This window comes from Mastigoproctus giganteus, unplaced genomic scaffold (genome assembly GCF_048544385.1).
Source record: "Mastigoproctus giganteus isolate SK-2022 unplaced genomic scaffold, ASM4854438v1 scaffold_15, whole genome shotgun sequence".
Taxonomy (NCBI): domain Eukaryota; kingdom Metazoa; phylum Arthropoda; class Arachnida; order Uropygi; family Thelyphonidae; genus Mastigoproctus; species Mastigoproctus giganteus.
This window is the reverse complement of record NW_028328292.1, coordinates 2922066-3447161: the sequence shown is the minus strand read 5'-3', so window position 1 is coordinate 3447161 and position 525096 is coordinate 2922066. Positions and strand designations below refer to the sequence as shown.

Below are 525096 nucleotides of genomic sequence, written 5' to 3'. Positions count from 1 at the left end.
GTTCGAGAATTTGTCTTGATCCTCCCTGCACCGCCACCACCAAGTCATCTGCATATGCAACTTTGATGAACTCATCGCTATCCTTCGTGAGCCACTGGTCTAGCACTGCATTCCAAAAGAGAGGTCCCAAGACTGAACCTTGAGGGCATCCTCTTGAAACGGTAGTCGTGTATGATAAATGCTTTGCACATACTCTAATTTGTCGATCCTTAAAGTAAGATCTGAGGACTCTGAACAGATAGTCATCACACTTTGCCAGTTGCAGTGACCTGAGAGCACTCTCCCACCAAAGGGAATCGAAAGCGCCCTCAAAGTCAATAAAAACAGCAAGAACATATTTGCTGTTTGCCTCCTGAATGTAAGTCAGCAGGGTTGAGATTGCGTCCTCAGTGGAACGTCCTTTTTTGAATCCAAACTGGCAATCAGAGGAGAGATTATGTTCTGTAAATAATTTAAAAATCCTTGGGGCAATCATCCTTTCAAATAATTTGCCAAGATTTGCCAATAAAGAGATTGGCCTGTATGCTCTGGGGTTTGTTTTTGGCTTTCCCGGTTTATGCAAGATTTTTAAGAGCGCAAGCTTCCATTCGAGAGGGAAAAGCCCTTCTAGCAGGCATTTATTAAATAAGTTTAATAAAATCTCAGGGAAGAATTCATAAAATTTTCCAATTACTTGATTCTCAATGAGGTCAATGCCAGGACATTTTTTATGGTTCAATTTAGCTACTGCAGCACCTAGCTCAAGCATATTAAAAATGGCAGTTTCGGTTGTCCCCTTATATTCACGATTAATGCGTCTAATTTCCGCTTGATCAGGGCTGTCCATAAATGGCAAATCTTCCGGAAATAGGCTACTCACTATCCCTTCGACTGTAGATTCCCAGTCCGAAGTTTCTTGATTCTCTCTAATTATCGTGTTGTAAATTTCACCACACAAAAGTTTATTTCTTGAAAGCTTATAGATTATACCCCAAGGGTCAGCATTTCCTGTTTCCTTCACCAGACGTTGCCAACAATTTTGCCTGCTATCAGCAATTGCTTTATGGTACCTCTTCCTCAAGTCTCTGTAATCATTTTTCAAAGCCTGAGTGTCTGCGTCCGATAGATGCCTATTCCTTTGGTATGCTTTTCGTGCTTGTTGAGTTTGTTGTCTCAATTCAGCTAGTGTCGAAGACCACCATGGGACAGAAGTTCTTCCTGTCTGTTTTCTTTTCGTCGAGTAGGCCATCGCTTGATATAAATGATATTGAACCAGAAAAACATATTCTTTTGCTGTTAAGGTGTTAATGATTACTTTGTTATCTCCATTAAAAATTGTATTCAGATATTCACGAAACTTGGTCCAGTTCACCCTGTCCATCCGAAAATGCCTTAAATCCCTTATTGTTATATTCACTTGCCTATCCTCCGGTAAAATCGAGAAGGTGATTGCTCGATGGTCACTATTAATTAGATACGGATTGACGTCCCAATTTTGTACCCTATCCACCAGATTAATGGAGGTTAAAGTAGCATCTATATTAGATTCACCATTTGTCGTCGAGAATGTATATGGTTTATTTGGCAAGTTCTTTACACAGAGATTATGATCCAAGATCAGATCAACCAACTGCTCGCCTCGAGCATCAGAAAAGCCGCTGTTCCAAAGTGTAGACTTAGCGTTGAAATCTGCTGTAATTAGTAAGTTTTTAGCTGAAAATCTGCTACATACCCTGTCAAGTCTGTGTAAGGCTGGCTGAATATCTTCTGAGGGAGGAAAATACTGGGAAACCAGATAAAACGACTGGTCCCTGGAGGAAACCAGGATACAAACTGTGGTAGCAGAACATTCACTTGAGATAGTTGTTATTACTAGTTCACTGTTAAAGATAATTATGGCGGCCTTGGGTCGATCGTCACTTGAGGCAATAATCCTTGCCGAAATTGGATATCCTATAACTTTATACGCTGAACCCCCTACCTGAGAAGAGTAATACGGTTCTTGCAAGCATACAATATCAAACCCCAGATCATCAGCAGCTTTCCTAATCTCGTCCGCCGCTGCACGAGATCTTTGCCCATTAATCTGAAGAATTTTTATTTCGCCGTATTGCAGGTTAACACTTGTTGAATCAATTACCGTTGTATTATTCATGTCTGGTTCTTCGGTCTGTCAATTCAACAGCTTTAAGATACTCAGGGCATTTATTATCCCTGACCGAGTGATTACAATCCCTACCTCTACGTTTACAATTAACACACTGTGGTGGTTCCTCCTTGTGAATACAGTCAGAAAAAACATGGCCTCCACCCCCGCAGTGGCCACAAGATACAGCTTTATGGGAACAGAACTGCGCACTGTGACCATATCCTAGACATCTGAAGCATTTGCTTACAAGTGTAAACTTACGAAATCTATGTGACGTGAAACCTAGATAAATTTTGTCACTCTGAATCACGTGTCCCATAAGGCGTGGGCTGAAACCAATAACCCAATTGGTCACTCTGGTTCCGGTGCCAGAGTTAAATCTGAATGTAATCTCATTCTTAACTTCCTCCTGGCTAAAACCAAAGTCTTTTAAATTTTTATTAATTAAATCCTCCAAAATATCCTCCTTAGAATATTCCTTCGGGACACCGTAGATCAAAATTGTAGGATCGGACAATCTGGGTTTTTCTATTGATAATCCTGCTTTTTTTAATGCAGAAGCACTTGAGATCTTCTTGGCATCATCAGGATTTGTTGTCTCTAACAACACACCTTTATTTCTCAAAAGACGTACACCCTTGATTTTCATGTCCTTGTGATCTTTTTTAATCACTTCAGTAACTGCCTTCCTGATATCCTGGCTAGACGCCAGGGAAGATTCTGCTGAGGGCCTAAGTATTAGTATGTTTTCGGAATCAGAGATCCCACTTCCGGAATCCATCCTATCTTCACCAGCAATTGGTCTGCCCGAAGAAGCTGCCACCTTCACTGAAGACGGTAGCAGAGGAATCTCTGTTATTTCAGGAGTCTGTCTATTTCGCTTTGTCCCACCACGAACAACTTCCGTAAAAGTCTTATGAGGATGTAGATCACGTTGGATCTGTATCATCTTGTCCAAAAGACCTGCTCTGATTTCCAATTCAGATGCTTTGGTCTTAAGTCGTTCATTGTCAATTAAGATTGCGGTGGTAACTGCCTCTAGATCCGCCCATAGACTATGAATGCGGTTAGAGGCAGACTTAGTTATCTTGCTAGAATCCTTTGATAGAAACTCTCCCAGAGCTTTCCTGATTTTGGCAACCGTTGCATATACAATTGAAGCATTCAAAGACCCACCCATGTCCAATTCCTCTGTTAGAGAAAGATCTTCAGAAGATTCTGTTGGAATCGAGTTACTATCGACAATGACCATCGGCGGCTCAGAAGCCAACGAAACAGAGGGACTCTCCACCACAATGTTTTTATCTCCTCAAGCTTGAGTAATTCTAGGAGTTTTGGGAGTTTTCTTCCCCCTGCATCCCTTTTTTTTCTTAGATGAATCCGTAGACTCTGATCCAGAAGAATTCTCAATGTCAATATCTTGTGTCAGTATCCTAACTTGGTCATGGTCCAAGTCAGTATCCATGTCAGATAAGTGTAGGTAATAAAAAAAAAAAAACACACACACACACACACACACACACGACTATTGTCTATCCTCTTGTTCTAAACTTGTCTTCTCAATCCTAATAGGATACTCATTAGTACCCTAAAGACAGAGTTATATCTATGTCTATGTTCAATATGTATTTCACTTATCCAGCTGGATGGAAAGTGGAAGGGAAGTTATGAAATCTTCGAAAAGCAGTGTCTAGATCTCAGTCCCTAATAGCCTGAGGGCGCCAGAAAAATTCTTGAAATTAAGTATTTTTATAAGATCCTCACCTACCAATAACGGGGTCCCAAGGACCAATAGATGAGGAGAAATATCAACTTTAAGATTGAGAAATGATAGCCCAAGCAAGCCCACAATGTTATCCAGCAGAAGGCTTAAGTAAACTAATGAACAAACGATATTAAGTCAAAATACTGCGATGGCGCTAGTAAATGTTTTCCGTCTCCATGACTAATTTCAAAAAATGGAATATTTCAAGTCGCCATTATCATCCATACAAAGTCTATGGGATAATGGTATCTCTATGGGAGATTTCAGTGATATATGTATAAGCACTATGCAATGCAATGTACGACTATGAAATCAATTACTCAGTTTGTAATATAATCTCATGCAAATAATTCCACAACCCCACGGTCCCAACAACCAAAAAATCACCTATGAACTCACCACAACTTTAACTTCTAGGAAAACATATTTACACATAAGGGGGTTGTCAATGAACGCATTAAATATCTCAAAAAGCAGGAGCACATTCAGAACACATGAGCCACACTGGACGATACAGCGCCCTCTCTCAATCACAAAGTACTGACAGAATCTGGTGGTTTTCCAATCCGGTCATGTACTCAAATCAGGAGCAAGTGGATATGCACTTTATATACGGTTTGGCAGATGGCAATGCTCTGGGGGCTCGTCGTTTGTACGGTTCCCAGAATGAAGATGTCCAGACAGGGAAACATTTGAAGGTATCCATCGCTGCCTTTGTGAACATGGGACCTTTACACCTTGTGCTGCCGACAGAGGATGACCAAGATCTATGACTCCTGAAGTAGAGGAGGAGATTTTGGATCTTGTGCATGCTACTCCTGGAATCAGCACACGCAGAATAGCAATGCAACTGGCTGTTCAACGTTCAACTATTTGGAGAGTGTTGCGAGAACACCAACTGTATCCTTACCATCTGCAACAGGTACAGGCCTTGTCACCAGCAGATTACCCTGCACGAGTAATGTTCTGCCAATGGTTCTTGCAGCAGTGTGGTACAACTCCTCACTTTCCTGCCTTAGTGATATTCACAGAACAGATGAAGCACAGTTCACACGAGACGGAATCCAAAACTTTCAAAATCAGCATGTATGGGCTGAGGAAAACCCACATGCAATTCTTCCATCACATTACCAACAGCGATTCAGCCTCAACATCTGGGTGGGTGTTTTTGTTGATAAGATATTTGGGCCCCATGTATTTCCAAACAAACTCACAAGGCAGGCATACAGAAACTTTCTGAAAAACAACATGCCTGATTTCTTGGACAACACACCACTGATCATTTGTCAACAAGCACACTTCATGCACGATGGCACTCCCACACATTTCAGCCACCTAGCCCGCAATTACCTGAATCGAAGATTTCCTGGTCAGTGGATAGGTAGAGGTGGACCAACTGCCTGGCCTCCACGCTTAACTGATTTAAACCCACTAGATTTCTTCTTGTGGGGCCATTTAAAGTCATTGGTGTATTCAACTCCAGTAGCTGATGTGGAAACTCTCTGCAATTGAATTGTGGCAGGTTGTGAGACAATACAAAACATGCCGGGAATTTGGCATCGTCTTCACGAGTCCATGAGACATCGATGTGAGACCTGTATTCAGGCAGAGGGTGGACATTTTGAATAATTACTATAAGGTGATGTGAACAGTTAAGTGTCATAAACAGACCTTCAAAACTTGGAAACCAAGCAATTCCGGAACTATGTTGATATAAAATATTTTTATTGTCTACATATGAGGAACTCATTCCTGAAGTTATGCCATGTATTTTTGATCCAACTGATGGGAGACACCCTGTATAGCATCAGCCTAAAAAAACACACCTACATACTTCACCCATCCATTAGGTTATGGAGTCTCAGCATATGATTCAGCAAGCTAAAATATGCTCTGCTAGTTAGGTCCAGTATGTAATAGTGGGATCCATATCACCACAGGTATATTTCAGACTCTCTAGTTCACAACCTATACAAAGAAGCATATGAACCACCACTAAACACGTAAACAGTTAACACTGCCATATGCTTATAAAATCTGATTTGTGTCCAGTTACCCTAATTGGTCCAGCAATATTTACACTGAAATGGGAAAACCTATACAACATTCCTCCAAGTGCAAATTGGTATCCAAATAAAAGAACTTACAACAAATCTAAAGACAAGAAGATTGTGAGGATTGTAATGAGAGCCTCTTCATGCAAATAGAATAGGCAAGCAAGTGTGAATGGCTTATTGTGGATGATTTCAATTTACCCCTAATTGAATTGAGCAAGTTGGAGTGAAACACACTATGGGAAACAAAATTTTTAAAATCAACTAGATTATTGTTATTTGTATTATCATATTAGGGAAAGTACTAGGGACAAGAATATTCTTAGCCAGATGACATTATTGGGCTGATAGTACAGGAACTATTAGCAGGGGAGTCATCACAGAGTTCTAAGTTGGATGATTAGGAGAGAGTTAGCAGTTGTTAAAGGAATGGGTTTTAATTTCATTAAAGGAGATTACTACAGCTTAAGGTGCTATGTAGCCTCTGTCAACTGGGGAGATAACACACAAAGCACAGATAGATTAGAATGGTATACTTTTAAAGCTGTAGTCACAGAAGCCTTGAAAGCATATATACCATTCAGAAAATACAGCACAAGGAGAATTTCTAGATGGATGACTAATAAACTAGCCAGTTTAATAATGTTGAAAAAGATGTCATGGAAAAGTTAGAGAGTGATAAAACGTATTGAAGACTATAACAGTTACAAATTGATCTATAATAGTACAACAAGAAAAGTTAGGCTGGCAAAGGCAGGTTATGAGAAACTGCTGGCTAAGAGTTTAAACCTGTTCCCTGGCTAATTACTAGGGAAGAAATTTAGACTGGATTGCAGAAAGTTATCTTGTAGCCAGTGAGCTGTTAATTATAATTAACAAGTAATAAATAGCAATAATTATTAATGGAATAAGTTACCTTTGTGAGTGGTTGAATCTTGGGGAAGTTTAAACCACAAGTACATTTGAGACTCTAGTTCTTTCTCCCAGATTTGCTTCCTCACATTGGTGTCTAGCTGGATAGACACCAATATGATTTTTTGGCTTGTGCAGCAGAAGCCTAGGGCTTCCTTGCACCATATGGCTCATACTAATGCTTAGCACTACTTTGTTCGCAATAAAACTGAATGCTACCTCAAAGAATATCCCAAATACTGTTGAATTATATTTGTATGCTGCTGACTTCACACTTTCGTGTCATTCACAGAACATCCATACCAGTGAGATGCAGCTTAAAATTTCTATAAATAAGTTAGCAACATGGACCTTGCTGAATGGATACCATCTATCAGAGAATAAGACTGTTGAAATTCATTTCTGTAAAAACCACAAACTATATCCTAGATCTGAACTCAGATTAAAAAAATCATTTGATCTCACTTTCCAGTAATACTCCACTTCACCTTAGAAGAAAAATCATCATTAGCCATTTTCAATCCACTCCAGGATGAAGGGCTCTCCAGCAACTTTCCAATTCCTTCTGTTTTGTGCATTGGCCATTTGTTTGCTGCCCACGAACTCTTGAATTTCATCTGTCCATCTCCGTTGTTGTCTTCCAGGTTTTCTTTTAGCTCCTTTTGGGTACCATTTTGTTATTTCCTTAGTCCATCTGTCATGTTTTCAAGCTATGTGTCCTGTCCAAGCCCATTTCAGTTCTTTAGTTTTAATAAGAATGTTCTTTACTTGAGTTTGCTTTTCTGCCTAATCCATGTGTTTCTCTTATCTAACAGTCTGCTTCCTAAAATAATTCATTTCATTCTTTGCTGTGTTGTTTTCAGCTTCTCTTCCATTCTTTTGGTGAGTGCCCAGGTTTTGCTGCCATACTAAAATGCTACTTCTCAAATATAAAACCAATATCCATAGTTTTCCAATGGCATTAGACTGCAAGAATTGACATGCAGCTAGATTATCAATTTTTATAGTGCACTTCAGGAGACTGACACACCTGATCCATCCTGGTTGATAAACATTGCTGTCTGTGGTACTTATTTGTTTTAAACAGTGGAAAAGCAAACTAGAAAACCTAGCATTCAACAACTTGATGAGGGACATTCAACAAAAATAGTCATTATTGTCTAATATATAATGATGGCTCGAAAACTGATGCAATGGGTGAAATCCGTGTACACAATGTTTAATATTCAGAACATAATATACACAGATTCCATGAGTGCCACTTCTTGGCATTAGAAAATAAACTATTATCATTGCATCCAATAATAAATCAAATTTAGTCCACTCTGAATAATTCAAATGATGATAATCATTTGATGATGTTTTGCTGGGTCCCTGAGCATGCTGGTATTCCAGTTATTATTAGCTACATGGTGCAGGGTAGCCTGAGACCTATGCTGCACTAGCCAAAAAAAAAAAAAAAAAAAAAAAAATCACCAAGATACCCTGAGAGAGAGACAGACAGAAAGTCAAAAGTAGAAGGGAATGACTAAGAAAGAGAAGAATGATGATATTCAGCTCAGGATCTTAGGTGTGCCAAGCCCATACTCACCAGATGTGAGCCCCTGGGGTTGCTTTTGCTGCTGCTTTTCACTGGATAGACCTTGATTACTTTTAGGTTCAAAAATTTCTCTTACGCTCCCTTTAGCATTAGTAGAGGCATATGATGCAAGAAAGCAAGCTTATGCAGCATCAGCAAAAAAAAAAAAAAAAAAAAAATATACCTCTCCCATTTCATCCCTCCATTCATTCCAAATACCTGTCCAGCTCAGCCTTAAATTTATTTAGGCTATCAACTTCCACAACAAAGGATGGAAGTCTGTTCCATCAAACAACTATCTGCTGGCTAAAGGCAAACTTCCGCACTTCTATCCTACAACTGTCTTTCCTCAATTTGAATTTATGCCCACTCAGGTGATTATTCTGAGCAAGAAGAAGAATCCCATCAGCATTGAGCATGCTCAAACCATTCAAGGCTTTATACATCTTGCAGTTGCCTAGTCGCCACACTGTAATCTGCAAAACTTAAGCCTTTCTTCGTAAGAGCAACCCTTCGTTCCATTCACTAATCTTGTTGCCCTTCTCTGTACTCGATCCAACAACTCTACATCCTTCTTAAAATGAGGCCTCCAGACCTGTATACAGTACTGAAGGTGTGGCCTGACCATTGCCTTATACAAGGGAAAAATTACCTCCTTATCCCTGCTAGAAAAATTCCTGTATATCATTCACAAGACACCATGAGCTATTCTTGCAGACCATCTGTACTACTCAGAAAACTTCATATCTGACTGCACAATTACCCCCAGGTTCTTTTCACTCTCTACCACTGTCAGTGTAGTACCACACATTTGATACATTACTCTGGGGTTACTGCTTCCCATATGCAGCACTTTACATTTGTCAATGTTAAACTTCATTTGCCACCTCTCAGCCCATCTGCTCACCTTTTCTAGATCCTGTTGCAGCAGCATACTGTCAGTAGTGTCCTTAACAACCCTGCCAACCTTTGTATTGTCTGAAAACTTGGACATTAAGCTTGATATACCATCATCAATATTATTTATGAATACAGATAACAACAATGAACCCAACACTGAACCTGAGGGACTACACTAATAACATATAACATAAGTCCACGAAGAGCAGTGTCCATTTGTTACCACTCTCTTTCTTCTCCCACTCAACCATCCCTTTATCTATAGCAGAAATTTGCCCCTAATGCCACACTGCTCCAATTTGTGCAGCAGTCTTCCATGTGCAACAATATCAAAAGCCTTTCTAAGATCCTTGATCCTTGATCCAGGTCCTTGAGGTTGTCACAGACATTCTCTCAGATATGCCAGACAAGCTGTACTTGCTACCTGGGAGTCTAAAATGCTGATGGAATTGAGATTCGGGCGACACTCAAGTCAAGTGGACCCAATTTCGGCGAAGTCCAGACGGTCTGTGACAGCCAAATCCTCTGCTTGCACCTTCATGATGGTGGCACTGTTAGCAATCCTGGGTATAACCTCCATGCACAAGTACATGGTGGGTGACCACCCAGGTGTCGAGGTGTGGTGCCCACACCACATGGAGGAACGCCGCCCCCTCTATGTTACCAGGCAGTACTAGGTGGTAGATGACTCTCATGAACCGGTGAAATACCACCACTTTGCTTATTGGAGGCTTGAAGTGGTGGAACCCATGTTTAGTCTCTAGAGCTAAGTTCAGGTCAACCCTTCCCTATCTCTTCCATCATGCAGTATGATTGATGACTTTTGAGGTTATGATGAACGTCCTGGCGAGATCCAATATTCCTTACATTTCGAGGGTACATCTCTAAAACGGTGTTCGCAGGCCGGCTGCTAGTTAATACACCGGACTGAACCTATTGGTAACTCTCTAGGAAGCTTCCGGATCAGCTAGTGTATAATCTTGCTACCTCTACTCTGCCAGATAGTGATTGGAGGGAGTCCGAGTAGTGTGTATGTGGGGAGCATTGTCGAGGCCACGTTATGTCAAGAATCTGGGTATATTCTTACCACATGTACGCCATATCCAAAAATTTCATTACTTCATACAGCATGTCCCACCAGCTTTTTCTTACTATTGAATACACCATGAATTGTCAAACTAATAGAGCTAGCTTATCTGCGAAAAGATCTAAGCCTTCCAGGGACTTCCCAATTCATTTCACAAATATACGTGGTCTCAATTCTAATCTCAACAATATCCATTTCCACTTGCAGTCTGCCAAACCCCATGTACTTTTTCTGACAGAATCTCAGTTATCGGTTGATTCATCTACTGCTCATCTCAGATGCCCAAATTATTCACTGTATGATTCCTTTCGCCTCAAAAGTGGTACTTGTGCATATGTCCATTCTGATATTCCCTGTCAGAGACTTGGCAATTTGGAATCTCCTCTCTTTGATCTTCTCTGGCTTAAAATCTCTCTACCTCATTGTGTCAAATTCATCTGTTGTCTCTACCATTCTCCCAACTCCACTAATCACTTGGAGCTCTTTGACTTCCTCTCTTTGCAACTGGCGCCTCCGTAGCCAGGTGGGAAGGAGCAGCAGTGCGTAACACACGCTTCTTGATTAGACCGGGGTTCGAGCCCGTCACCACCAAATACGGAGGACGCGGAAAGGTCAGAGAATGACCACCGCATATCCCGGAGCAATATGGCCTTAGTTGCTAATGCTCCTAAAAAAAAACCAAAATAAAAAATAAAATCTCTTTGCAACTTGACTTTCTCCAGTCCAACTTTCCTAACAGTGAAGTAATTTTCCTTGGTGATTTTAATGTTCACAACTCCAGCTGGCTTCCGTTTTCTAGTCACACCGACCCAGCAGGTCGAGATGCTGAGGCTTTTGCAATTACTAATGACCTAGCACAGATTGTTCATTTACCTACAAGAATACTGGACAATCCTAATCATACAGCCAATACGCTTGATCTTTTTCTCACAAACAACCCTTCTAAGTACACGTTCGAAGTGAGAGGTCCTTTAGGCACTTCAGATCACAACTTGGTGATTGTCTCTTCTCCAATGGAACCTTTATCTCATGGCTATTCCCAACCACGTGTTGTTTGGCATTACAAGAATGCAAAATGGGATGACCTGCGAGACTTCTTTTCTTCTTTTCCTTGGTTGGATTACTGTTTCAAAACTTCTGATGTCAATGTTTGCTCAGATCGTGTCAGTGAAATTATTCTTGCAGGAATGGAATCCCTTATCCCACACTTCACTTTAAAATCTCGTCCTTTATCTAAACCTTGGTTTTCCAATAAATGTGCTAAGGCTGTCCAAGAGAAGAATGTTGCATATCGTAATTGGCTTGTTTCTAATTCTTCAGTTTCATTTTCTGCCTACAACAAAGCTCGCAACAGTTGTAAAGCAGTTATTAATCAGTCCAAACTAGAGTTTGAACAGGCAAAGAGTAGAAAATTTGCTTCTTGCCCTAATGGCAGCCGAGCATTCTGGTCTCTTGCCAAAGCTGTTGGTTGCAACTTTTGCCCATCTTTGCTCCCACCTCTGTCCAAACCAGATGGTTCTGTTGCCACTTCAGCCAAGGATAAAGGTGACCTGCTAGTATCCCATTTTATTTCCAGCTCATGTATTAATGATCTTGGTAAAACACCTCCCACCATTCCCAACACGCTCCATTCAATGCCTCCTGTGGTCTTCCGTCAAAAGGATATCAGAAGGATTTTGATGAATCTTGATGCTAAGAAAGCTCCAGGTCCTGATGGTATTTCTCCATTTGTTCTCAAAACCTGTGCTCCTGAACTTACTCCTATTCTTTGCCGCCTTTTTTCACTTTCTTATTCCAAAGGTGTTTTTCCTTCTGCTTGGAAATTTGCTGATATCCAGCCAGTTCCTAAAAAGGGTGACAAATCCCTCCCATCCAGTTATCATCCCATTGCAATTACTTCTACTCTTTCTAAAGTAATGGAGAAATCAATTAACCGCCAACTCTTAAACTACCTAGAAACCTTCTGTCTGATCAACGATCACCAGTATGGATTCCGTCAGTATCGATCCACTGGAGATATTCTGGCTTATGTTACCCATTTATGGACTAATTCAATGGAAAGGTTCGGTGAAACACAAGTAGTTGCTCTTGACATCTCAAAGGCTGCTTTTGATTGTGTTTGGCATAAAGGTCTTCTAAACAAGCTTCCAGCTTATGGTTTGCCAACTGTTTTTAGTAATTGGTTATCCAGTTTTCTCTCTGATCGCTCACTGAGGGTGATGGTAGATGGCTGTCTGTCTTCTAACTTCTCCATTAATGCCGGTGTCCCCCAAGGTTCAGTTCATTCCCTCACTCTTTTCCTCTTGTATATCAATGACCTTCTTCCATTGACTGGAAATCCTATCCATAGTTTTGCCGATGATAGCACATTGCATTCAACTTTCCATTTTGAGAAACCTTGTCCTGCTTAATCAGCTTCAACTTCTCGAAAATCTGCTACCAATTCCTTAAATGCTGATCTTCAGGTAATTCTCCAGTGGGGCAAAGACAACTTAGTTGATTTCAACCCTTCTAAAACTCAGTCTTTTCTTATATCTCACAAAAAGGATTCTTCTGCTCCTATGCTTATCTTTAGTGACACTCCGATTTCTAGGCAAAATGATATATCTCTTTTGGGGATTACCCTGACTTCTAATCTCTGTTGGCACAAGCACATTACAAATATTGCTTCCTCTGCATCTAAAAAACTTGGTTTTCTCTTTCGCTCTCGGCGTTACGTTTCTTCCAAACAGCTGCTCACTCTGTATAAATCGCAAATCCGCCCTGCCATGGAATATTGTTCCCACATCTGGGGTGGTGCCCCCAAAACCTCTCTCTCAGGCTTCTTGATTCCATTCTGAAGAGGGCAGTTAGGTTAATTAATGATTTATCTCTAACAGAGTCTCTTCACTTGCTTTCTCATAGATGCACTGTTTCTGCTGCATGCCTCTTCTACAGATACTTCCATGGGCATTGTTCTTCTGAATTGGCTTCTATAATTCCTGCTCTCTCTTTCAAAACAGTCCGCCACTAGCCAACATCCATTTACTGTCCAACTTCAAACCCACAGAACCAACTTTTCATCTTCCTCATTTATTCATTCAACTGCCGTTTTCTGGAACAACCTTCCTTCATACGTATTTCTTGAAAATTACAATCTACAGAAGTTGAAGTCCAATATCAACAAATATCTTCTTTCGTCTTCTTAACCTCAAACCCAAGCACGGTACTAAGTACTATAGGTTGTAATACCTTTCGTATTTGGGGTTCACATAAAAAAAAAAAAAAAGATTCAAATATATGATATCAAAGTTATTCCCTGCATCCAGTTCCTTTGTGACCACATCATAGTATCTGATCAAATTGGTCAGGCAAGACTTTCCCTTAACAAAACCATGCTGTGTCCGAGCTATAACTGAAGTCTTGTCTAGATGATCCTGCAATGCTTCTTTTACCAGTGCCTCCATTAATTTTCCTGGAACAGAAATTAAACTAACAGGTCTATAATTACTTGTCGTCCTTTGATCCTCCTTTGTGAATTGGGGTCACATTTGCACATCTCCAGTCCATGGGTACCTCCCCTGAGTCCAAAGAAGCTCTCATAATTATGGCTTAGGGTTTGCTTACTTCCTTTGCTGCCTTCCTTAATATAACTAGATAGATCCCATCCACCTGGGTGCTTTTTTTATGTTTAACTTTAACAATTTCTCCTCCATTTTCCTCTCAGTTATTACAAAATCATTTAGCTCACTGCCAGAGTTTAATTCACCTCTGGCATTCCCCTCCCTGAATAACTCCTCATGTGTGACTGTAGATGCAAAATACTCATTTAGTTTGTTAGCCACCTGAGCAGGATCATCAACAGTTGAACCATCAATATCCAGTGGACCAATCTGATTCATCCCTTTCCTTCTAGAGTTTACATAGGTAAAGAACTCTGTGCTGTTTTTCTTTGCATCCTTTGCCAAAGATTTCTCATAATCTGCCTTTGCTTGCCTAATCTCCTTTCTGACTTGGTTACAGACCAGCTTATATCTATCATAGGCTTCCGTGTATCCCATGCATTTTTCTTCTCTGCCATATGTCTCATTAGTTCATCTGATATCCATTTAGGCCTAAACCTTGAACAATATTTCTTAGTTGGTATGTAAAGCCTAGTAGCTTCCAAGATAAGTTCTTTGAATGCTTCCCATTTTGAATTTTTGCTGTTGGTAACATCATCAGTTGTTCCCACTGTATAGAATTTAAATACTGTCTCAGACCATCGTAGTCGCCTTTACAAAAGCAAAAACCCTTCCCTTTACCCAGTGGAGAGCTGTGAATATTTTAACAATTGGTGTGCAGTTTTGCCGACTTTTTGATGTGAAACATCCTTTTGGAGAGGGGGGTACCTACCGAGTAAATCTGATCGAGTTTTATAATCACTAAGATTTTTATGACCTCTTTTCTGATTCTTTCAGTATAATTCCCTCAACTTCTTGTTTATTATTATCATTTAATTGTGATAATTTTGCTTCCAGTCCCTTTGAGGTATGCGTCAAGTTTAAAAACTTCATATGTGGATGCAAAATATTTGAAGGGCACAGTGGAAGAATAATTTAACTTCCATTTTGGTAGATTTTAAATACATAAATTTTCACAAAATACATAAAAGTTTCACAAAATTTAAAGGCTGGAAGCCTTTAAATTTTGTGAAATTTAAGAGCTACCCCTAACTTGACCAAACCCTCTTATATTTTAACAAAACTTGCCCATTTAATCAAACCCCATTTGGTTTAATGCACAAAAGCAAAGAATTAAAAACTAACTAGAAACCTACTCCCCCAATGAAGGTATACCTTTGTGCAGTGGATTGTCATTTCCCTAAAGTCTAATTTTGAATGCTAAAATAACAAAGCCAGAAGCTCTAATGAGGAGGCTTTCAAATCTCCATCTTTATGCTGACTGTGGCTAAAACAGTTGAAGAGAGTAATTTAAATGAAAGGATGATGGAAAATTGCCTATAATGCATATTATTATTTGATTCCATGACAGAAAGAATGCATTTTAATTTCCATATTTTTGAAAAATCACTCGGTAATTGAACATTTAATAGAGTTGTTCGGAATACTTTTATTGTACTAGGAAATAACTAACAATTAAAAACATTGTAAATTGAAATCTGAACGCATGATTATTACAATTTAAGTAGTAACAGTAAACTTCATTTCAGTAAACTTGTAATTACAGCTTTATTTATTAATTTGTGGATTCAATTTAAGATTTATATATTAATTTGTGGATTGTGTTTTATACTATGGCAGTGTGACAGGAGCTCCACTTATAATTAGCTATTCCTCATGCTATTTTTAAAGCTTGTGTGCCTTGAGTTTAAATGTTTAGGAGCACAAGGGCTACATAGTGTGCCTATTCAGATATTATAAGATAGTCTAGAAAGGTTTTTATTTGACATCAGAGAAGATGATATAGTTGTATTTTTTTTTTAAGATGTGTAAAAAGTTCATCCAGGTTTGCATTATTTCCTATAACATGGCAAAGTGATAAGGGCCCTTGCAGTTGTGGTAGAGAACAGATATTAGCATTTCTAATACACAAAACTGTGCACATTCCAGAAGAATATTGTTGACTAAGTTTGGATGAACAGTGCATACATAGAGGCAGATCTTCTCTCACAAGCAGAAACATATGAATTATGAGTGTGCCCTATTCTTATTCTTGCCAGCACTACCTCTTGCCTGTTTTTCCAAAAGCTTGATTTCCATATTTGTGGTTCATGTTTTATTTGTAAGACTTTGTTGTTTACTTGCAAATCCGAAATCTCTGACCACTGGGCAGTATAACTTCATTGGATATATATCAGAAAGTGCATATGACACTTGAAAATATGCAGGTGCTGCAGCAACTAGTTATTTAGCTGCTTGATCAGTGTACTCGTCACTGTTGAAAAAAAGCCGTGAATTAGGGTTGAATTTGAAAGTGTCTACAATTCTGCCCAGACATGATACAAGGAAGTATATGATGAGAGCCTTGTCGATCAATTCGGCCCTGGAAAGATTGTGAAAGGCTCAAGGGGTAGAATTTTTTTCAGCCTGGTCTATACTTGTTAACAGGAGAGACTGCTTCTACAGGGATGGGATACACTTAAATAGAAAGGGTGCAAGAATATTTGCTGATGCTATCGAGGCAATGTTAGGTGGGTCGGAAAACTGCTAGATTGGGGGGATACAAGGACTAATAGATTAACAGTAGCCACTGGCAGAGGTGAAAGTGATTCTTGCACTGCTTCTATTGGAATGAGCAGCAGCCTGGAAAACGAGATGCAGGATATTTCAGAGACTGCTGGGAGTCATTGCGGTACAAGTAAACACATGGGTTGTGTTAGGGTAGCTAAGAATAGGAACAGGTGCATGTATACTTGCGTATACACCAATGCGAGGAGTTTGGTAAATAAATTTGATGAATTTGAGGTATTGCTTAAAACATCAAAGGCAGATATTGTTGGGATATCAGAGACGTGGTGTCACATAGATATAAGGAATGCAGAACTGGAATTTGGGGAGTACAATGTGCATGGAAAGGATAGGAAGGGAGGAGGGGTTATGCTATTAGTTAAGAAACACATAAAATCCAAGGAAGTGAAGCCAGTCGACATCGCTGGACAGTGCAGTGTCGAGTCAGTTTGGTGTGACATAAGTATTGGGAGATCAAAATTGAGAGTAAGAGTGCGCTATAGGCCTAATGACTCTGATGATTATAATAAGAAACTGTACAGGGAAATAGAGTGGACAAGTAAATCAAAGAGTCTTATAATGGGAGAATTTAATTTCCCAGATATTGACTGGAATTTGTGGGTTGGTCACTCACACACTAGTAAGTCTTTTGTGGATTTATTGGATGATTGTTTTCTTTCAGCATGTTCGGGAGGCAACTAGAGGGAGTAATAGTCTTGATCTGATTATTAGTAGTGATTCTTCATGCATTAAGAATCTGCAGATAAAGGAACCACTAGGTGCCAGTGATCACAGTGTATTGAAGTGGGATTTACTCAGAGGTAACTACCATCAGGGGTAAAGCCAGTGGTGAGCTATAGTGGGCTCGCGAGAGCCCATTGTTATTTTTTTTGAAAATTTGCAAGCCCATTGTTGAGACAATCATTTATTTTACAAATGAAATCCTAAATGCGCAATTATTGAGTATCCAGAGCCGAAACTACGGTGGGCCGAACGGGGCCCCATTCCCAGCATTTTAATGGCGTAATCGATCGGTTATGTATTTTAAAATTGCTTCATTTTTGATTTAATTACTGTTGAACCTCTGTTTAACCAACTTTTTTATACCGAATTTTTTTAAAATTCCCCTTGGTAATTACATTTAAAATACAGTAGTTTCCATAGAACGAAAATTATTTCCATGTAACGAACAGATTAGGAGAGATAACTTTGTATGCATTGTTCTCACCTCTGGCCTTTAGGTATGTAACAGAAAGAGCGAATTAAGGGTGAAAGGGATTACCGTTCCACAACGTTAGTGGTGGCCGTAAAACTTATGCAGCCACATTCCGAGAAGTTGCGCTAGTCAATATGCTTTCCGTAGCCAGTCAGAGGATTAAGAAGATTCCCGCCTCTGGTTAACCTGTGTTGTGGTTCCCCTTTACTCTGACAAACGGGTGTATGTTTTTCGGAGAAGTGAGTGATCCATGCCTTCCAGTAAATTTCTCCAGTCTATGTTTACATGGCCACAGCAGCTGAATATCTGAGTGATTCCGATATTTTCAGTATTCAAAGAACTAGTGACAGTAGCAACGTATGTGGGGGGGGGATTGAGGAAACTAAGATATTATATAAACTTTACGAAGATGAAATGTTGACAGATTTTGAAACTTTGTCGAGCCTTTCAATGCGTAGAAAATGTTCTAAAATATAATGGCATACAGGCAATAATTAAAAAAAAAAAAAACTATTACCAATCTCCAAAAAACCAACACGAATTAAGGATGATTGCTAAAGAACTTGATGTGGAAACTACAAAGATCGGTCGTGTGTTCGGGCTACGAAGAGCAGCTTGTAGCTTGTGAATGGTAATTGTGAGTTAAGGGAATTATCTTGCATTGTGCAAACATTTTGAATCAGAGGCCCAGTGGTCAGGCGCGTGAGTGCATAAATATACGTGCCTCGAGTTACCTGGGTTCAAGCACCATGATTGCCGAATACGGTGCTGTTTCTTGTATTCTCTCTACCTTGTGTACTCCTCTGACCGTTTGGTCGCCCTGGAGTATAAGCAGAAAATTTATTTTTATTTGGGATTGTTAAAGCAACTTTTAAATCTGGAATTTCTTAACCATTTAGCACTAATGATCGACATCCTGCAGGAGCTCTCTTACATTTCAGAAGCTTTACAGATTCACTATGGCAAAAGCAGATAAATTAATTATTCGAACTATCAATACTATTGCTAATTTGAAAAATTCTGAAGGAAAATATGAAGCTAAAATTGAGAGCATGTTGAAGTGGAAAGAATTTGAAGGAATCAAAATCAAAAGTAAGAACACTAAAATTACCTCGTGACAGTTATTAAATGCATTGTTTTATCCATGATAAGTTATTAATGCAACAGGGTGATTTTAAATTAAATAAAGAAAATAATCATACCATTAAAAGAAATTGTGGAAGAACTTTTGTCTCGGTGGCAAGACTGTGAAAACCGAATAAGAAATTTGTTTTCTGATAAAATATGAAATAAAAATTAATGATTTTAGAGATTTTGTTGAAGACAGTTTATCTAATAAATCGAGTGAAATTCCCTTTACAATTAAGAAAGCCAGAAATATCTTTAAAACCATTGCGATTAGCAGTGCTTAAACTGAGCGAGCTTTCAGCGTAACGAATAATATTGTGTGAATGAATGAATAATGTTGAAAATTAAACACGTTGCAGATTATGATGACCAAACATGTAAATGGAAAACCATTGCTTCAATTTGATCCGGATCATTATGTCAATATTAATAAAGAAGTAAATTTCTCATGGCAATTTTTAAAAGAAAATTTTCTTGAATATTTGTGCAATATTTTTTTCATGTAATCTGTGAATTTTGTGTACCTTTTCAAAAAGTTTGTTTTTTATGTAATATTTGTTTTTATATTCTAGAATGTTTTGTGATAATTCGTTATTTGTAATATGGGAAATATTTTTGTTATTTTTTATTCGCAATATTAAAATTTTATCACGAAAAAAACGTATCCATTATATTTCCCTAGTTGTAAAAAAAAAAAAAAGAATAAAAAAAAGTTGCGCACCTGCCGAGCACGGTAGATGGTTTTATGTTTTTGGAGGGGGGGGGGGTACCTACTGAGTAAATCTGATTGGTCACGGAAGTGACATCACTTCCGTTAAAATGCTGGGAATGGGGCCCCGTTTGTCCCACCGTAGTTTCGCCTCTGGATACTCAATAATTGCGCATTTAGGATTTCATTTGTAAAATAAATGATTGTCTCAACTATGGGCTCGCAAATTTTCAAAAAAAATAACAATGGGCTCTCGCGAGCCCACTATAGCTCACCACTGCCTTTACCCCTGATGGTAGTTACCTCTGAGTAAATCCCACTTCAATACACTGTGATCACTGCCACCTAGTGGTTCCTTTATCTGCAGATTCTTAATGCATGAAGAATCACTACTAATAATCAGATCAAGACTATTACTCCCTCTAGTTCCCTCCCGAACATGCTGAAAGAGAACAATCATCCAATAAATCCACAAAAGCCTTGCTAGTGTGTGAGTGACGAACCCACAAATTCCAGTCAATATCTGGGAAATTAAAATCCCCCCATTATAAGACTCTTTGATTTACTGGTCCACTCTATTTCCCTGTACAGTTTCTTATTATACTCATCAGAGTCATTAGGCCTATAGCACACTCTTACTCTCAATTTTGATCTCCCAATGCTTATGTCACACAAAACTGACTCGACACTGCACTGTCCAGTGATGTCAACTGTCTTCACTTCCTTGGATTTTGTGTTTCTTAACTAATAGCATAACCCCTCCTCCCTTCCTATCCTTTCCGTACACATTGTACTCCCCAAATTCCAGTTCTGCATTCCTTATATCTGTGTGACACCACGTCTCTGATATCCCAACAATATCTGCCTTTGATGTTTTAAGCAATACCTCAAATTCATCAAATTTATTTACCAAACTCCTAGCATTGGTGTATACGTGCACCTGTTCCTATTCTTAGCTACCCTAACACAACCCATGTGTTTACTTGTACCGCAATGACTCCCAGCAGTCTCTGAAATATCCTGCATCTCGTTTTCCAGGCTGCTGCTCATTCCAATAGAAGCAGTGCAAGAATCACTTTCACCTCTGCCAGTGGCTACTGTTAATCTATTAGTCCTTGTATCCCCCCAATCTAGCAGTTTTCTGACCCACCTAACACTGCCTCGATAGCATCAGCAAATATTCTTGCACCCTTTCTATTTAAGTGTATCCCATCCCTGTAGAAGCAGTCTCTCCTGTTAACAAGTACAGACCAGGCTGAAAAAAATTCTACCCCTTGAGCCTTTCACAATCTTTCCAGGGCCGAATTGATCGACAAGGCTCTCATCATATACTTCCTTGTATCATGTCTGGGCAGAATTGCAGATACTTTCAAACTCAACCCTAATTCACGGCTTTTTTTTTCTGATATATATCCAATGAAGTTGTACTGCCCAGTGGTCAGAGATTTCGGATTTGCAAGTAAACAACAAACTCTTACAAATAAAACATGAACCACAAATATGGAGATCAGGCTTTTGGAAAAACAGGCAAGAATAAGAATAGGGCACACTCATAATTCATATGTTTCTGCTTGTGAGAGAAGATCTGCCTCTATGTATGCACTGTTCATCCAAACTTAGTCAACAATATTCTTCTGGAATGTGCACAGTTTTGTGTATTAGAAATGCTAATATCTGTTCTCTACCACAACTGCAAGGGCCCTTATCACTTTGCCATGTTATAGGAAATAATGCAAACCTGGATGAACTTTTTACACATCTTAAAAAAAAAATACAACTATATCATCTTCTCTGATGTCAAATAAAAACCTTTCTAGACTATCTTATAATATCTGAATAGGCACACTATGTAGCCCTTGTGCTCCTAAACATTTAAACCACCCAAGGCACACAAGCTTCAAAAATAGCATGAGGAATAGCTAATTATAAGAGGAGCTCCTGTCACACTGCCATAGTATAAAATACAATCCACAAATTAATATATAAATCTTAAATTGAATCCACAAATTAATAAATAAAGCTGTTTACAAATAAATAATTGTAAACAAATTAATAAATAAGAATAGGGCACACTCATAATTCGTGGAATTATGAGTGTATTCATGTTATAGGAAATAACAGAATTCATGTTATAGGAAATAATGCAAACCTGGATGAACTTTTTACACATCTTAAAAAAAAAATACAACTATATCATCTTCTCTGATGTCAAATAAAAACCTTTCTAGACTATCTTATAATATTTAAATAGGCACAGTTTGGCCTATGTAGCCCTTGTGCTCCTAAACATTTAAACCACTCAAGGCACACAAGCTTCAAAAATAGCATGAGGAATATCTAATTATAAGAGGAGCTCCTGTCACACTGCCATAGTATAAAACACAATCCACAAATTAATATATAAATCTTAAATTGAATGGAATGGAATCAAATAATAATATGCATTATATTCAATTTTCCATCATCCTTTCATTTAAATTACTCTCTTCAACTGTTTTAGCCACAGTCAGCATAAAGATGGAGATTTGAAAGCCTCCTCATTAGAGCTTCTGGCTTTGTTATTTTAGCATTCAAAATTAGACTTTAGGGAAATGACAATCCACTGCACAAAGGTATACCTTCATTGGGGGAGTAGGTTTCTAGTTAGTTTTTAATTCTTTGCTTTTGTGCATTAAACCAAATGGGGTTTGATTAAATGGGCAAGTTTTGTTAAAATATAAGAGGGTTTGGTCAAGTTAGGGGTAGCTCTTAAATTTCACAAAATTTAAAGGCTTCCAGCCTTTAAATTTTGTGAAACTTTTATGTATTTTGTGAAAATTTATGTATTTAAAATCTACCAAAATGGAAGTTAAATTATTCTTCCACTGTGCCCTTCAAATATTTTGCATCCACATATGAAGTTTTTAAACTTGAGGCATACCTCAAAGGGACTGGAAGCAAAATTATCACAATTAAATGATAATAATAAACAAGAAGTTGAGGGAATTATACTGAAAGAATCAGAAAAGAGGTCATAAAAATCTTAGCGATTATAAAACTAGCTGTTATAATGAGAGCATCTTGGTTCAACTTAAGTCCCTATAGATCTGAGATGTGCAAATGTGATCCCTATTCATAAAGGTGACTCAGAGGGTTAGATAATTACAGAGCCTTTAAGTTTGAATTCTGTGACAGGGAAAATTATGGATGTAACACATTAAAGGAGTGCATAATAAGAAGTGAACCAAGTTCTTTGGACTTCCATTTCTTCAGCACATTGCCAGTTGTTGATTTGGAAATTATTAGTATTAGGAGTAGCCATATAGTGCAGTGAAGCAACAGGCTTTTGCTGAACCATTCAAAAAGAAATAAAATAAAAAGAAAATAAACTACCCATATGTTTCCCTGCTTGTGTAGAGTACCTATCCAGGCACATGTAGGCTCATATAGAGTACCTATCCAGCTCATTCATAAATTTCCCCAAGCTGCCAACCTCAACTGCCTATGGAGGTAACTTATTCCAGTAATTAACAGCTAGCTGGCTGAAAGAAAACGTCCTACAATTCAGTTTACAGGGTTCGAGCCCATGACCACCAAATACGGAGGATGTGGAAAGGTCAGGGAATGACCACCGCATATCCCGGAGCAATATGGCCTTAGTTGCTAATGCTCCTAAAAACCAAACAACAACAGTACAGTTTAAACCTCTTCTATAATTCATTCTAAACCTCTTACAGATCAAACATTTAAATTGCTCGTCTTTGGATCCTTTCAAGAAGCCTAGCGTCCTTTTTTTAGGTGCATTCTCCATACTTTGACATATAATCCAAGTTTGTGGAGAATTCCAAGTGTAGTCTTGCAATTACACGTGTAATCCCAAGTGTAGTCTTGCAATTACACATGTAATCCCAAGTGTAGTCTTGCAATTGCTTATATAATTGTATAAGTAATTACTAAATTTTGGCCTGAGTAGCCCTTGTGCCCCGTAAATATCTAGATTTTTAACTGAAACTACCTCAGACACACAAGCTTATTACTTCAAAATCATTGATAGGACACATGGCTCTCCTTTGATGCCTGTCTTCACTATTCAGAACACTTGTTATTATTTATTATTTGGTTTTTAGGAGCATTAGCAACTAAGGCCATATTGCTCCGGGGATATGCAGTGGTCATTCCCTGACCTTTCCGCATCCTCCGTATTTGGTGGCTCACGGGCTCGAACCCCGGTCTAATCAAGAAGCATGTGCTATGCACTGCTGCTGCTGCCCACCTGGCTACGGAGGCGCCAGAACACTTGTCTACCCATATTGTGATCTCCAAATCCCTTTCTTCCTCTACTGTTTTTAATTCGATCCCACCAAGTGTATGTTATTTTGGGATTGCTATTCCCCAAGTGTTAAACCTTACATTTTTCTGTATCCTTCAGCATTCAATTCCTATATAAATGTCCTTGTATTGCACTGATTATTTCCTCCATGATTTTCCCTACCACTGAAACTAGACTGACCAGTCTGTAGTTCCCTCTCTTTTACTCTTATAACTGCCTTTATGTATTGACAGTAAATTGGCATTTCTCCAATCCAAAGGAATCCACCAATGTCCTCATACTTAACCTTAACAGTTCATTGCACTATCTGGCTGCCTTCCTCAGAATTACTGGGTAGATTCTATCAACTCCAGCAGCCTTACTTCCTTTGGGCTCAAAGGTAATAAACAATCTTCTGCAATTTTGATATTGCCAATTTCAATGCTGCTCAGCCTCTCCTCACTATGAAGGGTCTTTTGTCTGTAAATATTGATGCAAAGTACCTGCTCAATTCATTGTCAGCATCTATGACTAACACTTTCTCACACCAAATTACTGAGCAATAGTAAGCATCTAACATTCCTCCCTGACACACTGAGATTCATCATGTTGGCATACACGTTCAAAATGTATTCCAGGCTAACTGCTAATCACCTTTTTAGGCCAGAACTGTGTGAATACAAAATATTTGTATATTTTGTATTCACACAATTTCTTGAGTTGGAGGGTTATATCATAACTTTTGATAGGAGATTGCTTGTCTCAGTAAGCTAATTCAAAGCTGTGCATGAATTTTATGATTGCTTTTAATCACTATTAATGTATCCCCCACCACCGCCACCAAACTGTTTTCTGTAAAACCTGTAACAGCTTTTGCCATAATTGTTGCTAATTTTCTAATTAAAAATCAGTGGAAATTACAATATACAATTGAGAGGTGGCAAAAATATATAAAATGTGAAAATTAGGTGGTTGTTTAAGATATCTTTTTTGTCCTATAGTATATGTAAACTTAAAATATGAAAAAAGGATTTTACAATAATTATTTTACCTTAAAATGGATTTGCAAAATCTTTGTAACCTTTTTTTTTTTTTTTTTTTGTACAGTGTGTGTAAACTAAACTTAAAATATGAAAAAAGTATTGTACAATAATTACTTTACCTTATAGTGAAATTTAAAAATCTTCATAATGTAACATGAAAATAGGTTTGTTCAGAGAAAAAAAATGAGGGTGACAGATTTAAATTACAGCAAATGTATGGTATACTTAAAAAAAACATCCACGATAATTTACTTTGGGACAGCCTGTTTACCTTCTGCAGATATTCTCATATTCCTATGGGGGAGGGGGTTAAAACAAAGATTTGTATTCACCCGGAAATAGTTGTCATTGAATAATGATGATAATTTTTTGATACCCTGAAATTGCTGTACCAACCACAGAAATTTTGGTTTCAATCTGACAATTCCTTTTTTTTTTTTTTTTTTTTTCTTTGCAGCACTGAATGAAGTGAGTGCCACAATGGATAAAATTTAATGCAGATCAGTGGTTTTGCTCCTCTTTTTGCAAGAGAAAACACCCAAAACAATCCACGAAAAAATGGTACGGAGAAAATTATCCAGGTTATAGTGTTGTTGCACATTGGCATAAACAATTCAAATGTGGAAGAATCTGGATGCATGATGAAGAAATTTCAGGACACCCAACTGCTGTGATAGAGGCGAATGTTACAAAAATTAAGGTATTAATCCTGGATTTATACCTTAATTAGCATCAGAGATTAGCTGCAGAGCATCAAAATAGCATAGGGTCTGTGGAGAACATCATCCATGAACAGTTGCATATGAGTAAAGCATCTGCTAGATGGGTTCCCAGACCTTCTGACCTCTTACCAGAAGAAGGAAAGGGCACAATGTACACATGAAATGTTGATGTGCCAGTAAAAGTGGTGGTGGTGGGGGGGGTTAGTTGTACAGGTAGTCACCATAGATGAAACTTGGATTCACTATGATCCCAAAACTGAACAAATGTTAAAACAATGGAATCATGCAGAATCACCCCCAGAAAGGCAAAGGTGCAACTAAAACAAGGTGATGCTGTTAGTTTTTGGGATCAAAAAACCCAAAGTTTGAAGGTATTTTACTTTCAAACGAGCTGTATTGTGATGGCAAAGTATTCCAACTTCCTCATAATGCTGCTATAAAAGAAAAAAAAAGATGGGGAAAGCTGTCAAAAGGTGTGCACCTACTCCATGATAATGCCCCTGTGTATTACTTGCATGATGCAGTGAAATGTGCCCACTAATGTGTGTTTGAAATATTGTCTCATCCTGCTTATTCTCGACCTTGCACTCTACTCTTCTTCCTCTCCTAAGTCCTTTCTTTGTGGAAAACACTTTGCTGCTGATGATGAGGTGATTTTTCCAGCTCAGCCATTATTGGTGTGACCAGCAATTTAATTATAATCCATGACCCAATATTGAAATATTGGATTGTGCCTATGATTCCCACCAACTCTTGTGATGGGAGGCTCTCCATATAGCTGTGGTGGGTCCCACCTTTAATCGTAATGTTGGGATACATATAAATCCTATTGTGGAGGCTGTTGTTTTACATCATGACAAGAAATGGCAAGTTAACAACAGGGCCAGCATGCACTGCACCATTTCTGCAGTCTGTTGGTTAATGTCCCTTCTCCTTCCATTTGGTTGTTGTTAATGCATGTGCAAGGCTATGCCTCTGTATAATATAAGGATCTGTCGTATATCTTGTTTAAGTTGACAAAGAAGGCACATCACCCTGAAAACTCCTTCATATATGTTTTATCACTTTTAGTTTTGTGCATATTTTATTGCTTTTATTCCTTTATACAAATAGTTTATTTTTCCATATATTTGTTGATTGTACATCTAAATACAATTCAGTTTAATTGTATATAGTATTTTAATTTATTTATCTCTTTCAATAAGCTCAGTTTAACTGGTTCAGTTAAACTGAGTTCAGTTTTAAGCAATGTTTATTTTAATATGATTATCCCCTGGCATCAAGGCCTCTTCTCTAATGAGGTGATTTCTGCTACCAAGTCATGGTTTGAAAGCTTACAAACCAGGATTCTTACAAAACTAGCCTGCAGAAGTGTATTGAGAAGTAGCAAAAATGTGTCTTTTTGTCTGGTGACTATGTTGAAAAATTGTAATACATGATGTTTGTTTCAACCTTCTGTCAAAACTACTTCTGGGCAAATACAAAGCTTATTTGAACCTCCCCTCATACATGCAGAAAAAAAAAATAAATGGTGAGAAATTTGGATGCGAATGGAATTCTTAATGTAAGTATTTTACTTATCATTACTTTACTGAAAAGCAAACTACTTGTGAAAGTTTTGAATTCATTTAATTTAGGTGCGACCACTGATGCTAAAACAGAGACAAAAATTTGCCAAAGGAAAGCCTACAGGTGACATGCAGAATGACTTAGAGCTTTTTCTTATAAATGAATGGAAACTTAGGAATCCAGTAAGTCTATCAAAAAATAGGTAAAAAATACTAATAACCATGTAAAAATAAACTATATAATTATGTGGCAGTAGAAGTAATAATGGATTTTGTGAAACTAGCTTGTATTATAAAGGAATAATGTCAGCAGCTACATCATATTTCATAAATGCTTTGAGAAAAAACAATTAGTTTAAAAAAGCCAATTACTGACATTTAACCAGCTATAAGATTCTGAAATAGTATTATTTAGGCTTTGGTAGTGGCTGTATTTTCAAAATTAGTAATGGTTTCAGGCAGGGCTGTATTTTGTCACCATCTTTTTAATGTTTATGCCGAAGATATCATGCGTGAAGCTTTGGAAGATTTAGACTGGCATCAAAATTGGAGGACTGAAGATAAAAAAAACTTTCGTCATGCAGATGATACTGTGCTAATTTGTAATTCCAAGGATCATTTTAAAGAAACTCTGAGGAGAGTATGTGAAGCAAGTAAGAAAAAAGGATTGTTTATGAATATGTGTAAAACTAAAATTATGGTGATTATCTCGGTGCCAGTAAAGTGAAGGTTAGTGGGCAAGATATTGAAGAAGTTTGATGAATTTGATTACTTAGGGTTAAGAATAACAATGTAAATAGAAGACAGGTGATTGCTAAAACGTTGGTCACTGATCTGAAAAAATTGTGGAGAGATGAAGATCCTTCCCTTAAAGACAAAACTGAGAATCATTTATTCATTAATTTTCCAGTTGACACTTATGGATGTGAAGGATGGAATCTGAAAAGAGTTGACAGGAAGAAAATCGAGGCATTTGAAATGTGATATTACAGGAGAATACTGCATATTTCTTACCTGGATCGAAGAACAAATGAGTGGGTATTGAATAGAATTGGCAGACCTAAAATTCTTCTTCATAGCATCAACAGAAGAAAACTGAAGTTTTTTGGACACATAGTAAGGAGGGAAAACTTTCTGTTGAAGAATATAATGGAAGGAAAAATCAAGGGAAGAGGTACAGAGGAAGACCTGCAACTAGGTGGAAGGATGGGATCAGATACTTCTGGGCATGACATTTTGTGATGCTGCTCGTAGAGCTCATGATCAGTGCAGTTGGAGGAATTTGTTGGTGGCCACAACAGCTCCCAGGGAGCTATGAGACTGGAAGAAGTGGCTGTGCTTTTGTTTTTTAGCTAATCATGTGGAGGTCTGTGGTCATTTCAGGATGTACTGCAATAAGCAAGATTCCCCTGCTCTCAATCACACTAGGTTGTATTTCGCATGTGCACGCACACACACACACACACAGTCGGATCGCTCTTTAACGAACTTCCATATAGCGAATTTTTCTATTTAGTGAATTTTTTTGATTTCCCCTTAGTCATTACATTGAAAATAATTTCTGTATAATGAAGAAAATTTCCATATAATGAACTAATTTTGAGAAACCTGGGTACACTTCGTGCCTATGGCTATAGAGCTGATGCTGTAGAAAGCACGAATTAATAGCTAAAAGGATTAAGATTTAATCCCTTTAGCTCTAATTTAAAAAGCTTTTAATTTAATTTTAAGATTTTAAGAGCTAAAGGAATTAAAGCACGAATTAAGAGCTAAAATATTCCACAATTTACTGTTGCCCGTAAAACCTATACAACTGAGAAGTCGTGTTTTTACGAGTTGCCCGTAAAACCTATATGACCGAAACCTCTACTGTACCAAGAAGTCACGCTGGTCAACTGCTATCTATGTAGCCACAGACATTGGCAAAGATTAAGGCATATTTGTGTAGATCAGGGTGTTTAAAAAAAGGCTTTAAAATTTGGTGTCACTTGCCGGTAGTGTCAACCATTCTGAAAAACCGTGTTTGATTCTCAAGCTGCTTGAGGAAATGGGAGCCAGTCAGAAGTGTGTGAAATTATGCCTGTATGATTATTATATGTAGATGAAGCCATTTTTAAATGGGTGAAGTTGATTTGAGATCAAAACATGCTGACATCAGGGCCATTAATAAAAGAAAAGGCTATGGACTATGCATCATAGCAATGTACAGTTGTGCCCCCGTGATAATAAGTACACTAATCTCCCAGTGACAACTTATAATGCCAGTTCTTGTCACTTATTTATGACTTGCAAAATATCTGTTTATACCTATTCTAGTTATTACTTGAATTTTATGATTTCTGGTTGATTTTTTTTTTAATTTGGAGTCTTGAAGTGTCCCGGTTAATCCAATCCCAGTAAATTGAGAGTCTGCTGTACTTTATTATTACCTTATTTAATGTGGGTAATGTCTTACTGTGTGTTTAATTTATCAATTAAACTTTATTATATATATGTATGTACAAGAAAATCACGTTATATATGGGGTCAGTGGGTGTTTGCTTATATTCACAGTTTCAGCTATCCATGGTAGGTCTTGGAATGTATCTCCCACAGATATACAAATCAAAATGACTATTTAATGAAACATAGTAATGTAGTCACCAAAATGACTATATTACCATGTTTCAGTTAAAGGTATCGAAGGCCAGAACATACAACATCCCAGCACTTTTTGGGCAGGTAAAACTGCATAAAACCAGATTTCCTATTCGCCCCCCATCATTTCTTACAGGAACTCATCATTTTCATCCTTAGTCAAACATGTATATAATATTATAAAACCCTTTAGACAGGTGATGCAGTTTGGGATAAAAAACTATGACACATTATTTAATAACCTTAAGGCCTTTTGACTCGCCAATAATGATAACACTGGTTTACAGTGTATCTGGGGTTTGAGTAAAAGTATGTGGCAGTTATTTATGCATGTTTACTGATTACTAAACTGAAGTCCGTTTGTTTCTATCACGTAAAGATTTTTTGCAATTCATTAACAATACCTAGGTATTATACACAAATGTGTACATAACTATAGTTTCTGCAATGGTTTACAAGTTTTATACCCCTATATTTGTAATCAGTATCAAATATTTGCCTCAAATACAATAGATTGTGCATGTTTAACCCGTAACTACACATACTGCAAGGTAGCCGACCTTGACCCAGGAAGGTAGACGGCCCCCCACCTCGCTCTTCCGGCCCATCTGTGATTCCCAGAATTTTATTTTCCTAGTGGAGTCTGGGAGACTCCTGTGTGTAGTTATGGGTTAAACTTGTCTGAGCATGCACTCACTTGTTTGTAAGTCCACTCAACCACAGAGCCTATATAAGTGGCACATCCCTTATGCGGTCACAGTACTCCTGTAAAAACCGTCGTGAGCTCTCATTGTGTGTTAGTTTTCTTTTAGTATGGCAACCAGAAAGTGTATAAACAGTCCCGACATATTTTGTTACATATGTAGTTTTGTTCCTGTAAAGCAGAGACGAAATATTACCGAAAATACTTTGGTATAAAAAAATACTTTGACATAAAACTAAGTGATCAGGATAAATCATGGGCACCGCATAAAGTATGCCATACATGTGTCGAACATTTTCGAAAATGGAGTCAAGGAAAAAAGGTGTGCTTGCCATTTGCTATTCCTTGGTGTGGCATGAGCCAGTAAGCCATGCTGAATGTTACTTTTGTGTATGTGACGTTAAAGGTTACAATTCAAAAAATAAAAAGGACATCAAATATCCAGATCTACCGTCAGCCATAAGACCGGTTCTGCATGGACCTGATCTGCCTGTAAAACTTCCACCAGAAACTTTGGAGTCCACATCTTCCACCAAAGCAGAAGCTAAAGAGGTTAGTGAAGAGGAATGTTATCAACCAGAAAATATTTTAATGCCACAGCAATTCACGTAAGTCGAACTGAATGATTTAGTAAGGGACTTAGGTCTTCCAAAGTATGCTGCTGAAATTTTGGGATACAGACTTCAAGCGAAGAATTTACTTGCTCCTGGTACATCATTTTCCTGGTACAGAAATCGTGAAAGGGAGTTTATAAGTATTTTTCACAAGAAGGTCCTCTCGTATATTGCATTGATATCGCTGGTTTAATAAGTGCCTTAGGAGCTCCATCATATGTTCCTAGTGAATGGAGACTATTTATACTCTTCTAAGACTGGTTTAAAAAGTGTTCTCTTATATAATGGAGATAAGTACACATCTGTGTGAATTTCTCATTCAGTCTGCTTAAAAGAAACTTATGACAATCTAAAGTTGCTTCTGGAGAAAATTAAATATCAAGATCACGAATGGCAACTATGTGGAGACTTAAAAGTGTTATGTATGCTGTTTGGAACAACAGGGTAGGTACACTAAAATGCCATGCTTTATTTGTGAATGGGACAGCAAAGCTAAAGCACTGCATTGGACAAAGAAGCAATGGCCTTGGAGGCACAATCTTACACCAGGGTCAAAAAATATTGTGTGCACACAAAAGTTTGGTGAAGCCAGATAAAATACTTTTACCTCCACTGCATATCAAGTTAGTCATAATGAAGCAATTTGTTAAATAAGGACACTGAATAAGGATGGCAACTGCTTTAAGTACTTTTGCAGTAAATTTCCCGGTTTATCTGACGCAAAACTTAAGGTGGATATCTTCATTGGTCCCCAAATTAGAAAATTAGTTTTAGATGGTCATTTTGAAACTACTATGACTGACATTGAAAGGGAAGCCTGGATTGCTTTTAAAAGTCTAATGGAAAACTTTCTAGGAAATCATAACTCACAGGATTATGAGAAAATTGTTCAAAATATGCTCGAAAAGCTTTGCAAATTTAGGTTGCAGTATGAGCATCAAAATTCACTATTTGCATGCCCATCTTGATTTTTCCTCCGAAAATCTTGCACAGATGAGCGAAGAACAAAGGAACAGATTCCATCAGGACATAAAGGAAATGGAGCAGAGGTACCAGGGAAGGTGGAATGCAAGCATGATGGCTGACTACTGCTGGTATTTAAAAAGAGAGAAACCTGGCACTGCACATAAAAGAAAAACGATTAAACATTCTTTTCAAACAAAGAGACGAAGTTCTGATTAATGAAAGTTTCAGGATTTTGATTAATGCTTGTTAGTATTTACGTATTTTTTGTAAATAAACAAGGAGTTGTCTTTTATTCAGTCCATAGGACTGAATAAAAGGTAACTCCTTGTTTATTTACAAAATGATATATGAAAATGTAAACTTATCAATTTGTCCTTACTAAATACAAGAAAGTTATATACTTTTGTAAAAACCAATACTTTTTTATTTTTAAAATTGTAATGTTTCTGGATGCGATAGAAAAAAATCTAAGTCATATTTGAAATCACAGCAACATATTTCGGCAGTAGGACCTATTGAAATTCAAACCCCAGTGAAGAAACTGAAATTTGTAAACTAGTGTAATTTATTTTCATTAGATATTACTTCGTTATATATGAATTAAATGTTGAATACATATTACATATTCTTTGGGATATCTTCAACAGAAGTGTTTCCATTTACAATGGGTTTGCTCAGCCTACAAGTTATTTTTTGGTAGGAATTTTTTCCCGCCACAAAGTGCAGTTCAAGGGGTCTTGGTCAGTTAAACCTCAGACTGTCATGCACTCCCGTACTCCATACAATAAAAGACTTTGTAAAATTGTTTGAAATAAAAGTTTCTTTGTTTTGTTTGGAATATTTCTGCTCCATAGAACAGAATTTAGCATGCCAATAGCCTTTCTGCCATCTGCAATTCTCTTATTGATCTCTGCTTGGGATGATCTGTCACTTTGTAAGATTGAACCCAAATATTTGAATTTATCGACTTGTTTCATTTGAAAATCTTCAATGTTTAGAATGTGTCCTTATCGTAAAGACAATTTCAGTCTTGCTGAAATTGATTTTTAGACAATTTACGACATGCATAGTCTGCATCTTTTAAGTCTTGTGCTATCACCACCTGATTGCCTACAAAAGAAAATTGTAAATATAGATGTTCTTATTGATCAGCAATCCCATTTTATTGCATTTTTTTGACCTCAGGCAGATGTCGATATAAATTTTGAAAAGTGTTGGTGACATGCAACAACCTTGTAATAAGCCTTTTGAAATGTGGAATTCAGGTAACAAAGGCGATCCCATCTTAATTCTGCATCTATTATTCCTGTAAATTGTCTTAATAATGTTAATCAATTGTCTACCAATATTTGTCTCTTTCAGTGCTTCCAATAAGAGTTTTCTTGGAACACTAGCATATGCCTTTTCAAGGTCAATGAAAATCATAAAGATTTCTTTTCCTTTCAATTGAGATTTTTAAGGATCTGTCGTACTGTTGAGATATGGTGTATACCCGACATCCCAGCTGAAGCACTACTTTGTTCTTCTGACACCTCAATTCGACCTTCTAAATGGTTCCTGATCCATTTTCCAAGAATTTTTAACAGAGGGTTCAGGATCCATATTCCCTCTGTAATTTGAGCAGCTTTTCTTATAAATTGATGTAATATATCCTATTATCATTTCTTTCGGTATTTTGTCTCCTCTCATTATACCATAACAGTTTTTGTATCAAAACAGCCACTCTTCTTCCTCCATTTTTCAGAAGTTTCATATAAACTCCTCCAGGTCCAGGTGATTTGCCATTCCTTCCCTCCTTTAGTAAGAGTTCCACTTCCCTAACAGAAACTTTTAAGCCCGAGTCTTCCACATTGAAATCCTCCACTGTCTTGAACTCTTCCTGATCTTCCTTTAAAAGTCCTTCATAGTACTTCATCCAATCTTTCAAAGGTATTAACTGCAAACCGGCATTGTGTTTATTCTGCTTTCTCAAGTCTTTAAGGACCTTCCACGATTCTGCTGATGCTTGAAGCCCAATTTGCTATTAATAGTCGCGCACTTCCTTTCCCATTCTTCATTTTTTGTTTCTACTACCAACCAATTGGCTATTTTCTTCTTTTCAACATAAACATTCCTATGTGCATCATTCCTTTCACCCAACCATTTCTGATATGCAAGTTTCTTTTCCTCTATAGCAGCTCTTACTTTTACTGTAATCCAGGTCTTTTTTTGTCCTTGGCTCTTTTCACCAAGGATTTCATGAGTTATATTTTTTTACAATATTTTTAAAATATTCATCAATTTCTTCAGTATTACCTTCTATCTTTGTATTAATTGCAGCATCCAATCTTTGGGTGAAGTTGTTTCTTATGCTGTCATCCTGAAATAGTTCAATGTTAAATCGATCCATTTGTAGCATTTCTCCTTCCCTGCATAGTTGGTTGTCCACTATTATTTTCATAATTCAGTTCCACCTCAGTGTTGTTTTAACAAGAAAATGGTCAGATCTGCATTCAGCTCCTCTATAAACTCTGACATCTTTCAATACGTATGTCCCTGAATGTTTTGAAATAATGTAGTCTATAACTAATCTAATTGGTCTTGTCTCCTGCAATCAAGTATATTTATGGAAAAATGTGGTGTTTATTCTAAAGTCAAATTGTTCACAAAGATTGAATAGTCTATCTCCGTTATCGTTCGTCAAATGTAAAGTACTACATATGGGAAGCAGTAACCCCAGAGAATGTATCAACTCTGTGGTACTACACTGACAGTGGTGGAGAATGAAAAGGACCTGGGGGTAATTGTGCAGGCAGATATGAAGTTTTCTGAGCAGTGCAGACGGTCTGCAATAGTAGCTCATGGTGTCTTATCAATGATTTACAGGAATTTTTCTAGCAGGGATAAGGAGGTGATTATCCCCTTGTATAAGGCAATGGTCAGGCCACACCTTGAGTACTGTATACAGGTCTGGAGGCCTCATTTTAAGAAGGATGTAGAGCTGTTGGAATGAGTACAGAGAAAGGCAACAAGATTAGTGAATGGAACAAAGAGTTGCTCTTACGAAGAAAGGCTTAAGTTTTGCAAATTACAGTCTGGAGACTAGGCACCTGTGAGATGATCTGATTGAGGTGTATAAAGCCTTGAATGGTTTGAGCATGCTCAATGCTGATGGGATTCTCCCTCTTGCTCAGAATAATCGCCTGACAGGGCATAATTGAGGAAAGAGGATTCAAATTGAGGAAAGACGGTTGTAGGATAGATGTGTGGAAGTTTTCTTTTAGCCAGCGGGTGGTTGATTGCTGGAACAAACATTCTGTTGCTGTAGAAGTTGATAGCTTAAGTAGATTCAAGGCAGAACTTGACAAACATTTGGAACGAGTGGATAGGTGAAATAAGGGTTTTTTTTTTTGGCTGATGCTATATAAGCTTGCTTTCTTGCATCATGTACCTTTGCTAATGCTAAATAACTTTGCTATTTTGCTCAGTTCATACTCTTCCATTGAAATCCCCCATTAAAAATATCTTTTTGTTCTTAGGGATTTTTTCTATTAGTTCTCTCAGATCCTCCCAAAATTCATCCTTCAAGTTGTCAGCGGTGTCATTAGTCGGGGCATATATTCTTAAAATACATATTTCTCTCCCATACATTATCAAATCCAATGAGACCATTCTTTCATTAATAAATTGGCAATTTTTGATATTATGTCTCAATTTCTTTTTAACAGCAATAGAAGCTCTTGCTCTTATCGACTCCACTCCAAAATGGTAATATTCTCCTATTATTTCCTCTCCACATCCCTTTTCCTTAACACGTCTAAATTGAATTTTGCAGGTGTTCATCCGGAAGAAAGTTTCTTTTTGTTGATCATTATCCTTTTCTGTTTGCCGAGTCGTTTTTGAAAGTGCAGTACGAACAGACAGAATGCTTTGGAATATGTTAAATAATAATTCTGTACCGATTAATGATACGAAGCTTCCTATTAAAAAATTTTTCACTTGATTAAACTCTTAGTTGAAGCCAACAATACTACCTTTTGAGACAAGGTATACAAACAAATTTTTGGTTTGCCAATGGAATTGAGCCTAAGTGGCTTAATATCAGAGGTCTACCTCTCAACGATTGAGTGTATACATTTGACACCTTTTCTACTCCATATTACATATTATGTGAGGTATTTAGACGATGTTCTGGTCATTACTGATAGTGGCACTATTCAAGACATTTTATATTCATTTTATATAATAATCCTAGACTCAATTTTAAATTGGAAAGGGAAAATACTGAAAGTCATTAAATTTTCTAAATTTCACGCTTACTTGGGAAGTAAATAAGTCCAATTTAACATCTACCATAAACCGGCAAACACCGGTATGTTGCTGCATTATAACAGCTAACACCTGTTCACATATGGGTGATAGCTGTTATAATAAGAAGTTTATTATTTTTAATCAGTTTCTCAATGCCTATAAATATTCAATGACAGAATATGCTTTAGACTCAGAAATACAGATATTATCCAGTAGATTCTTATACAGGGGTTACTCCTTTGCTACAATAAACCAAATTAGGGTATAAGCTAAGGATAGGATACAAAAAACTACACCAACCAACAATAGTAACATCAAAAAATACTTTATTTCTATCCCATACATTGAACAATGGCACAAACAGCTTAACAGATTCTTTAAAAATACCAAATTTAAAATTGTGGCCAGACCAATACAGAAATTACACGCTATACTGAACGTTTGCTCAGTTTGTACTTGTACGCATGCTGTTTTGCAACACAAATCAGTGACCCGGTATACATTTCTTGCAGTGATTGCAACTCGTCTAATCATGGCTCGATGCAGTGTACACTGGATGTGAGATTAAAACAGCATGCGTACTCAGTTCATGCTTCTCATGCCTTTAATGAAAACCATATACTTTTATTCAATGAGGCCAAAATACTTAGTGTCCAACCTAATTTTACTAGATTATTAATTGTAGAAACCATCGAAATTAAATTACATGAGAATTCTGTTAATGTTCATATCTAATCTCCAATTCATAATCTTTTACATGCATGCATGAAGACTAATAATTCTCTATTTAACATTCCGACTCACACATACTCGGTAATTTCCATTCCTGTGATTAAGACATATTGTCGAAAAGCCCTGTCAGTGTCAGGAAGGGAAGTCTTTTTCAAATTTTGCATTTAACTTGTTTTAATTTGTTAATTGTTTTTTAATTAATTTTATTACTGTATTAATTGGCGTTAATATTTTTGTTTATTTGCTGGAGAGTGTCATTAGGAAGTGTTCTACATATCATATTGAAGTAAATTTCTCTTATTCTTTTACAAGTTATGATAAAGTTTGCCATCCACTGACTATTGATGTTTGCAGATTTCTGTGTATTTGTATTGTATTACATACTGTACTAGAGGTGTCCAAACATGGGTAAGAACTTTGTTACTGCTTGCCATTTCTTGGTAATAAAATGGCAAGAAAACCGGAAAACCCTGAAACTAGCTTGTTTAATATTTCATGCTTGCTGGATAAATAACTCAATATCACGAGAGGAATAAAAAAAAGAAGGAAAAAAAATATATATAATTATATTACAATTAATTAAGCTAACTAGAAGAGTTTACAGCTTTGCTGTAACTGTTTTGCAGCCACCACCACCAACATAGATATCAATGGGTTGTGTATTTTTTATGGAAGAATAAGGGCTTTATCTCATAATTTCCACATTTGCATCCACATATATTCCATTTTTATTCCTAAGCCGCACTCGTGCTTGCAAATTTTATGTCTACACTGATTGGTTATGAAAAAGATCTTGATTTTGAGGTAAATGTTTGTCTCTACTACTTCTGACTTAAATTGCCACATTCTCTGTTTTGTGAAACTTGGTTCAGGCTACTTTCATCTTCATGGTTGACTTCGCTGATCACCACCATTTACAGAGATTACCTCACATGGATGTCCGGGAGTAGATATTTAAAATGCTCCTCAATAAATTCGGTTCACACTTCTAAACATGCACTTACAGTTGAATTGACCGTCTGTTGGCTGGCACATCCTGATAGAAAGTTGCACATTATCAAAAGGAAAGATAATCTGCCTTTAGCTCCTAGAAAATATGGTTGGTCTGTATTTTATGATGGTGCTGTCAATGTAGTAGTAGTGGCATGTGATGCAAGAAAGCATGTGTATGAACTTATGTAGCATCAGCCAAAAAAAAAAAAAAATTCACACCATTCCCTCCAAATGCCTGTCCAGTTCCTCCTTAAATTTATTCAACCTATCAACTTCCACAATGACAGATGGAAGTTTGTTCCAGTAATTAACCACCCGCTGGATAAAGGCAAATTTCCGCACATCTATTCTACATCTGTCTTTTCTTAATTTGAATTTATGCCCCCTTAGGTTCGTAATCTGAACAAGTGGAAGGATCCTATCAGAATTCAGCGTGCTCAACTCATTCAAGGCCTTATACACCTCAATCAGATCACCGCGCAGGTGCCTAGTCTCCAGCCACTGCAATTTGCAGAACTTAAGCCTCTCTTGGTAAGAGGATCCCTTCATTCCCCTCACCAATCTTGTTGCCCTTCTCTGTACACGCTCAAGTAAATATACATCCTTCCTAAAATGAGGCCTCCAGACCTGTACGCAGTACTCAAGGCGTGGCCTGACCATTGCCTTATACAGAGGGATAATCACCTCCTTTTCCCTTCTAGCAAAATTCCTATATATCATTGACAAAACCCCATGACCTTCCCTGGCAGCCTGTCTGCATTGCTCAGAAAACTTCATATGTGACTGAACAATTACTCACAGGTCTTTTTCATTTTCTACCACCTTAAGTGTAGTACCACAGAGTTGGTACGTTTCTCTGGGGTTACTTCTACCCATATGCAGTACTTTTCATTTGTCAAGGTTAAACTTCAGTTGCCACTTCTTAGCCCATCTGCCCAAATTATTAGATCCTGTTGCAGTAGCACACTGCCATTACTGTCATTAACAACTCTGCCAATCTTTGTATCATCTGCAAACTTCAACATTAAGCCTGATATACCTTCATCAATATCATTGATAAATATACAAAACAACAGTGGACCCAACACCGAACCCTGTGGGACTTCACTAATAACATTAGTCCACGAAGAGCAGCAGCCATTGATTACCACCCTCTGTCTTCTCCCATTAACCATCCTTTTATCCATTGTAGCAACTTACCCTTAATACCATTTCACTCCAATTTGTGCAATAGTCTTTCATGCGCAACAGTGTCAAAAGCTTTCCTGAAATCCAAATATATGATATCAAAATTATTTTTTGCATCCAGTTCCTTTGTAACCACATCATAATATCCTATCAAATATGTCAGACAAGACTTTCCTTTAACAAACCCATGCTGTGTCTGAATTATTGCTGCAGTCTTGTCTAGATGATCCTGCAATGCATCTTTAACCAGTGACTCCATTATTTTACCAGGAACAGAAGTTAAACTAACTGGTCTGTAATTACTCGTGTCACCCTTCGATCCCCCTTTGTGAATTGGGGATACATTTACACATCTCCACTTTGTGGGTACCTCCCCTGAGTCCAAGGATGCTCTCATAATTATGCCTAAGGGTTTGCTTTGTTGCTTTGCCACCTCCTTTAATATAACTGGATAGATCCCATCCACCCCAGGTGCTTTTCTTATGTTTAACTTCAACAATTTCTCCTCCACATTGCTCTCAGTTATTACAAAATCATTAAGTATCCTGCTACAATTTGATAACCTTCTGCCATTTTCAAACCTTAATAATTCCTCATGTGTGAATGTAGATGCAAAATACTCATTCAGTTTGTTTGCTATCTGAGCAGGATCATCAACAGTCAAACCATCGATGTCAAGTGGACCAATCAGATTCATCCCCTTCCTTTTAGAGTTTATGTAAGTAAAGAAATCCTTGCTGTTTTTCTTAGCATCTTTTGCCAAGGATTTCTTGTAATCTGCCTTCGCCTGCCTAACCTCCTTTGTGACCTGATTACAGACTAGCTTATATCTGCCATAGGCTTCTGAGTCGCTTGATAATTTATATGCATCCCATGCATTTTTCTTCTCTTTTACGAGTCTCATTAGTTCATTTGATAACCATTTAAGCCTAAACCTTGAACAATATTTCTTAATAGGTATGAAACTTTTAGTAGCATCCACGATTAATTCCTTGAATGCTTCCCACTTAGAATTTACTGTTGGTAACATCGTCAGTTGATCCCACTGTACAGAATTTAAAAACTGTACTCACCTTTACGGAAGCAAAAACCCTTTCCTTTACCCCTGATGGTAATTAAATCTTTAAGTAAATCCCACATCAGTACACTGTGATTACTGCCACCTAGTGGTTCCTTTATCTGCAAATTCTTAATACACGAATGATCACTGCTGATAACCAGATCAAGAGTATTACTCTCTTTGGTTGCCTCTCGAACATGCTGCTGCAGAAAACAATCATCCAATAAATCCACAATTCTGACTAGTGTGTGAGTAACCAATTCGCAAGTTCCAGTCAATATCTGGGAAGTTAATATCCCCCATTATAAGACATTCTGATTTACTGGCCCACTCTATTTCTCTGTATAATTGTTCATTGTACTCATTCGAGTCATTAGGCCTATAACACACTCCTACTCTTATTTTTGCTTTCGCAGTGCTTATGTCACACGAAACTGACTCAACAGTGCACTGTTCATCTATATCAACTGGGTGCACTTCTTTTGATTTTATGTTTTTCTTAATTAATAGCATAACACCTTCTCACTTTCTATTCTTTCTGTACACATTGTACTCCCCAAATTCCAGTTCTGCATTCCTTATATCTGTGTGACACCACGTCTCTGCTATCCCAACAATATCCGCCTTTGATGTCTTGACCAACACTTCAAATTCATCAAATTTATTTACTATACTTCTAGCATTGGTATACATGCAAGCATACATGCTCCTATTCGTAGTTACCCTAACACATCCCATATGCCCACCTATTTCAGGATGACTGCCATCCTGAAACAAGGGCAGGGTCTCAGTTTTCTTAGCACTGAATTAAAGACTATTTTACTGTTGTCTTGACTGCTGTATTCAAAAGCATTTTCATAAATATTAAACAGTGTACTGAGTGTATTGCATGAAAAGAAAATTAAGATAACATCTGTACCAGAAAGAATGCTTTTAAGTTGGCAGGCTGACTATGATATGGAATGACCACTTTGATATTTTCTATTGAAAAAAATGTTGATTAAAAACAGCAGGACTCCAACTCCTTGGTGACTGACTTGCAGTATTAGCATTAGCAGTGGCAAATGATGCAAGAAAGCAAGATTATGCAGCATCAGCCTAAAAAAAAAAAAAAAAAAAACCCAACACCTCCCATTTCACCTATTCATTCCTTCCATTAGTTTGTCTAGTTCTTTCTTGAATTTATTTAAACTGTCATACTTCTACAACAACAGATGGAAGTTTGTTCTAGCAATCAACCATCTGCTGGCAAAAGGCAAACTTCCGCACATCAGTTCTGCAACTGTCCTTTCTCATTTTGAATTTGTGCCTCCTGATGTGTGTGTTGTTTGAGAAGAATCTCATCAGCATTGAGCTTGCTCAATACACTTGCCTTAAACATCTCAATCATATCACCTTGCAGATGCCTAGTCTCCAGAAGCAGCAATTTCCAGAACTGAAGCCTTTCTTGATAAGAATACACCCTTTTTTCCACTTACTAATCTCATTGCCCTTCTCTGTACCTGTTCCAGCAGCTCCGTACCCTTCCTAAAATGAGGCCTCCAGACCTGTACACAGTACTCAAGATGTGGCCTGACCATTATCTTATACAATAGGATAATCACCTCCTTATCTCTTCTAGCAAAATTTCTGTATATCATTGACAAAACCCCATGAGCTTGCCTGGCAGCCTGTCTGCATCACTCAGAGAACTTTCATTTTCCACTACCCTGAGTATAGTACCACACAGTTGGTACTGCATATGGAGTTACTGCTACCCATATGCAGTACTTTGCATTTATCAACGTTAAACTTCAATTGCCATTTCTCAGCCCATCTGCCTAACTTTTCTAGATCCTGTTGCAGTAGCATACCACCCTGCCAACCTTTGTATCGTCTGCAAACTTGGACATTAAGCCTGATGCTTTCATCAGTATCATTGATAAATATAGAAAACAACCATGGGCCCAACACTAAACCCTGGAGACCCCATTATTGATTAGCACTTTGTCTTTTTCCGCACCTCTGTAGCCAGGTGGGAAGGAGCAGTAGTGCGTATCACATGCTTCTTGATTAGACCGGGGTTCGAGCCCGTCGCCACCAAATACGAAAGATGCAGAAAGGTCAGGGAATGACCACCGCATATCCCGGAGCAATATGGCCTTAGTTGCTAATGCTCCTAAAAACCAAAACAACAACAATTGTCTTTTTACACTCAACCATCCTTCTATCCATAGGGATGGTTGAGTGGGGGAACTTACCCTTAATGCCATACTGCTCCAGTTTGTACAGTGGTCTTCCATGTGCAACAGTATCAAATTGCTGAAATTCCAGTATATGATATAAAAATTATTTTTTGCATCCAGTTCCTTTGTGACCACATTGTAGTATCCAATCAAATTGATCAGACAAGACTTCCCCTTAACAGACCATGCTGTGTCCAAACTATTACTGCAGTCTTGTCTAGATGATCCTGCAATGCTTTAACCAGTGACTTCATTACTTTCTCTGGTAAAGAAGTTAAACTAAGAGGTCTGTAATTACTCATGTCTCCCTTTGATCTCCCTTTGTGAATTGAGGATACATTCACACATTTACAATTCATGGGTACCTTCCCTGAATCCAAGGATGCTCTCATAATTATGGCTAAAGATTTGCCTATTTCCTTTGCCACCTCCCCTAATATAATCTAATCAATCAAATATCAAATCAAATACTAATCAAATTGGTCAGGAAAAATCTCTCCTTAACAAATCTGTGCTATGATTTCCATATAACTGTGGCTCTATGAAGATGATCCGGCATTACTTGTTTAACCATTGATTTCATTACTTTCCTCTCTGGCACAGAAGTTCTTAAAAATTTGTATTTCCTCACTTTGCCCTTTGATCCCCTTTCTGTATAAGAAATATTTGAAAATCTCCGATCTGTAGGGACATTCTGTGAATCCAAGAATGTGTTCATAACTATGACTAATGGTTTGCTTACCTCCTTTGCTGCTTTTAATATAATTGGATAAATTCCATCATACTGAGGCACCTTATTTATTTTTAACTTCAAAAATTTCCCTTCCACTTTCTTGTCAATTATCAAAAAATCATCTAGCTTGCAGTTGGAATTAGATAAACTTCTGGTATCCCTTTCCCTGAAAACTTCTTTAAGTGTGAATGTGGATGCAAAATATTTATTCAGTTTGTCAGAAACCAATATGTAGCTTTCTGAATGGAATAACCTGCAGTTATTCTAATCACAAAGCCGCAGGTTGTTCCATTCATATGCAGACCACCCATCTGGTTCATTCCTTTTCTTTTAGTGATATTATAAGCAAAGGAATCTTTGCCACTTTTGTTTGGCGTTTTAAGCCAAAGGCTTCTCATGATGTGCCTTAGCCTGCCTATTTCCTTTAGTAACTTTATTGCATACATAATATGATTATGAATTATGTATCTGATAATTCATAATCATCCCATACAATTTTCTTTTCTGCCTATCACTAGTATCAGTTCATCTAACAACCGTTTAGGTGTGTGTTGAACAATCTCTTGATACAAAATGCTTAGTATGATTGCTTTGTGATTACTTCCGTTTAGCATTTGATAATAGTATAGTAGTTACAACTTTAAATAAAGACATTTGTGGTTCCTTTACCTGAAGAGTAGTTTTTGTTTAATTAAGGCTTCCTGAATTATGCTAATAAATTCAGGTATGAAGTTTTCTGACAGTGCAGACAGTCCGCAAGAGTACCTCATGGTGTGTTGTCAATGGTATACAGGAATTTTTCTAGCAGGGTTAAGGAGGTGATTATCCCCTTGTATAAGGCAGTGGTCAAGGCCACATCTTGGGTACTGCATACAGGTCTGGAGGCCTCATTTTAGGAAGGATGTAGAGCTGCTAAAACAAGTACAGAGCAGGGCAACAAGGTTGGTGAAGGGAACAAAGGGTTGCTCTTACCAAGAAAGGCTTAAGTTCTTCAAATTGCAGCATCTGGAGACTAGGCACCTGCATGGTGACCTGATTGAGGTGTATAAGGCCTTCAATTTTTTGAGCAAGCTCAATGCTGATGAAATTGTTCCTCTTGCCTAGATTAATCGCCTGAGTGGACATAAATTCAAATTGAGGAAAGACAGTTGTAGAATAGAAGTGCAGAAATTTGCCTATACCCAGCGGGTGGTTGGTTGCTGCAACAAACTTCCATCTGTCATTGTGGAAGTTGATGGCTTAAATAAATTCAAGGAAGAACTGGACAAACGTTTGGAGTAAATGGTGAAATGGTAAGATTTTTTTTTGGCTAATGCTGTATAAGCTTGCTTTCTTGCATCATATGCCTCTATTAAAGCTAAATAAAGTACTGCCTCCATAAGTTCTATTTAGTAATTTACATTTCTTAAATAATTACATAATAAAAGAAATTTTATTTTGTGACTTTGTAAGCAAACCATATCACTGTTATTCAGGTCTCGTAATTTATCAGAAAACCGGCTTTGAGATTTGCCCCATTATCTAGTTTTCTGTAGGATTTTCTGGATAATTGTTATTTTTTGAGACTACTGTTATGATTATTGGTGAATTCTGTGTGTAATTCAAGCAAATTAGGATGAAATAGTATAGTAGTAGCTTAGTAAATGGTGCAAGAAAGCTTATACAGCATCAGCAAAAAAAAAAAAAAATTTAGTATTAAGTTGGTTCTGGGAATCTGGATTTCATTTACTGTTATGCCTACGAGTATTTGGTATGTCAAGTAAGAGCAAGATAAATTTAATGTAGAGGGTATGGTGCCAAATATTCACAAAGGCAGTGAGTTAAGATTATGCTGTACAGTGAAAAAAAAAAAAATGTTGCAGAGATACTTCAAATGAAATTTGAAGACACCAGAAAATTCTTCCTGATACTGTCCAGCCAGTCTGGGATGAGAAAATCAAGTATGTAGTATATCCTTATGAATATACTTTCCTCAACCCATACAGGCATTGAACAATAGTAATGAAGAATGACAATTGTAATTTTATGAATGGTTGATGGAGTAGCTCATATGTTAGACATTTTTGAAAAAAATCTGTGGTCAGATGGCACAAACATTAAACAAACTGCCTGTGTGTAGACACATAATTTATTCATCACATATCACATAGTGACAAAGAATTTGATGCACACATTTGCCATATTTTTCTTAGTGTTCTTTTCATTGGCTCCATTGTGCTTGTCAAACATTTCTTCAATCAGATGGTAACAGGCAGGAGTCCTCGTGGTGGATGCATTTTGATTTTTGAAACTTTCTTTCTGACTCTCTAGAAAGGAAGTAAGAACTGTTGAAATAATTACCTATATTATTTCAACAATTCTGACTGTTTTTCTAAAAAAATTAGAGTACATATAGCATTTTTGTAAGCAATACCCTTCAAAGTACAGTAGGGCCTTGACTTACGATGACATCGACATCCGATATTCTCAGGAACCAATATACCATCAATACGATCTTTTATTTTAAGGACCGATGATATTTGCAGGTACTGATGGCTTTCCCATACAGCTGGAAATTTTCAGATGTGCTGAAACGTCCGAACAATCATACGAGTGATGTCCGTCTTTCAGACGGAACATCACTCGTATGATTGTTCTCAACCAATTAGCTTCTTTGTTATTGTACATTATCATTCAACATGTGGCGTGCAGAACATCACTCGTATGATTGTTTCAGATCTGTGATGATCTGAAACTTAAAACTCCATCAACCAGTGGCAGTGCTGTGCACTTTGAAGACTTTAAAGCCAGCAGAGGCTGGTTTGAGTGCTTCAAAAGTGTTGAAAGGCATGGGGAGGCATCCAGTGCTGATAATAAAGCAGTTGAGACCTTTAAAATCGAATTCCAAGAGTTAGTTGATCAGGAGGGTTATTTTCCCCAGCAGATTTTTAACATTTATGAAATCGGCCTCTTCTGGAAGTGAATGCGCAGGAACACATACATCACTAAGGATGAGGCTAGTTTACCTGGCATAAGCCTATGGAAGATAGGCTCACTCTTCAGTTGGGTATCAGTACCTGTTGAGATTTTAAGCTGAAGCCTTTTCTTGTGTATCACTAATACTCCCCATCGCATTTAAACAACAAAAGGTTGACAAATACATGCTGGGAGTGTTTTGGCACAGTAACAAGAAGGCCATATCCTGTAACACAATTACAGGACATGTCTTCAATGAATGGGAGCTTGAAGTTTTCTGTCCTTCAGTGAAGAATTATCTTGAGAAAAATAAGCTTCCTGTGAAGGCACTTCTCCTGCTCGACAATGCACCAGGCCATGATCTCAACCTTGTTCAATCTCTTCAGATACAATTTGACTTTGTTCAAGTCAAAGTTTTGCCACCCAACACCACTCCTCTTCTTCAACCAAACCAGCAAGTGATTGCAAACTTCAAGAAAATCTACACCATGAAAATGTTCACAAGTTGCTTTGCAGCAGCCTCTGGTGAAAATGCTCTCACCCTCAAAGATTTTTGAAGGTTGAAGTTCAACATCCTGGACTGTGTGAGACTGATTGTAAGTTCTTGGAATGATGTTTCCACCAGGTGCTTAAATTCAGCCTGGAAAAAGATCTGGAGTTTAATTATTCATAACGTTGACGGATTTGAAGATGATGGTGATATTGACAAATGATATTGTCACTCTTGGTAAATCTTGGCAAAGAGGATATGGAGGACCTTACTGACACTCATGGGTGTGAGCTAACAACAGAGGAGCTACAAGAGTTAGAGAAAATTATGGAGAGCAACACGGGACATAGGAAGCTACAAAAAAAAGTCATCAAAATCAGTCCATTTGGATAGTTTCTTTGCCAGTAGCAACAAAAGACTGAAAAACTGACCTCTAAGCCACCATTGATTTCATCAGCTCTGCACTTCCAAGTCTGTTTTTTTTTTTTTTTTTTTTTTTTTTTAAGATGTTTTATGACTATTTATTAAGTAATCTTTATAAAAAAAACTCATTTTTAAAGTAAAAATGAAGTATAACATGCAAGAAATACCTATTTTATGTGTTGTTGGGGAACAAATTACAGGAAATCAATGTATTATTTGTTTCAACTTACAATATTTTCAACATACAATGGATTTTGTGGAACAAATTACCATCAGATGTTGGGGCTCCACTGTAGTTTATGATGGCATGCAGACATCTCAATATTCTTGCTACTTCTGGAATTATGACTGTAAGTCTTCAAGTGTGAGCATTTTGAGTTCCACTGGCTGGTTGGAATGTCATCAGACTTCATATTTACAGCTGATTTTAATTTTTGGCAAGAGAAAAAATCACATTGATCAAAGTCAAGTGAATATGGAGGTATACTGCATATAGAGGAGTACTAAAGTTTTTTTTTTTTTTTTTTTTCACCTGAAAATTCTTGGGGAATAGTGAAAAACTAAGCATTTCAACCTGCATAGAGTTGAAGTACTTAGTGTTTCTGTCTTTAATTTCTTAAAAGACTACAGATTATTCTCAGACATTTTGTTATACTTCCTATACAACTTCTTTAGTTCTAAATTATTCTTTTATTACACCATAAAATTAAAGATCGATTGCACTCTACAAAGGTTGAAGAAAGCTGACATGACTTTGTTATCAGCTTGGATATTGTGCTTTTTTTTAAATTACAGCTAGGTTGCAATTAGTCTGACTAATGAATCCCATGAAGTAGTCGCATTATTCGAATTTGCACTATTTGAAGTTATAATTACGTGCAAAATACGGTAATTGGTTCCAGCTCGACGGAAATAGGTAATGAAAAATTTTAAACGTAAGTTTTTATATGTTTATTAATGAAATATTGCAATAAAGGATAAAAAGAATATACATGTACTTATAATTTAAATTTATTATTAACCAAGTCATATAGTACTGTAATTATAGAAAGCAAAATAAAAACAAAAAAAATTCTAAATATCATTCCTAAAGGTAAGCTTACACTGATGAAAACATCTTTATTGTCTTTCAAAATATTTTAGCAGCGTAGACTGAACTGTTTTCTCCTTCTTTAAATCTTTGTACATATGCTGGTAGATGCAGAGTGCTTTATCCACATCTCGGCAAATTTGCATGCTTCGATCGAGGTTAGAGTCAGCATCCATAATTTTTTGCTTCACAACTTCTACAGCTCGAAAGATATTTTCAAATTCCTTGAGAGTGAATTCCTTCACTCGCACATTATCTTGTTCTTCGGCATCATTGTCAACTTCTTCAAATGCTCTTTGTTGATCTAAAAGTAGGAGATCATCATCAGTCAATTCTTCTGAGTGTGAATTGAGCAGTTCCCAAACATCGTCATTTTTTAGTTCATCAAATCCAAGTTCTCTTCCAATATTTGTTATTTCTTCTATAACAGTTTCTTCGAATCCACTACTATTTGCACAATTTGGCAAAATGCGCTTCCACACTCACACATGTTGTGTGCAGTTATTTGTTGCCAAGCATGCTGAATATTTTATATTGCATTTTTAATGTTATAATTTTTCCAGAACTCTGTTAAGGAAATTGCATCATCTGTAGTTTTAGCAATTGCCTGTTCAAATGATTTTCTTATGTAGTAGGCCTTAGATGTTGTGTTTGACAGCAAAAAAATTATTTTTACATTTCCACATAATGAACCGAGTGTAGTTGAATGACCTGGAGCATTATCCAAAATTAGTAGAACTTTAAATGAGATGTTGCTGCTTTCCTTGCAATATTTTTCAACAGCTAGGCAAAAATAGCTTGAAAACCAGTCAGTGAACACAGCTTGGGTCACCCATGCTTTCTTATTTGATTGCCAAATAACTGGAAGTGATCTATAGTTGTAGCCTTTTAGAGCGCGAGGATTTGGAGACCGATAAACAAGCATCGGTTTCAATTTAAAATTGCCTTGAGCATTTCCTCCCAATAAAAGTGTTAGGTGATCTTTAGACACTTTAAATCCAGGTTGAGTTTTTCTTTCTTAGAAATGTAAGTTCTGGAAGGCACATTTTCAGAATAAACCGGTTTCATCCACGTTAAATATTTGTTGATCAGTGTATTCACCAACTTTGATTATTGTTTTAAAACATCAGGATATTTAGATGCTGCATCCTCATCTGCACTGGCCACCTCACCAGTAATTTTAATGTTATGCAGCTGAACTCTATTTTTAAATTGATCAAACCAACCAGCACTAGCACTAAACGTTTCTTCTACTTCATTATTTTTTCTTTCACTCTCTTAAACAAATTTAAAGCTTTTGTCTGAATGGGTGCTCTGCTAAGGGGAATGCGTTTTTGATTGCAATCCTCAATCCATACAGTAAAAATACGCTCCATTTCTATCATAGTAATACTTCTATTCCTTGTAGATTTTTGCAAACCACAAAAAGCTGATGCAACTTTACATTTTTCTTTTATTTCCCCTGCGTATTTTATAATATTCCGTACCATAGATTCAGGTATTCCGACATCTCGTCCTATTTTAGAGTTGCTATGACCATGTTCATGTCGTTCAATCACATCAATTTTTTGCTCTAATCTAATAACAAGCTGCTTCTTATTTGCACTCGTAGTGTTTTTATCTAAAGGAATCTTTCTTTTGTCCATTTTGTTATGGGCACTTCTTAAAACAAATCACAAAAACTAAGGGCCCCAAGTGCCAAGCGATTCTGTGATCAAGTGAATTTTTGCTCTGAATTAGCGCTCTTTCTTGAAGTAGAAATCGTTTCCTTATTTAAAGCATTTATTAACACACAATTAAATAATCCATAGTAAAGAAAGCAACTTTACTAGATTAAGAAGGAAAGCAACCTTCTCTTTCCCTTTTATTTTCTGTTATATCTTAATTACTAACCTAGTGCTTGGTCACAGGGCGGCACTGCTCCTGCCTCCACGTGGCGGGGCCGGTAACCTGGAAGGGAAAAGCTCTCCCTTTCAGGGCGAAATGGAGCGAACTGACTCCAATGCCCAGGAATCCACTGGGTCAACGGACCGGAAGAGAACTGATCCAAGATATGAGAAATCTAGTTCTCTCGGAGACACCTCCAAGACAATCAGAAAAGGCGATGGAAATGAATCTGTCTCCACAAAGAGATTAAAAACTGACTCTCAAGTTTTAATTTCTCCAACATATATTATTGTACACTCAAATACTGAGAAAGCGGTAGGACAATTGTCACCCTTTCTCATACAAAAGACTCTTGAGAGTTATGTCGGCCCACCAAAACAAGTTAAAAGACTAAAATCAGGCGACATTTTGGTAGAAACGGCCAATACTACACACTCAGAAAAATTATTACAAATGACAACCTTTGCAGGAATACCAGTAACAGTATCCCCGCACAATACATTAAATACTTCAAAAGGTGTCATTACGGAATGGGACCTTCTAAATGTGCCCGAAGAGGAAATTCAAATGGAACTTCAGGAACAAGGAGTCATCAGTGTTAAAAGAATTACAATTAAAAAAGAAGGGATAATCACCCCCACCAGGAATCTGATACTCACTTTCAACACGCCTAAATCACCCAGATCAGTAAAAGCTGGATACCTACACTGCAATATAAGACCATACATCCCGAATCCTCTCCGTTGTTTCAACTGTCAGAAGTTTGGTCACTCACAGACAGTATGTAGAGGAAAATTAACATGTGCAAACTGTGGTTCGCAAGAACATGCCACTTCTACTTGCACAGCTGGATCCCATAAATGTGTAAATTGTAAAGGAGATCATACTGCATATTCAAGGGAGTGTGAAATTTGGAAGAAGGAAAAAATGATACAAAAATACAAAGCAGAAAATGGAGTTTCATATCAGGAAGCTAAAAAGGCAATTACAATAAATATAACAAACAAACCTTCTTATGCACAGATTACTACAATCAAAAAGGCTCCGGAAATTAAACTACCCAATTCAAAATGTTGTGGCACACAAACGGATGTTACAATCCCCCCAGGAGAATCCATCTCAGAATGGGTTCGTGAGTTTTACAAACCATCTCCTTCACAAAAACAAGAAAAGATTATCAATACTCCTTTATCTTTCCCACCAGATAATTCAGAAAATGCAAGAAGAAAAGCAAACAAAGAAAAGATGGGTAGTACAGGAAAAAAGACTGCAGAACAAATGGACACGGATGCAAGAAACCAAGTAGAGGAACCAATTCTCGAAATCTTTACTGAAGAAGAAATGGATACGGGTAGACCCTATTTTTCAAAAAAAGACAAAACCAAGGTAGACAAAAATAAATCAGCCCCAAGGAAGCAATCCGAGGGAACATCCAACCCCAAATGACAGATACGATCATCCAATGGAACTGTCGAGGTTTTCGCTCAAACACAAATGATGTTATAGACCTCATCACCCAGTACCACCCACTAAGTATCTGCCTACAAGAAACCTATTTAAAACCACAGGACAATAGTATAATTAAAAATTATATCACATATAGAAAGGATCGCATAACGAATGGAACAGCGAGAGGAGGAGTTGCAATACTAGTTAACAGACATGTCCCCTCCCAAACAATCCCATTGAACACACCATTAGAAGCAGTTGCAGCCCGTCTAGCAATAGGCTTCAATATTACCATAGCCTCAGTATATCTACCCCCTAATCAAGAATTCCGATTTAAGGATTTCGAAGAGCTGATCACTCAACTACCACCTCCATTCTGCATCTTAGGTGACCTAAATGGACATCACCCACTATGGGGCGATCACAAAATAGACCAGAAGGGTAAGCAAATAGAAAAATTAATTGTCGAGAACAACCTAATGATTTTAAATGACGGCACACACACATATTTCCACCTTCCATCAAAAAGCAGTTCTGCAATAGACTTATCAATCTGTTCCCCAACACTGTTCCCTATGACTAAATGGAGCGTGCACGAGACTCCATTGAGCAGTGACCACTACCCCATTATTTTGAAAATCATGGAAAAAACGCCATGCCAAGCCAGTAGGCACCCCAGATGGAAAATATATGATGCAGATTGGGAAACATTCAGGATACTAGCCAAGCTAGACCGCAACATTATTAAAAGAGAATCAGTACAAACATCAGTAGCCTATGTTACTGATAGTATGCTTCAAGCTGCGGAAAAGACAATACCTAAAACATCTTCTAACATCAGAATATATCCAAAACCATGGTGGAACAAAGAGTGCCAGGAAGCTAAAAAAGAAAGAAATAGAGCCTGGAACCTTTTTCGCAAAAATCCAACAACAGAAAATCTGATACAATTCAAGAGAACCAGAGCCAAGGTCAGGAAAGTGCAAAAAATAAGCAAAAAAGCTGCTTGGATGAAATTTGCATCCACTATAACTATTTCCACACCAACTACACTTATCTGGAAAAAGATCAGAAGGATGACCAACAATTCTCAATTAAACCACTCTCCATTGCTAAATTGGAAGGGACAGTTGGTTACAAACACCTTAGATATAGTCAACGTGCTTGCTGAAAATTTTTCAAATACATCTGCTAATTGTACATACCCCACAGCTTTTAAAACGTACAAGAAAGAGGCCGAAAAAATAAAATTAAACTTTTCAACCAATCAGTGTGAACAATACAACTTGCCACTCACGGCAGCAGAACTAAAACAAACTCTGCTACAGGTGAAACACAGCGCAGTCGGTCCTGATGAAATCCATTATGCAATGGTACAACAATTAGATGAACAGTCCCAATTAGCCCTGTTAGATCTATACAACAAAATATACCTTGAAAATTCCTTCCCAAACAAATGGCACCACTCAATAATACTAGCTTTCCCAAAACAGGGAAAAGATCTCTCAGACCCACAGAACTACCGTCCCATAGCTTTGACCAGCTGCTTAGGCAAGATCTTAGAGAAAATGGTCAACAATAGACTAACATGGTACCTAGAAAATAATAATCTTCTCAATCCAGAACAATTTGGCTTTAGAAAAAATCGCTGTACCTTGGATGTACTTATACAACTGGAAAATCAAGTAAGAAATGCTTTTCTCAGGAAACAACACCAAGTCATGGTTAATTTTGATATCCAAAAGGCATATGATACCACGTGGCGATACGGTATACTTAAAAGATTACATCAACTTGGCCTTAGAGGACATCTACCCCTCTACATATACAATTTCCTTAAGAATCGGACCTTCCAAGTTCGAATGAACAATACACTTTCCAATGTATTTTATCAAGAAGAAGGGGTCCCTCAAGGATCTGTACTTAGTGCCACACTTTTTGCAGTCCACTTCAGCACAATAATAGAACAAATCCCAAACAATATCTTTACAACAGTTTATGCTGATGATTTCAGCATTTCTTATCAAGCGCAGCATATGAGAACAATAGAACGGCAATTGCAAGTAGCCATTAACAGAGTCATAAAATGGACAGAAAGAAATGGATATAGAATATCGGTACAAAAGACTGCATGCATACATTTCTGCAGAAAAAGGAATCTCCATCCTGACCCAGAACTCAGGCTGAAAGAACAGATCATCCCAGTTGAAAATAGTGTCCGTTTCTTAGGATTAGTTTTTGACAAAAAACTGACTTTCCTAGAGCATATCAGTCACATACGAGTCCACTGTTTGAAGAAAATGAACATCTTGAAGGTCCTATCCGCTATATCCTGGGGAGCAGACAGGACAATCCTACTACGCTTATATCGCCTTCTCATTCGGTCTAAGCTAGACTATGGTGCCCCAGTCTATGACTCGGCAAGACCTAGTGCTCTGAGATGGCTCGACCCGGTACATCACTGCGCACTACGTTTAGCCCTTGGAGCTTTCCGCACCTCACCTGTGCAGAGTCTGTACGCCGAAGCTCAAGAACCTCCTCTGCAAATCAGAAGACAAAACCAATTACTCTCTTATGCAGCTAAAATAAAATCCTTACCAGACCACCCTCTACAGAAAACTCTTTTTGCTTCTGAATGGGAACAACATTATCAGCAACAACAAAGAATCAATAAACCTGCGAATGTGAGATTAAAAACCCTTCTTCTCAGTAGAGAGCTTAACCTAGATAACATAAATCCGCTACCGAAGCAGTCTACTCCACCATGGACAATCAGACAACCTTTATGTGACTCCTCCTTCCACATTTCGAGCAAACAAATCCTTTCTCATATAAATCATCAACTGCTGCATGCTGCTTATAAGGCACAATTTTCAGATCATAGCTTTCTATATACAGATGGATCCAAAACTGATTCTCATGTGGGAGCGGCAGTTTACTTTTCTGACATCACATTGGCCCAAAAACTTCCAAAAGACTGTAGCATTTATACCGCAGAACTGCAAGCCATTATGTTAGCACTAGACGAAATCGACCATTCCAGTTTTCAAAACAGCATAATTTTTACTGACTCCCGTAGTTCCATGATGGCAATACAAAATATCAGTTCTAACAAACATCCTCTACAACAGCAGATTCAATACAAAATATCAAGACTCCTTGAACAACAACGTAACATTAGATTTTGCTGGATCCCAAGCCATGTCGGAATACATGGAAACGAACAAGCAGACAGAGCTGCCAAAGAAGCTAACAACAATACTTCTGCATCAGAATATATCCCTTTCTCAGACTATAAACAAGTTATTGATCACAGTGGGATACATCACTGGCAGCAGCAATGGCAAGTACTTACCACTAACAAATTGCATCAGATTAAAAGATTACTCCAACCATGGAAATCCAGCATTCAGAAAAATAGACGCGATGAAGTGATACTTGCTAGGTTAAGGATAGGACACACGTATTTCAGTCACTCTTATCTTTTGCGAGGAGAGGATCCCCCTCTATGCCCTATCTGTCACATACAACAAACAGTAGAACATGTACTGATTACTTGTCCAGCTTTTGCAGATGAACGCCGAAACTCCTTCAAAGAGCTAAACAAACATCACTCCCTCACTCTCAAAACCATACTGGAAGATAGGAAAAATATAGCAGATGTTTTTCAGTTCCTTAAGAAAATAAATTACTACAATCAAATATAAGACTAAATATTATTTCTAAAGCAAGCTATAGTCATTCTCTGTTACTCTTGGAAATCATTAGCAGCAATATACGAATTAAAACAAAACCATTATATAAAATAAAATTTTACAGGCGCATTTTAGCCGCAGTAGCTCTTGCGCCAAGAATTCTTAAAACAAACAAACAAACAAACACAAAAACTAACATATATTACAACTTTCCATTATTCAGAAAATGACTATTTTTGATCATTTTATAATTAGAAAGTTATTTTTTTTAATCATTCATAGACATCTTAATTGTAGAATTTTAATAATTCTATTCATTTATTAGGTTATATTGCCACACAATGAAAATGATAAAAAGGATTTAAAAGATAAAGCAAACAAGTTATTTGACACATTCAGTGTCTTCAAAGTAGCACGGAAGAGACAAAGACAGCACATAAAATCACTCATTGTGCAAGTGGAAGCTGACATGACTTTGTTATCAGGTTAGATATTGTGCTTTTTTTTTTTTTAATTAATTGCTTTTAAAACTTTATTGTACTAAAGCATTAATTACATTCTACCTCTTGAAGAATACATATACACTATTAGAATACAGAATATTTTACTTTTATTGATTTCATGATGGACTGATTTAGAAAGCTTTCTTTTATACTTCCATAATTCTCTAGAGGACAAAGAAAACCAGAATCCACAAAGCAAAGCTTCTATTGCAAGAGTTATTTATATTTTAGTTCAAAAACTTTCTGAAACAGTGAAATATCAAGAAGGCAGTATTGAGGTTGGAATTACTAACTCTACCTCTTCATGTATGCATGATCAACCTAACTCTTGAAGATGAATAAGAAATGCTTTCAATGAAAAAAAATTAGTTTGCCATCGATAAAAAAAGATTACAGTCCCTACAAAAAACAAACTGTAATTCAAAAAGAGCTCAAAATTATCAAACAAGAGATAAGATTGTTTGAATAGGAAGAAATTAGAGGAAAATATTTGGAATTGGCATATCAATACTTCTTCACCATTCCTCCAACAAGTATCAATTCGGAATGAGCTTTCTCTGCCAAGGGTAATATTTGCATAAAAATTTGCTCATGGCTCAGTGACAAGAATATCAATGAATTTTGTTTTCTAAGATCTCATTTTTCAAACAAAGGAATGAGAAATAACTTTTGTAATTTTTTTCTGTTTAAAATAATTAAAAATTTTAAAATAATTATTTTTTAATAATTATATATGATTATATCAATAACTGTTAATTTCTATCAGAATGGAAATTTATACATGTTATATCATAAAACTTCATATAATTATATATTTTTACCGAAAATAAATATTACAAGAAAAAATACCAAAATATTGGTTTTCTCATTTTGCCCTGGTATTTCATACATCATATCCTTCTCACCTTTTCTTACTACTGAATACATCATGAATAGTCAAACCAAGGGAAAAAAGATTATCTGTGAAAAGATTTAACTTATCTTTAAATATCCTCACCAGTCAGAGGAATGCCATCCCTGTGTTACCAGGCAATACTAGATGGTAGACGGCTCTATCAAGTGGTGAAACCAATGTTTAGTCTCCAGAGCAAAGCTTCAGCAGCCCACCCCATTTCTTCCATCATGCAATATGATTAATCCTTTTTTGTTAGATAATAGTGAGATCCAATCTTCCTTACTTTTCGAGCATACAGTTCTAAAACAGTGCTAGATAGTCCAGTGGACTAGCTAGCAGCTGATCTGCTAACACTGGAATCTTTTCTGGCTTAAAATATCTCTACCCCATTCTGTCAGATTTATCTGTTGCCTCTACTATTCTCCAAACTCCACTAATCACGTCAAACCCTTTGACTTCTTTTCTTTGATTCTTGACTTTTACCAGTCCAACTTGTGTAAAAATAATTTTCTTTGATGATTTTAATATTCACAACTCAAGCTGGCCGTTGTTTTCTAGTTGCATGGACAAAATTGGTCAAGATGCTGAGCCTTTTGTAATTACTAATAATCTCACACAGATTGTTTGTTTATCTGCCAGAATACCAGAGTCCCAACAAGGTTGTAAGCAAACCCTCAAACATTATTTTGAGAGCATCTGTGGATTCAGGGGAGCTCCCAATGAACTGGACATGTGAAAATCTAACCTCAATTCACAAATGGGAATCAAAAGGTGACATGAATAGTTACAGATGGTAGGTTAATGTCTGTTCAAGGAAAAATAATAGTCACTGGTTAAAGAAGTAATGCAAAACCATCTAGACAGAAATGCAGTCGCAGCATCGATTTGTTAAGGTGTGGTCTTGTCTGACCAATCTGATTGGATACTCTCATGCAGTAACAAAGGAACTTGAATGCAAAAAAATAATTTTGATATCATATACCTGGATTTCAGGAGCAGCGTGGTGTTAAGGACAACTTGCTGCTCTTGATAAAGGGATGGTTGAGTAGGAGAAGACAAGAGTGTGGTTATTTAATGGACACTGCTCTTCATGGAGTCCACCAAGGTTCAGTGCTGGGGCCCATTATTGTTTTCTATATTTATTAATGATATGATAAATATATATTAGGTTTAATGTCTAAGTTTGCAGTTAGTTACTATGTGGTACTACACTCAGTGCACTGGAAAATATAAAAGAGCTGAGGGAGTAATTGTGCAGTCAGATATGAAGTTCTTTGACAGTGCAGACAGGCTGCCAGGATAATTTGTGGAGTTTTGTCATTGATATACAGGAACTTTGCTAGCAAGGAAAAGGAAGTGATTATCCCTTTGTATATGGCAGTGGTTAGGCCACATCTTATGTACTGCATGTAGGATTGGAGACCTCACTTTAAAAAGGATATAGATATGCTGGAATGGGTGCAGAGAAGAGCAACAATATTGGTGAAGGGAATGAAAAGGTGGTCTTACTAAGACAAGCTTCAGTTCTGCAGATTTCAGTGTCTTGAGACTAGACACCTGCGATATAATCTGATTGTAGTTTTGAGGCCTTGAATAGATTGAGAAAGCTCAATGCTGATGGAATGCTTCCTCTTGCTCAGACTACACATATGAGGGGGCATAAATTCAAATTGTGGAAGGATGGTCACAGGATAGATGTAAAGAAGCGTGCCTTCAGCAAGGAGGTGGGTGGCTTGAATAAATTCAAGGAATAACTAGACAAACTATTGGAGGAGATGGATATGTAAAATGGGAAGGGTGGTTTCTTGTTTTTTTTGGCTGATGTTTATAAGCTTGCTTCCTTGCATCATATGCAACTAATAATAATAAAAGATACAAATCTAAAATGCAACAAAGAAAAGCAAAAAAAAGAAAAAAAATCGAATCAGCTGCAACTCAAACATTAACAAGGCTCATATGGCGAAAATTTCAATTCTTTTATGGGAAATACTTGCAGTATCAAACTGGAAAGAGTGGTACTGGTCTTTCCTAACAGAAAAAGCAAACACTTTGGTCAAATAATTCTCCAGTACACCAGCAGTTGCTGCATACAACCCAGTCTTTCAACAAATTAAATGAGGTGTTGAATGTCATGGAATCAGGAATGTTTCATCATGGAACAGGTAAATGCATGGGCTGTGTTAGGGTAACTAAGAGTAAGAAAAGGTGCATGTATACTTGCATGTACACCATTGCCAGGAGCATAGTTAATAAATTTGATGAGTCTGAAGTGCTGGTCAAGTCAAGGCAAAATGCACACATGGGGAATTTAAGAGGCATGGTGTCATTCAGATATAAGGGATGCAGAATATGAAATGGGAGTGCAATGCATAGAAGAAGGATAGGAGGGGGGAGGGATTATGCTTTTAGTTAAGAAGCACATAGAATCAGAGGCAGTGCATCCAGTTAATATGGGTGGCCAGTGCAATGTTGAGTCAGTTTGGTGTGAAATAAGCACCGGGAAAACAAAAATAGTAGGCATTTTATAGGTCTAATGACTGATGAGTACAACCAGCTGTACAGACAAACAGAATGGGCCAGTAAAACAAAATGTCTTATAATGAGGGATTTTAAATTTCCAGATATTGACTAAAACTTGTGGGTTGGTCACTGACACACTAGCAAGATTTTGTGGATTTATTAGATGACTGCTTTCTACAGCAGCATGCAACAAGAGAAACTAATATTCTTGATCTGATTATCAGCAGAGATTATTCATGCATTAACAATCTGCAGAAAAAAGAACCAATAGGTAGCAGTGATCACAATGCATTGATTTAGGATTTACTTAAAGATGTATCTACCAACAAGGGTAAAGGGAACAGTTTTTTCTTTTGTAAAGATGAATACAGTGGTCTCAGACAGTTTTTAAATTCTATGCAGTGAGACCGTTACCATCAGCAAATTCAAAATGGAAGCATTCAAGGAAATAATCATAGAAGCTACTAGGCTTTTCATACCAAATTAAAAATACCATTCAATGCTCAGACCTAAATGTATGTCAGATGAACCAGTTAGACTTGTTGCAGAGAAGAAAAATGCATGGAATGCATATAAATTTATCAGGTGATCCAGAAGCTTATGGTAGATATAAACTAGTCTGTAATCAAGTCACTTAGGATGTTAAGCAAGCTAAGGTAGATTACAAGAAATCTTTGGCAAAGGATGCAAAGAGTTCTTTACTTATGTAAACACTAGAAGAAGTGGGGGGATGAATCACATAAATCCACTTGATATCGATGGTTTAACTGTTGATGATCCTGGTGAGGTTGCTGGCAAGCTGAATAAGCATTTTGCATCTACATGAGGAATTCTTTATGGGAGCAGATGCCAGAGGTTTTTCAAACAATACCAAAGAGATAAATTATTTTATAATAACTGAGAGGAAAGTGGAAAAGAAATTGCTGAAATTAAACGTAAGAAAGGCACCTGAGATGGATGAGATCTGACCAGTTATATTTCGGGAGGTAAGCAAACCCTTGGCCATATTTATGAGAGAATCCTTGGGTTCAGGGGAAGTCCCCATGGACTGGAGATGTGTGAATGTATCCCCAATTCACAAAGAGTTACCAAAAGTTACAAGTAATTACGGACCTGTTAGCTTAACTTCTGTTCCAGGGAAAATAAAGGTCATTGGTTACAGAAGTAATGCAGGACCATCTAGACAGAAGTGAAATTATACTTCAGTCACAGCATGGGTTTGTCAATGGGTGACCTTGTCTGACCAATTTGACTGGACAATGAGATGCAGTAACAAAGGAACCGAATGCAAAAAATAATTTTGATCTCATATTTGGATTTCAGAAAGGCATTTGATACAGTTGCACATAATAGACTTGTGCAAATTGGAGCAGTGTGGCATTAGGGTCAAGTTACTGCTCTGAATAAAGGGATGGATGAGTGGGAGAAGACAGTTGTTATCAATGGACACTGCTCTTCGTGGATTAATATTATCAGTATAGTCCCCCAGGTTTCAGTGCTGGGCCCAGTCTTTTTTTTCATATTTATTAATAATATTGATAAAGTATATCAGGCTTAATTTCTATGTTTGCAGATGATATGATGGATGGTTAATGACAGTAATGATGGTATGCTACTGCAACAAGAGCTAGAAAAAGTAGGCATTTGAACTGAGAAATGGTAATTGAGGTTTGAGGTTTAACATAACAAAAGAAAAGTGCTGCACATGGGTAGCAGTAATCCGATGAATGCACCAACTGTGTGGCACTATACCCAGAAACTGTGTGGCACTATGAAAACAACCAGATATGAAGTTTTCTGAACAGTACAGAAGAAGAGGACAGCATATGGGGTTTTGTTAATGAGATTCATGAATAAGGAGGTGATTATTCCATTATACAAGGCAATGGTCAGGCCTCATCTTGAGTCCTGGATACAAGTCTGGGGACCTCATTTTAGGATGTAGAGCTGCTGGAATGAGTACAGAGAAGGGCAATGAGATTGATGAAAAGAATAAAGGGCTGCTCTTACCCAGAAAGGCTTCAGTTCTGCAAATTGCAGTGTCTGGAGACTAGGCACCTGCAAGATGATTGAGGTGTTTAAGGCTTTGAATTTATTGAATAAGGTCAGTTATGATGGGATTCTTCCTCTTGCTTAGACTATGCACATAATCTATTTGCATAAATTCAAATTTAAGAAAATGGTTGCAGAATTTTGCCTTTAGTCATCAGGTTGTTTGCTGGAACAGACTTTCATCTGATGTTTTAGAAGTGTATAGCTTGAATAAATTCAAGGAAAGAACTAGACAAAAAGGTGAAATGGTATTGTTTTTTTTTTTTTTTTTGCTGTTGTATAAGCTTGTTTTCATGCATCATTTGTGACTACTAATACTAATCAATAGAACTTCTAGCATTCCTAGTTAAATATCCAGGTTCTGCTAGGCCAGATGAAATCTACTACATATTAAAACTGCTTAAAAAAATAAAAAAAAAAGACAGAAGATACTCTTTTTAACATTCTACAATCAGATCTTTTTTGAAAAATACTTTGCTCCATTCCTGGGTACTCAATTGTAGTAGCCTTTTCAAAGTCAGGAATAGGAAAGAGTGATTATCTTTCTCATAAATTTGCTGTTTTATTTTTTCTGTTTCTAAATTTCATCCACAAGCTCACTTGTGGTTAAGTTAAACTCTAATTTTCAGATTAAATCACTGAATCTTTTGTACTTTGTGTTGACTTATAAAATAATTGTAGTGTTTGCATTGCAGATTATTAAATTCTTTTTATCACATGCATTTAATTTTACTGTAGATCCTCCTCCTCTTGCTGCAATGACAGAACATTGTAGTTCTGATTTTCCTTGTTCTGGTGCGACTAGTATAAAGGCAAAATTGGCTCATGAAAGATGTCTCTCGGTGTATTCACATCAGGAGGCATCACAAAAAACTGTTACAGAACTAGAGGACGTTGATGATATGTTTGATACAGTTGAGCCCCTTTCTGAAGTGAATTTTCAAAACATGTGGACCTGAAGCACAGAGTTCTCTTTGAGTACCACTCTTTGGAGTAAGTTTGATTATGGAATTTTTTAAAAATGAAACCTTTGCACATAAACACCTTTAAATAGTAATTTGTTCTTATTTTTACTTGATTGCCCAATTTTAAGAGTAAAATTATTGAAAAAAATCGGAACAGAATTTATTTTATTCTTAAAAAACTGTAAAAAGAACTATTTAATTTAATAATATTCTCTATATGTGTTTATTTATCACTTGATTCAAGAAAGAAAGAAAGGAAGGAAGCACAACTTTTATTTGATAAACACAATCTCTTCCTTCCATCCCTCTCCCAATTATCAAAGCTGTTTTTGTGCTGCCATTCATTAAAACTGTTAATTATTGGTTGGAAACACAGATAAGAGATGGCAGCACATACTAAATGTTTTAAAACAATTTGCACATTAGTGAACTTGAAAATGTAGTGTGTATTGGCAAAAGGGAAGGATTTCACTTTCATAAAGACAACTACAGAGTTTTATTTAAGGATCAGCTCTTTAGAGCTGGTTAGACAATTTTACATTCCCTTTAGTGGGATAAACTGATGATGTTACCAACTGAAATTCTAAATGGGAAGCATTTAGGGAAGTAATCATAGAAGCTGTTAAGCTTTTTTCTACCAACTAAGAGATATTGTTCAAGGTTTAGACTCAAATGGATATCAGATAAACTTATAAGAGTAGTAGCAGAAAATAAAAATGCATGTGATGATTATAGATTAACAAGGGACATAGAAAGAAAGGCAAACTAAGACAGATTATGAAAATTCTTTTTCTCAAAGAATTATTTGCTTTTGTTAGCACTAGAAGGAAAGGAAAACCACATTTGTCCACTAGATAGGAATGGCATAACTATTGATGATCCTGTTCAGGTTGCTGGCAGGATGGAATACCAGGAGCACACCAAGTTATAGCTGAGGAGAAAGTGGAATAGAAATTGTTGAAGCTAAAACTAAATAAGGTGCCCAGAGCTGATGGAATCTATCCAATTATATTAAAAGAAGCAGCAAAAGAGGTAATCAAATCTCCTTGGGGAGTTTCTATGGATTTGAGGTGTGCAAATGTCTCCCCAGTTCACAAAGGTGATCAAAGGGTGAACTGAGTAATTAAAGACCTGTAAACTTCTTTACAGCATGGATTTAAGGGGTGATCTTTTCTAACCAATTTGATTGGATACTATGACACAGTAATAAAGGAAACTGGATGCAAAAAATAACTTTGACATCATATACACAGGTTTCAGTAAACCTTTTGATATGTTCTACATGAAAGGCTGCTGTACAAATTGGAGCAGTATGGCATTTAGAGACAAGCTACTGCTGTGGATAAAAAGATTTTGAGTGATTATCAATGCACTCTTTTCTTGGACTAATATTATTAGTGGAGTTCCACAGGATTTGGCACTGGGCCCATTGTTGTTTTCAATATTAATTAATGATATCAATGTAGCCATATCGAGCTTAATGTCTAAGTTTGGCAGAGTGGTTAATGACAGTAATCGAGGTAGGGTTCTGTATCAAATCTGTTACCCACAATGCAGCTTGGGTTTCAGCTGATTTTGCAGTTTGCAGGTTGGATGCAATTTTTTGTTTTTTATGAATAATTTATTGCCACACAATGCCAACAAAAAGGTTCAACAGAAAGAAAAACGACAAATATAGACAGTTTATTTGATGTGGAAGATGAGGTAATGAAAATATTGATCCTCAACCTGACAAAATCCAAAATTGTATCACAAGAAATTTCAAAAACCAATTTCTGACAATGAATAATTTTTTCCACAACACTTCAACAGTCAAAAGACTGTTGAAGTGTTGTGGAAAAAAAAAAAAAAAAAAAGATATTTTTTTCCAAATCTCATAGCTGTGGCTTGTTTCACTTTCCATCCCTGCCTGTAGTGTAGCCAATGAGAGAGATTTTTCTCTTGCTGGATTTATAATACAAATACATTATGAACTCAGCTGAACCACTGATGATTGTGCTCTTTCTGCACAGTAAAAATGTGTAAAATTAATTGTTATGAATATATTTTAATTATTTTTTATTTAATTGTTTTTGTAATTTTTTTGCATTGTTATTGATGTTTAAAAAATTTAATACATTTTCTTGAATATGTCAATTTCATTTGGTTTCAGGTCTAATGAGTGGATGCTACTGCAACAAATCTAGAAAAATTATGCAGATGGGCTCAGAAGAGCCAATTGAAGTTTAACATTGACAAATATAGATCACTGTATATGGGAAGTAGTAATCCCAGAATAACATGTCAACTGTGTGTTAACACACTTATGGTAGTAAAGAACAAAAATGACTTGGGGGGGGGGAGAAGGTAATTATGTTGCCAGACATGAAGTTCTCTGATCAGGGCGCCATGGAATTTTGTAAATGATATACAGGAATTTTCTAGCAGGGATAAGGAGGTAATTATTCTGCTCTATAAGCAGAATCTTGGGTGTTGCATATAGGTCTGGTATCCTCATTTTATGAAGGATGTGTGGTGTAATACTGAAAATTTAAATAACAAATATAAATGGCTGCACCAAACCCTCAGTTAAGCTATGACCAACTTAACTACAGGGTTCCACTATTAAGCACCTTATTACTTACAAGTTCCAGTTTCCCAATCTTTTTCTTAAATAGCTTTCAGTGAAGATTGTGTGTGAACCAGTATATTCTCCTTCAATTAAAGACAGCATAGTTTTAAAATAAAATAATATATTTTGCTTTGCTTTTTTCTGTACTTAACATTTTCTTCTATGAGTCTATTAATAGATATGTCTTATACAACATGAACAACTGTTTGAACCTCTTACCATTACAGTTAAAGAGAGAAGAATTCTAGCAAATATATTTTTCTATTGTTTTTGAACCAACTGACTTGGCTTTGCAATTGCTTAAAAAAGAAAAAAAAATTGATGCCTTTGAGTGTTTCAAGTATTTCTTAAAGGCTGTATACAAACATTGCAAAGAAAATGTAATTTGTTTAATTGTCTCCAACATTGTTCCTTCAACGAACATCGATTATTCTATGGTAGTTACAGTTATCATTCAAGTTAGTTATTTTACCCTTCTTCATTAATAAATAAACATGTTTTCTTGACAAAAATACCTTAAATTCACAGAACTGAACTGCATTAATTTTGCAAGAGATTCGTCGATTCAGCAATAACATACCACTAACATATAGGTTAGTGCAAAAGCATCATTTTAACGTAGCCATCTACCAAAGTAGTTTAATTAATTAATTAAATTGGCATCATTTTGGTTAAATCTCATATTGTGAATGCCTTCACAGCGAGTTGCCATGGTATTTTACTACCTCGAATAAGTAACACTTATTTGTTACTACCTCGAATAAGTAACACTTATTCGAGGTAGTACAATACCATGGCAACTCAAATAAGTAACACTTCACCAGTGGTGAAGTGGTGAAGTGTTACTTATTCGAGCAGATACCACCACCCAGATGGCACCATCTCAAAGCTTGTTGGCTTCTCTTCAGTGGGTGGGTGGGCAGGTACCCTGGTGTTGCAATAGTGACAACCCAGTTGTGAAGTATAACTTGACAATTGTGGATTTATTGGATGATTGTTTTCTACATCAGCATGTTTGGGAGGCAACTAGAGGGAGTAATACTCTTGATCTGATTATCAATAGTGATTCTTCATGCATTAAGAATCTGCAGATAAAGGAACCACTAGGTGGCAGTGATCACAGTGTGCTGAAGTGGGATTTACTCAAAGAGGTAACTACCAACAGGGGTAAAGGGAAGGGTTTTTGCTTTTGTAAAGGCGAATATGGTGGTCTAAGACAGTATTGAAATTCTATACGGTGGGACCAACTGATGATGATAGAAACAGCAAATTCAAAATGGGAAGCATTCAAAGAATTTATCTGGAAAGCTACTAGGCTTTACATACCAAATAAGAAATATTGTTCAAGGTTTAGGCCTAAATGGATGTCAGATGAACTAATGAGACATATGGCAGAGAAGAAAAATGCATGGGATACATATAAATCAATGGGTGACATGGAAGCCTCTGATAGATATAAGCTGGTCTGTAACCAAGTCAAAAAGCAGATTAGGCAGGCAAAGGATGCAAAGAAAAACAACAAAGAGTTCTTTACCTATGTAAACTCTAGAAGGAAAGGGATGAATCAGATGATCCACTGGATATTGATGATTCAACTGTTGGTGATCCTGCTCAGGTTGCTAACAAACTAAATGAGTATTTTGCATCTACATTCACACATGAGGAGTTATTCAGGGAGGGGAATGCCAGAGGCAAATTAAACTCTGGCAGTGAGCTAGATGATTTTGTAATAACTGAGAGCAAAGTGGAGGAGAAATTGTTGAAGATAAACATAAAAAAGGCACCTGGGGTGGATGGGATCTATCCAGTTATATTAAAGGAGACAGCAAAGGAAGCAAGTAAACCCTTAGCCATAATTATGAGAGTTTCTTTGGACTCAGGGGAGGTACCCATGGACTGGAGATGTGTAAATGTGACCCCAATTCACAAAGGAGGATCAAAGGGCAACACAAGTAATTATAGACCTGTTAGTTTAACTTCTGTACAGGAAAATTAATGGAGGCACTGGTTAAAGAAGCACTGCAGGATTATCTAGACAAGACTTCAGTTATAGCTCGGACACAGCATGGTTTTGTTAAGGGAAAGTCTTGCCTGACCAGTTTGATCAGATACTATGATGTGGTCACAAAGGAACTGGATGCAGGGAATAACTTTGATATCATATATTTGAACCTTAGAAAGGCTTTTGATATTGTTGCACATGGAAGACTGCTGCACAAATTGGAGCAGTGTGGCATTAGGGGCAAAATGCTGCTATGGATAAAGGGATGGTTGAGTGGAGAAGACAGAGAGTGGTAACAAATGGACACTGCTCTTCGTGGACTTATGTTATTAGTGGATTCCCTCAGGTTCAGTATTGGGTCCATTGTTGTTATCTGTATTCATAAATAATATTGATGATGGTATATCAAGCTTAATGTCCAAGTTTGCAGACAATACGAAGGTTGGCAGGGTTGTTAAGGACACTAATGACAGTATGCCGCTGCAACAGGATCTAGAAAAGGTGAGCAGATGGGCTGAGAGGTGGCAAATGAAGTTTAACATTGACAAATGTAAAGTGCTGCATATGGGAAGCAGTAACCCCAGAGTAATGTATCAAATGTGTGGTACTACACCGACAGTGGTAGAGAGTGAAAAGAACCTGGGGGTAATTGTGCAGTCAGATATGAAGTTTTCTGAGTAGTACAGATGGTCTGCAAGAATAGCTCATGGTGTCTTGTGAATGATATTCAGGAATTTTTCTAGCAGGGATAAGGAGGTAATTTTTCCCTTGTATAAGGCAATGGTCAGGCCACACATTCAGTACTGTATAAGGTCTGGAGGCCTCATTTTAAGAAGGATGTAGAGTTGTTGGAACGAGTACAGAGAAGGGCAACAAGATTAGTGAATGGAAGAAAGGTTTTGCAGATTACAGTGTGGTGACTAGGCAACTGCGAGGTGATCTGATTGAGGTGTATAAAGCCTTAAATGGTTTGAGCATGCTCAATGCTGATGGGATTCTTCTTCTTGCTCAGAATCATCACCTGAGTGGGCATAAATTCAAATTGAGGAAAGACAGTTGTAGGGTAGAAATGCGGAAGTTTGCCTTTAGCCAGCGGGTAGTTGTTTGGTGGAACAGACTTCCATCCTTTGTTGTGGAAGTTGATAGCCTAAATAAATTTAAGGCTGAGCTGGACAGGTATTTGGAATGAATGGAGGGGTGAAATGGGAGAGGTTTTTTTTTTTTTTTGCTGATGCTGCATAAGCTTGCTTTCTTGCATCATATGCCTCTACTAATGCTAAGTTCAAGGCAGGACTAAAACATTTGGAGTGAATGGGTGGATGAAATGGGAGTTTTTTTTTTTTTTTTTTTGCATCATATGCCTGTACTAATGCTAAAGGAAGCATAAGAGAAATTTTTGAACCTAAAAGTAATCAAGGTCTATGTGGAAAGAGTGAAAAGCAGCAGCAAAAGCAACCCCAGGGGCTTAATGTCCAAGTTTGCAGACAATACGAAGGTTGGCAGGGTTGTTAAGGACACTAATGACAGTATGCTGCTGCAGCAGGATCTAGAAAAGGTGAGCAGATGGGCTGAGAGGTGGCAAATGAAGTTTAACATTGACAAATGTAAAGTACTACATATGGGAAGCAGTAACCCCAGAGTAATGGGGTTACTCTGCGGCGCATCCTCAATAGATCCTTCAGCTTGCAGGGTAGCCCTTCCGACGTTGAAGATTTCTTTGGTACTCCCATTGTTTGATAGGAGATCCTCTTGGAGCAAAGGCATATCAGAACTCTACAATGGACCAGGAGAAGGTTCGGTAGTTGCAGCAATCCTTAATTTCATTGTTAGATAGGTATCCAATGGCATGGCACAGCTGAAGCACTAGTCAAACTACGTACTAGATACACTATTTATGAATGCCATCGGTATTTACTTGAGCTAGTGTCTCTGATTTCTGATCAAACATTGCAAAGGCCTCCGTTGAGAAAAAATAGCATTAGCATTCATAGAGCCATGTGATGCAAGAAAAAAAAAAAAAAAAAACTTCCTATTTCACCCATCCATCCACTCGTTCTGTTTGTCTAGTTCTGCCTTGAATTTATTTAAGTTGTCAACTTCTACACCGACAAAGGGAAGTTTGTTCCAGCAATTAACCATCTGCTGGCTAAAGGCAAATTTCTGCACATCTATTCTACAACTGTCTTTATGTCCCCTCAGGTGTGGACTCTGAGCAAGAGGAACAATTCCATCAGCATTGAGCTTGCTCAATCCATTCAAGGCCTTTATACACCTCAATCAGATCACCTGGCAAGTGCCTAGTTCCAGACACTGCAATTTGCAGAACTTAAGCCTTTCTTCGTAAGGGCAACACTTTGCTCCATTCAATCTCGTTGCCATTCTCTGTACTCGTTCCAGCAGCTCCACATCCTTCCTAAAATGAAGCTTCCAGATCTGTATACAGTACTCAAGGTGTGGCCTGACCACTGCCTTATACAAGGGGATAATCACTGCTAGAAAAATTTCTGTATATTATTGACAAGACACCATGAACTACTCTTGCAGACTGTCTGCACTGCTCAGAAAATGTCATATCTTACTTCACAATTACCCCAAATCTCTTTCATTCTCTACCAACCTGAGTGTAGTACCACACAGTTGATATATTACTCTGGGGTTACTGCTACCCATATGCAGTACTTCGCATTTTTCAATGTTAAACTTCAGTTGCCATCTCTCAGCCCATCTGCTCAACTTTTCTACATCCTGTTACAGTAGCATGCTGTCATTAGTACCATTAACAACATTGCCAATCTTCATATTGTCTGCAAACTTGGACTTTAAGATTGATATACCTTCATCAATATCATTAATAAATACAGAAAACAACACTGACCCTGGGGGACTCCACTAATAACATTAGTCTATTAATAGCAGTGTTCATTGATTACCACTCTGTCTTCTCCCACTCAACCATCCATTTATCATAGCAGCAATTTGTCTTTAATGCCTTTTGCTCCAATTTGTACAGTAGTCTTCCATGTGCAACAGTATCAAAAGCTTTCCTAAAATCCAAGTATATGATATCAAAATTATTTTTTCATTGATTTCCTTTGTTGACTACATCATAGTATCCAATCAAATTGGTCAGACAAGACTTCCCCTTAACAAACCCATGCTGTGTCTGAACTATAACTGCAATCTCGTCTAGATAATCCTGCAATGCTTCTTTAACCAGTGACTCCATTATTTTCCCCGGAACAGAAGTTAAACTAACAGTTCTGTAATTACTTCTCTCACCCTTTGATCATCCTTTGTCAATTGGGGTCACATTTGCACATCTCCGGTCTATGAGGACCTCCCCCGACTCCAAGGAAGCTCTCATAATTATGCATAAGGGTTTGTTTACTTCCTTTGCTGACTCCTTTAATATAACTGGATTGATCCCATCCACCAGGTGCCTTTCTTATGTTTAACTTCAACAATTTCTCCTCCATCTTGCTCTCAGTTATTACAAAATCATTTAGCTCCCTGCCAGATTTTACTAAACTTCTGGCATTTCCCTCCCTGAATATCTGAATATCCTCATGTGTGAAAGTAGATGCAAAATACTCATTCAGTTTTTCAATTAACTGAGCAGGATCATCAACAGTCGAACCGCTGATATCAAGGGGACAAATCTGATTCATCCCCTTCCTTCTAGAGAATTTACATACGTAAAGAACTCTGTATCCTTTACCAGAGATTTCTCATAATCTGCCTTTGCCTGCCTAACCTCCTTTCTGACTTGATTACAGACCAGCTTATATCTACCATGACCTTCTGTGTCACCTGATAATTTATATGCATCCCATGCATTTTTATTCTCTGCTACGAGTTAGTTCATTTGACATCCATTTAGGCCTAATCTTTGAACAATATTTCTTAGTTGGTATGAAAAGCCTAGTAGCTTCCAAGATTAATTCTTTGCCTGCTTCCCATTTAGAATTTTCTGTTTGTAACATCATCAGTTGTTTCCACTATATAGAATTTAAAAACTGCCTCAGACCACTGTAGTCAACTTTACAAAAGCAAAAACCCTTCCCTTTACCCCTTATGGTAGTTACATGTTTGAGTAAATCCCACATTCCACTTTATCTGCAGATTCTTAATCACTAGTGATAATCAGATCAAGATTATTACTCCCTCTGGTTGCCTCTCGAACATGCTGCTATAGAAAACAATCATCCAATAAATCCACAAAAGCCTTGTGTGAGCGACCAACCCCCAGAAGTTCCAGTCAATAATATCTGGGAAGTTAAAATCCCCCATTATAACACAATCTGATTTACTGTACAATTGTTTGTTGTATTCATTAGAGTCATTAGGCCTATAACACACTCCTACTCTCATTTTTGCCTTCCCAATGCTTATGTCACACCAAACTGACTCAACATTACACTGTCCATCTATGTCAATTGGATGCATTTCCTTAAATTTTATTTTTTTCTTAATGAACAGCATAACCCCTCCACCCTTCCTTCTGTACTCTGCAAATTCCAATTCTGCACTGCTTATATCTGTGTGATACCACCTCTCTGATATACCAACAATATCTGCCTTTGATGTTTTGACTAGCATCTCAAATTCATCAAATTTATTTACTAAACTCCTAGCATTGGTGTACATGCAAGTATACATGCACTTGTTCTTATTCTTAGCTACCCTGACACAACCCATGTATTTACATGTTGCACGATGACTCCTAGCAGATCCTGAAATCCCCAGCACCTTGTTTTCCATGCTGTTGCTCATTCCAATAGAAGCAGTACAAGAATCACTTTCATCTCTGCTATTGGCTACTGTTAATTAGGCCATGTATCCCTCCAAGCTAGCAGTTTTCTGACCCACCTAACACTGCCTCAATAGCAAATATTCTTGCACCCTTTCTATTTAAGTGTATCCCATCCCTGTAGAAGCAGTCTGTCCTGTTAACAAGCACAGACCACTGAGAAAAATTCCACCCCATGAGTCTTGCACAATCTCTCCAGGGCTGAATTGATTGACAAGGCTCTCATCATATACTCCCTCTTATCATGTCTGGACAGAATTTCAGGCACCTTCAAATTAAACCCTAACTCATGGCTTTTTTTCAACATTGACCTGTACTTGTTCAGTAATTCAGCTATTCTACTCTTAATGTTATTAGTGCGATTAAAATGATATCTTAATGGCACTACTAATATCTGCTCTACAATGTCATCAACTTTTGTCCCTGGCAGACATACCATGGTCCTGTTCCATATATCCTTTTTGCACAATATATTCTTTGTTTCCCTGACAGTAGAGTCACTTACAACTAGTTCCTCTGGGACCAGCGCATTCTGCTTTTTGTATTGCCGCTGTCTTACCTGATGTTCAAGTGCAAGCTCTGGCATTGATGTGGGCAGCTGAGAGTTTGATGGGCTCCTCAATTTAAATACTTCGAGGGCATCTACCCTGTTCTTCACGCTCTCATAAAGGCTCATAACAATGCTGAGTTGGCACCCATCTTCCTCACACTCCTTACATCACACACACACACACACACACACACACACACACACACACACACACACACACACACACACACACACACACACACACACACACACACACACATTCCCCTTGGCAATATCATGTTCCGTTCCTGATAGCTCCACAAATATAAAACAACCGGTAGGCTGTGATTCAAAGGACAACCCCCCCCCCCAGTTCTTCCCCTACCTTGGGCCTTTTGCTTTGCTGCTATGGTTTGAGGGATGATTTCAATTCAGTTTCGATACAATTAAAAATATTATGCTAAACTTATATCTCAATGCAGTAATAACTCTATATATATATATATATAACTCTATATATATATATATATATATATTTCAGTATCGAGTTTTATCTCCTACCGAGTTACTTTATATGAATTTCGTATATCTTCATAAGTTTAAGTTATTAGCATTAGTAGAGGCATTTGATGCAAGAAAGCAAGCTTATGCAGCATCAGCCAAAAAAAAATAAAATAAAATAAATAAATAAAAAATAACCACTTCCACTTCACCCCTCTGTTCGTTCAAAATACCTGTCCAGCTGAGCCTTAAACTTATTTAGGCTATCAACTTCCACGACAAGGGATGGAAGTCTGTTCCACCAACCAACCACCCGCTGGCTAAAGGCAAATTTCCTCACGTCTATCCTACATCTGTCTTTCCTCAATCTGAATTTATGCCCTCTCAGGTGATTATTCTGAGCAAGAGGAAGAATCCCATCAGCATTGAGCATGCTCAAACCATTCAAGGCTTTATACACCTCTATCAGATCACCTCGCTGGTGCCTAGTCTCCAGACACTGTAATTTGCAAAACTTAAGCCTTTCTTTGTAAGAGCACCCCTTTGTTCCATTCACTAATCTTGTTGCCCTTCTCTGTACTCGTTCCAGCATCTCTACATCCTTCTTGAAATGAGGCCTGCAGACCTGTATACAGTACTCTAGGTGTGGCCTGACCATTGCCTTATACAAGGGAATAATCACCTCCTTATCCCTGCTAGAAAAATTCCTATATATCATCGACAATACACCATGAGCTACTCTTGCAGCCCGTCTGCACTGCTCAGAGAACTTCATATCTGCCTGCACAACCACCCCCAGGTCCCTTTCATTCTCTACCACTGTCAGTGTAGTACCACAGAGTTGATACGTTGCTCTGGGGTTGCCGTTTCCCATATGTGGTACTTTACATTTGTCAATGTTAAACTTCATTTGCCACCTCTCAGCCCATCTGCTCAACCTTTCCAGATCCTGTTGCAGTAACATAGTGTCAGTAGTGTCCTTGAAAACCCTGCCAACCTTCGTATCGTCTGCAAACTTGGACATTAAGCTTGATATACCATCATCAATATCATTTATAAATACAGAAAACAAAAATGGACCCAATACTGAACCCTGAGGGACTCCACTAATAACATTAGTCCACGATGAGCAGTGTCCATTGATTACCACTCTCTGTCTTCTTATAACGTTACATTTGTAAAATCTATACATTAAAAAAGTTTTCCTTCTGGTGATATTTATTCGAGCCTATGGGAGAAGGGGGCGGGGCAATTACATCAACTTATTCGAGCCAGTGGGAAGAGGGCGGGCCAATTACGTCACTACAAATGTGCAGGTAAATAATTACATAGGTCATTTCCTGATTAATGTCAATCAGTGCATTATAATGTTAGTATATTGTTATTATTATACAAATAATAACAAAACTATATAAATATTTACAAAAAACTAAAATATTTACAAAATACTAAACTATTTACAATCATACTTCTACTATATCGGATACAATCATACCTCTACTATAACAAAACTAAAATATGGGTCCCTCATCAGCTGACATTAATATACAAAAAATGTTACAATGGAACATCAAATGATGCCGGGCCCGGTCATGTATTAGACAATGAAACACATGCACGAGGTTGGTGAATGGAATGTTAAATGGAAGGAACACAAACGAGTTATTGGGCAGAATCAGACACTTGCTGTTGACAATGTAGAGCACATACATGGGATGCATGACAACATTCGTCACATTGCAAGACAACTTCTTCCATAACATTCACCAACCTCATGCACGTGCTTCACCGTCTAATACAATGGTTTTCAACTGGGGTGCTGCAACAACATTCCAGGGGTGCCACATAATTTGGATTTAGGTTACTTAAACTTATTATTATTTTTTAATTTATATGTTTATTTCATTATAAAAAGGTGTACAGTATCTTTTTAATTTTGTGGTGATCTATAATTGATGTTTACTTAGTACCTGTATATAAAGAATAAAATTTATATACTTTATATATATAATTTGTATTATGAAATGTAATTGTTATAATTATATTATTGTAATAAATATCATGTAACATATATATACGGATATACAGAGAGAGAGAGAATCGGATCTAACAGGCAGCAAATTGAGTAGGAGTGCTGTTATTAAAAACAGGTTGAAAACCCTACTGGTCTAATACATGACCATGCCCGGCATAATTTGATATGCCATTGTAACGTTTTTTTTTATATTAATGTCAGCTGAGGAAGGGACCCATCATCCTGATTAGTTTGTATATTTGTAAATAGTTTAGTATTTTGTAAATATTTTAAATATTTGTATAGTTTAATGTATAATTAGGTACTTTTGGAATGTGATACTTTTATCATGAGATTTGATTAAATTAATTTTTATCCTTTAGCCCCATGGCACCTAAAAGAAAATGTGTTTTCAACAAAAAGTTGCAGGAAGAGTTTCCTTTCATTAAAAAAGCTAGTACAGAAAGTGATGTCAGGTATGAGAAATGTTCAGCTAATTTTAGTATAGGAAATGGTGGAAAAGCAGCAATTACACAGCATTTAGACAACAAAACACAAAGAAGCTGATGCAAAGAAACACAAAGAGGCTTCATCAAGTAAACTGATAACCTCATTCTTCAGAAATGAAACTTTTGATGACAAAGTGAAATACTTTGCCCTTAAAGAAGAAACTTGGTGTTATCACTCAGTGCAACATAACCATTCATTTCGTTCAAATGACTGCACTTCAAAATTAATAAGAAAGTGTTTTGATGAAAAGTATTCTAGTGGTAAGACAAAAATGGAAGTTATTGTTAAAAATGTTCTCAGTCCCTACTCTGTTACTTTAGTCAAAGGTGATTTATCTAAAGTAAATTATGTTATCATTTATTTAGGCTGTTCTAATCATGGTAATATAAAGTTGCGCTTGATTCTTGTAAGGTAATTTTTACCAAACCAAGGTGTTAAAGTTAAGGTTTTGTGTGTAAAGCAACTACCAGGTGAAAATTCTGACATAATAATAGCTTGCATCAAAGAATCACTGGAAATATATGAAACTACTGAAAAATTAATTGCTTTATGTGTGGACAATACCAGTTGTAATTTTGGTAGTGCCCAAAGAAAAGGCAAAAATGTTTTCCTTAAAATTCAAAAAACCTTTGGCAATAAGTTGATTGGTGTCAATTGTGCCGGCCACATATGCAACAACTGCATTAATAGTAGAATGCCTCTCAGTTGATATTGAAGTTATATTAGTGAAAATTTATTCATACTTTTACATCTCCACAACTAGAATTGTGGAGAACTGTGAGATAATAAGAACGATGTGCCACAGTTCCCCAAGTGCCGTCAGACAAACAACACTAGCTCTCAAAAACTTTTTTAACGATCTGTTAGCTGAATCATGGTTATCTTTTGTTCACAGTCAAGCTTCAACTTTTCCACTTTTTTATTATTGGTTCCAGACTTTTAGGAAACCCTGTAAGGTACTGAGGGCCTTGTTAACCTTTGAAGTGTTGTCCTTATCTAATTTTGCTATCACTGCAAGTCTGTATTGAGCATTTTTATTATCCAAGATTAGTCAAAAGGACTGTGAAGAAGGTAATGCCAACCGAGAGGTGTTATTAGGTAAACAACCTTTTGGAACCTGTTTAAATCAGTTTGCTTGCATGCTTGCACTGGGAGAGTTTGTCGATATGTGCCCATTTATAACAAATAGCTGCCTTTCTTTTCTGCTTTCAGATGTTGTGTTTAAAACCAGATCATTTATCATTAAGGTTCACATTGGCATCAAAAGTAACATCTAAAACAGAAAGTGTAACAAATGAATTCTTGTTCTGGTTGTTATTTGAGATGGATGAGTTGCTCGTCATAAAAGAGCTAAGAAGGTGTTGCTATAGGCCCTGCATAATTTGCATCTGTATCACCATATTCTCATTCCACAAACTTTGAGTTTTCTGTTGCTCTGTAACCTTCTTCAGTTGATCTGCTGCAAAACAATTGATAGTACATCAGTTGATGTACTATCAACAGTCAAATCACTGCATTCATATATATTATTAGCCATATAGTGGAAGGAAGGAACAGACTTCACTCCATTGGCAAAAAAAAAGTAGACAAGAAAATAGACAAATTATGTACTTCCCTTCTCATGTAGGTAATTATCCAGTTAACCATTGAATTTCTTCAAATTGTCAGCCTCAGATTGTTCCAATAATCATCAACTTGCTGGCTAAAAGAAAACTTTCTACAATCTAGCCTAAACCTCTTTCTCTGTGATTTAAATTTATGGTTCCTAGTTCTAGAATCTTTTAACAGTGAAAATTTACCCTTCATTCATTTTACTAACCTCTCTCAGAGACACCTTAAAAGGGACTTCGATCAGGTCCCTTCTAAGATACCTGGTTGCAAAGCTGTGTAGCCCACATAATCAGTCTTTCCTTGTACAGTTTCCAGCCTTACCATGTGAATCCAAGTAATGTTGCTTCGTACTGATCTTTAATGATCCTCCCAGTTTCTGACACCAAGCCCTATATCCCTTCATCAATGTCATTTAGGAAACTCAGAAAAAAAATAGTAGTCCAAGAAAAAATAGTAGTCCTTGGGGACCCTACTTCTGACATTATACCAATCTGAAGAATATCCATTAATCACAACCTCCTGCTCTGCAGCCATACTATGATCCATCTTAGAATCTTGCCAGTAATCCCAACTTGTTCCAGCTTATACAGTAGTCTTTCATGATGGACTGAGTCAAATGCCTTGCTAAAATCCAAATAAACTGACAAAATTGTTCCCAACATCCTCATGATTAACTGTGTCAAAATAATTCACCAGGTTAGGTTAAACATGATTTCCCTCAACAAAACCATGTTGTGTGTCCTTCAGAATGCCATTTCTATCTAAATATTCCTGAATTACACTCACAATCACTGCCTCCAAAATTTTTCCTACCACTTAAATCAGACTAACTGGTCTGTAGTTATGTCTGTAGTTACCTACTTAACTCTCATAATTGCCTTTATGTATTGGCGATATGTTGACACTTCTCAAATCCAAAGGAATCTTTCCCAAGTCTAATAATCCATCACAATTAGCTTCAATGGTTCCATGCATTTGCTCTGGCTGTCTCCTTCAAAATTACTGAATCAGCAAGTCAGGCTCCTGTATAAACTCCAGGAGCCCGACTTACCTTTACATGCAAACATTTTTCTAATATTTCAGTATCGCTAATTTACTGATTGAATTTACTAATTTACTTAAAGATTGATTCAAAGTATTTACTCAGGTCATCAGCTGGATTATTTAAGACTTTCCCACATCAATTACATAAAGGTCCAATCTGATTTGCTTTCTTCTTTGTATTCATTAAATGAAAAACTTCTTGTCTACATCTTTTATCTAATGCTTTCTCATACTCAGCTTTGGTCACTCTAACCTTTTCTGTGGTAGTTTTTTGGGATCAACTTGTAGCTGTTTTAGGCTTTGTTACTGTCCATTGCTCTGTAACTTTCCCGTTCCATCTTCTACTCTTAGTCTGGTCAGCTTCACATTTGTGCATCTTGACATTCTCCCCATGCTATATTTTCTGAATCATATATATGCATTCATGGCTTCTGTGATTGCTTTAAAAGTATTCTATAATTCAGTATATTTGCCTAATTCATCCATGCCACATAGCTTCTTAAACTGTTGCAGTCCCCTTTTCTGAAATTAAAACCCATGCCTTTAACCAATAACTGTGTGATCAATACCAACCAATGGTTCCTCTTCTCTAAGTCCTGTGATGTCATCTGATTCATGATGAGGTCTAGAATATTCATACCCTCAAGTATTTTCTCCAACATGCTGGTAAAAATAATAATCATGTAGTTTATTTAAAAATTTTTTCCCCCATGATAAGTTTCTTTCAACTCATTACAATTAAGGACAAATTAAAATCGCCAAAATAAGACATTCACACTTTCTCGCTCATTTCATCTGCTGCATGTAGAGACATTTGTTACTCTTCACAATCTTTTGGATGAAGTAACCTTTTTTAAAGTTACCAGTCTCTTTATCTTTCTTGAATTTTAACCTTTTCATGGCGCACTATAACCTTGCTGTTTTTGCACCATAAAAAATCATCATCACAGTCTTCTAGTCTTTACATTACTGCAACCCTGATTATATAACTGTGCTTCCAACAAACTGGCAACGGACAATTTCTGAGTTAGCAAAAGCTCCTTTCATTCTGAGGCCACTTTTGATAAGAAGCATAACCAACCACCCTTTTTATCCTCCCTAAATACACTGCATGTACTATAGTGGAACTCATCATCTCCAATTCTTGGGTGTCACTATGTTTTCATTAGCTCTGTTATGTTATCATTAGTTGTCCTAACCAGTAGTTTAAATTCACCCATTTTATTGACAACACTCCTGACATTACCATAGACACAGTTAAGACAAAGTATTTTTCTATAGTTTACCACTCTGACACACTCCTTGAAGTTATTTAGGCTTTATCTTCCCACTCCTTTGAAACGTTGCCAGCATTGGCTGTTGTGGCAACAAACAAGAATTCTTGAGATGTGCATAAGCATTACTTTGGCTTATATTATGGGCTAAATGAGTGTCTATATTACGCTTCTCCTACCTAACTAGCAGCTTCCCTGACTTGCACCACCTTTATTCAAATTCACACCATCTCTGCAAGATAGATTCCTTTTACCTACAAGTGTGTGGCCAAGCTGATAAAATCCCCCCCCTCCCAGAAGCTTTGCAGAGTCCCTCAAGTCTTGATTTCAACATATAATCCCTCCTATCATGTCTGGGTAGAATTGCAGATACACATTCTGACTTAACTTGCAGAACATTTTCAACACAGTCCTATATTTATCCAACAAACTGCAGGTCATGTTCCTTTAATATCATATGAATAATAATGCTCTCTTTACCCCCCCACCCCACCTTAAAATCTGACAGTCTGCTGGTAACATCAATTGTTGCTCCTGGCAAACATACACACACTGTTTTGGTCCACCTATCTTGATTACAAAAAGTGATCTCCTTCAACCAGAGCAGTATGCACTTGACCTACTCCTTGAATTGGGGGTGCATCACTTAGAGGTTACTAGATAAGTTGAATTCCTGATGAGCTGTTTTATTTTTCTCTAGGACAAGCACCCATTTCTTCAGTTAATCTGAGATTGGTGCACTCCTTACATCAGGAATAGAATAGTCAGTTAAGCTTGGCTACAGAGCCAACCTCTGAATGCAGGATATAATCCACAAGTGCAAATCCTGAAATACGACACCTGGTATACAAGAGGTTACCATCCAGGTGTGAATCAATATAAGCAGAGTTGAGTGTGGCACTCACACCATACAGAGAAATGCAGATAATGCTAGGTGGTATATGACTTTCATCAACTGGTGCAATACCACCAGTTTTCTTATCGGAGGCTTGAAGTTCCTGCAATCCCCCCCCCCTATCTTTTCCATCATACAATATGCGTGGTCTTTTGAGGTTATGATAGGCATCATGGTGAGATACAAGCTTCCTTACATTTCAAGAGTACAACTCTAAAACAGTGTTTGCAGGCTGGCTGCTAGATAGTCCATGAGACCCAACTGTTAGTAAGGAGGCATCTGGATCAGCTACTATATAATCTCACTGCCTCTACTCTACCAGATAGTGATTGGAGGGTGTGTGTATGCAGCGGCATTATTATCCAGGAGCTGGGTATATTCTTGCCTCATATATGCAATATCCAAAAATTTAATTATTTCACACAGCACGAATAATCAACCAATAGAGCTTATCTCCGAAAAGATCTAAACCTCTCAAAAACTACCTTGTTCATTTCGCAAATATACGTGGTCTCAGTTCCAATCTCAATGATGTCCATTTCTACTTACAGCCAGCCAAGCCCCACACTTTTTCTGATGGAATCCCAGTTGTCCTAATTATTCACTGTATGATTCCTTTCGCTTTAAAGGTGGTACTTGTGCATATGTCCACTCTGATATTCCCTGTCAGACTTGATAATTTGGAATCTCCTCTTTTCGATCTTCTTTGGCTTAAAATCTCTCTACCACATTCTGTCAGATTATCTGTTGTCTCTATCGTTCTCCCAAATCTGCTGGTCACTTGAAACTCTGACTTCTTCCAGTCCAACTTTTCTAAACAGTGAAATAGGCACCCTTGGTGCTTTCAATGTTCACAACTTTAGCTGGCCGTGACGTTGAGGCTTTTGCAATTACTAATGATCTCACATTGCACAGATTGTTCATTTACCTACCAGACAATCCTAACCACACAGAAACATTTTTATCTTTTCCTCAAAAACACATGGTTGAGGTGATTGGACCTATAATTACCTCAAATCACAACTTCTTGGTCTCTTCTCCAACGGAGCTCTTCTCTCAGAGTCATTGTCAACCTCGTACTGTCTGGCATTACAAGAATTCAAAATGGGATGATCTACCAGATTTCTTTTCTTCTTTTCCTTGGTTGGATTATTGTTTCAAATCTTCTGATGTCAACATTTGCTCAGATTGTGTCAGTAAAATTATTCTTGTTGGGATGAAACCTTTATTCCACACTCCACCTTAAAACTGCATCCTTTATCTAAACCTTGATTTTCCAATAAGTGTGTTAAGGCTGTGCAAGATAAGAATATTGCAATTAGCTTCCATCCAAATCTCTAGGTTCATTTTCTGCCTACACCAAAGCTTGCAATAATTGTAATGCTATTAATCAATCCAAACTAGATTTTGAAGAGGCTAATACTTCTTGTCCATCTCTACTCCCACCTCAGCTAACGATAAAGCCAACCTGCTAGCATCCTACTTTTCTTCTAACCCTTGTATTTATGATCTTGGTAAACCACCACCTACCATTTCCAGTACACTCCATTCCATGCCTCCTGTGATCTTACATCAAAAAGATTTCAGAAAGATTTTGATGCTAAGAAAGCTGATGGTATTTCTCCATTTGTTCTCAAAACCTGTAATACTGAGCTTACTCCTGTTGTGTTGCCTTTCTGCACTTTCTTATTCCACTGATGTTTTTGGAAATTTGCTATTCAGGCAGTTCCTAAAAAGGGTGACAAATCCCTACCATCCAGTTATTGTCCCATTGCACTTATTTCTACTCTTTCTGAAGTAATGGAGAAATCCATTAACTGCCAACTCATAAAACTATCTAGAAACCTTCCATCTGATCAATGATCGCCAGTATGAATTTGGTCAGTGTCGATCCACTGGTGAAATACTGGCTTATGTTATTCATCTATGGACAAATTCAACAAAAAAAGTTTGGTGAAACTCAGGCAGTTGCATTGACTTTTCAAAGGCTTTTTATTGTTTTTGGAATAAAGATGTAAATAAGCTTGCATCTTATGGTTTGCCATAAGATGTAATTGTGTATCCAGTTTTCTCTCTGACTGCTCACTGTGGGCGATAGTAGATGACTTTGTCTTCTAACTTCTCCACTAATGCTGGTATTCCCTGAGGTTCAGTTCTTTCTTTCTTTCATGCTTTTCTCTTGTAAATTATGACTTAACATCCTATCTATAGTTTTGGCTGATGATAGAACAGTGTATTCCACCTTCCAGTTTGAAAAATCTTTCTCTGCACAAACAGCTTCAACTTCTCAAATATCCACTATCAGTTCCTTAAATGCTGATCTCCAGTTAATTTAGCATTTAGCATTAGCATTAGTAGAGGCATATGATGCAAGAAAGCAAGCTTATTCAGCATCAGCCAAAAAAAAAGAAAAAAAAAAAAAAAAAAAAAAAAAACAACCACTACTCCCATTTCACCCCTCAATTCGTTCGAAATACCTGTCCAGCTGAGACTTAAATTTGTTTAGGCTATCAACTTCAACAACAAGCGATGGAAGTCTATTCCACAAACCAACTGCCCGCTGGCTAAAGGCGAATTTCTGCACATCTATCCGACATCCGTCCTTCCTCAATTTGAATTTATGCCCTCTCAGGTGATTATTCTGAGCAAGAGGAAGAATTCCATCGGCATTGAGCATGCTCAAGCCATTCAAAGCCTTGTACACCTCTATCAGATCACCTCGGCGATGCCTAGTCTCCAGGCTCTGTAATTTGCAAAACTTAAGCCTTTCTTCGTAAGAGCAACCCTTTGTTCCATTCACTAATCTTGTTGCCCTTCTCTGTACTCGTTCCAGCAGCTCTACATCCTTCTTGAAATGAGGCCTCCAGACCTGTATACAGTACTCAAGGTGTGGCCTGACCAATGCCTTATACAAGGGAATAATCACATCCCTGTCCCTGCTAGAAAAATTCCTGTATATCATTGACAAGACACCATGAGCTACTCTTGCAGCTCGTCTGCACTGCTCAGAGAACTTCATATCTGCCTGCACAATTACCCCCAGGTCCTTTTCATTCTCTACCACTGTCAGCGTAGTACCACAGAGTTGATACGTTGATCTGGGGTTACTGTTTCCCATATGTAGTACTTTACATTTGTCAATGTTAAACTTCATTTGCCACCTCTCAGCCCATCTGCTCAACCTTTCCAGATCCTGTTGCAGCAGCATAGTATCAGTAGTGTCCTTAACAACCCTGCCAACCTTTGTATCGTCTGCAAACTTGGACATTAAGCCTGATACACCATCATCAATATCATTTATAAATACAGAAAACAACAATGGACCCAACACTGAACCCTGAGGAACTCCACTAATAACATTGGTCCACGTTGAGCAGTGTCCATTGATTACCACTCTCTGTCTTCTGCCACTCAACCATCCCTTTATCCATAGCAGCAATTTGCCTCGAATGCCACACTTCTCCAATTTGTGCAGCAGTCTTCCATGCGCAACAGTATCAAAAGCCTTTCTAAGATCCAAATATATAATATCAAAGTTATTCCCTGCATCCAGTTCTTTTGTGACTACATCATAGTATCCAATCAAATTGGTCAGACAAGACCTGCCCTTAACAAACCCATGCTGTGTCTGAGCTATAACTGAATTCTTGTCCAGATGATCCTGCAGTGCTTCTTTAACCAGTGCCTCCATTAATTTTCCTGGAACCGAAGTTAAACTAACAGGTCTATAATTACTTGTGTCAGCCTTTGATCCTCCTTTGTGAATTGGGGTTACATTTGCACATCTCCAGTCCATGGGTACCTCCCCTGAGTCCAAAGAAGCTCTCATAATTATGGCTAGGGGTTTGCTTACTTCCTTTGCTGCCTCCTTTAATATAACTGGATAGATCCCATCCACCCCGGGTGCCTTTTTTATGTTTATCCTCAACAATTTCTCCTCCACTTTCCTCTCAGTTATTAGAAAATCATCTAGCTCACTGCCAATGTTTACTTCACCTACGACATTCCCCTTCCTGAATAACTCCTCATGTGTGAATGTAGATGCAAAATACTCGTTTAGATTGTTAGCCACCTGAGCTGGATCCTCAACTGTTGAACCATCAACATCCAGTGGACCAATCTGATTCATCCCTTTCCTTCTTGAGTTTAAATAGGTAAAGAACTCTTTTCTGTTTTTCTTTGCATCCTTTGCCAAGGATTTCTCATAATCTGCCTTTGCCTGCCTAATCTCCTTTGTGACTTGGTTACAGACCAACTTATATCTATCATAGGCTTCCACGTCACCCATTAATTTGTATGTATCCCATGCATTTTTCTTCTCTGTCATATGTCTCATTAGTTCATCTGACAACCATTTAGGCCTGAACCTTGAACAATATTTCTTGGTTGGTATGTAAAGCCTGGTAGCTTCCAAGATTAGTTCCTTGAATGCTTCCCATTTTGAATTTGCTGTTGGTAACATCATCAGTTGGTCCCACTGTATAGAATTTAAATACTGTCTCAGACCAGCATAGTCTCCTTTACGAAAGCAAAAACCCTTCCCTTTACCTCTGATGGTAGTTACCTCCTTGAGTAAATCCCACTTCAGCACACTGTGATCACTGCCACCCAGTGGTTCATTTATCTGCAGATTCCTAATGCATGAAGAATCACTACTGATAATCAGATCAAGAGTATTACTCCCTCTAGTTGCCTCCCGAACATGCTGGTGTAGAAAACAATCATCCAATAAATCCACAAAAGCCTTGCTAGTGTGTGAGTGACCAACCCACAAATTCCAGTCAATATCTGGGAAATTAAAATCCCCCATTATAAGACTCTCTGATTTACTGGCCCACTCTATTTCCCTGTACAGTATCTTATTATACTCATCAGAGTCATTAGGCCTATAGCACACTCCTACTCTCAATTTTGATTTACCTATGCTTATGTCACACCAAACTGACTCAACACTGCACTGTCCAGCGATGTCAACTGGCTTCACTTCCTTGGATTTTATGTGTTTTTTAACTAATAGCATAACCCCTCCTCCCTTCCTATCCTGTCTATCCTTTCTGTAGACGTTGTACTCCCCAAATTCCAGTTCTGCATTCCTTATATCTGTGTGACACCACGTCTCTGATATCCCAACAATATCTGCCTTTGATGTTTTGAGTAATACCTCAAATTCATCAAATTTATTTACTAAACTCCTAGCATTAGTGTACACGCAAGTATACATGCACCTGTTTCTATTCTTAGCTACCCTAACACAACCCATGTGTTTACTTGTACCGCAATGACTTCCAGCAGTCTCTGAAATATCCTGCATCTTGTTTTTCAGGCTTCTGCTCATTCCAATAGAAGCAGTGCAAGAATCTCTTTCACCTCTGCCCGTGGCTACTGTTAATCCATTAGTCTTTGTCTCCCCCCAAGCTAGCAGTTTTCCGACCCACCTAACACTGCCTCGATAGCATCAGCAAATATTCTTGCACCCTTTCTATTTAAGTGTATCCCATCCCTGTAGAAGCAATCTCTCCTGTTAACAAGTACAGTCCAGGCTGAAAAAAATTCTACCCCTTCAGCCTTGCACAATCTTTCCAGGGCCGAATTGATCGACAAGGCTCTCATCATATACTCCCTCCTATCGTGAAATTTGACAGTAGGGCAAAGATAGCTTAGTTAATTTCGATCCCTCTAAAATTCAGACCTGTCTTATATCTTGCAAAAAAGGATTCTTGTGCTTATCTTCGACAACACTCAGGTTTTTAGACATGATCACATGTCTCTGTTAAAGATTACTCTGACTTCTAATCTCTCTTAGCATAAGTGCATCACAAATATTGCTTCCTCTGCATCTGGAAAACTGTTTTCTCTCTTTTGTTCCCTCATTTGCTCCTTCAACTTTTTTGAAATAACCTCCCTTCCATGTACAGAAATTCAAGTGTAATGTTAACAAGCATCTTCTCAACCTTGCACTGTACTAAGTACTATAGGTTCCAATACCTTTCATGTTTGGGGTTTTCATAAAAAAAATAAATATTTGTGTACTATTTTTATTTATCAAAAATGTTCTTTATTTACACTATTTGCATAAATACAAATATGTTGTGATCCAAAATAAAATGTATCTTCAAATTCTGATTAAATTTGGAAAGCATCTGTTCATTATAAAATAGACTGTTTTATATATAATCCAACCTCTATTAAATTTTGTTGTAGTTATTATAACACACTGGCAACAGAGATAACTGTTAAGTTATTTCTGTTAATGTTTTGATATGTTTACTGAAAAATATGAAATTGTTCAGAACAAATTGCCAATCTCACTTGAGAAATCTCTGAGTGGGTTGCTATATTTATATTTCATATACATTTAACAGCAGAATGTGCAGTAGCAAAAAGAAAGTAGATGGGACAGATCCCTAATAGTAAAATTAGTTTATCAAAATATGATACAAACTGTTAGTGAGGTAATCTCCAATTACCGCATCCAGATGATAATTAACCTGCAAATAAGTGTTCTCCAAAAAGTTGTGTAAGTGTTTGAATTGTTAACTGAGCCCCAATCCTTTAATTTGTGTAGTGCAGCTATTTATGGATATTTCTCATTAATTTTTTTTCTTCCTGATTAGTTAACACTACATGGACTTGAAATATAAGATATGTTCATATTCTTAGAAGTTATTTGGGGAAAACTTTAAATGCAGAATTTGCCAAACTAAATGGTTGTGCAGCCAACTTTTACACTTGAACTTTTTGAAATTGTTCTGCAGCTGAATTAGAGATTTTCCATTGAAAATATTTTTTCTGATTAGTAATAATATAATGCTTCTTAATAGTAGCAATAATATAACCACTATAAAAAGAAAATTGACTCAATAATATAGTATTACTAACCTGAAAAATAATCATACAAGGACAATCTCAAAAGTAATGATGCACTGAGCATGTTCATATTATATTGCACAACTCAATAACCTCACTATTGACATCAGCTGTTGCTCACTTCTTCTGAAGCCAAATGTAGTTTTGTTCTGATTCATTCCAATGAAACTGCCGAATAACCCAAAATCATGATGCTATGGAAATTTATGCATTTGCAAGATGTGTGCGTGAAGAAATGACTCATAGCACTGTGTTTTGGTGGCATTGCAAATGGTCTATGATCCACTGTAAACATCATACTGAAACAAGACTGTTGAGTAACATGAAGTGACTACAACACAGTTTGGGATCTCAAAAAGTTGAAAGTTCACTGCATTGAATTTTAACCAAAATTCTTCAAAAGTGAAAAATGTCATTGAGATGGATTCCCCACCATCTTTCAGATGATGTAAAAGCAAATTGAAAATCATTATGAATGGTGCCTCCACTAAGCAGTGGAGGCACCATTCATAACCTTGTCTAAAAAAATGCTGTCAACAGTAATCAAGAGAGAGAATAATTATTTGGCATAATGATCTTACAGGACAATGCAAAACTTTATATTGCCAGGTGAGTATGAAGTTCTCTCTCATCGACCGGGCTATGATATCTGCCCAAAATTAAACTGAAAAGAATCTCTCTCTCCACACGTTTTCATTTGATTCCTGATGTATTCCAGGTGGCCATAAGGGGCTTAACAGAAACTACTCATTGGCAGGCATGCTAAAGCATTCTAAGATTTCACTTATTTAAAAGGAGGGAGAGTATCTAGAAAATTATTTAAAAAAAAAAAAAAAAAATGGTTTATGATTAAAAAATTGTGCACATTACTTTTGATATTACCCTCATTTACAGCTATTGTATGAATATTTCTCATTGAATTAGAGAAATATTCACAAAATATTTCTTGATTGAGGTTTGAGGTATAAAAATTACTACCCATTACACAATGGTATTCAGATTTAACAATGCACTATGTCAAGTAGAAAGAATTAATAAACTGAATGAGAAATATCAATGCAGTAATAACCATTTAAAAATAGAGTGAAACATTCCATGGGGCCATCTGTATTTCAGAATTCGATGCGACAACTGCCGAATTAAGATTAGACTTAATTTAAAAATGTACAATGGAACAGTTACTACAAGGTCTGTCCCAATAATAATTTCTTTCTTCTGCTCATTATCATTCACTAAAAGTTTTATATAATATCACAGATTTTAAGACTAGATTAATGCTTCACTGCTATCTTATATGTTATCTTTTACAGTTGTTAGGCTGCTATTCATTATATTGTTAACATAAAGTTCCATAGTTCCTCATAACTAGTTTCTTCTACCTTACATAGCTCATTCTGGAGGAGATGTATTTGTACTTCTGCATTTTCCAGAGATACAGCCTGAAAAATAAATGAAGTATTTTATTACTAAAATAAAGTAGTACCGATATCATATTCAACTATAGCTACTCCCCAACTTATGTAAAGGTTGCATTCCACGAAACTCTATGTAAGTCGGAATTTCCCTAAAGGCTTATGCAGTACTCCTCGCAGCTATGCGCACTGAATTTGATTGAAGTAAAAAAGAAATGTTCAATGAACATGTAAACAGAATTATTTTTATCTCATGCACAGGAAAAAGTTTGCAATTACAAAAATTTTACTTTAACATTGTGGAAACCAGTGTGATGCTTCAACCTATTAAACCACCCGTTTGCTTGCCACAAACGTGGCTTGGGGTTCGCCATACTTATCCTTAATATCTTCATAAATACTTCTTGCTTTTGTTTGAATGGCCATTAGACTCAGGGGCACTTGTTTTTGAATCTGTTTTTCCATCTTTGATATACACTTGAACGCTGTTTTGTGATCATTGTTGATCTTAAATGCATTGATCCTTTAACATGTTCTTTTATATGAGCACTGTCCTTTAAAATAGTATTCACAGTTGAAGCAGCGAGACCTAATTACGTGCAATAGATAAACTTTGGCGTGTTTCTTAATCATTTTCATCTTCATTTCTAAATCAATCTTGTTTCGTTTCCTAGCACTGCCACCACCAGCACTTTCTTTTGGTCGCTTTCCCCTCATCATTGTAATAAGTATAATAGTAATGAAGAGAAGATTCTGAAAATTAACTTATGTTTTTTTATATGATTGAAGATTTCGGTGAAGGGAAATACACATTCCACTATAATAACGTAAAATACCACACCATTCCAGTTATCAGTATTATCGCAAATGCAATAAGATTGAGTTTACTACCCATTTATACTCTGGGACAGCCACACAGTCAGAGGAGTTCACAAGGTAGAGAGAATACAAGAAACAGCACTATATTCAGTAGTCACTGGCTTGAACCCCGGTCACTCAAGGCATGTGTACTTATGCACCCGTGCACCTGAACACTCGGCTACAGAATAGATTTCACTAACAGAAAGCCCAATAAACCGTAAAGTGCAAATTGTTTTAGGGTCACAATCTCCAGAAATGTGCTTTATAAAAATATCACAAAGGCATTCAAAACTGATTCTTATAACGGGACATATGATAATGATGAAAGTGTAGTGCATTTTCGGGCTGGACTGCGTAGCGCCCTCCCCCCCCTTCTCGGCCAACAGTAGTGTTTGTAAACGTGTTTTGTTTTTGCATCCTTTAGTTAAAAGTGATTGTGTTGTGCTTATCTGACATAAAGTTATATAAAACTAATACAATTTCCATTGTAAAAATGAAATTGTATTAGGTTTATACAATTTCATTGGCAGCTGATCTTTTATAGAGAGTTATATAGCGAAAATTTCAACTTCTGAGGTCTCGGAACGAATTACCGAAAAAAAAAAAAAAAAAAAAAAACCCGCATTATTGGGTTCACATTATGCTATTTTCACAATACCTCCATTTATTCTTACGGGATGCAAAATATGCCGCCCCCCCCCCCCCGTTTGCACCAACCGGCAAAAACTTACGCAAGTCGGGGAGTGCCTGTATTTTGAATCAGTTTAAAAATTGGATCAATGTTACCATGTAGAAATCAATATTATAGTACAATTAATAAATAATATAAATTTTCTTTGTTCAGAACGTATGAGCATGATCCCCGCAAAAAGGCAGAAACATAAAAGACAGGAGTCATATATGCACAGTTATAACAGCACATTTGAAATTATTGTATGCAAAATGAAACAGATATCATTGGAATATGCACTGCCAATATATCAGCCCTTTAAGAAGGCAGTATAAATTTCAGTAACATTATGCAAGGGTCAGTGATGAACTAGAAGAGTGAATAAATTTTTTTGTTGACATTCTTTCTCATAGGATCCACATTAAGACAACTAAGGACATTATCTTGGCAGCTGATCTTGAATCAACTGAAGTATGCTGAGGAATAATTTTGTAGCAGTCAAATTTCCTGTGGCAAATAGGGAAGTCCAACCAATCCATCCTCCCTTTCAGCTCCTGTCTTCATTAGCCACATTCTATACACTTTTCAGTAACTAAATAATCTATGGCATTCTTCCTAAATTTGTTTGTTCATGTAAGCTCCCTTAATACAGTTAAGAATAAATTAATTACATTTTTGGTTGCTTTAATACCAAGAAACATTTATTCAGTTCTATAAATCTGTGTCAGAATGCCCTCTAACAGTTACAAGCCCATAGCAATTGAAAACCTACTAGGACAAGACACAGGCTATATATAAATAATCAAAGTTTTTAAAACCAGTGATACTGATGAACAACTCTCCAACCAAAAAAAAAAGTTACGTAATATTTATGTTTAAATATTAATATTTAAAATATTAATATTTCGTAATATTTATGTTTAAATATTACGTAAGCGCATAAATGGTTAATTTTAACATTTCAGCACAAATATGATAAAAAAAGGTTCTTGATGCTGCAGTGGTATTGCATAATAAATCTACATAGCTACCAATTGTCTGGGTTTATTTGATCTCTTCTCACCATCATAATATTCTCCATCTTTTTTTTTTTTTTGCAGAAAATTAGTAATTCTTCTGTAACTTTCTTATTTTGTTAACAAGTAGGCTTCTTGATTCCATTCAGAAGAGGGCAGTTAGGTTAATTAATGATTCATCTCTAACAAAATCTCTCCACTCGCTGTCTCATAGATGTACTGTTTCTGCTGCAGTCTGAACACATGCTGCCACCAGCCAACATCCACTTACTGTCCAACTTCAAATCTTCCTCATTTATTCGTTCAACTGCTGTTTTCTGGAACAACCTTCTTTCATACGTGTTTCCCAAAAATTACAGTCTACAGAAGTTCAAGTCTAGTGTCAACAAATATCTTCTTTCGTCTTCTCAACCTCCAACCCATGCACGGTACTAAGTACTGTAGGTTCTAATACCTCCCGTGTTTAGGGTTTACATAAAAAAAAAAAAAAAGTAGGTTTTAATAAACACCTACTTTCCATAAAAAAAATAGTAAATTTTATTACATTGGTTTTTCATTTCCAATACAATGTGTATGATATGACATAGGGATAATGCCATCTCTCAGTTTAGAAAGCAATAAAGTTTATAAAAATTAATATCATTAAAGATTTATTTTCAAACAAAATACAATGTATGAGATTACGAGACAGCAACTCTCTTAACTTGCATTGGCAAGTGTTTATCTAGAATTATGAGCCAAAACCCTGCCCTCTCCTGCCAATTACAATTATAAAAGACCACGCAGCAATATCTAAGTGTTTTATATATATGGTAACAAAAAAATCTACCAATATTTTGCTGTCAAGGTGATTTGTATGCTGATACAATCCAAGGAAGTATTCCAACCACAAAGAAGAAGTTTCCCCCCTGTAATAGGTTTGGTTTCCTAATTCCCAGTTGCAACTCGATATATTGTAATGTGTTATTTTCCTGCGTAAGAAGTTTCCCGCATAAAAAGTATGTGATAAAGAATACACAGTGTATTATTATAATGCCATTTTCCCACTTAATACATTTTTTAAATATATAAATTCTTTATCTTTATATTAAAAAAAATAAAACGATATAAATATTTTGGTAATCAAACAAGTTAGTGCATAGCATTGTTTTTGTTATATCTCATTGTGAATGCCTTTCACAATGAGTTGCCCTGATACTGCACTACCTTCGACGGTAGATACCACCACCCAGAAGCAGTAGTGGTGGTATATGCTGAGAATCCACTTCACAACTCGTTGTGAAGGCATTACGAGATATAACATAAACGATGCCATTTTACCTACTCCGGTGATTTACTATGAACTAAAATGATACTACGCACTAACTTGTTCAATTAGTGAATTTTCTGTAGTCAGAGGCTTTCAGGGCCTTTTTAGTATAAACATTTTGACATACAGCAGAGCATCAGTTATCTGGAATAATTGATGTTCTCTTCTTGTTAGCCAAATTTTCAAGATAATTTTTTCCAGTAAGATTAAATAAATTGAATCTTATTTAATTTAATAAATAAGGTAAGGTTAAATAAATTTAATCTTACCTTACAATTAAATTAAATAAAAAAAATTATAAACTATTCTCGGAAAGCAGAAACATCTATTCATGCATTTTTATACAAAACAGGAAAATTAGAAAGATTTTTAAATGCTCTCGGATTTTTCGACTTACCGATAATGAGCACAGACAATCTGTGCATCCCAGTGGCATTAAGGTATGTTGAAACTCCAGAGAAGCTCATTATCCTCAGTTTAAAAATTTGTCCCATAGGCAGAGTAAAATATTTATAAATTCTGAAATAGTACTCAAAAATTATCTTTAACTTATGTAGGTCTTTTCATTTTTATTTGTGTAGTTAATATTCCATAACCTTAAGGTTATTTTCCCTTCTAAGAAGTTTTAAACCTCCACTCCCTTGAAAAACTTGTTTATCCAGGTTGGGCAGTATTTAATATATTCATAGCAGAAGCTGTATGACTTTTGAATAAATCATCTGGTAAATTGCAGATGTAGTTTAGTGGCCAATTGCCTTTCTAAGACCAAAGCATGTTTCCAAATGGAATTCATAAATAGAAAATTGCCAACATAATTTTCAGAACAATTAAGTCATCCAATAACACTATTTAGTGAACAGGTTTTTTTTTAACCAAATTGAAATTTTCAAATTGATTTTGCAAAGAAAAGAAAAAAAAAAATTCCATTTCCTCTCAATATCACTAAAGGTAAAGAAATAGTTTTCAGTATCAATTCTGACAAGTGCACAACGAAGCTTGGACTATAACAAATTATTCCAAAGAATTTCACTATTTCTATATAGCACTGCTGAGTGCGAGAGAATATTCAGTCAGGTGAAAAAAAAAAAAAAAAAAAAAAAAAAAAGTTCCAGATCTTCTCTTTCTGGTTAAGACTGAAATGGTCTTGACAGCCAAATCTAAACAGTAGTGCCATTATTATAAACAAAGTGGGATGGGGGGGAAGGTCTGCAATATCTTTACTGCAGACTATCTTAATGTTTTACCTACTGGTAAACAATTCTATGGCTGTATTTTAATATAAAATATGTGCCTACATCAGTGAAATTTAATTTCTAGAAATTTAACAGCTACAAATATATAATATAACTTAATTAGATAGTATGGAATCTTTTTTTTTTTTTTTTTTTGATTTGGTAGTTATTGGCGCATCGGCTTCTGTGGCCATATTGCACCTCCCAAGGTTTTTGCAGTACTTTGATCCAAGCCCGAGGCGGGAATCGAACCCGCGACCTTTGGGTTGCCGGGCAGGTACTTTACCCACTCGGCTAGCCCGGTCGGCAGTATGGAATCAGAGCTGTAATGCTCAATATAGTACGTAGAACACTTCCGTATAATACTCTCCAGAAATTAAAACGAAAAAAATCGAAAAACTTACATTAGAGTAAAAAATAATTAAAAACCAATTTAACATGATTAAAAATATTCAAAACGATTTTCCTTCCTGGAGTTGACAACGCTTTTCGACCATATGTCGTGATCACAGGAATGAAAATTACCGAATAGGGTTGGACGTGAAACTTAAATATTGATTATTTGTCTTTGCGCATGCGTGTAAAGGTCCACGCATCGGAGATCAAATATCGCCGATGAACATTAACAGAATTCTCGTGTAATTTAATTTCTACGGTTTCTGCAATTAATAGTCGCATATAATTATGTTGGACTAAGTATTTTGGCCTCATTTAATAAAAAAGTATGTTTTTCGTTAATGGCATGAAAGGCTAATTCTGACGCTGCTGAATGAGAAGCATGAATTGAGGCTTCGTGTTGATGTTACACAAATATTCAGAGAAACACGCATCGAACCTTGATAAGACGAGTCGCAATCACCGCAAGAAATGTTGTAAACCATGTCATTAGTTTGTGTTGCGAAAGCGGAAAGAACCGAGCGATTGTTCAGTAGAGTGTGTAATTTCCGTATTGGCCTGGCCACAATTTTAAAATCGGTATCTTTAAAGAATCTATTAAGCTGTTTGTGCTGCTGGTCAACATATGGGACAGAAATAGTATTTTTTGATATTACTATTGTTGGTTGGTGTAGTATTTTATACACTAATTCGGTTTATTCTGGTAAGGGGATAACCCCTGTTTAAGAATATTTAAAGGCATTTAGAAATTGATTAAGGATAATCAATCTTTTGTAGGTGAACAGGTGATAGCTATTATAATGTAGAAGCATACTGGTGTTTGTAGGTTTTAGATAGATGCTAAATTGGATTTTATTCGAGTCCCAAGTAAGCATGAAATTTAGAAAGTTTAATGACTTTGTATCCATATCCTCCCTTTCCAATGTAAATTTGAGTCTAGAATGTCTTGGATAGTACTACTATCAGTAATAACTAGAACATTGTCTAAATACCTACCATAGTATGTGATACGGTGTTGAATGTATATTTGACACCTCAATCATTGAGAGATAGATCTCTGACATTAAGCCGCTCAGGCTCAAACCCATTGGTAATCCAAAAATTTGTTTGTACACCTTGTATCGAAAGGTGATATAGTTGGCCTCAACTAACAGTTTAATTAAGTGAAAAATTTCCTTAATAGGTAGCTTCATATAATTAATCGGTATCGCGTTATTATTTAACATATCCCAAATAATATCTAATGTGTATTCGATGTTTACATTTGTATATAACGAGGTAACATCTAGTGAGAATAAATTGACATTGTCGCCAAGTCTACAGTCTTTAAGATTATTAAATAATGTATCGTAGTTCTTAATCCCAAATTGTATTACCTGTCTAAAGGGTTTTATAATGCTATATACATGTGTGGCTAAGGATGAAAATGCTGAGTTCCTGTAGGAAACAATAGGTCGAATAGGAAATCCAGTCTTGTGTAATTTTACCTGACCGAAAGGTGCAGGAATATTGTATGTTCTGGCCTTCAATTCCTTTAACTGAGCCATAGTAATGTAGTCGTTTTTCCGATATGTGGTTAACATTTTTTTGTATTGATTGGTAAATAGTGCTGGGTCTACTTCAAGATAAGTGGAGGTATCTGAAACAATTGAATCTAACTTATTAATACAATCAGGTTTATCTAGTATTACCACTGTATCTCCTTTATCTGCTCTCTGTATAATAATGTCTTTATTTTCCCAAAGTTCTCATAAAGCTGAACTGTCATGTGTATTCAATTTAGGAAGTTGCGTTTCTTTTATGTTATTCACTACTTGGTTAAACTTGTTGAATAAATAAATCTTTTTGTGGAACATTACGAAGTTCAATATCAATTACGCATTGTTTTTTAGGTAGTTTTTGAGGTGGTAAATTATAATTTAATCCTTTGGATAAAAGTGAAATCTGGTCCTGCGATAGCGTACACGAGGAAAGATTTGTAACCTGTTGATATGTCAGTTCATTGAATACTGGGTGAGGGGGTGTTCATGAACTAGCTGATGTATTCTGTGGTAGTACATTGTGGGGGGAGGGGTTTCACCCAACTCGTATGTACTTTGTCGCAAGACCACGACAATGTGTTAGAATTCGCATGAGCATGTCTTGACCTTTCCGATAATGTTTGCAATTTATTAACGTGTCTGTTTTTTATTTCTGAGGCCTGTGCTTCCCATCACAAATCTATGGAGGTCTTCAATACAGACCAATCGTTTTGATGTAGATAATTTTTTAATTTATCGCGAAGCTTCCTAACCTGGGAAAGGTATTTTTGTTTATTCAAATATTGAGATTTTAAGGCAAGCTTAACGATATTATGCGATGTGGCCAGTGTTAGTTGTTTTATGTCCGAAATTTTTTGATTTAAATTAACCCTGGCAAACTATGGAACAATGTTGTTTTGAAGGCAATATTTTAGAAAAGAAATATGGTAACTTTTGGCCGAGTATCTTAGTGTTGACTTAATGTAATTTTGCACCAAGCCGTTCAATGTAATTTTAATGTAATTTTGCACAAATGCATAATTGATATTGAATTTGGACTTCGACGAATTTGGAAAAACAAATTTTTGGATTACCAATGGGTTTGAGCTCTCTCTATCTCTCAACAATTGAGCATATACATTTGACACCTTTTCGACCCCATATCACATACTATGGGAGGTATTTAGATGATGTTCTAGTTATTATTGATAGTAGTACTACCAAAGACGTTCTACATTTGTTTAATAATATTCATTCCAGACTCAAATTTACATTGGAAAGGGAGGATATGGATACGTCATTAAACTTTCTAAATTTCACGCTTACTTGGGACTCGAATAAAATCCAATTTAGCATCTATCGAAAACCTACAAACACTTGTATGCTTCTACGTTATAATAGCTATCACCCGTTCACCTACAAAAGACCGATTATTCTTAATCAATTTCTAAATGCCTATAAATATTCAACAACGGAATCTGCTTTGGGCTCAGAAATACAAATATTAACTAGCAGATTCTTAAATAGGGGTTATCCCCTTACCACAATAAATCGAATTAAGGTACTGGCTAAGGATAGGATACAAAATACTGCACCAACCAATAATAGTAATATCAAAAAATACTTTATTTCTGTCCCATATGTTGAACAGTGGCACAAACAGCTTAATAGATTCTTTAAAGATACCGAATTTAAAATTGTGGCCAGGCCAAATACGGAAATTACACACTATACTGAACAATCGCTCTGTTCTTTCCGCGTTTGCAACACAAATTAATGATCTGGTATACAACTTTTTTTGCGGTGATTGCAAATAGTCTTACCAAGGTTCAATGCGTTTTCTCTGAATATTTGTGTAACATCAACACGAAGCCTCAGTTCGTGCTTCTCATTCAGCAGCGGCAGAATTAGCCTTTCATGCCATTAACAAAAAACATACTTTTTTATTTAACGAGGCCAAAATACTTAAATGTCCAACATAATTATACGCGACTATTAATTGCAGAAACCGTAGAAATTAAATTACATGAGAATTCTGTTAATGCTTGTCGGCCATATTTGATCTCCGATGCGTGGACCTTTACGCGCATCCGCGAAGACAAATAATCACTATTTAAGTTTCATGTTCAACCCTATTTGGTAATTTTCATTCCTGTGATCACGACATACGGTCGAAAAGCGTTGTCAACTCCAGGAAGGAAAATCGTTTTGAATATTTTCGTTAGATTTTTTTACTCTAATATAAGTTTTTCGTTTTAATTTCTGGAGAGTATCATACGGAAGTGTTCTACGTACTATATTGAGGTAAACTCCTCTTATTATTTTACAAATATAAGCTTAATATACATGATCAATAAATTTATAGTACTTACAATACAGGGAGGGTAAACCATTGCAGAAGAATTAAGAGAAAAGAATGCTATCCTGTAAAAAATAAAGTAGTTATTAAAAACTTTTTCTGTAATTAAAATAATAATGGCAATGAATGATTACTTTATTTTCAACATTTTGACACTTTTGCATATTCATAAACTTAAAATGAATTAGTATACGGCTTGCATAACACTGAATAAGAATTCAAAATAGATTTCATATTATATTACAGTAAATCTTGATTTTATGAACAAGAAAGAGGCAACTAACACTATAATGTATTTTGAGTGTGCTCATGAGTCATAGCAGCCAACAGTGAGCATCTCTGTCTATAATACACTCACTATTACATCATTAAATGCTCATTTGTTATTATCTCACTCACAGTATATCATTATAGTCCCTAAGAAAACTAGTGAAAATAGAAGACATGTGCTTCTGAATTTTGTGCAGAGAGAAGTTAGACTCTGATGAGTCTGTTTCCATTCTGTGAGGAATGTGGCAAGGGAAAAAAAAACAAAACAAAAAAACTTTCAGATATTGTAAAAAGCAAGGCTAAGCTTAAGGACCTTTTTAAAGAGTCTGACTAAAGACTTGCAAGTACCTGAACTTCGGCTCCTTAGCTCCAAGTCTATTCAGTTTTCCAAGCACCACTTTACACTCACAGCAAATTATCTCAAACTTACTATGTAACCATAATCAACTTTTTTAGGCATATTAGAATATATGTGGAAAGCGCCTCTTTTCTTTACCATGTCTGTCCATCTATCCACACATAATAACTCAACTTCTAGTGGACGTATTTTCATAAAATTTTATATCTGGCTCTTTTAGAAAGAGGTGTTCAGATTTTATGCTTTGTGTTGATTGGAGGAATCAATGGACAATATGGTTGATGCACAGAAACTAAATGTAATGTAATGCATTGCATACATTAACTAACTTGTTATTTTTTAACTTTATTTTGATGTTTCTAATAAAAACATATACAGAATTTTTGCAGCAGCAAAATTCTAGTCAAGAAGTGTGGCAAACAATTTTATGCACATTTGGCAATAATGGACACCCCTTTCCCCTGCTAGGGTCCATAAAATTATTTCCTAAGCTTTTTGGCTATAATTCTGCTGCTGCAAAAATTTCCAAACATCAGCAGTTTTCACGTGTTGAGAGAATGATGTAACATGGTTGTTTGTTCATGAATTAAGTAACTAACTGTGAATAATATTAAACAAACCTTGTGATTTGGTGTTAAGTATTACTGTATAAAAAGTACATAAAGTAAGTTAAACTATCCCACTATAGAACTGCTTAATAACTGGAAATGTTTCTGAATTCAATAAGGAATCCAGAGAGATATTGCCAGTTATTAAGATATGCTATAAATTAGTTAATAAATTCACGATGCAACAGTTTTTGTTTTTAAACCTGCTGATTTGCAGTTTAATCAATCATAAGGTGGGTGAAGCAATGGCCTTGATGCCCCAGTGCCAGATAATTTCTAAAATCTGATTACAGTTTTTGCGCCCTTAAAATATGATAGCTACTCTACATCGACTCTGGTCCTATTTCACTTATCCTTTTTTTTACGCAATATATTTCCCTGATAACCTACCTCATGTGGGACCAGAAATCTGTGTTGTCTGTAGCATTCAGCTGGGCAGCTGAGTGTTTGATGGGTCCCCTCTCTTTTATTCCTTTGAGTGCATTGACCCCCAATTTTCAAGCCCTCCCATAAGAATGCTGAATTTGTGCTTAACATCCCTATTCTCTTTATAATGAATGCACACACAAAGTTATCCTATTTGGTTGAACCATGTCTGGCTAAAGGTGGGTTTTCAAAGAGACAACAAGCAGAGCACATTATATAACCTGATATTGTAAGTAACTGCCATCAGCTCTGTCTAGAGCCAAAGCATTTCCACTGACGACTGTTGGTAACATCGTCAGTTTATCCTACTGTACAGAATTTAAAAACTTTCTGAGACCACTGTACTCACCTTTACGGAAGCAAAAACCCTTTCCTTTACCCCTGATGGTAAAGGAAGCAAAATTACGGAAGCAAAGAATTGACGGAAGCAATTACGGAAGGATTTAAGGAAGCAAAAACCCTTTCCTTTACCCCCTGATGATAAAATTCTAAGTGGGAAGCATTCAAGGAATTGCTACTAAAAGTTTCATACCTATTAAGAAATATTGTTCAAGGTTTAGGCTTAAATGGTTATCAAATGAACTAATGAGACTTGTAACAGAGAAGAAAAATGCATGGGATGCATACAAAATTATCAAGCGACTCAGAAGCCTATAGCAGATATAAGCTAGTCTGTAATCAGGTCACAAAAGAGGTTAGGCAGGCGAAGGCAGATTACGAGAAATCCTTGGCAAAAGATGCTAAGAAAAACAGCAAGGATTTCTTTACTTACATAAACTCTAACAGGAAGGGGATGAATCTGATTGGTCCATTGATATCGATGGATCGACTGTTGATGATCCTGCCCAGATAGTAAACAAACTGAATGAGTATTTTGCATCTACATTCACACATGAGGAGTTATTAAGGTTTGGAAATGGCAGAAGGTTATCAAATTGTAGCAGGATACTTAATGATTTTGTAATAACTGAGAGCAAAGTGGAGGAGAAATTGTTGAAGTTAAACATAAGAAAAGCACCTGGGGTGGTGGATGGGATCTATCCAGTTATATTAAAGGAGGTGACAAAGCAACTAAGCAAACCCTTAGCCATAATTATGAGAGCATCCTTGGACTCAGGGGAGGTTTCCACGGACTGGAGATATGCAAATGTATCCCCGATTCACAAAGGGGGGGGATCGAAGGGTGACATGAGTAATTACAGACCAGTTAGTTTAACTTCTGTTCCGGGTAAAATAATGGAGTCACTGGTTAAAGATGCATTGCAGGATCATCTAGACAAGACTGCAGCAATAATTCAGACACAGCATGGGTTTGTTAAGGGAAAGTCTTGTCTGACAAATTTGATAGGATATTATGATGTAGTTACAAAGGAACTGGATGCAAAAAATAATTTTGATATCATATATTTGGATTTCAGGAAAGCTTTTGACACTATTGTACAAACTGGAGCAGAATGGTATTAAGGGTAAGTTGCTACAATGGATAAAAGGATGGTTAATGAGAGAAGACAGAGGGTGGTAATCAATGGCTGCTGCTCTTCGTGGACTAATGTTATTAGTGGAGTCCTACAGGGTTCTGTGTTGGGTCCACTGTTGTTTTGTATATTTATCAATGATATTGATGAAGGTATATCAGGCTTAATGTCGAAGTTTGCAGATGACACAAAGATTGGCAGGGTTGTTAATGACAGTAATGGCAGTGTGCTACTGCAACAGGATCTAGATAATTTGGGCAGATGAGCTAAGAAGTGACAACTTTTTTTTTTTTTTTTTTGGTAGTTGTTGGCGCATCGGCTTCTGTGGCCATAGTGCACCTCCCAAAGTTTTTGCAGTACTTTGATCCAAGCCCGAGGCGGGATTCGAACCCGCGACCTTTGGGTTGCCAGGCAGGCACTTTACCCACCTGGCTAGCCCGGTCGGTGAAGTGGCAACTGAAGTTTAACTTTGACAAATGCAAAGTACTGCATATGGGTAGAAGTAACCCCAGAGAAACGTACCAACTGTGTGGTACTACACTTAAGGTGGTAGAAAATGAAAAAGACCTGGGAGTAATTGTGCAGGCAGATATGAAGTTTTCTAAGCAATGCAGACAGGCTGCCAGGGCAGGTCATGGGGTTTTGTCAATGATATATAGGAATTTTGCTAGTAGGGAAAAGGAGGTGATTATCCCTCTGTATAAGGCAATGGTCAGGCCACACCTTGAGTACTGCGTACAGGTCTGGAGGCCTCATTTTAGGAAAGATGTAGATTTACTTGAGCGTGTACAGAGAAGGGCAATGAAGGGATCCTCTTACCAAGAGAGGCTTAAGTTCTGCAAATTGCAGTGGCTGGAGACTAGGCACCTGTGCGGTGATCTGATTGAGGTGTATAAGGCCTTGAATGGGTTGAGCATGCTGAATTCTGATGGGATCCTTCCACTTGTTCAGATTATGAACCTGAGGGGACATAAATTCAAATTAAGAAAAGACAGATGTAGAATAGATGTGCGGAAATTTGCCATTAGCCAGCGGGTGGTTAATTGCTGGAACAAACTTCCATCTGTCGTTGTGGAAGTCGATAGGTTGAATAAATTTAAGGAAGAACTGGACAGGCATTTGGAGGGAATGGTGTGATTTTTTTTTTTTTTTTTTGGCTGATGCTGCATGAGCTCATACACATGCTTTCTTGCATCACATGCCACTACTGCTTTGAGCCTTTTCCTTCACTGTTCTAATATGAGGCACAATTCTAATCTAAATTTAAGAGATGCTGGTATAATATAAAATATATCCAGATTATTTGCTACATTATGTACTATGTAATACAGCTATGTTATGAATCTTATTTGTACAGTCAGTCCTCGTATAACACGTGTTTACACTAAATGAATTCGATCATACACGATTTATAAATAGGGGAACGATATCTTATATAACACGAACCGAATTCGCTTATGCACAATTCGCCTTTGTGTTTACAAGAAATGGCAGTCGAACGCAGAATCACCCCAACCGAACGCAACACGATAGCAATGAAGAGAAGATTCTGAAAATGTATTTATGTTTCTTATATCAGTGAAGGGGAAACACATTTCACCATAATAACGTAAAAACCAACAGAATTCCAGCTATCGGTATAATCGCAAATGCAATTAGATCGCGTTTACTACCAGTTTATAACAGATTCCACTAGCAGAAACGCAACTGGAAATTGTTTTTACTGTTTTATGGTAGTAACCCCTAGAAATGTGCTTTAGTAAAATGTGAGGTGTTAATTGTGTATCTCTGCCTTTACGTTGTTGTTTATTCAGTTGCTACACGCGCGCAGCTTTGTTTATGTGTATCAGGCATGCCTCCTCGTTTTGTAATTGTGCTTTATTTCCTAAAAATGAGTAAAATACTTAAAAGGTGTGAAAATGAAGCATCCTGGTGAAGACACAGCAGATTCAGAGAGAAAAAGAAAAACAATATCAATAAACAGAGGCGGACTGGTCAAAAATTCTTACCCGAGAAAATTTGTAGTGGCCTCATACTACTGTTTATGGCCAAAATCACACCGGCCTCTGGCCCACCAGGGTTTCCCAGGTAAGGCTTATGGCCAGTCCGCCTCAGTCGATAGAGAAAAAATATGAAATTGTGAAACGCTTTGAGCAAAATGAAAGACTATGTGAAATGAAAGAGCACGTGCTACAGACCTAAATGAGGAACGCCGAGAATTACAAAGAATGCAGAGAAAATAAAAACAACTTTCATAGCAGGAACAACTCAAAGTGTAATTAAAATCCATTAAATTAAGACACAAAGAATTGGAAGAGATGGAACGGCTGTCATCTGTGTGGATAGAAAATCAAACAAAAAACAAGTTTGCTTATGATAGAAGCAAAAGCATTAGCAATATTTTATTACGTAATAAAATACTTATGTATTTTATTACGATTATTTATTGTGTTTGGTAATGTTTTGGTTACAAATGTGTGTTCAATCTTGGGTGGTCGGCACCTAACCCTATTTTTTCCATAGGGCCTGTTGTTTATATTGCACGATTTTGCATTGCACGAAGGTTTCTAGGAACACTAGAAACACAACTATTGTGCTATACGAGGACTGACTGTATTGTTATATATTTATAGTTTATGGATTTAATAAAACACTTCTAATTTAAGTATACTACTTCAGAATTATATAGTAAAGTGCTAGAGAAGAATACTAAAGCAGTTACAGTTTTTAATAAGTGCATCGGTTAATTTATAATTATTGCCTGAAGCCTCACAACTTGAACCAGAGGCAGTCCAGATCTAATCATCTGCATAACCAATTATTGGAATGTTATTCTTAATGAGGAGGGAGAGAATATTTATTTTATAGAGAGGGATCTGATGTGGCACTTTCATGTTCCATAGTCTTGTCAATCCTACCTTAATGCTAACATGGATTTAATATTTGTCAAAGAAAAAGTTCAACCACCCTTGTAGTTTTATAACTTGATTTTTAGATATAAATATTTTCTAGAAAAATGATTAAAAAGCAGATTCTTTAAGTTTATGCCAATTTAATAAAAGTTTTACTTAAATCTTAATACAAAGATATTAAAGAATAAAAAATAAAATACTTTGGTTATTTTTTCAGGACACATTTAGAAGTATAGTATGATATGAGAACTGGAGATTAGTTTCATGTATGGCACATGGTTAAAATTACTAACCTGTTGGAAGGAAAATGGCAACTGTGTATGGGAAAAGATGTGTTTCTAAACAGATTCCACACATGCACTACAGAGGATGCATCCAGCACAAAGAAAACACTTGGCAGCTCAGCAGACCACTGAACACGTAGAACAGGAGAACCATTAGTACTAGTAGACCATACCATAAGTGGATATTCTATAGAAAGCAGAATAACAAAATAAGCAGAAAGAAATTATGGGATATATTAAATTAAATTTGGTATATGCTTAAGTAACTAATTCCAAAAATCTTTAATAGAAGAATATAACTTCCTGCTGTGCTGTGCAATTCATAACTTTAATATCTTTTTTACAGAATATCATCTTTGCTGCAATACTTGCTTTTGTGTGTGTGTGTGTGCAGCATTACATAAATACCTCATGCATGAAGCAAATATAATAAATAGACATAATAGCAAGTAGCTACCTAACTAGTAGGAAATTCCAAAAACTAAGTTAGGCTTGGGTTGGGGGGGGGGGAGAGGACCAGATCAAATGTCCATTCCTCATTTCTTGTTGTTGAGCTTTTACACACATCAGCAACTTAGACCATGCCATGCCATGCTATTGTGCATATTCTTGGCTCAGTTTCTTGTGGTGATGGCTGAAAAGCCCAGAATAATTCGCCTCAGGGGAAGAACCCTACTCCCTCCACCTGAGACTGACTAATTACAGCCAATGAATACATGTAGGATGCAGCCAGTAGCAGACTGGCATATGAAAACAGCTCTGGATATCCCAACTAAACTAGCCTCAATATTTATGTAATAAGTGGTCTTGGATATACAGGTCTGGAGGCCTCATTTTGGAACGAGCTGTTGGAACGAGTATAGAGAAGGGCAACAAGATTAGTGAATGGAACAAAGGGTTGCTCTTATGAAGAAAGGCTTAAATTTTGCAAATTACAGTGTCTGGAGACGAGGTGATCTGATTGAGGTGTATAAAGCTTTGAATGGTTTGAGCATGCTGAGTGCTGATGGAATTCTTCCTCTTTCTCAGAATAATCATTTTAGAGGGCATAAATTCAAATTGAGGAAAGACAGATGTAGGATAGATGTGCGGAAGTTTGCCTTTAGCCAGTGGGTGGTTGGTTGGTGGAACAAACTTCCATCCTTTGTTGTGGAAGTTGATAGCCTAAATAAATTTAAGGCTGAGCTGGACAGGTACTTGGAACGAACGGAGGGGTGAAATGGGAGCGTGTTTTTTGTTTGTTTGTTTTTTTTATTGGCTGATGCTGCATAAGCTTGCTTTCTTGCATCATATGCCTCTACTAATGCTAAGTGCCTAATTTCTGGGATTTGGAAACCAGTCCACCAGGAAATATCACCAGTAATGGTGATATGGGAGCCCAATCTGCTAAACAGTAATTATAAATTGATTTGTTATGGAAGTAAGATACGTGACCCAAAAGTATAGACAGCTTTTAGAACTAGTTTGGAATAAATTTAGAAGTAGGTACTATTTGAGGAATGTGAATAAAACTGGAAAGTTGGGTGATGATTTGTCTGTACATAGATCCCCAGCTGAAAGCTCAAAAACAGATGAAATACTCTGCTTCCTTATGCAAATACATGGCTTTGGATTTTAAATCCACTAAGAGAGAAAACTACCCTACTTTTAGAACTTTTTTTTCCAATGTGACAGAAGAAAAACTGCATATTTTTGCCAACAAACTTCACTGGAGGCTGACTAATTTGGTCATAATGAGAAGAAAGCCCAAAAATGTCTCTGCCCTCTCCAATCCATATTGACTCAATCCCAAGTCAAAAAGGTCATCGGAAAAGCCAACAGAAAAAGTGTTAATAGCTTAGGAAGAGCAGTAGAAACTAATAAAAAAATAAATAAATAAAAAAAAAAAACAGTATAGCTGGCCAAGGCATGATATCCTCCAATTTTTCACTATAATAATGAAAAATTTCTACTATAAGGTAAACCTAACAATAGCAGTAAAAGGCAGAATTTAAAATTAAGAATGCAAACCATGCATGCACTCTTGATTATAAATACAGTATTTCAGCATAAAGGTAAAACACCACAAACTCCAAGCTTATGGGAAGGAACAAAACAAGAAAAACATAATCGACTATATCATTATAGAAAAGATCCTAAACCATTAGTTGAACAATAAGGCACCTCTGTAGCCAGGTGGGAAGGAGCAGCAGTGCGTAGCACATGCTTCTTGATTAGACCGGGGTTCGAGCCCGTCACCACCAAATACGGAGGATGTGGAAAGGTCAGGGAATGACCACTGCATATCCCGGAGCAATATGGCCTTAGTTGCTAATGCTCCTAAAAACCAAATAACAACAACAGTTGAACAATAGTGGTAAAAGACTTCAAAATTCTGCACAAGCCATGCCGTCTTAATTATAAATGCAGTATTTCAACATAAAGATAGCCACAAGTTTACGTGGAGGGAGCATAATAACAGAAACAAGAAAAAAATAACTGACTATCATTATAGAAAAGATCTTAAACCACTAGTTAAAGATACAAGAGTATAAAGAGAATCTGAGATTGTGAGGGAGCTTTTAAATAAAATTCATCTTGAGCAAGCCTCTTCTTAACAAATTAGCAATACACCCTGGAAGTAACCATCATCTAGTACTGAGAAAATTAAAAATGATAATTAGTGTCAAAGACATGAGTAAAATTGTTAAAATGATCAAAAATTTAAAAGCTCTAGATTTGTTCACAATCATTAAATACAGAAACCTTACTCAAAAGTTAAATTGCAACATTTTAAGAGCATGTTAGTGGAAGTTGCAAAAAGAGGTATATGAGAAAAAGTTCCATAAACACGTGAAATTCAAAATGCAATTGAAGGTGGATCATCCAAGAAGTAAAAAAAAAAAAAAAAAAAAATTTCAGGTGAATAACACTAATAAATCCTTATTGGAATATAAGGGAAATACAAAATTCTTAAGATATATGTGAAAGAGGCTAAAGAAAAATCCCAGAAGATTTTGGGAAAAATAGGAAAAACAATCATTAGAATGGCAGGAAAATGGTTTGGTATTTAGTTAAAAATCTTGGAATTCTTTAATTTAATCAAAAATGATAAGGACAAATTCAAAACAGAAGATAAAGATATTATAGGGATATATTTCAAGTACACAGTAGCCGAGATAAAATAAAATATGCTTTACTTCAATCACAGTGAGGTTTTCAGGGGCATTGCTGAAATCAAAATTTATACACCTCATCTGTATTTAATTTTGATCTTTCATTTGATCTTGGTTTTCAGGAAGTATAGAAACCCTTTATTAAAATATGTTTTATATAAAAATATCTTGAACCAAACTTCCTTTCCACATAGGTCCTTAACTTTGATATTTGCAGATTTACAGTTTGTGGACATCTTGGGAATAACCCACAGAGAAGGGAGAGTTTCTATTGTAATATATCCTCACTGAACTATGCCACATAGCTAACAGTATAAAAAGCCAAACAGCTTCATACACTGCAGTGGTAATTTGCATCTGGTCTTGCAAGTCAAAGTGATAAAGTAGCAGTTATGAGAATATATCACAGACTTTCCAAAGGCCAGGGGGTGTGGGAGCTCATGCATCAGGTGCTTCCATATCAGAAACAGCACACCTTGTCAGTTGCTCCTGGCCCACTGTGATTAAGGTGTACAAAGAATTATGTTGAACGGGTCAAACCATCTCCCGCCAACAAAATTGTAAACGACTATGCAAGGTGGATGTTTGTGGTGAGCAAAGGATGCAGCATGTTGTATAAGTTCCATGGAAAGTCACTGTGCGACATTGACATTTCAATACAATTTGGGGAATGCGAGTACAATATCCCAAATGACAATGCACTGCACACTCAGACTGTGTTCGACAGCAGATGAGCCAAGAGATACCCTCTCCTCCCTGCTGATCACTGATGGCAAATGCTGTGGTGTCAACAACACATTTAGTTGGACACAGGAAACGAATGTGCTAGTCGGATGAATCCAAATATCCAGTGCAACACACCAATGGATGCCTTTGTGTGTGGTGCAAGCAACACAAGTCCATGGGGCATGTTTTGATGGCAAGAACTAGGATCCCTTGTGTGTATGGACCAATGTTTCACTGGTGAGGTCTACGAGCATCTCTTAGGAGACTACGTGCACTCGGCCATATTGCATTTCTTTTCGGACAGAAATAGGATCTTCCAAGACAATAATATGCCATGTCATCAGGCCTGCACATGCATGCATGGTGTGACGAACACAATGAACATCACCTGTAGGATGTTTTGAAATGGGAAGTGAGGCATATGGACAAGCAACTGTATGTCCATATGCCCCACTTCTATTATATCATCACATGTTCTATTCTGACACTGTGGAAAGCCTTGCAGGCAGCATTGCTGTTCACCCTACAGATACCTTCAGACATCTAGTGGATTTCAATGCCTAGGGAAATAGTGGCTGTTATTAATGTGAATGGTGGGTGGCCAAACGTGGTATTAGGTAGGTGGTCATAATTCAGTGATCACTGAGTGTATATAAGGAGAACCATATTTTTTTCACATTACCCACTTCGTATATAAATATGCACCCATTATCATATCTCACATCAGGAAACAGAATACCTAGCTCAGTATAACGCAAAAGACGTGCTGCATTTCATTATATTTTCCTGAAATGAATCTCATTAAAAATGTGAGTGAATCTATCGTTGATTTTTTTTTATTTATTATTATTATTTTTTTATTATTAAATTTGATTGAAAATATTATTTAAGAAAAAAATAAACTTACATGAAGTGAACTTTGTATGATTTTTACATATTTTTATTTTAACTTTTACCTTAATTAATCAGGCCACTTATGTCCTCCTTTTTAGTATTGGCAATGGCCATATGGTACAAGGAAGCCTAGTTCTTATATGCTGCACTAGCCACAAAAAAAAAAAAAAAAGTAAAATAATAATAATAATAAAATAAAATATATAAATAATAAAAGGAAAGGAGATGACAATCTATGCATTTCCCTCCTCCCACACTATCCTTTGACCTTTGAATTTCCCCAAACTGTCAGCCTCAACCACCCATGTAGGCAACTTATTCCAGTAATTTATAGCTCACTGGCTAAAATAAAACTTCTTGCAATCCAGTCTAAACATCTGCCCCCCCCCCCCATAACTTGAATTTGGCCTTAGTTCTATGATCATTTATAACCGTCAAAATTTTATCCTCAATCAAGTCTCCTCTAAGGTGCCTTTGGACACCCTTTTGCCGATCTCATCAGGTTAGTTACCTGTGTTTTGACCCTTTCAAGATGCTCAATGTCTTCTTTTAGGTGCAGTCTCCATGCTTGGATACAGAATTCCAAGTGTGGTCTAACAATAACCTTATATAATGGGATTAGGATGTCCTTATCTCTACTAGAAAATGTTTGATAAATCATCGATAGGACACCATGGGCCTTCCTTGCAACCTGCCTACAATGCTTGGAGAACATGTCTGACCGTATTGTAACTCCCAAGTCCCTTTCTTCCACTACTGACTTTTAATTCAACTCCACTATAACCCCCAAAATAACTTATAAGTGTATAAGTTATTTTGGGGTTGCTGTTCCCCAGGTGTAAGGCCTTGCACTTTGCTGGATTAAAGCACAGCTGCCACTTTTCTGACCACCACTGAAATCTAGGTCGCTCTGAAAAGCTCTGCTTGGTGGTGATCATTAACTACTCTACCAATCTTTACATCATCTACAAATTTAGATATCATGCCCTCTATCCCTTCATCGATGTTATTTAACAAAATCAAAAACAACGGTGGTCCCAATACTGATCCTTCGGGAACCCCACTCCTTACATTAACCTTATCTGAAGAATAACCATTTATTCTTCTGCCGCTGCCCCGAAGCCAACCTGCTATCCATCTAAGGAATTTCCCTGTGATTCCAACCTGTTCCAGCTTATAAAGTAACCGCTCATTTGGGACTGAGTCAAATGCTTTGCTGAAATCTAAATAAACAATGTAGAAATTATTCAGTAAATTAACTCATGAGTGACCCTGTTTTTCCTACATTTTTCCTTTTGATGTCCTTTAAAATCCATGATGTGACTGCCTTGTAGCTCCATTCCTGTTGAGATGACTTTGAATTTCTTCTTTAATATTGCCAATAGTTAAAATGGTGCAAGAACATCTTCAGAGGAACAGAGCTATAAGGCAATCGAATTTTGGGTTTCTTGAAGCGAGATCATGTTCAACCAATCTGGTTGGTTACTATGAGGTCATCACAAAGGATAATTCTAACATCATATATTTAGATTTCAATAAAGCTTTTGATACCATTATTCATGAACATTATCGGCTGTATAAATTGGAGCAGTGTGGCATTAGGGCAAGTTACTACTGTGAATAAAGGGATGGCTAAGTAATAGGAAACAGAATAGTTGTGTGTTTAACTGGAAATAGAGGAAGGATTACGCAACTGAAATATGTTATTTTACAAAGTAAGTGGATTTTATATTTTTCTATTCAGTTAATGATATTTTAATAAAAACAGGTTGATAACTTACATGCATAAATGGAAAATGAAGTTGAAAGTAATTTTAAAGTTCCAAGATATATTTTAACATTGTCAGAATGAAAAAAAAATTTTTCCCCCCCCCTAAAACTTAAGCACTTGCCTGATTGTATCAAATACAGCCTAATGCTTCCATCACTACAGCCAACCTTGAGGGAGAGAAAAAAACATTCTATAATAATAAATTTTGGATATCCTTATAATACTTCAATAATATATATAAGCATTATTAGTTAACTTATTAGTTAACTATATATCTAGTGATGAGAACAGAGAATATTAAGGATAATCTCAGAGAATGGGAACATTCTCTGAGATTATCTCTTGCTGACATTTTTTGGATCTAATTTAACTTTCTGGAAAGTTGTAGAATATTTTGTATGAAATGAAACACTGGAATGTTCTAGAACTTTTTAAAATACAATAGGACTGTGTCTTTCGGAACAGGATGCATTGTTGTGGAACAATCTAAATTATATAAATACGTTAGAAAGTATTTTAACTTATATGTGAGATCTGCTGTTAATTATGCCTCTAATGTTTGATCATTTAGTAGCACCTCTTCTATTAGAGGACTGAATACTGGATCCTCAAAGCCCTTATTCATCAGATTGGTGTTCACGATGTTTTTTCAAGAATAGTTATAGTGCAGAATCTAGACAATCAATCTCAGGACCATCTGGGAGATTTCAGCTTTGAAGAAGACAACTAATATGCCTTCTGGTAGAAATGATAGGTTCCTTCAACCCGAGTTTCTCAACCTTTTCGTTGTTGTGGCACACTTAAAGACGCTAAAATTTTTGTGGCACCCTTTGAAAGATGCTAAAATTTTGCGGCACACTACAATCACCATTATACTCATATATAATATATATACATATACACTGGTGTTCAAAGAAAGTGCATCACCCCTTAAAATTGTAATTGTTGTCCGAATAACTTAAGTACTTACAGATTGCATCAGATAAGATTGACATGCGCATAGGTGATGACGTAATATTGCATCAGCTGTTACTTTCAGCTATATAAGCATGCTCTGCAAGAGTTGCAGTCATTTCTTGCTTGTGTCAGGATGGCAAGTTACGTGCAGTTGACGCCATAAAAAAAGAGTGCTATTGTTGCTTTATGTGAGGAAGGATGTTCCCATCATATTGCTTATAGAGTGTCTTGTAATCAGTCGACAGTGAGTAGATTTCTTTCAAACTCAAGAATACTGGTTCTGCTAATAGGACAAAAGGAACCGGAAACTTGGTCCAAAACAGGACGAAGTTTTCAAGCGTTTATGTCTTAAAAACCTTAAAGCTTCTTTGTCTGGGCTGAAAAGAGAATAGCAAGAACATACAGGAGTGGTAGCAAGTGCAGTAACAGTGAGAAGATGCCTCTTTAAAAATGGACTTATAGCCCATCATCCTAAGAAGAAGCCCCTCCTCACACAAAAAATGAAAAAGGCCTGATTAATTTGGTGTAAGGAGCATGTCAAATGGATCCCCCGAGCAGTGGAAGTCAGTCATTTTCTCGGATGAGAAAAAATTCAATCTGCATGGGAGACAAACAATTCACTGTAGACGTGGTGAAGAATACCATCCAGACTGTATGGTGTGTACAGTGAAATTCCCTACTAGACAAATGATATGAGGGTGCATTTCATATTGCAGAGTAAGTCACCTGCAGTTTATAAAAGGTTCCGTAAATGCCAATCGATACCTGGCCATATTGGAAGGCAAATTGCTGTCAACCATTAGAGACCATTTCAACCTGCCAAGTAAATGCATCTTTCAGGATGACTCCGCTCCTGAAAAGTGTAAGTAGGCACTTCTGTAGTTACTTTAGCTTCATTTCTGTATTAGAGGTTCGACAGTAATGTGTTTACATTTGTTAGAGGTGAAAAAATGGTTGGAAGAATGGTCCATTACAACTCTTAGCTGGCCAGGAAACAGCCCGGACCTGAATCCTATAGAGAACTATTAGCATCGTGTGGAATCTGCATTTGCCAGAAAGAAACCAAAGGCCCTTTGTGAACTTCAGGAAGCCATAATTCGTGTTTGGAACCACGAACTACCAGTTGATTATCTTCAGAAATTGATCTTGTCAATGACTTGACTGTGTGCTGCTGTCATCAGGGCCAGAGGCAGTTCAACTAAATATTAGTTTGCACCTGGTGAACTTTTCATTTTGTTTTCCATTTAAAATGATAAACTGAAGCAAATTGAGGGCTTCTGTTAACATTTCAGCCAAAACTGTTGTATAAATGTTGCAAATGCTCATTTTGGAATATTTTGAGAGCACCTGTCAAATATTACTTAGCTTTGCTTTAACTATTAATAAATATCTTTTGTTTATATTTCTATTTGTGATGCTAGTCATTAATGTAACATATCATCACGAAAAAGGGTTAGAAATGCGAAATTCTTAGATGATGCACTTTCTTTGAACACCAGTGTATATATGGTTGTTCTGTCTTGCTGCTGGCATTATTATTTTTTTAATCATCATTCTAATTTATTTTTATATATTTATAATATATATATTATAAATATCTATAAATATTATAAATAAAAATAAACTAAAATTATATATATGTATATTCAAGCGGCAAGTTATTTCTGTTGCGTACATTTAATAATACATTTATTATTTGTTTTAAATGCTTTAACGTTCTTTTTTGAACATACATGAATTGCATGAAATGTAAAAGAAAATAGGTAAAAAATTAACATAATTATCTAAAAACAAACAAATACAATTATAACATTTTAATCAGTGAGACAGTTGGGTTTGATGGGAAGCACAGTTTTTTAATACAAGGATTTATTGTGAATATACATACTCTCAGCTCCTTTTCTACTGACTTTAGTCTCTCTCTCTCTCTCTTTTTATTTTGTTTAAAGTGGAAAACCCTGTTTTGCACAAGTAGGAAGTGGAAAATGACAATAAAATAATATAAAATAATAAATTCTATTAGAGGACTGCATACTGGTTCCTCAAAGCCCTTATTCATCAGATTGGTGTTCACGATGTTTCTTCAAGAATAGTTATACTGCAGAATATAGACAATCAATCTCAGGACCATCTGGGAGATTTCAGCTTTGAAGACGACAACTAATATGCCTTCTGGTAGAAAAGATAGGTTCTTCAACCCAGAGTTTCTCAACCTTTTCATTGTTGTGGCACACTTAAAGATGCTAAAATTTTTGTACATACATGAATTGCATGAAATTTAAAAGAAAATATGTAAAAAATTAACATAATTATCTAAAAACAAACAAATACAATTATAACATTTTCAAAATAATTGTCTTTTAAAAGTCTTCAAAATATTTTTTCCACATACTCAAAACTTTTCTTTAAAGGCAAACAACCTGTCAGTAGAAGTGAGTAAATTTTCCTATGGGCCTTGCATAGTGATATTTAATTTATTAAGCTGCGTGAATAAATCTGCTAGAAAAGCTAATTTATAGCACCAAATTTCATCACTTAAATAATTGCAAAATTCTGATTGCTCCAGTGAAAAAAATATGAGCATTTTTTCACACAACTCGTACATACGTATAAGTATATTTCCTTTCGATAGCCACCGAACCTCAGTATGCATCATTAAAAAGAAATGATCAGAGTCCAGTTCCTTGCATAATTTTCCACAAATATGTATTTTTTGTGGTCTTCTTTTGATATAATTGACCATTTTAACCACTTGATCAAATACAAGTTTTAAATTGGGTATGACTGTCTTTGCTACTGGAACTTCTCTGTGTCTAAAACAGTGTGTTGTAATAATATTCGAATTGTGTCGTTTGATTAAATTTAGCATTAGCATTAGTAGAGGCATTTGATGCAAGAAAGCAAGCTTATGCAGCATCAGCCAAAAAAAAAAAAAAAAAACCCACTTCCACTTCATCCCTCTGTTCGTTCAAAATACCTGTCCAGCTGAGCCTTAAACTTATTTAGGCTATCAACCTCCACCACATGGGATGGAAGTCTGTTCCACCAACCAACCACCCGCTGGCTAAAGGCAAATTTCCGCACGTCTATCCTACATCTGTCGTTCCTCAATTTGAATTTATGCCCTCTCAGGTGATTTTTCTGAGCTAGAGGAAGAATCCCATCAGCATTGAGCATGCTTAAACCATTCAAGGCTTTATACACCTCTATCAGATCACCTCGCTGGTGCCTAGTCTCCAGACACTGTAATTTGCAAAACTTAAGCCTTTCTTCGTAAGAGCACCCCTTTGTTCCATTCACTAATCTTATTGCCCTTCTCTGTACTCATTCCAGCAACTCTACATCCTTCTTGAAATGAGGCCTCCAGACCTGATTACAGTACTCTAGGTGTGGCCTGACCATTGCCTTATACAATGGAATAATCACCTCCTTATCCCTGCTGGAAAAATTCCTGTATATCATTGACAATACTCCATGAGCTACTCTTGCAGCCCATCTGCACTGCTCAGAGAACTTCATATCTGCCTGCACAACCACCCCCAAGTCCCTTGCATTCTCTACCACTGTCAGTGTAGTACCACAGAGTTGATACGTTGTTCTGGGGTTGCTGTTTCCCATGTGTAGTACTTTACATTTGTCAATGTTAAACTTCATTTGCCACCTCTCAGCCCATCCGCTCAACCTTTCCAGATCCTGTTGCAGCAGCATAGTGTCAGTAGTGTCCTTGACAACCCTGCCAACCTTTGTATCGTCTGCAAACTTGGACATTAAGCTTGATATACCATCATCAATATCATTTATAAATACAGAAAACAATAATGGACCCAACACTGAGCCCTGAGGGACTCCACTAATAACATTAGTCCACAATGAGCAGTGTCCATTGATTACCACTCTCTGTCTTCTCCCTCTCAACCACCCCTTTATCCATAGCAGCAATTTGCCTCCAATGTCACACTGCTCCAATTTGTGTAGCAGTCTTCCATGTGCAACAGTATCAAAAGCCTTTCTAAGATCCAAGTATATAATATCAAAGTTATTCCCTGCATCCAGTCCTTTTGTGACTGCATCATAGTATCCAATCAAGTTGGTCAGGCAAGACTTCCCCTTAACAAAACCATGCTGTGTCTGAGCTATAACTGAAGTCTTGTCTAAATGATCCTGCAGTGCTTCTTTAACCAGTGCCTCCATTAATTTTCCTGGAACAGAAGTTAAGCTCACAGGTCTATAATTACTTGTGTCAGCCTTTGATCCTCCTTTGTGAATTGGGGTCACATTTGCACATTTCCAGTCTATGGGTACCTCCCCTGAGTCCAAGGAAGCTCTCATAATTATGGCTAAGGGTTTGCTTACTTCCTTTGCTGCCTCCTTTAATATAACTGGATAGATCCCATCCACCCCGGGTGCCTTTCTTGTGTTTATCTTCAACAGTTTCTTCTCCACTTTACTCCCAGTTATTTCAAGATTCTGTAGCTTACTGCTAGAGTTGAATACACCTCTGGCATTCCCCTTGCTGAATAACTCCTCATGTGTGAATGTCGATGCAAAATATTCATTAAGTTTGTTAGCTACCTGAGCAGGATCATCAACAGTTGACCCATCAATATCAAGTGGACCAATCTGATTCATCCCCTTCCTTCTAGAGTTTACATAAGTAAAGAACTCTTTGCTGTTTTTCTTTGCATCCCTTGCCAAGGATTTTTTGTAATCTGCCTTCGCCTGCCTAACCTCCTTTGTAACTTGGTTGCATATCAACTTGTATCTATCATAGGCTTTTGTGTCATGTGTTAATTTGTAAGTATCCCATGCATTTTTCTTCTCTGCCATATGCCTCATTAGTTCATCTGACATCCATTTTGGCCTAAACCTTGAACAATATTTCTTAGTTGGTATGTAAAGCCTAGTAGCTTCCAAGATAAGTTCTTTGAATGCTTCCCATTTTGAATTTGCTGTTGGTAACATCATCAGTTGGTCCCACTGTATAGAATTTAAATACTGTCTCAGTCCATCGTAGTCGCCTTTACGGAAGCAATAACCCTTCCCTTTACCCCTAATGGTAGTTACCTCTTTGAGTAAATCCCACTTCAGCACACTGTGATCACTGCCACCTAGTGGTTCATTTATCTGCAGATTCTTAATGCATGAAGAATCACTGCTGATAATCAAATCAAGAGTATTACTCCCTCTAGTTGCCTCCCGAACATGCTGATGTAGAAAACAATCATCCAATAAATCCACAAAAGCCCTGCTAGTGTGTGAGTAACCAGCCCCCAAATTCCAGTCAATATCTGGGAAATTAAAATCTCCCATTATAAGACTCTCTGATTTACTGGCCCACAAATCCTTTTATTGGTCTGTCATCGCAGGAGTACTGTTGGTACAAATGTTGACACACGACTTCCATAATATACCATAGTTTTGCAAATAATTATTCATTACTTCGAAAATATCTTGGCCGGTTATTCTTTTGGTTCTTTACAACAACAAAAAAAAAAAAAAAAAAAAGATTAATAATTGTGTCGTTTTCGATAAACCTGACAAATGCTATTAATTGGGCTTTCCCGCTAATATCTGTGGAATTATCTACTACTTCAATGCAAACAGTCACCCAAATTTATTAATATTTGGAACAAATTGTCCTTCAATATCATCAGACATTTTTTTTAATATGCCTGCTAATTGTGCTGTTCGAAAGTGGTACTGCCATTATTTTTTTTCCAGCTTCCTCTCCCAAATTACTTTTCACAATTACCCGACATGCTGGTAAAACCAGACTTTCTGCAATCAGGTGAGATTCTTTTTTTTTTTTTTTTTTGCCACTAGTTTGGCTTCTTGATCTTTATCAGATATTTTAGCCATATTATAAATTTCTGTAACTTGTTTTCTAGTAGAGGCCTGCAGTCTTTTAAAATATTCCATAGTTTTGGATGATAAATTCTCGTGTTTCTTAGTAAAATGATGCTACAATTTACTTGGCACCACTGATTCATTCGACAATTTTAAACCACATACCACACACAAAGGTAGAAGACAATCTTGGGTACCAGTATACGAAAATCCTATTGCCAAATAATCATCATCATATTTATGACAACATATTTTCTTCTTTTTTGATGTTCATCATTTTTTCCAAGCTCGTTATCAATTTGCTTCCTCTAATTTACTTTCGCTAAAAATTTATCCATCGCTAATAATCTCTAAAAAAATTAAAAGTTACTTCTAGAATGTACTAATACAGTTAATTAAAAATACCTGTTCTATACAAATTAACTGAATATGACATTTTAGAGATATAAAAACACAAAAAGTATTTTTCAAACACAAAGGAAATTTCTTACTATGTTGCTTACAAGTTGTACTTATACAACTGCAGGTTGCCTGGGAGAGTTTCTCAAATGATTAAGGATGGCTGAATAAAGGATTAAAGGTGAACAGATCTAGTACTAGGAATCAAAATGTGATGCACATTGACTGCATGAAGGGGTTGGGATCGGTGCAGGTGCAGCGTAAATAAACGAATTTTTTTATTTTAATTAATTTTTATTATAAAACTTGGATTTATTAATTTTTTTTATTTGTATTTTCCGTGGCACACCTGAAGCATACTCGCGGCACACAGTTTGAGAAACTGCTTCAACCTGTTAGCATGGAGAATTCCATAAAACTGGTTACATGCTAGTAGTAGTAGTGGCATGTGATGCAAGAAAGCACGTGTATGCAGCATCAGCCAAAAAAAAAAAAAAAAATCACACCATTCCCTCCAAATGCCTGTCCAGTTCCTCCTTAAATTTATTCACCCTATCAACTTCCACAATGAGAGATGGAAGTTTGTTCCAGCAATTAACCACCCGCTGGCTAAAGGCAAATTTCCGCACATCTATTCTACATCTGTCCTTTCTTAATTTGAATTTATGCCCCCTTAGGTTCGTAATCTGAACAAGTGGAAGGATCCCATCAGAATTCAGCGTGCTCAACCCATTCAAGGCCTTATACACCTCAATCAGATCACCGCGTAGGTGCCTAGTCTCCAGCCACTGCAATTTGCAGAACTTAAGCCTCTCTTGGTAAGAGGATCCCTTCATTCCCCTCACCAATCTTGTTGCCCTTCTTTGTACATGCTCAACTAAATCTACATCCTTCCTAAAATGAGGCCTCCAGACCTGTACGCAGTACTCAAGGCGTGGCCTGACCATTTCCTTATACAGAGGGACAATCACCTCCTTTTCCCTGCTAGCAAAATTCCTATATATCATTGACAAAACCCCATGACCTGCCCTGGCAGCCTGTCTGCATTGCTTAGAAAACTTCATATCTGACTGCACAATTACTCCCAGGTCTTTTTCATTTTCTACCACCTTAAGTGTAATACCACACAGTTGGTACGTTTCTCTGGGGTTACTTCTACCCATATGCAGTACTTTGCATTTGTCAAGGTTAAACTTCAGTTGCCACTTCTTAGCCCATCTGCCCAAATTATCTAGATCCTGTTGCAGTAGCACATTGCCATTGCTGTCATTAGCAACCTTGCCAACCTTTGTATCATCTGCAAACTTCGACATTAAGCCTGATATACCTTCATCAATATCATTGATAAATATACAAAACAACAGTGGACCCAACACCGAACCCTGTGGGACTCCACTAATAACATTAGTCCCCAACGAGCAGCAGCCATTGATTACCACCCTCTGTCTTCTCCCACTTAATCATCCTTTTATCCATTGTAGCAACTTACCCTTAATACCATTCTGCTCCAATTTGTACAATAGTGTCAAATGCTTTCCTGAAATCCAAATATATGATATCAAAATTATTTTTTGCATCCAGTGCCTTTGTAACCACATCATAATATCCTATCAAATTTGTCAGACAAGACTTTCCCTTAACAAACCCATGCTGTGTCTGAATTATTGCTGCAGTCTTGTCTAGATGATCCTGCAATGCATCTTTAACCAGTGACTCCATTATTTTACCCAGAACAGAAGTTAAACTAACTGGTCTGTAATTACTCGTGTCACCCTTCGATCCCCCCCTTTGTGAATCGGGGATACATTTGCACATCTCCAGTCCGTGGAAACCTCCCCTGAGTCCAAGGATGCTCTCATAATTATGCCTAAGGGTTTGCTTAGTTGCTTTGCCGCCTCCTTTAATATAACTGGATAGATCCCATCCACCACCCCAGATGCTTTTCTTATGTTTAACTTCAACAATTTCTCCTCCACTTTGCTCTCAGTTATTACAAAATCATTAAGTATCCTGCTACAATTTGATAACCTTCTGCCATTTCCAAACCTTAATAACTCCTCATGTGTGAATGTAGATGCAAAATACTCATTCAGTTTGTTTGCTATCTGAGCAGGATCATCAACAGTCGAACCATCGATGTCAAGTGGACCAATCAGATTCATCCCCTTCCTTTTAGAGTTTATATAAGTAAAGAAATCCTTGCTGTTTTTCTTAGCATCTTTTGTCAAGGATTTCTCGTAATCTGCCTTTGCCTGCCTAACCTCCTTTGTGACCTGATTAGAGACTAGCTTATATCTGCCATAGGCTTCTGAGTCGCTTGATAATTTATATGCATCCCATGCATTTTTCTTCTCTGTTACGAGTCTCATTAGTTCATTAGATAACCATTTAGGCCTAAACCTTGAACAATATTTCTTAATAGGTATGAAACTTTTAGTAGCATCCACGATTAATTCCTTTAATGCTTCCCACTTAGAATTTTTCCCAATTAGTCCTGTACTTTGGGTTCTGTTTCATTGACTGAAGAAGTGTAGCCACTACTTCATTAATATTATATTTGAACTAATTAAGACTTTTGCAATTGATTTTGAATTATGGCACCTGAATCCTAAGTAGGAGAGTAGTATCATTTCAATGCTAATTAATAATGTAGAGGAATAATATCTAGATGTCTAGATATTATTCCTCTAGATGTCTTGTATGCCCCCCAGTTTTGTAAAGGGGTTCTGCAATGTAATATCTTGAAAGTAGTATATTATTTGTTGTTATATATTTTACTTTGATAATAAAAGATTTTAATAATAATAATATGTGAATTTATAAATTCATTATGTCAGTAATACTTAATTCTCACATGACTTAACACTAACGAACGACTATTTCTATTACAGGTTACCCCTCTGAAATCTATTTGCTGCAACTTTGATCAGTCCTTCAACATAAAAATATTACAAAATTTAGGAGCAGTGTATGAAATTATTTTTATATAATACAGGCAACTATAAGTGCAATATTGTGAAGAAAAATGTATTAAAAATGCTACAAGAATGAAAACCCACTTAAAAAAATAAAGTTCCAGAAATCCTACTTTTGCAAATAACAAATGAATTCTGTATCAACTTTATTTTCATTCAAGTTCAAAAGTACTTCTGAGGACTGTGCAAGATATTCTCTCTGATGATGATTCTGCATGTTTTGATAGAACAGAAAATCAAACTATGGTGAAAACAAGACACCGATGGCAAAGCCATCATTGGGCTCCAACAAAAAATATGTAAGATTAGCAGATTAACCATTTTTTTAACTCCACAAATAAATCTGAAAGCAAGGTAAACTTTTATCAAGAACTATTTTTCTTTATAAATACCTCTGTCTGTGGTTTAAAATGATAATCGGATTATATTCTTACAAAAAATTTAGACCATCCTCTAGATGTCATATAGATTTTTATTTTCAAGGAAACTGCTGGATGATGAGTGTTGACGGACTTGCAAGGATGAAACTTGGTCTTGTACTGGGTTGCAATGTAATACGTGTAGTAATCAGTTATAAATTTCATCAGGATGGCGCCCATATTTTATGGATCCTTTCCCATGAAGATTGGCAGACACACAGCAGAATATACATGGAATATATTGAGAATGTTAATATGAAAAGATGGATGAAGACATGACTGAAATAGGTGTTTCAAAATTTTGTGCTGCAGCAATGGTAAAAGCAACATCAGTATCAGCATCTAGCCATGTGCACATACTCTGAATTTATTAACTGGTGAAGAAGTACTTGTTTTGCTTTGAAATGAGTGAAATCAGACCAGAGTACTGCAAAAGAGAGAAGTTTCAATACCTACAGTATCATTAATTTTGCAAAACAATAAATTACCCATTACAAGAGCTGGAAAAACTGATATAGATAGCACACATTCTTAGAACTTATAAAGCAGAAGAAAAAAAAATGCCAAGGCCCAACATATATACATAGAATATATTCGGAATATTAATATGCAAGGATGGATGAAGCCATGAATGAAATAGGTGTTTCAAAATTTTTTGCTGTTGTGCAAATTAACCATTACAAGACCTGGAAAACTGACGTAGATAGCCCACATTCATAAACTTATAAAGCAGAAGTAAAAATGCCAAGGCTCTGGCAGTTCTAGAGATCCTGATGAGCCAGTGGTTGAGAACAGAGGAACTGGAGTGTCATTAGACTCTGAAACTATTAGATTCAGATTAGGAATGTTAAAATACAAAATACTTCATAGAATTATTCTCAGACATGTAATGCCCTTCCCCAACTGTATTACAAAAAAATACTTAATTTCAAAGTTTTATTTTGTATTTTAAAAAAAAATAATACTTTTTTTTTTTATTTACTTTTTTTACATCTTTCTTAGATGTACTTCTCATCTTTCCCCTTCCCAATCAATCCTTTAGAGCAAGAAACATTCATAGGTCTTCATCCGACTTTCATGTGTCAAAGATATTATAATTTGAAAACAAATTAAGATGAGAACAAGTGGAGGCAGGCTTCAGGTATATATATTCTTTTGAATACAACTCTTAAAAGTTGTAGATGGGCAAACCTCTAAGAATGGAATAAAGCAGTCAAAGTAACTGCCATAGCTAAATGTGGAAATTAATGATTTAACCCTGTGTGTGCGTGCAATTTTCCATGCAGTCTCTGTGGAATGTAAATATATATTTATACACATTTTGAAGCAGTTTCAGCAAAATATATCTATATGTATCTCGTAGATTGCCTTAAAACACCACAGAGATATGGTATAATCTATAAAATATGGAACAAATATGCAACCATGAAACTATGGTTGGCTGTAGAAAATTAGCTGATTTAATCCTTTTGCGAGTGCAAACATATAGAAGGCTATATTTTCATTTTTCATCAATATTTTGGTAGATAATTGATTTTTAGCTATTTTTCAGTGTTTGTGAAGCAATAGTTTATGTGTAAGTTGAAACCTGTACATGTACTATGAATAGCTTTTTTGAATGCTATTAAAAAGAATGAAAATTTTTAGAAGGATTTTATTAAACTAAGCTAAACATATCTTGATTATTACTATATAAACATGATAAATGTAGTATTAACATAATAATAATAATGCTGCCATTAATGAACTTTATTGATGCTATGTTGGGCACACGCAAAAGATACTAATTAGAAATATTGTTGGATTTAAAAAAAAAAAAAAAAGAAGTTTTTTAGATGCAGAGGAAGCATTATTTGTAATGTGCTTGTACCAAGAGAGATTAGAAATCAGGGTAATCCCCAAAAGAGATATATCATTTTGCCTAGAAATCGGAGTGTTACCAAAGATACGCATAGGAGCAGAAGAATCCTTTTTGCGAGATATAAGACAAGACTGAGTTTTAGAAGGATTGAAATCAACTAAGTTGTCTTTGCCCCACTGGAGAATTACTTGGAGATTGGCATTTCAGGAATTGGTAGCAGATATTCGAGAAGTTAGAGCTGATTGAGCAGGGCAAGGTTTTTCAAATGGAAAGTGGAATGCAATGTGTTATCATCGGCTAAACTATGGATAGGATTTCCAGTCAATGGAAGAATGTCATTAATATACAAGAGGAAAACAGTGGGGGAAGAACTGAACCTTGGGGGAAACCAGCATTAGTGGAGAAGTTAGAAGACAGAGAGCCATCTACCATCACCCTCAGTGAGCAATCAGAGAGAAAACTGGATAGCCAATTATAAAAAACAGTTGGCAAAACATAAGACGGAAGCTTGTTTAGAAGACCTTTATGCCAAACACGATGGAAAGCCTTTGAGATGTCTAGAGCAACTACTTGTGTTTCGCCAAACCTTTCCATTGAATTAGTCCATAAATGGATACCATAAGCCAGAACTTCACCAGTGGATTGACACTGACGGAATCCATAGTGTCGATCATTGATCAGACGGAAGGTTTCTAGGTAGTTTAAGAGTTGGCAGTTAATTGATTTCTCCATTACTTTAGAAAGAGTAGAAGTAATTGCAATGGGACGAAGGAGTTAGTTCAGGAGCATAGGTTTTGAGAACAAGTGGAGAAATACCATCAGGACCTGGAGCTTTCTTAGCATCAAGATTCGTCAAAATCCTTCTGACGGAAGACCACAAGAGGCATTGAATGGAGCGTGTTGGGAATGGAGGGAGGTGTTTTACCAAAATCATTAATACATGAGTTGGAAGAAAAATGGGATGCTAGCAGGTCAGCTTTATCCTTGGCTGAAGTGACAACAGAACCGTCTGGTTTTGACAGAGGTGGGAGCAGAGATGGGCAAAAGTTGTGGCCAATAGCTTTGGCAAGAGACCAGAATGCTTGGCTACCATTAGGGCAAGAAGCAAGTTTTCTACCGTTAGCCTGTTCAAAATCTAGTTTGGACTGATTAATGACTGCTTTACAATTGTTGCAAGCTTTGGTGTAGGCAGAAAATGAAACTGAAGAACTGGAAACAAGCCAATTACGATATGCAACATTCTTCTCTTGAACAGCCTTAGCACATTTATTGGAAAACCAAGGTTTAGATAAAGGACGAGATTTTAAAGTGGAGTGTGGAATAAAGGATTCCATTCCTACAAGAATAATTTCACTGACATGATCAGAGCAAATGTTGACATCAGAAGTTTTGAAACAGTAGTCCGACCAAGGAAAAGAAGAAAAGAAATATCGCAAGTCATCCCATTTTGTATTCTTGTAATGCCAAACAATATGAAGTTGGGAATAGCAATGAGATAAAGGCTCCATTGGAGAAGAGACGATCACCAAAGTGTGATCTGAGGTACCTAAAGGACCACTCACTTCGACCGTGTACTTAGATGGGTTGTTTGTGAGAAAAAGATCAAGCATGTTGGCTGTATGGTTAGGATTGTCCAGTATTCTTGTAGGTAAATGTACAATCTGTGCAAGGTCATTAGAACTTGCAAAAGTTTCAGCATCTCGACCAGCTGGGTCGGTGTGACTAGAAAACAGAAGCTAGCTGGAGTTGTGAACATTAAAATCACGAAGGAAAATTACCTCACTGTTAGGAAAGTTGGACTGGAGAAAGTCAAGTTGCAAAGAGAGGAAGTCAAAGAGCTCCAAGTGATTGGTGGAGTTGGGAGAACGGTAGAGACAGCATATGAATTTGACATGAGGTAGAGAGATTTTAAGCCAGAGAAGATCGAAGAGAGGAGATTCCAAATTACCAATTCTCTGACAGGGAATATCGGAATGGACAGATGCACAAGTACCAGCTTTGAGGCGAAATCCTCATATGGCTAATAATAATAATATACCTTTTCTAGTAAAATAATTGTATTAGAATATTAGTATTCAGTTTGCCAAATTAGATTACTTGATTTTCTTTATTACATCATTCAAGCACATCAAAAATTATTTTACTTACCAGAAAAAGAGGCAGGTTGTGAGGAGAGCAGTCAATTGATCTTACTTCTGTGGAGAGATCTGAAATGACAACATAATCAGCAAAATATCTCTGCATTTTTTAAACACATGGTAGCCCAAGAGTATGAATCAATAAATATTATGCTTACCTAAAACTGACTTATAAATTTTTGGATATGCTTTTGCACCAAGTCTTGTAGAGTGTAACACAATTCCCTGCAAAGAGTACAACACAACACATTTAATAAATTAAATGCTACAGTAACTGTTCTCAACCAAGGGTATATTAGAAACAATAACATGAAAAAAAAAGCAACAACTAATTTTTTTTGTGATTCTTTTGTTTAAATTTGATTTTATTTTTGAAATAATTTCACTCTAATACTGGACAAGGTCAAAATAAGACAAATTAATATTTAAAAGCATTTACGTAGCAAAATTTTCCAAATTCCGCAAAGAAAACCACTCTATAGAGTCCAGTCCTAGCTGAAAATTTCTGCTCATGGGGCCCAGACATGCAAAACAAACTCATTCTGGAAATGGTTAAACAATGATATTTGTGGTATCATTGTTTAATGATAGAAAGTAAATCCTTTATGTGCTACAAGCAGCTAATTTGGCCCTTGTATCCATTTGTTTGCAGGCACTTGGTGCTTCAACTCACTGGAGTCATCAGCAGAAACAAGCTAAAGTTAACATCACTATTTAGAGTGCGTACCTCAGCACTTGCTGCCAGGGTTAGTCATTACTAATGTGAATTTTGAATCTCTGCTCAGTACTAAGGCAGTGAGCACAGAATCAAGGAACTACACAGACAAAGGTGTATTGATGACTGAAAATGTTTGGGACCCACTACGCTACATTAATTTTTGTACATTAGAAAAAATGAAAAGAGGTTTCTTCACCTTCTGAACCTTTTCAGTAAAATACAATTCATCTGCCTTAATCACATTTCTCTCACACTGAATGACACAATACTCCTTCTAGCTTAATTGACTAAAGAAAGAAATAATAGAAATAAATTTAGGGGTAGAGGTTCCTGATGTTAACCTCTCTGTGCAGCCTAGCACAGTCTGGGATTAGTTCAATACAGACTAGGAGAAGGTGCACTCAGAGAATAAAACCCTGGTCCTCCAAGGTTGGGGGGTTGAGCAAAGGACCAACACATCTTTCTTGTAAAAAACATATTACTACGTATCCCCAAAAGAAGGGCGTGGAATTACAAGGCAACTGCTAAGCAGTGGAGATGCCTTCAAAAGAAAATGAAAGCAATTTCATCTAATATATAAAAACACAATAAAATAAAAAAACAGATATTTTAGATACAAGATTTTGTAGCTGTATGTTCCTTTGTCAACTCACTAAGGGTAATGTTGTGTAAAAGTAAAGGATGAAGACCATGTGACTTCAAGTAGTTATGATATAGTATAATATTGTCAAAATGATACAAAAAATGAAGCATATACACATCGACAAAAAAAAAAAAAAATTTTCTCACATCCATAGGTGCCAATTTTCCAAATCTATGATATGATGGAGAATCAGTCTTTTTTCACTTGATCTTACCCTTCTCCATCTCACGTTCATAATACAGTTATTGACAAAGGTTTCTCAGTCTTTTTTGCAAAAACATAAATTTTCTGGTTGAGTGGGAGAAGACAGAGGGTGGTAATCAATGGGTGCTGCTCTTTGTGGATTAATGTTATTAGTGGAGTCCCACAGGGTTCGGTGTTGGGTCCACTATTGTTTTGTATATTTATCAATGATATTGATGAAGGTATATCAGGCTTAGTGTTGAAGTCTGCAGATGATACAAAGGTTGGCAGGGATGTTAATGACAGTAATGGCAGTGTGCTACTGCAACAGGATCTAAAAAATTTGGGCAGATGGGCTGAGAAGTGGCAACTGAAGTTTAACCTTGACAAATGCGAAGTACTGCATATGGGTAGAAGTAACCCCAGAGAAATGTACCAACTGTGTGGTACTACACTTCAGGTGGTAGAAAATGAAAAATATCTGGGAGTAATTGTGCAGTCAGATATGAAGTTTTATGAGCAATGCAGACAGGCTGCCAGGGCAAGTCATGGGGGTTTTGTCAATGATATATAGGAATTTTGCTAGCAGGGAAGAAAAGGTGATTGTCTTTCTGTATAAGGCAATGGTCAGGCCACACCTTGAGTACGGCGTACAGGTCTGGAAGCCTCATTTTAGGAAGGATGTAGATTTGCTTGAGCATGTACAGAGAAGGGCAATAAGATTGGTGAAGGAATGAAGGGATCCTCTTACCAAGAGAGGCTTAAGTTCTGCAAATTGCAATGGCTGGAGACCAGGCACCTGTGCAGTGATCTGATTGAGGTGTATAAGGCCTTGAATGGGTTGAACACGCTGAATTCTGAAGGGATTCTTCCACTTGTTCACATTACGAACCTAAGGGGACATAAATTCAAATTAAGGAAAGACAGATGTAGAATATATGTGGGGAAATTTGCCTTTAGCCAGCGGGTGGTTAATTGCTGGAACAAACTTCCATCTGTCGTGGAAGTTGATATATAAGGTTAAATAAATTTAAGGAGGAACTGGACAGGCATTTGGAGGGAATGGTGTGATTTTTTTTTTTTTTTTTTTTTGGCTGATGTTACATAAGCTCATACACTTGCTTTCTTGCATCACATGCCACTACTACTAGGTCTCTTTTTTTCACAGAAAAAAAGATAATAATAAATTGGAATATTTTTTAAAAAATTGAGAATTTCCACTAAAGTATTGGCCATCAACTGTGCAGTAGTCCACACTGCAATATAGAAACATGTGATAATAGTGTAGTTCTTTGTTATATGCAATCATTTCACAGTAATTGTGTTGCAAAGCAATTAACAAAATCTTTCAATAAGGTGCCAAAGAAATACAACATAAAATTTCTGCTTCTAAAATTTTGTTGTATTTCTTTGGTGCATTTTACAGTACATAGATATTTTTTCAATGTACTGAAAAATCTGAAAAAGGTAACATGTTTGCCTTGTGTACTGTATGTAAAATTCAACACAAAAGCAAAGATGTATTTTTACAAATCAAGCAGCAGGAAATTGCAATGTAATCAGACATGCAAACAAATAAACATAAGGACATGTGCAGTGCATAGAAAGAAACTTGAAAATAAATGTATAACTCATAGTAATGATGCCTGAATGTTGATATTTACATCTTTTGTCAAAGAACATAATCTTCCTCTGAGTTGTGTTAATCATATACGCACATTGTGTGTATATGATTATATACGACAGAGAGTGGTAATCAACGGACACTGCTCATCGTGCACTAATGTTATTAGTGGAGTCCCTCAGGGTTCAGTATTAGGTCCTTTATTGTTTTCTGTATTTATAAATGATATTGATGATGGTATATCGGGCTTAATGTCCAAGTTTGCAGACAATACGAAGGTTGGCAGGGTTGTTAAGGACACTACTGACACTATGCTGCTGCAACAGGATCTGGAAAGGTTGAGCAGATGGGCTGAGAGGTGGCAAATGAAGTTTAACATTGACAAATGTAAAGTACTACACATGGGACACAGCAACCCCAGAGCAACGTATCAACTCTGTGGTACTACACTGACAGTGGTAGAAAATGAAAGGGACCTGGGGGTGGTTGTGCAGGCAGATATGAAGTTCTCTGAGCAGTGCAGACGGGCTGCAAGAGTAGCTCATGTTGTATTATCAATGATATATAGGAATTTTTCTAGCAGGGATAAGGAGGTGATTATTCCCTTGTATAAGGCAATGGTCGGGCCACACCTAGAGTACTGTATACAGGCCTGGAGGCCTCATTTCAAGAAAGATGTAGAGCTGCTGGAACGAGTACAGAGAAGGGCAACAAGATTAGTGAATGGAACAAAGGGGTGCTCTTACGAAGAAAGGCTTAAGTTTTGCAAATTACAGTGTCTGGAGACTAGGCACCGGCGAGGGGATCTGATAGAGGTGTATAAAGCCTTGAATGGTTTGAGCATGCTCAATGCTGATGGGCTTCTTCCTCTTGCTCAGAATAATCACCTGAGAGGGCATAAATTCAAATTGAGGAAAGACAGATGTAGGATAGACGTGCGGAAATTTGCCTTTAGCCAGCGGGTGGGTAGTTGGTTGGTGGAACAGACTTCCATCCCTTGTCGTGGAAGTTGATAGCCTAAATAAGTTGAAGGCTCAGCTGGACAGGTATTTCGAACGAACAGAGGGGTGAAGTGGAAGTGGTTATATTTTATTGATTTATTTTATTTTATTTATTTATTTTATTTTATTTTATTTTTTGGCTGATGCTGCATAAGCTTGCTTTCTTGCATCAAATGCCTCTACTAATGCTAATGCTAATTGTTCAGAAATGTTTCCAGATAGCAAAATAGCAAAAAAAATGATTGTGGAAGAACATAAACAACAAACATTGTTAATGAAATTGCACAGATATGGAAAGAAGAGGTAGTGATTGTTCTGAAAAATGAGCCATTTTTTTAACTGCTACAGATAGCAGTAGTCAGATCGGTTCCAGACTATAAGCCACTGTGGTAACGTTTTGTAATAAAAAAATATCAAATCAAAAGCAGCTTGCTCTCAGTACCAGCAATGAAAGGAGATTCCACAAAGAACATTTGGCATCTTCTTCTGACTAACCTAAAAGCATGTAGGATTCTTCAAAAAAAAAAAAAAAAAAACTGTCTGGCACTTAGTATTGAAAATGCACTCATGGCCTAAAAACTGAAATAGCAGGAGTATTCAAAAAAGAGATTGAGCACTTGGTGGTAATACTCATTTTCATCTTATTAATTTATATGGTGAAAAGGGATCTGCTGCCTTCCTGTAAAAGTGGAAGAATACTTAGTGGAAATATACTACTATTTAGAAAAATGCTAAAAAGGAAGGCAGATTTAGACATTTCAAATGACACATGCCACTTATGTAAAAAAGATTTTTAATCATGTTGGCACTTTGTGGTTAAATATGTAACTAGACTGGTAGGACAGTGGCAACCTTTGACAAGTCTGTCAAAGGTTGCCACTGATCTACATTCTAACCAGTTCACCTCTTCTAACTTCTTTAAATAAGAAGTTAGAAACATAGCAATACATTTTTATATATACAGGGTGTCTCAAAAATATTGGTACAAATGTTTAGGTGAGGTAGGTAACATCTAAAGGAATGTGAATCGCATAAGAACTCATAACCGGAAATGTCACCATAAGTCGGTACACGGCGCTGTTCATCAGTTCGCGAGAGGGAAAATTTCTGGTTTACTCATTCAAGCAGTAGTCGCCGCACGAAGAGCATGCATTGATAAACGAACTGTGAGCTGGCAGACATGCACCTAGTGTATGGATTAGCAGAGGGCAATGGACGAGCCACTCAACGAATTTATGGAGAACGCTTCCCAGACACATGTTCCGGACCACCATTTGCGCATGTGCATCAAAATTGTGCAATTATGGGTCATTTAGAGGTAACTGGAGTATTGTGGGCAGACCACAATCGACGCCAACTCCCACCATGAAAGAAAGTGTGTTGAATGCCATCCAGAATAATCCTACTACCAGCACACGTGCCGTTGCCTCCGCCTCAGGAGTGTCTCGTTGCAGTGTACAGCGTGTCTGGCATGACGATTCCTTACACCCCTTTCATCTCCAAAGGGTTCAGTTACTGCTCCCCCAAGATCATCCTGCACGTGTGGCTTTTGCGCAGTGGTTTCTCCAAGAAAGTGTTCAAGACTTGAATTTTCCAGCCTTGAATTTTGTTCACGGATGAGGCTTATTTCACTCAGGAAGGCTTATTCAATCAGCACAATGCTCATGTGTGGGCTCACAGCAACCCACACAGTGTGCGCCCCCATGTGGCACAACTTCGCTTCATAATAAATGTGTGGGCAGGAATGGTCAGTGACTGCTCAGTCGGCCCATACCTGTTACCATCTCGCATGAACTCCGCTAAATATCAGATCTTTCTTGAACAAGTTCTACCAGGGTTACTTGACGATGTTCCAGCAAATGTGAGATGCAACATTTGGTTTCAACATGATGGGGTGCCTGCCCATTATGGAAGGTGTGTTCATGATCATTTGAACAGGCGTTTTGGGCATCGATGGATTGGCCATGGTGGACCCGTTGCCTGGCCACCACACTCACCTGATTTATCGAGCCTTGATTTCTTTCTGTGGGGGGCCCTCAAATCTATCGTGTATGAATCGCCTATGGAGATGGAAATGGATCTCGTGGCGAGACTCGTCTGCGCTGCTGCTACTGTCAAAGAAACTCCAGGTGTGTTCGACCGTGTCTGCCAATCCATGCTGTGTCGGTGTCATGCATGCATCGCATCTCATGGTGGCACCTTCAAGCATCCGCTGTAACATCATGAAATGCATCCATCTCGTACTCCATTGTTAATATTATGTCAAATAAATGTTTGCCACTAATTACCGTCTTGTGTCATTTCTGCTTTTTGTGCCTCTGCTACTACTTTCCCGTGACGTTTCCGGTTATGGGTTCCTATGCAATTCACATTCCTTTAGATGTTACCTAACTCCCCTAAACGTTTGTACCAATATTTTTGAGACACCCTGTATACAGTTAAATTTATATAAACAAACTTTTTCATTATAACATTACTCAATACAATCCATAGTCTTCAACCACATCCAAACTTCAGCCAGCAGCAATTTCATCCTGCTTGTAAAAATAATGGGGCTGCTTCTTTCACCTTGTGTATAGTGGAAAGAAACATCTGCATTCCACAAAGCTAATTAATGAGCATAACAATAGTGTGCAATCTGCATTTAAAACTAAAATGGTTGGTGCTTTGATATTTATCCCTAATAAAGATTTGAAACTGGAAGAAGCTTTACCAGATAAATTGCACCACTCTCTTCTGGAATGGTTATGGGAAACAATTGTTCTTTCTTTGCAAAAATTCCACATTTCCTCATGAAACATGGAATTTGTACAACTGAGTGTTGAATGTCAAGGATTAGAACCAAAAATGAAAAGCCACCCACAGTGGTCTATAAAATGAAATTGGAATGGGACTTCCAAAGATACAGAAATTATTGGCGAGGTATGTAAAATTCAACATGTGAGGATGTTTGTTATGAGAAATTAACTGTTGTGCAAAACCCACCATTAAAATTTAAAAAATAGCAATACATATGCAATAATTTTATACACATGTAAAAAATCAACCATAAAATGTCTTTGTGTGTTCAGAAAAAATACATATATTTTTGGAGTCACTGACCAAACAGGAGGAGGGGGGCTTAAATTTAACAAAATATGTTAAAGAGATAAATAAGAAATAAATAGATTTCAGATCCCCCCCCCCCACCCATTTTGTCAGAGACTGAAAGAATATACGTATTTTATTCATGACCTCACAAAGGGCTTTTTATGGTTCATTCTAATAGTTTTTAAGCCCTCGCATTTTTCCATCAGTTATTTATATATGTTGTGTTTTGTTATTATTTGAACTTGAACACTTCCTCTCTTGAATTTAAAATTAACTTGTAAATTTGTCATCATCTTTGATATTGTGGGGTTTCCTTCATCATTTTTACCATATTTCATTTAATTTAGTCACTTCCATAGCAGGCCTTTCTCTTGTGTTGATCCTTTTCTATCTAAATTTACACCTCAATTGTAATAACTTTAAGCCAGTAAAGGTGATATCTCATCTCAATGGCCCCCTTTGATTTTTTTATTTATTTTTTATTTTTTTCGGTATTCCTCTATACTTATGGCAGACTTTCATTATTTGTGTGTGTGTGTGTGTGTGTGTGTGTGTGTGTGTGTGTGTGTGTGTGTGTGTGTGTGTGTGTGTGTGTGTGTGTGTGTTTCAGTTCTATTACCTTTGCATAATTAAGTGCAACACAATAGTTATTTTAGTGTATTCTGATCTCATATTTTATGATCACTTTGGCACATGATCTGCCTGAAATACAAAAAACTTGGGCTATTTCACATAGTTTTTGCCTTGTTGCTTGATGCTCAATTTTACCTGTTATATTTTTCATCACATTTCAAAATTTTTGTTTTGTTTCTTTCAAAATTACAATACAGTTTCAGTTAATATATATTTTAGTTGTCACAGACAATCTTTTAAATCTGAGGTTTGAAACAAATATGAGAAGTCTGGATAAGAATACAAAAAAAAGTAGAAAAGAATTCTTTGCTTATAATAACAATAGAAGGAAAGGTATGAATCACATTGGCCCACCAGACATGAATAGCATAACCATTGATGATTCTGTTCAGGTTGCCAACAAGCTAACAAATATTTTACATCTACAGTTACTCATGAACTTTTTAGGGGTGGGAATACCAGAAGCAAACCAAGTTACAACTGGGAGTTAAATGATTGTAGGATAACTGAAAAGAAATTGTTGAACTTAAAAGGAACTTTAAATGGAGTTAAAGCTTTTGACATTCCACATGACAGATAGCATACAAATCAGAGTAATGTGGCATTAGAGGCAAATTATTGCTAAATATAAAGGGATGGTTGAGCGGGAGAAGACAGAGAGTTGTTATCAATGGGTGATATTCTTGGACTACTGTTACTAGTGGAGTTCCCCAGCATGGAATACACTTAAATAGAAAGGGTGCAAGAATATTTGCTGATGCTATCGAGGCAGAGTTAGGTGAGTCAGAAAACTGCTAGCTTGGGGGGGATACAAGGACTAATTGATTAACAGTAGCCACTGGCAGAGATGAAAGTGATTCTTGCACCGCTTCTATTGATATGCAAATCAGAGTACAGATTTGCATATCAATAGAACTGCAATTGAGAAGCAGTCTGGAAAGCAAGGCAATGGGAATTTACAGGACTGCTGGGAGTCATAGTGGAACAAGTAAATACATGGGCTGTGTTATGGTAACTAAGAGTAGAAACAGGTGCATGTATACTTGCATGTACACCAATGCTAGAAGTATAGTTAATACATTTGATGAGTTTGAAGTGCTAGTCAAGACATCAAAGGCAGATATTGTTGGGATATCAGAGACATGGTGTCACACGGACATATAAGCACTGCAGAATTGGAATTTTGGGGGGAGTACAATGTGTACAGGGCTTAGAGGGGAACAGGTATCCTGTGTGTTATCAGAAACTCAGCCTAAAACACTGATGGATCCAATCTCTCTCTATTACAGAAGATTTAGGAGAAGTCCGGTTGGCCTGCCTCCCTAAAATCCACTCATGCACACCTTCTCGATGGTAAACCCTGTTACGTCACTTAGGTGGCAACGAACATGTAGAGTGGTTCTCTTCAAGACGCCTGGTCAACGTGAAGAGGAAAAGACCAAACCCTCCAGCATATGACAGCACGACAAAACAAATGGCCCTCAGTCCCCAGTGGCTTTCACTCCCCCTCTTACAGCAGCGAGAGGATCAGAGTGGATGCAGAGGGTGCTAAGAATCACTGGGTACGACAGGCTGCCACGCACAGAAACTGAACTTGGCCTGTTATAACGTAAGATCACTCATCGGTGAAGACAGGATATTAGAGCTGGAAAAGGAATTAGAAAATGTGAATTGGAATATCATCGGTTTGGCTGAAACAAGAAGAAGAAATGAATCACTTATAAGTTTATCAAGTGGAAATCTGCTGTACACCAATGGAAACAGTGAAAGGAGTGAAGGTGGAGTTGGATTTCTGGTCCATGAAGATTTTAAAAACATTTTGGAAGTCAAAAGTACATCACCAAGGGTGTCAAGACTAATACTAAAGATTTCTAAGAGGTACAAGCTAAAGATTATAATGATTTATGCACCAACATCGAGCCATGATGATGAAGAGGTTGAAGAAATGTACACCGAAATTGAGAGTCTTCTAGATGAGCAGAAAATACACTACACTAATATTATGGGAGACTTCAATGCTAAGGTTGGAAAAAGACAAAACAGCGCAGAAAGGGGAACTATAGGAAATTTTGGAATTGGTGAAAGAAATGAAAGAGGTGAAAGACTTGTGGAATTTGCAGAATCTCAAGGATTGTCAGTAATGAACACTTTTTTCAAGAAAAGGGTGAACAGAAAGTGGACATGGAAAAATCCAAATGGATTAATAACTAATGAAATCGACTTCATCCTCACTAACAGAAGATATATTGTGAACGATGTTACCGTCCTGAATAAGGTAAATGTTGGAAGTGATCACAAAATGGCAAGATGTACACTTGATATAGATGTAGGAAAGAAAAAAAACTGACTCGAGTAAATAATACAAAGGTCTTTGAGATAACAGAAGAGGAGAAAAAGCAGTATGTACTGGAACTTAAGAACAAGTTTGAGCTTCTGCAGACTGCTCAGGACCCAGATATCGACGAGGAATATTACAACTTTCTGAAAGTGATAAAGCCCAAGAAACCTATAGGGAAAAAGAAATCCAAAGAAGAAAAAATTAGTCAAGAAACACTTGTTATGATGAACTGTAGGCAAAAAATGAAGAGCAAGATAAACACTGACAAGGAAAAAAATTGAGTATACTGAGTTATGCAAAGCCATTAGAAAGAGACTCAGAGAGGACATAAGAAGATTTAACACAAGAAAAGTAGAATAAGCATTAAGGGAAAACAAAGGATTTAAATCAGCAGCCACGAGCACGGAAAGACAAATGATACTGAAACTGAAGAATAGCGATGGTGTACTTATAAACAGCAGAGAAGGCATAATTCAAATAGCAGAAGACTACTATAGAGAATTATACAAGGAGCGAGGGAATAATGCCAGCAGTGGGGAAGATGGATTGCAAATTAGCAACACATATGACATACCCGATATTCTTCCTGATGAGGTAGAACATGCATTGAATAAAATGAAGCATCAAAAAGCCTCGGGGGAAGATGAAGTTACTGTAGAGTTGTTAAAATTGGGAGGAAGAGACATAATACAAAAACTGGCAAGGCTCTTCACAAAGTGCATTAGAAAAGGTGTGACGCCTAAGCAGTGGAATAATGCAATCATAGTTTTGCTGCATAAGAAAGGAGATAAATCAGAAATTGGAAATTATAGACCAATTAGCTTGCTATCCCACATCTACAAGTTGTTCACAACAGTCATTACTAACAGATTAGAAAGAATACTTTGTGAGAATCAACCGAAAAAGCAAGCTGGCTTTAGGACAGGATTCTCAACTATGGATCACCTTCACGTAATATCACAGCTAATGGAGAAAGCAAATGAATATAAAACACCATTATGCCTGGCATTTGTGGATTATGAAAAGGCATTTGACTCCATACAGCATAAGGCAATGTTTCGGGCACTGGATAGACAAGGTATAGATACCCCACATATTATGATTTTGAAGAAAATATATGAGAGTGCTACCTCCTTAATTAGACTAGACAAAGACAGTAGGAAATTTAAAATTGAGAAAGGAGTTCGACAAGGAGACACAATATCTCCGAAGCTGTTTACTGCTGCCCTTGAGGAAGCTTTCAGAAGATTAGACTGGTCGCAGAAAGGAGTCAATGTGAACAGAGAGTACCTAAACCATTTACAGATTACATTGTGGTCCTAAGCCACGATCCCAAAGAATAAGAGGAAAATCTTAATTAGTTATGCACAGTTAGTAAAGATTTTGGACTAAAGATGAATATGGCTAAAACAAAAGTAATGATGAACAAGTATGCCACAGAAAGGGAAATAATGATTGAAGGAGCAGTAATTGAAAAGGTGGAGTCATATACTTATCTGGAACACGTTATTAGCTGTAATAATGATAAATGGCTGGAAGTCAAGAGAAGAATAAATTTTGGATGGATAGCATTCAGGAAATATAGTCACATACTGAAGAGCAATATCCCAGTTTGTCTGAAACGTAAAATAATGAACCAGTGTATACTCCCCACCATGACTTATGGAAGTGAAACTTGGGCACTTACCAAAAGAATGGAAGAGAAGCTGAGAACTACACAGCGAAGAATGGAACAAATTATATTGGGAATCAGACTGTTAGATAAGGAGAGAAACACATGGATTAGGCAGCAAACTCAAGTAAAGGACTTTCTTATCAAAACTAAAGAACTAAAATGGTCTTGGGCAGGACACATAGCTCGAAGACATGATGACAGGTGGACTAAGAAAACAACAGAATGGTACCCAAGAGGAGCTAGAAGAAAACTTGGAAGACAAAGGTAGAGATGGATAGATGAAATTCATGAGTTTGTGAGTAGTAAATGGATGGCCACTGCTCAAAACAGAAGGAACTGGAAAGTTGCTGGAGAGGCCTTTATCCTACAGTGGATTGAAAATGGCTGATGATGATGAATGATGTGTACAGTAAGGATAGACAGGACAGGAAGGGAGGAGGGGTTATGCCTTTAGTTAAGCCTATAGTTAAGAAACACATGAAATCTAAGGAAGTGCATCCAATTGATGTTGGTGGAAAATGCAATGTTGAGTCTGTCTGGTGTGACATAACTGAGAGTAAAGTGGAGGAGAAATTGTTGAAGATAAACATAAGAAACGCACCTGGGGTGGATGGAATCTATCCAGTTATATTAAAGGAGGCAGCAACGGAAGTAAGCAAACCTTTAGCCATAATTATAGAGCTTCCTTGGACTCAGTGGAGGTATCCATGGACTGGAGATGTGCAAATGTGACCTCAATCCACAAGAGCAGGATCAAAGGGAGACACAGATATTTACAAACCTGTTAGTTTAACTTCTGTTTCAGGGAAATTAATGGAGGCACTGGTTAAAGAAGCACTGCAGGATCATCTAGACAAGACTTGAGTTTTAGCTCAGACACAGCATGGACTTGTTAAGGGGAAGTCTTGTCTGACCAATTTCATTGTATACTATGATGTAGTCACAAAGGAACTAGATGCAAAGAATAATTTTGATGATCTTAGAAAGGCTTTTGATACTGTTGCACATGGAAGACTGCTGCTCAAATTGGAGCAGTGTGGCACTGGAGGCAAATTGCTGCTAAGGATAAAGGAATGGTTTAGTCGGAGAAGACAGGAGCGGTAATCAATGAACACTGCTCTTCGTGGACTAATGTTATTTGTGGAGTCCTCAAGGGTTCAGCGTTGGGTCCATTGTTGTTTTCTGTATTTATAAATGATATTGATGATGGTATATCGAGCTTAATGTCCAAGTTTGCAGACGATACGAAGGTTGGCAGGGTTGTTAATGACAGTACACTGCTGCAGCAGGATCTGGAAAGGGTTAGCAGATGGGCTGAGAGGTGGCAACTGAAATTTAACATTAACAAATGGGAAGCAGTAACCCAGAGTAACGTATCAACTGTGTGGTGCTACACTGTCTGACACTGGACAAGGACCTGCGGGTAATTTTGCAGGCAGATATGAAGTTTTCTGAGCAGTGCAGACGGTCTTCAAGAGTAGCTCATGGTGTCTTGTCAGTGATATAAATCTGATTATTCCCTTGTATAAGGCAATGGTCAGGCCACATCTTGAAGAATGTATACATGTGTGGAGGTCTCATTTTAAGAAGGATGTAGAGCTGTTAGAAAGAGTATAGAGAAGGGCAACAAGATTAGTGAATGGAACAAAGGGTTGCTCTTACGAAGAAAGGCTTAAATTTTGCAAATTACAGTGTCTATTACAGTGTTACAGAAACTAGGCATCTGTGAGGTGATTGAGATGTATAAAGCCTTGAATGGTTTGAGCATGCTCAGTGCTGATGGGATTCTTCCTCTTGCTCAGAATACTCGCCTGAGAGGGCATAAATTCAAATTGAGGAAAAACAGTGGTAGGATAGACCTGCGGAAGTTTGCCTTTATCCAGCGGGTGGTTGATTGCTGGAACAAACTTCCATCTGTTGTAGAAGTTTATAGCTTAAACAGATTCTGAAAAGGGTGTGTGTGCTTTTTTTTTTTTTTTTTTTGGCTGATGCTATATAAGCTTGCTTTCTTGCATCATGTGCCTTTTCTAATGCTAATGCATTCAATGCTGGGCTCGTCATTGTTTTCAATATTTATTAATGATACTGATAAAGACAGATCAAGCTTATTGTCCAAGTTTGTAGATAATACAAAGTTGTATTATTAAAAATTGTATTAATGACAAAAATCAGTACTACCAGAAGATCCAGAAAAATTAGGCAGGTGTGCTGTGAAGTGGCAATTGATATTTAACATAAATAAATGCAAGTTGCTGCATATGGGCAGCAGTAATCCCAGAATAACATACCAATTATGTGGTACCACACTCAAGGTGAGAATGAAAGAATTAGAGGTACAGTGTGACATGAACTTTTTTGAGCTATGCAGATAGGCTGCTAGGACAGCTCCTGGAGCTAAGTCAATACAAAGTGTGGCAATTGGAAAATGAGACTGATGTTATGAGTGCTGGTTCTGCCATCTACCAGAAGTAAGCATGAAATGAAAGAGTGATTGTTCCTCGAGCACTGCAGTCAAGGTCAGCAGAAATTGTCATCATTTCAGAAAGTAGTGTGAGCTGAACAGCACATTTCTCCTGTGTCTATGATGTGGAGGAACAACGGACAACAAAGAGCAAACATCAAGTTTTGCATTTGACTGGGCAAAAGTGCCGCAGAAATATTTCAAATGATGAAGCAAGTGTATAGAGAGGATTGTCTGTCTCGTGCACGTGTGTTCAAGTGGCATAAATGTTTCACCCATGGAAGAGAATCATTGGAAGACAACAAACATCTTGGATGGCAAAAAAGTTCTAACATCATTATTGATTGAAAATGTGCAGAAAATCATTACCAATGACCGTTATGCAAAGATCCGAATGATTTCAGAAGCTGTGTATTAATAAAGAAACTATTTGACAAATAATAACCCAGGATGTGAAGCAAACAATGGTCGTTGTGACATTTTGTTGACCCTCATTAACAGAGGGTCAACAACAGGTGTCAATTGAACACTGCAGAGAACTCACCGAGGCTTCTGAAAGCACACCCAATTTCCTGAATTCGAACGAGATGTGGTGTTTTCAATATGACCTTGAAACGAAGTGCAGAGTGGAAGTCAACAAACTCTCCCAAAGCCAAAAAAGTTTGTCAAGAATGGTCAAAAATCAAAACCATGCTAATTGCATTCTACAATAGCAAGGGAATTCTGTACAGAGTTCATGCTCAATGGCCAGTTACTGTTGCCTGTTATCTGGACATTTTGAAATGTTTGTTGCAGAGGAACCACAGTGTGCAGCCTCAATATGGAAAAGATGACATTTGGTTCCTCCTGCACAACAATGCACCAAGACAAAGGCTTGCATTGTTTGGGAGTTTTTGGCTAGCAAAAAAGTCTGTGCACTGTCGAACCCACCACATTTACCATACTTAGCCCTATGTGACTTCTTTTTGTTTCTGAAGCTCAAGGCACCACTGAGAGGCTGTTATTTTATTATTATTATTGTTATTATTATCAGCTATATGGTGCAAGGAAGCCCAAGGCTTATGCTGCACCAGCCAAAAAAAATTCCCAAGTTACCCCGAGTGAGTGAGTGAGTGAGTGAGTGAGAGAGAGAGAGAGAGAGAGTCAGAAATAAAGGAGTCAAGAGTATGGTGAATGGTGATATCCAGCTCAGGACCCTGGGTGTGTCAAGTCCCTGGGGTTTCGATGATGTCAACACCATTCAAAGAAGTGTGATGAGAATGTTGAACAGTATACCAGTCGTGGCCTCTCATCAATCGTTCCAGTCACTTCGTGATCGTTGCATGCAGTATGTGGAAGTTACTTTGAATAAATCAAAGTTAGTTTACTTATACATAGGATCATTATTTTTTTCTAGCATCAGGTTTGTTTTCCTATTGCTGCATTGTGTATACAGGATTTTGCTAGCAAGGAAAAGGAAGTGATTATCCATTGTGTAAACCAATAGCTTGGCCACTTCTTAAGTGCTACATACACATCTGTAAGTCTCGTTTTAGGAAGGATGTGTTTTTATCAGGTGTAGAGAAGGGCAAGATTATTGAAGGGAACAACAGGGTACTCTTACCAAGAAAGGCTTCAGTTCTGTAAACTGCAGCATCTGGAAATCAGGCACCCACCTGCAAGATCTGATTGAGGTGTTTAAGGCTTTAGTGGATTCACTAAATGCTGATTGCATCTTTACTCTTTCTTGTTCAATGCATATAAGGAAGACAAACTTAAATTGAAAAAGGATGGCCGCAAGATACATGTGTGAAAATTTGCTTTCAGCCAAAGCGTAACTGAATATTGGAGCAAACTATCATCTGGTATCATATCAGTGGTAGTTTGAATAAATTTAAGGAAGAATTAGACAAATTATTAGAGGATATAGACAGATGAGCTGGCATTTTACTAAATTGGTCCTTGAGGTTGTCACAGACATTCTCTCAGATATGCCAGACAAGCTGTACTTGCTACCTGGGAGTCTAAAATGCTGATGGAATTGAGATTCGGGCGACACTCAAGTCAAGTGGACCCAATTTCGGCGAAGTCCGGACGGTCTGTGACAGCCAAATCCTCTGCTTGCACCTTCACGATGGTGGGACTGTTAGTAATCCTGGGTATAACCTCCATATACAAGTACATGGTGGGTGACCACCTAGGTGTGAACCAACGTAAGCAGGGATCGAGGTGTGGCGCCCACACCACATGGAGGAACGCCGCCCCTCTATGTTACCAGGCAATACTAGGTGGTAGATGACTCTCATCAACCAGTGAAATACCACCACTATGATTATTGGAAGGCTTGAAGTGGTGAAACCCATGTTTAGTTTCTAGAGCTAAGTTCCGGTCAACCCTTCCCTATCTCTTCCATCATGCAGTATGATTGATGACTTTTGAGGTTATGATGAACGTTGTGGTGAGATCCAATATTCCTTACATTTCGAGGGTACTGCTCTAAAACGGTGTTCGCAGGCCAGCCGCTAGTTAGTACACCGGACCGAACCTATTGGTAACTCTCTAGGAGGCTTCCGGATCAGCTAGTGTATAATCTTGCTACCTCTACTCTGCCAGATAGTGACTGGAGGGAGTCCAAGTAGTGTGTAAGTGGGGAGCATTGTCGAGGCCACGTTATGTCAAGGATCTGAGTATATTCTTACCACATGTACGCCATATCCAAAAATTTCATTACTTCATACAGCATGTCCCACCCACTTTTTCTTACTATTGAATACACCATGAATTGTCAAAATAATAGAGCAAGCTTATCTGCGAAAAGATCTAAACCTCCCAAGCACTTCCTAATTCATTTCTCAAATATACGTGGTCTCAATTCTAATCTCAACGATGTCCATTTCCACTTGCAGTCTACCAAACCCCGTGTACTTTTTCTGACAGAATCTCAGTTATCGGTTGATTCAACTACTGCTCATCTCAGATGCCCAAATTATTCACTGTATGATTCCTTTCGCCTAAAAGGTGGTACTTGTGCATATGTCCGTTCTGATATTCCCTGTCAGAGACTTGGCAATTTGGAATCTCCTCTCTTTGATCTTCTCTGGCTTAAAATCTCTCTACCTCATTGTGTCAAATTCATCTGTTGTCTCTACCATTCTCCCAACTCCACCAATCACTTGGAGCTCTTTGACTTCCTCTCGTTGGAACTTGACTTTCTGCAGTCCAACTTTCCTAACAGTGAGGTAATTTTCCTTGGTGATTTTAATGTTCACAACTCCAGCTGGCTTCCGTTTTCTAGTCACACCGACCCAGCAGGTCGAGATGCTGAGGCTTTTGCAATTACTAATGACCTAGCACAGATTGTTCATTTACCTACAAGAATACTGGATAATCCTAATCATACAGCCAATATGCTTGATCTTTTTCTCACAAACAACCCTTCTCAGTACACGGTCGAAGTGAGAGGTCCTTTAGGCACTTCAGATCACAACTTGGTTATTGTCTCTTCTCCAATGGAACCTTTATCTCACGGCTATTCCCAACCTCGTGTTGTTTGGCATTACAAGAATGCAAAATGGGATAACCTGCGAGACTTCTTTTCCTTGGTCAGATTACTGTTTCAAAACGTCTGATGCAATGTTTGCTCAGATCGTGTCAGTGAAATTATTCTTGCAGGAATGGAATCCTTTATCCGACACTCCACTTTAAAATCTCGCCCTTTATCTAAACCTCGGTTTTCCAATAAATGTGCTAAGGCTGTCCAAGAGAAGAATGTTGCATATCGTAATTGGCTTGTTTCTAATTCTTCAGTTTCATTTTCTGCCTACACCAAAGCTTGCAACAATTGTAAAGCAGTTATTAATCAGTCCAAACTAGAGTTTGAACAGGCTAAGAGTAGAAAACTTGCTTCTTGCCCTAATGTTAGCCGAGCATTCTGGTCTCTTGCCAAAGCCATTGGCCGCAACTTTTGCCCATCTCTGCTCCCACCTCTGTCCAAACTAGATGGTTCTGTTGTCACTTCAGCCAAGGATAAAGCTGACCTGCTAGCATCCCATTTTTCTTCCAGCTCATGTATTAATGATCTTGGTAAAACACCTCCCACCATTCCCAACAGGCTCCATTCAATGCCTCATGTGGTCTTCCGTCAAAAGGATATCAGAAGGATTTTGATGAATCTTGATGCTAAGAAAGCACCAGGTCCTGATGGTATTTCTCTGCTTGTTCTCAAAACCTGTGCTCCTGGACTTACTCCTATTCTTTGCCGCCTTTTTTCACTTTCTTATTCCAAAGGTGTTTTTCCTTCTGCTTGGAAATTTGCTCATATCCAGCCAGTTCCTAAAAAGGGTGACAAATCTTTCCCATCCAATTATCGTCCCATTGCAATTACTTCAACTCTTTCTAAAGTAATGGAGAAATCAATTAACTGCCAACTCTTAAACTATCTAGAAACCTTTCGTCTGATCAACGATCACCAGTATGGATTCCGTCAGTGTCGATCCACTGGTGATATTCTGGCTTATGTTACCCATTTATGGACTAATTCAATGGAAAGGTTCGGTGAAACGCAAGTAGTTGCTCTTGACATCTCAAAGGCTTTTGATCGTGTTTGGCATAAAGATCTTCTAAACAAGCTTCCATCTTATGGTTTGCCAACTGTTTTTAGTAATTGGTTATCCAGTTTTCTCTCTGATTGCTCACTGAGGGTGATGGTAGATGGCTCTCTGTCTTCTAACTTCTCCACTAATGCCGGTGTCCCCCAAGGTTCAGTTCTTTCCCCCACTCTTTTCCTCTTGTATATCAATGACGATCTTCCATTGACTGGAAATTCTATCCATAGTTTTGCCGATGATAGCACATTGCATTCAACTTTCCATTTTGAGAAACCTTGTCCTGCCCAATCAGCTTCAACTTCTCAAAAATCTGCTACCAATTCCTTAAATGCCGATCTTCAGGTAATTCTCCAGTGGGGCAAAGACAACTTAGTTGATTTCAACCCTTCTAAAACTCAGTCTTGTCTTATATCTCGCAAAAAGGATTCTTCTGCTCCTATGCTTATCTTTAGTGACACTCCGATTTCTAGGCAAAAGGATTTATCTCTTTTGGGGATTACCCTGACTTCTAATCTCTCTTGGTACAAGCACATTACAAATATGGCTTCCTCTGCATCTAAAAAACTTGGTTTTCTCTTTCGCTCTCGGCGTTACTTTTCTTCCAAACAGCTGCTCACTCTGTATAAATCACAAATCCGCCCTGCCATGGAATATTGTTCCCACATCTGGGGTGGTGCCCCCAAAACCTCTCTCAGGCTTCTTGATTCCATTCAGAAGAGGGCAGTTAGGTTAATTAATGATTCATCTCTAACAGAGTCTCTCCACTCGCTGTCTCATAGACGCACTGTTTCTGCTGCATGCCTCTTCTACAGATACTTCCATGGGCACTGTTCTTCTGAATTGGCTTCTATAATTCCTGCTCTCTCTTTCAAAACAGTCCGAACACGTGCTGCCACCAGCCAACATCCATTTACTGTCCAACTTCAAACATACAGAAAACAACTTTTCATCTTCCTCATTTATTCATTCAACTGCCGTTTTCTGGAACAACCTTCCTTCATACGTATTTCCTGAAAATTACAATCTACAGAAGTTCAAGTCCAATGTCAACAAATATCTTCTTTCGTCTTCTCAACCTCCAACCCAAGCACGGTACTAAGTACTATAGGTTCTAATACCTCTCGTGTTTGGGGTTCACATAAAAAAAAAAAAATTATTAGATGCTCTATACTCCTGCTACAGGCACTACCTGTGAGTATTGATATTTATATTTGCATATTTTAAGTTCATTTTCACAGCCTAGCTTGCTTTACTAGTCAGAAATGGATTTTCTCACTGATTGCCATAGTATATTTTTTGACAGCATTTCTCAAACTGTGTTCTGTGAGATGTGAACAAGTGTTCCGCGAAAAATTGAAATTAATTATTGAAAAAATAAAATAAATACATTTTGCATATTTGTAGCGTACACCACTTTTGTATCATTATAATATTTAACATAATTTTTTTTCTGTTATTAATATACTGCTATAGACTAATAATCAAATAGACTGCGGAACACTTTATTTTGTGGGCTTTGCATAGAGAAGTATGCTTGAAAAAAGGAACTTTAAAACGAGAAGCAAAGTACTTATAGTAGTGCAACTGTGTTCAATGAAAACGAACACAATATTGCCACACTTCAAAGTGAGAATGAACAATTGCAGCCTTTTGTTCCCCAAAAATCCGAAGTAAAAAAACAGGAACCAACTAATAAAAGACCAAAACGAAAGTATAATGATAGTTATTTGAATTTCGGTTTTACATGTGTTGGAAATAAAGATGCTCCTGATGCAATAAATACAAATGGTACTGTGGTACCATTTGTATTTATTTGTATTCTTCAATTTAAATTTATGCCCCCTCAAGTGAATTATCTGATGAATAGTAAGGATGCTGTCAACATTTAGCCTACTTAATCCATGCAAAGCCTTAAACACTTTCACCAGATCTCCAATCAGGTAATTAGTTTTCATATACTACAATTTGCAGACTGAAGTCTTAATGATAAGATTACCCTTTTGTGTCCTCAACTAATCTTAATTCTCTTCTCTGAATCTGTTACAACAGACTCACATCCTTCCTGAAATGAGATTCTATACTTGTATGCAGTACTCAAGATGCAAGATGCTTAACAATGGAATAATTACTTCCTTATCCCTGCTGGCAAAATTCCTGTATATCATTTACAAAGCCCCACAAGCTCTCCTGGCAGGCCCATCTCTATGTGCTCAGAGAACTATGAGAGCATCTTTGGATTCATAAGAGGTGCCAATGGATTGGAGATTTACAAATATATCCCAAGTTCACAAAGGGGAGGTCACAGGGAGGCATGAGTAATTACAGACCTGTTAGCTTAACTTCTGTTCCAGGGAAAATAATGATGTGTCTCGTTAAAGAAGTAATGCAGGATCATCTAGACAGAATGCACTTATACTGTAGTCATAGCATGGATTTGTTAAGGGGCATTGTCTGACCATTCTGATTGGATATTATAATGCAGTAACAAATAAACTGGATGCAAAAAAAAAATAATTGTGACAGCATATACTTGGATTTCAGGAAAGCTTTTGATACCGTTGCACATATAAGACTGCTGTACAAATTGGAGCAGTGTGGCATTAAGGGCAAGTAATTGCTCTGGATAAATGGATGGTGAGTGAGAGAAGACAGAGAGTGGTTATTAATGGACACTGATCTTCATGGAAAAATGTTATTAGTGGAGTCTGCCAGGTTCAGTGATGGGGCCATCATTGTTTTATACATTTATTAATGATATTGATGAAGGTATATCCGGCTTAATACTAGTAGTAGTAGTAATGACAAATGATACAAGAAAGCAAGCTTATATAGAATCAGCCAAAAAGAGGGGGGGGGAACCTTACACAGTTCGTCCATTCGTACCCTCCAAGAATTTTTCTAGTTCTTTTTTGAATTCATTCAACCCATACACTTCCACAACAGATGGAAACCTGTTCCAACAATCAACCACCAGCTGGCTGAAGGAAAACTTCCACACATCTATTCTGCAACAATCCTTCAATTTGAATTTATACCCCCTAATGTATGTAGTCTCAGCAAGTGGAAGAATGCCATTAACATTCAGCTTACTCAATCCATTCAAGGCTTTAAGCACCTCAATCAGATCTCCCTGCAAGTGCCTAGTCTCCAGGCACTGCAATTTTCTGAATTGAAGCCTTTCTAGGAAAGAGTACTCTTTTGTTTCCTTCACCAGTCTGGTTGCACTTCTCTGCACCCACTCCAGCAGATCTACATCCTTCTCAAACTCAGGCCTAATGTGTATACAGTGCTCAAGATGCAGCTTAACCATGGCCTTATACAAAGGGATAATGACCTCCTTATCCCTGCTAGCAAAAGTGCCTGTATACCATTGACAAAACCCCATGAGCTGTCCTGGCAGCATATCTGCACTGCTCAGATAATTTCATGTCTGACTGCACAATTACCCCCAGGTCTTTTTCATTCTCCATTACCATGAGTGTAGTACCACACAGTTGATAAATTACTCTGGGCTTACTGCTACCCATATGCAGTACCTTGCATTTGTCATTGTTAAACTTCTACTACCATTTCTCAGGCCACCGTCCTAATTTTTCTAGATCTTGTTGCAGTAGCTCACCCTAATGACTGTTGTTAACCACCCTGCTAACCTTTGTATCATCTGTAAACGTAGTCGTTAAGCCTGATATACCTTCATCAGTATCATTAACAAATACTGAAAACAACAATGTGCCCAACGTTGAACCCTGAAGAATTTTTGCTGTTATGGGAATTTCATCAAGCATACATGTAAAATTTACTTATTTTTGCTGATTGCAATAAAGATATTATATAATAACATTAGTCCATGAAGAGCAGTGCCCACTGATAACCACTCACTGTTTTCTTTCACTTAATCATCCCTTTATCCACAGCAGTAACTTGCACTTAATGCCACTTTTCTCCAGTTTGTACAGCAGTCTTATATGCTTTGTATAGCAGTCTTACATGCAACAGTATCAAAAGCCTTCCTGAAATCCAATTATGTGATGAATGCAAAATTATTTTTTGCATCCAGTTCCTTGGTTGATGCATCATAGTAAACTACCAGATTGGTTAGACAAGACCACCTCATAACAAATCCATACTATGATTACAGTATAATTGCATGACTGTCCAGATGGTCCTGCATTACTTCTTTAACCAGTGATTTCATTATTTTCCCTTGAAAATATGTTAAGCTAACAGGTCTGTAATTACTCACATCACCTTTTGATCCCCCTCTATGAATTGGGGATACATTTGCACATTTCTGTCCATGGGGACCTCCGCTGAATCCAAGGATGCTCACATAATTATGGCTAAGGGTTTACTTACCTTCTTTGTTGTCTCTCTTGATATAAGTGGAGAGATTCCATCCACCCCAGGTGCTTTTTTTATGTCTATCTTGAACAATTTCTCTTCCACTTTCCTTTCAGTTATAACAAACTCATTTAGCTCCTCCTTAGAGTTTGATAAACTTCTGGCATCCCCTTCTCTAAAGAATTCCTCATGTCTTAATGTATATGCAAAATACCTATTCAATTTGTACACAACCTGAGCAGGGTCATCAACAATTAACCCATATTCAACAAGTGACCCAATGTGATTTAACCCCATCCTTCAACTATTATAAGTATAGAAATCTTTGCTGTTTTTCCTTGCATTCTTTGCCAGAGAATTCTCATAATCTGCCTTAGCTTGCCTAACCTCCTTTGGACTTAATTACAGAGTAATTTATATCTACCATAGGCTTCTTTATCACCTGATAATTTATATGCATCCCATGCACTTTTCTTCTGTGCCACGTGTCTCAATAGTTCATCTGACATCCATTTAGGTCTAAGCCTTGAACAGTATTTTTTCGTTGGTATGAAAAGTCTAGTAACTTCTTTGATTACTTGCCTGAATGGTTCCCAATTAGAATTTGTTGTTGGTAATACCATCATCAGTTGGTCCCACTGCACAGAATTTAAAAACTGTCTGAGGTCACTGTAGTCACCCTTATGAAAGCAAAAGCCTTTGACAGTAGTTATGTCTTTAATTAAATTTCACATAAGTGCACTGTGATTGCTGCCACCTAGTGGGTCTTTTTCCTGCAGATTCCTAACACCTGAAGAATCACTGCTGATAACCAGATCAATTGTAGCTTCTTCTTGTTGATTCTCTAATATGCTGAAAACAGTCAACTTGCTAGTGTGTGCGTGCGCGTGTGACCACCCACAAATTGCAGTCAACATCTGGAAAGTTAAAATCCTCCGTTATAAGACATTCTGATTTGCTGGCTTCTATTTCTCTGTATAATTGTTGGGTATACTCATTACAATCATTAAGCCTATAACACACTCCTACTCTCAATTTTGTTTTCCCAGGGCTTATATCACACCAAACTGACTCAACATTGTACTCGTCATCTATGACAACTGGATGCACTGCTTTAGATTTAATATGCTTCTTAACTAAGGGCATAACCCCTCCACCTCTCCTAGCCTGCCTGTCCTTCCTAGCATTTATCAATGTTAAACTTCAACAAATGGCAGTTGAAGTTTAACATTGATAAATGCAAAGTACTGCATATGGGTAACAGTAATCCCAGATTAATGCGCTAACTGTGTGGTACTACATTCAGGGTAGTAGAAAATAAAAAATATTATATAGCTGGGGATAATTGTGCATTCAGTTATTAAGTTCTCTGAGCAATGCAGACATTTAACCCCAGGGGCTCACATCTGATGAGTATGGGCTTGGCACACCCAGGGTCCTGAGCTGGATATCATCATTCTTCTCTTTCTTGGTGATTCCCTTTTGACTCTCACTCTCTCTCTCTCTCTCTCTCTCTCTCTCTCTCTCTCTCTCTCTCTCTCTCTCTCTCTCTCTCTCTCTCTCTCTCTCAGGGTAACTGGAATTTTATTTTGGCTGGTGCAGCATAAGCCTCAGGCTTCCTTGCACCATATAGCTAATAATAATGGATAGCTCATGGAGTTTTGTCTATGATATACAAGAACTTTGCTAGCAGAGACAAGAAAGTGATTATCTTGTTGTATAAGGAAATGGTTAGGCCACATCTTGAGTACTGAATATAGGTCTGGATGCCTCACTTTAGGAAAGATATGGATCTGCTGGAATGCATGCAGAGAAGGGCAATGAGATTGGTGAAGGAATTGAAAGGGTAGTCTTATCAAGACAGGCTTCAATTCTGCAAATTTCAGCATCTTAAGACTAGGCACTTGATTGAGGTTTTTAAGGATTTGAATGGATTGAGGTTTTTAAGGCTTTGAATGGATTGAGAAAGTTCAATGCTTATGTCATTCTTCCCCTTTCTCACACTTACATGAGGGGGCATAAATTCAAATTGAGGAAGAATGCTTGCAGGATAGATGTGAGGAGGTTTGCCTTCAGCCAGTGGGCGGTTGACTGTTGGAACAAATTTCCACATGGTGCTGTGAAGGTAGGCAGTTTGAATAAATTCAAGGAAAACCCAGACAAATTATGGGGTGGACAAGTGATGTGGAGTTTTTCTTTTTCTTTCTTGGTTGATGCTTTATAAGTTCACTTCCTTGCATCATATGCCACTAATAATAATAATTTTTATTTTATAATAATAACTTCATGTCTGACTGCATTACCCCAAGTCTTTTTTGTTCTCTACCATCTTGAGTGTGATAGCACACACACAGTTGGTATGTTATTTTGGGATTACTGATACCCATATGTTGTACCTTGCATTTGTTGATACTAAACTTCAATTGCCACTTTTCAGTCCACCTGCCTATTTTTCTAGATCTTACTGTAGTAGCATAACTTGATTACTGTCATTAATTGCCCTGCCAACTTTCTTGTGATTTGTAAACTTAGACATTAAACTTGATATGCCTTCATCAATATCATTAATAAATATTGAAAACAATTGGCCCAGCACTAAATCCTAGGTTGGGAGGAACTTCATTAATAACAATAGTCCAAGAAGAGCAGTGCCTATTGACAATCACTCTGTCTTCTCCCAATCAACTATCCCTTTATCCCTAGCAGTAACTTGTCCCTGATGCTGCCACACCACTCCAAGTTGCACAGCAGCCTCTCACATGGAGCTGTATCAAAAGGTTTCTAAAATCTAAGCATATGATATCAAAATTTTTTGTGAATCCAGTTCCTTTGTTACAATATCACAGTATCCAATCAGATTGGTAAGACAAGATCACACCAGAACAAATTCATGATATGGTTGACATATAACTGCATTCCTGTCTAGATGGTCTTGCATTGTTTCTTCAACGAGTGAATCTATTATTTGCCTATATTCATAATTAAAAACAATCAAGGCAACATTATTATTAATAATAATAATAATAATAATAATACAATACAATACAATTTTATTTATCAAGAGGATTCGTTTACAATAAATGAACTTGTTAAGAAAAGTAAATTTCTTGACAACAAGTTGTAGTTCTTCCTTTACAAGTTTTGTACAAATTTGTTATCTTACAGAAAAGACTATGAAGTTACTACACATAGTATATTCCACACTGTAAACAGAGGTAGTTTATCTGCATATCAATTCTAATCTACTGTGTCATTGAGTATCAAGAATTTTCTTATTAGGAATTTTAATTTGGAGATGGGATAACTTCTCCTGAGCCTGAAATCAACACTAGCCAGCAAGTTGTTTATTACATTCATTGTGTGCCTATCTCCAAATATGTTTAGTATCCTAGGGTGAGGCAAAGTAATTGCTTTTGGGTTCCTTAAATTATGTGAGACATTTCTTTGCAGATTCGACTCTTCAAAAATAGTGTTAAGATTTTTTAAGAATAGATTTAACTTTAGTTTTTGAACTGGATACAATATTTTATGTTTCAACAAAAATTGCCTTCTCTTATTCAGGTCATTCCAAGAGATTGCCTTCTCTTATTCAGGTCATTCCTTAATGAATAGGATTCTAAAAGTTTCAGAATCCTATTCATTAAGTTGTCTATTGCCCTTATTTCTGTTTTATTTGCTAGTGCCCATATATTTACTAAATAATTGAGTTGGGAGTCCACTAATGCATAATATAAGGTTACTTTTGTTCTAAGATTTAACTTATTCTTAATGTAGTAGAAAAAGTACACATAAAATCTCATTTTTTTGTACAAGTTTGTTATATGCATTATCCAACTTAGACTGTAGTCGATCCATAACCCAAGGTAACAATGATTTGAGACTTCTTCCACAGTTAGACATTTGCAATTCTGGAAATTCTGTTCATGTAGGCAATCATGTTTGTGCAATTTTATAGAGGGTTGAATGTCCAAGGTTTGATGAGGAGGCCTTATTACCAAAAATTTAGTTTTTTCAAAGCTGAGTGCTAATTTATTATCGTGCAGCCAAGATTGTAAATGTATTGCATCCTGTTGTAAATCATTCGCCATTTTTGTTAGGTCCTTTCCTATTGTATATAAGATTATATCATCTGCATAAATTTTTATAAGAGAAATAATAATAATAATAATAATAATAATAAAAAACAGCTTCAATATTGAGTTAATCTCTTAAAAGAAAGCACCAGCCAAGGCACTGCAAAGACAGGTTTACATGTCCAGACCAATGGTACTCACACCACCAAAGTTTCAAGACAAAAAGCAAATTTTAGACATGGACAACTGAGAAACCAGTATAAACTATCGAAGTCAGCCAAAAGAACATATCATCAAAAGGGAGAATAAAAAACAAAAACACAGAAAAAGTCAAAACAGTAACACAACCAAATCCAATCAAATAAATTTTGGATTAAAAACCTGCTTTCTTAAAGTCAATGGTTAACAATAGAAACCACCTCATTTGAGTAAAAAAACAGCTAAATGAAAAAAATACAGGTAAATGGCCATAATTAAAAATGTCAGCAGAACAAACAAAGTCAGAAATAAAGTAATTAGAATAAATTCTGTCCAAAAAAAACTAATCCTTGAGCAGGGGGAGGGGAAGGAAGAGAAGGAACTTCAAGTAAATTAAAGGTAGCTCATTTCTGAATAAAACAATATTTGACATAAACATCATATTCTCAGCAAAATTAAAATTACCCAATTACAGCAACATCAGAAAGACTGGAGATGCTAACAAACTAACCAAGTAATGACTGTACCAATTTAACAGTGATAGGAGTAAGGTAAACTAAAAAGATTATAAAACTTTTAAGAGAGAAAGAAAAAGAAGAGAAAAAAAAAGCAACTTTACTGCCAAGGCTTTACTGTTTACAACAATTAGGAAAGACTTAATATCAGAAATCAATTTTGAAAAAGAATGACAAACAAACAAAGCTTATTTTTAAATTAAAATCATGTAATTAAAATTACAGCCAAATCTGGAGAGATCACAGTCAGCAATAAAAGTTTTGAGCACATCCAAAAATCTCATAATACAATGAAACAAGTAAATCTATGTCTAAAGTTTATTTTTTAAACTTCTGACATTCTGGAAAAAGATGAGAAACAAGCACACTATAAGTGAGAAATGAGACAAATTTTTTTTTTTTTTTTTTTTTTTTTGATTTGGTAGTTGTTGGCGCATCGGCGTCTGTGGCCATATTGCACCTCCCAAGGTTTTTGTAGTACTTTGATCCAAGCCCGAGGCGGGAATCGAACCCGCGACCTTTGGGTTGCTGGGCAGGTACTTTACCCACTCGGCTAGCCCGGTCGGCAATGAGACAAATAACATTCATCAAATTAGCATTGGTAGAGAGAGGCATACAATGCAAGAAAGCAAGCTTATACAGCATCAACCTGAAAAAAAAAAAAAAAAAAACTTCCCACTTCACCCATCCATTAATTCCAAAAGTTTGTGAAGTTCTTCCTTGAATTTATTTAAGCTATCAACTTATATAAATTCACTGAATTTATTTAAGCTGTCAAATCCACAACAAAAGATGGAAGTTTGTTTCAGCAATCAACCACCAACTGGCTAAAGGCAATATCTGCCCAGCTACTCTACAACTATCTTTGCTCAATTTGAATTTATACCCAGTCAGGTGTATAATCTGAGCAAAAGGAAGAATCCCATCAGCATTGAGCATGCTCAAACCATTCAAGTGACTAGCACTCAAATCTTGCAGATGCCTAGTCTCTTCAATTTGCAGAACTTAAGCCTTTCTTGGTAAGAGCAACCCTTTGTTACCCTCATTAATCTCATTGCCCTTCTCTGTACTCATTCCAGCAGCTCTCCATTCTTCATAAACGAGGCCCCTCATTTTAGTCATTCATCCTTGAGTATGCAGTACTCAAGGATGGCCTCCCATTCCCTTATATAAACAAGGGGATAATCACCTCCTTATCCCCTTGTTTATATAAGGAGGTGATTATCCCTGTAATTCCTGTATATCATTACAAGACCCCATGAGCTGCTCTAGCAGCCTGTCTACACTGCTCAGAAAAAATTCTTATCTGACTGCATAAATACCCCAAGGTCTTTTTCATTCTACACCATGCTGAGTGCAATGCCGCAGGACTGGTACATTACTCTGCAGTTAATGCTACCCATATGCAGTACTTTGCATTTGTCGATGTTAAACTTTAGTTGCCACCTCTCAGCCCATCTACCTAACTTTCCTAGATTCTGTTGCAGTAGCATACTGTCATTAACAACACTGTCAACCTTCATATCATCTGAAAACTAGGACATTAAGCCTGATATATACCTTCATCAGTATCACTGATAAATATAGAAAACAACAATGGAACCAACACTGAACTCTGGCTGACTCCACTAATAACATTAGTCCACGAAGAGTAGTGTCCATTGATTACTACTCTGTCTTCTCCGACTCAACCTTTATTCGTAGCAGCAACTTGCCCTTAATGCCATAGTGCTCTAATTTGTACAGCAGTCATCCATGTGCAACAGCATCAAAAGCTTTCCTGAAATCCAACTATACAATATCAAAATTATTTTTTGCATCCAGCTCCTTTGTGATCACATCATAGTATCCAAACAAATTGGTCACACAAGACTTCCCCTTAACAAACCCATGTTGTGCCTGAACTATTACTGCAGTCCTGTCTAGGTGATCCTGTAATACCTCTTTAACTAGTGACTCCATTATTTTCCCAGGAACAGAAGTTATACTAACAGGTCTATAATTATTTGTGTGACCCTTTGAACCACCTTTGTGAATTGGGGATACATTTGCACATCTCCAGTCCATGGGGACCTTCCCTGAATCCAAGTATGATCCATAATTATGGATAAGGGTTTGCTTACTTTCTTTGTTGCCTCCTTTAATATAACTGGAAAGATCCCATCCACCTCAGGTGCTTTTCTTATGTTTAACTTCAACAATTTCTCTTTCACTTTACTCCCAGTTATTACAAAATCATTTAGCTCCCTGGTAGAGTTTTAAAAACTTCTGGCCTCTACTTCCCCACAGAATACCTCATCTGTGAATGCAGATGCAAAATACTCATTCAGTTTGTCAGCTACCTGATTTCTTTACATAACTAAAGAAATCTTTGCATACTTTGCCAAAGATTTCTCATACAGTAATCTGCCTTTGCTTGCCTAACCTCCTTTGTGACTTGATAACAGACTAGCACAGGATTCTGTGTTGCCTGATAATTTATATGCATTTCATGCATTTATGAAATGCATTTCATGCATTATGTCTATCATAGGATTCTGTTGCCTGATAATTTATATGCATTTCATGCATTTTTCTGCTCTGACATGTGTTTCATTAGTCAAATTCTAAATGCTTCCCATTTAGAATTTGCTGTTGGTAACATTATCAGTTATTCCCACTGTATAGAATTTAAAAGCTGTCTGAGACCACTGTAGTCACCTTTACAAAAGCAAAAACCCTTCCCATTACCCCTGATGGTAGTTGCATCTTTAAATGCAAATCCCACATCAGCACACTGTGGTCACTGCCAACAAGTGGTTCCTTTATCTGCTTATTCTTAATGCATGAATATGCATTAAGTAACTTCTATTACGTAAACCTCATTTGTAACAAATAATATATATTTGTGTAAATACACATACGTAATAAATTCCACAATATCAACAAAAGTGGATTTATTGTGCAATTTGTGGGGTAGATTCCATCTGCCCCAGGTGCCTTTTATTGTGGAGGAGAAATTGTTTAACTTCAACAATTTCTCCTCCACTTTGCTCTGTTATTACAAAATCACTTAGTTCCCTGTTAGAGTTTGATTAACATCTGGCATTCCCCTCCTTGAATAATTCCTCATGTGTGAGTAACTTGAATAACTCCTTATCTTATTAGTTATTGAAATAACCATATCTATGATGCATTCTCGGTTGTCATGTCAGTCCTGATCTATCACATAGGGGCATCCACAGTTCTGCTGCTGCTAACAAGCCATGCCAAAAATGCAAATATTTTGAGAATTTTCACAGGACTGATGCCTCTTTAAAGTAGTCACTGTGGTTCTGAATTCTTTTACTTTTAGATTTTTCTTCTTTAGTGGGTGTTTGCATTCACACAATGGGTTAAATGGAGTGGGAATTTCCTAAATTAATCTAAATTGAACTTGAGATAAAAAAAATTTCAAAATTGTTTTAGTAACAGAAATGTTAATTACACTTATGCGATGCACCATAAATTTCATAAAAATGAGTTTGAGAAAGTATCATTATAATGATAAGTTAATCTAATGTTATAAATGTATGTATAGATTAATCAAAACACTCACAGCATCTGTTGTAACCAAAACATGGCTTGGATTGGATGGCATAACTTGGAAGTCAAATGTCCGTAGTCCACTAGCCACAATATCTTTTCTACCAATAATTAATGAAAATTTCCATTATTATCATATTTTCAGGTAAAATAAATTTTCAGCAACTAATGAATAAATTTTTAAACTCCATGCAGGCACATACCAATTTTCTAATAAGGCTAGAAATGTGATGCATTGATAGAGCTTTATTGTCAATGTTTTCTAGTGCTGCCAGTTTTGAAAGTAGTAATGGGGGAACTTGAACACAGGCAGGATATGCTAAATGTGCTATAACACAAAAAATTACCCAATTTTTCAAAATGAATACATGATTAAATGACATGAACTGATTAGAAATCATTTCCATTGTAAGAAAATTTCAGTCCACACATTGTTTTTAAGCTTTGCTATTTTGATGCAAGTGGACCAAACAGCTTAATATTTTAAACGGAAAATGTGATGTACCTTAATTTTAAAATAATAATGCAATATTATATATACATATTATATATATATATATATAATATGTTATATACATAACAGTATATAACATATACTGTTATATAACATATAACAGTATATGTTATATGTTATATAACATATACTGTTATATAACAGTATTATATAACATATACTGTTTTGTATATGTTAACAGTATATGTTATATAATTTAACTATAATTTATATAATATAATATGGTTTTATATAATATATTTATATAATATATTTTATATAACTATATTTATATTATATAATATAGTTTATATAATATGTTATAACAGTATATGTTACATAATTTAACATAAAAAAATTACAAATTTGCAATTTATTTTAACAACCTCAAAATTACATATGAAACAGGCTTACAGGATCAACTTTCAATTCATTATGGTAAGTAAAAAATGGCAACAACAACCTGCTCATTTACATAATCAATACTTTTTGTTTGATACATATAGTTCTTTTCCTTATAATAGCATTAGCATTAGTTTGATTTTGATTTGGTTTAAGAATTCTTGGCGCAAGAGCTACTGCGGCTAAAATGCGCCTGTAAAATTTTATATTTTATATAATGGTTTTGTTTTAATTCGTATATTGCTGCTAATGATTTCCAAGAGTAACAGAGAATGACTATAGCTTGCTTTAGAAATAATATTTAGTTTTATATTTGATTGTAGTAATTTATTTTCTTGAGGAACTGAAAAACATCTGCTATATTTTTTCTATCTTCCAGTATGGTTTTGAGAGTGAGGGAGTGACGTTTGTTTAGCTCTTTGAAGGAGTTTTGGCGCTCATCTGCAAAAGCTGGACAAGTAATCAGTACATGTTCTACTGTTTGTTGTATGTGACAGATAGGGCATAGAGGGGGATCCTCTCCTCGCAAAAGATAAGAGTGACTGAAATACGTGTGTCCTATCCTTAACCTAGCAAGTATCACTTCATCGCGTCTATTTTTCTGAATGCTGGATTTCCATGGTTGGAGTAATCTTTTAATCTGATGCAATTTGTTAGTGGTAAGTACTTGCCATTGCTGCTGCCAGTGATGTATCCCGCTGTGATCAATAACGTGTTTATAGTCTGAGAAAGGGATATATTCTGATGCAGAAATATTGTTGTTAGCTTCTTTGGCAGCTCTGTCTGCTTGTTCGTTTCCATGTATTCCGACATGGCTTGGGATCCAGCAAAATCTAATGTTATGATGTTGTTCAAGGAGTCTTGATATTTTGTATTGAATCTACTGTTGTAGAGGATGTTTGTTAGAGCTGATATTTTGTATTGCCATCATGGAACTACGGGAGTCAGTAAAAATTATGCTGTTTTGAAAACTTGAATGGTCGATTTCGTCTAGTGCTAACATAATGGCTTGCAGTTCTGCGGTATAAATGCTACAGTCTTTTGGAAGTTTTTGGGCCAATGTGATGTCAGAAAAGTAAACTGCCGCTCCCACATGAGAATCAGTTTTGGATCCATCTGTATATAGAAAGCAATGATCTGAAAATTGTGCCTTATAAGCAGCATGCAGCTGTTGATGGTTTATATGAGAAAGGATTTGTTTGCTCGAAATGTGGAAGGAGGAGTCACATAAAGGTTGTCTGATTATCCATGGTGGAGTAGACTGCTTCGTCAGCGGATTTATGCTATCTAGGTTAAGCTCTCTACTGAGAAGAAGGTTTTTTAATCTCACATTCGCAGGTTTATTGATTCTTTGTTGTTGCTGATAATGTTGTTCCCATTCAGAAGCAAAAAGAGTTTTCTGTAGAGGGTGCTCTGGTAAGGATTTTATTTTAGCTGCATAAGAGAGTAATTGATTTTGTCTTCTGATTTGCAGAGGAGGTTCTTGAGCTTCGGCGTACAGGCTCTGCACGGGTGAGGTGCGGAAAGCTCCAAGGGCTCAACGTAGTGCGCAGTGATGTACCGGGTCGAGCCATCTCAGGGCACTAGGTCTTGCCGAGTCATAGACTGGGGCACCATAGTCTAGCTTAGACCGAATGAGAAGGCGATATAAACATAGTAGGATTGTCCTGTCTGCTCCCCAGGATATAGCGGATAGGACCTTCAAGATGTTCATTTTCTTCAAACAGTGGACTCTTATGTGACTGATATGCTCTAGGAAAGTCAGTTTTTTGTCAAAAACTAATCCTAAGAAACGGACACTATTTTTAACTGGGATGATCTGTTCTTTCAGCCAGAGTTCTGGGTCAGGATGGAGATTCCTTTTTCAGCAGAAATGTATACATGCAGTCTTTTGTACCGATATTCTATATCCATTTCTTTCCGTCCATTTTATGACTCTGTTAATGGCTACTTGCAATTGCCGTTCTATTGTCCTCATATGCTGCGCTTGATAAGAAATGCTGAAATCATCAGCATAAACTGTTGTAAAGATATTGTTGGGGATTTGTTCTATTATTGTGCTGAAGTGGACTGCAAAAAGTGTGGCACTAAGTACAGATCCTTGAGGGACCCCTTCTTCTTGATAAAATATATTGGAAAGTGTATTGTTCATTCGAACTTGGAAGGTCCGATTCTTAAGGAAATTGTATATGTAGAGGGGTAGATGTCCTCTAAGGCCAAGTTGATGTAACCTTTTAAGCATACCATATCGCCACGTGGTATCATATGTCTTTTGGATATCAAAATTAACCATGACTTGGTGTTGTTTCCTGAGAAAAGCATTTCTTACTTGATTTTCCAGTTGTATAAGTACATCCAAGGTACAGCGATATTTTCTAAAGCCAAATTGTTCTGGGTTGAGAAGATTATTATTTTCTAGATACCATGTTAGTCTATTGTTGACCATTTTCTCTAAGATCTTGCCTAAGCAGCTAGTCAAAGCTATGGGACGGTAGTTCTGTGGGTCTGAGAGATCTTTTCCCTGTTTTGGGAAAGCTAGTATTATTGAGTGGTGCCATTTGTTTGGGAAAGAATTTTCAAGGTATATTTTGTTGTATAGATCTAACAGGGCTAATTGGGACTGTTCATCTAATTGTTGTACCATTGCATAATGGATTTCATCAGGACCGACTGCGCTGTGTTTCACCTGTAGCAGAGTTTGTTTTAGTTCTGCTGCCGTGAGTGGCAAGTTGTATTGTTCACACTGATTGGTAGAAAAGTTTAATTTTATTTTTTCGGCCTCTTTCTTGTACGTTTTAAAAGCTGTGGGGTATGCACAATTAGCAGATGTATTCGAAAAATTTTCAGCAAGCACGCTGACTATATCTAAGGTGTTTGTAACCAACTGTCCCTTCCAATTTAGCAATGGAGAGTGGATTAATTGAGAATTGTTGGTCATCCTTCTGATTTTTTTCCAGATAAGTGTAGCTGGTGTGGAAATAGTTATAGTGGATGCAAATTTCATCTAAGCAGCTTTTTTGCTTATTTTTTGCGCTTTCCTGACCTTGGCTCTGGCTCTCTTGAATTGTATCAGATTTTCTGTTGTTGGATTTTTGCGAAAAAGGTTCCAGGCTCTATTTCTCTCTTTTTTAGCTTCCTGGCACTCTTTTTCCACCATGGTTTTGGATATATTCTGATGTTAGAAGATGTTTTAGGTATTGTCTTTTCCGCAGCTTGAAGCATACTATCAGTAACATAGGCTACTGATGTTTGTACTGATTCTCTTTTAATAATGTTGCGGTCTAGCTTGGCTAGTATCCTGAATGTTTCCCAATCTGCATCATATATTTTCCATCTGGGGTGCCTATTGGCCTGGCATGGCGTTTTTTCCATGATTTTCAAAATAATGGGGTAGTGGTCACTGCTCAATGGAGTCTCGTGCACGCTTCATTTAGTCATAGGGAACAGTGTTGGGGAACAGATTGATAAGTCTATTGCAGAACTGCTTTTTGATGGAAGGTGGAAATATGTGTGTGTGCCGTCATTTAAAATCATTAGGTTGTTCTCGACAATTAATTTTTCTATTTGCTTACCCTTCTGGTCTATTTTGTGATCGCCCCATAGTGGGTGATGTCCATTTAGGTCACCTAAGATGCAGAATGGAGGTAGTAGTTGAGTGATCAGCTCTTCGAAATCCTTAAATCGGAATTCTTGATTAGGGGGTAGATATACTGAGGCTATGGTAATATTGAAGCCTATTGCTAGATGGGCTGCAACTGCTTCTAATGGTGTGTTCAATGGTATTGTTTGGGAAGGGACATGTCTGTTAACTAGTATTGCAACTCCTGCTCTCGCTGTTCCATTCGTTATGCGATCCTTTCTATATGTGATATAATTTTTGATTATACTATTGTCCTGTGGTTTTAAATAGGTTTCTTGTAGGCAGATACTTAGTGGGTGGTACTGGGTGATGAGATCTATAACATCATTAGTGTTTGAGCGAAAACCTCGACCTTTCCTTCTTAATCTGATAATCGTATCTGTCATTTGGGGTTAGATGTTCCCTCGGATTGCTTCCTTGGGGCTGATTTATTTTTGTCTACCTTGGTTTTGTCTTTTTTTGAAAAATGGGGTCTACCTGTATCCATTTCTTCTTCAGTAAAGATTTCGAGAACTGGTTCCTCTCCTTGGTTTCTTGCATCCGTGTCCATTTGTTCTGCAATCTTTTTTCCTGTACTACCTATCTTTTCTTTGTTTGCTTTTCTTCTTACATTTTCTGAATTATCTGGTGGGAAAGATAAAGGAGTATTGATAATCTTTTCTTGTTTTTGTGATGGAGATGGTTTGTAAAACTCACGAACCCATTCTGAGATGGATTCTCCTGGGGGGATTGTAACATCCGTTTGTGTGCCACAACATTTTGAATTGGATAGTTTAATTTCCGGAGCCTTTTTGATTGTGGTAATCTGCGCATAAGAAGGTTTGTTTGCTATATTTATTGTAATTACCTTTTTAGCTTCCTGATATGAAACTCCATTTTCTGCTTTGTATTTTTGTATCATTTTTTCCTTCTTCCAAATTTCACACTCCCTTGAATATGCAGTATGATCTCCTTTACAATTTACACATTTATGGTTTCCAGCTGTGCAAGTAGAAGTGGCATGTTCTTGCGAACCACAGTTTCCACATGTTAATTTTCCTCTACATACTGTCTGTGAGTGACCAAACTTCTGACAGTTGAAACAACGGAGAGGATTCGGGATGTACGGTCTTATATTGCAGTGTAGATATCCAGCTTTTACTGATCTGGGTGATTTAGGCGTGTTGAAAGTGAGTATCAGATTCCTGGTGGGGGTGATTATCCCTTCTTTTTTAATTGTAATTCTTTTAACACTGATGACTCCTTGTTTCTGAAGTTCAATTGAATTTCCTCTTCGGGCACATTTAGAAGGTCCCATTCCGTAATGACACCTTTTGAATTATTTAATGTATTGTGCGGGGATACTATTACTGGTATTCCTGCAAAGGTTGTCATTTGTAATAATTTTTCTGAGTGTTTAGCATTGGCCGTTTCTACCAAAATGTCGCCTGATTTTAGTCTTTTAACTTGTTTTGGTGTGCCGACATAACTCTCAAGAGTCTTTTGTATGAGAAAGGGTGACAATTGTCCTACCGCTTTCTCAGTATTTGAGTGTACAATAATATATGTTGGAGAAATTAAAACTTGAGAGTCAGTTTTTAATCTCTTTGTGGAGACAGAGTCATTTCTATCGCCTTTTCTGATTGCCTTAGAGGTGTCTCCGAAAGAACTAGATTTCTCATATCTTGGATCAGTTCTCTTCGGGTCCGTTGACCCAGTGGATTCCTGGGTATTGGAGTCAGTTCGCTCCATTTCGCCCTGAAAGGGAGAGCTTTTCCCTTCCAGGTTACCGGCCCCGCTATGTGGAGGCAGGAGCAGTGCCACCCTGTGACCAAGCACTAGGTTAGTAATTAAGTTATAACAGAAAATAAAAGGGAAAGAGAAGGTTGCTTTCCTTCTTAATCTAGTAAAGTTGCTTTCTTTACTATGGATTATTTAATTGGGTGTTAATAAATGCTTTAAATAAGGAAACGATTTCTACATCAAGAAAGAGCGCTAATTCAGAGCAAAAATTCACTTGATCACAGAATCGCTTGGCACTTGGGGCCATTAGCATTAGTAGAGGCATATGAAGCAAGAAAGCAAGCTTATGGAGCATCAGCCAAAAAAAAAAGAAAAAACCTGCTCCAATTTCACCTCTCCGTTCATTCCAAATACCTGTCCAGCTCAGCCTTAAATTTATTTAGGCTATCAACTTCCACAACAAAATATGGAAGTCTGTTCCACCAATCAACTGCCCACCGGCTAAAGGCAAACTTCTGCACATCTATCCTACAACTGCTTTTCCTCAATTTGAATTTATGCCCTCTCAGATGATTATTCTAAGCAAGAGGAAGAATCCCAACAGCATTGAGCATACTCAAACCATTCAAGGCTTTATAAATCTCAATCAGATCACCTCGCAGGTGCCTAGTCTCCAGACACTGTAATCTGCATTAAGCCTTTCTTCATAAGAGCAACTCTTCATTCCATTCACTAATCTTGTTGCCCTTCTCTGTACTCATTTGAACAGCTCTACATTCTTCTTAAAATGAGGCCTCCAGACCTGTATACAGTATTCAAGGTGTGGCCTGACCATTGCCTTATACAAGGGGATAATCACCTACCTTTTTCCCGGCTAGAAAAATTCCTGTATATCATTGACAAGACACCATGAGCTACTCTTGCAGACCATCTGCACTGCTCAGAAAATTTCATATCTGACTGAACAATTACCACCAGGTCCTTTTCATTCAATGGCCTCCGTAGCCAAGTGGGCAGGAGTGGGAGTGCAGTAGCACACGCTCTTTGGGTAGACCGGGGTTCAAGCCCCTGTCTGCTGAATACGGTCGATCTACCAACCCGCACTGGACCAGTGTGGCAGATTATGGTCCATTTTTCCCTCAGCATGAATTGTTGAGGAGGCTTCCATCCTGCAGTGGGTTGATAATGGCTGCACTTTACTTTTTTTTTTTTTTTTTACCTTTTCATTCTCTATCACTGTCAGTGTAGTACCACAGAGTTGATACGTTACTCTGGGGTTACTGCTTCCCATATTTAGTACTTTACATTTGTCAATGTTAAATTTCATTTCCTATCTCTCAGCCCATCTGCTCAACTTTTCTAGATCCTTTTGCAGCAGCATACTGTCATTAATGTCCTTAACAACCCTACCAACCTTATCATCTGCAAACTTGGACACTAAGCCTGATATACCATGATCAATATCATTTATAAATACAGAAAATAACAATGGACCCAACACCAAACCCTGAGGGACTCCACTAATAACATTAGTCCACGAAGAGGTGTCTATTGATTACCACTCTCTGTCTTCTCCCACTCAACTATCCCTTTACCCATAGCAACAATTTACCTCCAATGCCACACTGCTCCAATTTGTGCAGCAGTCTTCCATGTGCAACAGTATCATAAGTCTTTCTAAGATCCAAATATATGATATCAAAGTTATTCCCTGCATCCAGTCCCCTTGTGACCACATCATAGTATCCAATCCAATCAAGTCATCCCCTTAACAAAACCATGCTGTGTCCGAGCTATAACTAAGTCTTGTCTAGATGATCGTGCAATGCCTCCATTAATTTTCCTGGAACAGAAGTTAAACTAACAGGTCTATAATTACTTGTGTCAGCCTCTGATCCTCTTTTGTGAATTGGGGTCACATTTGCACATCTCCAGTCTATGGTTACCTCCCCTGAGTCCAAAGAAGCTCTCATAATTATGGCTAAGGGTTTGCTTACTTCCTTTGCTGCCTCCTCTAATATATTAATATAACTGGATAGATCCCATTCACCCCGGGCACTTTTTTATGTTTATCCTCAACAATTTCTCCTCCACTTTCCTCTCAGTTATTACAAAATCATCTACCTCACTGCCAGAGTTTACTTCACCTCTGGCATTCCCCTTCCTGTATAACTCCTCATGCGTGAATGTAGATGCAAAATACTCGTTTAGTTTGTTAGCCACCTGAGCAGGATCCTCAACTGTTGAACTATCAATATCCAGTGGACTAATCTGATTCATCCCTTTCCTCCTAGAGTTTACATGGGTAAAGAACTCTTTTCTGTTTTTCTTTGCATCCTTTGCCAAGGATTTCTCATAATCTGCCTTTGCCTGCCTAATCTCCTTTGTGACTTGGTTACAGACCAGCTTATATCTATCATAGGCTTCCATGTCACCCATTAATTTATATGTATCCCATGCATTTTTGTTCTCTGCCATATGTCTCATTAGGTCATCTCATTAGTTCATCCTTCCCTTTACCCCTGATGGTAGTTACCTCTTTGAGTAAATCCCACTACAGCACACTGTGATCACTGCCATCTAATACAGATTCTTGATGCATGAAGAATCACTACTGATAATCAGATTAAGAGTATTACTCCCTTTAGTTGTCTCCAGAACATGCTGATGTAGAAAACAATCATCCAATAAATCCACAAAAGCCTTGCTAGTGTGTGAGTGACCAACCCACAAATTCCAGTCAATATCTGGGAAATTAAAATCCCCCATTATAAGACTCTCTGATTTACTGGCCCACTCTATTTCCCTGTACAGTTTCTTATTATACTCATCAGAGTCATTAGGCCTATAGCACACTCCTACTCTCAAATTTGATCTCCCAATGCTTATATCACACCAAACTGACTCGACACTGCACTGTCCAGCGATGTCGACTGGCTTCACTTCCTTGGATATTATGTGTTTCTTAACTAATAGCATAACCCCTCCTCCCTTCCTATTCTGTCTGTCCTTTCTGTACACATTGTACTCCGCAAATTCCAGTTCTACATTCCTTATATCTGTGTGACACCATGTCTCTGATATCCCAACAATATCTGCCTTTGATGTTTTGAGCAATACCTCAAATTCATCAAATTTATTTACCAAACTCCTAGCATTGGTGTATACGCAAGTATACATACACCTGTTCCTATTCTTAGCTACCCTAACACAACCCATGTGTTTACTTGTACCACAATGACTCCCAGCAGTCTCTGAAATATCCTGCATCTTGTTTTCCAGGATGCTGCTCATTCCAATAGAAGCAGTGTAAGAATCACTTTCATCTCTGGCAGTGGCTACTGTTAATCTATTAGTCCTTGTATCCCCCCAAGCTAGCAGTTTTCCAACCCACCTAACACTGCCTTGATAGTACCAGCAAATATTCTTGCACCCTTTCTATTTAAGTGTATCCCATCCCTGTAGAAGCAGTCTCTCCTGATAAGAAGTACAGACCAGGCTGAAAAAAATTCTACCCATTGAGCCTTGCGCAATCTTTCCAGGGCCGAATTGATCGACAAAGCTCTTATCATATACTCCCTCCTATCGTGTCTGGGCAGAATTGCAGACACTTTCAAATTCAACCCTAATTCACGGCTTTTTTTTCAACAGTGACCTGTACTTGTTAAGTAATTCTGCCAGTCTCCTACTCTTAATATAGTTAATACAGTTTTCCGACCCACCTAACATTGCCTGAATAGTATCATCAATTCGGCTCTGGAAAGATTGAGTCTTGCACAATCTTTCCAGAGCCGAATTGATCGAGAAGGCTCTCATCATATATTCCCTCCTATCGTGTCTGGGCAGAGTTACAAACACTTTCAATTCAACCTTAATTCATGCCTTTTTTTCAACAGTTACTTGTACTTGTTAAGTAATTCCACCGGTCTCCTACTCTTAATATCATTAGAGCCAACGTATACAACAATATCACCTTTTGTGCCCTTAAAAGATGATATCTGCTCTATAATGTCATAAACCTTTGCCCCTGGCAGACATACCCTGGTCCTGTTCCACCTATCCTTTTTACATATCATGTGAATTGCATAATTAATGGAAATCATCACATGAAGTGAAACCATACTTCTCAAAAATAATTTTCTACAGAAAATAATGTTATCGAGACTAGGCTACATTTTAGATCAAACTTGAACTTATTTTTTCTCATGGAAAGGAATGGGATACACTTAAATAGAAATGGTACAAGGATATTTGCTGTTGCTATTAAGGCAGTGTTAGGTGGATAGGAAATTTGCTAGCCTGGGCGATAACAGACAGGTGAAATTGATTCTTGCACTGCTTCTATTACAATACACAGCAGCCTGGAAAGCAAGGCCAAGAATTTCAAGACTGGCTGGGGATCCTCACAGAATAGGCAACATGGGATGTTAGGATTACTAAGAGTAAAAGCATATATACTAATGCTAAGTATAGTAAATAAATTAGATAAGTTTCAAGTACTGATCAAATAATCAAATGCTGCCATTGTGAGAATATTAGAGTCATGGTGTCACTCAGGTGTAAAGGATTCAGAATCTGATTATGGGGTACAATATGTACAGAAAGGAGATATAGGACAATAGGGGGAGAAGTTATGCTTTTAGTTAAGAAGCACTCTAAGTCTAAGGCAGTGCATTCAGTGGACATGGCTGGCTAGTGCAATGTTGAGTAAGTTGTGTGACATAATCACTGGGTAAACAAAAATGAGGTTAGGAGTGTGCTGGAGGACTAATGACTGATATGAGCAGTCATACGTGAGAAGTATAACGAACAACTGTACGGACATATAGAGTGGGCCAGTGCAACAAAATAAGACTTATAATGGGGATTTTAACCATCCAGATATTGACTGCAGCTTCTGAGTTTGTCACTCACACAATATCAAGACTTTTGTGGATTTATTGCATGATTGCTTTTTTCACCAACTTGTCAGAGAGGCAACAAGAGAAAGCAGTATTCGTGAAAAGATTATCAGCAGTGAGTCTTCATGCATTAAGAATCTGCAAGTAAAAAACTCACTAGGTGGCAGTGATCACAGTGTATTGATGTGGGATTTACTTAAAGATATAACTACGGTGAAGGGAAGGGAATTTGTTTTCATAAAGTAACTACAGTGGTCTCAGATAGTTCTTAAATCCTATGGATCAGGAACAAATGATGAAGTTACCAACTGCAAACTCTAAATGAGAAACGTTTAGGGATGTTATCATAGAAGTTACCAGGCTTTTTATTGACTAGTAACTGTTTCAACTAAGAGACATTGTTCAGGGGACAGACTTAAATGGATGTCAGACAAACTGATGGGACTTATGGCAGTGAAGAAAAATGCATGAGATGCACATAAATTATCAGTTGATACAGATGCCTATCGTAAATATAAACTAGTCTGCAATCAAGTCACAAAGGTCATTTGGGCCTGCCTCCTTGTGGCGTGGACAGGTACTGGGAAGCAGCCGTCCTGGTGATCGCTGCTTCCTGGTAGCAAAGCAGCCAGAAACAGCTAAACAACACACACACACACACACACACACACACACATATATATACACTATGCAAACATCACACTACACTCATTTCTGGCCATTATACAGAGTCTTGTATATCATCACAGAGAACCATGGCAGAGATGAACTAACGTTTAGGGACCACCTTGCGTAAGACACAACGCATGTCCACACATGACCAATCTAATTGGATACTATGACACAGTAGCAAAGGAACTTAATGCAAAATATTTTGGTATCATATACTTAGATTTTGGAAAAAAATTTGATACTGTTGTACACAAAAGACTGCTATATAAATTGGAGCAGTGTGGCATTAAAGGCAAGTTGCTGTTGGGATGGCTGAGTGGCAGAAGACAGAGAGTGGTTATCAATAAGCACTGCTCTTCTTGGACTAATGTTATTAGGGGAAGTTCCCCAGGATGCAGTGCTGGGCTCATTGTTGTTTTCTATATTTATTAATGATACTGATTAAGGCATATTAGGTTAATGTGTAAGTTCACAGATGACACAAAGGTTGGCAAGGCAGTTAATTATAATAATAAAGGCAACAAGATCTAGATAAATAAGGTAGATTAGATGAAATATGGCAACTAAATTTTAATATTGACAAATGCACTTCATGCGGGAGAGCAGTAATCCAGGATTAATGTAAGAGCTGTGTAGTACCACACTTAGAGCAGTGAAGAATGAAAAATACCTGAGGGTAATTGTGCAATCAGATATAAAGTTCTCTGAGCAGTGTAGACAGGGTGCCAGGAGAGCTCATGGGGGTTTTGTGAATGATATGCAGAAATTTTGCCAGCAGGGATAAGGAGGTAATTATCCCATTGTATAAGGCAATAGTTATTCCACATCTTGAGTGGCAGTTCTGGAAGCCTCATTTTAGAAAGGGCGTGAATCTGTTGGGACAGGTGTAGAGGACAGTGACAAAATTGCTGAGGGAGTTATGATCCGGAAAGGCTTCAGTTTTTCAAATTGCAGCATCTGGATACTAGATCACACCTGCAAGGAGATCTGATTTAGGTGTTGATTTGGTTAGGGACGTGAATGGAGTGCATAAGCTTTTGGGGATTTATGTTAGCGTTAGCATTAGTAGAGGCATTTGATGCAAGAAAGCAAGCTTATGCAGCATCAGCCAAAAAAAAAAAAAAAAAAAACCCACTTCCACTTCACCCCTCTGTTCGTTCAAAATACCTGTCCAGCTGAGCCTTAAACTTATTTAGGCTATCAACCTCCACCACAAGGGATGGGAGTCTGTTCCACCAACCAACCACCCGCTGGCTAAAGGCAAATTTCCGCACGTCTATCCTACATCTGTCTTTCCTCAATTTGAATTTATGCCCTCTCAGGTGATTTTTCTGAGCTAGAGGAAGAATCCCATCAGCATTGAGCATGCTTAAACCATTCAAGGCTTTATACACCTCTATCAGATCACCTCGCTGGTGCCTAGTCTCCAGACACTGTAATTTGCAAAACTTAAGCCTTTCTTCGTAAGGGCACCCCTTTGTTCCATTCACTAATCTTGTTGCCCTTCTCTGTACTCGTTCCAGCAGCTCTACATCCTTCTTGAAATGAGGCCTCCAGACCTGTAGGTGTGGCCAGTACTCTAGGTGTGGCCTGACCATTGCCTTATACAATGGAATAATCACCTCCTTATCCCTGCTGGAAAAATTCCTGTATATCATTGACAATACTCCATGAGCTACTCTTGCAGCCTGTCTGCACTGCTCAGAGAACTTCATATCTGCCTGCACAACCACCCCCAAGTCCCTTTCATTCTCTACCACTGTCAGTGTAGTACCACAGAGTTGATACGTTGCTCTGGGGTTGCTGTTTCCCATGTGTAGTACTTTACATTTGTCAATGTTAAACTTCATTTGCCACCTCTCAGCCCATCTGCTCAACCTTTCCAGATCCTGTTCCAGCAGCATAGTGTCAGTAGTGTCCTTGACAACCCTGCCAATCTTTGTATCATCTGCAAACTTGGACATTAAGCTTGATATACCATCATCAATATCATTTATAAATACAGAAAACAATAATGGACCCAACACTGAGCCGTGAGGGACTCCACTAATAACATTAGTCCACGATGAGCAGTGTCCATTGATTACCACTCTGTCTTCTCCCCCTCAACCACCCCTTTATCCACAGCAGCAATTTGCCTCCAATGTCACACTGGTCCAATTTGTGTAGCAGTCTTCCATGTGCAACAGTATCAAAAGCCTTTCTAAGATCCAAGTATATAATATCAAAGTTATTCCCTGCATCCAGTTCTTTTGTGACTGCATCATAGTATCCAATCAAGTTGGTCGGGCAAGACTTCCCCTTAACAAAACCATGCTGTGTCTGAGCTATAACTGAAGTCTTGTCTAAATGATCCTGCAGTGCTTCTTTAACCAGTGCCTCCATTAATTTTCCTGGAACAGAAGTTAAGCTCACAGGTCTATAATTACTTGTGTCAGCCTTTGATCCTCCTTTGTGAATTGGGGTCACATTTGCACATTTCCAGTCTATGGGTACCTTCCCTGAGTCCAAGGAAGCTCTCATAACTATGGCTAAGGGTTTTCTTACTTCCTTTGCTGCCTCCTTTAATATAACTGGATAGATCCCATCCACCCCGGGTGCCTTTCTTGCGTTTATCTTCAACAGTTTCTCCTCCACTTTACTCCCAGTTATTTCAATATTCTGTAGCTTACTGCTAGAGTTGAATACACCTCTGGCATTCCCCTTGCTGAATAACTCCTCATGTGTGAATGTCGATGCAAAATATTCATTTAGTTTGTTAGCTACCTGAGCAGGATTATCAACAGTTGACCCATCAATATCAAGTGGACCAATCTGATTCATCCCCTTCCTTCTAGAGTTTACATAAGTAAAGAACTCTTTGCTGTTTTTCTTTGCATCCCTTGCCAAAGATTTCTCGTAATCTGCCTTCGCCTGCCTAACCTCCTTTGTAACTTGGTTGCATATCAACTTGTATCTATCATAGGCTTCTGTGTCATGTGTTAATTTGTAAGTATCCCATGCATTTTTCTTCTCTGCCATATGCCTCATTAGTCCATCTGACATCCATTTTGGCCTAAACCTTGAACAATATTTCTTAGTTGGTATGTAAAGCCTAGTAGCTTCCAAGATAAGTTCTTTGAATGCTTCCCATTTTGAATTTGCTGTTGGTAACATCATCAGTTGGTCCCACTGTATAGAATTTAAATACTGTCTCAGTCCATCGTAGTCGCCTTTACGGAAGCAATAATCCTTCCCTTTACCCCTAATGGTAGTTACCTCTTTGAGTAAATCCCACTTCAGCACACTGTGATCACTGCCACCTAGTGGTTCATTTATCTGCAGATTCTTAATGCATGAAGAATCACTGCTGATAATCAAATCAAGAGTATTCCTCCCTGTGGATGATTGTTTTTTGCACCAGCATGTATGAGACGCAACCAGAGGGAGTAACACTCTTGATCTGATTATCAGCAGTGATTATTCATGCATTAAGAATTTACAGATAAAGGTCAGGATGGATTTACAGATAAAGGTCAGGATGGATGTATGTGTGGAAATTTGCTTTCATCCAAAGGGTGTCTGATCATGGGAACAAACTTCATCTGGTGTTGCAGAGGTGGCTAGTTTGAATAAATTCAAGGAAGGACTAAATGAACTATTAGAGGAGAGTACAAATGAAATGTTTTTTTTTTTTTTTTTTTTGGCTGATGATGTACTACTAATAATCAGTGCCTTTTTATTTTATTTTTTTGTTAAAAAATAGGTGCCGGTACTTATTCTTTGCTATAAGGAAAAATTGAAGATTAAAAGAATATGAAAAGTAAACTTAAACATTATTTCCTGATATTGTTTTTTGGTAGTAATATTTTTGGAATAACAATGAATTAAGTTTATTTACACACAGTTTATTAGGCATAAATTCATTATACAAGTATATATTATATAATTGTATATGATATATATACCAATTTGGCCAAGCCATTCATATATACCAAGTATATATCAAATCAGCCCTGGAGAGATTGTGCAAGGCTCATGGAGAAGAATTTTTTTCAGTGTGGTCTGTGCTTATTAACAGGAGAGACTGCTTAGTTACTCTAAGCAGTCTCTCCTGTTAATAAGGAGGGAAAGCTTTTGATACTGTTCCACATGGAAGACTGCTGTACAAATTGGAGAGGTATGGCATCAAGGATAAGCTGCTACAATGGATAAAGGGATGGTTGAGTGGGAGACAACAGAGTGACAATCAATGGACACTGCTCTTTGTGGACAAATGTTATTAGTGGAGTTCCCAAGGGATCGGTGTTGGGCCCATTGTTGTTTTGCATATTTATTAATGATATTGATGAAGGTATATAAGGTTTAATGTCCAAGTTTGCAGATGATACAAAGGATGGCAGGGTTGTTAACGACAGAAATGACAGTATGCTATTCCAACTGGATCTAGATAAGTTGGAAAAATGGGCTGAGAAGTGGCAACTGGAGTTTAACATTGACAAATGCAAAGTACTGCATATGGGTAGCAATAACCAAAGAGAAACGTACCAATTGGGTGCACTCGGGGAAGTGGAAACTGAAAAAGACCTGGGGGTAATTGTGCAGCCAAATATGAAATTCGCTGAGCAGTGCAGACAGGCTGCCAGGGCAGGTCATGGAGTCTTGTCAATGATATATAGGAATTTTGCTACCAGGGACAGGGAGGTGATAATCCCGCTATACAAGGCAATGGTCAGGCCACACCTAGAGTACTGTGTACAAGTCTGGAGGCCTCATTTTAGGAAGGATGTAGAGTTGCTAGAACGAGAAAAGCAAAGAAAGGCAACAAGATTGGTGAGGGGAACAAAGGGGTGCTCTTACCAAGAATGGCTTAAGTTCTGCAAATTGCAGCACCTGGAGAGTAGGCACCTGCAAGGTGATCTGATTGAGATGTATAAGGCCTTGAATGGGTTGAGCAAGCTGAATGCTGATTGGATTCTTCTTCTTGCTCAAACTAAGAACCTGAGGGGTCACAGTTTCAAATTGTGGAAAGATAGTTGTAGAATAGATGTGCAGAAATTTCCCTTTAGCCAGCGAGTAGTTGATTGGTGGAACAGGCTTCCATATTTTATCTTTTGTTGTGGAAGCTAATAGCCTAAATAAATTTAAGGCTGAGCTGGACAGGCATTTGGAATGAATGGAGGGATGAAATGGGAGCTTTTTTTTGGCTGATGCTGCATAAGCTTGCTTTCTTGCATCGTATGCCTATGCTAATGCTAATGACAGGAGTAGAGGCATTAGCATTAGTAGAGGCATATGATGCATCTACTAATGCTAATAGCAGGAGTATAGTAATAAATTTGATGAATTTGAAGTGCTGGTTAAGACATCCAAGGTGGATACTGTTAGGATATCAGGCACATGGTGTCAGTCAGATAGTTTCCATAATGTGATGCAGAATTGGAATTTGGGGAGTACAATATGTACAAATAAGACAGACAAGATAGGAAGGGAGGAGGGATTATACTGTTAGTTAAGAAACACAAAAAATCTAAGGAAGTGCATCCAGTTGACAAAGATGGACAGTGCAATGATGAGTCAGTTTGGTGTGATATAATCACTGGGAAAGAAAAATGAGGGTAGGAATTTGTTGTATGCCTAATGACTCTGATGAGTATAATGAACAATTATACAGAGAAATAGAGTGGGCCAGCAAATCAGTCTTATAATGGGGGATTTTTACTTCCCAGATATTAACTGGAACTTGTGGATTGGTCACTCACACACACTAGCAAGATGTGGTCACAAAAGAGCTGGATGCAAAAAATAATTTTGTTATCATCTACTTGGATTTCAGGAAAGCTTTTCATACTGTTGTACATGGAAGACTACTGTACAAATTGGAGCAGTATGGCATTAAGGGCAAGTTGCTACAATGGATAAAAGGATGGTTGAATGGGAGAAGACAGAGAGCGGTAATCAATGAGCACAGCTCTTTGTGGACCAATGTTATTACTGGTGTCCCCCAGGGTTCAATATTGGACCCATCGTTGTTTTGTATATTTATCTAAGATGTTGACGAAGGTATATCAGTCAATGTACAAGTGTGCAGATGATACAAAGGTTGGCAGGGTTGTTAATGACAGTAAAGACAGTATGCTGCTGCAACAGGATCTAGAGAAGTTGGGCAGATGGGCCTGAGAGGTGGCAACCGAAGTTTAACATTGACAACTGTAAAGTACTGCACATGGGTAGCAGTAATCCCAGAGTAACATACCAACTGGGTGGTGTTAAACTCAGGGTAGTGGAGAATGAAAGAGACCTGGGGGTAATTGGCTGTCAGACGTGAAGTTTTCTGAAGTGCAGACAGACTGCTAGAGTAGGGCATGGGGTTTTTTCAATGATATACAGGAATTTTGTGAGCAGGGATAAGTAGGTGATTATTCCCTTGTATAAGGCAATGGCCAGGTCACACCTTGTGTACTGCATACAAGTCTGGAAACCTCATTTTAGGAAGGATGTAGAGTTGCTAGAACGAGTACAGAGAATGGTATCAAGACTGGTGAGGGGAACAAAGGGGTGCTTTTACGAAGAAAGGCTTAAATTTTGTTTGATGCTTTTGTTGGTGTGGCCACTCAGTGATAAAGCTCCTGCTTTAATCAAGAAAAATATTGGTACCAGTTAAAGTATGCCTACTGTTTACTATCAATGGGACCCTCAAGAGGAGAGAAGCAAGAAGATATAACCAGGAGCCGCTGAATGTAACCAGGTAACTATTTATTAGCATTTTGAATAATCAGCACCAAAATAACAATGTTAATGTATATGATATACTTCTAGACAGAACATATAAGGGCACCTAATTTGGTGGCTCTATTATTCCTGTAGTTTGTGGCTAGACAGAATGGCATGCAGCCCTGTTAATCCCATTGACCTAAATCCCTAGGAACACTTCTCCCTCTCACTCATTAAAGGGTAACACACCTCAAGACCTGAGCAGGTGTTCATATAGCTGCGACAACCCGAATATAGTCGACGTATCTTCTTCCAACCCTTTACGCTAAATAAGAACAAAACTGATACATATCTGTTTGAAGCCTCTCTACCCCCCCCCCCCACTACTAAGCTTACCTCTGCATGGAGCACTCCATTTAAAACCATCTACCGTTAATGCTTATTTGGAATGTTTCCGCCTAGGGAACACGCTCACAAGAGTGAAACAGCAATTAACTGAACCAACTTCCCTCACATGCATAATTTACTGTAACTTACTAATATCTTATGTCAGTCTCTGTGAAAATGAAGAATTCACAGCCCTGCAGCCAGTGCCCCAGAGCGATTAAAAACAATATCAATGATGAGTGGATTGTGATCCACTTATCAATGTCTAGTAAGCATTTGATGGATTCCTATCAAATTGCCAGTTCCAATACAATGGAGCCTCTGCTCACTATGATAATATCAGCGAATATCTATCATAGTATCAGTGAATTTTTATGCAATGTGTTAAGGAAAGGATCACCATATTTGCATTACTTTTACTCCCAAAACAAACATTCCTGTTATGGGTATTTCAATAATTTGCTTATTCATCTGAGGAGAAAATATTATCATGATGTGAAAACCTTGGGTAACTTTACACATGCTGCACTTCTGTTTCACACCTTCATTATGTAAGGTTGGCTCATCACAGGCCTGAGGGATTTCAATTGAGGATCTTGTTCCATGTATGTCAGAATTTTGGTTTTAGCAATATCAGGTTTGGATTATTATTATTGCATCTATTATTGCATTAGTAATTTTTGGAGGATCTGAACACTAATGCCATCGATGCTGCACATTGTTCCTGCTGTGTCAATGGTTGTCTTTTTTTTTAATCCAGAATTGAGCCAGTCTTAAACAGTATGTTCCCATTGCAATACTGCCATTTTACATAATAGGGTGCATCTTTGTTAAATCTCTGTTGCACTTCTCTTCTGATTTTTCCAATCTATGGATGTTCAAAAGCCATTATTCTATTTTACAGGAGCTTATGCTAGCTATCTCAAACAAAGAAGAATCTATGACAATCTACACTTCTCATTAACAATATCTAAACATACCATTTTAAAGAAAAAAAAAGTGAGCTAACAAGTCTTTCAAACCACTGAACAGAAAAAGGATGTTACATGCTATTTTTTTTATTTACTCTATAACTGAAGTGCCAAATATGGCAGTTAGTTTCATTCTCAGAAGTAAGCATTTATTTCTGCAAGTTTCCTACATGTAATTAGTGTCAGGAATATTAGATATATTTCATTGTTTCTAGTTGAGATGAAGTAGATGAAGGAAATTGCAAATCCATGGTAATAAGCCTTATAAAAAGTACTCTTATTTATAAAAATTTGCTCTAAATGTAGAAGAGGAATACAGTAGTTTAGTTGTTTACAAGTTTTATGTAATTGCTCTCATTAGCTTAACAAAATTTTCATTGTGCTGTCTTCTTAAAATACATTAATCAAATTTGTTAATAAAAACATTCATTTGAAACCTCTACCCGAAGGATCATGACCCACATTTTTCAAACCTCTGCAGTAGCTGGTTCTGCTTCCCCTCTGAGAGACTACTGTGCATGTTTAGTTATGCCATAACCTGTCATTTTATCCTTTTTATAGGACATTATTACGCCAGTTGCCATTAGCATCAGTTGCCCAATTTGGATATGCTAAAGCTGAAAATGGATAAATTTTCTGTAATTCGGATGTAGAAGTCAATGAAACTAATCATGTGATACATAAATAGGTGTAGAAGATATTAAAACATTTAAAAAAATGTAACAAGCTTCCCTGCTATCTTGGCAACTAAATGTTCACTTCTCCACTGGATAAATACTAAAGCTGGCTTTGAATGGCCCTACGCAAGAACTAAAATTATTTCTAACCTTGTTTATCTACAAGTGAAGGTGAGGTTAGCCTAACTTTTGCTTTACCTTTTCCATGCTCGTTAAGCAAAAATGTGTTTCCAGAACATGTGGTCCTGATGTGGTGATTTTATCAAATACACATTGCTGTGAATAGTGAGTTTCTGATGGCAGAATTCTTTCTGGAAATTTGAAGTTTTGTAAAATGTAACACTTTGAATGTAAATTTTTAAATATTGATTTGTTTTTATTTAGACTTAATTTCACTCTAATATTGGACAATCAAATCAAAATCAAAGGGGTTAAAGAGTGCGGAAGAGGTAAAGCAAACATTAGGCCAACCACGCCTTCACTGGTAGATAGGCAATATTAGGTATGATTTGAATTCTTGAGTAAGACCATTCAAAGCCAGCTTTAATACTGATCCAATATAAAACTGAACATTCAACTGTCAAGTATGAATCAACAGTATCAGCTCAGACTGATGAGGCATAAGTTGACAACAGAGTGAAGAAAAGTGTACGTAAATGCTAGCAATAATTTGGGATTACAAAGATGCAAAAACAAGAAGTTTCTTTGAATGTTAGGCAACAGATCCCAAATATGTACATGTGCACATTCACAAAGAGAAAAAAAAATCACAGATTACCCCAAGGTTTTTATGATGAAAACAGGAACAGTATCATTAATGAGAGAGAGAGAGAGAGAAAAAGGTAATTCCTTTTATATATTAGCATCAGCCATGCCAAAAAAAAAAAAAAAAAAAAGCTCCCATTTCACCCCTCCATTCGTTCCAAATGCCTGTCCAGCTCAGCCTTAAATTTATTTAGGCTATTAGCTTCCACAACAAAAGATGGAAGCCTGTTCCACCAATCACCTACCTGCTGGCTAAAGGCAAATTTCTGCACATCTATTCTACAACTATCTTTCCGCAATTTGAAACTGTGCCCCCTCAGGTTCTTAGTCTGAGCAAGACGAAGAATCCCATCAGCATTCAGTTTGCTCATACCATTCAAGGCCTTATACACCTCAATCAGATCACCTCACAGGTGCCTACTCTCCAGGCACTGCAATCTTACCAAGAATAAGCCTTTCTTGGTAAGAGCACCCCTTTGTTCCCCTCACCAATCTTGTTGCCGTTCTTTGTACTCGTTCTAGCAACCCTACATCCTTCCTAAAATGAGGCTTTCAGACCTGTACACAGTACTCTAGGTGTGGCCTAACCATTGCCTTGTATAATGGGATTATCATCTCCCTGTCCCTGCTAGCAAAATTCCTATATATTATTGGCAAGACTCCATGACCTGCCCTGGCAGCCCATTTACACTGCTCAGCGAACTTCATATTTGGCTGCACAATTACCCCCAGGTCTTTTTCACTTTCCACTTCCCTGAGTGTAGTACCACACAGTTGGTACATTTCTCTATGGTTATCGCTACCCAAGCAAAAATTACCCACACCTGGTGCAGTCCCTTGGTGGACTCGGGAAATCCAGAACCTCAGAAGAGAAGTCATAAAGGCAAGAAAACAATTCCAAAGGGCAAGACGTATATGGCTGGAAGTGGAAGTAACAGCACTCAGACAAAGATACGCAGCAGTGAGAAACAGATACACTAAGTTAATACGAAAAAGTAAGCAGAAGGCCTGGGAGCAATTAGTCAGCACAACTGGAAATGCTGACCCCTGGGGGGGGTGGTGTACAAAGTCACTATGAATAAGCTCCCCATGAGTGAGGTCATGACCTCCACCTGCACTCCGCAGGGAACATTGGCCACCACCTGGGAACAGTCTATCATCAACATCCTCAATGTGATTTTCCAAAAAGCAGCACACCCGAAACTACCAGAACAACTGCAGATCTGCGATGGAAATGAAGCATATCACATAGACCAAATGGAACCACCTTTTGCCCTAGAAGAACTACAACAGGCAGCGCAACAAATAAGGAATAAAAAATGCCTAGGCCCAGATCTTCTGGAGCCGGAAATTATTAAAAAAGTAGTAGACATCTCTCCGCAGACTTTACTAAACCTCTTCAACATATGCCTGAAGACTGGAGTCTTTCCAACTGACTGGAAAATGGCCAACGTCAAATTAATTCTAAAAAATCCTATGAAGCCACCCGAACAACCTGAATCATACCGGCCAATTGCCCTGCTCCCAGTTGCTAGTAAACTCCTTGAAAAGATGCTTCACAAGCGACTCCTGGACCACTATGAAGCTGCAAATCTCGTGATGCCCACACAATTTGGGTTCAAACCTGGAAACTCAACAGTGGATGCTCTTGACAGCCTCCTAAGTTCGGCTGCTGCCTGTGATAGGAAGTACTTCTTGGTTATTTCGGTCGATTTTGGTGGGGCATTCGACACCATCTGGTGGTCGAGCGTCCTGGCCAGACTGTGGAAGGCCAAAACACCCATCAACCTTTACAAAATAATGAAGTCATATTTATCCCAGAGAAAAATACAAATAGTGACTCTGTACAAGAAACTGACCAGGCCTGTTTACAGGGACTGCCCCCAGGGCTCAGTACTGGGACCGCTCCTCTGGAGTATGGTATTGGATGAGTTTCTGGCCTTTGACCTAGGGGAAGTCCACTCATAGGCATTCGCAGATGCCCTGATACTGACTGTTGCCTCAAACAACCGACTTCAATTGGAAACCCAGGCAAATCGAGCAATTCAAATTCTACAAGACTGGATGAAGATCCATTTTCTTAAGATCTCACCAGGAAAAACCTACTCAATGCTACTGAAAGGAACATTAAAATCTCTGTAAAAGTAAAGTGCAGCCATTATCAACCCACTGCAGGATGGAAGCTTCCTCAACAATTCATGCTGAGGGAAGTAGAAAATACAACTATCAAACTACTCAGTGAGATGAAATACCTAGGAATCATACTGGACAGGAACCAATCTTTCAACCCACACTTGAAACATATCTGAGAGAAAATCAGGAGATATTCTGCCCTCATTGCAAGAATAGCTAAAAGGGATTAGGGACTCAAGAGGCACACCTTGGGACTGTATTACAAAACGACATTTATACCAGCCATAACTTACACGTCCCCTGTCTGGTTCCAGAAAGCAACTACTGCAGTTAACAGACGGACACTAGATTCCATCCAGCGGACAATACTCCTCTCTATTACATGGGCCTGCTGCACTGTGAGTACACATGCTCTGCAGGTTCTGGCGGGAGCACTCCCCCTTCACCTTGAGGTGGTGCGCTGTGCCATGGTGCAGCATCTTGCAAAAGGGCTTCCCTGCACCTTCCTGGGCCACTCCATTGACACTACAGGAAACCTGAAAAGAGAGAAAACAAAACTCGCCACCCACCTGCAGCAGGTCTGGCAGGATAGGTGGTCAGAATCCACAAAAGGGGAAATAATGAGGAAATTTCTGCCTAATGATGGAAGATTATACCCAAAAGCACCATCATGGTTTCACCCTGGACTGTACACTATGTATCTTTTAACAGGTCATGGGGCCCTAAACAGTTAGTAAACGATCCCCGCTGTGTCTGTGGGGAAGTGGAGACATGGTCTCACACAATGTACAACTGTGAAAACTATGAGGATCTCCGCTGCCTCCTGACGACAAAACTGACTTACTTCCCTCGCGACAGGGAATCAAACCTGTTGGACTCGCAAGAGGAGTATAAGGAGTTGACAAAATTCGCCCAGGGACTGTTCACCCGAAGGAGGACACTTATTGCTATCTATAGGGATCAAGAACAGGCACCATAACAAAACTAACCATCCTTGGACCCAACGAAACCGACTCTCACCCAGATACAAGACTTTCCTTTGGGACTGAACTAGCATAATAAAGGACTCGCAGGACCTGACCCAAGGTAGCAAAGGAACCCGCTCAAGATTAATACCACAGATGGACTCCAAACACCGGACTACATGGATGGGATTTATCCCACGAATGACCTTATAATTGGTCTGATCCCTGCTGGGATCAGACTGGGACAACCGGACAGATTGCACCTCTGCTGCCAAATGCTATTGGGTGATCTGAATAGGGTGCTCTAACCCTATTCACTTTTAATTACCAAACCCCTGGCAGGTGGGAGGAGACTTTTATTTTATTTTATTTTATTTTTCCTCCCTTCCCTGCCATGTTTTTTCCCCCCTTAGCCACACTCCCTTGCATGGCCCTTTGCCTCCACTCCCCGGGCAGGAGGAGGAGGTGACTTCTGGGCTCCTCCTCCCCTAGCCGCCCCTCTCTTCCCTCTGGTGGGGCATGAGCCTGCTCCACTGATTTGGGGTCATCTTCTCTATGGACCCCTTATTTCTGGCTTTTTCCCCCCCAGCCTTCAGTCTCCCCACCCCTCTCTCTCTCTCTCTCTCTCTCTCTCTCTCTCTCTTACTTATAATTACTAATGTCTGAACCATTGTTAAATTGCTTGAGCCCTACACCCAAAAACTTAACATTTATTTGCATAAATAGTACTTCTTTTGGCTGACCCATATCTATAACGTTTTTTTATTTGTTATTTTTATTTATTTATTACTATTATTATTTTATTTATTTTTTTTTATTTTTATTTATTACTATTATTATTTTATTTATTTATTACTATTATTATTTTATTTATTTGTTTTTTTTTTATTTTTATTTAATTGTTATTATTATTTTTTTAATTATTTTTTTTAAGGTCCTAGCCACTGAAATCTCAAGAAATTAGGTGGCAGGACCTGCCAGAGTAAATAACTATAATAGTGGTGTACCTGGTCTGCCTCCACGAGGCAGAGTGTGGACAACATTGGGTCCCATTAAGGGCCCAGTGGCTAAATGACCAGAGGAACAACGGTGCACAATACTACACATGTACAAAATCCACACACTTTTAAACCTCTGGCATTGACAGTGTTCTGTTTCACACCCACAATGTATAGCATGCAGAGATGGGGGGAAACCCCTGGTGCCGTTTGACACTAAACACACTCTGCACTCTACCCAAATGCAGTACTTTGCATTTGTCAATGTTAAACTTCAGTTGCCACTTCTCAGCCCATTTTCCCAACTTATCTAGATCCAGTTGGAGTAGCATACTGTTTTTACTGTTGTTAACAACCCTGCCAACCTTTGTATCATCTGCAAACTTGGACATTAAACCTGATATACCTTCATCAATATCATTGATATTGATGAAGGTATGTGTTTGATTTCAAAGGATTAACATAAAATGAAACTAGTCAAATAGTTTGAAAAATCAGAAAGTTGAGTGTAAGGGCAGCTAACTCTGTGCTACTTGACGTTAAAGAAATTGAGACAAACCAAACTCTGAAGGAAAGTTTATCGAACTACAGAAAAAAGGGGGGGGGGAGAGAGAGAGAGAGAGAGAGAGAGAGAGAGAATGTACCCATGGCAAACTGTCTACCAACCTATTTATTTTTCCTTTTCTGATTGGCAGATTCTACAAACTTAGGCCAACACTCCTCCCTTTCTGCAACAGAGGAGAGAAATGGTTGCATTTCTCACAGGTGAAATGAAGACTAGAAGCCTGCCACTGATCTGATAGTATTACCCAAGGAGAATATACAGGGCAAACAGACTGAATAAGTCAAAGGCAGAAATAGTGTGTATATATATATATATGCACAGTGTTTATAAATGGTGGGAACACTTTCAGTGATTTATTGCACAAAGATATCAAGGAGAAGGGAGGTAGGAACAAGTAAAGTAATAGTACCTCAATTTCCCTCGAATTACTCTAATGTAAATTACTCTCGAGGGAAATTGTGGTACTATTACTTTACTTGTTCTTACCTCCTTTCTCCTTATGTCAGCATAAGTTTTCATTTACGCATATATAAATTTAAATAAACACCACAACTCAAGTGAAAATTATGGTTGGCACTCATTTTCTGTATTATTTTCGGTATTATTTGTTTCAAACTATCTGTCGGGATAGCTGTTATCTTGCCTGTTAAATTTAAATTTAAACAGACAACCTTGCTAAGTACTAATGGGATATGAATGGTCCTCGAAAAAGTACCATTCAATGTATCCAATTATCAACAATTAGCCACACAATCATTACTTTATTTTATATTTTTATTTTACTCCTAATTATGTTTATTTCTAAGGTATAACAAAGCAAAAACAGCATAGGCTATCTTAGTATTTATAGTTCTTTTGGCCCAATGGCCCACCTAGTACTTTCATGCTAAAGTTTTAAACTTGGATATTGATATTTAACACATTGAATACTTATATGGTACCAATTACACTCTTACAGTAGTAATTAGATTACAGACTGATGTAATGTTTAATCTATAATTGATGGCATTAATCTGATCTGATTTTTTTTTTTTTTTTTGTTAGTTGTTGGCACATCAGCTTCTGTGACCATAATGCACCTCCCAAAGTTTTTGCATTTTATTATGATCCAAGCCTGAGGTGGGATTCGAACCCGCAATCTTTGGGTTGCCAGGCAGGCACTTTACCCACCTGGCTAGCCAGGTTGGCTGATCTGATATACCTTTTACATTCATTCCATTATTTTATAATGATATAACTTTTACATTCATTCTATTATTTCATAATAAATTAAATATATATATACATGCACACAGACCAAGTAAATTTGACTTCTTTTAGTTAAATGTTTCCTGGATAAGAAAGTGTTTTGCGTAGTTTAGTATGAACACCTCCCAGGAAGATGTTTGATTAAAATGGGCTGCGTGGCTTTCTGCATAATTTCTCAAATCATATTTAAAACATTAAAAATTATTGCAGATGTAAAAATGATCCAATTTTACATCTGCAATTTTTAGAACTTTATACACAAATAATTTATGCACATACACATATTTATACATTTTATACAGATATTCAAACAAAGTTGCATATGCTTTGTGCTAATTTTTTTTTAATCAATAGTTTTTTTTTTTTTTTTTTTCATTTTATTTTGCAATGAATGATTATGTGGGCTGATTTCTGTATGCAAAATTTAACCCTATATGGCCACATTTCGCTATCTGGTATTAATATGGGCCATAAAGAGTAAAGACAGTAGAGAAATACATACCACATTCCTTCCCTACTCAGAATTTAGCAGGCCATAAACATCAATTTTAATTTTTTTTTTCATGAAATTTTAAGAATCCTCTAACAAAAAAGTTCTACATTAATTTCTAGACCAAACAGCACAACCATATTAATTGCAAAATTATGACAACAATGCTTCACTCAAGTTTTAAATTTTGTTATACACTTATTTAATTAACATTAAACTATTACTTCAAAAATCCGATGTACGGCATATTTGTCTGACAAACTTATCATTAAAAAAACAATACAATTGCACTTACGGGACAATGATATTTGGCAAAAAGACTGTTGAACTCCGAATCAACATTAGTTTTCCCCATGGTGCTAAACCTAAGTCTCCTTCATAGCCACTAAGATCACTGTTTGCTGCTTCTACCACAACCCAAATATGCAACACTCCATCATCCTCAAGGCTAAGCACATGAAAAGATTCTCTAATATCTAAAGTAACAAAAATTACAGAAAACATTTTAATGGAATTTCACAATTTGCTAAAGGTTAGAACTATTTAGTTTCTCATGGCAGGGATAAATATAAAAATAACATAGGAAAATAAAATCCATATTTTTTTATTGAAATAATACATATTTCATTCACAATTTCAATGGGATCAAAATATGCCAATGAAGAAATGCAATGTGTAAGTTAATTCAGCATATGACAATTCAGTATACAGGTGACCCCCGCTTAATGCTGATAATTCGTTCCCAAAAAACAGAGCGCTAAGTGAGCTCCGTATTCCCATAATGTAACCTATGTATTTGTGAGTCGCGGTCTAGGATATTTTCTAATCAATAATAAACAGTAGTGAAAAGACGCACCAATGTTGGTCAAAATATGTAATATTAAAAATTTGTACATATAAAATATTTTCCATTAATATATGTATATAATTATGTGGTAAGTAACTACATTACGTATCAAAATTAAACTTAAAAGGCCAATTAAAATCATGAATTTATTAATCCGATGGCCCTGGGCTGTTGAGTTTCCGTATATCTGGTCGATTTTGGGTTGTAATTTTGCCTTCTTCCTAGTAAACTAAAAGGGGTTTTACTTTAAAATCCCATGCAGCATTACCACCCAACAATAAAGTCAACCGACCTTCGCCGCTTCAAAGCCTGGCATGCTTTTTTTATTCTTTCGATATGAAACTGCTTTTAGGCATTTGTTTCCAAAAAAGTCCTGTTTCATTGATGTTAAAAACTTGCGAGGAAGTATAACACCCCTCTTCAATAATTTTTAGAAGTTTTTTTTTGAAAGTTTCGGCTCCTTGATCTGCACTTGTGGCTTCTCCCTGGATTTTAAATCTATCGAACTAGTCCCTACTAGCTTTAAATGGTTCCACATTTTTTTTTTATGGTGAGCTTTCTTCAGATCATCATATAGGCTAATCGCTTTTTCTTTAATAATATTTAACTTAATGGAATTGTGCATTGGATATTATCTTCAATAAAATTATTTAGAAGTCTCTCTATATCAATTATAATAGCCGGCCTAGCTAGCCATTACCAATTTAGTTGCTTGCAGTGGAACAGCTGTCTTTCCCGCTCTAAAATTAATTCTTTATTTTTTATAATTGTTCTTACAGTTGAACTTTCCAGTCCTAAATTATTGAACACATCCACTTGTCATTGAACAGAATCGATTCGCTTCAAAACGTATAATTTACTTTTCAAATTCAGTCTTTTTCTTACCTTAATAAGCTTTGTACTGCATCCAGATGTTGCTTTTTAATTCTTATCTGCCATTATTAATCTCCGAAAATGTAACTGCATTGCATTAATTATGATACAATGTTCAAGTAAACTGTCCGTTATCTAACATTGTACCGAGTGATGACTAGACTTCGGATAAATGCATATAACACAAATATTACAAGCAATATACTTGATCATTTTTTAAAATGTTGATCTTGGAACTATGTAACAAGTCACCATACTGCAATTAAATTAGCGTGGGAAACTTTGCTATTCATTTTCAAGCTATCGACTACATCAGATGAAACATTTTCATTAATTAAACATGCCAAAATTCAATCTGTACGCTGGTAAAAAAGCGTTATAGTGAGTTGTGACAGTGTTGATATGGGTTATAATATAAGAACAGTGTTATAGCGAATGAGCGTACAGCAACCGCATTTTAACGAGGGCCTGCTGTATATGAAAATTCATGTATATGACATTTTAGTACATATGAAAAATTCATGAATACGACAATTCAGTATATATGAAAATTCATCTATATGACAATTTCGGTCTTTGAAAATTCAGCATGTGTGACAATTTGGTGAAAGACAAGTTGAAGTGTGCAATTCAGTGAATACTAAATTCAGTGTACTCTATTCCAGAATTAACATGTAATAACACTGATGTGCTATACTAAAAATACAATTTTAGCATTTCGTGAAATAAACTTATTTATCTTACTTATTTATTATACTTATCAACTAAGAAATACCGCTCCAGTCTTAGACCTAAATGGATGTCAGCTGAACTGATGAGACTTATGGCAAAGAAACAAAATGCATGGGATGCATATATATTATCAGGTGATACAGAAGCCTATAGATATAAACTAGTCTATAATCAAGTCACAAAGCAGGTTAAGCAAGCTAAGGTAGATTAAGAGAAGTCTCTGGAAAAGAATGCCAAAAAAAGGGCAAAGACTTCTTTATTTATTTCTTTATTTCTAAAGAAACAATGATTTCTTTATTAACAGTAGAAGGAAAGTGTTATATCACATTAGTCCACTTGATGCAGAGGCAGACTGGGTCAAAAATTATTACCAGGGAAAACTTGTAGCGGCCTCATACTAGTGTTTATAGCCAAAACAAAACCGGCCTCCATTAGCTTCTGGCCCACAGTCATTTCCCCGTAAGTCTTATGGCTGGTCCACCTCTGACTTGACGATGCTAACAAACTGAATAAGTATTTCGCATCAAAATTCATGCATGAGCAGTTTTTTAGAGAGGGAAATTCCAGAAGTTCATCAGACTCTATACTGCTCTAATTTGCACAGCAGTCTTTTTTGTTTGTTTGGTTTTAGGAGCATTAGCAACTAAGGCCATATTGCTCCGGGGATATGTGGTAGTCATTCTCAGACCTTTCCGCATTTAGTGGTCACGGGCTTGAACCCCGGTTTAATCAAGAAGCGTGTGCTACGTACTGCTGCTCCTGCCCACCTGGCTATGGAGGCACCATCTTTTTTGTATAACAGTATCAAACACTTAACTGAAATCTAAGTATATGATACTTGGTTTCCCTGGTAATAATTTTTGACCCAGTCTGCCTCTGCATCAAGTGGACTAATGTGATACAACACCTTCCTTCTACTGTTAATATAAATAAAGAAGTCTTTGCTCTTTTCTTGGCATTCTTTGCTAGAGACTTCTCTTAATCTGCCTTAGCTTGCCTAACCTGCTTTGTGACTTGATTATAGAACATGATTTTCTGAAAACTGAAAGGAAAGTGAAAGGGAAATCATTGATGCTTAATATAAAAAAGGTGGATGGGATCTATTGAATTATATTAAGAGAGGTAGTGAAGGAGGTATGCAAACCATTAGCCATAATTATGACAGCATCTTTGGATTCAGGAGAGGCCCCTATGGATTGGAGATATGCAAGGGTGGCCCCAATTCATCACAAAGGGGAATCAAAAGGTGACATGAGGAATTACAGACCTGTTAGTTTAACTTCTGTTACAGGGAAAATAATGGAGTCTCCAGTTTAAAAAATAATGCAGGACCATCTACACAGGAATGCAATTACAGTGCAGTCAAAACATAGATTTTTTTAAGGGACAATCTTGTCTGACCAATCTGATTGGATTCTATGATGCAGTAACAAAGGAAGCGGATGCAAAAAATAATTTTGATATCATGTACTTAGATTTCAGTTAAGCGTTTGATACTGTTGCACAAAAAAGACTGCTGTGCAAATTGGAGCGGTCTAGCATTATGGGTAAGTTACTGCTCTGGATAAAGAGGCGGTTGAGTGGGAGAAGAAAGAGAGTGGTTATTATGGACACTGATCTTCATGGACTAATGTTATTAGTGGTGTCTGTCAAGGTTAAGTGCTGAGCTCATTGTTGCTTTCAATATTTATTAATGAAATTGATGAACGTATACCAGTTGACAAACTCTATTTCCCTGTATAGCTGTTTGGTATACTCATCACAATCATTAGACCTATATCACACTCCTCTCAATTCCCAATTTTGTTTAACAGGGCTTATATCACACTAAACTCACTCAACATTGCACTCATCACCCATGTAAACTGGATGCACTACCTTAGATTTAATAAGCTTCATAACTAAGAGCATAACCCCCTCCACCTCTCCTGTCATGTCTGTCCTTCCTGTATATATTGTACTTTCCATTTTCAAATTCAGTATCACCTATGTCTAAGTTTGGATATAATAAAAATTTTTATAGGGTAGTTAATGACAGTAATTAGGGTAAGCTGCTGCAAATCTAAAAAAATTAGCATTATGTTAGTAGAGGCATATGATGCAAGAAAGCAAGCTTATACAGCATCAGCCAAAAAAAAAAAAAAAAAAAACACCCTTTCCATGTCACCCATCCATTCACTCCAAAAGTTTATATCCACTTCTTCCTTGAATTTATTTAAGCTATCAACTTCCATAACAACAGATGGAAGTTTGTTCCAGCAATCAACTACCCACTGGCTAAAGGCAAATTTCTGCATATCTATTCGACAACTGTTTTTCTCAATTTCAGTTTACACCCCCTCAGGTTTGTAATCTGAGCAAGAGGAAGAATCCCAACAGTATTGAGCCTGCTCAATCCATTCAAGACCATATACACCTCAATCAAATCACCTCACAGGTGCCTACTCTCCAGGTGCTGCAAATTTACAGGACTTAAGCCTTCCTTCGTATGAGCACCCTTTGGTTCTCTCACCAGTCTTGTTGCCCTTCTCGGTACTCGTTCTAGCAACTCTACATCCTTCATAGATGAGGACTCCAGACCTGTACGCAGTATTCAAGGTGTGGCCTGACCACTGCCTTATACAAAGGAATAATCACCTCCTTATCCCTGCTAGGAAAATTCCTGTACATCATTGACAAGATCCCATGACCTGCTCTGGTAGCCTGCCTGCACTGCTCAGAAAACTTCATATCTGACTGCACAATTACCAATAGGTCTCTTTCATTCTCCACTACCCTGAGTGTAACACCACACAGTTGGTACATTTCTCTTTTACTGCTACCCACATGCAGTACTTTGCATTTGTCAATGTTAGATATCAATTCCCACATTTCAACCCAACTGCCCAACTTTTCTAGATCCTGCTGCAGTTGCATACTGTCATTAACAACCCTGCCAACCTTTGTATCATCTGCAAACTTCGACATTAAGCCTGATATACCTTCATGAATATCATTGATAACTACAAAAAACAACAATGAACCCAACACTGAACCCTGGGGACTCCACTAATAACATTAGTCCACAAAGAGCAGTGTCCATTGATTACCACTCTGTCTTCTCCCATTCAACCCATCCTTTTATCCATTGTAGCACATGTCCTTAATGCGATCTACTCCAATTTGTACAGCAGTCTTCCATGTGCAACAGTATCAAAAGCTTTCCTGAAATCCAAGTATATGATATCAAAATTATTTTTTTGCATCCAGTTCCTTTGCGACCACATCATAGTATCCAATCAAATTGGTCAGACAAGACTTCCCCTTAACAAACCCATGCTGTGTCTGAATTATTACTGCAGTCTTGTCTAAATGATTCTGCAATGCTTCTTTAACCAGTAATTCCATTATTTTCCCCCAAACAGAAGTGAAACTAACAGGTCTGTAATTACTCATGTCACCCTTTGATCCCCTTTGTGAATTGGAGATACATTTGCACATCTCCAGTTCGTGGGGGTCCTTCCCTGAGTCCAATGATGCTCTCATAATTATGGCTAAAGGTTTGGCTTACTTCCTTTGCTGCCTTCTTTAATATAACTGGATATATTCTTGGATATATAACTTCTTGCATCAGATGCCCCTACTAATAATAAAAATAACAAAAAAATCGCCACGAAACCCGAGGCACATGTAACCATTATGTACCAGGTCCATAATGAGTTGCTGCTGCTCTACTCTGAGACTGACAATGTCACAGTGGCAGCTGTTAAAAATGTCTTTACTGCAGGAACTCATTATGAAACTGATACAGTACAATAAAATATTATGAAATTGATACAGTAAAAGAAATAAAAAAATAATTTCAGTACAATGAAATAATTCGTATAAAATATATTATAATAACACTAAAATTATTAGTCTATGGTAACTGAAATAAGATATATAATTTTGACACTCAAATGATTTTAATTCCCAAGTGAATACTCCATCGATTGTCATTCCATTATGTGTAGTATTTACGAAAGTATTTGACTTAATATCTAAATTGAAGACATCTTTCATAAATTTACAAAACTTCTTTCCAGCCTCAGAATTTAATTCTAGATTGAAATCACTAGCGAGAACTATAGGTATATGATCCAGTGGCTCTTCCGATAATGTTGTACCTTCAATGGAATACAGCATCAAATTCTTGTTTATGAATTTTTGAATTATATTTGAATTATATCTATTGACATCCCTGGAGTGATGTATATGGCAACGATGAAAATAGATTCACTATTGAATTTGCATAAAGATCCACAAATGTCTCCAATTTCATCTGATACCACTGTCGCATTGCTGCTATTATGTTGTGCAAAGATATGTGGTGTACTGATGACAGTTGAACCTTCACGTTGATATATCGCAACACCACCACCACCACCACCACTACTAACTTTTATCGGACCTTTTAAATTGTGTCACACATTAGAATGGTTTAAGTAATATATGTTCATCATTATCCAACCACGTTTCACTTAATATCAATATTTTGGATTGCTGTAAGACTGTGTCGATTTCGATATCTCACACATGGGCCCGTAAACTTTGTACATTCATTGACAATATAGATATACCACTTTGTATGAAATCTTGCAGTTCATCCTGCAGAGACAGTAGCTTATTATTTTTCAAGCGATCTAGTTCAGCACGAAGTTCTATATTGCTAGTAGCTTTGCCGTGGTGAAATCGTCATGGGGGTTTATAATATATAAACCTTGCAATGATGTCACTCGAGATAACACCACATATACAAGTTGCTGTTGATGATCTTTCTCATAATTATATACAACTTTGTCGAAGGTCCCTCCTTGAGATTTATGTACAGCAGATACTAAAAGAAATTGTGTATGTCTACATCTTAATTTCCTATTGTTCTTGAATGGAATCGTAGTTGATTGTTTTATAATTTGTACGGATTAACTATGTAAATGTTTATCTTTTGCATATTGTTTATAACGAGATTGAAGATTATATCCTATTTTTGACTCAGGAAATTTCATCCATACTCGTTTAACTGTTTCCTTGTCCTCAAATTTGAAATATACTAAAGTACCAATTGCACCGTTTACCAATCCATCGATCACGATGGTTATATCTGTAGTAATCATGTACGGTTTTTCTTTCAGTAATGGTAATATGTATGGAAGTCCTGCAGTTTCAGTCACTGACATTTTATGAATTTTATTTCGCATACTTGTTCTTCTGAATGATATCCCTGGTATAAATCTTGTGCAACCACTTCATGGGTTTCATCTGCAAATAAAGCATTTGTATTATAGGCATTTACATCACTATTTTTTAAAAATAGTCAAATCCTTTGCGGACATAAATTAGTAGCATCTTCTTTGGTAACAGATATCGACTCTATAATTTTAAGTTCATCTGGTAATAATGCTTCTCTGTTGCTTATTTTTGTAAGAATTTTAGAAAATGTACTATCAAACTGTTGAACAACTTGTACTAATTCATGAAATTGTAGTGAATGCCATTCTGGAGCAATCAATTGAGTTCATCAGGCATTTATATATAGGTGTAGCATGCACTGGAGGCAACTGCCATATATTCATACATCCAAATGGTATTTCATGAACACCAGTTATCTGCTTTAAACACATATCTATAATCGATAATAGTTCTGGCACTAATCATACTAACTTTATGGATTATAATAGTACGTACATGTTGAAATGCAGTTCTATATTGTTGAAGAATTTCATTCTAAGATGAAGATTATTTGATAGACATATATGGAAAGCAGAATGCATTATTGTACAATTGATTGCCACAGCGGCGTTGCCTGTGGAGGCACAAGAAACATATGCATTGTGAACATGTGATACTTTACAAAAGCGATTATACGTTTCCATCGATAATTTAAGAGTACGTCTTTCCACAGCCAGCAGGTCCAGTGAGAAATACTTGTATCAGTTCATGTATCTGATTATCAATTTGACGATAGATAGCTTCAAGTAATAATGCATGTTGTTCTTTATTAGTACTACTCATCAAACAACAGTATTCTTCAGATGGTAAGACATTCTCTCGCTTCCTAACAACAGATGATAATTTATCCATCATTGCCATTCTCATCTCCTCATCAATAGTTTTCTTTTCGGTAAAGAAATTATCATCAATTTCTTTTGATTTAAGAAATTCTTTGTTTTTTTCCCACCGCCAGTCCATTTTCATCAAGTTCAATACAAAGTTGCCTACAAATTACTAGCATCTTTTCGACATCAATATCAGATTCGAACTCTTTTTGGCTAAGGTAAAGAAAGCCAACAATGAGAACGATGAGAAACATCAGATAACTTACAAGGAAAATTAGTTTCCCGACACTGAACTCTAGCACTCAGTAAACAGACGGTAGGTGTTATCGGTCTGGAGCCGAAATCGAGAAGGATATATTGATTGACAGGTAGGAGATCGATAATGATGACCAAGAGGCACCAACACCACCAGAAGTCGCCCATTGAGAGACTGACCATAGCCTGTAAAGGAGGAGAGGATTGACTGACCTCTTTGAACATGAGACGGTGATTAAGAACCTGCAGGATTACTTCCAGGAAAACACAGCACCAAACTGTGGCTCCCTTACTGTTAAGTAAGGGGGAGCCACACTCACACAGACAGAAGAAACAAAGACAGAAAGATTGGCAAAGAAAACACTCCATAAGATGGCTTCCAATGCTTGGCTCAAGAATGGAAGGCTCTTCCCTGACATGAAAGATTCATGCTCACCATCCAAGATCACAACAGCAGGAACTACAAGAAATACATCACCAAGGACACTGAGTATCCGAGTATGGCCGCCGTCTAGTGTGGACGCACGTTCTCCGCGCTCCTGGATCTTGTTCACTAATATGTGGTAACAGTGTCTACTAGTTTTTGAAAAGTTTACTCCTTAGTATAACTACTACAGTGGATCTCAGGGTGAGAAACTTTTGATTATTTAACGGGAACTTTGCAGATTATTTGCGTTTTTTATCTATATCCTTTGTTGCCAGACCGTACTGGTCACCATGCGGCTGACAGCAGGGCTATAGAGAGGCACCAATTATACTGTGGTTGCTACGCAAATACCCTGCACTAGACTTGGGAGGAATGTGTAGCACTCCCCTCCGGCGCAGGGATTAGTGAATTATCTACCCCCTTCAGCTGTGACCTTGATTGGGGACGGCAATTCCACCTGTGAAACCTTGAACTGTGATAACGTCCAATATCTTCAAACTATGTTAGGGAACAATTTTCGGTGAAATCATGATTTCAGTGACCCCCCCCCAATAGACTTACCATGGACAGCTTTTACTTTCGTTCCTGCTTGTATAGTGGAAAAACAGACTTTACCATAAGCTTCTGCGGCTGCGAAAACGCTAGAAGAAAGTAGCACAGGTTCTCCAAGGCTATCTTACGGCTGTGCGTCCCCCCCCTCACGTGACAGTGGGGGATAGCCCAATTCGACATCCGTGCACTATCTGGCTTCAAATTTAGCCACAAACCTGTGGTTGGCACCAAACTTCGTCATTCCTCAACCTCTATCAAACTGTGCAGCAATAATCTGTTATCCGAATATTCCCGATAAACCGATATTTCCAACTAATCTGAGAATATGGATACACCCAGTACAAATCCCACTGAATTGATTTGTTCATCGAGCGCTCAACAAACCACTGATAATACAAAAAGTGACCAACCTGACATTGAAATCACGGATAATTTTGAGGATGTCCAGCTGACACCGGTATCCAAAAAGAAACATAGAAAACGGGTAGTTCCCCAATCGGACAGGGAAACCCGCTCGCAAAGTGAGCCTCAAGAGCCCCAGGGATCCCAGGGCCCCATACAAGACAACCGCGAAAAGACGACAAAACAACAAGAGTCGACTAACATCGACCCAACTCTTCCAGAGGGCACCGTTAATGAGCAGGTATTGGCCCTGCGAGTTGAACTAGAAAATAAACTAAAAGAGTCTTCCAGCCGCATTACCTCAACCCTTCGGGGAGAGATTGTTGGTATCTGGGCAAAGCTTGAAACCATCCTGCGCAACGTTCACCTTGCTTCTGAGAGGAATGAGGCCAAACTCGAGGCATACCTCGAATGTAGGGGCACACAAATGCTACAGCGCGCCCCAACTTTTGCTGATGCGCTGAGGAACACAAAGCCAAATACGAGAACGGACCCGCCACCAAAAAGAAAGACATTACTACCAACACCACACCTGGTAGTTCTCAAGCCGGCCACAGCCAATGCACCAAAAACAAGCGAGGAGATTAAGAAGACTGTAATCGCTTCCCTTACTGATGACCTGAGAAACACTAAAATAAAATCCATTCGAAAGACCCGAAATACTGGCATCATCATAGAAACTGACTCGAAGGACGACGCTGATATGATATTAACAAATGCTAAGATACCTACTCTGGGCCTTCTAGCTGAGCCCCCAAGGAAAAAGGCACCCTCAATAGTAATTTATGACATCGACAAGGGCCTGGACCCCAACAACATACGAGATGAATTGTACAGGCGCAACCTCCAACATGCACTCCCAAAAGAGAACCCAGCTAACCTAATAAAGCCAAAGTACCAAACAAAGTCTAGAAGTGGCACTTCCTTCAACTGGGTTGTAGAACTGGCACCAACAGCCTGGCACATACTGACCCACCACAATCGAGTGTACATAAATTGGGACTCTCACCGCTACAAGGAGCATGTAGCTGTCCCAAAATGCTTCAGATGCTGTCGTTTCGGTCACACGACCCACACGTGCACCGAGACAGAACAGACCTGTGGTCACTGTGCCGATAAAGGCCACAGCTATGAAACCTGCCCGAACAAGGCCAATGAACCAATCTGTGCTAACTGTAAAAGCCAGAAACTACCTCATGCCCACTCACTTCGGGATAATAAATGCCCTGTCTACATCAAGGCCAAGAGCACGCTCCAACAACGAATAAATTATGGGGACACTGCATAAACAGTATAACAGCAACAAGATAAAATTCCTGCAAATAAACGCGCAGCGGGCAAAGGCCGTTGTGGCACAACTCCGACAGAAGACAGATGAGGAAAACATCGATATTCTCTTAATACAAGAACCCTACACTCATTCAAACAAAATAAGGGGATACCCTTTGTCCTACAAAATTGTCCAGGCTCCTGGTGTGACACCCTGGGCGGCGATCGCTGTGAGGAATCCTCACTTGACTGTGATGCAGATATCTCATCTCTGTTCTCCATGGGCCGCCTGTGCCCACATCATCTCCTCTCTGGGCGACTTCTATGCCGTTTCTCTGTACTGCAGGCCGGGAGAGGACATTCTACCTGCAGTCCAGTACCTACAACATGTCTTAACAGAACTGGCGGGTGCAAAGATTGTCATTTGTGCTGACGTAAATTGCCGCTCTGCCCTCTGGCACAGTGAGACCCCAGGGCGTAGAAGTGCTGCAAATGGACAGCGGTTGGAGGAGTTCCTGGCCAATAGTGGTCTGGAAGTCATAAATAGGCCCAACAGCCTGCCGACGTTTTCCAGCTCACTTTGGGAATCTACGATTGACGTGACTCTCTCCACTAGGTCCTTTGCTAGATTTCTGTCGGATTGGACCGTACAGGAGGGCTGGTCCACCTCAGACCATCGGGCCATAACTTTCAACATGTACGGATCGATTACTCAGTCCACAATTATCAGACAGAAGCAACACAGATACGCTTTGAACAAAGCTGACTGGAACCTGTTTAAAGAAACACTCATCAATGGGATATTGCACTTACAAACCGAGAATGTGCAAGTTCAGCATCCAGACTCCCATTAGCGCAAGGTCACGGACATAATTACGAACGCTGCAAACACAGCAATAAAACGGAAAAATCCCATCCCTGGAGCAGTCCCCTGGTGGTCAGGAGAGCTTCAGGCCCTCAGACGTGAAGTAAACCAAAAGAGGCGTGCATTCCAACGAGCCAGGCGATCCTGGCCCCCTGCAGAAATTGAATACCTCCGGCAGGAGTACAGAGAAACTCGAAACGCCTACAACGCGATGATCAGGCAGCGTAAAAGACTGTCCTGGGAGCACCTGGTATCAACAGTTGGTAACTCTGACCCCTGGGGTGTCGTGTTCAAGGTAACAACAAACAAACTGCCAAGGGGAGAAGTTATTCGCTCCACAATCACCCCACAAGGCCACATGACCTCCACCTGGCAGCATTCAATTTCAAACATACTTGATTACTCTTTCAAACAGCCACCAGATGACAACTCACCAGAACAACAGCAGCTTTGCCTCGAAAATAACAACTATAACTCAACACTCGTGGAAGAGCCTTTCAACGTCGAGAATCTCTCTATGGCCATTGGGAGACTGAGAAATAACAAGTCACCAGGCCTGGACATGCTCGAGCCCGAAATAATTAAAAAAGTTGCTGAATTCGCTCCAGAAACCCTGCTAAACCTCTTCAACCATTGCCTGCTAAAGGGATGGTTCCCAACTGATTGGAAAACTGCGTCCATTTGGTTCATACTCAAAAATCCAACTAAACCGTATGATCGCCCTGACTCGTACAGGCCTATTGCTCTCCTTCCTGTGCTGAGTAAAGTTTTTGAGCAGCTCCTTAGACGGAGACTGGAAAACCATTACAATACTGCACAGCTACCAGCACGAAATCAATTTGGATTCAAACCGGGCATGTCTACGGTCGATGCGCTGGAGGCCATTACAAATGCTGCCAGGAACTGCACCCAGAAGTACCTCCTTGTCATCTCGATCGACTTTGCTGGGGCGTTCGACACCTTATGGTGGCCTAGCATCCTCGGACGGCTGAGACGCGCTGAGCTCCCAGGAAATCTCTACAACTGCATTGCCAACTATCTCAGTGACAGGAGCATTGTGGTTCAGGCTCCCTTCTCCAGCGTGGAACGTCATGTCCACCGAGGTTGCCCTCAGGGCTCTGTCCTGGGCCCCCTTTTCTGGAACTCTGTACTCGACGAGCTTCTCAGTACTGACTTAGGCGATGTCCAGACCTTCGCATATGCTGATGATCTCTCCCTGATCCTGGCAGGGGACTCCAGGGCTCAGCTTGAAGTATCTGCCAACAGAGCTCTTACCACCCTTCAAGCGTGGGTCCGGAAAAACCATCTGACCATCTCATCCACAAAAACTCAATCCATTCTCCTGAAGGGCTATCTTGATCCGCAGAGGCCGCCTCAAATCAAGATACATGGCACAACCATCAAGCTTGTTACTCAGCTGAAACTCCTTGGCATTATCATCGACAGCAAACTAACATTTCTCCCACATCTCAACTATCTACAAAAGAAAATTAGAAATTACATTGCACTGGTTGCCAGGGTTACCCGCCGAGATTGGGGGCTCAAAAAATGCACTCTAGCCTTACTGTATAAAGCCATATTCATACCAGCTATCACCTACGGTTCTGGCATATGGTTCACCAAAGCCTCCACTGTGGTAGGACGAAGAAAGCTGAACATCATTCAACGGCCAATTCTCCTTACGATAACCAGAGCATGTTGCACCTCCAGCACGCACGCCCTACAAGTCCTCGCCGGTGTACTGCCCCTAGACCTTGAGGTGGCCCATGTGGGGATGATGTATCAACTCAGCAGAGGAAAGTCTACCACCTTTATTGATTTTACCACGGATCCTGCTAACACCTATTCCAGCGAAAAAAGCAGACTCCTAACCTACTTACAACAGACCTGGCAAGCCAGATGGTCTGAATCCACCAAAGGGGCCATCACCCGCAAATTTATACCAGACATATGCAAAGTATATCCCAAATCACCATCCTGGTTCTCCCCAGGCCTTCTAACCACGTACCTCCTAACAGGGCATGGTGCCTTTCGCAGCAAACTGAACCTTCTTGGACTTTCCGACAGCCCCCTTTGCACCTGTGGTGCCCAGGAAACCTGGGACCACTTGATGCATGACTGCCTACTATATGATGACCTCAGATCTTCTCTCATCACACAAATTCATTTCATCCCGAGAGATCAGGAGCAACATCTCCTGGAAGACCACCATACCTATACAGCCTTTTCAAACTTTGCTCAGGGCCTCTTCACGAGGCGGAAAACCCTACCACAACCACAGAATCAGACCCAACCAGACAATGAAACGGCCTAAACAGCCATGTGTTAAGACCACTACTTGCTTCAGCACACTGCAATCCCCGTGAAGACTTTCAACCTGCACAATAATTGTGCCTTTACAATGTAGTCTCAACATCACCTTCATCTACCATGACTGCCGCTCCGGCTTCGCCTCCCACCAAGTTGACTCACCACTGAAATGACTCTACTATCTGGACGGGACTTCTTTGTCCCAGGATTGACACTACTCGGATTTGATCCTCTCTGATTGACTCTACCAAATACATCTTCATGCAGCTCACTACTGAAATGACTTCACCACCCGGCCGGGACCTGTCTGTCCCAGGACTGCACTACTCGAATCTTACCTTCTCGGACTGGACTCTGCCAACTATGACTTCACGCAGCATTGCTGCCAATGCCACGTGGCAATCCTGAACCCGTGCTCCCTTGCGCGGCCCTGTTTCTCCCCTGTCCTGGCGGGGAGGAGGTGAAGGTCCCCTTGTCTCCTCCCCGCCACCCCCCCTTTCCTTCTGGTGTGGCATGGGCCTGCCTCACTGATTTTGGGGTCATCTACTCTATCGACCCTATACTTCTGTCTCTCACCCCCCCAGCCTTTAGTCTCCCCTCCCCCTCTAGCTTTCCAACTAGCGTTCATCCCATGTCAAAATTATCCTAGCCCTACACCCAAAATTCTTAATTCCACACTGTATAACTTAAAACTCCTTGGCCTGACCCAACCTCTAGCGCACCCCCCATTTTTTTTTTTTTTTTTTTTTTTTGGTCCTAGCCACTGAAATCCCAGGAAATTAGGTGGCAGGACCTGCCAGAGTACTTATTTAAAAATACTGGTGTACCTGGCTTGCCTCCACGGGGCTAAGTGTGGGCAACGTTGGGCCTCAGTAGGGGTCCAGCGGCTAAATAGCCAGATGAACAACGGTACACGACACTACATCCAACAATATCCATACACTTTTAAATCTCTGGCCTTTACAGTGTTCTGTAACACGCGACAATGTAGACTACACGGAGATGGGGGTAACCCCTGGTGCCGTTAGACCCTAAACACACTTTACACACTTTACACACCAAGGACACTGGAACAACAAATGACCATATGGATGATGCCATCTGGCCCAAGAAACAATCCGGCACATCACCAAAGGATGCACGGTGATCACCCACACTAGCAGACACAACCAGGTAGCTAGGAGAATACATCAGAAGCTAACGCACAAATACCAGCCGATCTAAGAAAGTTTATCGTATTAGAAGTATGAGCCTCAGGCCATACTAGAGATCTCTACTCACAGGCTATAATGGGACCATGCCATCATAAGAGACTACATGATCCCGCACAACAGAACAGACATAACCTCATTGACAAGGAGGAAATGGTTACCTACCTGATTGAAACAGCAGTGCCCAATACTAGCAACCTCCGGAAAACATACAAGAAAAGTATCAGGAAATACTCAGACCTCAGACAGAAAATCAAAAATATGTGGCACATAGAACAAGAGCTTCCTTAAGAATCTAGCAAAAATAGGCCACTCAGAGAACACTTACATGGAACTCCAGAAATTCAAAACCCTGAACACCTGTAGGATAGTAAGAGAGTTCCTTGACCAACAGTAACAATAATAATAATAGTAACTGGTCACAACCAACCATCCCATGCACTTGGTACCAGTACTTGTCAGGGGGCAGAAAACATTCTTTAAAGTAGAAAAAGTTTTTAATAATAATAATAATATTATTATAATTATTAAGGGAACTGTGCAATTTTTGGATGTGAATGGGAAAAAGCAATTTGATAACAGACAATTATAACTATTACATTGAATAGAATTTACAAATATAAAATTAGCATTATGAAAATAATTCTTGACAGTTTTAACAAATTTTATAAAAACTAGAGTAAACATTCAGAAAAAAAAATCCTTATATGTATCCTATACTAGCAAGAGTTAGGAGGTACATTTCCCCAAAAATAATTTCTTTTAATTGTTTGTGTTGTGGTTCTTCCAAGTTTTCCTGCACATATGGTTCCTAACAGATTAGCATTAGTAGAAGCATATGATGCAAGAAAGCAAGCTTATTCAGCATCAACCAAAAAAAAAAAACAAAAAAACACACCCCTCCCATTTCATCCCTCTGTTCGTTCCAAATACCTGTCCAACTCAGTCTTAAATTTATTTAGGCTATCAACTTCCACAACAAAGGATGGAAGTCTATTCCACCAACCAACTAACCGCTGGCTAAAGGCAAACTTCCACACATCTATCCTACATCTGTCTTTCCTCAATTTGAATTTATGCCCTCTCAGGTGATTATTCTGAGCAAGAGGAAAAATCCCATCAGCATTGAGCATGCTCAAACCATTCAACGCTTTATACACCTCAATCAGATCACCTCGCAGGTGCCTAGTCTCCAGACACTGTAATTTACAAAACTTAAGCCTTTCTTTGTAAGATCCTTCCTTTGTTCCATTCACTAATCTCGTTGCCCTTCTTCGTACTCATTCCAACATCTCTACATCCTTCTTAAAATGAGGCCTCCAGACCTGTATACAGTGCTCAAGGTGTAGCCTGACCATTGCCTTATACAAGGGGATAATTACCTGAATTACAATTTTCTGAATCAACAAGTTCAGTGAGAGAAAGCAATACTCTTTATCTGATTAATTACCAGCAGTGACTCTTCATACATTAACAATGTCCAGATGCAGGAACTACAATGTAGCAGTGATCATTATGTACTAATGTGGAATTTTCTTAAAGATAAAACTGCTGTAAATAGTAAAGAGAAGGTATTTTTGCTTTCATAAAGGTGACTGCAATGGACTCGCAGAGTATTTAAATTCTTTTCAGTGGGACTAATTGATGATGTTACCAACTGGAAATTCTAAATGGGATGCATTTGGGTAAGTAACCATATGAGCCAATACACTTTCATATCAACTAAGAGATACTGTTCAAGGTTGGACCTAAATAAATATTAGATTTAACTGATGAGACTAGTAGCAGAGGGGAAAAAATGCAAGGGATAATTATTAATTATTAGGGAACACAGAAATTTACAGCAAGTATCAATTAGTCTGCTTTGTTTGTTTTGTTTTGTTTGGTTTTTAGGAGCATTAGCAACTAAGGCCATATTGCTCCAGGAAATGCGGTGGTCATTCCCTGACCTTTCCGCATCTTCCGTATTTGGTGGTGACGGGCTCGAACCCCCGTCTAATCAAGAAGCGTGTGCTACGCACTGCTGCTCCTTCCCACCTGGCTACAGAGGCGCTCAATTAGTCTGCAATCAAGTTAATAGGGGATTAGGCAAGGGAAGGCAGATTATGAGAAGCTATTATCATGTTAAAGAATACAAAAAACGTAGAAAAATTCTGTGCTTATGTTAATAACAGAGGAAAAGGAATAAACCACATTGGCCCACTGGATATGAATGGCATATATATATTTTATTATTATTATTAGCTGTATGGTGCAAGGAAGCCTGAGGTTTTATGCTGCACCAGCCAAAAACAAAAATTTCTGAATTACCCTGAGAGAGAGAGAGAGAGAGAGAGAGAGAGAGAGAGAGAGAGAGAGAGAGAGAACAAGAGTCAGAAGTAGAAGGGAATCACCAAGAAAGAAAAGAATGATGATATCCAGCTCAATACCTCCTTGTACTGATGATCCTGTTCAGATTGCTGACAAACTGAATAAGTATTTTGCATCTATATTCATGGATGAAAAAGTTTTTAAAGATAACAATACCATAAATATAACAAGTCAGAACTGGGATTTAAATGAGTTTTTTCTCTTCCATTTAAAAGAAAATGGAAGAGAAATTGTTGAAGCTAAAAGTAAAAGTAAAAGTAAATAAGGGAACAGGGCTGATTAGGATCTATCCTATTATATGAAAAGAAGCAGCATATGAGGTAAGTAAATCTTTAGCCATAATTTTGAGAGTTCCATGAATTCAAAATAGATCCCTATAGACTGGAGATGTGCAAATGTCTAGCCTATTCACAAAGGGAATCAAAGGGTGAAGTGAATAATTAGAGACTTGTAAGCTTCACTTTTGTTCCAGAGAAAATAACAGAGTAAGTGGTTCAAGAAATAATGTAGGACCATCTTGAAAGGTCTTGTAGTTCTTTTGCAATCACAAGAAGGATTTGTTAAAGGGAGATCTTGTCTGACCAATTTTACTGGCTATTATGACACAATAAGAAAGAAGTGGATTCAAAAATAAATAAATAATAATAATAATTTTGATATTATAAACTTAGATATCAGAAGAGATTTTGATACTGATTCATTCACGTGAAAGACTGCTGTACTTTTTTTTTTTTTTAAATGAAAACCTCAAACACAAAAGGCATTAGAACCTATATTACTTAATAGTGTGTGCGCGGGTTGAAGGTCGAGAAGATGAAAGAAAATACTTGGTAACATGAGACTTGAATTTTTGTAGACTGTAATTTTCAGAAAATATGTGAAGGGAGGTCGTTCCAGAAAATGAAGCTGAAAGGATGAATGAGGAAGAAGAAAGGTTGGTTCTATGAGTTTGATATTGGAAAGTAAGTGGATGTTGACTGATTTCAGCACGTGTTCAGACCGGTTTGGGGGAGAGAGAGAGGGTAGGGGGAATTACAGAAGCCAATTCAGAAGAACAGTACCCTGTGGAAGTATCCATAGAAAAGGCATGCAACAGAAACATAATGGCTATGAGACGGGGGTTTTTTTTTTTTTTTTTGATTTGGTAGTTGTTGGCACATCGGCTTCTGTGGCCATATTGCACCTCCCAAGGTTTTTGCAGTACTTTGATCCAAGCCCGAGGCGGGAATCGAACCGGCGACCTTTGGGTTGCCGGGCAGGTACTTTACCCACTCGGCTAGCCCGGTCGGCATGAGACGGGGAGAGGAGAGACTTTGTAAGAGATGGGTCATTAATTAACATAACTGCCCTCTTTTGAATGGAGTCTAGACACCTGAAAGAGGCTATGGGGCACTTGCTCAGATTTGGGAACAATATCCCATGGTAGGGCAGATTTGAGGTTTGTACAAAGTGAGTAGCTGCTTAGAAGGAAAGTAATGGAAAAAGTAAAAGAGAAAACCCCAGGTTTTTAGAAGCAGAGGATTGTGGAGAAGAAAAAGAGTAGTTAGCAGTGGGTACTGTTCTTCTTTGACTAAAGTTATTAGTGGAGTCCTTCAGGGTTCATATTGGTCCCCTTATTGTTTTCAATATTTATTAACAATACTGATGAAGGCATATAAGAAAATGTCTACGGTTGCAGATAATACAAAGGTTGACAGGAATCAAGTATGCTACCTCAACAAGATCTATAAAAATTAGGCATATGCACTGAGAAGTGGCAAATGAGGTTTAACAACTGCAAGTGAAAGATACTCTGCACATGGTCAGTAGCAATTTTAAAAAAAAAAAGGTAAAGGTAAAGTGCAGCCATTAATCAACCCACTGCAGGATGGAAGCCTCCTCAATTCATGCTGAGGGAAATGGACCATAATCTGCCACGCTGGTCCAGTGCGGGTTGGCAGATCGACCGTATTCAGCAGTCAGGGGCTTGAACCCCGGTCTACTCAAGGAGCGTGTGCTACTTACTCCCGCTCCTGACCACTCGGCTAATAAGATACTAATTAAGTGATACCACACTCAAGCTGGTGGATAATGAAAAAGACCTGAGGAGGATTGTTTGTTATTTGGTTTTTAGCAGCATTAGCAACTAAGGCCATATTGCTTCGGGGATATGCGGTGGTCATTCCCTGACCTTTCCGCATCCTCCGTATTTGGTGGTCATGGGCTCGAACCCAACCCCGGTCTAATCAAGAAACGTGTGCTATGCACTGCTGCTCCTGCCCACCTGGCTACAGAGGAGCCTGACCTGAGGAGGTGGGGAGGGGAATATTTGTGCAGTCACACATGAAGTTTGCTGCACAGTGAAAACAGGTTGCTAAGAAAGCTCATGGGGTTCTATCGATAATATACAGCAATTTTACCAGAAAGAAGAAGGAAGTCATTATCCTGTTGTATAAGGCAATGGTTAGGCTACATTTGAAGTAATTCATATATGTCTATAAGTCTTGTTTTAGGAATGATGTCAGTCTGTTGAAACATATGCAGAGGAAAGCAAAAAGATTAGCTAGGAGCACAAAATTATACCCTTACCAAGAAATACTTCAGTTCTATAAATTGCAGCATCTGGAAACTAAGCATTTATGAGGACCAAATTGAAATATTTAAGTCTTTGAATGAATTGATAAACTAATGCTGATTGCATCCATACTCAACTCAAACAACATATATAAGGGACATATATTTAAACTGAGAAAGAACAGAGGGTGGATTTTAGCCAGACAGCAATACTGATTGTTGGAATAACCTTTCAACTGGTGTTGTGCAAGTGGGTAATTTCAATTAATTTAAGGAAGGATTGCACAGAACATTAGAAGCAATGGACAGGTGATGTACAAAGTTTTATTTTATTTTTTTTTGCATCTTCGGGCTTTCACTGCATAATATAAATGAACTGGATCATGCATTTTCTATAAAGTTCATATACCAGTTTCCCCAAAAGAAAGAAGATAAGCTCTTATCAATACACTCAAATTAACAAGAATGAACATAAATAATTAGCATTAGCTTTAGTAAACACACTTGATGCAGGAAAGCAAACTTATACAGCACCAGCTCCAAAAAGGAAAAAAAAAAAAAAAAAACCCTTCCCATTTCACCCATCCATTCACTCCAAAAGTTTATCCACTTCTTCCTTGAATTTATTTAAGCTATCAACTTCCACAACGACAGATGGAAGTTTGTTCCAGCAATCAACTACCCGCTGGCTAAAGGTAAATTTCTGCACATATATTCGACAACAGTCTTTCGTCAATTTGTATTTAATGTCCTCTCAGGTTCATAATCTGAGTAAGAAGAAGAATCCTATAGGAATTGAGCCAGCTCAAACCATTCATGACCTTATACACCTCGATCAGGTCACCTCACAGATGCCTAGTCTCAATCAGATCACCTTGCAGGTGCCTACTCTCCAGGTGCTGAAAATTTGCAGGACTTAAGCCTTTCTTTGTAAGAACATTTCTTTGTTCCCCTCATCTGCCCCTCATCAATCTTCTGACCCTTCTCTGTACTTGTTCGAGCAACTCAAGGTGTGGCCTGACCATTATCTCTTATATAAATTACTACTATTGTGGCCTGACCATTATCACTTATACTGATTATCCATGCTAGCAAAATTCCTTTATATCATTGACAAGATTCCATGACTTGTTCTGGCAGCCCATCTGCACTGCTCAGAAAACTTAATATCTGACTGCCAATTAACCTAGATCTTTTTCATTCTCCACTACCCTGAGTATCACACAGTTAGTACATTTCTCTGGGGTTACTGCTACCCATATGCAGTACTTTGCATTTTTCAATGTTAAACTTCAGTTGCCACCTCTCAGTCCATCTGCTCAACTGTTCTAGATCCTGTTGCACTAGTGTAATGTCAATAACAACCCTGCCATCCTTTGTATCATCTGCAAACTTCGACATTAAGCCTGATATACCTTTATCAACATCATTGAAAAATATACAAAACAAAAATAGGCCCAACGCCGTCTCTGGGGAATTCCACTAATAACATTAGTCCACAAAGAGCAGTGTCCATTGATTGGCACTCTCTTTCTTCTCCCATTTAACCATCCTTTTATCTATCATAGCAACTTGCCCTTAATACGATAATGCTCCAATTTGTATAGTAGTCTTCCATGTGCAACAATATCAAAAGCTTTCCTGAAATCCAAGTATATGATATCAAAATTCTTTTCAGCATCCAGTTCCTTTGTGACCACATCATAGTATCCAATCAAATTTGTCAGACAAGACTTCCCCTTAACAAACCCATGCTGTGTCTGAATTATAACTGCAGCCTTGTCTACATGATCCTACATTCACTTTCTTAACCAGTGACTCCATTATTTTTCCAGAAACAGAACTTAAACTAACAGGTCTGTAATTACTTGTGTCACCCTTTGATCCCCATTGTGAACTGGGGAAACATTTGCACATCTCCTCCATCTGATGGGAAACTCCCCTGAGTCCAAAGATGCTCTCATAATTATGGCTAAGGGTTTGCTTACTTCTTTTGCCACCTCCTTCAATATAACGATAGATCCCATCCACACCAGATGATTTTCTTATGTAGAACTTCAACAATTTCTTCTCCACTTTGCTCTCAGTTATTACAAAATCATTTAGCTGCCTGTTACAGTTTGATAAGCTTCTGTCCTCCACTTCCCTACAGAATTCCTCATGTGTGAATGTAAATGCAAAAACACTCATCAGTTTTTCAGCTATGTGAGCAGGATCATTAACAATCAAACCATTGATATCTAGTAGACCAATCTTATTCATCCACTTCCTTCTAGAGTTTATATACATAAAGAAGTCTTTGCCATTTTTCTTTGCATCCTTTGCCAAAGATTTTTCTTAATCTACCTTCGCTTGGCTAACCTCCTTTGTGATTTGATTATAGACTAGCTTGTATCTACCATAGGCTTCTGTGTCACCTGATAATTTATATGCATCCCATGCATTTTTCTTCTCTGCCATTAGTTTATCTGATTAGTTTATCTCATTAGTTTATCTGACATCCATTTAGGCCTAAATCTTGAACAGTATTTCTTAATTAGTATGAAAAGCCTAGTAACTTCCAAGATTAATTCCTTGAATGCTTCTCATTTAGAATTTGTTGTTGGTAACACCATCAGTTGGTCTCACTGAATATAGAATTTAAAAACTGACTGAAAACCACTGTAGTAACCTGTACGAAAGCAAAAACCCTTCCCTTTACCTCTGATGGTAGTTACATCTTTAAGTAAACCCCACATCAGTAAACTGTGATCACTGCCACCTAGTGGTTCCTTTATCTGCAAATTCTTAATACATAATAATGACTGCTGATAATGAGATCAAGAGTATCACTCCTTCTGGTTGTCTCTTAAACATGCTGCCATAGAAAACAACCACCCAATAAATCCACAATAGCCATGCTATTGTGAAAGTGACCAACCCACAAGTTAAAGTCAATATCTGGCAAGTTAAAATCCCCCATTACAAAACATTCTGATTTACTGGCCTGCTCCATTTCTCTGTATGTTCATTATACTCATCAGAGTCATTAGGCCTATAATACACTCCTATCCTCTTTTACTTTCCCAGTGCTTATGTCACACCAAACTGACTCATCATTGCACTGTCCACCAATGTCAACTGGATGCACTGCCTTAGATTTTATGTGTTTCTTAACTAACAGCATAATACCACCTCCCTTCCTATCCTGTCTGTACACATTTTACTCCCCAAATTCCAATTCTGCATTCTTTATATCTGTGTGACACCACATCTCTGATATACCAACAATATCCACCTTAGATGTCTTGACCAGCAGTTCAAATTCAGCAAATTTATTTACTATACTCTTTGCATTGGTGTACATGCAAGTATACATGCATCTGTTCTTACTCTTAGTTACTTTAACAAAGCCCATGTATTTACTTGTTTCATGATGAATCCCAGCAGTTCTTGAAATCCCCATCAAATTGCTTTCCAGGATGTTGCCCACTTCAACAGATATAGTGCAAGAATCACTTTTACCTCTGCCAGTGGCTACTGTTAATCTATTAATCTGTGAATTCCCCCCAAGCTAGCAGTTTTTCGACCCACCTAACACTGCCTTGATAGCATCAGCAAATATTCTTGCACTCTAAGTATACCCTTTAGAAGCAGTCTCTTATGTTAACAAACACAGACCATGCTGGAAAAATTCTACCCCATGAGCCTTGCACAATCTGTCCAGTGCCAAACTGACTGACAAGGCTCTCATCATATACTCCCTCCTTACATGTCTGGGCGGAATTGCAGACACTTTCAGTTTTAATTCTAACTCCTGACTTTTTTCAACATTGACCTGTACTTGTTAAGTCTGCAGATCTCTTTCCCTTAATGCCATTTGCATTAACGTGTACAACAACATAACCTTTTGTGCCCAGTATAGAGATAACTCAAAAAATTTATGAAAAAAATTTACCGAATTTCACTGGCCTGATTTTAATGAAATTAAAAAATATGTTCACTGGTAGCCAAGTTGCTACATGTAGATGTACAGATGAAACTGAAGGCAATAGATGCTTTATGCATATGCAAAACAGCCTAAAAAAACAAGTTAGATAAGTACCATTGTGTTGCAAATTAGAATCAGACCTAAAACAACAGAGACCAACAAAACATGCAATGAAAATTTAGTGTCTATCTGAATTTTCTATCTAGAGTAATGCACAAAAAAATTAACACGGTTCATTGAAATATATGCTGAAAATTTAGTGGCAATCTGATTTTTCCCCCTCTCAATAACACTTGAACTTCCTACTCTAACAGAGGCTTCTCTGTGGGATGGGAACTGGGGGATTTAACATCACTGAAAATTTTATATTAGTCTGTTATTTTTTTGTAAGGTAATGGTCAAACATCTGAAACACACTTCTATTTATATACAAAGATAATTCCAAATTTTATGGAATAAAACTTGTTGAATTTATATTTCTTAGACTAAATCACACATTTTCTAATGTCCAATTTTCCTGACATTTAACTTGCTGAAAACCAAGTGATGTGCACAGAGAGATCTCTAGCTATTCTAGCGTAAACTAGAAGTCAATACATGGTGTGGTGGATAGTTGTTGCCATCCACAGCTGCATGCTACTTGTGATTTTTATTTCAGTTGGCACAGCTACCTGTAAATCCTAGGGTATTGTCACCCAGACAACTGTTTGTTTCTGGATATGCATTTTGTGTTTACTGGTTTCTGGATGCAGATTTTGTGCTTATTGCTTATTCTGTATATAATGGAGGGGGGGGGGTGCTGTTCAATAAAGAATGATCATAATTTTTTTTTCATAACATACCTTTATTAATCATCCATATTTTGATGGTCCTTTTCGAAGTAGCCCCCAATCTGATGAAATGCAATTATTCCATTTCTGCCATTCTTTGACATGCATTTGAGAATTGCCTGATGTCTTTACAACTTATTCTGATGACTGGAAATATTTTCCTTGCAAATCCTTCTTTAACTTTGGAAATAAAAAAAAAAAAATTGCAGGGTGTAAGGTCAGGGCTATAGATGAAAAACACATCTGACATTAATGTTGGCCTAAATACTCAATGACAGTATAAGCAATGTGAGGTCCAACATTGTCATGACCCTTTAAAAATTTCTACTGCATGCAGTAGATTTTCAATCATTGCATCTGGTGAGTATGGGCTTGGCACACCCAGGGTCCTGAGCTGAATATCATCATTCTTCTCTTTCTTGGTGATTCCTTTTGACTCTCTCTCTCTCTCTCTGGGTAACTAGGGGAATTTTTTTTTTTGGCTGCTGCAGCATAAGCCCCAGGCTTCCTTGCACCATATAGCTAATAATAATAATAAATGATATCATTTGCAACAAATGTGATTCCACAAAGTGTGCAATACAGTTCTGTAATAATTGTATGACATGGAAAAACATGCTGGTAAACCATTCCATGAATGTCAAAAAAAGAGATAACCATAACTTTTGCTTTTTTCGGTATTGGCAATGATGTAGACTTCCAGACAGAGCACTGTTGCTTATTCTCTGGGTAGAAATGATGACAAAATGTCTCATCCACCATTATCACCTTGTGAAGAAACTCATCATCTTCAGTAACCATCCGTGACAACTCCTGACTCCATGTGAATTTTCTGTTGCTCAGGTGTGAGAAGTCTTGAAACCCAGCATGCACAAACATGTATCAAATGCAAATGGTCATGGAGAATACTATATGTTCTTTCTAATGATATTCTCAACACCTGTGACAGATATCTTACTGTTATATGATAATCCCTCATGATTACAGAAGCAGTGTTTATGGTTTCTGTGTTGAAAGCAGTGGTTGGCACTCCAGGACTGCCAATTACTGTGATTGAATCATGTTCATCTTTAAACAGTCTAAACCACTAGTGAGCAGTGCTACATGGAGGCACAGATTCACCATAAGCATCTTTTAACATTTCATATGCTTCAACTCTAGACAGAAACAAAATCTGAGAGCAGCATATGGTTCCTTGCATGTCATATCCATTGTTATGTAGAAAAAATTGAACAGGCATCATCTTCATCAGCCATTTTCAATCCCTGCAGGATGAAGGCCTCTCCAGTAACTTTCCAGTTCCTTCTATTTTGTGCAATGGCCATCCATTTACTACCAAAAAAATCTCACGAATTTCATCTGTCCATCTCCGTTGTTGTCCACCAGGTTTTCTTCTAGCTCCTCTTGGGTACCATTCTATTATTTCTTAGTCCATCTGTCATCATGTCTTCGAGCTATGTGTCCTGCACAAGACCATTTTAGTTCTTTAGTTTTGATAAGAATGTCCTTTACTTGAGTTTGCTGCCTAATCCATGTGTTTCTCTTCTTATCTAACAGTCTGATTCCCAATATAATTTGTTCCATTCTTCACTGTGTAGTTTTCAGCTTCTCTTCCATTCTTTTGGTGAGTGCCCAAGTTTCACTTCCATAAATCATGGTGGGTAGTATACATTGGTTCATTATTTTACGTTTCACACAAATTGGGACATTGCTCCTCAGTATGTGACCATATTTACAGAATGCTATCGATCCAAAATTTATTCTTTTCTTTACTTCCAGCCATTTATAATTATTACAGCTAATGACTTGTCCCAGATAAGTATATGACTCTACCTTTTCAATTACTGCTCCTTCAAATATTATATCCCTTTCTATGGCATACTTGTTCATCAGTACTTTTGTTTTAGCCATATTCATCTTTAGTCCAAAATCCTTAATAATCTGCATAACTGATTAAGATTTTCCTCTAATTCTTTGGGATCATGGCTTATGACCACAATGTCATCTGCAAATCGTAAATGGTTTAGGTACTCTCCATTCACATTGACTCCTTTCTGTGACCAGTCTAATCTTCTGAAAGCTTCCTCAAGGGAAGCACTAAATAACTTCGGAGATATTGTGTCTCCTTGTCGAACTCCTTTCTCAATTTTAAATTTACTACTGTCTTTGTCTAGTCTAATAATGGAGGTAGAACTCTCATATATTTTCTTCAAAATCATAATATATGGTTTTTTTTTTATTCTATGCCTTGTATTTTTATTCTATGCCTTGTCTTACCAGTGCCTGAAACATTGCCTTATGCTGTATGGAGTTAAATGCCAGGCATACTGGTGTTTTATATTCTTTTGCTTTCTCCAAAAGCTGTGATATTACATGAAGGTGATCCATAGTTCAGAATCCCATCCTAAAGCCAGCTTGCTCTTTCGGTTGATTCTCATCAAGTATTCTTTCTTATCTGTTACTAATGACCCTTGTGAACAACTTGTAAATGTGGGATAACAAGCTAATTGGTCTATAATTTCCAATTTCTAATTTATCTCCTTTCTTATGCAGCAAAACTATGATTGCATTATTCCACTCCTTAGGCATCACACCTTTTCTAATGCATTTTGTGAAGAGTCTTGCCAGTTTTTGTGTCATGTCTCTTTCTCCCAATTTTAACAACTCTACAGTAACTTCATCTTCCCCTGAGGCTTTCTGATTCTTCATTTTCTTCAACGCATGTTCTACCTCATCAGGAAGAATATCAGGTATGTTGTTTGTGTTACTAATTTGCAATCCATCTTCCCCACTGCTGGCATAATTCCCTCGCTCCTTGTATAATTCTCTATAGTAGTCTTCTGCTATTTGAATTATGCCTTCTCTGCTATTTATAAGTACACCATTGCTATTCTTCAGTTTCAGTATCATTTGTCTTTCTGTATTACTGGTCATGGCTGCTGATTTAAATCCTCTATTTTCCCTTAATGCTTGTTCTACTTTTCTTGTGTTAAATTTTCTTATGTCCTCTCTAAGTCTCTTTCTAATGGCTTTGCATAACTCGGTATACTCAATTTTCTCCATGTCAGTGTTTTCTTGCTCATCATTTGTCATCTTCGGTTTGTCGTGACAAGTGTTTCTTGACTAATTTTTTCTTCTTTGGATTTCTTTTTACCTATAGGTTTCTTGGGCTTTATCACTTTCAGAAAGTTGTAATATTCCTCATTGATATCTTGGTCCTGAGCAGTCTTTAGAAGCTCAAACTTGTTCTTAAGTTCCAGTACATACTGCTTTTTCTCCTCTTTGTATTATTTTTTGTATCCTTTTTGTCTCCTCTTTTTACTGGTGCTATGCTGCTGCAACAGGATCTGGAAAGGTTGAGCAGATGGGCTGAGAGGTTGCAAATGAAGTTTAACATTGACAAATGTAAAGTACTACATATGGGAAACAGTAACCCCAGAGCAATGTATCAACTCTGTGGTACTACACTGACAGTGGTAGAGAATGAAAAGGACCTGGGGGTAATTGTGCAGGCAGATACGAAGTTTTCTGAGCAGTGCAGACGGGCTGCAAGAGTAGTTCATGATGTCTTGTCAATGATATACATGAATTTTTCTAGCAGGGATAAGGAGGTGATTATTCCTTTGTATAAGGCAATGGTCAGGCTATACCTTGAGCACTGTATACAGGTCTGGAGGCCTCATTTCAAGAAGCATGTAGAGCTGCTGGAACGAGTACAGGGAAGGGCAACAAGATTAGTGAATGGAACAAAGGGTTGCTCTTATGAAGAAAGGCTTAAGTTTTTGCAAATTACAGTGTCTGGAGACTAAGCACCGACAAGGTGATCTGATAGAGGTGTATAAAACTTTGAATGGTTTGAGCATGCTCAATGCCGATGGGATTCTTCCTCTTGCTCAGAATTATCACCTGAGAGGGCATAAATTCAAATTGAGGAAAGACAGATGTAGGATAGATGTGCGAAAATTTGCCTTTTACCAGCGGGTAGTTGGTTGGTGGAATAGACTTCCATCCCTTGTTGTGGAGTTGATAGCCTAAATAAATTTAGGGCTCAGCTGAACAGGTATTTTGAACGAATGGAGGGGTGAAATGGGAGTGGATTTTTTTTTTTTTTTTTTTTTTTTGCTGATGCTGCATAAGCTTCTTTTCTTGCATCATATGCCTCTACTAATGCTAATGCACATGAGAGAGCATAAAATTTATACTGAGGAAGTATGGTTGCCAGATAGATGTGTGGAAATTTGCCTTCAGCCAGCAGGTAGTTGATTGTTGGAACAAATTTCCATCTGGTATTGTGGAAGCAGGCAGTTTGAATAAATTTAGTGAAGAATTAGGTAAATTATTAGAGAAAATGGACAGGTGATGAAGGTGTTATTTGGGGGGAGGGGGATTGTTACTGTACAGGCTTGCTTTCTTGCATCATTTGCCACTACTAACATTACACACTAATAGTGAACCTAGCATTTACCCACTCTTTGGGATGGGGTCACTCCCTGTCATTACTGAGGTCAGAATTGGCTAGTCACAACAATTGTCCATTTTGTTATTGCCAATAACAAAATGGACTTTGTGTGTGTGTGTGTGTGTGTTAATATTTGGGATTATTTTTTTTCCAAAAATAATAATTATAAAATATTTCAAAATATTACTTACCAGAATTTTTCAATGAAGTAGGAAGTTTACTGAGTTGGCTGATAAAAAAAAATAAATATATATACATGTATTTTTTATGTTATAAATTATATAAATTATACATTTATAAATTGTCTATACAGTAAACTCCCATTATAACACTCCTGCTTATAGTAAGAGTGCCATAATGGGAGTAGCCCTCTTTTTCTTCTGGTCCTATGATCAATCATATGTAGTGTGAATTTTTTAGCATTTACAGTACTCATATTTAAAATGCTTTCTTGTTTATTTAGGTTTTTTTATGGTTCCAAGAAGAATAAATCCATGTATGACCCTACTTTCCTCTTGAGTTTTGAGAAATGAATGATAACAACTGAAGGCTAGCAATCATTTATGGTGCAGGTAGGTTTGCTTCATAGAATTTTTTTTTCAAGTGAAGGTGATATTTGTTTATTTCATATTTAACTCAAAGCTTTGAAGGTAGAAAGGCTACTCATTACAATTCTGTCTCTTCATGTATATATATATATTTTTTTTTAAATTCAATATTGTTCATCCACTTTCCTCACTGATACAATAGTCAGTATTGCACACACGTGTGCTGTGTTTGTTAAAAATTATATCAACAAATTTTATTAATAGCATCATCATTATTATTATTATTATTATTATTATTATGCATGGTCATCACATTCCACACAATGTTGCAACTCTGGAAATTTTGGTCCATCACTGATTCAGATTCTAACCAAGAATCTAAGAGTCAGAGATGTATTGTTATAAAATGTGGCATGTTTCCAATAGTGTCACTTTTTATAACCAAAAAGTTGTTATGCTGTCTATTCCAATTTTATCCAGTGTGTCCTTAAACCTCTTAGAATGGCACCAGCGCTCAAATCACTACTGGAATAAAGGTTCTTTCTTCTCCTAGAGACACTGGATTTTAATTTGTAGATCCCAATATTTCTGTAATAAATTTTTTTATTTCTTTTTCTTAATTTCTTTTGTCTCCTTGGATTACCTCATCAATCAGTGGCTTTTTATTCACAACTACAGTGATGTCTGTTGTATTATGCCCCAGCTGCTTACCAATGTTGGATTTAAAATCACACAACTTTTAACATTTTTGTTCTCAGCAATTGTTTTCAGGTTTTTTAATTTTTTATAATGAAATAATTGTGGAAACAAATTTTTTCATTATGTTCCCACAAGTTTTGTTATACTTTCTACATAAGTTCAAAGGCAGAATTACAGCAACTTTGTCATGGTGTGTTTTTTGTAGTTGGCTTGTGCGATCTTACTGCACAAGATATTTTTCTTTTCATAATCTGATTTACTTTCATTTGTAATCTTTGAAAATCCTCGGTTTCATGACATCTGTTTGGTGGCTGTTCCTGTGCTGCAAATACAAGCCCTTCTGTTTCCTTTGTCACTGTTTCATTTTGCAGCCATTTCCAAGTTGTTTCTCTTGTCAGTTTTACTTTTGTGTTCTTTGTATATTGAGCAATACTGTTGTTTATTTTTCCATGCATCAATATATGTTGCTTCATCTACTTTAATTATATCTTTTTTGCAAATGTCAGCCAATGTTTTCTCTATCTTACTCTTGATGTAATACTCAGCCACCACTGACTGGTCGGTCAAATGTAACTTTGAGGGTGAGGGCACAACTGACTTTCATGATTTTTCTAATTTTAATTTTACAGTTTAACACATCCGGTTCACTTGCATCCAGTCAATTATTCCTGCGCTTTATCAAATCACTCGAATTGCTTATGAGTTTATGGCTTGAATTGTGTTTCTGCCATTTAAAATTTTGATTTTAATATTTTTCAAATGCTTTTTATGTATTTAGCATTAGTCTTATGCTGAATATCTTCAGCTTGTAATAAATATTCATAATTTTCTTCATAGGCAAGGCTTTTAATTATATTACTTTTAATATAGAAGAAAAATGCATGGGATACACAAATTGTCAGGCGACACAGAAGCCTATGGTAAATACAAGCTAGTCTGTAATCAAGTCATAAAGGAAGTTAGGCAAGGGAAGGCAGATTATGAAAAATCTTTGGCAAAGGATGCAAAGAAAACCAGCAAAGACTTCTTTACTTATATAAACTCTAAAAGGAAGGGACTGAATCAGATTGGCCCACTTGTTATCAATGGTTTCAGTGTAGATGATCATTCTCAGATAGCTGCCGAACTAAATGAGTATTTTGCATCTACATTCACACATGGAGTTATTCAAGGAGGAGAGGACCAGATGTTTGTAAAACTCTAACAGGAAGTTAAATTATTTTGTAATAACTGAGAGCAAAGTGGAGGAGAAATTGTTGAAGTTAAACATAAGAAAGGCACCTGGGGTAGATGGGATCTATCCAGCTATATTAAAGCAGGTGGCAAAGGAAGTAAGCAAATCCTTAGCCATAATTATGAGAGCATCTTTGGATTCAGGGGGAAGTCCCCACGGACTGGAGATGTGCAAATGTATCTCCAATTCACAATGGGGGGGATCAAAAGGTGACACGAGTAATTACAGACCAGTTAGTTTGACTTCTGTTCCAGGGAAAACAATGGAGTCACTGGTTAAAGAAGCATTGCAGGATCATCTAGACAAGGCAGGAGTGATAATTCAGACACAGCATGGGTTTGTCAAGAGGAAGTCTTGTCTGACAAATTTGATTGGTTATTATGATGTGGTCACAAAGGAACTGGATGCAAAAAATAATTTTGATATCATATACTTGGATTTCAGGAAAGCTTTTGATAACTGTTGCACATGGAAGACTACTATACAAATTGGAACAGTATGGCATTAAGGGCTATTTGCTACAATGGATAAAAGGATGGTTGAGTGGGAGAAGACAGAGTGGTAATCAATGGATACTACTCTTCATGGACTAATGTTTTTAGTGGTGTCCCTCAGGGTTCGGTGTTGGGCCCATTGTTGTTTTATATATTTATCAATGATATTGATGCAGGTATAGCAGGCTTAATGTCCAAGTTTGCAGGTGATACAAAGGTTGGCAGGGTTGTTAATAACAGTATGCTGATGCAACAGGATCTGGAAAAGTTGGGTAGATGGGCTGAGAAGTGGCAACTGAAGTTTAACATTGACAAATGCAAAGTACCGCATATGACTAGCAGTAACCTCAAAGAAATGTACCAGCTAGGTGGTGTTACACTCATGGTAGTGGAGAATGAAAGAGACCTGGGGGTAACTGTGCAGTCAGATATGAAGTTTTCTGAGTAGTGCAGACAGGCTGCCAGAGTAGGTCATGGGGTATTGTCAATGATATACGGGAATTTTGCGAGCAGGGATAAGGAGGTGATTATCACCTTGTATAAGGCAATGGTCAGGCCACACCTTGAGTACTGTGTACAGGTCTGGAAGCCTCATTTTAGAATGGATGTAGAGTTGTTAGAATGAGAAGGGCAAGAAAACTGATGAAGCAACAAAGGGGTGCTCTTATGTAGAAAGGTTAAGTTCTGCAAATTGCAGCTTCTTGAAACTAGGCACCTGCGAGGCAATCTGATTGAGGTGTATAAGGCCTTGAATGGATTGAGCAGGCTCAATACTGATGGGATTCTTCCTCTTGCTCAGGTTACAAACCTGAGGAGGCATAGATTCAAACTGAAGAAAGACAGTTCTAGAATAGATGTGTGGAAGTTTGCTTTTAGCCAAGGAGGTAGTTGATTGCTGGAACAAACCTCCATCTGTTGTTATGGAAGTTGATAGCGTAAATAAATTCAAGGCAGAACTAGACAAACATTTGGAATGAATGGATCAGTGAAATGTGAAGGGTTTTTTTTTTTTTTTTTTGTGGCTGATGCTGTATAAGCTTGCTTTCTTGCATCATGTGCCTCGATTAATGCTAATCTTCAAGATGTATTTCATCTGATTCAGCAATTTCTCCTCTAATGATTAATAATACTACACGGTTTTTCTACTTTAAAGTCCATAGTTATGTCCTAGCTAAATATTCTAATTGTATTTAGCAATGATTAAATTTATGCTTTAGATTTTCCATATAATTTAAGATCATCCATGCATAGCAGATAAGGCGCCTCCGTAGCCAGGTGGGCAGGAGCAGCAGTGCATAGCACATGCTTCTTGATTAGACCGGGGTTCGAGCCCGTGACCACCAAATACGGAGGATGCGGAAAGGTCAGGGAATGACCACCGCTTATCCTCGGAGCAATATGGCCTTAGTTGCTAATGCTCCTAAAAACCAAATAATAACAATAACAATAGCATAGCAGATGGGAAATTCTTCCAACTAGCTTTGATATTTCAAAACTGCAATTTGTGTTATTTAGAATTATCGATAATGGTATAATAGCAATGATTAAAAGCAGAGGTGAAAAAGAGCTATCATGAAACATTTCATGCCTGATGTTAACACTTCCCTTCTTATTCACTGATTGTCCTCAGGGTGCTTTTGGATTTTTTAGTACTGCTAATAAGAATTTTCTGACTTTGAAGTTTATTATAAGAACTTCTAAAGATTATTCATTCTCTGTATGTGGCGAGAAATCAACCTCTTTTTTATAATCAATCATGGTGCATGTAAATTTGTTTTCCTCCCTTTTCAATTTTTCAGTATCATTTTATCCATCAATAATTGATCATTTGTTCCATAAGAGTTTCAATAATTGCCTTTCTGCTCACCAGTCAAGAAAATTTTAGCAATTAAGTGCTAATGATTTGCATCCATAATTATTCTAGTTAACAATTTAAACATTGTTAGCAAGCAAGTAATTGGTCAGTAATTGCCTGGAACTGCCCCTTTGTCTTTATCTTTCAAAATTCACACTGTTCTTCCAGTTGTCATCTAGTCATCAACAGTAGCTGTTTATGCATGGTACTGACCAATGAACTACCAACTAATCTAACCAACTTACACCAACCAACTTACCAATTAATCTGAGCAACTTACACCAACCAACTTATCAACTAATCTAACCAACTTACACCCAAGGCTAGCATTGCTATGCTAGACTTGGATGTAAATTGAGTAAACGTTTTATCCAAAATCCATGTACTTCATTTCTTTCTGGAACTGCCCATATTTAATTCTCTTTACTTGTTTTGCAACATTTTCTGCTGAGATTACTAAATCTTCCATGTCTTTGGGTTTCACAATTCATTTTGAACATTTTTAATTCAGGCTGCAAGTGTGTGTTGTGCTTTTTTTGGATTGTCCCATAATTCTTGTCAAAATGAGATGGTTTCTTCTTTATCCATAAATGTACTGATGTTGCTGTCATCTCCTTAAAAATTTTGTAGAGCTGTTGTTGATTACATTAAAACTTAGTGTCTTGGCTGATCTGGTTTATATGCAAATTGTGTCTTGATAATTTTTTTGCAACTGCTGTTATCCACTGCTTCAACATTTCCAATGCTTCTGAAATTGTTGTTATCTTCAGCTGGTATCTTTGTTGTAAAGTTTTCTTGATTTTTTCATTTTTCAATTTCTGTCTTTCAAACTTTTTTTAAGCAACACTTGCATCATTAGAAATCTTGTTGTTTTCTTTGTTTTGTGAACATCATATCCAAATTCTTTTGTAATAACTGCAGCTGTGCTATATAATAACTGGTTTGTTTGTTGAGCACTATCTGTTGGTATTGCTAAAATAGCAGAATTAATGTACTTTAAGATTTCCTTTGGGTTATATTTTGGAGCATGCTTCAGGTTTGGTTGATGTCTTCAATCTTCTGTATTAGCCATTGTTGCAAAGATTTTTTTCTTAAATCTTCTTGCTTCCCATCAAAACAGGCCTTTCTTTGATCATATTTTGAATATAAGCTTGATATTCACCTATTGGCCTTTCCCACTGTTCAATTGCAGCTTGTTCTGTTTCTTCAGTTTCTCCATTTTTCTCTTGAACTTCAGGTTCATTTATTTTTCTTTGTATCTCTTCAAGTTCAATATCTGAAAAAATGTTCACATAATAAATTTTCTTTGGTCACAGAGTTGCTGCTCTGTTACTTTGGAATCTGGGAACTTTTCTTTCCAGATAACAAACATTCATTTGTGATCCCTTGAACTGATAAATTTGCTCAATAATAACATTGCATTATTGCTATGTATTCTGATGTTGTCCATTTCTTTCTCTGTGGTTGGTCTTTCATTACCCTAATGCCCAGAGACTCTAGCATCTGAAGTGGCCCTTGTTGACTCAGACAATGACCAGTCTGGTATGGATTTCAATTGTTTTTTTTCACCATGTTGGATGGGTTATTATTATTATTATCTCTTTCTTCTCCTTATGGGTTTTTCCATCCCACAATGGGCACTAGTACCAGGTGTGTGGGTAGTTGTTACATCTAGTCATTATTATTGGTTGAAGAATGCTCTATCTTACAGGTGTTCAGGATCGTGGCTTTCTGGAGTTCCCTGTAGGTGTTCTCTGGGAGGCCTATTGCTGCTAAGACCTGGATTGTTATTATTATTATACTATTAGTACATTTATCATGTTTATACAGCAATACTCAAGATATATTTAGTTTAATTAGTAAGCATCTTTGAAAGTGCTAAAATAGGAGTTTACTGTATATAACACATTATATAAAAATAAAATTAATGCTTTTAATTTATGGTTTACAAAAAAATACAAAGCAATGAATTCTTTATGTTGTGGTAACTTTGTGATATTTCAGTTTGATTTTTAAGTGAGTCATTTTAAAAGGTAATTTTTCAGTACTCTACTTTGTGAATTTTTTTACTCAAATTTTTATTTAACAGTAAACATGATTTAAACAAGAAAAAACAAGTATAATTTGTCTCAGAATACCATGACTGAATGAGAATTGTCACTGACAATTCACTCGTGGGCAATCTTGCCTTTCTGCTGTAATTGCTGTCACATTTATGCAGAAATTTCTCTAGCTGATGAAGAATGAGAACAGCAAACTAGGTGTAGTCTTAGATGAGACTGAATCTATAAGGAAATGTGCTGGTGTCCTAGAGCAAAATCAAACTGAGGGCTTGAGAGAGAGAATCAGGTATCTAATTCCACACCAAGCAATGCTTTCCAAAGTCTGATCCCAGGACTAGTTTCATAGGAGATAGTCTAACTGGACCTACAGTGTTGATTGTCAAGTGGCTCCACATACAAAAAGAACAGACAGGACAGGTGGTGGTATGTTCGTTCAAAAGCACAAAAAATCAAAGGCAGTACATCCAGTGGACATGGGCAGTCAGAGAAACACTGAGTCAGTTTGGTGTGACATAAGCACTGGGAAAACAAAATTAAGAGCAAGAGTGTATTATAGGCCTAATTATTGTGATAAATATAATGAACAACTATACAGACATATAGAATGGCCAATTAATCAGTGTCACATAATGGGGTAATTTAACTTATAATGAATAGACCCTGTGGGTTGGTTACTTGCATATTAGCAAGACTTTTGTGGATTTATTTGATGTTTCCTTTCTACACTAGCATGTCAGAAAGCCAACAAAAGAAAACAATACTCTTGATCTGATTAAAAAAAGAATACATTTTTAATGACAAACATATCAAAGTAAGCGAATTTGATTGTATTTTTTTAACTGATTTCAAATATTAAATCAGGTTTTGTCTATCACCCACAGTTTTAACATGATTTTAGTTTCATACAAACATTAAAATAGGTGACACTAGAACGTAGCTCCTATTGTATTTCGCCTATGGAACATCCCTCCATAGCATTCAACAGTAATTAGCTAGCATGCTTGAGTTCCGCTTGCCACGGCACCTCTTTTCCATTGTCAAAATAGTTTGATGGAAATGCTCCCCATGCTTATCAGTGATAGTTCCTAAGTTTTCTTTTTCTTTTTATATCAAAATCCCAAACATGAGAAGTATTAGAACCTATAATACTTAGTACAGTGCTTGGGTTGGAGTTAGACAAGAAAAAGAAGATATTTGTTGACATTAGACTTGAACTTCTGTAGACTGTAATTTTCAGGAAATACATATGAAGGAAGGTTGTTCCATAAAGCAGTTGAATGAATAAACGAGGAAGATGAAAAGTTGTTTCTGTGAGTTTGCAGTTGGACAGTAAATGGATGTTGGCTGGTGGCAGCACGTGTTCAGACCATTTTTAAAGAGAGAGCAGGAATTATAGAAGCCAATTCAGAAGAACAGTGCCCATGGAAATATCTGTAGAAAAGGTATGCAGCAGAAACAGTACATCAATGAGACAGCGAGTGGAGAGACTCTGTTAGAGATGAGTCATTAATTAACCTACTGCCCTCTTCTGATTGGAATCTAGAAGCCTGAGAGAAGTATTGGGGGCACTCCCCAGATGGAATAACATTCCATGGAAGGGCAGATTTGCAATTTGTACAGAGTGAACAGTTTGGAAGAAAAATAACACAGAGAACAAAAGAGAAAACCTTTTTTTTTTTCAGAGATAGCAATATTTGTAATGTGCTTGTGCCAAGAGAGATTAGAAGTTAGGTTAATCCCTAAAATATATATCATTTTGCCTAGAAATCGGAGTGTCACCAAAGATAAGCATAGCAGCAGAAGAATCCTTTTTGTGAGATATAAGACAAGACTGAGTTTTAGAAGGATTGAAATCAATTAAGTTGTCTTTGCCACACTGGAGAATTACGTGGAGATCGGCATTTAAGGAATTGGTAGCGGATATTAGAGAATTTGAAGCTAATTGAGTATGGCAAGGTTTCTCAAACTGGAAAATGGAATGCAATGTGCTATCATCGGCAAAACTATGGATAGGATTTCCAGTAAATGGAAGAAGGTCATTACTATACAAGAGGAAAAGAGTGGGGGAAAGAACTGAACCTTGGGGGACACCAGCATTAGTGGAGAAGTTAGAAGACAGAGAGTCATCTACCATCACCACCAGTGAGCAATCAGAGAGAAAATTGGATAACCAATTAAAAAACACAGTTGGCAAACCATAAGATGGAAGCTTGTTTAGAAGACCTTTATGCCAAACACAATCGAAAGCCTTTGAGATGTTAAGGGCAACTGCTTGTGTTTCACTGAACTTTTTCATTGAATTTGTGCATAAATGGGTAACATAAGCCAGAATATCAGAAGTGGATCGACACTGACGGAATCCATACTGACTGGCAATCATTGATCAGACAGAAGGTTTCTAGGTAGTTTAAGAGTTGGCAGGTAATTGATTTCTCCATTACTTTAGAAAGGGTAGAAGTAATTGCAGTGGGACAATAATTAGATGGGAGGGATTTGTAACCCTTTTTAGGAATTGGCTGGATATGAGCAAATTTCCAAGCAGAAGCAAAAACATCTTTGGAATAAGAAAGTGAAAAAAGGTGGCAAAGAACAGGAGTAAGTTCAGGAGCAGCACAGATTTTGAGAACAAGTGGAGAAATATCTTTCTGACATCCTTTTGATGGAAGACCACAGGAGCCATTGAACGGAGCATGTTGGGAATGGTGGGAGGTGTTTTACCAAGATCTTTACTACATGAGTTAGAAGAAAAATGGGATGCTAGCAGGTCAGCTTTATCCTTGGTTGAAGTGACAACAGAATCATCTGGTTCTGAGAGAGGTGGGAGTAGAGATGGTGAAAAGTTGTGACCAATAGCTTTGGCAAGAGACCAGAATGCTTGGCTACCATTAGGGCAATAAGCAAGTTTTCTACTCTTAGCCTGTTCAAAATCTAGTTTGGACTGATTAATAACTGCTTTACAATTGTTGCAGGCTTTGGTGTAGGCAGAAAATGAAACTGAAGAATTGGAAACAAGCCAATTATGATACGCAACATTCTTCTCTTGAACAGCCTTAGCACATTTATTGGAAAACCAAGGTTTAGATAAAGGCGAGATTTTAAAGTGGAGTGTGGAATAAGGATTCCATTCCTATAAGAATAATTTCACTGACTCGATCTGCGCAAACATTGACATCAGAAGTTGTGAAACAGTAATCTGACCAAGGAAAAGAAGAAAAGAAATCTCGCAGGTCATCCCATTTTGCATTCTTGTAATGCCAAACAACATGAGGTTGGGAATAGCCATGAGATAAAGGCTCCACTGGAGAAGAGACAATCACTAAGTTCTGATCTGAGGTGCCTAAAGGACCACTCACTTTGACCGTGTACTTAGAAGGGTTGTTTGTGAGAAAAAGATAAAAGCGTGTTGGTTGTATGGTTAGGATTGTCCGCTATTCTGGTAGGTAAATGAACAATCTGTGCAAGGTCATTAGTAATTGCAAAAGCCTCAGCATTTGACCAGCTGGGTCGGTGTGACTAGAAAACAGACACCAGCTGGAGTTGTGAACATTAAAATTACCTCACTGTTAGGAAAGTTGGACTGGAGAAAGTCAAGTTGCAAAGAGAAGTCAAAGAGCTCCAAGTGATTAGCGGATTTGGGAGAAAGGTAGAGACAACAGATGAATTGGACACAATGAGGTAGAGAGATTTTAAACCAGAGAAGATCGAAAAGAGGAAATTCCAAATTACCAAGTCTCTGACAGGGAATATCGGAACGGACATATGCACAAGTACCATCTTTGAGGCAAAAGGAATTATACAGCAAATAATTTAGGAAACTGAGATGAGCAGTAGTTGAATCAACCGATAACTGAGATTCTGTCAGAAAAAGTACATGAGGTTTGGCAGACAGCAAGTGGAAATGGACATCGTTGAGACCTCAAATATTTGTGAAATGAACTAAGAAGTGTTTGGGAGGTTTAGAACTTTTTTGCAGATAAGCTTACTCAAATAGTTTGACAAATCATGGTGTATTCAATAGTAAGAAAAAGTGGGGGGGGGGCCTAATGAAATTTTTGGATATGCCGTAAACATGGTAAGAATATACCCAGATCCTTGACATAACGTGGTCTCGACAATGTCCCCCTGCATACACACTACTCAGACTCCCTCCAGTCACTATCTGGCAGAGTAGAGGTAGCAAGATTATACACTAGCTGATCCAGAAGCCTCCTAAAGAGTTACCAATAGGTTCAGTCCAGTGTACTAACTAGCAGCTGGTCTGTGAACACCATTTTAGAGCTGTACCCTCGAAATATAAGAAATATTGGATCTCGCCATGATGTTTATCATAATCTCGAAAGTCATCAGTGCATGATGGAGGAAGTGGGGAAAGATTGACCGAAAATAAAAGCACGTTTATATGCTTTTGGGCCCATACATGAAAAATACATACATTACATATAAAATACATATATACACAAAATACATATGTGTGCACTCTTGTGAAAAGATTAATCTAGTCACCTGAGTCCTATCTCCCTATAATTTTGTAAGCAAATTGTTGGCCAGCTACCCAAGCACTTTTAAATATTACACAAATAATATCACTGATATACATTAAAAGACATTCTCTGCTTTTTTAACCCTGTGGTGGTCATGTGGAACATGACAGGTCCCTCTTCAAAATAACTACTGCACATTGATTGTTGGTTCAACGCTAATGGCTGAAACTTTCAGTACCTTCCTAAAAATAGACAAAATTTTATTTGACTAGTTTAGGGGGAATAATTATTGTTTACTTGGAATCATACATACTAGTATAAGTCAGAACCAGGGTGACTACTTATTATTTCTGCCCTCTGCTTCAACTTGCTAATGTAATATAAAAATAATAGCAACAAATATGGATTACAAACATGTGGCTATTCTCAAAACATTATATGTGGCTATTTTCAAAACATAAACAAAAATACAGTCCTACAACAACAAAACCGATTTTCCACCATGAACTCTGACTGCAGAGCCTTGTAAGCATTAGCATTAGTAGAGGCATATAATGCAAGAAAGCAAGCTTATGCAGCATCAGCCACAAAAAAAAAAAAAAAAAAACCACTCCCATTTCACCCCTCCGTTCGTTCAAAATACCTTTACAGCTGAGCCTTAAATTTATTTAGGCTATCAACTTCCACAACAAGAGATGGAAGTCTGTCCCACCAACCAACTACCCGCTGGCTAAAGGCAAATTTCCGCACATCTATCCTCATCTGTCTTTAATTAATTTGAATTTATGCCCTCTCAGGTGATTATTCTGAGCAAGAGGAAGAATCCCATCAGCATTGAACATGCTCAAACTGTTCAAGGCTTTATACACCTCTATCAGATCACCTCGCTGGTGCCTAGTCTCCAGACACTGTAATTTGCAAAATTTAAGCCTTTCTTCGTAAGAGCAACCCTTTGTTCCATTCACTAATCTTGTTGCCCTTCTCTGCCCTTCTTTCCAGCAGCTCTACATCCTTCTTGAAATGAGGCCTCCAGACCTGTATACAGTACTCAAGGTGTGGCCTAACCATTGCCTTATACAAGGGAATAATCACCTCCTTATCCCTGCTAGAAAAATTCCTGTATATCATTGACAAAACACCATGAGCTACTCTTGCAGCCCATCTGCACTGCTCAGAAAACTTCATATCTGCCTGCACAATTATCCCCAGGTCCTTTTCATTCTCTACCACTGTCAGTGTAGTATCACAGTGTTGATACGTTGCTCTGGGGTTACTGTTTCCCATATGTAATACTTTACATTTGTCATTGTTAAACTTCATTTGCCACCTCTCAGCCCATCTGCTCAACCTTTCCAGATCCTGTTGGAGCAGCATACTGTCAGTAGTGTCCTTAATAACCCTGCCAACATTTGTATATGTGTGCAAACTTGGACATTAAGCTTGATATATATATCATCATAAATATCATTTATAAATACAGAAAACAACAATGAACCCTGAGGGACTCCACTAATAACATTAGTCCACGAAGAGCAGTGTCCATTGATTACCACTCTCTGTCTTCTCCCACTCAACCATTCCTTTATCCATAGCAGCAATTTGCCTCCAATGCCAAACTGCTCCAATTTGTGCAGCAGTCTTCCATGTGCAACAGTATCAAAAGCCTTTCTAAGATCCAAATATATAATATCAAAGTTATTCCCTGCATCCAGTTCTTTTGTGACTGCATCATAGTATCCAATCAAATTGGTCAGGCAAGACTTTCCCTTAACAAAACCATGCTGTGTCCGAGCTATAACTGAAGTCTTGTCTAGATGATCCTGCAGTGCTTCTTTAACCAGTGCCTCCATTAATTTTCCTGGAACAGAAGTTAAACTCACAGGTTGAAAAAAATTCTACCCCTTGGGCCTTGCACAATATTTCCAAGGCTGAATTGATCGACAAGGCTCCCATCATATACTCCCTCCTATCGTGTCTGGGCAGAATTGCAGACACTTTCAAATTCAACCCAAATTCAAACCTTTTTTCAACAGTGACCTGTACTTGTTAAGTAATTCTGCCGGTCTCCTACTCTTAATATCATTAGTGCCAACATGTACAACAATATCATCAACCTTTGCCCCTAGAGGTGCAAAGGTTGAAACCTGAAGGTTGAGCTGGGGAACTCCCCACCTTAACCCTAAGATGCAAGTTGTGCCAAGCATCTTACATCCAAGCAGGTTTCATAAAAGCTGGGAGGTCTATAATAGGCAGATCTCCCAGCTTCTTTCAAATAAGGAAATAATTCTTCTTAAGCCAATTCCTGCATCTGCAACTGGCACCTTGCAAAGTCCCCCCCCACTTACATCCTAGTCACTGAGTGTAGAACATTTATTTTATAAATAAAATCATATTTTCGATGCTTACAAACTGTTATTCCATTGGGAATTAAAAATAAATAGTTGCAAATCCATGCAATAAAACTCTGTTTTATTGCATTGATTTGCAACAATTCTTCCCAAAACCTCATCTTTTATTAACAAGCTGGTCCAAAATCTCCTTCATAAATTTAATGAGTCTTTCTAAAAGTCCATAGCTCTGTGGGTGAGATGTAGACAGTGAAATTTTTCATTATTCTTAGTAACTTACAAGTTTGAAATAATAAACTGGGCTAAAGTGGATAATGCTTTTCCTCTGAAATAAGTTCTTACTTAGCAAGGGTAACAACACTTAAACCACTTCAAGTCAGCCTTTATCAATGATGACCAAAGCGTAATTTCCAATATTCTCATTATCTTTTCAATGCACATATGATGATTTGGAAAACTCCACAAAAACATTCTCAACACATAGTTTCAGGGGAGCACACTGAATCTGTTCCACCCATTCTGAGGCTGTTCAGCCAGATTTCATGATGGGAAAAACTCCTAGCTTCTTTGTTGTAGTGCAGGAAGAACTAGTTTTTAAGGATGGTAAAATTGTTCATTTTCTGGTTTCATTTCTGAACTATATAGTCTACATCTGACCAATACCTTCCTTTATCTGAAAGGATCTGCAAATTAGAGGAACCTAAATGACTGAAATGATCATTAAAAACTCTTTAAAAAACCAGAAGCAGAAGTATCACTCATCATTGAGTGCCTGCTTGTTTTACTGTGATATAATCACATTAAAACAAACATACATTCAATTTTCAAAAATCATTCATAACAAAATATAAGGAAAAAACAAATAATACCCAGGCTGCAATGAGTAATTCATAATGTATCTAGATACAGCTGGAAACATGTCATTCAAGATATATTTTGGGTTTCTATCCAATGCAGCTGGATAAAATGTAGTTTACCTATATAAACCTAATATATATATATATAAATATATATATAAAAAGAAAAGGAGTATAGTATAAAAGAAACAAACTTTGTTTGCTGATGGATTACTGGACGAACTGCAACCACACAACTATGATGATTTTCTTCTCGAAGGACTGCAGCTATAAATTAAATTATTTTTGTATAAGAAACGTTTTCCTTTTTTTTTTTTTTTTTTTTACATATACCATCTAAGTAAAAGCATATAAAATATTTTTCCAATTTAAATCGGCACAAATCACCACCGGCTTCAACAAGGTGCCAGAAACGTCTCCGGCAAGACTATCAGGCGTTCATTAGCCGCAATACTTTATGGGAGCCACCGACCCACCAGAGTCCCATTGCTAACACCATGACACAGGATTCTATGCTTCAACTGGGCAAAGGAACAATGGCACTGGACTTTGGATGATTGGATATGGATCTCCTAGTCTGATGAGTCCCATTTCCAGTTATTTCGAGCAGATGCGAGGGTGTGTATCTGGCAGAAACTGCATTAAGCTATGTACCTATCATGTCAACAAGGAACTGTTCAGACAAGTTAGATTAAGTTAGGTTAGGTAATGGACGGTCAGTAATGATCTGGGGTATGTTCAACTGCTACACGTTGGGATCTCTGTTACATCTAGATTGCCAAGTTGACCAAGATTTTTGCAGCTCCGGCGAACGCTAAGTTTTCATTTATATTTAGTCATTTTATTGACTTAATTGTTATACTAAATTATTTTCTATAAGTAGATTTATAGTTCTAGCCACGCTCCATGGTTTATTTTTGAATTTAGATAGCGATTTTGAAAGTTAATACTTAGTGTCCATAGATTTTACGTTCATAACTTGCTGCCATTGTTATACGATACGGAATAGCATAAAACTAGATAGCGAAATACGTAGCACTGTATTAGAAATCTGTTAGATTAGTATAGTATTATCAATTAATCAGTAAAATTTACTAATCTTATTAAAGTTCATTGTTAATTAAATTATACTTAACGGAATCATGACCCAGACTAGAGCAGCAAAGCAGCATTAACAGAATAGCCAGAGTACTGTGGCTTGCAGGAGAAATGAAGGGGGTGATTTTCCAATGCATCACAGTCTAAAACAATGTGCAAAATGTGAAATGTTTGCAGACCTGTCTAGAACAGGACATGATCTAGCCAAGGAGGATGTCATTGTGTGGGCTAGGTGCAGAGACCGTGAAGAAATTAGGTGCCAACTCAGCGTTCTGATGGGCGCCAATGAGAGTTTGTGGTTTGGGTAAATGCCCTTCAAGAAATTAATATGAGGGGCCAATCAAGCTCTCAGCTGCCCCACTCAACGCCAGAGCTCACTCCTGTGCATCAGAAAACACAGCGGCAATCTTCAAGGCAGAATGCGCTGGTCACACAAGAACTAGTTATTGTTGGTGAATCTATTGTCAGTGAGACAGGGAATATATTATGCAAAATGGATAGGTGAAACAAGACCAAGGTATGTCTGCCAGGGGCAAAAGTTGATGATGTTGTGGGGCAGATATCATCTTTTAAGGGCACAAAAGGTGATATTGTTGTTGTACACACTGGCACTAATGACCTTAAGAGTAAGAGATCTACAGATTTACTTAACAAGTACAGGCCAATGCTGAAAAAAGGTTAAGGTTAAATTTGAAAGTGCTTGCAATTCTGCCCAGACACGATAGGAAGGAGTACATGATGAGAGCCCTGTCAATCAATTCGGCCCTGGAGAGATTGTGCAAGCCTCACGGAGTAGAATTTTTTTCAGCATGGTCTGTACTTGCTAACAGAAGAGACTGCTTCTACAAGGATGGGATACACTTAAATAGAAAGGGTGCAAGAATATTTGCTGATGCTATCGAGGCAGTGTTTGGTGGGTCAGAAAACTGCTAGATTCGGGGGATTCAGAGATTAAAAGATTAACGGTAGCCCCAGGCAGAGGCAAAAGTGATTCTTGCACTGCTTCTACTGTAATGAGCAACAGCCTAGAGAGCAAGTTGCTGGAGACTTCAAGAGCTGCTGGAATTCATCATGGAACAAGTAAATACATGGGCTGTATTAGGGTAACTAAGAGTAAGACCAAGTGCATGTTTACTTGCATGTACACTAATGGAGATGTGCTAATGCTAGAAGTATGGTAAATAAAACTGATGAATTTGAAGTGCTGATCAAGACATCAAAGGCAGCTATTATTGGGATATCAGAGACATGGTGTCACACAGATATATGCAGTGCAGAATTGGAATTTAAGTAGTACAATGTGCACAGAAAGTACAGACAGGATAGGAAGGGAGGAGGGATTATGCTGTTAGTTAAGAAACACAAAATCTAAGGAAGTGCATCCAGTTGACATGAGTGGACTGCAATGTTGAGTCTGTTGGTGTGACATAAACATTAGGAAAGAGAAAATGAGAGTAGGAGTATGTTATAGGCCTAATGACTCTGATGAGTACAATGAACGGTTGTGCACAGAAATAGAATGGGCCAGTAAATCAGAATGTCTTGTAATTGGGGATTTTAACTTTCCAGATATTGACTGGAACTTGTGATTGGTCACTCGCATGCTATCAAGACTTATGTGGAATTTATTGGAGGATTGTTTTCTACAGCAACATGTTTGAGGGGCAACCAGACAGAGTAATATTCATCTGATGATCAGCAGTGATTATTCATGCATTAAGAATTTGAGATAAAGGATTCACTAGGTGACAGTGATCAAAGTGTACTGATGTGGGATTTACTTAAAGAAGTAACTACCATCAAGGGTAAAGGTAAGGGTTTTTGTTTTCATAAAGGTGACTACAGTTGTCTCGGACAGTTTTTAAATTCTACACAGTGGGATCAACTGATGATGTTACCAACAGTGAATTCTAAATGGGAAGCCTTTAGGGATTTAATCTTGGAAGCTACTAGGATTTTCATATCAAATAAGAAATACTGTTCAAGGTTCAGGTCTAAATGGATGTCAGGTGAACTAATGAGACATGTGGCAGAGAAGAAAAATGCATGGGATGCATATAAATTATCAGGCAATACGGAAGTCTACGGCAGATATAAGCTGGTCTGAAATCAAGTCACAAAATAGTTTAGGCAGGCGAAGGCAGATTACAAGAAATCTTTAGCCAAGGATGCATAGAAAAAAAGCAAAGAGTACTTTACATATTTAAACTCTAGAAGGAAGGGGATGAATCATATTGGTCCACTTAACATAGATGGTTCGACTATTCATGATCCTACTCAAGTAGCTGATAAACTGAATGCGTATTTTGCATCTATATTCACACATAAGGAGTTATTCAAGGAGGGGAAGGCCAGAAGTTTATCAAAATAAAAAAGGCACCTGGGGTAGATGGAATCTATCCAGTTATAAATAAGAAGGCAGCAAGGGAAGTAAGCAAACCCTTAGCCATAATTATGAGAGCATCCTTAAGAGTCAGGGCAGGTCCCCATGGACTGGAGATGTGCAAATGTATCCCAAAATTAACAAAGGGGGGTTCAAAGAGTGATACAAATAATTATAAGCCTGTTAATTTAACTTCTGTTCCAGGGAAAATAATGGAGTCACTGGTTAAAGAGGTGATACAGGATCACATAGACACTGCAGTAACAGTTCAGACACAGCACGGGTTTGGTAAGGGGAAGTCTTGTCTGACCAATTTAATTGGATACTACGATGTGGTCACAATGGAACTGGATACAAAAAATAATTTTGACATCATATACTTGGATTTCACTAAAACTTCTGATAGTGTTGCACATGGAAGACTGCTGTAGAAATTGGAACAGCATGGCATTAAGGGCAAGTTACTGCAATGGATAAAGGGATGGTTAAGTGGGAGATGGCAGAGAGTGGTAATAAATGGACACTGCTCTACATGGACTAATGTTATTAGCAGAGTCCCCCAGTATTCAGTGCTGGGCCCATTGTTATTGTTTATTTATCAATGATATCAATGAAGGTATATCAGGGTTAAAGTCCAATTTTGCAGATGATACAAAGGTTGGCAGGGTTGTTAATGACAGTAAAGACAGTATGCTACTGCAATAGGATCTAGAAAAGTTAGGCAGATAGGCTGAGAAGTGGCAACTGAAGTTTAACAGTGACAAATGCAAAGTACTCCATATGGGTAGCAGTAACCTAAGACAAACATAGCAACTGTGTAGTACTACACTCAGGGAGGTGGAAAATGAAAAAGAGGGGGGGGGGGGTTATTGTGTTGTCAGATATGATTGGTTGGTTGGTTATTAGGATTTTTATGGCACATCAGCATGTAAGGCTATAGTGCGCCAATGTCAGATATGAAGTTCTCTGAGCAGTGCAAACAGGTAATGGAGTTTTGTCAATGATACATAGGAATTTTGCTAGCAGAGACAAGGAAGTGATTATCCCTTTGTATAAGGCAATGGTCAGACCACACTTTGAGTACTGTATACAGGTCTGGAGACCTCATTTTAGGAAGGATGCAGAGTTGTTAGAACAAGTACAGAGAAGGGCAGCAAGATTGGTGAGAGGAACAAGGGGGTGCGCTTAGGAAGAAAAGCTTATGTTCTGCAAGTTGCAGCATCTGGAGACTAGGCATCTGTGAGGTGACTGGATCGAGGTGTATAAGGCTTGGAATGGTTTGAGCATGCTTAATGCTGATGCTGACACTTCAGCTTGCTCAGATTAAGAACCTGAGGGAGCATAGATTCAAATTGAGGAAAGACAGTTGTAGAATAGATATGTGGAAGTTTACCATTAGCCTGCAGGTAGTTGATTGCTGCAACAGACTTTCATCTGTTGTTGTTGAAGTTGATAGCTTAAATAAATTTAAGGCTGAACTAGACAAACATTTGGAGTGACCAGATGGATGAAATGGGAAGGGCTCTTTTTTTTTTTTTTTTTTTTTAAGCTGATGCTATATAAGCTTGCTTTCTTGCATTATATGCCTCAACTAATGCTAATGCATCCCTGAATGGTCCAGGTTATGCGTGCATCTTTGCAGACCATCTGCATCCTTCATGGTCATTGTGCATCTACAGGGCAATGGACTCTTCCAGCAGGACATTGCACCTCCTCACAGAGCCGTGATGACTAGAACATGGTTCAAAGAGCATTCCCAAATTTTACCACCATGGAATGGCCTCCCCATTCACCGGATATGAACCCTGTGGAGTATCTTTGGGATGCTGTGGAAAGATCCGTTCGAGCTTTGGATCTTCCACCCAGGAATGTGACGAAATTATGGACAGTGGTGCAGCAAGCATGGATAGAAATACCTGTGAAATGCTTTTGTGAACTAGTGCACTCAATGACTCGCCGTGTGACTGCCATTATCCAGGTGAAAAGTGGGCCTACCTGCTACTAGGTAGGTATTCCATGAATTCTGTCCACTCAGTGTATATATGTTCAATATTTAGTGGCAGTTTTGTCTTTGTTGTGGTATGTTCTGTGAATTTTCTATGAAATGCATTAATATTATCTGTTTTTAGTACAACTGTTTATTTAATGGTCAATTACATTAAATCAAAATTATGGATGTGAATAAAAAAAGGACTGGCCCTGAAAATCGTGAATTTCAAGAATGGTGGGAAAGCAAATATCTGTTTATTCTTCACATAGGAAAGCCATAGTGTTTGGAATGGTTACAGACTTGCTATATCTAAGGAATACAACTTAAAGCATTATCTTTCACTGCATCAAAAACAGTATTTTTCCTGCATAACTGACACTGGAATAGCACTGGAACAAAAGCTGAAAAATCAAAAGAATAAACAAATATTTTTTAATAAGGTATAAAAATCACAAGAAGTATCAGTATCTGCTTCATTTGCTGTATTCCTAGAAATAGCAAAAGCGCTATTTTCAGATGGAGAATAAATTTTAAAAAAATAATTCTTTGCCATAAGCTCAAGCTATACTGTTTCGCTCTCTCAACATTAAATTAATGTAGACATGTTGAAGAGATATATATGCACATCAGTAAAAGGTTTAAAAAAATTATCAACAAGTGTAGCTATTTTTCTGTCACTCTGGATGAAAGCACATATCTGATACAAGCCAAATGCTTATTTTTATAAGAACCATTGATGAAAATTCTAGTTATTCTGAAGAGCTTTTAAAATTAACATCACTGCACAATACAGTGAAAGGAGAGGACATTTATACTGAATTAAAATGTGTAGTAGCAGAATATGGTGGTTTGATAACTTTTTTTTTTATTTTTACAGAGGAGTATTTCCATTTGCAATGGTTTCCTCGGCCTACAAGTTATTTTTTGGTAGTAATTTTTTCCGACCAGAAAGTGCAGTTTAAGGTGTCTTGGTCAGTTAGACTTTGAGCTGTCATGCACTCCCATAATCCATCTATCCATATTCTCCTAAGTCTTCCTCTTCTCTTTCTTCCTGGTGGTACCCATTCCAGGATTACCTTTGGATATCTGGTTTATTGCATCCACTTTACATGTCCAAACCATTTTAAATGCTTCTCTTTGATAGTAGCAATTATATCTTTTTTCATTTCCATTCTCTCTCTTGTCTTCATTCCTTTTTCTATCTCTCCTAGAAGTTCTGCTGAGCATCTCCAAAAATCCATTTCTGTGGAGAGCAATTTGTTTTTTCCTTCGCTTGTTCAAAGTCCAGGTCTCAGCTCCATATAATAAAAAGCTTTGTACTATTGTTGGGATGATCCATTGTTTTGTAAGATTGATCCCAATTATATGAATTTATTGACTGCACTACTATTATAACTGATGGTGCCAAATCCATGACTGGCCAAAATATTGGAGACTAGCAGGCTGCAAAAAGAAGGAATTAAATGTCAAATACTGCACTGTACTGTTCATCAGGAAGCTTTGTGTGGAACTTTGCTGAATTAAGTGGCACAATGGAAAAAGTTGTTAAAATTACCAATTTTATTTGAGGTGTAAATCATTCACTTAAACATAAAAAATTCAAAACTTTTTTTGGCTGAACTTAATGCTGAATATACTGATCTACTTTTACACAGCAGAATTTGCTAGTTAAATGCAGGAAAATGCTTAAAAAGATTTTTTAAACTTCAAAAAGAAATTTATATTTTTTTGACAGAAGTGGAATATGATGATATTTTAACAGCAAGTCTTGTTGATGTCAATTTTCTAAGTTTGCTTGCTTTCTTAACAGATGTTACAAGTTATTTGAATTACTTGAATAAATCCTTACAAGGAAAAGATCAAAACATTTGTCATTTTTATGGCCATATCACAGGATTTAGAAATAAACTGCTATTCTTAAAATCATTTTTAAAAAAATTAATTAATTTTGAATCTTGCAAAGAGCTTTTCGATAAAATCATGGAACTAGATAAAATTATAAATCTTGAATTATATAACAAAAGGTTTGCTCAATTTGACATGTTTAAAGAAAGCATAAGATTATTCAACAATCCATTTATTACTGATATTGATACAGCAAGTCCTCAATATCAAATGGAATTGTGAGCTTCAGGCCTACTCATTCAGTATTTAGTACAGAAACTGGAATGGAATTATTAAAACTTCTATCCAAAGATAAATATCACAACTTCAGACATTTTGGACTAAAAATAATATCTATGTTTGGTAGTACATATATCTGTGAGTGAGCATTTTCTGATATGAAATATATAAAATCAAAATACAGGCACTGCATGAAGGGTACCAAACTTGAACATATACACTGACTACACAGAAATCATGGGATACCTATCTAGTAATGGGGAAACCCACCTTTTGCCCAGATAAGGGAAGACACATTTAGCATTAGCATTAGTAGAGGCATATGATGCAAGAAAACAAGCTTAAGCAGCATCAGCCAAAAAAAAACAAAAAAAAACTTCTACTTCACCCCTCCATTCGTTCGAAATACCTGTCCAGCTGAGCCTTAAATTTATTTAGGCTATCAACTTCCACAACAAGGGATGGAAGTCTGTTCCACCAACCAACTACCCGCTGGCAAAAGGCAAATTTCCGCACATCTATCCTACATCTGTCTTTCATCAATTTGAACTTATGCCCTCTCAGGTGATTATTCTGAGCAAGAGGCAGAATCCCATCAGCACTGAGCATGCTCAAACCATTCAAGGCTTTATACACCTCTATCAGATCACCTCGTTGGTGCCTAGTCTCCAGACACTAATTTGCAAAACTTAAGCTTTTCTTCGTAAGAGCAACCCTTTGTTCCATTCACTAATCTTGTTGCCCTTCTCTGTACTCGTTCCAGCAGCTCTACATCCTTCTTGAAATGAGGCCTCCAGACCTGTATACAGTACTCAAGGTGTGGCCTGACCATTGCCTTATACAAGGGAATAATCACCTCCTTATCCTTGCTAGAAAAATTCCTGTATATCATTGATAAAACACCATGAGCTACTCTTGAAGCCCGTCTGCACTGCTCAGAGAACTTCATATCTGCATGCACAATTACCCCAGGTCCTTTTCATTCTCTACCACTACCACTGACAGTGGTCCTTTTCATTCTCTACCCCTGTCAGTGTAGTACTACAGGTTTGATACATTGCTCTTTCCCATATGTAGTATTTTACATTTGTCAATGTTAAACTTCATTTGCCATCTGCCCATCAGCTCAGCCTTTCCAGATCCTGTTGCAGCAGCAGCAGCATAGCATCAGTAGTGTCCTTCACAACCCTGCCAACCTTTGTATCGTGTGCAAACTTGGATGTTAAGCTTGATATACCATCATCAATATTATTTATAAATACAGAAAACAATAATGGACCCAACACTGAACCCTGAGGGACTCCACTAATAACATTAGTCCCCAATGAGCAGTGTCCATTGATTACAACTCTCTGTCTTCTCCCCCTCAACCACCCCTTTATCCATAGCAGCAATTAGCCTCCAATGCCACACTGCTCCAATCTGTGCAGCAGTCTTCCATGTGCAACAGTATCAAATGCCTTTCTAAGATCGAAGTATATAATATCAAAGTTATTCCCTGCATCCAGTTCTTTTGTGACTGCATCATAGTATCCAATCAAATTATATCTGCAATAAGGCCTCTGAGGTTGGGATTATTCATACTACCAATTTTAAACACAAACACCAACCGTTAATGACTGTTGAATAATGAAATAAAATAAAATAAAATGATAGAAAAGACTGTAAAATAATATTTACAAAAAACTTTTAATCATTTACAAAAAACTAAACTATAACAAAAGTAAAATAAGTTAAAATGCATTAAAATGTAAATATAAAAGCGATAAAAAGACGATAAAAAACACTAGAGCTTTCGGAGGTGTCTTCCTCCTTCCTCAGTAATAGTGAGACTTAAATGACACATCCTTAAATACCAGGCTCACGGCACACGTGGATGACCAGGCGCATACCCAGCATTCCTTTCACTTGTACCGGAACCGGAATTGGACTGAACACATGGAAAATTAAAACGTTTGTCTCTTGTCAAAACCACCGCCTCAAAAAGGGGGTGAAGCCTAACTCCCCTGTCTCTGTTTATACTATTGTTACCAGAGGATCCAATCCACAGACTTTCCAGCCACTTGCGGTCCCAGAATCTATGCGCCCGGTCAAGGATGACAGCGTTGTCGGGGGAGATCTGGTGTTGTTTTTCCCAATAGTGCTCGGCAATGGCGGATTTATTGAGCTCTGCGGTCCGTATCGCTCGTGAATGTTCTCCCAGACGGTCCTTGAGACGCCGTCCTGTCTTCCCCACGTAACATTCCCCACAATCCGCCATTGCCGAGCACTATTGGGAAAAACAACACCAGATCTCCCCCGACAACGCTGTCATCCTTGACCGGGCGCATAGATTCTGGGACCGCAAGTGGCTGGAACGTCTGTGGACTGGATCCTCTGGTAACAATAGTATAAACAGAGACAGGGGAGTTAGGCTTCACCCCCTTTTTGAGGCGGTGGTTTTGACAAGAGACAAACGTTTTAATTTTCCACGTGTTCAGTCCAATTCCGGTTCCGGTACAAGTGAAAGGAATGCTGGGTATGCGCCTGGTCATCCACGTGTGCCGTGAGCCTGGTATTTAAGGATGTGTCATTTAAGTCTCACTATTACTGAGGAAGGAGGAAGACACCTCCGAAAGCTCTAGTGTGTTTTTTATCGTCTTTTTATCGCTTTTATATTTCAATGCATTTTAACTTATTTTACTTTTGTTATAGTTTAGTTTTTTGTAAATGATTAAAAGTTTTTTGGAAATATTATTTTACAGTCTTTTCTATCATTTTATTTTATTTTATTTCATTATTCAACCAGTCATTAACGGTTGGTGTTTGTGTTTAAAATTGGTAGTATCCAATCAAATTGGTCAAGCAAGACTCCCCCTTAACAAAACCATGCTGTGTCCGAGCTATAACTGAAGTCTTGTCTAGAAGATCCTGCAGTGCTTCTGTAACCAGTGCCTCCATTAATTTTCCTGGAACAGAAGTTAAACTCACAGGTCTATAATTACTTGTGTCAGCCTTTGATCCTCCTTTGTGAATTGGGGTCACATTTTCACATCTCCAGTCTATGGGTACCTCCCCTGATTCCAAGGAAGCTCTCATAATCATGGCTAGGGTTTGCTTACTTCTTTTGCTGCCTCCTTTAATATAACTGGATAGATCCCATCCACCCTGGGTGCCTTTTTTTATGTTTATCTTCAACAATTTCTCCTCCACTTTACTCTCAGTTATTACAAGATTATCTAGTTTACTGCCAGAGTTGAATACACCTCTTGCCTTCCCCTCGCTGAATAACTCCTGTGTGAATGTCGATGCAAAATATTCATTTAGTTTGTTAGCTACCTGAGCAGGATCATCAACAGTTGAACCATCGATATCAAGTGGACCAATCTGATTCATCCCCTTCCTTCTAGAGTTTACATAAGTAAATAACTCTTTGCTGTTTTTCTTTGCATCCCTTGCCAAAGATTTCTCGTAATCTGCCTTAGCCTGCCTAACCTCCTTTGTAACTTGGTTACAGATCAACTTATATCTATCATAGGCTTCTGTGTCATGTGTTAATTTGTATGTATCCCATGCATTTTTCTTCTCTGCCATATGTCTCATTAGTTCATCTGACATCCATTTAGGCCTAAACCTTGAACAATATTTCTTAGTTGGTATGTAAAGCCTAGTAGCTTCCAAGATAAGTTCTTTGAATGCTTCCCATTTTGAATTTGCTGTTGGTAACATCATCAGTTGGTCCCACTGTATAGAATTTAAATACTGTCTCAGACCATCGTAGTCGCCTTTACGAAAGCAATAACACTTCCCTTTACCCCTGATGGCAGTTACCTCTTTGAGTAAATCCCACTTCAGCACACTGTGAACACTGCCACCTAGTGGTTCCTCTATCTTCAGATTCTTAATGCATGAAGAATCACTACTGATAATCAGATCAAGAGTATTACTCCCTCTAGTTGCCTCCCAAACATGTTGATGTAGAAAACAATCATCCAATAAATCTACAAAAGCCTTGCTAGTGTCTGAGTGACCAACCCACAAATTCCAGTCAATATCTGGGAAATTAAAATCCCCCCCATTATAAGACTCTCTGATTTACTGGCCCACTCTATTTCCCTGTACAGTTTCTTATTATACTCATCAGAGTCATTAGGCCTGTAGCACACTCCTACTCTCAATTTTGATCTCCCAATGCTTATGTCACACCAAACTGACTAGACACTGCACTGTCCAGGGATGCCGATTGGCTTCACTTCCTTGGATTTTATGTGTTTCTTAACTAATAGCATACCCCTCCTCCCTTCCTATCCTGTCTATCTTTTCTGTAGACGTTGTACTTCCCAAATTCCAGTTCTGCATTCCTTATATCTGTGTGATACCACGTCTCTGATATCCCAACAATATCCGCCTTTGATGCTTTGAGCAATACCTCAAATTCATCAAATTTATTTACCAAACTCCTAGCATTGGTGTACACGCAACTATACATGCACCTGTTCTTTTTCTTAGCTACCCTAACACAACCCATGTGTTTACTTGTACCACAATGACTCCCAGCAGTCTCTGAAATATCCTGCATCTTGTTTTCCAGGCTTCTGCTCATTCCAATAGAAGCAGTGTAAGAATCACTTTCACCTCTGCCAGTGGCTACTGTTAATCTATTAGTCATTATATTCCCCCCAAGCTAGCAGTTTTCCGACCCACCTAACACTGCCCGATAGCATCAGCAAATATTCTTGCACCCTTTCTATTTAAGTGTATCCCATCCCTGTAGAAGCAGTCCCTTCTGTTAACAAGTACAGACCAGGCTGAAAAAAATTCTACCCCTTGAGCCTTGCACAATCTTTCCAGGGCCGAATTGATCGACAAGGCTCTCATCATATACTCCCTCCTATCGTGTCTGGGTAGAATTGCAGACACTTTCAAATTCAATCTAATTCACGGCTTTTTTTCAACAGTGACCTGTACTCGTTAAGTAATTCTGCCGGTCTCCTACTCTTAATATCATTAGTGCATGGCGAGGCATGGAGTCCACTAGTCCACGAAAGCATTCCATGGGTATTTCCATCCGTGCTTGCTGCAACGATGTCCATAATTCTGTCGCATTCCTGGGTGGAAGATCGAAAGCTTGAACGTACCACAAGGTTCATGTCCCGTGAACGAGGCCATTCCATGGTGGTAAAATCTGCGGAATACTCTTCAAACCATGTTCTAGTCACCACAGCTCTGTGGGGAGATGCACTATCCTGCTGGAACAGTCCATTGCCTTGTGGGTGCACAACAACTATGAAGGGATACAGATGGTCTGCAAGGATAGACTAGTAACTTCGACTGTTCAGACATACGTCTAGATGTACCAGAGGTCCCAACATGTGCCACTTGAACTTGTCCTAGACCATTACTGACCATCCACCTGCCTGAACAGTTCCTAGTTGACATGATGGGTGCATAGCTTTGTGTGGTTTCCATCAGATATACACCCTCCCATCCACTCAAAATAACTGGAAATGGGACTCACCAGACCAGGAGACCCATCTCCAATCATCCAAGGTACAGTGCCAATGTTCTTTTGTCCAGTTGAGGTGTAGATTCCTGTGTCTTGGTGTTAGCCATGGGACTCTGGCGGATCACCTGATGGTCTTGGTGGAAACATTTCTGACACCTCCCGCATTGAAGTCAGCAGTGATTTGTGCCACTGTGTCTCTCTCTGGTTGGCTGAAACAATGCAAGACAGATGCCAATGGCCATGTTCATCCACCACCTTTCTCCGCCCACGAGATGTTATTCCAGAAATGGTGTATTACCGATACACTCTTGATACTGTTGAATGAGGATAATGCAATTTCTGTACTGCGATAGAGTGACCCATGCATCAAGCACCCACTACCATCCCTCTTTCAAAGTCAGTTAACTCACAATGTTTATCCATACTGACATTGAATTACTGTCTATGTGAATGCAGTGAAGCAGCATACCTATATATCTGACAACCCCCAAGTAAGAGGGGTGTCAGAGTCATGTTGCCCAGGAACCCCATGAATTCTGTCCTTTCAGTGTACTTTAACATACAACAACAAACACTGAAGTAGATATAAAAGAACTTGTTGCCGAATAGCTTCAACTACAATGCTCCCATTAAATTTTTACTTATTAAATATCATCATCATGATCACACTGTATCCTTGTTGAGATAGGCAGAGAGAACCGAGTAGTCAAATCTTTGTACCTTAATAATACATTGCTCATACACTGCTTGGCCTCTTCAACACACATATACTATTATATAGATGTGCGGAAGTTTGCCTTTAGCCAGTGGGTAGTTGATTGCTGCAACAGATTTCCATCTGTTGTTGTGGAAGTTGATAGCTTGAATAAACTTAAGGCTGAACTAGACAAACATTTGGAGTGACCGGATGGGTGAAATGGGAAGGTTTTTTTTTTTTTTTTTTATGTGAACCCCAAACATGAGAGGTATTAGAACCTATAGTACTTAGTACCGTGCTTGGGTTGGAGGTTGAGAAGACGAAAGAATATATTTGTTGACATTGGACTTTAACTTCTGTAGATTGTAATTTTCAGGAAATACGTATGAAGGAAGGTTGTTCCAGAAAACGGCAGTTGAATGAATAAATGAGGAAGATGAAAAGTTGGTTCTGTGGATTTGAAGTTGGACAGTAAATGGATGTTGGCTGGTGGCGGCATGTGTTTGGACTGTTTTGAAAGAGAGAGAGCTGGAATTATAGAAGCCAATTCAGAAGAACAGTGCCCATGGAAGTATCTGTAGAAGAGGCATGCAGCAGAAACAGTACGTCTATGAGAAAGCGAGTGGAGAGACTCTGTTAGAGATGAATCATTAATTAACCTAACTGCCCTCTTCTGAATGGAATCAAGAAGCTTGAGAGAGGTTTTGGGGGCACCACCCCAGATGTGGGAACAATATTCCATGGCAGGGCGGATTTGTGATTTATACAGAGTGAGCAGCTGTTTGGAAGAAAAGTAACGCCGAGAGCAAAAGAGAAAACCAAGTTTTTTAGATGCAGAGGAAGCAAAATTTGTAATGTGCTTGTGCCAAGAGAGATTAGAAGTCAGGGTAATCCCCAAAAGAGATATATCATTTTGCCTAGAAATTGGAGTGTCACTAAAGATAAGCATAGGAGCAGAAGAATCCTTTTTGTGAGATATAAGACAAGACTGAGTTTTAGAAGGGTTGAAATCAACTAAGTTGTCTTTGCCCCACTGGAGAATTACCTGAAGATCGGCATTTAAAGAATTGGTAGCAGATTTTCGAGAAGTTGAAGCTGATTGAGTAGGACAAGGTTTCTCAAAATGGAAAGTGGAATGCAATGTGCTATCATTGGCAAAACTATGGATAGGATTTCCAGTCAATGGAAGAAGGTCATTAATATACAAGAGGAAAAGAGTGGGGGAAAGTAGTAGTAGTAGTAGTAGTAGTGGCACTTGATGCAAGAAAGCAGTGTAGGAGCTTATGCAGCATCAGCCAAAAAAAAAAAAAAAAAAAAAAAAATCACACCATACCCTCCAATTGCCTGTCCATTTCCTCCTTAAATTTATTTAACCTATCAACTTCCACAACGACAGATGGAAGTTTGTTCCAGCAATTAACAACCCGCTGGCTAAAGGCAAATTTCCGCACATCTATTCTACATCTATCCTTTCTTAATTTGAACTTATGTCCCCGTAGGTTCGTATTCTGAACAAGTGGGAGGATCCCATCAGAATTCAGCGTGCTCAACCCATTCAAGGCCTTATAGACCTCAATCAGATCACCGCGCAGGTGCCTAGTCTCCAGCCACTGCAATTTGCAGAACTTAAGCCTCTCTTGGTAAGAGGATCCCTTCATTCCCCTCACCAATCGTGTTGCTCTTCTCTGTACACGCTCAAGCAAATCTACATCCTTCCTAAAATGAGGCCTCCAGACCTGTACGCAGTACTCAAGACGTGGCCTGACCATTGCCTTATACAGAGGGACAATCACCTCCTTTTCCCTGCTAGCAAAATTCCTATATATCATTGACAAAACCCCATGACCTGCCCTAGCAGCCTGTCTACATTGCTCAGAAAACTTCATATCTGACTGCACAATTACTCCCAGGTCTTTTTCATTTTCTACCACCTTAAGTGTAGTACCACACAGTTGGTACGTTTCTCTGGGGTTACTTCTACCCATATGCAGTACTTTGCATTTGTCAAGGTTAAACTTCAGTTGCCACTTCTTAGCCCATCTGCCCAAATTATCTAGATCCTGTTGCAGTAGCACACTGCCATTACTGTCATTAACAACCCTGCCAACCTTCGTGGCATCTGCAAACTTCGACATTAAGCCTGATATACCTTCATCAATATCATTGATAAATATACAAAACAACAGTGGCCCCAACACCGAACCCTGTGGGACTCCACTAATAACATTAGTCCACGAAGAGCAGCACCCATTGATTACCACCCTCTGTCTTCTCCCACTTAACCATCCTTTTATCCATTGCAGCAACTTACCCTTAATACCATTCTGCTCCAATTTGTACAGTAGTCTTCCATGCGCAACAGTGTCAAAAGCTTTCCTGAAATCCAAGTATATGATATCAAAATTATTTTTTGCATCCAGTTCCTTTGTGACCACATCATAATAACCAATCAAATTTGTCAGACAAGACTTTCCCTTAACAAACCCATGCTGTGTCCGAATTATTGCTGCAGTCTTGTCTAGATGATCCTGCAATGCATCTTTAACCAGTGACTCCATTATTTTACCCGGAACAGAAGTTAAACTAACTGGTCTGTAATTATTCGTGTCACCCTTCGAACCTCCTTTGTGAATTGGGGATACATTTGCACATCTCCAGTCCGTGGGAACCTCTCCTGAGTCCAAGGATGCTCTCATAATTATGGCTAAGGGTTTGCTTAGTTGCTTTGCCGCCTCCTTTAATATAACTGGATAGATCCCATCCGCCCCAGGTGCCTTTCTTATGTTTAACTTCAACAATTTCTCCTCCACTTTGCTCTCAGTTATTACAAAATCATTAAGCACACTGCTACAATTTGATAACCTTCTTCCATTTTCAAACTGTAATGATTCCTCACGTGTGAATGTAGATGCAAAATACTCATTTTCAAAATATTCAAAAGAACTGAACCTTCGGGGACACTGGCATTAGTGGAGAAGTTAGAAGACAGAGAGCCATCTACCATCACCCTCAGTGAGCGATCAGAGAGAAAACTGGATAACCAATTACTAAAAACAGTTGGCAAACCATAATATGGAAGCTTGTTTAGAAGACCTTTATGCCAAACACGATCAAAAGCCTTTGATCTTTCCACAGAATCCATACTGGCGATCGTTGATCAGACGGAAGGTTTCTAGGTAGTTTAATAGTTGGCGGTTAATTGATTTCTCCATTACTTTAGAAAGAGTAGAAGTAATTGCAATGAGACGATAATTGGATGGGAGGGATTTGTCACCTTTTTTAGGAACTGGCTGGATATGAGCAAATTTCCAAGCAGAAGGAAAAACACCTTTGGAATAAGAAAGTGAAAAAAGCGGCAAAGAATAGGAGTAAGTTCAGGAGCACAGGTTTTGAGAACAAGTGGAGAAATACCATCAGGACCTGGAGCTTTCTTAGCATCAAGATTCATCAAAATCCTTCTGATATCCTTTTGACGGAAGACCACAGGAGGCATTGAATGGAGCGTGTTGGGAATGGTGGAAGGTGTTTTACCAAGATCATTAATACAGGAGCTGGAAGAAAAATGGGATGCTAGCAGGTCAGCTTTATCCTTGGCTGAAGTGACAACAGAACCATCTGGTTTGGACAGAGGAGGGAGCAAAGATGGACAAAAGTTGCGGCCAATAGCTTTGGCAAGAGACCAGAATGCTCGGCTACCATTAGGGCAAGAAGCAAGTTTTCTACTCTTAGCCTGTTCAAACTCTAGTTTGGACTGATTAATAACTGCTTTACAATTGTTGCGAGCTTTGGTGTAGGCAGAAAATGACACTGAAGAATTAGAAACAAGCCAATTACGATATGCAACATTCTTCTCTTGAACAGCCTTAGCACATTTATTGGAAAACCAAGGTTTAGATAAAAGACGAGATTTTAAAGTGGAGTGTGGGATAAAGGATTCCATTCCTGCTAGAATAATTTCACTGACATGACCTGAGCAAACGTTGACATCAGAAGTTTTGAAACAGTAGTCCGACCAAGGAAAAGAAGAAAAGAAGTCTCGCAGGTCATCCTATTTTGCATTCTTGTAATGCCAAACAACACGAAGTTGGGAATAGCCATGAGATAAAGGTTCCATTGGAAAAGAGACAATCACCAAGTTGTGATCTGAAGTGCCTAAAGGAGCTCTCACTTCGACCGTGTACTTAGAAGGGTTGTTTGTGAGAAAAAGATCAAGCGTATTGGCTGTATGATTAGGATTGTTCGGTATTCTTGTAGGTAAATGAACAATCTGTGCTAGGTCATTAGTAATCGCAAAAGCCTCAGCATCTCGACCTGCTGGGTCGGTGTGACTAGAAAATGGAAGCCAGCTGGAGTTGTGAACATTAAAATCACCAAGGAAAATTACCTCACTGTTGGGAAAGTTGCAAAGAGAGGAAGTCAAAGAGCTCCAAGTGGTTAGTGGAGTTGGGAGAACGGTAGAGACAACAGATGAATTTGACACAATGAGGTAGAGAGATTTTAAGCCAGAGAATATCAAAGAGAGGAGATTCCAAATTGCCAAGTCTCTGATAGGTAATATCAGAATGGACATATGCACAAGTACCACCTTTGAGGCGAAAGAAATCATACAGCGAATAATTTGGGCATCTGAGATGAGCAGTAGTTGAATCAACCGATAACTGAGATTCTGTCAGAAAAAGTACATGATGTTTGGCAGACTGCAAGTGGAAATGGACATCGTTGAGATTAGAATTGAGACCACATATATTTGTGAAATGAATTAGGAAGTGCTTGGGAGGATTAGATCTTTTTGCAGATAAGTTTGCTCTATTAGTTTGACAATTCATGGTGTATTCAATGGTAAGAAAAAGTGGGTGGGAAATGCTTTATGAAGTAATGAAATTTTTGGATATGGCGTACACGTGGTAAGAATATACCTAGCTCCTTGACATAACATGGCCTCGACAATGCTCCCCCACATACACACTACTCGGACTCCCTCCAGTCACTATCTGGCAGAGTAGAGGTAGCAAGATTATACACTAGCTGATCCGGAAGCCTCCTAGAGAGTTACCAATAGGTTCGGTCCAGTGTACTAACTAGCGGCCGGCCTGCGAACACCGTTTTAGAGCTGTACCCTCGAAATGTAAGGAATATTGTATCTCGATGCTGCTATTCAATGCAGCAAATTTTTAACGTTTACGAGACTGCTCTGTATTGGAAAAAAATGCCGGATCGAACATACATTGCCAAAGAAGAAAATACAATGCCAGGTTTCAAGACTTCAAAAGATAGGGCCACGCTCTTGCTTGGCTAATGCATTGGGATATTACAGGTTAAAACTACTGCTTGTGTACCAGTCTGGAAATCCTCGTGCATTTATGGACATAAATAAAGCCACCCTACCCATGAATTTCCGATTGAAACAGTTATTGTTGTTGTTATTTGGTTTTTAGGAGCATTAGCAACTAATTGATTTAAACAGAGAGCATGGATAACAATATCTCTCTTTGAGGATTGGTTTAAATGCAGTTTCATTCCCGAGGTTGAAAAATATTGTAAAGACAATGACGTTCCTTTCAAGACTTTGCTTCTATTACAGTAATGCTCCTGGACATCCTACACATCTAGATGATTTCAATTCGAACATGAGAGTCATATTTCTACTGCCAAACACGACTTCACTCATCCAAGGGTGTTATTTAGAATTTAAAAGCATACTATTTACACACAACATTTGCTTAGGCATTGTCTGCAGTAGATGGTGAGAAAAATTTTATGTTAAGAGACTTTTGGAAATCTTACAATATTTACCACGCCATCTTAAACATTAATAAGGCCTGGGCAGAAATCACCAAAAGTTATTTAAATGGCGCATGGAAGAAAATATGCCCATGGCATGTAAAAGGCTTCGAAGGATTTAAAAAAGACAAATCATATGAAGCGGTTACAGATAAAATTGTAAAGGTTGCAGAGCTACTTCAGTTGGAGGTTGATGTCAAAGATGTAGAGGAGTTAACAGAGAAAGAAGTGAAAGAATTATCTAATGAAGAACTTATTGACTTGCAGGCAGTGAGAGTGAAAGAAGAAAATGCTGACGAAGCACAAGATGAACCAAATGAGGAGCCGAGATGTTTCGTCACCAGAGAGATGGCAATGGTATTTCGTGAAATTGCATCGCCAATGGCGAAGTTTGAGAAGATGGATTCTGACAGCGAATGATTCTTAAAAGTTAACAGAGGGGTGAATGATATGCTTGCTTGCTACAAATAAATCTACAATGAAAAGAAAAAAGCCACCATCCAGTCATACGTTAATAAGTTCTTTCGTAAGGTTTAGCGGCCGATCCCTTCTAAATCTCCACAGCCCTCAACCTCCGCAGCAGCGTACTTATCAGCTGGAGATGTCGATTCTGGCAATGATGATTGAGAGGTAAAACTTACTGACAATATGCCTGTCTCCTCTCTTTTTTTGTAATTTTATAATTTTGAAATTTTTTAAATTGCACGCTTTTGTAATTTTCCTGCACATGAGAAAAAAAATTGAATAAATACAATAAATAATTCTATTTACATGTTCATCGAACATTTCTTTATTTATTTATTTATTTAGTATGATGTGATCAATACACGAAGGAACCAGTTTTTTCCTGCTTCGTTCGTGTATCGCGGCCGGGATATCCAACCAACCGGTTGGTTCGGCACCATCGAGATATCCAGCCCGAGGCGGGAATCGAACCCGCGACCTTTAGGTTGCCAGGCAGGCACTTTACCTACCCGGCTAGCCCGGTCAGCTATTTCTTTATTGATTCAATCAATTCAGTGAGCGCTGCACAAGCATGGGGAAATTCCCCGACTTACGTAAAATCCGACTTACATAGCGTTCTGCGGAACACAACAACCCTTACATAAGTCAGGGAGTTCCTGTATGTGCTTCTAGATATAATGCATACCATGTAAATTATTTATATATAAAACAAATAGTATTACATTACATTTACTACACTTGTTACATGAATGATTTCATATCATTTTGCACTTGAACTTCATTTCAATTTTGTTCTGTATTTTTTTATTTGTGATCTTTTAAAATTATATGTGATTTTAGATATAATGCCTTTCATGTAAATGATTTATAAATAATGGAAATATATTAAATTTATATATTTAATTTATTATTCCAGGGTACACACTAGTCCTTTTAAGTAAAATAAGGGTGCGTGACCAAAAAGTTTGGAGACCACTGGTCTATACCATTCAAAGCACTTTATATCAGACTGCATAATTACTCCTAAGTCCTTTTCATTATCAACTATGTTTAGTTTGCCTAGCCATGTGCTATGCTACTTTAGGATGATTACAGCTACTGAGATGCAAGCACCTGCAATTTCCGGCATTATACATCAACTACTATTTCTCATCCCATCCAAATAATTTATCTAAATCTTGTTCAGTTACTAAACTCCGATTACTGGTATTAACCACCCTATCCACCTTTGTATCAATAGCAAACTTTAACACTAAACCGAAAATCTTATCTCAATATCATTAATAACTATTAAAGTAGCATTATCATTACAAATATTTAAGTGGGAATAAGTTCACAAACCAGTACTGTAAGTCGGTGATCTGAGGGTCCATTCTACATCTGCTACAGTTACTTGAAAGTACCATGACTTGGGTTCCTGCAAATCCCACAGCATCAGAGATCCATCTATCTTAAAAAAAAATAAAAATAATAAAATAGAAAAATAATAATCACAATAAAATAAAATAAATTGAGGTTACTAAGTGCTCAATGAGGAGCCAAATTGCTCACACTGTCACAACAGTGCCTTCAATTTTTCAATTAAAAATGAATTCACCTAAATGATGATATTATTCAATTAAAAATGCTATTTGTAGTAACTTTACAGGTCAACTCTTTGATAACATAGTAATTTCTTAAGTGAGCATAAGCCCAAGCTTTGTCACAGGAAGCAGAATAGTGTCCTCAAACAGGAGAGAATAATGTAAAGTAGAGCTCATCCCTGCTATAATGCGATATATATATTCAAAAAAAAAAAAAAAAAACTACACATAACAGAGATGAATGCTATAACATGCATATTTTCAGGGATAGGACTTCATAAAGGCTATAAGTTGTCAATATTTACCACATTTCCAAATTTATTTTTGTCAATAAATATCATGCTATGGTTGGTAGGTAATATATATTAAAACTCAAAGGTTAATAAATAAACATTTATTGAAATGAAACATACATCACATCATGAGCAATAGTATTTTGTTTTGGATGGCTATTTTTAATCAGAGGAGGGGGAGGGAAAGGAAGAATCTTCTTGTATTGGACCAGGTGTATTTTTTTACAGAAGGAATGTCTTGTCAGTGCTTAGCTTGTTTTTTTTTTCATCTTCTAAATTATATCTGTAATTGCTCATGAGATCATCCAATTTTCTACTGAAGGTGCAGCTTCTTTCAATGTCCAGATCCATGTTGTCAGAACAAATTCTCAGCAAGACTTTAAAACTTCCATTTTTATTTCAATATTTAATGCTTTGAAACAATATACTCTTTCTTTTTTTTTTTTTTTTTTTGTTTTTTTTGCACTCATTTACAGTATAGGTAGTAAGAATATACATATATAGGAACATTATATAAATTTTTACACACAAAACAACAAATCAAAATATGACATATGCTAACAGGCAACTGAAATGACACTAGTGACAAAGAGTGTAGCATAGTGGCACATTGAATTTGAGTGCATAACTTTGAATTTTCATGCACATGTGAACCAAGTATCAAAAGCAAATAAAACTTGAAATGCACATTGTAAGACATCACATTATAGCAGAATGAGCTGTATTGTTATTTTCTGATACTATTTCAATACCTGCAACGAAACAGTACACTTTATTTCTTATTTATTAATTTTGTTTTATTAGGAATTGTGTGTCTTTAAATCAATAAGTATTTAGGAACAAATGGTGTAATATCTGAAAATAAGTTGTAATTGAGAATATGAACATGAACTAAACTAACACGTAAACATTATCTGCCAAGTTAGTGTTCATGTTACATGAACATTTTATAAGTCTCATTATACAGCTACCTGTATAATGCTTTGGGTACTCTGTATGGTGTGCCTTGCACACAATAAAGAGTACCCAAGGGTATACAGAATTTTCTGAATAGAAGAATATTACACTAATTCTTCCTATTTTTCCAGAAAGTGGTTGTTGTTATTTTTGGTTTTTAGGCGCATTAGCAAATAAGGCCATATTGCTCCGGGAATATGCAGTGGTCATTCCCTTGACCTTTCCGCATCCTCCGTATTTGGTGGTGACGGGCTCGAACCCCGGTCTAATCAAGAAGCGTGCGCTACGCACTGCTGCTCCTTCCCACCTGGCTATGGAGGCAGCCCAGAAAGTGGAAGAGATGCATAACAATCAGTATGCATAAATGGATGTTGATTGTTAATGTAGTCCCTTTAACAAACTTACTGTAGTGTATAACCTATTAGAAAATTAGACTGTTCTTGGAGAGGAAAAAAATAATAATTTATATTCCCCCAATTACCTGAAATAACCTGCTGTGATGGTTTTGTTTAACACTTGATTTTTTCAGATAATCAATTTTAAATTAAATCTATATACAATTAAAAAAAAATAATCAGAAAAATTACAATAATTTGCATAAAAAACTGCACATTAACAGTTCATGCTTTATCTTCAGTTGTTCTCTAGATAGTCAACGAATTATAGCAGAGCTCAAACTGTATAGAGAAAACATTATTTATAGAAAATTAAATTGAGGGATTACACAAATAAAATTTAAAGAAAAAAGCTTATTAAAAAAACCCAAAAGGTTGACGTGTATGTGAAAAAAGCTAAACCGGCTAGGTATTTACACATGCCACCTCTATGTATGATCAACCACACTGATGTGATACATAACATCTTTACTGAAAAAATAAAATACAGCAGATTCTCGATTTACAGGGACACTTCAAGACTCTAAATTAAAAAAAAAAAAAAAAAAATCAACCAAAAATCATAAAATTCAAGTAATAACTAGAATAGGTATAAACAGATGTTTTGTAAGTCGCAAATAAGCGACAAGAAGTAGTAGTAGTAGCAGCAGCAGTGGCATGTGATGCAAGAAAGCAAGTGTATGAGCTTATGCAGCATCAGCCAAAAAAAAAAAAAATCACACCATTCCCTCCAAATGCCTGTCCAGTTCCTCCTTAAATTTATTCAACCTATCGACTTCCACAACGACAGATGGAAGTTTGTTCCAGCAATTAACCACCCGCTGGCTAATGGCAAATTTCCGCACATCTATTCTACATCTGTCTTTTCTTAATTTGAATTTATGCCCCCTTAGGTTTTTAATTTGAACAAGTGGAAGGATCCCATCAGAATTCAGCGTGCTCAAACCATTCACGGCCTTATACACCTCAATCAGATCACCGCGCAGGTGCCTAGTCTCCAGCCACTGCAATTTGCAGAACTTAAGCCTCTCTTGGTAAGAGGATCCCTTCATTCCCCCCACTAATCTTGTTGCCCTTCTCTGTACACGCTCAAGCAAATCTACATCCTTCCTAAAATGAAGCCTCCAGACCTGTACGCAGTACTCAAGGCACGGCCTGACCATTGCCTTATACAGAGGGATAATAACCTCCTTCTCCCTGCTAGCAAAATTCCTATATATCATTGACAAAACCCCATGACCTGCCCTGGCAGCCTGTCTGCATTGCTCAGAAAACTTTGTATGTGACTGCACAATTACTCCCAAGTCTTTTTCATTTTCTACCACTTTAAGTGTAGTACCACACAGTTGGTACGTTTCTCTGGGGTTACTTCTACCCATATGCAGTACTTTGCATTTGTTAAGGTTAAACTTCAGTTGCCACTTCTTAGCCCATCTGCCCAAATTATCTAGATCCTGTTGCAGTAGCACACTGCCATTACTGTCATTAACAACCCTGCCAACCTTTGTATCATCTGCAAACTTCGACACTAAGCCTGATATACCTTCATCAATATCATTGATAAATATACAAAACAACAGTGAACCCAAAACTGAACCCTGTGGGACTCCACTAATAACATTAGTCCACGAAGAGCAGCACCCATTAATTACCACCCTCTGTCTTCTCCCATTCAACCATCCTTTTACCATTGTAGCAACTTACCCTTAATACCATTCTGCTCCAATTTGTACAATAGTCTTTCATGCGCAACAATGTCAAAAGCTTTCCTGAAATCCAAATATATGATATCAAAATTATTTTTTGCATCCAGTTCCTTTGTAACCACATCATAATATCCTATCAGATTTGTCAGACAAGACTTTGAAACCCATGCTGTGTCTGAATTATTGCTGCAGTCTTGTCTAGATGATCCTGCAGTGCATCTTGCAAGAAGCGGCATTATAAGTCGTCATTGGGAGATTAATGTACCTATTATCTTACAACCCCTGCTATCTTTACACTGCCGCTCAAAAAAAAAAGAAAAAAGACCAAATGTTTAGTTTGTTTTAGTGCATCGCATTGATTGTTCATTGCACTGCAAAAAACAAATTTTGTTTCGTCATATATGTCAGGGATGTTGAAATTTTTTTTACAGTAAATAATTTTTTTTTTTTGTTTAGAAATCGTGAAAATGATGGGTAAATGCAAAGGAGTTGCGCTTTCAGTTAAACAAAAACTTGAAATTATTCAAAAGTTTGAAAACGGTGAATCCGTTAAATCTTTAATGATGAACCATTATAATGTTGGTGACCAAACCATATGCAACATCGTAAAAAATAAAGGGATGCTATTAGATTTAATATCGACATCGCAAAAAATAAAGGGAAGCATCGTACTGAACATGCAAGTAGTACGTGGTAAGTTTTTTCATTTTTTATCTATCGCCATATTTTTTTACATAGGTTGCTGAATTCGAATACAGTTAGTCCCCGACTTACGCAACTTCGGACTTGCGTAAATTTTTTTTCACTCAATTTTTTTTTTTTTTTTTTTTTTTTTAGGATTGTAAAATTTAAAACAAAAAAAAAATAAATAAAATAAGCAATCAATAATGACGATCACGGCACGCACAAATTGCACAAGTGAGATATGGAGTAAAAAGCAAAAAAATAGGAAAGAACAGAAGATTCTTACAATTTATTTATGGTTTTTTTTTTTTTTATGACTAAAGATTTCAGTGAAGGAGACACACATTTCACCATAATAACGTAAAAATCCACAGAATTGCAGTTATTGGTATTTTCGCAAATGCAATAAGATGAGTTTACTACTGTTTATAATTAGACGCACGAAGAGAAAAGCCCAATAACATGGAAAGTGCAAATTGTTTTTATTGTTTTTTGGTAGTGACCTCCAGAAATGTGCTTTAGTAAAATGTGAGCTCATGCAGGGTGATAATAGTGTGTTTTCGCCTTAACCCTGTGAAGTTCTTTACAGAAAATTCATTTTGACCGTTATCATGGTGCTGGCAACTAGTGACAGCGGTACTAGTAAATCTACCAAGAAAAGGAAAGCGATCGATTTGGATCAGAAAATTAAACTAATAATCAAGTATCGCGCTGAATTCAGATTTGTCAATAAGAATATAGTAGCAATATGTTATTAGTCATTCCCGAGTTACATAAAACTCGATGAAGTAAGAAGTCCTGGAACATATCTCTTACGTATGTCGGGGACTTCTGTATTTTTGAATTAACTGGGAAATCGATTATCCGGAATTTGTTTCTTACCATCTATCCCGGAAAATCGAGAGTCTACTGTATCTACAAATTGACTACTACATAAGTTTTTATATGCAGTAATTTATGTAATGGTAAATTTGTAGATATTTTTTAACAGTGAAATTTTTATGCACTAAACAAGTATGATTGGTATTATACAAAAGTGGCATGGGTGACAGTTGCTCTTCTTTGCTTCATTCATAGTGTTTTATATAAGTGGAATCATTAGTTTATTATATTCATTTGGTAAATTAATAATATTTAAGGCAGAAAGCCTCAAACTATGACATTAGTTAGTGCAATTGCATCATTACTATGAAGTTGAATCTTTATAGACAAACAGAGGTTTATACATTGGCATTGTTATTGTAACATCTCATATTGTGAAATCCTTCACGAGTTGTCCTCCTTATACTTAAAAGTAAGTAAGGCTTCCCGATTAGAGAAGACTACTGTTACTTATTTATACTATTAGTCTTCTCTAATGGGGAAGTGTTACTTATTTGAAGTATAAGGAGGGTGACTCGTGAAGAATTTTACAATATCAATATGAGATGCTCAAATAATGACGCCAATATACAAATTTCTGTTTGTCTATAAAAATTCAGACATACTAGTAATGATGCAAATGCACTAACTAATGTCATAGCTTGAATTTTATTTAGAGGCTTTCTGCCCTAAAATATTATTAGTCTAAGAAGCACACCTTTTGGCATCTCTCATATTGTGCAAATAAGTCACAACTACCTACTCACTAATGAGAAGCCAAACAGCTTCAAAACAGTGCTGTCTGGGTGGTGGTACTCAATTGAAAATAAGTAACAATAGTCATCTCTAATGGGGAAGTTACTTATCTGAAGTATAAGGAGAACAACTCGTTTGAAGGATTTCACAATAATGAGACGAGATGTTACAATAATGATGCCAATATACAAACTTCTGTTTGTCTTTAAAAATTCAACTATGTAGTAATGATGTAAACGCACTAACTAATGTCATTCATTTGGTAGTTATGTTTCTTACAGTAAAGCATTAATGTATCAATTTATATGAGTGAAATTAGGGTGGAAAATAAAAGCAGAAAAATTTCTAAAAAAAATTTAGATAACTGAAATTTTGTATAACCAGAATTCTACTGTAATAATAGTCATTCTATTAAATTATGTAAAGGGGCTTTATTCTTTTAAATACTTACTGCTCCTGCTATGACAACAGTTGTATCCTCAGGTCCAAAACTGCAACATGTTGGCTGAGTGTTTGCAACCAAAATGCTAGAAAGAATAAAAGAAAGAAATAGGAAATGCATTAATCCCATCATCTGTTGTCTTAACTCAGACTATACATCAATGAACATATTCCTTGGGGGGAGACAAAGACTAATGGATTAACAGTAGCCACGGGCAGAGGTGAAAGAGATTCTTGCACTGCTTCTATTGGAATGAGCAGAAGCCTGAAAAACAAGATGCAGAATATTTCAGAGACTGCTGGAAGTCATTGCGGTACAAGTAAACACATGGGTTGTGTTAGGGTAGCTAAGAATAGAAACAGGTGCATGTATACTTGCGTGTACACTAATGCTAGGAGTTTAGTAAATAAATTTGATGAATTTGAGGTATTACTCAAAACATCAAAGGCAGATATTGTTGGGATATCAGAGACATGGTGTCACACAGATATAAGGAATGCAGAACTGGAATTTGGGGAGTACAACGTCTACAGAAAGGATAGACAGGATAGGAAGGGAGGAGGGGTTATGCTATTAGTTAAAAAACACATAAAATCCAAGGAAGTGAAGCCAGTTGACATCGCTGGACAGTGCAGTGTTGAGTCAGTTTGGTGTGACATAAGCATAGGTAAATCAAAATTGAGAGTAGGAGTGTGCTATAGGCCTAATGACTCTGATGAGTATAATAAGATACTGTACAGGGAAATAGAGTGGGCCAGTAAATCAGAGAGTCTTATAATGGGGGATTTTAATTTCCCAGATATTGACTGGAATTTGTGGGTTGGTCACTCACACACTAGCAAGGCTTTTGTGGATTTATTGGATGATTGTTTTCTACACCAGCATGTTCGGGAGGCAACTAGAGGGAGTAATACTCTTGATCTGATTATCAGTAGTGATTCTTCATGCATTAGGAATCTGCAGATAAATGAACCACTGGGTGGCAGTGATCACAGTGTGCTGAAGTGGGATTTACTCAAGGAGGTATCTACCATCAGAGGTAAAGGGAAGGGTTTTTGCTTTCGTAAAGGAGACTATGCTGGTCTGAGACAGTATTTAAATTCTATACAGTGGGACCAACTGATGATGTTACCAACAGCAAATTCAAAATGGGAAGCATTCAAGGAACTAATCTTGGAAGCTACCAGGCTTTACATACCAACCAAGAAATATTGTTCAAGGTTCAGGCCTAAATGGTTGTCAGATGAACTAATGAGACATATGGCAGAGAAGAAAAATGCATGGGATACATACAAATTAATGGGTGACGTGGAAGCCTATGATAGATATAAGTTGGTCTGTAACCAAGTCACAAAGGAGATTAGGCAGGCAAAGGCAGATTATGAGAAATCCTTGGCAAAGGATGCAAAGAAAAACAGAAAAGAGTTCTTTACCTATTTAAACTCAAGAAGGAAAGGGATGAATCAGATTGGTCCACTGGATGTTGATGGTTCAACAGTTGAGGATCCGGCTCAGGTGGCTAACAGTCTAAACGAGTATTTTGCATCTACATTCACACATGAGGAGTTATTCAGGAAGGAGAATGTCGTAGGTGAAGTAAACATTGGCAGTGAGCTAGATGATTTTCTAATAACTGAGAGGAAAGTGGAGGAGAAATTGTTGAGGATAAACATAAAAAAGGCACCCGGGGTGGATGGGATCTATCCAGTTATATTAAAGGAGGCAGCAAAGGAAGTAAGCAAACCCCTAGCCATAATTATGAGAGCTTCTTTGGACTCAGGGGAGGTACCCATGGACTGGAGATGTGCAAATGTAACCCCAATTCACAAAGGAGGATCAAAGGCTGACACAAGTAATTATAGACCTGTTAGTTTAACTTCGGTTCCAGGAAAATTAATGGAGGCACTGGTTAAAGAAGCACTGCAGGATCATCTGGACAAGAATTCAGTTATAGCTCAGACACAGCATGGGTTTGTTAAGGGCAGGTCTTGTCTGACCAATTTGATTGGATACTATGATGTAGTCACAAAAGAACTGAATGCAGGGAATAACTTTGATATTATATATTTGGATCTTAGAAAGGCTTTTGATACTGTTGCGCATGGAAGACTGCTGCACAAATTGGAGAAGTGTGGCATTCGAGGCAAATTGCTGCTATGGATAAAGGGCTGGTTGAGTGGCAGAAGACAGAGAGTGGTAATCAATGGACACTGCTCAACGTGGACTAATGTTATTAGTGGAGTTCCTCAGGGTTCAGTGTTGGGTCCATTGTTGTTTTCTGTATTTATAAATGATATTGATGATGGTGTATCAGGCTTAATGTCCAAGTTTGCAGACGATACAAAGGTTGGCAGGGTTGTTAAGGACACTACTGATACTATGCTGCTGCAACAGAATCTGGAAAGGTTGAGCAGATGGGCTGAGAGGTGGCAAATGAAGTTTAACATTGACAAATGTAAAGTACTACATATGGGAAACAGTAACCCCAGATCAACGTATCAACTCTGTGGTACTACGCTGACAGTGGTAGAGAATGAAAAGGACCTGGGGGTAATTGTGCAGGCAGATATGAAGTTCTCTGAGCAGTGCAGACGAGCTGCAAGAGTAGCTCATGGTGTCTTGTCAATGATATACAGGAATTTTTCTAGCAGGGACAGGGATGTGATTATTCCCTTGTATAAGGCATTGGTCAGGCCACACCTTGAGTACTGTATACAGGTCTGGAGGCCTCATTTCAAGAAGGATGTAGAGCTGCTGGAACGAGTACAGAGAAGGGCAACAAGATTAGTGAATGGAACAAAGGGTTGCTCTTACGAAGAAAGGTTTTGCAAATTACAGAGCCTGGAGACTAGGCATCGCCGAGGTAATCTGATAGAGGTGTACAAGGCTTTGAATGGCTTGAGCATGCTCAATGCCGATGGAATTCTTCCTCTTGCTCAGAATAATCACCTGAGAGGGCATAAATTCAAATTGAGGAAGGACGGATGTCGGATAGATGTGCGGAAATTCGCCTTTAGCCAGCGGGCAGTTGGTTTGTGGAATAGACTTCCATCGCTTGTTGTTGAAGTTGATAGCCTAAACAAATTTAAGGCTCAGCTGGACAGGTATTTCGAACGAATTGAGGGGTGAAATGGGAGTAGTGGTTGTTTTTTTTTTTTTTTTTCTTTTTTTTTGGCTGATGCTGAATAAGCTTGCTTTCTTGCATCATATGCCTCTACTAATGCTAATGCTAATTCCATAGAGTCTTGAAAAATAAATTTAATTAATTACTCTTTTTTCCGTAAGTTGTGTATTTTTCAATTTTGAAAGGAATTTTTAAAAAAAGAAAATATTTTTTAACCCTATCCTGCTCCAATACAGGTGACCCCCGCTTAACGCTGATAATTCGTTCTGGAAAAACAGAGCGCTAAGTGAATCTATGCTAAGCGAGCGCCGCATTCCCATAAGGTAACATATGTATTTGTGAGTTGCGGTCGGTGCCATAGGATATTTCCTAATCAATAATAAACAGTAGTGAAAATATGCACAAATGTCGGTCAAAATATTTAATATTCAAATATTTGTACATATAAAATATTCTGCATTACATACGTATATAATTATGTGGTAACTACTTACGTATCAAAATTAAACTTAAAATTCCAATTAAAATCATGAATTTAATTGATCTAAATTGATTTAATTTAATTGATGATTTAATCATGAAAAATGGTGTCGATTTTGAGTTGAACTTTGGTCCTCTTCCAAATAAACTAAAAGGGGTATTAATTTAAAATCCCCCGCAGCATCACCACCTAACAAGAAAGTCAACCGATCCTTCGCCGCTTTGAAACCTGGCATGTTTTTTTCTTCTTTCAATATGAAACTTATTTTAGGCATTTGTTTCCATAAATTTCACTGAGTATGGGAAAATTTCTCAAGTCGGCATGGGAAACGTTTTAATGCTGTTTTGCTATTCATTTTCAAGCTATCGACTCCATCAAATGAAATGATTTCATTAAATATGCCAAAAATGCAATCTGTAAAAGAGCATTATAGTGATCTGTGACAGCGTTATAGTTAGAAACGGGTTATAATATAAGAACTGCGTTATAGCGAATCAGCGTAAAGCGAACCGCATTATAACAGGGGCCTGCTGTATAAGAATACTTTTAGTCTTCAGATTTTCCAGTAAGGCTATGTAACATATTGAGCAGATGGGTTGAGAGGTGGCAAATGAAGTTTAACATTGACAAATGTAAAGTACTACATATGGGAAACAGTAACCCCAAAGCAACGTATCAACTCTGTAGTACTACACTGACAGTGGTAGAGAATGAAAAGGACCTGGGGTAATTGTGCAGGCAGATATGAAGTTTTCTGAGCAGTGCAGACGGGCTGCAAGAGTAGCTCATGGTGTCTTGTCAATGATATACAGGAATTTTTCTAGCAGGGATAAGGAGGTGATTATTCCCTTGTATAAGGCAATGGTCAGGCCACACCTTGAGTACTGTATACAGGTCTGGAGGCCTCAACAAGTACAGAGAAGGGCAACAAGATTAGTGAATGGAACAAAGAGTTGCTCTTAAGAAGAAAGGCTTAAGTTTTGCAAATTACAGTGTCTGGAGACTAGGCTCCGGCGAGGTGATCTGATAAAGGTGTATAAAACCTTGAATGGTTTGAGCATGCTCAATGCCGATGGGATTCTTCCTCTTGCTCAGAATAATCACCTAAGAAGGCATAAATTCAAATTGAGGAAATACAGATGTAGGATAGATGTGCAGAAATTTGCCTTTAGTCAGCAGGTAGTTGGTTGGTGGAACAGACTTCCATCCCTTGTTGTGGAAGTTGATAGCCTAAATAAATTTAAGGCTCAGCTGGATGAAATGGGAGTGGGTTTTTTTTTTTTTTTGTTTGTTTGTTTTGGCTGATGTTGCATAAGCTTGCTTTCTTGCATCATATGCCTCTACTAATGCTAATGCTAAAACATAGAATATCCATGTTTCCCCTCCCCTTCACAAACAGTTCTATCTGATATTAATTTCATTCCAACATTTCTGATTCAAGTTTCCAATAAGGAGGCCCACTATCACAGAGTTACATAGTGATTTGTTTCAAAGTATTGCTTCTTTTGACTCATGTTTTCATTCTGATAGGTATTTCATAGTTAAGGTTGTCACTGAAAAGCACCACATGTTCTCAACCCAGCCCAACTGCAGGATTTAAGGGTTATTAAATGCTGTGTCATTCCTTTTCTTCAGTGAGGCTTTGCAGTTCCTAACTAGGTGGGGACACAGCAAACAATATTCTGTTAATATTTTGGGAATTCACATTTTGGCAGATATTTAGTATTGTGTTGATTTTGACAGTTTTATTTTACACATATATACAATTTTTACACTCTTCAAATGCATAAGCTGTCAGAAAAGACAATACGGGTGATAAAAGGGCAAGAGCAAAACAGGCAAAAGGCTGCAAGCAGTCAGCAGAACAAAACGGAGAATTTTCAGAATGCATATGCAATGCATATTTCATTTTTAAAAGGATAATTTGAACAAATATGCATCACTCAGCATGTTTTTCAAACTCAGCTTGTAAAGGAGATAAACAATTATTTGCTAACTTCATCCAAAAGGGGTACAGATATCAATTCCTCTCCAAATCATTTCATGCAGTTTCCAGTATATTAATGATTAATTTCTACTAAACACTGCACTCTTTCATCTTTAGTAAAGAATTTCATTTAAGACTCCCATATCCAATTCTTATCCAAGAAATTGTCAGATTTAAACCTCTAGTGGAAATTCCCAGTACATGATGAAAAGAAAATTTCTGTAAATATATCAACCAAAGATAAAGCTGCAAGAAACCGTTATTCACATCTGTTACAATGAAAGAGGCAAAAATTACATCAAATATCTGATATTTTTAATTCCAAGGAAGTGCAAGAAAGAAAGTAAAGTGGAACAACAAAATAGTAATTTTTTATAAAAGATCACAGGCTTATGTCACAACCTTGTGATTACTAGCATTTTTTTTTATTATTATAACTCAAAATATCAGTCACAAAGGAATGTGTTCATATGGCCTATTTATGGTATTTCTATGACTTTTTATAAATAAATATCTGAACAGTTGGTTTTGATATATCTATTATCAACATAACATAGTAAGTGGATTAAACCCAGTGGTACTTCTAACTGTAACGTACATGGTGGCAGGAGATCTGATAGGCCACCAATTTCTTTTTTTTATATCTGAAAAAAAAAAAAAAAAAAAAAGTTTCTGGTATTCTACTTGCAGTATATCAATGACTAAACTGCATCACTTATTAAATGCATTTTTAAAATTTATTTAATGAAAAATTCAAATATTTAAAAAGTTAACTTTTTACACCAATTATTTTCAACATAATATTTAACTTTTATTTTGTTGGAAAAATATTAATACTAAAAATATTAAATTTCATGCTTATAAATGTTAAAAATATTATAAACATGAAACTATTAGCCCCTTCTGTTTTATTTTCCTGTTTATAAAACTGTTAAGCAAATGAAAATTCAAAATAATGCCTGCAAATATATTATTACATTTTGTGAATTAAATAAATAAATAGACAGATAAATAATAATAATAATTGAGCTTTACATAAATAATAATAATTGAGACAAATCATTTTAAATAATAATTAAACATAAAACAAAGAGTGCCTAATTTCTGTAGCAGTAGTGGCACCTATCCAGTGAGAACCATATTTTTTTTGCATTATGCTGTAACTGAAATACATTGCACAACAAAATTAACAGAACACATAGAAAACGCGGTGTTACTTGTGCAGCTTGCAATGAAGCAGGACAAAACTTGGTATGGTGGTGTACCATAGAAAACGATAAAATGAGAAGACAGCAAGAAACTTCAGACAGATATAAGGTACATTTATAGGATCAAAGGGGTACATTTATAGAGAGTGGTAATTAACGGACACTGCTTTTCATGGACTAATGTTATTAGTGGAGTCCTCTGTGGTTCGGTGTTGGGCCCATTGTTGTTTTCTATTTATGAATGATATTGATGAAGGTATATCAGGCTTAATGTCGAAGTGTGCAGATGATACAAAAGTTTGGCAGGGTTGTTAATCACAGTAATGACACTAATGCAAAAGAATCTAGACAAGTTGAGCAGATGGGCTGAGAGGTGGCAACTGAAGTTTAACAATGACAAAAGCAAAGTACTGCATATGGGTAGCAGTAATCCAAGAGTAATGTACCAACTGTGCAGTACTACACACAGGGTAGTGGAGAATGAAAAAGATGTGGGAGTAATTGTGCAGTCAGATATGAAGCTTTCTGAGCAGTGAAAGCAGACTGCCAGAGCAGGTCATGTCAATAATATACAGAAATTTTCCTAGCAAGGATAAGGAGGTGATTATCCCCTTGTATAAGGAAGTGGTCGGTCAAAGCCATGCTTTCAGTACTGCATACAGGTCTGGAGGCCTCATTTTAGCATTAGCATTAGTAGAGGCATATGATGCAAGAAAGCAAGCTTATGCAGCATCAGCCAAAAAAAAAAAACCCATTTCACCCATCCATTCACTCCAAATGCTTGTCTAGTTCTGCGTTGAACTTATTTAAGTTCGACCTCTGCTAAGACAGATGGAAGTTTGTTCCAACTATCAACCACCCGCTGGATAAAGGCAAATTTCTGCACATCTATTCTACAATTGTCTTTCCTCAATTTGAATTTATGTCACTTTAGGTGAATAATCTGAGCAAGAGGAAGAATCCCATCAGCATTTAGCTTGCTCAAACCATTCAAGGCCTTATACACCTCAATTAGATCACCTTGCAGGTGCCTAGTCTCCAGACACTGTTATTTACAAATCTTAAGCCTTTCTTCGTAAGAGCAACCCTTTGTTCCATTCAATAATCTTGTTGCCCTTCTTCTACACTCATTCCAACAGCTCTACATCCTTCTTAAAATGAGGCCTCCAGACTTGTATACAGTATTCAAGGTGTGGTCTGAACAATGCCTTATACAAGGGGATAATCACCTCCTTATCCCTGCTAGAAAAATTCCTGTATATCATTGATAAGACACCATGAGCTACTCTTGCAGACCGTCTGCACTGCTCAAAAAACTTCATATCTGCCTGCACAATTACCCGCAGGTCCTTTTTGTTCTACCACTGTCAGTGTAGTACCACAGAGTTGATACGTTACTTTGGGGTTACTGTTTCCCATATGTAGTACTTTACATTTGTCAATGTTAAACTTCATTTACCACCTCTCAGCCCATCTGCTCAACTTTTCTAGATCCTGTTGCAGCAGAATACTGTCATCAGTGTCCTTAACAACCCTGCCAACTTGGACATTAAACTTTATATACCATCATCAATATCATTTATAAATACAAAAAACAACAATGGACCCAACACTGAACTCTAAAGGACTCCACTAATAACATTAGTCCATGATGAGCAGTGTCCATTGATTAACACTCTCTGCCTTCTCCCACTCAACCATCCCTTTATCCAGAGCAGCATTTTGCCTCTAATGCCACACTGCTCCAAATTGTTCAGCAGTCTTCCATGTACAACAGTATCAAAAGCCTTTCTAAGATCCAAATATATGATATCAAAGTTATTCTCTGCATCCAGTTGCTTTGTGACCACATCATAGTATTAAATCAAATAGGTCAGGCAAGACTTTCCCTTAACAAAACCATGCTGTGTCTGAGCTATAACTGAAGTCTTGTCTAGATGATCCTGCAGTGCTTCTTTAACCAGTCTTTAAACAGAAGTTAAATCAACAGGTCTATAATTATTTGTGTTGCCCTCTGATCCTCCTTTGTGAATTGGGGTCACATTTGCACATCTCCAGAACATGGGTGCCTCCCCTGAGTCCAAAGAAGCTCTCATAATTATGGCTAAGGGTTTGCTTACTTCCTTTGCTGCCTCCTTTAATATAACTGGATAGATCCCATCCACCCCGGGTGCCTTTTTTTATGTGTATCTTCAACAATTTCCCCTCCACTTTCCTCTCAGTTATTACAAAATCATTTAGCTCACTGCCAGAGTTTAATTCACCTCTGGCATTCCCCTCCCTGAATAGCTCTTCATGTGTGAATATAGATGCAAAATACTCATTTAGTTTGTTAGCCACCTGAGCAGGATCATCAACAGTTGAACCATCAATATCCAGTGGACCAATCTGATTCATCCCTTTCCTTCTAGAGTTTACATAGGTAAAGAACTCTTTGCTGTTTTTCTTTGCATCCTTTGCCAAAGATTTCTCATAATCTGCCTTTGCCTGCCTAATCTCCTTTGTGATTTGGTTAATGGGTGTATGTTAATGGGCTTATGCCACCCATTAATTTATATGTATCCCATGCATTTTTCTTCTCCGCCATATGTCTCATTAGTTCATCTGACAACCATGTAGGCCTAAATCTTGAACAATATTTCTTAATTGGTATGTAAAACCTAGTAGCTTCCAAGATAAATTCTTTGAATGCTTCCCATTTTGAATTTGCTGTTGGTAACATCACCAGTTGGTCCCATTGTATAGAATTAAAATACTGTCTCAGACCACCGTAATCGCCTTTACGAAAGCAAAAACCCCTCCCTTTACCCCTGATGGTAGTTAACTCTTTGAGTAAATCCCACTTCAGCACACTGTGATCACTGCCACTTAGTGGTTCCTTTATCTGCAGATTCTTAATGCATGAAGAATCACTACTGATAATCAGGTCAAAAGTATTACTCCCTCTAGTTGCCTCCCGAACATGCTGATGTAGAAAACAATCATCCAATAAATCAACAAAAGCCTTGCTAGTGTGTGAGTGACCAGCCCCCAAATTCTAGTCAATATCTGGGAAAATAAAATTCCCCCCATTATAAGACTCTCTGATTTACTGGCCCACTCTATTTCCCTGTACAGTTTCTTATTATACTCATCAGTCATTAGGCCTATAACACACTCCTACTCTCAATTTTGATCTCCCAGTGCTTATGCCATACCAAACTGACTCGATACTGCACTGTCCAGCTATTTCGACTGGCTTCACTTCCTTGGATTTTGTGTTTCTTAACTAATAGTATAACCCCTCCTCCCTTCCTATCCTTTCTGTACACATTGTACTCCCCAATTTCCAGTTCTGCATTCCTTATATCTGTGTGACACCAAGTCTCTGATATCCCAACAATATCTGCCTTTGATGTTTTGAGCAATACCTCAAATTCATCAAATTTATTTACCAAACTCCTAGCATTGGTGTATAAGCAAGTATACATGCACCTGTTCCTATTCTTAGCTACCCTAACACAACCCATGTGTTTTCTTGTACCGCAATGACTCCTAGCAGTCTCTGAAATACCCTGAATCTTGTTTTCCAGGCTGCTGCTCATTTCAATAGAAGCAGTGCAAGAATCAGTTTCACCTCTGCCAGTGGCTACTGTTAATCTATTAGTCCTTGTATCCTCCCAAGCTAGAAGTTTTCCGATCCACCTAACACTGCCATGATAGCATTGGCAAATATTCTTGCACCCTTTCATTTAAGTGTATCCCATCCCTATAGAAGCAGTCTCTCCTGTTAACAAGTACAGACCAGGCTGAAAAAAATTCTATCCCTTGAGCCTTGCATAATGCTCAATATTCCCTGCACGCCATGCTTGTAATAACAAACTCTCATCGCATAGTCATTCATCACCTACCTAATATTCCGGTAGGTGGAAGTGTGCCAGAATTCATCTGCTAATTTGGATAAGGTGCTTCATATTAATATATTTGAAAAGGTGATGAAAGTGAAATATAACATTATCTTAATATCATCCTTTCTACATGTATTCAATTTCATTCTTCATGTTTTAAATGAGTTGACATTGAATCAAGAACTACAGCTTGCAAAAATCCAATGCATGTGGGGCAGTTACCTAGTGTTCTGTAAAAGACTCTTTTACTTGTATTATCAGAATTAATTTACTTAATTGTTTCGTGAACGTTTAAACCATATAAATTTAACTGGCTGTTGAAAAATATTTACTTAATCTTTAAATATTTAATTTATTTACTAAACCTTTAACTAGAATTTAATTTATATAAATAAGAATTTCAAAAAAAAAATTTTTTTTAAAAATTAAAAAAAAAAAAGGCCAATGTACATAAAACAAATGTACACTGGCCAGTTCCGCTACTTTCTTCATAATCTAAAATGTATACCATCTTAAAATTATTAACTGAATCCAATTTTGACTATACCATCTCCAGGATCCAAATTTATACCAATTTAAAATCTCTTTAAAATAAGAGATGTGACAGTCTCTTTATTAATTATGACAGAACATTCAAAAATATTTTCAAAATGTTTCACTCTTATTTGATTTCACTGAGGCTAAAACTGCTAAATCGCTTGGCAAATGCTATTCTTATTTTAACACCAAAAAGTAAAATTCTATAAGCAAGTTTAAGTGACACACACATGGATATTGTCAAATCAGACATGTAAAACCTAGCTTTTAGAACAGAATGGAGACAGTGGACAGGTGGGGGATATCAGTTTATGTTTACCTGGATTGAATCCCATCTCAACGGAAAGATTTTTTTAAATCAGGCAAACAGGGAAACTGACCAAAGAATACACACTCATACAGATATCATACAGTGATGGCTCACAACCTTTGCTTTGCAATTTACACACACCAACCAATAAATGTCAAGAAACAAAAACAAAATTTTCCATGCAGTTGGTTCTTTGCTTATGGGACATGTATTTTGACAATAATTTTATATTAAGAAGATACACTGCTTGTAGACAAACTTATAACCAATACAAAAGGGGAATCAATTCTTGCAGATGTAAAGGCATATTTTGAAAAATACCATATTCCACAGACAAACTTGATTATTGCCAAAAGCTTAAGCCTAATCTCACATGCTTCACTTAAAACTGCGATAAATGACATAATCATAACACAGTAGCACTAAAGATAATGATTAACAGTTTTTAGGTGTGGTAGCATACATGCGCAAAGTGCCAATTGTCTTCGCCACATCTGTCTGCATGGAATAACTTGACTTCTAGTGAATAGATTTTCCTAAAATTTGCATTTAGCTCTTTTGGAAAGATCTGTCAAGCATTTATCAAGTTTAGGAAGGATGTAGAGCTGCTAAAACGAGTACAGAGCAAGGCAACAAGATTGGTGAGGGGAACAAAGGGTTGCTCTTACAAAGAAAGGGTTAAGTTCTTCAAATTGCATCTGGAGACTAGATTGTTGTTGTTATTTGGTTTTTTAGAGCATTAGCAACTAAGGCCATATTGCTCCGGGAATATGCGGTAGTCATTCCCTGACCTTTCCGCATCCTCCGCATTTGGTGGTCATGGGCTCGAACCCCGGTCTAATCTAGAAGCGGGTGCTATGCACTGCTGCTGCCCACCTGGCTACAGAGGCACCCTGGAGACTAGGAACCTGATGGTGACCTGATTGAGGTGTACACCAATGAGCCAAAACATTATGACCACCTACCTAATATGATGTTGGTCCTCAACATGCAGCCAAAACAGCTCGTACCCGGAGAGGCATGGACTCTACAAGATTTCTAAATGTGTCTTGTGGTATTTGGTGCCAACATGTAACCAGCAGATCCTTTAATTCCTGTAAGGTCCGTGGTTGAGACACTGCAGATCGAGTGGCGCCTCCGTAGCCAGGTGGGCAGGAGCAGCAGAGCGTAGCACACGCTTCTTGATTAGACCGGGGTTCAAGCCCGTGACCACCAAATACGGAGGATGCGGAAAGGTCAGGGAATGATCACCGTATATCCCCGGAGCAATATGGCCTTAGTTGCTAATGCTCCTAAAAACCAAATAACAACAACAGGGGCAGATCAGAGTTGCTGTTCCAACACAAACCACAGCTGCTCAATGGGATTGATGTCTGGGGATACCTGAATGTCTTCCTCATGTTTCGCAAACCAGTCTCGAACAATCTAGGCAGTGTGGCATGGCGCATTATCCTGCTGAAAGATGGCACTCCCAGAGGGGAAGACCGTTGCCATGAAAGGGTGTACCTGGTCAGCAATGATGTTTAGGTAGAGTGTAAAGTGTATTTAGTGTCAAGCGGCACCAGGGGTTTCCTCCATCTCCGCATTGCTTTCATTGTAGGTGTGCCAGTTCACTGGAAAGGCCAGAGATTTACCATTGGACCCCTGCTGAGGCCCAACATTGTCCGCACTCAGCCCCGTGGAGGCAGGCCAGGTATACCAGCATTATAATTATTTACTCTGGCAGGTCCTGCCACCTAATTTCCTGAGATTTCAGTGGCTAGGACCTTAAAAAAAAAAAAAAAAAAATCTTTCACGTGGGGGGGTGGGGGGGTGAGAGCGCTAGGATTTGAAAGGCAGAGACTATTGGCAAACAGTAATTTGGATGTGTAGGGCAATCGCTTGCATACAGATAGAGTAGGGGAGGGAGACTAAAGACTGGGTGACGGCAGAGTGACTAGCACATGGATTACTAGACCCGGGGTATCCCAGCAGAACATTGTCCAAAGGATGACAACAACGCCACTGGCCTGTTTTCGTCCCACAGTGCATCCAGGCATCATCACTTCCCCAGGTAAACAATACACATGTACCCGGCCGTCCACATGGTGCAACAGGAAAAGTGATTCATCGGACCAGACGACCTTCACTTCCAATCACTTAAGGTCCAGTTTCGATGCTCGTGTGCCCATTGTAGGTGCTGTCACCAGTGAACTGTAGTTAGCATGGGCACTCTGAGTGGCCTGCAGCTACGCAGTCCTATTTTCAACAGGGTTTGATGTACTGTGTGTTGTGACACATTACTCCCGTCACAAGCATACCAATTACTGGCGAGTTGCACCACAGTCGCCTTTGGTCACCTCGAGCATCAATGAGTGGTGGTCATCCAACACCTCGCTGGCGGTTCATGGGTTTTTCTTCCTCGAACTACTTTTGGTAGGTACTAACCAAGGCTGACCGTGAGCACCCCACCAGCTGCACTGTTTCGGATGTGCTCTGATCCAGTCATCTGGCCATTGCAATTCGTCCTTGTCAAACTCTCTTAAGTCCACTGCCTTTCCCATCTGAAGAACAAGAGTAACACTGATTAACAGTGCTCAGTATCAGGTGTTTTTTTTATACCCTGTCCCGACTTACGCATGCGCCGTAGTTCACCTGCAGTTGCTTTGATTCGCATAATGACGACTTGCTGGTCATAATGTTTTGGCTCATTAGTGTATAAGGCCTTGAATTTTTTGAACAAGATCAATGCTGATGGAATTTTTCCTCTTGTTCAGATTACACACCTGAGGGGGCATAAATTCAAATTGAGGAAAGATAGTTATAGAACAGAAGTACAGAAATTCACTTTTACCCAGCAAGTTGATGGTTGCTGAAAAAACTTCCAACTTTCATTGTGGAAATTAATAGTTTAAATAAAATCAGCAAACAACTGGACAAACGTTTGGAGTGAATGGGTGAGTGAAATGGGAAGATTTTTTTTTTTTTTTTTTTGCTAATGCTGTATAAACTTGCTTTCTAGCATCATATGCCTCTACTAATATCTCCACTACATAAAATTATGTAAGCTTGTTTTTTATTTGACATTGCAATCTGTTCACTAGTGTTAGCTGGAAATCCTAGCTATGAATAAATTAGCATCAGAATTTGGAAGATTTATATTAAGAATGACTGTGCGCAAGTTGTCTGCTGAAAGGCAGGTAAGCCTCAACTCTTAGCATACAAAATGCTGACAAGAACAATAACTTAATAATGCTTAATGTATGACTGGTTCTCTTAAACTTTTATAACCATAAGGTAGAAATGACAAAGGAGTGCTTGTGGCAGTAGCCAACGTCCCTCCATAAATGTTGCAAGTAGGTAGTAAAAATCACTGGAAGTGTTCTACTTAAACCTGATTCATAAAGCATTTAGCACATACCCAAAATCACATAGCAGAGGGAATAAGGTGTATATTTCCTGATATGAATAATTTGATTTTGCCTTTCAAACCCCCCCCCCCCCCACAAGTAACAAAATAAAAATTTTATGCTTGATGTTTCTCATATCTATCATTCTGCCCAGATGTATTTGGTTTTAAGCCACTTCTTTTCATCATCAACTCTGATAATGCCAAAGAGCGAGTTTTTCATGTTGCTGTGAGCAATACTGTTGGTACTGCAGATGCTAGGTATGCAATATCAAATTTCAGATATGTATCAAAACATAGTCATTATTCAGTTATTTTTCTTGTTCAGCAAATACTATCAAAATTCTTGATATGTGGTTCATGCCAAGCAGTGTCCATTTCTTAAATTTCAATGGACACTGCTTGGCAACAATCTATAATCTGCAACAGGTTAAAGTGGGACTAATCAGTGAGGAAAAGGAAGGAGGTAATTTCCAACAATCTCAGTTTCCATAAAGTGGTGTCAGCAAGTATCTGAATGGCACCACTGCAAATCTTCCTTCTGGTGTATTAACCTTGTTGATATCATGCCACAAGTACCTTCTGATCACATTTGATAATGTTAAAAAAATTTCTTTTTTTCCACAAATTAAATCTTCCCTCCCCCCAAAAGCATGAATACACTTCTGACACAGTGACTAATGGTGTAAATATGGGATTTATTCAAAGAAATAACTACTGTCAACGGTAAAGGGAAAGGATTTTCTTTTTGCAAATATGATTATAATGGGGAGGGGAAAGAGCAGACATTTTGTAAAGTATTTTTGGTAGGACCAACTGAAGTTAAAAAATGGAAATGCAAAGAGTTCAGAGAGGTAACCATAGAGGCCACTAAGTATTTTATAACTGATACATATTGTTCCGGATTAAGATCTTCTCCCACTACTGCTGGTGTTCCCCAAGGTACAGTTCTTTCTCCATTCTTTTCCATTGTATACTAATGAAATTCAATTGAAAAACTTTTTCAATTGAATCTGAGAATCAACTTCTCAAATATCCTCCACCAAGTCATAAACATAAAAAAGGCACCTGGGGTGGATGGGATCTATTCAGTTATATTAAAGGAGGCAGCAAAGGAAGTAAGCAAACCCTTAGCCATAATTATGAGAGCTTCCTTGGACTCAGGGGAGGTCCCCGTGGACTGGAGGTGTGCAAATGTATCACTAATTCACAAAGGGGGTTCAAAAGGTGACACAAGTAACTACAGACCTGTTATTTTAACCTTTGTTCCGGGGAAAATAACGGAATCACTGGTTAAAGAAGCATTGCAGGTTAAAGAAGCACCACATCATAGTATCCAATCAAAGAAGCATTTGATTGGATACTATGATGTGGATGCAAAGGAACTGAATGCCAAAAATAATTTTGATATCATATACTTGGATTTCAGGAAAGCTTTTGATACTGATGCACATGGAAGACTGCTGTACAAATTGGACAGGTATGGCATTAAGGGCAAGTTGCTACAATAGATAAAGGGATGATTAAGTGGGAGAAGACTGAGAGTGGTAATCAATGGACACTATCTTCATGGACAAATGTTACTAGTGGAGTTCCCCAGGATTTGGTGTCAGGCCCATTGTTGTTTTGTATATTTATCAATGATATTGATGAAGGTATATCAGGTTTAATGTCCAAGTTTGCAGATGATACAAAGGTTGGCAGGGTTGTTAACGACAGTAAAGACAGTATGCTACTCCAACTGGATCTAGATAAGTTGGGCAAATGGGTTGAGATGTGGCAACTGCAGTTTAATATTGACAAATGCAAAGTAGTGCATATGGGTAGCAATAACTGAAGAGAAATGTACCAACTGTGTGGTACTATACTCAGGGAAATGGAAAGTGAAAAAGATCTGGGGTAATTGTGCAGTCAAATATGAAGTTCGCTGAGCAGTGCAGATGGACTGCCAGGGCAGATCATGGAGTCTTGTCAATGATATATAGGAATTTTGCTAGCAGGAACAGGGATGTGATTATCCCATTATACAAGGCAATGGTCAGGCCACACCTAGAGTATTGTGTACAGGTCTGGAGGCCTCATTTTAGGAAAGATGTAGAGTTGCTAGAACCAGTACAAAGAAGGGCAACAAGATTTGTGAGGGGGAACAAAGGGGTGCTCTTACAAAGAAAGGCTTGAGTTCTGCAAATTGCAGTGCCTGGAGAGTAGGCACCTGCGAGGTGATCTGATTGAGGTATATAAGGCCTTGAACGGGTTGAGTAAGCTGAATGCTGATGGGATTCTTCCTCTTGCTCAGATTAAGAACCTGAGGGGGGTACAGATTCAAATTGAGGAAAGACAGTTGTAGAATAGATGTGCGGAAATTTGCCTTTAGCCAGCAGATAGTTGACTGGTGGAACAGGCTTTTATCTTTTGTTGTGGAAGCTAATAGCCTAAATAAATTTAAGGCTGAGCTGGACAGGCATTTGGAACAAATGAAGGGGTGGAATGGGAGTGTTTTTTTTTTGTTTTTTTTGCCTGATGCTGCATAAGCTTGCTTTCTTGCATCATATGTCTCTACTAATGCTAATGCTAATTTATCAGACTTTCATAAAGAACAGATTGTGGGTGCTCAACAAGCTGGTGCCTCGATTTCCCAAACAGCTGAACTGGTGGGATGTTAGAGATTTTAAAACTGCAAAGATTAGCGAAAGGTTGATGTTAGAGGTGAGCACCAAGTCCGACAACTCGTACAGGTGAACAGGTGCAGCACTGTTCAAGAGTTGACTACCCAATACAACATGGGCCAACCCGGAACAATATCTGGCATGACCATGTGTCACATGCTCGCACGTATGGGCTATACTAGCAGACAACCCCTACGCCATCCTCTCCTAACCAAGGTTCATCGGTGTAAAAGACTCGCCTGATGGCGAGTCTTTTTCTCTTTTTTTGGCTGATGCTTCATAAGCTTGCTTTCTTGCATTGTATGCCTCTACTAATGCTAAGTCCTTAAATGAAGATCTCCAGGTTATTCTTCAACGTGAGGCAATGGGAAAAAAAACTTACTTAACTTTAATCCATTTAAAGCTCATTCTTGTCTTATTTCTCTATTAGAGATTACTTTAGTTTCTCTTGGCATAAGCACATCATAAATATAGCTTCCTTTGTATCAAAAATACTGTTTGTTTTTTTGCTCTCGGTTATTTTTCGCAATACATAGAAATTCAAGTCTAATATTAACAAGTATCTTCTGTCTTCTAAACCTTTAACCCATGCACTGTACTAACTACCGTAGGCTCTGATACCTTTCCTGTTTGGGGGGACTACAGGTAGAGTAAGTGCAAATTCATAAATATAAACTAGTCTGCAATCACATCATTAAGGGGGTTAGTTAGTAAGCTAAGGCAGATTATGAAAGTTTTTAGCTAAAAATGTGAAGAAAAATAGTAGCAAAGAATTCTTTGCTTATGTTAACACTACAAGGAAAGGGATAAGCCACTAGATATGAATCAAACAGTACCATCATAACTAATGATGATACTGTTTGGGTTTCTTACAAACTGAATAAACATAAATATAAGTATAAACATTTAAACCTTACTTGTCTGGCTGATGGGGGTTATTTAAATTCCAAATGCAGATGACAGTTTTCTCTTCTAATGCAGACACAGAAGGCTGTAACAATTTGCAGAAATCTTAGTTACTTATGAAATTTAAAAACCACCTGTTATTATAAATACCTAATTTATTTTTTCTAAAATATAATAAAGCATATTTAAACAATTATTAATTAAACAGAAATAAATCCATGTTTCAATTATTTTCTTTCAATCATGCAGCTTACTCATTCATTAAAAAGTGCAGCCCTCATGACACAGACTGACATATGCTGATGCTGTTGAGGCAGTGTTAGGGTGATTCCGAAAACTGTTAGCCTGGGAAGGGGGAGGGGAACACAGACTAATAGACTGGAAAGCATATGCCAATCATAAATGACTAACCATTTATATATATATAGATATATGTGTGTGTATATGTTTTTCTTTTAATGGTGTTTTGACATAAGTATTATTGTGCATACAAATCTGGTAATTAAGTTAGCCCAACAAGGTTATCTTAATTCAGCATGGCCTATACATATTAATTTTAAGAAGTCTATATGATAATGATTTTTCATTACACTTTACTGATGAATTTTCATTATCTTCAGCTAAAATTATATTAAAACTAATGGTTATGTTTATGTCAATACTAATTTTAAATAACAATACATTTACATATATTATAATATTATAAAATAGAACATTCCATCACGTGGCCATCAATCCCCTACTTCTTCAGGGGCTTTGAGTGGATTGACAACCCATCTGATGTAATGTCTCATACTTACCCGTTTCTGTTGTCCCTATACCAGTTTTGCCATATTAATTTAACTTTCAATTTTACTTTTTAAATTTAATATATTTCATTTACTTTAGTTGAAATTTTTATAATCATTCTCTACAGCAAACTGTGATAGGGAACACAAAGCCCAAAGGGTAAGTAACCAATATTGTGAAGGCTCTTACCCACTGCTACTGTCCTGATGAAGTTGTAGATTAGAAAGAGGTTATTTCCCACCTTCTAATTGTTATATAGGTAGTGAAGCTTTTTACTGCGCAGTCGCACTTACTTTATACTGTGTTGTGATGGCGCATTAGTCTCAGGCCTCAACATCCTATGCTAATGTCTGCTGTGGGGGGGGGGGGGGTTCTTTGGTTGTTGGGTGGTTGATTTTCTGTTAATTCCATATGTAATATGCCAACACTGGATTTTAAGTTTGTCTTATCAAATTGTATTTATATGAGTGTTTACATTTGCTTTTACCTTTGTATTTAGATATGCTTTTATTTGTACATTTGTTTCTGCCTTACCTCGGACTGCGCCGATAATGCTTTTCTAAGGCATAACAGCGCGTATATGTCCTAAGGTATGGCTATATACATATATACAGCCTCTTACTAGGTGATATCTTCTAGTACTTTTATAACATTTTTATCTGGGGAATTTTTCTTGAGGGTTGTAGTGCAGTCAGATGACGAGCCTCGTCTGAGCACAAAAACTTAGAAGGCGGGAAATAACCTCTTTCTAATCTATAACTTCATCAGGACAGTAGCAGTGGGTAAGAGCCTTCACAATATCGGATACTTACCCGTTGGGCTTTGTGTTTCCTATCACAGTTTGCTGTAGAGAACGATTATAAAAATTTCAACTAAAGTAAATAAAATATATTAAATTTAAAAAATAAAATTGAAAGTTAAATTAATATAGCAAAAATGGCAAAACTGGTATAGGGACAACAGAAATGGGTAGGTATGAGACATTACATCAGATGGGCTGTCAATCCACTCAAAGCCCCTGAAGATTGTTATTTGTTTTTTAGGAGCATTAGCAACTAAGGCCATATTGCTCCGGGATATGCGGTGGTCATTCCCTGACCTTTCCGCATCCTCCGTATTTGGTGGTGACGGGCTCGAACCCCGGTCTAATCAAGAAGCGTGTACTACGCACTGCTGCTCCTTCCCACCTGGCTACGGAGACGCCACCCCTGAAGAAGTAGGGGATTGACGGCCACGTGATGGAACGTTCTATATTATAATATTATAATATATGTAAATGTATTGTTATTTAAAATTAGTATTGACATAAACATAACCATTAGTTTTAATATAATTTTAGCTGGAGGTAATGAAAATTCATCAGTAAAGTGTAATGAAAAATTCATTATCATATAGTAATATAATTCTTAAAACTAATATGTATAGGCCATGCTGAATTAAGATAACCTTGTTGGGCTAACTTTATTACCAGATTTGTATGCACAATAATACTTATATGTCAAAACACTATTAAAAGAAAAACATATACACACATATATATACAGGCACGTATAATGTCCAATTGGCATACTTACAATGGCATTAATGTTGCACAAAAGTAATCATTAAACTATATGCTAAAATCTAACCAATTATGCATACTAATAATAATATATATAGATATATATACAAAAGCATATATGACCAACACACAGCATATGGCATGATTTTTTTTATGGCTTTACTGGATGATTGTTTTCTACACCAGGTTGTTAGAGACAACAAGAGAAAGCAACAATACTCTTGATCTGATTATCATCAGCGACCTTGATTTTAAAGGAGGTAGCAAAGAAAGCAACCAAACCCTTAGCCATAATTATGAGAGCATCCTTGGACTCGGGAGAAGTCCCCATGGACTGGAGATGTGCAAATGTATCCCCCGCTTCACAAAGGGGGATCAAAAGATGACACGAGTAATTGCAGACCAGTTAGTTTAACTTCTGTTCTGGGGAAAATAATGGAGTCACTGGTTAAAGAAGCATTGCACGATCATCTATTATTATTATTATTATTAGCCATGTGGTGCAAGGAAGCCTGAGGCTTATGCTGCACCAGACAAAAAAAAAAATTTCTGAATTACCCTGAGAGAGAGAGAGAGAGAGAGAGGGGAATAACCAAGAAACAAGAAAGAGAACAACGATGATATCCAGCTGAGGACCCTGGGTGTGCCAAGCCCATACCCACCAGATTGATTGATTGATTGATTTTGATTTTTGTGGTGCAAAAACAGCAAGGTTATAGTGCACCATGGAAAGATTAAAATTCAAAAAAGATTACTTCGTCTAAAGCTGCATATATATATATATATATGGGCACCTCCGTAGCCAGGTGGGGAGGAGCAGCAGTGCATAGCACACACTTCTTGATTAGACCGGGGTTCGAGCCCGTCACCACCAAATACGGAGGATGTGGAAAGGTCAGGGAATGACCACCGCATATTCACGGAGCAATATGGCCTTAGTTGCTAATGCTCCTAAAAACCAAAATAACAATAACAATAACAATATATATATATATATATATAATTTTGTGTTTTTATTATTTTAGTTAGTGTCTAATTGATTGTTTTTAATTTGTCCCTTGCTACGTTAATGTCATTGCCATGTGGCAATTGGACTATTATACGTGCTTGATATATTTTAGTTTGAATGCTTAGATTATTTAAATTTTTGGTGTCTATTTTCTATAGGGTATTAAGGTGTATACTGAACAGGAGATTTAGTTAGCGTTTTTAGTCTCACCTATTCCCCTAGGAATAGGTTAGACTAAAAATGCTAACTAAATCTCCTTTTCAGTATACACCTTAATACCCTATAGAAAATAGACACCAAAAATTTAAGTAATCTAAGCAATCAAACTAACATATATATATATATATATAGACATATAAACATATAAAATCAGTACAATGATAAAAGCAAATTGTATATTTCATATGAGTGTATACATATTGATCGATTTTAAAAATTTAAAAACTGCTGACACATTGTCGTTGTCATTTAAAATCTGACTGAGTGTATATGGCTCAGTCAGATGGGTAAAAGCGCTAAAACGAGCATTTATAAAACTAGTACAATCGCATAAAATGTGTTGGACGGATAAAACGGTGTCGCATTGCTCGCACATAGGAGGGTCATCAGCCCTCAGCAAAAAGGACTGTCTCACATGACAGTGTCCTATACGGAGCCGGGTAAGAACAACTTCCTCTTTTCGATCCCTGCATAAGCTGGACCGCCAAGGATGGATCACAGGCTTAATTCGACATAGTTTGTTTGTAGTAATTAGTCGATGCCACGAATCTTGCCACTGAGATTGTAGGTTACTACGGATCACTTGCCTGTAGTCTGTATAGGGGACTAACAAGTCAAGATTATCCGTCAGGGCTGCCGATTTGGCTGCAATGTCAGCCAAATCATTTCCTCTAATCCCGATGTGACTGGGGATCCAGCAGAAGCGGATATCAAATCGATTTGCATAGAGGCTGTATATCATCTGCTGAATTCGGGACAGGGTTGGATGATTAGTGCGTGACACCACTGATAAAGCCTGTAGTGCACTCACTGAATCGGCATATATAATACACCGTTGGTAACGGTGTTTTCTTATGTTATCTAGAGCTAACTCTATAGCATGCAGTTCTGCAGTGTAAATGCTGCGGTCAAGGGGTATCTGCTCTGATATGGTGTTATCTGGAAAAACAGCAGCAGATCCCACATACGATTCTGACTTCGAGCCGTCTGTGTAGACTGGCAAGAAGTCAAAATGTTCTGCACGGTGTTGTGAATAGAGCTGAAGGTAGACAGAAGACGGAGTATTAGACTTCGTCGCAATCTTGAGCGAGAAGTCACATGCTGGTGTTTGTGCATGCCAGCGTGGAAGGGGCTCCTTTGGTGATCGAGCAACCTTGTCTACCGAGATGTTAAGCTCATTGAGTAGCTCTTGAACACGAATGCTGAATGGGCGATTGGCGGTCCGTCGTGTGTTATAGAGATTTTCCCATCATGGCTCGAAAACGGATGTCCACGTGGGATGGTGTGGCAGGGACTTCAGCTTGAAGGCATATTGTAGAGACAACTGCATTCGTCGAAGCGACAATGATGGTTCATTTACTTCGACATACAGACTTTGGACAGGTGATGTTCTGAATGCACCAGTAGCAATACGAATGGCTTGATGATGGATGGGGTCAAGCCAACGAACAGTGCTATTTCTGGCAGATGGATATACCTGAGACCCATAATCTAATTTTGAGCGTACAAGTGCACGGTATAGATGTAGGAGAGTGCATCGGTCTGCACCCCAAGAGGTAGAAGAGAGAGAGCGGAGAATGTTAAGCCCTCTCGTGCACTTTGTGCGAAGCTGACGAATGTGTTGGACAAATGTCAGCTTTTTGTCAAAAATGAGTCCCAGGAATTTCGCCTCTGATACAACTGGAATGGTGCTTTGTCCAAGTTGTAATTCAGGCTCAGGGTGGAGGTTACGTTTGCGACAAAAATGTATGCAAACGGTCTTCTCCGGTGAGAACCTGAAACCATTGGCCGTGGCCCAGGAGTTAAGACGGTCAATAGCTTGTTACAGTTGTCTCTCAATAACCCTCATATTGCATGGTTGAGAGAATATGCTGAAGTCATCGATGTAGAGTGCACTGTTTATAGTTGGAGGAAGTTGTTCAGAAATAGAATTTATTTTAATGGCAAAAAGCGTGCCGCTTAAGACAGATCCTTGTGGTACCCCCTCCTGTTGGCTAAAGGGCCGCGAAAGGGAGGATCCTACACAAACTTGGAAATAATGGCAGGATAAAAAATTTTTAATAAATTGGGAAGGTGGCCTCTTAGACCGAGGTTGTAAAGGTCTTTCAAAATACCAAATTTCCAAGTTGCGTCGTACGCTTTTTCCATGTCAGAGAAGATGGACACCAAATGTTCTCGTTTTAGAAAAGATAGGTGTTTCCAGTCTAATTAAGTGGTCCAGTGTGGACCTGTTTCTTCGGAAGCTGCATTGAAAGTGGGAGAGAAGGTTGTTCGATTCTAAATACCATAAGAGACGAGCATTGACCATTCTCTCCAATATTTTGCACAGACAGCTGGTCAGAGCAATGGGACGATAGTTTTTTGGACATTAGCATTAGCAGAGGCATATGATGCAAGAAAGCAAGCTTATTCAGCATCAGTCAAAAAAAAAAAAAAAAAACCACACCACTCCCATTTCACCCCTCCGTTCGCTCAAAATACCTGTCCAGTTGAGCCTTAAATTTGTTTAGGCTATCAACTTCAACAACAAGTGATGGAAGTCGGTTCCAAGAACCAACCACCCGCTGGCCAAAGGCAAATTTCCGCACATCTATCCGACATCCGTCCTTCCTCAATTTGAATTTATGCCCTCTGAGCTGATTATTCTGAGCAAGATGAAGAATCCCATTGGCATTGAGCATGCTCAAACCATTCAAAGCCTTATACACCTCTATCAGATCACCTCGCCGGTGCCTAGTCTCCAGACTCTGTAATTTGCAAAACTTAAGCCTTTCTTCGTAAGAGCAACCCTTTGTTCCATTCACTAATCTTGTTGCCCTTCTCTGTACCCGTTCCAGCAGCTCTACATCCTTCTTGAAATGAGGCCTCCAGACCTGTATACAGTACTCTAGATGTGGCCAAACCATTGCCTTATACAAGGGAATAATCACCTCCTTATCCCTGCTAGAAAAATTCCTGTATATCATTGACAAGACACCATGAGCTACTCTTGCAGCTCATCTGCACTGCTCAGAGAACTTCATATCTGCCTGCACAATCTCAAGGTGGTAGATGACTTTCATCAACCGGTGAAATACCACCACTTTGCTTATTGGAGGCTTGAAGTGGTGAAACCCATGTTTAGTCTCTAGAGCAAAGTTTCCGGCAACCCCCCTCCCCCCATACTTCTCCTTCAACCCATGCACGGTACTAAGTACTATAGGTTTTGATACCTTTCGTGTTTGGGGTTTTCATAAAAAAAAAAAAAAAAAAAATTACCCCCAGGTCCTTTTCATTCTCCACCACTGTCAGTGTAGTACCGCAGAGTTGATACGTTGCTCTGGGGTTACTGTTTCCCATATGTAGTACTTTACATTTGTCAATGTTAAACTTCATTTGCCACCTCTCAGCCCATCTGTTCAACCTTTCCAGATCCTGTTGCAGCAGCATAGCGTCAGTGGTGTCCTTAACAACCCTGCCAACCTTTGTATCGTCTGCAAACTTGGACATTAAACTTGATATGCCATCATCAATATCATTCATAAACACCAAAAACAACAACGGACCCAACACTGAACCCTGAGGAACTCCACTAATAACATTAGTCCACGTTGAGCAGTGTCCATTGATTACCACTTTCTGTCTTCTGCCACTCAACCATCCCCTTATCCATAGCAGCAATTTGCCTCCAATGCCACACTGCTCCAATTTGTGCAGCAGTCTTCCATGTGCAACAGTATCAAAAGCCTTTCTAAGATCCAAATATATAATATCAAAGTTATTCCCTGCATCCAGTTCTTTTGTGACTCCATCATAGTATCCAATCAAATTGGTCAGGCAAGACCTGCCCTTAACAAAACCATGCTGCATCTGAGCTATAACTGAATTCTTGTCTAGATGATCCTGCAGTGCTTCTTTAACCAGTGCCTCCATTAATTTACCTGGAACAGAAGTCAAACTAACAGGTCAATAATTACTTGTGTCAGCCTTTGATCCTCCTTTGTGAATTGGGGTTACATTTGCAGTCTATGGGTACCGCCCCTGAGTCCAAAGAAGCTCTCATAATTATGGCTAGGGGTTTGCTTACTTCCTTTGCTGCCTCCTTTAATATAACTGGATAGATCCCATCCACCCCAGGTGCCTTTTTTATGTTTATCCTCAACAATCTCTCATCCACTTTCCTCTCAGTTATTACAAAATCATCCAGCTCACTGCCAATGTTTACTTTACCTACATCATTCTCCCTCCTGAATAATTCCTCATGCGTGAATGTAGATGCAAAATACTCGTTTAGATTGTTAGCCACCTGAGCAGGATCCTCAACTGTTGAACCATCAATATCCAGTGGACCAATCTGATTCATCTCTTTCCTTCTTGAGTTTAAATAGGTAAAGAACTCTTTTCTGTTTTTCTTTGCATCCTTTGCCAAGAATTTTTCGTAGTCTGCCTTTGCCTGCCTAATCTCCTTTGTGACTTGGTTACAGACCAACTTATATCTATCATAGGCTTCCATGTCACCCTTTAATTTGTATGTATCCCATGCATTTTTCTTCTCTGCCACATGTCTCATTAGTTCATCTGACAACCATTTAGGCCTAAACCTTGAACAATATTTCTTAGTTGGTATGTAAAACCTGGTAGCCTCCAAGATTAGTTCCTTGAATGCTTCCCATTTTGAGTTTACTGTTGGTAACATCATCAGTTGGTCCCACTGTATAGAATTTAAATACTGTCTCAGACCATCATAGTCGCCTTTACGAAAACAAAAACCCTTCCCTTTACCTCTGATGGTAGTTACCTCCGTGAGTAAATCCCACTTCAACACACTGTGATCACTGCCACCTAGTGGTTCATTTATCTGCAGATTCTTAATGCATGAAGAATCACTACTGATAATCAGATCAAGAGTATTGCTCCCTCTTGTTGCCTCACGAACATGCTGATGTAGGAAACAATCATCCAATAAATCCACAAAAGCCTTGCTAGTGTGCGAGTGACCAACCCACAAATTCCAGTCAATATCTGGGAAATTAAAATTCCCCATTATAAGACTCTCTGATTTACCGGCCCACTCTATTTCCCTGTACAATATCTTATTATACTCATCAGAGTCATTAGGCCTATAGCACACTCCTACTCTCAATTTTGATTTCCCTATGCTTATGTCACACCAAACTGACTCGACACTGCCCTGTCCATCGATGTCGACTGGCTTCACTTCCTTGGACTTTATGTGTTTCTTAACTAATAGCATAACCCCTCCTCCCCTCCTGTCCTGTCTATCCTTTCTATACACATTGTATTCCCCAAATTCCAGTTCCGCATTCCTTATATCTGTGTGACACCACGTCTCTGATATCCCAACAATATCTGCCTTTGATGTTTTGAGCAATACCTCAAATTCATCAAATTTATTTACCAAACTCCTAGCATTGGTGTACACGCAGGTATACATGCACCTGTTTCTATTCTTGGCTACCCTAACACAACCCATGTGTTTACTTGTACCACAATGACTCCCAGCAGTCTCTGAAATATCCTGCATCTTGTTTTTCAGGCTTCTGCTCATATCAATAGAAGCAGTGCAAGAATCACTTCCACCTCTGCCAGTGGCTACTGTTAATCTATTAGTCCTTGTATCCCCCCCAACTAGCAGTTTTCCGACCCACCTAACTCTGCCTCGACAGCATCAGCAAAAATTCTTGCACCCTTTCTATTTAAGTGTATCCCATCCCTGTAGAAGCAATCTCTCCTGTTAACAAGTACAGTCCAGGCTGAAAAAAATTCTACCCCTTGAGCCTTGCACAATCCCTCCAGGGCCAAATTGATCGACAAGGCTCTCATCATATACTCCCTCCTATCGTGTCTGGGCAGAATTGCAGACACTTTCAAATTCAACCCTAATTCACGGCTTTTTTTCAACAGTGACCTGTACTTGCTAAGTAATTCCGCCGGTCTCCTACTCTTAATATCATTAGTGCCAACGTGTACAACTATATCACCTTTTGTGCCCTTAAAAGATGATATCCGCTCTACAACGTCATCAACCTTTGCCCCTGGCAGACATACCCTGGTCCTATCCCACCTATCCTTTTTGCAAAGCATGTTACAACGTCATCAACCTTTGTCCCTGGCAGATATACCCTGGTCCTATTCCACCTATCCTTTTTGCAAAGCATGTTTCCCGCTTCCCTGACAATAGAGTCACCAACAACTACTAGTTCCTGTGGGACCAGCGCATTCTGCCTAGGGGGCTGCCTCTGTGTTGCCTGATGACCAAGTGCAAGCTCTGGCATTGATGTGGGCGGCTGAGAGCTTGATGGGCCCCTCAATTTATTTCCTTCGAGGGCATCCACCCTGTCGTTCAAGCTCTCATAAAGGCCCATAACAACGCTGAGTTGTCGCCTGATTTCCTTGCACTCCTTACATCGTGCACACACAAAGACATCCCCCTTGGCAGTATCATGTCCCGTACCCGACTGCTCTGCAAACATCAAGCAAACAGTGCATTTTAAAAGACTGTGATTCAGAGGGCAACTGCCCCCCTCAGTTCTCCCCTGAACCACAGCACTCCCATTAGCTTGAGCCTTTTGCTTTGCTGCTCTGGTCTGAGTCATGATTCCGATTTAATTCAATAAATTTCAAAACAAAATTAAATCCTTAAGTTATATCCCAAAACAGTTATAACGCTATATTTATTTTTTCGGTATCTAGTGTTTTCTACGAGTTCCCTTTATATAACTTCCGTATCATGTGTACCACTATAGTTATGTATTAATTATTTGTTACGATTAAGTCGTTATATATATATATACAAAGGGTACTAGGAAAGTTTTGCAATATGACGCAACAATGAATCACAGGAAGCTGCTTGTTGAAACATGTTCATACGTGCATAGTAGCCGCCGCGCCAAGTCGATGGGCTCAGTTATTCATTAGTAGTGAGAGTGTAAAGTGCTTGCGATGGCATCGTGGTCACGAAATGAGATAAGGACAGTTTTGCGGTATAATTTTGTGCGTGGTTTAACCATAGACCAGTGCTTAGAAGAAATGACTCTTGCATTAGATGATGATTGTCCACATCGTACAACGATATTCAGGTGGTATAGAGAATTCCAAAGGGGAAATTTCACTCTGGAGGATTCTGAGAGGCCGGGAAGGCCACGAAAGTCAGTTACGGAGGAAAACGTTACTGCTGTGAGGAAAATGCTTGACGAAAACAGGCGAGTGTCCTACCAACAGATAGAGGATACTTTGGGCCTAAATGTACCAGCAATTCGTTCGATTCTGCAAGATCATTTGCACGTGAAGAAACTTTGTTCTCTCTGGGTGCCGCATCAACTGACTGAAGAGCAGATGACACAACGTGTGACTTGGTGCCGGGAGATGTTAAAAAAGTTTGATAAGGGACAATCTCGGTATGTGAACAACATCGTGACAGGTGACGAGACTTGGCTGTACTATTACGATCTGCCAACCAAGGCTCAAAACAAAGTTTGGGTCTTTGATGATGACGACACACCCGTAATTGTCAGAAAATCCCAATCTGTAAAGAAGAAAATGATAGCTGTATTTTTCAAATCGAGTGGAATTGTGGAACGTGTCGTTTTGGACACGCAGAAGACAGTCACAGCTAAGTGGTATACTGAACAATGCCTGCCTAAAGTCATTGGATCTATGAAGAACCTGCGGCCAAAGTCAAGAATGGACACCTGGTACCTCCATCATGATAATGCTGCAGCTCACCGCGCCAAAGCCTGCACCGAATATTTGACCACGACAGGACTGAAACTTCTCGAGCACCCTAGCGCCCTCCCTACAGTCCAGACCTTGCTCCCTGCGACTTTGCACTGTTCCCGCATGTGAAAATGAAGCTAAAAGGGAGGCGGTTTTCCAGTGATGAGGACCTTCTACGGGCTTGGGACAACGAGTGTGCTTTACTCCCTAGTGAAACTTGGCAGAACTGGTTTAAAGATTGGTTTCGGAGGATGGAGAGGTGTATTGAATGTAGAGGAAATTACTTTGAAAAAATTAAATAAACAAAGCTGTATTGCAAAACTTTCCTAGTACCCTTTGTATATATATATATAGAGTTAAAAGTACAATTTAATTGATAATAAAGTTTATCAAGATTAATAGATTTACTGATTAATTGACAATATTATATTATGCACTATACTACACTAAGGTTATGCTATCGTGTAAAAATGGCGGAAATTCACGAACGGTACTTCTACGGACTCGTAAGTATTGATTAGCTTCCAAATCTCGCTATCTCAATTTAGAATAAACTAAGGATCCTGACTAGGTCTATAATCTGCTAATAGAAGATAATTTAATATAACAGTTGGTTAATAATTCAACTAAATTTGGTTAAAAAAAAAAGACCTCTCGTTCAATTTGTAACACGTGGATTTGATACCGTTACCGATACTAAGTAATACCTACAAAATCTCTGTCTAAGTTAAACTTTAAACTAAGTATCGTAACTAGGAATATAAAGCTACTCTAGAAATAAGTTAATATGACAATTTAAGCTAATAAATCAGAAAATAAATCAGGAAAAACTTCTCTGTTCCAAGAGCGTGAAAGAGCTTCGTCCGCACAGGCTACTCTCGTACGAGTACGACATATAGGATCCTTTCCAGGCTTAGCAAAAGCAAGAATAGTTGCCTTGCGCCAGGTATCCGGAAAATGCTCTTCAAGGAAGATTCTGTTGTACAGGAAGAGCACACGGTCCATGGATTCTGGTGAAAGATGTTTGATCATTTCATAATGGATGTTGTCTGGTCCAGCAGCGGTAGCCTTTGTACGGGCGAGTGCTGTTTTCAGCTCATTGATATTAAATGGCCCGTTGTATGTGGGAACCCTTCGATGTGAATTTAAGAGCCTGTTTTTCAGTGTTGCGCTTTAAGACCAGAAACTCTGGGGAGTAAGATGATGTTGCAGAGATGTTAGAAAATGTTTCCCCAAGAGCATTGGCTATTGCAGTAGAGTCTGCAATAGTACATCCATTATATTCAATGACCGATGAGGGGTGTGCTGTGTATTTTCCCTTCGTTTTCCGGATTTTTTTTCCCAGACCACCTTAGTGCTGGTCGTCTGGGTAATGGATGACGTGAAACGGATCCACGATTCCTTTTGACTCTGACGGCGGATGTAGCGTGCTTTGGCTCGTGCACGTTTAAAGGCTAATAGGTTGACTGTGGTAGAATATCTTCGAAATATCCCCCAAGCTTTGTTTTGAGACTTTTTAGCTGCTGTGCATTCTGGATTCCACCATGGTTTTGGAAAGGGAGGAAACCGTGTGGATGTTTTTGGAATTGTAGTTGCAGCTGCATGGACAATATTTTCTGTTATGTACGTAACTGCATCATTGATAGGCTCCTGACTGACTGCAGAGTTGTCAAATTTTGCCAGGTGTTGAAAGGCACTCCAGTCAGCTTGATCAAACTTCCAACGCAGTAACCTGAGAGGAAGACAAGGTCTCCCAGTAATTAAGGTGGTTATCACGGGGAAGTGATCACTTCCATAGAGGTTCCCTTCTACCTCCCAGGTAAGTGACGAGAGAAGAGAAGAGAAGGCGAGCTGATAGAAAGATCAATGGCAGAAAACGTACAGGTAGGCATGTGGAAAAAGGTGTTTGTTCCCACATTAAGAAGGCAGAGGTCATTGTCAATAAGCATACACTCTATGACTCTTCCCCTTCCGTTAATGCTAGCACTACCCCACAGGGTGTTATGTCCATTAAAGTCCCCAAGAAGTAAGAAAGGGGGAGACAACTGCATTACAAGATCATCAAGGTCTTTCTGGCAGATGTCAGTACCAGGTGGCAAATATATAGAGCAAACGGTTAGTAAAAACCGCACTGTTATTCGAGTTGCTACTTTTTTTTTTTTTTTTTTTTTGATTTGGTAGTTGTTGGCGCATCGGCTTCTGTGGCCATATTGCACCTCCCAAGGTTTTTTTGCAGTACTTTGATCCAAGCCCGAGGCGGGAATCGAACCCGCGACCTTTGGGTTGCCGGGTAGATACTTTACCCACTCGGCTAGCCCGGTCGGCTACGAGTTGCTACTGCCTCTATGCTGGTAGTAAGTTGCAGATGCTGAAAAGGGGTACGGTTGCCCACAAGGATTGCGACTCCTCCATGAGCAGGGCCATCCCCAGTTCTATCCTTGCGAATGATAGTAACGTTGTGCATCCTGAGGTCATCGTTTGCCCTTAGGTAAGTCTCCTGTATGCAAAAGCAAGATGGTTTGTGCTTTTGCAGGAGTGCCTTGATGTCTTCTGCATTTTGCCAGAATCCACGACAATTCCATTGTAGGAATTTAGCCATTATTTTGGCTTGGTGGTTCCTTCAGGCAGCTTCCGAGGTGCTGAGGGCTTATTTTTGTCAGTCTTAGATTTATCCTTCCTGGGGAAGTATGGACGCTGCCCCGTATCCATATCCTCCTCAGTAAAGAGTTCCAAGACTGCTTCTTCCTGTACCTCCTTCTCCTCAAAATCCATTTTTTCCTGAGAACTAGGATGTACGTCAGATTTCTTATTCTTTTCTTCAGAAACTGATTTTCTAATTGGTGGGACACTAGGAGGTACAGATATTGGAGTGGCAGCTGATTGGTCCTTTTGAGCGGGTTTTATTGAACTTAACAGGTAGCGAGCAATAGGAGTGAATGACTCCTTTGGTGGTATGGTCATTTCCGTCTGAGTTCCAATGGAACATCTCCCTGCTACCTTCTGAGGGTAGGTTAATTTATTTATATTTAAAGGTTTCACCGTTTTCCTTGCCTCTTGATAAGATATGTTCAGCTCTGCCTTAAGTCGCTGAATTTCTTTTTCTTGTTTCCACCTCTGGCATGCCCTTGAGTAGGTCGGGTGTTCTTCTTGGCAGTTAATGCAGGTTGGTTTTGCAGCTGAGCATGATCTTGTTTCGTGGTCCTTTGCGCCACACCAAGCGCATACAAGGATTCCACGACAAGCCATCTGTGAGTGCCGTATTTCTGGCACTTGAAGCACCGTAGCGGATTTGGGATATATGGACGCATTGGGCAGTTAATATAGCCAGCTTTGATTTCATGAGGAAAAGTTGGTGAGTTGAATGTTAAGATGATATTTCTAGTGGGAACTAATTTTCCATCCCTACGCATGGATATACGTTTAACAGCTGTCACTCCCTGTGGTTTTAACTCTGAACAGATTTCCTCTTCAGTTACATCCATCAGATCCCATTCCGCGATGACACCACGGGATGAGTTCAGTGTCTTGTGGGGGGTTATAGTGACAGGCATTCCCCCGATAGATGTAGCACGGAGGAGCTGTTCTGAGTGTACATCACTTCTGGTTTCTACAAGTATGTCACCCAAACGAAGCCGCTTGACAGACTTAGGAGAGCCTGCCAACCCTTCCAAACCCTTCTGGATAAAGAAGGGTGACATTTTTCCTATAGGCTTCTCAGTAGTTGAGTGAATTATCAGGAACCGAGGTGTAGGACCTGATATAACCTCCTTTTTCTGTCTTTTTGCAGAAGTGATGTTCTCTTGGTCTACGGTAAAATTTTCAGTTACGGACCGGGTTGGGGCCCCAGAAGAAATTAATTTATCAGGATTCATGTAGTTTTTTAAGTGGTTCAGTGCCCGGGCTCCCCACCCACCATGGAGCCCAAAGGGATGCCTACTATCCGACATGCAATAAATGCGCTCGGGAGTGGAACGCCAGGGCTATCTGGACACCATACCCGCACCGCCGCCAGCCTGAATCCTGTCCCTCGGACCATGAGGGTAGGGGCATGGCATTGACACGGTTGACCCTCGCAGGCGAGTCTACTAGCCGATTGATCCTAGCCGGGCCTTCCAGGACCTCCCGTCTTGTCGAAGCAGGGGCCAAAGTGGTGTATTGAAGCTGGGCCCCCTCAACCACCAGGATCCCCCTTTCCGAATTTCCACAGGTCGCAGCGCACGGCAAACACGCCGGATTCCATTGATGTAAGCCTGGAACCTGGGCTGTGGGTGTTGGATCCCAGTGATGCTAGTCTGGAAGTCCAGCAGTGTCACTGGGAGGTCCCCTCACCACGTACAGGTGCCCACGTCGAGGGGATACTCACCAGATGTGAACCCCATGCTCTGCTTTGTACTCCAAGGCACCGGCAGCATATGTAATAATCAGCACAAAAATATAGCAAGTTAAGAGACCTTCCTTTCACACCCAATTCTACTCTCACAATATAAAATTCTAATCTTTTCTTTAATATATTTAACATGGGACAGAAAAGTTAGTCTCTCATCCATTATTACTCCCAAGTATTTCATCAATTGGGCATATTTCAGGGATCCTGCCAGATCTATAAAATATGTGTAAAGTAATATAGTTATCGTCTTATCAATTAATTATTAAGTTTTAACTTTATATAACTTTATAGAATTAGACTACAGTTTTGCATTCTCTAAAATTGGCCATTAAGTTTAATTACAACTATATAATATTTATTACTCTTCTCCCATATACTTTTTTTTAAAGTCTCTTCTCTCTCCCTCTCTCTATATATATATAATCTTCACAACTCTTGAATAACAATAGAAGTGAAACATGCACAAACTGTCTAAAACTAACTACTGCATTAAAAAGAAATAATTACTAGAATTCTGTCTGTCCAATTTAAATAAAATTTGGGATTGCTTGACAAATCTTTCTAAAAGGACTATATATATATATATATATATATAATCTTCACTAAATTCTTTCTAAAAGGACTAAATATATATATATATATATAATCTTCACTAAATTCTTTCTGAAAGGACTAAATATAAAATTTCATGAAACTTCCACTGGGAGTTGAGTTGTGACATGCAGACAAAATGCAAATATGCTAAAAAGTTTACTAAACAAAATTTCAATTTAGAGCAAAGTTTGCTTTTTTTCATCACAGAACTACAAAAACTCAATTGCTGATGTCTTAGTCTGAACTTTCATCAAAGGTTACCTTATTACAATCAAGATCACTGCTGTTTGCACACTTTATGGAAGACGACTTTTAATAATAATAAAAAAAAAAAAAAAAAAAAAAAAAAAAGACAGCCGTGTCATTTTTTTTATTAAATTATTTATTATTATTATCTGTTTATTTCTTTCGAGACACCCATTCACAACATGTAGCTAGAGGGTGTGGTTACATTTTGCAATAATTTACAAACTTATTTACATAATCTTATTTACAAAATTTGAAAATCATAAAATACAGAGCATGTGATTATTAAATTATTCTTATATTTATACATGCCAATACACATTACCAAAGATTTCTTTCTTGTATATTTTATCTTTACATAGTTTTTCTGAATCTATGTTTAAATTAAAAAACTTAACAGTACTTGCTGGGAAGAATCTCCCCAGAGAGTCTAATTGAGCCATCATCACACTTGAGTCTTGGTTCTTCCCCGTTTATCCTCCATCGCATCATCTGTGAGTAAGCGATCAAATTTTCCACTTTAGGCACTTCTAATTTTTCTGTTAGTAACTTTGCCAGAGTTAAGATGTTTCTAGATTAGTTAGACTATATACAAGACCACACTTGAAATGGCGAACGGTTTCCCTAGATGCTGTTATCAGGGGCCGATGACTAGATGGTTGATGTATACAACGGAATTGGTGTAAGAATGTATTGGATCATTGGATGAGGGCTTTGGAGACCAGCAAGTTCTTGTGTCTAGTGTTCTAGAGTGCTGCATTCATCTTTCTAATATTTCTGAAGTGAGGTATGAACGTTAATCCTTCATCCCACTTAAGGCCATGGTTGACATATGAGGGAGCTTTTTGAATTCTGGTATTATTTACAATTATTTTTTGTTTTTCTCCTTTTTGTTGGTGAAGGTCATTTGAGAAGTTTTTTTTTCATTTAGTTTCAAACCCATGTAGCAAGTATTCTTCAAGCTTTCTAATTGTCTTGTTTGCTTCCTCAAATAGATGAAGTGCAGTTTCTTGCTCTCTACACATTACAAAAATTTAGAATCATCTGCATATGATTTGAAATGTTTTGTGACCTCAGAATTCTGCAATGAATTGTTCCTACAATTTTGCACTAAAAATGGTGCTAGTGCCATTGCAAAGATGGACTAAATGCCTCCTAGTGGTACTCCCCTGTTGATACAGTAAGTTGTGTTTGTTTCCCATTAATTGAAGTAACGTCTTTCTTGATGGGTGTTACTATCATTGCTGGGATAGACATGTTGTCGAAGGCTGCAGCTACATCCAGGAAAATGATATCCAACTATTGTTTATTAGAATTAATAAAGGCGTTTGATGCAAGATTATACAGCATCAGGAAAAAAATAAAAAAGAAACCCTTCTCACTTCACCCATCCACTTGCTCCAAATGTTCGTATAGTTCTGCGTTGTTTCTATTTAAGCTATCAACATCTAAAACAACACATGAAAGTTTGTTCCAGCAATCAACCCACTGGCTAAATGCAAACTTCCGCAAATCTATCCTACAGCTGTCTTTCCTCAATTTGAATTTATGCCCTTGCAGGTAATTATTCTAAGCAAGAGGAAGAATCCCACCAGCATTGAGCATGCTCAAACTATTCAAGGCCTTATACACCTCAATCAGATCACCTCGCAGGTGCTTAGTCTGTAGACACTGTACTTTGTAAAACTTAAGCCTTTCTTCCTAAGCACAACCCTTTGTTCCATTCACTAATCTTGTTGCCCTTCTCTGTACTCGTTCCAACAGCTCTACATCCTTCTTAAAATGACGCCTCCAGACCTGTATACAGTACTCAAGGTGTGGCCTGACCATTGCCTTATACAAGGGGATAATCACCTCCTTATCGTTGCTAGAAAAATTCCTGTATATCATTGACAAGACTCAATGAGCTACTCTTGGAGATGATATCCACTGCCCAGAAAACTTAATATATGACTGCACAATTACACCAAGGTCCTTTTCGTTCTCTATCACAGTCAGTGTAGTACCACACAGTTGATGCATTACTCTGGGGTTACTGCTTCCCATATGCAGTACTTTACATCTGTCATTGTTACCCTTCAGTTGCCGCCTCTCAGCCCATCTACTCAACTTTTCTAGATCCTGTTGCAGTAGCATACTGTCAGTGTCATTAACAACCCTGACAACCTTCGTATCGTCTGCAAACTTAGACATTAAGCGTGATATACCTTCATCAACATCATTAATAAATACAGAAAACAACAATGGACCCAACACTGTACCCTGAGGGACTCCACTAATAACACTGGTCCACGAAGAGCAGTGTCCATTGATTACCACTCTGTCTTCTCCCACTCAACAATTCCTTTATCCATAGCAGCAATTTGCCTCCAATGTCACACTGCTCCAATTTGTGCAGAAGTCTTCCATGTGCAACAGTATCAAAAGCCTTTCTAAGATCCAAATATATGATATAAAAGTTATTCTTTGCATCCAGTTCCTTTGTGACCACATCACAGTGTCCAATCAAATTGATCAGACAAGACTTCCCCTTAACAAACCCATGCTGTGTTCGAGCTATAACTGAAGTCTTGTCTAGATGATCCTGCAGTGCTTCTTTAACCAGTGCCTCCATTAATTTTCCTAGAACAGAAGTTAAACTAACAGGTCTATAATTATTTGTGTTGCCCTCTGATCCTACTTTGTGAATTGGGGTCACATTTGCACATCTCCAGTCCATGGGTACCTCCCCTGAGTCCAAAGAAGCTCTCATAATTATGACTAAGGGTTTGCTTACTTCCTTTGCTGCCTCCTTTAATATAACTGGATAGATCCCATCCACCCCGGGTGCCTTTTTTTATGTTTATCTTCAACAATTTCTATTCCACTTTGCTCTCAGTTATTACAGAATCATATAGCTCACTGCCAGAATTTAATACACCTCTAGCATTCCCCTCCTTGAATAACCCCCCTCTCGTATAAATGTAGATGCAAAATACTAATTTAGTTTGTTAGCTACCTGAGCAGGATCATCATCAGTTGAACCATCAATATCACGTGGACCAATCTGATTCATTCCCTCCCTTCTAGAGTTTAGAGCCGTATAGTCTTTGCTGTTTTTCTTTGCATCCTTTGCCAAAGATTTCTCGTAATCTGCCTTTGCCTGCCTAACCTCCTTTGTGACTTGGTTACAGACCAGCTTATATCTATCAGAAGCTTCCGTGTCACCTGTTAATTTATATGTAGCCCATGCATTTTTCTTTTCTGCCACATGTCTCATTAGTTCATCTGACATCTATTTAGGCCTAAATCTTGAACAATATTTCTTAGTTGGTATGAAAAGCCTAGTAGCTTCCAAGACTAATTCTTTGTATGCTACCCATTTTGAATTTGCTGTTGGTAACATCATCAGTTGATCCCACTGTAGTCACCTTTACAAAAGCAAAAACCCTTCCCTTTACCTCTGATGGTAGTTACTTCTTTGAGTAACTCCCACTTCAGCACACTGTGATCACTGCCACCTAGTGGTTCCTTTATCTGGAAATTCTTAATGCATGAATAATCACTGCTGATAATCAGATCAAGAGTATTACTCCCTCTGGTTGCCTCCCGAACATGCTGATGTAGAAAACAATCATCCAATAAATGCACAAAAGCCTTGCTAGTGCGTGAGTGATCAACTCACAAATTCCAGTCAATATCCAGGTAATTAAAATCCCCCATTATTATTTAATGTTCGCTGTATCTGTAGTAGTAGTATCTCCATTAAATCTGTAACAGTCAACCTTCACAGAAGCAGAGTGTAAGTAATTGCAGCAATCTTTAATTGCAGCAATGATAGACATACAATTAGTCCCGTCACGGCATGGTGGTGCCAGGGGTTATTCTTGTCTGTCTCCAAAGCTGTGTTGATTGACGGTGTTTAGGATTGCTCTTTCAATTATTTTTTTGCAGCGTGCATCCGACTGAAAATGGTCCTGAAATCTTTACTGGATTTAGGGTTGTTTATTTTCGGAACTGGTTTTACATAATATCTTTTCCCTGCTTTCAGGATAATCCCATCATTTAGTATTCATTGGAAGAAGTGATGGAGCGAGTCGATTATGTATGCACTACATATTTTTATTATGAATAATGGGAAATGGTCCAGCACAACTGTTGCTTTACTAAGGAGAATGCCTCACAAATTCCACAAATTTTTTAACCATTTGCTTGTGAAATTGTTTGTTGCTTCATTCAATCTGCTGATGTAAAATCGTGGTTTGGTACTCCTATCCATTTGGTCCACTCGTCATTCATGAATGCTCTATTGGGATGTGCAGTGGCTACAGTTGGCTAAGACCTGCTAGAATTGCAACTAAGTTCATGATAATTCGGTGTCTGTCCTTTTTGATGTGCTGTTACATTCAAGCTCAAGTAGCCATACATAAAAGGAACTAGCTTTTTCAGAAGGTTACTGGACGTTCTGGCCACACTTATAAATAATGCAAGGAAAAACGTTTATACAGCATTCAAGGAAAAAAAAAAAAAAACTGCCTCATCTGCACATTTTCTCTAACAATCTGTCTAATCATCCTTAAATTTCTTCAAACTACCCAGCTACAATAGAAGGAAGTTTGTTCACACACATCCTACAACCATCCTATTTAAATTTAAATTATGTCCCCTCAAGTACATTATCTGAGAAACATTTAAGGATGCCAAGGGCATTTAGTTTACTCAACTCATTCAAAGCCTTTAGTCAGGTCTCACAGGTGCCTAGTTTGGTAGCTCTGCAATTTGCAGAACTAAAGCCTTTCTTGGTAAGAGTACCCTTTTGTGTTTGTGGCTAATCGCTCTGTACTCAGTCCAACAGATCCACATCCTAAAATAAGACTTCCAGACCTGTATATAGTATTCCAGATGTAGCCTAACCATTGACTTATACACAGGATAATCACCTCCATGTCACCACTGAATAAATTCCTGTACATCATTGAAAAAATTCCATTAGCTGATTCAGCAGCCTGTCTGTACTATAAGCGAACAATGTTGGACTGTATAACTACCCCTGGTCTCTTGTTCTTCATCACCTTGAGTGTGGTACAATCCAATTAGGTTATTATAGATTACTGCTATAGATACATAATACCATGCAATTTATCGATGTTAAAACTTCAACTCCCACTTCTCAGCCAATCATCCTAATTTTTCTAGACCTTGTAGTGGTATGACATTATTCCCATCATTCACCACTATGCCAACTTTTGTAACATCTGAAAACTTAGTCATTAACGATGTCTTCATCAATACTGATTGCTAATAAACACTGCGCAAACATTAAAGTATCCAGAAACAAACCCTGAGGAACTTCAAAATAATACAGGTTCAAGAACAGCATTGTCCATTTGTAACACTCTGTCTTCTGCCATTCACCCATCCTTTTATCCATAGCAGTAACTTTACCGCTACAATATGCACATAACATACCTTCAGCAACATTTTCCAGGAGAAAAAGTACATCTTATAGTCCAGAAAATACCATACTCAATATCTACTAATAGAGAATTGTGCCTGCAATCACACAAAACGTATGCTATATACTGTAGCAAAACTGGCACTGATGAAACAAATGAAATTCCAAATTTTATTAGTCTTGATTAAATGGCTAGTTGATACCACATGCCATGGAGGAAGCACTATTTTCACTACTTTAGTATAATTCAACATCTGATTTATATGCATTTCATTAAACCAGGTGGTGCTATTGCCACTTCAGCCATAGATACATCTGACCTGCTAGCATTCTACTTTTCTTCCAACTCATGTATGGATAATTTTGGTAAACCATCCCCTACCATTCTGAGTACATTACATTCAATGCCTCCTTTGGTCTTCCATCAAAAGGATGTCAGAAAAATTTTGAAAGTCTTGATGCCAAGAAAACACCAGGTCCCAATGGTATTTCTCCACTTGTTCTCAAAACCTGTGCTCCTGAGCTTACTCCTTTTCTGTGCCACCTTCTTTTCACTTTCTTTTTCAACAGTCATCTGAACAAATTTCTGCTTGGAAATTTGCTCACATCCAGCCAGTTCATAACCAGGGTGACAAATCCCTCCTGTCCAATTATCATCCCATTCCACTTACTTCTTCTCTTTCTAAAATAATGGAGAAATCTATAAGTGTAAACTCAGACTATCTAGAAACTTTCCATCTACTCCATGATCGCCAGTATAGATTCCATCAGTGCTGATCCACTGGTGATATACTGGTTTACATTACTCATTTACGGGCAAATTCAATGGAAAAGTTTGGTGAAACTCAAGCAGTAGCACTTGACATTTCAAAGGTTTCTGATTGTGTTTGGCATAAAGGTCTTCTAAATAACCTTTCATCTTATGGTTTGCCAACTGTTTTTTTTGTAACTGAATATCCAGTTTTCTCTCTGACTGCTCATTGCAGGTGATTCTACATGGCTCTTTCTTCTAACCTCTCCACTAATGCTAGTGTTCCCCAAGGTATTAATTACCTTCTTTAATTGAAAGGAAATATTATCCATTGTTCTGCTTATAATAGCACATTGCATTAGACCTTCGAGTTTGAGAAACCTTGCACTGCACAAACAGCTTCAACTTCTCAAATATCCACTACCAATTCCTTAAATTGCTAACTCACACGTAATTCTCCAGTGGGGCAAAGATAACTTAGTTGATTTCAATCCTTCTAAAACTCAGTCCTGTATTATACCTTGCAAAAAGGATTCTTCTGCTCCTATGTCTATCTTTGATGGCACTCTGATTTATAGACAAGATCACATATCTCTATTGGGGATTACCCTGATTTCTAATCTCTCTTGGCAAAGCACATCACAAATATTGGTTCCTCTGCATCTAAAAAACTGGGCTTTCTTTTTTTTTGCTCTTGTTGTTACTTTTCTTCCAAACAGCTGTTCACTCTGTACAAATCAAAATTCTGCCATACCATGGAATATTATTCCCACATCTGGGGCAATGTCCCGAAAACCTCTCTCAGACTTCTTGATTTCATTCAAAAGAGGGGAGGTAGGTTAATTAATGCTTCATCTTTAACAAAGTCTCTCCACTCTGTCTCTTGGACATTCTGTTTTTGCTGCATGCCTTTTCTATAGATACTTCCAAGAGCACTGTTCTTCTGAGTTAGCTTCTATAATTCCAGCTCTCTCTCTTCTAAAACAGTCTGAAAATGTGCTGCAACCAGCCGGCATCCTTTTATTGTCAATCACAGCCCTACAACCGTACTTTTCCAAACCATATAATAATTTTGCAGTCACTTGCTCCAGTGAGACTAAACAAGGAAAAACAACATTACATATTCACAATAATCACCCAATCACTCCGTTCTACAACCATGCCTACTGCACAGTGACAAGGGGTACCAAAATAACAGATTTCAGCCCTAAGTACCATAGTATATAATGGCAGCAGAAAAACAATATCCGAAAGGGACACAATAGCAAAAGCAAAAAACAACACACCCACATCACAAAACAATACCAAACACCACAAGCAAAAGGCAGAACAAAAAATACTAACAGCAACAGGACAATGGCGACAAACAAACCACGACATGTGTGCAAATGATAACTCCAACACTTCCCCTCTAAACCAAACTGAATTCACATCAACAGAGAGTGGTAATCAATGGTTGCTGCTCTTCGTGGAATAATGTTATTAGTGGAGTTCCCTCCAGGGTTCGGTGTGGACCCGCTGTTGTTTTGTATATTTATCAATGATATTGATGAAGGTATATCAGGTTTAATGTCCAAATATGCAGATGATACAAAGGTTAGTAGGGTTGTTAATGACAGTGTGCTACTGTAACAGAATCTAGAAAAGTTGGGCAGATGGGCTGAGAAGTGGCAACTGCAGTTTGACATTGACAAATGTGAAGTACTGCATATGGGTGTAAGTAACCCCAGAGAAACATACCAACGGTGTGGTACTACACTTAGGGTGGTAGAAAATGAAAAAGACCTGGGGGTAATTGTGCAGTCAGATATGAAGTTTTCTGAGCAATGCAGACAGGCTGCCAGAACAGGTCATAGGGTATTGTCAATGATATACAGGAATTTTGCTAGTAGGGAAACGGAGTTGATTATCCCTTTGTATAAGGCAATGGTCAAGCCACGCTTTGAGTATTGCATACAGGTCTGGAGGCTTCATTTTAGGAAGGAGTTGCTTGAGCATGTACAGAGAAGGGCAAACAGATTGGTGAGGAAGAAGGGGTCCTCTCACCAAGAAAGGCTTAAGTTCTGCAAAAATTGCAGTGCCTGGAGACTAAGCACCTGCGAGGTGATCTGACTGAGGTGTATAAGGCCTTGAATGGGTTGAGCATGCTGAATTCTGATGGGTTTCTTCTGCTTACTCAGATTATGAATCTGAGGGGGCATAAATTCAAACGGAGGAAAGACAGTTGTAGAATAGATGTGCGGAAATTTGCCTTTAGCCAGCGGGTACTTGATTGCTGGAACAAACTTCCATCTGTCATTGTGGAAGTTGATAGCTGAAATAAATTCAAGGAGGAACTGGACAAACTTTTAGAGAGAATGGATCTCTGAAATTTTTTTTTTTTTTTTTCTTTTGGCTGATGCTATATACTTGCTTTCTGGCATCACATGCCTCTACTACTACTACTACCACCACCATTTCCAGCTATTCATCCACTCTTTAATATTCTCTGTAATAAGAGTGTCCAAAACAGAAGGAAACTTCATTTGTCATCTCGTTCTTGTTGGCTTCATTTTGGGAGCATATTGGTTGGTTTGGTTTTTTTTTTTAGGAGCATTAGCAACTAAGGCCATATTGCTCCGGGATATGCGGTGGTCATTCCCTGACCTTTCCGCATCATCCGTATTTGGTGGTGACGGGCTCGAACCCCGGTCTAATCAAGAAGCGTGTGCTACGCACTGCTGCTCCTTCCCACCTGGCTACGGAGGCGCCTTGGGAGCATAAAATATATCTTTTCAGGATTTAATAAGTGTAGATGTTTTCACATCTTTCCATGCTTCTGCCAACCAGTAAATAACGTCCTTGATGTTTATTTTTTTAACATTCTCAACAACACTGCTCCCTGTTTCAAGATTTTGAAGCAGATGTTTTATGAGACGTCACCTATAGCTGCATTTCAAAGTCTCCAAAATACCTTGATCTAGAGGTTGAAGAAGGGATTTCACATTAGGTGACAAAAATAGAGGTTTTATGTCGCCAAAAACTAGTTCACTTTCGTCTGGATGGAATGGAGCATTTTCTAAAATTAAAAGTGCTTTATGGGGAAGTTTCTTTTCATTCAAATATTTTTTTGTGGTAGGAACAAATTCTTCATGAAACCATATTTTAAACAAACTTACATCCACCTTGCATTTTTTTGATTTGCGTAGTTAACAGGCAAACATTTTACATTTTTTAAAGCTCGGGGGTTCTTTGACTCTCTAATGAGAGTTAGTTTAAGCTAAATTTGAATTTGAAAGTGCCAGTACTGTCATTCTCTCCTTGCTTCATTTATAACAGAAGCTGATTTTTATTTTCTAGCTGCAAGTGGATGGGAGCATTTTATAATTCAGGCCTTGATCACAATTGTAAATTTGATCCAAATTCACCAATATTTTCTTGAATAATTTTTGTGAATTTAGCAGTAAATGTTGCTATTTCTTCCATACTAGTTGATAATTTTTCCCCAGTGATGTTCAGATTTCGAACTCCAAAACTTTTTTCCAACGATTCACTCAACCAATACTTGCAGTAAATTATTCTTCCCCTTCATTAAAATGCTTATGAAATTCTAAGGACTTAGCCTATAAAATCAGTCCAGAAATCGGGTTTCCTTTGTCTCTCATCTGTGTGAACCACAAAGAGCTTCAGTAGTTTATTTAAATTCTCCTTTCTTCATTGTTTTTCTATTCAAAATTTCATTATCACACAAAGATGCTCTTTGTGAACACCATTTTTAAATTTCTGACCTCTTTCTCCTCCAGTCCCCTCCAGTCTCTTCACCAACACCTAAGTCACTAGCACTTTTTTTATTGTTTCTCCTTGATCCAAGTGTTTGATTGTATTCAGCTTCATATCTAAAGACACAACAACATGCTTCCATTTTCCACTCTTAGTGCTAACGCTAACCCTAATAACATAGATGAAATATGACAAATAAAAAAATTAGAAAATTAGAGAGTAAAATTTTTAAATCTTTTTTATTAAATCTTTAAAATTAGAGAGGAAAAAGTCTCGAAATCAAAAAACGTAAAAGATCAGCATGGCTCAACAGTCAACTGGTGTGAGTTCCCGCTCTGTACTGAAGTACGTACCCTTGTCTTTGATGACAAAGTATATACAACTTTTTTGACAATTCACCTTGGATAATGTGGAACCTCAGTTAAACAAGTCTCAGTTAATTGGGACTCTATTATATTAAGTTTAACATCCAACTTTGCAGATGATACAAAGGTTGGGAGGGTGGTTAATGACAGAAATAAGGATTAGGAATAAAGATTACGATGCTGCAGCAACAAGACCTAGAAAAAATTAGTTGGGCCGACAAGGTGGCAATTGCGGTTTAACATTGAAAAATGCATTGTATTACATATGCAAAGGAGTAATCTCAAAATGACATACCAACTGGGTGATGGAGAAAGAACTGGGGATAACTGTAGTCTGACAAATTTTCTGAGCAGTGTAGACAAGCTGTTAGGATAGCTCATTGGAATCAATGACATACAGGAATTTTTGCTGACAATGACAAGATGATTGTCCTGCTGTATAAAGCAATGGCAAGGACACATTTTGAGTACAGCATACAGATCTGAAGCCTCATTTTATAAAGGATGTAAATCTGTTGTAATGAGTGCAGAGAAGAGCAACAAAATCAGTCAAGAAAAAAAGAGGTAACCACAAAAGACTTCAATTGTGCAACTGCAGCATAATGACCAGTCAAAGGGACAGAGAGAGAGAAATATAAATATATATATATATATATATATATATATATACAATTGACCCTTGAACAACGTGGGGGTTAGGAGCACCGATTCCCTGTGCAGTCGAAAATCCACGTATAACTTTTGACTCCCCAAAGACTTAACTACTAATAGCCTACTGTTGACCAGAAGACTTACCAATAACATAAACAGTCGATTAACACATATTTTGTATGTTCTATGTATTATATACTGTATTCTTACAATAAAGTAAGCTAGAGAAAAGAATAACATTTTAAGAAAATCATAAGGAAGAGAAAATACATTTACAGTACTATATTTATCGATAGCGTAAGTTTACGTTGTCTGTTTACAAGATGAATCGCCTATCAGTACCTACATCAATATTGTCTTATATAACACAAAACACTGTAAATGTTATACATATTACTAACACAAGACAACAAAAATGAAAAGTTAATGTGAAAAAGAAATTCATATTTATTTACAGGTATAACGATCCATGCATTGATAATGAAGAAGCAGTAATATGATTGCTTTATGGTAGCCTAGCCTATATACACTATGACACAAAAACGTCTCATACATTCTTACCGTACAGTTATTAGATTTTCACATGAAGACACACACACATACACAATAGATAAGTTTATTAACTGTACGGCATGATGATTATTTACCATTAAGTGGAAGTGGATCATCATAAAGGTCTTCATCCTCATCGTCTTTACAAGCTGTTAGGATAGCTCATTAAATTAGCCTTCCTTGAGTAGGCTGAGGAGGGGTTGGTCTTGTTGTCTTAGGGGTGGCAGAAGCGGAAAAGGTGGAAGGAGAGACAGGTACACTCGGTGTAATTTTACGGAAATACATTGTAATTTCTGTTTGACTTTTTTGCTTTTTCATTTCTCTAAAAATGTTTCTATACAGTACCAATCCTTCTTCCACTGTTTGCTTTAGTTTCAGTGCCCATATCATAGAAGGGTCGATGTCATAAAAGAAGTCAAAAGCAGTCTTGACTAATCGGAACCCTTCTGCCAGATTGTCTGATGTCAATTTGTTTTCTGGCACTGCTTCTTCCTCATCGTCTGGCACTGGTTTGGAAGCACTCATCTCCATCAAGTCGTCTTCTGTTAATTCCTCTGGTGTGGTGTCTGTTAGCTCTTGAATTTCTCCAAGATCTATATCTTGAAACCCTTCACCCCCCCCCCCTCTTTTTTTGCATATCCACAATCTCTTTCATGATTTCCTTGACTGGCTCTGTCGTAAATCCTGTGAAATCATACACAACATCTGAACACAGTTTTCTTCAGCAGGAATTTATTTTTTTGGGCTTGATAGCTTTCATGGCTTTTTCTATAACAACGATGGCATCTTCAATGGTGTAATCCTTCCAGACTTTCATGATGTTCTCTCTAGCGGGGTTCTCTTCCATAGCGTTGACAATCCTTCCATGGAGTACTGTGTGTAATGAGCCTTAAAGGTCTTTATGAGACCCTGATCTAGAGGCTGAATTAAAGACATTGTGTTTGGGGGCAAGTAGACCACTTTGACGTCTTCGGCATTGAACTCATGGGGTTCTGGGTGGCCAGTGGCATTGTCCAATATCAAAAGAACTTTAAAAGGCAGTCCCTTACTGGCAAGGTACTTCCTGACTTCTGGGACAAAGCTTCGATGGAACCAATCCAGAAAAAGGGTTCTTGTTGTCCAGGACTTCTTGTTGTTCAACCAAAAGACTGGCAGCTGGTGTTCATCTTTTCCCTTCAAGGCTTGGGGGTTAGCAGCTTTATAGATAAGGGCAGTCCTGATCGTTTGTTTGTTATTTGGTTTTTAGGAGCATTAGCAACTAAGGCCATATTGCTCTGGGGATATGCGGTGGTCATTTCCTGACCTTTCCGCATCCTCCGTATTTGGTGGGCATGGGCTCGAACCCCGGTCTAATCAAGAAGCGTGTGCTATGCACTGCTGCTCCTGCCCACCTGGCTATGGAGGTGCCCAGTACTGATCATAAACCCAACTGCATTTGAACAAAAAAGTAGAGTTAGCCTATCCCTTCGTGCCTTAAATCCTGGTGTCACTTCTCTTCCTTACTAATAAATGTCCTTTGTGGCATTTTTTTCCAGAATAGGGTACTTTCATCTGCATTAAAAACCTGTTCAGGCAGATATCCTTTCTCCTCAATGATTTTCTTAATGGTGTCTGGGGACTCGTCTGCTGCCTCTTGGTCGGCAGAAGCTGCCTCTGTTATCTTGACATTTTTTAAGCCAAACCTCTTTCTAAAATTATCGAACCATCCTTTGCTGGCATTAAATTCTCCAGCTTTAGATCCTTCACCTTCCTTTTGCTTTAAGTTGTCATATAATGACTTTGCTTTTTCTCGATTCATATTAGAGTCTATACAGAGCGATTCACTATCAGTGCAACAAACTTGCAGGAGGTGTAGGGGCCACAAAGATGAATCGGAATCACATAGCATTGCAGGGTCTGAAATGCCTTCATCATGCGGTAGAGGACATTGAACGGGAGGTCGCGTGAACAGCGATCCCGCTGGAAGTCAGCATTTGCGAACCGTTTCTGTTGAAGAAACCAAGTAGCAAAAGTCCTCCGGAGTGGATAATCCACAGGCTCCAATGATTGGATGCGTTGCAGATGGTATGAACTCATTTGGTTTGTTGACAGTATCCTCCACCATAAAGTGGATTGGGAAATACCCAATCGTTGGCCTATCGCTCGAGTACTCGTACTCGGATTGCCTTCTGCAAGACGTAGGACATTCTCCTCATTGTCTGGTGTCCTCGTCGTTTGCTTTCAATTCATGGTACCTCTCTTGAAACAACGAGTCTCACGTAACCTTCTGTGCACACGTGCGAAAATCGTATGATGAGGAGCATGCCTGTGCGGGAAACGTTCAAGGCTCGTCTGACTGAGAAATACCATCAGATTCAGGCGCATGCTTAAAGCAAAGAACACAATCAAAGCCATAAACACCCGCAGAGTCAATGTACTAATGTACTCCTTTGGGATCACAGAGTGGACTAACAGCAAGCTGGGGAAATCACGAGATGAATCAGGACAATGATGATGAAGGGCCACCAACACCATCCAAAGGCAACTGTCAAGAGACTGATCATAGCCCAGAAAGAAGGTGAAAAGGATTTGACAGACCTCATCAAACAGCATAATAAAGTCATTAAAAACCTGAAGGATTACTGCCAAGCCATAAGGAAGATAGGCTAGTGGCACACCCAACTGACCTCAGTGATGAGATACCACCCACTCTGATGGAGGAAATGAAGAGAGAAAAATTGGCAAAGAATGCAAGCATTCCATGGCAGGCACTACGTAACCTCCATTAAGACTACACAGATAAGGGGGCTTCCAACACATTGCTCACCAGCAGGATGCTCTTCCCTAAGACCGAAGCATTTACCCTTGCCATTCAAAACTAGGTAATCAACACCAGGAATCACCATCAATGAAACACGTGTTAACAATTCAACCTTTCACCAGAAATAACCCAGCACATCACCACATAATTCAGGGTGATCGATGAAATGCAGTATACTCAGAGGCACAACCAGGTCTCCAGGATAATACATCAGAAACTCCTCAGGGTTCTAGAATACATTCAGAAGAGGACAGTTAGGTTAATTAATGACCCATCTCCCACTCTGGGAGGTGGCCCTCATAGCCAAGTGGTCAGGAGCGGAAGTGCAGTAGCACACGCTCCTTGAGTAGACAGGGGTTTAAGCCCCTGACTGCTAAATACAGTCGATCTGCCAACCCGTACTAGACCAGCTTGGCAGATTATGGTCCATTTACCTCAACATGAATTGTTGAGGAGGCTTTCATCCTACAGTGGGTTGATAATGGCTGCAGTTTACCTTTACCTTACCTCTCACTCTACCTCACAGGTGTTCTGTTTCTGCTGCATGCATTTTCTATAGATACTTCAATGGGCACTGGTCTTCTGAATTGGCTTTTAAAATACCTGCTCTCTCTTGCAAACCAGCCGAACACATGCCGCAACCAATCAGCATCCTTTTATTGTTTAACATCAAACTCACAGAACCAACCTTTCTTCTACCTCATTTATTCTTTCAACCTCTGTTTTCTGGTCCAACTTCCCTTCATATGTATTTCCTGAAAATTACAATCTACAGAAATTCCTGTCTAGTGTCAAAAAGTGTCTTATTTTATCCTATCAACCTTCAACCTGTAGTACATAGTACACAGTACTATGTACTACAGGTTCTAATACCCCTTGTGCTTCTGGTTTTCATGAAAAAAAAAAATATATATATAGCTGTGTAAATAAATATGAACTTCACTCATTTCTATTCAAACAAAATTTATTTATTTCTTTTCTTCAGTTCATTTCTTTTCAAACATTATTGTAACAAACAAGATAAAATATCTAACATGAAACAGAAAAAGTAACGTAAAAAAGTTTTGCTGAAAAAAATGCCTCAAGAATAAACCAATTGTTGCTAAATCATTATTTCACATAAACATCAATATATCACTTCAAAACATTTCTAATGCAAGAGAGAAAATAACACAATAGCCCAAACAAACAGAAGACATATTTTGTACCAGAACTACAGAGAGATATGCTATTTCCAGTGAAAAACAGTAAGAAATAGGTGCACCTAATAGGTGTTTTGATGCAATAATTCAGGGAAAATGGGGGGGGGGGGGAAGGAATGATTCAAGTAATCCCAGATGTACCCAGTAAAAATTTGTCTACAGTTAAGAAGGTACAGAAAATCACAACACAGGCTCATTATTATTGAGATGGATCTCATAAGCACAGTGCTGCCACTGAAGGATTAAGTACTGTTCAGCCCATCAATTGCAACCATTGGATGATGTTTTTTGCTTGTATAATAGCATTAAATCTTAGTGAGTTACTGCTTGGTAAGAAGGCGAACTAAAACCAAATATTATTTTGTTACAAACAACGAACTTTCATGATGGTGAATCTTAGTTCAGACAATGATATCATACTCACTACTCAACAATCCCCTAAATGGTAAGTTCTGGTGCTATTAAATTTACCTTGTCATATTTGTTCTTTAGACCAATAATTAAAATTATAAGTAGAAATACTGTACCTTTTGCTTTCATTTCAGATTCAGTGAATTCACATTCAGCGCTGGTGTACACAGAATTCAGAGAATCAAATACAAAATGAAATACTTCAACAAGCTAACATGATGGCAAAAGTAACTCAATACAATAGTTAAGTATATAGTCAGTACAGAACAAAACTGGGAAATATTAACACAATTTCTATAAGCTGGCCACCTGTTTGAATAGAACCATAGGTGGCCAACATGATAGAATTCATTATACATTAATGGATGTTTTCTCTTATAAATGAATCTCCTTCCCCTCCATGTTATATATTTCAACAAAGAAAGAATAAATTTCAGAACAAATTCATTTCAGTATAATAAAATGTTCTTTTTCATTAATACATTTCACATTGAGAAAATTCATGATTTATACTTACAGAAGATATAGAACCATGAATTGTTATCAGATAATAGGGCTTAGCAGAAGAAAAGGCAAAGTAACTCACAGGAAAACCTATGAAAATGAAACATATAAAATTATATAATATTATTTTATATAATAAATATAAATAAAATATAAATATTTTATTTATATACAGTAAACACCAGTTATAGTGCTCACATTTGCAAATTGAATTTTGACTCTAATAAACGGCGATTCTTATAAGTGAAAATCAATGAATATTATCCACAGGCTATAAAAATAAAGATATAAATCACAAATTTACACTTTATTACCAATTAAACGATGCGTGAAAACTGGAAGAATGTTATCCATGGGTTAGCAAAATAAAAATAAATTTATACTTATGTACATAGCTTAATTAATATACATATTAATTAAACATAACACTTTGTAATATGATTATAATTTTAAATAGTCACTTATTTTAGATTGCTTTAAATTATCACTACAAAGTCTATTTATAGATTTTTCAATATTGTATTAACAGTCTATATTCATGATCACTTGCACCAGTTTCTTCCAACGCTCTCCTCAGAACGGCTATAACTTCACAAGTTTGTTTGCCGTTTTATAACTGGAATTCATTCAGGTTCATCTTCATTTTCCTCCTCCTTGGCAAAATTATCAGTAACAGACTGGGCAATTTCTTCTTCTGTTAAAGCTCTAGTAACTACCCATGTATAACAGATTGTACAAACAAAATGGCCCAATAAACCAAAAACTGCAAATTGTTTTTACTGTTTTATGGTTGTGACCTCTAGAAATATGACCTCTGGAAGGGAGCTTTATAAAAATACCAAAGAGGCATTCTAAACTGATTCTTATGACTGAATATGTGATTCTAATAAACAGTGAAAGTGTAGTGCATTTTATCAATTTGAATCGGTTCTTTGAAATTTGATTCTCTACAAAGTGGCTGATTCTAATAACCAGTGCTTACTGTATATAAAATATATATTAAAAATATAAATATTATATTTATAAAATTTAAAAAATTATATTTTTACATATCAAATAAAGAATTACCTTCAATATGAATTTTCACTTTGATATTCAAATCAAAATATTTATTAGGCATATTAACACATATGTATAATGCACCTATTATCATATATGATACAAGAAAGCAAGCTTATACACCATCAGCCAAAAGGGGGGGGGGGAAATGACACTTCCCATTTCACCTATTTTTTTATCAATATCAATTTATCCTTGAATTTATTTAAGCTATCAACTTCCACAGTAACAGATGGAAGTATGTTCCAGCTTTACCCACTGGCTAAAGGCAAACGTTCGCACATCTATTCTGCAACCATCCTTTCTCAGTTTGAATTTGTTCTGCCTCATGTGTGTAGTCTAAGCAAGAAGAAGAATCCCATCAGCAGTGAGCACCTCAATCAGATCACCTTGCAGGTGCCCAGTCCAGACTGAAATTTGCAGATATGAAGCCTTTCTTCGCAAGAGCACCCCTTTGTTCCCTCACCAATCTCACTGCCCTTCTCTGTACTCATTCCAGCAGCTCTACATCCTTCCTAAAAATGAGGCCGCCAGACCTGTATGCAGTGCTGAAGATGTGGCCTGACCACTGCGTTATACAACATGATAATCACCTCCTTATCCTACTAGCGAAATTCCTTTATATCAGTGACAAAACTCCATGAGCTGTCCTGCCAGCCTGTCTGCATTGCTCAGAGATCTTCATATCTGATTGCACAATTACCCCCATTTCTTTTTCTTTTTCCACTACCCTGAGTGTAGTACCACACAGTTGGTATATTACTCTTGGGTGTTACTGCTACCTAATATGCAGTACTTTACTTTTGTTAATGTTAAACTTCAATTGCCATTTTTCAGCCCATTTGCCTAACTTTTCTAATTCCTGTTACTGAAGCATACCATCTTTCCTGTCATTAACCATCCTGCCAACCTTTGTATCATCTATAATCTTGGATATTAAGTTTGATATGCCTTCATCAATATCATTGATAAAAACTGAAAACAATAATGGGCCCAAACCCTGGGGGACTCCACTAATAACATTATTCCACAAAGAGCAGTGTCCATTGATTACCACTCTGTCTTTTCTCACTCAACAATCCCTTTATCCACAGTAGCAACTTACCCTTAATGCCACACTGCTCCAATTTGTATAGCAGTCTTTTATGTGCAACAGTATCAAAAGCTTTCTTGAAATCCAAGTATACAATATCAAAATTATAGTTTTCATCCAGTTCCTTTGCAACCACATCATAGTATCCAATCAAATCGGTCAGACAAAATTTCCCCTTAACTAACAAACCCATGCTATGTTTGAAGTATAATTGTAGCCTCGCCTAGATGATCAAGCATTACTTCTTTTAACAGTGACTCTATTATTTTCCCTGGAACAGAAGTTAGACTAACAAGTCTGCAATTACTCAAGTCACCCTTTGATCTCTCTTTGTGAATTGTGAATTAGGGATATATTTACAAATCTCCAGTCTGCAAAGACCTTCCTAAATCCCAGCTCTCATAATTATGGCTAAGCATTTGCTTACTTTGCTGCCTCCCTTAATATAATTGGATAGATCTCATCCACCCCAGGCACCTTTCTTATCTTCAACAATTTCTCTTCCACTTTCCTCTCAGTTATGGTTTGATTTGATTTTGATGTTTATGGCACAAGGGTGACTAAGGCCTCTCAGTTATGTCCCCCCACCATGGCCGAGCTATACAGGGTTGAGTCACTCTTTTAGAAAAATTTGTTGAGCCATTCCAAATTTCATTAAAATTGGGCCAAAACAAATCCAGCAATTATTGTGTTTTTTTTTTTTTTTTGCCCATTCATCTGCATCTAAACTAAACTCACAGAAAGATAAACAGCTTTTCATCAAATTTTACATTTACTTTGTCTTATGTCTGTCTGTCTGTCTGTCTGTCTGTCAATCCACATAAAATAACTCAACTCTCAATGGATGAATTTTCATGAAATTTTATATTTGGCTCATTTCAACAATTTCTTCTTATTATTATTATTAGTACTAGTACGTATTATTATTATTATTATTACTGCTAGTAGTAGCAGTAGTATTACTACTGCTACTACTAGCAGTAGTAGCAAATGATGCAAGGAAGCAACATTATACAGCATCAGCCAAAAAAAAATGCACATCAATCCAGCGGTTACCCTTTTCCAATTTAAGTTTATGCTCCCCCCCCTATTCGTGTGTGTCTGTGTTGTACAAGAAATATAAGAAGACCACCATCATTAAATTTACTCAATATATTTAAAGCTTTAAGCACTTCGAGCAGGCCTCCTTGAAGGTGCCTAGTTTTCAAGTGCTGCAATTTGCAGATCTGAAATCATTTCTGTAAGAGTAATCCTTTGTCTTCTCGACTAATCTGGTTACTTGTCTCTATATCTGTTCCAAGCGATCCATATCTTTCTTAAAATCAGGCTTCCACCCTTGTATGCAATACTCAAAATGAGGAATAACCAATATCCTATACAACTCCCCCCCCACGAGTCCTACTAGCAAAGTTCTTATATATCATTGACAAAACTCTATGAGCTACTATAGCAGCCTATTTGCACTGCTGAGAACTTCATGTTGGATTGTACAATTACTCCTAAGGTCTCTTTCATTCTCCACCACCTTGAGTGTGGTACACACCTAATTGGTATGTTATTCTAGGATTATTGCTGTCCATATGCAATACCTTGCATGAGTGTGGTACCACATAATTGGTATGTTATTCTGGGATTACTGCCACCCATATGCATTTACCAATGTTAAATCTCAACTGCCACTTCTCTGCCCAACAGCCTAATTTATCTAGGTCTTGCTGCAGTAGTAACCTTTGTAACCTTGCTGCAGCTACCCTTTGTATCACCTGTAAATTTTAATAAGCTTGATATGCCTTCATCAGTATCATTAATAAATACTGTAAACAGTAAGAGCCCAACACCAGACTGTGAGGGACTGCACTAATAACATTAGTCCAAGAAGAGCAGTGCCCATTTATAACCACCTTCTGTCTTCTGCCACTCAACCAACCCTTTATCCATAGCTGTAACCTACTCCTAATAATACAGTGCTCTAATCTGTACAGTAATCTTTCATGGGGTATGACAGTTCCAAAAGCTTTATTTGAATCTAAGTATATGATGTGAAAATTGTTTTTTGTATCCAGTTCCTTTTTCACTGTATCATAGTACCTAATCAGACTGGTCTAACAAGATCTCCTCTTAACAAATCCATGCTATGATTTTCATATAATTGCCTCCCTATAAAGATAATTCTGCTGAGCATTATTTATTTAACCACTGACTCCGTTATCTTCCCTGGAACAGAAGTCCCGCTTACAGGATAGTAATTACTCACTTCACCCTTTGATCCCCTTTCAAGAAAAGGAGAGACATTTGCACGTCTCCAATATGTAGCGAACTTCCATGAATCCAAGATTCCTCTCTTAATTATGGGCAATGGTTTATCTCTTTTGCTTCTCTTTCAATATATTTGAATATACAGCCACTCTTCAACTTACGTAAGGGTTGTGTTCCGTGGAACTCTACATAAGTAGAATTTTATGTAAATCAGAATTTCCCTGAAGGCTTATGCAGCACTTGCAACTATATTTACTGAATTTGATTGAAGCAAAAAAGAAATGTTCAACTAACATGTAAATAGAATTATTTATTCAATTTTTTTATCTCATGTGCAGGAAAAATTTCAAAAGTGTACAAAATTACAAAAGTGTGCAATTACAAAAATTTGACTTTAACAGTGTGGAAACTAGTGCGATGCTTGAACCTATTAAACCACCCATTGCTTGTCACGAACTTGGCTTGGGGTTCGCCATACTTATCCTTAATATCTTCATAAATACTTCTTTCTTTTGCTTGAATGGCCATTAGACACAGGTGCACTTGCTTCTGAAACTGATTTTCCATACATATTATTAATAGCTTTTCCATCTTCGATATAGTACCTGAATGCTATTTTGTGATCACTGTTGAATTTAAATGTGTTGATCCTTTAACATGTTCTTTTATATGTGCACTATCCTTTAAAGGACTTTAAATTAGGTCTCGCTGCTTCAATAGTTATTACTATTTTAAAATAGCATTAACTATTGAAGCAGTGAGACCTAATTCCCATGCAATAGATGACAAACTTTGTCCTGCTTGTTAATCATTTTCATCTTCATTTCTAAATCAATTCTATTTCGTTTCCTAGCACTGCCATCACTTGCAATTTCCATTGATCGCTTTCCCTTCATCATTGTAATAAGTAAACAGGAATGAAGAGAAGATTTCGGTGATGGGGAAACACATTTCACCATAATAACGTAAAAACCCACACAATTCCAGTTATCAGTATTATCGCAAATGCGGTAATAACTGGAAGATCACGTTTACTACCTGTTTATAATAGATTTTACTAACAGAAAAGCCCAATAAACTGGAAACGGCAAATTGTTTTTATTGTTTTATGGTCGTGACCTCCAGAAATGTGCTTTAGAAAAATATCACAAAGGCGTTCAAAATTGATTCTTATAACGGAACATATGACCCTGACGAAAGTGTACTGCATTCTCTGGCCAATAGTAGCGTTTGTAAATGTTCTGTTTTTGCATCCTTTAGTTAAAAGTGATTTTTGAGTTGTGCTTATTTGACATAAATTTATATAAAACTAATACAATTTCCATTATAAAAATTACCTTTTAGAGAGCTAAACAGCTTAGTTATATAGCAAAAATTTCAACTTCTGAGGTCTTGGAACGAATTACCAAAAAAAAACAAAAAACAAATGTATTATTGGGTTCACATTACAATATTTTCACAATACCTCCATTTATTCCTATGGGATGCAAAATATGTTTCAATATTTTTTTTCAGTTTGCACAAGCTGGCAAAAACTTACATAAAGTTGAATTTACACAAGGCAAGTATTACATAAGTCAGAGAGTGCCTGTATTCCATCCTAAACCCAGGTGCCTTATTTACTTTTAGCTTCAATAGTTTCCACTTTTTTCTCAGCTATCACAAAATCATTTGACTCCCAATTATAACTTGGTGTTCTCATCCTTAAAAATTCCTATTTCTTTAGCCTTCCAAAATTTCATTAAAATTCGACCAACTGAAATCCAGAAATTATTATTTTTTTTCATACATACATGCTGCTTCTTTTAATATATTTTAATAGATTCCATTCTAATCCCAGATGCCTTATTTACTTTTAACTTTAATGGTTTCCACTTTCTTCAGTTATCGCAAAATCATTTAACTCCCAATTATAACTTTGTGTTCTCATCCCTAAAAATTTCTATTTCTTTAGCCTTCCCAAATTTCATTAAAATTCATCCAACTGAAATCCAGAAATTATTATTTATTTTTTTTATACATATCATATGGGCTATCCATATGCAGTATATTATAACTATATAGCATATGGATAGTCAGATATTATGTTTTTTGCCATGCTTTAAGTGGAGGAATCAATGAGAATGTGGTAGATGTGCAGAAATGAAATGGTGTTGGATCATACATAAAAGTCTTTGGTTTTTGCTCATTTTTTTTTTAATATAAATCTTTAATTATTACTATTTGGTGGTAGGTGATTCTCATCAACTGGTGCAAAACCACCACTTTGCTTATTGGAGGCCTGAAGTGGCTGAATCCATGTTTAGTCTCCAGAGCAAAGCTCCAGCAAACCCCCCACCCATCTCTTCCATCATGCATTATGACTGAGGTCTTTTGAGGTTACGATGGACATCCTGGCGAGATCCGGTCTTCCTTACATTTTGAGGATACAGCTCTAAAATGGTATTTGCAAGTTGACCGCTGATAGTCCACTGAACCTACTGGTGAGAGGCTTCTGGATCATCTAGTGTATATTCTTGCTACTTCTACTCTACCAGATAGTTCGAGTAGTGTGTGTATGTGGGGACATTGTTGAGGCCACATTATGCTAAGGAGCTGGGTACGTTCCTGCAATGTTTACACTATATCCAAGAATTTCATTACTTCATACAGCTGTCCCCCTCCCACCTTTTCTTACTACTGAATACATCATGAATTGTCAACCTAATAGAACAAACTTTCTCTGTAAAATGTTCTAACCCTCCCAGATAATTCCTCATTCATTTCACAAATATCCGTAGTCTCATTTCTAATGTCTATTTCCACTTATAGTCTGCCAAACCCCATGTACTTTTTCTGATAGAATCCTGGTTATTGAATCATTGCTCATCTTGGTTGTCCGAATTATTCACTGTATGATTCTTTCACTTCAAAGGTGGTACTTGTTCATATGTCCAGTCTAATATTCCCTGTCAGAGCCTTAGTAATTTGAAATCTCATCTTTTCGATCTTCTCTGGCTTAAAATCTCCCTGTCCACATTCTGTCAAATTCATCCTCTCAATTCCACTAATCAATTGGAATTCTTTGACTTCTTCTCTTTGAAAACTGACTTTCTCCAGTCCAACTTTCCTAACAGTGAGGTAATTTTCCTTTGAGATTTTAATGTTCACAATTCCAGCTGGCTTCCGTTTTCTAGTCACATGGAATCGAGCTGGTTGAGATGATGAGGCATTTGGAATTACTAATGACTTCACAAAGATTATTCGTTTACCTACCAGAAGACCGGACAATCCTAACCACATACCCAACTCTCTAGATCTTTTTCTTACAAACAACCCATCTGAGTACAGTCACCCCTCGATTTGCATGGGGGTTACCTTCAGGGAAAACGCCGTACAGTCCAAATCCACGCTATGCAAAACAGTTTATATGACATAATGAGGGTTCCATAACTGTACACAAAAAAAAATTAAATTGACAAAAATTGTCTTCGGTAAGAAAAAAGAAAAAAATTAAATATGTCCATAAAATTAATCTTGCTAATACATACCTCTAGATTTTTAATCTAAATTCATTGCTTCTTCGTCACTGTTTTACTGTGATAAACTTGCAACAGTATCCAGCACTTTTTGTAAAAAAAATGTAAAATTGTTTGCTTAGAAGCATCCTATTTTTCTCTAAAAATTTCTTCATAAGGAACTAAAGCTAATGATAAAGTTCTGCAAAAATTTTAACTTCCTCTCCAAATTAGGATCAATATCTGGAGCTTCTTGGCTAAGCTGATTTGCAAGTCTTAAAAACTCAGCTAGGTCTTCGAGGTCAAATTTTCGTGTGCATCTTCTTCATTTTTATTATCTTCTTCACATTATGACAAAATATCGTCACTGATAATTGTTCTCTACGAGATTCAAGGACTTTTGTGATATCTGCTGTTCCCAGTTCTTCAAATCCCTCTCTGCAAATCATTTTGCCAATTCTCACAATCTCAACTACCTCAGGCTTATGCTTATGCTTGTTATTTGGAGCATTAGCAACTAAGGCCATATTGGTCCGGGGATATTCCGTGATCATTCCCTGACCTTTCCGCATCTTCCATATTTGGTGGCTCACGGGCTCAAACCCCGGTCTAATCAAGAAGCGTGTGCTATGCACTGCTGCTCCTGCCCACCTGGCTATGGAGGCGCCACTACCTCCAGCATTTTGACCCTTGGTTCTTTAGTGCAGCTTTGTGGCCACAGCTTTTTCCAACTGCATTCATTGTTAAGTTCTTAACTTAACCCCACATGAACTAAATATTTTTTACAGCATCAAGAATGTTATAATTCTGCCAATAATCTTGAATTGAAAGACTGCCTAATCCATCAGTAGCTTCTACCAATTGTAAAAAAGATCTTCTTAGGTAATAAATTTTAAAGGAAGCTATAACACCTCGGTCCATCTGCTGAATTAACGAACTTGCATTTGCTGGAAGACAGGTAACCTTCACATTTGGGTGCAGATCTGACAAATGTGCAGGATGACTGGGTGCACTGTCAAGAATGAGCAAGATTTTGAATGCTACGTTCTTCTTCTTCAGGCAATATCTTTTTGTTTAGATGGAAAAGCAATTTATAAACTAATCCTAGAAGATTTCAGCTGTCATTCAGGCTTTTTTGCTCAATTTCCAATGAACTGGTAAGGAGCTTTTTGATATTCCTTTAAAAGCACAAGAATTTTCTGATGCATAATTAGAAGCGGTTTATGCTTAAAAGTCACCTTCTGCATTGCCACATAACAAAAGCCTTAACCTATCTTTTGCAGCTTTGAAACCTGAGGAGGTTTTCCCTTTTAAAATGAATGTTCAGCTTGGCATATGCTTCCAAAATAAGCTGGTCTTATCAGCATTAAACACTTGACTTTCTAGAGAGCCCTCAGTCGCAATAGCATCCTTTAAACTTATTGGGATACAAAGAAGCAGCTTCTATATCTGCACTGGTTGCTTAACCTATTAATTTTACATTGTGAAGACTGACTTTTTATTAAATTTTCAAACCAATCCTTACTGGCCTGAAAAGATGTCTGCATTGGATGGATCGGCTTCTTCTTCTTCTTGTAAGCGATTAAAAATTTGCACAGCTTTGGCGGAAATAATATCTGAACTAAGAGGCATTCTTCTTTGATTAAAATCTTCTATCCAGAAAGAAATGAATACCACAGATCACATATTATGGAAGATATCTGGATGACATCCTAATTATCACAGATCATTTGACCATAAACAGTATTCTACAGGTTTTTAATAACATCCATCAGAGATTAAAATTTGAATTAGAAATTGAAGCAGAAACCCACTCCATAAATTTCCTTAATTTTACCATACACAGATTAGACCAAAAACTAAATTTCAGCATATATAGAAAACCCACTAATAAGGGGATGCTTTTGCATTTCCACAGTTATCATCCCCAACCATACAAAAAATCGGTCATGCTGAATAAATTTCTTAACGCCTTTAAATATTCTTCTACCCAGATTTCTCTAACCACTGAAATAAATGAATTAACTAGAAGATTCTCAAATAGGGGTTACCCGCTAACCTATATAAACAAAGTTAAAACACTAATAGCCCGTGATAAAATAAATAACAACCACCTCGCAACAAACATTGCACAAAAATCCGACAAGACCAAAATACATTTCATCACCATTCCATATGTCGAGTACTGGTACAATAAACTTAACCAAATATGCAAAGGAACCGACATGAAAATCATAGCAAAACCCATGAACAAATTATACACATTTTTCAGAAATCGACCTTCAAACACCACATTCCAATCACAGCATGACCTAGTATACAGCATCCCATGCAAAAATTGCAACGCTGTTTATGTAGGATCTACAAAGGGAGTGGCACAGTTTCGAGCAAAACAACACGAAGCTTCTGTGCGGGTGGGTCGTTCAAATGCATTGGAACTTTCATTCCACGCAATAAATGAACGACATTCATTCGGCTTTAATGAAACAAAAATTATAAATATTCAACACAACTACCACAAACCACTTATTGCAGAAACCTTAGAGATGAAACTACATGAAACTTCAATCAATATCCGTAGACCATTCCTATTGTCCGACAATTGGTCACTTATACGCATGCGTGAAGAACAAACACTACAACATAAGACAAAACTTTAGGATTAATTGTGAGTTTCTCTATTCCTGTGATCATGTCGCCCCGAAAAGTTCTAGTCCGACTTAAGGAATGTAGAGAATAATCCCCCCCATATCTATTAAACTTTTTTTAGACCACTAAATTTAACTCTAAAGTCAAGCTACAGGACCAAAAAAGAAATAATTGGGCCATATTTATTAAGCAAGAGAACAGACATGAAAATCTCTAGATAATTCTCCAGTGGGACAAAGATAACTTAGTTGACTTCAATCCTTCTAAAAGTCAGTTCTGTCTTACATATAACACAAAAAGGATTCTTCTGCTCCTATGCTTTTTTTTTTTTGTTGACACTCTGATTTCTAGGCAAGATCATATATCTCTATTGGGGATTATCCTGACTACTAATCTCTTTTGGCATAAGCACTTTACAAATATTGCTTCCTCTCTCTCTCGAGCATTACTTTTCTTCCAAATAGCTGTTCATTCTGTATAAATCACAAATCCACTCTTCCATGGAATATTGTTTCCACATCTTTGGCAGTATTCCCAAAACCTCTCTCAGGTTTCTAGATTCCATTCAAAAGAGGGCAGTCAGGTTAGTTAATGACATCTCTAATTAAGTCTGTCCACTCTCTGTCTCATAGACATTCTGTTTCTGCTGCATGCCTTTTCTATAGATACTCCTATGGGTACTGTTCTTCTGATTTAGCTTCTATAATTCCTGCTCTCTCTTCCAAACCAGTCCAAACACATACTACAAACAGTCAACATCCTTTTACTAACCAACTTCAAACTCACAGAATCAACTTTTTTTCTCCCTCATTTATTCATTTAACTTCTGTTTTCTGAAACAACCTTCCTTTATACGTATATCATGAAAATTACAATTTACAGAAATTCAAGTATAATAAGTATCTTCTTTCATCTTTTCAACCTTCAACCCATGCACGGTACTAAGTACTACAGGTTCTAATACCTTGTGCTTGGGGTTCTCATATATATATATATATATATATATATATATAAAAAACATTAATTCAATTAGGTCTAAATCTTGAACAGCATCTCTTAGTTGGTATAAAAATCTTTATAGCTCCATCGACTACTTCCCTGAATGCTTTTCATTTAGAATTTTCAGTTGGTAATATCATCAGTCAGTCTGCTGAAAAGAATTTAAAAAAACTATCCATGCCCATTTTAGTCACCTTTACAAAAGAAAAATCCCTTCCCTTTAACAATGACAGCAATTATAACTTTAAGTAAAACCCACATCAATATATTATGATCACTGCTTCTTAACTGTTCCTTTATCTAATTCTTAATGCATGAAAAGTCACTGGTGATAATCAGATCAAGAGTACTGCTCTCTTGTTGCCTCTCTAACATGCTGCTGTTAAAAAAATGGCCATCTAATAAATCCAGAAATTTTCTACTACTGTGTGAGTCAATTATCTGGAAAGCTACCATCCCCATTATACAATAAAGTCAGTTCTGCTATAACGTGCATTTTAGCAACGCGAATTAGCTCCGACAAGACTGATATATTAGGGAATAATGCGATTTTCATGTTAGCTCATGCGTGATTTCATCTTCGAGTAACACCAGGTGAACACAAAACCTGGACCAAGCCCGGAACATAGTGACCTGCATATCAATACATACAAGATTACGAAGCTTAAAAAATGTCAAATGTGTGAGAGCCATATTTCCCATTTACTGTAGTTGTATTGGTGTGTTGTGTTGTTTGGTTTTTAGGAGCATTAGCAACTAAGGCCATATTGCTCCGGGATATGCTGTGGTCATTCCCTGACCTTTCCACATCCTCCGTATTTGGTGGTGACGGGCTTGAACCACGATCTAATCAAGCAGTGTGTGCTACACACTGCTGCTCCTTCTCACCTGGCTACGGAGGCGCCAAGTTGTATTGGTCAGAGACACACTGTTGTCATTAGCTGTATTCATAAGTTAACAGGTGATATTGTAGGCTGATGTGTTTTCAGGAGCTCACATTTTTCAGTTTGAACAGAAATTTCATGGAGCACATTTCCTGAGGTCACTACCATAAAACAAAAACAATTTGCAGTTCCCAGTTTATTGGGCTTTTCTGTTAGTGCAATCTATTATAAACTGATAGTAAACTCGATCTTATTGCATTTGAGATAATAACGATAGATGGAATTCTGTGGATTTTTTCATTATTATGGTGAAATGTGTTTCCCATTCCATGAAATCTTCAATCATATAAAAAACAAATAAATTTTCAGAATTCTTCTCTTCATTCCTATTTTATAAGCTTCCTATAAATTTTAATGTGCGAAATTGTTACTGTGTATCTCACTTGTGCAATTTGTGCATGTCACGTTCGTCATTACTGATTGCTTATCTTTTTTATTGTTTTAAATTTTCAATTAAAAAAATATATATATATATAAACAGGGTGACTCAGGAGGAATAGTAAATCTTTTTAGGAGGTTATAGTATAAATTTTTCTGAGTAAAAAAAGTTCGCATAAACATGTGTCCAATTCTCAATGGATACGGAGATACAGCTGTTTGAAACTGGCATGCACAGCTCCCTGAATCAGATGTGACCAAGAAGTAGTTATAATCTTATGCTGTTTGGTGTTAGAAGTGTTGTTAAGAATGCTGCACATCTTCACGCATGCTAAATATGCCGATAGGGTGTTTGTATATGGTTTGTGTCTTGGAAGTGTTACTGCTTCTTACAGAGAATACCGTCAACAGTTTCCTAACCGCACAATACTGGATTCAAGATCGTTTATTAGTGTTTACACCAAACTGCATGAAACTGCTACAGTTCCCAGCACTCATATTTCTTCTGAACGTGCAAATGAACAAAATATGGATGAAATAAAACACACTCTTCAGTCAGTAGAATGTAGTTCTACTATTAACACACACAGAATTTTTACACATATCGGTGTTCCACAGTTTTGTTTGTTTGTTATTTAGGAGCATTAGCAACTAAGGCCATACTGCTCCGGGATATGTGGTGGTCATTCCCTGACCTTTCCGCATCCTCTGTATTTGGTGGTGACGGGCTCGAACTCCGGTCTAATCAAGAAGCGTGTGCTATGCACTACTGCTCCGTCCCACCTGGCTACGGAGGCGCCGGTGTTCCACAGACAAGAGTATAGAGAACATTATGTGAGCACGGCTTGTATCCATTTCACATAAAGCAGGCGCAACACCTTCAACCAGGAGACATCCAGCGATTGAAATTTTTTCGGTGGGTAAATGCTAATCGCCGATTAATTCCATTAATACTGTTCAGTGATGAAGCTACTTTCACCCATGATGGTATCAGCAACAGCAATAACTCTCATAGGCGGTCAGATGAAAATCAACATGCCACTGTAGAAACAAATTTTCAACATCACTTCTCTATAAACGGGTGGTGCAGTATCATCGACAATCAGTTGATTGGGCCTGTTGTGTTACAAAATCGTCTTACAAGGCCCATTTACCTAGAATTTCTGCAAAACGAATTTCCAATATTATTGGAGGATGTTCCCTTGGCTACAAGGTTTGGTATGTACTTTCAGGATTCCTGCATATTATACCCGTCTGGTGATACAATATCTAAATCGAACTTTCCTTGAACGATGGATTGGCCAGGGTGGTCCCATTCATTGGCCACCAAGGTCTCCAGACCTCTTTTTTTTCTTTCTTTTTTTTTTTTTTTTTTTTTTGTTAGTTGTTGATGCATCGGCTTCTGTGGCCATAATGCACCTTCCAAAGTTTTTTTGCATTTTACTCTAATCCAGCGCCTCCATAGCCAGGTGGGCAGGAACAGCAGTGTGTAGCACATGCTTCTTGATTAGACCGGGGTTCGAGCCCATGACCACCAAATACAGAGGATGCGGAAAGGTTAGGAAATGACCACCACATACCCCCAGAGCAATATGGCCTTAGTTGCTAATGCTCCTAAAAACCAAATAACAAACAAACAAACAACTCTAATCCAAGCCTGAGGCGGGATTCGAACCCGCAATCTTTGGGTTGCCAGGCAGGCACTTTACCCACCTGGCTAGCCCGGTCAGCTCTCCAGACCTCACTTTGTTAGATTTTTGTTTGTGGGGATGGATAAAAAGCACAGTATGCAAAGAAAAGGTGAATACAAGAGACGAATTGCTCGCTTGCATTTTGGATACTGCTGCCCTCATAAAGGAATGCCTAGACGACCTCAGAAGAACAACACGTCATATTACCACAAGAGTTACAAAGTGCATTGAGGTTGGCAGTGGGATTTTCAACCGTTTATTGTGAATTGTAAAAAATTTTGTCAATTATTTGTGTTTTGTATCATTCAAAAAGTCAATAAATACAAACCATAAGTCATTTATCGTTCTTTAATACCTCTCATAATGGCTTTGTGCATGCCAGTTTCAAACAGCTATATCTCCATATACATTGAGAAATGGACATATGTTTATATGAACTTTTTTACTCAGAATAATTGATACTATAACCTCCCAAAATATTTACTATTCCTCCTGAATCACCATGTATATATTAGTGAAGAGAAATATTTATTTATTTATTAGAAATTTAAGATGTTTAAACCTGTGTTTGCAATTTTATTGGGTTTCTAACTTTTTTTAGTGTTTTACTTACCACACTGAACATTTTTTTTTTTTTTTTTTTTTTTTTTGAGTGCTCTAGCCCTATTCTTCCCATAAGCCCTGTTGTTTTTGATGCATGAAATTTTCAGTTACACTATATATCTGTATAGTTGCTCATTATACCCCGAAACTTTTGCCCACTATCACCATCCTCTCCTATTCTCAATTACGTTTTCCAATTGCTTATGTCAACCAAACTGACTCAACATTGCATTAGACACCCAAATAAACGGGATGCACTGCATTTGATTCTATATGTTTTAAGACCATGGGCATAACTCTCCCCCCCCCACGCAAGCACTCCTGCCTGTCTTTCCTTTCTGTACACGTTGTACTATTCACCTTAAAATTTTGCATCCTTTTATGTATGAGTGGCACCATAGTTCCAATATTCTTGCCTTATATCCACATCTGATGACTTAACCAGTATTAAATTCATCAAATGTATTTACTGAACTCCAAGCATCAGCTACTAATTTTTGAATTTCAAAAAAATTGGAGATCAGGCATTTTTAAGCAGAAAGAAACTTGTTTTGGATAAAAACAAACAAGAGATTTTACAGAAAAAGCAGTGGTTTTTTTTTTTTTAAGTCAACACTGCACTAGAAATTAAATTACAATTTCAAAATACACATTTTATATTAGAATACAGACGATAGGATTGTTTACCTAATACTGAATGCATTTAAACATTAGCTAAGCTAACATTTTTCTGTTTGTGAACTTCTGTTTAGATATTCTATTAAACATCAACTGATTCTGATTGCTTCAATAAATATACAGTTGCAGACATTGCCCTCTCCAGAAATGCAGACTCACAGTTTTTTCATAACGATAGCCGTGCTGTTTAGACTGAGCTATCAGAAGCAATTCCAATTTCCATTCCAAATGCCATTCCGCTCCAAGCAATTCCAATTTACCAGAAAGAGATGATCTGAACTCAGTTTTTGAGTTTCTAACCTGGCTGAATATGGCTTTATCAATCAGTTTAGTGCTGGAGAGACCAAGCAAGACTTAGGGGGCAGATTTTTCATAGCATGGTCTGTACTTGATAGAGGAACTGTTTTTACAGGGATGGGATACTATTAAAGAGAAGAGGTACAAGAATATTTGCCGATGCTATAGAGACAGAATAAGAACAGGTGCATGTATATGTGCATGGACACTGACTATGAGCAAAGTAAATAAATTTGATGAATTTGAATTTGAAGAAATTACCAAGTCATCAAATGCAGATATTGTAGAGATATTGAAAACATAGTGTCACTTAGACATAAGTGATACTGAATTTGAATATGGGGAGTACAATGTATACAGGAAGGACAGACAGGACAGGAGGGGGGGGTTAGTTAAGAAGCATATTAAATCTAAGCAGTGCATCCAGTTGACATGGGTGCCAATGCAATGTTGAGTCTGTTTGGTGTGACATAAGCAATGGGAAAATGAAAATGAGGATATTAGTGTGCCATAAACCTAATGGCAGTGATGAATATACCAAACAGCTAAACAGAGAAATAGAATGGGCCAGTAAATCAGAATGTCTTATAATGGGGGATTTAAACTTTCCAGATGTTGACTGGAATTTGTAGATTGGTCACTCGCACACTAACGAGACTTTTGTGGATTTATTGGATGTCAAGGGTAAAGGGAAGGGCCTTTGCTTTTGTAAAGGTAACTACAGTGGTCTCAGACAATTTTTAAATTCAATGCAATGTTACCAACAGCAAGTAATAAATGGGAAGTATTCAGGGAAGTAATCATAGAAGCTACTAGGCTTTTCAACCTAATGTACAAGGCTTATATTTTAATAGATGTCAGATGAACTGATCAGACTAGTGGCAGAGAAAAAATGCATGGGATTCATATGAAGTATCAGGTGATACAGAAGTCTATGGTAGATGTAAACTAGTCTGCAATCATGTCATAAAAGATGTCAGGTGAGCTAAAGTCTCCAGCAAAGAATGAAATGAAATGAACATCAGCAAAACTTTTTTGCTTATATTAACAATAAAAGGAAATGGCTGAACATATTGGTCCACTCGATGTCAATGGTTCTTGTTTATATGCCAGCACAACCACTAGGTCAGTGGAATTTAAATAAATCATCAATACAAAACATTAATTGTATTTATCAGTTACGGGCTTGAACCACAGTCCACTCAAAGAGTGTGCACGAATTGCACTCTCATTCCTGACCACTCAGCTACATCTGGTCTAACTGTTGATGATCTGCTCAGGTTGCCAATAATCTGAATAAGTATTTTGCATCTGCATTCACACATGAAGGGAATGTCAGAAGTTTATCAAACTCTAACAAGGGGCTAACTGATTTTGGGAAAAGTGAGAGAAAAGTGGAAGAGAAATAGTTGAAGGTAAATGTAAAAAAGGTACCTGGCATGGATGGGATCTATCCAATTATATTAAGGGAGGTAGTAAATGAATTAAGCAAACACTTAGCATAATTATGAGAGCATCTTTGAAAGCAGGGGATGTCTCTATGAACTGGAGATGTGCAAATATCTCTCCTGTCCACAAAGAGGTATCAAAATATAAAATGAGTAATTAGATAACTGTTAGCTTAGCATCTGTTCCAGGGCAAATAATGGAGTCACTAGTTAAAGAAGTAATCAATCCATCTTGATAGGAATGCAATTATACTGTAGCCATAGCATGGTTTTGTTAAGCAACAATCTTGTCTGACTAATCTGATTGGATTCTCTGATAAAGTATCAAAGGAACTGAATGAAAAAAGATAATTTTGATAACATATATACTTGGATTTCAAGAAAAACTTTTGGTATTGTTGCATAAAAAGACTACTATATAAATTGAAGCAATATAGCATTAAGGGCAAGTTATGGCTATGGTTAAAGGGATGGTTGAATAGGAGAAGAGAGAGTGGTTATTAACAGACACTGCTCTTCACAGACTATTGCTATTAGTTGAGTACCCAGGGTTCAGTTCTGGACCCATTGTTGTTTTCAGCATTTGTTAATGATACTGATGAAGGTTGGCAGGGTGGTTAATGATAGTAACAGGGTGAGCTATTGCAATAAGATCTATGAAAATCAGGTCGATGAGCTAAGAAATGGCAATTGAAGTTTAACATTGACAAATGCAAAGTACTGCATGTGGGAAGCAGCAATCCCAAATTAACGTACCAACCTGTATGGTACTACTCAGGGTAGTGAAAAATGAAAAAGACTTGGAGGTAACTGTGGAGTCAAACATGAAGTTCTCTGAGCAGTGCAAGCAGGATACTAGAAAAGCTCATGGAGTTTTTGTCAATGACATACAGGAAGTTCGCTAGCAATGATGAGGAGATTATTCCATTGTACAAGGCAATGATTAGACCACACCTTCCCTACTGCATACAGGTCTGAAGGCCCGTTTTAGAAAGGACATAGATCTGCTGGAACAGGTGCAGAGAAGGGCAATGAGAAATGGCAAAAGGAATGAAAGGCTTCAGTTCTGCAAACTATAGTGCCCGGAGACTAGGCACCTGCAAGGTGATCTGATTCAGATGTTTATGGCTTGAATGGACTGAGCAACCTCAATGCTAATAGCATTCTTCCACTTGTTCAGACTGCACACATGAGGGGACGCAAATTCAAATTAAGGAAGAAAAGTTGCAGGAAAATTCATTGTTCACAATTTAAAAACTTTTTTTTACAAAAAGCATTTAAATCACAAATAAATTTCATATTTCAAAATGATGCATTTTGAATTGATGAAATTTGTGCTACCTCAACATTTATAAGAACTTCATTTTTTGATGAGAACTTCTATACCATTTAGTAATATGGCTGCATGTAGTAACATGCAGCCATAAAACAAAAGTGCAGCCACAATGAGCAAAGAACAGAATCTTCGCCCCTTGTTTTACAATCTCCAAGACCTCCTTGGCAGTAAAAATACCTATGACTAAGTCAGAATCACCCTTCTGGTTTAGTCTGCTATGGCAATCAATTTGCAAAGAGTAAGTGGAAAATTTGAAAACTCTTACATTGATAAAATAAATTTTCTCATAGCATTCTAGAACAGCCATTTTAGATTTTCAAACATTTAAAAGTAACAGGCAAATTGCTTGTCTCTTTTCTGTGTATATACATATCTTTTCACAAATAACACCATTTTTTTGAAGATAAAATGTGTGAAGCATAATATGATATGGGTTTAAATCAACTATATAATATAGGTGTAGATACACCATAGTTTACCCATAAATTAAACTATGTACGTAGTGTGAAAGCATCATTTTTAATTGTATCTCGTATTGTGGCTACCTTCAAAATGAGATACCAGGTATTGCACTACTTCAAATAAGTACCGCTTCTTTAGTAGAGAAGACTACTATTATTTATTCTCAGTGAATACCACCATCTGGACGGTCATAATTTCAGAGTTGTTGGCCTATCATCGGTGGATGGGCAGGTACCCAGATAATGCAAACATGCCATCGCAGTTTTGAAGTGGTTCCACAATATGAGAGATGCCAAATGGTGTACAGAATGATACAATAATTGATGATTCACTGTGCAAGGCATAATATGATATGGGTTTAAATTAACTATATAACATAGGTGTAGATACACCATAGTTTACCCATAAATTAATATGAGATACAATTAAAAACGATGCCTTCACACCACGTACATAGTTTAATTTATGGGTAAACTATGGTGTATCTACATCGATATTATATAGTTAATTTAAACTCATATCATATTATGCCTCGTGCATTGAATCTTCAAATATTGTATCATTCTATGCACCACTTCGCAACTGCAATGGCATGTTTGCATTATCTGGGTACCTGCCCACCCACCGATGATAAGCCAATAGCTTTGAAATGGTGACCGTCTGGGTGGTGGTGTCCACTGAGAATAAATAACAGTAGTCTTCTCTACTAGAGAAGTGTTACTTATTCAAAGTACAGCCACTCCCTGATTAACGTAAGGGTTGCGTTCCATGGAACTCTATGTAAGTTGGAATTTCCCCTATGCTTGCGCAGCACTTGCAACTGTGCTCGCTGAATTGAATGAATCTAAAAAGAAATAATCGATGAACATGTAAATAGAATTATTTATTGTATTTATTCAATTTATTATCCCATGCACAGTAAAAATTACAAAAGCGTGCAATTTAAAAAATTTCAAAAATTATAAAATTACAAAAAAAGAGAGGAGCCAGGCATACTGTCAGTAAGTTTTACCTCTTGAGCATCATTGCCAGAATTCGCATCTTCAGCTGATAAGTATGCCGCTGCAGAGGTCGAGGGCTGTGGAGAATTAGGAGTCGTCGGCCGCTCAACCTTAAGAAAGAACATATTAATGGATGACTGGACGGTGGCTTTTTTTCTTTTCATCATAGATTTCTTTGTAGCAAGCAAGCATATCGTTCACCCCTCTGTTAACTTTTAAGAATCATTCGCTGTCAGGATCCATGTTCTCAAACCTCGCCATTGCTGATGCAATTTCAAGAAATGCCACTGCCATCTCTCTGGTGATGAAGCGTCTCGGCTCCTCATTTGGTTCATCTTGAGCTTCATCAGCATTTTCTTCTTTCACTATCGCTGCCTGCAAGTCAATAAATTCTTCGTTAGATAATTCATTCTCTTCTTCCTCTATTAACTCCACGTCTTTGGCTCCAACTGAAATAACTCTGCAACCTTTACAATCTTATCTGTAACCTCTTCATATGACTATTCTTTTTCAAACACTTCGAAGCCTTTTATGTGCTGTGGGCATATTTTCTTCCATGCACCATTTAAACAACTTTTAGTAATTTCAGCCCAGGCCTTATTAATGTTTAGGATGCTGTGGTAAATATTGTAAGATTTCCAAAAGTCTCTTAATGTAAAATTTTTCTCACTGTCTACTTCAGACAATTACGTACAACATTTGCCTGAGCAAATGTTGTACATAAATAGTATGCTTTTAAATTCAAAATAACACGCTAATCCATAGGTTGGATGAGTGAAGTCATGTTTGGTGGTAGAAATATGACTCTCACGTTTGAATTGAAATCATCTAGATGTTCATAGGATGTCCAGGAGCATTATCTAATAGAAGAAAAATCTTGAAAAGGAACGTTGTTGTCTTTACAATATTTTTCTTCGACCTTGAGAATGAAGCAGCATTGAAACCAATCCTCAAAGAGAGATATTGTTATCCATGCTCTCTGGCTCAATCGGAAATGCATGGGTAGGGTGGATTTATTGATGCTCTTAAATGTACGAGGATTTCCAGAATGGTACACAAGCAGCGGTATTAATCTGTAATCTCCCACTGCATTAGCCCCAAGCAAGAGCGTGTCCCTATATTTTGAAGCCTTGAAACCTGGCATTGTATTTTCCACTTTGGCAATGTATGTTGTATGTTCGATCCGGCATTTTTTTCCAATACAGAGCAGTCTTGTCAACGTTAAAAATTTGCTGCATTGAATAGCCACCTTCATCAATAATTTTTTCCAACACATCACAAAATTTCTCTGCAGCTGCAGGATTGGCACTGGCAACTTCACTGCGTACTTTAATGTTTTGGAAACTAGGGCAATTCTTGAACCTATTAAACCACCCGTTGTTTGACCAGGGATTTGGTGTGCTTATCCTTAATATCTTCATAAATATCTCTTGCTTTTGCTTGAATGGTCATTGGACTCAGGGGCACTTGCTTCTGAATCCGATTTTTCATTCATATTATTAATAGCTTTTCCATCTTCGATATAGCACCTGAACACTGTTTTGTGATCACTGTTAATCTTAAGTGTGTTGATCCTTTAACATATTCTTTTATATGCACACTGTCCTTTAAAATAGTATTCACTGTTGAAGCAGCGAGACCTAATTGCCTTGCAATAGATGACAAATTTTTCCTGCTTCATACTTCTATTCATTTTCATCTTCATTTCTAAATCAATTTTGTTTTGTTTCCTGGCACTGCCGGCACTTGCACTTTCCACTGGTTCCTTTCTCTTCATCATTGTAATACGTAAATAGGAATTAAGAGAAGTTTCTGAAGATTTGTTTTTTATATGATTGAAGATTTCAGTGAAGGAGAACTCATTTCACCATAATACTGTAACGTAAAAATCCACAGAATTCCAGTTATCGGGATTATCGCAAATACAATAAGATCGAGTTTACTACTCGTTTGTAATAGATTGCACTAACAGAAAAGCCCAATAAACCGGAAAATGCAAATTGTTTTTATTGTTTTATGTTAGTGACCTCCAGAAATGTGCTTTAGAAAAATATCACAAAAGCATTCAAAATTGATTCTTATAACGGGAACATATGATAAGGATGAAAGTGGAGTGTAATTTCCATTATAAATATAACTTTTTAGAGAGATAAATAGCTTAGTTATATAGCGAAATTTTCAACTTCCAAGGAATTGGAACGAATTACCAAAAAAAAAAAAAAAAACAATATGTTTTTATTTTATTATTGGGTTCACATTACAATCTTCACAATACATTCATTTATCCCTATAGAGGCAAAATATGTTTCCATATTTTTTTCAGTTTGCACCGGCCGGCAAAACGTTACGTAAAGTCAAATTTGCGTAAGTTGGGGAGTTCCTGTAGTGGAATACCTAGTATCTCGCTGTGAAGGTAGCCACAAAATTTATCCCCAGGGGCTCACAACTGGTAAGTATGGGCTTGACACACCCAGGGTCCTGAGCTGGATATCATCATTCTTCTCTTTCTTGGTGATTCCCTTTTGACACACTCTCTCTCTCTCTTTCTCTCTCTCTCTCTCTCTCTCTCAGGGTAACTCAGAAATTTTTTTTTGGCTGGTGCAGCATAAGCCTCAGGCTTCCTTCCACCATATGGTTAATAATAATAATAATATGAGATACAATTAAAAAATATGCCTTCACACTACATACGTAGTTTAATTTATGGGTAAACTATGGTGTATCTACACAGATATTATATAGATATATATAACAAATAACACTCTGTATGAGAATCCTGCATAATAAGACAAGCAGAGTGTGCATTCCATGCACACTCTGCTTGTCTTATTATGTTAGAAATGATGGAAGTGTATTACCCATGCATAAACAACCTTTTTTATTATATAACTTATTCTGTATGTAAAAATTTATATGCAGTTGCTATATATACATATTCTTACTACCTGTAATGTAAACAATGAGTGCAAAAAAAAATGACAATTTTTTTTTTTTAAAAGCATTAATTATTAAATTTATAAATAGAAGTTTTAAGGTTTTGGTGAAAATGGTTCTGATATGGATCTGGAATCAGAGACTGAAAAAAGCTGCACTATAACATGCACATTTTCAAATTACAGTCAGGGATATGTTTCACAGAAGCTATAAATTGTCATTACTTATCCCCATTTTCACACTTCATTCATCAATACATATTATAATAGGCTTCTGCAATGATTGGTAAAAAACATATTAAAACTCAAAAGATTATTAAATAAAAATTTAAATAAAATAAATTTTCTGTTTAAGACTCTGGGATGACAAGAGAAGTTTAATGAAATAAACTCTGACCTTGTTCAAAAATTTATTGAAACAAACCATATGAGCAATATTGTTTCATTTTTGATGACTAATTTTTCAGTTTGGGAGGGTAGGGGTCTTCTTGCATTTTGCTGGATTTTTAAAAGAATGAATGTAAAGGTGATTGCCTAATTCAAAATAAAATTGGGTGATATGAGGAACAGTTAGTTTTATTTTAGAAGAGGAAACAAAGTAAGCTAGGCAACCACACTTACATTCATTCTTTTAAAAAAACCAACCCGATGCAAGAAGATTCTCCCCCATTGAAAAATTAGCCATCAAAAATGAAACAATGCTGCTCATGTACCAGGGTCAGAGTTTATTTATAAATTCTTCTGACTCCATGTGGTCATCCCAGATTATAAACAGGAAATTTATTTTATTTAAATTTTTATTTAATAACCCTTGAGTTTAACATGTTATTAACCAATCATAGTGTAATATGTATTGATGGAAAATAATTTTGCAAATGTGGATAACTAAAGACAATTTAAAGCTTCTATAGAACTTATCCCTATTATTTGAAAATTTTAAAATAATATTTTCAAATAATTCGAAACTATTATTTGAAAATGTGCATGCTAGTGCACATTTCTACTATGTGGAGCTTTTTTTGGGTCATATCTCATATGTTATAGCAGGATGAGCTGTTTTTATGCATACAGGTAGTTCCCGACCTTACGAGTTAATCTGATCCTAGCACACGCTTGTAAAGTGGGAATTCATTTCCTATAGACGTAATGTTAAAAACTGGGGTTATGTTCTCAACAATAAAATTTGACCATAGTAATATTAAATAAAGATCAAGAAAACAATAGTTTATGCTTAAACAATGATTTATTTATCCAAAGAAATGAAAACATAGCTTTAAAATCAAGCAAATTATTAAAGAAATTATTTTTGTCATACAAATGTTAAAGAATGTTTATTCTTAATCATCATCAAACTGATGATGACAAAGAATAATGAGACCACATTTGCTTATGATCTCATATTTTTTTTTGAACGTTATTCCTCTTCGCTGTTTCTTTTTATTAATATCACTCTCAGTAGTATTACTTCGTTTTGGCATACTGTACAGTATTAATAAGGGGGATTAATATAAAATAAGATGAGACAGCGTGGTAACTGCTTTATGTTATGTGAGTCGGTGAGATGCTCTCATCTGCCTGAACAAACAAACGAATGTACAGTAGCATGCGTAGCCACAGAGTAGTCTGTGCATGTAGCTATACAGTATTAAGTAGTACTGTAGTATTGTATAGCTAAACGCGTGGCTTGAAATGCCACATTTATGAATGTTTAGCATTTATTTATTGCAATTAATGTTCACATTTTCGATTCTGTTGATACTTGTAAGCATTAAATATTAAATATTAAAAGAGAAGTTTTAAGGTTTTAGTGAAAGTGGTTTCTAACATGTATCTGGAATCAGAGATTGAAAGAAGCTGTACTACAGTATGCACATTGCAGAGATCCATACCGACACATATGTAGAGATCTCAATAATCTTATTTATTAGATTAAAATAGGGGTAAACCAGATGGGGGAATCAGATAAAATTTTACAATGCATTCCAAGTGGGAGTGAAGAGTGGCTGCTGAGAAAAATGATTATGTAATAATGAGAAGAGGGATTTCAGAAAGTTAAAAAAAATGTTAGGATTTTTTTTCATTTGCAATATTTTTTATATTCTTTTATGAGGTATAGTTAACCCATTAGAAGGTTTTTTTTCACCATCTCCCTCTTACTTTTACTCAAAACCCATTCTGTTCACTTGAGTGTAATTCATTGCACTTAGAAAGGTTATTTTCGAAAGTTTTTTCAATTAATAATTTGCAAAATTTCGATTAAATAAGGCAAAATGATCCTGAAAGTTGTCAATCCTGTATATTTCACATGACCACTAATGGGCTAAACAATAAACATGCACATTCATCAGAAGAAGATTGTCAACTACTTCAAAATGCTTAGCAATGTCCAGTTTCACCTCTACCAATATATTACTTTGGATTAACCTTTTAAAAATTAAAGTGTCACTTGGTCCTTGAGGTTGCCAAAGACATTCTCTCAGATAGGCCAGACAAGCTGTACTACTACTACCTGGGAGTCTAAAACGCTGATGGAACTGATATTCGGGTGACACTCAAGTCAAGTGGGCCAAATTTTGACAAAGAACGGACGGTCTGTGACAGCCAAATCCTCTGCTTGCACCTTCACGATGGTGGGACTGTTAGTAATACTGGGTATAACCTCCATGCACAAGTACATGGCGGGTAACCACCCAGGTGTGAACCAACATAAGCAGGGGTCGAGGTGTGGTGCCCTCACCACATGGAGGAATGCCGCCTCTCTATGTTACCAGGCAGTACTAGGCGGTACATGACTCTCATCAACCGGTGCAATATCACCACTTTGCTTATTGGAGGCTTGAAGTGGTAGAACCCATGTTTAGTCTCTAGAGCTAAGTTCCGGTCAACCCATCCCCATCTCTTCCATCATGCAGTATGATTGATGACTTTTGAGGTTATGATGAACATCGTGGCGAGATCCAATATTCCTTACATTTCGAGGGTACAGCTCTAAAACAGTGTTCGCAGGCGGGCCGCTAGTTAGTACACTGGACCGAACCTATTGTTAACTCTCTAGGAGGCTTCCAAATCAGCTAGTGTATAATCTTGCTACCTCTAATCTGCCAGACAGTTCTCCCAACTCCACTAATCACTTGGAGCTCTTTGACTTTCTTTTTTGCAACTTGACTTTCTCCAGTCCAACTTTCCTAACAATGAGTTAATTTTCCTTGGTGATTTTAATGTTCACAACTCCAGCTGGCTTCCATTTTCTAGTCACACTGACCCAGCTGGTCAAGATGCTGAGGCTTTTGCAATTACTAATGACCTTGCACAGATTGTTCATTTACCTACAAGAATACCAGACAATCCTAATCATACAGCCAACACGCTAGATCTTTTTCTCACAAACAACCCTTCTAAGTACACGGTCGAAGTGATAGGTCCTTTAGGCACTTCAGATCACAACTTGGTGATTATGTCTTCTCCAATGGAGCCTTTATCTCACGGCTATTCCCAACCTCGTGTTGTTTGGCATTACAAGAATGCAAAATGGGATGACCTGTGAGATTTCTTTTCTTCTTTTCCTTGGTCGGATTACTGTTTCAAAACTTCAGATGTCAACGTTTTCTCAGATCGTGTCAGTGAAATTATTCTTGCAGGAATGGAATCCTTTATCCCACACTCCACTTTAAAATCTTGTCCTTTATCTAAACCTTGGTTTTCCAATAAATGTGCTTCTCTGTTCAAGACAAGAACGTTGCATATTGTAATTGGCTTGTTTCTAATTCAAGTTTCAATTTCTGCCTACACCAAAGCTCACAACAATTGTAAAGCAGTTATTAATCAGTCCAAACTAGAGTTTGAACAGGCTAAGAGTAGAAAACTTGCTTCTTGCCCTAATGGTAGCCGAGCATTCTGGTCTCTTGCCAAAGCTATTGGCCGCAACTTTTGCCCATCTCTGCTCCCACCTCTGTTCAAACCAGACGGTTCTGTTGTCACTTCAGCCAAGGATAAAGCTGACCTGCTAGCATTCCATTTTTCTTCCAACTCATGTATTAATGATCTTGGTAAAACACCTCCCACCATTCCCAACACACACCATTCAATGCCTTCTGTGGTCTTCCATCAAAAGGATGTCAGAAGGATTTTGACGAATTCTGATGCTAAGAAAGCTCCCCAGGTCCCAATGGTATTTCTCCACTTGTTCTTAAAACCTGTGCTCCTGAACTTACTCCTGTTCTATGTTGCCTTTTTTCATTTTCTTATTCCAAAGGTGTTTTTCCTTCTGCTTGGAAATTTGCTCATATCCAACCAGTTCTCAAAAAGGGTGACAAATCCCTCCCATTGCAATTACTTCTACTTTTTCTAAAGTAATGGAGAAACCAATTAACCGCCAACTCTTAAACTACCTAGAAACCTTCCATCTGATCAATGATAGCCAGTATGGATTCTGTCAGTGTCGATCCACTGGTAATATTCTGGCTTATGTTACCCATTTATGGACTAATTCAATGGAAAGGTTCGGTGAAACACAAGTAGTTGTTCTTGACATCTCAAAGGCTTTCGATTGTGTTTGGCATAAAGGTCTTCTAAACAAGCTTCCATCTTATGGTTTGCCAACTGTGTTTTGTAATTGGTTATCCAATTTTCTCTCTGATTGCTCATTGGGGGGTGATGGTAGATGGCTCTCTGTCTTCTAACTTCTCCACTAATGCCGGTGTCCCCCAAGGTTAAGTTCTTTCCCCCACTCTTTTCCTCTTGTATATTAATGACCTTCTTCCATTGAATCAAAATCCTATCCATAGTTTTGACAATGATAGCACATTGCATTGCACTTTCCATTTTGAGAAATCTTGCCCTGCTCAATCAGCTTTAACTTCTCGAAAATTTGCTACCAATTCCTTAAATGCCGATCTTCAGGTAATTCTCCAGTGGGGCAAAGACAACTTAGTTGATTTCAACCCTTCTAAAACTCAGTCTTCTCTTACATCTCAGAAAAACGATTCTTCTGCTCCTATGCTTATCTTTAGTGACACTCCAATTTCTAGGCAAAATGATATATCTCTTTTGGGGATTACCCTGACTTCTAATCTCTCTTGGCACAAGCACATTACAAATATTGCTTCCTCTGCATCTAAAAAACTTGGTTTTCTTTTTCGCTCTCAGCGTTACTTTTCTTCCAAACAGCTGCTCACTCTGTATAAATTGCAAATCCGCCCTACCATGGAATATTGTTCCCACATCTGGGGTGGTGCCCCCAAAACCTCTCTCAGGCTTCTTGATTCCATTCAGAAGAGGGCAGTTAGGTTAATTAATGATTCATCTCTAACAGAGTCTCTCCACTCACTGTCTCATAGACATACTGTTTCTGCTGCATGCCTCTTCTACAGATACTTCCATGGGCACTGTTCTTCTGAATTGGCTTCTATAATTCCCACTCTCTCTCTTTCAAAACAGTTCGAACACGTGCAGTCACCTGCCAACATCCATTTACTGTCCAACTTCAGACTCACAGAACCAACTTTTCATCTTCCTCGTTTATTCATTCAACTACCATTTTCTGGAACAACCTTCCTTCATACATATTTCGTGAAAATTACAGTCAACAGAAGTTCAAGTCCAATGTCAACAAATATCTTCTTTCGTCTTCTCAAACTCCAACCCAAGCCCAGTACTAAGTACTATAGGTTCTAATACCTCTCATGTTTGGGGTTTACATAAAAAAAAACAAAAAAAACTTTAATTTTTCGAATACTGATAACCAGCTGGAAATCATGTAAAATCCCATGCAAAGTATGCCAACTTTGCAGTAAACTTTCTCCTTATCCAATGAAAACCTCTTGAAATTTCAGCTAAGAAACTGTGGGAAAATAGTTAGCTTGAAAAGTACTGCGAGTTCTTCCTGAGCAGAGGCGTTCAACCTTTTTTTTTTTGCAGGGACCAAAATGGATAAAATGATGAAGGTCACAGGCTGCACTAGTCCTTGCAGGAAGCAGATAGTAAGAACAGTTTCTTACCATGAATTACATATTTTCGAAATAGAATTAAATTTTTGTTATCTAAGTTTAAATTTAGTTTAAACTTAATATAGTAATGAAATACAAAATTCCAACAATTATTTTATAATACTAATAAAATTCGTATTATGTGGTTTTAATATTAAATAAGCAGAAAGATACATAAAACATCATTAGAAAGCAATATATAAAAATTAAATACCATTAAAAACAGATATTTTCAAAAGTCAATGTGAAACTATATTTTGTGACATGTTAGGAGTTTTAAACTTGGGGGATGCATAACACATAGGGCTACCCAAATGGCTGCAGGCTACACAGTGTGAAGGAATAGGCTGCACATAGCCTGCAGAGTGAGAGACACCCCTGCTCCGCTCCAGAGCAAGCAGAATGGAGGTCCCCTCCCACTATTTGATTAAAAAAAATAAATAAATAAAATAATGAAACAGAATGAATACTATTTCACAACAATCAAAATTTCAATCAAGCTAGAGAGATGAAAGAATTTATTATAAACTACTGTTTACATGAAGTGTTTTTCAACATTAATCGAGTGTTTATGTGGAGTTTTGAATGTGAAATTGGTTGGCAACAAAATTACAATTTAATAAATACAGAAAGTATAATAGCAGAAACATTGTTAACTGATACAAAATAATATGGAGACAACCCCTACTTACTTCACCAGGGGAAACTAAGTCTGAAACAAAGAATTAAACTCTTAAAAGAAAACCTTTTATCTCAATGCAAATGATAATAATAAACTACCTTACCTGGACAAAGAGGAATAGGATCCAATGTGAAATAACCTTTACTAAATGAAACTACAGGTGGTGACTCTATTAGCTTCTGTGATCCAATTTCAAATAACTCTTCAGCTAAGAGAGCTAACAGCATCTTTGAGTGGGAGAGGGGAAACAGCAATCAAAACAAGTTACTAAAAATATCATTTTAAGATACATTAATTTGTTCCTTAATGTAATGTTAGGCGATTACTACATATTTACAAGCAGCACTATTTAAAAAAATCACATCCACATCATTCCATCTCCACACTTTTGTGAACAAAATTGACGACACATTACTTTATGCAACATTACTTTATACTTTAACAGGGAAGAGGGCGCTGACTCTCTTTAGAAAATACAGTTGCGAGTTATAGGCTCCGAAAAAAACGATAAGTTTTTGCTTATTATTTACATAATTGTTATTTTATATTGTACTTAATACGTTGTCTTATAGTTCTAATTACGCTGGTTATTTTTATTTTAATTTGTATAAACAGTTTTTGTAGATATACGTAATACTTTATAAAACCGTTATTTCATTCGAATATTGCAGGCATTGTTTTTGTATATAGTGATAGGGAATTCAAATTTTTAATTGAGGTAGTTAGGTAGCTCTAACGTATAATTATAGAAACAGTAATACGCTTCACTGTTTCTATTAGATAGCGTAGTATTGACATTTAATTTAATTTATTGATCTTATTAATTTAAAATATCATGCCCCAAACTAGAGCAGCAAAGCAACGGGCACAAAGTGGCAGGAGTGCTGTGACTCAGGGTAAAACTGAGGGGGGCGATTCTCCAACGCATCACAGCCTTAAAAAATGTGCAGCTTGTGAAATGTTTGCCGAACTATCTGGAACGGAACATGATATTGCCATGGGGGATGTCTTTGTGTGTGCGCGATGTAAGGAGTGTAAGGAAATCAGGCGACAACTCAGCGTTGTTATGGGCCTATATGAGAGTTTGAAGGACAGGGTGGATGCCCTCGAAAGATCTAAATTGAGGGGCTCATCAGGCTTTCAGCTGCCCACATCAACGCCAGAGCTTGCACTTGGTCATCACGCAACACAGCGGCAACCCCCAAGGCAGATTGCGCTGGTCCCAAAGGAACTAGTAGTTGTTGGTGACTCTATTGTCAGGGAAACGGGAAACATCCTTTGTAGAAAGGATAGATGGAACAGGACCAGGGTGTGTCTGCCAGGGGCAAAGGTTGATGACGTTGTAGAGCAGATATCATCTTTTAAGGGCACAAAAGATGATATAGTTGTACACGTTGGCACTTCTTCTTCTTCTTCTTCTTCTTTGGTCCTTAGCTGGCAGCTGGGGGAGGCGGTTGGCCACGCAACCAGTATGCTGCTGTAGGTGCCGCAGGGTTTCGGACTTGCTCTGTGATGTTCTTCCATACCTTACGATCCATGGCTTCAGTCCTGGCCTGGTTAAGGTCGAGACGTCGGCTCTTCAAGTCATCTTCCACTTGCTTGGCCCACGTTTTCCTAGGCGCGGTCCGTTGGATGCTCCATTGGGTGGGTCGTTGTCTCCAAAGGAGTGTGGATGGTATTCTGTTCGTGCCCATTCTACATACGTGGCCAAACCATCTGAGCCTTCGCTTCTGGATTTGGTCGGCAATGGTTGGTTGCTGTTGGCATCTGGCACGGATGGTATCATTAGTGATGCGGTCGCGAAGAGAGATGCCCAAGATCTGCCGCAGGCATCGCATTTGGAATACCTCAAGTTTGTTCAAATCTAACTTGAGACAAATCCATGTTTCCGATCCGTAAAGAAGAATGGGCAGGATCAAAGTCCGGAAGAGTCGGATTTTAGTCTTTGTGGAAATGTTGGTCCTCTTCCACAGACACCATTTGAGCGAGGCGAACGCAGTGGCTGCCTGTCCAATTCTGCTGTGAATTTCCATGGTGGATGCAACTTTCTTCTCCTGGACCAGCGACCCAAGGTATTTAAAGTCCTGCACTTGCTCGATCTGGACGCCTTCGAGATAGATGGTGGCTTGCGACCCATCTGTTGTCAGGGCCTTTGTCTTACCAGCATTGATCTTCAAACCGTATGGCCGGGCAATGCGGGCAATGTCGTAGAGGATATCTGTGGCTTCAGCGTCGTTACCGGCAAGGATAGCACTATCATCAGCAAACATCAGGTCAGTCACATAGTGATCCTTGTCATATTGTATGCCCTGTCTGTTTCTGAATGCTTGCCTCATAATGGCGTCGACCACGATGTTGAAAAGCAACGGGGAGGCCACATCCCCTTGGCGGACTCCAGTTTGGAGGGTAAATTCCTCAGATAAATCGTTCTGGATGCGCACCTGGCTGGTTAAACCGTTGTATGCAGTTTGGAGGAGTGTGATGACTTTTGTGTGATGACTTTTGGCACTAATGATATCAAGAGTAGGAGACAGCAGAATTGCTTAACAAGTACAGGTCAATTCTGCCCAGACACGATAGGAGGGACTATATGATGAGAGCCTTGTCGATCAATTCGGCCCTGGAAAGATTGTGCAAAGCTCAAGGGGTAAGATTTTTTTCAGCCTGGATTGTACTTGTTAACAGGAGAGATTGCTTCTACAGGGATGGGATACACTTAAATAGAAAGGGTGCAAGAATATTTGCTGATGCTATCGAGGCAGTGTTAGGTGGGTCGGAAAACTGATAGCTTGGGGGGATACAAGGACTAATAGTTTAATAGTAGCCGTAGGCAGAGGTGAAGGTGATTCTTGCACAACTTCTATTAGAATAAGTAGCGACCTGGAGCAAGGGGTGTTGGGGGTTTCAGAGACGGATGTCAGTCATCGTGAAACAGGTGGGTATATGGGATGTGTTAGAGTGGCTGGGAATAGGAATAGGTGCATGTATACTTGCATGTATACCAATGCTAGAAGTATAGTAAATAAATTTGATGAATTTGAAGTGTTGGTCAAGACATCAAAGGCGGATATTGTTGGGATATCAGAGACGTGGTGTCACACAGATATAAGGAATGCCGAACTGGAATTTGGGGCGTACAATGTGTACAGAAAGGATAGACAGGATAGGAAGAGAGGAGGTGTTATGCTGTTAATAAAGAAAAACATAAAATCAAAAGAAGTGCATCCAGTTGATATAGATGAACAGTGCACTGTTGAGTCAGTTTGGTGTGACATAAGCACATAAGCGAAAGCAAAAATAAGAGTAGGAGTGTGTTATAGGCCTAATGACTCGAATGAGTACAATGAACAATTGTACAGAGAAATAGAGTGGGCTAGTAAATCGGAATGTCTTATAATGGGGGATTTTAACTTCCCAGATATTGACTGGAACTTGTGGGTTGGGCACTCACACACTAGTCAGACTTTTGTGGATTTATTGGATGATTGTTTTCTGCAGCAGCATGTTCGAGAGTCAACCAGAGAAAGTAATACTCTTGATCTGGTTATCAGCAGTGATCATTCATGTATTAGGAATTTGCAGATAAAAGAACCACTAGGTGGCAGTGATCACAGTGTACTGACGTGGGATTTACTTAAAGATTTAATTACCATCAGGGGTAAAGGAAAGGGTTTTTGCTTCTGTAAAGGCGAGTACAGTGGTCTCCGACAGTTTTTAAATTCTGTACAGTGGGATCAACTGACGATGTTACCAACAGTAAATTCTAAGTGGGAAGCATTCAAGGAATTAATCGTGGAAGCTACTAAAAGTTTCATACCTATTAAGAAATATTGTTCAAGGTTTAGGCCTAAATGGTTGTCAAATGAACTAATGAGACTCGTAACAGAGAAGAAAAATGCATGGGATGCATATAAATTATCAAGCGAATCAGAAGCCTATGGCAGATATAAGTTAATCTGTAATCAGGTCACAAAGGAAATTACGCAGGCGAAGGCAGATTACGAGAAATCCTTGGCAAAAGATGCTAAGAAAAACAGCAAAAATTTCTTTACTTATATAAACTCTAAAAGGAAGGGGATGAATCTGATTGGTCCACTTGACATCGATGGTTCGACTGTTGATGATCCTGCTCAGATAGCAAACAAACTGAATGAGTATTTTGCATCTACATTCACACATGAGGAGTTATTAAGGTTTGAAAATGGCAGAAGGTTATCAAATTGTAGCAGGGTGCTTAATGATCTTGTAATAACTGAGAGCAAAGTGGAAGAGAAATTGTTGAAGTTAAACGTAAGAAAAGCACCTGGGGTGGATGGGATCTATCCAGTTATATTAAAGGAGGCGGCAAAGCAACTAAGCCATAATTATGAGATAGCCATAATTATGAGAGCTTCTTTGGACTCAGGGGAGGTACCCATGGACTGGAGATGTGCAAATGTAACCCCAATTCACAAAGGAGGATCAAAGGCTGACACAAGTAATTACAGACCTGTTAGTTTAACTTCGGTTCCAGGAAAATTAATGGAGTCACTGGTTAAAGATGCATTGCAGGATCATCTAGACAAGGCTGCAGCAATAATTCAGACACAGCATGGGTTTGTTAAGGGAAAGTCTTGTCTGACAAATTTGATAGGATATTATGTGGTTACAAAGGAACTGGATGCAAAAAATAATTTTGATATCATATATTTGGATTTCAGGAAAGCTTTTGACACTGTTGCGCATGGAAAACTATTGTACAAATTGGAGCAGAATGGTATTAAGGGTAAGTTGCTACAATGGATAAAAGGATGGTTAAGTGGGAAAAGACAGAGGGTGGTAATCAATGGGTGCTGCTCTTCTTGGACTAATGTTATTAGTGGAGTCCCACAGGGTTCGGTGTTAGGTCCACTGTTGTTTTGTATATTTATCAATGATATTGATGAAGGTATATCAGGCTTAATGTCGAAGTTTGCAGATGATACAAAGGTTGGCAGGGTTGTTAATGACAGTAATGGCAGTGTGCTACTGCAACAGGATCTAGTTAATTTGGGCAGATGGGCTAAGAAGTGGCAACTGAAGTTTAACCTTGACAAATGCAAAGTACTGCATATGGGTAGAAGTAACCCCAGAGAAACGTACCAACTGTGTGGTACTACACTTAAGGTGGTAGAAAATGAAAAAGACCTGGGAGTAATTGTGCAGTCAGATATGAAGTTCTCTGAGCAATGTAGACAGGCTGCCAGGGCAGGTCATGGGGATTTGTCAATGATATATAGGAATTTTGCTAGCAGGGAAAAGGAGGTGATTATCCCTCTGTATAAGGCAATGGTCAGGCCACGCCTTGAGTACTGTGTACAGGTCTGGAGGCCTCATTTTAGGAAGGATGTAGATTTGCTTGAGTGTGTACAGAGAAGGGCAACAAGATTGGTGAGGGAAATGAAGGGATCCTCTTACCAAGAGAGGCTTAAGTTCTGCAAATTGCAGTGGCTGGAGACTAGGCACCTGCACGGTGATCTGATTGAGGTATATAAGGCCTTGAATGGGTTGAGCACGCTGAATTCTGATGGGATCCTTCCACTTGTTCAGATTACGAACCTAAGGGGGCATAAATTCAAATTAAGAAAAGACAGATGTAGAATAGATGTGCGGAAATTTGCCTTTAGCCAGCGGGTGGCTAATTATTGGAACAAACTTCCATCTGTCGTTGTGGAAGTTGATAGGTTGAATAAATTTAAGGAGGAACTGGACAGGCATTTGGAGGGAATGGTGTGATTTTTTTTTTTTTTTTTTTTTTTGGCTGATGCTGCATAAGCTCATACATTTGCTTTCTTGCATCACATGCCACTACTACTAGTTCACACTGAAGACTCACAGTAACAATGGCCACCATGGTTATAATGTGACTACAGGCAGCTAGGAAGGCATATTTTGTCCTGTCTATTATATATAGGAGCTCCATAAATAGGGGAAATACATCATTGTCTCTTTATACAAGATGGTGAGACCACATTTAGAATACTGTGTTAAGGTCTGGGAGCCACAATTCAAGAAAGATATAAAACTTCTGGAAAGGATTTAAAAAATGGTGCCCAAATTGGTAAGGGGTGCTACTCAATGTCCATATTAAGAATGTAAAACTTGGCAAACAGGCATTTTGGAGGGGAGGGGAGAAACTTATATACCTCTATCAGGGGGCCTGATAGAGGTATATAAGGCCCTGAAGAGAATCAGAAAATGAACAAAGAAGGTATATATTTTCACTGGTAGAAGAGAGAGAAAAACCTAGGAGCACAAATACAAAATTTTTGGGAGACAGAAGGCTGAATATTATGAAGTTTACTTTCAAGAATCGTGTGTAGACCTTTGGAATGCATTGCCTTCCATTAATTCCTCACTTCCATTAATACTTCACTTATCCAGAGTCTTCACTAAGTGGTTGGACATTTACACATCTAGTTTGCCTGATCCCACTTTTTTTCACTTTTCTATAAATTATCTTTACTTCCTTTTTCCAATAGCCCAACTATCAGAGTTATTGAGAGATAGACTAATACTATTTCTATTTTTTTCCATAACATTTTCTCCTCCTTTTTATTCTATCAACCTTCCTTTTTCCCATAGTCAACTCCCATACTTTACCCTGCACCAATACACTTGAACACTTCTAACAACCCTTACTCTAATGAACTTCATATGCCAAGATGTTCTATTTAGAGAATGTGCATTACAATCCCACCCTACCAGAGCATTTGTCTCTACTAGCAGAGTACTGCCTCTTATCCCACTTTTTTTTTTTTCTGATTATGCCATAACCATTTTTCTTTGCCTCATTTTGTCATCACTGCTCGACGTGCTAGCCTCTAGCACGTCGAGCAGTGATGACAATCTTACTCCCATTTCCAAATAATTCCTTTATTTCAATACACATAATTAACCAATCAAAATGAATTACTAATCATTACATTTATTTACATAGCATATGGATTGCCCTCTGTACCACTATTATTTCTAACCCATACATACCACTAGCCAATTCCTAGTCACTATATATTCATTCAGACACCTTTTCATTGGTAAAGGTTTGAAACACCATGTTTATCCCATATAAATTTTCATGCTTGTGGTCCCCTGAAATAGACTGGGTTTCTTGATTAATTATATCAATAATGATGCATATATTTTTCTTACATTTTTCCTTAAACCATATTGCGAACACTTCCTTAAAATTGTACCCCTCTCCGCACACTCAATTCTGCATAATTGACATCTATACTCTTCATTTATTGCTAATCTATTTTGTTACTTTATTACTGTCTTGTTTATAGCATTTGACTTTTATTTCATATGCTTATAATATTTTTGGTTTTCACCTTCCATTAACTTTAATTTCTCTTCCTCGCTCATATCTTCTTATATGAGAAGTACTCGCAGTACTTCTCATATAAGAAGATGTGAGAGAGGAAGATAATAATGCTTCAACATATATCAATCATGATTTCGACAACTGGTAGGTTTGAGTTTGAAAATTATAATGTAAACTTGATAGAAATCCATTAAAAAAGTAAGCTTTTAGTACAATCACAAAAAAACAGATTCTTTCTGTAAATTTTAAGAAAAAAACAGAAAAGTCTGTAATTTCATCAAATTATGGAATTAAATATGAACAGCCCTGAAACTTTACAAGATGAATGCTAACTATAGAGAGGAACTTTTTATTGTTGTTCATGTCAGAATATTTAAAATTAAAACTATTTATTTCAAGAAAAACTATTAACCAAAAAAAGAAAGAAAGAGAGAGCAATAATATATATATATTTACCTGGCCAGAATTCAATATGAAATTATTTAACTTCACTGCATCTGCTTTACTGTATGTTTTCCAGTTTACCATTTCATTGAATTCAATATCTAGATCTCCTAAAGTGAAAAGAAGATAAAAACTGCTTTATACATAGTGCAATTTTCTCAAGTCAAAGAAACAAAACTCTATTAAGTACTTTTTAAATACTATCTATATACAGGGTACATATCACTGAAAACAGATTTTAAAAATAACTTATTATAAAATTGGAAAGAACTATATATAATAATAATCAAATCACTTCACCCATAAAAATTTTTCTAACTCAGATTGCAAATTTTAAAAACACCACACAAAGTGATGCAGGGACAGCCAATATTACAAACGTCCCAGATACACCAGTGGCATCCAACCTTTTCTGGCTGAGGGCCAAAAGAGATAAAATGCTGAAGATCACAGTCTGCATAGATGGGTTGTCACAGCAGGCAGGTGCAGGCCAAAAGACCAGTTCCTTAACACTAATTATGCTTTTTTTTTTTTTTTTTTTTTTTGAAATAGAATTTAATTTTTGTTATTTACATTTGTAGTTGCAGGCTTTTTTTTTTTTTTTTTTTTAATTTTATAATTAAATACAAAAATCCATCAATTATTGCATAATACTAATACAGTTATAATAATATTGCTAAATTCTGAGGAATATACATAAAACATGAGAGAGCAAAAAAGAAACGTTTAATATTATTAAAAAGTGGTATTTTCAAAAGTCAATGTGAAACTATATTTTGTAACACAATAGTTTTAAACTGAAGGGATGCACTATACCACCAGAAGGCTGCTTACATGGGCGTGCAATGTGAAGGAGTGAGCTGAACTCAGCCTGTGAGTTGGACAACCCTGAGAAACACCATCAGCTTCAGCAAAGAGGCTGAAAATATGAACACAGAGCAAAGCCCTCATATATTTAATGTGAACCATATTTTTCTGCTAGAGGGGAACAAACTCACAGCGTTTCTCTTATTTTGATAATATCTGATCTATTTTTGCAGAGAAACAGAATTTTGGATGATATCCTACATCTAAATCTAGCTAAAGTCATGGAATTATTAGCATTTGCCTCAAAAATAAAGATGAAGGTGCTCACATACAAGAGATGTTTCCACTAAATATGTGCCTATACCTAAAAGTGCAAGAATTCTTACTATCACAAAATGGTGTTAATTCAACTCAGAATTGAGCAAATCTCTCTCTACTACATGTGTATTGCAAAAACAAATGCTTATATCAATACATGGATAATTTTTCCATTATCCATTTTATCCAATGATTTATCCATTATATTATTAGCCATATGGTTCAAGGAAGCCTGAGGCTTATGCTGCACCAGTCAAAACAATAATTCCCCAAGTTACAGAGAGAGAGAGAGAGAGAGAGAGAGAGAGAGAGAGAGAGAGAGAGAGAGAGAGAGAGAGAGAGAGAGAGAGAGAGAGAGAGAGAGAGATAAGTAGAAAGGAATCACCAAGAAAGAGAAGAATTAGCATTAGCATTAGTAGAGTCATATGATGCAAGAAAGCAAGCTTATTCAGCATCAGCCAAAAAAAAAAAAAAAAAAAAAAAAAACCACTACTCCCATTTCACCCCTCCGTTCGTTCAAAATACCTGTCCAGCTGAGCCTTAAATTTATTTAGGCTATCAACTTCAACAACAAGCGATGGGAGTCTATTCCACAAACCAACTGCCCGCTGGCTAAAGGCAAATTTCCGCACATCTATCCGACATCCGTCCTTCCTCAATTTGAATTTATGCCCTCTCAGGTGATTATTCTGAGCAAGAGGAAGAATCCCATCGGCATTGAGCATGCTCAAGCCATTCAAAGCCTTATACACCTCTATCAGATCACCTCGCCGATGCCTAGTCTCCAGGCTCTGTAATTTGCAAAACTTAAGCCTTTCTTCGTAAGAGCAACCCTTTGTTCCATTCACTAATCTTGTTGCCCTTCTCTGTACTCGTTCGAGCAGCTCTACATCCTTCTTGAAATGAGGCCTCCAGACCTGTATACAGTACTCAAGGTGTGGCCTGACCAATGCCTTATACAAGGGAATAATCACATCCTTATCCCTGCTAGAAAAATTCCTGTATATCATTAACAAGACACCATGAGCTACTCTTGCAGCTCATCTGCACTGCTCAGAGAACTTCATATCTGCCTGCACAATTACCCCCAGGTCCTTTTCATTCTCTACCACTGTCAGCGTAGTACCACAGAGTTGATATGTTGATCTGGGGTTACTGTTTCCCATATGTAGTACTTTACATTTGTCAATGTTAAACTTCATTTGCCACCTCTCAGCCCATCTGCTCAACCTTTCCAGATCCTGTTGCAGCAGCATAGTATCAGTAGTGTCCTTAACAACCCTGCCAACCTTGGTATCGTCTGCAAACTTGGACATTAAGCCTGATACACCATCATCAATATCATTTATAAATACAGAAAACAACAATGGACCCAACATTGAACCCTGAGGAACTCCACTAATAACATTAGTCCACGTTGAGCAGTGTCCATTGATTACCACTCTCTGTCTTCTGCCACTCAACCATCCCTTTATCCATAGCAGCAATTTGCCTCCAATGCCACACTTCTCCAATTTGTGCAGCAGTCTTCCATGCGCAACAGTATCAAAAGCCTTTCTAAGATCCAAATATATAATATCAAAGTTATTCCCTGCATCCAGTTCTTTTGTGACTACATCATAGTATCCAATCAAATTGGTCAGACAAGACCTGCCCTTAACAAAACCATGCTGTGTCTGAGCTATAACTGAATTCTTGTCCAGATGATCCTGCAGTGCTTCTTTAACCAGTGCCTCCATTAATTTTCCTGGAACCGAAGTTAAACTAACAGGTCTGTAATTACTTGTGTCAGCCTTTGATCCTCCTTTGTGAATTGGGGTTACATTTGCACATCTCCAGTCCATGGGTACCTCCCCTGAGTCCAAAGAAGCTCTCATAATTATGGCTAGGGGTTTGCTTACTTCCTTTGCTGCCTCCTTTAATATAACTGGATAGATCCCATCCACCCCTGGTGCCTTTTTTATGTTTATCCTCAGCAATTTCTCCTCCACTTTCCTCTCAGTTATTAGAAAATAATCTAGCTCACTGCCAATGTTTACTTCACCTACGACATTCCCCTTCCTGAATAACTCCTCATGTGTGAATGTAGATGCAAAATACTCGTTTAGATTGTTAGCCACCTGAGCAGGATCCTCAACTGTTGAACCATCAACATCCAGTGAACCAATCTGATTCATCCCTTTCCTTCTTGAGTTTAAATAGGTAAAGAACTCTTTTCTGTTTTTCTTTGCGTCCTTTGCCAAGGATTTCTCATAATCTGCCTTTGCCTGCCTAATCTCCTTTGTGACTTGGTTACAGACCAACTTATATCTATCATAGGCTTCCATGTCACCCATTAATTTGTATGTATCCCATGCATTTTTCTTCTCTGCCATATGTCTCATTAGTTCATCTGACAACCATTTAGGCCTGAACCTTGTGAACAATATTTCTTGGTTGGTATGTAAAGCCTGGTAGCTTCCAAGATTAGTTCCTTGAATGCTTCCCATTTTGAATTTGCTGTTGGTAACATCATCAGTTGGTCCCACTGTATAGAATTTAAATACTGTCTCAGACCATCATAGTCGCCTTTACGAAAGCAAAAACCCTTCCCTTTGCCTCTGATGGTAGTTACCTCCTTGAGTAAATCCCACTTCAGCACACTGTGATCACTGCCACCCAGTGGTTCCTTTATCTGCAGATTCCTAATGCATGAAGAATCACTACTGATAATCAGATCAAGAGTATTACTCCCTCTAGTTGCCTCCCGAACATGCTGGTGTAGAAAACAATCATCCAATAAATCCACAAAAGCCCTGCTAGTGTGTGAGTGACCAACCCACAAATTCCAGTCAATATCTGGGAAATTAAAATCCCCCATTATAAGACACTCTGATTTACTGGCCCATTGATGATATCCAGAATGATGATATCCAGCTCAGGACCCTAGGTTTGCCAAGCCCATACTCACCAGATGTGAGCCCCTGGCCAATGATTTATCCATTATCCAATTTATACAATGATTTACCTTGATTTATCCACTGCAATTGATGCTGTTCACCCATAAGTGCTTCTGTAACCATTGGAAAAATTTTATGGTATACAATGTAATTTGCTATTTTCATGCAGGAATCCCTCTTCCATAGAACCCTTCTATTACAATTCAATGAATCCTTTCTAAAGAAGTATCTGCTGGAATTCTACAGGGAATATTCTTTCTGTCCTCTTCTACATTTAATCCCACCTCTTCTGCGTATGTAAGTGCCCTCCATAACTTAGGCTGATGATGCTAAACACAGCAAAACAACTCTTATAATAATGCAATTGCTGTGGTTACTAATTATTTTAGCCACTTTGCCTTCATACTAATCCTAATAAGTGTGCCCACTTTTCTTTCTCCACAAAAAACACTCCTTTTAATCTTACCCTTCTTATTAGATCTTGGCCAGTTAAATCAGTTCTCTGTTATAAAGATCCTGGGATACTCTTTGATACCAGTTGTATTTTACATTCTCACATCAACTTTCTTAAAGCATTAAATCTCTGTACAATGTGGCTATTGAGACAACAGCTTATTCATGTCACCAACCGACTTATGATTCTTCACTATATGAAACCTATCTTCTTTCTTTTACCTTCTATGCTACAGAAATCTGGTCAGCTGCAGCACCCTCCCACATTAAGACTCTCCTATCAGTGAAATACCCATGTGTGCATACACAGACTAATAGATTAATTAGAGCCACAGGCAGAAGTTAAACTGATTCTTGCACTGCTTCTACTGAAACATGCAGCCAGATGGAAAGCAAGGTGTCGAGGATTTAAAGCCCAGCTGCAAGCCATCACAGAACAAGTAAATACATGGGCTATATTAGGTTAACTAAGAGTAAGAATAGATGTATGCACACTTGCATGTACACTAATGCTAGGAGCATAGTAAACAAATTTGACAAATTTGAAGTACTGATTAAGTGATCAAATGCAGACATTGTAGGGAAGAGATATGGTATCACTCAAACAAAAGGGATGGAAAATTTGAATATGGGGAGTACAAAGTGTACAGAGAGGACAAGACAAGACATAAGGGGGGGGGGATGCTCTAAGTTACAAAGCATATTAAATCTAAGGCAGTGCATCCAGTCGATATTGCAGTGTGACATAAGCACTGGGATAATGAGAGTAGGAGTATGTTATAGGACTAATGATTGTGATAAGTATAACACATGGCTATACAGAGAAGTAGAGTAGAGCGATAAATCTAGAATAACTTATTAGCATTAGCAAGGGCACATGATGCAAGAAAGTAAGCTTATATAGCACCAGCAAAAAAAAAAAAAAAACCCTTATTTCACCCATCCCTCCTCCAAATGTTTGTCAAGTTCTGCCTTGAATCTATTTAAGCTATCAACTTCTACAACAGATGGAAGTTTGTTCCACCAACCAATTACCCGCTGACTAAAGGCAAACTTAAGCACATCTATCCTACATCTGTCTTTCCTTAATTTGAATTTATGCCCTCTCAGGTGATTACTCTCAGCAAGAGGATGAATCCCATCAGCATTGAGCATGCTCAAACCATTCAACACTTTATACATCTCAATCAGATCACCTCGCAGGTGCCTAGACTCCAGACACTGTAATTTGCAAAACTTAAGCCTTTCTTTGTAAGAGCAACCCTTTGTTCTGTTCACTAATCTTGTTGCCCTTCTCTGTACTCGTTCCAACAGCTCTACATCCTTCTTAAAATGACGCCTCCAGACCTGTATACAGTACTCAAGGTGTGGCCTGACCATTGCCTTATACAAGGGGATAATCACCTCCTTATCCCTGCTAGAAAAATTCCTGTATATCATTGACAAGACATCATGACCTACTCTTGCAGACCATCTGCATTGCTCAGAAAACCATATCTGCCTGCACAATTACCCCCAGGTCCTTTTCATTCTCTACCACTGTCAGTGTGGTACCGGAAAGTTGATACGTTACTTTACATTTGTCAATGTTAAACTTCATTTGCCACTTCTCAGCCCATCTTCTCAACTTTTCTAGATCCTGTTGCAGCAGTGTACTGTCATTAATGTCCTTCTTAACAACACTGCCAACCTTCGTATCGTCTACAAACTTGGACATTAAGCCTGATATACCATCATCAATATCATTTATAAATACAGAAAACAACAATGGACCCAACACTGAACCCTGAGGGACTCCACTAATAACATTAGTCCACAAAGAGCAGTGTCCATTGATTACCACTCTCTGTCTTCTCCCACTCAATCATCCTTCTATCCATAGCAGCAATTTGCCTCCAATGCCACGCTGCTCCAATTTGTGCAGCAGTCTTCCGTGTGCAACAGTATCAAAGGCCTTTCTAAGATTCAAATATATGATATCAAAGTTATTCCCTGCATCAGTTCCTTTGTGACCACATCATAGTATCCAATCTAATTGGTCAGGCAAGACTTTCCCTTAACAAAACCATGCTGTGTCCGAGCTATAACCTCCTTTGTGGATTGGGGTCACATTTGCACATCTCCAGTCCATGGGTACCTCCCCTGAGTCCAGGGAAGCTCTGATAATTATGGCTAAGAGTTTGCTTACTTTCTTTGCCACCTCCTTTAATATAACTGGATAGATTCCATCCACCCCAGGTGCCTTTCTTATGTTTATCTTCAACAATTTCTCCTCCACTTTACTCTCAGTTATTACAAGATTATCTAGCTTACTGCCAGATTTGAATACACCTCTAGCATTCCCCTCCCTCAATAACTCCTCATGTGTGAATATAGATGCAAAATATTCATTTAGTTTGTTAGCTACCTGAGCAGGATCATCAACAGTTGAACCATCAATATCAAGTGGACCAATCTGATTCAACTGTTGATGATCCTGCTCAATTTAATTAGTTCATCTGACATCATTTAGGCCTAAATCTTGAACAATATTTCTTTGTTGGTATGAAAAACCTAGTAGCTTCCAAGATAAAGTTTTTGAATGCTTCCCATTTTGAATTTGCCGTTGGTAACATCATCAGTTGGCCCCACCGTATAGAATTTAAATACTGTCTCAGACCACCGTAGTCACCTTTATGAAAGGAGAACCCGTCTTTCATGAAGAATCACTGCTGATAATCAGATCAAGAGTATTACTCCCTCTAGTTGCCTCTCGAACATGCTGCTGTAGAAAACAATCATCCAATAAATCTGCAAAAGCCTTGCTAGAGTGCAAGTGACCAACCCACAAATTCCAGTCAATCTCTGGGAAATTAAAATCCCCCCATTATAAGACACTCTGATTTACTGGCCCACTCTATTTCTCTGCATAAATGCTCATTATACTCATCAGATTCATTTGGCCTATAACACACACCTACTCTCATTTTTCCTTTCCCAGTGCTTAGGTCACACTAAACAGACTCGACTTTGCATTGTCCACCAACATCAATTGGATGCACTTCCTTAGATTTTATGTTGTTGTTGTTGTTATTTGGTTTTTAGGAGCATTAGCAACTAAGGCCATATTGCTCCGGGATATGCGGTGGTCATTCCCTGACCTTTCTGCATCCTCCGTATTTGGTGGTGACGGGCTCGAACCCCGGTCTAATCAAGAAGCGTGTAAAGCACTGCTGCTCCTTCCCACCTGGCTACGGAGGCGCCTTTAGATTTTATGTTTCTTAACTAACAGCATAACCCCTCCTCCCTTCCTGTCCTGTCCTGTCTATCCTTTCTATACACATTGTACTCCTCAAATTCCAGTTCTGCACTGCTTATGTCTGTGTGACACCATGTCTCTGATATCCCAACAATATCTGCCTTTGATGTCTTGACTAGCACTTCAAGCTCATCAAATTTATTATAATGGGGGATTTTAACTTTCCAGATGTTGATGAAATTTGTGGGTTGGTCAGTCAACACACTAGCAAGACTTCTGTGGATTTATTGGATGACTGTTTTCTATGGCAGCATGTTAGAGAATAAACAAGAAGAAGCAGTTTATTTGATCTGGTTATCAGCAGCAATTCTTCATGTGTTAGAAATCTGCAAGTAAAAGATCGACTGGATAGCAGTCATCACAGTGTAATGATGTGGAATTTACTTTAATAAAATAACTACTGTCAAGAGTAAAGGGAAAGGCTTTTGCTTTAGTAAGACTGACTACAGTGGTCTCAGACAGTTTTTAAATTCTATGCAGTGGGACTAATGATGTTACCAACATCAAGTTGTAAATGGGAAGCATTCAGGGAAGTAATTGTAGAAGCTACAAGGCTTCTCATACCAACTAAGAAATACTATTCAAAACTTAGACCTAAATGAATATCAGATAAAATGATGAGACTTGTGGCAAAAAAGAAAAATGTAAGGAATGCATATAAAGTATCAGGTTATACAGAAGCTATGGTAGATATAAATTAGTCTGTAATCAAGTCAAAAAGGAGGTTTGGCAAGCTAAGGCAAATTACAAGAAGTCTTTGGCAAAGAATGCAAAGAAAAGCAGCAAAGACCTCTTTATTTATATCAACAGTAGAAGGATAGGGTTAAATCACATTGGTACAGTTGATGTTGTTAGTTTAACGGTTGATGATCCTGCTCAGATTGTTTAAAAATTGAATAGGTATTTTCCATCTACATTCACAGAGAAGAATTCTTTAGAGAAGGATGCCAGAAGTTTACCAACCTCTAATAGGAAGCAAATTGATTTTGTGATAACTGAGAAGAAAGTGGAAGTGACACTGTTCAAGGTAAACATAAAAAAGGTGCCTAAAGTGGATGGGATCTATCCACTTATATTCAAAAAGAGGTAGAAAAGGAATTAAGCAAATACTTAGCCATAATTGTGAGAGCATCTTAGGTATTAGAGGAGGTCCCTATGACTAGAGATGCATGAATGTATTTCATGCATATTTAGTCATTTCTAATCATAGGGATATTATTTGTGTAATTCTTCTCATGCAACTTATGATTAAGGAAGTTAAGAATATAAAATTTAGTCATGACAGCTGAAATCAAATTGGCTGCAAAATACACAGAAAAAAAAATACGGTCCTCATTTCACTAATTTATTTCATAAGACAGCCTTATACTGATGTCACCTTTTGATTCCTCTTTGTGAATTGGGTATCAAAAGGTGACATCAGTATTTACAGACCTGTTGGCTTAACCTCTGTTCGGAAAATTAATGACATCACTGGTTAAAGAAGTAATGCAAGACCACCTAGACAGAAATGCAATTATACTGCAGTCACAGCATAGTTTTGTTAAGGGGCAATCTTGTCTCACCAATCTGATTTAATACTGTGATGCAGTAACAAAGGAACTGGATGCAAAAAATAATTTTGATATCATATATATGGATTTCAGAATTGCAGATCTACATCCTTCTACATTTTAGGAAGGATGCAGTTAAGCTGGAACAGATGAAGAGAAGGGCAATGAGATTGGGAAGGGTACAAAAGGGTGTCTTATGAAGAAAGGCTTCAGTTATGCAAATTTCAACATCTGGAAATGAGGCGCATGTTAGGTGACCTGATTGAGGTGTTTAAGGCTTTTAATAGATTGAGCAAGTTCAATGCATGCTGACAGCATTCTTCCTCTTGTATGTTCTTGTTTTGCTTCCTTTCTAAAACTATCCAGGAGCACGGCCGTTATGGCTAACTTCACTGCCTCACACATTACCCCAGAACTCCTTGAGTACCTTCTGGTTGGAAGGTGTCCGTTACTTTCCATCTCTTCTTGTCTGATTTTCCTGTAGAAGGCGCTCTGGTTTTCATCAAATATCCTGTTCTCTGTTTTCCTCTTGGCACTCTTCCTATATCAGCAAAGTCTCTTACTGGGTGCATTGAGGTACTGCTTGGTGTCAAGGTATTCTTCAATCCTCTAATTTCTTGTGTTCGCTGTGGATGTTGTCTTTCTTGAGAATGGCTTTCACTTTTCTGATCAGCTTCTTACTTGTTACCCATTGGTACTGGGTCAGTTGGCATATCTTCACTATTATCTCTTCTATCTTTTATAGTAGTCTTCTTTCCCAGGTTGGTGGTTCCTTGTCTTTGCATTTTGTGTTATGTTGTTCTCTGGTTTCCCTTCTGTTCATCCTGGTGGCTGCTACAGTGGCACAATTGTTGTTGTTGTTATTTGATTTTGAGGAGCATTAGCAACTAAGGCCATATTGCTCTGGGGATATGCGGTGGTCATTCCCTAAAGTTCCGCATCCTCCGTATTTGGTGGTCACGGGCTCGAACCCTGGTCTAATCAAGAAGCGTGTGCTACGCACTGCTGCTCCTGCCCACCTGGCTACGGAGGTGCCCAAGATCTAAGAACAGTGGCACAGTAAATGGATGTGAAGATGGTGTCGTGTTACTTTGCTGTTGTTGAGATAATCAGGTATTATTCACCTACCAAGGGGATCTGTGACTTGCCACAGGATTCTATTGGATCTCTGCTTCAGTATGGTGTGGGTCGTTGTGGGGTCCATTCCCTCAAATTCTGCTAGGGCTTTCTTCCACTCTTCTTCTATTCTGGATATCATGATCTTGTTTGTTTCCACTTCAGCTACTCCAGATTGTAGTTCTTGTACTTGCTGTTCCTCCTCCAATTCTGATTCCATTAATTGTTTGTAGTTGGTTTCTCACATTCTGCTTGATTTTTCCTAGATTGCAGGAGCTATCAGGTTCTTCTTGATGATGGTCAGTCTCTGGTCTGCTATTCTTCATTTGGTGACCTGACTAGTCAGGAACCATTCCAACTATTTGGTGTGTAGTTTCATCCTATACATTGTCATGCCTGTCTCTAGTTTTGTTACTTCGTAGTATGCTTGCACAATGAATGTATTCACTTTGTTGCTCCACTTCATGCATTGGCTTCTTCTTCTTCCTCCTTGGGTGGTCACTAGTGCAGTTGCACAGGAAGCACTGGGTGGTCTTGCTTTTCAGTTGTGGTCTCCATACAAAAGACAGCACTACTCACTCCATATATTTTTACTTCTCATCTTCATCCAGCTATGAAGGTGAACCTGTTTTAGTTTTGGCTTTTGCATCCAGTGGTGGATGGTAGATATTGGACAACACCAGATGGCACCACTCCTTGCCTCAGCCTGTCATTTGCCCTTGGGGAAGATAGGTCCGATGAAGCGACATTCACATTTTCTCCTTCCCTGATGAGATTCAAACCCAGATCCATGATATTGGCAATCCAGTATCAAAACCACTGGGCTAATCACACCCTTATTATTATTATATATATTTGATTTGTGATGTAAATAAGACTCTTTTTGATGTTCAGTGCTCTTCCCAGGGCCTATCGAATGGGCGCACCGCCCAGTGAACTTAACTGACTGCCTGGCTAAAATTTAAGCAATTCTTGCGGTAACATATGGTACTGCACACTGATTTCAATCAAAATTGGTCCACTGGATATTGATGGTTCAACAGTTGAGGATCCTGCTCAGGTGGCTAACAAACTAAATGAGTATTTTGCATCTACATTCACACATGAGGAGTTATTCAGGAAAGGGAATGCCAAAGGTGAAGTAAACTCTGGCAGTGAGCTAGATGATTTTGTAATAACTGAGAGGAAAGTGGAGGAGAAATTGTTGAGGATAAACATAAAAAAGGCACCTGGGGTGGATGGGATCTATCCAGTTATATTAAAGAAGGCAGCAAAGGAAGTAAGCAACCCCTTAGCCATAATTATGAGAGCTTCTTTGGACTCAGGGGAGGTACCCATAGACTGGAGATGTGCAAATGTGACCCCAATTCACAAAGGAGGATCAATTCAAAAAGGAGGCTGACACAAGTAATTATAGACCTTTCAGTTTAACTTATGTTCCAGGAAAATTAATGGAGGCACTGGTTAAAGAAGCACTGCAGAATCATCTAGACAAGACTTCAGTTATAGCTCGGATACAGCATGGTTTTGTTAAGGGAAAGTCTTGCCTGACCAATTTGATTGGATACTATGATGCAGTCACAAAAGAACTGGATGCAAGGAATAACTTTGACATTATATATTTGGATCTTAGAAAGGCTTTTGATACTGCTGCACAAATTGGAGCAGTGTGGCATTGGAGCCAAATTGCTGCTATGGATAAAGGGTTGAGGGGGAGAAGACAGAGAGTGGTAATCAATGGACACTATTCATCGTGGACTAATGTTATTAGTGGAGTCCCTCAGGGTTCAGTGTTGGGTCCATTACTGTTTTCTGTATTTATAAATGATATTAATGATGGTATATCAAGCTTAATGTCCAAGTTTGCAGACGATACAAAGGTTGGCAGAGTTGTTCAGGACACTACTGATGCTATGCTGCTGCAACAGGATCTGGAAAGGTTGAGCAGATGGTCTGAGAGATGGCAAATGAAGTTTAACATTGACAAATGTAAAGTACTACATATGGGAAACAGCAACCCCAGAGCAATGTATCAACTCTATGGTACTACACTGACGGTGGTAGAGAATGAAAAGGACCCGGGGGTAAATGTGCAGGCAGATATGAAGTTCTCTGAGCAGTGCAGACAGGCTGCAAGAGTAGCTCATGGTGTCTTGTCAATGATATACAGGAAGTTTTCTAGCAGGGATAAGGAGGTAATTATTCCCTTGTATAAGGCAATGGTCAGGCCACACCTTCAGTACTGTATACAGGTCTGGAGGCCTCATTTCAAGAAGGATGTAGAGCTACTGGAACGAGTACAGAGAAGGGCAACAAGATTAGGGAATGGAACCAAGGGTTGCTCTTACGAAGAAAGGCTTATGTTTTGCAAATTACAGTGTCTGGAGACTAGGCACCGGCGAGGTGATCTGATAGAGGTGTATAAAGCCCTGAATGGTTTGAGCATGCTCAATGCCAATGGGATTCTTCCTCTTGCTAGAATAATCACCTGAGAGGGCATAAATTCAGATTGAGGAAAGATGTGCGGAAATTTGCCTTTAGCCAGTGGGTAGTTGGTTGGTGGAACAGACTTCCATCCCTTGATGTGGAAGTTGATAGCCTAAATAAATTTAAGGCTCAGCTGGACAGGTATTTTGAACGAATGGAGGGGTGAAATGGAAGTGGTTTTTTTTTTTTTTTGGCTGATGCTGCATAAGCTTGCTTTCTTGCATCATATGCCTCTACTAATGCTAATTTTAATTTGAATATACTATGCAATCGAGGTCAATGCGACAAGGGCACATAATGTTAAATTATGCAATTAATTTTTGCTCTGGATTGCTTAAGTCACATTTATAAATAACAGAAAATTTTATAATATTGTGAAATATTACACTTTCCCACCCGGCTATTTCATAATGCCACCTGGTTGGCAAAATTTTCTGGGGAGAACAGTTGTTACTTATGTTTTTTTTTGTAATGTGATGTAAACCATTTGTCTGGCTTATGAAATAAAGGATATTTATTTATTTAATATCAAATCTAAAGAAACTGAAATCATTTTACTTAGCTTTGATATTGTTTTAACACTTTCAGCAGTAAGTCCATAGATTAATGCTCTTCGTGTGTGGGCCCCGAGAAGAACATACATTGACTATGTTTAGAAGGTTGCTTCAAACAATGTGTCCATTAATGTACAAATTGATTAAAAAATTTTTTCAGTAGATGCTGCCATTATACATAGTTTATAATAGATGGTAACATGAAAATAGGAGGAGGAGGAGGAGGAGGAAAGATTACACTTGTTGAGCACAGTTATTCAATTTCGAGCCACAAAAGACAAAACTGAAGAATTTCTGTGTAATACTAAAAAGTGATAAAATTTTTAAAATAAAACTAAATAGAAATAAAATAGAACTAAAAATTGATAAAATCAAATCAAGTAATATAAACAGATGTAGAGGATACTAGTGCACCAAAAAAAACAAATGATGGTTTTTCGGTTTTTTTTTATTCTTTTTATGAATTTTTTTTTGCCTACAATTTGATTTTTGACAATTTTATTCTAGTGTTGTGTAAGAAAGCATAATAAAATAACAGACATTAAGCTGGAGACAATATTGTTGGAGTATACAATTTTTAATTGTATATTATATAGTGACCATGAAATGTAATTAAATTTTCAAAATTAAAGAAACCAAAAAAATATGCACATGCCAAGAATGATTTAGAATCAAATGATAAAAGACAAAACCACTCAAGATACTAGCTTAACACACAATATAGTGTGAACTATTACAAAATTCAACACAGAACCACATTCCAAATACCATGAGAATCCCAATAAGTAAAAACAGAAATAGAAAAGAAATCAATAACATAAAAGAAAAATAATATAGTATTGATCATTGTGGCTAAAATTAAAATAGAGATTTTTCTGGCTACAGAGATTTCAGGACAACCAGAACCAGCAGAGTATGCTAAGGTCTAAATTCTGAAATATTACATATATAATAAATAGAAACAGGAAACAGGAAAGTAAAGAAATGTCAGCCAATCTAGATAGTGTTAAAAAAAACAAATATAAAGAAAGGAGAAAGAAAATTTTATAAAAAAAATGTAATATTCAAAACCTAGCTGGAAAATATGACAAATTTGCAATTTTTTGCAAAATTGTATAAAAAGATTGTGGTTATTTTATAATTTTAATGCAAGTTCTTAAAAACAGCATTGGTAAGGCATCATTCATATTCTTTCTCAACTTAGTATATTGAAGACTACCGTGACCTATTTATTTTTCAGCGAGTAGGATTTCAACTGTCATGAATAATGTTATATATTTTAAACAAATAACAGAAGAGCAATTTTGTGATATTATTTGTGTAATTCTTCTCAAAATATGGGCTTGGCACACCCAGGGTCCTGAGCCGGATATCATCATTCTTCTCTTTCTTGGTGATTTCTTTCTACCACTCTCTCTCTTTCTCAGGGTAACTCGGGAACTTTTTTTTTTCCCTGGTGCAGCATAAGCCTCAGGCTTCCTTGCATCATATCACTATTAATAATAATAATAATAATGCATCTTATGATCAAGGAAGTTAAGAATATAAAATTTAGTCATGACAGCTGAAATCAAACTGGCTGCAAAATACACAGTAAAAACATACGGTCCTCATTTCACTAATTTATTTCATAAGACAGCCTTTGCTATAAGACATAAGATGGCCTTAATATTTGCTTACTGGCTTAATATTTGCTTACATTCAGTATTACTATGAGGAGTTATTTGAAATGCCAGCCATGACTTCAGATAATTTGTTATATTTCAAGCTTCCCTGTGCACTTGTCAGTTTCCCAACCAATTTAATACTGTACATCAATTCTTCCTTCTTTCATAATAGCTCAGCTAGGTTCTCACACTGAAAATGCAGAACTGTTGCTGTAAAATGTCTACTGATTCATTTATTTCTTTATTTTTAAAGACACCAAGAAGTAATGAAATCATGTCCCCAAAAATTTCAATTTTGAAAGTGATGCAATACCAACTGATGAAATTTATGTACCATGTCATTTATAAGAATATCTTTTTTTAATGGAAACTTGTGCACTGTGTAGCCACATGCCATCATACAAGTGCTTCCTTACTGACTAAGCAAAAGAACAGAATTTCGTCCTCTTGTAGCAGTAGTAGTTATTTGTTATTTGTTTTTTTTTTTTTTTTTTTTCAGGAGCATTAGCAAATAAGGCCATATTGCTCCGGGATATGCGGTGGTCATTCCCTGACCTTTCCACATTCTCCGTATTTGGTGATGACGGGCTCGAACCCCGGTCTAATCAAGAAGCATGTGCTACGCACTGCTGCTCCTTCCCACCTGGCTACGGAGGAGCCAGCAGTAGTAGTAGTAATGGAGGCATGTGATGCAAGAAAGCAAGCGTATGAGCTTATGTATCAGCCAAAAAAAAAAACAAAAAAAAAATTTCACACATCCATTCCCTATAAAAGTTTGTCTAGTTCCTCCTTGAATTTATTTAGGCTATCAACTGCCACAACAATAGATGGAAGTTTGTTCCAGCAATTAACCATATGCTGGCTAAAGGCAAACTTCCACACATCTATTCAACAACTGTCTTTCCTTGATTTGAATTTATGCCCCCTCAGGTTCGTAATCTGAGTAAGCAGAAGAAACCCATTAGAATTCAGCATGCTCAACCCATTCAAGGCCTTATACACCTCAATCAGATCACCTCGCAGGTGCCTAGTCTCCAGCCGCTGCAATTTGCAGAACTTAAGCCTTTCTTAGTAAGAGAACCCCTTCGTTCCCCTCACCAATACCGTTGCCCTTCTCTGTACATGTTCAAGAAATTCTACATCTTTCCTAAAACGAGGCCTCTAGACATGTATGCAGTACTCAAGCATTGCCTTATACAAAGGGATAATCATCTAATTTTCCCTATTAGCAAAATTCCTGTTTATCATTGACAATACTCCATGACCTGCTCTAGCAGCCTGTCTGCATTGCTCAGAAAACTTCATATCTGACTACACAATTACTCCTAGATCTTTTTTCATTTTATACCACCCTAAGAGTAGTACCACACAGTTGATAAGTTTTTCTGGGATTACTTATACCCATGTGCAGTACTTTGCATTTGTCAATGTTAAACTTCAGTTACCACTTCTCAGCCCATCTGCTCAAACTTTCTAGATCTGTTGCAGTAGAACACTGCTATTACTATCATTAACAACCCTGGCAACCTTTGTATCATCTGCAAACTTCGACACTGTCTTAGAACTTTCCATGACCTTATCAATCAATGCCTTGGACTAAGTCACAATCATCCTTATGGTTGAGTCTGTTATGCTGATCGATTTTCAAAATGAAAGTGGAAGGTTTGAAAACTGTTAGTAAAATTAATTTGCACATATCTTACTTCAATGTATGAAGGAATAATGACCTTAGTATGTGGACGTAAAATATGTTGGTTTTTTTTTTTTTTTTTTTGATTTGGTAGTTGTTGGCGCATTGGCTTCTGTGGCCATATTGCACCTCCCAAGGTTTTTGCAGTACTTTGATCCAAGCCCGAGGCGGGAATCAAACCCGCGACCTTTGGGTTGCCGGGCAGGTACTTTACCCACTCGGCTAGCCCGGTCGGCGTAAAATATGTTGGATTTAAGAGCTATGTTCAGATTTTCGAACACTGGCATAACATTTAAAACAAACAAGCAAACTGATTTATTAGGACAGAAGAGAGAAACATGAACAGATTTTATGCATGAAAGAGGATAACATGCCTATGATTATCAGCTTGCTTGGCCTATGTAAGATTGCTTTCACCACAAGTCTGGTGAAAGCAATCCTACTATTATTGCTGTTATTTGGTTTTTAGGAGCATTAGCAACTAAGGCCATATTGCTCCGGGAAATGTGGTGGTCATTCCCCGACCTTTCCTCATCCTCCGTATTTGGTGGTGACGGGCTCAAACCCCGGTCTAATCAAGAAGCGTGTGCTACGCACTGCTGCTGCTCATTCCCACCTGGCTACAGAGGTGCTCAAAAAGCAATCCTACAGAGACCAAGCAAGGGTGAGTCAGAAATTCTTTTTCTTGGAGACTTCATTAATTTTCCTTTTACTTCAAAACATTTGGATCATGAACTGGATTTGAATATAAATCATTCACTATTGAAATAACTGATAACAGGGAAAATAATGGAATCACTGGTTAAAGAAGCATTGCAGGATCATTTAGACAAGACTGCAGTAATAGTTAAGACACAGCATGTGTTTGTTAAAGGGAGGTCTTGTCTGACCAATTTGATTGGATACTATGATGTGGTCACAAAGGAACTGAATGCCAAAAATAATTTTGATATCATATACTTGGATTTCAGGAAGGCTTTTGATACTGTTGCACTTGGAAGACTGTTGTATAAATTGGAGAGGTATGGCATTAAGGGTAAGTTGCTACAATGGATAAAGGGATGGCTGAATGGGAGACGACAGAGAGTGGTAATCAATGGACACTGCTCTTCGTGGACAAATGTTATTAGTGGAGTTCCCCAGGGTTCGGTGTTGGGCCCATTGTTGTTTTGTAAATTTATCAATGATATTGATGAAGGTATATCAGGTTTAATGTCCAAGTTTTCAGATGATACAAAGGTTGGCAGGGTTGTTAACGACAGTATGGTACTCCAACTAGGTCTAGATAAGTTGGGAGAATGGGCTGAGAAGTGGTAACTGAAGTTTATCATTGACAAATGCGAAGTACTGCATATGGGTAGCAATAACTGAAGAGAAATGTACCAACTGTGTGCACTCAGGGAAGTGGAAAGTGAAAAAAACCTGGGGGTAAATGTGCAGTCAAATATGAAGTTCGCTGAGCAGTGCAGACAGGCTGCCAGGGCAGGTCATGGAATCTTGTCAATGATATATAGGAATTTTACTAGCAAGGATAGGGAGGTGATTATCCCATTATACAAGGCAATGGTCAGGCCACACCTAGGGTACCGTGTACAGGTCTGGAGGCCTCATTTTAAGAAGAATGTAGAATTACTAGAATGTGTACAAAGGGCAACAAGATTGGTGAGGGGAACAAAGAAAGGCTTACCAAGAAAGGTTTATGTCCTGCAAATTGCAGCAACTGGAGATTAGGCACCTGCGAGGTGATCTGATTGAGGTGTATAAAGCCTTGAATGGGTTGAGTAAACTGAATGCTGATGGGATTCTTCCTCTTGCTCAGTCTAAGAACCTGAGGGGACACAGTTTCGAATGAGGAAAGATAGTTGTAGAATAGAGGTGCGGAAATTTACTTTTAGCGAGCAGGTAGTTGATTGGTGGAACAGGCTTCCAACCTTTGTTGTGGAAGATAATAGCCTAAATAAATTTAAGGCTGAGCTGGACAGGCATTTGGAACGAATAGAGGAGTAAAATGGGAGAGGAGGGTTTTTTTTTTTTTTTTTGGCTGATGCTGCATAAGTTTGCTTTCTTGCATCGTATGCCTCTACTAATGCTAATGCTAAATGAACAAGTAATCACTTGTATATTTCAATTTGCTAATGCTGAAAAGTGCTCATTGTTTTTCTCACACCTTCTAACCTTTTCTTTAAATAGGCTTGTCATAGTTTGCCACTGTTTTATTAGTCTAGTTACACATTGAACCAGATACAGCCAATGTATGCACACATGATGCAGTGACATGCATCAGCTGAAACTGCTTAAAGATTATTCCTTTTAGCAATTCTTTCAAAATAACAGTAAATTTCCACCACTTTCACAAGAAGGCATGCAACTCCCTTTTCAATACAAAAATTAATAAGATAACAAGGACAGCTGATTATTACCAAGTGCTCAATCTCCTCTTTTAATGCCACTGCTACTCCAAGCTTTAAGACATACCATACTAGGTTCATTATTAAAAAACTGTCTGACACTTAGCCCAGACAGTTTTTTTTTTTTTTGTAAGAAATACCACATGCTTTCAGGTTGTTCAGAAGATGTACAAATGTTGTACCCTGTAAAACCACCTGACAATGCTGGCACTGAGAGTAAGTTACTTTCAATTTGACTTTTATTATTATTATTATTATTATTGCTCTCTTATATTATTTCTACCTGATTGGGGGGGGGTTCACCCCTGTGACAGGTATTGCTAACAAGTACACAGGGTGGTTGTTATGTCTGGTGTTATGGTTGGTCGAGGAACTCTCTGACTATCCTACAGGTGTTCAGGATTGCGACTTTCTGGAGTTCCTTATAGGTGTTCTCTGGGAGACCTGTTGCTGCTAGGCTGTTATGTAGGGTCTTTGGTACCATACCGGTAGTTGACAAGATGATCGAGATGGTTGTTACCTGTTGCTGTTTGTTATTTGGTTTTTAGGAGCATTAGCAACTAAAGCCACATTGCTCTGGGAATATGTGGTGGCCATTCCCTGACCTTTCCGCATCCTCCGTATTTGGTGGTGACAGGCTCAAACCCCGATCTAATCAAGAAGCATGTGCTACGCACTGGTTACCTGTTGCATATGCCACATCTCTTTGTTCTCCAGTCTTAGGTTTGTGTACTTTCTGATTTTCTCCTCATGGGTTTTCTGGAAGTTGCCAGTGTTGGGCAACACTATGTCAGTCAGACAGGTAGCCTTTTCCTTCTTGTCGACAAGGGTTATGTCCAGTCTGTTGTGTGGGATCGTCTTGTCCATTATTATGGCATGGTCCCAGTACAGCTTATGGGTTGGGGTCTCTAGTACTGCCTGGGGTTTGTACTTGTAATACAGTACACTTTCCTTGCTAGCTTCTACCTGATTTGGGGGGGGGGCGTTATCCTGGCTACCTGGTATGCCTACAAGTATACTCAGTCTGGGCGTTCAACTTGCATCCAGCGGTGATATGTTGGATTATTTTAATTATTATATTATTATTATTATTTCTCCGACTGGGGGGTTCCACCCTGTGACAGGTATTGCTACGAAGTACACAGGGTGGTTGCTATGTCTGTTGTTACGGTTGGTCGAGGAACTCTCTGACTATCCTACAGGTGTTCAGGATTGCGACTTTCTGGAGTTCCTTATAGGTGTTCTCTGGGAGACCTGTTGCTGCTAGGCTGTTATGTAGGGTCTTTGGTACCATACCGGTAGTTGACAAGATGATCGAGATGGTTGTTACCTGTTGCTGTTTGTTATTTGGTTTTTAGGAGCATTAGCAACTAAAGCCACATTGCTCTGGGAATATGTGGTGGCCATTCCCTGACCTTTCCGCATCCTCCGTATTTGGTGGTGACAGGCTCAAACCCCGATCTAATCAAGAAGCATGTGCTACGCACTGGTTACCTGTTGCATATGCCACATCTCTTTGTTCTCCAGTCTTAGGTTTGTGTACTTTCTGATTTTCTCCTCATGGGTTTTCTGGAAGTTGCCAGTGTTGGGCAACACTATGTCAGTCAGACAGGTAGCCTTTTCCTTCTTGTCGACAAGGGTTATGTCCAGTCTGTTGTGTGGGATCGTCTTGTCCATTATTATGGCATGGTCCCAGTACAGCTTATGGGTTGGGGTCTCTAGTACTGCCTGGGGTTTGTACTTGTAATACAGTACACTTTCCTTGCTAGCTTCTACCTGATTTGGGGGGGGGGGCGTTATCCTGGCTACCTGGTATGCCTACAAGTATACTCAGTCTGGGCGTTCAACTTGCATCCAGCGGTGATATGTTGGATTATTTTAATTATTATATTATTATTATTATTTCTCCGACTGGGGGGTTCCACCCTGTGACAGGTATTGCTACGAAGTACACAGGGTGGTTGCTATGTCTGTTGTTACGGTTGGTCGAGGAACTCTCTGACTATCCTACAGGTGTTCAGGATTGCGACTTTCTGGAGTTCCTTATAGGTGTTCTCTGGGAGACCTGTTGCTGCTAGGCTGTTATGTAGGGTCTTTGGTACCATACCGGTAGTTGACAAGATGATCGAGATGGTTGTTACCTGTTGCTGTTTGTTATTTGGTTTTTAGGAGCATTAGCAACTAAAGCCACATTGCTCTGGGAATATGTGGTGGCCATTCCCTGACCTTTCCGCATCCTCCGTATTTGGTGGTGACAGGCTCAAACCCCGATCTAATCAAGAAGCATGTGCTACGCACTGGTTACCTGTTGCATATGCCACATCTCTTTGTTCTCCAGTCTTAGGTTTGTGTACTTTCTGATTTTCTCCTCATGGGTTTTCTGGAAGTTGCCAGTGTTGGGCAACACTATGTCAGTCAGACAGGTAGCCTTTTCCTTCTTGTCGACAAGGGTTATGTCCAGTCTGTTGTGTGGGATCGTCTTGTCCATTATTATGGCATGGTCCCAGTACAGCTTATGGGTTGGGGTCTCTAGTACTGCCTGGGGTTTGTACTTGTAATACAGTACGCTTTCCTTGCTAGCTTCTACCTGATTTGGGGGGGGGGGGCGTTATCCTGGCTACCTGGTATGCCTACAAGTATACTCAGTCTGGGCGTTCAACTTGCATCCAGCGGTGATATGTTGGATTATTTTAATTATTATATTATTATTATTATTTCTCCGACTGGGGGGTTCCACCCTGTGACAGGTATTGCTACGAAGTACACAGGGTGGTTGCTATGTCTGTTGTTACGGTTGGTCGAGGAACTCTGACTATCCTACAGGTGTTCAGGATCGCAACTTTCTGGAGTTCCTTTTAGGTATTCTCTGGGAGACCTATTGCTGCTAGGCTGTTATGCAGACTCTTTGGCACCATACCAGTGGCTGACATGATGATCAGGATGGTTGTTACTTGTTGCATACACCACATCTCTTTGAAGGGAGGAATCGATCTGTCAGGAGAAGTCTCGAATTCCGGGCAGCCAGTCTAGGGGTTGCCCACAAGGAAAAGATAGGGATTCTCCAGAAGCATGTATCCCATATGGATGGCTCAGAGATAAATCCTGCAACCATCTTCACTGTGACGACCTACCTCTGGGAATCAATAAGCTCAGAGAGACGGGGAACCCCCATTAAATTTGCTAATGCTGTTGTTCTAGGCTTGTGGTGGCAGATTGGATTTCCAATTGACCAATTCAGTAGCCAATATTCGGATGCAATGAGAGGCTTTTTAGTTGTTTGAGTGCTGAGGCCCAGACTTCTGGCGTGTACAGTAAAGGTGGGTAGATAATTGTTCTGATGTATTTCTTGATTTTCTATATTTATCAGTGATATTGATGAAGGTATAACAGGCTTAATGTCCAAGTTTGCAAAGGTTGGCAGGGTTGTTAATGACTGTATGCTGCTACAGGATCTGGAAATGTTGGGCAGATGGGTTGAGAGGTGGCAACTGAAGTTGAACCTTGATAAATGTGAACTACTGCATATGTGTAGCAGTAATCCCAAAGTAACGTACAAACTGTGTGGTACTACAATCAGGGTAGTGGAGAATGAAAAAGACCTGGAGATAATTGAACAGAATGTATTAAAATGGATTTTCACTTGAAGTCTCTTTTATCCATGAAGGATGAAGAGAGTTTTTAGCCTGCAATGGTTTTAAGAAGCCCAATTCCGATGGCATTCTTCCTTTTGCTTAGACTCCACACATGAGGGGTTGTAAATTCAAACCGAGAAAGGATGATTGCAGCAAGTGGTTGATTTTTTTTTTTGAACAAACTTCCATCCCATCTGTTTTCGAAGTGGATAGTCTTTCAAAGAAGAATTAGACAAATTATTGGATTAATGAACATGTGATGTGGGAGGATTTTTTTTTTTTTTGGTTGATGCATTATAAGCTAGCTCTCTTGCATCATATGGCACTACTAATCCCTGGATCAAAGGAGTTTGGCCTATTAAAATATTCTGGAGGAAAAAGTGTGCTAGTGAATTCAGCACCGTAATGTGATATGGAAATTACAGAGAACTACTGCTTAGTAGAAAAGCTTTTGATTCTGAAAGCTGGTAAGGGCCCAGGGGAGGAGTGTAATATATCCAGTTCAAACCATTAAGGCTAATCACAAAGCCTTGATTAGATTGAGGGATGATTTCTTTGGATTAGAGAAGTGCCAAAATATTGTCAGTCCTAAGGTTAATCTAAGAATTAAGTAATTAAATATAGGACAGCCAATCTGAATTTAGTGATTTTCCTATCACTATCTGAATTTAGTGATAGGAAAAATCCTGAAGGCACTGATTATGAGTGCAATACAGGGGACATGTAAATTGAAATGGTTTTTGTAAGTGGAAAATCTTGTTTAACTAGTCTGAAACACTATTATAACACTGTTACTCGAGTTGGATAGAAAAAAAAAAATTGATATTGTTTAACGATAAAGAAATAAAACTCTTAATTCATGCAATAAGCAGATAATGTTAGTTTTTTTTTTTTTTTTTTAAATTATTATTAGAACCTATAGTACTGGAACTCCAACTGCATTCTATAGTATAGGGTTGGAGGTTGAGAAGATGAAAGAAGATATTTGTTGACATTAGACTTGAACTTCTATAGATTGTAATTATCAGGAAATACTTTAGAGGGAAGGTTGCTCCAGAAAACAGAAGTTGAATGAATAAATGAGGAAGAAAAGTTCTGTGAGTTTGAAGTTGGACAGTAAAAGGATGTTGAGTGGTAATGGCACGTGTTTAATTTCTAAGCATAGTTTATTTACTATAAAATAAGTTCCAAATATCCAGAGAATCTTTCCTTAAATCTGGCATTGTTTCTATGTCTTTGTGCTCTGTTATTAGGGCATTCCAAATAATGGAACTTGAAACATTCAGAAACCTTTTCAGATTAAAGGGAAAATTATCTGGCTATTGTTAACTTATATCATAGTAATTGTACCACATTAAAGAATCAAACTAATTTTGTATGTTTCTTTATTGCATGAAGTTAAATGTTTTATTGCTTTAAAGTTAATTATCTAATCATGCCATCACTTTCACACAAGATCTTTGGCATTGTTTATTTTGACTTTTACAAATTACTGGATGGCTACACGGCAGTTGGGAAGGGTTATATTTATGGTTATTAATATCAGAACAGTGCTTGGACTGCTTCTGTTTCAGATTTTCTTAATGATGAAATGATTTACAGGTGTGGAGATTGGAAGAGGGAATTAATGACCAATAACTTTGATAGTCTCAAGGGATGGTCAGATAAGTGGGAACTGTCTGTCTGAAACTGCAGGATTTTGCAACTTACAAAAGAGATAAATTAACTCTAGATGTACCTGTGGTCCCAAACTCTAAAATAAAACATATTTTATTTATATAATATGGATGTTTCTACAAATGAATTAGTGATACCTAGCAAGTGTAGTGAAACCTTTGTCTCTTTACTCTAAGACCCCAGGGGCTCACATCTAGTGAGTATGGGCTTGGCACACCCAGGGTCCTGAGCTGGATATCATCATTCTTCTTTTTCTTGGTGATTCCTCTCTCTCTCTCTCTCTCTCTCTCTCTCTCTCTCTCTCGGGGTAATTCAAATTTTTTTTTTTTTTTTTTTTTTTTTTTTTGGCTGGTGCAGCATAAGCCTCAGGCTTCCTTGCACTCTATGGCTAATAATAATAATAATAATAATCTCCAGTCTTAGTTAGGTTCATGTACTTCCTGATTTTCTCCTCATGGGTTTTCTGGAGGTTGCCAGTGTTGGGCAACACTATGTCAATCAAGTAGCCTTTTCCTTCTTGTCAACAAGGGTTATGTCCAGTCTGTTGTGTGGGATTATCTTGTCTGTTATTATGGTGTGATCCCAGTACAGCTTGTGGGTTTTTAGTATCGCCTGGGATTTTTACTTATAATACGGTACACTTTCTTTGATCAACTGGTATTTCCTTGCTAGCGTCTCATGTATTATCCTGCCTACATGGTTATGTCTACAAGTGAAATGCGCCTCGGTAGCCAGGTGAGCAGGAGCAGCAGTGCGTAGCACACACTTCTTGATTAGACCGAGATTCGAGACCATGACCACCAAATACAGAGGATGCAGAAAGGTCAGGGAATGACCACTGCATATCCCCGAAGCAATATGGCCTTAGTTTCTAATGTTGCTAAAAACCAAATAACAACAACAACAAGTGAAATTTTATGTTATATTTCTTTGACATCTTAAAAAAAGAAGTTATTAATTAGCTTTGCACTACATAAGTACTATAAAATTACTGCACATAACAGAGGACGACACTATTATCCTGCATTTATATTTTACAATGTCGCCTTCATAGCACATCTTGATGGCAAATTTGTTAACAAAAATAAACAGAAATTTGCAAGTTTAAAAAAAAATTAAATTTTAATGTTTTATTTTTGTGAAAAGAAAAGGATGGAGAAACTCTTTGTCACCAACTATATTACTATGCAAGATAAAGAAAGAACAAATTGAAAAAAAGATCCTCCATTGTAAATCTCAAGAGATGGCAACTCTGGACCTATGAACAAAACATTTCAAACCAATCCATCTGCTGAAAATAACTATAATATATGTTAACCTGAAATAAGAACTATCACAAAGATTGTAAGATACTGATTTCAAAATTAAAAAGTAAATTTGTTAGGTCTTCTAAGTATATTCCCAAATAAATAAATGAATCTAATAACAAAAAAAAGTATGGCAAAAATGATGTCATGTCCTTTTGTGATAAATACAATAATAATAAAGTAATATTTACATATAAATAAAATTACCTCCAACACAAACAGAATCATGAGGAGGCTGTTGTGTCCACTTATCTCTTGTATCAAGCTGATCAGTTTGTACTTCCTGCTCTTCATAATTTTCTGTCTGAATATGAACCTGAAATAATAAATGCTATATTAACATTAACATTGCAACAACAAGATACATATATATTTAGTTTTCACCATCCTTTCACTAACTAGATAAGGTAGTAAATTTTAAACAATAGCTTAAGAAACCTGGGTGACCTTTCTTAACTTTTTTTCTGTTATCAATTGGCAATATTTTATATTATACACAACTTGCTTATTTTTAAAAGATTAAAAATAAATACCTAACAAACAAAAATATGAGCTATCCTATGTCCATTTTAAGTTGTCATTATTAGTAGGATTAAAGTGCTGACAATGTCCATTCCAAGTTCCAGTGGTTCAAAGAATATTTACTTTATGGCCACCAACATAACAATGATAACTAAGTTTCACAATAAATGTCTGTTCCAAATCCAAAAACTGCTAAATTGTTTCTAAATAAAACTAAACAAGTACAGGTTTCTTCCCTATTTTCATGAAAAATAAGGAATACAATCACATATTCCCTGTCAGCATGCTTGTGCCTAATTTACGTGATTTATAAATAGTATATCTCTTCAACCTTTAACTATACAAGGGCAAAATTTTAATCAGTTGTGTATTATACAGTCAGTTCTGCTAACTTCCCACATTCTTAAAAATTGTGAAGAAAATTTTTTGAAGATAAAATGTCTGAATAAAAGAGGCCTTCTGGAGTAGGAACAAATGATATCAAAAATTTATTTTATATCTCCAACCAACTAAAATATACAAAGGTAAAATAAAGGTACAAAAAATAAAAATGTATACATACACATAAAAACAGCTTAAGTAAAAATAAGACAAAAACAAGGTAGATGCAGGAATATAATAATTTTTAATATCCCTGGATGTCTTTGTCAACAAAATCTGGGGAAATAACATAATAAATAATAGATGAACAAAGAGGTACCAGTGTAGGATGAGAAAATCACATAACTGAATACTACTCACACAACGTTCTATTATATCATCTACCATCCTTCTGGATAATAACTTACTCAAAAACAAAGCTGTGAGGATGCATCAGTTACAGTTAAAGCAAATGTGGGTGGTAGTGATCCTAACCAATGACAATGATACAGCTGACAGACACAATCTACCATGTAAACTTGAATTAGGATCAAGTGTACTAGGAAACTGTTTGACCAAAGGGGAATCATGTGCATTACTCTCTCAAAGAGAAATTAAATGTTGATGTTGTTATTTGATTTTTAGGAGCATTAGCAACTAAGGCCATATTGCTGCAGGGATATGCGGTGGTCATTCCCTGACCTTACTGCATCCTCCGTATTTGGTGGTCACGGGCTCAAAAGCCGGTCTAATCAGGAAGCATGTGCTACGCACTGCTGCTCCTGCCCACCTGGCTACGGAGGTGCCATGTTTATGTGCAGTCTTACAGATACTGCATATGAACATTTAGTTTAACCCAAGTAACACTCATTTCCCTCAGCATGAGTTGTTGAGGAGGCTTCCATCCTGCAGTGGGTTGATAATGGCTGCAGCTTAACACTCATTGCAATCAGGAAAGTTTATATGAAGTTTATATGCAAGGGCAGTTTCATCTGTGAGATCACTGACAAAATATTATAGGCCAAAAGTTGGATACACTGGACACTCTCCACTCTCAAAATCGATTTTATGATACAGCAAAGGCCTGGATGGAAGAGAATGAACACTGTGGCTGACAAGAGGACACATTAGGATTGCAAGACAAGTGAGAGGGGGAGGAGAGGGAACCAAACCAAATCTGCCCAGTACTGTCTCGGCAAAGTCACATTTGCAGTTTTAAATGATTGATGTCTTGTTGTTTTACATGCTGGAAGCTGGATGCACTGGACACACTCCATTTGCAAAATCCATCTGATTATACAAAAAGGGTTGGGCAGAATGGAATGAATGCTGTGGACAACAGCAGGGGAGATTGAGGATGTGGGTTGAGCAGGGGAGGGGGGTTAAACCTGTCCAGTACCATCTTGAGAAAGCAACATTTAAGGAAATTATGATTTACGCAAACAATCTCTCATTGTTGTGATGTAGTTTTACAGTGTGCCTAGGGCACAGGGCAACAAGGCATGAGCAGTGAAGACATTGTATGTGTATGCATGGGCTATAGCAAAGTGTATGAATTGGGTTTCCTATGCACAGAAGTTTCAATAAAGAGATGAATGCACCTAACTAAAACATCTAGAAAGGGGAGAGAATTTTTACCTCCCTTTCCAACCTGAACTGAATGTTGGGGTTCAAACTCATTGACATATGCTAATGCCGGGACTTTGCACTAGCCTTAATTAATGCAAATGTTCATCCAAACAATGGCATCAGGAGGATAGAGGCACAAAGGAGCAAGTTAAAATCCTAATTTCAAGATCTTACATTACTAAATCTGCCATTATAGAACTGCCAGGTGAACCAATGGCAGTGCCCTTCAACCGGCAAAACATATGCTCTTCAAATAATGCAATGATACTAGCCAGAAATAGGGGAAAGCCCACATATATATCAACAAACTGATAATTTAGTTGTGCTAATAAGGGTAGAATCATTCTCGAAAGTTTTTCTGGAACATCTAACAGCCATTTCTATAAAAATGGCATTATTTCATATGATATCAAATAATACCATTATTTAATCCTCACAAATATACAAGTCATGTATATAATTAATAAAGTCATTACTGAATTTCACTAAATATTCAGATGATGAAATCCATTTCATGTGGTTAAAAAGTGTCTTTATTTATGTATATTTACTTATATATGCCATATTTATTTTAATGGATAGAAACCACTTATCATCATTTTGTAACCACATTAGAACCAGGTATAGACAAAACACAGTCCGTGAAATCTGCAATTTAGAACATAGTAATTAACAAAGAAACTAAAATTAAATGTAGACAAGTAGCTACACAACAGTAATGTGGTACACAAAAGCTTAAAACTTAAAGACCCCATAAAGAAATCATTTTCAACCCACATAATGCAATTAGAACAATTTAAGTTTCACTGTAGTGCAATCAGAGAGACTAGACTTCACATCCCTAAGTTAACTGCCTTCAGCAATGCTGCATATAAGTTTAAAAATCTACTAGAGTATAATGATCTCTCTAACCTTTGTAGACTTTTATCCATTGTTGCCACCAAAACTCACCAAGTAACCAAAGATAACTTAGAAAGAAAGATATAGATCCCCCTGAATTTAATTTTTCACTACCACAATCCAGCAGATTAGATATCCTTATCTACATTATACCTAATTATAGTATTCCCCTTGCATCCAATTCAAATATACTTTGATCAGCCCGAAGGACGTTTGAAGGACCGTCTGGGGGAACACACGACCGCTATCAAGACTGCTAACTATGCGAGGTCTGCTGTGGCAGAGCATTTCTGGGAAAAGCAGCATCGGATCTCCCCTGAAGACGCGGTCATTACCGATCGTGCCCATGGATTTTGGGAACGCAAGTGGCTCGAGAGCTTGTGAATCGGTTCATCCAGTCACAATACTATTAATAGGGACAGGGGGATCCGTTTACACCCCCTGTTTGAGGCAGTTGTCCTCAGAAGGGATGACCGTTTCTGTTTGACACGCTCCCGAGCCACTTCCATTTCCGATACGCGCATGGAGAATGTAGATCATGTGTCTGATGATCACGTGCATGAGTGCCATGGACCGGCTACTTAAGGATGTGTCTTAGCACTAGTAGTATGCTTTTGAAGAAGGAGACGGCAGTTCTCCGAAAGCTCCAGGTTTCATTGTTTTATCGCTTTTAACCTAGTTTATTTTAATTAATTTTATTGTTTTTAACTATATTTTAACTATAATTTAATCAGTGTTTTTATTTTATTTGCATCACATTTCATTGTATATTATTTCATTGTATAGTAAATTTTTAGTTTAATTCCTGGCTGGTGTGTATCATTAATTATTATAGTATTCTTTCATGATTTCTGATTAAGAAAACACTTTTAAAAATAATAAACCAGTCATCTGCTAGATTATGTTCTATTGAAAATGCAGTAGAGACACTCTGCCTCTATAACATCCAGATCATCACTTCCACTTCCAACAAAAAAAAGAAATTGTATTTTTTTTTTTGTTTTTGTTTTCTTCTTGATAGTTATGTTACAAATGTGTTTTACACACTTAATATGGTGAGTAAAATCCCCCATATTAAGTGCTATTAAGGGTTATTAATTGTCACATCAACAAATGGGCTATTAAATGTCACATCATTCTAGCTTCAAAATAAAGGTGCAGATCTGTGAGGTGAGATTGGACATTCCATGGGAATGTCCAATCTCACCACATGGATCTGGACTTTGTAGATGACATTGCATTGCTAGCAAAAACAAAAAAATAGCTACAAGATGTGACCACCATCTTGGAGAGAGTGGCTGGTAAAATTGGGCTGAAGAAAATCAGTGATAAAACAAAGACCATGCAGGTCAGCAATGGTTAAATGGACATACGAATTGTTGTTGGACATTAAGTACACCAGTTCACCTACCTCGGCAGCATATTTTCTAGTGATGGAGGCACTGAGGCAAATGTCAGCTGCAGAATTGGCAAAGCATCAGCAATGTTCCAATGACTGTGTCCAATTTGCTCGCCTACACAATTGATACAGCTGACTCTACAGCACTATCATTTTGCTAACTGTGATCTATGCTAGTGAAATATGGAAGGTATGGCACGAACAGCACAGAAACTCAACGTGCTTCATCAGCATTGCTTATGAAGACTACTTTGCATTACTTACCACGACCACATTACCAATAATGAGATCCTAAAAAGAAGTAACTTGCATAGTCTGAAAGACATCGTGACAGAATGCAAGATGTGCCTTGCTGGACACATTCTGCACCTACCAGACCAGCGGCACAGAAAGACCACAATGCGATGGATACCACCTGATGGAAAGAAGAGGCAGGCCACCAAAGACTTGGTGCATGATGTTCCAAGAAGACTTGCAAAGCATTGGTATCACATGGGAAGAAGCAGGAGCCGTTGCTGACAATCAAGCCCACTGGAGAACACTTGCTGCCCAATGCACAAAGTTGCACAGGCAGACCTATGTATGAATTCTGGAATCATTTATAATAGAAGATTTCACCTCTCGGAGTCTCATACACCTCAATCAATCATTTCCTCTATTTTGCCTAGTTTCAAAGTCTTTCCTCATATGGATACTAGGTGTATTGTCCATCCTTGGGCCCTTTCAAGAAGTTTAATATCTTTTTTTTTCAAGTGTGGTTTCCATACTTGAATACAGTATTCCAAGTGTGGTCTCACATTTGCCTTATACATTAAGATTATGATCTCCCTATCTCTACAAACAAATGTTCATTAAATCATTAATAGGACACCACAAGCCTTCCTTTCTGCCTGTCCATAACTTTCTGACTGTACCATAACTCTCAGATCCCTTTCTTATTCTACTGTATTTAGTTCAATCCAGCCAAGTATATAAGTAATTCTGTAGTTGCTATTCCCAAAGTGTAAGACCATGCATTTTGCTGCATTAAAACATAGCTGCCACTGCTTGAAAAGATAGGGAGGGATTATGACCTCACTACAAGCAAATGCTCAATAAATCATCGACAGGACACCACAAGCCTTCCTTACAATCTAAGTACATGCTCGGGGAACTTAAAGTCCAAATGTATCATAACTCCCAAATCCCTTTCTTCCCCTATTGATTTTAGTTCAATAAATTATACACCAAGTGTATAATTTATTTTGGGTTTGCTATCACCCAAATGTAAGACCTTGCATTTCACTGCATTAAAACATAGTTGCCACTATTCTGACCATCCTTTTAATGAATACTAAAGACAATGTTTTAACATTTGTTCATTGTCTTTAATGAACACTAAACACATTAAATGAATGGTAAGGCATTACATCAAAGAATATTTTAAAAAATAAATAAATACCACTTGCTCTACATATTGAAATGAAGAATTTTTTTATTTCCAAGTAGATGACTGAATACTCAATGAGCACATCGCACTACTGACTCTTATTCTCGAATTAGAGTTGTGTGGTCTCATATTAGAAAGTTACTCTACATTATCAACTATGGCTCTCGGAAAAATGCAATGCAACACCGCAGTTTCAGTACCACCACGCTCTTCACTTGATTGGAAACTGTCACCTCACTGTGCATCACATGATTAGTTGGCAGGTATGCTTGTATGGCCTACCTTCAAGTAATCTTATAATACTGCCAAACTAAAATTCAAAACAAAGCTCAAAATCCCTATAAAAATAAGAAAAAATAATTCACATATTATAGGTAAACATATATTTTTATCATGGCCAGAAATAAAAACCACTTACTTGTTTAGTATTAGAACGGCCAAAGTGCTGAATGTAAAAATCATATTTAGCTGGTGGCATATCAAATAAATCAAAATGCATCTGATCCAGATTTATCAATTCCAATAATTCCATTCCACGTTTCCTATTCATAAACAGCATTTAAAAATATATTAACATTTAAAACAAAGAAAATATTAAATTTCTAGTGATATTTAATTTGGATTTAGTGTCAAACGACATTAACTACAAAATTGCATTTTTTTTTAGATAACTTTAGTTTTACTTTATACAAACAACAATGCATAGCATGTCACACAGCTGTATCTCTCCAGTACTTTAAAAGTTAGCTTGGGCTATATGCACATTTCCGGTAAACCAAGAAAATGTCAAATGGCTTTTTCTTGGTTAATTACAAAAATGTTTAACTACAAAATGATTTTGTAGTTAACATTGTCTAACACTATACCCCTGAAATGTACACCAAATTTTGGCTGTCTTATAAAAAGTTTGCTACTTCAATTTCTTCATTAAGTCAATCCATTATACTAAGGAAGATAACCAAAATATTACAAATATTCTTTAATAAATTAATAATAAATCTCTTTTTAGTAATTAGGCTCTGTTTGAGGAACATCAATATTGAATAAAGGGCATCTAGCCTTTTTAATTCATCAATATTATATTATTAAGTAAATACATGGGCTATATTAGGGTAACTAAGAGTAACAATAGGTGCATGTATACTTGCATGTACACTATTACTAGAATTATAGTAAATAAATTTGATGAATTTGAAGTGCTGATCAAAACATCAATGGGAGATATTGTTGGGATATCAGAGACAATGGTGTGACAGAGATATAAGCAGTGCAGAATTGGAATTTGAGGAGTACAATGTGTACAGAAAGGATAGAACAGAGTAGGAAGAGAGGAGGAGTTATGCTGTTAGTAATAAAATAAAAAAATCTAAGAAAGTGCATCCAGTTGACATTGGTGGACAGCACAATGTTGAGTCAGTTTGGTGTGACATAAGCACTGGGAAAGGGAAAATGAGAGTAGAATTGTTTGTTGTTGTTATTTGGTTTTCAGGAGTATTAGCAACTAAGGCCATATTGCTCCGGGAATATGCGGTGGTCATTCCCTTGACCTTTCCGCATCCTCCGTATTTAGTGGTGACGGACTCGAACCCCGGTCTAATCAAGAAGCGTGTGCTATGCACTGCTGCTCCTTACCATCTGGGGCGCATTATAGCCTTAGTTGCTAATGCGCCAATAAAATCCAAATCAAAATCAAATCAAACCTTACCATCTGGCTATGGAGACACCGAGTAGAATTGTATTATAGGCCTAATGACTCTGATGAGTACAACGAACAACTATGCAGAGAAACAGAGTGGGCCAGTAAATCAGAATGTCTTGTAATGAGGAATTTCAACTTTCCAGACTTGATTGGAACTTGTGGGCAGCTCACTCGCACGCTAGCAAAACTTTTGTGGATTTAATGGAGGATTGTTTTTTACAGCAACGTGTTCGAGAGGCGATCAGAGGGAGTAATACTCTTGACCCGATTGTCAGCAGTGATTATTTACATTAAGAATTTGCAGATAAAGGAACCACTAGGTGACAGTGATCACAGTGTACTGATGTGGGATTTATTTATAGATGTAACTACCATTGGGATAAAGGGAAGGGTTTTGGCTTCCTTAAAGGCGACTACTGTGGCCTCAGACAGTTTTTAGATTCTATAAAGTGGGATCAACTGATGATGTTAAAAACAGCAAATTCTAAATGGGAAGCCTTCAAGCAATTAGCCTTGGAAGCTATTAGGCTTTTCATGTTATGTTGTTATGTTATTTGGTTTTTAGGAGCATTAGCAACTAAGGCCATATTGCTCCGGGGATATGCAGTGGTCATTCTCTGACCTTTCTGCATCCTCCGTATTTGGTGGTAACGGGCTCGAACCCTGGTTTTTTTTTTTTTTTTTTTTTTTTGATTTGGTAGTTGTTGGCGCATCGGCTTCTGTGGCCATATTGCACCTCCCAAGGTTTTTGCAGTACTCTGATCCAAGCCCGAGGCGGGAATCGAACCCACGACCTTTGGGTTGCCGGGCAGGTACTTTACCCACTCGGCTAGCCCGGTCGGCCTCGAACCCTGGTCTAATCGAGAAGCGTGTGCTACGCACTGCTGCTCCTGCCCACCTAGCTATGGAGGCGCCTGGTAACAAAGGAACTGGATGCAAAAGGGGGTTCAAAAGGTGACACAAATAATTATAGACCTGTTAGTTTAACTTCTGTTCCGGGGAAAATAATGGAGTCACTGGTAAAAGAAGCATTGCAGGATCATCTAGACAAGACTGCAGTAATAGTTCAGACATAGCATGTGTTTGTTAAGGAGAGGTCTTGTCTAATCAATTTGAGTGGATACTATGATGTGGTAACAAAGGAACTGGATGCAAAAAATAATTTTGATATCATATACTAGGATTTCAGGAAATCTTTTGATACCATTGCAAATGAAAGACTGCTGTACAAATTGGATCAGTATGGCATTAAGAGCAAGTTGCTACAATGTATAAAGGGATGGTTGAGTGGGAGACGACAGAGAGAGTGGTAATAAATGGACCCCGCTCTTCATGGAATAATGTTATTAGTGGAGTCCCCCAGGTTTAGGTGCTGGGCCCATTGTTATTTTGTGTATTTATCAATGAAGGTATATTAGGCTTATGTCAAACCTTGCAGGTGATACAAAGGTTGGCAGGGTTGTTAACGACACTAAAGACAGCATGCTACTGCAACAGGATTTGGAAAAGTTAGGCAGATGGGCTGAGAAGTGGCAACTGAAGTTTAACATCAGTTAAAAAATGCAAAGTTCTGCATATGGGTAGCAGTAACCCAAGAGAAACGTACCAACTGTGGTACTACACCCAGCGAAGTGGAAAGTGAAAAAGACCTGGGGGTAACTGTGCAGTCATATATGAAGTTCTCTGACAATGCAGTCAGGCTGCCAGAGCAGGTCATGGAGTCTTGTCAATGATATATAGGAATTTTGCTAGCACCGACAAGGAGGTGTTTATTCTCTTGTATAAGGCAATGGTCAGGCCACACCTTGAGTACTACATGTAGGTGTGGATGCCTCATTTTAGAAAAGATGTAGAGTTGCTAGAAAGAGTACAAAGAAGGTTAACAAGACTGGTGAAGGGAACAAAGGAGTGCTCTTATGAAGAAAGGCTTAAGTTCTGCAAACTGCAGCATCTGGAGACTAGGCACCTGCGAGGTGATCTGACTGAGGTGTATAAGGCCTTGAATGGTTTGAGCAGGCTCAATGCTGATGGGATACTTCTACTTGCTCAGATTACGAACCTGAAGGGGCATAGATTCAAATAGAGGGAAGACAGTTGCAGAATAGATGTGCGGAAGTTCGCCTTTAGGCTTAAACTCTAAATGTTTGTCTAGTGATTTTGATTTGATTTGGTTTTTAATGGCGCATTGGCAGCTAAGGCCATAATGTGCCAAGTCAAATTTAAAAGGCTACTAAACATTTTGGTAGCCTAGCCTACCACATCAAGCAATTAACTATTATGTAAAAAAAGGTATAAAATAAAAGCATATAAAGTATAAAACTTAGATATTTGTATACAAATTAATAGATTGTAAAAATTAAAAACGTCGGACATATTGTCTCTGTCACCTATTATCTGACAGAGTGTAAATGGTTCAGTCAAATTATTAAAAGTGGTAAAACACAAGCATTGTGCTTCTATAAAAACAGGACATTCTATAAAAAGATGACTGACGGTTAAAATAACATTACACATCTTGCATATAGGTGGGTCATCCGCCCTCAGCAAATAGGAATGTCAGATGACAATGACCTATGCGGAGCCGAGCAAGAACAACTTCCTCTCTTCGAACCCTGCATAGACTGGACTGCCATTGCGTAATTACACGCAATTACGCAATGGCAGTCCAGTGCGTAATTACACGCTTTATGTGATGTAGTTTATTTGTGGCCTGTCCGTGTCAAGAATCTTGCCATTGGGAATATAATTTAGAGCGTATTATTTGCCTGTAGTCTGTATAGGGGACTGACAGACAATGATTATCCAGGGAAATGGCTGATTTGGCAGCGGTATCAGCTAATTCGTTTCCCCAGATCCCAATGTGGCTTGGGATCCAGCAAAAGGGAATATCAAATTCTAATTCCACGAGAGAAAAAAGAATCTGCCGGATCCTGGACAGGATCGGATGAGGGTTATACCTCACCGATACTAGAGCCTGTAATACGCTTAATGAATCACAATAAATCCTATACCTTTGGTAGTCGCGATTTTTAATGCAATCTAGGGCTGTTTCTATTGCATGCAACTCTGCAGTATAAATGCTAGTTTCTTGTGGGATCTTACTGGATAACGTTTTGTGAGGGAACACAACAGCAGATCCCACATAACATTCTAACTTTGAGCCATCTGTATAGACCGGCAGAAAGTCAGAATACTGCTGTCTATGTGATGGAAAGAGTTGCTGGTAGACAGATGGCAGTGTAGTAGCCTTCTCCCAGATCTTAAGGGAGAAGTCACAAGTTGGAAAATAGGCATGCCAGGGTGGAAGGAATTGCCTGGGTGACTGGGAAATGTTGTCTACCGTCATGTCTAGTTCATTCAACAGCCCTTGAATCTGAATACCAAAAGGTTTGTTGGCAGTCCAACGGGTGTTGTAGAGGTTTTCCCAGCGTGGCTCAAAAACGGAATATCGGGCAGGGATTTCAATTTGAAGGCGTACTGTAAGGACAACTGCTTATGTCGAAGATCTTGAGATGGTTCGTTAGCTTCAACGTAAAGGCTTTGGACAGGAGATGTGCGAAATGCTCCAATGGCTGTCCGCATGCCCTCATGGTGGATTGGATCTAACCACTGAAGTACACTATCTCTAGCAGAACCATAAATCTGAGACATATAATCGAGTTTGGAACGGACAAGTGCTCGGTAAACACAAAGAAGGGCAATACGATCTGCGCCCCACGAAGTTGATGAAAGGGCATGAAGGATGTTAAGCCCTTTAACACATCTTGTCCTAAGCTGACGAATATGTTGTAAAAATGTCAGCTTCTTGTCGAAAATAAGTCCAAGGAATTTGAATTCTGCTACAACTGAGATGTTTTGCTCAAGCCCTAATTCTGGGTCAGGATGAATATTATGTTTGCAACAGAAGTGTACACAAACAGTCTTCTGTGATGAAAATCTGAACCCATTAGCCAAAGACCAAGCTGTAAGATGATCAATGGTTTTCTGCAGTTGCCTTTCAATGACCCTCGTATTGCACGAATGACAAAATATAGCAAAATCGTCAACATAGAAGGTATTGTTTACCGCGGGTGGAAGTTGTTCTGTGATGGAGTTTATTTTGATTGCGAAAAGCGTGACACTTAGAACGGATCCTTGTGGGACTCCCTCTTCCTGAGAGAAGACTAGCGAGAGGGTGGAACCTAAACGGACTTGAAATTGGCGATTCAAAAGAAAGTTTTTAATAAAAAGAGGAAGATTACCTCTAAGACCAAAGTTATAGAGGTCTTTTAATATTCCAAATTGCCAGGCTGTGTCGTATGGTTTTTCAATATCAAAGAAAACTGCTACCAGATGCTCAGATTTAATAAAAGCATCACGAATGGATGTTTCCAATCGGATGAAATGATCCAAAGTGGCTCTATTTCTTCAGAAGCCGCATTGAGTCCTGGAAAGCTGACCATTTATTTCCAAATATCATATAAGGTGTGTATTAACCATTCTTTCCAAGACTTTGCACAAACAGCTTGTCAGAGCGATAGGATGATAATTACTTGGATTTCTAAGATCCTTTCCTGGTTTTGGGAAAGCAAGAACGATAGCCTTTCGCCAGGAATCTGGAAATTGTTTGTTAATAAAAATTCTGTTAAACAAAATTAAAAGGTGATCCTTAGATTGTGGTGAGAGGTGTTTTAACATTTCGTAGTGGATGTCATTGGGCCCCACAGCACTTGCATGCGTGAGAAAGAGTGCTGCATTTAACTCTTCCTGTGAAAAGGGCTTGTTATATGATTCAAGCCCTTTTGAATAGAAGTTCAGTGGGTTTTTCTCACTTTTCTTTTTCAGAGCCAAAAACTCTGCAGGAAAAGATGTTATTTTTGCAGAGATTTTTGCAAATGTTTCCCCTAGAGTATTTGCAACTGCAGTTGGATCTGCAATTGGACATCCGTTGTGCTGTTTGTTGTTTGTTTGTTTTTTGGTTTTTAGGGGCATTAGCAACTAAGACCATATTGCTCCGGGATATGCGGCAGTCATTCCCTGACCTTTCCACATCCTCCATATTTGGTGGTGACGGGCTCGAACCCTGGTCTAATCAAGAAGCGTGTGCTACGCACTGCTGCTCCTTCCCACCTAACTATGGAGGCGCCTATCCGTTGTGCTTGAGGATCACTGAAGGGCATGGTGGATATTTTCCCTTCATTTTCCAGATCTTATCCCAGACTACTTTTGAGCTAGCAACCTGAGTTATGGAAGATGTAAAACGAATCCAAGATTTCCTTTGGCTCTGACGTTGTACATAACACACTTTCGCACGTGCATGTTTAAATGATATTAAATTTTCAGTCATGGGATATCGGTGGAATATCCCCCAGGCTTTGTTTTGTGCTTTTTTTGCTGCTATGAATTCTGAATTCCACCAAGGTTTGGGAAATAGTGGGAACCGGCTGGATGATTTTGGGATTGCAATTGCAGCTGCTTGGACAATCGTTTCTGTGACATACATGACTGCATCATTGATTGACTCCTGACTGACTGTAGCGATGTTAAGATTTGCCAGATGTTGAAAGGCATTCCAGTCAGCCTGATCAATCTTCCACCATGGTAAACTAAATGGTAGACACGGTCTACCACTAGTTAGGGTGGTTATCACGGGGAAGTGATCGCTTCCATATGGGTTTTCTTCTACCTCCCAAGTAAGTGAAGGAAGGAGAGAAGGGGAGCAGATAGAAAGATCAATGGCAGAGAATGTATGGGTAGGCATGTGGAAGAAGGTGTTTGTTCCCATATTTAGGAGGGAGAGGTCATTGTCAGTGAGCATATGCTCTATGACTCATCCCCTTCCACTGATGTTAGCACTACCCCACAGAGTGTTATGTCCATTGAAATCCCCAAGAATTAAACAAGGGGAAGGCAATTGCATGATAAGATCATCAAGGTCTTTCTTGGGGATGTCAATCCCAGGTGGCAAATAAACAGAGAAGACAGTTAATAAGAACCCCACTGTAAGGCGAATTGCTACAGCCTCAATGCTAGTTGTAAGCTGCTAGTTGTAAGAGGTGGAAATAGGCGGTACCCTGCCATTTTTGGATGTATTGGTCTCTAGGATGGGTTCCAGACTTAAGACGTCAGTGTTTAGGAAACCCATGTGTAGAGGCCAATACACCCACTACAACTTAGCACAAGCTGGATGATATAAGAACAATGTAGTGAAAGCTCTATTTGATAGAGCAGGATCACACTGCACCACCTCTGAGGATAAAGAAAAGGAAATTGATCGTGTCACGGCAGATCTTAGAAAATGCAGATACCCCCAGAGGATCCTGGACAGATATAGTAGAGGAGTGTTTGAAAGTAGGGAGCCGTTTGTTCCGGTAGCCACCACATACATCCCCTACTATCTGGGCCTTACTGAGCATTTAGCGAGAATTTATTTTGTATAATGCCATGTACATGCATTATACAAAATAAAGTTCTCACAGAAACCTTATACATATACTTGAAGAGGACTGTATCAATCAGTTAACAACTGTCAGTGAAGTAACCTATTAATAGTAAAACTTTGAGATAAAAAAAAATAAAAATAAATACAAGACTATCATATAAGTATCAGTAATTCACTTAGAATGGGTGTCATCAATAGAAAAGTTTGAAAACTATTAAGAGGATAATTACTGACCAAAAAAAAAAAAAAAAAGATTTTTTTTTTTTTTTTTTTTTTTTTATGCAGTGAGAAATATTCACTCACAGCTTGTGAGTGAATATTTCTCACTGCACACAAACCTAAAAGTTTGGCTATTGACCAAATAAGTCTACGCTAAATACTAACAGATATCATATCTGATTATTACTTGTATGTGAAATACTTGGACTATCTTAAAATTTCTCTTTTTGCAAAATGAGGCTATACTAGTGGTTGAATAATAAATATAACAATTTGAATGTAACTCACTGTAATATCAAGGGCTAAAAAATTAGAAAAAAAGGCAAACATGCATGCACACATGTATGTGTGTTTGCGTTTTAATTCACAAAAGAAACATACTTACATGACTTTGCTTATATTTTTTGCTTTCTCTTGTTGTTCCTTTGCCTTAGAAAAATTAATAAAGGTATGCAATGTTTTCGTTTTAATATTGCTTTGTTCTTCTAGGTTTGAACTGTAAGATTTCTCATGAATGTACTGTGAATTGCTAACATTTCCTGGCTTTACCTAATTTTTCAGGAATATATCAAAAATTACTGTTCAGTTGAATTTAAAAATAATATTCTGAAGCTTTTTAATTAAATAACTATTTTACTATATTTTCTTAGTTCAAAGAAAAATAAAAGTTATTGTTCATCAACTTATCAATTATCCTTTATTGTCCCTAAGTAACCTATATAAGATCAATAGGGCTACAGAGATATTACACTAATAATACCAACTTAAAAGAAAAAATACATATAGGAAGTTCCCACTTTACGAGTTCCTGGGTTTATGAGTTCTTTTCAAGTATCAACAAAATCGAAAATATGAACATTAACTGCAATAAATAAATGCTAAACATTCATAAATATGGCATTTCAAGCCACGTGAGTATACAGTACTACTGTATACTACTGAATAACTATGCATACTACTGTGTGTGTGTGTGTGTGTGTGTGTGTGTGTGTGTGTGTGTGTGTGTGTGTGTGTGTGTGTGTGTGTGTGTGTGTGTGTGTGTGTGTGTGTGTGCATTTGTTTGTTCAGGCAGATGAGAACGTGTCACTGACTCACATAACATAAAGCAGTTACCACGGCTGACATTACAAAGAGTGGTTGTGTTGCTCTTCATTTTTGTTGTCTTGTCTTATTTCAAATTTATACTGCTTATTAATACTGTACAGCATGCCAAAACGAAGTAATATTACAGAGTGATATTATAAAAAGAAACAACAAAGAGAAATAACATTGGAAACAAAATATGAGATCATACGCAAAAGTGATCTCATTATTCTTCATCATCATTGACTGATGATGACAAAGAATAAACATCCTTTAACGTTTGTATAACATAATTAATTTCTTTGTTATTATAATTTATTTGATTTTAAAGGCTGTTTTCATTTCTTTGGTTAAATTAATCATCGTTTAAACATAAAACTATTGTTTTGTTGCCCTTTATTTATTTAATGGTCAAATTTCATTGTTGAGAACATAACCCGTTTTTAATATTACATCTATGGTGCTTCTTTACGAGCGCACGCTAGGAACGAATTAACTCGTAAAGTTGAGAAATACCTATATATTAAATAAAACTAAAAGTAATTTAAGCAACAGCTTATATAAATTTCTCTACATGGCTATCAAGAAATTATGTTCCCTTCTACAGCATCTATAATCTCCCAAAAACTCTGTGCAGATAAAAATTATTTCAAGAGAAACTATAGCAGGTTTTATCTTAAGTCACAATTCCCAACCACAAAAACATAAAATTACAATGAGATAGCATTAAAAACATCCCTAACGATTATTTTTTCATGACAACTGCCACTACTACCACCACACTGCACATTTCTCTATATAAAGGCAGAGCCTGGAACCATTGGCTCACAATTCCCATGCAACATTCACCAGATAAGTGTTCTGCACAAAGTACAAACCAAAAACATGACCATCAGAGCTAGATTAGTAGAGGCAAGTATCACACACCTTTACCAATTGTTCCCATACAGTCATGTCTGTCTAGTCAGCCAACCATGGAAGAACCACTAGCCAGAGGTCCCATGCAGGCCACCATGTGCTGTTTACCAGAGGAGAAAGATGTGTTATGTGTTTAACAAAGGGGCAAGATGTAGGCAAGAAAGCCAATGTGTTATCCAGTGTAACAGACATGCCACAGCAAAAAAAAAAAAAAACTTAAAGCAACAAAACAAAGGGAAGACAGAACCCATTTCAACATAGACCATGTGCAAGACACTAGCATGGAATGGCTATCACAGTTGATGGCTAGCCCTTCATAAGCAAATGTGCCAACAGTTTTGGTTTTAAACATGTGGTAGTACTGTAGTTTCAACTGCATGTTAAATTTTCTTAAAGATAAAAAAGAATTTTGTAAATTATCTTTTATCAGTATCTAATGAAAAAGATTTAATAATCTTAGATGTTAAACATAATTAAACGCAATTATGCTTTCCGTGAAAGCATAATTGCATTTAAGCTATCTTCTTTAATGCACATATATTATAAAATTTTAGAGTTTAGTGAAATCAGAAACACACTTCATATCATTGTGTAAAATGAATGTGTTTTCAGAATTGTCAGAGAAATATACATTACAGTCTTTCATTCAAAGAGAGTTAATAGTTGTGGTACTGGAACAGAGAGAGAGAGAGAGAGAGAGAGAGAGAGAGAGAGAGAGAGAGAGAGAGAGAGAGAGAGAGAGAGGGTTAAAAAAATGTAAGATCCACTGCAATAGTTTTGGTTTATAGTGCATAAAAATATTGGTTGTAATGCAGAAATATCGAAATCTTAAATGTGAATAATCAATGTACATTAGCATTAGTAGAGGCACATGATGCAAGAAAGCAAGCTTATGCAGCATCAGCCAAAAAAAAAAACTCTCCTATTTCACCCATCCGTTCGTTCCAAATACCAGTCCAGCCCAGCCTTAAATTTATTTAGGCTATCAACTTCCACAACAAAGTATGGAAGTCTGTTCCACCAACCAATTACCCGCTGACTAAAGGCAAACTTAAGCACATCTATCCTACATCTGTCTTTCCTCAATTTGAATTTATGCCCTCTCAGGTGATTACTCTGAGCAAGAGGAAGATTCCCATCAGTATTGAGCATGCTCAAACCATTCAAGGCTTTATACACCTCAATCAGATCACCTCGCAGGTGCCTAGTCACCAGACACTGTAATTTACAAAACTTAAGCCTTTCTTCGTAAGAGCAACCCTTTGTTCCATTCACTAATCTTGTTGCCCTTCTCTGTACTTGTTCCAACAGCTCTACATCCTTCTTAAAATAAAGCCTCTAGACCTGTATACAGTACTCAAGGTGTGACTTGACCATTGCCTTATACAAGGGGATAATCACCTCCTTATCCCTGCTAGAAAATTTCCTGCATATCATTGAAAAAACACCATGAGCTACTCTTGCAGAACGTCCGCACTGCTCAGAAAAGTTCATATCTGCCTGCACAATTACCCCCAGGTATTTTTCGTTCTACCACTGTCAGTATAGTACCATAGAGTTGATACGTTACTCTGGGGTTACTGCTTCCCATATGTAGTACTTTACATTTGTCAATGTTAAACTTCATTTGCCACCTCTCAAGCCCATCTGCTCAACTTTTCTAGATCCTGTTGCAACAGCGTACAGTCATTAGTGTCCTTAATAATAATAATAATAATAATAATAATAAATAATAATAATAATTCATTTTCTTTGAAGTCACCTTTGTATATTCTTCACATCTGTATTATATTTATGGAATTCTATTGAATTATATATAAAATATATACAATATATATAAAATTAATTTTTGTAGTAATTTATGATGTAAGCAATGACAACCATTAGGGCAACACAGAGAGCTGTTTTGTATATTGTCTTGAAACAGATGAGGCTAGAAGAGGCCTCGATTATCTTCAGAATTAAAATGGAAATTCATTAGTTTATTTATATTAATCAGAATCATAATTAAAAATTATGTAAATAAAAATGAAAGAACTAATAGATTGGGTATTAAACCTTACTTTTTTTTTTACCTTGTTGTTGAATCCTGTAAATAACAGATGTAGAAAGCCTACCATTAATTTATCCAATTATCTTTTTCTGTTCTCACTGAAAGCAAATACTAATGTATGGTTACACGGCCAAATATACAGTTATAGTTTGCACATTTTCTTCATTTGTATAAAATCAAATGAAGGGTGAAAAAAGTAGCAATAGACTAGAATGGAGTTCTAATATTTTATATAGTCATGTGTATTTAATTTGGTTATAGTATCAGGAATTTTCAGCCTTTATTCATGTATTTTCAGTGTAATGAAAACTGGACATTCATCAAAAATAAGGCAGATGTAAAAAGATACATTTATTGTTATTTAAATAAAAAATTTTTCACTTATGAAAATAAACACATTCATTGGTAGAATTCTGCTGCATAGAAATAATTAGCAACTCTGTGGTCAACTCATAGCATGTCACCTACTGCTTGTGTCAAGCCGTTATGGAATTTAACCAAAGCATGAAAATGTTATAAACTTTTCCTGTATATAATTAACCATGAACTGAACAAATCAAAATATCGTGTCAGCAGGCATATTGGTGTACAAAGGTCACTACTCAGGAGCCCCTTTAAAATTTACACAAAGCTTGAAAATGTTATAAATTTTGCTTACAACTGAACATGTCAAAAAGCCATGCCAGCAGGCATGTTGATGCATAAAAGTCACCATTCAGTTTTGTTTATTTTTTGGAAAAAAGGCTACAAATAATTTAAGATTACGCATATTGCAATGTCATGAGGGATACAATTACAATTTTTTTTTTTTTTTATTATTATTATTATTACAACAGTGCAACTGACAAAATGAATGTGCCTGCTGGTATAATTTTTTAATTTATTCAGTTGATGGCTATTTTTTTTGGATTAAAATTTCTTGGATTAAAATTTTTACATGAGCAGGCATGATAGTGTGTTGTATGACATTCAAAATGTCTTTTGAAAGAGGAAAAAAGCAATTTTAAATATAGATTGTTTGTTCTACATTATTTTAGCTAATTTTTCTTAATTACACTAAAGAAATGATAAAATCTCTTCATATTACTTTCTTGCCATCTTCCAATATGGAAGAAGGGATGGGAAATGTTCAGGTGATTTGTCTTCAAAGCCACAAATGTATTCATACCAGCAGTCAAATTCCACAAACTGAAGGTACCAAAATGGATGAAAGGTCAGGTTAAGAGTTTGATTCAGCAAAATAAACAAACACTGGACAGTTACAGACAATCACATGATTCTGATTTGTATGAGTACAAGAGAATATGTAACAAAGCCAGTATGGGGGTAAGACAAGTGATGTTGATTAAAAGAAAGCACTAACAAAGAGAGCTAAGTACAGGGATAAAGAGTTCTCATATTTGAACATGAAAAAGAGGAGAGTAAATCCAATAGGTCCCTTAATTTGTTGCAGTGGAAGGTCAACAGGAAACCCAACAGAATTGGCAGAGTTGAACAGATTCTTTTAATCAATATTTATAGTAAAAAGCAAACTCAAACTCTGGGGAATGTTAAGATATTGGACTGCTGTAAAATAAATGATACAACCTTCTCAGACAAGTATTTGCTAGAAAATACTTGTCTGCCGCCAGGGACAAGGAGCTGATTATCCCTTTGTACAAGGCAACGGTCAGGCCATACCTTGAGTACTGTGTACAGGTCTGGAGGCTGCATTTTAGGAAAGATGTAGAGTTGCTAGAATGAGTACAAAAAAGGGCAATAAGATTGGTGAGAGGAACAAAGGGGTGATCTTACCAAGAAAGGCTTAAGTTCTGCAAATTGCAGCACCTGGAGACTAGGCACCTGTGTGTTGATCTGATTGAGGTGTAAAAGACCTTGAATAGCTTGAGCAAGCTCAATGCTGATGGGATTCCTCCTCTTGCTCAGATTATGAACCTGAGGGGACATAGATTCAAATTGAGGAAAGATGACTGTAGAATAGATGTGCAGAAATTTGCCTTCAGCCAGTGGGTAGTTGATTGCTGGAACAGACTTCCATCTCTTGTAGAAATTGAGAGCTTAAATAAATTTAAGGCTTAGCTAGACAGGCATTTCGAGTGAATGGTTGGGTGAACTGGGAGGGGGTTTTTTTTTTTGGTTGATGCTACATAAGCTTGCTTTCTTGCATCACATGCCTCAACTAATGCTGATGCTAAAATCAGAACAAAACTACATGACCAGCTTCAACAAAAACTGAACAATAAAGGATGTAACTAGTAAGGTTAAGCATCATGTGATATAACATAAGCACACTTTGTACATTACTTGTTGGAATCACTCTCATAATATGAGATTACCAAAGACCTTACATTTCCCAATACCACTTGAAATGCCATTTTTCAAATCATCCGAACAATTTATCTAGTTCTTGTTGAAGCAGCATACCATTGTAATTATCATTTAATACCCTAGTAACTTTTGTATTTTCAAAATACTCTGACATCAAACCTGTTATTTTCAGATTTGATCTTTCATTTCAATATAAAAAACATTTAGATAAACACACTACTCACTGACCTACCTTCATAAATGTTATTCACAAGTGGTGAATCCTGCACATTACACTTAAAAGTTAAGTTCGCTCAGAGAAAAAGCAACTTATAGTTACCCTTTGCTTTGCCATTTTCCCAAGCTTTTATCCACAATGGCACCTTCGCACCGATCGCATATCATTCCAATTTATAAAAAAGGTATTCACATGGTACTCAGCCTTACTAAAATCTAAATACTGAAACTAAATTTTCAGGTCCACAGTTAAACATTTCACCTTCAATGACCTTGGATTAGAGAAGACATTTACACATCTCTAAATCAGAGAAGACATTTACACATCTCGACACTTCTGGGTCTTCCAGTGATATCTTTCTAAACATTAAAATAATTTTCCTCCTAGTGATATTTATTCAGCCAATGGAAGGAGAGAGATGTGGGTTACATGGTAATATGTAACAAATACTAAAATACGTAACAGAAGATTGTTTTACTGTGGTAACTCAAGCTTCTGTTTAAGTGTGGTCACGCACTATGTTTATCTAACACGACCACGCAGTACCATTCTTGATTTCCATATGTAATGCATTTATGTATTCAGAGCAAAGAGACAAACACAATGTCGAAAGCTTCTGTAAGTATTTTATTTTACTTTATCAAAAGAAGCGAGTGCAGACAGCACGGGGCGAAGCCCCCCTAGTACACATTATAATAAATAGAAGTTTGGCAATCTGCTTTGCTGCATGCTTTTAATATCACTGATAAATCCCATTTTCTGCCTCCACCAGAGCTTACAACAATTGTAAAGCAGTCATTAATCAGACCAAACTAGATTTTGAACAGACTAAGAGTAGAAAACTTGCTTCTTGCCCTAATGGCAGCCAAGCATTCTGGTCTCTTGCCAAAGCTATTGGCTGCTAATTTTGCCCATCTCTGCTCCCACCTCTGTCAAAACCAGATGGTTCTATTGTCACTTCAGCTAAGGATAAAGCTGACCTAGAGATGTCAAAAGGATGTCAGAAGGATTTTGACGAATCTTGATACTAAGAAAGCTCCAGGTACTGATGGTATTTCGTCACTTATTCTCAAAACCTGCGCTCCTGAACTTACTCCTGTTCTTTACTGCCTTTTCTCACTTTCTGATTCCAAAGGTGTTTTTCTTTCTGCTTGGAAATTTGCTTATATCCAGCCAGTTCCTAAAAAGAGTGAAATCCTTCCCATCCAATTATCATCCCATTGCAATTACTTCTACTCTTTCTAAACTAATGGAGAAATCAATTAACTGCCAACTCTTAAACTATCTAGAAAACTTCCGTCTGATCAACGATCGCCAGTATGGATTCCGCCAGTGTCGATTGGTGATATACTGGCTTATGTTACCCATTTATGAACAAATTCAATGGAAACGTTTGGTGAAACACAAGCAGTTTCTCTTGATATCTCAAAGGCTTTTGATCGTGTTTGGCATAAAGGTTTTCTAAACAAGTTTCCATCTTATGATTTGCCAACTGTTTTTTGTAATTGGTTATCCTGTTTTCTCTCTGACTGCTCACTGAGGGTGATGGTAGATGGTTCTCTGTCTTCTAACTTCTCCACTAATGCTGGTGTCCCCATGGTTCAGTTCTCCCCCCCTCTTTTCCTCTTGTATATTAATGACCTTCTTCCATTGACCGGAAATCCTATCCATAGTTTTGCTGATGATAGCACACTGCATTCAACTTTCTAGTTTGAGAAACCTTGCCCTGCTCAATCAGCTTCAATTTCTCGAATATCCGCTACCAATTCCTTAAATGCCGATCTTCAGGTAATTCTCCATTGGGGCAAAGACAACTTAGTTGACTTCAACAATCCTTCTAAAACTTAGTCCTGTCTTATATCTCACAAAAAAGGATTCTTCTGCTCCTATGCTTATCTTTGGTGACACTCTTATTTCTAGGCAAGTTGATATATCTCTTTTGGGGATTACCCTGACTTCTAATCTCTCTTGGCATAAAGCACATTACAAATATTGCTTCCTATGCATCTAAAAAAACTTGGTTTTCTTTTTCGCTCTTGGCATTACATTTCTTCCCAACAGCTGTTCACTTTGTACAAATCGCAAATCCACCATAAACCAGTGCCCCCCAAAATCTCCCTCAGGCTTCTAGATTCCATTCAGAAGAGGGCAGTTAAGTCAATTAATGACTCCTCTCTAAGTGTCTCTCCACTCTCTGTCTCATAGATGTACTGTTTCTGCTGCATGCCTTTTCTACAGATACTTCCATGAGCACTGTTCTTCTGAATTGGCTTCTATAATTCCCACTCGCTCTTTCAAAACAGTCCGAACACGTGCCGCCACCAGCCAACATCCATTTACTGTCCAACTTCAAATTCACAGAACCAATTTTTCATCTTCCTCGTTTATTCATTCAACTGCCGTTTTCTGGAACAACCTTCCCTCATACGTATTTCTTGGAAATTACAGTCTACAGAAGTTCAAGACTAATATCAACATATATCTTCTTTTGTCTTCTCAAGCTCCAACCCATGCACGGTACTTACTACTATAGGTTTTAATACCTGTTATGTTTGGGGGTTTCATAAAAAAAAAAAAAAACTCTTGTGACATTTTTCACATCCAGCATGACAATTTCTCTATCAACTCTTTTACAGTAATCTAGTTCCTGATCTTTGCTGTCACAGCCAACAGTACTATCAAGCCTAAAAAAAATGGTCACAAGTAAATATTGATGAAATAAATTTATTTAGCTCATCAGCTACCCATTAAAGTCATCGATAATGCCACCCATGCTACTCTGTAGTGATTAATATTATTCAATTCCTTTCTTTTAATGTTCACATATGAAAAAAATTCTTTATTACTGCACTTTGCCCTCTCTTACAGCACCATTTCCAAGTCTGCCTTAGCATTTATTTATTACTCCCTAAATAATAACTGTATTACAGATTAATGTAATAATAATTATAATAATATAATTATAATTATAATATAATAATAATTAATAATGTAATGTAATTATTGAAATTAATATAAATCATGACTCAGAGCAGAGCAGCAAAGCAAAAGGCTCAAGCTAATGGAAGTACTGTGGCTCAGAGGAGAACTGAGGGGGAGGCAGTTGCCTTCTGAATCACAGCCTTTTAAAATGCACTGCTTGCATGGTGTTTATGGAGCATTCAGGTACGGGACATGATATTGCCATGGGGGATGTCTTTGCGTGTGCGCGATGCAAGGAGTGTGTCGAAATCAGGCAACAACTCAGAGTTGTTATGGGCCTATATGAGAGCTTGAAGGACAGGGTGGATGCCCTCGAAGGAACTAAATTGAGGGGCCCATCAAGCTCTCAGCTGCCCACTCAACGCCAGAGCTTGCACTTGGTCATCACCCAACACAGCAGCAACCCCCAAGGCAGAATGCGCTGGTCCAACAGGAACTAGTAGGTGTTGGTGACGCTATTGCCAGAGAAACGGGGAACATGATTTGTAAAAAGGATAGGTGGAACAGGACCAGGGTATGTCAGGCAGGGGCAAAGGTTGATGACGCTGTAGAGCAGATAGCACAAAAGGGTGATATAGTTGTACACGTTGGCACTAATGATATCAAGAGTAGGAGACCGGCAGAATTACTTAACAAGTACAGGTCACTGTTGAAAAAAAGCCGTGAATTAGGGTTGAATTTGAAAGTGTCTGCAATTCGCCCAGACACGATAGGAGAGAGTATATGATGAGAGCATTGTCGATCAATTCGGCCCTGGAAAGATTGTGCAAGGATAAGGGGTAGAATTTTTTTCAGCCTGGACTGTACTTGTTAACAGGAGAGACTGCTTCTACAGGGATGGGATACACTTAAATAGAAAGGGTGCAAGAATATTTGCTGATGCTATCGAGGCAGTGTTAGGTGGGTCGGAAAACTGCTAGCTTGGGGGAGACAAAGACTAATAGATTAACAGTAGCCACTGGCAGAGGTGAAAGAGATTCTTGCACTGCTTCTATTGGAATGAGCAGAAGCCTGAAAAACAAGATGCAGGATATTTCAGAGACTGCTGGAAGTCATTGCGGTACAAGTAAACACATGGGTTGTGTTAGGGTAGCTAAGAAAAAGAACAGGTACATGTATACTTGCGTGTACACCAATTCTAGGAATTTAGTAAATAAATTTGATGAATTTGAGGTATTGCTCAAAACATCAGAGGCAGATATTGTTGGGATTTCAGAGACGTGGAGTCACACAGATATAAGGAATGCAGAACTGGAATTTGGAGAGTATAAAGTCTACAGAAAGGATACACAGGATAGGAAGGGAGGAGGGGTTATGCTATTAGTTAAGAAACACATAAAATTCAAGGAAGTGAAGACAGTCGACATCGCTGGACAGTTTGGTGTGACATTAGCATTGGTAGATCAAAATTGAGAGTAGAAGTGTACTATAGGCCTAATGACTCTGATGAGTATAATAAGAAACTGTACAGGGAAATAGAGTGGGCCAGTAAATCAGAGAGTCTTATAATGGGAGATTTTAATTTCCCAGATATTGACTGAAATTTGTGGGTTGGTCACTCACACATTAGCAAGGCTTTTGTGGATTTATTGGATGATTGTTTTCTACATCAGCATGTTCGGGAGGCAACTAGAGGGAGTAATACTCTTGATTTGATTATCAGTAGTGATTCTTCATGCATTAAGAATCTGCAGATAAATGAACCACTAGATGGCAGTGATCACAGTGTGCTGAAGTGGGATTTACTCAAAGAGGTAACTACCATTAGGGGTAAAGGGAAGGTTTATTGCTTCCATAAAGGCAACTACAATGGTCTGAGACAGTATTTAAATTCTATACAGTGGGACCAACTGAAGGTGTTACTAACAGCAAATTCAAAATGGGAAGCATTCAAAGAACTTATCTTGGAAGCTACTAGGCTTTACATACCAACAAAGAAATATTGTTCAAGGTTTAGGCCTAAATGGATGTCAGATGAACTAATGAGACATATGGCAGAGAAGAAAAATGCATGCGATACATACAAATTAACACGTGACACAGAAGCCTATGATAGATACAAGTTGATCTGTTTGTTTGTTGTTTGATTTTTAAGAGCATTAGCAACTAAGGCCATATTGCTATGGGAAATGCGGTGGTCATTCCCTGACCTTTCCGCATCTTCCATATTTGGTTGTGACGAGCTCGAACCCCGGTCTAATCAAGAAGCGTGTGCTACGCACTGCTGCTCCTTCCCACCTGGCTATGGAGGCGCCTCACAAGTTGATCTGTAACCAAGTTACAAAGAAGGTTAGGCAGGCGAAGGCAGATTACGAGAAATCTTTGGCAAGGGATGCAAAGAAAAACAGCAAAGAGTTCTTTACTTATGTAAACTCTAGAAGGAAATGGATGAATCAGATTGGTCCACTTGACATCGATGGGTCAACTGTTGATGATCCTGCTCAGGTAGCTAACAAACTAAATGAATATTTTGCATCGACATTCACACATGAGGAGTTATTCAGCGAGGGGAATGCCAGAGGTATATTCAACTCTGGCAGTAAGCCAGAGAATCTTGTAATAACTGAGAGTAAAGTGGAGGAGAAATTGTTGAAGATAAACACAAGAAAGGCACCTGGCGTGGATGGGATCTATCCAGTAATATTAAAGGAGGCAGCAAAGGAAGTAAGCAAATCCTTAGCCATAATTATGAGAGCTTCCTTGGACTCAGGGGAGGTACCCACAGACTGGAGATGTGCAAATGTGACCCCCAATTCACAAAGGAGGATCAAAGGCTGACACAAGTAATTATAGACCTGTGAGTTTAACTTCTGTTCCAGGAAAATTAATGGAGGCACTGGTTAAAGAAGCACTGCAGGATCATCTAGACGAGACTTCAGTTATAGCTCAGACACAGCATGGTTTTGTTAAGGGGAAGTCTTGCCTGACCAATTTGATTGGATACTATGATGCAGTTATTTTATTTGGTTTTTAGGATCATTAGCAACTAAGGCCATATTGCTTCGGGAATATGTGGTGGTCATTCCCTTGACCTTTCCGCATCCTCCGTATTTGGTGGTGACGGGCTCGAACCCCGGTCTAATCAAGAAGCATGTGCTACGCACTGCTGCTCCTTCCCACCTGGCTACTGAGGCGCCACTATGATGCAGTCACAAAAGAACTGGATGCAGGGAATAACTTTGATATTATATACTTGGATCTTAGAAAGGCTTTTGATACTGTTGCACATGGAAGACTGCTGCACAAATTGGAGCAGTGTGGCATTGGAGGTTAGTTAGTTAGTGATTTGGTTTTTAGGAGCATTAGCAACTAAGGCCATATTGCTCCGGGATATGCGGTGGTCATTCCCTGACCTTTCCGCATCCTCCGTATTTGGTGGTGACAGGCTCGAACCCCTGTCTAATCAAGAAGCGTATGATACACATTGCTGCGCCTTCCCACCTTGCTACGGAGGCGCCAGTGGCATTATAGGCAAATTGCTGCTATGGATAAAGGGTTGGTTGAGGGGGAGAAGATGGAGAGTGGTAATCAATGGACACTGCTCATCGTGGACTAATGTTATTAGAGGAGTCCCTCAGGGTGCAGTGTTGGATCCATTATTGTTTTCTGTATTTATAAATGATATTGATGATGGTATATCAAGCTTAATGTCCAAGTTTGCAGACGATACGAAGGTTGGCAGGGTTGTCAAGGACACTACTGACACTATGCTGCTGCAACAGGATCTGGAAAGGTTGAGCAGATGGGCTGAGAGGTGGCAAATGAAGTTTAACATTGACAAATGTAAAGTACTACATATGGGAAACAACAACCCCAGAGCAACGTATCAACTCTGTGGTACTACACTGACAGTGGTAGAGAATGAAAGGGACCTGGGGGTGGTTGTGCAGGCAGATATGAAGTTCTCTGGGCAGTGCAGACGGGCTGCAAGAGTAGCTCATGGTGTATTGTCAATAATATATAGGAATTTTTCTAGCAGGGATAAGGAGGTGATTATTCCTTTGTATAAGGCAATGGTCAGGCCACACCTAGAGTACTATATACAGGTCTGGAGGCCTCATTTCAAGAAGGATGTAGAGCTGCTGGAACGAGTACAGAGAAGGGCAACAAGATTAGTGAATGGAACAAAGGGGTGCTCTTACGAAGAAAGGCTTAAGTTTTGCAAATTACAGTGTCTGGAGACTAGGCACCAGCGAGGTGATCTGATAGAGGTGTATAAAGTCTTGAATGGTTTGAGCATGCTCAATGCTGATGGGATTCTTCCTCTTGCTCAGAATAATCACCTGAGAGGGCATAAATTCAAATTGAGGAAAGACAGATGTAGGATAGATGTGCGGAAATTTGCCTTTAGCCAGCAGGTGGTTGGTTGGTGGAACAGACTTCCATCCCTTGTCGTGGAAGTTGATAGCCTAAATAAGTTTAAGGCTCAACTGGACAGGTATTTCGAATGAACAGAGGGGTGAAGTGGAAGTGGTTTTTTTTTTTTTTTTTTTTTGGCTGACGCTGCATAAGCTTGCTTTCTTGCATCAAATGCCTCTGCTAATGCTAATGTATACTTATCAGAGTATTCACTGTCCCTTGATAATTTATATTCATCCTGTACCACTTTCTTTTCCATTACTGCAACCAAAACTTTTCTTTTACTTTTCTGTAACAATCTGTAACTGACTTCATCAGTTCAGTGGTCATCCACTTTGATATATGCCTGGAGCAATAACATTTTGAAAATATGTAAAGATGAGTGGGTTCTAGAATTACTTCTCTGAACACTTTCCCACCAACTGTTCACATTGAATTGAGTTCAAATAATGCCTAAGGTCAGAAAAATTTCCCTTTCAAAAGTTAAACTCTTCCTTTTTACCCTTGACATGTGATCTCCTACAATACATTATGATCAATACCTGCTAGTTGTTCCTTAATGCAGAAGTTTTCAGTCATCATTTGAATCCTCAATAAAAATGAAATTAGGTATGACATTCTCCCATGCAGAATCTCCAACACATTGATATCAGAAGCAGTTAACCAATCAATCCAGAAGTGTTGTATTGCTGTGACCACCCACAAGTCTCAGTCTATCTTTGGAAAATTAAAGTTCTACGTGATAATAAATGGACTAACCTGAAGTTAATAAGTCTCAAAGTAAGCATTAGTAGAGGCATACAATGCAAGAAAGCAAGCTTATGCAGCATTAGCCAAAAAAAAAAAAAAAAAAACCTTCCCATTTCACCCCTCCATTCATTCCAAATGCCTGTCCAGCTCAGCCTTAAATTTATTTAGGCTATCAACTTCCACAACAAAAGATGGAAGTCTGTTCCACCAATCAATTACCTGCGCGGACTAAAGGCAAATTACTACACATCTATTCTACAACTGTCTTTCCTCAATTTGAATCTGTATCCCCCTCGGTTTCTTAATCTGAGCAAGATGAAGAATCCCATCAGCATTCAGCTTACTCAACCTATTCAAGCCCTTATACACCTCAATCAGATCACTTTGCAGGTTCCTATTCTCTAAGCTTGCAATTTGCATGACTTAAGCCTTTCTTTGTTTCCCTCACCTTTGTACTCGTTCTAGCAACTATACATCCTTCCTAAAATGAGGCCTCCAGACCTGTACACAGTTCTCTAAGTGTTAAACAGGATAATCTTGTATAACAGTATAACCTTGTGTAACAGGATAATCACCTCCCTGTCGCTGCTAGCAAAATTCCTATTTATCATTGACAAGACTCCATGACTATGAAAATAATGTTATTATCATCAATATGATAATAACATTATTTTCATGATTATGTAATAATCATAATAATAATTATGGTAATATTTAGGAAAAAATATTAGCTCACCTTTTGTGATTCACCTATAGAAATGTATGGTGAATGCTGCTGTGCATTACTCACCACTGTATTATTATGAACAGACTTCTCTGTATCACTATATGATGACTCTGAAGATTCAGTATTTTCATCATCTTCAGTTTCACTTTGTCCTGGTTCTTCTTCAAAATCTGATTCATAATCCTTTATAAACAACGACAATATATATATTATAATTTCATACAATAAAAATAGTTTTAAATTACACTGGACTAACAGTTTATATAAAATTACATAATTATTTCACAAAAACAAATGTTTAATTTGTTTATTCAAGTTCCCAACTCTGTGATTCTAGCAACTGTTCAATTCTTTTTGTTTTCTTTTTTCAAATTAAGCTTAACACACCTATTGCTATAGGATAATCATTAAAAAAAAAAAAAAAAAAGATTCTCTAGTTTCTGATGTTATATTTATTGAAGCATTCCACTTACAGCATTGTTAATAATATCACAATACTCATAAAGCATGGAAGATTTTTTATTAATGCAACAACTTCAACGTGGAATTCTTATGCATCTGATTTTGCATTAGTAAACAGCCATATAAATTTCCCACAACTGTGGCTTCCATTTCTTCAGTGATGCACACAACATAGTTATATTATTTCAGCTTTCAGTTCTTTAATGGAATGGGAGCTTATGCCTCTATTAGCCTTAAAAAATAATCTCTGCATGAATTGGTGAGTGCAAAAGCCAGGGCCGTCCAACTCCGAAGCATCTAGACTATTCTAAAGAAATCAAGAACCACATTTTCCACATATGGTCTTGTTCCATCTTACTGGAAAAATGTGTGTTGAGTATTACCTCTCATGTCAATAAAGAACTGAAATAGTGGTCTTGAAGAAATAGTAGTAGTAATAATAGAGGCATGTGATGCGAGAAAGCAAGCTGATGTAGAATCGGCCAAAAAAAAAAAAAAAAAAAAACAATTTCACACAACCATTCCCTCTAAACGTTTGTCCAGTTCTTCCTTGAATTTATTTAACCTATTGACTTCCACAACAACAGATAGAAGTTTGTTCCAGCAATTAACCATCCACTGGCTAAAGGCAAATTTCCACACATCTATTCTACAGCTGACTTTACTCAATTTGAATTTATGCCCCCTCAGGTTCGTAATCTGAGCAAGCAGAAGAATCCCATCAGAATTCAGCATGCTCAACCCATTCAAAACCTTATACACTTCAATCAGATCAGCTCACAGGTGCCTAGTCTCCAGCCGCTGCAATCTGCAGAACTTAAGCCTTTCTTAGTAAGAGGACCCCCTTCGTTCCCCTCACCAATCTTGTTGCCCTTCTCTGTACATGTTCAAGCAACTTTACATCCTTCCTAAAATGAGACCTCCAGATCTATACGCAGTACTCGAGGTGTGGCCTGACCATTTCCTTATAAAATGGGATAATAACCTCCTTTTCCCTGCTAGCAAAATTCCTGTATATCATTGACAAAACCCCATGACCTTCTATGGCAGCCTGTCTGCATTGCTCAGAAAACTTCATATCTGACTGCACAATCAATTCCAGGTCTTTTTCATTTTCTACCACCCTAAGTGTAGTACTACACAGTTGGTACGTTTCTCTGGAGTTACTTCTACCCATATGCAGTACTTTGCATTTCTCAATATTAAACTTCCATTGCCACTTCTCAGCCCATCAGCCCAAATTTTCTACATCCTGTTGCAGTAGCACACTGTCATTATCAACCCTGCCAACCTTTGCATCATCTGCAAACTTCGACACTATGCCTGATATACCTTCACCAATATCATTGATAAATATACAAAACAACAGTGGGCCCAACACCAAACCCTGTGGGACTCCACTAATAACATTAGTCCACAAAGAGCAGCGTCCATTGATTACCACTCTGTCTTTTCCCACTCAACCACCCTTTTATCCATTGTAGCAACTTACCCTTAATACCATTCTGTTCCAATTTGTACAGTAGTCTTCTATGTGTAACAGTGTCAAAAGCTTTTCTGAAATTTAAGTCTATGATATCAAAATTATTTTTTGCATCTAGTTCCTTTGTAACCACATCATAGTAACCAATCAAATTTGTCAGACAAGGCTTTCCCTTAACAAACCCATGCTGTGTCTGAATTATTGCTGCAGTCTTGTCTAGATGATCATGCAATGCATCTCTAACCACTGACTCCATTATTTTACCTGGAACAGAAGTTAAACTAACTGGCGTGTAATTACTCGTGTCACTCTTAGATTCCCCTTTGTGAATTGGGGATACAATTGCACATTTCCAGTCCATGGGGACTTAATTATGGCTAAGGGTTTGCTTAGTTCCTTTCCGCCTCCTTTAATATAATTGAATAGATTCCATCCACCCCAGGTGCCTTTCTTATGTTTAACTTCAACAATTTCTCCTCCACTTTGCTCTCAGTTATTACAAAATCATTAAGCACCCTGTTACAGTTTGATAAACTTCTGGCATTTTCCTTCCTTAATAACTCCCCATGTGAATGTAGATGCAAAATACTCATTCAGATTATCAGCTATCTGAGCAGGATCATTAACAGTTGAAATATCGATATCAAGTGGACCAATCTAATTCATTCTCTTCCTTTTAGAGTTTATATAAATAAAGTAGTCCTTGCTGTTTTTCTTAGCATCCTTTGCCAAAAATTTCTGTTAATCTGCCTTCGCTTGCCTAATCTCTTTTGTGACTTGATTACAGACTAGCTTATATCTGCCATAGGCTTCTGTGTCACCTGATAATTTATATGCATCTCATGCATTTTTTTTCTCTACCACGAGTCTCATTAGTTCATCTGACATCCATTTAGGCCTAAACCTTGTACAATATTTCTTAATCGGTATGAAAAGCCTAGTCGCTTCCACAATTAATTCCTTGAATGAATTTGCTGTTGGTAACATCATCAGTTGGTCCCACTATAAGGAATTTAAAAACTGTCTGAAACCAATGTAGTCAACTTTTACAGAAGCAAAAAACCCTTCCCTTTAGCCCTGATGGTAATTATATCTTTAAGTAAATCCTACATCAGTATACAGTGATTACTGGTAAAAGGAATTGCTGGGGAAAACATTCCAGATTCTCTGTCTTATCGTGAAAAACTGGTCTGAGAATTCCTGCAAATGAAACAGCATATAACACTGTGCATTTCATTTTGTATGCAAGATTTCTCCATGACCTAGATATGCACATTCTTTTTACAACAATCTGCTCTAGTTGAAAATGTACATCACTGGTAAACAAAATAAACTTAAAAAATTTCAGCTGTGCATCTTCATCAACATTAGTCAAAGACTGTTATACATGAATTTTGAATGAAAATAAAATAAAGGTTCTCTCTCTCTTCTCCCCTCCCCAAAGGTGCCCATCTAATTAGTCCTTAAAGTTTTCCACTGTCTGCCTCAGCCACCCCCCTCAGTAACTTATTCCAATGTTCCACAACAATATACTACTGTAAGGTAAATTTCATAAGATCTAGTCTACTGTTACTCTCTCAGATTTTAAAGTTGCACCCTATTTATCCCTCATTCATTTTATTAATTCCCCCAGGACCTTATATACTTCAATGAAATTCCCACTAAGGTGTGTATTTGCTATGTCTGTACATCACAACTCTTACACCAGGAATGGCAAACCTTTACTGCCCTGCACGCCAAAAATCAGCTGAAACAAAAATATAACAATTTCACATGTGACAGAAAAAAACAACAATTTTTGGGTGCACAGGAAAAAAAACTGACTAAAGTTATTAATCAGTCTTTATTGTTATTATAAAAAATGTAGCAATACTTGAAATTTTCTAATGAGAACTTTGTTTCTGTATAAATTCTGCACATAATTATCACTGCCAGATGTGACTGAGAGACCATAAAACACATGTGTCTTCAAATTAAAAAAATAAAAACACTTTTTTATAATATAAACTATTTATCAGTGATGACCTTGTGCCCATATATTTTATATAGCACACATGCCATTAGTTCACCATCCCTATTGTAAGCTGTCTTGTAGAGATAATACTTTGTGCTCTTAACTAATATAGTTACCCTTCTTTGCACATTCTCTAACATTTCTGTATCATTCTTTAGATGCAGTCTCTAGACTTGGATACAATGTTCCATATGTGGCTGTATCATCATCTTAAGAGGAATAATAACCTCCTTCTCTCTCTCTCTCTCTCTACTTGCAAAATTCCAATAAATCATTGAGAGAACACCTCATGGTATTCTATCTACTGCATGCTGAACTTCATGCCTTCCAGTACTGTAATCTCCACCATTCTCCTCAAGAACATCTTTCAACTGCTCTACTCTCAATCTATAAACTACTCCTGAGTTTCTGTTCCCAAGTGCATTCAGTAGAATGAAAACTTTAGTTGTAATTTTTCAGACCATGCATGTCATTTGTCCAGATCCTTTTCAAGCAGCATAGCCTGGTTCTGATCATTAATTACACTTCCAACATTTGAATCAGCAAACTTTGACAGCTTCTGTATTCCCTCATTAGTATCATGTAGGAAGATATGACACGAGAGGTCTGTGCACTAATCTCTAAAGGACCTTACTTGCTACTCTAGCCCACTATGCAGAATGCCCATTTATGACCACCTTCTATCTCCTGTCCTTGAAACAACACCTAATCCACTGATGAATCTTCTCTGATATTCTAATGTGCTCCAATTTATAAAATAATTTCTCACGAGAAAATGTATCAAAAGGCCTTACTAAATTCCAAATATGTAATGTTAAAGTTGTTTCTTACATCCAACCTTTACAAGCTCATAAGTAATTTATCAGCTTTGTCAGACAAGATTTCTCCTTCACAAAACCTTACTGAGAGCCATTTAAGATGCTATGCTTTCCAAGATGGTCCTGTATTGCATCTTTAACCATAGACTTCAAAACCTTATCAACCATGCAAGTCAACTTGCTTGTTTATAATTGCCCATCATTTCTTTAACTGTTCCCTTATGAAATAGGGAGATGTTGACACTTCTCCAGTCCAAGGGAATAATTCACACAAGTCTGAAATAGGAATAACTGTGAAAGTTCCACAAATCATCACCATACTCATAATACAGAATTAGTTATCCTCATCTCTTCAGGAGATCTAAAAGGTGTGATATATTATTTAAGGACATAGATTTCGATAATCAAGATCAGTGTTTGAAATATGAAATAAGTAATTTAGCAAGAGTGAAAATCCTGATTATAGTCCCAATGGGGATTACAATCAGACGTCACATGTGCACCCACATGCTGTCAGGAGGGGGGGATGAGTTAGTACATGGACATGCATGAGTATATATGTTGTGACACTGGCTTATACACCACCACCACAAAAAATTAATTGTTGCATTGTTAACTGTGGCGCTGATATTAGTATTGAAAAATGATGTGGAAGAAGAAAGGAAAGCTTATACAGCATCAGCCAAGAAATATATATATATATTCCCATATCACCTATCCATCGTTTCTAATAGTTTGTCTAGTTCTTCAAACTACCTACTTCTACAACACCAGAGATGGAAGTTTGTTCCAACTTTTTTTTTTTTTTTTTTTGGTAGTTGTTGGCGTATCAGCTTCTGTGGCCATAATGCACCTCCCAAGGTTTTTGCAGTACTTTGATCCAAGCCCGAGGCGGGATTCAAACCCGCAACCTTTGGGTTGCCAGGCAGGCACTTTACCCACCCAACTAGCCTGGTTGGCGTTTGTTCCAACAATGAACTACCTGCTGGCTGAAGGCAAACTTCTGCATATCTATCCTGCAACCATCCTTCCTCAATCTGAATTTATATCTCTTTGTATATGCTCTGAAGTAGAGGAAGGATTCCATATGCAGTGAGCTTACTCAATTTAATTCATTCAGAGCCTGGCTGAAGGCAAACTTCCACACATCTATCCTCAATTTGAATTTATACCCCCTCATGTATAGTCTGAGAAGAGGAAGGATTCCATCAGCAGTAAGCTTACTCAATACATTCAGAGCATTAAATATAAGCACCTCGCTCATATCTCCTTGCAGGTGCCTAGTCTCCAGACACTGCAATTTGCAGAACTAAAGCCAGCCACTCCTGGTCTAGAGCATGCTTTGTTCCTCTCACTAATCTTGTTGCTCTTCTCTGCACCCATTCCAAAAGACTCACATCCTTCCTAAAATGCAGCTTCTTGACCTGATTACAGAACTCAAGATGCTGCCTAACCACTTCCTTAAATAACAGGATAATCACCTTCTTATCCCTGCTGGCAAAATAACTATGCGTCATTGACAAAAACTCCATGAACTGGCCTGGCAACCTTTCTGCACTGCTCAGAGAACTCTATATCTGATTGCAATTATCACCAGGTCTCTTTCTTTCTTCACTATCCTAAGTGTCGTACCACATAGTTAGCACATTAATCTGGGATTACTGCTACCCATAAGAAGTACATTGCATTTGTCAATGTTAAACTTCAACTGCCATTTCTAAGCTCATATGCCTAATTTTTCTAGATTCTTTTGCATTAGCATACCCTGATTACTGTCATTAACTACCCTGTCAACCTTCATATTATCTGCAAACTTAAATATTAAGCATGATATACCTTCATTAATAAATATAGAAAACAACAATGGGCACAGCACTGAACCATGGGCTCTCCATTAATAATGTTAATCCAAGAAGAGCAGTGCTCATTGATAACAACTGTCTTTGTCTTCTCTTACTCAACCATCCCTTTATCCATAACATTAATTTTCTCTTAATGCCACACTGCACCAATATGTACAGCAGACTTTTATGTGCAACAGTGTCAAAAGCCTTTCGAAAATCTAAGCATATGATATCAGAAATTTTTTGCATCCAGTTCCTTTGTTACTGAACCATAGTATCCAATCAGATTGGTCAGAGATAATCACCCCTTAACAAATCCATGCATTGCTTCTTTAACTATCCACTCCATTATTTACCCCTGGAACAAGAGTCAAGCTAATGAGCCTGTAATCATCCTTGTGACCCTTCAATTCCTCTTTGTAAATTGGGGATACATTCTCACATCTCCAGTCCACAGGGACATTCTCTGAATCTAAGTGGGCTCTGAATTATGGCTAAAGGTCTGCATGCCTTCTTTACTATCTCCCTTAATATAACTGGATATATCCCATTTCCCCAAGGTGCATTTTGAACATTTAGCTTTAGTGAATTCTCTTCCACTTTTCCCTCAGTTATCATAAAATGTGTAGAAATTCTAACAGAGAACCCAATGTTCTCTATTAGAATTTGATAAATTTCTGGTATCCCCGCCCCTAAAAAATCCTTCATGTATGAATGCATCCTGAGCAGGATCATCAACAGATAAACCATTCATATCTGGTAGATCCATGTGATTCATCTCTTCCTTCTAGTGTTCACATTGCTGTTTGCTGCTTTTCTTTCCTTTCCTTTCCAGAGACTGCTTGTAATCTGCCCTAGCTTGCCTAACCTTCTTTGTGACTTGATTGCAGACTAGTTTACATATACTGTAGGCTTCAGTTTCACTTGATAATTTATATGCCCATAATATTGGCTGTAACAAAACAGTTTACAAACAAAATTATAAACACCCTTGGTTTTGGTGACATTGCGAAGTATAAAACAGATACAGAATTTATAAGGCACATTAAGACATCATTATATATGATAATCATTTTAGGAGAATAAAGCATAAAATCAGCCTTCACAGCCTTAGACCCATACTGTAATACTAAGTATTACAGATTCTCATTCCTGTCATGCTTTCAGTTTTTAAAACAAAAAAAAAAAAAAAAAATCAGAATATGTATGAAAAATAAAGTAAATGTAATTTATTAACATTTATTTATAAGTAAATTATAATTTTTATTTACCTCAAAATCTTCTTCGTAATCATCACCATTAACATCACCTGAATCACTATTAATGTCTAGTTCTCCATCCGACCTCTTTAAATATAAAAAATATATAAATTCCACACAAAAAACATTATAATTTATAGAATACATTTTTCTCTATAAATTATAACATATATATAAAAGTTTTAAATATTTATTTACTTTACAAAAAAAGGCAATAATCATGGCCTAAAATAATAATTATTTCAATACTCGAGTTACAAAACACATTACCGACTTTAAATTATACTATATTTTAAAATTTGTTAATGTAACAAAGTTACAATAACCTCAAGTTACAGACTTTAAAATTATACTCTATTATGCAATTTATTGATATTTGTTATACAGGAGGCTTGCTCAGAATTTTTGGAACACTCAGAGCCCTGCTTTACAAAATCCTTCAAAATACACAAACTACATTGATTCCATATATTTAGAAGTGTATACCACATACACATTTTTCTCTGCTGAATTTGAATCTGTCATACAATTTCAGAAATTACTGCCATCAAAATTTATAGAAGGCACGCACCTCTACAGAATCTGTCTGTCATTCAAACGGCATGTATAAATCAGCAAGCATGTCTGTTGTTACAATTGTCTTTCTTTATATTATTTTAAAATCTGTCACATCAACAGTTTCCCTCTCTATGTCAGTTTATATCAGAATTATTACCACACTAATGGCATAACTTAATTACTGAAATGTATTTCATTAGAAGCATATTTTTCCATACCCATAAAGCAATTAAACAAAACTTTTACCATTAGACCTCCATAACACCGGCATAAGGAGCAGAAATGGACAATAATATGCTATTTATTTATTTAAATATTGATGGGCATTGGCTTTTATAAATTATCTTTAATTTTAGATTTGATTTGAAAATGATTTGAAATAGTTATTATAACTTTAAATACAGAGGGGATTACACCTTAAAATTTTCTATCAAAGAATGATTTGCCACTGGAATAAACTCTCACCTACTCTTGTGGAAGTTTATCTAAAATTAAAGATCTGAAAAGAACAGATAAATGAAGTGAAAGATGGTAAAATGAAAGTAAAAAAAAAAACCACTTAAGTGTAACATTGGTTACACTTAACTGCCCCCCCCCCCCACTAATGTGACATAAACTTGCTTCCTTTAATCTACAGGCACATTTTAGAAAAATTCTGAGAAAAAAGTAAAAACCCAACAATAATGATAAAAATCTAAAATTTGGTGTAAACCGTTTATTCTTAATTACAAATACATTTCAGCATAAAGATAGCTATAAGTTTATGTGAAGGAAGCATAACACAAACAAAAAAAACACAGTTGACTACACTGTTATAGATTAGGATCTTAAACAGCTAGTTGAAAGTAGAAGGGTATAAAGATATCAGAGATATGAAGTGCCTATCATTTTGTATTGAGAAAATTTAAAATGCTAATTAACAAAAAAATTTAAAGGTTTAAAAAACTCTTAAAAGGAAAAAAAATCTAAAAAGCTCTCAGATAATGCTAACATTATATTAGATGACGAATGATAAATATTTAAGAAAACTTTACTGAAAGCTGGACTCAATAAGTTAAAGAGGCAATTAGAAAAGGAAGCAATATTACTAAATTTTTGGCAAATAAATCTTTACTAGAATATAGCGAAAAATGTAAAATAGCTAAGATATGTGTGAAAGGAATTAAAGAAAAACCTTGAGATTCTGTGAAAGGTATGGAAAAAAAGTGGCAGGAAAATGGGGGAAAATGTTCTGGAGTTTCGTTAAAATCTCAGAATAGGGAAAGGGGAAACTATAACTAAGGCAATTAAAATGACATGGGCAAGTCAGAACAGAAGAAAAAGATGCTTTTTAAGTATGGAGTAAATACTTTGATAATTTGCTTAGAGAAGACTGAAAACACCATCAAATAGAAAAAAAATAAAGATTGAAATGGGAGTAATTTTGGATACTCTCTGCATTGTTGAGGTAGAAAAGGTATGAAATGGAAACTTTTGTCAAGTTATGAAAGACCTTTCCTAACTTCACCAAAATATTTGTGAATGACATATGCCTACAAAACTTATATTGAACTGACTTGAACAGAAGATGGTCTGCCATTCATATTTATGCAGGTTATTTGCCAATGTCACCATAAAATATCAGCATGCATATGTAAACATGTAAACCATTGATGTTAATTAAAATGTTGATTTTGTACCTGCAGTGTCTCTGTATCTTTTCCTTGTTATGTGAGCATGTCCACTAACTCCTTATGGACTCCCTTAGAATGAAGAACTCTATTAACAAAATGTATTGCCAGCCTGGGCAATTTCATTAGCTTAATAATATAGAAATCCTTTAAATTACAAACCTCTTATACAGGCAGTTCTCGCTTTACGAGTTTAAGAGTTTTTTTTTTCCCAAGTATCAAGTACCAACAAAATCAAAAATATGAACATTAATTGAAAAAATGAATGTTAAACATTCATAAATACCGCATTTCAAACCACGCACATAGCTATACAATACAGTGTACCCCGCTTTACAATATTAATCAGTTCCAGAGACACCATCGTATCGTGAAAATATTGTAATGTGAACCCAATAACACATTGTTTTTTGGTAATTCGTTCCACGACCTCGGAAGTTGAAATTTTTGCTATATAACTCTCTAAAAGGTTGTTTTTATAGTGCAAATTGTACTAGTTACCAATTCAAATCACTAAAATGCACTACACTTTCATCGTTATCATATGTTCTGTTATAAGAACCAATTTTGAATGCCTTTGTGATATTTTTCTAAAGCACATTTCTAGAAGTCACAACCATAAAACGATAAAAACAATTTGCACTTTCCAGTTTATTGGGCTTTTCTGTTACTGCAAGCAATTATAAACAGGTAGTAAACTCGATGTTATTGCATTTGCGAAAATACCGATAGCTGGAATTGTGTGGGTTTTTACGTTATTATGGTGAAATGTGTTTCTCCTTTACTGAAATCTTCAATTGTATAAAAAACAAAAATTTTCAGAATCTTCTCTTTATTCCTTTTTTTTTTAAAGCTTCATAAACTTGTTACTCCACGTAAATCGTGTTAGTTGTAATTTGTGCATTCCGCTAAAAAATGGTTATGCATCTACTGAATTTTTTATAAAGAAAAGCAAAGATTATCTTGGAAATAAATGCCTCTTGAAGCATTTCTGAAGAAGACGACTCCTTGCCAACAAACCAAGTGGCGAGCCAATAATGAGTGTGCATTTAGTCGATGATGATGAAGAATAAACATTCTTTAATTAACATTTGTAAGTCATAAATAATTTCTCTATTATTATAATTTGCTTGATTTTACATGGTATGTTTTCATTTCTTTGGTTAAATCAATCATTGTTTAAACATAAACTAATTAGCTAACTAATTTCATTGTTGAGAAAGTAACCCCTATTTTTAGACCATATGTCTATGAGATTAAATTCCCACTTTACGAGTTTTCGCTTTACGAGCGTGCACTAGGAACAAATTAACTCATAAAGTTGAGAACTACCTGTAATTACAAAATCTCTCATTTATGAAATATAAATTACACTCCTTCCACTAAAAATGAACTAAATAGTGAAATTTAAAAATAAAATAAATTTTTGGAGGTTTTATGTACTTTTATATAGATGCCATTTATAATTAACACCATTTATTGAGATGGTAAGGGCATCATTTTTTAACCTATACTACCAGGGCTAGTATAGGTTAAAATGATAAGTAGTCTCATTAATCCTCAAGCATCTTGAAGAGTGACATAGTGTTTGAAGAGCTTGGCAAAAAGTGGTCCTGGTTTCATCAATCTGAACTATTTAAGATATTTTTAATTTTGATTAGTACTGTATTTCCATTTTCTTTTTATTTTATCTATTTAATGATTATAATTTACATATCCATTCCAATATTTTAAATACTGAAAAAAGTAAAGTCAGTAAAAAGTTATCCAAGTAGATCATTAATGGGATAGCTCCCACAACAGTATAGCTTTTGTTATGAAAATTGTTCAATATCACAGGGATGAAATATATTTATATTATATATTTCTTTTACAAAACTTTTCATGCTGATATAGATTATAACCAATAACATATGTAATAATGTTCAAGTACAAATATGATGATCTTGAAAAGTCTCTATACAAAGAATCTCAACACAATGTGTCAAAAATAAGGATCTTCAATTTCGCTATAGAGGATTTAATGTACAGTGTGTAATATCAGACTAGAGCCACTAAATTTTGACTTTAACTTTGACCATCGTGTAATTTGAGGGATCAATCCTAGAGAAATATGAATCAGTCTCGGACATGGACAAGTGATGAAACCACTATACTGTCAAGAAGGATCCAGAAAGAAGAGAATCCTATCAGTGCTGTTGAGAATAATAAAATATCATTAAACACAAATAAGGTCTAAGGTTAAGACTGGAACTCATGAGACTATCACTATTTATAATTATAATTTGACTAAGTATAAATACTCAATATTTATAGCTATAACTACATAGCAGTCAACATAGCTGTGTGATGGGGATGGGAAGTACTTCAAAAACTGGGAACGCAGCATGTATCCAATTTCCATCCCTAGCAAAGTACAGCACAAAAATTAACAAATGCAAATAGTGTGCTGTCAATGAAAAAAAAAAAATTTTTTAATTGCTTCAGAATTTCATGTTGAATCTTATGCGATTAAGATCAGTTTGAAAACTGTGGTCTAGAAAAAAGGAACCAGCTTAACCTTTAATAATTTGTTGCATATTTGTTTAACTAGATTTTAATCATGGATGATTCACTTTGTTAGCAAAATCTGAACTAATACTAACTGCAATTAATCATTTCAAATTAACATAATCAGTTTTACCTATTACTCTGACAGGCCTTCTCTACATGATGAAAAATAAAAATTACTTCAAATTAAAACTGCTTTATGTATGATATCAAAATCCAAAAGTAATTCTGAATATAGTACAGTTCTTTAATTAACATATCATTATAAAAACTTTTAATCATGCATCTATATGACACAAACCTTGAAAGTTGCTTTTGTACCTTCTTTCCTGAAAAGAAAACAGAAATGTTTAACTGATCTTCCAAAAATTTGTATTAAACTACCATAATTTAAGAGAACTTTCTTTAGATAATCAGAACATCAAACATAATGTGTAAAAATGGGAGAAATCTTATAATAAGAACATAAAATTTAATTTTGTTAATTATAATAGACAGAAATATCCAAAGGGGAAGAGGGAAATGAAACTAATAGTATACTTGATGGTTTTAAAATAAACCAAATTCAATCCATGTTTGCAAAAAAAAAATAATAATAATAATAAGTTCTTGTTTATATAACTGATCTTCCAAAAATTTATGTATTAAACTATCATAATTTAAGAGAACTTTTCAAACTGTTTTTCAATATGTATAACATGAAATAAAAAGAAAAAAACCTTATATATCAATAAGTTCATGACAATTATATAATGTGGAAAAATGGGAGAAATCTTATAATAAGAACATAAAATTTAATTTTGTTAATTATAATAGGCAGAAATATCCAAAGGGGAAGAGGGAGATGAAACTAATAGAACACTTGATGGTTTTAAAATAAACCAAATTCAATCCATGTTTCCAAAAAAAAAAATAATAATAATAATAATAAGTTCTTGTTCATATTTACATGTTTCTCATGTAAATATAAACAAGAACTATAAGGTTACTTTTATAATTACAAAATACACGTACTTTTGTAATTCTCTACTACACAATGAAGGCCTGCCAATTCCTAAACCCCATTCCAGAGAAGAATCTTCAGAATTGGATAATCAATCTGATGAATGGATAATTGGGATTACACCTCAGAAACCTATTAATGTAAAGTCTCACATTTCTCATTCCTCTAACTGGCAGAATTGGATGACTTAGTGAGGGACTCGAGTCCAACTAAATCTAGTGCACAACTCCTAACATCTCATTTAAAAGAGTTGAATCTATTGGATCCCAGCTGAATTGCAGCTGGGATCCAATAGACTCAACACACATGTGACACAAAAATGTCACTCCTGCATGTACATACAAAAAGATGTTATACCCACACACACACACAAAAAAAAAAAAACATGTCACTTACATGTTTCTACACTGTTGTAGAATTCCTGTGCTATTGTTTTGATTTGATCGGCCTTTATGAAGAAATTGGTATTAGTCACAATCCAGAAGACTGGGGTCTTTTCATAGACAGATGTGCTACTTCACAATGGAAATATACAAACACTAATTCCTGTCGCACACACTGTTCTTATTAAAGAACACTACAGAAATTAGGAGTCAGATAAAGTGTGACCAATATAGGTGGGATGTCTGTGAGGAAATTCAAGATGATGGGAATTGTTTCTGGGTTTGTAAGGTAGCTTTACTAAGTTACCTAGCTTTCTCTACCTCTGGGCCAGTAAGGCAGTATGTCAGCATATAGGAGAAGAGAATGGTCTGCTAGAACTGAGTTGCAGCCTGGTGTAACAAAGTAGTAAGCAATTCCTTAGAACAAAGTCTTGCTTCCATATCAAGCTAGGACTGACTGGTGAACAATTTGCAAAAGAATTGGATCTTGCAAGGTGACACCTTCAAGCATATACAAACTAAGTTTCCAAAATTGTCTGATTCAAAAGTGAAAAGTGGGATAATTATCAGACCATAAGTTAAGCAGATGCTGGCTGTACAACAACTATACAACAAAATGACTGATACTGAGCAAAATACCTGTCAGTCATTTCACTTTGTAGTAAATGGCTTTCTTGTTACTGTTAAGAAAGAAAATTACAATAAACTAGTTGAAAAGTTCATTGAAAATTACAGAAAAAAATGGCACACAATGTCACTCAAGCTCCATTACTTGAATGAACTCTCTCCTTGAGGGTTCATGTTCATTCAAGTCATTTAATAAAATTTTTTGAAACCAAAACTTTTTGAAATCAAATTTGTGGTTAGTGAAAAACATGGGGAGAGATCCCACAAGAACATAAAGTGAATGGAGAGGATGTAACAAGGACAGTGGGATGAAGCTATGATCAGTGACTATACAAGGTTCTTGGTTTGGGATCACAATGACGGCAAGAGACAAAGACATTATATAATGTACATTTTTAAGGAAATTTTTTCTTGTTAACCTGAAAAGGGTTTATATATATATTTTTTTTTTTTGTGATTTTTTTTTAGCTTGTTGTTTACTTGCACAAATATTACTTTAGATACTTGAGTATAAGTCAAGAAATTTTGGATCTTTTCAAAATCAAAAAGTTCAGTCACCAAATATACAGGTCACTTCAGGTTTCTACATACAAAAAAGAATTTATGTTAATAACTTAAAATAATTTTTAAATGTTACCAGGGAAAACTCACCTTGTTCTCATTTCCCTATGGAATTGGTGTGATGTATAGATTACTGCATATCTACTCACTACTAATTTTTATTCCACAATTTAATTTTTAAACAATTGCTTAATCATTTAATATATCATTTAATAGTAAGTGATGAATAGTATCTTTGATTTTATAAAATACATTAATATTTTTCATAAAATAGATTAATATCATAGATATTCCTTTCATTTACTATCAAAAAAAAGTTTTTCAAATAATAAATAAATAAAATAAATATTCATTTATTGCAAATACAGCAAGCCTATCACAGAACATGGCTAGGGGCAGGTAGTTTTGCACACTCCATCTATTCCACTATTCCAAAATATATAAAATCAATCTTGTTGATATTAGATAATGTGCTTCAAAGCACATTATCTAATATCAACAAGTACATAGGTCAATACATTTTCTGATTACCCGAGGTCCAAAACTAGGGGTCGACTCATACTCAAGTATCTACATTAATACTCTATCCTGTACAGAAGTTAAACATTGTTAATAAATCTGACAGAGTATTACTGGAGATTTACTTTTCTTTCATTTCTGGACAACCATTGATGATATGCAAAAAATATTCAGAATAAACAATCAGTCATATCAGAATCAACAATCGGTCATATTCAGAATCAATAATCGGTCATATTCAGAATCAACATACCCAAATCAATAAAATAACACCCAGATATGCAAATAAACAGAACCTTTTTGAAAATTTGTTACTTAATGTAACTTATTTAATATATTGTTTATCAATATAAATAATATATAATTTATACAAATAAATTTATCAATACAGTAAGTCCCCGAATTATATAAGTTCAGACTTACATGAATTTTTTTGCACTCAATTTTTTTTTAAAGATCGTAAAATTTAAAACAGTAAATAAATAAAAAAATAAGCAATCAATAATGACAAACATGGCATGCACAAGTGAGATACAGAGTAAACAAGCTTAAAAAATAGGAATGAAGAGAAGATTTTTATATTTTATTTATGTTTTTTTTTTTGACTAAAGATTTCAGTGAAGGGGGGGACACATTTCACCATAAAACGTAAAATCCCATAGAATTATTGCAAATGCAATAAGATTGAGTTTACTACCCGTTTATAATGAATTTGCACTAACAGAAAAGCCCAATACAGTAGACTTTCAGAATAACAGCACCTTCAGGGATTCACAAGGTGCCATTATTTTGATTTTTCCGTTATCAAGAAAATCTTATTTTTAATATATTTAATGCAGAAATAATGAGGCTAAATAAGAAATAGCAAGATTAAGAATGCAATTTTATTAACTGCACAAAAAACAAACATGTTGACAATCCAATGTTATATTCTGCCATTTATACCTGTTCTATTTTCTTCATTGTATCAAGTTTAGTCTAAGCGGGTAGCACCGCGGTATCGTCTCAAACTGGGTGGAAAAGGCCCAGGTTTAAATCCCATCGATGATGCAAGGAACTTTTATGGGCTTTTTTCACTCCGTAGCTGAGTTAGTCAGTCTCAGGCACAGATAGCAAAGTTTTTTCCCCAAGAAACTGTGGTTTTTCATCCAGCAATACAGACAAATTGACCAAAGAACACGCAATACTACACATGGGTATATGAATTAACTTTCCGGGTGACCCTAATGTAATAGTTTGGATTATATCAAGTCTGTCACTAAGCTTTAATGTTGTTATTCATTTCTTCTCCGTATGAGGTTTATTAACTTTAGGAGCCATAGTGAGGCATTTTTTAATTTAAAATAAATGCAAAACAGCGGCATAATCTGTGATATCAGTAAAGAATTTACTTTACTGATATCACATATCACAGTAAAAAATACAGTAATCATGTGATTGGCCATTTTCTTTTTTCGGCATTACAAGACATCTGTGCTGTATATAAACATCCGATCTTTTATGGGCCATTAGCTCAAATATTCCATTATTTGGGGTGCCATTATTTTGACAGTCTACTGTAAACCAGAAACTGCAAATTGTCTTTGTTTTATGGTAGTGACTTCCAGAAATGTGCTTTAGTAAAATGTGAGCATGTGAGCTCATAATAGTGTGCTTCTGCCTTAACCCTGTGAAATTCTTTATATAAAATTTCATTTTGACCGTAATCATGTTGCTGACTAAGAATAAGTGACAGTGGTACTAGTAAATCTACCAAGGAAAGGAAAGCAATCGATTTGGGTCAGAAAATTAAAATAATAAGGATTTATGTATGAAAATAGTCAAACATTAACAAGTATCGTGCGAAATTTAGACTTGTCAGTGTCAACAGTAAACACAATAATAAAGGACAAAGACAGAATACAAGAAGCGGTGAAGGGATCGGCACCAACAAAGTCAATTATAATAACCAAGACTTCGAACTACATATCAGTTTTTACAGTACAATAACATGCGTTTTTTTTTCCCCTTTCTTATGTGCCACTTCGGCTACTTCACTGCTGTCCCCAGATAAAGTTTTTAATTGAACTAATTAAAAATATATAACTATTTTTCTATATACAGATAGTTCTCAACTTTAAGAGTTAATTTGTTCCTAGCATGCACTCGTAAAGCGGGAATTTATTTCCCAAAGCCATAAGGTTAAAAATAGGGGTTACGTTCTCAACAATGAAATTAGTTAGATAATTAGTTTATGTTTAAACAATGATTGATTTATCGAAAGAAATGAAAACTCAGCCTGTAAAATCAAGCAAATTATACAATAGAGAAATTATTTACGACTTACAAATGTTAAAGAATGTTTATTCTTCACCATCATCGACTAAATGCACACTCGTTGATCACTCATTATTGGCTCGGCACTCGTTGGTTTGTTGCACAAGGAAGATTCTGAAAATTTATGTTTTTCATACGATTGAAGATTTTAGTAAAGGGGAAACACATTTCACCATAATAACGTAAAAAACCACACAATTCCAGCTATTGGTATTTTCACAAATGCAAGAAGATCAAGTTTACTACCCGTTTATAATTGCTTGCAGTAACAGAAAAGCCCAATAAACTGGAAAGTGCAAATTGTTTTTATTGTTTTATGGTAGTGACCTCCAGAAATGTGCTTTAGAAAAATATCCCAAAGGCGTTTAAAATTGATTCTTATAATGGAACATATAATAACGATGAAAGTGTAGTGCATTTTAATGATTTGAATTGGTAACTAATACAATTTACAAACCACACTCACGACCTTTTATATGGCCTTAAGGTCACCTCGTGACCTTAAAAATGACATTTTAGAGAGATAAATAGCTTAGTTATACAGCGAAAATTTCAACTTTCGAGATCTTGAAACAAATTACCAAAAAACAATGTGTTATTGGGTTCACACACATTACGGTATTTTAATGATATGATGGTGTCTCTGGAACTGATTAATATCGTAAAGCGGGGTACACTGTATTGTATAGCTACGCACATAGTTGGGAATGCGGTATTTATGAATTTTTAACATTCATTTTTTGCAATTAATGTTCAATATTTTCGATTCTGTTGATACTTGGGGAGAAAAAAACTCAGAAACCCGGGAACTCGTAAAGTGAGAACTGCCTGTATATAACTAATATATAAAAAATATATATCTAATTAATTGAAAAACATATAACTTTTTTCTTCATTCTTCAGAGGATATTATGTGGTTTTTGTAATTTTGGCATATCAGGGATAGAGTAGCAATATTTTATTAGTCTTTCCCAAGTTACATAAACCTTGACTTACGCAAGAAGTCCAGGAATGTATCTCTTATGCAAGTCGGGACTTGCTATATATCATACAGCGGTTCCCAAATTGTGTGCCACGGTACTGCCCGTACTTTATTGGATGGAAATAAATGATTTTATACATACGTATTACTGATATTTTACATTTGCATCAGAAAGATTATTCCATTGAGGGCTCATTATTGGAATTAATTACTTTCTTGTTAATGGATAGGAAATTGGTGCTTCAACTGAGAACTGAAGTCACAGTTTACACATCAAGCTCTACTTCCTCTTGTTATCTTGTTTCCATTTTCTCACAAGAATTGTAATTTATTTTCTAAGTAGATGGTGTCTGTTGTTTTACTACCACCCCTATGAAAGTTAACGATTTTCTCCTCAGCTGTCAATATTTGTTTAACGATGGTCACCAAAAGCACCAGTCAATGTTGTTAGATAATTTATCTTTTCTTTCTTTTCTTTTATTTATCTTTTTCAAACCAGCTTTGCACGCTGATTTCAAATTTGTTCTGTTTTTTTCCAGCATGTGTAGTTTTTGTAATATATTGCTAATAACATCAATACAAGTATAAAGTTATAGAATTCTTATAGTACCGTGATAATAGACTAATATAAAAATAGCAAAATGCTTAAAGTGCAGTACTCACCTTGAATATAATCTGCAATGGTTTTATGAAAAGACTGATGGCTAAATATAAGTGGAATGGTTAAGTTAATGCATTAAGGTGGGATGAGATTTAATTTAACAGAATTTTAAAATAAGCGCAAGGAAGCAGAAGTGCACTATTCCGTCGCTGGTTGTCATAAAGTAGAAAGTAGTTGATCTGGAACATGAAGGAATTGATAATGCCAATAGTCGTGACGACAGACTTTCGACAGTCTTCCGTTCGCGGTGTTAAGTGAGAAGTAACGCGTGCTGTATTTTAAGGAATTTTCTATACTCTCGTGATGCGCTTTGGAACACGTAGGAATCTCAAATGTGAGAGATTCCAAGCCAAGGAAAGGTGAAAGGGAAGTTTTGCGTTTAGGATGTTGAGATTAGTATTGTGTCAAAACCATTCGATAATGTGGGCTTCATATTGAAGAATTTTGTGGCTGGTTTTAAGTCTTATAATGGTGATAGCGGAGTCAATTAAAGGAGTGTGATTGTGGGTTTCAGTGGGTTTCATGAATTGTGAGTTCTGTACTAGCTTGTCCCGATCTAAGACTATTATAGTGGTAGTATGCGCAAGTATTGGAAGTTTTGGTAGAACCAAACTTGGTAGTACTACTACCAAGTTTGTATCACTACAAGTTAATTACAATTTCATTACAAAACACGAGACTGGTTACAATTACGTTTTTTATCACTTTTATACTTTAAATGTGTAGCTAAAATAATATAGTACGCTATGGTAAAGAGGATATGTACAATTTAAAAATATTGTACAGATGATTTTGTTTGGTACTTATTATCTGGAATGGTGTGGTACGATATCGATCCCTCCCTCCACTTATCATTCACCATACCATGGTTTTTGGGAACAAAGTCTAAATCAAGATATGAAGTTTCAGTAACATAAGACATCCCATTTCATTATATGCACTGAACAGTTCCTGAACCTTCATATGTGGGAGACCTGTGATTACACAAAAAGCTTCCACAAAGCCATTTGAAAGCCTCCCATGCTTTTTGTTCTAATACATTAAGAAATTTTTCAAAGCTTTCATCCTGCAGAAGCTCTCTAATTTTGAGGGCCACAAAGGTTCCCTCATTAACTTTCACTGCATTGATCTTGGAAAATTTCTCACTAATTCCTGTCAATTCAATGGATTCACATTACTTAATGTGAGAAATTTGAGAGTAACATGAATTTATCGAATTCACATTACTCTCAAATTCACCTTACACACTGCTTTCACAAAACACTTCATTAAGCCAGGTTTAATATAAAAAGGCGGAATGAAAATCTTCACTGGATCCACTAATGGAACATAATGCACGCTACTCATATGTAATTCTTTGAGGTTAGCCACATCTGATGTAATGGTTTGTGATAGAATGACTATCCCACAGGCATAGGAAACAACAATATTTTGTGAATCCTCCTTGCATGTCAATTAACATACCAATAATTTTGAGGTCACCACAAATATTCCACTGATGAGTGCTGTAGATATTACTTCAAGTAGTGTCCTCGTGTTTAAATGAAAAGATTGGGCAATAGGGATGAATGGCTTTAAGTTTCTACTGCACAAGAGAACACCTTTCAAACTTCACTGTGAGGAGTTGAAGGGGTGCCATTCAGATTTAATGTGTACTTGTGACAATTCTCTAAAATTCCACTGATATCACAGCAGTACCAGAGCAGACTGCTTAATATAAAGAATGTTGCCAGAACTTCATTTCTTTTCTGATAGTCAGAAACTCTGGCATTCTTTTTAACCAAGTGTTACTGATTCAGTCTCAAAGCAAGAAGTTCAATTTTACTTTGGAGAGGGCTGGATCTCTAACAAGGCCATTCAACTCATCTTGGGTAAACAACACCAGCTCCATCTCTTCATTGGGTGTGTACTCTGAAATGTCAGAAGTTTATAGGTTTCTACAAACAGCACCTTTTGTGTTCCATTCCATCTTCTAGAGAATCAAGTCCATGATGTGGAGGTACCAGAAATGCTATACTATCTTCATGAGGGATTGATCTCATCATTGAACCAGGTTCAAATAAACAATCTTGCACTTATTCTTCACTGAGAATCCAGTTACATTCACATTAAAAAGTAACAATCACCATCTGGTCTTCTTTTGGCATGTCCACATCATGGATAGGGCAGCAACTTTTTCCTTTTGTTCAATCATTTTCCATTGAAACAAGTTTTTTTTTTTTTAATAATCACAATATCCACTTGAACAAGAAGTACAAATAACATGTTGTGCCTAGCCTTATTCTGGTTACCTAGAAGCCAGCCAAAGTATAATTGTAAATTTTCTGGATATCCATTGTGATTTAGTTAGGAAATAACAAAGATATATTCAAACAATTACATTATTGTTTAATTGAATTATAAACAATAATAATAAATAAATAATAATTATATTCATGCAGATTGGCTGAAATATGTATGGAAGCCAAATATCTATCTAGACCACATATTCTTGGTATGCTTCCTACCTGACATCCAACAAAACACAATTTTGATACAGCATATGGCTGCACCAAAATTATGTTTTTCATATAGTGTTCAGTGCCAAAATTGGTTCTACAACCTATGCTTACCTATGAGATTTTGCATTTTACAATGACTAAATTTCAGGTTAAAGCTATCCTCAATATTTACAAGACATGCTTTATATAAAAATTTGAGATCTTTGCCAACTTAGTAGTAGTACAGGTGGTGGCATGTGATGCAAGAAAGCAAGTGTATGAGCTTATGCAGCATCAGCCAAAAAAAAAAAAATCACACCATTCCCTCCATCAGAATTCAGCGTGCTCAACCCATTCAAGGCCTTATACACCTCAATCAGATCACCACGCAGGTGCCTAGTCTCCAGCCACTGCAATTTGCAGAACTTAAGCCTCTCTTGGTAAGAGGATCCCTTCATTCCCCTCACCAATCTCGTTGCCCTGCTCTGTACACGCTCAAGTAAATCTACATCCTTCCTAAAATGAGGCCTCCAGACCTGTACGCAGTACTCAAGGCGTGGCCTGACCATTGCCTTATACAGAGGGACAATCACCTCCTTCTCCCTGCTAGCAAAATTCCTATATATCATTGACAAAACCCCATGACCTGCCCTGGCAGCCTGTCTGCATTGCTCAGAAAACTTCATATCTGACTGCACAATTACTCCCAGGTCTTTTTCATTTTCTACCACCTTAAGTGTAGTACCACACAGTTGGTACGTTTCTCTGGGGTTAAACTCAAGGTTAAACTTCAGCTGCTGCTTCTTAGCCCATCTGCCCAAATTATCTAGATCCTGTTGCAGTAGCACACTGCCATTACTGTCATTAACAACCCTGCCAACCTTTGTATCATCTGCAAACTTCGACATTAAGCACAATATACCTTCATCAATATCATTGATAAATATACAAAACAACAGTGGGTCTAACACCGAACCCTGTGGGACTCCACTAATAACATTAGTCCACGAAGAGCAGCACCCATTGATTACCACCCTCTGTCTTCTCCCACTCAACCATCCTTTTATCCATTGTAGCAACTTACCCTTAATACCATTCTGCTCTAGTTTGTACAATAGTCTTCCATGCGCAACAGTGTCAAAAGCTTTCCTGAAATCCAAATATATGATATCAAAATTATTTTTTGCATCCAGTTCTTTTTTATTAACTACATCATAATATCCTATCAAATTTGTCAGACAAGACTTTCCCTTAACAAACCCATGCTGTGTCTGAATTATTGCTGCAGCCTTGTCTAGATGATCCTGCAATGCATCTTTAACCAGTGACTCCATTATTTTACCCGGAACAGAAGTTAAGCTAACTGGTCTGTAATTACTCGTGTCACCCTTCGATCCCCCTTTGTGAATTGGTAATACATTTGCACATCTCCAGTCCGTGGGAACCTCCCCTGAGTCCAAGGATGCTCTCATAATTATGGCCAAATCAGATGCAAGACGAAATTAGTTTCTTGTACATCTTATCACATTTCTGGTATTACTGATAGATTTTCTTGTGCCACTACCTTGCATGGCATGGATGATTCTCCTTGCTTTCCCCAAGGGAGGAGGTGAGACAGAGATCCAAGGAAAGTGAGAAGACCCCTAAACTGAATTTTCTGACCATGTATTTCATTAACAAATTTTGAAACTAGAATAAGGAATAACTACCAATTGGTACACTGTTACACTGCAACTATTATTAATAGCATCAAGTCTGGAAGCAGGGAGAAATAATTGAAAAGAAAAGTCATAAAAAAATTTGAAGATCAGATGATAAGTGGGAATATTAGAAGGAAATACAAATGCATCTATTTGTCAAAAGAATATAAGTTTATACAAAATATATTTTTCTCTTTCTTGTTGTTTTCTTTTCTTTCTTGTTTTTTTTTTTCTATTTAGTGATAAGGAATTAATATCTATGGATATAATTAGAACTTTTGAAAGTGAGATTAATGGGTTCCTCTGACTGACCAATTGGGGTTAATCACTCTCTTAAGATAACTCCCTTCCCTTTCTTGCCTGGACATTTTAATCATCAAGAAGAGAAATGCATGTGATCAAGGGACTAGCAGAAGTCCTGGTACGTAATGCTATTAATAAAGGTAATAATCCCAGTGTAATAGTGTATCAATTGTAATTATCATTTAATTGTAATTACAAGCAAAGGAAATGACTTTTAAAGTCAGGATTAAAATAAGGGAGATGCTGACAGCAAAATTGGAAGACGAGTTGATTGTATACAAAGGTTAAAAACCCTTAAATTTTAAGTAAAATAGATTAAGCAAAATAACCAGATAAGATTATTTTGCTTCATCATGTTTTGCTTCATTATGAAACAACAAATAAAATTGAAAGAGAGAAGGTTTGTCTTGTTCGTTATCACTGCTTAAAGTTCACAAGCTATTACAACCTGCTCTCCCATAGTCTAGGAGTTAAGGCAAAAGTCTAGTAGTTCAGAGATCACTGGTTCAAGGCTCATCCATAATCTATGGTATTTTTAAATTTTTTGTTTTATTTTCTATTTAATTTCAATTATCTTCTTTATTTATAATATTAATTTGTAAACTAGTTTGTTGTAAAAATGTTGCAAAACAGTTTTGCAGCAACTAATAATGTCTGCTGTAGCTGAGTAGTAAACAAGAGGGTACAATAGAAATTGCATTTGAGTTGGCCCTGGTTCAAACCGACATGACTGCTAAATATAGTGTTCTTGTATCTTCTGTACCGTGTGAATTTCACTGATGCTATGTATCCATCCCAAAGTATAAACAGAAAATGTATTTATTTATTTCATTTACAGACTCATTGCTAGGCACTTGATGCCTGTACCCGTGAGCGTGTATATCTAATTTCACAAGCATGCCAATTTCACACACTGTCATTTAAACCTTCTTTTCTTAGAATAAGTAAGGAAAAGAAGTTTAAATAACTTCAAGGGATCAAGGTAGTAAATTATACAAGAACACAGTCTAAATTGAGTCAACAATTATGTTCTCAGTATTGTCAAGAGCGTTGCCTTGTGTTGCATTGTTTTAAATGAGTGAATTTCAACTAGTGGTAAGGACAATCAATACACATGTACGATACATTAATTGTTCCTAATGTGTTTAGGAGAGATAATCTGTAATGTGTTTGGGAAGGATAAAAGAGATAGAAGAGATCATGCTTCCTATCAGAAACAGCCTGAGCCCAACAAAAGATTTTCCAGATTCAGAAATTACACATGCCAACAAAATCTGGGTGGTGTGAGGTGGCTAGAAGCAAGGAAAATGAGAGTGGAGGTATGATACAGGCCACAAAATTGTGCAGGGTATGACAAGCATCTAACTGCAAATGGAATGGCTGAGACCTGATCATCATGATTAAATGAATATGTCAGAATTATGGTGAACAGATTGCTCTTTAAGAACAACTAGGTCAACTTTTTTATTACTTAAAAATTATTGATTTTTGTTATATTTTTGTTTAAAAATAGTAATGCACTTGTTACTTTGGTTATCTGATAAAATTCTTTAGGTCTATGGTTGTTTCAATGTTTACAAGGTGTGACTATTAAATAACGAGACTGTTGCAATAAAATAAATATAATGAAATATTTCATACCTTACCAGTTATCCCCTTCAAAATAATTGCCTTAGCTTTTCACACACTGTTCCATACATTTCTTATAAATATAGAAACATTTCTGGAAGTCATCTTCTGTAAGCCCTTTTAACACTTGTCATTTTTTCTGAATATCTTCAATGGCTTCCCTTAAGTACAATTTTCAGTTTAAGAAAGAAAGATAAAAAAAGTCACAAGGGGCCTAGTCTAGCTGGTAGGGTGCATGTTCACACACAGGAACATTTTTTGGCCAGAAACTGGTGAACAAAGAGTGCATGTATGCTGAAGCATTGTCTTGATGGAGCATCCAACCATCCTTCCACAATTCAAGTTTCTTCCTTCAAATTTTTTCACACAGCCTTGTCAGAACTTCAATGTAGTACGTTTGACTGACAGCCTGATTTTGTAAGACATATTCGGCCATAATAATTTCTTCAACATCAAAGAAAACAAGAAGTACGGTTTTCATTTTTGATTTTGACATTATTGCTTTTGGTCTAGGGGACAGTGCCGGATTAAGGATGAAATAGGCCCCCAGCCTTATTTAAATTTGCAGCCCCTTTCACAATATATAATTCACAATAGATAATAGATAATTCACAATATATATGTATATATTGTGAATTATCACGTTACACACATACATATAAATAAAAATACTACAATGGTTTTCATATTTATGTTGTGAATAATAATTCCTTGATAAAAATGTAAACTAAGAGGTCAAAAAAGTTTTATGATTTTTTACTTGAAATATTAAGTAAAAATAATAATAATAAAAAAATAATAAATTTTCACTACTTTAGAAAATATTTACACTGAAAATGAGGCCACTCTTCTGGTGAGGCCCCCGGCCATGGCCGGCTTGGCTGTAACATTAATTAGACCCTGCTGAGAGATTGTTATGTCTTTCATTGCACTCATTGTTTTTTAGTTTCTGGGTCATATTAAAACAGTCAGCTTTCATCACAGTAATTACAATATTCAGAAAGTCTGGATCTACTTCAATTTTTTTTCTAAACAAACTTGGAAGTGCTCTTATTCTCTGATCTTCATTCAAAATACAGGCACTCCCTGACTTACAAAATACACAACTTATGTAAATTTTACTTTAAGTAAGTTTTTGCCGGCCAGTGCAAACTTTAAAAAATTATGGAAACATATTTTGCATTGTGTAGAAATAAATGGAGATACAGTATTGTGAAAATATCGTTATGTATAATATCCCAATAACACTTTTTTTTTTTTTTTTTTTCTTTTGGTAATTCATTCCAAGACCTTGGAAGTTGAAATTTTCACTATATAACGAAGTTATTTATCTCTCTAAAAGGTCATTTTTATAATGGAAATTGTATTAGTTCTATATAAATTTATGTCAAATAAGCACAACACAAAAATCGCTTTTAACTATAAGATGCATAAACAAAACATGGGGCCAACACATTTACAAATGCTACTATTGGCTGAGAGGAAGCGCTATGTGGTCTGGCTGGAGAATGCACTACACTTTCATCGTTATGATATGTTCCTTTATAACAATCAAGTTTGAACGACACTGTGGTATTTTTCTAAAGCACATTTCTGGAGGTCGCAACTATAAAACAATAAAAACAATTTGCACTTTCCAGTTTATTGGGCTTTTCTGTTAGTGCAATCTATTATAAATGGGTAGTAAACTTGATCTTATTGCATTTGCGATAATACAGATAGCTGGAATTGTGTGTTATTATGATGAAATGTGTTTCCCCTTCACTGAAATGTTCAATCATATAAAAAACATAAATAAATTTTCAAAATCTTCTCTTCATTCCTATTTACTTATTACAATGATGAAGGGAAAGTGACCACCGGAAAGTGCAAGGGGCGGCAGTGGTAGGAAACGTGACAAAATTGATTTAGAAATGAAGATGAAAATGATTAAGGGTACAAAGCAGGACATAGTTTGTCATCTATTGCATGGGAATTAGGTCTCACTGCTTCAACAGTGAATACTATTTTAAAGGACAGTACATGTATAAAAGAACATGTTAAAGGATCAACAGTGATCACAAAACAGCATCCAAGTGCAATATATCAGAGATGGAAAAGCTATTAATAATAAGGATAGAAAATCAGATTCAGAAGCGAGTGCCCCTGAGGTGTTTGTACTGGCACTTATCTTAATCTTTTTATTGTACATTTCTAAGCACACTTTTGTAATTTTTCCTGAGCGTGAGATAAAAAAAAATTAATATATAATTCTATTTACATGTTTATTGAACATTTCTTTTTTGCTTCAATCAAATTCAGTGAACATAGTTGCGAGTGATGCATAAGGATTTAGGGAAATTCTGACACGTATAATTTTACTTACGTAGAGTTCTATTGAACACAAACCTTAAGTAAGTGGGGGAGTGGCTGTATTTAGCACATCTTGGTGCACGCACACTTTTCTCATGCCTAAATTTTCAGTTTAAATTTGTCTGTTTCTTTGTCCATACTGAGTTCTGGTGCAACCATTCTAATGCTTAAACAATGATCACTTCTAATAAATGTCCTTACCCAGTCCACTTTTCATCAGTTTTCATGGATATCAGAAGGGCTAGTCATCCATTACTGTCCACATTCTCTCTTCCTTCTAAAAATCTTTTATGCCATTCAAACATGTGCACTCTTGACATAGTATCTTCCCTGTAAACCTGACTTAACAACTCATAACTTTAAATTGGTGCTTTCAATAGTTTTGTTAAAAATTTCAGGTTGATTCGTTGTCCAACTCTTTTGTGTCATTTTTCCAGCAAACTGCAAAAACACAAGGTAATGAAAACCTGTCTTGCTGCAAAGTAAATGAGCATATTGGAACGTGACATGGTAGCCAACTAGGGGAAGGTTCAAGGTTAACTACTGTACCTGTGTTTCACAAGTGGCACTTGGTATGTAGTGGCTGTGCAGCAGTCTCTTTATTTAATAGCCAAACCTCTTAGGTGTGGCTATTAATGATACTGATGAAGGCACATCAGGCTTGATGTCTAAATTTGCAGATATAATGGGTGATATGGTGGTTAGCAGGGCTGGCCCGAAGCATTTTGGCTCCCTGGATGAAAAAAAAACTTTTATGAGCCCCTCCCCCCTTCATAGGTAATGAAATGCACAAGGAATTTGAATTCAATTTATTTATATGCCTCAAAATCGCAATAACATAATGAACTGTAATTAGACAACATACTGCTTTCAAGGTTATATCATATCTTACCCATTATTTAATTGATGATCAGAATGCGATTAGAAAAATATCAGTAATATTATAATAACATACTCCAATACATACAATCTAATTATTTCTAACAAGAGAATACAACACACACATTTCAATACACTTATTAAAACTATCAATTACTATAATAATCGATCTCATAATTTACATGAACATGAAATTTAATACAACACAATTGAAATGTGTGTATTTTTATGTGTGCGTAGTTTTTCCATTAATTAATGCTTTAATCAACTGAAATCAATAACATTTCTCTTAATGTATCTTCTTCCTAGATTTCATGTTAGCAAAGTTATTAATAATTTCTGACAAATCCAATTTTGCTACTTTTTTGTGTCATTTTCGATAGATAGAATTGCCAGCGAATTGAACCTTGTCTCTGTCACAGACAATCGCAAGTATGTTTTAATTAACTTTAGTTTACTGAAACTTCTCCCACCACTTGACACAGTTATAGGAATGGTTAGCATAATTCGCAATGCAATCCATAAGTTTGTTAGCATATCTTGCATTTTGTTTGAATTTATAAACTTCAAAATACCTAAAGCATTATTAGGTACATTTTCAGGCAAAAGTATACTACCAATGCCTCAATTTCTTGGCATAACTCTTCACAATTTACATCACATTCATTGATATCACTAAGCTTTATTTCAAGCTTTTTGCATCTTTTTAATAAATCATCATGGCCCATATATTTTTTTATATTGTACAAAAAAACCCAATTATCATAAAACTCGTCCATTGTTGAAATCTTTCTGTCAGGGACATGATTGTGCTGTCTAATATTACATTAAAAACATTTTGAAAATTTTTTCTTTGCTTTATTTTAGCGATTGGCCATTAAAATCATTAAGATGAGCAAATCAGGTATTTCTAAATTTGCATTTCACATTTAATCTTTCTGCCAAGCATTTTGTGATCTAAGGTTTCTACATAATCAGATTTTCTGTAATTCTAAAGACAGTTCTGTACAATGCCTATGTCCATGTCAGTGCCCGGCACTGATTTGCTTATCAAATTGATTTTAAATAAAATATCATTCCATATGCAAAAAAGGGTAATCAAAAAGATAAAATTTTCAGTTTTTACTATTAGGGATTCTGTACTTCAGATGCATAAATGGGTTAGTGCTTGGGTTTTCAGCCAACTCAGTCAAGGCTATACTTGGATTTCAATTTCAGGAAGGCTTTTGATATTGCTGCACATGGAAGATTGCTGTACAAACTGGAGTGGTAAAGCATTAAGAGTAAATTGCTACAAAGGAGATAAAGGGATAGTTGAGTGAGAAACGACAGAGTGGTAATCAATGGACACTGCTGTTCGTGGGCTAACGTTATTAGTGGAGTTCCCCAGGGTTCGGTGCTAGACTCATTGTTGTTTTGTGTATTCATCAAGGATATTGATGAAGATGTATCAGGCTTAATGTCCAAGTTTGAAGATGATACAAAGGTTGGCAGGGTTGTTAACGACAGTAAAAACAGTATGTTACTGCAATAGGATCTAAATAAGTTGGGCAAATGGGCTGAGAAGTGGCAACTGAAGTTTAACATTGACAAATGCAAAGTACTGCAGTAACCCAAGAACTACACAGTTTGTTTGCTATTTGTTAGTTTGTTATTTGGTTTTTAGGAGCATTAGCAACTAAGGCCATATTGCTCCGGGGATATGTGGTGGTCATTCCCTGACCTTTCCGCATCCTCCGTATTTGGTGGTCATGGGCTCGAATCCCGGCCGAAGCGTGTGCTACGCACTGCTGCTTCTGCCTACCTGGCTAAGGAGGCGCCACTACACGGTATGTACAGAGGCATACAATAAAAAAGACCTGGGGGTAATTGTGCAGTCAGATATGAAGTTCTCTGAGCAGTGCAGATGGGTTGCCAGAGCAGGTCATGGAGTTTTGTCAATGATATATCGAAATTTTGCTAGCAGAGACGAGGATGTGATTATCCTGTTGTACAAAGCAATGGTCAAGCCACACCTTGAGTACTGTGTACAGGTCTGGAGGTTTAATTTTAGGAAGGATGTAGAGTTGCTAGAATGAGTACAAAGAAGGGCAACAAGATTGGTGAGGGGAACAAAGGGATGCTCCTACCAAGAAAGACTTAAGTTCTGCAAATTGCAGTGCCTGGAGACTAGGAACCTGCAAGGTGATCTGATTGAGGTGTATAAGACCCTGAACAGGTTGAGCAAGCTCAATGCTGATGGGATTCTTCCTCTTGCTCAGATTATGAACCTGAGGGGGCATAGATTCAAATTGAGGAAAGACAGTTGTAGAATAGATGTGCGGAAATTTGCCTTTAGCCAGCAGGTAGTTGATTGCTGGAACAGAATTCCATCTCTTATTGTGGAAGTTGATATCTTAAATAAATTTAAGGCTGAGCTAGACAGGCCTTTGGAGTGAATGGATGGGTAAAATGAGAGGGTTTTTTTTTTTTTTTTTTGGTTGATGCTGCATAAGCCTCAACTAATGCTAAAAGGTGTTCCTTAATTCTAAAATTTCAGTTTTAATAGCTTTAAATGCTTTCAACTCAGCATTCCCACTTGTGGGTTAATTTTTAGACGATGAATCAAACAGTTATATGGCGCCCCCCAAAATTTGGTGCCCCGGGCTACTGCCCAGTGCTCAGGCCAGCTATGGTAGTTGGTGACAGTAATCAAGGAATGCTACTGAAATGAGATCTAGCAAAATTAATCAGATGGACTGAGAACTGGCAATTGAAGTTTAACATTAACAAATGTAAGGTACTTGATAAGGGTAGCAGTAATCTCAGAATAACATACCAACTATGTGGTACCACAATAAAACAAAAAAAAAAAAGTCATAGGGATAATCGTGCAGCCAGACATGAAGTTCTATGAGCAGTGCAGAGAGGTTAATAGGATAGCTCATGGGGATCAATGATAAACAGGAATTCTGCCAGCAGGGATAAGGAAGTGATTACAACACTGAATAAGGTAGTGGTTGTGCCACAACTTGAGTTCTACATACAGTTCAGGAAGCTTCATTTTAGGAAAAATATGGATCGACTGGAATGGGTCCAGAGAACAGCAATCAGATTAATGAGGAGAACGAACAAAGAACCAATAAAAAATTTCTGAAAATTGTAGCATCTGGAAATGAGTTACCAGCTTGGAGTTTTGACTGAAGTGTTTAAGGCTTTTGAGTATGCTAAATGCTGATGACATCCTTCCTCTTGATCAGACAGCACACGAGGGGAACATAAATGTAAATTTAGAAGGGAGAGCTACATAGATGTGCAGAAATTTGACTTTAGTCAGTGGTCGTGATGTTGGAACAAACTTCCATCTGGTATTGTGAAAGTGAGTACATTGAATAATTTTAAGGAAGTACTAGACATATTGTTATTGGGGATGGACAAATGATTTGGGAAGTGTGTGTTTGGTTTTTTTTTTTTTTTTTGACTGACTGATGCAGTATAATATTTTAATCTTGCTTTCTTGCATCAATTGCCACTATTAATAGTAATCACCCATAAAGATGGCACCTTAAGTGGCAAAAACCATTAGCAGACAATGGAGTTAATTTGGACGATGAAGTGAGAAATTGCATTTACCCCCAGGGGCTCACATCTGGTGAGTATGGGCTTGGCACACCCAGGGTCCTGAGCTGGATATCATCATTCTTCTCTTTCTTGGTGATTCCTTTCTACTTCTCTCTCTCTCTGGGTATTCGGGAATATTTTTTTTTTTGGCGGTGCAGCATAAGCCCCAGGCTTCCTTGCACCATATAGCTAATAATAATAATAATAATAATTTGTTAAAGGCAAAGGGCATGGGTTTTGATTCCAGGAAAATCAGGGAATTTTAAGAGATCATGACAGTGTAAGGCACAACACAGACTATCACCTAGGAAATTAGTACAGGGAGAGAAATAAAATAGAATTATGGAATATCTTTAAAGCATTAGTCATGAAGCCAGGATTGCATAAATACCACTAAAAAAATACAGCAATAATAGGATGCAAAGTGGGATGAATATGGACTGCCCTTTTTAAATTTATTTACAATGCTAGGAGCATTGTAAATAAATTTGATAAAGTACTGATTAGGTCATTAAATGCAGACATTGTAGGGATAGCAGAGCAAGGGCGTCACTCAGACATAAGCAATGCTAAATTTCAATGTGGAGAGTATAATGCATACAGGAAGGACAGACAGGAGAAGTACAGGAGTCATGCTCTTAGTTAAGAAGCATATTAAATCTAAGACAATGCATCCAGTCAACATGGATGACCAGTGCAATGTTGAGTCAGTTTGGTGTGATATAAGCACTGGGAAAACAAATCTGAGTAGGAGTGTGTCATAGGCCTAATGACTATGAAGAGTATACCAAACAGCTATACAGAGCTATAGAGTGGGCCAGTATATCAGAATATCCTATAATGGAGAATTTTCATTTCCCAGATGTTGACTGGAATTTGTAGATTGGTCACTCACACACTAGCAAGACTTTTTGTAGATTGGTCACTCACACACTAGCAAGACTTTTGTAGACTGGTCACTCACACCCTAGCAAGATTTTTGTAGATTTCTTGGATGGCTGTTTTCAACAGCAGCATATTAGAGAGGCAACAAGTGGAAGCAATACTCTTCACTTAATTATCAGCAGTGATTTTACATGCATTAAGAATCTGCAGGTAAAACACCCACTTGGTAACAGCAATCAGAATGTACTAAAGTGGGATTCAATTTAAGACATAACTACTGTCAAGGGTAAAGGGAAGAGCCTTTGCTGTCATAAGAGAGAGGCAACAAGAGGAAGCAGTACTCTTGATCTGGTTATCAGCAATGATTCTACATGCATTAAGAATCTGGAAGTAAAAGACCCACTGGGCTGCAATGATCACAGTGTACCAATGTGAAATTTAATTAAAGACAAATATTGTCAAGGGTAAAGGAAAGGGCTTTTGCTTTTGTAAGAGTGACTAGAGAGGTCTCAGACAGTTTTTAAATTCTATGCAGAGGGACCTACTGATGATGTTGCCAACAGCAAATTCTAAATGGGACTCATTCAGGGAAGTTATCATAGACGCTACTAAACTTTTCATACCAACAAAGAAATACTGTTCAAAGCTTAGGCCTAAATAGATGTTAGATAAAGTATTGAGACAAGTGGCAGAGAAGAAAACTGCATGGGATGCATATAAATTATCAGGTGATACAGAAGACTATGGTATATATAAATTAGTCTGTAATCAAGTAATAAAAGAGGTTAGGCAAGCTAAGCCAGATTGTGAGAAGTCTCTGCTAAAGAATGCAAAGAAAAGCAGCAAAGACTTCTATGCTTATATTAACAGTAGAAGGAAAGAATTGAATCACATTGGGCCACTTGATGTTAATGGGTAAACCATTGATGACCCTACTCAGGTTGCTGAAAAATCGAAAAGGTATTTTGCATCTACATTTATACATGAGGAATTCTGTAGGGAGGGGATGCCAGAAGTTTACCATTCTCTAATGAGGAGCTATATAACTTTGTGATAACTGAAAGGAAAGTGGAGGAGAAATTGTTGAGGATGTACATAAAAGAAGGCACCTGGGGCAGATGGAATCTATCCAATTATATTAAGGAAGGCAGCAAAGGAGGTAAGCAAACCCTTAGCATTAATTATGAGAGTTTAGAGAGAAATCACGGAATCCAAGGGAGGTCCGTATTGACTGGACATGTATGAATGTATCCCCAATTCATAAAGGGAGATCAAAAGGTGACATGAATAATTACAAACCTGTTATGTTAACATCTGTTTCAAGGAAAATAATGGAGTCGCTCATCAGGCAATAATGCAACACCACCTAGAAAGGAATGCAGTTATGGCATGGATTTGTTAAGAGGTAGTCTTGTCTAACCAATCTAATTGTATACAATGATGCAACGACTAAGGAACTGGATGCAAAAAATAATTTTGATATCAAATACTTGGGTATCAGGAAGGCTTTTTATACCGTTGCACATAAGAAGACTGCTGTGCTGGAGCATTGTGGCATTAAGGGCAAATTACTGATGTGGATCAAGGGAAGGTTAAGTGGAAGAAAAAAAAGTAGTTATCGATGGGCACTGCTCTTCATGGACTAATCTTATTAGTGGAGTCCCTCAGGGTTCTGTGCTGGGCCCATTGTTGCTTTCACTATATATTAATGATACTGATGAAGGTGTATCAGGCTTAATGTCAAAATGTGTAGATGATACAAAGGTTGGCAGAATAGTTAATGACAATAATCAGAGTGAGCTCCTGCAACAAGATATAGCAAAATTTGGTAAATGGGCTGAGAAATGGCAGTTGAAGTTTAACATTGACAAATACAGGGTACTACATATTGGTAGCAGTAATCCCAGAATAACTTATCAACTATGTGGTACAACATTCAGGGTAGTGGAAAATGAAAAATACCCGGGGTAATTATGCAGTTAGATATGAAATTCTCTGAGCAGTACAGAGAAGCTCCCAGGACAGCTCACGGGGTTTTGTCAATAATATACAGAAACTTTGATATCAGGTAAAAAGAGATGATTATCCCTATGTACAGGGTCATGGCTAGCATCTTGAGTATTGTATACAGGTCTGGAGATCTTACTTTGGGAAGGATGTGGATCTGCTGGAACAGGTGCAGAGAAGGCCAACCAGGTTGGCAAAGGGAACAAAGAGGTGCTCTTACCTAGAAAGGCTTCAATTCGAAAAATTGCAGTGTCTGGAGACTAAGCACTTATAGGGTGATATGACTGAGGTGTTTAAGGCCTTGAATTACTTGAGCAAGCCGAATGGTAATGGCATTCTTCCTCTTGCTGAGACTACACACATAAGGGAGCATAAATTTAAGTTGAGGAAGGTGGTTGCAGGATAAATGTGTGGAAGTTTGCCTTCTGCCAGTGGGTGGTTGATTGTTGTAACAGGTTTCCATCTGTTGTTGTGGAAGTGGATGGTTTGAATAAATTCCAGGGAGAAATCCATATCTTGCATGAATTAGATAAATTCATGCAAGGTATGGATGGGTGAAGTGTTTTCACATTCAATTACTCTCTAGCTAAAAGCATTTTTTTTTTTTTTTTTTTTTTTTTTTTTTTTGCACTTCTATCCTGTAGTCATGTTTTTCAATTTAAATTTATATCTCCTTTTGTGTAGTCTGATAAATGGTAAAGATACCACTAGCATTTAGTTTAACCCATTTAAAGGCTTAAACATAGGAAGGTGTCTCCTCACAGCTACCTAGTTTCCAGGCACTACTTGCAGAACGTCTTGGTAAGAGTACACTTTTGTGTCCCTCACTAATTTTTTTGATCTTTTCTGCATTTCTAACAGACCCTACATCCTTCCTAATATGAGGCTTCCAGATCTGTATGCAACACTGAAGATGTGACCTAACCATTGTCTTATAAAACAAGATAATTACCTCCTGCCCCATTGGAAAAATGCCAGTTTATCATTGACAGAACTCAGTGAGCTCTACTAGCAGCCTGTTTGCACTGCTCAGGGAACTTCATGTTGAACTGTACAATTATCCCCCTAATTCTGTTTAATTTTCCACAAACTTCAGTTGGTGAAGAATGAAACAGAGTTCTTTGTGGTCCCAAAAAACTACTTCTGGGATTACTATAGTAGTACTTGTATTTATTTATCAATGCTAAACCTCAATTGTCACTTCTCAGCCCATCTGCCTAATTTTTCTAGATCTTGTTGCAGTAATATACAGGTGCCCCCCACTTAACGCTGATCATTCATTCCGGAAAAACAGAGCGCTAAGCGAATCCGCGCTAAGCGAGCGCCGCTTTCCCATAAGGTAACATATGTATTTGTGAGCTGCGGTCGGTGCCATAGGATATTTCCTAATCAACAATAAACGGTAATGAAAAGATGCACAAATGTCGGTCAAAATATTTAATATTCAAATATTTGCACATATAAAATATTCTGCATTACATACGTATAATTATGTGGTAACTACTTGCGTATCAAAAGTAAACTTAAAATTCCAATTAAAATAATGAATTTAATTGATTTAATTTAATGGATGAATTTAATCATGAAAAATGTGTGGATTTTGAGTTGAACTTTGGCCCTCTTCCAAATAAACTAAAAGGGGTATTAATTTTAAATGGCCCGCAGCGTTACCACCCAACAATAAAGTCAACTGATCCTTCGCCGCTTTGAAATTTGGCATATTTTTTGTTCTTTCAATATGAAACTTCTTTTAGGCATTCGTTTCCACAAAAGTCCCGCTTCATCTATGTTAAAAACTTGTTGAGAAGTATAACACATAATACCCCTCTTCAATAATTTTAACAAGTTCTTTTTTGAAAGTTTCGGCTCCTTGATCTGCACTAGCGGCTTCTTCCTGGATTTTAAATATATTCTACCAGCCCTTACCAGTTTTAAATGGTTCCACATTTTTTTTTTTTTTTTTTTAGGCGAGTTTTCTTCAGATCATCATATTGGCTAATCTCTTTCTCTCTCTTTTTTTTTTTTTAAATATTTAACTTAACTGACTTCTGCATTGGAATATTATCTTCAATAAAATTAGTCTTTCCATTTCAATCCTAATAGCCGGCCTAGTCCTAGTTGCTTGCAGTGGAACAGCTATCTTTGCCGCTGATAAAATTAATTTTTTATAATTGTTCTTACAGTTAAACTTGCAAGTCCTAAATTATGGCACACATCCGCTTGTCGTTGACCGGAATCAATTCGTTTCAAAAAGTCTAATTTAATTTTCAAATTCAGTCTTTTTCTTACATTTATAGTCTCGTACTGCGCCCAGACGTTGTTGCTTTTTCATTCCTGTCGGTCATTATTAGCTCTTCGAAAATATAACCGCGTTGGTTGAATTAATTATGATACAATGTTCAAGTAAACTTTCCGTTACGCACGATATCTAATACTGTACTGAGTGATGACTAGACTTCGGATAAATGCATATAACCCAAATATTACAAGCAATATATTTGATCATTTTTTAAAATGTTGATCTCGGAACTACGTAACAAGTCACTGTACTGCAATTAAATTAGCGTGCGAGAAAATTTCACTGAGCGTGGGAAAATTCCTCAAGTCGGCGTGGGAAACGTTTTAATGCTGTTTTGCTATTCATTTTCAAGCTATCGACTCCATCAAATGAAACGATTTCGTTAAGTATGTCAAAAATGTAATCTGTAAAAGAGCGTTATAGTGATCTGTGACAGCGTTATAGTCAGATGCGGGTTATAATATAAGAACAGCGTTATAGCGAATCAGCGTAAAGCAAACCGCGTTATAACGGGGGCCTGCTGTACTTTGATTCCTAACCTTTGTATGATCTGAAATCTTAGACATTAAGCTTGATCTGCCTTCATCAACATCATTAATAAATACTGTACACACCGCTTAATGTGATCACAGATTATGTTATCATTCATGTAACGTTATGTCCCAATCAAACATATACTAATGCATAGAAAATATGGTGTTCATCATAGCCAGTGCTTGTTTTTGTTATTGCCTTTTGCCTTATAGGGGGTTTATGCATGTACAGTTGAAATGATTATGTAATACAGTCAGTCCTCGTATAACACGTGTTTGCATTACACGAATTCGATCATACACGATTTATAAATAGGGGAACGTTATCTTATATAACACGAACCGAATTCGCTTATACACGATTCGCCTTTGTGTTTACAATAAATGGCAGTCGAACGCGGAATCACCCCAACTGAACGCAACACGATAGGAATGAAGAAGATTCTGAAAATGTATTTATGTGTTTTATATCAGTGAAGGGGAAACACATTTCACCATAATAACGTAAAAACCAACACAATTCCAGCTGTCGATATAATCGCAAATGCAATTAGATGGAGTTTACTACCAGTTTATAACAGTTTCCACTAGCAGAAACGCAACTGGAAATTGTTTTTATTGTTTTATGGTAATAACCCCCAGAAATGTGCTTTAGTAAAATGTGAGGTGTTAATAGTGTATCTCGGCCTTTACGGTGTTGTTTATTCAGTTGCCACACGCGCGCAGCTTTGTTTATGTGTATCAAGCGTGCCTCCTCGTTTTGCAATTGTGCTTTATTCCCTAAAAATGGAGTAAAATACTTAAAAGGTGTGAAAAGGAAGCGTTCTGGCTAAGACACTGCAGATTCAGAGAAAAAAAAAAGCAATATCGATAAACAGAGGCGGACTGAGTCAAAAATTCTTACCCTTGAAAATTTATAGTGGCCTCATACTACGGTTTATGGCCAAAATCACACCGGCCTCCGGCCCACCGTGGTTTCCCCCGTAAGGCTTCTGTCCGCCTCTGTCGATAGAGAAAAAATATGAAATTGTGAAACGCCATGTGATATTGCACGTGCTATAGACCTAAATCAGGCAACGCCGAGAATTACAAAGAATGCAGAGAAAATAAAAACAACTTTCATAGCAGGAACAACTCGGTGTAATTAAAATCCATTAGATTAAGACACAAGAATTGGAAGAGATGGAACGGCTGTCATCTGTTTCGATAGAAAATCAAATAAAAAACAAGTTTGCTTACGATAGAAGCAAAAGCATTAGCAATATTTTATTACGACTTACGTATTGTAAAATACGTAGGTATTTTATTACGACTATTTTATTTAATATAATAATTTTTTTACGAATAAAATACGTATTTTATTCGTAAAAAATACTTTTTTAGTATTAAAAAATACTAAAAATACTTTATTATAATATTTTTATTACTTATTTTAATCGTTATAAAATACTTACATTTTATAACGATTAAAATTACCCGATTATTTATTGTTTGGTAATGTTTTGGTTCCAAATGTGTGTTCAATCTTGGGTGGGCGGCACCTAACCCTACTTTTCCCATAGGGCCTGTTGTTTATATTGCACGATTTCGCATTGCACGAGAGTTTCTAGGAACGCAACTATCGTGCTATACGAGGACAGACTGTATCCCAATTTTTTTTTTGAACAGCAATTTGTTCTGACATGTTTTGCTTTGTATAATTCTTAAAGTTTTCAGTGTCATTACTCTATGACAGAAAGTACTGTATCTGTACTCCTACTAATCACTGTTTTACAGTAGAGCATTAACCCTTTTCTAATTCTTCAGTTTAATATATATATATATATATATATATATTTTTTTTTTTTTTTTTTTTAATGGTTTGTATGGATTTCCAGAAACATTATGATAATTTCATTTTCATTGATGACTTCTCAAAGAAATAGGGACAGTCAAATTAAACAATTTTATATTGCATGATTTTATTGTTTTCTTCTTATCCACTTACACCTTTTTATGTACACATTTCCACTCTACATCAATAAACTCTAAACAGCTGTATTCTTGTTTCATCGTTTATTGTTATCATTTTAGCTGATTCCTGAAGTGATCACAATAAGCAGCATCTGCTACACTGAAAACAGTAAGGGCTCCAGCACTGAACAATGAGGGACTTCACTAATAACATTAGTCCAGGAAGAACAGTTCCCAATAATAACCACCATCTGCCTCTCAACTATCCCTTTTTCCATAACAGTAACTTGACCCTAATGTCACACTGCTCCAATTTGTACAGCATTCTTTCATGTGGATCAGTGTCAAAAGCTTTACTGAAATAAAAGTACTGTATATGATATGAAAATTATTTTTTTGCATCCAGTTACTGTGTCATAGTTGTTAATCAGATTGGCCAGACAAGATCTCCTCTTAACGTGTCACAGACATACATATAACATGTATGTCTGTGACATGTTAAATGTATCATCATCACATATTAAATATATCATCTTGTGATATGTTAAATGTATGTTTTCCAGCTGAAACCATAATTTAAGCAAAAATAAAGATTTAAATAATAAAAATATCAACATAAGCACTAGTGAATTATCTTTAAAAATTTCCCCTTTAAAAATTAAACTAAAATTACAAAAATCATCACAGCATATCAAATTCAATAACAGTTCTTTGTTATTTCTCACAAAAAAAAAAAAAAAATTTCTTGCTCCTATACTCATCTTCAATATTATCACTCAGATCTCTTCACATAAGCAAATTGCAAATACTCCTTCCTCTGCTTAAAAAAAAAACTGGAGATTCTTTTTCACTCTCAGCATTACTTTTCCTCTAAGCAGTTACTGACTGTACAAATCTGTCCACTCCATATATTGTTCCCACATCTGGAGTGTTGTCACCCAAAACCCTTCTCAAGCTCCTAGACTATCCAAATGAGAAAATTCAGGTTAATTAATCACCCTTCTCTTAGAAACTCTCTACTCTCTGTCAAAGATACACTCAGTTTCTGCTACATGTTATTTCTATAAATATTTCCAATAGCACTATTCTTTTGAACTGGAAACTGTACTTCCATTCAATATCCAACTCCAAATATTTTTCCCCTTCTATGTTTAACTCTTCTATTTCTGTTCTTTGGAGCAACCTCCTTTCACATCCTGAAAATTGCAACATGCAGAAATTCAGGTCTGATATCAACAAATATATCATCTTTCTTCTCAGCCTTTAACCCACATATAGTACTAACCCATAGTATTTTAGTATCACACATGGTACTAGAGTACTATGGATTATTTCATGTTTGGGATTATCATTAAAAAAAACAAAAAACAAGAAAATAAGAAGATGCCATAAATGTAACAAACTTAGTTCAGGAGATGCGATGGTACCATAACCTCGTGATTTCCAAGCACGAAAATCCATTTCTATGCTTGAAAGACAGAACTAGAGCCAATTAATTTATCTGCCAATTTATCTTTTCAGAGATGATTACAATAGACTCAGACAATTTTGTACACTCTTTACGTGGGAAAAACTGGTGATATTCAAGATTTAGGCAAAACATTGATTATTGTTCATCTAACAAAACATTGTTAGATGAACTGATGAATTCAGTGGCAGAAATTAAAAATGCATTGGACGATTATAAATCATCCAATGCAATACAGTATAAACTACCTTCCCTCCCCCAAATAAACTAATCATAAAATGATTAGTTTATTTAGGGAAGGGTTAGGCAGGCTAACTGGCCTCCGTAGCCGAGTGGTCGGGAGAGCGAGTGCAGTAGCACGCGCTCTTTGAGTAGACCGGGGTTCAAGCCCCTGACTGCTGAATATGGTCGATCTGCCAACCCGCACTGGACCAGCGTGGCAGATTATGGTCTATTTCCTTCAGCATGAATTGTTGAGGAGGCTTCCATCCTGTAGTGGGTTGATAATGGCTGCACTTTACTTTACTTTTTTTTAGGCAGGCTAATGCAGTTTATGATAATTCTTTGGCTAAGAGTGCAAAGAAAAGCATGAGATGCTTCACATATTTTAAAACTAGAGGGAAACAGATGAATCATATGGTCCATTCGAAGTAAAAGGCATAACTAATGATAATCCTGCATATTAGAGAAGTGCAAACGTCCCTCCTATTCATAACAGATGATCAAAGGATGAAGATGGTAACTACAGACCTGTAAGTTTGACCTCTGTACCAAAGAAAATAATGAGTCGACAGTTAAAGAAGTAATGAAAGGTCATCTTGATAGAAGTGAGGTTATAAGGCAATCACGGCATGGGTTTGTTAAAAGGAGAATATGTCTCACCAATTTAATTAGCTAGAGTGCTGTTACAATGGACTGGATGGAAAAAATAATTTTAATATTGTATACTTAGATTTCAATATAAAGCCTTTGATAGTGCACTACAACTACAATTATTGTATAAATTGGAGAAACGTGGCATTAGGGATGTTATTATTATGATTAAAGAGATGGTTAAGTGGCAGGAGACAAAGGGTGGTTATAAATGGACATTGTTCTTCATGGACTAATGTGATGAGTAGGTTCCAGAGAGATTGCTCTTGGACCACTGTTTTTACAATTTGTTAATCATATTGATGTAGGTATTTCAAATATGATATCTATGTCTGCTAATGATACAAGGGTGGGCACAGTGGTTAATGACAGTAATCAGGGATGCTACGTCAAGAGGATCTAGATAAACTAACCAGTTCGGCTGGAATATGGCAATTGAGGTTAAACAGTGATAAATGCATGCAAGGTGCTGCATTTGGGTACCAATAATTCGAAATTAGCATACCACTTAAGGATTATCACACACAGGGTAGTGGAGAATGAAAAGATGTAGGGGTAAATGTACAGTCAGACATGAAATTCTCTTTAAGTGCAAACAAGAAATTCTCTTTAAGTGCAAACAGTTCATGGGGTTCTGTCAATAAAGAGGGAACTTTGCCAGCAAGAATAAAGAGGGTTTTATCCCACTAAGGCAATGGTTAGGCCATCTGGAATACTTTATATAAGCATAGAAACTCATTTTAGGAAGGACATAGATTTGTTGCATAGGGTGCAGAGAAGGGCAACGAGCCAACCGGGCTAGCCGGGTGGGTAAAGTGCCTGCCTGGCAACCCAAAGGTCGCGGGTTCGATTCCCGCCTCGGGCTTGGATCAAAGTACTGCAAAAACCTTGGGAGGTGCATTATGGCCAGAGAAGCCTATGAGCCAACAACTACAAAAAAAAATTTTGTCAAAAAAAAAAGGGCAACAAGAATAGTTGGGAATGCAAAAGGATACTTTTATCAAGAAAACTGGGGTTCTGCAAATTTCATTCTCTGAAAACTAGGCATCTACATGGTGATCTAACTGACATATAAGGCTTTAACAAGGTTACGTAAACTAAATACCAATGACATGTTTGCTCTTTCTCATATAAAACATAGAAGGGGGCATAAATTTAAACTGTAAAAGGATGGTTGAAGAATAGATGTGTGGAAATCTGCATTCTGCCAAAGAGTAATCAGTTGTTGGAATAAACTTCCACCTAGTGTTGGTAAGTATTCTGAATAAATTTAAGGAAAGTTTGGACAAATTATTGGAAGGAATAAGGAATATTTTTTTTTTTTTTTTTCCTGGATAGTGCTATATAAGCTTTGTTTCATTGCACCATGTTGTCAGACAAATATTAACACTAACAAACACTTTTAACAAAATTATGACAACATTGAACAAATCTTAATAACAAAGCTTATATAGATTATATATATTTGCCAATTATAAATGTGATTGGATTAAGGCTAGTTAAGTAATTACACAAAGAATGATTTACTCTGATTTATATATGTATATTGAATTGCATAATTTATATTAAATGTATACATAAATATTAAAATAAAATATCTAATAAACCAACCTTGTTTTAGCATTCTGAATCCACTGTGCATCTTCTGGTATGTGGCTGATATCATCAATCTAGTAAATATTTTAAAACTTTTTTATCAATTTTTTTTAAAGGCAGCAACTCTTGATTATCCATAATTGAAAATAAAAAATCTTAAGAAGCATCAAGCCTATAAAAAAATTTAGAATAATAACAGCAAAATTTATATCCTTTTGCTAAAGTAAGCTAAGAGTAAACCAAAGCTTCTATAATAACATCATCACTTCCACAAAAAAAAATTGCTTCAGTACTTCACTACAGATAAATAAATGGTAGTACAACCCTTTTAAAAAAAATTTATATGCATTTTCAATAAAAGTGTTGTTTATTCACAGTGAAAATATTAAGGTATCCCATGGTACTGATGGTTCATATGTGACAGATCAGTGTCAATATGGAACTGAATCAGAAATTTCCACTTTTCCTAGTTTTGACATTAGCAGTGTACAGCAAAAGGATGCAAATCTTGCTATTATTACAGCTCTTCATTATCCATGGAAAGCAACATGTTTGAAAGTTAAAAGAATTACAGTGAAATTTCTCTAAAGCAGATGCCACTAGATCAAAAGAAGGTATCTGCTATACGGAGGTGTCGGCTTTGCAGAGGTCAGTGTAGCCAATTTTATTAATTCAGAAAAATCACTGTAACTGATTACTTACTCAGTTAATTTTTATTGATAATTGATGTACATATCTGTGTTTCAATTAACTCTTTAGTAAAAATTAATATGAACTACTTGGTTTCGAGCATTTCATTTTCATTATGGATAATTAGGCTATAAGGAAATGGTCAGGCCACACCTTGAGTACTGTATACAGGTCTGGAGGCCTCATTTTAGGAAGGATGTAGTGTTGCTAGAACGAGTACAGAGAAGGGCAACAAGATTGGTGAGAGGAACAAAGGGGTGTGTGTGTGCTTACGAAGAAAGGCTTAAGTTCTGCAAGTTGCAGCATCTGTAGATTAGGCACCTGTGAGGTGATCTGATTAAAGAGTATAAGGCCTTGAATGGTTTGAACAGGCTCAATGCTGAAGGGATATTTCTGCTTGCTCAGACTAAGAACCTGAGGGGGGGGGATAGATTCAAACTGAGGAAAGACAGTTGTAGAACGAATATCATCTTTTAAGGGCACAAAAGGTGATATAGTTGTACACGTTGGCACTAATAATATTAAGAGTAGGAGACCGGCAGAATTACTTAACAAGTACAGGTCACTGTTGAACAAAAGCCGAGAATTAGGGTTGAATTTGAAAGTGTCTGCAATTCTGCCCAGACACAATAGGGAGTATATGATGAGAGCCTTGTCGATCAATTCGGCCCTGGAAAGATTGTGCAAGGCTCAAGGGGTAGAATTTTTTTCAGCCTGGACTGTACTTGTTAACAGGAGAGATTGCTTCTACAGGGATGGGATACACTTAAATAGAAAGGGTGCAAGAATATTTGCTGATGCTATTGAGGCAGTATTAGGTGGGTCGTAAAACTGCTACCTTGGGGGGAGACAAAGACCAATAGATTGACAGTAGCCACTGGCAGAGGTGAAAGAGATTCTTGCACTGCTTCTATTAGAATGAGCAGAAGCCTGAAAAACAAGATGCATGATATTTCAGAGACTGCTGGGAGCCATTGCGGTACAAGTAAACACATGGGTTGTGTTAGGGTAGCTAAGAATAGAAACAGGTGCAAGTATACTTGCGTGTACACCAATGCTAGGAGTTTAGTAAATAAATTTGATGAATTTGAGGTATTGCTCAAAACATCAAAGGCAGATATTGTTGGGATATCAGAGACGTGGTGTCACACAGATATAAGGGATGCAGAACTGCAATTTGGGGAGTACAACGTCTACAGAAAGGATAGACAGGATAGGAAGGGGGGAGGGGTTATGCTATTAGTTAAGAAACACATAAAAACCAAGGAAGTGAAGCCAGTCGACATCGCTGGACAGTGCAGTGTTGAGTCAGTTTGGTGTGACATAAGCATTGGGATCAAAATTGAGAGTAGGAGTGTGCTATAGGCCTAATGACTCTGATGAGTATAATAAGATATTGTACAGGGAAATAGAGTGGGCCAGTAAATCAGAGAGTCTTATAATGGGAGATTTTAATTTCCCAGATATTGACTGGAATTTGGGGGCTGGTCACTCACACACTAGCAGGGCTTTTGTGGATTTATTGGATGATTGTTTTCTACATCAGCATGTTCGGGAGGCAACTAGAGGGAGTAATACTCTTGATTTGATTATCAGCAGTGATTCTTCATGCATTAAGAATCTGCAGATAAATGAACCACTAGGTGGCAGTGATCACAGTGTGCTGAAGTGGGATTTACTCAAAGAGGTAACTACCATTAGAGGTAAAGGGAAGGGTTATTGCTTCCGTAAAGGCAACTACGATGGACTGAGACAGTATTTAAATTCTATACAGTGGGACCAACTGATGATGTTACCAACAGCAAATTCAAAATGGGAAGCATTCAAAGAACTTATCTTGGAAGCTTTCTAGGCTTTACATACCAACTAAGAAATATTGTTCAAGGTTAAGCCCAAAATGGATGTCAGATGAATTAATGAGGTATATGGCAGAGAAGAAAAATGCATGGGATACTTACAAATTAACACATGATACAGAAGCCTATGATAGATACAAGTTGATATGCAACCAAGTTACAAAGGAGGTTAGGCAGGCGAAGGCAGATTACGAGAAAATCCTTGGCAAGGGATGCAAAGAAAAACAGCAGAGTTCTTTACTTATGTAAACTCTAGAAGGAAGGGGATGAATCAGATTGGTCCACTTGATAATGATGGGTCAACTGTTGATGATCCTGCTCAGGTAGCTAACAAACTAAATGAATATTTTGCATCGACATTCACACATGAGGAGTTATTCAGCGAGGGGAATGCCAGAGGTGTATTCAACTCTAGCAGTAAGCTACAGAATCTTGAAATAACTGGGAGTAAAGTGGAGGAGAAACTGTTGAAGATAAACACCAGAAAGGCACCCGGGGTGGATGGGATCTATCCAGTTATATTAAAGGAGGCAGCAAAGGAAGTAAGCAAACCCTTAGCCATAATTATGAGAGCTTCCTTGGACTTGGGGGAAGTACCCATGGACTGGAGATGTGCAAATGTAACCCCAATTCACAAAGGAGGATCAAAGGCTGACACAAGTAATTATAGACCTGTGAGCTTAACTTCTGTTCCAGGAAAATTAATGGAGGCACTGGTTAAAGAAGCACTGCAGGATCATTTAGACAAGACTTCAGTTATAGCTCGGACACAGCATGGTTTTGTTAAGGGGAAGTCTTGCCTGACCAATTTGATTGGATACTATGATGCAGTCACAAAAGAACTGGATGCAGGGAATAGCTTTGATATTATATACTTGGATCTTAGAAAGGCTTTTGATACTGTTGCACATGGAAGACTGCTACACAAATTGGAGCAGTGTGACATTGGAGGCAAATTGCTGCTATGGATAAAGGGGTGGTTGAGGGGGAGAAGATAGAGAGTGGTAATCAATGGACACTGCTCATTGTGGACTAATGTTATTAGTGGAGTCCCTCAGGGCTCAGTGTTGGGTCCATTATTGTTTTCTGTATTTATAAATGATATTGATGATGGTATATCAAGCTTAATGTCCAAGTTTGCAGACGATACAAAGGTTGGCAGGGTTGTCAAGGACACTACTGACACTATGCTGCTGCAACAGGATCTGGAAAGGTTGAGCAGATGGGCTGAGAGGTGGCAAATGAAGTTTAACATTGACAAATGTAAAGTACTACACATGGGAAACAGCAACCCCAGAGCAATGTATTAACTCTGTGGTACTGCACTGACAGTGGTAGAGAATGAAAGGGACTTGGGGGTGGTTGTGCAGGCAGATATGAAGTTCTCTGAGTAGTGCAGACGGGCTGCAAGAGTAGCTCATGGAGTATTGTCAATGATATACAGGAATTTTTCCAACAGGGATAAGGAGGTGATTATTCCCTTGTATAAGGCAATGGTCAGGCCACACCTAGAGTACTGTATACAGGTCTGGAGGCCTCATTTCAAGAAGGATGTAGAGCTGCTGGAACGAGTACAGAGAAGGGCAACAAGATTAGTGAATGGAACAAAGGGGTGCTCTTACGAAGAAAGGCTTAAGTTTTGCAAATTACAGTGTCTGGAGACTAGACACCAGCGAGGTGATCTGATAGAGGTGTATAAAGCCTTGAATGGTTTGAGCATGCTCAATGCTGATGGGATTCTTCCTCTAGCTCAGAATAATCACCTGAGAGGGCATAAATTCAAATTGAGGAAAGACAGATGTAGGATAGACGTGCAGAAATTTGCCTTTAGCCAGCGGGTGGTTGGTTGGTGGAACAGACTTCCATCCCTTGTAGTGGAAGTTGATAGCCTAAATAAGTTTAAGGCTCAGCTGGACAGGTATTTTGAACGAACAGAGGGGTGAAGTGGAAGTGGGTTTTTTTTTTTTTTTTTGGCTGATGCTGCATAAGCTTGCTTTCTTGCATCAAATGCCTATACTAATGCTAATGCTAATGTAACATTTTTTGTATATTAATGAATATTGTATATTTGTAAATAGTTTAGTGTTTTGTAAATATTTTAAATATTTGTAGTTTGTAAATAGTTTAGTGTTTTGTAAATATTTTAAATATTTGTAGTTTGTAAATATTTCAGTTAAATATTTGTATAGTTTGTAAATATTTCAGTTAAATATTTTAGTCCTGCTCTTTTGGATGAAACAATATTCTTCATGCATTATGGAATGCGAAGCAAAAAGCCTTTGGCTAAAATCTATTATTTGGGTACCACTTGTCTCCAGTCGTAGAATGGAGTGATTGTATGGTTGAGTTCTGTGATTGGGTGATTATTGTGAATGCATTTTGATTCTTATTGTTTTGTGTCATCGAGAAGGGGGGGGGGTGCTTAGCTTAGGTAGGGTGTTTATCGTCCCCATCCCGCTGTTTTAAAATCTGAAAATGAGTTCCGGATTTCAAAACAGCACCAAGTGAGGGATAAACACCCTAGGCATGTCAACCTAGAAGGAAAAGGGGGCTAAACAGTGAGTGGCACCTGCCAGTCACTGCCTTCTTCCTGACTTTTAGTCGAAGTATGGAGTGGTACCCAAGATCTGAATTTTTACCAGGCCTTTTCCTAAGTGACCTGTGTAAATGCAGGTAAATAATTACATAGGGATATTTATTTGACCTTGAGAATGCCATGCACTACAAATGCACAGGTAAATAATTACATAGATTCTTTCCTGATTAGATATCGATCCGTGCATTTTAACAGGCGTGTTATTTACATAGAAAAGATTTGACTTACTCTGTCATACCTCTACGTATTATGTAGAAAAGCAAAGCGTGCGTGGGGGTTGGTGAGCAAAGCAAGCAGGAGTCGCAGCTTCCTAGTCATCCATTAAAGAAAGTCTGGACTAATCTCTGTAAAGGGCAGACATAAGGATCTGATCATGATACCTTGCAGCAATGAGGGTGATTACAGCAACCACAATATTTAACTGGCACCTCCAAACATGTCTTCTTTGATGTTAGTTCAATAGAATGTGTTTCTGTGTTCTTTCTAGATGAAACTGCATTGAGAATTGATTGGAAACTGTATCTTGAGTTCAGAGGGCAAACTTCTGCACATCTATCCAGCAACTGCCCTTCCTCAGTATGAATTTATCTCTTCTCATGTGTGTAGTCTGAGCAAGAGTAGGAATTCCATCGGCATTGAGCTTTCTGTTCTCTATCTTGTGAACTTCTATGACCTTATGTGGTCATAAGGTCAGAGTATAAATAGAAAATTGATTTAACTTATTCTGATTTACTGTCTCACTCTACATGTCTGTACAATTTTTTGTCATATTCACCATAGTCATTAGTCCTATAACAAACTCCTGTCATTTTTGTTTTTCTAGTGCTTATGCTACACACCAAATTGACTCAATGTTGCACTTATCATCCATGTCAATTGGATGTGTTTCCTTAGGTTTTATGGGCCTCTTAAATAAGAGCACAACCCCCCCCTCTTCCCTTCTGTTCTGTCTGTTTTTTCTGTACAGAATGTATTCCCCCATATTCAAAATGTGTATCCTTTAAATCTGAGTGATACCTTGTCTCGGACATACTCACAATGACTGCCTTGATGATGTACTTCATCACATTTATTTACTGTATCCTAGCATTAGTGTACACACAAGCATATATTCACTTTTTTTTTTTCTCTTAGTAACCCTAATACAGCCCATATTTGCTTGTTCCATGAGGATCTCCAGCAGCCCTTAAAATCCCTAACATCTTGCTTTTCAGGCTGCTGTATGTTCCAGTAGAAGTAATGCAAGAATCAGTACACCTCGTCCCTGCAAATGCTCTTAATCTTTTAGTCTGTGTTATCCCTCACCTAGTAGTTTTCTGCCCACCTAACACTGCCTCAATGTCATCTGCAAATATTCTTAACTCTATAAAAACAATCTCTTCTCTTAATATACAAAATCCACAATTAGAAAAATTCTGTCTCCAGGGGCAAATTGATTGATAGATTCTCATTATGTACTCCCTCCTATTATGTTTGGGTAGAATTGCAGATGCTTTCAATTTCAGTCCTTACTCTCAAATTTTTCTCAACATTGCCTTGTACATGTTAATTAAATCCTCAGGTTTCCTACTCTTAATATTTTTAGTACCAATGGGTATAACAATACACCCACTCCCCGATTTATATAAGGGTTGCATTCCGTGGAACTCTGCTTAAGTCAGAATTTCCCTAAATGCTTGTGCAGCACTCTCAACTGTGCTCACTGAATTGATTGAATCAAAAAAGAAATGTTCAACAAACATGTAAATAGAATTATTTATTGTATTTATTCAATTTTTTATCTCATGCACAAAAAAAATTACAAAAGCGTGCAATTTAAAAAATTTCAAAATTATAAAATTAAAAAAAAAGAGAGGAGACAGGCATGACATCAGTAAGTTTTACCTCTCGAGCATCGTTTCCGGAATCGACGTCTTCAGCTGATAAGTATGCTGCTACAGAGGTTGAAGGCTGTGCAGATTTAGAAGGGATCAGCTGCTCAACCTTATAAAAGAACATATTAATGGATGACTGGACGGTGGCTTTTTTCTTTTCACTGTAGATTTTTTTGTAGCAAGAAAGCATATCATTCACCCCTCTGTTAACTTTTAAGAATCGTTCGCTGTCAGGATCCATGTTCTCAGACCTCACCATTGCTGATGCAATTTCACAAAATTCCACTGCCATCTCTCTGGTGATGAAGCGTCTGGGTTCTTCATTTGGTTCATATTGAGCTTCATCAGCATTTTCTTCTTTCACTATCGCTGCCTGCAAGTCAATAAGTTCTTCGTTAGATAATTCCTTCTCCTCTGCTTCTATTAACTCCTCCACGTCTTTGGCATCAACCTCCAGCTGAAGAAGCTCTGCAACCTTTACAATCTTATCTGTAACCTCTTCATATGATTCTTCTTTTTCAAATCCTTCAAAGCCTTTTTACTTGCCGTGGGCATATTTTCTTCCATGTGCCATTTAAACAACTTTTAGTAGTTTCCACTGCCTTATTAATGTTTAAGATGGTGTGGTAAATATTGTAAGATTTCCAAAAGTCTCTTAACGTAAAATTTTTCTCACCATCTACTGCAGACAATGCCCGAGCAAATGTGCATAAATAGTATGCTTTTAAATTCGAAATAACACCCTGATCCATAGATTGGATGAGTGAAGTCGTGTTTGGTGGTAGAAATATGACTCGTGTTCAAATTGAAATCATCTAGATGCATAGGATGTTCAGAAGCATTATCTAATAGAAGCAAAATCTTGAAAGGAACATCATGCTTTACAATATTTTTAAACCTCGGGAATGAAGCAGCATTTAAATCAATCCTCAAAGAGAGATATTGTTATCCATGCTCTTAGGTTCGATTGGAAATGCACGGGTAGGGTGGCTTTATTGATGCCCTTAAATGCACAAAGATTTCCAGAATGGTACACAAGCATTGGTTTTAATCTGTAATCTCCCACTGGCATTGTCTTTTTTCTTTTTGGCAATCTCTTTGGCAATGTATGTTCAATCCAGCATTTTTTTCCAATACAGAGCTGTCTTGTCAATGTTAAAAATTTGCTGCGTTGAATATCCACCTTCATCAATAATTGTTTTTCAACACATCACAAAATTTCTCTGCAGCTGCAGAATCGGCACTGGCAACTTCATCACATACTTTAACGTTTGGAAACCAGCACAATGCTTGAACCTATTAAACCACCTGTTGCTTGCCACCAACAAACACTTGGGGTTTGCCGTACTTATCCTTAATATCCTCATAAATACTTGTTGCTTTTGCTTATTTGGTCATTAGACTCAGGGGCACTCGCTTCTGAATCTGATTTTCCATCCATGTTATTAAAAATTGTTCCATCTTCGATATAGCACCTGAACACTGTTTTGTGATCACTGTTGATCTTTAGTGCTTTGATCTTTTGACATGTTCTTTTATACATGCACTGGCCTTTAAAATAGTATTTTCTGTTGAAGCAGCGAGACCTAATTCTTTTGCAATAGATGACAAACTTTGTCCTGCTTCTTAATCATTTTCATTTCTAAATCAATTTTTGTTTCGTTTCCTAACACTGCCACCACTTACACTTTCTGTTTGTCCCTTTCCCTTCACCATTGTAATAAGTAAATAGGAATGAAAAGATTCTGAAAATTTATTTATGTTTTTTATGTGATTGAAGATTTCATTGAAGGGGAACTCATTTCACCATAATACTGTAACGTAAAAACCCACAGAATTCCAGTTATCGGTATTATCGCAAATGCAATAAGATCGAGTTTAGTACCCATTTATAATTAGATGCACTAACAGAAAAGCCCAATAAACCAGAAAGTGAACAAATTATTTTTATTGTTTTATGGTCGTAAACTCCAGAAATGTGTTTTAGAAAAATATCACAAAGCCATTCACAATTGATTCTTATAATGGAACATATGATAACGATGAAAGAGTGGTGCAATTTCTATTATAAAAGTGACCTTTTAGAGAGATAAATGGCTTAGTAATATAGAGAAATTTTCAACTTACAAGGACTTGGAATGAATTACAAAAAAAAAAAAAAAAAGTGTTATTGGGTTCACATTACAATATTTATACAATACCTCCATTTATCCCTACAGATGCAAAATATGTTTCTATATTTTTTTCAATTTGCACCGGCTAGCAAAAACTTATGTAAAGTCAAATTTCTGTAAGTAGAGTATTGCGTAAGTCGGGGCGTTTCCTGTACCATGTTTTGTGCCCTTAAAAGATGATATCTGTTCTACAATGTCATGATCATCTTTTAACTCCTGGTAGACATACTCTGGACCCCTTCCATTATGTTAGGGTCCAAAAAATCGAGGGTTTGCTTTCCTTGAATTTAGGACTACCCATTTGGTACGTTATTCTGTAATTATTGCTACTCAGATGCAGCACTTTGTATTTATCAGTGTTAAATCTCAATTGTCACTTTTGAGCCCATCTAAATCACTTATCCAGATCTTGTTAGAGTGGCCCAGTTGGATGCCAGTATTCTGGCATCCAACCAGTGATGTTTTTTTTGGCTTGACTTTATTCTGTCTCCATTTGCTCCCCACATCAAAGGATCATACAAACAGTATCATTGTAACATTTTTACAATAATAGCTATTTTGAAATTGTTATATAATGTGAGCAGTAATTGTAAAATATTGATTTTCTGAACACAGGATATTTTAATTTGATTACCCAATTTTCATATTGTAATAGATTGTGTTCGACCATTTGTGAGGTCAGACAGATTGTTTTGCTTTATGAATAAAAATGTATTCATATTTTTGTACATATGATTTAGTTTTGAGCATTAATGGATATATTATATTAACATACAGTAGTATGCAAAAATATGTGTAGAAAAATATATTAAAAATTAATTGGTCAAATTATTATTTTATATTTAAATATATATGCACCTATTTATTTGCAACTTAATTATGTATAGCATAAGTGATCTTAATTATGTAGGTAAGAATAAATTAGCATAAGTTTCAAGACTGCGTTTTGTTGTGAACAATGGTTATAGAGCACATTAATAATTTTGAAAAAACTCTTGGTGGTCATGTGAGGCATTCGTAATATTGTTCTTTAAAGCAATGAATGTGCACACAAGTAAAAATAAAAGTTTTAATTTATGGGCTAAAATATTCATTAATTAAAAATAGAAAATAAACTGGCTCATAAATATATATTAAAATTCTCTAAAACTATATAAAAATTAAAATCATGAAATAAACAATAAAAATAGATAAACTATAAACCGTGAATTCTGTCACACCTAAATTTCATTTTATTTTTTTCTTTATGCTAAGTAATTTTCATCAATTACAAAAGAAAGAATTTTAAAAAATATATTTTTTAATTATGTTCTTAATATGTAAAATTTTTTTGGGCTGTAAGTCTCAAGTTTTCGACAAATATTAATCTGTCTTTACAGCAGCCAATGATTTATTTACTTTACATGTGAGGTGAGTATTAGTAGTGGCGAATGATGCAAGGGAGCAAGCTTATATAGCATCAGCAGAAAAAATAAATAACCTGCTTCTCTCTCCATTCTCACTAATAATTGTCTAATTCTTCCTTAAATTTATTTAAACAACTCTTCCACAACTCTTTGTGGAAGAGTTAGTTAAACAACTCTTTTAGTTAAACAGATCTTCCACAACACCAGATGGATGATGTGTGTTCCAACAATCAATCACTCTCTGGCTGAAATCAAATTCCTGCACATTTTTCCTGCATATATCCTTTTTACGCACATTAATATATATACATAATGTGCTTATTGTCTTCACAATGTCTGCCTGCATGTAACAACTTGCCTCCCAGTGGTCACATGCTCGTGATATTTTATTAATTAATAAGATTTATTGAGCGATTCCAAATTTCATTAAAATTGGACCAATGGAAATCCAGAAATTGTTTTTTTTCCATTTGTCCACACATAATAACACGACTCCATTTGGATAGATTTTCATGAAGTTTTATGTTGGGCCTCTTAGAAAGATTGGTTGAGCCATCTCAAATTTCATTAAAATTGGATCACTAGATTTCTACTGGTCAGATTTTAATGAAATTATTATTTTATTTTCAGTAATTATTTTATTTATTTTATTTTCAATAACTTTAATGAAATTATTTTTTTATCTTAAAAAATTATCATTTTGTTTTCAGTCAGTTTGCAATAACAAGACTCCTGGTGAATGAATTTTGATGAAATTTTGTTTGGGCCTATTAAAAAGATTTGTCACCCCATCCCCAATTTCATTAAAATTGAACCAGTAGAAATCTAGAAGTTATTATTTATTTTTTTCATACATATCACATAGGCTATCCATATATCGTGTTGTTGGGTTTTAGGTGCATCAACAACTTAGTCCATGTTGCACTGTATATAATAAGTCTGTACATTGAATGTGTTCTCTGATTGATTTTCTTTTTTGCAAAACTTGAAAACCCCATGTTTCTGGTGGAGACCATGCTGCTGTCGCCCGAGACTGACTAACTCAGCCACATTGGGAAAAAGACCCATAAAACTTCTTTGCATTATTGATGGGATTTGGACTTGTCTTTTCCACATGATGTGCGAAGGATGGTGAATATATCAGCTGTGCTGCCCACAAGGTCTCAAACACCATGTATTATAGCTGAAGCACTGGATACTTTCTTTGTTGTCACATGGTGTGGTGTATACTGACAAATGTCTGAAGAGTATTAAATCACATACCATACTTATTACTAAGACTATAGGTTAAATAAGCCTGTGTTGTCAGTAGAATTACTGTTATAGTAGGGTAGTTTAGATATGCAATTGGAGAGTTTAGCTTAATTTTGGTAAGAGCAGGGGGCTAGCCATATTCATACTGATTGTGAGTGATAGGTGGCCTCTGCTGAAGTGGGGGTAGCCCATAATTAGCATGAATTCAAATTCATGAAGAACAGTTGCAGGATAGATGTGCAGAAGTTTGTCTTCCACCAGTGAGCAGTTGTTTGTTTGAATAAACTTACATTTGTTGTTGTGGAAGTGAGTAGTTTGAATAAATTCAAGGAAGAACTACTCAAGCTATTGAAGGGGCAGTATTGTAAGGTTTTTTTTTGGCTGTTGTGCAAATTATGCAAAATTATGGCAAATTATGCAAAAAAGCTTGCTTTTTTGCATAATTTGCCACTACTAATACTAATTTTAGTGTTGTATTTTAGCAGTGATGAGGAGTTGATTACAGGCAGTTCTCGTTTTACGAGTTTTCGCTTTACAAGTTCCCAGGTTTACGAGTTTTTTTTCCCAAGTATCAACAAAATCGAAAATATGAATTTTAATTGCAAAAAATGAATGTTAAACATTCATAAATACCGCATTCCAAAACACATGCGTAGCTATACAATACAGTGTACCCCGCTTTACGATATTAATCCATTCCAGAGACACCATCGTATCGTTAAAATATCGTAATGTGAACCCAATAACACATTGTTTTTTGGTAATTCGTTTCAAGATCTCGGAAGTTGAAATTTTCGCTGTTAATTAAGCTATTTATCTCTCTAAAATAAAGTCATTTTTAAGGTCATGAGCGTGACCTTAAGGCCATGTAAAAGGTCGTGAGCGTGGTTTGTAAATTGTATTAGTTAACAATTCAAATCATTAAAATGCACTACACTTTCATTGTTATCATTCCATTATAAGAATCAATTTTAAACAACTTTGTGATATTTTTCTAAAGCACATTTCTGGAGGTCACGACCATAAAACAATTAAAAACAGTTTGCACTTTCCGGTTTATTGGGCTTTTCTCTTACTTACTGCAGGCAATTTGCAGGCAATGATAAATGGGTAGTGAACTCGATCTTCTTCCATTTGTGAAAATACTGATAGCTGGAATTGTGTGGTTTTTTATGTTATTATAGCGAAATGTGTTTCCCCTTTTATACAATTGAAGATTGTATAAAAAACATAAATAAATTTTCAGAATCTTCTCTTCGTTCCTTTTTTTTAAGCTTCGTAAACTTGTTACTCTACACGAATCGTGTTAGTTGCAATTTGTATGTGCTGTTAAAAAATGCTTATGCATGCAATTGTTAAAATTTCTAATTAAAAGAAAATATTATCTTGGAAATAAATGCCTCTTGAAATGTTTCTGAAGAAAACTCCTCGTGCAACAAACCAACAAGTGCCGAGTCAATAATGAGTGATCAACAAGTCTGTATTTAGATGATGATGAAGAATAAACATTCTTTAACATTTGTATAAATAATTTCTCTATTATTTTAATTTGCTTGATTTTACAGGCTTCGTTTTCATTTCTTTCATTATTTCATAAATCAATCATTGTTTAAACAAACTAATTAGCTAACTAATTTCATTGTCAAGAACGTAACCCCTATTTTTAACCTTATGTCTATGGGAAATAAATTCCCATTTTACAAATTTTCGCTTTACAAGTGTGTGCTAGGAACGAATTAGCTCGTAAAGTCGAGAACTACCCGTATTCTGTTGTACAAGGCAATGAATAAGTCACATCTGTAGTACTGTATATAGGAATGGAAACCTCACTTTAGGAACCATATGGATCTGTTAAATTGAGTGCAGTGAATAGCAGTGAGATTAGTGAGGGGAACAAAAGGGTGTTCTTACCAAGAAGTTTTTTTCCTGCAAATTGCAGCATTTTTAGACTAGACAACTGTGAATAGATATGATTTTGGTATTTAAGGTTTGACTGGATTGAATAAGCTCAATTCTGAAGGCATTTCCATTATTCAGAATACACTCGTAAGGGAGCATCAACGTAAATTGATGAAGGATGGTTGCAGGAGAGATGTGTGGAAATTTGTCTTCACCCAGCAGATAGCTAATCGTTGGAACAGCCTTCCATCTGGTGTTTTAGAAGTGGATAGTTTGAATAAATTCAAGGAAGAAGAATATAGGCTATTACAGGGGATGGGTAGATGTTATAGGAATTCTTTTTTTTTTTTTTTTTTTTTTTTGGCTGATAAGTTTGCTTTCTTGCATCATTTGCACTATAAGTACTAATAATTTCATTCTTGTTTCCAGTGGTTCTTAAGCTCTCTTCTTTAATTGTCTAGGAGCTGCAACACTTATCATCATTGCAGGATGATGAGTGTTGCAGCCGCATATATATAGTCTTGAAACAGACTGTCTTAGTAGTCTCATCTTTTAAAGAAATGGCAAGTTAACCTTTTGGAGAAGCTATTTATTTCAAAGTAGTGCAATATTGCGGTAACTTGTTTGAAAGATAAGTTTCTTTTGCTGTGATAATTAAGACCATTGCATTATTTTTGCAGTTTAAATCCTATCCTTTAATCTGCAAGAACAGATTAAAGGATAAGATTGTCCTTCAAGTACTTATAATGAGAGATCATTCTTTTTTTTATTGCATCAATTCTTAAAAACAAATATGATCTTTGATACTAGTGCCAGATTGCTTTCTTATTATTTACAGATTTTAAAATGTTCACAAATGTGCTGGATTTTACAGATGTATATGAATCTTAAAACCATGAGAATTCTTTGCTGTTCTGAGATATTCAAATTTAGTTTATTTAAGTAATTACACCAGTTTGATCTGTGATGTTCTGAAGTATTATTTTTAGAGTTAAATTTTTTATTGTATAATCTATAAAACTGTGTCTTTAAGTCTTTCGCTGTGTAGCAATGTACAATGTATTGCTTTTTGTCATATTCCTTTCATGCATTATACGTGCATGAAAAATACATACATGCATGCGTACACACACACACACACAAAATATCTCTGTGAAGCCCGTTATTTAACTTTAATTAAAAATCACAAATATTAGAAACTATTCTTTTCCACGTTTTGCATGTGCATTGTGTTGTTGTTGTTATTTGGCTTTTAGGAGCATTAGCAACTAAGGCCATGTTGCTCCGGGGATATGCGGTGGTCATTCCCTGACCTTTCCGCATCTTCCGTATTTGGTGGTTACGGGCTTGAACCCTGGTCTAATCAAGAAGCGTGTTCTACGCACTGCTGCTCCTGCCCACCTGGCTACAGAGGCACCCATGCATTGTGCTACTGTCAGCAACTTTATCACAACAGTTGATTAAACAAATGTGCATGTGTAAATTTTTTTTGGCCTGAGATTTTGAGAGTAGAATTCCTTCCTTTCAAAAGTTCTAATCTGTTTTGTTCAGCAGTTAGACTGAGTATCTTTATTCTTTGTTCAAAACACATACTACTGTCCAGGCACTGAGCAGTTGTGTTGTTACCCTGAGTGTACTTGGTGCATAGCACTAAACGCGATAACCACTTTCTATTAATTTTCCAATACATTCTAACCAGAAGGCAAATCTGTATTAAACGTTTTTTGAATTCCAATTTATAAAAGTTGGTATAATTTAAAATATGGCAAGATTTTAGGCAGAGTTGTTCGTTGATAATTTTTTTGAAAATCTTATTGGAAAATTTTCACTTTATGATATTATAATATTAATACTGTTTTAATTCTGGTAGCTTCTAACTGTTAACTTGTTGCCAACTTCACAGGTCTCACACTGTTAGACATGACTGTATTTTTATCACAATTCTTTAATTAATTGACACCAGTAAAAGGGCTCTTTTATTAATTTTATTTTAATTATTGTTTGTTTTCAGTTTTGTTTAATTGATAAGTTTACATTAATATCCAGCTTTTAAGAGAGCAAGAAATCAAGAAAATATACCTTCGTATATACACATTTGTGAAATTAGCTTGCAGACTTAAGATAAGAATCAAAACAGTTGCAAGCATTATACAGTGAAACTGCCTTAACGGACGCCCTTAAGGGTAGGCACTCAGGCTTGATTCTGGCAAGAAGTATTAGAAATCACATGTTAGATGACCTCTCCAAAAGCCACACTCTCTAATATGGATGTGAACACTTTAATAGGTGACCTTTTCATATTTTAAATCTCCCTGGACTGGATACTTTCAAGGATAATTGACATACTGTGTTTTTATAGGTCACTGGAATTTGCGATTAAGGCAAATGAAGATCAAGACTGTTACAGTAATACTGATTAGACTTGTAATGGCTGTGGATTCTCATGGAGCATATGATAAAATTTATCATTAATAGGCTGTCCTTTGCTGGCAAGCAGCATTTACAAACTTATTTAGACTATCTGATGCAGTTCCACTGACACATATCACTTAGCAAGGCAATAAAATTGACAAACTGAGAGATGCCATCATCAGAATTTGAAAAAAATAAAATAAATACTGCAGAGCAAATTTGTATACAGGACTCAGCTTGTGGTACAGGTGTTATACATGTCTTTCAAAAAAAAATTAACACTATCAATGGACCGCATAGGTAATTTTGACCAGTATCCCTTTGGGATTTTTTGTATCCATGAATAATATACTGTATTTTGATAAAAATGCTATGTGATACTTGACATTATTTTCATAACTGCTTTAGAGAGTGTTTAGGTGTCCAGCTCTTTGACTGAGGGACAGTGACAGTTTTCATGTGCTGACACATTTTTCTGTTACAGTTTTTCTGTGTTTTCGTTAGGAAATGAGAAATGGCTGTTGCTTAAGCAACTCCATCTGGTGGTTTCACTGCAGTTTGCTTGTCTATGCAGATTTCCCCTCTGGAATATTAGTTGAAATTTTCCTGTGCATTATCCTGATTGCATTTCTTAATTTTTTAAGAAATTAAATTTCTTGTTTTTTGTGGTAGAGCCGTATGCAGAAATTTAAAAGGTGTGGGGTTTTGACCACTTAACACTAGAGCTGATGACACAGTTAATTTAACCGTTTGTCTACTTTAAATTGTTGAGTTTTGCAGCCCTTTTAACTGCAGAAGTGTGAGTCCATGGTATTTCCTAACTTTCCATTAACTTACAGCAATCACAATTACAAGTAATTTTGCACACGTTTTTATTTTGAATTTTAGCCTTATACCTAAAACTGTGAAAACAGTCAAATTGACTGTTTGTAAAATTTTGATAAAACTAGCTAATTTTTATAGTTAATCAAGTTTTTGCATTTATTTACCTTATGACAAACGTGTGATTTGTATCACCCTGTTGTTTGTGCAAATACATGCCCAGGTGCATATGTTTGCATGTCTGTGCATGCCACTTCAGGTATGAGTGTGTGTATAGGAGTCACTGATATATATATATTGCTGTGCCATGCCATTTTAGTTTAGTTTGAGTGGAACTTATATGTGGGAAGGTATTTCAACAATTTTTACTGTGCTAGTTCAACAATTTTTACAGTGCTAATTGCATTACTAAAATGTGGCAATCTTATGATCTTACCCAAGAGCAAATTCAGAAATGTCTAGAGGAATTAGAAGAGCTATCTGAAACTGAATCTGGAGAGGAGAGAGGAGATGTATTTAGAGAAGAAAGTGATGAATGGATTCCTAATGAAAGAGGCAAGGAATCTAGTAATGAAAATAATACTTCTGATTCTTTTACATTAAGTGATGCTGTAGATGATATACAACATCATAATCTTAAAAACTATATGTGCCTATCAGTGGGCAGCAAAGATATTTCAAAATCTGGACACATATGGGAAGTTTTAAACTCTGGTGGTCCTTCAGCTGGATGTTCACTTCAAAGGAACATAATGTCATAATCATGAGTGCACTTCATATAAGTGTTACAATAAGTACGGAGTATGGAGTTGATGTTTTAGTCCAAATGGCTAAAAGATATTTCAACAAAAGCATGTTCACATAGATGGCCGGTTCACATCTTTTATAATATATTATAAAATATATTATATCTTGCAGTAATAATATATTATATATTATTATTTAAGGCACCTCCGCAGCCAGGTGGGAAGGAGTAGCAGTGCGTAGCACACGCTTCTTGATTAGACTGGGGTTCGAGCCCGTCACTACCAAATACGGAGGATGCAGAAAGGTCAGGGAATGACCACCGCATATTCCCGGAGCAATATGGCCTTAGTTGCTAATGCTCCTAAAAACCAAATAACAAACAAACATATTATATATATATATAATTATATGCAAGATATAATATATTATATCTTGCAGTAATCAATGCTGGGATTATTTATAAAGAAGTGACAGGGAAAGTCATGAAGAGAAGAGAAGAGAAGCGATTTTATGTTGAATCTAACTGAAGAACTCAAAGAATATATAGAAAGCATTCATAGAAAGCAGCTCAAACCAGTAACAAATCGTGGCCACTGTGTGTAAAAAGTATGTATGCGGAAAATGTACAGGAACTGTTAAAAACACCGTCATTTGTTTAAATTGCGGAAATTAATTTTTAAACTTCACTTTATTTCCTAGACAAAAAAGTTTTGTGTTCAAATTTTTTGCTGTCAAAAACATTACTTTTATGTGTATAAGTACAACACTATGTACTGTCACCAGTTACTTTATATCATTGTTTATAATAAAATGTTGAAAACACAACTTAAAAGTCTAGTTTATGCACATTAGTCAAAATGATCAGTGACAGTTCTAGTGTTAAAAGGTGAAGGGATTGTATCCTAGAAAATTAAAGGAATTCTATGTGAGCAAAAATGATGGATATGGACTAAAACTAGTAACAGTCTAATTAGCATTAGCATTAGTTGAGGCATATGATGCAAGAAAGCAAGTTTACACAGCATCAGCCAAAAAAACCCTTCCCATTTCACCCATCCAGTCACTCCAAATGTTTGTCTAGATCAGCCTTAAATTTATTTAAGCTATCAACTTCCACAACAACAGATGGCAGTCTGTTCCAGCAATCAACTACCCGTTGTCTAAAGGCAAACTTCCGCACATCTATTCTAGCATTAGCATTAGTAGAGGCATTTGATGCAAGAAAGCAAGCTTATGCAGCATCAGCCAAAAAAAAAAAAAAAAAACCCACTTCCACTTCACCCCTCTGTTCGTTCAAAATACCTGTCCAGCTGAGCCTTAAACTTATTTAGGCTATCAACCTCCACAAAGGATGGAAGTCTGTTCCACCAACCAACCACCCGCTGGCTAAAGGCAAATTTCCGCACGTCTATCCTACATCTGTCTTTCCTCAATTTCAATTTATGCCCTCTCAGGTGATTTTTCTGAGCTAGAGGCAGAATCCCATCAGCATTGAACATGCTCAAACCATTCAAGGCTTTATACACCTCTATCAGATCACCTCGCTGGTGCCTAGTCTCCAGACACTGTAATTTGCAAAACTTAAGCCTTTCTTCCTAAGAGCACCCCTTTGTTCCATTCACTAATCTTGTTGCCCTTCTCTGTACTCGTTCCAGCAGCTCTACATCCTTCTTGAAATGAGGCCTCCAGACCTGTATACAGTACTCTAGGTGTGGCCTGACCATTGCCTTATACAATGGAATAATCACCTCCTTATCCCTGCTGGAAAAATTCCTGTATATCATTGACAATACTCCATGAGCTACTCTTGCAGCCCGTCTGCACTGCTCAGAGAACTTCATATCTGCCTGCACAACCACCCCCAAGTCCCTTTCATTCTCTACCACTGTCGGTGTAGTACCACAGAGTTGATACGTTGCTCTGGGGTTGCTGTTCCCCATGTGTAGTACTTTACATTTGTCAATGTTAAACTTCATTTGCCACCTCTCAGCCCATCTGCTCAACCTTTCCAGATCCTGTTGCAGCAGCATAGTGTCAGTAGTGTCCTTGACAACCCTGCCAACCTTTGTATCGTCTGCAAACTTGGACATTAAGCTTGATATACCATCATCAATATCATTTATAAATACAGAAAACAATAATGGACCCAACACTGAGCCCTGAGAGACTCCACTAATAACATTAGTCCACGATGAGCAGTGTCCATTGATTACCACTCTCTGTCTTCTCCCCCTCAACCACCCCTTTATCCATAGCAGCAATTTGCCTCCAATGTCACACTGCTCCAATTTGTGTAGCAGTCTTCCATGTGCAACAGTATCAAAAGCCTTTCTAAGATCCAAGTATATAATATCAAAGCTTTTCCCAGCATCCAGTTCTTTTGTGACTGCATCATAGTATCCAATCAAATTGGTCAGGCAAGACTTCCCCTTAACAAAACCATGCTGTGTCCGAGCTATAACTGAAGTCTTGTCTAAATGATCCTGCAGTGCTTCTTTAACCAGTGCCTCCATTAATTTTCCTGGAACAGAAGTTAAGCTCACAGGTCTATAATTACTTGTGTCAGCCTTTGATCCTCCTTTGCGAATTGGGGTCACATTTACACATTTCCAGTCTATGGGTACCTCCCCTGAGTCCAAGGAAGCTCTCATAATTATGGCTACGGGTTTGCGTACTTCCTTTGCTGCCTCCTTTAATATAACTGGATAGATCCCATCCACCCTGGTTGCCTTTCTTGTGTTTATCTTCAACAGTTTCTCCTCCACTTTACTCCCAGTTATTTCAAGATTCTGTAGCTTACTGCTAGAGTTGAATACACCTCTGGCATTCCCCTCGCTGAATAACTCCTCATGTGTGAATGTCGATGCAAAATGTTCATTTAGTTTGTTAGCTACCTGAGCAGGATCATCAACAGTTGACCCATCAATATCAAGTGGACCAATCTGATTCATCCCCTTCCTTCTAGAGTTTACATAAGTAAAGAACTCTGCTGTTTTTCTTTGCATTCCTTGCCAAGGATTTTCTCGTAATCTGCCTTCGCCTGCCTAACCTCCTTTGTAACTTGGTTGCATATCAACTTGTATCTATCATAGGCTTCTGTGTCATGTGTTAATTTGTAAGTATCCCATGCATTTTTCTTCTCTGGCATATGCCTCATTAGTTCATCTGACATCCATTTTGGCCTAAACCTTGGTCCTTGAGGTTGTCACAGACATTCTCTCAGATATGCCAGACAAGCTGTTCTTGCTACCTGGGAGTCTAAAACGCTGATGGAACTGATATTCGGGTGACGCTTAAGTCAAGTGGACCCAATTTCGGCGAAGTCCGGACGGTCTATGACAGCCAAATCCTCTGCTTGCACCTTCACGATGGTGGGACTGTTAGTAATCCTGGGTATAACCCCCATGCACAAGTACATGGTGGGTGACCACCCAGGTGTGAACCAACGTAAGCAGGGGTCGAGGTGTGGCGCCCACACCACATGGAGGAACGCCGCCCCTCTATGTTACCAGGCAGTACTAGGTGGTAGATGACTATCATCAACCGGTGAAATACCACCACTTTGCTTATTGGAGGCTTGAAGTGGTGGAACCCATGTTTAGTCTCTAGAGCTAAGTTCCGGCCAACCCTTCCCTATCTCTTCCATCATGCAGTATGATTGATGATTTTTGAGGTTATGATGAATGTCGTGGCGAGATCCATTATTCCTTACATTTCGAGGGTACAGCTCTAAAACGGTGTTCGCAGGCCGGCCGCTAGTTAGTACACTGGACCGAACCTATTGGTAACTCTCTAGGAGGCTTCCAGATCAGCTAGTGTATAATCTTGCTACCTCTACTCTGCCAAATAGTGACTGGAGGGAGTCCGAGTAGTGTGTATGCGGGGAGCATTGTCGAGGCCACGTTATGTCAAGGATCTGGGTATATTCTTACCACATGTACGCCATATCCAAAAATTTCATTACTTCATACAGCATGTCCCACCCACTTTTTCTTACTATTGAATACACCATGAATTGTCAAAATAATAGAGCAAGCTTATCTGCGAAAAGATCTAAACCTCCCAAGGACTTCCTAATTCATTTCACAAATATACGTTGTCTTAATTCCAATCTCAACGATGTCCATTTCCACTTGCAGTCTTCCAAACCCCATGTACTTTTTCTGACTGAATCTCAGTTATCAGTTGATTCAACTACTTCTCATCTCAGATGTCCAAACTATTTGCTGTATGATTCCTTTCGCCTCAAAGGTGGTACTTGTGCATATGTCCGTTCTGATATTCCCTGTCAGAGACTTGGCAATTTGGAATCTCCTCTCTTTGATCTTCTCTGACTTAAAATCTCTCTACCTCATTGTGTAAAATTCATCTGTTGTCTCTCCCGTTCTCCCAACTCCACTAATCACTTGGAGCTCTTTGACTTCCTCTCTCTGCAACTTGACTTTCTCCAGTCCAACTTTCCTAACAGTGAGGTAATTTTCCTTGGTGATTTTAATGTTCACAACTCCAGCTGGCTTCCGTTTTCCAGTCACACCGACCCAGCAGGTCGAGATGCTGAGGCTTTTGCAATTACTAATGACCTAGCACAGATTGTTCATTTACCTACAAGAATACCGGACAATCCTAATCATACAGCCAATACGCTTGATCTTTTTCTCACAAACAACCCTTCTAAGTACAAGGTCGAAGTGAGAGGTCCTTTAGGCACTTCAGATCACAACTTGGTGATTGTCTCTTCTCCAATGGAACCTTTATCTCATGGCTATTCCCAACCTCGTGTTGTTTGGCATTACAAGAATGCAAAATGGGATGACCTGCGAGACTTCTTTTCTTCTTTTCCTTGGTCTGATTACTGTTTCAAAACTTCTGATGTCAACGTTTGCTCAGATCGTGTCAGTGAAATTATTCTTGCAGGAATGGAATCCTTTATCCCACACTCCACATTAAAATCTCTTCCTTTATCTAAACCTTGGTTTTCCAATAAATGTGCTAAGGCTGTCCAAGAGAAGAATGTTGCATATCGTAATTGGCTTGTTTCTAATTCTTCAGTTTCATTTTCTGCCTACACCAAAGCTCGCAACAATTGTAAAGCAGTTATTAATCAGTCCAAACTAGAGTTTGAACAGGCTAAGAGTAGAAAACTTGCTTCTTGCCCTAATGGTAGCCGAGCATTCTGGTCTCTTGCCAAAGCTATTGGCCGCAACTTTTGCCCATCTCTGCTCCCGCCTCTGTCCAAACCAGATGGTTCTGTTGTCACTTCAGCCAAGGATAAAGCTGACCTGCTAGCATCCCATTTTTCTTCCAGCTCATGTATTAATGATCTTGGTAAAACACCTCCCACCATTCCTAACACGCTCCATTCAATGCCTCCTGTGGTCTTCCGTCAAAAGGATATCAGAAGGATTTTGATGAATCTTGATGCTAAGAAAGCTCCAGGTCCTGATGGTGTTTCTCCACTTGTTCTCAAAACTTGTGCTCCTGAACTTACTCCTATTCTTTGCCGCCTTTTTTCACTTTCTTATTCCAAAGGAGTTTTTCCTTCTGCTTGGAAATTTGCTCATATCCAGCCAGTTCCTAAAAAGGGTGACAAATCCCTCCTATCCAATTATCGTCCCATTGCAATTACTTCTACTCTTTCTAAAGTAATGGAGAAATCAATTAACCGCCAACTCTTAAACTACCTAGAAACCTTCCATCTGATCAACGATCGCCAGTATGGATTCCGTCAGTGTCGATCCACTGGTGATATTCTGGCTTATGTTACCCATTTATGGACTAATTCAATGGAAAGGTTCGGTGAAACACAAGTAGTTGCTCTTGACATCTCAAAGGCTTTTGATCGTGTTTGGCATAAAGGTCTTCTAAACAAGCTTCCATCTTACGGTTTGCCAACTATTTTTAGAAATTGGTTATCCAGTTTTCTCTCTGATCGCTCACTGAGGGTGATGGTAGATGGCTCTCTGTCTTCTAACTTCTCCACTAATGCCGGTGTCCCCCAAGGTTCAGTTCTTTCCCCCACTCTTTTCCTTTTGTATATCAATGACCTTCTTCCATTGACTGGAAATCCTATCCATAGTTTTGCCGATGATAGCACATTGCATTCAACTTTCCCTTTTGAGAAACCTTGTCCTGCTCAATCAGCTTCAAGTTCTCGAAAATCTGCTGCCAATTCCTTAAATGCCAATCTTCAGGTAATTCTCCAGTGGGGCAAAGACAACTTAGTTGATTTCAACCCTTCTAAAACTCAGTCTTGTCTTATATCTCGCAAAAAGGATTCTTCTGCTCCTATGCTTATCTTTAGTGACACTCCGATTTCTAGGCAAAATGATATATCTCTTTTGGGGATTACCCTGACTTCTAATCTCTCTTGGCACAAGCATATTACAAATATTGCTTCCTCTGCATCTAAAAAACTTGGTTTTCTCTTTCGCTCTCGGCGTTACTTTTCTTCCAAACAAGGCGCCTCCGTAGCCAGGTGGGAAGGAGCAGCAGTGCATAGCACAGGCTTCTTGATTAGACCGGGGTTCGAGCCCGTCGCCACCAAATACGGAGGATGTGGAAAGGTCAGGGAATGACCACCGCATATCCCGGAGCAATATGGCCTTAGTTGCTAATGCTCCTAAAAACCAAATAACTAACTAACTAACTAACTCTTCCAAACAGCTGCTCACTCTGTATAAATCGCAAATCCGCCCTGCCATGGAATATTGTTCCCACATCTGGGGTGGTGCCCCCAAAACCTCTCTCAGGCTTCTTGATTCCATACAGAAGAGGGCAGTTAGGTTAATTAATGATTCATCTCTAACAGAGTCTCTCCACTCGCTTTCTCATAGACGTACTGTTTCTGCTGCATGCCTCTTCTACAGATACTTCCATGGGTACTGTTCTTCTGAATTGGCTTCTATAATTCCCGCTCTCTCTTTCAAAAAAGTCCGAACACGTGCCGCCACCAGCCAACATCCATTTACTGTCCAACTTCAAACCCACAGAACCAACTTTTCATCTTCCTCATTTGTTCATTCAACTGCCGTTTTCTGGAACAACCTTCCTTCATACGTATTTCCTGAAAATTACAATCTACAGAAGTTCAAGTCCAATGTCAACAAATATCTTCTTTCGTCTTCTCAACCTCCAACCCAAGCACGGTACTAAGTACTATAGGTTCTAATACCTCTCGTGTTTGGGGTTCTCATAAAAAAAAAAAAAAAAAAAACCTTGAACAATATTTCTTAGTTGGTATGTAAAGCCTAGTAGCTTCCAAGATAAGTTCTTTGAATGCTTCCCATTTTGAATTTGCTGTTAGTAACACCTTCAGTTGGTCCCACTGTATAGAATTTAAATACTGTCTCAGTCCATCGTAGTTGCCTTTATGGATGCAATAACCCTTCCCTTTACCCCTAATGGTAATTACCTCTTTGAGTAAATCCCACTTCAGCACACTGTGATCACTGCCACCTAGTGGTTCATTTATCTGCAGATTCTTAATGCATGAAGAATCACTGCTGATAATCAAATCAAGAGTATTACTCCCTCTAGTTGCCTCCCGAACATGCTGATGTAGAAAACAATCATCCAATAAATCCACAAAAGCCCTGCTAGTGTGTGAGTGACCAGCCCCCAAATTCCAGTCAATATCTGGGAAATTAAAATCTCCCATTATAAGACTCTCTGATTTACTGGCCCACTCTATTTCCCTGTACAGTTTCTTCTTATACTCATCAGAGTCATTAGGCCTATAGCACACTCCTACTCTCAATTTTGATCCCAATGCTTATGTCACACCAAACTGACTCAACACTGCACTGTCCAGCGATGTTGACTGGCTTCACTTCCTTGGTTTTTATGTGTTTCTTAACTAATAGCATAACCCCTCCCCCCCTTCCTATCCTGTCTATCCTTTCTGTAGACGTTGTACTCCCCAAATTGCAGTTCTGCATCCCTTATATCTGTGTGACACCACGTCTCTGATATCCCAACAATATCTGCCTTTGATGTTTTGAGCAATATCTCAAATTCATCAAATTTATTTACTAAACTCCTAGCATTGGTGTACACGCAAGTATACCTGCACCTGTTTCTATTCTTAGCTACCCTAACACAACCCATGTGTTTACTTGTACCGCAATGGCTCCCAGCAGTCTCTGAAATATCATGCATCTTGTTTTTCAGGCTTCTGCTCATTCTAATAGAAGCAGTGCAAGAATCTCTTTCATCTCTGCCAGTGGCTACTGTCAATCTATTGGTCTTTGTCTCCCCCCAAGCTAGCAGTTTTCCGACCCACCTAACACTGCCTCGATAGCATCAGCAAATATTCTTGCACCCTTTCTATTTAAGTGTATCCCATCCCTGTAGAAACAATCTCTCCTGTTAACAAGTACAGTCCAGGCTGAAAAAAATTCTACCCCTTGAGCCTTGCACAATCTTTCCAGGGCCGAATTGATCGACAAGGCTCTCATCATATACTCCCTCCTATCGTGTCTGGGCAGAATTGCAGACACTTTCAATTTCAACCCTAATTCTCGGCTTTTGTTCAACAGTGACCTGTACTTGTTAAGTACAGTGACCTGTACTAGTTAAGTTACAATGGAACATCAATTATGGAGGCAGTTGTCAATAATTAATTGCATTTGTAGTGACATAATTGCCTCGCCCTCTTCTCCCATTGGCTCGAATAAATATCACTAGGAGGAAAACTTTTTTATGTACAGAGAGATAATGCATGTCCTCACAGAGACCTCATAGAAAACAACACCTTCAGCAAGAAAGTACAGTCCATATGGAACGGCCAACCAGACCTCTCAGATTTTAATCTGATACAGCATGCCTGGGACACTCTAAGCATGAGAATTGCCATTCACAGGTTCCTACTCTGCCTCCAAAGAAATCTCACTGAGCTTGCATCAGTCTTTATACAAGAAATCAGTACTGGAGGTATAAATTCACATTGATACCTCCAATACCAATGAAAAAATCTCATTCTCAGCATGAGAATTCATTGTCACAAGTGTACTACTACCCACAAAGGTCATACAGCTTATCAGAGTATTTTTCCATGTATTATTGATGTACCATCTTCATATATTTGTTAAGACCCATAAAACCAATTTCTCACTAATGTTTTTTTTTTTTATCATAACTAATAAAAGGTGTTTGATTTATTTATGTTTCTGTGTTTGTTCCTTAAATTTTGAACATATTAGACAACAAAAGTCACAAATTGTCATTTTGTGACAGCATATACAGTCAGTCCTCGTATAGCACGATAGTTGTGTTCCTAGAAACCCTCGTGCAATGCAAAATCGTGCAATATAAACAACAGGCCCTATGGGAAAAATAGGGTTAGGTGCCGACCACCCAAGATTGAACACATATTTGTAACCAAAACATTACCAAACAATAAATAATCGTAATAAAATACTTACGTATTTTATTACGACTATTACGTAATAAAATATTGCTAATGCTTTTGCTTCTATCGTAAGCAAACATGTTTTTTGTTTGATTTTCTATCGAAACAGATGACACCTGTTCCATCTCTTCCAATTCTTTGTGCCTTAATCTAATGGATTTTAATTACACTTTGAGTTGTTCCTGCTATGAAAGTTGTTTTTATTTTCTCTGCATTCTTTGTAATTCTCGGTGTTGCCTCATTTAGGTCTGTAGCACGTGCAATATGACATGGTCTTTCATTTCGCTCAAAGCGTTTCACAATTTCATATTTTTTCTCTATCGACAGAGGCAGACTGGCCATAAGCCTTACCGGGGAAACCCCCGGTGGGGCGGAGGCCAGTGTGATTTTGGTCATAAACCATAGTATGAGGCCACTATAAATTTCCCCGGGTAAGAATATTTGACCCAGTCCGCCTCTATTTATCGATATTGCTTTTCTTTTTCTCTCTGAATCTGCGGTGTCTTCACCAGGACGCTTCCTTTTCACACCTTTTAAAGTATTTTACTCATTTTTAGGGAATAAAGCACAATTACAATATGAGGAGGCACACTTGATACACATAAACAAAGCTGCGCGCGTGTAGCAACTGAATAAACAACACCGTAAAGACGGAGAAACACTATTAACACCTCACATTTTACTAAAGCACATTTCTAGGGGTTACTACCATAAAACAATAAAAACAATTTCCAGTTGCGTTTCTGCTAGTGGAATCTGTTATAAACTGGTAGTAAACTTGATCTAATTGCATTTGCGATTATACCAATTGCTGGAATTGTGTTGGTTTTTACGTTATGAAATATGTTTCCCCTTCACTGATATAAAAAACATAAATACATTTTCAGAATCTTCTCTTCATTCCTATCATGTTGTTCGGTTGGGGTGATTCTACGTTCGACTGCCATTTCTTGTAAACAAAAAGGCGAATCGTGCATAAGCGAATTCGTTTCGTGTTATATAAGATATTGTTTCCCTATTTATAAATCGTGTATGATCGAATTCATGTAGTGCAAACATGTGTTATACGACGACTGACTGTATTTATTATTATTATTATTATTAGCCATATGGTGCAAGGAAGCCTCAGGCTTATGCTGCACCAGCCAAAATATTTTGAGTACCCTGAGAGAGAGAGAGAGAGAGTGAGAGAGAGAGAGAGAGAGAGAGAGAGAGAGAGAGAGAGAGAGAGAGAGAGAGAGAGAGAGAGATTGAGAGAGAGAAAGAAGTAGGAGGGAATCACCAAAAACAAGAATGATGATATCCAGCTCAGGATCCTGGGTGTGCCAAGCCCATACTCATGAGATGTGAGCCACAGCATACAAAACATTTATCAAAATACCTATATTTAAATTAGATAAAAATGTATTCAAGAAAGTGGTATTCCAAATTAAAATCTCACAACTTTATCATTCCTGTGATACTCAGTGTTATTCATTCACAGACTGAACCTATATTAGGCTAAAGAGAATGTCAGTACTTCCATAAACTATTTCCTATTCAGCTAAGGACAAAACAACACTAAGCTCTCCAATCAATCAATGATTTCCATATTTTCACTGAATGAGAATGGAATATCAGATAGTAAAACAAAAGCAAGAATCGGTAAAACATCCTCACTATATCCTTCTGATAAGAACCAAAGTTTGAAAAAGGTGAACAACCTCTGTCATAAACAAAACAGACATGACTTGTTTGTAGGCACAGGTTATCATTAAAAAAAAAATAACTGTTTAGCTGCTGCCTGAAGTCTGTCAAACTAATCTGTAGGATGGAGATCAAACCATTTCAGATGAAAAATCATCAGATCTCTATAGAAAATGGATATGATAATTATCCAGAACTATTCTTGGATCAGCAATATGCAGAATCTCTAATTTATCTGTCAAATGAGAATATATATGAAAATATACATTTTCAATAATACTAATTATAGCAAAGTTACAGTAAACTGTCATGCTGATGCACAAGTATAACACTGAGATGAGACAAGCAATACAAAGTTAAGTTCCACAAATAAAATATCTTATTTAGCAGAAAAAATATAAATGAATAAGATGACAAGGATAGCCTACTACCACCAAGTGTTCAATCTCCTCTTTTAACATCTTGCAGTAGTAGGTTTTAAGCCTACCATAACAGGTGCTTTATCAAGATCAAGTGCCACACAGTTTCATAAAGAAATCCCAAATGCTTTCAGGTTGTTCAGGAGATGCCAAATAATAATACTAATTATAGCAAGGCTACAGTAAACTGTCATGCTGATGCACAAGTATAACACCGAGATGAGACAAGCAATACAAAGTTAAGTTCCACAAATAAAATATCTTATTTAAGCAGAAAAAATAATAAAATAGCAAATGCTTAAAAAAGCGGTACTCACCTTGAATAAATCTGCATGGTTTAATTAGAAATGGTTGGTTAATATTTAGGTTGAACAGTTGAGTTAAAAAGACTAAGGGAGGGGCAAAAATAAAGTGTTATTTCAGAAATTAGAATAGACGCAAGGAAGCAGCTGTGTACACATCTAATCCTTGGTTGTCATTAAAGTAGGGAAAAATAGTTGAAATTAAATAAATAATATAGTGGGGCAATAGTCATTACGGGGACTTTCATTGGACAACGTCTTCAGTTGGCAATTGAGGGAGTAGAGAACGCGCGATATTTAAGAAAATTTTTATACTTCCGTGATGCACTTTTTAACATGCGGTAACCTCAACCGTGAGAGGTTCCAAATCGGTGAAAGGTTGAAGGGAAGTTTAGTGTTTAAGACTTTAAGATTGGAATGGTGTCAATACCACTCGATGGCTAGTGCTTCTTATTGAAGAATCCTATAGCTGGATTTGAGTTTAATAATAGAAATGGCAGAATCGATAAGAGGGGTGTGGTTATGGGTTTGAGTGTCAGTTGTGAGTTCTGTAACGGTTTGGTTAGTCGTAAGACTGTAGTGGTGGTAATATGCACGGGTGTTAGAGGTTTTTTATGAGCCATATTTTGTAGTAGTGCTTCCAATGTAACAGGTGTCGCAGTTTGGCTGGCAATTAATAAGGTATATTATATTATTAAGATCGCTGGTAGGATATTTATGTGTGTCTTTGTAAGAGCTGAAGATAGATCCGAGTTTACTGTAAGCGGAAAAGACAAGAGAGATATCAGTATCGTTGAATATACGCTGGAACTGTTCTACTGGTTCACTGTGATAGGGGAGGACTATGCAGATGTTTGTATTATTGTTATGTCTGATCGGGTTAATAATTTTATTTTTGGCGATGGCAATTGTATGTAAGATAAGTTGATGGAGTAATCTTTGGCTATGAATTTATCGGTGAGATATTGGATTTTGTTGCATAGGTCTTTTTGTGCAGAGCTAAATTTTAGAGCATTGTAGATTTAGTTGTATAAGACGGCTTTTTTAGTGTTAAGGGGGATGTGAAGTGAAATGTAATTATTTACCGATATGTGTGTTTTTCCTGAAAATTTTTGTACTTAGTTTTGTGCCTGTTATGTAAATGGTGAGATTGAGAAAATTGATCTGGTTGTTTAGTCCAATATTTCAAGGGTAAATTTAAGCCTGTCGTGTACAGAATTAAGTTTTGAAAAGAGATTGCCGATGCTAGGTCTATTGCCTATTACAAGGATGTCATCAGCGTAGCATACGTATAATTTTAATTCAGAGGGAAAGGGGTGTAGAATTTGGTCTCGATGGCTATCAGGTAAATTTCAGACAAGGGGGCCGAGATACCTAAGCCCATCGGTAAGCCAAATATTTGTTGAAAAATTTTATTGTTAAATCTGAAGTATCTGGCATCTAATAAAAGTGTAGTGAGTTCAAGGATGTGGTCTATGGAGAGAGAGGCACGTTCTGTTAAGGTGTCATCGGCTGCTAGAAACTCACGTAGAGCTTGTAGGGCGAATGGTATGTGGACATTGGTATAAAGGGATGTGACGTTGAAGGACGCTAATATGTCACTGTCGGATATTATGATATTGTTGATTTTTTGGAAGGCTTGTATAAATTCAAATAAATTCAAAGGACAGATGTAGAATAGATGTGCAGAAATTTGCCTTTAGCCAGCGGGTGGTTAATTGCTGGAACAAACTTCCATCCATCGTTGTGGAAGTTGATAGGTTGAATAAATTTAAGGAGGAACTGGACAGGCATTTGGAGGGTATGGTGCGATTTTTTTTTGGCTGATGCTGCATAAGCTCATACACTTGCTTTCTTGCATCACATGCCACTACTACTACTATTATTATCAAGATCAAGTGCCACACAGTTTCATAAAGAAATCCCAAATGCTTTCAGGTTGTTCAGGAGATGCCAAATGTAAAGCTGTAAAACTGGCTACCATTGCTGGCACTGAGAACAGGTTGCTTTGGATTTGATGAAGTTTTTTTTTTATTCTGAATGGTCAACACAATGGAATAAAGCTTGAAATCACTGATTACCACCACGTGTAGCAATTAAAATGGAATTTTTGAAAGCCATCACTATATCTTCTTTCCTCATCCATGCAATTTCACTAACAATGCCTTTTGTTTTTGTCCTTCCATAAATGTACTTTTTCTTGCTCTCTCACTATCGGGAAACATATTTCTGAACAACTGCCTGAATTATTACAGCTTAGAGGAAAATTATATTTTATGACTAAAGATGCATATAAACAATCAGAACATGACATCATCATTATGAAATGCAACAAGACCTGAAAAATTAGCAAAAGAAATTCCTACAGAAGCAAATATGCTTCTGTTTCAAGACCCACCTTTTTTAATTTGTTTGAAATAATACAATGGGTTGCTCAATGTAGCATTTGTTCTGCATATTATACCAGGATAAGACAATTAGGTTATAAATGTATCAGACTTGAGAAATCAGCAATGGAAATTTCTATTGTCTCATAAACATAAAACCTAATAAAACACTGAGAGAATGTACTTTTGTTTCGAGATGTGCCAAGTTTGAAATAATAAGACAGGTAACAGCTGAATATGAGAAATGGGTTACTCACTGTAGCATTTGTTTACATATAGTAGCACAAGACCATCAAGTTATAAACATATTATACCTGAGAATTTGGTGATGGATATGCTATTGTCTCGTAATCTTAAAACCTGATAAAACATTGGGCGAATGGGCTTCTCTTTTCAGACCCAGTATATTCAAAATAATACAGAGTTACTCAATGTAGCAATTGTTCTACATACTATAGTAGCATGAGACCATGTTATAAACATATTACAACCAAGAAATTAGTGATGGAAATTCTTACTGCCTCATGAACTTATAAAATCTGATAAAATGAATAATGAGTGGATACGGTTTGTAAACATCTGATTCGGGACTGATATACTCTGCAGGTCTCAAAACAGAAGTTTATGAAACAATAGGAATAAACATATAATAAAAACATAACACGCATAGTATAAGTATACATATAATACAAACAAACAATAACATTATACATATAATGTTATTGATTGTTATTTGGTTTTTTAGGAGCATTAGCAACTAAGGCCATATTGCTCTGGGGATATGTGGTGGTCATTCACTGACCTTTCCACATCCTCCATATTTGGTGGTCATGGGCTCGAACCCCGGTCTAATCAAGAAGCATGTGTTACGCACTACTGCTCCTGCCCACCTGGCTACGGAGGCACCTACATATAATGTGAGTATACATATAACACAAATATAAGAATATAGGTTGATAAGACAATAGGAATTTATGAATTTACTATTTTTTTGTGAAAAGAAAAAAGACAAAGTACATCTAAACAGTGTGGCAATTGGAAAATGAGACTGATGCTAGGAAAAAATAACGATCCCATTTATGAGTAAACTAAACTTGGTTTTATTATTATTTATTATTATTATTAGCCATATGGTGCAAGGAAGCCTGAGGCTTATGCTGCACCAGCCAAAAAAAAAAAATTCTGAATTACCCTGAGAGAGAGAGAGAGAGAGAGAGAGAGAGAGAGAGAGAGAGAGAGAGAGAGAGAGAGAGAGAGAGAGAGAGAGAGAGAGAGAAGTAGAAGAGAATCACCAAGAAAAGAAGAGATTAATGATGATATCCAGCTCAGGACCCTGGGTGTGCCAAGCCCATACTCACTAGATGTGAGCCCCTGAGGTTTATTCAAAGTAACTTCCTCCCATATCACACACTGCATGCTACGATCATGAAGCAACTGAAACAACTGATATACTTGTCAATGTTCTCATCACACCCATGGCCAGCCATAACAGGGTCCCACACTCAAATGGTCTAAATAATAATATCATCTGCATTTTTTCCAACATTTCAATCAACAAGCCTACCGCCGTCTTACCCATATTATCGTCACTCCAAGAGATCTTGCACGAGTTGACTTGAAAATTGCTAGAAGTAGAGCGTATACTTCATTCTCAATGTGTGTGTGTTTCATTTGATATCGAACATAGAACATTATTTAAAAATGTAATTTTTATGTTATACTCACTTTCAATAATATCTCTATTGTTTGTGTGATGTATGTGATTATTGGTTCCTATTATTATTTATTACCTGTTCTGTCTTACCTGTTTCCCTTTAAGCCCCTCTAAGGGGCTTAGACGGGAACGTATCCCGTGTGTTATCAGACACTCAGCCTAAAACACTGATGGATCCAATATCTCTTTATTACAGAAGATTTAGGAGAAGTCTGGTTGGCCTGCCTCCCTAAAATCCACTCATGCACACCTTCTCGATGGTAAGCCCTGTTACGTCACTTACGTGGCAACGAACTTGCAGAGTGGTTCCCTTCAAGATGCCTGGCCAGCGTGAAGAGGAAAAGACCAAACCCTCCAGCATATGACAGCACAACAAAGCAAATGACCCTCAGTCCCCAGCAGCTTTCACTCTCCCTCTTACGGCAGCAAGAGGATCAGAGTGGAAGCAGAGGGTACTAAGAATCTCTGGGTACGACCAGGCTGCCATGCACGGAAACTGAACTTGGCCTGTTATAACGTAAGATCACTCATCTGTGAAGACAGGAGATTAGAGCTGGAAAAGGAATTAGAAAATGTGAATTGGAATATCATCGGTTTGGCTGAAACAAGAAGAAGAAATGAATCACTTATAAGTTTATCAAGTGGAAATCTGCTGTACACCAATGGAAACAGTGAAAGGATTGAAGGTGGAGTTGGGTTTCTGGTCCATAAAGATTTTAAAAATAACATTTTGGAATTCAAAAGTAAATCATCAAGGATGTCAAGACTCATACTCAAGATTTCTAAGAAGTACAAGTTAAAGATTATAATGATTTATGCACGAACATCAAGCCATGATGATGAAGAGATTGAAAAAATGTACACCGAAATTAAGAGTCTTCTTGATGAGCAGAAAACCCACTACACTATTATTATGGGGGACCTCAATGCTAAGGTTGGAAAAAGGCAAAAGAGGGCAGAAAGAGGAACTATAGGAAATTTTGGAATTGGTGAAAGAAATAAAAGAGGTGAAAGACTTGTGGAATTTGCAGAATCTCAAGGACTATCAGTAATGAACACTTTTTTTCAAGAAAAGGGTGAACAGAAAGTGGACATGGAAGAGTCCAAATGGATTAACAACTAATGAAATCGACTTCATCCTCACTAACAGAAGATATATTGTGAATGATGTTACCGTCCTGAATAAGGTAAATGTTGGAAGTGATCACAGAATGGTAAGATGTACACTTGATATAGATGTAGGAAAGGAAAGGAAAAAACTGACTCGAGTAAATAATACAAAGGTCTTTGAGATAACAGAGGAGGAGAAAAAGCAGATGTACTGGAAATTAAGAACAAGTTTGAGCTTCTGCAGACTGCTCAGGACAAAGATATCGATGAGCAATATTACAACTTTCTGAAAGTGATAAAGCCCAAGAAACCTATAGGGAAAAAGAAATCCAAAGAAGAAAAAATTAGTCAAGAAACACTTGTCATGATGAACCGAAGACGACAAATGAAGAGCAAGAAAAACACTGACAGGGAAAAAATTGAGTATACTGAGTTATGCAAAGCCATTAAAAGAGATTCAGAGGGGACATAAGAAGATTTAACACAAGAGAAGTAGAACAAGCATTAAGGGAAAACAAAGGATTTAAATCAGCAGCCATGAGCAGCAATACAGAAAGACAAATGATACTGAAACTGAAGAATATAAGAAAACAGGCCTACGCGCTCTGGATTCATAATGCGACAATTTATTTCTGTTACACAGAGCATTAATAAACTACAATAAATACATTAGCTGAAACTGAAGAATAGCGATGGTGTACTTATAAACAGCAGAGAAGGCATGATTCAAATAGCAGAAGACTACTATAGAGAATTATACTAGGAGCGAAGGAATGATGCCAGCAGTGGGGAAGATGGATTGCAAAGTAGCAACACATACGACATACCTGATATTCATCCTGATGAGGTAGAACATGCATTGAAGAAAATGAAGAATCAGAAAGCCCCAGGGGAAGATGAAGTTACTGTAGAGTTGTTAAAATTGGGAGGAAGAGACATAACACAAAAACTGGCAAGGCTCTTCACAAAGTGCATTAGAAAAGGTGTGATGCCTAAGCAGTGGAATAATGCAATCATAGTTTTGCTGCATAAGAAAGGAGATAAATCAGAAATTGGAAATTATAGACCAATTAGCTTGTTATCCCACATCTACAAGTTGTTCACAAGGGTCATTACTAACAGATTAGAAAGAATACTTGATGAGAATCAACCGAAACAGCAAGCTGGCTTTAGGACAGTATTCTCAACTATGGATCACCTTCACGTAATATCACAGCTAATGGAGAAAGCAAATGAATATAAAACACCATTATGCCTGGCATTTGTGGATTATGAAAGGCATTTGACTCCATACAGCATAAGGCAATATTTCGGGCACTGGAAAGACAAGGCATAGATACCCCATATATTATGATTTTGAAGAAAATATATGAGAGTGCTACCTGCTTTATTAGACTAGACAAAGACAGTAGGAAATTTAAAATCGAGGAAGGAGTTCGACAAGGAGACACAATATCTCCGAAGCTGTTTACTGCTGCCCTTGAGGAAGCTTTGAGAAGATTAGACTGGTCGCAGAAAGGAGTCAGTATGAACGGAGAGTACCTAAACCATTCACGATTTGCAGATGACATTGTGGTCATAAGCCACGATCCCAAAGAATTAGAGGAAAATCTTAATCAGTTATGCACAGTTAGTAAGGATTTTGGACTAAAGATGAATATGGCTAAAACAAAAGTAATGATGAACAAGTATGCCACAGAAAGGGAAATAATGATTGAAGGAGCAGTAATTGAAAAGGTGGAGTCATATACTTATCTGGGACAAGTTATTAGCTGTAATAATGATAAATGGCTGGAAGTCAAGAGAAGAATAAATTTTGGATGGATAGCATTCAGGAAATATAGTCACATACTGAAGAGCAATATCCCAGTTTGTCTGAAACGTAAAATAATGAACCAATGTATACTCCCCACCATGACTTATGGAAGTGAAACTTGGGAACTCACCAAAAGAATGGAAGAGAAGCTGAGAACTATACAGCAAAGAATGGAACGAATTATATTGGGAATCAGACTGTTAGATAAGAAGAGAAACACATGGATTAGGCAGCAAACTCAAGTAAAGGACATTCTTATCAAAACTAAGGAACTAAAATGGTCTTGGGCAGGACACATAGCTCAAAGACATGATGACAGATGGACTAAAAAAATAACAGAATGGTACCCAAGAGGAGCTAGAAGAAAACCTGGAAGACAAAGGCGGAGATGGATAGATGAAATTCATAAGTTTTTGGGTAGTAAATGGATGGCCAGTGCTCAAAACAGAAGGAACTGGAAAGTTCATCCTGCAGTGGATTGAAAATGGCTGATGATGATGATGATGATGATTATTTATTCATGTTCCTATTTTTATGAGATGACTGCAATTGTTAAACAATAATGTTCATTAATGTATTAAATATTATTTGAATTTAAAATTTTTGTTCAGTATAATATAAAATTATTTAATTATTTCTTAGTTACTGTAAAATTTAAAAAAATAAAATAAAATAAAAAATCACTATTACAAAAACACTCTGTATAAGTATTGCACAAGATCCCAGGGCCTGCAAGTAATTCTTGAACAGGGACCTACAAATTTTGGAGCCAACCCTGATCACAGCTCTTTGAATGATGTCGACATCTTTCAGTGGTTCCTTGACTTCAGGAACAAAATGAAGTTGCAAAAAGGAGGGCTATGTCTGGTGAGTACAGTGAGTGTGACAGTACTCTCACTTTTTTGATAGCCAAAACTCAAAAACAAAGAGAGCCTTGTGGCTTGGTGCATTGTCGTGCAAGAGGAACTAACTTCCATCTGCTCCATACTGAGGCCACGTGATGGATTCTCTGCAACAAATGACTAAAAACATACAGATAATAGGCAGCAGTGACACTTTGGCCATTGAACACAAACTCTTTTGTGCACAATTTCCTTGCTATCCTAGAAAGTGGTGAGCATGGTTTTGATTTTTGACTTTTCTTGATGAACTTTTTTGGCTTTGGGAGAGTTAGCCAAATTCCACTCTGCATTTTGTTGCTTCACTGTGGGGTCATACTGAAAACACCACGTCTCGTTACCCATAACAACCAAATTCAGGAAGCTGCATTTCAGCAGCCTCAATCAGTTCTCTGCAGTGTTCAATTCATGCCTGCCATTAATCACCTGTTAACATATACAGAACAGACCACACACAGACCTTCACTTTCTTCAAATCCTGGGTTATTATTTGTCGAATGGTTTCTTTATTAGCACACAGATCTTCTAAAATCATCTGGAACATTGCACATCAGTCACTAGTAATTATTTCCCACACCTTTCTATTCAACTCTGGCATTTGAACCATTTTTTGCTAGGCTTGAATGTTTGTCGTCTTCCAGCTCTTCCATTGGTGAAACGTTTATGCCACTCGAACACACATTCATAAGACAGACAGTTCTCTCCATACACTTGCTTTGTCATATGAAACATTTCCATGGCACTTTTGCTCAATCAAACCCAAAACTTGATGTTTACTCTTTTTTCCATTGTCCCTCCACAATACAGACACAGGAGAGATGTGCAGTTCAGCCCAGACTACATTCTGAAATCGTGATAATTTCTTCTGACCTTGACTGTGGTGCTTGAAGAACAATCACTCTTTCATTTTGTGTTTACTTCTGGTAGATGACAGCACCAGCATTTGTCCAATAATCAGTCCTGTTTTCCAATTGCTTCTGTGTATATATTTCCAAAAAGATATGAATTCTTTGTAACCAACTATATTATAACAGTGAAATGGAGAAGGGACCAAATCAAGTACAAAAAATAGATTTCTCCATTGTAAATTTGCATAGTTAGTAATTATAATTGTACGTTATACAATTATGGTCAATGTTATTTGAAATAATAAAGTAACAGAAGGTTTAAGGGAGAAACTGCATCTTCCTAACAGTGACATATTGCATAAATAAAGGCACAAGAGTATGGTTTCTCTTCTTGTTACAGGATGCTGTACATTTTTATTTACATTACATGGCTAAACCAACTATCTATCCTACTTCAAACATGACCAAATGAAAAAGTGTGTGCAGTTACCCAATTTCCACCATGCCAAAGGAACCAAGTTCATGAAATTCTCAACAATAGTGAGTTGTGTGTAGACCAACAGTCATGTGCAAAAAACAAGTGGAGGGGTGCTTTTGTTGCATAGCAATCAGGAAAACACATAACAGTGGTAACATTTAACTGGAAACACTTGAAGTATTGGGGTAAAGATACTCACACAGCCCCAACCTTTTCCCATTCTAGCACACTCATCTGTTTGACACTGGAAGCCCTCATATAATTAAAAGTGAATATTTAGTTTCAACTGAATACTGAATTTTAAAAACTTACTGATTCTTCACAACTCTGTTTACTTTCCTCTGTTGAAATAGCTAAAAAATTAAATAGAATAAAGACAGCACTTAAAAATCAAAAAAAGTAATTAGAAATCAAAAATATTAGCATATATATATATAAAACGTATAAAAAATGAAATATTCAGAATATATTTTATTTCAATTTATAGACTGAAAAGCAACCTTTAAACAAGACAAAAATTACTGTTTACAATAAAGTAAAATAAGAGAATCTGAAACCAAATACAAAAAAAAAAAAAAATATATATATATATCAGCACATCTACTTACCTATATACAGCTCAACCTATAAAAAATGCCATCTTATAATACACATGTAAAGTTAAGCACATGTTTATTTGTCACCTTATCCACCAATATACACACAAAAACCACATTACAACGTGTTGCACTTTTTATCATTAGTGTTATTTCAGTCCATGGGTGCATGTTGCATATTTTGATTTGTTAAATATTGTGTTATAAAGATTTATATAAAGTTCCAGTATATACATATTCTTACTACCTGTACTGTAAACAAATGATTGCAAAAATGGTGACAATGTTTCAGAAAAATGGAAAGCATTAAATACTGAAATAAAATTGGAAGTTTTAAAATATTGACAAAAATGGTTTCCAACATGGATCCAGACAGTGAAAGAAACTGAACATTCAAAAGACACTCAAATGATCTGATAATCAGTTAGAGATTTATTTTGGAAGAGGGAAAAAGCAAGCAAGCTAAACAATCAACATCACATTCATCCTTTCCAAAAACTGGCCCAATACAAGATTTCTCCATCTGATTCAAAAAGTTATCACAAAAAAAAACAAAAAAAAAAAAGCTTAATTAATAATTTTAATAATTTTCTTAATAACCTTTGAGTTTTAATATGTTATTTATCATCCATAGTGTAATACAGTGGTTCCCAATCAGTGTGCTGTGACCCTTTGTGCCATTAATATTCGTCTTTTAACCTAAAGTGTGCCCTGAGTGATAAATATTAGGAACCACTGGTGTAATATGTATTGATAAAAATAAGTTTGAAAATGGGACAAGAAATGACAACTGATAGCTTTTATATTGCAAGTTAGTAGGATCCTGTTGTATATACCTGTCCTGGCAATCCCCTTTTCACATTTTTTTAAGTAGATTAAACTTTTCAAGAGTGTCATCGGAACAGCTATATTAACAATATTAATATTAATACTGCTCATGCAATACTAAAAAAAAAAAAAAAAAAATACAGGCACTCCCCAACTTATGTAATACTCAACTTACATAAATTTGACTTTGTATTTTTTTGCCAGCCAATGCAAACTGGAAAAAATATGGAAACATATTTTGCATCCCAAAGGAATAAATGGAGATATTGTGAAAATATCGTAATGTGAACTTAATAACACATTGTTTTTTTTTTTTTTTTTTTTGGTAATTCATTCCAAAACCTCAAAAGTCGAAATTTTCACTATATAACTAAACTATTTAACTATCTAAAAGGTCATTTTTATAATGGAAATTGTATTAGTTTTATATAAATTTATGTCAAATAAGCAACAACACAAAAATCATTTTTAACTAAAGAATGCATAAACCAAACACGTGGCCAACACATTTACAAAATGCTACTATTGGCTAAGAGTAAGGGCTATGCAGTCCAGCCAGAGAATGATCTACACTTTCGTCATTCATCTTACATGCAGCTTGTAGCCGTAAAGAGTATTGTGTACGGCATGTGCATTTTTGTATGCAATAAAGAGTTCTTTTTCATCTTACATAAAATATGATAATATTTTCTTTTCTAAGAAGCAATTTTGAATGCCTTTGTGATATTTTTCAAAAGCACATTTCTGGAGGTCACAACTATAAAATAATAAAAACAATTTGCACTTTCCGGTATATTGGGCTTTTCTGTTAGTGAAATCTATTATAAACGGGTAGCAAACTCGATCTTATTGCATTTGCGATAATACCGATAACTGGAATTGTGTGGGTTTTTACGTTATTATGGTGAAATGTGTTTCCCCTTCACTGAAATCTTTAATCATATAATAAACAAATACATTTTCAGAATCTTCTCTTCATTCCTATTTACTTATTACAATGATGAAGGGAAAGCGACCAATGGAAATTGCAGGTGGTGGCAGTGCTAGGAAACGAAACAAAATTGATTTAGAAATGAAGATGAAAATGATTAAGAAGTAACAAGCAAGACAAAGTTTGTCATCTATTGCATGGGAATTAGATCTCACTGCTTCAACAGTGAATACTAATTTAAAGGACAGTGCATGTATAAAAGAATATGTTAAAGGATCAACGCATTTAAAATCAGCAGTGATCACAAAACAGTGTTCAGGTGCTATATCGAAGATGGAAAAGCTATTAAAAATATGGATGGAAAATCAGATTCAGAAGCAAGTGCACCTGAGTCTGATGGCCATTCAAGCAAAAGCAAGAAGTATTTATGAAGATATTAAGGATAAGTATGGTGAACCCCAAGCCAAGTTTGTGACAAGCAATGGGTGGTTTAATAGGTTCAAGCATCGCACTAGTTTCCACACCGTTAAAGTCAAATTTTTGTAATTGCACACTTTCGTAATTTTGTACACTTTTAAAATTTTTCCTGGGCATGAGATAAAAAAATTTAATAAATAATTCTATTTACATGTTAGTCGAACATTTCTTTTTTGCTTCAATCAAATTCAGTGTGCATAGTTGCGAGTACTGCATAAGCCTTTAGGGAAATTCTGACTTACATAAAATTCAACTTATGTAGAGTTCTGCTGAACACAACCCTTACGTATGTTGGGGAGTGGCTGTATATGTTTTCTATCCAGCTGACTTTTGAATTTTCCCAAAACATCATCCTCACAATTTATTCCACTGAGTCACCGGATAAAGGAAAACTTTCTATGATCCATTCTATAACTTTTTGTCCTTAATTTGAATTTATGCCTCTCACCATCATTAAATACCAAGAAAATTTCACTATCATTCATTTTACTATCCCTTCTCAGAGTCTCATAAACCTACATTAATATTATGAACTTATGGAAGCTCTATAGCTCACATATTCCTCGCCATCTTCTGAGGGTACACTTTTTGTAATCTCTTTGGACCTTTCAAGAAGCTCAACGTCTTTTTTTTTTTTTTAAGTCTGACCACCATACCAGTACATTATTCCAAGTGCAGTCTCACAACTGATTCATATAGTGCAAATACAACCCTCCTATCTCTAAAAGCAACTATTTAATAAATCATCACCAGGACATCACAGGACCTCCTTGGGATATATCAGGATAGTAAACAATAATATGTACAAACAGCAGTCTGTCCATATAATAATGCAAGGAGCGTTGTAAAAAAAATGAATGAATATGAATCTAGTCAGGTAAATTGATGCTGATTTGTAGGACATAATGCAATCTGGAGATAAGGCAAGGAGAATTTCATTGGAGTGAATACAGTCTGTACAAGAGAGATGGGTGGGTTGCTTTGAATCAAAAGCTGTCGAATAGCAACCAGTTCATTTCCAGGATCTGGTCGAGTCAGGCAGAAGTTTAGTTGTGATGGTCAGGTGTGATACAGGCCAAACAACAGCAAAAGAAAATGATATGATATTTTTAAGCAAATGTGATTGCCTTGTTATGGATGACTTTAACTTACCTCTTATAAAACAGAAATTGGTGAGTGACAATAGATCAAATGGGATCAGATTTTGGAATCAACTCGTTTACTGTTTATTCTAGAATTCCAGAGCACATACAAGAGACTTAAATGTCCCTGATTTGATTTTTGCCAAAAATCTCATTGAACCTACAGTGGATTGAGGTATTGATTAGGCTGTGTTAACTAGAGAGACAACTGCACTTTGGGGTACAAACACATTTGCAAAGTGTTTACGGGATTTATCCTAGAAGCCACTAATATATTCATTCTAATGTAGAAGTGCCATAAAAGAAAGATGCCAAAATGTATGACAAAAGAGAGGTCTGCTGAAAGGTTTAATTGAGAAAAATAAAAAAAAGCATGGGGATAGTTGTAGCATTAGGCACCAATTCATATTGCCATGTTGCAATTTTTCCCAGACAGAAGCAAGATCTTCCAAAACGATATGTTACATCATTGGACCCCCCCCCCCACTGTGCACAAGTGGTTTGAGAAACACAGTGAAGGTATTAACCATCTTGATTTGTCTCACCTCAATCCAATTGAACACCTGTAGTATGTTTTGGAATGGGAAGCAAGGCATATGGACACACAACAATCATCTATTACGACACTGTGGAAAGCCTTACAGGTAGCATGGGTTTAGATCTTCAATGCTAGGTAAATAGCAGCTGTTATCTGTGTGAATGATGAACACAATATTGGGTAGGTGGTCACAATTCAGTGGTGTGTGTGTGTGCACGCACGCATATATACTGAGTGTGTATATATGTATATGCGAATGTGCCTAAAAATGGCCAATATCATCATCAAGAACTTATAGAGATACTTAGAATGGTTTTATTCATACTGTTTCCTAAATAATGTTGCAACAGTCCAGCTAAGACCACAGGTGGAAGATGTATCTTTACTGATTACTTAGATTTTACTCGTTAAGTGATACCACTAAGGAATTATATTAAAAAACGCTGTTAATTTTCCAACAGAGAAAAAAAAAAGAAATACGAAAATATGTGAAAAATTTGTCTAAAATGCAGCTACAGTGGAACTTCTCTATTACAAACTTCTATTTAACGAATTTCTCTATATTACGAATTTTTTTCGCAAAACATTGCACCTTGAAACGAAATTACATGTAAAATTAACCCCATATAGCGAAGTGTTAGTCTCTCTATAACGAATTTTTAAAAAAATTAGTAAAAGCATTTTTTAAGATTTTCAAGCATTTACTGCTAAACAGCCGCTCAAATATACGACCTCCTTCCCTCCGAAATTACGCATTAGCATCTGGAATTAATCATCCTTTTAGTAAATACTTGTGGCCATTGATGCTGTAGGAGGGTCTTTGTTTCATTTTTGTTATAGTTATAAAACCAAATGGGTTTTCTTAAAAGTGGTCATAAACTTTACAATAAATAGGATAGATTTGTAAATTGATGTTGGTTCAGGGGAAAATGAAATTCGCTGCAGTAAGCCTTTAGCGTGCTGCAGCGGCAATACATAGAATGCTACCATAGTCGATTTTTAGTAACACCTACTGAGTGACATTCGCTTCTCACCTCAACCGTACCATGTGACCTTCCTGTCAATCATTATATGATATGTCCGTTCTCATTTAACTGGACTCCTAGTAGATGGTTTTCATGAATTTTTTTTTTTTTAATTTCTTTCTTTTAGAACAATTTGTCATCAGTCACATAGGCTATATGCTCTTGTATTTTTTTTTTTTCTGAAAAGTAACATACAGCATACATTAACCGTAAATTTTTTTTCGTGTATATATGAATGAAAGTCGTATATTTCTTCAAAGTGATTGATAGGAAGTCACATGATACTGTTGAATTGGCAAGCGAATGTCACTGATTAGGCGGTACTAACAATTCACTATATGGCCAGCGCAGCGAAGTTTGCGGTGTATGTATCAGCAAGAGCTGCAGTCCAGTAATTTTTACATTTATGGAAACAATGTCAAAGAGAAAGTGTTTAAGTATTAATGATAAAGTAAAGATTCTTCATGATATTGACCAGGGTTTTAAGAAAAAAGATATTGTGGAGAAATATGGCATACCTGCAAGCAGCTTATCTACGATTTTAAAAAATCAAGAATCAATTTTAAATGTAATTGAAGGAGGAGCAGACAAGAAGCGAATTAAGTTGTGTATATACGAAGATGTTGATAAAGCTGTTCTAAAATGGGTGCAAATGATACGTGAAAAGAATATACCAATATCGGGTCCAATAATTAAGCAACAAGCTCTGAAATTTGCACAGTCCCTGGGACATACAGAATTTAATGCAAGCACTGGGTAGCTAGATAAATTTAAGAAGCACCACAGAATTGTGGAAAAGGTTATTTGTGGAGAAAGTGTTAATGTAAGTGAAGAAGATTGCAACAGTTTGAGGAACAATACCTTAAAGAAGATTTTGGAAGAATATGAACCTAAGGATGTTTTTAATGCTGATGAAATGGGTTTACGGTTTAAATGTTTACCGAATAGAACACTTGCTTTTAAGGATGATAAATGTTTTGGCGGAAAACAAAGCAAAGAAAGAATCACTGTGCTAGTTGGAGCAAATATGACAGGAAGCGAAAAATTAAGACTTTTAGTCATCGGAAAATCAAAAAACCCAAGATGTTTTAGAGGTACAAAATCTTTGGAAGTTGACTACACCTTTAATAAAAAAGCATGGATGACCAGTGATATCTTTGAAGACTGGATATTAAAACTAGACAAGCATATAACAAAAGAAAAAAGGAAAATCGTGTTGGTAACTAACAACTGTCCAGCACATCCTGCCAGTATTTCTGCCAAACTTAAAAGTGTGAAGTTATTGTTTTTACCGCCAAACGTGAAGTCAAAACTCCAGCCAATGGACCAAGGCATTATTAAAAATTTTAAATTTCATTATCGAAAGAGAATAATAATTAAGATTGTCAATGCATTATCAGAAAATAGAAACTTGGAAGTTACAATTAACCTTAGAGATTGCATCTCTGAACTGGCAAAAGTTTGGACAAACGATATCACTGAATACACTATTCAAAATTGTTTTTCGAAAGTGGGATTTGCATTGAATACAGAAGTCAAACATCAACTGGATGAACAAGATGAACTGCCCCTTTCACAACTGAAAAACTTTTGGACATTATTAGAATCGTCTGGAAACATCGAAAATGAAATAACACTGGATAGTTATGTTTATGTAGATCAAGATCTGATTACAACAGAACATCCGGGGTTAGATGCGATCATGATCACAAAGAAATTAACGATGACACTGAAGACACATCAGAACAACCCATTGAAAAGCCAACTCGTGAAGAAATGATTAACGCTTTTAAAATGGTTCGTATGGGTCTAAAGTTTTGTGAAAATGTTCCTGATAATGTTTTTAATGCTCTGAACAAATGTGAGGTTTTCTCTGAGAATCAGACATTTTTTAATTGTACTGTGCAAATGAAAATTACGGATTTTTTTTATATTTGTGATACTTACCGGCGAAAATTGTGTAAACGTAATTTAAATAAGTGTTTTTGAAATAAAATACATTAAAAATAAATGTAGATTCATTTTCATTTTCTAATTAAATAACAATTTCTAATAAAAAAGATATTCTCTGTATAACGAAATTTCTCTATAATGAATTTTTCGCTGGATTTATCAAATTCGTTATAGGGAAGTTCAACTGTATTTCTTTTCTAGTAACTGTTGTGATTAGATAAAATGGAACACTGAAAATTCTAAGTTACAATATAAAAATATTTTTTATCATCATCAATTTATTTCTGTTCTATATTTTGTAGACTGAATTTCATAAATCACAGTTAATGAAGACAATTTCACTTTAGAACAAACTGCTAAAAGTAATACATTTTTTAACAAAAAAGGTGTTTAGATTTTGATCTTTTGTTATAAAATAACAAATTTAACAACTTGTATCAACACTTCTCTTAAACTTTCACAAAATCATTAGAAGTATGAAGAAATATAAGTACTCACCCTTTTTTTTATTGTCTTCTACATTTTGGTGTTCATATTTAGCATTTGAAGACTTCCTAATTGTACCAGTTCGGGGTCTCTCTGTGAAATTTTCTCCCTCTTTTAATTTCTCAGGCAATTTTTTTAATGTTTCCTCCTTTTCTACATGTTTAGACTTTCTAGGCTGAAGTTCTGTAAAATTTCTATTATTCACTTTATCAGTCTTCACCTTTGGAACAGATTTAGAACTTTCTCTATTTGGAGTAGCTTTCAAATATTCCTTTAACTGACTCTTTTTTTCTTTAACTGGAGCATTAGGACTCTTCTCTGATGCAAATGATCTTGCCACGGCCTTAGGCTTTCCATAATTTTGCTGTCTTTTCTCACTAGTTCTGTCTGGGACTTTGTTTTCTGTTTTCTGAGTCTTTGTCAAGCTATCCTTTCTTTGTTTGGATGATTGTAACTGTTTTCCAAGATTGCTGTTATCCTGCCTGGAGTAGATTTTTGATTTACTTTTTTCATTATGAAGGAGTTTGTCTTGAGACCTTGATGGTCTGGTCTTTGAATCATTGTGAGTTCTTTCTGTACTTTCAGTTCTGCGATTCTGAACTCTATTAGAAGCAGCAGGAGTATGAAGATTTGCAGGCCTTGTAACACTTGCACCTCTTTCTGGTCTTGTTTGCCTACTGCGGTCTCTGCTGTTAACTCTCTACAAAAAAAATTAAATAGTAATAATTTTTTTTCATGACATTAAAACTATTCAATGTTTTCCTTTAAGTATGAATTCTGGGTTTCACTAACACTATAATTTCTCTCTTTTTTTTTTAATGGCAAAATCAATTCTGCAGTAACAAAAAGATATAGCATTAGCCAAACAGTTTACCAAAAGACCTTCCAACTACTTCTCCAGTAGATGTCCTCAAAAAAAATAAAATAAAATAAATAACTACATGAAACTAAAAATTAGATAGAAATAAATAATAAAAATTTTAAAAAATATATAAATAAATAAATATATATATACAGTATAAATATAAACCTATGTGTTTCCTCCCTTGTTTCCTGCTGACCTTTGAATATTCCAAAAAAACTGTCAGCTTCAACTACCCAGAGGTAACTTATTCCAATAAAATAATACACTTACTAAAAGAAAACTTCCTACAATCCAATATAAATCTCTCACCCTATAATTTGAATTCATGGCACCTAGTTCTGGAATCATTTATAACAGAGAAAATTTCAACTTCATTCATTTTACTATCTCCTCTCAGAACCTTATGGACCTCATTCAGATCCCCTCTACGGTGCTTGGTAGCTAAGCTCTGTAGCCCACATATTTGATGTCTTTCCTCATATGGGTGCCTTTTACAGATCTCACCAAGCAGGTTGCCCATCTTTAGATCTTAGGTTCAGTATGCATACTTAGACAGATAATTTCAAGTGGATAACCATTCCTCTCCCCCCCCTCCCAGTTATCCTTATTTTCCAAACTTTACTTCAGGCACATGCAGACAAACAGGCCTCAGCAGAAAGAGGAAGGTATGATTGCCAAGGTTTGGAGAGAAAAGAAAGGGAAACCACACAAGAAACCAACTGCCTTATACAATGGGATTATAACCCTCCCATCTCTACAAGTAAATCATTGATAAAACACCATGGTGCCATCTGTTACGCTGCTCAGAGAACTTTGTGCCCAACTGTGTTGTAACTTCCAAATTTCTTGCTTCCTCTACTGTTTATAATTCAGCCCCACCAAGTGCATAAGTTATTTTGGGTTAGCAATTCCCTAGGTGTAACACCTTGCATTCTTCTGCATTAAAATATAGTAGACTTTCGAAATAACACACCTTAAGGGATTCAAAGTGCCGTTATTTTGATTTTTCCGTTATCTAGAATGTTTTATTTTTAATATATTTAATGCAGAAATAATGAGTCTAAATAAGAAATAGAGTAATATTAAGAACGCAATTTTATTAACTACACATAAAATACATAAACACGTTGACAATCCAATGTTATATTCTGCCATTAATACATTCCTACTTATGCCCCATTCTATTTTCTTTATTGTATCAAGTTTAATTTGTGCAGGTAACACAGTGGTATCATCACCATCCTCCCCAGGCTGCGGTGAAAAGAACCGTGTTCGAATCCTGTCGATGACGCGAGGAACTTTTATAGGCTTTTTTCACTCCATGACTGAGTTAGTGGGTCTCAGGGGTGTACAGCAAGGTCCCCCCCCCCCAGAAAATGGGATTTTTCATCCAGCAAAACAGGAAAATCGAGCAGAGAACACACGCAATTTACAGACACAATACACACAGGTATATGAATTAACATTCCGGATGACCCTAATGTAATAGGATTATATCAATTTGGATTAGCATTAGTAAAGGAGCATGATGCAAGAAAGCAAGCTTATATAGCATCGGCCAAAAAAAAAAAAAAAACCTTCTCATTTCACCCGTCCACTTGCCCCAAATGTTTTTCTAGTTCTGCCTTGAATCTATTTAAGCTATCAACTTCTAAAATGAGAGATGGAAGTTTGTTCCAGTAATCAACCACCCACTGGCTAAAGGCAAACTTTTGCACATCTATCCTACAACTGTCTTTCCTCAATTTGAATTTTTGTCCTCTCAGGTGATTATTCTGAGCAAGAGGAAGAATCCATCAGCATTGAGAATGTTCAAACCATTCAAGAGTTTATATACCTCAATCAGATCACCTTGCAGGTGCCCAGTCTCCAGACACTGTAATTTGCTGAACTTAAGCCTTTCTTCATAAGAGCAACTCACTGTTCCATTCACTAACCTTGCTGCCCTCCTCTGTACTCATTCCAGCAGCTCTACATCCTTCTTAAAATTAAGTCTCCAGACCTGTATACAGTACTCAAGGTGTGGCCTGACCATTGCCTTATACAAGGGCATAATCACCTCCTTATCCTGCTATAAATATTTCTGTATATCATTGACAAGACACCATGAGCTATTCTTGCAGACCATCTGCACTGCTCAAAAAAACTCATATCTGCCTGCACAATTACCTCCAGTTCCTTTTCATTCTCTACCACTGTCAGTATAGCACCACACAGTTGATACATTACTCTAGGGTTACTGCTTCCCATAGGCTGTATTTTACATTTTGTCAATGTTAAACTTCAGCTGCCACCTCTCAGCCCATCAGCTCAACTTGTCTAGACCCTGTGGCAATAGCGTACAGTCATTAACAACCCTGCCGACCTTCGTATCACTGCAAATTTGGACATCAAGCCTGAGATACCATCATCAGTATCATTTATAAATACAGAAAACAACAATGGACCCAACACTGAACCCTGAGGGACTCCACTAATAACATTAGTTCATGAAAAGCAGTGTCCATTGATTACCATTCTCTGTCTTCTCCCACTCAACCAATCCATAGCAGCAATTTGCCTCCAATGCCAGACTGCTAAAATTTGTGCAGCAAACTTCTATGTGTAACAGTATCAAAAACCTTTCTAAGATCCAAATATATGATATCAAAATTATTATTTACATCCAGTTCCTTTGTGACCACATCATAGTATGCAATCAAATTGGTCAGACAAGACTAACCCTTAACAAACATCTGATATGTCCGATCTATAACTGAAGTCTTGTCTAGATGATCCTGCAGTGCTTCTTTAACCAGTGCCTCCATTAAGGTCCCTGGAACTTAAGTTAAACTAAAAGGTCTGTAATTACTTGTGTCATCCTTTGATCCTCATTTGTGAATTGGGATCACATTTACACATATCCAGTCCATGGGTACCTCTCCTAAGTACAAGGAAGCTCCATAATTATGGTTAAGGGTTTGCTTACTTTGCTGCCTCCTTTAATATAACTGGATAGATCCCATCCACCCCAGGTGCCTTTTTTATGTTTATCTTCAACAATTTCTCTTCCACTTTGCTCACAGTTATTACAAAATCATCCAGCTCGCTGCCAGAGTTTAATTCACCTCTTGCATTCTCCTCCCTGCATAACTCCTCATGTGTGAATGTAGATGCAAAATACTTATTTAGTTTGTTGGCTACCTGAGAAGGATCATCAACCATCGATATCAAGTGGACGAACCTGATTCATTCCCTTCTTTCTAGAATTTAGATAAGTAAAGAACTCTACTGTTTTTCTTTGCATCCTTTGCCAAAGATTTCTCGTAATCTGCCTTTGCCTGCCTAACTTCCTTTGTGACTTGGTTTGTTATTTGGTTTTTAGGAGCATTAGCAACTAAGGCCATATTGCTCCGGGATATGCGGTGGTCATTCCCTGACCTTTCCGCATCATCCATATTTGGTGGTGACGGGCTCGAACCCCGGTCTAATCAAGAAGCGTGTGCTACGCACTGTTGCTCCTTCCCACCTGGCTACGGAGGCGCCTCCTTTGTGACTTGGTTACAGACCAGCTTATATCTATCATAGGCTTCTATGTCACCTGTTAATTTATATGTATCCCATTCATTTTTCTTCTCTGCCACATGTCTCATTAGTTCATCTGACATCCATTTAGGCCTAAACCTTCAACAATATTTCAATAAATCTTCAACAATAAACCTTCAACAATTAATAAGAAAAACCTAGTAGCTTCCAAGAGTAATTCTTTGAATGCTTCCCATTTTGAATTTGCTGTTGGTAACATCATCAGTTGGTCTCACCGTAGTCACCTTTACTAAAGCAAAAACCCTTCCCTTTACCCCTGTTGGTAGTTACCTCCCACTTCAGCACACTGTGATCACTGCCACCTAGTGGTTCCTTTATCTGCAGATTCTTAAAGAATGAAGAATCACTACTGATGATCAGATCAAGAGTATTGCTCCCTCAGTTGCCTCCCGAACATGCTGCTGTAGAAAACCATCATCCAATAAATCCACAAAAGCCTTTGCTAGTTTGTGAGTGACCAACCCACAAATTCCAGTCAATATCTGGGAAATTAAAATCCCCCATTATAAGATACTCTGATTTACTGGCCCACTATTTCTCTGTACAGTTGTTTATTATACTCATCAGAGTCATTAGGCCAATAACACACTCCTACTCTCAATTTTACATTCCCAGTGGTCTCCGACAGTTTTTAAATTCTGTACAGTGAGATCAACTGACGATATTACCAACAGTAAATTCTAAGTGGGAAGCATTCAAGGAATTAATCGTGGATGCTACTAAAAGTTTCATACCTATTAAGAAATACTGTTCAGGGTTTTGGCCTAAATGGTTATCTAATGAACTAATGAGACTCATAACAGAGAAGAAAAATGCATGGGATGTATATAAATTATCAAGCAACTCAGAAGCCTGTGGCAGATATAAGCTAGTCTGTAATCAGGTCACAAAGGAGGTTAGGCAGGCGAAGGCAGATTACGAGAAATCCTTGGCAAAAGATGCTAAGAAAAACAACAAGGATTTTTTTACTTATATAAACTCTAAAAGGAAGGGGATGAATCTGATTGGTCCACTTGGCATCGATGGTTCGACTGTTGATGATCCTGCTCAGATAGCAAGCAAACTGAATGAGTATTTTGCATCTACATTCACACATGAGGAATTATTAAGGTTTGAAAATGGCAGAAGGTTATCAAATTGTAGCAGGATACGTAATGATTTTGTAATAACTGAAAGCAAAGTGGAGGAGAAATTATTGAAGTTAAACATAAGAAAAGCACCTGGGGTGGATGGGATCTATCCAGTTATATTAAAGGAGGCGGAAAAGCAACTAAGCAAACACTTAGCCATAATTATGAGAGCATCCTTGGACTCAGCGGAGGTTCCCACGGACTGGAGATGTGAAAACGTATCCCCAATTCACAAAGGGGGATCGAAGGGTGATACGAGTAATTACAGACCAGTTAGTTTAACTTCTGTTCCGGATAAAATAATGGAGTCACTGGTTAAAGATGCATTGCAGGATCATCTAGACAAGACTGCAGCAATAATTCAGACACAGCATGGGTTTGTTAAGGGAAAGTCTTGTCTGACAAATCTGATAGGATATTATGATGTGGTTACAAAGGAACTGGATGCAGAAAATAATTTTGATATCATATATTTGGATTTCAGGAAAGCTTTTGACACTGTTGCACATGAAAGACTATTGTACAAATTGGAGCAGAATGGTATTAAGGGTAAGTTGCTACAATGGATAAAAGGATGGTTAAGTGGGAGAAGACAGAGGGTGGTAATCAATGGGTACTGCTCTTCGTGGATTAATGTTATTAGTGGAGTCCCACAGGGTTCGGTGTTAGGTCCACTGTTGTTTTGTATATTTATCAATGATATTGATGAAGGTATATCAGGCTTAATGTTGAAGTTTGCGGATGATGCAAAGGTTGGCAGGGTTGTTAATGACAGGATGCTTCTGCAACAGGATCTAGATAATTTGGGCAGATGGGATAAGAAGTGGCAACTGAAGTTTAACCTTAACAAATGCAAAGTACTGCATATGGGTAGAAGTAACCCCAGAGAAACGTACCAACTGTGTGGTACTACACCTAAGGTGGTAGAAAATGAAAAAGACCTGGGAGTAATTGTGCAGTCACATATGAAGTTTTCTGAGCAATGCAGACAGGCTGCCAGGGCAAGTCTTGGGGTTTTGTCAATGATATATAGGAATTTTGCTAGCAGGGAGGAGGTGATTGACCCTCTGTATAAGGCAATGGTCAGGCCACGCCTTGAGTATTGCGTACAGGTCTGGAGGCCTCATTTTAGGAAGGATGTAGATTTGCTTGAACATGTACAGAGAAGGGCAACAAGATTGGTGAGGGGAATAAAGGGATCCTCTTACCAAGAGAGGCTTAAGTTCTGCAAATTGCAGTGGCTGGAGACTAGGCACCTGCACGGTGATCTGATTGAGGTGTATAAGGCCTTGAATGGGTTGAGCACGCTGAATTCTGATGGGATCCTTCCACTTGTTCAGATTACGAACCTAAGGGGGCATAAATTCAAATAAATTCAAAGGACAGATGTAGAATAGATGTGCGGAAATTTGCCTTTAGCCAGTGGGTGGTTAATTGCTGGAACAAACTTCCATCTGTCGTTGTGGAAGTTGATAGGAGGTTAAATAAATTTAAGGAGGAACTGGACATGCATTTGGAGGGAATGGTATGATTTTTTTTTTTTTTTTGGTTGATGCTGCATAAGCTCATACACTTGCTTTCTTGCATCACATGCCACTACTACTACGTCACACCAAACTGACTCGACACTGCACTGTCCAGCCATCTCGACTGGCTGTACTTCCTTGGATTTTATGAGTTTCTTAACTAATAACATAACCCCTCCTCCCTTCATATCCTGTCTATCCTTCCTGTACACACTGTAATAAGTGTATTGTTTAATATCAAGTTTGTCACTAAGCTTTAATGTTGTTCTTCTTTTCTTCTCTGTATGAGGTTTTTTAACTTTAGGAGCCATAATCAGGGGTTTTTTTTAATTTAAAATAAATGTAAAACAGCAGTATAATCTGTGATATCAGTATAAAATTCACTTTGAAAATGGTGAACGTAAACAAATCGAGTAATCATGTGACTTGGCGTTTTCTTTTTTCGGCACTGCAACACATCTGCGCTGTATGTATACATCTGAACTCCATGTGCCGTTATTTTGACAGTCTACTGTATAGCTGCCACTTCTCTGGACCATTCATGAAGACTAACAAAGTCATCCCTAAGGGGCACTGCTTGGTACTGATCAATAACCACTCTCCCAACCTCCACATAATCTGCAAATTTTGATATCACACCCTCTATCCCAACATTGATGTCATTTATGAAAATCAGAAACAACAGTAGTCCCAGAACTAATCCTTGGGGAACCCCAAGGATCAACTCCCTGTAAAACTGCAGCTGTCAGGAGACATATCAGAACTATGGATACCTCAAGAATTTCTACAACATATCCAACAATGTAGGAGATTCCAGTTCCCTTCCTCCTCAGAAGTGGGATGGGGGGGGGGGTGGCAGAACAAACCTTACTTCACCTTGCCCTACCATCCAAGATAAGTAAAAAGATCTCAGGAACCTCCAAGAGATACCTGTTCAGGGTATTTACAGGAAATAAGAAATTAAAACAAATTCTGGGAGCCACCTTGCACCTCCAACCCTAACAAGAAATTTGCGACAGTGTACTAGGTAGACTGCCAGTGTAACAAGCACTACATTGGGCAGTCCTATTGCATGGTCTGGGAGGAGCAAGCCAGTGACACCAAGCCAGGCAGGGATGATGTGGGGGAGCAGCATCATTCTACTCCATCAACATAATCATTAATTTCATCTTAGGAGTTCACACATTCTTTCCATTGCCAACATGAGGAGAAAGAAAGAATTTAAAAGTGTGAAGGATGATAATACTGTTGAAGAAGAAGGATAACCATTCCGCTCCCCTCCCAGTTATCCTTATTTTCCAAACATTACTCCAGAAACACGCAGATGACAAACAAACCTCGGCAGTAAGAGGAAGGGGCAATGACCAAGGTTTGGAGAGAAGCACAGGAAGGGAACCACACAGTATGCTTCACCAAACCATCAAACACTCCATTGGTTTATAAAGATCAGCTAGACTTGGAGTAAAGAGATACAAGACTGATAGCTGAATCAACCACCCCTCCATATCTCTCTCTGTCAGCACCAAAAGACCCCTAACTACTTCTCCAGTAGCATACCTCAAACTGGAGCAACCAAAACAATCAGAATCCATCTACTAAAATATCTGATCCACATAAAGAAAATCCACATCTTAAATCAGTAAAGAGAAAAAAAATTCCAGGTCACTGGTGTTAAGACTAAACATTGGGAATGCCACAATTATATAATGTTCTACTTTATTAGTTTTTCAGCCATATATATTTTCTGGTTTTATATATTTTTGAACTTGAAATTCAATAAACACATGTTGATTATATGCAATGAAATGGGAGTGGTTTGGGAGGGGGGGGGTAGTTTGGCTGATGTTGTATAAGCTTGCTAGCTTGCATCATTTGCCATACTAATTCCAGAATAAATTAATTTATAGTTGTTTAGGTGCAAATCCTTCTATATTCATCCTCTCGGCTTCTGTAATGCTTGTTTTTTTAATGTTAACTCCAAACCCAAAAGGCCAAGATAGATGTTACTTGTTAATATCAGACTTGAATTTTTATAGATTATAATTTTTGGGAAATACATGTGAAGAAAGGTTTTCTCAAAGAACAAAGGTAGAAGTGACAAATGATGAAAAGTAAAAATTAGCTGTGTGAGTTTAGATTTGGACAGTGAATAGACTGAGTTAATGCATGTGTTTGGACTAGTTCAGTGGAGATTAGTGGAAAAGAATGGTGCCATGAAAATATCTACAGAAAAGACATGTGGCAGAAAAGGAGTCTATATGACAGAGTGGAGAGGGTTTGTAAGAGACAGATCATTTATCAATCTGACTGGTACTTCTGGATAGAGTTTAGCTTGAAAAAGGTCTTGGGAACACTACCCCCACATGTGGGGACAATATTCTATAGTAGTGTACATTTGTGATTTTTAATGAGTCTGTAGCTGTTCAGAAGAAAATTATGCCAAAAGCAAAAAATAAAATCCAATTTTTTTTGGAGAGGAAACAATATCTGTATGTGTGCTTATAACAAGAGAGATTAGAAGTCAAGATAAGGTTAGGCTTTACAATCTGGTATCCCTTTCGATTGATCATTGCAAGTAGCAGTGATTGACATGCCTAACCCAATATGGTTAGTCTTAGGGTGTTTATACTCCACCTTGCCGCTGTCTTAAAATTGGAAAATGAGTTTCCAATTTTAAAACAGCAGCAAGATGAGGATAAACACCCTAATTAAGACTAACGATAACGGGCTAGACATGTCAATCACTGCTACTTGTAATGATCAATTGGAAGGGGATGCCAGATTGTAAAGACAAGCCCAGGATAATCCCAAATAACAATACATGACCTTGACTAGAAATGTGTTACTGAAGATAAGAATGGTAGCAGCAAACACTTTTTTGTAAGAAATAATACAAGGCTGAGGCTTAGAAAGATCACAGTTATCTAAGCTTTATTTGTCCCACTGAATAATCATCTGTTGATCAGTATTTAAGGAATTGATGGTAGATACTCAAAAAGTTGAAAATATTTGTGGGGTACAAGATTCCTCACACTAAAAGGTTGTTGTTGATATAATGCTTAATGACACAAGGGATACTGAGGCCAAATTGTGTCTATCATAGTTTATTAAACATTCATCATCATCAGCCATTTCCAATCCACTGCAGGATGAAGGCCTCTCCAACAACTTTCCAGTTCCTTCTCTTTTGTGCAATGCCCATCCATTTACTACCCACAAACTCATGAATTTCATCTGTCCATCTCTGTCATTGTCTTCCAGGTTTTCTTCTAGCTCCTCTTGGGTACCATTCTGTTATTTTCTTAGTCCATCTGTCATCATGTCTTCGAGCTATGTGTCCTGCCCAAGACCATTTTAGTTCTTTAGTTTTGATAAGAATGTCCTTTACTTGAATTTGCTGCCTAATCCATGTGTTTCTCTTCTTATCTAACAGTCTGTCTGATTCCCAATTAATTCGTTCCATTCTTCGCTGTGTAGTTCTCAACTTCTCTTCCGTTCTTTTGGTGAATGCCCAAGTTTCACTTCCATAAGTCATGGTGGGGAGTATACATTGGTCATTATTTTACATTTCCGACAAATTGGGATATTGCTCTTCAGTATGTGACTATATTTCCTGAATACTATCCATTCAAAATTTATTCTTCTCTTGACTTCCAGCCATTTATCATTATTACAGCTGATGACTTGTCCCAGATAAGTATATGACTCAACCTTTTCAATTACTGCTCCTTCAATCATTATATCCATATCTGTGGCATACTTGTTCATCATTACTTTTGTTTTAGCCATATTCATCTTTAGTCCAAAATTCTTACTAACTCTTCATAACTGATTAAGATTTTCCTCTAATTCTTTGGGATCGTAGCTTATGACCACAATGTCATCTGAAAATTGTAAATGGTTTAGGTACTCTCCATTCACATTGACTCCTTTCTGTGACCAGTCTAATCTTCTGAAAGCTTCCTGAAGGGCAGCAGTAAACAAATTCAGAGATATTGTGTCTCCTTGTCGAACTCCTTTATCGATTTTAAATTTATTACTGTCTTTCTCTAGTCTAATAAAGGAGGTAGCATTCTCATATATTTTCTTCAAAATTATAATATATGGGGTATCTATGCCTTGTCTTTCCAGTGCCCGAAACATTGCCTTATGATGTATGGAGTCAAATGCCTTTTGATAATCCACAAATGCCAGGCATAATGGTGTTTTATATTCATTTTCTTTCTCCATTAGCTGTGACATTACGTGAAGGTGATCCATAGTTGAGAATACTGTCCTAAAGCCAGCTTGCTCTTTCGGCTGATTCTCATCAAGTATTCTTTCTAATCTGTTAGTAATGACCTTTGTGAACAAGTTGTAGATGTGGAATAACAAACTAATTGGTCTATAATTTCCAATTTCTGATTTATCTCCTTTATTATGCAGCAAAACTATGAATGCATTATTCCATTCCTTAGGCAACACACCTTTTCTAATGCATTTTGTGAAGAGTCTTGCCAGTTTTTGTGTCATGTCTCTTCCTTCCAATTTTAACAACTCTACAGTAACTTCATCTTCCCCCAGGGCTTTGTTATTCTTCATTTTCTTCAACACATGTTCTACCTCATCAGGAAGAATATCGGGTATGTCGTACGTGTTGCTACTTTGCAATCCATTTTCCCCACTGCTGGCATCATTCCCTCGCTGCTTGTATAATTCTCTATAGTAGTCTTCTGCTATATGAATCATGCCCTCTCTACTGTTTATAAGTACACCATCCCTATTCTTCAGTTTCAGTATCATTTGTCTTTCTGTATTACTGCTCATGGCTGCTGATTTAAATCCTTTGTTTTCCCTTAATGCTTGTTCTACTTTTCTTGTGTTAAATCTTCTTATGTCCTCTCTGAGTCTCTTTCTAATGGCTTTGCATAACTCAGTATACTCAATTTTCTCGCTCTTCATTTGTCGTCTTCGGTTCATCATGACAAGTGTTTCTTGACTAATTTTTTCTTCTTTGGATTTCTTTTTCCCTATAGGTTTCTTGGGCTTTATCACTTTCAGAAAGTTGTAATATTCCTTGTCGATATCTTGGTCCTGAGCAGTATGCAGAAGCTCAAACTTGTTCTTAAGTTCCAGTACACACTGCTTTTTCTCCTCTTCTGTTATCTCAAAGACCTTCGTATTATTTACTCGAGTCAAGTTTTTTTCCTTTCTTTTCTTAAATCTATATCAAGTGAGCATCTTACCATTCTGTGATCGCTTCCAACATTTACCTTGTTCACAACAGCAACATCATTCACGATATATCTTCTGTTAGTGAGGATGAAGTCGATTTCATTAATTGTTAATCCATTTGGGCTCTTCCATGTCCACTTTCTGTTCACCCTTTTCTTAAAAAAAATGTTCATTACTGACATTCCTCTAGATTCTGCAAATTCCACAAGTCTTTCACCTCTTTCATTTCTTTCACCAATTCCAAATTTTACTATAGTTCCCCTTTCTGTGCTGTTTTGTCTCTTTCCAAATTTAGCATTGAAGTCCCCCATAATGACAGTGTAGTGAGTTTTCTGTTCATCTAGAAGACTCTCAATTTTGGTGTACATTTCTTCAACCTCTTCAACATCATGGCTCGATGTTGGTGCATAAATCATTATAACTTTTAGCTTATACCTCTTAGAAATCCTGAGTAGCAGTCTTGACACCCTTGGTGATGTACTTTTGAATTCCAAAATGTTGTTTTTTTGTATCTTTATGGACCAGAAAATCAACTCAACCTTCACTCCTTTCACTGTTTCCATTGGTGTACAGCAGATTTCCACTCACTTGATAAACTAAGTGATTCATTTCTTCTTGTTTCAGCCAAACCGATAATATTCCAATTCACATTTTCTAATTCCTTTTCCAGCTGTAATATCCTGTTTTCACAGATGAGCGATCTTATGTTGTAACAGGCCAAGTTCAGATTCCGTGCATGGGTCTGGTCGTATCCATAGATTCTTAGCACTCTCTGCTTCCACTCTGATCCTCTCGCTGCCGTAAGAGGGGGGGGGGGGTGAAAGCCGCTGGGGACTGAGGGCCATTTCTTTCGTCTTACTGTCATGTGCTGGAGGGTTTGGTCTTTTCCCCTTCATGCTGACCAGGCGTATTGCAGAGAACCCCTCTACACGTTCGTTGCCACCTAAGTGATGTAACAAGGCTTACCATCGAGAAGGTGTGCATTAGTGAATTTTAGGGAGGCAGGCCAACCGGACTTCTTCTAAATCTTCTGAAATAGAAAGATATTGGATCCATCAGTGTTTTTGACTGCGTGTCTGATAACACACAGAATGCCTGTTCCCCTCTAAGCCCCATTAAATACATTATACCTATTTAATTATATTGATTTGTAGAGACCAACATGCTTCAAGTATGTCAAGGGTTCTTCTATACTGGCTTGATTTCCGAGGAAATTGGATAACATCGGAGCTTCATTTGATCTGCAGAATGATTTGTAGGTATTAGAGTGGATGGATGAATAACATGAGCAGTCTGTCAGATTTTGGCAGACCATGAGTAGAGTGTGACAGGATGTGAACTGTGGTGGATTTTTTCCCAATAATAAAAACAGGTGTGTCAGATGAGTGCGCCAAATTCTCAATACTATTTCTTCTCATCTGTTCTGCCTGAACCCAGAGAGCCACGACTTTGGATCTTGTTTTATTTGATAAAGCTTGTTTGTGGTATTACTTTGCCAGATCTGTGACCAGTTATAATAACATGCCGTGTGTATTATAGTCTTGTAATCCATATAAAGAACCTTTGGTTGCTGTGAGAGGGTGGGAATAGGTTGTTTAGCTGCAAGATTGGTACTCTCATTTCCTGGAATTCTGGAATGTCCTGGGATCCAACAAAATGTTACTGATTGTTTGGATTCACTACAGGAGAGTAACTGGTGGTGAATGATTTTCAGTGTTGGATGAGAGGAAGAGAAATTTTCATTATGGCAAAGAATAATCTTATGTGGTCCTTCTGGACCACATAAGATTACAGTACTGAGAGAGTCAGTACAGATTAAAGCATGTAAAATGGAATATTCAACAATCTGGCTAAGTGCTAGCTTTATGGCCTATAGTTCAGCTGGTACCACTGTTCAACATGTAAAATGTTACGAAAACACCCAATCTTGACTAATTTCATGCTGCTGAACATGAAACCATATTAAAATTTGTCAATTGGTTCTTGTTTTCGAATTACAGTTGTTGTCTAATATTAGTGAGTTACTCTACATTATACCATGGCTCTCAGCAAAACACAAGGCAACACCACAGTTTCGGTACCAACATAATCTTATCGCATGAATGGCAACTGCCGCCTTGCTCTTCATCACACGATAAATTGTTGTAACCTCATATGTCTTCAACTCTGTTGCAGTAATTCTCGAATATGGCTAGATACTGGGTGATTTATTCTCAATTAACGGTTGTTCCCTGTGAGATTCCTACTTTTTACTTTTTGTGCAGTATTTTTGTTGATTTGTAAGATTAATATGCCCCCATAATTGTGTGAATAGTCTGAATGACTTCTGTTACGTATGTGGAGAAGTCACATTAGTTCAAGAAAGCGTTCCTTAACTCAAGCCAAAAAAAAGGCCTACTTCTTGTATTTTGGATATAAAGTAGGCAAACAGGACAAGGGCTGGGCTCCACACATATGCTGCACTACCTGTTCATCAAAATTCAACGCATGGGCAAATGGAAAGGGATGTTTTATGCCTTTTGCAGTGCCCATGATATGGAGGGAGCCAACAAATCATATTAGAGACTGTTACTTCTGTATGGTGGCACCTATTATAAAAAGGATGACAATGAAGAAAAAGTGGACAGTGATGTATCCAAACATACCATCTGCAATTCATTTCATGCCTCACAGTGAAGTACTACATATCCCTGAACTACCTGACCTATGCACATTCTGATGAAGACATTGATGAACATGATATGCATGAAGAAATACAGCGGCTTTCCACATCAAGGGATCCACCATTTTGTCCAAATCTTTATCCTTCTGGACCACATAAGATTACAGAAAGCGAGCTTAATGACCTCATCAGTGATCTCAAACTGCCAAAGAATAAGCCAGAGCTTTTGGCCTCAAGGCTACAACAGTGGAACTTCTAGATCAATCTGTGAAAGTGACATTTCATACTCAAAATAAAGACAAATTCTATTAAACAGAGGCGAACTCACTGTTTGTAAGAATACTGATGGTCTATTGGTAGCAATGAACATGAGGCATGTTTCTGAAGAATGCTGACTATTTATAGTCCACAAAAAATAAACTATGCAAACGTGGAGAACATCCTTTTAGGTGTACACTATCAGAAGTATGAGTCGCAGAGATGCAATTTTAAGGTAATCAGCATTTTATTAGGACTACAAAAAGGTTACACTAATATTTTTGCTTTTTCTGCAATTGGGATAGTTGTGCAAGGATATGAACTACGAGAAAAGGAGTTGGCCTCAACGAAAATCATTAACGCCTGGAATGAAGAAAATAGCATTTGCATCTCTGGTAGATCCAAATAAAGTTTTGCTTCCACCACTTCACATCAAACTGGGGCTCGTGAAAAATTTCTTGAAAGCTTTGGCGGTGAATGGGCTTGCATTCACATACTTGGAAGAGAAATTCCCAAGACTTAGTACAGAGAAGATTAAGGCAGGCGTTTTCATTAGTCCACAAATAAGGCAACTTTTCAAAGACGAACAGTTCTAATATAACCTTAGTGATAACAAGAAATCAGCATGGAAAGCCTTTCGAAATGTTTCAACTGGTTTTCTAGGAAATGTTAAAGCTGGCAACTACAGGCAGCTTGTGGAAGATCTCATTACTTCTTATAAAAAACTGGGATGCAACATGTCATTGAAGAATGCATTTCTTGCACTCACACTTAGATTTTCCCCCGCCAAACTGTGGTGCCATCAGTGACGAACATGGTGAGTGCTTCCATCCAGACATCGCAACAATGGAACAAAGATACAATAGCAAATGGAGTGCCGCCACGTTAGCCAATTATTGTTGGATGGCGAAATGGGATGCTCCCGAAGCTGAATACAAGAGAAAGGGTCCCGTGTTTGATAGAGGTATGTTTGTAGCTATATCTTACTGCCATAAATAAAAAAATACCTTGTATAAATATAAAAAAACTACTTTTTTTCGAAAACAAGAGCCAATCTGCCATTTTAAGCACTATTTTCATGTTTAGCACCCCAAAATATATAAAATAAACTTACTTTCATGCCCGTAACAAGATATGACCCAAAATGTGTTGCTCGGTGTAATGAAGCAGTAACTGTGAATGATGGAAAGACTGCCGCAACACCTACTGCATTGTCAGTTTTTGATCTGTCTGTGTATATTGTACAGGCATTAGAGTTTAGGATAGAGTGAGCTGCATGCAACTGTTTGATACTGGAGGAAGATAATGTAAAACTAGAGAGGTGGAATATACTGTACTCTCATTAGCAAAATACTGACTGGTGAAAAAGCCAACCATTTCACCATTTTTCTGGTCATTACAACACATTACAACTTTCAACTGTTTTAAAACTTCTTGGTAGTAGGTTCAGAATTTAGAATGAATTTGAATTTTTGATGCAAATGACCTTTGCATGTGATTTTAACTTCACTGCTTTTTTGGCCTTGGTGACATCGTTTTTCATTCACCTGTTATAATACTTGTAAAAAATATAATTTGCTTGAACACCTCAGATGAAATAAGGCCTTGTGCTACCTTTGATTTTGAGTGAAACTGTGTGGAACAAACTTTGTGCCCTTTTGACTCAAACCAAAATCTTCAGTCCAAATGACCTGAACCAAACCAAATGCAATATCTCCTAAGTAATTTCTCAAGTAGCCAGTCATCAATCCAATAGAACAATGGTAGATATTTCACTGATATTTGATCATTTTGATATTTCACAGATGACTACTTCTTTCTTTCTTCTTCTCCAGCAAAAAATTCTCCTATAAAACTTTTGAAACCACTTGAAAACTGCTTTTTTGCCCATCTCTGTAAAATTTAATGGGGATTTAATTTGTTTCCCTGGCTGATATTCCAAATTTACAACAAAATTTAATGTTTGCATGTTGTTCAAATTCAACATTTCCAGTACATGCTATAAATGAGGGAAAAAGAGTGTTTAATCAAAGCAGCTGCCTACTGTATTGCCATGTAACAAATTAAAATTTGGTATGTATTGCTCAAACAATGGCAGTGTAAGCCCCATTCATAATCTTCGAAGTACCACTATGCATTCAAGAACTATAAGATTATCCACCAAACCTTTTGATCATTTTTGGACCTATGATTCCCCATGAGCTCATTTTCTATTATTTCATATAAGGGCAAATTTAGCATTTATGTCTTCAAACTGTTTTTAAACTGTGAGCTGACAGAGACATATCAACTCAACAGGCATCTTGAGTTTTTTCATTTCTACGTGCCATCAGTGTCCACGGAATTTCCTATGCATTCTATCCCCAACCACTAAGGGTTTCTTTAGTTTAACTCTACTTCATAATTAGATTACACCTTTTTTAAGTAAATCTGTAATTAAAAATCATTATTTTGGATGTGCAATTAAATTCTTCCGAACACTGATAGCTTAGACTGGCATCATTTTATTTTAAATTACCTCATTTACATTATACTTGGAGCACTTCTTCAGTGAACCATTTTTATATTGGTTTCAGTAAATTTAGTATGTCTAGTAAGTTTTCCGTAGTCTGAGGCTTCTAGCCCTAAATTTTTATTTAGTCTTACACTAGTTTCTTAATTGATTCAATTGTTTTATTATTACTAACCATATGGTGCAAGGAAGCCTGAGGCTTATACTGCACCAGCCAAAAAAAAAAAAAAATTCCCGAGTTACAGTGAGAGAGAGTCAGAAGTAAAACAGAATCACCAAGAAAGAGAAGAATGGTGATATCCAGCTCAGGACCCTGGGTGAGCCAAGCCATACTCACAAGATGTAAGCCCCTGGGGTTAATTTTTAAACTTATAAGTAAAATTATTATTTAGGCTTCTTCTGCATATACATTTTCCCAATTGGAAAATCGGACTCAATTGGTTTGAAGTATGAAAAAATAATTTAAACCAAGATCACAAAGTTTTAAATGGTATTATATTATTAGCCATATTATTATTATTATTAGCTATATGGTGCAAGGAAGCCTGAGGCTTATGCTGCACCAGCCAAAAAAAAAAAAAAAATCCCGAGTTACGCTGAGAGAGGGGGAGAGAGCGAGAAAAGTAGAAGGGAATCACCAAGAAAGAGAAGAATGATATCCAGCTCAGGACCATGGGTGTGCCAAGCCCATACTCACCAGATGTGAGCCCCCGGGGTTGATTGCATGTAAGGAAGTCCGAGGCGTCTGCTACACCAGCCAAAAAAATAATAATAATAACAAATAAATAAAAATGTCTGAGTTACCCTGAGAGTGAGATAGTGAGTGAGAGAAAACATGAGTCAGAAGTAGAAGGGAATCACCAAGAAAGAGAAGAACGATGATATTCAGCTCAGGACCCTATGTGCACCAAGCCCACATCTCAACAGATGTGTGCCTCTGCGGTTATTGTATGGCCTTTTCCTAAAATAAATAAACTGAGTAAATAAAATAGAAATAATAGAGAACGGAATCCCACGATCATACGTTGCCCACAACCCCACCATACCAACTCCAGTGATTTCTAGATACGCTACCGAATGACAATTATAACTTACGCGGTCAGTTGGCATATCTACGAGGAGAGAATAATCAGTATTTTCCAGATAAGAAAGCGTAACAGTAAGTCACACAAGTATGTACACAGTGAAGTTATTGCTAATAACATGTTCTGAATGCGTTCTTCGATTCTGATTTAAGACTATATTCAAATTTCCAAATGTCATTATTTCTAAGCTTGCCAACAAGAGCAGGAGAAATTTTCTCTGAAAAATGCGCTTAACGTTGTAACATATACACACGGTAATTGCAAGCAGAGCACTCTATGGAGTCAAAAGGAACTATGAAAAATTTTCACAAAAAACAATCATAAAAAATCTCTTTCCCCACAGACAATCATGAAAACGTTGAAAACGTTCATCAAACACAATCACAAAAAAACACTTCTTCAGACATGCAATCATAAGAAATCTTCATAACAACAAGTAAAATCACTCAAAAAATTACTATATAAAATCATAATTTAACCTTATATTCTTTGAAATATATATTTATATTTTAAAGTCAGCAGAATCGCAAAAAGTTTAATGCGCTAATATGAAATTTTGAGGGAAGATACTCTAATTGATACGTGTTAAAATGATTCATTTCTGTCACTGTAGGTCGTTTCTGAAACGTTGTCGTTTACTTCATCAGGATATAACTTCAAATACGCTCAAACTTTCAAACCTAACGCCTTGTTAGGTTTGAAGGTTCAAAGAAACGACCTGCTGTACAAACAGAAACATATTAAAGGCAACTACTCAAAGACACGTGTGGGAACTTTCGCTGTAAGTTCTTGTAGCAGGGGCGTATTCATAGGGGGAGCAGATGGGAATATACCCCCCTTAACCATGCGTATAAATGTTCCTAGGTCTATCTAAAAAAAAAAAAAAAACAATCAAAAAGCTGGTCGTCATGCCCCCCTTTACGATGATACCTAGATACGATAGTGTCTCGAGGTATGAATTGATCTGAATGAATATCAGCCAGGGCTGATGTTTCGTGCCTCCACTATTTCATTCTTTCGACCAGATTTTAGTACTAGTTCTCGAAGGACAAGTAATAATACCTGACGGCAGAGCCGTGCCGAGGGTGAGGCGAATGAGGTTCTTGCCTCAGGTTAAAAATTGAACGGGACGCCAAAGAAAGATTAAATAATTGCCAACGTTGCCATTATTAACAGTAGGGCGGGATTTTTCATTCTTGCTTCAGGTACTAAAATGGCTCGGCACGGCCATATCCGACGGAAAGTGTGGGCGGTGGTAATTCTCCAACCTGAGTGATGACTTTCATCCATCGCCCACGCCTCCTAATTCCGAAGTTAGGGGTTTAACTGCCTATCAGGAAAAAAGTCAATTGGCAGTGAATTCTACAGTTGTTAGAAAGCAAAAATTCAAATTCAAATTATTTTATTGGAGTCACCCAGAATTGCTTCTATATACCCATATACTGTATGTATTGTGTCTGTAAATTGCGTGTGTTCTCTGGTCGATTTGCCTGTTTTGCTGGACGAAAAAACGCTAATTTCTGGGGAACAAAACCTTACTGTCTATACCTGAGACCGACTAACTCAGCCACGGAGTGAAAAAAGCCCATTAATGCTACTTGCATCATCGACGGGATTCGAACCAGGGTCTTTTCCACCCGATGTGGAGAGGACAATGGCGATACCACTGTGCTACCGCGAAGACAGATTGGAAAGACAGTTGGAAAGCAAAGAAAAAATATATAAATCAATAGATATATGAGTATATATTATCATACATACAGTCCAGTAAAACATTATGACCCATGCTTTAGTAATTGGCTGTTTCTCCCTGCCTGTTGGAACGCACTTCGCGGTGAGAACAGTAAATATGATGCTGCAAGTTCGTGACATATGATTCCATTCAAAGTACTTCATCGACATGGCAAGAAACGTGATCCGACGGACTACAAATCTTATGGGATGTTTACGGAGTGCTGACTGTGCTGTAGTTTAGGCTTTACAAGAGTGGACGGATAATGGACATAGAATCAGTCATCGGGACAATATCGAGCACCCAAGCCTCCTCGAAGGTTATGTTGAATATAGGCTGTCCCGCCTTGTAGTAGAGTCTCGCATTTTCAGTCTATCATCTAACAGCTAGACGATGGACTGAAAATGGTGACTTTGATTTAGGATTAGTATCACTGCCTTAAACCAGGTACTGATATTAATCCTAAATCAGGTACTGATACAGGATTGCAATCTTTTCATGATAATGTACAGGATGTATCCTTGGTTCATGAGGCTATTTCTCGTATGAGAAAAACTATTTAATAGGGTCACCCAGTTGGTGGTTGGTTCGTTTGGTGTTTAATGGCGCATTGACTATTGAGGTCATAACTCAGGGGCTCACATCTGGTGAGTATGGGCTTGGCACACCCAAGATTCTGAGCTGGATATCATCATTCTTCTCTTTCTTGGTGATTCCCTTCTCTCTCTCTCTCTCTCTCTCTCTCTCTCTCTCTCTCTCTCTCTCTCTCTCTCTCTCTCTCTCTCTCTCTCTCTCTCTCTCTCTCAGGATAACCCGGAAATTTTTTTTGGCTAGCCTCAGGCTTCCTTGCACTATATGGCTAGTAATAATAATAATAATAAAATTCTTTAATAATAAATTACCTGATATACATTTTGATTCCCTGCACAGATAATCAGAGGAATCTTATAAAACATTCACTACACAAGTGACCAATCACAAAAATACAAAAATACGAAAGTTCAGCTACAAAGTAACCATTAAAGACAAAATATCTGAACAGGGAATTAATCTTAATAAAAAACAAGACTACAAATTCAGCATAATATAAAATGGCATCGGTATACTAGAACCGGCACTTGCACACCTGTCCTCTACATACAGTAAGATAGCCCAAGATGTCATCTCGATATGACTAATCAATCGACCATAGGTCCAAGTCGATGTTGAGCGAGTTGAGAGTGTCCAAAATCACATTTGAGAAGTGTCTATTGAAATTCTGTAGCCTCTGGAGCCTTGATTACAAAGAGGGGGTACTGCCAAGGTGTCTGCACGGCAAACGCCAACCAACCACGTTCCAAATGTTCATATGATTATGCTTAAATGAACACAGATGAAGGAACGCCTTTATTTTTCGAACTTGGACTCTGGACTGCGGGCGTGTATTACAAGTTGGAGCATAGTACAGATTTGGAAGTCGTGTAGGTCCGGTGAGACCACCCGTTGGCCCACTTCAGCACCCAGAATTCTATACCACATAGTTTCTTGAGGCTGGTGGGAGGTACGGCCAACCAAACTTCCACGGCATAGGAGATCACGCTACTGAAGTACGTTTTGAGGTGATTCCTGATTATTTGTTTATTGCGAGTTCCGCATAAATCTATTTTCATTTCAATAATAATAATAATAATAATAATGCGCCAGGGTCACCCAGAATGTTAATTCAACTACCTATGTATATTGTGTCTGTAAATTGCGTGTGTTCTCTGGTCGATTTGCTGGATGAAAAATCCCAGTTTAAAAAATTTTGGTATCTATGCTTGAGACTGACTAACTCAGCCACGGAGTGGAAAAAAAGCCCACTAAAGTTCCTAGCGTTATCGACGGGAACCCACGCCTTCTCCACTCAGTGTGGGAAGTAGGGTGACGATACCAATTTTGCTAGTGGACAGACTTTTCGTACGAGAAGGGACATTACGGTTTGTTTGTTTTTTTTATTGCTTTTCCAGTAAAAGCAGTAAAGTGACTAAAGTTACAGCCGTAGCCAAGTAGCCAGGAGCGGGAGTGCAGTAGCACAGTCTCTTTGAGTAGAACGAGGTTCAAGTCCCTGACTGCTAATTACCGTTGATCTGCCAACTGCACTGAACCAGCGTGGCAGATTATGGTCCATTATGGTCCCACAGCATAAATCATTGAGGAGGCTTCCATCCTGCAGTGGATTGATAACGGCTGCGGTTTACCTTTAATAATGGAAAAGGGGTCAAACCTTGAGACTGTTGCCACATTGCTATTAATTGAAAATGAGAAATTGAAGGCATTTGAAGGTAATACGGAAGTTAACAAACGAACTAATTTACTGGATAGTGTAGTAAAGTCTTTTTCAGCTTGGTTTCCCTTCAAAGATCACAAGTGTCCAGTTCCTGATTTGGACAACCAAAATATGCGGGATAAAATTAATAACTCTGAGTCGCAAAATACTTCTGCGCATACTTTTGCTGAGGTCGGTCGAGATGGGGCATGGCCCTAGGATTTGTCTCCAGACATAAATAAAAATGTTCTTATTTTTAGAGCTAACGATAATAGTGATTTGAAGACAAGTGTCAATGTTAAGAATCTAGCAACCAAGACACTAAAATCTGAATTTAAAAATGTGAAGGTGAAATCCTTACGATTAGCCAGAAACCGTGGTGTTGTTCTTGAGACTGCTTGCAAAACTGACATTGAGCATATTTCTGCTTGTCACTCTTGTTTTTTTTTTTTTTTTTTTTCCTTCCGGTGTTACTTCTGGTGCTCCCATGAAGGAAAATCCTTCACTTCTTATTTATGATGTTCCAAAAGGAAGAAATTATTAAGGAAGAAGTCTAAGGAAGAAATTATTGAAGAAATTATTAAGGAAGAAGTCTAAGGAAGAAATTATTAAGGAAGAAGTCTAAGAAAAAATTATTGAAGACATATATTGCAAGAACTTAATGGATTATGGTTTTGTGGACGAATAAGTTAAGCGTGAAATCCATTGTCGTTTTACTACTGAATCTAGATCTTCATCAACTGTTCATTGGGTCATTAGTTTTCCTCCAAATTTTTTTAAATGTATTTCATTTACGAGAAGAATCTATTCTGCTTTTGGATCACAGAAATTTTGGAATTTTAGAACACTTACAAAGTGCTTATTTCTGTTTGGGCTTTGGCCGCACAACACAACATTGTACTCATGACTCTCTATCTTGTGGTCATTGTTGTAGGAGTGGTCATGTTTTTTTCAGAATGTCATTTGAAAGAGTAACCGGCTGTTACTCTTTGTGAGAGATGTCTCTTGTCCTGAATGTATTAGAACACTTGAACACGCAAGTCTGAGGATTAATCATGAATAGTTCTTTTTCCTTCAACTTGAGTAGTAATGATCACAATGGAAATGGTGTTCTGTGTAAACAGTAAAAATTATGCAGATAAATGGTGCAGATAAATGGACAAAGATCCAAAGCTGTGGCTAGTGAGATTAGATTCCCAATTACCCCCAGGAGCTCCCATCTGGTGAGCATGGGCTAGGCACACCCAGGGTCCTCAGCTGGATGTCATCATTCTTCCCTTTCTTGGTGATTTCTTTCTACTTCTCTCTCTCTCTCAGGGTAATAGGGAAATTTTTTTTTTTTGGCAGTTGCAACATAAGCTTCAGGCTTCCTTGCACCATATGGCTAATAATAATAATAAAAATAAATAATAACTCAGTTGACATAATTTCAATACAGAAACCATATTTTCTTAAATTGTCTTCAGAACAGTTATCTAAAATTGTAGGTTTTGCTATTACCTCATGAGTTATACAAACTGAATCTTTACATCCAAAAGGCATTAATACTGTTACAGCCAAATTATGAATGATAATTTTGATGTAACAGTTATTAATGGCCTCTGTAACAGGTGTTTACGTGTGTGCTTATTACTCACTTTTCTTGATCATTTTATGTTTTTTTCCATATGCTGCCCTCCTTCTGAGGACGTTAGTGATATTTTTAACCTTTTAGATTTCGCTCTGACTATGATTATTCCAAAGAATATTGTGATAACATCCGATGTGAATGCTAAGTCTAATTTATAGTTTAGAACTGGGACTGATACACGTGATCAATTATTAGAAATTATTTCAATCAATTATTTCTTACTGGACAGTCAGTGATCACCGGGTTTTGCTTTTATTATTATTATTATTAGCCATATGATACAAGGAAGCCTGAGGCATATGCTGCAGCAGCCAAAAAAATTTCCCGAGTTATCTTGAGAGAGAGAGAGAGAGAGGAATCAACAAGAAAGAGGATGATGATATCCAGCTCAGGACCCTGGTTAAAGCCCCTGTGGTTTTAACATAGTACAGGTATTGTCTACTAATTCTAGAAAGTTAATCACTCCACAAATGATCAGATTTTGTATTGAAAATATAGATTTTTTTGCAAGATCTCAATGACGTCTCGGCTCATCAAATTGCTGAAATGGTTCAAAAATCTTTGACAAAAGCTACATATAAGTCTTCTCGTAAGAAGTTTATAACCAAGCGTACATGTCCCTTGTAGTCAAATGTATTATTGTTCTTGCGTAAAAGGAGCACCAGGCAAGGCAGAAATATCAACATCACCAACATTTGCCATCTTATGAGGTTGGATCTTTCTACCGGTATTATAATAATTTAAAAAATAATTATGTTAAAGTTATTGCATTTCAGAAACGATTAACTTGGGCTAATTTTATTCAAACTTCTGGGAATCGCGACTTGTATACAAAATTACTAGAAATAAATTTTTTTAACACTAATAATTTTGGAACAGTTATTTGTAATACAGAGGAGACGATTGTTTGGAACGACACAATGAATCATATTTTGGATAGATTATTTCCCATAGATGTTCCTGTAACTGATTCTGAGAAACATTCTAGAATCTGAAATGATAATTTGCAATATATTTCTGATTCTCTGGATTGACCATTTCTTCCTGGTGAATTAAATAATATTGCTAGAAAAGTCACGAAGTGTCCTGGAATGAACTTGGTGGAGAATATTTTTATATTAAGTTTTGTTAAATTAAGAATGCATACTCTCGTGTTATTGTACAAGTATTTAGTGGAGGGTATTTTACCAGTTGTTTGGAAAATGGCCTTATTAAAACTGATTAATAAACCTAACAAGCCTTTAATTCCTCTTAGAGTACGAAGTATGCTTTATTATTTAATATAATTTAGTCCATGATTTTGATTCTCCTGCTCTTCTCTTATTCCATGGCACGTACTTGAGCAATGCTCTCCTTCAATACGTTCTTCTTGCCTTTTCTTAGAATGAACTGTTCTTTTATGAGTCTGGTATTATTATTATACGGAACTAATTAACATTTACACAGTCGCTATTTTCCCCCAAAAAAATTGTTCAGAAAGCTGACTCTCGATGTGTTACTGTCTTTTTTTTTTTTCTAACCTCACATTCTGCAATTGGCTTATCGCGTTCCGTTAAGTTCAATCAAGAATATTTAGTCTACCAATTTTTACGTTATTATCCTCTCTCTCTCTCTCTCTCTCTCTCTCTCTCTCTCTCTCTCTCTCTCTCTCTCTCTCTCAGGGTAACTCGGAAATTTTTTTTTGGCTGGTGCAGCATAAACCTCAGGCTTGCTTGCACCATATGGCTAATGATAATAAAAAAAAAATAATACAGAAGGAACCGCCAGCTTGGGAAAGACTTCAGCAGAAGATAGAAGAATTAAGAGTCAAAATAGGTCAGTTGACCTAGTACCAACAGGGTAGTAGAAGTAAGAAATTGATTAGAAAGGTGAAGAGCATCCTCAAGAGAGATAGCGTCCACGGCAAACATGAGACCAGAAATCAGAGAACAGTTGGACACACTGAAGCAGAACCTTCTTGCACTCAGCAAGGGACTACACCGATACAAAGAGAGCTTCCAGAGGAAAATAAACAACAGAAACTTCGATGAGGACCAAAGAGCCTTCTACAAGAAACTGGGAGAAGATGAAAAAGCAGGAAACGGACCACCCGTGAAGAAGATGATCGAGGAGGGGGAAATATCTGGGGCAGTGAAGTAAGGCATAACAGCCGAGACCCCTGGACAGAAGTGGAACGGAAGAAAACCAAGGACGTACAAGAGATGAGAGTGGGAGATTCCAGAAGAAGAAGTAAAACAAACGATCAGGAACATCCACAACTGGCGAAACCCGGAAATTGATAACATCTACAACTACTAGTACAAGAAGCTCACTTGCACACACACACACACACACACACAAACACCTAGCAGAGCAGCTCACTCGAATGATAATGCACCCGGAGACAGTCCCGACGCTTCTCACTGAAGGAGTCACATATCTAAAGCCTAAACACGAAGATACAAGAAACCCGGCGAAATACAGGCTAACAACCTGCTCCCAACGATGTACAAGATCCTGACCAGCTGCATAACCAAGAAAATATCAGATCACTTAAAGAGTCAGAACATAATGGCCGAACAGGAAAGGATGCAAGGAGCAATTAACCATAGATGCCGCAGTTATGCAGCAAGCCCGCAAGATGCTCCACAACCTACACAGGGCTTACATCGATCGCAAGGCCTTCGACTCCGTACCTCATAGCTGGCTAATAGAGATCCTGAAGATCTACAAGGTCAATCCGATAGTGACAAACTTCCTAGGAGCAACAACGGCGAAATGGAGTACCACCATTAAGGTCGAGAACATCAAAACTAATCCCCAGTAGAAGAGGAATCTTTCAGAGAGATGCTCTGAGCCCATTGTGGTTCTGTCTAGCACTGAACCCGCTATCTACCATGCTTAACGGCAGCAAGTATGGTTGTAACCTCAAAGAAGGAAGAAAGAACCTGAGCACACTCACCCACCTGATATACATGGATGACATCAAGCTCTACGCAAGGACTTCAGGATACAATTTGGGCTTGACAAATGCAAGACCAACACACTGCACCAAGGAAAATTAGTCGGCCGAAACTACCAGCTGTTGACTGGTAAAGAGATCGAAGCTATAACAGGAGAGACCTACAAAAATTTAGGGATGATGCAGGCTCAGCAGTTAGAGCAAAAGGAAATCAAGAAGTGCTTGACCGAAGAATATCATCAGAGAATCAGAAGCCTGCTGAAAGCAAAATTGAACGGAAGGAACAGTTAAAGCCATAAACACCTATGCAGCTCCAGTACTAACATACTCCTTTGGGGTCATAGATTGGACTAACACTGAGCTAGAGGATATCATGCGAAAGACAAGGACAATTAGCATTAGCATTAGTAGAGGCATATGATGCAAGAAAGCAAGCTTATTCAGCATCAGCCAAAAAAAAAAAAAAAAAAAAAAACACACCACTCCCATTTCACCCCTCCGTTCGCTCGAAATACCTGTCCAGTTGAGCCTTAAATTTGTTTAGGCTATCAACTTCAACAACAAATGATGGAAGTCGGTTCCACCAACCAATCACCCGCTGGCCAAAGGCAAATTTTCGCACATCTATCCGACAATGCTGACTAAGAGCCGCCAACTGCACCCGAAGTCAGCAATGGACAGAGAGACTAACAATAGCTCGGAAAGAGGGAGAAAGGGGCGTGATAAACCTGATAGAGCAAAAGAAAACAGCGACAGTTAACCTGAAGGATTATTTCGAGAACACTGTACAACTCCACCAGGCCATAAGGAAGATAGCTAAGGGGTATACCCCACTCAACCTAGGCGAGAAGCCCCCTCCCGCCCAGAAGGCACAAGAAACGAAGCCAGAAAGATGGGCAAAGAAGACACTCCATGGTAGACGCTATAATGACCTCCATCAAGATCACATCGATAACACTGCTTCCAATGCATAGCTCACAAGCTGGACGCGCTTCCCCGAGACTGAAGGATTCATGCTTGCCATCCAAGACTAGGTGATCAACACTAGAACCTATAGAAAATATATCTCAAAGGAGCCCGGAATGTCAGATAACATATGTCGATGTTGGATCGTTTCTGACCTCAGAAACGATCCAACACATCAGGGTGCAAGGTGATCACCCAGACTGAGTACACTCATAGACACGACCAGGTAGCCAGGATAATACATCAGAAGCTAGCGAGGAAATACCAGTTGACCAAAGAAAGTGTACCATCCTACAAGTAAGAACCCCGGACAGTACTAGAAACTCCAACACACAAGCTGTAGTGGGAACGCGCCGTAATAACAGATAAGACCATTCTGCACAAGAGACCGAACATAACTCTTGTGGACAAGATGGAAAAGGCTACCTACCTGATTGACATAGCGGTACCCAACACTAACAATGTCCAGAAAATCCATGAGGAAAAAATTAGGAAGTACACGAACCTGAGTCAAGAAGATGTGGCATATGCAAGAAGTAAGGACCATTCCGATCATCGTGTCGACGAACGGAATGGTGCCAAAGAACGTACATAGCAGCCTAGCAGCAATAGGTCTCCCAGAAAAAACCTACAAGGAGCTCCAGAAAGTCGCAATCCTGAACACCTGTAGGATCGTTATATAGTTCCTCGACCAACAGTAAAACCACACATTACAACAACCCTGTGTACTAGGCAGCAGTACCCGTCACGGAGTGGAATCGCAAATCAGGGAGAAACAATATAAGAGCAACAATAATAATAATAATCCCGGATATTCAGATCACCGAACAGCGAATAGCGGACCAGAGAAGGACCATCGTCACGAAGAACCTGATAGCTCATGCAATCTTGGAAAAAAATCAAGCAGGACGTGAGCCATCAACTATAAAGGCCGCCGTGACCTAGTGGTTAGGCGCGCGGGTGCATAAGTACACGTGCCTTGGGTGACTGGGGTTCAAGCCCGTGACTGCTGAATACGGTGCTGTTTCTTGTATTCTGTCTATCTTGTTAACTCCTCTGACTGTTTGGTCGTCCCGCAGTATAAACAGAAAAATTATTGTTATTTAAAGGATAAAGCATATGGCCAATACAGAACCAGGAGAGGAAGAACATACCACCACCGAACTAGAGGAGGAAAAGCAAGAAGTAATACAATCTACAGCAGCTGAAGTGGAAAGAGATGAGGTCATGATATCCAGAATAGAGAACGAACGAATGGAAGAAGGCCCTAACATAATTTGAAGGACCCTACAAAGACCCACATGATACCGAAGCAGAGGCCCAGTAGAATCTTGTGGAGAGTCACAGACCACCTCAATCGGCAAATAATACATTACCTCGACAACCATGGTGCAACACTGGAGGCCATCCATGTATTATGCTGCCATAGCAAGCCACTAGGATTAATGGAAGAGAAACGAGAGACCAACAGCAGAACCGAAAACAGAAAGAACAGCCAACTTGGGAAAGACTTCAGCAGAAAGTAGAAGAATTAAGAGTCAAGATAGGCCAATTGACCCAGTACCAACGCTGTAATAGGGGTAAGAAATTGATTGGAAAAGTGAAGGGCATCCTCAAGGGAGACAGCGTCCACAGTAAACATGTGACAAAAAATCAGAGAATAGGAGAGTACTTGGACACACTGAAGCAAAAAACTCCTCGCACTCAGCAAGAGACTACACCGATACAAAGAGAGCTCCCAGAAAAAAATAACCAACTGAATCTTCGATTAGTAGCAAAGAACCTTCTAGGGGAGTCTCAGAGAAGACGGGAACGGACCACTCGAGCAGAAGACGATTGACGAGTTCTGGGGAAACATATAGAGCAGGGAAGTAAGACATAACAGCCGAGCCCCCTGGATAGACCTAGAACGCAAGAAAACCACGAGCAAGAGATGAAAGAGTGGGAGATTCGGGAAGAAGTAAAACAGACGATAAAGAGCTATCACAACTGGCGAACTCCAGGAATAGACAACGTCCAAAACTACTGGTACAATAAGCTCACTTGCATACACAAGCACCTGGCAGAGAAGTTCACCCGAATGATAAGGAACCCAAAGACAATCCCGAAGTTTCTCACTCAAAGAATCGCATATCTGAAGCTTAAGATGAAAATACAAGAAATCCGGCGAAATATAGCTGGCTAATAGAGGCGCTGAACATCTACAAAGTAAATCCGATAGTTACAAACTTCTTAGTAGAAACGATGGCGAAATGGAGGCCGTCATATAGGTCGAGAATATCACAACCAGGCAAATACATTGTCAAGGAGCCCGGAATGTCCGATGACACATGTACATGATGTCACCTGGCCTCAGAAACGATCCAACACATCACTGCGGGGTGTAAGGTGATCAACCAGGCTGAGGACACTAATAAACACGACCGGGTAGCCAGGACATTACATCAGAAGCTAGCATGGAAATACCAGTTGATCAAAGAATGTGTACCCTACTACAAGTACGGACCCCAGGCAGTACTAGAGACCCCAACCCACAAGCTGTATTGGAACAGCGTCATAATAACGGATAAGACAATCCCGCACAACAGACCGAAACCCTTATGGACAAGAAGGAAAAGGCTATCTATCTGTTTGACATAGCGGTAACCGACACTGGCAACCTGCAGAAAACCCATGGGGAAAAATCAGGAAGTATACGAACCTAAGACAGGAGATCAAAAAGATGTGCAACAAGTAACGACTATCCTAATCATCGTGTCAATCACCGGTGTGGTGCCAAAGACTATATAACAGCCTGGCAGCAATAGGTGTTCCAGCGAACAGCTACTAGGAACTCCAGACAGTGGCAATCCTGAACACCTGTAAAGATTGTCAGAGTTCCTCGACCAACAGTAACTCCAGACATAACAACAACCACCCTGTGTGCTTGTTAGCAATATCCTTCAAGAGGTGGAACCGCCAATCAGGGAGAAAAAATATATGAATAAAAATAATAACAATATTTCATTATCTTTTATTCAAAGGACAAAATATTGCAAATTATTGAATATGTGCAATCGTGTTAAATTCTTATTTTGGACAGTCTTTCTGCATATAGATAAACTAGTGTTTATCATTATAACATGTGCATTTTTATTCCGAACGAATAAATACATTATTAAGATTGGATAAAGAACGCAAGTATGAGTAAAAGAGATCAAATTGAATGACAGACGTATTTCTCATGAATAATAGGTATTATGTACTACAAATATTGCAGATGATACATTTATGCACTGTAGTTATTGTCTAAGACAGTAGTAGTAGTGACATGTGATGCAAGAAAGCAAGTGTAGGAGCTTATGCAGAATCAGGCAAAAAAAAAAAAAAAATCACACCATTCCATCCAAATGCCTGTCCAGTTCCTCCTTAAATTTATTTAACCTCCTATCAATTTCCACAACGACAGATGGAAGTTTGTTCCAGCAATTAACCACCCGCTGGCTAAAGGAAAAATTTCCGCACATATATTTCTACATCTGCCTTTTACTTAATTTGAATTTATGCCACCCTAGGTTCGTAATCTGAACAAGTGGAAGGATCCCATCAGAATTCAGCGTGCTCA

General features: G+C 37.4%; 1 protein-coding gene across 2 annotated transcripts; it reads right to left on the bottom strand.

Annotated features, from left to right (window-relative positions):
* Positions 1-45634: 45634 nt before the first annotated feature.
* On the bottom strand, positions 45635-512143 carry LOC150074911 (cytoplasmic dynein 2 intermediate chain 1). 2 transcript variants are annotated; one of them, XM_090389329.1, is made up of 27 exons: positions 511947-512143; positions 493112-493799; positions 485436-485476; positions 446341-446399; positions 415018-415045; positions 409951-410025; positions 402068-402241; positions 387027-387190; positions 378721-378844; positions 372271-372379; positions 346170-346267; positions 338472-338595; positions 308392-308468; positions 275440-275513; positions 256944-257019; positions 250599-250707; positions 229429-229501; positions 214847-214884; positions 184952-185132; positions 156948-157035; positions 125450-125516; positions 125302-125360; positions 110817-110862; positions 104159-104336; positions 97830-97881; positions 88421-88480; positions 45635-45755 (listed from the first exon to the last, which is right to left on the bottom strand). In XM_090389329.1, exons 1-27 carry the CDS (start codon positions 511959-511961, stop codon positions 45687-45689), a joined length of 2946 nt encoding a protein of 981 aa, XP_090245455.1. In that variant the 5' UTR covers positions 511962-512143; the 3' UTR covers positions 45635-45686. The 2 variants fall into 2 exon arrangements, with proteins under 2 accessions (XP_090245455.1, XP_090245456.1); XM_090389330.1 differs by having other exon boundaries at positions 250599-250674.
* Between the last annotated feature and the right edge of the window lie 12953 nt (positions 512144-525096).

Coding starts and splice junctions, on each gene's coding strand:
- LOC150074911 (XM_090389329.1), bottom strand. Junction 338,596..346,169: donor TCATATTGAATTCTGGCCAG/GTAAATATATAT, acceptor TCCCACTCAAAG/ATGCTGTTAGCTCTCTTAGC. Junction 45,756..88,420: donor TCCAGAATGAGCTATGTAAG/GTAGAAGAAACT, acceptor CTTCCTTTCTAG/AGAGTCAGAAAGAAAGTTTC.